The sequence below is a fragment of the Anabrus simplex genome, chromosome 5, assembly GCF_040414725.1.
Source record: "Anabrus simplex isolate iqAnaSimp1 chromosome 5, ASM4041472v1, whole genome shotgun sequence".
Classification (NCBI taxonomy): Eukaryota; Metazoa; Arthropoda; class Insecta; order Orthoptera; family Tettigoniidae; genus Anabrus; species Anabrus simplex.
The window spans coordinates 59902399-60473613 of NC_090269.1; the positions used below are offsets into that span (position 1 = coordinate 59902399).

At 41.5% G+C, this 571215-nt stretch overlaps 1 protein-coding gene across 1 annotated transcript; it reads right to left on the reverse strand.

Moving 5' to 3' along the window:
- Positions 1–106934: 106934 nt before the first annotated feature.
- LOC136874333 (CD166 antigen homolog) lies at positions 106935–472329 on the reverse strand. Its single transcript, XM_068227726.1, has 8 exons — positions 472120–472329; positions 302931–303356; positions 254811–255140; positions 222537–222659; positions 193744–193878; positions 178937–179227; positions 139513–139688; positions 106935–107504 (listed from the first exon to the last, which is right to left on the reverse strand). Exons 1-8 carry the CDS (start codon positions 472190–472192, stop codon positions 107274–107276), a joined length of 1785 nt encoding a protein of 594 aa, XP_068083827.1. The 5' UTR covers positions 472193–472329; the 3' UTR covers positions 106935–107273.
- Between the last annotated feature and the right edge of the window lie 98886 nt (positions 472330–571215).

Consider the following 571215-nt stretch of genomic DNA (forward strand, 5'->3'; position numbering starts at 1 on the left):
GCCTTTTGAAGGCTTGATATTGTGAGGTGGGAGCCAGCACTCCATGTATTAGGGGATTTCTGCCCTTGTGTAAAATTCTAATCTTTTTTAAAGTTGAGTTGAGAGCTCAGGAAATGTAAAGCAAGGAGCTGGAAGCCCTGATTACTAAACAGTCACTAAAGTTTGGGTTTTCTTGCTTTGTCTAAACTTTGTCATGTTACCTGATATATCATTGTTACCTCACCAAGTGAGAATTTTGTTAACTTTTTTTTAATATAACCTTCCATTTCAGTTTAAATTCTTTCTTGACATAGTAGTTAGACCCATTCACCCCGGCACCTTCTTTCACCTCTGCTGGTCCACGGGTATCCCCGTAATAATAATAATAATAATATAATAATAATAATAATAATAATAATAATAATAATCTTCATCTGCTTATTGTCTCGTCCACCGTATCTTCATAGTTGTTGGAAAATCCAGTGTAACCCCACTTAAAAAAATTCACCATTTAGTCAATAATGTTACCTTTAAAGGTACCGTACTATTTAAATACGTAGTTGCAGTAACTAAAATGCAAGGAAACTTGCGATAGGGACTAGAGATGACAATGTCGGGGGCATGATTAACGTAGTGACTTAGCTGCTGGCTTTCCACCAGAGTAGTGAGGTTTGAATCTAGGTCGATCATGGATTGGAATTTGCATGCGTGGCTCGATTGACCCTAGAAATATCTGGGATGAGCTGAAGAGAGCTTTTCCTTTATTGGAGGTGACGATATTGTCAACAACAAATTAGCAAGAGGATGTTACAAATTACTTTAAACTGTCACTATTTATGTCAAGAATTATTGTATCATATTTTAATAATAAATAATGTCATTTGCTTGAAGTCGTAGTAACTACTTTACGGTTTTCAGAGATCCCTAGGTGCCGAAATTTAATCCCGTAAAAGTTCTTTACGTTAGCCTCTTGGTATAGTGGTTAGCGTGATTAGCTGCCACCCCTGGAGGCCCGGGTTCGATTCCCGGCTCTGCCACGAAATTTGAAAAGTGTTACGAGGGCTGGAACGGAGTCCACTCAGCCTCTGGAGGTCAACTGTGTTCTAAGGGGAAGGAGATTTCAGGCTAAGAGCTCTATTCAGGATCAGAATTCAGGACAGGTGTCTGTGCAAAATCGGTACAAGTCACTCCAGGTAGAACAACAGAGGGAAGATGAGGGACAGGGAACTGTTGCTGAGATGTGTGGAAGTAGGAGGAAGGGAAAAGGTAGGAAAGGAAAATGTAGAGTAGATTATAGGAAAGGAAGGAGAAAAGGGAGGAGGAAGTAGCTTCTGCAGTTATCAGGAAAGATAGGGCTGACCAGGAGGGGAGGGGATCAAATGAGGTGGGTAGGGTTGAGGCTCTGGTCATGGGAGATTCCATCGTTAGACACGTGGGGAAAGTGTGTGGAGGAAAGGGTACCAGGGTAGAGTGTTATCCAGGAATTAGGTTGAGGCAGATGTTGAGGAAAGTAGAAGAGAAAGAGGAGGGGAAGGAGAAGGTGGCAGTGTTTCACGTTGGTACCAACAACGTAAGACAAGCTGATATAAGTACCAACATAGTTGGAGATGTGTGGGATCTGGTAAATGCAGCACGGGTGAAGTTTACGAAAGCGGAGATTGTTATTAGTGGAATATTGTGTAGAAGGGATACTGACTGGAGGGTGATTGGGGATTTAAATGAGACTAGGGAGTGGGTATGTGGGAAACTGGGAGTGAAATTTCTAGATCCAAATAGGTGGGTAGGAGATAGGGATCTGCGATCACATGGCCTTCATTTAAACCGCAGTGGTACGTATAAGTTAGGAAATTTGTTTGGAAGGGTAATAGGGAGGTACATTCAGGGAAACGGGATGGCCTAGGGAGCGGTGATAAGGGAACAGGGAACTGGAAATCAAGTAGGGATGACATAAAATTGTTAGAGTTGAACTGTAGAAGTATTGTAAGGAAAGGAATAGAATTAAGTAATTTAATAGAGATATATTCACCAGATATTGTAATAGGAGTTGAATCATGGCTGAGAAATGATATAATGGATGCAGAAATTTTCTCACGGCACTGGAGTGTGTATCGTAGAGATAGGATAGGAAGGGTGGGAGGCGGAGTGTTCTGGTGAAAGAAGAATTTGTAAGCTACGAAAAAGTTAAAGATGAGACACATGAAATTCTAGGTGTAAGGCTCATTTCTAAAGATAATAGGCAACTTGATATATTTGGAGTGTACAGATCAGGAAAGGGTAGCACTGACGCGGATTCGGAATAATTTGATAGGATAGTCAACTATGTGGGAAACGACATGGAAAGAAATGTGATTGTAGCGGGAGATCTGAATTTGCCAGATGTCAATTGGGAACGAAATGCGAACGACAGGAAGCATGACCAACAAATAGCAAATAAGTTAATATGGGAAGGACAGCTGATTCAGAAAGTGATGGAACCAACCAGAGGGAAAAATATCCTGGATGTCGTGCTGATAAAACCAGATGAGCTCTATAGGGAAACTGAAGTAATAGATGGTATTAGTGATCATGAAGCTGTTTTTGTCGTAGTTCAAAATAAATGTGATAGAAAGGAAGGTCTTAAAAGTAGGACTGTTAGGCAGTACCATATGGCCGATAAAGCAGGCATGAGGCAGTTTCTAAAAAGTAACTATGATCGGTGGAAAACGGCAAATATAAATGTGAACAGACTCTGGGATGGGTTTAAAGAAATTGTTGAGGAATGCGAAAACAGGTTTGTACCATTAAGGGTGGTAAGGAATCGTAAAGACCCACCTTATTATAATAGAGAAATAAAGAGACTAAGAAGGAGGTGCAGACTGGAAAGAAATAGAGTTAGAAATGGCTGTGGAAGTAAGGAGAAATTGAAGGAACTTACTAGAAAATTGAATCTAGCAAAGAAGTCAGCTAAGGATAATATGATGGCAAGCATAATTGGCAGTGATACGAATTTTAGTGAAAAATGGAAGGGTATGTATAGGTATTTTAAGGCAGAAACAGGTTCCAAGAAGGACAATCCAGGAATAATAATGAACAAGGGGAGTGTGTATGTGAGGATCTTCAAAAGGCAGAAGTATTCAGTCAGCAGTATGTAAAGATTGTTGGTTACAAGGATAATGTCGAGATAGAGGAGGAGACTAAGGCCAAAGAAGTAATAAAATTTACATATGATAACAATGACATTTAAAATAAGATACAAAAGTTAAAAACTAGAAAAGCGACTGGAATTGATCAGATTTCTGGGGATATACTAAAGACAATGGGTTGGGATATAGTACCATATCTGAAGTACTTATTTGATTATTGTTTGGTCGGAGGAGCTATACCAGATGAATGGAGAGTTGCTATAGTTGCCCCTGTGTATAAAGGAAAGGGTGATAGACATAAAGCTGAAAATTACAGGCCAGTAAGTTTGACATGCATTGTATGTAAGCTTTGGGACGGCATTCTTTCTGATTATATTAGACATGTTTGTGAAATTAATAACTGGTTCGATAGAAGGCAATTCGGTTTTAGGAAAGGTTATTCCACTGAAGCTCAACTTGTAGGATTCCAGCAAGATATAGCAGATATCTTGGATTCTGGAGGTCAAATGGACTGTATCGCGATTGACCTGTCTAAAGCATTTGATAGGGTGGATCATGGGAGACTACTGGCAAAAATGAGTGCAATTGGACTAGACAAAAGAGTGACTGAATGGGTTGCTATATTTCTAGAAAATAGATCTCAGAGAATTAGAGCAGGTGAAGCTTTATCTGACCCTGTAATAATTAAGAGGGGAATTCCTCAAGGCAGTATTATCGGACCTTTATGTTTTCTTATATATAAATGATATGAGTAAAGGAGTGGAATCGGAGGTAAGACTTTTTGCGGATGATGTTATTCTCTATAGAGTGATAAATAAGTTACAAGATTGTGAGCAACTGCAACGTGACCTCGAAAATGTTGTGAGATGGACAGCAGGCAATGGTATGTTGATAAACGGGGTTAAAAGTCAGGTTGTGAGTTTTACAAGTAGGAAAAGTCCTCTCAGTTTTAATTACTGCGTTGATGGGGTGAACGTTCCTTTTGGGGATCATTGTAAGTATCTAGGTGTTAATATAAGGAAAGATCTTCATTGGGGTAATCACATAAATGGGATTGTAAATAAAGGGTACAGATCTCTGCACATGGTTATGAGGGTGTTTAGGGGTTGTAGTAAGGATGTAAAGGAGAGGGCATATAAGTCCCTGGTAAGACCCCAACTAGAGTATGGTTCGAGTGTATGGGACCCTCACCAGGATTACCTGATTCAAGAACTGGAAAAAATCCAAAGAAAAGCAGCTCAATTTGTTCTGGGCGATTTCCGACAAAAGAGTAGCGTTACAAAAATGTTGCAATGTTTGGGTTGGGAAGAATTGAGAGAAAGAAGAAGAGCTGCTCGACTAAGTAGTATGTTCCGGGCTGTCAGCGGAGAGATGGCGTGGAATGACATTAGTAGACGAATAAGTTTGAATGGCATTTATAAAAGTAGGAAAGATCACAATATGAAGATAAAGTTGGAATTCAAGAGGACAAACTGGGGCAAATATTCATTTATAGGAAGGGGAGTTAGGGATTGGAATAACTTACCAAGAGAGATGTTCAATAAATTTCCAATTTCTTTGAAATCATTTAGGAAAAGGCTAGGAAAACAACAAATAGGGAATCTGCCACCTAGGCGACTGCCCTAAATGCAGATCAGTAATTGATTGATTGATTGATTGATTGATTGATTGATTGATTGATTGATTGATTGATTGATTGATTGATTGATTGATTGATTGATTGATTGATTGATTGATTGATTGATTGATTGATTGATTGATTGATTGATTGATTGATTGATTGATTGATTGATTGATTGATTGATTGATTGATTGATTGATTGATTGATTGATTGATTGATTGATTGATTGATTGATTGATTGATTGATTGATTGATTGATTGAACTAACCACAGTGCTATGACAGGTAGAGTGGACACCCGTAACTCCGGCCACCCTTGCCTCTTCAAAATTGGTATTTGGTATTTTGATGATGATGATGATGATAATTATGGTCATTGTTCTTAAAGGGCCTAACAGCTAGGCCATCGGCCCCTAATGGTACGAGGGGAGACGAAATGACACAATAATTAAAACTTCAAAGTAAATCCACTGACTAGAATCTAAAGCGAGCGATGATGAAAAAGTGACCAAGAATCCAAAACAGTCAGTGGATCCAATTCACAATTTCTTATTTTCAGTGATGATGCTTGTTCTCCAAAGGGGTCTAAGAACCAGGTTACTGGCCCCTCATAATAGTAATCACTGGCAAAACAGAACCATGGTGTTCCTCCTACAGTGATACTAACCACAGGTAATATAGGCCCATGGTATGTACACACAACAGCACCACTCACAGGTGACACAAACCCATGGTGTTTCGTACAGAATGGTACTAGTCACAATCAACGCAGACCCATGGCGTTCCTCACATTGTGGAACTAATCACAGGCAACTTATAGCCATGATGTTGCGCACATAGTGGTACTTATCATAGGCAATGTGGACCCACTGTGTATGACGCATTATGGTACCACCCACAGACAACACAAACACATGGTGTTGCTCACATAGTGGTACTACTCTCAGGCAACACAGACACATAGTTTTGCCTCACATAGTGGTACTATTCACTGCACCCGAGAAATCCGTCGTGTTTCTCACATAGTGGTACTAATCACAAGCAAGGTAGACCCATGGTGTTTCTCATCAGGTGATCCTACTCATAGGTAACTCAGACCCATTCTGAACACAGTGAAACCGACCGGTGGAATGTACACGGTGACACTTATCATAAGCAACGCCTATACCCGTTGTATTCCTCACAAAATAACGTAGATCCATGGTTTTGCTCGCAAGGTTGTACTAGTCACAAGTAACGTCGACCACGTAATGGTAGTTAATCACACATAGTCTCATTGTTCTAATGGCATCAAGAAACAGGAACCCGCCTCTTTTAGTCGCCTGTTAAGACAGGTTGCTAAGTGACTAACACTTTCATTAATATTCTCATACATGATCTTCAATCTTAGTAATGTTATTGCATGCAGACATGTTTGATTACTACCTGTCAAGCCAGAGAGTATACACTTCCTCTGATCACGGAAGAATACTATTCCCTGATAGATACTCTTCGATTCTCTAATCTTTTCCAGGTTTCAAGTATGTTCGACAGATGGCAGAGCCTTCCTAATAACTTACATGCTGCTAGGAGAAAAAGTCTACGTACAAACAGACCCCATCATGACATACGCCTTAGACATTACCTGGGAACACCTACCGAAGGACAACCTAGCTGCACTGGAAAGAGTGAAGGCCATGCATCTTAAAAATGTTCTCTGCCTGGCAAAAAACGTTCCTTCGAAACTAACCTATGAGCTCAAAGGACAACCGTTCTATATAGAAACACTGCAATAGATAATACCATTGCCTTTTACAAGGCAAGACCAAGCTTTACATCAAGAACATCAGGGTCAAAAACTGCGAACTGTGGCGTACCACAAAGCGCTTCTAATTAAATGTTCATAAAACCATTGAAAAGTGCAAGCAAAACAATTATTAATACGACAGACATATCAAGACGAGTTATCTGACCTGTTTATAACGAATGCTGCCGAGCAGTACGGGTTCCCTAGTAAATGATTTAGAAATTTAAAGAATGGGCTAAGCTTTAATTATTTACAATTATTACATTTTCAAATGATGATTTAAAATTACTAGGGAAAAGTAATGGTTAGGTTCATCTGAGTGTGCCTTTCAACTAGTATATTGATTGAATGAACAAAGGGAGCTGATCCAAGCTCATTTTCATTGTGAAGAAGAGCACACATCGAACTACGCTTGGTCGCATCAATAACAAGTCTCCAGTGAGAGGTGAGAGTGTGTTGTTTACAGGTATACTATAGTTAATGTTTATATTGAAACTGTGTGTTCGGCAGACTGTAAAGCTTTTAAGCTATATTTAACTGAGTCCACGCTGGAAAGTATGTCTTCTTTCGTAACAACAACAACAACAACAACAAAATGTTCCAACATCTGCCGGCCATCTAGGTGGGCAATATGCTATTGGTACACCACGACCCCTAATGGGCTTCAAGCACTTTACCACAAGTTTATACGGATAATAATTTCATATTTTCAACGTGCAAATGATCTTCCACCACAAAACACGTTATTGCGAAAAATGCGTCATTATCGGCATTTTAGTCCATTTTACAGTAGTTCTTTCGCAAAGAACAACATATTTCCGATTGATTTATACAAACGTTGCTTTCATAGGTAATTCATGAAACAATCTTCTGCAACCGTAACCCTAGCATTAGGATTTACCTGTATCGACTTCTCAGAAGAAAACAAGTAATCTAACGAGAAACTGAGACAGAATATTTGTCATTTCTTAGTTGGGGAAATAACTAAATTCCTTGAGTCTGTAATGGTATTTTCTTAGAAATGCCGTGTCTTACCCAGACTATACTATATGCTCTTATTCAATCGTCTTTGCAACCAAATCACTTTGTACCAAATAATAAAGCCCTTCTTGTAAATAAGATGAGCTTCTCGCTGCTATTTACCGTACATGTCTCGATTTTAATACAAATTACTGGTTTGTGAGATCAGTGCATTGTTCTCATATCTTCTCTGCGAGTATACATCTCAATACTCCTTTCTACGTTTAATTTAGACTCCTTGACGAGGGGTACACGGAAAGGAAATATGTTAACCCTGTCCTGGAAAAATTATTTAAGAAAATACTTTTTGGGAACTAAACATGTTCTTGTAGTAATGGAATGTCAAGGAATGAGAGGCTATTTAAAAAAATGTCAAACACTGGAACTGTGAAAAAGAAGTGAGAAATATATATCCCAATGGCTGTCAGTATGCCTAAGTGACACAAATGTGGGAACTATACTTCCCAATAACCAAACGCTATCACACACAAATCAGGACATAGAATGTGAATATGTGCATTAATCTTATCCCACACAGAAGTATAAATAATTTACACTGAATACAGCTGTAACCATCATTTCAGGTAGAATGAGGGGTTTACAAAGTGAAAAAGCCAAACGAATAATACATCAACAATTATCTATTGGAAAGGTAATCTGAACACATTTATTTGTCATGAAACAAGCTTTTAATACATTACATTTTACTTTCCATGGAATTTCTGGAACTCAGTAACATAAATAAAATAAAATAAAATAACAAAAGAATTCTGGAGATTAATAATCATAAATCCTATTTATTTACCCATGCTGAGACAAAAAATATGCTCAGTCTATGTCTGAAGCAGTACATAATAATTTATAATAACGTTAATAGCTTATAATTACTAAGATCCATCTTTCTGGTGAAGAAAATCACTTCACTTCCCAAATATGCACGCTCCTGGCACACTACACACATTCAAACAAACACATCCACCAACCTAGAAACTGCAAATATACAAGAGCAGAATTTTCTCTAGGTTTTCTGATGTCCACACCAGATAGCAGCACAAATCAAATGTGGGAATCAGGTTATCCACTGGCCAGGAAAGGATTAAGACGCGTCCATTGTTTAGATAGAACGCGTACATCGCGGAGAGTATTTAACTTACGATTATATTTAATGTCTCAATTGACAGATTTATGATAGCCGTTTTTAATACAAACATTCGAAGAAATGAAAAGTAATTTGATTTTCCCACAAATATCTCTTTAATTTGAATGTTGTGGCCAGCAACTCTCCCAGCACATTGAGCAACTCATTTATTGATCTCAACTTTTACTCGTAATATCACTCCCGAATTCTTAAATCGTTTCTCTTATTTCTCATATCGCAGGCCCATGCTACACGGAGTCATTACCACATTCCAAGTGTACCACATTCTACTTAATAAAGTGTTTTATCCAAAATGAGGCAAAACCCTCAAATCACTGCGGCTGTTACAATAGTGACAGCTTCCCACCATTTTTTATTTAAACTTAACAATGGTTTACGTCAGGCTTTGACATTTCAGGTAGCCATTGACAACCAAAATTTTGAAGCAGGTGAAAGTTTTAAAATGTATGGAATATTGGCTCTTTGCTTTAAGTTCTTATTTTTTCTTGAATTTGTTCTACGCAGCACCGATCCAGGCAGGTCTTATGGAGACGATGGGTCTACGTGCCAGGTCAATTCGCCCAACAACGCGGCAACGACTATTCGCCATGCTCCAGCGAGAATAGGAACATATTCCACCTTTAATATATCAGAAAATAGAGTAAAACCTTCCGCGCAAAGATTAAACGCTGTGATAATATTAATACTAGTCATATATGAGCTGGCGACTTCGGAACGAACAGGAAGCGATATCCGAAGGCTCTGGGCTACATAGTGTACATGTCCCGGTCTAGAAGACCATGATGAATCGTTACGCTGAGCACGATTCACCTCGTAATCTTCAGACCTACGGATTGAGCAGGAGTCGGTTAGTAGGCTAAGGCCCATTATGGCTTAAGTGCCATTTTCCCTCCGTAGAAGAAACTAGAATAAGAAGAGAAATTGTATTTCACAACAATTATATTTGTGGGGAATAAAGTTAGTATTTAGAGAGGCAAGAATCACCTGACTTGAAATTTCATGCCCAGGGTTATGGTAAATATGACCATAGCAGAACGCGCGTATGTGCTATACGGCACTCGATAACACTGTCCACGTGTCGCTTTAGACCAATAATAATAATAATAATAATAATAATAATAATAATAATAATAATAATAATAATAATAATAATAATAATAATTGTACCAGAGGTACACCTTCTCCGTGCATTTCAACAGAGTGCCTTTTAGAAGGCCATCTGTGATGTAAACACTGAACTGTGTATTGCAAGAAGTTTTGAAATTTAATCTTCAGATGTCCCCACTGTCAACTTATATGCCCCCTCTGGTGAGAGGACGGACAATTAATTTTCAAAGGAATTCTATATTTTCTAAGTTGGTTAAACTGAAGTGTTTGTAGATTGTTTTATGGTGCGCTGAGATTACTAGCTCTTCTATCTCTTCCTTCCTTCTTAAATTATTAGCCCATCATAAATGTTGGTACTTATTTTGGTAACCAATCAAAATTAAGGGTGTGTACAGGTGTGTACAGGCCATCGGCGTGGGGAGTTCTGGAACTTTCCCCTCCGCTATAAAAGTGCGGAGCTTATGGGCGATGTTGTCTTCTCCATGCTTACGTTATGGAGGCAGGGAAAACTCTTGCCCGCCGTTGGAAGGCCCACCAGCTCAAGGTAATGGCAGATATCTTTTAAATATGTGATAGTTTTAGTAAGCTAACTTGAGGGGAAGGTTTCAAAATTCACTCTAAAAGTACATTTCTAAAGTTTATCATCACTGTATAAATGTAATTTCCAGGCAAGTCTACGGACTCTATTCAAGTCCCTGCTGGGAAAGATGTAATTTAGGGAATAAAGAGTGTTCACCCTCTTAATTCCCATTCAACTTGGTACTGGGATGACTATGATTTCCTAAAACTATAAATTTTAACCCTATTTTGGGAACTTAATATTTGTCACCACCTAGTCCCCTCTGTAGTATAGGCTTAGCCTCTGTGACTTCGGACCAAAAGCCCAGATAGGCTGTAAGTGTTTCAAAGTGTATTTCAAAAGGAGTGCAAGTGTTTCGTCTCCTAGCATTTTGTTTATGGCCGAATAGGCACTTATTCCCTCTGTTTAATTTCTACTTACTCGTGGTCTATTGTGGATCAGACTGTCGAGCATAAAAACAGTGAACTCTGTTTTCTAGGTTTATCTAGTCTTAGTATAAGAAAATTGTGAATTGGAGAGGCTGGAATGTTGTAAATTTTGGAGTTCAGTCTTCTAGAGTGGAAATTGAGTGGAGGAAAGGTGCTCCATGAAAACAGTTTAACATTGAGCTACAAGCTCAGTTTGTAACTAAGTTTTGACGGTGAATAAATGTTGCGATCAGAGCTGACGAGCTCACCATTTGTCTATTCAACTGTTATTTGTTGTTGTTCATCAAATTTTAAAGTCAGAAAAAAGTAAAGAAATAAATTTTCAAATTTTAGTGTTTTAAATTATGCTCTCATTTTTCTCTGTCCACCAGTTCAAGCCCGCACCTTCTTGCACCTCTGAAACCTATGATATTTCCGTAATAATAATAATAATAATAATAATAATAATAATAATAATAATAATAATAATTGTTACCGTGTTTTGGTGGTAGTTATGCATGAAAGAAGGTGCTGGGTGGTGAAGGGGTCTCAAGCTACTAAAGTGAAATTAATTTTAAAATTTAACAAGGTTATATTTTCTTTTCAAAATTAGGTAACAACAAATAGAACAGGTACTTAGTAGCCGAAACACGATTGACAATTACATTTACATAGGTACCCCATTTGGGGCTTCAAAAGGTCAGAAACATAATTCTTGAGCCATGAGCCCAACCTTACAATGAACACCATACAACAAAGGGGCCGAAAACCCCCAAACATACCAGAAACACCGGCTTCCAATTACATCCAAAAACCTCCTTGAGGCAGAAACACAATTTTCAAAAAGGGCAATTTCCCCTTAAAATACAAGCCTATCATAGGCCACTCCGAACTCCACCTTTAAGCCGTCCTCAAAGGACATATACACAGGAGCAAAATACCCAATCTACTGAGGTCTGTTAAATGACAAGAAAGTTAATATATGACCTCTAAAATCACAATTTGAGAGGAGGCGAACTTGCACTCCTAATACACTTTGTCTTTAAGACCTATTTTGGCTCTAAGGCCACTGATGCAAGGGCTAATCCCATACTACAGAGGTGACTTAAGAAACTACTAACTTACATTACTGAAGAATAGGTTGCGAAAAATAAGTTCACCTCAAACAATGTGAGTGGGAGCTCGAGAGGGTTAACACTCTCTATCCCAGTATGTCGCTTTACAAGAGAATAGAAGAAAAGAGAAGTTACATTTTAGGAAAAGGTTACATAGGGGAACGCTTAGAACCTGCCCCGAAAGTTAAACTGCTGAGCTGGCAAAGAAAAAATTTATTAATCGGCCATTACCTTATTGTTGACCGCTGCCGAGGAAAGAGGCGCTTCCCGCCTTCCGCTATGTACTTAATACACTGAAAGATGGAACAGAAGTGGCTCGGAGACCCTAAAATCAGCAGTTTAAATACTCTCGCAGAAAGTTCTAGGCGTTAGGGGAAAGAAAACACCCTCCCACAAAGATTTTATTGGGTAGGACCCCGCAACAGATTCAAGTTGGGGAAAGATACACCAGATTGGTCAGAAATTAATTGAAAAAATTCGTGATTGGATACATTCAAAACAAGGGGAAGAAAGGGGTAAATATTGCCAACTTAAACAATGACAGAAAGAAATTTAACAAAGAACAAACTCCTGAAATTAAATTTTCTCCAACAAAATAGTTCTTTGACTCCGCACTAGGGTGCACTATTGTTGATCTTCAGTAGTGTCCTCTAGAAGAGAAAGTTCACACTTCTTAATACAAGCAAGACAAAAGTACGTCGAAAATGACACAGTTCACAAACTCAAAATTTTCCAGGTAGTGACATCTTCTGAGAAATTTGGAAATTAAGACCGTAGATAAAGTTCAGACTTCCTCCAGAAGAGGAGTTTCAACTGGCGCAACTTTTAAATAAACGGTGTGGAGGTGCACCGCCCGGTACAATAATAATAATAATAATAATAATAATAATAATAATAATAATAATAATAATAATAATGTTTATGATTGTTTGACCGTTTCACATTATAAAATGTAAGGTTAATAGACACCCTGCTGTGCGAGAATATGTGAAATGTGTCGAGTGTCACGAAAGGGCTGGTTCAACTGACAATAAAGCTAGACAGATTGCAGAGATGCGATTAGCTTTTATGAGACAATTTTAATAAAATAAATGTAATAATATTTATTGCTTATGTTCAAGCTACAACTAAGATCATCACAGTGGTGCGCAATGACAGCAGTTGATTGGTCGTCACTGCCTTCCCGATAACATGAGCCATTTCATCATCACAATCCGTTCTCACATCAACAAGATTAATTCTAGCTCAATTACTCTATTCGTAATGGACTCTGCTCGTTCCAAATATCGTGCATAGAAAACAAGTGAGATCATTAGCGGGGACAACAGTGATTGTGTACCGTCTCTTGTTAAATACGAGTTTGTTAGAACGATCCCGAGTGTGTTGTGTTATCTGGGGGGACTCAATTAAAATGTGCTTTCTGTTGGGATTTTGTCATGTAAATTGATCTAATATCAATCGGTCGCAAATTGCTTCATCGCATTGGGGGAGAGGAATAAAAACAAAGAAGGTATGGAGCTAAATAACACCGGCTCCAAATGGAATGTCTGATTTCCACAACCCTCATTTTCATTAGTTATATCGAAATTGGATAAGTATAATAATAAAGACAACGTTTTGTTCAAAGTTACTTGATCTACTATTGGTCTGAAAAGGGATGATGATGATGACGATGTTCGCTGTTTAAATGGGCCTAACAGATAGGTTATCAGCCCCTAATGGTATGGTAAGGTAAGGTAAGTGTTATACTCCCCGAAGGCAGGTCCTAACCTCCGCAGAGGTGTTCCTGAGCCGGAGTTTACGTTCGGTAGGGTGGCCAGTTCCTTTCCGCTCCTCCTTTCACTTACCCCCCCCCCCCAACAGCGCGTGGCAACCCATCCAACTCCTGACCACGCCCAATGTTGCTTAACTTCGGAGATCTCACGGGATCCGGTGTTTCAACACGGCTATGGCCGTTGCTAATGGTATGAGGTGAAATGAAATTAAACGATAATTAAAACTTCAGAATATATCCAGTGACTAGAATCTAAAACGAAAGATTAGGAAAAATGACAGTGAATCGAAAACAATCAGTGTATCCAATTCACAATGCCTTATTTTCTGAGATGATTTTTATTGTCCAAAGGGATACAAAATTCAGATCACCGGCCCCTCATAATCACGTCGCCTGTGATTATTGGTGTTCCTCGCATAGTGGTGCTTATCACCAGCAAAACAGAACCATGGTGTTCCTCCTATAGTGGTACTAATAATAGGTAACGTAGATTCATGATGTTACTCCCATGGTGGTACTAATCACATGTAAAGTAGACCCATGGTATATCACACACAATGGCACTATTTACAGGTAACACAGGCCCATGGTGTTCCTCATATAACGACACTTTTCACAAGCAACGCAGACTCATGGTGTTCATCACAGAGTGGTACAAATCACTGGCAACGCTCAAACCCCTGGTGTTCGTCACATGGTGGTTCTAATCACAGCAACGTTGAACCATGGCGTTCTTCGTATAGTGCTACCATAACGCAGACCCATTCTGAACGGAGTGGAACAAATACATCCGATCACAGCGCTCGGCACCTTCCCGCGCTAGACACTAGTCTGTGCAGCGGGGCGCCCGCTTGCCCGCCTCGGTGGGATGCCCATGATGGTACTAATCACAGGCAACGCCCAGACCCGTGGTGTTTCTCACATAATGATACTGTTCCTACGTAACGCAGATCCATGGAGTCCTCACATTGTGGTACTAATCGCAAATAACGTAGACCCGTGGTATTCCTCATGTAATGGTACTAATCACAAGTAGTCTCGTGGTTCTAAATCCATCATCCCCTGGTCGCCCCTTTTAGTCGCCTCTTATAACAAGCAGAGGATGCCGTGGGTGTATTCTTCATATGTGCATCTCCCACCCACAAGGGGTAGTCAAAAAATATCCTGAAATGCCAAGTGAAATAAGGTTCTTTACGATGGGGAGGTATATTTTATATTTGTCAAAACCTGAATTTCTCACCTACGGTTTTAATTATAGAAAATACTTTCTTCTTAAATCTGGTGAAAAATGTTTATCTCCGCTATTTGGTTGTAAATGTCCATCTATGCCACTTGCTACATCCCTCTCTGACCGGGCGAGTTGGCCGTGCGTTTAGGGGCGCGCAGCTGTGAACTTGCATCCGGGAGATCGTGGGTTCGAGCCGCACTGTCCGCAGCCCTGAAGATGGTTTTATGTGATTTCCCATTTTCACACCAGGCAAATGCTGGGGCTGTACGTTAATTAAGGCCACGGCCGCTTCCTTCCCACTCCTGGGCATTTCCTATCCCATCGTCGCCATAAAACCCAACTGTGTCGGTGCGACGTAAAACAAATTGTAAAAAAAAGTTATTGTCTATTTTTCATAACTTCCATTTTTTTACACAGCATTTCCATAATAATTCGATTGCTATTGAATATACCAGAAATAAAACCAGGTGGAGAGGGACAGAGCAGTTTGAAGGGTTTGAAAGCGTAAATCAGTTCAAGTATTTGGGAGGAATAGTCATAGAAGACAATGTAGTACCAGCAGAGAATAAGGCAAGAATAGCGGCAGGCAACAAATACTATCATAGTTTCCATAACTTGTTGTGATCGTCAAACATCTCGAAGCAGCTGAAGTTGACAGTGTATAGAACGATTATAAAACCTGCAGTTATGTATGGATCAGAAACATGGACAATTACACAGCATCGGATGCATCGGAACGAAAAGTGTTGAGGAAGATAATATGGTGCAGTATACAAGAAAGGTGGCTGGATAATTAGGACCAACAAAGAGCTGTATGAACTCTATAAGAATCCGTCAATAACTGCAGATATAAAGATTAGAAGATTACGGTGGTTGGGACATGTGCAGCGAATTGAGGAACAGCGAGTGCCAAGGACGGTGTTAGTCACCAAGCCTGAGGGAAGCCGCTCAGTGGGACGACCAAGATTACGATGGCTGGGTTATGTAGAGGCGGACTTGAGAAGACTAGGAATATGGAACTGGAGAAGGCTGGCGGCTTCGAGAGACGACTGAAGCAGACAAGTAATCGACAAGGCCCAGGTCCTTCAAGGACTGTAGCGCCGGATAAGTAAAGTAAAGTATTGAATGTACAGTACTTGCAGATAATTTTTCGGGGCAATGTATTTTATTTATATGAAAAGCATGCTTTAGGCTGCTTTCCTTGACACAAACATTTTTCGAGGTGTAGGGATCATCTTCCTTGTGTGGGTGCAGCAGGAGGGAAGACTGACAGTAAAAGTTGTTGACCTAAGCTACAGGAACACACTGCAGATGGTTTTGTTTTGCTGTCTTTGTTGGTCTGCCCATAAACTCAGTTTTAATTAATTGCAATTTTTACTGTTTATCTTGCATCGCATCAACACAGAATGTTCTTATAGCAACGATGGGACAGGAAAGGGCTAGCAGTGGAAAGGAAGCTGCCCTGGCCTTAATTGAGGTACAGCCTCAGCATTTACCTGGTTTGAAAATGGGAAACCACGGAAAACCATCTTCAAGGCTGATGACAGTGGGGTTCGAGCCCACTATCTCCCGAATGCAAGCTCACAGTTGCGCGACCCTAACTGCACGGCCACTTACTCGGTCAGTTTTAATTAAATGATGTCTCGTTCGGTTACCGAAAATCATGTCTAGTAAGACAGAGCAGCGTGTGTATTTGAAATTCCTTACGAAATTAAAAAGAATGCCCACAGAGAGCTTGAACTTACTGAAAGGAGTGTAAGGAGATTCTCCAATGTTACGCACACGAATTTTGGGGTGACACAAAAGGTTTTGTGACAGTCGGAAAGAGGTGCGAGTCTGAGCATCTGGGTCATCCAGTCACATCAAAAACTGGTGAACACTCAGAAAATTAGTGAAAGTTTGCGTGCAGCTCAACGACTGACTATTAGGATGTTAACAGATATGGAAAATATTCATTAAGAGACTAAGAGGAATTTTGCATATCAGAGCAAGAGAAAAGTGTGTTCGAAGCTGGTCTTCCTGTGAAGATATGCTTGGTTGATAAACGAATTCCATTCCTTGAACATCCCCCATACTCACCAGATCTGCCATCTCGAGTTTTCTTTTCCCCAAAGTGAACTGAAGGGAACTTATTTTCAGTTTGCGGAAAAGTTAAAAGAAAAAAACGACGAAGTGCATTTCTCTGTTGCCTGTAACCTACAAGATTTTTCGACAGCCCTGCTAACTAATCGCCGAACAGCTGGACTCCCAACTAGGTGAATACCAGGCTGGTTTCCGCGTCAGTAGGTCCTGCACAGAGCAGATACAAATCCTCAAGACCATCCTCACATATAGGAGCTGAGTGGGACATCCCTAGGTAGTCAATATGGTGGATTTCTAAAAGGCATACGACTCAATAGACAGTGGGAAGTAGGTCTAGATGAGAAAACCACCAGACTGGTACAAGCTACCTTGACGAATACCAACCCCAAAGTCAAGTTCAAAGGTGAGCGCTCTCAGAGATTTCCCATCCAGACAGGATCAGACAGGAAGACGGCCTCTCTTGCATACTCCTCAACTGTGTACTAGAGAAGATCATCAGGGAATGGACTGCCACATTGTCATCAGAAGCAGGACCAATAATAATAATCGTATGGCCTCAGCTACCGTGTGCAGACAATTCGATTTGACGCCATCTGGCTGTCTGCTCGTCAATTTCGACGTTCCGCTTTATTCTAGGCCTAGTAGATTGCAGACCGAGTAAACCGGAACTCCCTTGGACGTCTGCTGCTGAGATTTAATGAATTTTGTCGGGTAAACACGAAATGTATCACCAGATATCTTTTACATGCCGACATCGTACGACATGGAGTGCCGAATGGACTTTTTCCGCCCTTCAAAAATCCGACTACCTCTGCCGGGTTTGAACCCGCTATCTTGGGATTCGAAAGCCGACACTCTAACACTGATCCACACAGGCAGCGGCAAGCAGGACTGAAGTTTGGGTACAAGAAAGACAACCTCAGTGTACCCTGTCTTGATTTAGCTGATGATCTCACTGTACTGGCCAACAACGTGAAGGAGGCTGCTCACCAACTACAGATCCTCTACAGCAGTGGTTCCCAACCTTTACCAGCTGACGCCTCCCTTTTCAGATACGGGTGGTCATCGCGCCCCCCTACCCCGTCGCTTCCATAACCTCTCCGATAAACTGACGTGGAGGATATGGATCTAACCTAAAGACACTACATTATGAATTATTACATTATTCAATTATTTATGAAAAATAACATGAAGTCCGCGCTTTATGTCTATGACGTACTAACTTCATTTTAGCACAATACAAAGAACACACTTTTACAATAAATCCTTAAATTAGTCAACACATGTCAGTGAGAGGGTTGACACTGTTTTCTCTTGGTAGGATTCGGTATGTTTGGTTTGATATTTGACAGAGCACAGCGGAGATCACTTGCAACATCAAGCCGACAGCGCTGCTTTGTTTTTATGACACTCAGCTTTGAAAATCCTAACTCGCATAAATATGTCGTTGAAAATGGGCCAATGACACGCAATGCTACTTTGGCTATTTCAGGATACACTGCAAGACAGTTTACCCAAAAGTTGCCCAATTCTAATATTTTGTAATCATCTTTTAGCTTTGAATCACACTTCTAATCTATGGTTTCTTCTTGAAGTTGTGCTGGCAGTGCTTCAATGTCAATGGCAAACGGATTTCTTGTTAACATCCAATACCATTCATTTGACGATATATCAGAAAGTAGAAAATGAATTCCTGGGCCAGGGAATCCAAGTGTGACTGAATTTTCACCTTAAGTTTATTACGATCACGTTCATTTTCCGGCAAAATTTCATTAAGGTGGTGAAAGGATGAGAAGTTGTTCAACTGAAGCCGGAATTTCCATAAGTGTATCTTTTCCAGGAAAGCTCTGATGGCATCATAAGCAAGCAAAATATTGGAGTTTTTGTCTTGGAGCTTGAAGTTCAAACTGTTCAAAGCTTCAAAAAATCGCAAAGATATGCCAACGAGACGATAAAATTCGCATCAATAAACACTTCATACAGATCGTTCATACCTTCACCAAGAATAAATAATTCAACTTCAGACTTTAATTCAAACACTGAGAGAACATGTGTTCCCTTTTGATAGACAGCGAACATCTGTGGGGAAAGGGAGAGTTTTGTGATCGGCTTGAAGGTCAACACAAAGGGCTTCAAACAATCTTGTCTGCAAAGAACTTGTCTTCACAGAGTTCACAATCCTTATAGCGACTTTTAGAGTGTTATTAAAATCTAGGGGCAAGGTTTTGGCCGCCAAAGCCTGCCTGTGAATTATACAATGGGTTCCCATGATGTTTGGAATTTTTATCTTTGGCCAATTTGAGAAACCCAGAAAGTGACCCAATCATAGCATCCATTACATTTTCCCAGGAAAGTCCATGTTCTTGGAAAAAACTACCGATGGCAGAAAACACATCACAAGCTTTCGAAGTTGTTTTCAAACATTGGGAGAATAGCATTTCTTCTCTTAAAATTCCACTGTCGACAAATCGACAATATACAATCAGTTGACAACAATGGGCCACATCGGTTGTTTCATCACACTGAATTGAAAACACTGGAGATGCTTTCACCTTCTCCAAAATTTTCATGTTAATGTCTTCTGACAGTTCTTGGAGTCTGTACTTCACTGTGGTATCAGAAAGAGAAATTTCAGACAATTTCCGCCGACTCCCTTCACCCAAAACTATATTTACTGTTAATAACATACATGGCTTTATTAACGTTTCCCCAATTGTGTGTGCTTTTTTGTCTTTGGCAATCAGAAGAGCTAGTTCATGTGATGCTTCGGCTGCTTTCTCATTTTCTTGGTTAAAAGTAGCCGATGAATCTAATTTCATACGTTTTAGTGAGTTGAGTTTAGTTGCGAAAAATTCTGTGGGTTTGTCTCTTAAGCCTGAATGATTCGTGTTTAAATGTCTCTCCGAACGCATAGGCCCCAATCGCATCGTTACTCAGAATACAGTGGCAGATTACGCATTGAGGTTGTTGTACTCCGTTCCGTTCAATGACTGTGAAGCCATATTTAATGTAGTCAACATTGTGCAGTCTCTTCCTGGACATCGTTATCAATTTTTTAAAGTCACAATATTAAATAACACAATTCACACAGTCGCACTGTTACAGCGAACCATACACAACACTCACAATAAACAACTTGACAGACACGTCCACTGCGAAAGTATACGAGGCACAGAATTAGCAGTCGAAGGGCCTGGCCACTGATGGTCTATCGGCGATGTTGTCATGGCCATTACTGCGCCATCTCTGATAGGACAGTTGTGCTATGTAGCTCCCGCCAATTTGACTGCAAGGGAAGAATAAGAATGTGTAGGGGTGGGAACAGAGCATTCAAGGACGAGCTACCCACAGAACGAGTCTATATGCCGCAGAGTGAGAGGGAAGGAGGAACTTCCACTTCATATGTTGCTTCTGAAACTGCGATATTCTTTGTTCTTCTGAGTTAATGTCAACTCCTGACTGCAGTAACTTATTGCCAGTTAAGATCTTTGGTGAGAAAATGTCACTGTTTCATTAATTGCTGTGGTTAAACATTAATTAGTTGTAGCCCAAAACACCAGTAAGCCTACACAGGATTTCAACCTAGCCTTGAAAGCCTAACATGTTGTATTAAGTAAATGTATTATAATTTAGCCTACTATTATTGCCTTATCTCCTGTTGTTCTCGCTACTAGTTCAATTTGATATAATACCGACACTTATACGAGTACCTTCTTCATGTAATATATTTTATGAGAAAAACCTTGTACAGTATGTAACAATAATACTGGAAAATGAAAGCAACTACTACATCGTTGATGAGTTGAAACTTGTCGCATATGGTCATAGTTTACTTTCACGCAAGTAGGTCCACAAAGTATGCAATTAAACGTGCGTTGAGTGGTCTTGTTCCCGCACCTGCTCTCATGCTTCATTTTGCTCCTCATAACACAGCAAATTCCTTATTTCACATCCAAACTCGCGGCTCCGCAGAGGTTTGTGCCGACAGTTGGCAACTACCAGTGCTTTTGAACGACTGACTTGGCGCTACAATCACTTGTAGAGATTCAACAAATGTTTATTACATAAAATTGTAATATTGGAGTTAAAAAATTAATTCGGAAATCACTTCACGCCCCCCTGATAAAGCCCCACGCCCCCATAGGGGGGCGCGCCCCCCAGGTTGGGAATCCCTGCTCTACAGTATTGCAGCAAAAAGCGGTTTGAGGGTCAACCTGTAAAAGACTGTGTTTATCACTAATATAAGTTAAAGTAAGCTCCTTCTACAACCCCACTAGGGAACAACATCATAAGTACAGTTAGTGTAGTCAAGTACTTAAAAGAATGGATCCCAGCAAGCGTAGACGAAATTTCAGCAATAGACACCAGTTCCACCAAATTAGAGAGGGCCTATCATTTCTGTAAAAGCATCTACACCTCCAAGTACCTCTCCAAGAACGTAAAGCTGAAGCACTACAACTCAGTAGTAAGGCTCTGTGTACTCTACACCTCTGAGTGCCTCTTGACGAATCGAAAGGGCCCACTCAGGAAACTGCAATTTAAAGATAGGAAGATCTTGAGGAGGATACTAGGGCCGATAAGAGAGGTGGATGGCACCTACAGGATCAGGTACAACAACGAGCACTACGAACATCAGGAATACATAGTCACATGTATGAGGAGAAGGGGACTGACCTTCTACGGGCACACGACCCGCCCGAAACCCTGCACCTCACCAACAGAATCCTCAGTGACACGTAGGGGAAATGCCTCCAAGATCAAGTGGATCACCTCAGTAAAATCAGCCCTAGAGGAACTATAGATCCCATTAGAGATCACAGAGGACCGATCTCACCATCGATAGGCCATCCTACAGGGAGTCATCCCACTGTACCTCACAAGCAGAAGGAGAGCAGGGACCAAACGACCTAAGTGGACGGATGGAAGGAAGCAGGCTCACAGCCTGAAAATAAAAGCGTACTGAGCCAAGATAACACAGAAGACCATAGCTAAAAGTTAAGAGGAGGCCCGTGGTCCCTAGTAGGCCAAGGCGAATCGGAAAAACAATTACCGGTATAATAGGCAAACCACTAAATGCTCATTAAGAAACCCTAACGTAGTTATAAAAGAACAAAGTATGACAAATATTAATAATAATAATAATAATAATAATAATAATAATAATAATAATAATAATAATAATAATAATTGTACCGGGAGGTACACCTCTACGCCGCACATTTAAATCTTGCGCCAATTAGAACTCCTCTACAGGAGAAACACTGAACTTGGAACTAGACCTGCTTAAACTTTTACTCAGAAGATATCACTACCTTCATTTTGTGATTGTGAAGTTTCCAGGACTGTGTGAATTTCAACTTGTTTTGTTTTCCATGGATCAAGAAGTGTATACATTCTCTCATAGATGTTACTGCTAAAAACTATCATCATGCACCCTGGTGCGAAGTGACGGAACTATTTTTGAAGAAATTTTGTACTCATAAGTTTTTCTTTACTAAATTTCGTTCATTCATTTGTGGGTTGGCAATGTTTATCTTTCCTTTCCGCGTGTTTTGAATCCAGCCAATCGCTAATTTATGTTATTAATTTCCGATCAATCTTGGATTTCTTCTTTGACTTGGAGTGTAAATTTTGTATGGTCCAATAAAATTGAGAGGGTGTGGCTTGATTATTCATGAAAGGTCTCGAACCTTCCCCGAAGGTTTATAAACTGCAGATTTTCACGTCTCTTGGCCATTTGATCGTCATCTAACTTAGTGTGTGTGTCAAGCAGGAGGCGGGAGGTGCCTCTTTCTTCAGGCAGCAGGTTTCAGCAAGGTAATGGCCAATTAACATTTTTATTTCCTTGCTAGCTTCGCAGTTTAACCTGAGGGAAAGGTCCGAAAACTTCACTATGTAACTAGCTTCTCTAAAATGTAAGTTCTGCCGGCTAATGTAAATTTTCATCAACCTTTAAATGTAAATCGGGGATAGAGAGTGATTTACCCTCTCGATCTCCCCTTCATATTGGTTTGAGGTGACTACGTTTTGTAACTGGTTTTCTTCCTTTCCGTAATGTCTTAAAATTATTCTTATACGAGTCACCTCCATAGGTTGGGAATAACCCCTGTGTCATCGGCCTAGTTCTAGGAGTGCAAGTACTCGCCCCCATTCTATTTGGTGTTTCGGGCCATTTACTTAACCATTATTCGTGTTCCATGAAGGCCCAGTAGGTTGGGTACAAGTTACCCATGTTTCATTTTTGTAATTATGCCTTGATGGCAAGTAATTGCCTTGAATAAGCTTGAAAAACTGAGAGCGTGTCAGCTCTTTTCAAGTGTTGTTAAAGTGCCTCTGGGAGGCTGGATGTTAAAAATTGGGAGCAAGTGCTCCATGTATTGAGGGGTGTTCTGCCCTTGCATAAAACGGTGATCCTTGTAATTTTGAGCGTATAGCTCGGGAATTGTAAAGTGAGGGCGTGAAGCCCAAGGTCTGGTTATACCACCAATCTTGTCTTTACTAGACTTGTTTATTGCTACTTGTACCTGTTACATTGTTATTTGTTGATTTTGAAATTCTAAAAAAGAAAATATAAACTTGTTAAAGTTTTAAATTAACTTTGATTTGGTAGTTAGACCCATTCACCCCGGCACCTTCTTTCACCTCTGCTGGTCCACCAACCCCGGTAACAATAACAATAATAATAATAATAATAATAATAATAATAATAATAATAATAATAATAATAATAATAATAATAACAATAATAGTAATAATAGCAACAACAATGGAATGCTAAGGGAACACAAAAGGTAAAGCACCTGTACGGGAAGAGCAGCATGTACATTGACCTGACCGGGGGGGGGGGGGCAGGTGTTGAGCGTGACATAATGAAGTGATAGCGGACTGACAGACGTTTAGATTCGAGCCAACGAAAGAATAACGGTTTTTCGAACGCCTCGCATTCTAAGCTTGTTGATGATGATGCTTGTTTAAATGGGCCTAACATCGAAGGTCATCGGCCCGTGCATTGTAAGGTGGAACGGTGACAAAGCAGGGCTTTATTGACATAAGTTCAAAATTTCAAATTCATAGATTTTTGGGCAGGAATGACCATAAATATTTCCAAAACACTGAATGTGACTTGTTTAATAATGTGTGCTTTTACGGCTATGTTATAGTGTAATATTTATAAGTTTCGCAGACTGGAAAGCTTTTAAGTTTATATTTAAACTGAGTCGACCCCGAAAAGTAAGGCTTCCTTCTTAAAAATTAATCTCATTACGTGCACTCTGCTGTCGAGTGGACACAACTCTGACACGATTTGAAAGGAAGAATATGATGTGTAGGGCTGTAGTTTGCTGCTGTCTATATTATAACGTAGACTTGCGTTCCTTGACAACAGGTGCATGGAAAGAAAAATGTTAAGGCGCTTTTAGTGTTTGAGTAGAACATGTATATCGCTGGGAATATTTAACTTACCATTTTGTTTAATGTCTCAATTGGCAGATAAAAGAGGGTGCTACTTTAAGTATTTATGAAGTATGATCAGAGATGATATGTATTGCACGACAGAAATTAAGAAAAGAAGTGCCATAGCAAAAGAAGGCTTTAAGAAAAAATCAAAATTATTTTGTGGACCACTAAACAAAGATTTGAGTAAAAGACTTGCTAAGTGTTATATTTGGAGCATAGCGCTGTATGGCTCAGAGACCTGGACATTGAGAAAGGAAGATGAGAGAAGATAGGAGGCACTAGAGACGTGGGTATTGAGGAGAATAGAACGAGTGAAATGGGAAGATCGGGTAAGGAATGAGGAGGTATTACGAAGAGTTAGAGAAGAACGAAGTATATTGCAAATCATCAGGAGGAGGATAATGAACTGGGTCGGACATTGTTTGAGGAGGGACTGTTTACTGAAAGAAGGAATAGAAGGAATGGTGAAAGGCAAACGAGGAAGAGGAAGGAAAAAATATCAAATGTTGGACAATATCCAAGGAAATAAATATACGGACATGAAAAACTTGGCGCAGGACAGTCAACAGTGGAAGAGCTTCATCCCATGACAAGACCTGCCATAAGGCAGAATACCTGGATGATGATGATGACCCGTTGTAAGAAAAAAAACTGAATTTTAAATGTAGTTTCCATGAAATAGTGCTTCAAAGTAAGGCAAAATTTGTGCTAAATGTGTGACACCAAACGCATACTCTGTTATAAGATGGCGCTGTATTGACTCGCACGCTCAGTTGGAGGTTAGCTGTCGTTGTGAATACATCGTGGTCAGCTGTATAGAATAACAAATTTAATATTTCTAATACGGAAGTCTAAGAAACCCTTGCAGCCGTTACAGTAGTAACATCCTATCACCAGTACCTTTTGAGAACTATACGAACCAAATTTTCTACTTCAATGCCGATCAGCGCCCAAAGTACGTTTGTTTCCTAGTAACAACGATGTAAACCAGAGGACGTGCACCGTGCGGGTTTCGTTATCCGCAATAAATGAAAAAATCCCACGATGTACGATCTTCGAACTCTATGTGTTAAGTTGCGGGTTATTTTCTTTTACATTACTACCATTAATCCAGTATAAAATATCATGCTCCACTCATTTCACGATCATTTCATCAGAAATTGTTTGATGATGATGCTTGTTGTTTAAAGGGGCCTAATATCTAGGTCATCGGCCCCTAATTGTACGAAATGTTATGGCAATTTAAACAACCATAATCCTCCACTGATCAGATTCGAATACGTGAGAATGAAGAATGAATGGATGGATATGAAGTTAAAACCATCAGTGGATCCGACCAGCAATGCCCTACATTCCCAGAAACTAGCGATAAACAATAGTATTACTGACCAAGTAACTGCTTCTAAATCACAATACTGAATCGATGATGCTTGTAATCGAAACGGGTCCAAACTCCAGGTCATCGGCCCCTCGTAATGGGACGTGTCGCTATGAAAATAGAAACCATGCTATTTGTCACGTTGCGGTGCTAATCAAAAGTAGAGTAGACAGGCGGTATTCCACACATTATGGTACTATTCACAGGTAATGAAATTCGCACATGTAACACAGACCTATGGTATTTTGCACACTGCGGCGCTATTTACAGGCAACGCAAACCTATGGCGTTCCTCACATAAGTGGACTAACCAAAGAGACCCGCACTATCCCGTGCTATTCCTCACATAGTGAGTACTAATCATAGGCAAGGCAGAATCATGGTGTCGCTCATCCCATGGTGTTGCTCATATAGGGGTACGAATCACAGGTACTGTAAAATGCATCCTGAGCCACACACTATCGCCACTAATCACAAACCTATATTGTACCTAACATAGTAGTACTACGCGCAAGTAAAAGCGACCCATGGTGTTCCCCGCGTGGTGGTACTAATCACAAGTAGTTTCCTGGTCCTAATAAAATCATCCCTAGGTCGCCCCTTTTAGTCGCCTCTTACCACGGGCAGGGGATACCGTAGGTGTATTCTTCGTCTGCGTCTCCCACTCACAGGGTTCAGAAACTGTTTGTGCTACGATTAATAAATACATATTTCTGGTTTTCCCATTGCTGATAAGCTCGTTCTGGTTACTGTCCCTAGTACCATTAGTGAAATATCTAAAAATTACTTGAACATGGCCCTATTTCAAATGATAATTAAACATTGACATACTTAAAAATATAAAATTGAGATATAAGCATTCACAGTGCCGGCGCAGACGTAAGTGCCAGTCAATGAGAAAAGTAATCAAGTGAAGATCTATGCAACCCCGGTGAAACTAATGGTGCTTTCGGTATTAATCACTAGCTAGCTTCAGGTTGTTCCAGTCACTTAGTTTAGATTGCCCTGGAGGTCATTTAGAGCGTGAAGATAGTTGTAGGTAGGTTCTGAAGATGGCAGGTAAGTAGGCAAGAAATGAGATATTTTAATAATTAGAGGCTGTTTGTCTCAAGGTGAAGTACTTCAAAGTCTAACCTCAATCAGTGGGCCCTTATGACAAGGTATTAGTCACATAACGTCAAGTATTGTGGAGATAATATTGCTAGATTTCATTGAATCAGACTTTACCGAATCGATTAATATTGCTCGTTCTCACTAACATCGATTTTAAGCGATAGTTCCCATAATGCTATTTGTGTTGTTCGAATTCCCTGTGCCCATGCAAGTGTCCATGTGCCTGTGCTATTTTAAATAAATTGTAAACCCTGTAAATCTTCGTTCCTTGTGGTTCATTATTAGAAATATAACTTCGCCAATCCTCTTGAAGTCTTGTATTTTATGTCTGAGTACACCTCAGGAGATGAATGGTTCTATTAAATTATTTCCTGTCTCAGTGCGTTTAAATCTATCATTTTTATCTTCTTGTGGTACTTGGATACTGGTGTGATAACCCATATGTTGCGTATGCTGTGCTCTGCTGTCTTACTTTTGAAGGGATCTATTATTTCTCATAATAAGTTCAGCTTTGTGTTAATGTGTCAATCATTCCTTTCAAGATAAAGGTACTTGGTGGCGAGAGGTTACGCTCACAGTAATTTAGTATGCCATACGAAGTAGGGGTATCGGATCAGTATTTACAACATAGTAAGTACTTGAAAATAAACATATATAAATTACAGTATAATAATTATATTTGGAATAGAAATAGTATAACTGCGTTATAATCTTGCTGCAGCATAACCGGATGTCCATCACTACGGGGGAAGTTACTTCTCTTCGCTACCTGTTTCTAATAATCACCGCCGTCTCGATCCTCCTATACTGACTGCTCTATGCGATGTTTTTTGCGACTACGCCGCGGCAAATTTTCTCCGCTAGATGGCAGACAAAAACGCACAATGTTCTTAACTAACTGATATAATGACAGTCTACAGAACCGGATGCAATACAGTCATACGTTCACAAAAGCTCGTAAATTGCATCAGTAATAGGGTGAAGGCTTGGAGTGATATACCGGACGGCTAACTTTTTGTGTTCTTCCCAACGCAATATCAATTAATAGAGGTCTTACAAACTTCAATAAGATAATTTCACTAACAGTTTGTTGATGTTCTTTGACGCCACACTTTAAGATAGCACATTCTGAAAGGGAAGAAGTAGCAAGTCCTCGTATTACACTCGTAAGTTTGGAGGACTTCCGACTGTAGGACACAGCAGCTTCAACAAATTCCTGCAGGTGCTTAATTAGAGCAACAAAACAAGGTTTTGGGTATCGAAGTCCTCCTCTGTCCTGATGCATAATCAGTTCCATTAGTGGTGTCGAAGCTCTGGGCAATGAGATGTTACTGACGCAAATGTCACACTCCATCCTCTCTTCAACAACACGAACCAAGTACCCGCAAACTAGAGCTTGAGAAACTGTTTCTAGATTGATTGGAACATTATCGTTTGGATATCTGAGGTTGTCCAAAAGAATCAAGACGTGATCTGGGAGAATAATTTCGTCACTTTCCCTCCCAGTGTAGTAGATATTCACACTTTCAGTTGGTAAGATTTCACTGCAAAATTAATGAACGTCACTTACATTGGCAACTTTGCAATGAAGCATGAGTCCAGACTTCGCAATACGTTTGATAGCACATGCTGCTGTTCTTGCATCAGTTATGTCATTGATTCCTCCCCCCCCCCCCCATTCTTACACAGCTGAAAAGAGCTTCGACGGGATCTCCAGAAAGTCTTCTCGTGAGGACGTAGAAAAAAAAAAACATTCTGAAGAAGGTGAACTGTACAGTCAACAGTAGAGATAAGGGTTATTCTGCCCGAAGGCAGGTCCGAACCTCCGCAGAGGTGTTCCTGAGCCAGAGTTTACGTGCGGTAGGGTGGCCAGTTCCTTTCCGCTCCTCCATTCCCTTACCCCCACCAACAGCGCGTGGCAACCCATCCAACTCCTGACCACGCCCGATGTTGCTTAACTTCGGAGATCTCACGGGATCCGGTGTTTCAACACAGCTACGGCCGTTTCAACAGTAGAGGTTACAGTAAAAAGGAGTGCTTCAGCTGTCTCCTTAGTAAATCCTTTCATCTTAGCCGGTTTCGATTTAGTCTGAAGGGTTTTGATGTAATTAACGAAATCTTGCTGTAACCACGCTAGCCATTCATCGGCTGCAGAATAAAACTTCATACAATCTGGATTGTTTTGCCTCAAGCCTTGGGTCCTGTCACTTACGTCATGTAAAGTGAAGAATTTATACATGATCTTCATGAAATTAATAGTTGGACCCGCTTTCGAAAAGTTGACATTTGTAACGATACCGGTTTGGTTATTCTTCATGAATTCAATTGTGGCCGTCACGGCAGGAGAAAGAACTTTCATGGCGCATAAAACATTCATTTTCTCGAATGTGCTTGGTTCGATGTGTGTCCTTGTTAAGTAGCGCACAGGCTTCACTGTCAAGTTTCTTTGCATCTTATATAATTCCTTCAGATACACCGCTGAGATTATTCCATCTCCGTCAGTCATCTCTCTATCTAAAAACTTCGACCTGATATTCTTAATCAAATGACAATAATCAAAACTCAGAAAAAGTTGACGTTCGTTATCAAAAGGATGTGGCACGCTACTTTTCCAAAATGTCTAAACATGGAGAGGTTTGTATTGTGATTGTCCGTCACAATTCTAATCACAAGGAATCCACTATCTTCTACGGCTTTAATCACATTCTTAAATAAAGTATACAGTTCGGACCCTTGTAAATTTCTCACCATAAAGTAGGCAGCGGGGATTGTAAACGTTTTGAGAGACCGTTCACGACAAAACAGAGTAACTTATTGGCTAATGTGGGACATTTACCTATGCACTGATCATATATCCCCTCTCCATTCACCCCTCCATAGAAGTTATCACTAGTTCTAGTCTTTCTCTAAGAGCCATTTCATCAGCTACAATAGAGACGAGCTTCTCCATTGGTTGTAGGTTTTCAGCTTCGGTTCTAAGCCTAGTCTTTATTAAAGGAGGTATTCCGACATCGCATTCCACGTTTCCTATGTACCTATCTAACGTGCTGCGCGAAATGGCTGACAATTTTTAAAGCCTTGGATGCTCGTATCCTTTAGGAGACACTGATCTCCATGCCACGCAATACCGAATACTCAGCTCCGACCATTCTGGTTTACTCTTACCAAAATTATTTATCTGATCAATCAAATAAACGGCCTTTTGATTTTTTCATTAGCGGATTTTTTAATGGCAGCGATTTTGTCAAGTTCAGGATTTTCATTTAGTCTCTCGTGCAAAAAGTTTTCAGTTCATTTCTCATTTTTGCCATCTTCCTTTGAAGTCTAAATATTTGACATCGAAGCTTATTCATTGGTCCGCTACGGTTAGTTGAACTGCTTTCATTGAGGATATCCACTTGAATTCCAATTTCACTTTGATTTCGAAATTCATCGACTTGACCCTGATAGCACTGATTAGCCGCCTGGTGTTCATCAATACTGCCACCTGGGGAAAGAAGTAGAAGGCTTAATTGTATTTTTTATTTGATTCAAAGTAAGAGACACACATGACTATTTGAAGCTATTTCTAAAACTGTATAATGCGAAAAACGCTTACGAATGTCATCATCATGGACAATTGCATCGTTGCTTGTTGCACAGGTTGTACGTTCTTTACGAGGCTTCACCTGCTGGGGCTGTAGATAACTCGGATATTGAGGGTAAATACTTGGTACGGCGCCTGGCTTTGAAATCTTCAATTTTTCATTTTCCTTATAGTCCGTGTTACGAAAATTAAGGCTGCACACACGAGAGTAATCGGAGGGCAACCACCTACTTCCCTCCTTGGGACCTTGCCTATATATAGCAGACAACCACTTTTCTCTTAGTTCCTTTCCAGACGGTATTTCGTGGAATCTTATCTCTTTTGGCTGCGAACCACCTTGCCGAGATTTGCAAAAATGGCACGCAACAATTGACCATTTCTGAAAATATCCTTCAGCATAACACGATTAATTAATAAAGGCTCTGTTCTGCATAAACATGTGGGTTAACTTGCACAAACGGAAGAGAACAAGTACTTTTAAGACATAGCACGATTGATTAATTTCACAGTCCTACACAACGTTATCACATGCAAAAACAGAAGACAACAGGTATGTTTACTATTTGTACTAAATAGCTCAGCTTTTCACACACAAGCATCATAAACACAATGCAGCACTTGCATTTACCGCGGAGAGATTGTGCGTCTACTGCTACACTCTTACGGCGACTTGGAAAACTATTGGTAGTTGCACCTTCCTGTGTTAAACTGGTGGCATAGAGCAGACAGTATAAGAGGATCGAGACGGCGGTGCTAATAATAGTAGGTATTGTGGCTCTATCTCTAATTGCGGACTGAAACTTCAAGGACCATCTGACTTTGCACCGAAATTTATTATTATTTTCATCTCTATCTTATTCTGTCCTCTTTGGTCTATGCTCTATAGTTGCCAGCTCTTTTAAAATAGTTGGTACTGGCCGGATAATGAAATAGCTTATGAACGGACACTAATATAAACCACTGTTAACTTTCGTTCGCAATTTAAATTACGTTAACTTTCAACTATTCACCTTCGTATGATATTTCTCTCTTCCACGTGTACATTTACTCTCAAGGAATAAAACACGTTAATATGCAAAACTGCGCCCTCTTCTCATATGTGACTCACTACTCCGCACTGAATTGTTGGTAACCCTTGTAGGTTATCCTACTTTCCCTATAAGGGAGCCTTATGCTCCAATTCTTCAACACTGTAAATGATTTCATGAAGCAGCTGCAAAATGTGAAGTAATATATATATATCATTTCTGCTGTTAAACGAGTTTCTTCAGTTCCTTTTATCTCTAGAGAGTATGGCATAGCCGTATATCTTATCCGTATCACATCCCCAGCACACGCAATCTCCACATCACTTTACTGCAGCGCCTCAAGTTTCCAGATAAAACTGAGATGGGCTCCATGAAGTGAAGTCTGAGTAAATATGCGATAAAATGGAGAAGATAGGGGAAGAGGTAGCAGAGGAGATGAGAAAATAACCTCTTCTTCTCCCTTCTTTCGCTGTATGGAAACAGAATCTGATTAGCAACAGAGTCTGCAAATGTTCTATAAAGGGGAAGGATCTAAAGGCACTGCACATTCCTTCCTCCAATACTGACGTAAGGTTTGATCCACGCAAAGTTTTTTTAAAATATCGAGTCAAATCTAAATCCGTGAATACTCACTGAAGACAAATACATTGATAGATATTTAACTTATTGTATAAGAAGCTGACCTTTAGCACTGATCGCGCATTAGAATATAATAATAATAATAATAATAATAATAATAATAATAATAATAATAATAATAATAATAATTGATTGACAAATAAGGATAATAGATTATGAAACTTCCCTTAAGAACTCAACATTTTTAGACAAAGTACACTATTGGGAAGCTACATCAGAGCAACCACAACAAAAACAGTTCAGAACAAAGTGTTCGGAAGAACGCAAAAAGAAAGCCCTCTCGGAAAGAATGAAAACCCGTTTGCACAACAAGCAGAACCCACGGAAGAAGTCATTGAGTTATTTGCCTAACGTCTTCCAAAATTGGAAGAATTGGACAATAATATTAATAAAAATAATAATAACAATAATAATAATAATATTCGTTCTATATCCCACAGCTACATTTTCTGCTTTCGGAGATTGGTAGATTTACCTACACGACGTCTGCGCATTTTTCTGGTTGTTTCCCTTTAACATAGTTGCTTTTTGTATTGCATTTTTGCCGATGGTTTTGCACTAGATAGGTTTTCGGTAACGATAAGATTAGGACGAGCTAGGACTGGAAAGGAAATGACCGTGGCCTTCGTTAAGGTGCAGACCAAACGTTTGCGAAGTGTAAGAATGAGAAACCACGGAAAATATTATATTCAGGACTGCCGATGATGAGGTTTTGAATCCACTATCTCCTGAATGCAGGTTCTCAGTTATGTGACCCGAAACGCGCGAGCCAACACGCTCGGTAGTTACGAGTTTCTCCTGTCGTCTTTTCTTCTTCTTCTTCTTCTTCCACACCTTATCTCTGTTAAATGGGGTCTGTTTTGTTTGTTTTTTTTTCTGAGCCGGACTGAGTGGCTCAGACAGTTAAGGCCTTCTGACCCCAACTTGGCAGGTTCGATCCTGGCTCAGTCCGGTGGTATTTGAAGGTGCTCAAATACGACAGCCTCGTGTCGGTAGATTAACTGGCACGTAAAAGAACTCCTGCGGGACTAAATTTCGACACCTCGGCGTCTCCGAAAACCGTAAAGGAGTAGCAGTAGTATTATGTGTTGTTTTTTTTCTGCTCCCACCCCTCCATTACTATCTTGAACCTTAGCAGAATTCCTGCTCTCCATGATATATTTTTGGTCGTCACGGCGCTAGTTCACCCATTAAAGTGTATTATTTGACAATGTTCATATTTCCTATTTACAGGTTTTTCACAAGGCAATGCTGCCGTTTCAACAACAATTGAATAAGCTTTGTCTAATATAATATTTATAATTTGCAATAATATTTATAGTTATATTCCTGAGAAAAGAATAAATTTTGTATTTAAAACCAAAATCAACAACAACAACAACAACAAGACCTTTAAGGTCGTCCTCTCAACTCTGTGAGCAACATACTCCTCTGCTGTTCGTTTAATATCACCAAACCACGTGGGTCGGAATTTTATAGTCTTCAGTCAGTCGAAATACGAAATGTGACATTTATAACACGAATAATACTTGTAAAAGAACACATTAATAACAGAATGGCACGTTCTCTTCTACAAGAACATCTTCAGATCCTATTAAACCGGTTTTTTAAAACTTTTTTTTTACGTCGCACCGATACAGATAGGTCTTACGATGGGATAGGAAAAGCCTAGGAGTGGGAAGGAATCGGCCATGGCCTTAATTGATGATGATGATGATGATGATGATGATGATGATGATGATGCTTGTTGTTTAAAGGGACCCAACATCGAAGGTGCTCAAATACGACAGCCTCGTGTCGGTAGATTAACTGGCACGTTAAGGTTTGCCTTGTCTGAAAATGGGAAACCACGGAAAACCACCTTCAAGGTTGCCGACAGTGGGATTCGAACCCACTATATCCCGGATGCAAGCTCACAGCTGCGCGCCCCTAACCGCACGGCCAACTCACCCGGTAAACCGCTTTTAAACATGCGTATATAGCCTATGTACGATTTTGTTTTCGATACTTTCTTAACAACCAAAAGAAAAAGTGTTACTATCAAAGATTGGCGAATACCTTAATTTCGGATTTCGTCCTGCCTGGTTACTCCAGGAACCCATCGCAGCGTCCACGTTATTTTCAACAACATTGAGCTTCAGTGAGCAATACTCAGAACCATACAGCATGGCTAGAGAAACCACGTATTATATATTTTGCTTTTACGTGGAATAGCTCCATTTTTATCACCGAGAACCCCCCATTGCTACCCGTTATTGTGCCCTTCCGTTATTTATCCTCAGTTGTCGAAGTGTAAAACAAAACACAAAGCTGGTATTATATTTCTCAGTAGCTTTTCTTTGCTAGTGATTTAACGTCGCTGGTGTGAAAATGGGAAACCACGGAAAAGTATCTTCAGAGCTGCCAACGGTGAGATTGAAATCCATAATCTCCGGAATGCAAACTCACAGCTATATAACTGTAACCACGTGGCCAACTCGCTCGGTTGGTAGTTTTACACAGCCATACCTTACAAAAAGGAATATTTTCGAAACACACTTATATTAGAAAAAAATTCATGTTTTATAATGTACAAGGAACTGAATATAAGTTACAAACACTTTTTAATTTAACTCGCCAATTTAACTAAAATCTATAAAAGTTCCAAAATCTGCTTCATTCCAGAAGGTGCAGCATCCAGCTTTTCCTCTTCGTACTCCTGTCACAAGTCCGCCTCTGTGGTGTAGTGGTTAGCGTGATTAGCTGCCACCCCCGGAGGTCCGGATTCGATTCCCGGCTCTGCCACGAAATTTGAAAAGTGGTACGAGGGCTGGAACGGGGTCCACTCAGCCTCGGGAGGTCAACTGAGTAGAGGTGGGTTCGATTCCCACCTCAGCCATCCTAGAAGTGGTTTTCCGTGGTTTCCCACTTCACCTCCAGGCGAATGCCGGGATGGTACCTAACTTAAGGCCACGGCCGCTTCCTTCCCTCATCCTTGCCTATCCCTTCCAATCTTCCCATCCCCCTACAAGGCCCCTGTTCACCATAGCAGATGAGGCCGCCTGGGCGAGGTACTGGTCATACTCCCCAGTTGTATCCCCCGACCAAGAGTCTGAAGCTCCAGGACACTGCCCTTGAGGTGGTAGAGGTGGGATCCCTCGCTGAGTCCGAGGGAAAAGCCGAACCTGGAGGGTAAACAGATGATGATGATGATGATGATGATGATGATGACTCCTGTCACAATCTGCACTCCAGTGACCATTACCTAGCCATAAACTTACATACTGTTCAGACTTAAAACTGTTGTATTGGAGGTCTTATCACCTTCAAGAAAAGCGCACTGTTTGCCAGCTGATTTCTTGCAGATGTCCGAATAATATTGTCGATAGATGCAGAGTGGGTCTAGGCCCATAAGTGGCCACGGCTGGTCCATGGTCCAACAGCTCTCCACTCTGACCGACCAACCGAGCAGAAGAGGGGTAGCCACGGCTCTACCGTGGCTCTACGCCTCTGCATTCGGGAGACGAGACAGGGCTGAACCTCACGGCTGGCCCCAACCGTAGGCTGTCCTGAGAATGGTTTTCCGTGGTTTTTCTTCTCCTGCACTAAGGCGAATGCCGAGACTTTTCTTATTATAGACCACGGCCGCCAATCCCTTCACCTTATCCGAGCATCTCCTTCACCGTAACATATCTCCCGGCCTGAGAGACGGCGTCACCGTCTAAGAGGCCCGCCTCCCCCTTCAAGGGAGAAATGGAAATATTTTCGTAGTAGTAGTAGTAGTAGTAGTAGTAGTATAATATCCATTTCACTAACTGCTCTTTAACATTCTAGAGTGGATATGAGCATGTGCCTAGCATTTTTTAGAAACTGTTATCGGTTATAATAATTATGTAATATCGGTGCCGATCACAACGAACTTAGTGGCTGTATTATAGTCACTAATTACCACCGAATGTGTTGCATACCGGCACATACCGGATCAATTCGAACACCATTTATCCTATTCAAGTCATTTCTTACCAATATCTCTGTTGTCTTGAATTACTGATCCAGGATCCTGGAAGGTATATGTTGTTGTCACCTCTTCATTACTGATTTATAGACCTGTATAACTCTGTTCACTCAGTGTGTTCGTAAGCTTCGTGGCGTGCAGTCGCTTGTGTGTTCGCTCTGTGTGACTCACGCTCACTTCGAGTACGGCAGTACGGACTTAATGATTGTATGTACATTTATTCGCGTCTTTCAGTAACTACGTCCCCCTAGTGTGTAGCCTAATGACATACCTCGCAATTGAATTAGCAGTTATTTCTATGGAAGGGTACCTATATCGGGAGGGCGGTCTTCCCCCCATATCACCGTCATACCGAACAGTACACAGCAGGTGTCTCATAGCGTCGGGAGTGCTCTGTCGGTGCTAAATTCACCACCTTCCTACGACTATAACATGGAGGCGAGTTTTCCACCTGTTGTGCCGGTAAACAAGGAGCTTAGAAGAACCTTCAGGTAACATCGATAAGAAACAAGCAGTTACACCAGAGAATGCTACAGGTATTGTTTCAAAACATACGTACTCTCCCAGTGATTCATTGTCTAGCTCAGCTTCTAGTCAAAGCGATAGTGTTTCTGACTTGAATGCGGTACCAGCTGTGCTTCCTCCTGAAGATAGCGGAACACCGCCTCGACTCAGTGCATAATGATTATAACAAAGCTAACCAGTTTCACATTGTTTCTTCATGGCTTTATTTCATCTATGTGGAAAAGAAAGAATGAAACGTAGGTAAACTACATCCGATGGCGTTTGGTAAAATGATTTATCGGGAGTGTCCATCTCAACATCGAAATATCAAGGATATTTCTTCCGTCGGGAAAATCGTCTTAGAATTTCATTCAGTACAAGCAGCAAACTGGTTCGCTAGTTCTACATTATTTTCCTCACATCAATTAGAAGGTTACATTCCTCCTCACGTAATCAGTCAACAGGGCGTCATTCGAGATATGCATATAGAAATAGAGGAAGGCGAACTATTACAAGTGCTAGATTCTTCTATTAAAATCAGACGAGTCCGTCGTATGTATAGGCGCCCACTTAAGAACAATGTTTCAATTACTGCTCCAATACGGACCTGTGTGGTGGTTACCTTTGGCTCTCAGACTCTTCCAAATAGTGTGTCAATATACGGGGCACGTTGTGAGGTTTCTCCCTATGTGGCACCAGTGCGTATTTGCTACCACTGCTTGCGCTTCGGACACATTAGTAAACACTATCGCTCTCAGGGTATATGAAATAACTGTGATGCGTCACACGCTCCAAACCCCTGCTAACTACCTCAGCCTCAGTGCCTACATTGTCAAGGTCAAGGTCCTCAGTAAAGAGTGTCCCGAATATAACAAACGATTGTAGATAACAAGTTTTCGGCCAAATATAACATACCATTCAAGGAAGCTAAGGAAACTGTCATGAAAAATTCGTATGCTGAAGTGGTTCAGCCATTACCTCCCACACATGAGCAATTTTTTGCTCCCTTACCAGGGCAACAGAATCACAAAAATTACCGTTTTACAACGACGGAGACCCCCTCCGGAGTTACCCAGAACATCTATCCCCCACCCACAGGTATTTTATCATCCCCATGAAGTCATTGGGGACCAGTGGGTCCAACCCCTTATCCTAATCAGCAGCACTTAATCGCACCCCGTAGTGCAAGTCCCTTGCCTGGCAGCTCTTCTCAACCACCACTTACCTAATCATAATCACTTATTAGCATCCTTAACCTAGTTACTCATCTTCTACACGGTATTCTTCTATCAAATCGTGGTATCCCTTCGGCATCAGAACTTCGCGAGATAACACAAAAAATTCATGGAAGCTTTTAAATTAAAAATATTGCAGTGGAATAGAAAATCAGCGCTAGCTCATAAACATAGTCTTCAAAAAGAATTACATGATCGGCACATCAACTTGGCAGCATTATCTGAGACTTGGTTTTGCGCTGGTAAACCAGTTCTGTTTCCTGGATATCGTGTCCTACGTTCAGACTGGTGATGGATATGGATGCAGTGGTCTGTTAATAGGCAACAATATTCGTCACAGTGCAATATCCCTTACTTTTCTCGGAGCCCTTTAATTCCAAGTGGTAGCGTCTTGTATCTACCTCTCCACGGTAGCATTTTCATTAACATCTATATACTGCCCATCACGTATTGTAATTCAACCAGGAGAATGGGGCAGTTTATTTAACCAACTGGAACCTTCATTCATTATATGTGGTGACCTTAACGCCCATAGTATATCTTGGGAATGTGCTTTCATGGACCGTGCTGGAAAAGCCCTGCAAGATATGATGGATGACTACCACCTGGTCATACTCAACGACGGTAGTCCTACCATTATATCTCGGCCTGGACATCGACCTTCGGCAGTATATATAACTATTTGTTCTCCAGCAATTACTGCCAACCACATCCGGGAAGCACGGCGATACTCCCCGGGATTTGATCATCTTCCTATCGAAATTTACAAAATAGCTACGTCTTACCTACAACCTTCTACCCCAGCAAAATTGGAACACCCAACGAGCAAATTGGATTGCCTTCAGCGGAATAATAGACTCCGAACTTCGTACTGGAAATCTCCCTACCGACCCACTTAAAAATACAACTGCAATACACATCATAAATGCAAACGGTTCGGTTAGTATCCCAGTGAAACAGTCTTCCTGTTTTCCGAAACATACGCCTACGCCGTGGTGGGACACAGAATGCTTTCGAATGTTTGCAAGAAGAAAACTTGCTTTTATGCAAAATCGACGCCTTTCTTCCTGGGAAAATTATTCTAATTATCAACATATCAACGCACAGGTCAAACGATTCTTACAAACAAGAAAAGCGCTCCAGTTGGCGAAGATACTGTGAAGAAATTAGCAGAGAAACTCCACTTACTACAATCTGGAATAAAGTAAGGACCTTACAAGGGGAAGGGAGTAGCTCTCCACGTTCTTCATTTCCGTCCGGTTGCGTCGAGGCTTTTCATACTCACATTGCACCACCAGCTGTGCCGCAATTGCCCGGTTGGCAACTTTCACCCAGCTGGAATCGCAATCATTTTCTATTACGGTCATTACTTACACGGAACCCCAACTGGCGTTAAACCATAACAACACTGCCCCTGGTAAGGACTACATCCAATACTCGAGGTTATCCCATCTTCCTCGCTCAGCGCATGTTCTATTACTGGACATTTTTAATATGCGGACACGGGAATAATTACCTTTGGACTGGATTACTCAAATTGTCATCTCCATTCTGAAGCCTGGAAAGGAACCTAGCGACCCTCCTTATAGAGTAATAATTGCTCTTTTCTCGTGTGTGGTGAAGACTGTGGGAAGGATATTGAAAACACGATTCGAGTGGTGGTTAGAATACCAGTAATTGCTTCCTCAGTCGCAGTATGGATTCCGCCTTGGGAGAGGAACATTGGACCATCTCAGAGAACATTCTTTAGCGACTAATGGATACCTTACAGTTCTCTCACTGGATATCTTATGATAATGTCAGTATACCAGTTCTCTTGAGTAAGCTCCACACATTCCATATCCCTCTAGCTTTTATATATTATCTTCAGACATTGTTACATGAACGATATATCTACGTACGAAATGGACATGGTCGTTTACATGGCCCTTGTCGCGTGGGTAAGGGTCTCCCACAGGGCGCTATATTAAGCCCGCTTTTGAATACACTTTATACTGCTGATCTTGACCATCTGTTTAGCCCCTCGATTCACATTTTACAATAACCGGACGATGTGTGTATTTACACTACGTCCTCTAGCTTCGAGATTGCATTTCTTTCGTTTATTTTACGTGGCTTACTATCTGGCAAAATGGTTGCATAATAATGGACTTAAATTTTCTCCATCGAGATCTACTTTGGTGACTTTTACCCGGAACAGGGTTATGCCTCGTCTTGGTGATATCCATTTAGGACCATTCACATTTACAGTGAAAACATCATTACGCCTATTAAGATATGCACATTCATAGTCGGCTAACTTGGAGTTGCCATATTCCTCATATTCTTCCAAAAATTGAACAAGCGATTAATATTCTCCGCATTGTGACACGAACCTGGTGGGAAGCTGATCCTGTTAACTTCTGATTCTGTATCGTTCCATGATACGCTCCATGATCGATTCTGTGAGATTTTGTATGGGAATGCTCCTGCACACGTCACAAATAAACTCGACACCATACAATTTCGGGCAATCTGCAACTGTTGGGGTGCTATGCGATCGACACCAACAAACTCTCCTAATAGAACCTGGATAATTATATTTGCAAATGCGTCGAGAAATGATAGGCAAAAAATTTATGTTACAATATTCTGTTATCTCACAGCATCCCATTCTTATTGCACTTCAACGATTGACCGTTATCCAGGAGAGACATGGACAACACTCGCTATACAAGGCACAGCTTCCGTTATGCTGCTACAACGAAATTAAAACGATTTTCTTACTAACCCTCAAAACAAGAAACATGCCCGGATTTTAAGCCAGCTTTAAGCGTTCTTCACATCGACTACCTATAATACTATCTACCTAGATATCCCGCCACAGAAGCTCATACACAGAACTACATTCGGCTCTGATTCACTCCATGTGGCCCAATAGTACTTATATCTTCATGGATGGTTCCGAATTCGATGACTCGGTGGGATATACACTGACTGACAGAGCAAATGCAACACCAAGGAGGAGTGGTTCGAAAGGGATGAAAGTTGGGGAAAAAACAGAGACGGCACGGACGAATAATTGATGTTTATTTCAAACCGATATGCAGGTTACACAATGCGCACGGCATCGACTCAGTAGGATGTAGGACCACCGCGAGCGGCGATGCACGCAGAAACACGTCGAGGTACAGAGTCAATAAGAGTGCGGATGGTGTCCTGAGGGATGGTTCTCCATTCTCTGTCAACCATTTGCCACAGTTGGTCGTCCGTACGAGGCTGGGGCAGAGTTTGCAAACGGCGTCCAATGAGATCCCACACGTGTTCGATTGGTGAGAGATCCGGAGAGTACGCTGGCCACGGAAGCATCTGTACACCTCGTAGAGCCTGTTGGGAGATGCGAGCAGTGTGTGGGCGGGCATTATCCTGCTGAAACAGAGCATTGGGCAGCCCCTGAAGGTACGGGAGTGCCACCGGCCGCAACACATGCTGCACGTAGCGGTGGGCATTTAACGTGCCTTGAATACGCACTAGAGGTGACGTGGAATCATACGCAATAGCGCCCCAAACCATGATGCCGCGTTGTCTAGCGGTAGGGCGCTCCACAGTTACGGCCGGATTTGACCTTTCTCCACGCCGACGCCACACGCGTCTGCGGTGACTATCACTGACAGAACAGAAGCGTGACTCATCGGAGAACACGACGTTCCGCCATTCCCTCATCCAAGTCGCTCTAGCCCGGCACCATACCAGGCGTGCACGTCTATGCTGTGGAGTCAATGGTAGTCTTCTGAGCGGACGCCGGGAGTGCAGGCCTCCTTCAACCAATCGACGGGAAATTGTTCTGGTCGATATTGGAACAGCCAGGGTGTCTTGCACATGCTGAAGAATGGCGGTTGACGTGGCGTGCGCGGCTGCCACCGCTTGGCGGCGGATGCGCCGATCTTCGCTTGCTGACGTCACTCGGGCTGCGCCTGGACCCCTCGCACGTGCCACATGTCCCTGCGCCAAACATCTTCGCCACAGGCGCTGCACCGTGGACACATCCCTATGGGTATCGGCTGCGATTTGACGAAGCGACCAACCTGCCCTTCTCAGCCCGATCACCATACCCCTCGTAAAGTCGTCTGTCTGCTGGAAATGCCTCCGTTGACGGCGGCCTGGCATTCTTAGCTATACACGTGTCCTGTGGTACACGACAACACGTTCTACAATGACTGTCGGCTGAGAAATCACGGTACGAAGTGGGCCATTCGCCAACGCCGTGTCCCATTTATCGTTCGCTACGTGCGCAGCACAGCGGCGCATTTCACATCATGAGCATACCTCAGTGACGTCAGTCTACCCTGCAATTGGCATAAAGTTCGGACCACTCCTTCTTGGTGTTGCATTTGCTCTGTTAGTCAGTGTACATATCACCGCCAAGAAACGGGAGAATGTGGTATCCTCAAACTACCTCCCGAAACCTCTAACTATGCAGCGGAAATTTTAGCTATATGTGCTGCACTTCGTTTTGTAAAAACAAGCGATTCGATTCCGCTCTCATCTTTCCGGACTCTCAAAGTGTTATGAAGAATTTACAAAACCTTCAGTGGAATCTCCAAACGCATGGTTACTTGTACGACATCACGGAACGTGCTTTTCACATCTACCCTTCAGGTTGCTCCATAGCATTTCTTAGGGTCAAAGGACATAGTGAAATATCCAGCTCCATGGCTAAATGGTTAGTGTGCTGGCCTTTGGTCACAGGGGTCCCGGGATTGATTCCCGACAGGGTCGGAAATTTTAACCATAATTGGTTTATTTCGCTGGCACTTCGTATGTTTGTATGTGTGCTGTGAGTGTTCATTGTACATGGAGGATGACCAAATGTTACAACAAAGGTCAATTAAATAAACTATAAAAATAAACTCTTTCTACTCATGGAGAAATTGGAGGGTAGACACTCGATTTTATTTCAACTTTAAGCCCATTTTTCTCCACCATGTTGTGATCTAGAAATAATTTCAGTGATTCATTTAAAAAGTACTTTTCTCTCAAAATGAAATACACTGCAAATTGCATCCTAAAAAATACCATCATGGAATGGAAATCGAGAATGACTGGAAATGAGACTCAGAATGGGGTAAAGATAGCTTGGGGGAGGAATATCCTCATATGGACACTCTAGACTTCGCAGATGACGTCGTTCTGATAACAGATAACTCTCACACAGCCAAGAAGCAAGTGGAAGAAATACAAAATATTGTAGCCAAAACAGGATTAAGAATTTCCTTTGAAATACAGCATACAAAGACTCAGACAAAGCAGATGACAATGACAGAAATTGTAACTCACGTTGGGGACATCCATCCGTTCATAAATACCTGCGAGAAATTCTCACAGCCGATGGAAATGGAAAGGAGGCATTAAAAGAGAGATGAGGAGAATGGAGATGGTTTTCAAACGTTGCCATGACACCTAGAAGTCCAAGTCCATCTGCATTCAAACCAAATTAATACATTACTGCGCAGTGATCAGAGCAAAGGACCTTTATGGAGCAAAATCACTGACGGATTGCAGACTCATACCTTGGGGAAAAAAACGATTCTTCGAAAAATGTGGGTCCAATGAAGTCGCAAAATGACCAACACATCATCTGGTCGAGATCGAACCAGAAACTTTATAAAGTCTGTGGAAAAAATTACGACGACAATGAGGAAAATTAGACTGACATTTAATGGACATGTGGAAAGGATGAATCAAGAGAAATTGGCCAACACAATACTCCTCCTACAAGAAAAGTGGATAACGCAACCTGGGTGGCTAATACAGGTGCACAATGCCCTAGCAGAAGTGGATGTCAAAGAGGAAAAGATACAGGACAGAACAGCATGTAGGAAAAAGCTTGCGGGAGTGAGGAATGCGCCCGAGAATCCACTGGCCAAGCCACGGAACATGTCGGCGGGAGAGCAAGAAGGGAGAAGCTAAAAACTGGATCTTTGGCGAGAGCGCAAAGAGAAGGTCACTAATCTGCGTGACAGAAGGGCGGGTAGATAGCCGTATCGATGAATGAAGCACACTGTTTTATCCAAATACAGGTGTTGGTGAAATAACGAATGCCCCAGCCAAGCAAGAAGACCTCTTCGTGCAACTCAGCAAGAATTTACTTGCGGAGAGGTCACTCCATTTGGCTGCTAACAATACCATACCTAGCCCACTCATCCTAGTGCAGATTGTGACCATTATTGCTTGACTTAAGTCTTGTATTTTGTGAGATACATCATCTCCCTTTGGTACAGTGCCCGTCTCTGGATCTCAAGAATGCGCCTTCAAACCCGGCGGATGTGGTCGGATCTTTTGAAGGCCGCCTAAGTTCCATTCGACGAAATTAATTCAATCTCTGGCATAAATTTCAAGTAGAGTAAAGGAAGAACATCGAAATTGACGCTCAGGAAGTCTAGATGGCGTCACTTCCACATGGCTGCACACGGTTTTTGAGGCCACGTGATTATTATTAATTCATCTATCCATCCATTCTTTCTTTCTTTCACGTCATTTCGACCAACTAAGAACCACGTCATTTCAAATTTCTCATTCCCCGGGCTTTAACATTTCTCCAGTACTCCCACATTCGTTGCGGTGTTGTTCCTTTCTTTCTTCAGTCCACACTTTCGCTGTTTTCAGCTTCGGCTTTTTTCGGAAACTCTTGTGGTTTTGACGTTTCTTATTAAGTGGGTTGCGCTCCAGGATATCACGTGTAATGCCCACCATTTGTTGATCTTTCTCTACCTCACTGAACCCGGCCCCTTTTAACTTCTTAGCTTGGAAGTAGGAAAAGATTCACTTAGTTGACCTTGCAGTGCACATTCTTGTCACATGACCATAGAAAGCAAACATTTTTCTTCCACATCGTATCGGTTATCTTTTCTACGTGGAAATAGAGCTCGTGGTTGTACGTCTTCTAATTTCATCTTCGTCTTTTATGAGGCCTAAGATTTTCCTCAAAAGATTTCCTTGGCATTAAGTTTCTCAATAAGGCCAATAAGGCACTCCGCTACATAGAGAGCCTCCGGACGAATGACTGTGTGGTAGTGTCTGAACTTGCCGGTCAAGGCTATTGATATTCTGTTGTGTACACACTTGGTTAGATGATATGCCATTTCCACTTCATTGTTGCGTAGCATGAAGGCTTCTTTCTCAGACATGTTGGGTTCTATCCACCCTCCTAGATATTTAAACTTTCCTACCCGCTTGATTTTTCTCTCTTCTGCATTTATTATTATTATTATTATTATTATTATTATTATTATTATTATTATTATTATTATTATTATTATTATTATTATTATTATTATTGAAAATGAAAACCTACAACCTGTTTTCCAGTCATTGACCGGGTCAAGGATTTAATGAATGAATTATATATAGGCTATTAGTCATTTATTAATGACTGATAGATGCGATGGAATGATAATGGAGAGTGTTGCTGGAATGAAAGATGAGAGAGAAAACCGGAGTACCCGGAGAAAAACCTGTCCCGCCTCCGCTTTGTCCAGCACAAATCTCACATGGAGTGGCCGGGATTTGAACCACGGTATCCAGCGGTGAGAGGCCGACGCGCTGCCGTCTGAGCCGCGGAGGCTCTATTATTATTATTATTATTATTATTATTATTATTATTATTATTATTATTATTATTATTATTATTATTATTATTATTATTATCTCTAATTAAACTTTTTTTCATACATTTTCTGCAATGTTAAACTTGAATCAAGTTTAATTTTTAATCTCTTCCATCTGGCCCTTCAAATTCTTGTTATATTTTTCATCTAAATGAGAATTTTAAGGGATGACTTATTGATGTTAACTGTGGAAGAATATACACTGGGGGTGGCTAGCTGACCATATATCTCTCTTTCGCTAGTGGAATACTGTAACATACGTTGTATATTATTAGTAGTAGCAGTAATAATAATATAATTATATTAATGTAATGCAGAGCCATTACATCATATTAACAAGCCCTATTTTAATCCCTCTCTTTCCATAAATTTGCTAATATCCACTGCTCAACCAGGATATCGAGCAAGCTGTTTGAATGTTCTGTTTCCAGAGCTACCAACAGTCCGTTCGATCCCACAATCTACAAGCGACACATCAACACACAAGCATTGAAAAGCAATTTGAATTAAAAAGAACTTTGTTTAGGTTAATGGTTATTGCGCACCTATTTTATAACAAAGGGCTTTTATGAAAATCCATTCTGTAAATTTACCTGGATGAGAATAGGTGCACTCTCAATTAAAAACAATGTATATAATATTAATGTCTGTGGAAAGATCAAAGTATCATTTATATTTCACATAATTCTCTTTAAAAGTGTTCACCGATTCGTTTTATTGGATTATGCGAACACTGGTGTGATTATTTGTAATTTATTTTTAATAATAATAATAATAATCTTATTTCTTTCACGTCCCACTAAGGAGTTTAACGGTTTTTTGAGACACCGACTTACCATAATTTTGTCCCACATGAGTTATTTAACGTGCAGGTAAGTCTACTTAAACAAGGCTGATGTATTTAGGCGCCTTCAAATACCACTTAGCCGGCATCGAACCTGCCAATTTGAGATCAGGAAGCCATCGTTCTACCACCAGAGCTTCCGTTTATATGTGTAATTTTTATCCTATAACCATTGGACACTCTGGTGGTGTCCAGTCTGAATTAGCAGGACCTACCAAGAACTGGCCAACTATCCACCTGACGAGTGTTCAGTAATTTGTGCTTTAATACATAAAAGCCGAATTTCCAGGAGAACCGTTAGAATTACAAATAAAATATCTCTCTCCTCTTCTATGGAATTATAGGTACACGTGATAGGTTTTATTTGATGATAGGGCTGACGTCTATAGCGGAAGTCCACCAAATACCAGTCGCTTCAGCTAAGAAAGGAATTATTGAAAATTAGGACAGGTTTTTATTTGAGCTGAATATCTGAGATCTATCCATACCAAATCTCAGCTCAATTAGTCCAGCAGTTTAGGCGTGATGGTGTGAAAAATGAAGAGACCCCCATCTCATTTTAAACTATTACGTGATATTTAATAATTTTGCAAATATTAGGTCAATATCTTGAAGTAAAGCAGATTGTTTGCGGCGTTTAGATATAAACTTCATATTATCAGACAAAAACTGAGTCTCAGCATTGTCTCCCTCTACTTCTCCTGCCTTCCAAGGCCCAGGCCACTATTTTCCATTATTATTATTATTATTATTATTATTATTAACAATCGAATTTATTCGCAACTTAACCTTCACTTTCTCATTTCAAGTACTGGCACCCCCCTAATAGAAATGACAGGTTGTATGTTTCTTCCCGTATTCTTACATTTGCTTTACTGTTTTATTAAGCATTACTTTTTTTTTACTACAGTGCTTTCTTCCTACTTTTTAATATTTGGCGCTGGTATATAGTAGAACCCATAACAATTCTACCCCCTAATATACCAAAAAATACACACTGTTTTAATTATTTTATTTTTGCTTCAGTTATGCAAGTTTGGATTGCGGCAATAAATTGATGTGTATATTCGGAAATTCAGAAATATCTGTAAAACCGTCCTGTGGCAAAACAAAGACAAAAGTGTTAGTGAAAAACAAATTAGCATCTAAAAGTATATGTGTGTTTGTTAATATCCTGAAATCCCTTAAACGTATCCAGTGGACTGATGTTAGGAACAGGTGTTCGCTCGAACTCTCGAAATTAGAGTTTCAGTTTGTAATAAATTTCAGCATGCCCGGCTAAGAGTTTTTTAACCTACTAAAAATAACCGTAGATAGCTAGATAAAGTTAAATCAGCTTCATAATACCAAAGGGTTATGAAAAAGTAGGATTTAAGACATGGATGTGTGTGAGTTTCGACCGAAAATGTCATTTACCTCGTAATACAAATTATGAAGGCATGAGTTGTTTAAAAATACGTCAATAATACGTATTATTTTTAAAGTGGTAACCCTATCTCCTACTATTCTCGTCATTTCCATGTCTATTACTTGTAACTTATGAAGTTAATGCTATGAAGGCAATAGGCAACATATTGGTAGTACGTAGTCTGCCGAGAGAGCATGGTGAAACTGCTTACATTTCACTGCCTCCCAGTAAACCGATGTAAAGATAGTTTAGTCCAAAAATCTGGCAGACGCTTGTTTGTAATAGCAAAATTGGGTAAATAGGGAAATTAATGTTACCAAGCACATTTAAAATAACCTTGATTTAAAGCGTCTTTAGCGCTCTTGAGTTGCCCTGTTAGAAACCCAATCAGTCAGGAAAGACCATTTACTAAGGAAAATTGTTGATATTAATAAACCTCTACACAAGTCGACATACCTTCAGTACTGCAGACAAACCACAGGTTATCAATATGTCAGCTATCGCCTTCATATCAATAAAATTACCTCGCTGGTATGTTCGCGTAACCTTGGTATCCGGTCTAGGAGTAATCTATTATGCGTGGCTCAGACGCTTGAGGCGCTGGCCTTCTGACCCCAACTTGGCAGGTTCAACCTGGCTCAGTCCGGTGGTATTTGAAGGTGCTCAAATACGTCAGCCTCGTGTCGGTAGATTTACTGGCACGTAAAATATATCCTGAGGGACAAAATTCCGGCACCTCGGCGTCTTCGAAAACCGTCAAAATAGTTAGTGGGATGTAAAACCAGTAACATTATTTTTTTGCTAGTTGCTTTACTTCGCACCGACAGAGATAGGTCTTATGGCGACGATGGGACAGGAAAGGCCTAGGAATGGGAAGGAAGCGGCCGTACCCTTAATTAAGGTATAGCCCCAGCATTTGCCTGGTGTGAAAATGGGAAACCACGGAAAACCATCTTCAGGGCTGCTGACAGTGGAGTTTAAACCCACTATCTCCTGAATCCAAGCTGACAGCTACGAGACCTAAAGCCTGCAGCCACTCGCTCGGTATCATGCACATGATATTTGGGTATTCGCTTCAAAGGCATGGTCATTCAGTGAAAATGTAATCCCTTATATTTCGTCAAACATTAATTTCAGTCTTCAAGGTAAGATCCGAAGAATCTCATTCACGCCGACAGGGAATCAGTCGCGAAGTCAGCCCAACTAGGCCAATTCACATGACAATGAGTGTCAAGGAAGTATTATTTTATACGCACGGAAATGAATTTCAAGAAAAATACCTGTGAAATGATACGCCATTGCCCTTTGTGAACCTTTCTATGTAGCGAAAAGCTGCACAGGAGACTAACATTTTCCTTCAGAGACGTATATACTTCAATTTATCGGGAAGCTCCAGTAGCGACAGTGCCAAACAATCCAGCTTTTGCCAAACAGTGCGCTCACTCAACTTCGTATGCGACTGCAGCGCCAATGCTACCTCTAGTGCATTTACTAACTCTATGCAGATTACGAGGTGACGTGTGGTTGGCACGATGAATCCATTCCGCTGTTATTCTTGACTTCATAGACCGGAGTTGCTCCGTCAGATAGCTCGTCAATTGCAATCCCGTAGGCTTAATGGACCTCCAACCGCTCTCAGATCCAAGAAAAATCCTTGGCCTGGCCAGGAATCGAATCAGAGACCTCCCTCTCCACGAGGTCGGCATTTTTATATGCAGGGTGGAACAATAAGGTGCGTCCAAAGTATGAGGACAACTTCCCCACACGCATAAGAAGACGTGGGTCCAGAAACACCTTATTTCTATGTTAGAACTCATTTTCCACAATTCTACATAGTACTTTAAACAATGGAAAGGCACAGGAATAGAACGTACCAGATTACCACATGAAACTCTTTCTTAAATGAAACGTGCAAAATGCATTTATCAATCCGCCATCGCATTGAATCCCGGAAGCGCCGATGTATGCCTGGAGTTTTGCACATGAATACATCAATGCTAACGGAGGATATTTTGAACATTTTATCTAAGAAATGTTTCATGTGGTAAGCTGGTACATTCTGTTCCTGTGTGTTACTCGTGATTAACGTACACTCAACTCTCGATTTACCGTAATCGGATCAACCGCGTTGCCGCTTAACCGCGATATTAAAAACACTAAAAATTCACGTGTGTTCGGAGTTACAGTAATACAGGTATTTCTAAAGACGATGAAACCGATATCGTTATTACAGTGACTGAAGCCGTGAATTATCCCATGTGAAGAGGGATTTGACGAAGACAATATTCGTCAGTGGTTCGATTGTGACCAGAACGACCAAGGCTACGAAGAGCTGACAGACGGAAAGATTGTTGACAAAGTAAAGGGCTGGGAGGGAGCTCGAAGTGAAAGTGATGAGGAGGCGGAAACTACTGCTCGCACCGCACAAGCACAACAAACAGTTACGCATGGGGCTGCCTTGGCAAATGTCGAGTCATTGCTGAGTACATCGAGGATCAGGATGATGCTCTCATCACCGAAAACCTTGTTTTGAGAAACTTGAGAACCAAAATAAATAAGCATTGTTTCTTGGCACAAAAGCAGAAAACCATGACTAATTATTTTCAGAAACAGTAGTCTGAATACATTTCTGCGCCTTATTAGTTTCAACGAAAAATGTCGTTTACTTTTCCACAGTATTAATTTTGCTAAGTGCTACTTTTACTGCAACGTATTTGCTTAGTTAATAATAAAATACAGAAGTATCATTTAAAATGATTTTAACTGTACTTTCAGCACGCCTGTTCTATTTTTAAATTTTTGCGGGTTAACCGCGATTTTACTTATCCGGGAAGCCTTAACCCTAAATGATCCCGGTTAATCGAGATTTGAGTGCACTATGTAGAGTTGTAGAAAATGAAACCTAACATGGAAGCAAAGCTTCTGCGTATCCATGTCCATACAACATATTTTTTTCTTCTACGTGTGAGCAATGTGTCCTGAAATTTGTTACACCCTGTATAGAGAAGATTAATGAATATTAATACGCAGTCCGGAAATGGAAATATTACGTAAGACAATTACTTCTTAATTTATTTTCTTGCTGGAGGCACTAAGAGACTTCTTTTTTACTAAAAAGGATACCTTACCAACGCGTCCCCATCGATATCATACATTTACATATGCATGCAGGTCATAGTGAGAACTCTCACCGTCTCTAATTGCAAGGTGCAACTGCCGCCCCATTACGAGGAAATGGAACTTTGATAATTCGCAAGTGCTTCACAAGGCCAGCATGCGACACATTACCAGAACGAACGCGCGCGCACAACGAGCAAGCTCTATACTTCAGAAGCTTCTGATCAACGAATCAAATCTTACCTCTGTAGTGTTTTTTGTTAGTTGTTTGTTGCTCGTTCATAAAGTAATTCGTAGTCACAACAGAACTCTTAGAACGATTGCCAGCGGCTATGGCCGCTCCGACGCCTGTATCAGCCTTGGTACATTCATCAACGTTGGTTACGGCAGGGGTTTATTTGTTGATTCGATTTAATAGAGCATTTGTGGATACTTGATTGTCTAAGTTTTTATTGCTTATAGCTGGACTTACTATATTTATGGCGGGCTTAGGGGCTAATTTTGAATTTTATTTAAAGAAGATTATTGCTTTATCAACTTTAAGACAGTTAGGTTTAATGATAAGAATTTTAGCTATAGGGTTCCCTAAATTAGCATTTTTTCATCTATTAACGCATGCATTATTTAAGGCTCTTTTATTTATATGTGCTGGTTCATTAATTCATAATATGAAGGATTCTCAAGATATTCGGTTTATAGGAAATATTTGTAGTCAAATACCACTGACGGCTGTTTGCTTTAATATTTCTAATCTTGCGCTTTGTGGTAAACGGCACAGAATAAATATTTCGGCGAAAGGTAGCGAGTTCTTTGGTCAGAATTCTGTATTTAAACATCAAACGGCTCTACAGGATGTGTCCGTGATGATATTACAAACATTCAGGAATGATGGAGGATGGCAAATAAAGCAATTTGAGATAAGGAACCGGACTGCGGAAACGATCGGCTGTGAAGTGTAATGCCACTTACAAAACTTGGATGCTGCCGTGCTTCTTACCACATACACACCAGATATCAAATGATATCATAGTTACCAATTTAGCCATCGTAAGTTATGCAGCAGGACGTTTACTATAAATCAACGTAAATTACCGCCTCCTAGAGCAAATAGTTCCCGAGAATCTTGTCTTAACTCTGGAGAAATGTCTTGTGCAGTATCTTTTTCTTTTAATTCACAAACTGAAAAATTGGTAAATACAAAATCAATGAAAAGTGCATAAAGTTAAAGAGGAAGCTCCAAATAATAGTTTTCCTTAAAGGACAAAAGTATACATTTTTACCATTACCACTTTTCACACTCCCATTAAGTGTATTTCAAAAGATACCTAATTGTTTTAAAAGTACCTAATCATTTCGAAATATTCCAGGTGCATTTCGCAATACCTCCCTTGCTACCAAATGGCGATCTTTTAACTGACTAATTTTTAAGTCTGATGCTGTAATATTCGCTCAGATACGAGGGGCATGGTTCATAAATATCTGTTCAATCACCTGCTCAATGTCTCTTTCAGAATATACTGTTGCATGTAACACTAAAGCAGTGCGCTTTCTTACATGAAGTGCAATGACGTCGGCTCTTCTATTAGACCTCCTCCTAAAATGTGGAACTACAGTAGAAGAGAATACTTGCGCACACAAACACACACACGGAGGGAGAGAAAGAGAGAGAGATCAAGCACTTACCGTATATCCCTTTTCCTTGAAAAGTTAGCAGTATATACCAGATACTTTAGCAAAAGATCGTTCTCCTCTTCCTTCCTTCCTTCCTTCCTTCCTTCCTTCCTTCCTTCCTTCCTTCCTTCTTTATTTCCCTTTTAATTTACTTTAAGTTGTATTTTATAACACTCCATTGAAATTATGATAACTATATCAAACCATTATTGATAAACTGTCATGCCAATGAATCGTAGTAATAACGTAATTATCGGACATGCATAGGAAATCAAATGCAGATGACAACGTTATTAATTCGTGGAACTGAATACATGTCACTAATTATATTTATGCACACAACTGACATGAAATTTGATCAGACGTTAAAATCAAATATAATAATCATTTTTGTATTATAATCATCACCATCATCATCCATGGTGAATCAGTCTCCAGGCTGGTTTTGAAGAAGTATGTGTTAAGGCAGGGCTAATAATGTTCATATTTCTCTATTCTGGCATCTTCTAAATATGAAGTCTTTCGGAGACTTTCCTCTTTTTTCTGTACGCGCAAATGTTTCCCACCGAACCGGTACTGCTCGTGTAGCTGTTAATCTTCCGACCATGAAATAGAGAACTCGAACCTCATCTTCCAAAGAAGATGAATTTCCAAGGTTTTCCATTTTCTCACTGGATTTGTACCTTAATTAAAGGCCTTGCCGGTGCCTTCCTTCTCCAAGTCCTTCCTTATGCCAGCATTACCGAAAATCTGTCTGTGTTAGTACAACGTCAAATAAATCATATTTGTATATAAATGGGTAAAATTATTTTGGACGACCACTCAGTAAGTTATTGTTTTGGAAGGATGCTGTCTTTCAAAATGATACAGGCTAATTTCGTGCACTATTATAACCTGTACCGGAATATTTCAAAATTGAGACCTCCCAATCAATTAGCATAATATTTCTCCACCATTTTATTATATTAAAAGATTTTGTCGTTCTTAAATCCTCAACCACAGGTAAGTATAACCTTTAGTGGCTTCAAAAAAGTGTCGACAGACGGATTTTAAGCCACCATCACTCCAGTGCAAACTAACAGCTACGTAGCCAAAACCGTATACCCACCCCACTTACAATCAGTACAAGGACAAAAAAGTAACGAGGAAAATGTTGCAATAAACCTGGAACTGAGCACTCCAAACATTACTAATGAAGTGGAACGAGGAATACAGCACAAAAGATCCGAAATATCCTTCATGATTAATGCTAATTTTCTTTCTTTCTTTCTTTCTTTCTTTCTTTCTTTCTTTCTTTCTTTTCTTTCTTTCTTATTCCGTTCATCCTCGAGGGTTGGTTTTTCACTCGGACTCAGCGAGGGATCCCACCTCTGCCGCCTCAAAGGCAATGTTCTGGAGTGTGAAACTTAGGGCCGGGGGATTAAAATGGAAAGGAGGACCAGTAACTCGCCCAAGTGGCCTCACCTGCTATGCTGAACAGGGGCCTTGTGGGGGCGTAGGAAGATCGGAAGGGATAGACAAGGAAGAGGGAAGGATGTGGCCATGGCCTTGAGTTAGGTACCATCCCGGTATTTGCCTGGAATAGAAGTAGGAAACCACGGAAAATCACTTGGAGGATGGCTGAGGTGGGAATCGAAAAACCCTCTACTCAGTTGACCTCCTGAGGCTGAGTGGACCCCGTTCCAGCCCCCGTACCACATTTCAACTTTCGTGGCAGAGTCGGGAATCGAGCCCGGGCCTCCTGTGGTGGCAGCTGATCACACTAAACAGCACACCACAGAGACGGGCATTAATGCTAATCAATGATTATAATAGCTAAACAGCTCGAAAATGATCCTATATCAGCCAGACGAAGATACGAAAACCCCTTGCCAATGAAAACATAAAAACGACAGCTATGAATACTGGCAAAACAAAGTCATCTCCGTACAGGCCATGAAGGCCCGTGGAGGGGTGGAAGGTAAAGGCTTCCTCTATCCGTAACCTCGGCACTTGGTGGGATAGAGTGGTTAGTTTTACGCCCGGCCACCTTTGCTCCCAGGAATGAACCTGGTACTTATTTTTGGTGTAGGATGAGTGAACCTCGGGGCCATGGTTACTTCTGAAGGTATAAATCTCGTTTCTTAAATTTTCGACTTCCTGGCAGGGAATCGAACCCCTGTCCTTCCTCGTGAAACGAGCATGCCTACACCATCTCGGCTATGAATACTGCAGGAAAGTCATATTTACCTATGAAAGTAAATGCAAACTTATCAAATCGATGGTTGAGCCATAGAGTGGCGGACTATGCATGCCAATGTCGTCATGGTAATGAACTGGCTGGCGATGGTCGTGGTGGTTGTGATTTTTATAAGCTGAATACCTGCGTGGTCATTAGCCTCCACTGAACACGAAGAAGTAAAAAATGCTTATCGAAATGAGCAGAGAAGTGTGAAGGATCGCTCACTCGAAGAATGAGGGTAAACGGGATCATAAACGAGCGGGTAGAAGTCTAAGCCTTGAATGGTTTAATATGTGAAGGCCCACAATGTCCTGAGTCCCTTAAAACTAAACTCTGATTAACTATTTTTCTTAGTTGAGGTGTGCTCTGTCTCTTCTGATGTCAATCATCTCAGCTAGGTGGCGTTACCGCCGCCATTATTCAAAATGTAACCCGTCAACGAGGGCTAGGTTACAATAGATTTTGGAATTCAATCAATTGCAACATAGCCCACAATAATACAATGTAACTATAGCCAAGCCCAGTACATTTTAGAACCACTGTATTATATTACCGATTCAGTCACACAGACCCATGCTGTAACCATTTAATTCTCACCTATTATCGTCGCAAAGGGGCTGCCTGGCCGAGGCGGTAAAGGCGTGCTTGGTTCGCCCGGAAGGACGTGGGTTCGAATCCCCGTCAGGAAGTCGTAAAATTTAAGAAACGAGATGTCCATTTCCGGAGGTGCACATTGCCCTGAGGCTCACTCAGCCTACACCAAAAATGAGTACCAGGTTAATTCCTGGGAGCAAAGGCGGCCGGGCGCAGAGCTAACCACTCTACCCCATCAAGTGCCGAGGTTACGGAGAGTGGAAGCCTTTACCTTCGACCCCTCCAAGGGCCTTCATGGCCTGTACGGAGATGACTTTGCTTTGCTTATCGTTAATTGTATATTGTATATTCGTTCTTCGTGACAGGATAATAACCCCACAATTAGATCAGTAACCAGGCGTAGAAGCCATTACTTCCTTCTGTTCCAATTATTCCTCATTATATGGATTTTAAATACTAGCCTGGTAGAGTAATTATTCTGTAACTACCCTGCGCTCTAGATAAACCTTTCAAACTTCATGAAATCTGTCAAGTATATTTTCACATTCTGATAACTAGTGTCCGGAACTCCTTGGCTGAACGGTCAGCGTTGAGGCCTTCAGTGCAGATGGTCCCGGGTTCGAATCCCGGCTGTGTCGGGGATTTTAATCATGTCTGATTAATTCTTCTGGCTCGGAGACTGGGTGTATGTGTTTGTCCCAACACTTTACTATTCATATTCATACAACATACTACACAACCAACCACCACAGAAACACGCAATAGTTATTACATCCCTCTACATAGGGTTGGCGTCAGAAAGAGCATCTAGCCGTAAAACTGGGCCAAATCCACACTTGCGGCGCAGAAGATAACTTTTTTTTGCAATTGGCTTTACGTCGCACCGACACAGCTAGGTCTTATGGCGACGATGGGATAGGAAAGGCCTAAGAGTGGGAAGGAAGCAACCATGGCCTTAATTTATATACAGCCCCAGCATTTGCCTGGTGTGAAAGTGGGAAAACACGGAAAACCATCTTCAGGGCTGCCGACAGTGGGGCTCGAACCCACTATCTCCCAGATACAAGCTCAGAGCTGCGCGCCTCTAACCGCACGACCAACTCGCCCGGTAAGATAACTAGTGTACGGAAGTTTATGTCTTAGAGGAGTACAAAATGTGCAAGCAAATATGCCCAAAAATCTAGCTAAATACGACCTAAAATTATACAACATGACCTAAAAATTATAAAACACTAGTAAGTAAGCCTGTCTTCAACAGTAGAAATTACTAACTATAAAGCAATTGGAAATTCCCCATGGACTATTAATGTATCTTAATGAATAAAAGTTACACTTTCCAGGTTTTATGTCGCATTTGAATGGAATCAAAACGGGTATTGTAGTATTTCGTTACAAACCATGTTGAATGTAGTTGTAGCTTGGAGTTGTACTTTGACGTCTATAGATCTGGGTACTCTTGAGAAAGCTACATACAACTGTCCAAAATACTGGAGTGGGGAGATATACCCCAACTTTTTTGCTAGGGGCTTTACGTCGCACCGACACAGATAGGTCTTATGGCGACGATGGGATAGGAAAGGCCTAGGAGTTGGAAGGAAGCGGCCGTGGCCTTAATTAAGGTACAGCCCCAGCATTTGCCTGGTGTGAAAATGGGGAAACCACGGAAAACCATTTTCAGGGCTGCCGATAGTGGGATTCGAACCTACTATCTCCCGGATGCAAGCTCACAGCCGCGCGCCTCTACATACCCCAACTTTAACGTTTATACTAGTGTCTTACCCATTGTGACAGAGAAGGCTGAATTTAGAGGAAATAGGCTCCACTTAAGAACGAATGGTACAGTCGCTCGCATAAGTATTCGTCCATTTGTCCTTTTCATATATTGAACACCAAAAATGCATTACAAGGCTTCGGGTACGTTCAGAAACAAATACGCAGTGAATATGGAATATATACGTAGAATAATACCGGCAGAATATACCTCTTGCACGTCAATACTCTTTAATAACAGATAATGAGTGTGTTTGGGTTAGGAAATGGTAACGTAAAAGTATTCGTCCACCTTGTGCACTGGCTTGTACAACGAACCCAGCATTAAGGAAGTGAGACACATCACCAAACTCAGTCCACCAGTGACACGGACAGTGTCGGTGAGTCAACATCTAGTGCATGCCTTGCGTATAATGGGTAAGATAAGGGAACGAACTGTTGTTGAACGCCAACGAATTATCCAACTCCACCAACTTGGTAATTCGCAACGAGTAATTGCTGAGAAAACCGGAATACCGCAAACTACAGTCGCAGGTATCATTCAGCGATATAAGACCAGTGCAACTGTACTCAACAGAGGAAGAACTGGGCGGCCAAGGAAGCTGACAGCACGCGAAGAGCGAAGCATTATATGCACCGTCCAGAAAAATCCCCATGTGTCTGGACCTATGCTTCGACCAGAAGTACAAACCTCTACCGGGAAAAATATCAGTACCAACACCGTAGGACGTGTGTTACACAAAGCTGGTTTGCAGGGGCGTACAGGTCAGAAGAAGCCATGGATAAGTGAGGTGAACCGTAAGAAGAGGCTGGCGTTTGCCAAACAGTACGTTATGAAACCACCAGCATTTTGGAAGCGCGCGTTGTTTACGGACGAGAGCTAATTCTGTTTATTTACTTGCTCTGGAAAGTGACGTGTATGGAGAAAGAAGAACGCCGAGGTCCAAAGTCAAAATCTGCAACCAACCGTAAAATATGGAGAAGGTTCCATAATGGTATGGGGGTGTATGTCGGCGGCTGGGGTAGGCAACTGCCATATAATACCTGAACGGATGGATAAGATGGTGTATTTGAATATATTAAAGCAACACTTAACACACAGCGTAGCAAAATTAGGTCTTGGTAGTGGGTACTTCTTCCAGCAAGATAATGACCCTAAGCACACTGCTCGGGTTGTTAGGGAATGGTTACTCTACAATACACCTCATGTGCTGCAGACACCACCCCAGTCCCCAGGCTTAAACCCCATAGAGCATTTATGGGCGGAATTAAAGTGTAAACTGAGCAAGCAAGGTATTCCCAATAAAGAAGCTCTGAAGCAATACTTCATGGAAGAATGGCACAAAATAAGCCCTCGTACATATCATGAAGATCCTTGAAGGAGTGCAATATTTCCACTACTCCTAATTTCCACACTAAGTGCAATAGAGTGCTTGGCCCTATATCCGACGGATATTTTCCGCCCAGGATGTCTGGTACTCATTTTTGGTGAAGGCTTAGTGAACCTGGCCCATGTTCTTCTCCAGAAATAAGTGAATTACTTTTACTTGTATACTCGCATGCTTTTCTTGACACCAACTTTGTATAACTCAAGACAGTAACAAACTTTCTTGATATCATTCATGTTTTCGGTGATGATCTTGGATCTGATCAAATAGAAATCAGAAGCCCCAAATTACTTGCAACTGTAAAAAGTTGTGTGGTTTCATGATGTATCGATGATCATGATGATGCTTGTTTAAAGAGGCCTAACATCTAGGTCACCGGCCCCTAATGGTACGAAATGTAATGACAATTTTAAAGTCCAAAATTCATCCACTGACCAGAATTCAAAACGTGATGTTGAAGAATGAACTGATGAATATGAATTAAAAATAATCGGCGGATCCAACTCATAATACTGAAAGTTAAAAATAATTCCAAACTCAATCCACTGACTAGAATTCAAAAAGACGACGATAAACAATATTATTATGCACTTGAAACAATCAGCGGATCCGAGCCCATGATGGTACTTATCGCTAGTAAAGTAGAACCATGATATTTCTCATGTTCTGGTACTACTCACAAGTAATGTACGTCTCAGAGGTAACGCAGACCTATGGTGTTTCTCACATAATGGCGCCACTCATAAGCAACGCAAAGCCATGGTGTTCCTCATATAGTGGTACTAATCAGAGGCAACGCCCAGACCCGTGGTGTTCTGCATATAGTGGTACTAATCGCAGGCAACGCCCAGACCCGTAGTGTTCTGCATATAGTGGTACTAATCGCAGGCAACGCCCAAGCCCGTGGTGTTCTGCATATAGTGGTACTAATCGCAGGCAACGCCCAGACCCGTGGTGTTCTGCATATAGTGGTACTAATCGCAGGCAACGCCCAGACCCGTGGTGTTCTGCATATAGTGGTACTAATCACAGGCAACGCAGACCCACGGTGTCGCTCATATAGTGGTACTAATCACAGGCAACGCCCAGACCCGTGGTGTTCTGCATATAGTGGTACTAATCGCAGGCAACGCCCAGACCCGTAGTGTTCTGCATATAGTGGTACTAATCGCAGGCAACGCCCAGACCCGTGGTGTTCTGCATATAGTGGTACTAATCGCAGGCAACGCCCAGACCCGTAGTGTTCTGCATATAGTGGTACTAATCGCAGGCAACGCCCAAGCCCGTGGTGTTCTGCATATAGTGGTACTAATCGCAGGCAACGCCCAGACCCGTGGTGTTCTGCATATAGTGGTACTAATCGCAGGCAACGCCCAGACCCGTGGTGTTCTGCATATAGTGGTACTAATCGCAGGCAACGCCCAGGCCCGTGGTGTTCTGCATATAGTGGTACTAATCGCAGGTACTGTAAACCCACAGTGAATCACTCTCCGCTGCTACTAATCATAAACCTATTGTGTACCTAACATAGTGGTACTACTCGCAAATAAAAGTGACCCATGGTGTTCCCCGCGTGATGGTACTGATCACAAGTAGTTTCATGGTTCTAATATAATCATCTCTTGCTCGCCCCTTTTAGTCGCAGTGAATACCGTGGGTGTATTCCTCGTCTGCGTCCCCCACCCACAGGGAGTCCAGGCTGAATAATCATCATCATCATCATCATCAACATCATCATCATGATGAGACATAAGACCTAAAACAAATTTGCCTCTCGGATTGCTATATTTACACCATACCCACACTTAGTTACTCTCATGGTACTCAGCAGTTGCAAGTATAGGAAAATAAGACCTGCAAACGTGATTTTTTCCGTACAATATGGATCGCTATTATTGTGCCTTGTTTTATCTACAGAACGAGTTAACCTAGACTAGTGCCAAATTTTATCAACATTCTCGTCTAAATTGTATGAAACAAACTGCAGCTAATAGTTTTCAACTCTAAAGATTCTCTTGGAATGTGAAACCTTATCTGAGCATGGAAGTGCCGGGCTGAGTGGCTCAGACGGTTGAGGCGCTGGCCTTCTGACCCCAACTTGGCAGGTTCGATCCCGGCTCAGTCCTGTGGTATTTGAATGTGCTCAAATACGTCAGCCTCGTGTCCGTAGATTTACTGACACATAAAAGAACTCTTAAGGGACGAAATTCCAGCACTTCGGCGTCTCCGAAAACCATCAAAAGTATTTAGTGGGACTTGAAACACAGTAACAATAAAATTGAACATGGAAGCGTCCGGATCCATGACTAAATGGTTAGCATGCTGGCCTTTGGTCACAGGGGTCCCGGGTTCGATTCCCGGCAGGGTCGGGAATTTTAAGCATCATGGGTTAATTTCGCTCGCAGAAGGGCTGGGTGTATGTGTCGTCTTCATCATCATTTCATCCGCATCACGACGCGCAGGTCGCCTACGGCCGTCATATCAAAAGACCTGCACCTGACGAGCCGAACATATCCTCGACACTCCCGGCACTAAAAGCCATACACCATTTCATTTTTGAACATGGAAGCAACCGATAATTTACCATTCAAGCAACTACGGATCATACTGCCGGTAGTGCTACCTTGGAGTGCTAGAACGGAAATAGTCCTAACTTTATACATGGAGTGTAAGTTACACGTTACTTTACCGGCCCTTAGTGGGGTGGCCCTTGCCATCTGCGTCCATCGAATGGACTTGACTAAGTTTTACGGGCAGATACATTTCCTGATATCAACCCTATCTGGAGAAATACTTTCTCCTATTAGCTTTTTGTTGTTTTGTTGGGATTTTTTTAGTTGTTTCTTTTTTGTGTTCAGTGGCAGCGTATAAATGAAGATGAGTGTGGTAAGTGAACACAAACACACAGTCCCCAAACCAGAGTAATTAATTAATTAAGCGTGGCTGAAATTCCCGGCGAACGTTAAATGGGAATCGAAACCAAAATCCTCTGAAGCGAAGGTTGCTACGCTGTCATTCACTTAAGTCGGATCACGCAGGTTGATCATTATGTTTGTCCGGCTCCATGGCTGAATGATTAGCGTGCTGGCCTTTGGCCCCAGGAGTCCCGGGTTCGATTCTCGGCAGGGTCTCGAAATTTAACCATAATTGGTTAATTGCACTGGCACGCAGGATAGGTGTATGTGTCGTCTGCATCATCATTTCATCCTCATCACGATGTACAGGTCACCTACGGGGGTCAAATCAAAACACCTGTATCTGACGATCCTAACTGGTCCTCGGACACTTCGGGCACTAAAAGCCATAGGATATTTCATTTAATATCATTATGTTTATAAACGTATAGGGTGTCAAATATTTTTCTCACCATAATACGGGTTAAAACGTATAGGTTTTGCAGGACGAATCTCATTTTGAAGATATAGAGAAGTTTGTTTGTGCCAGAAAGAAACCACTGTTGTAAACAGGCCGATAAAATATTCACTGAACTTCGCTTCACTGGCCGTAAGTGACTGATACCTTTTACCCATTAAACTTTATTCCCAGAAGAAGAGAAGAAGATGGAACGTTTTAACTAAATTGGCCACGCTTACCCTAGTTTCAGCAGATTTCACTTTTCTTTCAATGTTAAAAGAACGTGAATATAAAGAAGTAAACAATGTATTCAAATGGTAAGAGATCTGTTTTCGAGAGGCCATAGTCTCGAAAATCGGTTTGTGTCATACTTCACATTGAATGTATTTATTCATTTATTTATTTATTTATTTATTTATTTATTTATTCATTTATTTATTCATTTATTTATTTATTTATTTATTTATTTATTTATTTATTTATTTATTCGCGTCAGTAACATTATACTTTAAAATATTACAATAAATAAAAGAAATCATACATATTTACAACAATACGTCGGCCCAAAATTTGGAGACGTTTATACTGTTGGTGACGGGCTGAATGGCTCAGACGGTTGAGGCACTGGTCTTCTGAGCCCAACTTGGCAGGTTCGTTCCTGACTCAGTCCCGTGGTATTTGAAGATGCCCAAATACGTCAGCCTCGTGTCGGTAGATTTACTGGTAGGTTTACTGGCACGTCTCCGAAAACCGTAAAAGTACTTAGCGGGACGTAAAGCCAATAGCATTATTACCATACTGTTGGTACTGTCTAGTGCCAGATCAAGGGACGAGGGAAATAAGGAGCAGCTCATCAGGTTCAGTGTCACACCACAGTCACACGAGTAGTGTCCTCTCAATAATTCCACCGGGGACACGCAAAGTGTCTCCCTGAATATTGTTTAGAAGTGCGCTTTCGGGCGTCAACTGGGCAACTGTTATAACTCCGGCTAATCTTTCCACTCAAGTAGCACTACACTACATCAACTTAACATTGAATTTTGTGATAAAATTAGATAAGAATTTAAGAAAATACTAAAACATGTCAGTCTACATCTACTGTACCATTATATTGAGCGGTGAAAATGGATATTTAACGCAGTGATAATTTTGCAGTAGGGCGCCGCTTGTGAGGGCGTGATGCTATACAGAGCGCGGGAGTCGAGAAGGTGATTTCCCGAGGCAAGGCGTGGTCAGGTGTGACGAAGAATGAATAGGTGAGGAAGAGAGAAAGAGAGATGGGATGTTGTCTGGGGGAGAGACCTGCCATCTTAACAGAGATTTTTAGCGGGAGCAGACAGGCCCACCACATTACGGAAATTGAGCCGTAATTCCCGTAATTGAAGGTTTTTCAAGAAAATAAAAAGGTGGAAATGGTTACTAGAATTTTACGAAGCTGTAGATACCTCTAGGTTTATTAACATATGATTAGATCAATAAATATGTTCCAAGCAGAACCACCGTGGGAAGCTCTGTAGTGGCCACATTCCAGACTCAAGTTGTTTCTCGGGACTTCCCCTGGCGTCCTTTGGGGTGCTGCCCCATATAAAAGCTAAGTGATATGGGGGGAGATCATCCAGTTGACTATCATAGTGCTGCCGGCACGCGTCGCACGTCTGCTTAGATTGCGCCAGAAATCCTTTGTTCAGAACAAAGACAGTGTGTAATTATTACAGTGCGATAACTTTGATCCAGTGGATAAGAGACTTACGGAGTTACAGGTGGTGGATTTGTAAGTGGCGCGATGTTCAGATACCTATCAATAAGATCGCGTGTGCTTAATGGTATCAGTAACAATAGAAAGCCGTACTTGTAGACTCGGATAAATAACGGTAGGGGCGAAGCTCCCGAGGTGCCGAGGAAGTGTGGACAATAGGCTAAGGAGGTCTATATTTATCCTCTGATAGACTGTTGAATCCAAGTTAAGCGGGCATAAAAACACAATAACCGAGTGGATAGTTTATAGAGCAGGAAATAGTTTATGGCACAGTGCACAAGCTAGCGAGTATGCAGTTATACGAGAGTGGAGGACGAGGAGTGTGTATTGCAAAGTGTTAGCGATATGTGCTAGCTCAACCTAAATAAATGTCCAGAATGAGGCGTTGTGTTTAAAGTGAATATTTCATTGTAGTAAGAAGTCGAGATATAGCCGAGGGGAGTGAGGTGCAAGGACTTCAGAACGTGGCTTCGAAGACGCTACCTTGAACGAGGCATCCCTCAAGAAGAAGGCGGCACCATGAACCAGCGGGGCTGGAAGACTGGACTCCAAGAATCGAACCTGGCTGAGACATCTATCATGATGGGCTAAATCATGCTAGCCTACCCGGAGGGAGAGACGAGGAGATTAATTAAGATAAGTGGACCAATGAATTATTAGACATATGGTAGAGTTAAGGTATCACGCAGAGATAGTAGAATTAAACGTGTAAATATTCATATAGGATTTGATGGTGGCCCATCAGGCTGCATATTAAGAGTGTTTGATATATCTAAGGGTAAGAGTAGTTAGATTTGTTTCTTGTATCTTTATGTAAAGCGGACAATGAGGTAATATTTGTTATCGAGGCAAGAGGTAGTGTGCCTAGTGATACATATTTGTTTGAGTACGATAGACCGGATATTTTCCTTTGGGTCGGTCGCGAAATGCATTTTACTTGTAGGATTAGGCACTATGTGTAATTCCCATTATATTCCAGGGGAAGGGCAGATATACCTGCGTAATGTAAGGTATGCAGGCTGATGGTATTTATTTAGTTAAGGGGCTCTATTTACGTGCCTTAGACGGGCGTAAACTATAGCAGAGGCGCAGGTTTTAACGCTATTCGACTCTGTGCTACTCTGCCAAACGTTGGGTTTGAACCTCTGACTCCCAAGGTTACTGTTGTCGCGCCGCATATTGGCGGTGATGGTTTGATATGATTGAATAGTAGAACACTTTATGTGATTCAACTGCGACCCGAGTGGGTGGTTAATTGAAGTCAGGAGCGTGATGTGAGATGTGTTTTTCCTCACTTATTTTATGCCATTTGCTGCTATGTGTAGAAGCTTGAAAGTCCCTTTGTGAAAGAATGTAGGGTAAGACGTCTAGCGGTGGTTTGTTTACAAGTGTTTTTTTGTTGATGTGGGAGGGGGCTCCAGACCCGACTGCAGGTCAATGTTCGCCTGCTCCGTATTGGGGTGAGCTCGGCCATTTTTAAATTGCTCTGGAGGTTGGTCATTCTCTTTTGGCAGGGAGTCTTTTGCAAAACTGTGCGTCATTTATTTTTATCCATTTTACCTCGTATTCCTTTCTTGTTTGATTCGCGTTCTTAGGGTTGTGTATTCTAATAATGTGATCTTGGCACTATGCTACTGGTATGATTGCAAGTTTCACAAGTTTCTGCCTGGGTTCACGTCCGTGTAAATATGTAATTGAGGGCGCTAGAGTAGGTTATCTTAGTTTATTTTTATTTACCTATTGTGCTGCTAATTTTTGTGGATATAAATATACCGGTATGGGAGGAAACTTTCATAATAGCGATAATCTCTGCAGGTATCCTTAATTCTACCATTATATCATTTTATGTCGCAGACATAGGGATGCAGTTTCCATGTGGGAGAACACATCCGGTTTTTTTTTTCTTGGTTCACAGATCGACAAATCTCAACATAACGTCATCATCCAGATTGTATTTGCTTTGTTGTCTTTTTAAGTTGTAGATGTGAGCCTTCGGCGCACGTATTTTGGCACTACAGGTGCAATCCTTGTAATTAACTTGTGTTGTGAATACAAACTTATGCTCAAAATTCTGATCACAGCGAAAGTGTTCCTCATTTCGTAGTTTAATGTAGTATTGAGTTCCCCATGATCCTCTCGTCATAAGAACCCAAATTATCGACCATTTCTGCCGACTGCAGCTGAGCTGGTGTCCGTATCCAAGAACAGAAGAGCAGGTAGGTATCATCCTGCAGTATTAATGTGCCCTGTAGGGTATATAATAATGTCGCCCGTACTTAGGGGCCAGTCTTGAGGATTATAGGGTATACTACATGTCTCCTGAGAATCTCGTGTCATATGGGTGAATTTTGAAGAGATTTTGGATATCTAGTTCACCAAATCTTGTATTGATGTAGCCTCTCTGCTTCCTATTGGAAGGACTTAGGTTGAAATCACGACTCTTGAAAGTGCTGAAATGTGTTTCAATTAGCCTCGCGCTTGGTCAACTGGGGAAATGTCAGGTACAAGGAAAGGCAAATAATGAGGCTGAGGAAATCGCCACACTGATCATGTGGCACTTCGACACCAACAGACCATATGAGTGGACAGTGGTTGTCTAAGATGACTCAAGATTTCAAACGGACCATGCCAGCCTAAAGTTTAGTTACGACATCAGATTTACAATTATTTAATTAATTATAATTAATAAAATTCTATGAATACCGTGAACATTGTTACATGGACACAAAACCAATATTATCTGTATATTAAAACAGTTTACTAACAGCTTTGGCAAATCCGTCAGTCCGTCCGTTCTACGGGACCCATTTGCTTCATTACCACCCGGTGAATCATGAGACATTGATAGGTCTCTAAATTCAGTCAACTTTGACAAATCATAAAATCAAATCATTAAATGATCACTCCAATAACTGCAGGCGAAGGCTTACCCTAACCCGCAGTACATTATGTATTTAGCAGGTTCCTAAGCGACTAACACTTTCCTTAATATTCTGATATAAGATTTTCATCCTTGGTAATGTCATTGCATGCAGACATGTTTGATTACTACCTGTCAAGCCAGAGAGTATACACTTCCTCTGATCACGGAGGAATACTATTCCCTGTTAGACACTCTTTGCTTCTCTAACCTTTCCCAGCTTACAAATACGTTCAACAGATGGCTGAGCATTCCTAATAAGTTACATGCTGCTAAAAGAAAAAAGTCTACGTACAAACAGACCCCATCATGAAATACGCCTTACCCCATTACCTGGGAACACCTATCGAACGATAACCTAGCTACACTAGAAAGAGTGAAGACCATGTATCTTAAAAATGTTCTCTGCTGGCAAAAAGCGCTCCCTCGAGACTAACCTACGAGCTCACAAGACAGTCGTTCTATATAGAAGAACTGTTTTTAAAAATACCATTGCTTTTTACGACACAATACCAAGCTTTACATCAAGAACTGCAGGATAAAATAAGCGAATGTATGGATAGATTTTTACCAAATGGACGTCAGAATGGGTGAATTCAGACTACCAACTGTGGCATACCATAACGCACTTCTTATTAAGTGTTCATAAAATCACTAAAAAGAGCACGAAAATAATATGACTACGACAGGCATATCAAAACGATTTATCTAACATATTTATAACGGATGTTGAGGAGCAGTACGGGTCCTCCAGCTGTTATTATTATTATTATTATTATTATTATTATTATTATTATTATTATTGTACCAGGAGTACGCCTTCCCCGGCTACTTAAACTGCGCGCCTTCTTTATGGCCTTTTATGCCAGTGAACACGAACTTTTAAAAACCTTCAAAAAATTTCTTCTTCAACTGTTAGATGGCTCTGACATCTATTTCCTAAGAACATCTAATGGCTAAACACAAACTAAATGCTGAATATATTTTTGTGTTTGTAGTTGGTAAACCTTTTTAGTGATAATTGCTTGTATGTACCAAAGTTGTGAACACTTCACCTCGTTCCTTCTCTTATGTAATCTGCCTATTACATGCCTGTAACTATGTTCTCTAGCCAATCAAACCCCGGGGGTGTGTACGCAAATTTATCCTATCAGCGATTTGTATTTTAATTTAGTCTGGAAATTTACCCAACGGAGCTAATTAAGGTCAGCACTTAAGGGCCATCTTGTCTCATTTCTCCGGATATTGAGAGTGCCTCTCGACGGAGGGCAGGAACCCGGATTGAAGAAGATGCAGTGCTATAAGGTAATGGCAGAATTTACCTAAACATGTGATTATGCCTGCCGGTAGTTCGAGAGGAACGTTTCAGCACTTTTCTTAACATCTAACATGTAATATTTTCTTTTGGGCTGAAATGTAGGACCTTCTGCGCAGTCTTCAGACTCTGTTTATATTCCGTACTAGGAAAATATTTAATGTAAGGGAGCACGAGTGATGACCCTCGCATCTCTCCTCTTCAACTTTTGAGCTGGGTGACTAAAGTTTTCAAGCTCTAAATTTCGGAAATCTTGTCTCGATTTTCTAATTACCCCCCTTTAGTCACCTTTTTTAGTATAGGCTTAGCCTCTGCATCATAAGGCCTTAATCCCACGTAGGTTCTTGTCTCTTCCAGAATGTTCGCTAAGGAGTGCTGGTGTTTCGCCTTCTTGCCTTTTGTTAATGGCCTTTTGTGTGTATCCTTTTCTTTTTACTCTTAAGGCCTTGTAGCATGGGAAATTATGCCCCTGTATATTCTTTATGTTCCTTCGGGTGATCTTGTCTATGTTTTGTTTCCCTTAAGGAACAGTACTTAAAATTGTTTGTGTAACTTCGTAATAGATACGCCCACCACGTGGCAATCGGTGTATGAACAATATGAAGTAGTTTTCACCCTAGGGGTTACGGAGTGTAAAGGAGATTGTTCAGTGCAACTGATTGCTTGACTGATGCTAGCTTCTAATGTATGCTGGAGCTGAGATTTTTATAATATTGTACCTGATCGGAGCAACTACGCTCTTTCATAATAATGCATCTGTTGGGAGCATGTATATAAGTTAACGACTGGGAATTTCTACCAATTTATTTTGTACCGGATTTAGGACTTCTAAATCCAATGCATTGTCGGAGCTGACGAACTCGTTAATATTTCAACTGTTCCTTGATATATCATTGTATTACTCCTTTCGAATTTTAAGAAAGGAAAGAAATAAAATGTCAAAATTTTGTTAAAGTGAATGTTTGCTATGAGTGATTCCCGGTCCAGCCATTCAATCCAGGTGCTTCCTATTCTTTGTGAACCACGGAATCGCGGTATCAATTATTATTATTATTATTATTATTATTATTATTATTATTATTATTATTATTATCAATATTATTATCATCCATGGTGAATATCTTAACTAAGAACATGACCGTCTGAAAAATTTAAAATTAATTCGAACAAAGAAGTAAACCATTATGAATGTACGGCTCCGTGGCTTAATGGTCAGCGTAGTGACTTACGATTCAAAGGGCCCCAGTTTCGATTCCCATTCGAGCCGGAGTATTTAACCGTATCTGATTAATTCCTTTATCTCGGAGATAGGGTGTTGGTGTTCGTCTTAATAAACGTCTTCATTTTCATATAACACATCACACAACAAGCCACCATAGAAACATGCAATAGACTAGTGAATCGATCCCGTGACGAAAGGCACCTGACCGTAAAACTGCGCTTAACCCAAATATAGTGGTTAAGTTGTGTAATAGATAAAAAGGCTAGGAAGAAATGGATCAACCATTACCCATATCTGAACTTCAGGAAAACTTCTTCGAAACATAGCACAATGAAAGCTTCATGCGCATTGTAAAGACTCAGAAGTAACAGACAATATTTATAACTTTAGTACCAGTATATTTTAAAGTATTCTAATACTGATTTAAATAAACGTTAATAGAATGTAACAAACTTCACTTTCATCTTGTGGTTTTTCGTCGCACCAGGTTCCTACCGAACACAGGGATTACGTCTTTCTTCCCAATTCTAGACACAGGTACAAATGCACACACCACACACATGTTATCTAACGAGAAATACTTGCATTACATTGTTAGCCCATGTTTATTCAACTCCTAACATGCGTCAACTACACATCTTTTTCACATGATTAGGAGGGAATATCCTTACACCTCTCTCTCTCCGTCCACGGTTGGTTTTTCCCTCGGACTCAGTGAGGGATCCCATCTCGACCGCCTCAAGGGCAGTGTCCTAGAGCATGAGATATTGGGTCGGGAAATACAACGGGGAAGGAGGGCCAGTACCTCGCCCAGGCAGCCTCACCTCCTATTTTGAACAGGGGCCTTGTGGGGGGATAGGAATATCGGAAGGGATAGACAAGGAAGAGGGAAGGAAGCCTCCGTGGCCTTAAGTTAGGTACCATCGCGACATTTGTCTGGAGGAGAAGTGGGAAACCACGGAAAACCACTTCGAGGATGGCTGAGATGAGAATCGAACCCCCGTCTACTCAATCCACTTCTAGAGGTTGAGCGAACCCCGTTCCAGCCCACGCACCACTTTTCATATTTCGTGGCAGAGCCAAGAATCGAACGTGGGTCTCCGGGAGTGGCAGCTAATCTCACTAAACACTACACCACAGAGATGGACAATTCTTACACCTACGATATTGAAAACGAGAAACGAGGGACTCACGCTAGGTATTTTACATGTATTTCCATTTTTTGACAGTGATTAGAAGAGGAAATTATTACACCTACTACAGTGAAAAAGAGAGAAATGGATTAATGTAGGGTATTTCATAATATTTGAATGTTTTTCACAGTGATTAGGAGACAAACTTCTTACAAGAAACAATGGGTTTATGCTGGGTATTTAACATTCTTTCAATAACGTGCTGACATCAGAGTTCCTGAATTTCGCCCTAAAATAAGTGTCTTACCGGTGGTAATTGCTGTTTCAAGAGAAAGTACAACTGAGCAACCACTAACAGAGAAGAGAAATGAAAATTGAATAGGTCCGATCCTTCGAACTATGAAGGTATCAGACAAAGAAAGGTTCACGATGGGCGTGAAAACTAAGTCCTGCAAACCTAATACTGCTGGGGTAGGAGGAGAATCAGAGTTGACCAAGCGACGTCAGACAAGAAAGCGAATAGACAGGCACATGTAAGTGAAAACAATGGCAGATTATGCTAGGGTCCGCGTGAGTCTCGAAGCAGGCTCCCAAGTTACCAGTCTCCACAACCCTCTTACATTCGCTTCTCAAAACAGGCAGGCGAAGCTATAACATAGATGCACCCGCCCCCCCGCCCAAAGAGGGGGAAATATTTTATATTCAAGCACAATTATATTCCAAATGACTATGCCAACATTCGATCCAACAACTCTTGAGCATACAGAATTATTCAATTAGCAGCCTTGTACGGCAGACCCTCCGATGAGGGTGGGCGGCATCTGCCGTGTGTAGGTAACTGCGTGTTATTGTGATGGAGGATAGTGTTATGTGTGGTGTGTGAGTTGCAGGAATGTTGGGGACAGCACAAACACCCAGCCACCGAGCCAATGGAATTAACCAATGAAGGTTAAAATCCCCGACCCCGCCGGGAATCGAACCCAGGACCCTCTGAATCTAAGGTCAGTATGCTGACCATTCAGCCAACGAGTCGGACACAGAATTAATAGTAATATTATTTGCTTAACTTTCTGTCAATTGATATTTAGGGAGTCGGAAAATTGTCCCGAGGGAGGAAGTAAACGACACCGTGATGCTGCATTTAAACAGCCTCAAATGCCACCAACCACAATTGGAATCGAACCCGCTATGTTGGCAACTGTAGGACAACGACGAATCTACTGCTCTTTTGAGATCAGTTTGAGCGTAGGATGCGAGCACTTACAACGCGGACGTTTGGAGCATTAATCACCGGCTCGCTTTGTATTATGAGTGACACGTAAACAGCCTGTTTACACCAAGCTGATGCTCCACACTAACAGCGACACTGTCACGTTTATCTTTCACCATTATCGAATACTTACACTGGTTCCTCGTACAGCTACAAGAACGTCGTCTTGCATTTCACTCATGTTAACAAGGCCTCCTCGTTTTGGTTCACAAATACAACGCAAAACCCGTACAATTCGATTCACAGGAGTACCTTTGACTGTATGCATGTAACACAGAGGATATCATGTGTGGGGGGCCTAAAGGTAGGTCGATCACACATCAAATATATTCACCACGTGATTACCTGTGTAACAATATTGTAACCGGCCCCTGTTCAGCATAGCAAGTGAGGCCACCTGGGTGAGGTACTGGTCCAGCTCTCCAGTTGTATCCCCCGACCCAAAGTGATTCAATCCAGGACACAGTCCTTGAGGTGGAAGAGGTCGGACCCCTCATTGAGTCCAAGGGAAAACGGATTGAATAATAATAATAATAATAATAATAATAATAATAATAATAATAATAATAATAATAAATGTGGTTTTGCAACACCCTTTTTAACAACAATCGGTTTGGATCCATCCCATGGAGCAAAAATGTTTTGTTCTAGCATAGGTACATGAACGTGCTAGTAAACCATTTATAATGGATCACGCACTGAAGAATTTTACACTTTATTCGTAAAATAGGAAGAGAGGTGTTGACATAAGCTAGAAATATATTAATTGGACCTTGAACCTGCAGGGAAGTCTGCCCGCACGGGCTTCGAATTGCACGGTAATCCTAAATTAGCTAACTGAAGTTATCATCACCCCGCGGTGTAGGGGTAGCGTGCCTGCCTCTTACACGGAGGCCTCGGGTTTGATTCCCGGCCAGGTCAGGGATTTTTACCTGGGCCTGAGGACTGGTTCGAGGTCCACTCAGCCTACGTGATTAGAATTGAGGAGCTATCTAACGGTGAGATAGTGGCCCCGGTCTAGAAAGCCAAGAATAACGGCCGAGAGGAATGGTCGTGCTGACCACACGACACCTGGTTATCTGCAGGCCTTCGGGCTGAGCAGCGGTCGCTTGGTAGGCTAAGGCCCTTCAAGGTCTGTAGTGCCATGGGATTTGGTTTGGTTTGGTTTGGAAGTTATCATGAACTATTTTTTAAAGTAACGTCCGAAACGTTTGATGTTTGTCAAACCTCGCATTATATCAAAGTTTTGAACCACACTTTACTTGCGCCATGTCATGTATTTGTGCATTCAGTTCCATGACAGTGTATGGACTATTCGTTCTTTTCATGAGAGAAATGTGACCTCAATCACTATCTACTGTAGATGCGTTGCAAAACTATCTCATGTCAGCTGGAAGAAGATACGGGAGAAAATTATATGTTCCAACTGGATATAGGTAGGTAAGGGTTATTCTGCCCGAAAGCAGGTCCGAACCTCCGCAGAGGTGTTCCTGAGCCGGAGTTTACGTGCGGTAGGGTGGCCAGTTCCTTTCCGCTCCTCCATTTCCTTAGCACCCACCAACAGCGCGTGGCAACCCATCCAACTCCTGACCACGCCCAATGTTGCTTAACTTCGGAGATCTCACGGGATCCGGTGTTTCAACACGGCTACGGCCGTATAACACCCCCATATTACCACGACGCGGTCACCGAGTTATACTTATCCCGCATCGCTCCTGTGTGGATTGGACAGAGTGGGAAGAAAGCTTAGCCATTACGATCTCCTGATCTAATGTCAATGGAATTTTCTCCGTGGGGTTACTTTAAATACAAAATTTACACCCCTCACTCCCTGCAACTCTCCATAAGCTTCGTCAACAGATCAACGATGTGCTGACAGAGTAGACGCGGACATGCTCGCGCGTATCTGGGATGACATTTTGTGATAAATTTAAATCACATTAGACAATGTAGAACTTTTTAAAACAGATTTTAAGGTTTAGTCAACTTGTGCTTTAGGAATAAATTATGTGAGTTATTTCCCATTATTATATTGTTTAACATGAAAGCTCCTGCTTACATCACCATACGCTACGAAGAGCGATTTGAAGCCTGTAATCTGTCACTCAACGGAACCTAACTATTTGAGACAAGTGGCGAAAATTTATACAGAAACACACATGCCTGATCAAAGAGCTTAACTCTCTATACCTCGTTACCCTCGACTTATCAAGTGTAATCAGATCAATGATTTCGACAATTGACCATAGCTCGAATCACACAACATAAGAAATCATCACCAAGTGAGGTGCATAACAGACTGCTCATCATGTATCACAAACATTATACAGTAGTAAGCAGTAAATTAAAAAACTCTTGGCGAAGCAATACAATCAATGTGTATAAGGGTTCGTTAAAGAAACGGGCGGTTGCCAGAACGAGGTCTAGAAATTTTTAACAGATTGGACCAATTTTACCATCTTCTAAAATTGAAGTTATATGCGCAAATCATGAATTTGCTCATTTCTTACGAATGATCATATTTTCGAGCAGTGGGCAAGAAAATGGTATGTTAGCCATATGTATGACGTCAAACATCATACGGTTAACATATTTATCGGCACACTTTATCTGGATTCATTTACACCCTAGTGCTGAATCGGTCGACCTCGGCAATCTTCGAGATTAGTACTGGCAACCTTTCAAACACAAACTATGAATCGCTTAAGCATCGTTGTGCGACATCTGGAGTACACTTTAAGTACTAGTACTTTTGTTGTTAACACAGCAAAGCCAAACTATAGAATTCATCCTAGGAACAAGATTCACATCGAGAAATGTTATATAATGTGTATGTGACACAGTTGTTGGTTTAAGATAATAACCGTTTAGAAACTACATATCGATCGATCATATTCTCGATTCAATTCAGATTTCATTTTCATTCAGTTGGCAGCACTACCGGAACCGGGACAGCTCCCTCCTTACTCCTCAACCCGAACACAAATACATCCAGATAAAGTGTGCAGATAATACCTATTTGAAAAAAAAGGCAGCCATAATTTTCTATGACATCACATACAAATAGCAAAATGTCAAAATAAATAAGGAATATAAAACCGGGTAAAGCGTTTTAAAGCAATTAAATATCACATAATATAATCCTCTAAAATAAAATCGTGATGCCAGAAAGTCGTACAGAAACACTGATAAGTTTACATATTTTCAGAACAGGCCAATTTTTAATACTTGAACACTTGAAACATTACTCAATTTTCGTACGTAGCTAGCTGGAGGCTTTTATGTCGCACCGACGCAGATAGGTCTTATGGCGACGATGGGATAGGAAAAGCCTAGGAATTGGAAGGAAGCGGCCGTGGCCTTAATTAAGGTACAACCCCAGCATTTGCCTGGTGTGAAGATGGGAAACCATCTTCAGGGCTTCCGACAGTGGGATTCGAACCCACTATCTCCCGGGTGCAAGCTCACAGCCGCGAGCCTCCTAACCGCACGGCCAACTCGCCCGGTTTCGTACGTAGCAGTCAGAGAAGTCTCGAGATTAATATATAACTTTTAAAACATTCGGTAAAAAATAAATAAATTGTAATACAATACTCACAATTGCAATGGACGTTTGAATACTTGTATATTTCTTGTTGCCAGTATCTAGTATTCGGGAGATAGTCGGTTCGAACCCCACTGTCGGCTTTCCTGTCCCATCGTCGTCTAGCTGTATCGGTGCGACGTAAAGCAGCTTGTAAAATGTATTTGTTGTTTAAAATATAACTGGAATAATCACATTGAGTATAATGATTCGGCCAACTCTACAATGCATATATTACCTAAATAAATTAAGATCGTTAAGTATGGAATTTCCTAAAACAAAATTACTAATTCTGCTCAGAATTTCATTAATATAGTGCCCAAGCGAAAAGACTTGTTGTTTGGAATATAGTACGTAAAAAGCTATAGCTTCAATTAGTGAACAATATACGGAGTACGGAGTTTAAGCGTGAATTATGGTTTTCTTTTGTAAACTCTTTATGATTGCGTACAGTACGTGTGCACATGAAATATATACTGTTACCAGGAGTTATGGTTTTAAGTGAAAATACAACAAGATACTCATAGCACAAAGAGATATTCCCCTTCCAATAGTGAAGGTACATGAGAAAGAGAGAAAGGGCTATAAAGGCGTTAACATGAATTACTCGGTATGTCTCACAATCCGAACACCTACGGGGTCGAAGATCAAGTGTTGACTAAGGGATTTTGAACAGGAACACACTGACACAAGCAAACGCTAGGCATAGCTAAGGTTCACAAGGTCACCATTCCACACCACCCAGATGAGAGCCAATAGTTCTAACGAGGAAACGAATACTGTAAACACAACCCATGTAGATGTGTTTTTACTTGTCATTTCCTACAATGGTGATCGTAAACTTCAATCAGAAGCGCTTGTCATATCACTTAAGAAATTATTAGTAAATTTAAGTAAGGAAACGCCGATGTGGTACTAAACTAAAAAAAATTAGGTTATCATTAAATACCTTTTATTTTGTTACTAACAACTTCTTCTTCTTAATCTGGTTACCCTCCAGGGTTGGTTTTTCCCTCGGACTAAGCGAGGGATCCCACCTCTACCGCCTCAAGGGCAGTGTCCTGGAGCTTCAGACTTTGGGTCGGGGGATACAACTGGGGAGAATGACCAGTACCTCGCCCAGGCGGCCTCACCTGCTATGCTGAACAGGGGCCTTGTATAGGGATGGGGAAATTGGATGGGACAGGCAAGGAAGAGGGAAGGAAGCGGCCGTGGCCTTAAGTGAGGTACCATCCCGGCATTTGGCTGGAGGAGAAGTGGGAAACCACGGAAAACCACTTCCAGGATGGCTGAGGTGGGAATCGAACCCACCTCTACTCAGTTGACCTCCCGAGGCTGAGTGGACCCCGTTCCAGCCCTCGTACCACTTTTCAAATTTCGTGGCAGAGCCGGGAATCGAACCCGGACCTCCGGGGGTGGCAGCTAATCACGCTAACCACTACACCACAGAGGCGACGTTACTAACAACTACAAGTTTTTAGTCTCATTATATCACTTTTTGATTCGAATGTTTAGAGGAATTGTAACATAGAGATAACCACCTTCCTAACGTCAAAGTTATCTCCTACTTGCGGTTAGATACGTCTAGTTAAAATGGGAAGAAATATCTTAACACAAAATTAGAAATACTTTAATAATAATTTACTCACTGTTTGAGTAATATGAAGGTCCATTCCTTTGTTCTTTATCTTAGTCAGGAAGAATCTATTTTTGTATTAGTTTTATTCTAAATTACTCAAGTAGTGTAGAATTTCTATTCTCCCCCACCACGCTAGTATTACAAATTTCATTATAGTGAAGTCTATTAACAATACTTACGGTATATACACTGGATCGGATCTACACTATTGTCCCGTCGCACATTCAATCTTCAGGTTCACTACAGTACTTGATGCCCGGTACATTCTACGCACCCGAAAACTAGTACTACACACACGTACATTATAACTTAAGAACACAAGGACACTCACTCGATCCGATACTTCGCGGAGAACTGGGCAGGATCGTAAACTTTCAAGTTAACGCGGAAGTCTTTGGCAGAACAGAGCCTTGGCTGCTTGAAACGTAATGGCTGTGGCAGAAAGCTTGTTTATGCTGCACTTCCAGAAACCTCCTGTAGGTCTCCGGTTAGAGCTATAAGCGGGAGTTTTAAGAGTAGAACTGTAACACAATAGGACAGTGATCCGATGATCTTCAAAAGAATGCGATTGTTCCTCTTCCCAAGAAATATTACGCAACATTTCACATGCTTGAAAAATTTTATTGAAAATAATCAAAAGGATAATGGAAAAAATTAATTTCTGAAAATATTTAGACTTATTTTTACTCTGGTAGAGACAAAAGATTTGCGTTGGTTAGCAGAAAGTGTAATAATAATAATAATAATAATAATAATAATAATAATAATAATAATAATAATAATAATAATAATAATAATAATATATTATTATATATAGTAGTGCAGAGTTTCTATTCTCCCCACCGCAATAATATTACAAATTTCATTTTAAGTGAAGTCTATTAACAATACTCACGGGGCCGATGACCTTCGAGGTTAGGCCCCTTAAAACTACAAGCATGATCACCATCATCAACAATACTCACGTATATACACTGGATCGGATCTACACTACTGTTTTGTCACACATTCAATCTTTGTAATATATTATTATTATTATTATTATTATTATTATTATTATTATTATTATTATTATTATTATTATTATTATTATTTCCTTCTTTCTTTCTTCGTTATGCCCATTCATAGAGCGCGTTTGAACTTGTTAGTTGGTTTGATGGTTTGTGCCTTCTTATCCTCCCAAATCTCTTCATGAATGCACTGTGTTGCATCTTGCGTTCTGTCGACCACTTCCTACCAGTTGTCTTTTTTGGTTTCTCCCCAAATTTATGATTGGCTACTTTTATTCTAAAAGCTCCACGATTTTCCATTGATGTCGTCTGTGATATTTATTTCTTGGAGGTCCGCCTTAGTTTCTTCTAGCCATTTTATTTTGATCTTCTTTGAGTTGATTACTTTGAATAATCTTTTAGTTAGTCTGTCGCTGTTCATTCTGTAGATATGGCCATAGAAATTAAGGCGCCTTTTCCGTACGGCATCAGTAAACCTGTCGGTGAAGGAGTAGAGGTCCGCTGTTCTCCTCTTAATCCACATTCCATTTTCTCTCGTAGGACCATATATTATTATTATTATTATTATTATTATTATTATTATTATTATTATTATTATTATTGTATGTCACTAATTGCCAAAGACATCTCTGATGCATAGAAATAGATTGCAATAGTGGAAGAGCGAGTAGCAAAAATAAGACTTAAAATCTCATATGAAGAATCTAAATGTATGCCAAATATCAAAAGTGCTCCACTTGAACTTACCATTGATATGAATAAAGTTTCATGAGTAAATGAATTTAAGTACTCAGGTCAATGGATCACTGAAAATGACTATGCAAATAAATCAGTGACTTCAATAATTCAGAAAATGGAAATAGCTTTTCAACACACAAAGAATGTTTATAATAAAAAATGCTTGTCTTGGAACAGTAAAAATTCGTCATTTCTTAACAGTGATCAAACTTGAAAATCTTCGTGCTTCAGAAACGCTTAATTTACATCATAAAAGGTAAACGAAAAATATTAGAGATTAAAGAAAGGAATATATTTTAAAATATCTAATCTTCTTTTTTTTCAGACTGCTTTACGTCGCACCGACACAGATAGGTCTTATGGCGACGATGGGGCAGGAAATGGCTAGGAGTGGGAAGGACGCGGTCGCGGCCTTAATTAATATACAGCTCCAGCATTTGCCTGGTGTGAAAATGGGAAACCACGGAAAAACATATTTACGGCTGCCGACAGTGGGGTTCGAACCCACTATCTCCCGGACACAAGCACACAGCTGTTCGCTCCTAACCGCACGGCCAACTCGCCCGGTCAGATAGGCCTTACGGCGACGGGCCAAGGACAGGGATCGGGAAGGAATCGACCGTGGCCTTACTAAAGGTACAATACAGCCCCACTATCTCCCGAATACGGGATACTTGCCGCACTTACGCCACAGCAGTTATAGAGCTCGGTATCTAAACCTACTCATAGAATGAGACTGCGACGAATTCCATTTACTGTATAAGCCATTTGGAAAGTTTTTATTTGTTGTTTTTTTATTTTTATTTATTATTATTTGCTTTACGTCGCTCCGACATAGATAGGTCTTGTGGCGACGATGAGGCAGAAAGGGGCTAAGAGTGGGAAGGAAGCGGCCGTGGCCTTAATTAAGGTACAGCCTGGTGTGAAAATGGCAAACCACGGTAAACCATCTTCAGGGCTGCCGACAGTGGGGTTCGAACCCACGATCTCCCGAATACTGGATACTGGCCGCACTTAAACGACTGCGGCTATCGAGTTCGGTCATTTGGAAAGAATGAATAACAAGAGACCGGTACTTATTAAATACACAAAATTTTACAAATCAAACGTATGGTATAAGCAAGTAGGGAAAGACCTCATTGAATTAGGATCACCATATCTGCAGGATAGAAATGTAATCAGGAAAATTGTCCACACAAGGGCATTGGAGAAATACGAGAAGAAACCAAGACGACATACTTGGTCGAAGGAATAAAAATTACAAAATCGATTAAAATGAAATCTGTAGTGTAGTGGTTAGCGTGATTAACTGCCACCCCTGGAGGCCCGGGTTCGATTCCCGGCTCTGTCACGAAATTTGAAAAGTGGTACGAGGGCTGGAACGGGATACACTCTGCCTCGGGAGGTCAAATGAGTAAATAGGGGTTCGATTCCCACCTCAGCCAACCTGGAAGTGGTTTTCCGTGGTTTATCACTTCCCCTCCAGGAAAATGCCGAGATGGTATCTAACTTAAGACCACGGCCGCTTCCTTCCCTCTTCCTTGTATATCCCTTCCAATCCTCCCCTCCCCCCGCAAGGCCCCTGTTCAGTATAGCATATGAGGCCGCCTGGGCGAGGTAATGGGCCAAGTCCCCAGTTGTATCTCCCGATTCAAAGTCTCGCGCTCCACGACGCTGTCCTTGAGGCAGCAGAGGTAGGATCCCTCGCTGAGTCCGAGGGTAAAACCGACCCTAGAGGGTAAACAGATTAAGAAAGAAAGAAAGAAAGAAAGAAAAAATAAAGAAAGAAGATGAAAATGAAGAACTACTGTGCAAGGAGAGAAGCTTAACAAATGTTGATTGCGTATGGCTTAAGTGATCCATTCGCACATAATAATAATAATAATAATAATAATAATAATAATAATAATAATAATAATAATAATAATACACCTCTACGCCGCACGTTTAAATCTTGCGACAATTGGAACTCCTCTACTGGAGAAACACTGAACTTAAACTGGACCTACTTAAACCTTTCCTCTGAAGATGTCTCTGTGTGAATTTTGACTTGTATTTGATAAATATTTATCAAGAAGTTTGGACATTCTCTCAAAGATGTCACTGCCGAAAAACTATGACCATGCACCCTGGTGCGAAGTGCAGGAACTTTATTTGAAGAAATTTTGTATTCATAAGTTTGTTCTTTACTAAATTTCGTTCATTCATTTGGGGGTTGGCAATATTTATCTTTTTTCCGCCAGTTTCGAATTTAGCCAATCCACAATTTCTGTAATTAATTTTCAGCCAATCACCGGCTTCTTCTTCGATTTGGTGTGTATCTGTAAGGGTTATACATAATTTCCATTTATTTTGGAAAGACCTCCTGTATTTACAGGCTGCCGCTAAGAACAAGGTAAAACATATCAATTTTATGTACATATGTATTAATAAAAGAACATTCAAAATTAGCTGTAGAGGTGGTGCCTTATGATTTTGATGGAGGCTCGGAGGACGAGGGTCGCGATTTCCGGGATGAGCTTCATTGGGAGTTGGAAGCGCTTCCATGTGGCGACGAAGTGACGAGGTATGGTACCGCGTGCTCCGACCATTATCCCTATTATTTCAATTTCCTGAAGGTGGTATTTGGATTTGTAGTAAGGGATAGTTGGTTTGTATTTGTTAATCTTTTCTAGATTAACCTCTTCTGGCTGACCGCTATGGTGCTCGAACCTGACCGTCGGATCTAATATGAATCCTTGAGAGCTGTTTTCTTTAAAGGCTATGATGTCAATTCTTTGCGAACTACCATTTACGGCCAGTCCGTGTACCTCCTCATGTACACTGAATCCCTTCTTTCTCAGTTCTGCGGCAATGAAGGATCTGATCTGGTGGTGCCGCGTATTTCTAAGGAGCTCCCCGCGTGTGCAGAATCCCAGGACATGACCAAGAGTTTCTTTCTCTCCGTGGCAATGCCGACAGAGGTTGTTGTCCAGGGATCTGCCTGGCACCGAGCGCACCGCAGAAACATTAGCAGTCATCTTTATAGCCTCTCTCCACTCATTACAAGACAGTCCGGTATGATCTCGCACCCAAGAGTTTGCTGGTGTATACTCTTTGTAAAGTTGTACTCCGAGTCCCTTTTGCGGTAGTGAACACCAGGAGGTGAATTCACGTTCTCGTAGCTCTTGACGGATCTTCTTAGTATCGTACAGGCCGTTCTTGGCGGTTATTTTCTGGGTATCAGCGTTTGTTAGTTTTAGGCGTTCTATACATTCCCGACTCTCCGCGTGACAATCCCTCGAAGCGATAACAAGTGGATGTTTAGTCTTCAGCAAGATATTACAGGCATTAATGCATTGTAGGTAAACTTCCCACGAGGTTTTAAACAGAGCGAGTCCTTTGTATTTCTTTCCGGTGTACATCATGCCATCTGCGGTATCCGTCGACAACTGCAATATCTCCTTTGTTGCACTTTTAATCACTTTATCGCTATCGGATAAAAATTTCTGTGCAATTTTCTTGAAACTGCATGTCAGGAAAGGGTATATCAGGGTGGGACAGATTGAGGAATTTAGTACTATGAGCTTTTGGTCTTCCTTAAGCAATGGCGACGATGTTAGAAGTTGGAGCTTATTGTGAAGGTCTTTCATTACAGCAGTCTCGTCGAACACTAGAGTATCCCTGAAGGTAGTTCCAAGGTAACGAATTTGTTCGCCGTCTCCGATTAAGTCAATGCTACAGTCTTCTTCCACGGATAGCGACCCTTGCTTCAACTCACCCCGGATTACACATATCCCTGTACACTTCTGTGGATTGATATCAAGACCAATTTCTTCAACCTCCTGCGGACTAGTCGAGTAAGATGTAAGGCGGCTTCTTTGTTCTTCCCGATGATGACGGTGTCATCGGCAAAGCCCATTACGGTTATGGATGGTAGTTCGGGTGACAGAGATGCCCTGTAATGCCGCGAGAGACTATCTTCGCTTAGCTCGTCTAAGATATGATCTACGGCTAAGTTATAGAGGGCTGGTGATAATGGAGATCCCTGCATCACACCTCTCTTTATCGGGATAGGTTTTGTTCTACCCTTCTGCGTTTCGATTTGAGTGACGTTCCCGTTCTGAAGGTTGAAAATTATGTCTCTGAGTTTTGAAGGTATTCTTGGCCACTTACTCTACGTCTAACTAAGTGTGAGGTTGTGAAGCAGGAGGCGGGTGGCGCATCAGGCAGCAGGTCCTCAGCTAGGTAATGGCCATGTAACATCTTATTTCTCGCTAGCTCAGCAGTTTAACCCGCGGAAAAGGTCCGAAACTTTATGTAACCTATCTTTCTAAACATGTAATTTTCTGCCGGCTTATGTAAAAACTTAATTAAATCTGTAACAGTAATTCGGGGATAGAGAGTGATTTACCCTCTCAAGCTCCCCTTCATTTTGGTTTGAGGTGACTACGTTTTGGTGACTGATTTTCTTCTCTTCCTTAATGTCTTAAATAACTCGTATACGAGTCACCTCCATAGTTTGGGAATAGCCCCTGTTTCATTGGCCTTGTGCCTTTTAGGTTTTAAGAAGCTACATAGAGGAGTGCAAGTATCCGCCTCCTTCCTTTTGTTTGGACCATTTATTTAACGGTTATTTCTTTTACTCGAAGGCCCCGTAGGTTGGGTACGAGATACCCCAGTTTCTATTTGTAAGCTAGGCCATGGAAGGCCAGAAAGTATAAGACATTTTTGGTGTTGCCTTGAATAGGCGTGGAAAACTGAGAGCGTGTCAGCTCTTTTCATGTATTGTAAAAGTGCCTCAGAGAGGCTTGATATTCTAATTGTGAGTAAGTGCTCCATGTATTAGGGGTTTTCTGCCCTTTTGAACAAATTGTTGCTTGGTTAAAGTTGAACTAGGAGCTCAGAATTGTAAAATTAGGGCTTGCTACTCCAAGAATGTTTAACGGTTGAAATCTTGGATCCTTATAAGTCTTGGTTCTAAATTGCTATACCGTTGTTATTGTTGTTAAAGTTTTGTTATTCCTGTTTGTTAAAACTTAGAAAATATAACCTTGTTAAAGTTTTATATTAACTTTGATTTGGTAGTTGGACCCATTCACCCCGGCACCTTCTTTCACCTCTGCTGTTCCACAAACCATGGTAACAATAATAATAATGATAATGGTTTTACGTCCCATTAACTACTTTTACTTTTCGAAGACGCCGAGGTACCAAAAGCTTGTCCAGCTGGAGTTCTTTAATTTACTAGTGTATCTATCACCACGAGGTCGACGTATTGAGCTCTAAAGGATGGTGTTCATTTGCTTCCCGATCATCTTTATCAACTTAATTAAGAATGATTCGAAAAATGGCTTCAGAGTACAAGTTAAAAAGTAATAGAGAAAAGGGCACATTCTTGTCTCATATCTTCCTGAATCATAATCTTTTCAGTAAAGAAAACTCCAATTTTGACGTGAGATTCTTGATGATGTTCCCATCTTTACTCAAGTTTTCAAGTTTTCATTCCGTCCATAAAGGGACGGTAACGCCGTCTCAAAGGCCAGGGCGATTTAAATGGAAGTCATTATTATTAATATATATATCAGTTTATTTGTTCTGGACCAAGGGCTTTGCCTGATTGTACTTGCCTTAATGCTTTCTGCAGCTCATCCTTGAGAATCTCTGGGCCGTAACGATTCGACTTTGTCATCCTCGGGTTCTGGTCAATCATCTCTGAAAAGATTTGTGATGTACTTCTTCCTGGTCGAAGTACATTTCTATATCCAGACCCTTCTAGTAAATTCAGAAGAACATTGTAGCCTGCTTTGGCATTCTGGCTTATTGACACGGCCGAGGGAGAGATAGCGATTACATTTTAAGTCACCTCATGCTCCCTTGTCTCATTCAATCCTCAGTACCGCTATTTCCAGTCCGTCATTCTCTTTCGAACAGATCAATTCAGTTTGTATTTACGAGTGCTGTACATGTTAACCATTGTGCAGTGAAGTTCAAAGAATGATCAGTTATATTCATACATGCATAGCATCTTGTTTTAAGTGCCACGTTAATATTAATATGACAACGCGGACGTGGGATGAATCCGTAGACTTGATATACTGTTGTATTTTAGCATTTCAATTGATTTTGATACTGTATAAAGGGTAAACTCTAGCGACATTGTTACTAATTTAGGTTGATCTCTATTTAAGTGAATTAAATCAGTTGTGTGGGGGTAGGGGATGTTACATAATGCATGTTTCCAAAAGAGTGTTACCTATTGCTTTAAACACCCTTAAAACGTGTGCTAGATTTCTGTAGCACAGTCCTGAATGTGCGAGATGAGCACCTAACCACTTACACCATCCAGACAGATTAATAATTACACAGAGTACTATAGTCACTAAAAGAGAAAAGGTAATCGCGCTCCTTGAGTAGGTGCAGCTCTTTCTAGGTACACTTCTAATGTGGGTAAGCTACATGCATATTTTCAACCACATACTACAACTCTGTCAATAGTAACCTCTAACAGGACTGGAAAATGAACTCAGAACAGCAGCTATTAGCGCTAATGGTCACAACTACATGCATTAAATGCAACAGTAAAAGAAGAAATCTATTCACGAAAGACCTACAGTAAATCCGTGTACTAATCGCTGTACTGTGATGAATTATTACCGGTATTAAACAATGTTACTCCATTTCTTGGGCTGAAATGACAGGCATGACATAGAGAATACCAATTTAAGCCTCCCCATCAGTACGAACTCCAGACAGCTCAATAAATAGTATCTCATTATGATGTAATACAATCACATTAACACAAACCGGTTTTAAGGTGCACAAATACGAATAGAGAGATAAACAGCACTACCTGGAATATCCTGAGTTAGGACAGTTTAAGCCAGCCTGCTTGTGATGGGGTATTCATGTCTGTTAGTGACAACGTATTCATGGTGGGATTATTTTGTCACCTTGATGTGGTAAGATAGATGGCACCTACCCACATTACATCAATCTTGTACCCTTGAAATACCGCTCTCGTACTGCATATATTCCATAATGTGACTGGTTTGGCGACAGAATCATGTGACGACTTGATAAAACATAATTATTGAAGTTTTGTATAATAGTTTTAGTACTTCCTTGGATGCCGTACCCATTGCTGAGGGTTTATCATATAGCATCCTCATATCAGAAAAACGTTTACCTTATTTGAAGCGAAAAGTATTTAGAGGTATGATTTCTTCGTACGATAAATGCTACAAAAATATATTTAAGCGATTTTGATTTTTTTTTGATTTTTAATTAATTAACTTAAGAAAATAGTTATGTTATTTCTGCGAATTTGGGGGCGTGATAGCCGAGTCGCACTGTCAGTGATTTCTCACCGAGGCATCCGTACTTCGAATTCTGACGAATGCAAGTGTAATTTTTGAAAATAAGAGTCCTGTGGTTTGAATTTCAGGTAAAACTGTAAGTTCCATGGCTATGTTCACGGTATTTAAAGTTATGTAAACTAATTAACTTCATTCCTTTTATTTCTGCGTATTTCAGCTAAGGCGTCGATTTTAGGTCAATTTACTCTTCAGATAACCTAGAAATTCAAGCAAAATAGAAGATAACGAGCTTAGAATTTTGATCCAAAATTATGTATTTTAAGGAGAAAAGAAGAAAAAACTGGAATTTCTCAATTCTATACATATCCCTGTTAGGTTTATGACATTACCACATAGGGAGAAAGAGGTAGGGACGAGTTCCTTCCAAATAATCTGGCACAAGTATTATTCACTCTGTACTTCTTATCCACTTGTAACACATTCTTGAAAATCTCTAATGACGTCTATCACCGTATGTATTCCTGTCTTTTGGAATGATTCTATTGACCTGAACTTTGCAAATACTGTACTAAAATCCTTTCGACTGTCTATCCGTTGGTGTGAGGGATATTTTGCAATGTATAATTCTATTTTATTTATAAATTATTTTATATAATAATCACAGTGATGACTATAAAAAGGGAATAATGAATTATGAAACCTGTACGATTAACAGCAGAGATAGTAGCAGACTTCCAGCTGCTAAAATGGAGTTCCTGAGATCAATGCTACAAAAAAGAAAAATATAAAGATCCGGAATGAAGAGATCTGTCATAATACACAACTAAAGCAGTCACTCTGTGGTGTAGTGGTCAGTGTGATTAGCTGCCACCCCCGGATGCCCGGGTTCGATTCCCGGCTCTGCCACGAAATTTGAAAAGTGGTAGGAGGACTAGAACGGGGTCCACAGACTCGGGAGGTAAACTGAGTAGAGGTGGGTTCGATTCCCACCTCAGCCATCCTAGAAGTGGTTTTCCGTGGTTTCCCACTTCTCCTCCAGGCAAATTCCAGGATGGTGCCTAACATAAGGCCACGGCCGCTTCCTTCCCTCTTCCTTGCCTATCCGTTACAATCTTCCCATCCCCCTGCAAGACCACTGTTCAACATAGCAGGTGAGGCCGCCTGGGCGAGGTACTGGTCATCCTACCCGGTTGTATCCCCCGACCCAGAGTCGAGGGAAAAACCGACCCTGGAGGGTAAGCAGATTAAGAAAGAAAGAAAGAAAAGCAGTCACTAAGCGAAAATGTAAGAACATCAAGATTCAAATGGTATGGCCATATAAAAAGGATGGAGCAAATGAGAACAGCAAGAAAATGGCTAGAAAGGAACCAGAAGGCAAAAAATCTAGATAACTGTGGATCAGTTAAGAAAAACAGGACCTAGAAGGAAGAGGAGTGGAATGGCACTAAGGTGAAAAGGAAGAAATGTATCTGAATAGACAAAGATGGAGAGTGCTCTTGTACCGCACCAGGGCGACTGGAGACGGTTCAAGGATGATGATTGTAGCTTTGCCTAGTTGTTCTTGTCACAGTAATCAACATTTTATGAATATTTTAATAGAACTCTAGTACATTGGTCATCATTAGTAATTTCACTACTTCTTCCTGAATTAAACTAAATAAAATAATTATAATAATCTGAAATTTCCGTAATTGGGCGCCAGAGTTCATCAAAACGGAGCTCTCGAATTGTCTCTTCTCTACCAAGGCGTGTATATGAATCTGTGTACCGGTACATCCACCGTGAGTCTTATCTATCTCTCTGAAAACGATTAAATGGGTGGGACCTGCATCAAGGTTATCTAATTATCTGACATGGAACAAACTGGCTCTATTCTAAATGTATCTAATCTACTGAGATCCGCTTCATCTAACTATTGTAACAAGCATATGAATAACTCTTCAAAATAAAATAAAGTGAGATGCTGGGACGATTTTTCGTAACACTTTTGAATGAAAACAAAAATCTGAAGATGAAATAAATTCATGGGAAATCAGGCCCTACGATCTACTACGATTTGTTGTAATCCTGTAAGCAACGACGAACCATAATTCCGGAAACACACTTCAACACTTTGTGTAAATTGCACAGTTTTCACGGATTGTTCCACCGACAGATGGTATCCTGGATTTGATCATCTTTGTTGTACTTTACTTTTTTTTGACACTCACTGATTTTAACATAAGTATAACCACGCTATTCACTTTTCAAAAGAAACCTTCTGCACATAAAATAATTTTCTACTGTGTGAATGTTCATTATGTGTGGGAGAACGCATGAAAGTTGATGTGATGCCGAGTGAGTGAGACTGTATGTGAATATGAATGAACCAGCTCAGCTGAAGTATCCAAGATCCATCCACGCCTTGACTATTGCAGTTCACCTACACATACCAACTATCAGCCAATAAACAGTAGTCAGTATAGACTGGACCTTAGATAGCTCATGAACAGTGTTCGCTAACAAGAACAGACGATTCACTGACTGATATTCGATTAATGACATAGGGCCACTTTTTTTTCTTCTTTCAGGGGCAGGGGCTGGAAGTCGCACTCCCCACGTGGCGATCAACACAAGCTACATCGCCTCCTACGTGCTGTTAATTCTAAGTAGAAAACAGACAGCAGGGAGAATTGAGAAATGGTGAGTATCGGTCTGTCCCCCATGCTCAACATGTTACCAGGCAGATGTGATGGCGGGATAAGATAGTTGTGTAATCAGGTAGCAAGGGCCAGGACAAACCAGATAGGATGAAATAGAACGTTGCATACATGTAAAACCTGGCTGACTGTAATTAGCGCTTACAAGGACGTGCGCTGTAAGAATCCAGATAAGATTTGTGAGAAGTAGGCCTATGTATCATGCAAAAGTCATGTTAATTTTCCTGCAACGTTTGTTTGTTAGGGGAAGCAGCCTTCTTGGCACTGTGGGATTCCGTGCGCGGGTTCAGTGGCGTCCGGACCGTGGGGCTACAGTATAAATCGCACGGTCCAGCCAGCAGTGCTCCCTGGTGACAAGCCTCCGTATTCGAAGAAGGGAATTCTACTAGCCAAGCCTACAAGAATACAGGGGCTTTCTTCTTCTTCTTCCCTAGGGTATCCCGGCATTGCGGTGGTGTACACTCATGTCACTGTAATTCTAGAATATGGAAACATACATGCAAAAGCAGTGGTTACCTAACTACAGTACATTTTGCAGAGTGCGGCCTTTGCGTTCCGCTCTCATGTTGCAGTGAAAATCCCATATTTCCGGAGGAGTGATACAAAACACAGTAGGGAGTATATTTTATAAACAGATGTGTCAATCAGAAGAGATTTTCGTCGGCTTCTTGGAGTGCAGTCTGCGATCACTTGTACGGGAGTCAAAATGGGTGGACTCAGGATATATTTTTCATAATTTGAAAGTACTGTAACAGAACTGAAAGTAACGAGAATTATTTACTTTATTCATTTATTTATTTATGCATTTATTTAGTTTCCACAAACTGTAGATACAATTCAGGGATGGTGAATGGAAAAAGGGCATAACCCCACATGCATGAATGTTCCTCCATCCCCACTTAAAAATTGCAATATTAAAAATTTACAGTTATAGGCTACAGAATGTGTTTCCATACAGTTACCGCACTTACATAGACGTATTATTTATATAATATACACAAGAGCTGTTCAATATTCAAGCAAGTCTACTCTCATAAACACACACACACACACTTGATTCCCCACATATACTTCAGCTGAGCTGGCTCATTCATTCCCACATACACATCAACTTTCATCCGTCCTCCCACACATACTGAATATTCACACAGTAGAAAATTATTTTATGTACAGAAGGTTTCTTTTGAAAAGTGAATAGCGTGGTTATACTTATTATGTTAAGCACGGAAGGTTTCGTTAGAGATAAGTTCATTTTACCCCTTCAAAATTTGTTTCAGTAGGTAGTTCTTTTGTCTGTGGTGAGAGTTCATTCCATAACCGAACAGAACGAATAAACAAGCCACTTTGCAAGCGGAGGGAAAGGGGACACGCCTTGACCTCTTTGAGCGGAAATGTTGGGGCATAGATGGAAACAATAGCAGGAGGGTAGTAGGAATGGGGGAGATACAGGCTATATTAGGAATGAACTCGATGGATGAATCTGTATGTGTAAGACGGTTTTGGAAGTAGGGTCGTGTGATGTGAACAGAGGAGGAAAGGTTGTCTGGGAGAATACCTTTTATGTTGTTGTTGTTGTTGGCCTTACGTCGCACCGACACAGATATGTCTTATGGCCACTGTGGAGGGTAAGAGAAGCAGAGGTAGACCAAGGTAAATTACGGTTTTATAGTGTGGATGGTAAGTGGATAGCACCTTGAGACCCATCCCACGGCGAAACAGTTCTGGAAGCATGGCATTTCTTAATGTCTACAGTACGTTCGCTGAGCAGAAGTCATTCACTTCAAATAAGTAAGGCCCAATAAAGCAAAAACTGACTTCATCACACAACAAACTTACACGTGAACTGTGAAGGAAAAGCATATGGGAACAGCCAGTGATTCCAGTTAGGCTAGCTACGAAGCTTAAATTGAGTCTTACTTACCTTCTCAATGTTTGGTGGGGTTCCTGGCAGGAAGAGGTAGACCCACCAAGTGACCCCTACTCAGCCCGAAGGCCTGCAGATTACGAGGAGACACGGGGTCAGCTCGACGAATCCTCTTTCCATTATTCTTGGTTTTCGAGACCAGGGCTTCCATCTCACAGTCAGACACCTCCAGGTAAAACTACCTGACCTGGCCGTAGAATCAAACCGGGGACCTCCGGGTAGCAGGCAGGCACGCTACCCCCACACCATGGGACTGGCTAAGGTACGTGTACCTTGCTCCTCGAAATAACGCAGCATTCTTTAAGAAGCCTTCAACTCTTCAATGTGCGTCATATATCCGTTGCCTCTCGGCCTTTGATTCCTCTTTATTGTTCCCTTCCGTCTCTCTCAGCACTGCAACTAATACACTGTCGCTTGCTAATTCACCATTTTCATCCCCTCTTTCATAAAGTTTATACGACATACATCTCCCTGGTGCGGCCGTGTTACTCTGTGGTCTTCCTGGCACACGACAATAACTGAAAATGTGAGAAAACTAGGTGTTCAGCACCGGACAGAGTGTATAATAAACAAACGCATCCCTTTAAACTCAGCCAGGTTATTGCCACCGGCTAACTCCTTGTGTAAACAAACGAATGTAGCATTCCTTAGGAAACACCTGACATATTACACACATCTCACTCCTTTCCACCGTCTGCAGCTTAATTGCTGCTCTGTTAAGAGAGGTCAAGGAGTTACACTTGTCCCTCCCTCGCCAGAACAACCTCATATTTGAGTGGTTTTTTTACTTACGCAGTGCACAGCTATGGAAATTTCTACCACCTGAAAACTACACTGCTGTTTGTAGAAAGTGAAACACCAAGACTGAGAGCTGTGATCACAATGCAATTTATTCCACATATTAGGGACATGACAAGACACAAATGATTACAATTACAGAACTGTACATGTACGGTGACCGTGGAAGTTTAGTACGGCGTAGCGCCACAACGCGCTGCAATCAGAGCCACTAGACATCGTGGCATGCAATCAAAGAGCACCTGAATATGGTGTTGGGGAATACCCTGCCACGCGGTTTATAGGCGAGTCCATAAATCATCAACAGTGGCTGCAGGAGCACCTGAACGAACAAGGAACCGACCGACCATATCCCAGACATGTTCAATGGGTGACATATCGGCTGAACGGGCAGGCCAGGGAAGCAGCGGTATCCGTTGTTCTTCGAAGAAGGCTTGCACATTCATCGCCACATGCGGCCGGGCATTATCCTGCTGTAATATGGCGTCTGGAACGGCCTGCAGGAGGGGCAATGCCTCGGGCTGTCAAACCTCCCTGATGTAGCGGTAGCTTTTCAGATTTCCCTCAAGAGGTAGGAGGCGAGATCGCATGTTATAGGCAATTGCGCCCCAAAACATCACACTTGGCGTTTGTCCGCTGTGCCGCTCAACAATACAGTCTGCCCGATGGCGTTCACCACGGCGGCGTCGAACGCGTATGCGGCCATCACTGTGGGACAAATTGAAGCGGGACTCGTCCGATAACACTACATTTTGTTACTCAGCACGCCAGTGTCGCTGTTCACGTGCCCATTGCAGTCTATGGCGTTGGTCGTTGCTGGTCAATGGAAGCCGGCGCAATGGCATGCGTGCCACCAGTCCGGCCCCCAGAAGACGGCATCAAACCGTCGATGCAGACATGCCCACACCCGTTGCAGTGCTTCAACATCGAGCCAACACCGTGGACAAAGCTGTTCTGTCCGTTACGGCCAAGCGGACAAGATGGCGGTCACCTCGCGCTGTGGTCACATTGTGTCGTCCAGATCCCTGCCGGCGCTGTGTAAAGCTCTCTTCTCTCCACGGGTTCCAAATACGCCTCACCGTTGGAGCAGCGTACCCTGTACGAGCCGCAATATCACGGAACGACAGACCCATCTTCCGGAGCCCTATCATTCTGCCCCGTTCGAACGCACTCACATGCTGATATTCCCTTCTGTGATGTCGGCGAGACATAGTGGCACTTATGTACACGTTTCCACTTCGTATGACGGCTCCGCACTCACTGAGCGTTGCGTAACACTGCCCTGACCGGTCACACACAGAAGGGCACTGCTGGGTCTACGTGCACGCCATCTCTCTGCAATTTTAAACACTTATTATGGTTCCACTGTTCTACACGTCCTCTGATTTTGGCGTGTTTCAGACAGTTTCTTCTGAGTGTTTCACTTTCTACAAACAGCAGTGTACTTTCTCTTCCTCACTTCCTCCGCAGTCCAGCTCCATGGCTAAATGGTTAGCGTGCTGGCCTTTGGTCACAGGGGTACCGTGTTCGATTCCCGGCAGGGTCGGGGATTTTATCCATTATTGGTTAATTTCCCTGACACGGGGGCTGGGTGTACGTGTCGTCTTCATCATCATTTCGTCCTCATCACGACGCGTAGGTCGCCTACGGGAGTCAAATCAAAAACCTGCATCTGGCGAGACGAACTTGTCCTCGCACACTCCCGGCACTAAAAATCATACGCCACTTCATTATTTCCTCCGCACAGTAAAGAAAACAAATGTACACGTAAAGCGAAATCCATGTGTGATGTAGATAACTTGTGTAATTGTAATTCAATAATGATGTGTGCAAGTGCAGTTGAATGTGGGCGAATGCACTGTGGGAGAGTTTTGAACAAATTTTGAGTTCGGTAGAGTGCGTATACAGGGGTATGAGTGAGGGTACGAATGGCTGGATCTTGTTGTTAGTAGAGCATAAATCAAGGTAAATTTTATACTAAAATGGCGGTGTTTTTATGCATCTGTAAATATGTTTTTGTTGACAATTTTCTTTAAGTCGTACCGACACATACAGGTCTTACGGCGACGATGTAAATACAGGGTCTTTATTTATGCTTGGCAGGGACTTTCTCGCTCGACGTTGGCCGCCAGTGACGGTTCAGTTGCCGGCTACCGCGCGTGCGTATGTACGGCAGAATACGGTGCTCAAAATTATAATCATGCATTTTACTCACCGTGTTATCATGCATTTAGTAATATATTCAAGTATGCTCCAAAAATTTACTGCCCCTCGTCATACCGCTCGACCAGTGTAAGTATAGAAATAAAACAATAAGACTAATCACATTTTAACTGCTATTGAAAGAAAAGAGGCTTGTGCAAATGTCGAGTTTTACGGAATATCGAGTTACCGAGATTCTAGTTTCCAGGACTCTACAGTATATGAAAGATGTTTTTTAAAATAATTTTTTGAGGATGCGGGGGTTATATGGAATTGAAACATGAACAGTAACTAGCACTGAAATAAAAGAATAGGAAGTTTTAAAATGTGGTATTATAGAAGAATGCTGAAGGTCAGATGTGTAGACTAAATCACAAATAAAAAATACGGAACGAATTTGGTGTTAGGAGAACAATTTGGCGAAATTCGACCAGAAGTAAAGAGAGAGAGAGAGAGAGAGAGAGAGTGATACACATTTTGAGACACCCCAATACTTGTTCAGTTCGTTTTGGAGGGCAGACTAGGGCAGGCCATTCCCATTCATCGTCTGGGGTCTAGGGGGCCTTGACGCCGGCTCGTGCCGTATGAGGGCTGACACCTCGCCCAGCAACCCCCCCCCCTCCCACCACTACCACCACCACCATTCTCTGTCGTTGAGGCTGTGGTGATTTAAGAACGCACGCGCTGGGTTGCTGACCTTCCCTTTCGAGCTGACGTTACGAACCATTTGAGTAATTTAAATATTTATTTGTTTTTTTTTTTCTTAATCTGCTTACTCTCCAGGGTTGGTTTTTCCCTCGGACTCGGCGAGGGATCCCACCTCTACCACCTCAAGGGCAGTATCCTGGGGCGTCAGACATTGGTCAGGGGATAAAACAGAGGAGGAGGACCAGTACCCTCGCCCAGGCGGCCTCACCTGCTATGCTGAACAGAGGCCTTGGTGGGGGATGGGAATATTGGAAGGGATAGACAAGGAAGAGGGAAGGAGGCTGCCGTGGCCTTAAGTTAGGTACCATCCCGGCATTTGCCTGGAGGAGAAGTGGGAAACCACGGAAAACCACTTCGAGGATGGATGAGGAGGTAATCGAACCTCCCTCTACTCAGTTGACCTCACGAGGCTGAGTGGATCCCGCTCCAGCCCTCGTACCGCTTTTCAAATTTCGTGGCAGAGCCGGGAATAGAAACCGGGCCTCCGGGGGTGGAAGCTAATGACACTAACCACTACACCACAGAGGCGGACTAAATATTTCTTTACAAAGTAAAAACGTGTTAATGGGTGTTTTGTAGGACAAAATTGGTGCTATTAAGAACGAACGTTCATTGTTCGAAAAAAGTTACAGAAAGGTTTTGAATAATTGTGATCTTTAAAACCATGTGACTTGTTATTGTTATTGTGAATCCCTTAAACAATTCGACAATGGTCTAAAAACATCTAATAAATTAAATAGTTTTATGACGCCCTTTTCTATAAAATTTGAACAGGTTGCAATCAAATTTCAAAATAATTGATGAGGCTTCAATTAAACACAATTTTTGGTGATTTTTAGAGGCGGCCTCTTTGCATTTTATGGGAACTTGTGTTAGCATGACAACTAGTTGGTTCCACATTCTGGGAACACATGTTCTCAATCATGAACCTGGATAAGAGTAAAACTGGGTCGCGTTCGTCCGAAAGTGCGTTGTAAGCAGGATTTCGCATCAATTCTGATCAAACAATGTTCCTGGACGTAACTAAGTTCCTAAAATGAAAGGAATGGCAGGAGTCGCCCTAAATGCAGAAAGGACAGTTTTATGCTGTTGTATTGTTTTAAGTTCTTTGGCAATTTTTGAATTATTTATCGGATAAATCAAGATAACTATTATTCTAAGTGTGCAGTGTTTGGAGCGTAAATATGTCAATTTAAAATTATCTGTACATCTATAAATTTTCAGTATACTTTATGTAAACATACATGTAGGGTTGGAGGTATGTGTATGTTTGGCTTGGGCTTTGCCCTTTCTCCAGATTGTAATGTACAATTTAAGGTAAATAAACTATAATAAAAATTATATGTATCATAAAATGTGCCGTTCGTACACCTCACTCCACTGTGTAAGCCTTCCCACTCCCTCACTCCCTCACTCCCTCGCCTTCAGGGCTTGCTCTCAGCCCTGACAGCCAGAGGCTGGCCATTTGGAATGGTCTAGCTTAAAGGAAAGCATGATAGGGGAGGCCAAGCCATGCGTACACCAAACAGATTAGCGTACATGCAAGATGGACTCAAGGCCGTACCCAGGATTTACTTTCGGAGGGGGTTAGGATTTGAGGGAGGTGGGCCCCAAAACTAAATTATATTAACAAACATCTTTTTTACTTTCAAATACATTTTACAGAAAGGTGGTCAGAACACGCTTCACTACGTGCGTGCAGTGCGAGACAAAGATGTCTGTCATTTGTTTTAAAGAGGGCGTAACATTCACTGTAAATATTAAAAATGTTTAGAGGTTTGATTCATATTTTTTATCTTCTAGTGGCTCGATTACATGAAAATATTTATATACGTTTATTGAAATTGATTTTTATGGTATAAAATGTAAGAACATAAAAATAAACAATCCATATATCACACCAAAATTAACATTTCCATTTGTGTTTGCAATAAATTTGGTAACTATATTCATAGAGAAACATTTAAAGACGGTACAGATTTCATAGGTTAAATGCAATTGATTATTTTTCAAATGCTTGCTTGTATAATATTTCTAATTTATTGTACTTCAAAACCCGTATATGCTGTTTGATACAGTCAAGTTCAGTTTTATTTCGGATGGGGTTTGAACACTCCTCACCTTCCCCTGGATACGGCCTTGGGTGCAGTAGGTAAGTAAAAATGAAGAAGTTAGCACTGAATAGCATGGAGAGATGCAACAAACCAGTGCATCGCGTGATGAAGCCAAATAACAAAAATTTGATGTGCTTTTAAAATAAACTCGAACGTGGAGAGTATTTGTTAAACCTCACTGGACATTCGCCCCTGTCCTTTGGGGAAACTTCTCGCAGGTCTTTCACTGTAGGATAGCTTTGGCTGCAGAGTTGGTGGGTTTCGTTACTTACCTGCTTCGAATTATTGCTTTTTCCGGTTCTCACGCTGCTTGACAGGAATATTAACTGCTGTGTCTTTCAAGGTCAGTAGTGGACTATCCTGTTAGGATGTTAAGTGTATACAAATAAAAAGAGTTACCAAAATATTTGTGCTTTATTTTTCTTTTTTAAATTAGGCTCGACCTTATTTTTATAACATGACATATAGTTACATTTATTTTTTTAAATTACTTTTCATTAATATTCCAATTGATACCTCATTTAAAGTAACATATACAGGATGGCCGGAAACAACGTTAACCTGGTATATGGGTGTTAAAGGGTTGGTCATACTGATAAATATTTTGAAAAACTAATTCGTTTTCTCGTGCCGTTGTCTTTTTATCAGGTGCTGAACTTCGACAGTCAAGTCACTTCGCGTGCGAATTCAAATGGGCTTTAAGAGGCGGTGTTGCTAAATCTGAACGTGACTTAAGAATGACATGACCGGGCGATTTGGCCGTGCGGTTAGGGGCGCAAGGCTGTGAGCTTGCATCCGGGAGATAGTGGGTTCGAATCCTACTGTCGGCAGCCCTGAAGATGGTTTTCCGTGGTTTCTCATTTTCACACCAGGCAAATGCTGGGGCTGTACCTTAATTAAGGCCACGGCCGCTTTCTTCCAACTCCTAAGCCTTTCCTGCCCCATCGTCGCCATAAGACCTCTGTGTCCGTGCGACGTAAAGCCACTAGCAAAAAAAATAGAATGACTTGAGGGCACCAATCGAATAAAAAATTTCTCCCGGGGAGGGATTGAAACACGGCGCTCCGCTCTGACAAGATCGCGCCGTAGCAAGTGCGCTATGGCGACACCGGCCGAAACCCACGGTGTGTTTGTGTTTCATACTGATTTATCGGCATGGCTCTCAAGACGGTATTAAGTCGCATGCAGGTTTAGCAACACCGCCTCAAAAAGCTCCTTTGAATTCACCCGCAAATCTATCTGATTGGCTAACTTCAAAAGCTAATAAAAAACCCACAGCTCTCATCGTTCAGTCAAGCAACTTAATGTTCAAAACATTCTAGCGATATGAGCTACGAATTTCAGGTAAATAAAAGATAATAAAATATGAGAACATATTCTTTATTTATTCCTCAAATTTAAAATCCTTTTCTTATCCATTGTTATTCGATCAATTTAATTAGTAGTTTGCATTTTTCTACCACTACGAGCGCTAATGTGAGTCAATGCAGAGTTTCACTTAAATTCTTTTAACTACATTCGATGTGGACATTTCCAAAAATCAAAAAACGCCTGAGAGTATTGAACCAAGGACACGTTACAGAAAGAGCTGTGTAAATAAGTTAATTTTGCTAGGATTTGAATCGCCGGGCTGAGTGGCGCAGACGGTTGAGGCGCTGGCCCTCTGACCCCAACTTGGCAGGTTCGATCATGGCTCAGTACGGTGGTATTTGAAGGTGCTCAAATACGTCAGCCTCGTGTTGGTAGATTTACTGGCACGTAAAAGAACTCCTGCGGGATTAAATTTCGGCACCTCAGCGTCTCCGAAGACCGTAAAAGAAGTTTGTGGGACGTAAAGCAAATAACATTATTATTATTATTATTATTATTATTATTATTATTATTAGTAGTAGTAGTAGTAGTAGTAGTAGTAGTAGTAGTAGTAGTAGTATTCTAGGATTTGAATCAAAAAGAAAACCTGTAATGAAACAAGCGATTTTAGGCTGTTTTTCCGAAACTGCATTTAGACCACAAGTGATTTTCAAAATTTGATTCTTTCGTTTGATAGAGCTATCCAAGACTCATAAGTTGAAAGCTTTCCAGATCATTTAGCCCTTCAACTTTCGACAGAATTAAGGAAATTGCTGAATTTTACGTTTTTCCTAGTATGGGGACCCCTACTTTGTCTGCTGAAAAACGTTTTTAACATTAATAACAACGGCGCGAGACATTGAATTATTTTTCAAATTATTTATCAGTATGACATTTTTTTCGCTAGTGGTTTTACGTTGCACCGACACTGATAGGTCTTATGGAGACGATAGGATAGGAAAGGCCTAGGAGTAGGAGTTGGAAGGAAGTGGCCGTGGCTTTAATTAAGGTACAGCCCCATCATTTGCCTGATGTAAAAATAGGAAACCACGGAAACCAATCTTCAGGGCTGCCGACAGTGGAATTCGAACCCACTATCTCCCGGATGAAAGCTCACACCTGCGCGCTCCTAATCACTCGGTCAACTCGCCCGGTATGACAAGTTCTCTAACGCACATATACCCGATTCACGTTGTTTCTGACCATCCTGTTTACAGTAAAACCTGCTAAACCGAACCTCCTGTATACCACAACCCTGAAGAAAAGGGAAAAATAAACTTTGGAACGGAGGAATTTCCCACGTTATGTAATGCTTTAAAATGGAAAACTGCCTAATGCGGAATTCGAGTTGATACAATTTGCGGAAATAACCTGATGAAAACGGAAGGCAGAGTGTACTCGGACTTCTAGGAACCATTCATTCACCGTCAGTGACTGTCTTCAAGGACTGTGGAAGATTCCACAGTACTCTTGTGCTGCAGAAAATTATCAAATGTTCCTGACCCTACTGGGCTGTAAATAGGGTACCGTTAACCCTTTCATCCCATCTTTCAGTGAAGATTGTAGGGTAGATACGATTTATTCCTTGTTTGGTGCTGATACGCAATTACTGGAGTACGAATGAAATAAAACTATGAACCGTAGTGATTTCTTAGTTAATTTAGAATGTAATGTATTTTTTGTGATGCAGTAAAAGAGTCTTCTGGACATAAGACGCTTACGCTGTAGGAGAAAATTAAAATGAAAATTACTGACGAGCATGTAAAATGTTGTGGCTTCTAAGAATGTTATAAAATTAATGTAGAACATGAAGGAGTTCATCCAATGTTTCCTTGAGAGAAAGCCGCAAAAATACACTTTGTAACACATGTAGGACAGAGAAACCAGGAGAGATTGTAACCATATAAGTTGATTCAGAGAATAAAACTAGTATAATATTTTGTAAACCAGAAACCTCCTTTAACGAAAAATAAATACCTGAACGGTCACTTTCCAGTTTAGGAAAGGTTTACTGTATCAGTGCAGCAGCATATACCGACATTTATCCTGAGGTGCAACATTTCAGAACACCTCTATCGATGAGGTGAGAGTTCAGTAATGCCACCACTAGTTTAACACCGAGGTGGACACAATCAATACCTAAAAGAGCTTTCATACAGCATGGAAAGTCATGTTCTGATAGTTCTTATTACATACGAAACTGTAAAATCATCAGCCTGTATATACAAGTTTAACAGCCACGTAAACTCATCCGTTTTTGGTTCTCGGTGATTTTCATGAATATGTCTAACTCTTCTATTCGCCTGAATCAAACAAACTGATATACAATGAGTACTGAATTTTCACGACCGCATTGTAATAGAAGTCGACTTTCTACCTATTAAGTCGTCTTATATACATATAGTACGTGTTAGAGAGATGTTAAGTACAGAACAAAAATGTCCAAACGGACACCAGTGGGATCCGAACTCTCCCGATTTCACATCGGTTGCTCTACCATTGAGCTATGGCGGCCTAGGTCATATTTGTTCGTTGGAAAGAATCTAAGCTACAGGTCTGGCACTACTGTCATCACACTTTAAAGTTCGTACAAGTCGCCCGTTGTGGACCAAGTCAATGATATTGAACTTTCACGACCGCATTGTAATCGAAAATGACTTTTAACCTATTAGGTCCTAATTTCGGATCCCACTGGTGTTCGCTTGGCCATTTTTGTTCTGTACTTAATATGTCTTCAACACGTATTATACCGGTATGTACGTAACACGACCTTATAGGATGTAAGTCTATTTCGAAACTGATATGCCATTGAAAACTTCCCAGGTTTGATTTCAAGTTACGAACATTAGGATGAAGATCCTTGTTGTTTAAAGGGGTCATTGGCACCTTAGGATAGAGGAAGATCTGCACACTCCTCAAGCCTTGTAAGATATTCCTTCCATCTGACCGAAATGACTTAAAGTGAATAGACTACTATTTTCCTTTTAAAAATATAAATATTTTTCCAAACTTCATTCAGAATGTGGAATAAAGAAAATTATTACCCAAAACAATTTCCCAGAATTTTAACTTATTTCACATCTCTTGTTTAAGAAACTTTATATCATGAGTCAGTTATAAATCCGTGCTTGAAATCATAGATCTGATACATAATAATCACCATAAAACAAAATTATACTTGTAATTTAAAATTACGTCCGCCTCTGTGGTGTAGCGGTTAGCGTGATTAGCTGCCACCCCCGAAGGCCCGGGTTGGATTACCGGCTCTGCCACGAAATTTGAAAAGTGGTATGAGGGCTGGAACGGGGTCCACTCAACCTCGGGAGGTCAACTGAGTAGAGATGGGTTCGATTCCCACCTCAGCCATCCTGGAAGTGGTTTTCCGTGGTTTCCCACTTCTCCTCCAGGCGAATGCCGGGATGGTACCTAACATAAGGCCACGGCCGCTTCCTTCCCTCTTCCGTACCTATCCCTTCCAATCTTCCCCATCCCTCCACAAGGCCCCTGTTCAGCATAGCAGGGGAGGCCGCCTGGGTGAGGTACTGGTCATTCTCCCCTGTTGTATCTGTTGTATGTCCGGCGCTCCCTTCTCCCTCCGCCAGCCAGCTGCACGCGCGCCTGTGTATCATTCTGCTAGCTTCGACGCGCAGCCCTCAGTGCGCGTGCCTGACCATCGAGTGTACTATAAATAGGAGCTCCCGGCCTGCTCACTTGCCCACTTGCCCCGGTGTCCAGCTCCAGAATACACCTTACGTCGAGCACGGAGGCTACTCCTCTTGAAAATGTGCTTCGACCAGGTGGACTGAATTTCTGGCAGTACGAGGTTTCACCTCTGGTCACCGTTCCCTTACCTGTTTCCGCTGCCTATGTCCCGTAATTCTTTTACAAGCCATTTTCATTCCCTAACTTATTTAAGCTCCCTTAGTTTCGCTAGGTGGAATTTCTTCAATCAATTGAACTTGCTTTTTAGGAATTCAGGCACTTCAACAAACAAGGACTCTCATGAACATTTATATTAGTGTGCCAGATAGTTCTCGACTATCAACGTGTCAACTCACAAAGACTATCTTTTCAAGATAGAAGTGTATATAAAGACTGCAAACCTGTACATATTGTATAAAGACAGACTTTTCTCAAGATTCAATATTCCTTTTTGCTTCAAAATAAATTTCAGTTATTTGTGTAAATATCATAAAGTGAAGCAATAAAAGTTGTGTTTTGTAAACTTCAACCTTGGTTACAACACAACTCTATGGCGACGAGGTAAAACAGCGACACTACAATTCATCGGCCCCAGTCGCCAACTCTATAGCGACGAGGTAAAAAGCAACAAATTACCATTCTTCGACCCCAGTTGCCAACTCTATAGCGACGAGGTACACACGAAACCAACACTACAATTCAACGGGCCCAGTTGTCAACTCTACGGCGACGTGCTAAACCACAACGACACTCCAACCAGTTCTGACACACAGCTTACCTTACTCTTTCTTGCACGCATCTCACAATGGCTACTGCGGAACAACTCACTACGATCTTCCAAGCCTTACAGCAGCAACAACAACAATTTATGCAACAACAACAGGCAGCATTACTTCAGGCTATTCAAGCTATTTCTGTCTCTACACAGCCATCAGCTATTCCTCCGTTCTCTGCTTTTGACCCGGCTAAGGAAGAATGGTCAGTTTATTTAGCCCGCTTGCAACAGCATTTCATCTGCCATTCTGTCACAGATGATCAACGCCGCCGCGCACTATTTCTTAGTTCGGTTGGCAATGCTACGTGTGACTTACTACGTAAATTAAGTCCAGAAGAACACTTATCTGAGGTACCCTTCACGCAGCTCTTGGCCCGTCTCACGGAACACTATGCCAAAGCTCCTCACATAGTGGCTGCTCGCTATAAATTTTTTCAGAGCAGAAAGCAACCCCATCAGACACATACTGAATGGATAACTGAATTGCGTGGTCTAGCTAAACCCTGCCAGTTCATCTGCTCCAAGGACGGTTGTGGTTCATCCTACACTGATTCTCTCATTCGGGACATGATAATTTTACATACTCCTGAAGACAAAATACGTTTTGACGCTGTCAAGCAGAGTAACCCTTCTTTAGAAGACGTCCAGCGTATTGCTACAGTTTATGAGCTTACTACCAAGACTGCCGCAGCCATAGCTTCTCCACACGAAGTTGCACAAGTCTCGCCTCAGGCCCGCAAGTCCTCTGCTACAGTGAACCGTACGGATAAGGCGCTCTCCACCAAGCATTCTCGCCAGGTTCCCTCTCGTAATGCTACACGGAAGCCCAATTCTAAAAGCACCTCGAAGCTCCTGCCTTCCTGCCGAGGTTGTTTCAAGCATCATGAACGTCGTGACTGTCGTTTTTTTAAAGCTACTTGTGAACGATGTAATAAACTTGGACACATTCAGACTGTCTGTCAAAGTTCGCTCCGCCCTGCTAAGACTAATGCAGCGCGCCGGAAACATATACAGCCCCGCCAAGACATGGAAGTTGATCAGATCAATCTTATTCTTCCCACAAAGGATTCTCACAAAATCATCATTCCTCTCTCATTCTCTGATCGATCTGTCGATTTTCAATTAGACACTGGATCACCTGTCTCTATTATTAACCTGACTACCTACCACGACTTAGGTTCACCTTCATGCTCTCCAGCTGACATCCAGCTCGTGACATTTAACAAGAAGAAAATTGACATCAAAGGTCAAATTAAGCTTCAGGCTAGTTATAAAGGAATTCAGAAGGCCATTCCTCTTCTCGTAGTTAACAACTACACTGCATCAAACATTATGGGCATGGATCTATTCAACTTATTTGGTTTCCAGATACATGACAACATTAACGTCGTATCTACATTGCATCCTACTTCTGACGTTACCGCTCTCCTAGCGCAGTTTCCTGAAGTCTTCGACTCTCAACTCGGAACAGCAAAAGACTATACAGCTCACATACAGCTGAAATCCGGAGCTAAGCCTCGCTTCCTCAAAGCACGGCCAGTACCCCTAGCACTTCAAGACCAGGTCACGAAAGAATTAGAAAGATGGATACAAACTGGAATTGTAGTACCCGTTACTTCTAGTCAATGGGCTACTCCACTCGTGGTAATCAAGAAACCTGATGGTAATGTTCGACTTTGTGGCGATTTTCGATCTACAGTCAACGCACAACTTGAAACCGATATCTTTCCTATTCCACGTCCAGAAGACTTATTCCGTCGTCTCTCTGGTGGACAATTCTTCTCTCGAGTTGATCTTAAAGAAGCATATCTCCAGCTACTTTTAGACGAAGAATCTAAGAAATTTCTCACACTAAACACTCCTCTCGGACTGCTCCAGCTCCAGCGGCTCCCATTCGGTGTTTCATCCTCAGCGGCTATTTTTCAGCGCTATTTGGCTCAACTCACCGCCTCAATTCCCGGTTGTGCTAACTACCTGGATGATATTATTGTTACTGGAAAAGATCATCAGGAACATCTAACCAATCTCCGCCTTCTTCTCCAGAAATTGAAAGACAATGGCCTACGAGCGAATCTCGCTAAATGTACCTTCTTTCAGCCTCAAGTTCACTACCTCGGACATATACTTGATAAGAATGGAATTCGTCCTAGTATGCAGAATGTCTCCGCGATAGTAAACATGCCAGCACCTCAGAACCTCAAGCAGCTTCAGTCCTTCATAGGCAAAGCGAACTATTATAATAAGTTCATTCCACGCTTCGCTACAGTGGCAGCTCCATTAAACGCTCTACGTAAAAAAGGTGTTAAGTTTCAGTGGACTCCGCAATGCCAACAGGCATGGAAAACAATCAACAACGCTTTAATTCAAGCTATACAACTCACTCATTTTCAGCCCGACAAGATCATCACGCTAGCTACTGACGCTTCAGACTACGGTGTCGGTGCAGTTCTCTCCCAGAAGGATCGTCATGGACAAGAACGCCCCATCGCCTTCGCTTCGAAAACACTAAATGACCATCAACGTCGATACTCACAGATAGAGAAAGAAGCTTTAGCCATCATCTTTGGTATCCGCCGTTTCAATGAATATCTTTATGGCAACCATTTCCTGATCATTACCGATCATAAGCCTCTCGTACACTTATTCCATCCTGGTAATAAGATCCCAGAGAAGTCCCTCAGAAAGCTTCAAAGATGGTCCATGTTCCTTTCTGATTATTCCTATCAGATTGTCTATCGAGCCACATCCCAGCATTGTAATGCTGATGCCCTCTCCCGCTTACCCGTTGGTCCTGATACTGCCTTCGATTCTCAAGAATCTGAATGTCTTCAGTTGGACATAGAACTTGAAGATACTGTATCCAGTTTTCCTATTGATGCTACCTGCATAGCTAAAGCTACGGATAAGGACAGTACACTTGCTACTGTACGTACTTACATCCGCAACGGTTGGCCTCTTCAGAGCACACTTCCTGCCCACATGGCACCTTATCATCGTATGCAGCATCGTCTCACGACTCGTGCCGGAGTTGTACTACTAGAAGCAGGCACCATCTTCCGAGTGGTTATCCCACTTAGCCTACAGAAACAAGTTCTCGAGTTATTACACCAAAGCCATTGGGGTATCTCCAGAACAAAGCAACTCGCCCGTCAACACTGCTACTGGCCCGGTATTGATACCGCCATCGAAAAGCTAATACGTCATTGTGAGCAATGTCAAACGAATCAGAACGCCCCGTCTTCTGATCTTGCTTCATGGCCTCCTGCTACTACTCCATGGGAACGAGTTCACATCGATTTCGCAGGTCCTTTCCTCAATTCCATGTGGTTAATAGTCATCGATTCACTGTCAAACTTTCCATATGTCGTGGATATGCATTCGACTACTACAACCGAAGCTACCATTCGTGCTCTCCAGAAAATCTTTACTACAGAAGGTTTACCACAAGTACTCATTTCGGACAACGGACCTCAATTTACAGCTACTGCTTTTCAGAACTTTTGTACACATAATGGCATTCGTCATATCCTAGCACCACCTTTTCACCCTCAATCTAATGGTGAAGCTGAACGCTTCGTACAAACATTTAAACGAAGTATGAAGAAAGCTGTCTCTTCAGGCTTAACTAAAGACCAAGCCTTGCTCCAACTCTTAAACAACTACAGAACTCTACCCGGCGCTGATAATGTCACTCCTGCACAGAAGCTCCATGGACGACCTCACAGAACTTTACTTTCTCTGTTACAGCCTCTTCCGGCCCAGCATAAGACCTCCCCAACGAAGTTCTCCCTCAACGACAAGGTCTACACAAGGACATTCAAATCCAACCCACTCTGGATACCTGGTGTCATCTGCAGATCTTTGGGTCATCGTCTCTACGAGATACAGACTACGGAGAAACGTATCTGCCGCCATCAAGATCAGATACGTCTGCGCTACCGCCCCTGTCCAGCTATTGATGCTATTGCTAAACCTGATAAATCTATTGCTGAACGAGCCTTAGATCATTTAATAACAATGGGTTCCTTTCAGGACGAGACAGCGCCACTCCGCCCAGTTCCAGCTCCGGACAATACAACAGAGATATCAGCAGCTCCGCCCCAGCATCGCAGTCGCCGCCAGCGCCGCCGCCGTTTCACGCCGTACCGGCGCATTTAGGAGGGGAGGGTGTTGTATGTCCGGCGCTCCCTTCTCCCTCCGCCAGCCAGCTGCACGCGCGCCTGTGTATCATTCTGCTAGCTTCGACGCGCAGCCCTCAGTGCGCGTGCCTGACCATCGAGTGTACTATAAATAGGAGCTCCCGGCCTGCTCACTTGCCCACTTGCCCCGGTGTCCAGCTCCAGAATACACCTTACGTCGAGCACGGAGGCTACTCCTCTTGAAAATGTGCTTCGACCAGGTGGACTGAATTTCTGGCAGTACGAGGTTTCACCTCTGGTCACCGTTCCCTTACCTGTTTCCGCTGCCTATGTCCCGTAATTCTTTTACAAGCCATTTTCATTCCCTAACTTATTTAAGCTCCCTTAGTTTCGCTAGGTGGAATTTCTTCAATCAATTGAACTTGCTTTTTAGGAATTCAGGCACTTCAACAAACAAGGACTCTCATGAACATTTATATTAGTGTGCCAGATAGTTCTCGACTATCAACGTGTCAACTCACAAAGACTATCTTTTCAAGATAGAAGTGTATATAAAGACTGCAAACCTGTACATATTGTATAAAGACAGACTTTTCTCAAGATTCAATATTCCTTTTTGCTTCAAAATAAATTTCAGTTATTTGTGTAAATATCATAAAGTGAAGCAATAAAAGTTGTGTTTTGTAAACTTCAACCTTGGTTACAACAGTATCCCCGACCAAGAGTCTGAAGCTCCTGGACACTGCCCTTGAGGCGGTAGAGGTGGGATCTCTCGCTGTGTCCGAGGGAAAAGCCGACCCTGGAGGGTAAACAGATGATGATGATGATTTAAAATTACTCTGATTAATAAAATATTAAAGAAAATAATTTATATCCCCATCCCCAAGGTTTTGATCACAAAGAAGCTGTTTTAAAAAACGGCCATAGTTATTAATGGAGGAAAGGGAATCGAATCAACTTTTAGCACAAACCGTATCACTGCTGCAATGTTCTATAGGTCACATTAAACATTCCTTTCTTCCTCCTTAAGTCAACATGAACAAATTTATCTTCCTACGAAGCAAAGAAACTGAACGTTGCGGCTATGTATAAGATGGCGATTGGTGTCAAGTGCTGCCCTCTAGCTGTTACTGAGAAGCCGCTCGCTGTAGTAACGTTAATCATTACACTTCCTTCTGCTAGTCCTTTAGGAGACCTCACCAGGAACACGTATTCTCCAGCATCCGTGGGACGAACTGCTCGAACAGTCAGAGCTGCCTGGTGACAGTGAGGGGAACTTCCAGCCTAGAATTTGACAAGATTATATTACTTATTATCAGGGCCAAGATTTTAATGTCCTAAACATGCTAACAGAATTTATATAAAATGAGGGCAAAAATCGAGTAAAATGATCCGAAAACTTTTGAAAATGACATAAATTTTAAGTGAAATTTTACAGTCAGTTTACTAATCAAGTTGGTATAGCCTATACAGTAAATTCTTGATCATGACTAGAGCCCGGATTTTTATGCATTAATAGGTTAGAATGCAAACTTACTGAAGCGAGTAGCAAGTATAGTCTACCTTCACAACAATTATGCTATGGGGTTTGGATAAACTTGAGGGGTACGGCCCATCAGAACCCCTATAATTTATATTACTCTTGCCGCATTACGGAAGAGCGGGTGGCCGACACTTCCTACTAATCAAATTAGTTTGCAATCTAACCTGTTGTCCGACTCGTTGGCTGAACGGTCAGCGTACTGGCCTTCGGTTCAGAGGGTCCCGGGTTCGATTCCCGGCCGGGTCGGGGATTTTAACCTTAATTGGTTAATTCCAATGGCACGGGGGCTGGGTATATGTGCTGTCTTCATCATCATTTCATCCTCATCACGACGCGCAGGTCACCTACGGGTGTCGAATAGAAAGACCTGCACCTGGCGAGCCGAACTTGTCTTCGGACACTCCCGGCACTAAAAGCCATACGCCATTTCATTTCATCTAATCTGTTACTGCATAAAAATTCGGGCTTTAATCATGACGAATATAATACCAAGTATGAGGACTCAGCCATTATAGTATGGTAGTTTGCGGTTCCGCCACTGCAAGCACTGCAAGCGATTATATAAAACACGTGGTCCAGTCCAGTAGTTCCGGCAAGCCGGGTATAGAAAAGTGCAGGAGACGTTACTGTGCGAGATATTTCAGTGAATAAGTTGAATTTTCTTTGCTTTCCGTTCGTAAACTCAGTTCATTGTGTGTTGTGTACTTCAAGCATGCATCATATGCGGCCTGATTAATTTAATAGTTCAGCATGCCGTACTGTTTTGTGCCTGGCTGTAAGTCAGGCTATGGTAGAGAAGTTACTTACTATAAAAAAAAGGAAAAACACAATCTCTAGGGCACATTATGAGAGGCGAGAAGTACCAGCTATTACAACTCATCATTCAAGGTAAAATACAGGGGAAAAGGTCTGTTGGCAGGAGGAGGAATTCATGGCTGAAGGACATCCGAAAATGGCACAACTGCACTTCAGAAGATGCTTTCCATGCTGCAACATCACGTCCGGAGCTGGCTATGTGGACCGCTAACCTCCGCTAGGAGAAGGCGCCTCAAGAATAAGAAGAAGAGAAGGTGATATGCGAATTTTTCACCACCGAAGGATAGAAATCAATTTGAAAATAGGACAGGCCTATTCCTCGGAAGTATACTGAGTTAACGCGTAATAGCAGAATTTGTCATGTTCATTCCTCTGATGATTTGATAGTAAAGTCAGATAATTTCATTAAGAATGGCGAAAAAGTGGATATCTCTCGTGTGAGATAGAAATTACGTCCAGGAGCAGTGCCTCATATTTCCCTAATTTCCCTAAATACCTTTCAAGCGAGATTAAGTCCCATGGAACTCAAAACGGGTAAAGGAACCTAGACACCATCAGGAAGAGGAGAAAGAAGATTGAAGACGAGAGTGCAGCAGCGAATGGGGAATAAATAGGTCAGTCTAATATTGATCAAAATTCGGGTCATTCTAATGTACTTCCTGATGCAGAAAGACAATATTATCGCTCAAAAGGTGCCTAAAAATGCTAATCGAAATTTAATTCAAGCTAGATCCAGTGTCAACTTAGCAAAATAGAGAATTAATTTGCTGTAGAAGTAGGTTAGAAATACAGAAACATTTAATTATAAAGGTAACAAACACCTTAACAAGAAGGAAAAGACGATAATCGACACCATGCTTAAGAAATGCCAGGTGAAATCTTCTAATGGTATGAGGTACATCAATGAATTCATTTTAGAGATTTTATTGTTGACAATAATACCACCCAAAGGATTTCATAGAAAAATTACAGTTGATCCTTCAGGAGCTGGCTGTTGTCTACAAAATGTTATGGATATAATCACCAGACTTGTTTAAGATTATCTGGAGTGCCTATCTTCTTTCAGAATGAAGTAAATCCGGCGATATTTTCAATCTCGAACATCCGCCAAATCTTCATGCAAGCTTCCGAAAGTCCAGTAACCGACAAATTGAGTTGGTGGTGGGTTTCTGTTTTAATACGCTGGGAGTTATGCGCTATTTATCTGTATATGTATACTCCAGCAACCTGTGCTTTCCGCAACATGTAATGAAGGCTGTAACTCTTTAATTCCTGTAGGATTTTTTTCCATTGTACCCTGCCGTGGTACTTTAATTGTAACCACTCACTGTTTTTTAAAAGATAGTATGTATACTTATCAGTTACGGAGTAATACATTTCCTCTGGCATCATTCCTAAGATCAGCTGATCGGTACTGTGGTGCTTGCCCAGTCTAATGCTACCTAGCGGGGCGCGCTTGAACTTGAGGAGTCCTCACACTTGTTCTTATATTCGTCATGTCTCGATTATCCAGGCTAATCACTCGACAAATTCGAACGGATAACTGAAAACGAGGATAAGACTATTTTATGCATTTTAATGCACAACGAAACTTTTAATAATATAGAACATACAATACTGTTTGGAAATGCAATAATGTCAAATATTTAACATATTCAATAACCACGTTTGTCTATAAAGCAGGCTAATATAAAATTACTTACGTGTAGTGTTGGTAAAACACTTGAGGTAAAAAATTATACAAAACATCAGTTTTTGTCGTTTGGTGAAAATTAATCAGTAATATTCTTTTGCTTTCAAGATTCATTTAACTTCTTTGGTACACAAGATCGAATGTTCCAAAGTGCAACAACATATAATAAAAATCTCCTTGTTCAGCGTAATATAAGACAGTTTCAACACTTTCCAAGTACTGATGCATGTCGCACCGTGCAACAATTCCATAATCATTCACTAATTTCTTTACTGATTCTCCTTTCTCTAACATTTAAATTAATTCAATCTTATGTTTTAAAGATAAAAGCACTTTCTTCCGCTTTGTAGCAATGAATGATATAACAAAACAACAAAATATAACTGCTACACAGGACATTGTTTAGTATTTAGTTCTCGAACAAAGCATGCCGCCAGCACGTTTGGAACCGAGAACAGGCTCAAATTTCAAGCACGTTTTCAGAATTCCGTGACAAAAATGAAGGGAAAAAATACAATAAACATTGGTGCGCCGATAATCCGCAAACCGGATAATCCGCAGCCGGATGAGCGGAAGTTTGCTCTATTTATAATATAGATATTATAATAAGCTTTTGGGCTTATGCCATGTCAAGAAGACAAAGTGAAATTCTTTACATTTCCCAGAGAACATTGCCCCGCGTCTTCAGAAGAAAATCTCGACTGTTCTCGAGGGAGACTCCTCCAATTGGAGGTGTGTCTGCTGGAAAGCGGATATTTCCAAGAAATAAGTAATGAACAAAGTTGTCTTAGTCCCCAGATTACCAAAGCGTTATGAAGTCTCTGTATTCATCCTCACTTAAAGTTAAGATATAATCTATTACCACACGCGTAAATGCTTCAAAATCCACAAACATGTAAGAAATTGACTCAAAAGTATAAAATATTCCAAAAAATTCATAAAAGGACCAAATAATAACAATTAAATTAAGAAAATGATCTAAAATGACAAAATAAAGACCTAATAAATTAGCATTTCTACAATGTGGGAATTATGATCAGGATTTCTGTACAAGTCATCAATGTCTGTCGTGAACCAATTAAAAGATGACATGTTATCAAAATCCCAGCCCTGCTTATTATCTGGGACAACGTTACAGTCAATCAATACTTACTGCATTAGAGTACTACATGGAAAAATGTTAATCAACGTATGACAGGTGTTGGGTGCAAAGAGTTAATAACATATACAGGGTGAAGCGAAATTAACGCACTCGGGCGTCGCAGCGCGACTCCTCACATGCCAGCAATAAAAAAATGTCTCTCACAAAAGTTCATCCTGCGAATATATCCGGCAATCTGGCAACACTGTAACCACATGTAGGGTAACTACGTCTGTCAGCATATAGTAGCCGTGCTGTACAGTTGGTGCAGTGGATAGAGTTATCGGTTAGCATGCAGGAGCTCGAGGGTTCGATCCTGGGTTGAGGCGCACTTTCTTTATTTGCTAATTTCCATCGGAAACTACATACTGTAATATAGTACGACAACGCTTCTTAGGTCACATGTATCCTACATTTACAAAATATAGTAAAGCTGAACACATTGTAACGCATCTAGTAGATGAAGAGGTGCGAACAAATTCACGGCCACGACGTGGAAAGGGCGTCTTTCAAAGCTGACCAATGAAAACGAATGTTCGTCCATTTCTAGGATCGTAGTATGTAAGTGCAAATGGTTTCTAGAGGACCCGCTGCATCGCTGTTGACGATTAAGATGCCAGATACCATACCACCTGGACTACATTTATGAAATAAAAAACATACGCCTCAAACAAGGATCGAACCCCTCGACCTCCTGCATGCTAACCCAGAACTCTATCCACTGCACCAACTGTGCAGCACGACTGTTGCGTGCTGACAGAGGTAGATACCTTACATGTGGTTACAGTGTTGCCAGATTGGCACTCTTCAACGTCCTTTTTCTCCCGGATATGCTCGCAGGACGAACTTTTGTGAGAAACATTTTTTTATTGCTGGCATCTGAGGAGTCGCGCTGCGACGCCCGAGTGTGCGAATTTCGCTTCACCCTGTATAACGACTAAGGCGCGGATTTGTAGGCAAATTAATTAACAAAATATTCGTTTCACACTTCCCGAAGCAGAATATGTGAATTTCGTTCTACCTTAAAATACCTAAATGAGGGGTTGACACCTAAAATAACCTAAATATCTGTTTTGCCTTCTTCAAATGAACAATGCTATTTTCCCACTGAAACTTGTCGCAAAATTATTTCCATCACTCCTATAAGCAGTAGGACGGAGATAGTTCAGGTTACTACCATTAAAAGGAGCACATCCCATGCCTCCCACGCACATGAGACATCTGGATACACCTTGATGCAGCGGATACAAGGTCAGACGCGTTGGCTTCCAATCGTCCACAGAGAATACTGCTAACACAATGAGCAGTGAATGGTTGCTACAATACTTCATTAACTTTAATTTTGTACATAGAAACAATGCTCACATCCCACTTATTAAAAAATGGATTGCTACAGATTGAAACTTTATTACGGATGATCGTCTTCTGTCAGGTATTCTGCAAGCAAGTACGTTTCGCGTAACTAACATAGAAGGTACACTGTAATACTCTAGCACGCTTACTTTAGTATACATAAGACTTATATTTTCTTCAGGTTAAATGTGAACAGATATTCCACCTTGAGCAGCATAAATCTGCCGCTCTGGACATTGCTGGTGTAGCTAGGGGAAATTCGTCCAACAGCAACAGTAAGCAAACGCTTATTTGTTCCACAAATGACAATCCTGAAGGTTTCTTTAACTTACGCATTCTTCAAGCGGTAATTGTTATTATACGAGTTACTACACAAGGTCGCGGGACGATTCGGATTCCACGTTGAAATATGCTCCGGCTGCTGTAAAAATACAGTCAGCAGTCGTTAACTCACAACGGTGAGATATTATTCCACTGGGGTTCAGTTAGCCAACTTCTCCACGGGATCATGCGAGAGATAACAATGCCAATAAAAATAAGAATAAGAATAGGGTATGTCCTTGTAGTAGATGGCCTATAGGCGTCCTTCATATATATGTATAAGGATGGACCCCTACCTAAGATGATTTATAATGTTGAAGACATCAGAAAAACCCAGCCCCTGACCCAGTTGAATTAACAAATTAAGGTTAAAACCTCAGACCCATCCGGGAATCGAATCCGCGATCCCTTGGACCAAAGGCCAGCATTCTGACTATTTAGCCATGGAGTTGGGCGCCAAACGTAGTAATATCGTTGAGCACATGAAAAAGCTTAGACACCAGGATTCGAACCTCAACTCACAGTGTTTGACATTATCCATCCGCAGTAAAATTTGAACTATTATTCCATCGGTCAGCCCGTCGATAAATCGTCGTACTTCTACTAAAATACAGCAGTCGTCTTTAACTGGCGATTGCCTTCAATTATAGGAATTAAAGACAAAGCCATATATGTTACGCTTAATGTACCAAGGAAGTAAAATATTTTGTATATTAAACCATAAAAAATTAAGGGAAAGTAGGTAATAACAAAAAAATGTAAAAGCGTCTTCTATAAATGCTTACCTTCTTATCTAGCCATTAATGGACCAAATACTATCGTATGTACTTATAGAGAAATGAAACAAAATAAGGGAACTGCGATAACTGTTCCGCATTAATAATGTTCATCATCATCATCTGTTTACCCTCCAGGTTCGGCTTTTCCCTCGGACTCAGCGAGGGATCCCACATCTACCGCCTCAAGGGCAGTGTCTTGGAGCTTCAGACTCTTGGTCGGGGATACAACTGGGGAGAATGAACAGTACCTCGCCCAGGCGGCCTCACCTGCTATGCTGAACAGGGGCCTTGTGGAGGGATGGGAAGATTGGAAGGGATAGACAAGGAAGAGGGAAGGAAGCGACCGTGGCCTTAAGTTAGGTACCATCCCGGCATTCGCCTGGAGGAGAAGTGGGAAACCACGGAAAACCACTTCCAGGATGGCTGAGGTGGGAATCGAACCCACCTCTACTCAGTTGACCTCCCGAGGCTGAGTGGACCCTGTTCCAGCCCCCGTACCACTTTTCAAATTTCGTGGCAGAGCCGGGAATCGAACCCGGACCTCCGGGGGTGGCAGCTAATCACATTAACCACTACACCACAGAGGCGGACATTAATAATGTTCTTTCATTCAAAAAAGATGCCTTTGCTGGCGAGATGTACTGTTTGCAGTGAACTATGTCTTCTGGTATGACCTGTCACAGTCTCATCCTTGGCTTTGACAATATGATAGTGACTAAGGTATGAGTGATGCTAGTAATACCATTCCTTATGCAGCCAGTCCCTGTTATGAATGGTATGAAAATATCACTCATAGGGTCGGCTGGTGCGTGCATTTTAGCGGGCTTGGCAGACTGGTAAGTGAGCAACATCTGGCCCAGTGAGGAAAGCAACGGGAAACTACCTCACTCCTCAGTTCCCTAGTACGCCTCTTCAGTGATGCCTAGGCCGTCTATGACAGCTGTTGGCATAGCTGTGGATAATCAAACCAGCCTTCGGTCTGAATACCCAACATACATTCCAAAAAGGGATTGTGCTTACAAGCTGTTCTAGTTAGCGATAAATAAAGGGTAGCGAGCACTCGGTGGATTCGAACCAATTTAATTTATACCCTGTCGCTCAAGTATGAAGCTACTACAACCCACTGTTGGAACATTGATACATTGATACAATGATACAATACATCAGCGCATCCGTAGTTCAATGCGATGCCGGGTTGATGTATGTATCAATGCTAACGGAGGACATTCTGAACATTTCATGTACAGTAAGAAACAGTTTCATGTGGTGTGCTGGTAGCCTACTATCTGTTCCTACGTGTTTCCCTATGATTAATGTCCTACGTAGAAGCCAAGAATAACGGCCGAGAGGATTCGTCATGCTGTCCCCGCATCACCTCATAATCTAAAGGCCTTCGGGCTAAGCGGCGGTCGCTTGGTACGCCACGGTCCTTCGGGGCTGTTGTGCCATGGATTTGGTTTAGTGTGTTTAGATAGCTCTAAAAGATGGACGACGGGACGTGTTGGCCGCGTGATTAAGGGGGCGCAGCTGTGAGCTTGCATCCAGGAGATAGTGGGCTCGAACCCCACTGTTGGCAGCCCTGAAGATGGTTTTTCGTAGGTTCCCATTTACACACCACACAAATGCTGGGGTTAAACCTTAATTAAAGGCACGGCCGCTTCCTTCCGATCCCAGGGCTTTCCTATTCCATCGTTACCATAAGACCTGTCTGAGTCGGTTCGACGTAAAGCAAATTGTAAAAAATAAAAATAAAAAAGATGTACGTGAGATATTACACAGCGATAGTCACCCAAACTTAGAACGTACGACACTTTTTTTTTTTTTTTTTTTGCTACTTGCTTTACGTCGCACCGACACAGATAGGTCTTATGGCGACGATGGGACAGGAAGGGGTTAGGAGTGGGAAGGAAGCGGCCGTGGCCTTAATTAAGGTACAGCCCCAGCATTTGCCTGGTGTGGAAATGGGAAACCACGGAAAACCATTTTCAGGGCTGCCGATAGTAGGATTCGAACCTACCATCTCCCGAATACTGGATACTGGCCGCACTTAAGCGACTGCAGCTATCGAGCTCGGTACGTACGACACTAATGCAATATTTTACTGCGCTATCGATCAAATGTTGATGGGCAGTAACTTTGGTGCCAATATTACTCGTACATAAATATATCACGAGATGGAACCAATGAATGATGAATGCAATCGTTGTCTACCAGACCATTCTAAAGCACAGGTCGTTAATTTGCTACTTCTCGGAGTCGTGTATAAATAATAAATGAGCCCTCTGTTGTCAAGACTAATTTCCTCTACAACAGAAGCAAGATATTGCTTTGTTTGTTTCTAAGAAATCGAACACAAGGTCGAGGATACGATCGTATAATTTTAGAATAATAAGCCATACTCATATATGGAAGGAATAGTATTCAAATTCTGAAGGAACTTTGAATATTACGAGGGCGAATCAAAAAGTAACATACACTTCAAAGTAATGGCCACTTATGAAACCACTTACACATAGGAAACAAGCCTATGACAACATTACAATATAAGTTCACGTTTCCACATAGTCCCTAAAGACTATAAACATTTCTCGGAACGGTCAAACAACTTTTCGATTCCGTATGCGAACAAATCACCTCCAGCGCTATGAAACCACCTGGGAACAGCTACTTTCACCTCCTTATCGTTTAGGAATCCTCGTCCACCGAGATCCTTTTCCAGCTTACCGAACACATGATAATCGCATGGTGCTAAGTCTGGTCTGTATGGAGGATGTTGCAATACCTCCCATTTGAGTCGCTGCAGCAGTTCGGACGTTTTGCGGGCCGTGTGAGGTGTTGCGTTATCGTGCAACAAAATCACACCGGCGCTCAATTTTTCCCACCGCTTTTATTTAGTTGCCTTACGCAACCGGTTCAACGTTTGACAGTACGAAGCCGAGTTGATTGTCGTGCCTTTCGGCATAAATTCCATGTGCACCACACCATCCATGTCAAAGAACACTGACGCCATTACCCTTCCTGCTGAAGGGTGGACCTTGGCCTTCGTTTATGGTGGTGATGTAGTGTGCACCCATTCCATCGATGTTCTCGTCGTTCGATATTCGTCCGTGAGATCCGTGCGTCCGGCGTCAAATTGCTTACACCTCTTTCCAATACCTGAGAGAGAAATTGCACGCCCATCATATACAGGAGTGATTTTACGATGAATGTCCGTGGAACTGATCCGTTTAGCACATAGAAATCTGACCGTTACACGCACCCCCAATTTGGAGTGGACATCCAGTTGACGCCCCATAGAGCCTAGCCCCTTCTGCTCGCACAACACGACGGGATACCATACCAACATTCCTATCGGACGTGTCAACAGTTCCTGTAGCTTGCTCCGCGTTGGCCACGGTCACGGCGCACAGCGTGCTCTCACGGCGAGCTAGTGAACTTACTCGTATATGTTCTATGAACATCCAAACAAACGGTGCATGACCACGTTCGGTACACTAGCAATCAGAACATAACAACAAGTAAAAACGAAAATGAAATGGCGTATGGCTTTTAGTGCCGTGAGTGTCCGAGGACAAGTTCGGCTCACCAGATGCAGGTCTTTCGGTTTGACTCCCGTAGGCGACCTGCGCATCGTGATGAGGATGAAGATGATGATGAAGACGACACATACACCCAGCCCCCGAGCCAGCGGAATTAACCAATTCTAGTTAAAATTCCCAACCTGCCGGGAATCGAACCGAGGACTACTGTGACAAAAGACCAGCATGCTAGCCATTTAGCCATAGAGTCGGACATAACAACAAGTAATGCACCGATGAGACATTCTATTATGACAACCCCGGACCAGGAATATTTAGCGCGCCTAGAAAGTAACACCTGACATGCTGGTAGCATGGTATGTATATTGCAAGCATTCAGGCTTGCTGTTAGTAGTCTCCAGCGTCAGAATGGTAAAAGCTGCCGGTGTCTTGGCGTTTGGTAGAGGACATATTGTGATGGCACGGCGGCTTCGCACCAGCATCTCTGAAATGGCGTGGCTTAAAAGTTGCTCTCGACCGCCGCATGAGCGCGTGCTCATGTTACCGTTTATGGTTTGATACTACCGCAGGACACCTGCGCGGAGACATCTAAGTAGTTTGTTGACCAGGTCACGGAAAAATGCGATCCTATATGCAAAATGTCCAAAATGTAATTTTTCAAAAAATGCCAGCAAAATATGCAAGAACCTATTTGTATTCATTGTCGTTCACACAAGCAAGCAATTCAAACTGAAGAGTCCCAAGGACGCATGCCCTCATGCTTGGCCCGCAGTGTTGTATCTCTAACATCTATGAAATCAATCAATCAATCATCTGCACTTTATCCCTTATCAGATTCTACTTACTTAAAGTACTATCTTTTTAATTTCTGCAATAATACTTGAATTTAATTTTATTGAAATATTACATATTACACGTGTGAATGTTTCTTTATATGTTGTATTGCGAACAATTTACTACGTATTTACGTTTTTTGCATAACTTTAAATACGTAAACCTTCCGTAATTTATTTATTTTCTGATATGTTACACATCCAGATGTGATATGTCTTTAACTTGTTGTTAATTCCTCGCGGACAGTGAATATAATTTGTCTCGTAATCCATGTCACCATGGCATTTGATCTACATGTTGACATCAGTGCCATCTGGCGAGTCTGATGTAATCGCGGGAATCAGGGAAGGGAATGCCAGTGACTCATTCCATGTGCTTGGTGATTCTACAGTCAACCTGGAGACCGCAGATGGATACATGTTGTCCTTTGTTTCGGTTCTCTCGATGACGACAGAATGGTGCCACTTTTGTATGTATCCAAAGCTGTGTGTCGACAGCGGCTCATTGCCAGAGGCCAGTGGAGGCTGTCACACATTGTTGGGAGCGACCGCGAAGTCATAGTTCAAGAAATTGCGAACAGGTACAATTGTGATGACCAGGCTAATGTTTCCCGATACTCGGTTCGTCGATCGAGTAGTTCTGCACATGGGACTACGGACTCACTCCAATCCACCGGGATAACAGTCTGGTGGAAGAGGTATAATGATCTAGGCCAGAACTGATAACGCTGGGCATTTTGTCCCGCAGGCACATGCATTCTGTAAGCGGCCAGGCAGACAATTAACGTATGCTATTCGGTTCGTCACCCGCCGTGAAGGTTTGCGAAGTTCTCCCAGTTACACCATCAGAGCGGTGATACCCGAGTTTGAAACGGAGACAGAAAATAATGAAAGAAAGACAGGAATCCACGTCATTTTCAATTTACGTTGCAAGAAATAAGTTATTCATGTTCATTACACTTCATGTATTTTGACCGGATACAATAAAGAGTTCGGCCAACAACCTCAAGTACTTTTGTATTGTACGTGATGAATTACAATTTTTAATATTATACTAGCAAATGTACCCGTGCTTCGCTGCGGTATTCTACATTGTATTCGAATATCGAAGTAAATACTGTAGATGCAGTAAATAAGATTGTTTTAAAATTGCATGTCTCTTAGCGTTATCCGAGAAAAAGCATGGGGAGGTTCCCATACGTTGTCTCCAATGTAAAGTGTTTGTTACGTATTTGTGATGGTAATGGCAGGCTCACTTGCCTACTGCCATTCACAATCGAGTTAGGAAGTTTTCATTATAATTGCAGGCCCCATTGCCTACTGCGCGGTCACAATCCATTTGAGGAGTTTTCGTTACAATGGCAGCCCCACTTTCCTAGTTTTAGACAGATAACAATTGAGGAGTTTCTATTATAATGGCAGGCAACTACCCTACTATCAGTCGACATTGAGTTGTGCAGTTATCATTATAATGTCAGACCACTTTTCTTACTGCCAGCCAGCTCACTGCCAGTCACACCAAGTTGCTGAGTTTCCATCAAAATAGCAAGCCACTATGCCTAATGCCAGTCACATTTTAGATGTGGAAATTGGTTTATAATGGGGGACCTCCGGCCTACAGCCAAACACAATCGGGTAGGGGGTTTTTAAACAAAACTGCATGCTCCCTTGCCTTCTGCAAGTCAAATCGAGAAGTGAACTAATCATTACAATGGTAGGCCTTCTTTACTAATGCCAGTTACACAGGAGTTGGAGAAGGACCCCATTCCTACTGCCAGTCAAAGTCGGTGTGAGGAGTGCTGATTACAATAGCAGACCCACCCTTTCTCGGTTGCTACAAATCGACATCAGTGAATATATACAGATCGACATACGAAAGTATATGCGTGTTTACAATATTGCAGAACTTCATTTACAGATTAACTGCTGCTAAACGTACGTCATATGGACAAAGGATTGTACCATAAGACGCCGGATTTAGTGGCTGATATGGCTGGTCCTATGATATTTCATCTATTCTTAGGTCAGATTGAGTTATTAAATAGAAACGTTGAACAGGGTAAAGTTTTTGTAAGATTATCTCACATTGCATTACTTTTCGGATAATTATGTGACAGCTACATACATAGCATTTGGCTCACATATGGCTGCTGGCTGGGCCAATTTTCGTGAAGAGTTTGATGATTCTATGTTTCCTATAAGTAATTGAAAGTATGAATTATGCATGTGAAAAGTCCAAATTTGCTTAACATCGATTAATAGAGAAAAATCAAGCGTAAAAGTGATACTGATACGACAAAATGTCATAAGACCAAATTGAACGGAGATTGTGCAATCCGTTATGTGATAGGACTTCCAGAAGGTCTGCACCATCATCAAAATTGCCTCCATATTTCGATATTATTCGGGGATAAAAAGTGAAAAATTTAAAGATCTTGGAAGTTTTCCGTCCGTTACAGGCTAAAACGTATAATTTTGTCAAATTTCATTTATTTTTTTTCGTCTGGCAGATTATGCCGCAATCTGGATTTTGGTCGAGGAAGGTAAAAATTAGGACTTTGAGGAAACTAAACCAAAAAATGTGCAGATGGTCATTATTACCCCTTCAACGGGTAGCTGAGCGAAAATTTCGCCAAAATAGTCAATGTAGAGGCATACAGTCGTCACGATTTTATTTATATAGATAGATAAGGAACCTGATCCACGTACAACACCTTTTGGGCTATGTCCGCTAGACTTAACTTACAAAACTGAGAATTTATGATATCTCCCTTATTAATCCTCCTGACGAAAAAATGCACATGAAAAAAGTCTTAGAGATGGAATTCCATCACGTTTGGTCGATTTTCAGTCATTTTGGTCTTGTACTGTATATATTGTGGAAGAGTAAAATCACCATTTCGGTTCCCTATAAACCACCAGTCCAGTCCGGGAACATGAAATGTTATTGACTTTTAAAACCTACCTTTGGACAGGTGGATGCTAAATATAAATTTTGGTTAGAATATCTTCGGTAGTTTTAAAGTTGTAAGAAATACGCTTTACACGCACTCGCTCTTGAGTTAAGTCCGATGGGACTTGTACTGAAAAACGGTCCGTTAATGATATCTCCCTTATTAATCCTCGTATCGAAATGATGTTAATGAGAAAAAAAGGTTTAGAAATTAATTTCCATTAAGGCAGGTAGATTTCCATTAAGTTTGGTTGCGTATATTTTGTGGGAGTGAAAATCACGGTTTCGGTTTCGTATAAACCCCACTCAGTTCAGGGATTTAGAAACAATATTTGCCCTAAAACCTACCCAAGGGCAGGTGGATTCTAAATATGAAGTTTGGTGGAAATATATCCAGCAGATTCTAGCACTTGCGTACATACGGAGCAATTAAGGAAGAAAATAATACAGTTAAGAAAGTTGAAATTAATAGAAAATGGATTATAACTGAGGACAGCTGGATAACGACAAATATGTAAATGCCAAGTGAATGTATTGGAAAATCAAATGCCTGGTTATAGGAAAACCAGAACGGTTTTCCTCCATTTTCTCTTATACTATTGATTTTCTGTAAACCCCGTGGACCGTATGTGAAACGTCTCTTCATTACAAACAACTTTCGGTATGTTCATAATTTACCTTACTCTTCACATGACGGAGAAATTTACTATTTTCTGCCGATACCATGCTCTGCATTGAGTGATCGACAGACCGACAACGAACCTACAGGTTTCCATGGCAACGTCTCTTGACTGCTTGCCAGCAGGGAAGTAACGTATTGCCATTTTCCTCATCATGCTTTTAAATTCGTGGTTGTTCCTTGGGTAGAAGGCAAGAGAGGCGTCAATCGGCCTATCTGCGGGATATTTGCGGAACATCGTTGGAGGTTATAACCGCCCTCGAATAGATGAAGTAATAACACCATTAGTCATCTTCTTATCTGTTTACCTATGAATCACTGCGCCTAAATTTCTCCCCTGTTACCGCTTTATTATATCCATAACTCACACCAGCATGATTTATTGAGGAGCATTTGATTTTCCAATACATTCATTTGGCATTTACATATTTGTCGTTATCCGGCTGTCCTCAGTTATAATCCATTTCTATTAATTTCAACTTTCTTAACCGTATTTTCTTCCTTAATTACTCCGTATGTACGCGAGTGCTAGGATCTACTGGATATACCTCCACAAAACTTCATATATATTGAACCCGACAGGGGCATGATCCAAGGACCTTTGGTTGATATCGATCTTTGTAATTACGCACGCAATGCTATTAAGGGGAAAGAATGCTGAAAATGATTAATATTCATATCATTAATAGAGGTCATACAGAAACTAATTAATATTCATACCATTGAGATAGATAAATTGTGTATTTTAAAATTATTCTACGAGATTTCTTTGTCTGCGACTTATTGCGCAGTATTATCCTTTGTGTAGCGGGGGCCCCGCAGATGAAGCCAAGCCAACTTAGACCCGGAAGGGGTTATGAATGGGGATTCCCTGTGACATCACTCGAGAGAAGACATCCCTCCTCAAGACTCACAGAATGAGGGGAAACTAACTTTTTCGAAACGAAATATAGGAGCCATCTTGGAATCGGACTGGCCAACTTAATTACCTACGATATAGAAAATTAATAAAACTCGAATTAGGGGGTCGTCTCCCGATTTAAAAGGGATAAATGTCATTGGGACATTTATTTAGAGTGTTTAATGTCCTCTTCCGTGATAACTTTCAGAAGAAGAAAGAATACTGTGTGGTTTCTGCGTGGAAAAGTACTGGGCCATCTGTTTAGTCTCACGACACCTCCTCGAGATCGGGAGTTCACCACGCATGGTGGGGGAAGCAGAAGAGATTTTAATTAATTTAAAAAGATTCACCGAAGGATAATTGAGTGGTTATGTCTCAATCGCACCAACTAGATACTGGTCACCGATTACCCGCACTATAATACCTCGAGTACGCCGGGAATAGGCGCTACGCAAATTAGTGGAAGGGGTATCGCTCCCTAGTAAAAACTACTGCAGGAAGGGACAAGCGTCAGTCGGGGTTCGCGGCTTATCGACGGCGAAGCTATGCTCGGTTAAGCCCTCGTTAGGTCTTTGTTCAAGTGAAGTTAATTCCTATTTTAAGGGAAATAATACAATTTGCATAAACAGTGTATAGTTTTGATCTCTGTGACGCCAGTATTAACTTTTTGGAAAACCGTGACGTGAAAAGTCATATTATTATGATTACTATAATATAATAATTTTACGTAGTCGCATATGAGATCGTGACCGGACGTTCACATTGAACGCTGTTAACCGGAGTGTGAATTAAACAGTGACGTTGTGTCTGTACAGGATTAAGTGCTAGCGGCTCCACCAGCATCAAACAATGGCTCATCAACTTCAATATGGACTGGTAATGGAAGTAATCACCGTGGTGCCCATGGAGGAGGAGTAAGCTCAGGATGGACTTCCCGAGTTGACGAAGGCGTCATCATGTGATAGAGATGAGTACAAAGTTCTAATATCTGGCATGCATAGAAGGGATGGGAATATTTATTGTAAACTGACGCTATAAGAGATTAAAGATGTAGTCCTGTTGAAATAGAGCGCCGGAATGGGCGCGTAGTAATTAATTCTTAGCTTAGGAAACCGACTACAGGTCTGAGTAATCGAGTGTAAATAATTAAGGGAATATAATACTTTAGCATTGCATGGGATAGAGATTCATTCAATTATTTCTTTCTTGGGAGATTCTGTTTGTTTATTTGCGTCAGAAGACCAGTAATAATTAGTTTATGGGAGTGCAGTGAGAGTAGTTATTAGAGTATTCATTAATTGGATAAGTGTATGGTATGTAAAACGGTAAGTACTACTGTACGCAAGGCACGTCACTACGAGACTCAGCGGCCAAATTGACAACCTCAAAAATTCCACCCTTTGAAATACTTAGATAGGGAGTGATAAGATATAATTGATTACGTGATTAAATTTACCAGGAAATGAACCTAAAGCGTGTGTCAAACATCCATTCGCGTGGATATTAATTAATTAATGAATGTATTGCCGTGTGACGATAAAGTAGCCATGTGCCGACCATCGATTAATTAGCAGTCAGTAATCAGATGTTAATTGCTGCGCGAGTGCTTAAGTGTGTTGTAATTGCTGAATAGATTCCGCACGATGACCACGTATATGGAATGTAGCGGGTAAGCTATGTAGGACGGCAGGAATAATAATAATAATAATAATAATAATAATAATAATAATAATAATAATAATAATAATAATAATAACGATCGGGCAAAGATTACCATTATAATACGGGAGTCGCGATGTGAGATGATATGATATGATATGATACTGTTGGGTAAATGTGTTGAATTCATGGTGATTTGCGCGAGTCATTTTAAGACCGCAGTTATTGTAGATGTACTTCCGTGTGGAATGTTACTGTTTCCTTTTGAAAGGGAATGTTACGCCTGTATGTGGGTGGTGACCCTAGGGGGTGAACAGCCGTCCGGCCTTGGCACAGTTGTGTGCTTTTTTTGTTGTGGGGGCGTTCCGTAAGCCGAGGAAGGAGCGATGTTGCTGTTAAAGAGAAGTGGGCTTCTCTGAACGGCGAAATGATTTACCTAACACGGCAGAGCTGTGTAATAATTAGCAAACGACCCGGCCGATGATGGTAATGTTTGCCAATGAATCGTTGTTAATTGTGCGAGTATAATTAGATAGGGATTACAGAACCCTGCCTTCATCACAAGAGGTTGTCAGTTCGATGCTCAAAGTAGGCATTAGAGGCCTACAGTGTCAGAAGGAAGATCAAGTGCCTTTTACGTATTTTGCTTGCATATCATGTACCATGTATGTGTTTTTATGTCATGTGTGGTTGTACATAAGGTCAGTGGTGGTTCTGTCCATCAGCTTGACGATGTCTAGAATAGCGAGGGTCGGTTCGATCCCAGGTGTTGTATCATATGTGTGTATTTTCATTTTTTCGTCATTTCATTGGGAAATCTAGGTCTTTATTAGAAAAGGGATTGCTCAGACGTGTTGTCGGACGCATGTTAGTTTTATGTGTTAGCGATAATATAGCCTCAGTGTTATGATAAAATTACCATTCGCTATATGTCACGATACATCGCTTCGCGATCACGTACTCGTTTCTATCACGTATAACGGACAGATGTCCACAAAACAAACTACAACAATCATTTGTAAATTTTCATGTAATTCATTAGTGTTATTTAGTGCGTCATTTCCCATCATCATTAAAATTCAATAAACCGGATTTTGAGATAAATATTTTAATTCGAATGTGTTCTCATTTTAGTTATGTATGCCCCGCTTCTTCCCCCCCCCCCTTGTACGCCTTTAAGTTTACTTTAGTTCAGCGCCTATTTACTTCACACTTCTCGACCCGTGTGCGACCCTGTAGATTCCATGCCGGTGCCAATTAAGGAGGGGCGGGTGCAATATAATACACCTGTCCTTGGGTAGCTTTTAGGGCAAATATTGTTTCTAAATCCCTGATCTGAGTGGGGTTTATACGAAACCGAAACCGTGATTTTGCAATCCCACAAAATATACACAACCAAACTTAATGGAAATCTACCTGCCTTAATGGAAATTAATTTCTAAACCTTTTTTTCTCATTAACATTTCGATACGAGGATTAATAAGGGAGATATCATTAACGGACCGTTTTTCAGTGCAAGTCCCATCGGACTTAACTCAAGAGCGAGTGCGTGTAAAGCGTATTTCTTACAACTTTAAAACTACCGAAGATATTCTAACCAAATTTTATATTTAGCATCCACCTGTCCAAAGGTAGGTTTTAAAAGTCAATAACATTTCATGTTCCCGGACTGGACTGGTGGTTTATAGGGAACCGAAATGGTGATTTTACTCTTCCACAATATATACAGTACAAGACCAAAATGACTGAAAATCGACCAAACGTGATGGAATTCCATCTCTAAGACTTTTTTTCATGTGCATTTTTTCGTCAGGAGGATTAATAAGGGAGATATCATAAATTCTCAGTTTTGTAAGTTAAGTCTAGCGGACATAGCCCAAAAGGTGTTGTACGTGGATCAGATTTCTTATCTATCTATATAAATAAAGTCGTAACGACTGAGTGCCTCTACATTGACTATTTTGGCGAACTTTTCGCACAGCTACCCGTTGAAGGGGTAATAATGACCATCTACATATATTTTTTCGGTTTAGTTTCCTGAAAGTCCTAATTTTTACCCTCCTCGCCCAAAATCCAGATTGCGGCATAATCTGCCAGACGAAAAAGAAAATTGAAATTTGACAAAATTATACGTTTTAGCCTGTAACGGACACAAAGCTTGCAAGATATTTAAATTTTTCACTTTTTATCCCCGAAGAATATCAAAATATGGAGGCAATTTTAATGATGGTGCAGACCTTCGGGAAATCTTCTTACATAACGGATTGCACAATCTCCGTTCAATTTGGAATGATCTACAACCTTGATCTTATGATTTTTTGTCGTATTTCTATCCCTTTTACGTTTGATTTTTCTCTATTAATCGATGTTAAGTAAGTTTGGAATTTTCACTTGCATAATTCATACTTTCAATTACTTATAGGAAAAATAGAATCATCAAACTTCACGAAAATTGCCCCCCCCCCCCACTAGCCATATGTGAGCCAAATGCCATGTATGTAGCTGTTACATAATTATCCGAAAAATAACGCAATGTGAGACAATCTTACAAAACCTTTAGCCTGTTCAACGTTTCTAACTCAATCTGCCCCAAGAATAGATGAGATATCATAGGACCAGCCATTTCAGCCACTAAATCCGGCGTCTTATGGTACAATCCTTTGTCCAGCAGTTACTCTGTAAATAAAGGTCCGCAATATCGTAACACGCATATACTTTCGTATGTCGATCTATATATATTCACTGATGTCGATTTGTAGCGATCGAGAAAGTGTGTATCTGCAATTGTAATCAGTAATCCCCATACCGACTTTGACTGGCAATAGGAATGGGGTCCTTCTCCAACTCCTGTGTAACTGACAGTAAGGAAGGCCTACCATTGTAATGAATAGTTCACTTCTCGATTTGACTTGCAGAAGGCAAGGGAGCATGCAGTTTTGTTTAAAACTCCCCTACCCGATTGGGTTTTGCAATAGGCAAGGGTTTCCGCAACTATAAACGAATATCCTCATCTAAAATGTGACTGGTATTAGGCATAGTGGCCTGCTAGTTTGATGGAAGCTCACCAACTTGGTGTGACTAGCAGTAAGCTAGCTGGCAGTAGGTAAATGAGCCTGATATTAAAATGATAACTGCCCAAATCAATTTCGACTGATTGTAGGGTAGTTGCCTGCCATTATAATATAAACTCCTCAACTGTTATCTGTCTGGAAGTAGGAAAGGGAGGATGCCATTGTAACGAAAACTCCCCAAATCGATTGTGACCGCGCAGTAGGCAATGGAGCCTGTAATTATAATGTAAACTTCCCAACTCGATTGTGAACGCAGTAGGCAAGTGAGCTTGCCGTTACATCACAAATTCGTAACAAACACTTTACATTGGAAACAGCGTATGGGGACCTCCCCATGCTTTTTATCGGATAACGCTAAGAGACATGCAATTTGAAAACAATCTTTCTGTATTTACTGCATGTACAGTATTTACTTCGATATTCGAATACAATGTAGAATAAAGTAGAGAAGCACGGGTACATTTTCTAGTAAGAAAATAAAACATCTATTTATATCGAGCGTAGTATAAATCAATCCGAAATATGCGATTATAGAAGTGTTTCTTATACTGTACCCGAATCAACATATCAATGAGTAATGCAGGGGAGCTTCATAGTCACAATCGAACGACACTTTCATTTTCCTGCCAAGTGTGTTCGCTCTCTCGCTTCAGTGTGACGTATGCTTGCTACGTAAGCTGCCCGCATATACGTCACGCCAGCCCGGCCTCAACGGGCGCCCAGCTGAGCACCTCAGATCTAGGTGATGATTTCATCGGACACACTGGGCTCATTATTCCGGTACACAAATCCCTGACAGCAATCTGGTATCGGGACGTTAATGGGAACCAACTCGTCTCCATGACAACGGTGTTTCCTGACGGTGACGGCCATTTCCAACAGGAAAATGCGCCATGCCGCACTGCCATGATTGTGAAAGACTCGTTCGAGAACATGACAATGAATCTGCTTTAATACCGTGGCACTCAAATAGCCCCTCTATGATCGCTGTTGAACATTCGTGGTTCGATTTGATCAAGTGGGCTCATGATACATCACTGCCACCCAGGAGTGTACGGTAACTCGAGGACCTGCTGTTGCACTTGTGGTGCAAGATACCTCACGATGCCTTCCGCCACCTCATTGAATCGATACCTCTCCGAGTGGCCGCGGTTCCGCGGGCGAAACGTGGTTCATATTAGGTTCGCATTAACGATAATCGAGAATTACCACCACAAAATATCAACTGCTTAACAAGATTCTAACCCGAAAATTTCAGGTAGGAGGTCAGCACCATTTCTACTATTCCTCTCAACCGAATCTTAACAAAAATGTAGTGACCTAGAAGTTTATCTTTATACTATTATTATTATTATTATTATTATTATTATTATTATTATTATTATTATTATTATTACCGTTTTGATGCAGTTTTATAATTAGTTTTTCAAACAATATTTCATTAGTATTTGGAGTTAATGTGTCTATTATTTATTGCTTTAATATTACCTATCAGAAACGATTTATTTTTATTCTGGTTGTAATAACAGGCTAATAATAGGATTTACGTCCCATTAACTGATTTTTGATGTTTTTACGGAGATTCCAAGGTGCCGGTGTTTAGGCCCACAAGAGTTCCTTTACGTGCTTTTACGTGCCATTAAATCTACCGACATGAGCACCTTCAAATACCACCGGACTTAGCCAGGATCGAACCTGCCAAGTTGTGGTCAGAACGCCAGCGCCTCAACCGTCTGAGCCACTCAATCCGGCTATTTTAGTTCTTAAGTGGGGAATCAGGATACACAATAGACAAACTTTTTGTGTTTTATAACGTATGAGTAATAGAGGAGGATAAAACAGTTTGCTTCCGTTACTCCAATAATGTATAGGCTGCTCCATTTCCATTATCAAATCATAGGGCTTTTCAAGGAAACTGAGAAATGAAATAGAATAAGTTAAGCTTCTTTCAGCCATAAGACAAGCGTCACAGTAATGTATACTTCCTGTTCCATCCCATTATAAATGCTTCGCTTTAAGAACTCAAGTCGAAAGCTGTCAGCTGATTTTGTAACGGAAGATTCTCTTTGAGTCTGTAATAATTAAACCGGATTGTTGAATGAATTATGCAGGGGACGTGACTCAGAAGAACGGACACCTTGCGTCGATACACGAGGGGTGAGTCAAAAAGATATTGCGCAATAGGAGTACAGGATTGAGTAAGTTCTTCAGTATCTGTTCAGGACACCTAAATAACTATCAATGAGTACTACTGAATGACACCAAATGTTATGGACCATTTTGCTGAATCTGCAGTGATTGGAAAGCATCTGTTTCTATTTTACGACTAGTGAGGAGCCTGACGGAAATATACTAAACAGAAAACCAATTACAATTATTTGAAGTTACACAAAAGGAAAGCTATCTTCGTTATGGGTAATGAAGTATATTAGAAAAAAAAACAGAAACAAAGTACTCGCAACCTGTGGTAGAATACATGAATGGTATACCCCGCCTATCGTAAAGGGCGACTTGAAGGTGTGGGTTGGCGACCACATTTCCCCTAGCTGAGTCTACCATTGCTCCCACTTATTAGTGCCAGGATCACCACTTTCATCTTTCCTATCTCACCTCCCTTGACCAATTCTTGTTCGCTTCCTACCCTGCCAGTATTGTTTTCTTCTTTACTACCAGGAGCAATGAGGCATAGGATTTGGATATCCAAATAGCCAAACAAAATTATCAATCAACTCTTAAAATGTTTCTAGGATTCTAGGGTACTACAGTTTGCATTTAAAGACAGATATACTTAGACTTAACCTCTTATGGAATATTTGCTGACAATATCACTGAAATGAATGCTATAGTAACATATGAAATGACAGAAAGTTTATGTCCGCACGGAGATACTTCCTCAATAAGACACACATCGTATGAAATCCATTCGCTTATTTACTAACAATTGGCTGATTACTCGGAATTGTTAGTCTGCTTACGTTATTGCATGCATGATTAAACAAGAAAAGGTCATCACATAAAGTATCCGCGAAAATTTGAGTGATACTTCGTTTTACGGGGGTGAGGGGTAAGGAGGGAGCTACAACGGTTCAAGTAATACTGCCAACTGAATGGAAATGAAATCTGAACTGAATCGATACTATGACCGACCGATATGAATTACCACCACTCACATTCAATCTTTACCTATATTTTGACTTTCCTGTGTAAATAAGAAAAGTATTTAGTGTTGCTGTTATACCTCAAGATGTCTCACGGTGATGCATAATAGACTCATATTTTATGTTTCAGAGGTTGCCAATCCAAATCTCGAAGATAACCGAGGACTACCGATTCAGAACTAAGGAGCCGAAGTATCACTAAAAGTTTCGCGGATTGTAAACTAAATACATAATGGTAAAATTCTTGAAACTCTGTACCTTCCACTTTTTAAATTCAACACAGAACTATTCAAGACAGTCCGCTGAGTTTGAGAAGAAATACTTCCTTCCAGCAGAACCAGCAACTAAATTTAACTGCCTACTGTATCTCTACCCTTTAAATCTCCAGAAGATATTTCTTACATACGCATTCCCTTTACGAGAAATGTTTCCATCCCAGGAGATAGTGGGCTCGAACCACACTGCCGGCAACCCTGAAGAGAGTTTCCTGTGGTTTCCCATTTTCACACCAGTCAAATGCTGGGGCTGTACCTTAATTAAGGCAACGGCCGCTTCCTTCCCACTCCTAGGCCTTTCCTATCCCATCGTCGCCATAAGACCTATCCGTGTGGGTGCCACGTAAAAAAGGTGTAAAAATGAAAACATTTACAAAATTATTATGGGTTAATCGTTAGCACATATGAAAGTTATTCTTCCCTTTCTTCTTTTCCCACAGCCTGGTGGGGCTTAGGGTACGATCGCTGTCGCACGTGTGGATTAGGTCCGATTTTACGGTCGAATTCCCTTCCTGACTCCGGGGGGATGTATTCACTATTGCGTATTTCTCTGATGTCCTGTATTGTAATAATATGAAGAGGAGTGCGTCGGAATGAACAAAAATTTACAGTCCTCGATCCAGAGGTATTGATCACACGCGATCAAAATCCTCGAACCGTCAGGGACTTGAACCGAGGACACTCTGAGCCGAAGGTCTCAATGCTGACCTTTTAGACAAGAAGCGGACGCTTACGTAACTTAATCCGCTTGCATGAAATAATATAAAATAATTGTTACGATACTCTACTTGTGAAGGTTTTGAATTAAATTCCCGACAAAACACTACATTCACAAATTCTTATTTTCTATTTTTAATCCGCTTACCGTTCAGGGTTCGTTTTCCCCGGTCTTTGCGGGGATTCCACCTCTATTGCCTCAATGGCAGTGTCCTGGAGCGTGAAACTTTGGGTTGTGGGATACAACTGGAGAGGAGGAACAGTGGCCTTGTGGGTATATAAGAAGATTGAAAGGAGTAGAACAGACAGGAAAGAGGGAAGGAAGCGGCCGTGGCCTTAAGTTAGGTACCATTTGCATGGAGAAGAAGTGGGAAACCAAGTAAATCCACTTTGAGGATGGTTGAGGTAGGAATCGAACGCCCCTCTACTCAGTTGACCTCCCGAGGCCGAGTAGACCCCGTTCCAGCCCTCGTACCACTTTTCAGAGCCGGGAATCTCACCCGTGCCTTCGGGGGTGGCAGGTAATCATACTTACCACTACATTCACATTTATTAGTAGAATACTTGATTGCCTGTGCTGAAAACATATGTATCTAGGCGTAGCGTACCTGCCTTTCGTCTGGAGGCTCCAGTTTCGATTCCCGCTTCATTCAAGGATTTTAATAATGACCTAAGGGTTACAACAGGGTTCACTCAGCATCATAGGAACAACTGAGTGGTTGATGTGGGAGGCAACGAACACGGTCATAAAAGTAAAGCAGTGTGGATGTAGGTGTCACCATGCTGACCACGCAACATTTTCTAATATCTGCAGGCTACGTGGCAGGGCAACGTTTGTTCTGGTAGGGCTGTTACTATATACGCTACAGGGATATCACCAACTCAGCCGTGGTTAGAATTTCTGGCAAAGTATGTGCGACTCTTTCAATGAATAGTCATATCATTCTAATTAGGATTCCACGTAAAAGAGAAGGCCCCACGGATATCATGACAATGTCATAAATCAACTAAGGCTTCAAGCTTGATCGGTTAAAATGATTCCTTCGTTATGTACAGAATGTTACTACGTTATCGCTCGATTCGTGAATTGTAAATGAATGACCAGGAAGTTCTTAAATAGTTACACAGAGATACTATCCCAAAGGAAATAAGGTCCTTCCGGTAATTATGTTGATGGATTGGAAGAGTTATCGGGGCATAAACTAATTAAACATTATATTGAAACTATGTTTTGTGACGAAGTTTTCGATATTTGAGTTGGCATACCTTTTATGTACCACTCACTTCATTGACGTTCACTGTGCAAAAACACGGTGTGTTCAGAAGATAACGTACAGGTAACTACCGCTTCGTATTAGAGTGCGGTGGATGCATTTACGTCAATGATAGAAAGCAGTTTAGTGAAATGTTGGTACTACAAAATGACCATATCGCTATGGATCTATATTTCCATTGACAATAATAATAATAATAATAATAATAATAATAATAATAATAATAATAATAATAATAATAATAATAATAATAAAATTAATAATAGTTTTATGTCCCACCAACTACATTTTTATGGTTTTCGGAGAGGAGATGTGCCGGAATTTTCCTCCGCAAGAGTTCTTTTATGTGCCAATAAATCTACCGACACGAGGCTGACGTACCGTATTTGATTTCAAATACCACTGAACTGAGCCAGGATCGAACCTGCCAATTCAGGTTCAGAAGGACAGCGCTCTATCACCTGAGCTACTCAGACAGATTATGATAATAATAATAATAATAATAGTAATAATAATAATAATAATAATAATAATAATAATAATAATAATAATAATAATAATAAAAGAGAACGGGCTAGAGAAAGTTGCTGTAGCCGATCGTATCTCAAAAATGGAGAGAGTTTACAGCCTAACTAAAAACATCTACAAGAGGAAACGCATCTCATGGAATGCCAAAAAAAGGCATTGCAACACTGTATTAAAAACAGAATGCCTCTCGATGACAAGTTGGAGAAGCTGGAGATCCTAGAAGGAAGAATACTACAGAAAATCTTGGGCCCAATCCAGACTGAAACCGTCTGTAAACTTTGGAACAACAATGAAGTCTACAAAAATTTGTAGAAAGTTTCAGAAACCATGAAAAAGAGGAGGTTATCATTTCTCGGACATTTGTACAGAATGGACAAGACCAGACTAACCAAAAAGTTATTCTACTACCTGTCAAACAAGGAGACAACGGCGGCCGGGATTGAGAAAGTTCGAAAAGACCTGGAGAAGTCCAAGATCCAGAAAATTCAGATGCTAGACAGGAAAACACTTCGGACAATGTTTCAAAATTTGCAAGGGTTTCAACTCGAAATAAATGTAAAGACGGGAAGAGTCTGGACGGATGAACGGAATAAACAGCATAGCGCCCATATGAAAGAGTAAATTATAGCGCGATCCTAACTGGTCAATTCGCAAATATATAATAATAATAATAATAATAATAATAATAATAATAATAATAATAATAATAATAATAATTGTACCAGAATGCCTTCCCTGACAAGTTAAACTGCAATATGTCTTGTCTATAGAACTGAAGACTAGACGTAGAGTTAATGATAATAGACTCGGGCCTACTTTAACTTTTCTAAACCGTGTACCCAGTAAAGGGTTAAGTAAAGCATCTACCTGATACACAGCCGAATGCCATTTCACGTAACAATACTCTTACCATAACTTAGGAATGTGCAGACTATCACAATGTATTACAGTCAATAGTAGGTTCGTGGACTGGCGCCTACAGTTTAGACAACACGGCGAACATTCACGTACTGTCAATAACATCTTGAACTGGCGCTTGCAGTGTATGTAACACAGTATACACTAATGTACGTACCACAGTCAATATGTTTGTGGACTGGCGCTAACAGCTCAAAGATCACAAAGTCGTTTGACCTACATTTTTGCGTCTTATTCACGTCGTGATGATCCGGGTGATTTCGACTTGATCATCTCTAACGCTTCGCAAGCAGATTTGCCTAAATTTTTATAGAACTTGAAATTTGCCCGATGTTCTCAAGTTCCATCGCTGACATTCAACTACCGTTCACAACAGGGACCGTAGTTCTGCTTATACTGTATGCACGCAACTCCTTCTTGCTGGGTCTACCGAAGAACAGTCATGACAACATCCTGTGATGCAATCTCTCTGCTATAGTGCACCACAGTGATACTAGACGGCCAGTCCACGATCTTAAGGACTACACTACGTATAACATTCACCTTCACTATGTTGGGGAACAAATGAGTACGTGATGTAACACGAAAAAAGTAACTGGAAACTACGCCATTCTTTATTTCGAAACACGCCCCGCTAACGATGCTTCCTATAACAACTAATGGTTGGACATCCAACTGGCCTTGAGACTAAAGACTCATCAAACACGCAGTCAAATTAAACCACGGTATGATCAAGTATCACGGAATAATTCCCAGTAAATTTTGTTCCTGAAGTTGAATACCTGCGTTAACTTTTTATACAATAACACTCTATGGTACAGAAACGCTTACGTATTTGGTAAAAATTAATATTATGTTATTGGGAGCTGTTTTTATGGTTTTCACCGTAATCTGAATCAATGCATTTTTTGTTTATGAGACATGGGATAATGAGTAATTTTACCAGAGAGCATTTAGGTTTTTTTTCACCCGGAATGTGCACACTGGTAAATATATTTACCATTGCGCTCGTGATAAATTTCCACAGTGTGTAACACGAGTGAAATTCATGTGGCGCCCTGGTAAACAAATGCAGACCTACCACTTTCGGAAGTGCATCAACTCAAGACGGCGTGAAGAGCGATTTTCTAAACAATGATTTACATATTTTTACCAACGAGCATTACTACACTAGGAAGCATGCAGTTCAGGTCACTTAGGGTACCCTATTACCTTCTGAACATTTTTACCCAATACCCCAAGTGATAAGTATATTTACGAACAACCTCTAAAGGGTATTCAGTATATTTACTATGGATGTACGGGGGGTATGCAATATGCATGTATGTATTGCACCCATTGAATTAAGCCTAAAGGGTGCAGTATATATGTATGTATGTATGTATGTATGTATGTATGTATGTATGTATGTATGCATGCATGTATGTATGTATGTAATGTTCAGAACTTCTTCCTGAATGTGCAAGACTAAATGGATAAGGTATCGGAGGTCTGGTCTTCTGACCAGCAGGTGGTGGATTTGATCCCAGCTGAATCCGGTGGTATTTCAAATGTCCAAATACGCCATCTTCGTGTCGGTAAGTTTACGGGCACTTCAAAAGAACACCTGCGGGACAAAATTTTCGGAACCTAGACATTTTTATATCCCTAAAAGCAGTCAGCTTAACGTATAAATATTTCGTGAATAAGTGTATGTCTGTTTCTACGTCAACCAGGTGTTTAAGGAACGTAAAATACTATTAATTCAAATCAGAGTATTTCGTCCAATTTCTTCACCCATTGAGATGGAAATTGCCTTACCTTGAGTCAGAGACAGCCAATTAACTTGAAATTCAAGGAAATTAGCGACTAATTGTATATTTAATAATTTATTATACTTCATTCATAAATGTTTCGATCGATCCGTTCGCAGTTTCCCTGCCAAGAGATTCTCAAAAGTTTGTAATTAATAGCAACACGAGACGGGAGAACATCGACCTCTTGGTGGCGCCACGCGATATTGGTATCCTCGTTGAGTTATTGGGAGCTCTAATTTGCATTTGGATTCATTTGGGAAGTAAAGAAACTTCCAGCGGAAGATGCAAATTAAGTGGCCGACTTTAATAGAGTGAAGGGATCGTACGTAATAGCGCGCCTTGAATTCTAATATGGAAGCAGTCTGTGAAGCCTCCCAGTGCGGCTGGCTGCAGCACCTCCAGGCGTTCTCGTGCGTTTAACCAGAACCGCTATAAAGCTCAATGTTGTGTTTTTTATTACGTATTTGAGGATTGCTGACAACAATGTAACTCTTATTATTGTACAATTCGAATCGCTCTGTCTGTTAAATAGTCAAGGCAAACTTAACTTTGAAGGCGTCACAATGTAAAAAGGGTAAGGGTGTACTCTGCCCAAAGGCAGGTCCGAACCTCCGCAGAGGTATGCCTGAGCCGGAGTTTACCTACGGTACGGTGGCCAGTTCCTTTCCGCTCCTCCATTCCCTTACCCGCCAGCAACAGCGCGTTGCAATCCATCCAAATCTTTATCACGCCCAATGTTGCTTAACTTCGGATATCTGACGGGATCCGGTGTTTCAACACGGCTACGGCCGTTGGCACAAAGTAAAAGGAAAGTGTTTAATATTCTAGAAAATTCACACATATAATTGCGATTAGAACATTGGGAAACAGACGTCAGTATCGCGAAGGATTTGTGTGTGCATCACACTGAATGATTTCTACAATTTAGAAGGTCAGAGAGAAAATCCAGTCTCTTTTCGAAGAAAATTATTTAAAAGTCAAGCATGCCACAATATCTGAGTACAAAGATATTGAAGAAAAAGATGGTTTAAGCAGAAAATAACAAATAATGTGCTGATCAATGGACCTATTCTTCAACTGAAACCCAACGAAAATCTTCGCACTCCCACTCCACAAATACTGTTAAATAAATACAGTTCTTTTTTAGTTAGCCTAAAACTCACAGATATGACATTTTTAGCAACAAAACAAAACGAAACAGAACAGTTTGTGAGACTATCGGTTATAAGGACCGTTGATTGACGGTACCTTCGGTGTGGTTTTAATCGATTTCGACTGTATTAGTGTACGCATGAGTACATACTAAGGTATGCACCAAGTCGATTGCGACTCTTCATGACCTCACAGACCAGAGTCCGCCATTTCCTTCTTCCTGCACTATTTCCAGAGGAATTCCTAGATTGAGATCAATGAGTTCCTTGATGCCATCAGTACATCTCATCTGTTATCGCCTCTTCTTCATTTACTATCAGTCTTCCCGGGATTAAGGTGTTTGCCAGTGAATCATGTCTTCACATAATATGATCCAAGTAATCCATCTTCTGCTTCAGTATTTGTTCTCCCAACGAGCAGCCTGGGTTGATTTTGTATGGTCCCATTCGATCGCTTTTCAGTCCACGGAGTGTTTCTCCAACGCCATACTTCGAATGCATCTATTCTTTGACACCCAGCCTTTCTTAATGTTCAGGTCTCACTTCCGTAACATAGCTACTGGGAAAACCATCACCTTTACTAAATACTTAAAGTTATGTCTCTACTCTTGAAAAACTGACTAGATTGGCCAATGCCTTCCTCCCAAGGAGCAAGTGTCCTTTAATTTAATGGCTGCAATCACCGTGAGCAGTGTTCTTCGAGCCTAAGTAGATGAAACTAGGAACTATCCTCATTGTTTCTTCCTCTATTTTGAAGGTCATTCCAAAGAAAGAATCGGAGGATATAACAAGAAAACAGCTAAAAGGATCGCAATGCAATTGCTTGCGGAAGAAGCTGAGGTCCCTATAAGAGCGCTGAGTTCTTGAACTCGCCGCTAGAGGGACATGGGTGCACACCACGCGACGACAGAGAGCACACGCAACCCTTAATCGTCCACTGCACCCATTCGTGCTAACAACAGTGAAATGGAGGCTTTAAAAGTAAAGGGGTGTAGAGCGTTTCATGACAGCATAAGGAGTGGGGGAACTAAAATTCGTCAAAGTGTACGGAGAACACTGCATGTACGTTACAAGTTTCAAGGCATGGCACAAGCAATTCAGGCAAGGTCGGATGTCGTTGGCCAATGATGTGCGGTCTGGAATACCAGACCGCATTACCGATGCCATTGTTCAGCAGGCGGATGCCCTCATTATGCAAAACCGGCGAGTTACGGTAGCAGCCTTTGCCGCAGAGGTGGGAGTAAGCGTCGGAGTGTTCACGCCAGATTGAAATTTCGCTAAATGTGCGCCCAACGGGTGTCTCACACTATTCAAGTAGCACAGGAAGCATGTCGAATGGACTTCTCTCTTAAATATCTGCTGCGCTATGTCATAGAATGGGATGAGTTCCTGTCACGAGTGGTCGCTGGAGAAGAGATATGGTGTCATCACTTCGAACCCGAGTCCAAACGACGAAGTCTCCAGTGGAAGCATACAGGGTTGCCGCGACCTAAAAATCCAAAGGCGAGCTAAGAAGGCTCTGAGAGGCAAGCGATTTACTTCGGACGACGACGTAGATCAGTAGGCTTGGAACTGTTTCACAACGTAGCCCCAGGAATTTTTCGAGACGGCCAGTCACCACCTTGTGTCGCAGTGAGACTAGTGCCTCAACAGTGCTGGGGCCTCCGGCTCGTTTCTTTTTGAATGAGCTTTATACATGCCAGCGTGATTAATCCACTCGGTCTTTATTCTTGGCTTTCTACACTGGGGCCGCTATCTCTCCATCAGATAGCTCCTCAATTGTTCTCCCGTATGCTGAGTATACCTCGACCCAACCTTAATATCAGGTGAAAATCTCCGACCTGGCTGGAAATCGAGGCTGGATCCGCCGGGTAAGAGGTAGCTTACTGCCCGTAAACTGCGGGGCTGGCCTCAATACGAAACTTTTTACAAGTTTTTTACGTCGCACCGACGAAATGGAAATGGAAAACCACGGAAAACCAACTTAAGGGCTACCGATAGTGGAGTTCGAACCCACTATATTCCGAGTACTGGATATTGGCCGCACTTAAGCCACTGCAGCAATCAAGCTCGGTCAATACGGAACTGAATTAGAGATAACTAGCAAGTGGTGTGTAGCAACTCCACCCTCCGCTACCTTTCACCTTAATGACGGTAGGGATGAATTTGATTCGTGCATTTAACCTGTACTCACCGTGATATGATGGGCTATTAATGAGGACGTGGCGTCTCCTGGCCTCAGTAGTACATGTTCAGTGAGCCAGATGGCTCTGTCAACACCAGGATTGGCACAGAACTCAACTTTAAAAGTCAGGTCCTGACCGGCAATGGCAGTTAACGTCTTGTTGGACGGGTACACGGCTGGAGCACCTATAAACATAACATAATCTTGGTGAATCCTCACATTCAACATTGCTTTTCTAGAATTATGAGCAATAGTGATTGTTTAATGGAGTGATTCGCAGCATTTTCCGTAATCAAAATAGAATATTGTTGGGATATTCTTCTATTTTGAAACCACCGATTATGTTCATAATGTTATCATTAATTAAAGATGCACATACTCATGTTAATAATAATAATAATAACACGACAATAGCAAGCACAATTAATTCATTATCAGATAAATCCGTGAACTTACGGCTGTAATATGACTGATAACAACACAATATTCTATGTCCTCCAGAGATGTAGCCAAGGGGGTTACTGTGGGTTTAGACCCCACCCCTCATGAAAATTTTACAAAAGAAAATAAACAGAAACTAACAATAAACAAGTGGCAGGCGACTGAAAGTATTGGCTCTTTCGAATACTCACAGAGGCAAAATGGTTAAACCAACAGATCTCTTGAATCTATTTTCTAACAAACCTCGAAATTTGGATTTTACAGTAGATTGTCACCTGAACATACCATTCACCGTAAAGCTATTCACTTTGATCATATTGTTTCTGTTCTGTATTTTAATGTTAGATTTTGTAGTGTGTCGGTACTGATATCTGACTATTCATGTCTAAATGGTAAGCGTACTGACCTTTGGTCACAGGGGTCCCAGGTACGATTCCCGACAGGGTCGGGAATTTTAACCTTAATTGGTTAATTTCGCTGGCAGGGGGGCTAAGTGAATGTGTCGTCTCCATCATCATTTTCATCCGCATCACGACGTGCAGGTCACCTACGAGAGTCAAATCAAAAGACCTGCATCTGGCTAGCCGAACTTGTCCTCGGACACTCCCGGCACTAAAAACCATACGCAATTCATTTGTATCAGTGTTCTTATGATACTCGTGCATGCGCGCACCTCACAATCTTAAGTAACTTCATTATAGTTACGTGCCAGCCCCGTGATAACCCTTTTCGGTACTTCCAGGAAAGGGCAAGTGACTAAGACGTCCTTGGATCTCCCGGCCGGCATGTGGGGTGGGACCAGCCTCTCCATGTATTGTTCTCGTCGGCCGGCTTACCTGTGAGTTTCTTGGATATTCAGCTGGAATGTTCTGCTTCTAGCCACCTCGCTAAAATTCTGGTTCAAATCACCCGAGCTATGAAAAGGGAGGCTAGCCGCGGACAGACAGTCGCTGTTGGGCTCCGTTGTGGAGTCACGGTCAGTGTTGGGCTCCGTGATGGAGTCAGTGTAAGACTCAGTGTGGTGGGGTTCGGTGGCTGAGCTGAGGGCGACCAACGTGTTGGCTGTCGCTAGTGTTCCAACGAGGTCTGAACGAGGAGCTGTTGTTGTAGAGTCGAAGAGACCAGTGAGTGGATGGGTTGGAGAGGACGGAACGTAAGACTGCATTTTGGGTTTGCGTATTTCTGTGGACTGAGGCTCGCCGTGAGTCAGCGAGGGAAGCTGCTATCGTGAGTGTGAGGGTAAATGGACCTGTGATAATGTTCGCCGTTGTGAGTATCGTCCTGCTATTGAATACTGTTGAGCTGTTTTGCTGTTCACTGCATGCGACTTTGTGAATTACTGGACTATCTGTGGAGTCGAACCAACGAACAGTCATCGTGTGGCGTGTGGCCCGCAACCCTGTGTACAGATCCAGCTGTCTACACATGGCCACTGTATGAGTTGATTGGACTTGGGGAAGTGAAAGGAAGAATTAACCGACCACAGATATAGAAACGGGCTGGATTACCTGCTGTGCCGTAAGGAAGACGGACTTGTAAGCAGACAGTAATTAGTAAGTGTGGCCATTCATATCTAATTAGAATTTTGTGTCTGTGTGTGTGTGTGTGTGTGTGTGTGTGTGCGTGCATTTATTGGGTCATCCTGAAATAAATTACAGTAATGAATCATATGAAGTTTAATTCATAACATTATGTTCTATCATCATTTTGAAAGTGTAACACCCATCGGTCGATTCTGTCTATGCTACTGATGTCCTTTAAATCAACTTTTGCCAGATTTATGTGTAACTACACCACAATTGAGGAAGTGTTAATTATGTATGCTTCTTCGAAATAACTTCATAATCTTCTACCCTCATTATTGCTCTTAATGATATTGACTTCTCATTTTTACCTATACGATAAAATTTCTGAAAGGGTTTCTAAAGGATTTTCTTTTCTTTGGAACCATCTAGCCAGTCAGCCGAAAATCGGGAGCGATGAGCTGGAGCATTGCCTTTCTGTAGGTACAGGTCGCAGGCCTGCAGGGTGCTGGGAGTGAGACTATACAAGGATACATTTGATCCATGATCTTGAAGGGCAGAGGGAATTAAATGGCATGCAAGTTTATATATACATATGCACACACTGAAATGAATTCTCGGTAATAATAATAATAATAATAATAATAATAATAATAATAATAATATTAATAACTTAAACCTAGAATTGCAGTGAATTCTCACCCACCCTGTGCAATACAAGGTGCACCAGACTCTTCTCATTCGTCCTCTTCTTCTTCTTCTAAAATAATGTCCTGTGATGACATCCATTCTTTTCTTCTGTCAGATGTTCCCCTAACAACCATTCATCTGCATTATCTCTATATCATCTTATTTCTAGACATTCGCTTACTTTTAGTCTCTAGAGTACAGCTTTCAGTGATGTTCACAGGAAACTTTTATGGCTAGGCATGTGCCAAAAATCTATACTTATCTTGCTTGAACAATGGTTACGAGTTACGAAACTTCTTTGCTCGTTCCACTCGTTCAAAACTTTATGTTCTTGAGTTCCCATGTGGCTAGTTCTCAATAATCTTCTCTACGTGTACATTTCTAATACATCTAAATGTGTATGTCCTCATTTAGAAGAGTCCTACTTGCAGCAATAACCTCCAAACCAAAGTCTTAATAAAATGTTTAAATTAATCAGTTCATTATTTATTTATTTATTTATTTATTTATTTATTTATTTATTTATTTATTTATTTATTTATTTACAGTGGAAGGCAGCGAAAAGTTGCCTGACTATGCAGGGAGCGTCGGGGGAACCGATTTCCCACAACCCATTGCTAGACTCACTGGTAAGCGTGGGCAGGTATTCATTTGCATTACGGTAGACAGAAATTATTAGTTAAGAGTTAATAATTAGAAGTTGAAGACTAATCTGTATCTGACTTTCCATCAAAGCGGCTGTTGAAAAGTGTGTTCATCGGCGTAAAAAAATAGTCCGAAACACTTGTTGTATTTCTACGTCTGAAATTTCACGTATCAGTCATTGAATTTCATTCTCAGGGCTTCAAGAGTATGCAGATTGTTCTTGTATAATTTCCGCTTTAAAAAGATGATCACAAAAACAATTACAGATACTTATGCCCGTTGCTCACGGTCAAATTTTTGGTAAAATTATTTGACAAAAGATTTGACAAAAATTTCTTAACATCTCTCATCAAATATGTTGTGTTGTACACGGTAAAATATTGCTTCAAACTCATACCAGTGCCATCTGTTGGTCAAAACTCAGAATTAAATTTGTTTGGCCTGACCTCTGTGGGAATAGGTTCCAAGTACTGAAACTGATTGTTTTGCTCTTTGGCTGTCAGATGAGCATGTTCTACTCTCAGTGAATAAATCACAAATGCCATCAGTACATAGTATACAAATTGCAGCTTTAGTTGCAATAGCTACATGTGCAGTTATTAAAAGGAAAAACAGTAGGAAGAGGAGAGCTATAAGGTGGTGGAGCAGACCTTGGGTGGGATGATGGAAGGGGATTGTTATCTTTAGTCCAGAATGAATTGAGGTTAGAGGACATTGAATCATACAGGAATTTCTTAAGGGTGAGTGAAGGGAACTTCGAAAAATTGCTCCAGTTAGTTGGACCTAGAATAGCAAGAAAGAGACAAATATGAGTCAAGCTATGCTAGCTGCAATGAGACTACAAGTAACACTGCGATTTCTTGTCACTGGTGAATTATATACAAACCTCATGTATGCTACAAAAATACCTTTTGGTACCCTGGCTCGTATAATCCCTGAAACATGTAGGGAGATAGACAATGCATTAAGGAAAGACTATTTGTAAGTAGGACTGTATATTTATTAATAATGATATCACAACATAAGAGAATTATTTTATTTTATGACATATTTTACTCCACTTCTTCCAGTAGAGCCTCTGTAAGTAGGTTCTGTATTTTTTGTTTTGTTAAAATTGAAGGGTAATTATTTCTGTCAGTATGTTAATTATGACTTCCTTGATATATTTAGTCTGTATTGCAGCAGAATTTTCAATTTTCTTGTCTTTTATAGCAATAATTTTGGAGCCACGTGGTTCTTACTAATTCATTGATTTCTGTGGTTTTACTCACCAAAAACTGTATTTTTGCAAAATAAATTACAGTATTTCAATATGCAAACACTTCATAATAAGTCACAGAAATTTTAAGAACCTTGAATATTAAGTATTACAGTATGACAGTTGATGTTATTCACTTCCAGATGAGGTGTTCACATTATTTTCTCTTGATTGGCTGGTTATGTTGTTGTAATTCCACTTGTCAGTGGGAGGTACCATTACATCCCAAAATTTTGCTTCCTTGATGCGCAGGGCTTCTGGATACAGTTTCTGACTCGCGTGAGGAAACTTTGGAGTACTGTTCTTTTCCAAGGGAGGAAACTCTAGTAGAGAAAAACCTGATGCATTCATTGAACATTTAACAGTTCCACAAAATTCTTCACTATGAATAAACAACCGATATTTTGAAATGTAGAACTTCTCTTTACCTACACCAGTAACATTCTTCTTGAAGGATTCTTCAAAAGTACCTTTATAGTCTAGAAAGCTGTCTCTCTCAATTTGTTTGACAACAAATTTTGAGCTTGACCCTCTTATGAGGGTCACATAGTCATTAGGAACATACAGTCTTTCTTTCTTCCGTTTTTCTTTTTCTACTTTTCCGAAGCTTCGGCACCAGTGACGATGCACTGAACTAAAATCGATAGAAGAATCAGGAGGCTCCTGGAGCTGCCTTGTTCTTGCATTAAAATTATGATGAATGCTATCTCCATGTGGCTCCTTTTCCTTTGTATCGCCAATGAAATTCATTGGAGTTGCATGGTTCTTGCATAGAAATGTGCGCCTATTTGTTTACATTCGATATATGTGAAAATGTCCATTTTGACGAAAACTGGAGCTGCCTGGTTCTTGCGTCCAACCCTTCAATTTTCACTCTTTTGTTTTTTATTTGACGGAGTTCACAAGCAATGTAGTTTGCAAATGTTTCCTCTGAATCTACAGCTGAAGCTGACATGGATGCTAATACCTGACTAGCACTTGCCAGCACTTGGTCCTCAGGTGAAACCTTTTTTCTTTTTCTGATTGATGTACCTGAAAAGTGGAAAATCCCTCATATTTTAAAAGTATCAGTAATGAAACCACGCTTTCCTAAGAATGTTATTTTAAATTAAATGCAGTAACTCCATTTTACTGGATATATAATGTTTTGTACCTTCTTTTTGTGGAGGCTGGTTCATCACACTCTTTGTGCTAGAAGCAGGTGTGACTGTGTCAGACTCCTGAACTAGGTCTACCAGTACCCCGTCATCATCTAACGCTATATCATCCATCGTCATCATGGAGCTTCCTTCAAAATTCTGTAAGGAATTAATTTTCATTTCAGATTCCAGACACAAATGAAAAATGGTTAAATATTGCTCAAGAATTTGAAGAGAAGTGGAACTTCCCAAACTGCATAGGAGCAATTGATGGGAAACATATTCATTTTGCAGCTCCACAATCAAGTGGATCACACTATTATAATTACAAGGGCACAAAACGCATTATTTTACTAGCAGTGGTTGATGCAACCTATAAATTTATTTATGTGGATATTGGAACTAATGGTCGTGTAAGTGATGGGGGTGTGTTTCAGAAAAGTGATTTATCTTCAGCAATGCATGACAGAATGCTGATCATACCTCCTCCTCGTCAGCTGCCTGAATCTGACAAGGAGTTTCCCTTTGTTTTTGTGGCTGATGATGCTTTTCCACTGTCCATAAACATCATGAAACCCTTTCCCAACGGAGTATTGACAATGGAGCAAAAGAAATTTCCATTGCAGGTAGAGTCGGGTAATGTGTGTTGTAGAAAATGTCTTTGGTATTATGGTTAATGTATTTATAGTTCTCTTAAGGGACACTGGTACTGAGTTTTTCCCAATAAACGGTCAAAAATCGTAAATCTGTTTTTTTTTGCGGGAAAACATTATCTGAACCATTAGGAAGAAGGTACCAGAAATTTAACCTGATCCCCCCTCTCTTATAGGCTGGGCAGCCATTTTTAAAAAGCGGTGCGCCATGCTTCCAGCCTCATAAGCTGGTTCGGCACGCCCCCTCGACACTCCACAATGCATTACAAACTATTCTTCCTTTCAAAAGGTATTTTATGTTTGAATTATGACTTTAGTGAAGTTTGCGTTTTAAAAACCTAGCTTGTGCTGCCATCTCTGGTGTATTTTGTCAACTACATACGAGTCAAAACAATTTTTATAAAATAATTATAAAACTATTCTTATTTATTTGATGTTATATGCTGCTGAGTTTCACAATATTAGACATTGTATTTTAGTGTCCAAAGTAATCCCATAAACTATTACATTACGATAATCCTGCGTATTTATTAATTCCTTATGAGTTTGCAGTACCATGTGCTGCCTGTCTGAAGTTTGCTTGTGGATTTGTTTGCAAACAAAGTAGTGTTCAGCCGTACTAATTTCCATTTCTTGGTAAAACGAAAATGGATACATCAAGCTCACGATGGTATCCCTCTAAAGGAAGATCTAATAAAAGGAAAAAACAACTTGAGGCAGCTCGTGAATGCCTGAGTAAGAAAAGGGAGTTGAAAAATCAGGTAGGCCAAACTGTTGCACAGTCTACTACTGATTTAGAACCTAGTTGTAGCAATACTACTGTTGAACTATCTACCACTAATTTACAGCTTAGTGGTAATAATGTTGCTTTTCATAACAGATCTATTGAAAATCAATCAAATCAAACTAGATCTGAGCAGAAATTATCTGCAGTTTCACCTGTCCTGCTAGGTCAGAGTGATTCGAGCTACGTGTTAATACATAGTGGCACTCTTCAGGATTTATTGAAAAATTTGAAATGTCCTGAATGTGACCGTGCTAGTCTAAATGTTGTGGTAAAAGATCAGCTTGGTTTGGCAGACAAGCTGCATGTAATATGTAATGCATGCAAGCATTGTACCAACAAGGTGTATACCAGTCCTAGGGCCAAAGTACAGTGTAAATCTGAAAGACCTCCCTTTGATGTCAATAGAAAAAGTGTAGAGGCCTTTCTAAGTATGGGGCTAGGCCATAGATATATGGAAAGGTTCTGCATATGCATGGGTATGCACTGTATGAACTCCAAGATATTCACCAGCCACATGAATGGCCTAGCCACAGAGGTCAAGGATGCAAAAATGAAAATGCTTAGGCAGTCCAGAATGATTGTTTGCAAAGCACATGAGGATGTTGATTCTTCATTAGTGAATGCCAGTGTCATAGACATTGCTGTGTCTTATGATGGTACATGGCACAAGCAAGGCCATACATAATTGTATGGCATTGGCCTGGTAGCTGATATTTTAACAGGACTGACCATTGACTATGAGGTTTTGTCAAAATTTTGCCACTATTGTGTCACTATTGCTAATGAAATGGATCCTGATACACCAGAATTCATGGTGCTTTCAGGGTATCATAAAAAGAGTGGTGAATGCTGTAAAAATTATGATGGCTCCTCAGATTCAATGGAGGTCACTGCAGCTGATATAATGTGGAGATCTCTTCAGGAGTGCAAGATGAGATACACCCCTGTACTCTCTGATGGAGATGCTAGGACCCACCAGCACCTGAATGAAGTTTCCATGTATGGTAAAGGTGTGGAAATAGTAAAAGAGGAGTGTTAACCATGTGGCAAAGAATGACCACAGCAATTTTTAAACTAAAAAAGGACACTAAAGACCTAAAACTGGGTGGTCGTGGCCCTACTAAACTGAATTTAGAGAACATAAAGAAACTCACAAGTTACTATAGTCAGGTCATTCAGAATCATTTACCAGATGTACCTGCCATGAAAAATGTAATATATGCTACCCTGTACCATTACAGGTCTACAAATCACAAACCAGAACACAAAAAATGTCCCCAAGGAACAGATTCTTGGCGCTTCTGCAATAGAAGCATTGCCCGTGGCGAGACTCCACAGAGCCATACCAAGATGTCTGTTCAGTTGTCTGACAGCATGTTATTGAGAATTTTGCCTGTCTACCAGAGACTAGCAAGCAATGAATTGTTAGCTCGCTGTGTCAGGGGAGGAACACAAAATTCCAATGAGTGTGTGCATTCTCTCATTTAAAAAAATGTCCAAAAGATATTTTTATTTCTAAAAAAGGCTGGACTTGGGAGCATTTAGTGGAGCGTCTGAGTTCAATATGGCATGCTCTGCCACCCATAAACTGAAATGTGTGCTAAGAGGGGAAGAATATCCAACAGCTTCCTCTACAATTTGTCAGCGTCGTGATATTGCCAGAGTAAACGAAAGCAGGTCATTGGTTAAACGAAGGAAAGGGGTACCACGTGGCATAAAATCAAGGAAATTGCAACAGGAAGCTGCTAAGAAGAAACAGGAAGGGGAAACCTACAAATCAGGAGCATTCTGAACCTTCAGGTAGGCATTCACTGTACCATGTCAATATATAAAAATGAAGTTTTCTCAAAACTACATTTTTATATATTCAAAATGTACCACATGCATCATATTTTGTCTGAAATGGGTGAAATTTTCCATTTATGTTCAGAAATAGACAGTGAACAAAGTTACAGAGCAAAAATTCAGGTTTCTTTGTTCTGAGTAAAGAAAAATAAAAATTTGTAGGAAAAAAGCCATTAAATTTTAAAAAAAATTTATGTGTGATATTAAAATTTATTAAATTAAATCTTTGAAGTTACTTGAGATATCTTTCTGTAAAGTTCTCAAGCCTGTTTGGGGGTATGTAATATCAAAATACTAACTTTTTGTTATCAATGCTAATGCTTGTGCTTGTGGAAGATTTTGATTAATACATGATTAGCAAAAATAATGTAAGTAAAATGCATACATTTTGAGAATTAATTGAACAATTTCAATGAAATGTTGTATACATGTTAGTTTCTAAGGTTAAAGTCAGCTGTCAGAATTTCAGGAAGTTTGGTTCAGAAATATGGAAGTCTGAAAACTCAGTACCAATGTCCCTTAAATAAAATAAACCTGTCAGTGGACAAGGTTGGAGCTATTGTTCAAGTCACCTGTACTTTGCATAACTTCCTTCTGGAATAGACCAAAGCAGTTTACATGTGTCTGAACAGCACAGATCAGGAAAATATAAATGAAGGAAGGCTGCAGCATGGAAACTGGAGGAACAGTCAGTCAATGGAAGGAACTGAGGGGCGAAGTGGAAACACAGCAGCTCAAATACCTCTGAACATAACAAATAATTTTAAAGGTTATTTTAATGGAATGGGACAAGTGAAGTGGCAAGAACACTGGGTGAACAGCTACCGATTTTGAAGGCAGAACAAACACTTTTTTGATTTCACTATTTGCTGTCTTGTTTCATTTTTGTTAATTAGTCTGATAATATATATGTAAATATAATAAAGTATTACTTAACAATTTTAATAGATCTAAATGACATGCAGCTCAGTAATGCAGGTGTTTGAACTCAGTAACCAAATCATTCCTACAATTACATATGGCAATTGTTACTTCATCTCATTAGCACCACTAGCAAAAATAGAGACCAATATGATTAAGAAGCACCAACATTAAAATCCCCCTACCCTTCTTCTCACATGAAACTGTTACAAGTGTTGCCTGCACTAAAACGTCTAATGTTATTTTAATGAACAGCTTATACAATAGCAACCTTAGAACCAAGCATCAGTGATTTTGTTCTCTTAAATAAACAATATTTCAGAAAGGTTTCTTTATTTACTTACTTTTCTAACTTGCTTCTTAATTTATTCTGCTTCACTTTTATAGGATATTTATAATGATGATCATTAGAACGCAAGTTATTTCATAAAATGATTAATATACTTCTTATTCAGTGCACTTACCAAGACTGTAGACTCAGTGAATCCATCTTCACTGAGCTGTGACATGTCAAGGTTAGATTTGCTACTTCTTGGCACGATGTGGTCAGTAAGAAACAGCAGTCTGTCATACCACACAAATGATGGCCTATATACATCATCGGAGCTCATTCCACTCTTCAGTTTGTTAACTTTATTCCTGAAATCGTAATGTTAATCCATTAAAACACACACAGTAGGCCTATCTATAATAAATACTGCTGCTTAGAAAACATAGGCCTATATATGAATGGCTAGACCGAACTTGAGATAGAACATAGATTATTCAAATAATTTATCACAGGCCGAGTACTAACTATAATAACGGAACAATCGTCTCCCAGATCGTAAAATAATAATAAAGTGAAGGAATAATACTGCACTAACCTTTCGTTGTTGAATTGTGTTCGTAGGCCATTGACCTTGGACTTCACTTCTGAAGAATCCGTGTTTGGCCGGACTTCACACAGTGCCCGCGCAATTTTTGCACCGCATCTCTCCTAGCATTCCTGTTATACAGTGGAGACTTAACTGCATATAAACACGTATGTTTCATATACTCTTCAATTAAAATTTCGACTGCTTCTTTCGTCCAGCCTGACATGTTTGTTTACAACTTGAGCTTCACAGACCCGCTACCAGATCGCTACTTCATCTCATACACTGCTGTGATTGGCTGTTGTATCAAATAATTTAATGAAAATAGGACATGCTCTATTTGACCATGATTTGACAAAATACTTTATCAAATCAGGTGTTCCGTAAAATTTGACCGTCAGCAACAGTCACTCCTTATTGAACAACGAGTTGTTCAATAAATTTGGTGAAAAATTTGACCTTGAGCAACGGGCTTTATACTATATTTGTGAACGGTTCTGTCACACGAGTTCTTCCTTACGAGAAATGTCTCACTAGAAATATCCATTGACCAAAATATTCCTCACAATTCTGGTAGCTAACACAAATAACGTTCAACTAGTATACTGTAGGATTGCAACACTAATAACGTACTTTCAAGAATAACCCCACTCATAAACTAGACATTCGTTCCGTAGGCTTACCAGCTAACTATGCTCACTGCGCTGCCTGACCGCGCACTTTATCCCCACCACTCGGGGACAACGAATGATTTTGCCCAGTCCACCTACGCGGCAGTATCGGCGTAAGTGCCAGAAAAGTTTGTTGCCTCTTCCTATATTATATATTTTATATATGTATTTATAAGTGATAGAGGGGAATCGGGTAATATGGAATGGTCGTCCAATATGGAATACCACAATATCTTGCCTGTAAGGTATTCCTCTCAGGTGGAAACTCGTCGAATTACGGTAAATGTTCTCATGATGCTCTGTATTTAGTTTCGACATGCTCGTGAGTGAGGTTAGTGAGTGGAGTAAGAATATTTGTTTTTGATATTTGAAAAGCTTTTGCAGGTAATTCTTTTAAAGCTTTTATTAATTACCTAAACTGAGTTTAGTCCTGGGAAATCCAATCTTACATATTGTACAAGAGTTGCTTATATTGCTACACCAGTGTAACTTCCTTGTTGTGCAAAGTTTATGGCATGACGAATCCTTTAATTCAAACATGGTGTGTCGGGATATATGGAATACTGTTGTAGTTTCAAAGTAAAATGACGTTTAAAATTAATTAAATTGCATTAATCCTGGTATATTATAACATTTAACTACCTATAGATCTCAGTTTCTGCATCTGTGACATTTGTCACTAATGAACAAGTGACTGTAAAAAGAAAACTCTGAATAAGTGTATACAGATTATTATTTAAGTTAATTACCAATTTTATCCTTTCGATTTTTTAAAATTTCTGTACGTCCACCCGTAAGAAAGTTCCTTAAATATAACTGAAAGAATTTATTGAAGCTTTATTTTAATTTACATATTATTTACCCTACTATTCCATACTAGCCGACTATTCCGTATTACCCACCAAGTGCAAATTTTTAAAAGAAATAATTTTGACGTGAAGACATTAACAATTTACAATTTAAAAATATAGAGAATCTTGGCTAATTATTTGAATTTTCAAACCATATTTATTTATATTTCATAACTGATGTCGGTAGGAAGTTATACTGCCAAAAGTAAATGGTATTCCATATTATACGACTCTCCTCTATATATTTATAGAAAATGAGAGCATCTGTCCAGCATTCCGGATGACGACGGGGGTCCAGAAAAAACTTGCTCGATTACAAATGCATGTAAAAACCTAAAATAACACTCTCCGCTTATAATCGAATGACACAATATTTCAAAAATTGCCACGTAGACGGTAATGCAAAATACTCAGCGAATCTTTCAAAATATTATCAATGATGCCATTTATCGCATTTTCAGTAATGTCAAAGTCTTTGAATATGGCTACACGAACTTGAAAGCTGTTCCCCGAGATCCGAAGAACCTTACCACCCATGCCTTTGTGTTCAGATTCTCTCTCTCACTGAAGTGAAGTATGCATGGATGTTGAATAGCCGCCTTCTTCTCCTCGATAACACGAGCTCCTTGCTGGTTGTTCTGTTCCATTCGCATCGTGGGGTCTAAATTGTCCCAGTCTTTCTTTTGTGTTAGTAAAAATTGTATTTGCTCGACGGTTATTGCCGTCCTCTGAAACACAGTGCATCTCCTCGTAAACTTTTCAGTGCAGTTTTCATAGTGGTATAGCTATTGAAGAGCGTAGTCTATGATGGCGAGAGTTTCTCAACAATTCGTCTTTAGAACACTTCGCCAGCACATGAACCAACGTCTCCATTTCTTCACATCCTGGATATCTGCACAATATTGTGTGTTGGTTACTTGTTTTATAATGTTTCCAATTTCTGTACACCTACTGTCATCTGCGGTCCTATCGTCAAGATAAAAGTTCTTGCTAAAATATGTAATTTATTTTTAATTTTATTGTTAGAAACTGTATTCTGAATTGATTTGCTAACGGTCGTGAGTTTGGTCTCATTGTTTATATTTAGGCGGAATACTTTTAGAATCTATTCGAGAATGATTTGGACATATTTTGGTGTTTTTTTATTATTGGCTAATATTATGATGACATCTCATTAAATCGTGTAGAATGTAAAATCATTTTACTTGTCTTTACTTCTATTATTATTTATCTGAAGATTACTTTAACCATAATCAAATATACAGTCAGATATTAAAAATTTGAGGGCAGATATTTATCCCTAAACTTTCAGTAAAATATAAGGAAAAACCACGTATACTTGGCTGTGTTTAGAACACTTAGCAATGAATGAAGTGTGCCTGATGAGTATAACTTATTTGCACGAATTCTTGTATGAAGTTAGGTCACCTCTGATTTCATCTTTACATAACTTTGTCTTGCGGCAGTCAGCAAACATGGCCTGTGTTAACGAGGTTCCTCTAATCTAGAGTCGTCAACTTCTTTCCTCTATTTCATTTCTGCTGTATGAGCTGTTCTGGCTGAGGAGAAATGGACGAGCTATTTGAAATTCGCGTCGTGTGCAGCCAGTAATATTACAGAGGGTAGGCGTGGAAGATGAAAGGGGTGGGATACTAAACAGGGGTGGGAGATACAAGACAATACGTCGATTGGCCCTCAAGAGAGAGAAAGGTAAAACTAGGAAAAGTTCTCTGCATACCAAATATGGAAACTTCCTAGGTTATTACTATACCTCGGATTTGTAGGTGGTAATATTGTGGTTTACGTGGAATTTACCTTAATAAAAGGTTTAAAAGCCGAATCATTTGATTTTTAATTTTCCACCGAGCGAGTGGCTTCGTGGTTTGGGCTATGTAGCTGCCAGCTTGTATTTGGGAGACAGTGAGTTCGAACCCCACTGTCGGCAACCGTAAAGATGGTAAAGGTTAGAATCTAAAGTAATTTGGTTTGTAGGAAGTGTCATGCAACCCGTTGTACCATAATGTAGGAAGAGTAGCATAAATTAAAGGAGTTCTATATGCTGTACCCCTAATATCTATGCAAATCCCATAGCATAACCGCTGGATAGTGTAGGGTATACTTGTTACTGGCTTCAGTAAGTTTGCATTCTAACCTATCAGCACCTAATAATCCGGACTCTAGTTATTACATAAATTATGCAACCCATCTGACAAAACAGAGTTCATATTGCCTACGATATCTCACAAAAATCGAAGAGAAGCATGAGCATATTTTTACCTTGCCCCAGAAGTTTCCTTCGAAAACATGGAGCTACAGCATTGTTGGCATTCTATGTATTGTACTTTTGTAAACTAGGAAAAATGAGAGAAAATGTATTTGTACATCACCCATGCCTTAATGCATGGAAGGACTTGACTCAATGGATTGACGCCTAACGGTAAGCCTCCCTAAACGTCAGAGTATAGAAACATAAATTAATGGTTGAGAGAAAGGCAAAAAAAATTAAGAAGAGTAGTGGAGCACACGAGCCCTCCATCAACATACTTATTCTATTCATTTATAGAGGAGGGAATACACTTAATGAAAGAAAAGCAAGTGGAATACGGAATAACAGTTCGCATCTCCATTGTACCCCGTTTGCGATGATACTGCAATAGTAGTCGACTCGGAGAAGGAATTTAACAATTTGCTTTACGTCGCACCGACATTGACAGGTTTTATGGCGATGACGGGATAGGAAAGGACTATAAGTAGGAAGGAAGCGTCCGTATCCTTCATTAACGAATAGCCCCAGCATTTGACTGGTTTGAAAATGGGAAACCACGAAGCCATCTTTCCGGCTGCCGACAGTGGGGTTCGAACTCACTGTCTCCCAAATACAAGCTGGCAGCTACATGGCCCAAACCACGAAGCCACTCGCTCGGTGGAAAAGTAAAAATCGAATGATTCGGCTTTTAAACGTTGTATTAAGGTAAATTCCACGTAAAACCACAATATTATTTACTGTAAATTAAAAGAAAACATAAACAACCAAAAAGGCAGAGGGAAGGTTAAAATAAAAACTGGCTGTGGGAGTTTAGAGATGCTATTGGCTTTTTCATAACACTGACTCAGACGATGTTTTTCGTGGTTTCCCAGTTTACACCGAGCATCTTAAATGAAGGCCATGATAGCTTCCGGCAATGAGTTTCGAACCCACCATTTCCCGAATACAAGTACACAGCTACTTCATCCGAACTGAGGAGCCACATCACTTGATGAGTTGAGGGGGAGTAAGACAGTTTTGTTATCATGGTGGTATTAATGAGAATAAAATAGGTACCTTAGTGAAATCAAAAATAGCATACCAAAGGCCAAGCACAGTTTTGAAAATGAAAAAGTAACTTCTAAAAAACACATCACTAATGATACAAAAAGAAATTTCTGAAAAATCTTTCAAGTGGGTCATTTTAACATACCTGGACTTTGGGAAGGCGTAAAAAAAGCAAGAATCAGGCAGCAGAAATATGGTTGTGGAAAAGTCAAGACTACAGCCTTAGAAAATAAAACTAATAAGTATGTTCTGCAAAAATTAGGAACAAAGAGGGGACTGTTAATGGAAATAGGAAAGAGAAAGGCGGAGTTCTACTCAGGCACGACAACCTACTTCACAATATCCTTGAAGATATGTTCTTGGAGATGGAATCGGGAGGACGACAGAGGACATCTGCCTGCGAATCATGATCAGCGAAATGGATTGTGGTTCTCACGTATACGTGAAGAGTAATACCGAGAATAGAAAACTGTGGCTGCAGTGGCAAGAGAAATGATTACGAAGACTTAACTCACCTGCCTTGCCATACATGTCAACAACATTATTAATTAATTAATTTATTTATTTATTTATTTATTTATTAGATACAGCCTATGGAGGGCCATTTTACACTAATAATAATAATAATAATAATAATAATAATAATAATAATAATAATAATAAGTTTAAACACGTATAAAAGATAACAAAGGTATAAACAACAATATTAAGTAACAACAATAAATTAACAATTTTAACAGTAACAATGTAAACAATGACAATACAAGTTCTTCTTTTTTACGATTTGTTTTGCATCGAACCGACAAAAATAAATTTTATGGTACCTATGGGATAGGGAAAGACTAGGAGTGGGAAGTAAGCGACCGTTGCCTTAATTAAGGTACAACCCCATCATTTATCCGGTGTGAAAATGGAAAACCACAGGAAACCATATTCAGGTCTGCCAACCGTGGGGTTCGAACCCACTCTCTCCCGAATGCAGGCTGATATATACATGTCCTGAACCACGGTAAATACAATTCCTTACAGAACTTGTTGCGAAAATAAATTATTTATACAGTCTACTTTGGAACAAGCAATTAATATGGAGCTTCCTTACTCCTGAAATATTAGAAACTCCTTCATTTTGCAGTCGTTAATCATCAAATGCGGTCTCTAGAGACAGATCTGGCACATAATAGCATGATATGTTAAGATACTCGAGACCATATAGCGAGAAATTTTTATCAGTATGGTTCAAGGGAACCGGAGATGAAAATAGCGCTTGTAGTTCGAAGCCATGGAAAGTGTAATCTGGCTTAGAATATGAACAAGTGATTGTCCGAGTCTAGTTGAAGGCTTTTGGCAACTCCGTCAAACTAAAATCTGTGAAACTCCCCAAATGTGTCTGGAAAGGTCAGAAGGTATATGATGATCAGATACAGGTATTGCCTAGCCTCTCATGAGAATACATACTTGTCAACAGAGATTTCATTGGCAGATGATGGTCCTCTAAACTCGAAACTCAAGAAACCACAAATTTCTAAAAACGGCAATGTATTATGTGAGGTCACCACTTCAGGATTCCAGTATGTGCCGTTTGTCGGTAGAACTGGCGGCCTTTCTCACTTGCCTCCTCAGATGATTTCACCAAACGTCGGAGTGAAAATTGAAGACGCGATTATTATTATTATTATTATTATTATTATTATTATTATTATTATTATTATTATTATTATTATTTCCGACTCGTTGGCTGAACGGTCAGCAAACTGGCTTTCGATTCAGAGGGTCCTGGGTTCGATTCCCGGCCGGGTAGGGGATTTTAACCTTAATTGGTTAATTCCACTGGCACGGGGGCTGGGTGTATGTGTTGTCTTCATCATCATTTCATCCTCATCACGACGCGCAGGTCGCCTACGGGGGTCAGATGGAAAGACCTGCACCTGGCGAGCCAAACCCGTCATGGGACATCCCGGCACTAAAAGCCATACGACATTTCATTTTATTATTATTATTATTATTATTATTATTATTATTATTATTATTATTATTATTATTATTATTATTATTATTATTATTATTATTATTATTACAATGGAAATGAACATGCTGAGATAGCCCTTAGAAGTCACTCGGCTGGTCAGAATACAGAACGGGAAGGTCAGGGAATTTATGAGAAAGGCCTCAACTGCCGAAAAGTTGTTGGAAAGAAGATTCCAGTGGGTTGGGCACGTGAGGAGAGCATAATCTACTTATGTGACTAAAATATCGTTCAACGTTGAGGTAAATGTCAAAAAATACTAAAAGAAGGTCAAAACAAAGATGGATGGACACAACCAACACCGATATGAAATATACAAAGCTCAGGTCATCTGATGTTCACAACAGGAAAATGTGGAGACAGCATTCCCGAAGTGGGGAAAAATACCAGATTATTACCATCTTCATCATTATTATTATTATTATTATTATTATTATTATTATTATTATTATTATTATTATTATTATTATTATTATTGTCCTGTGAGGTGATTACGGTCGAAACCAGTACCAGTTTACTAAAAATATTTTGGCGTAGATTCACGTATTCACCGTATAAAATGAGAGAAATCTGTCCGGAACTGAGGAAAAATACATACATATACACTGACTGACAGAGTAAATGCAACACCAAGAAGGAGTGGTTCGAAAGGGATGAAAGTTGGGGAAAAAACAGAGACGGCACGGACGAATAATTGATGTTTATTTCAAACCGATATGCAGGTTACACAATGCGCACGGCATCGACTCAGTAGGATGTAGGACCACCGCGAGCGGCGATGCACGCAGAAACACGTCGAGGTACAGAGTCAATAAGAGTGCGGAAGGTGTCCTGAGGGATGGTTCTCCATTCTGTCAACCATTTGCCACAGTTGGTCGTCCGTACGAGGCTGGGGCAGAGTTTGCAAACGGCGTCCAATGAGATCCCACACGTGTTCGATTGGTGAGAGATCCGGAGAGTACGCTGGCCACGGAAGCATCTGTACACCTCGTAGAGCCTGTTGGGAGATGCGAGCAGTGTGTGGGCGGGCATTATCCTGCTGAAACAGAGCATTGGGCAGCCCCTGAAGGCACGGGAGTGCCACCGGCCGCAGCACATGCTGCACGTAGCGGTGGGCATTTAACGTGCCTTGAATACGCACTAGAGGTGACGTGGAATCATACGCAATAGCGCCCCAAACCATGATGCCGCGTTGTCTAGCGGTAGGGCGCTCCACAGTTACTGCCGGATTTGACCTTTCTCCACGCCGACGCCACACTCGTCTGCGGTGACTATCACTGACAGAACAGAAGCGTGACTCATCGGAGAACACGACGTTCCGCCATTCCCTCATCCAAGTCGCTCTAGCCCGGCACCATGCCAGGCGTGCACGTCTATGCTGTGGAGTCAATGGTAGTCTTCTGAGCGGACGCCGGGAGTGCAGGCCTCCTTCAACCAATCGACGGGAAATTGTTCTGGTCGATATTGGAACAGCCAGGGTGTCTTGCACATGCTGAAGAATGGCGGTTGACGTGGCGTGCGGGGCTGCCACCGCTTGGCGGCGGATGCGCCGATCCTCGCGTGCTGACGTCACTCGGGCTGCGCCTGGACCCCTCGCACGTGCCACATGTCCCTGCGCCAACCATCTTCGCCACAGGCGCTGCACCGTGGACACATCCCTATGGGTATCGGCTGCGATTTGACGAAGCGACCAACCTGCCCTTCTCAGCCCGATCACCATACCCCTCGTAAAGTCGTCTGTCTGCTGGAAATGCCTCCGTTGACGGCGGCCTGGCATTGTTAGCTATACACGTGTCCTGTGGCACACGACAACACGTTCTACAATGACTGTCGGCTGAGAAATCACGGTACGAAGTGGGCCATTCGCCAACGCCGTGTCCCATTTATCGTTCGCTACGTGCGCAGCACAGCGGCGCATTTCACATCATGAGCATACCTCAGTGACGTCAGTCTACCCTGCAATTGGCATAAAGTTCTGACCACTCCTTCTTGGTGTTGCATTTGCTCTGTCAGTCAGTGTATAATCCAAAGAATATTTGAGTTCGGAGCTTGTGCCATTTTTGTTTCAGAGAACTAGGGACTGGGGTTTGATCTATCGCTCATGGTGTTTGAGTAGGATCGGTTTGAGTATGGGCTAAGAGGGAAACTGGTCGATGAGTGCCCGCGCACTCACCGGAAGCTGAAAATTGTGTGCATTAAGGAAACACTTCAATGACTGCTCACGGTGAAGTCCAAACCCATAAATCTCCCAAGTGCAACAATTCTGGTCGCATAGTCACCACACTTAAATAATCGGAATTAAAGTCATTTCGGTAGTAGTGGCAGTAGTAGTAATAACCAAAATCAAATTTGGCTTCACGACCGGTATTTGCCGTTTATTCTTATCACATAAAAAGGGCTGAATAACAAATATAATATGAAGAAGTCCGTTTGTGCATTGTGGCAAAGAATTTTGCTGTGTTTTGAAGTGAGAATTCTTCCCAGTAACTCATTAAAGTCAAGTACGTAGGCGGGCGAGTGATGTCCGTGGGAGAGTCGCCAAGTGGTGCGATAAATAATTCCGAACTTCCCCTGCCCATCTCCATTGTCCTCACCTCACTCTCCCGGATGTAAAGAAAACACCGCGGTTGTTATTGTAATGTAATCAATAGTATCCCCTTCTCATGAACTGAGCTAGTAAGGTTGAGGCTTCGCAGAATTCACTTCACTGGATCACCATTTCAAATTTCTTTAGCCATCTCACATAACTGTATTTTACATGTTTCAACTATCTTGAATTTTGAGTCTGATTGTATCTTTTCATCAAAAGCCTCGAATGACCAGTAATCGACAGAAGAATTTTTCTTTACTGAAAGCCATATTTTGCGTACTCCTGCGAAGCTTTTAGATGTAATATTTCTAGTAACACAGCCTTTGATCGTTATTATGATTCCCCGTACGCCATACGTAATAGAACTGAATGAAACCACTGTGCTAGTTGCAGATAGAGGATTACGTAAGCGCTTGGTTGATTCATACAGGATTTTATACCGAACGTTAAAAAGATATCTAATGCATGTATGAACAGTAAAAATGAAAGACGAGAGTGGGGGCGGGGAGGGTTCTGTGAAAAATTAAAATGCTGGTGAAAGGTGACAATGTGAGAGGGTTGATCAGCAGCGAACCAGCGATTTGTTGAGGCTTGCGGCGAGGAAGCTGATTAAGAACAGGCCAGGTGCCCAGAAAGATTTGGAAGTGGAAACTACGGGAATCAACTACGGCCACTATGGCGAATTTCATTCAATATTGAGGGAGTCAGTCACGAATAAACGCAAACAGTTAAATAAATGCACCATACATACATTAATCTGATCCGATTTCACTCCTAAGGGAAAATACCCGTTACACGATACTACGGACAGGTTGCAATTGCATGAAAATTAAAATGAAAATATTGGTGTACCGGGAATTTGAAATAAATTAAAAGTAAAACCAAAAGGAACATGTTATGCTGACGTCAAAATTATCTTAGATCATATCTGGAATCCAATTGCGATGACTAACCTAATATCACCCACATCTGAAGAAATGCTATTGGGAAAGGATAAATGTGTTACTTACGCATTAAATATAATTTCATTGTCTTCACTAATCATCTTCTTCTCCCTCTTTTCCTACAGCTTTTTCCCACACCCGTGGGGTCGCGGGAGTGAACTGCGTCGCACATGTGGATTTGGTTCTGTTTTACGGCTGGATGCCCTTCCTGACGCCAACCCTATATGGATGGATGTAATCACTATTACATGTTTCTCTGGTGGTTGGTAGTGTGGTATGTTGTCTGTATATGAAGAGGAGAGTGTTGCGACGGACACAAACACCCAGTCCCCGAGCCAGAAGAATTAATCAGAAGCGACTAAAAACCCCGATCCGGCCGGGAATCGAACCCGGGAACCTCTGAACCGATGGCCAGTACGCTGACCATTCAGCCAACAAGTCTGACCATTGTCTTCTCTAATATTTGTGAGAAAACACCGAACAGGATATACAGTACAAAGTGTAACGCGACGAAATTAATAAACGTGGCTCTCAGGTGATTGCTGCCTAATAAAAATAACATATATACATACATTATCATTATAGACTGTTATGCCTTTCAGCGTTCAGTCTGCAAGCCTCTGAGAATTTACTAAACGTCGCCACCATCCTCGATTTACAACTAGTGTTGTGGCTTCATTTAGTTCTATACCTCTTATCTTTAAATCGTTAGAAACAGAGTCTAACCATCGTCGTCTTGGTCTACCTCTACTTCTCTTACCCTCCATAACAGAGTCCATTATTCTCCTCGGTAACCTATCCTCCTCCATTCGCCTCACATTACCCCACCACCGAAGCCGGTTTATGCGTACAGCTTCATCCATCGAGTTCATTCCTAAATTAGCCTTTATCTCCTCATTCCGAGTACCCTCCTGCCATTGTTCCCACCTGTATGTACCAACAATCATTCTTGCTACTTTCATGTCTGTTACTTCTAACTTATGAATAAGATATCCTGAGTCCACCCAGCTTTCGCTCCCGTAAAGCAAAGTTGGTCTGAAAACAGACCGATGTAAGGAGCTGACTTCCTTCTTACAGAATACTGCTGATCGCAACTGCGAGCTCACTGCATTAGCTTTACTACACCTTGATTCAATCTCGCTTACTATATCACCATCCTGGGAAAAAATACAACCTAAATACTTGAAATTATCGACCTGTTCTAGCTTTGTATCACCAATCTGACATTCAATTCTGTTGAATTTCTTACCTACTGACATCAATTTAGACTTCGAGAGGCTAATATTCATACCATACTCATTGCACCTATTTTCAAGTTCCAAGATATTAGACTGCAGGCTTTTGGCACAGTCTGCCATTAAGACCAAGTCGTCAGCATAGGCCAAACTGCTTACTACATTTCCACCTAACTGAATCCCTCCCTGCCATTTTATACCTTTCAGCATATGATCCATGTAAACTACAAACAGCAAAGGAGAGAGATTACAGCCTTGTCTAACTCCTGTAAGTACCCTGAAACAAGAACTCATTCTACCATCAATTCTCACTGAAGCCCAATTGTCAACATAAATGCCTTTGATTGACTTTAATAATCTACCTTTAATTCCATAGTCCCCCAGTATAGCGAACATCTTTTCCCTCGGTACCCTGTCATATGCTTTCTCTAGATCTACGAAACATAAACACAACTGCCTATTCCTCTCGTAGCATTTTTCAATTACCTGGCGCATACTGAAAATCTGATCCTGACAGCCTCTCTGTGGTCTGAAACCACACTGGTTTTCATCCAACTTCCTCTCAACGACTGATCGCACCCTCCCTTCCAAGATGCCAGTGAATACTTTGCCTGGTATACTAATCAATGAGATACCTCGATAGTTATTGCAATCCTTCCTGTTCCCTTGCTTATAGATAGGTGCAATTACTGCTTTTGTCCAATCTGAAGGTACATTATCAACACTCCACGCTAATTTTACTACTCTATGAAGCCATTTCATCCCTGCCTTCCCACTATACTTCACCATTTCATGTCTAATTTCATCTATTCCTGCTGCTTTATGACAATGGAGTTTATTTACTATCCTTTCCACTTCCTCAAGCATAATTTCACCAACTTCATTTTCCTCCTCCCCATGAGCTTGGCTGTTTGCAACACCACCACGACGATTTCCTTTTACATTGAAAAGATGTTCAAAATATTCCCTCCACCTCTCCAGTGATTCCCTGGGGTCTATTATGAGTTCACCTGAATTACTCAAAACACTGTTCATTTCCTTTTTCCCTCCCTTCCTAAGATTCTTTATTACTGTCCAGAAAGGTTTCCCTGCTTATTGACCTAGCCTTTCCAGGTTATTACCAAAATCTTCCCATGACTTCTTTTTGGATTCAACAACTATTTGTTTCGCTCTGTTTCTTTCATCTACGTACAAATCCCTGTCTGCCTCGGCCCTTGTTTGGAGCCATTTCTGATGAGCCTTCTTTTTACGTTTACAGGCTGCTCTCACTTCATCATTCCACCAAGATGTTCGTCTTTTCCTATCTTTACACACAGTTGTTCCTAGGCATTCCCTTGCTGTTTCTACTACAGCATCCCTGTATGCCACCCATTCACCTTCTATATCCTGAACCTGCTTACTGTCTACTGTTCGAAACTTCTCACTAATCATATCCATGTACTTCTGTCTAATTTCCTCGTCCTGGAGATTTTCTACCCTTATTCGTTTGCAGACAGATTTCACTTTCTCTACCCTAGGCCTAGAGATACTTAGTTCACTACAGATCAGATAGTGGTCTGTATCATCGAAAAATCCCCGAAAAACTCGTACATTCCTAAAAGATTTCCTGAATTCAAAGTCTGTTAACATATAGTCTATTATGGATCTGGTACCCCTAGCCTCCCATGTGTAGCGGTGAATAGCCTTATGCTTGAAGAATGTATTCGTAACAGCTAAACCCATACTAGCACAGAAGTCCAGCAAACGCTTCCCATTCCCATTAGCTTCATATCTTCCCCACATTTACCAATCACCCTTTCGTATCCTTCAGTTCTATTCCCAACTCTCGCATTGAAATCGCCCATTAGCGCTATTGTATCCTTGCTGTTGACCATGACCACGATGTCACTCAATGCTTCATAAAACTTGACAACTTCATCCTCATCTGCACCCTCACATGGTGAATACACAGACACAATTCTTGTCCTAATTCCTCCCACTGACAAATCTACCCACATCATTCGCTCATTTACGTGCCTAACCGAAACTATGTTGCGTGCAATGGTATTCCTGATAAAGAGCCCTACCCCAGAATCTGCCCTTCCTTTTCTAACACCCGTCAAATACACTTTATAATCTCCTATCTCTTCCTCCTTATCTCCCCTTACCCGAATATCACTTACTCCTAGCACATCCAGATGCATCCTCTTTGGTGACTCAGCCAGTTCTACCTTCTTTCTTCCATAAGCCCCATGAATATTGATAGCTCCCCATGGAATAAAAATAAATATGAAATAAATATGTGCGCCTCTGTGGTATAGTGGTTAGTGTGATTAGCTGCCACCCGCGGAGGACCGGGTTCGATTCCTGGCTCTGCCACGACATTTGAAAAGTGGTGTGAGGGATAGAACGGGGTCTCGATTCCCTATTCAGCCATCCTGTAAGTGGTTTTCCGTGGTTTCCCACTACTCCTCCAGACAAATGCCGGGATGGTACCTAACTTAATGCCACGGCCGCTTCATTCCCTCTTCCTTGTCTATCATTTCTAATCTTCCTATCATTCCGCAAGGCCCCTGTACAGTATAGCAGGTGAGGCCACCTGGGCGATGTACTGGTCATCCTCCCCAGTTGTATCCCCCGACCAGATGTCTCACGCTCCAGGACACTGCGCTTGAGGCGGTAGAGTTGGGATCCCTCGCTGAGTCCGAGGGAAAAACCAACCCTGGTGGGTAAGCAGATTAAGAAAGAGATCTTACTGAGATTACTAGGTTCAGACTATTCTTTGGTTAATTCTAGGGTCTCTAGGGTTTCTTTAGAGAATTTCTGCAGGTGAAAGTGTGTATGTTCACTGTAGAGGAGACACTTACTGTATCCTTCCCCTCAGTCCATCCCTTTTTTTTTTATAAATTCCCATCATCCACCTTATCAACCCTCATGTTTCTCTTCTATTTTCATTCACAATATTTGTGCTCATACCCTGACATATCCAACTGAATTCTGAGCGGTCGCCTGCCCTGCTCCTACATTCGGATACCAACCACTTTCTTTGAATATCCCTAAGTCGTATAATAATTAGTTTACTCGTCGATACTTCCATCCTCTCGAGGTACTTCTCCCAGTAAATTCCGAATTCTACAGAAAAAAATAGAATTGAATCTGCATTAAAATGTCGAAATATACTCGAATTAACAGAGATATCCAGACTATATATTGAATCAGGTATCCGTCTTTTAGGCTGAATGGTGAGAGTCGAAGCCTCCAGATTGGAAAGTTTCGGATTTGCTTCCTAGCCGGATCGGGGATGTTTACCGCGTCTGTTTAATTCCTCTGACTTGGGGACTGGGTGTTTGTGTTTGTCCTAACACGCTCTTCTTCACTAGATACAACACACCACACTACAAACCATTACAGAAAAATGCAATCTATATAAATAAAGTTGTAGGGGGTCCGCTGTCTGTAATTTCTTTTGTTTTGCCAATTTTTCAGATATTTATCCGTTTTAGGTTAACTCAAGACCGCATCGGTGGTTTTTACTTTTCGTGTATGTTTGTCTGTTTGTCTGTCTGTCTGTTCCACCATCACGTCGAAACCAAACTTCATATTTAGAGTATACTCATCCCGGGGAAGGTTTCGATATGCATATCATTTTAAAATCTTTGAAAAGACGGGGGTTATATAGGAAAACCACAACGGTTTTCCTCTATTTTCTCTTATACTATTGATTTTCTATAAACTCTGTGGACCGTATGTGAAAGGTCTCTTCATTATAAACAACTTTCGTTATGTTCATAATTTACCTTACTCTTCAAATGACGGAGAAATTTACTATTTTCTGTCGATACCATGCTCTGCATTGAGTGACCGACAGACCGACAACGAATATATGGGTCACCATGGCAACGTCTCTGACTGCTTGCCAGCAGGGACGCAGCCTATTGCCATTTTCCTCATCATTCCTTTAAATTCGTGGTTGTTCCTTGGGTAGAAAGCAAGAGAGTCGTCAATCGGCCATTCTGCGGGATATTGGCGGAATATCATTGGAGGTTATAACCGTCCTCGAATAGCTTAAGTAATAACAGAAATATTCATCTTCTTACCTGATTACCTAAGAATCCCTACGCCTAAATTTCGCTCCGATTACCGCTATGGATATATGGATATAACTCACACCGGCATAATTTATTGAGGAGCATTTGATTTTCCAATACATTCACTTGGTATTTACATATTTGTCGTCATCCGGATGTCCTCAGTTATAATCCATTTTCTATTAATTTCAACTTACTAAACTGTATTATTTTCTTCCTTAATTACCACGTATGTATGCGAGTGCTAATCCCGAATTCTGGACACTCTTTTCTTTGAGGAAATATTCTAAGCTATGCAAATATATAACTTTTGGCCCAGAAAAAATTACGAAATATGGATGCAATTTTAACGACGGTGCAGACCTTCGTTTCGGGGTAATTGGTGGCTAATCAGTAAGTCGTATTACAAGTCAGAAAGCAAATGGCGTTTCATTTTGGAGAGATCTACAACATTTGTCCTATGACTTTCGTCGTATTTCTATCCCTAATGCGTTAAATACAGCTGTATTTCTCGATTTCAAGTTGATTTTGTAATTTTACACTATATATTATCATTTAGTACACTTATAGGAAAAGTAGAATCATGACATTCGGCACGCACTTTGACATGACCATTGGCCATGTTATAGCCAAATTTTATGATTCTAGCTGTCACATGAGTATCAAAAATATAAAGTAGTATGTGAAAACTGTACAAAATTTCACCCCATTCAATGACTCTAACTCAATCTAACCCATAAATATAGCAGATACGAGAAAATGTCATAGGACCAACCATGTAGAGCACTGAAAGGGGCGTCTGATGGTCAAGTCCGTTTGTAGATACGTCGAACAGTTTCAAAGCAGTGACTATCGAAATAATGGTCTGCACTTCTAGAGTGTGTCTGTACATTGACAATTTTGGCGAAATTTTCGTTCAGTTATCCGTTTCAGGTGTAATAATGACCATCTGCATATATTCAGTTTTGGTGTCTGCCTGTTTCTTTGTTTGTCTGTGTGTCTATAACTTGGAAACTACTGGATATATTTCCACCAAACTTGATATTTAGAATCCACCTGTCCTTTGATAGGTTTTAGGGCAACTATTGTTTCTAAATCCCTGAACTGACTGGGGATTATACGAAACCGAAACCGTGATTTTGCATTCCCACAAAATATACACAACCAAACTTAATGTAAATTTACCTGTCTTAATGGAAATTAATTTATAAGCCTTTTTCCTCATGTGCATCATTTCAATACGAGGGAGATATCATTAACGGACCTTTTTCCGGTAAGAGTTGTGAGAAGGGGTGAAGAAAAGAAAATGTGCAAATGACCGAGATTTTGGGTGTTTGTATGCATGATCCAGCATAGGTGTCAACTAAACTTGGTACAATACTAAATTGATTTAATAAATTCACACTTTCTGTAAAAAATACTGCAGGGGCAAGACACACCTAGAAGCCCTAGGGAAGGGGGCGAAATATAATTATAACTAAAAACGACCGATATTAGTGTTGAATCCATAGTTTTCTGGACTACGGGATAGATTTCAGCCAAACTTGGTACATGTATGACTTACTATCATGAGACAAACTGCGAGAAGGTATGGTAGACCTGGCACGCTAGAGGTGGGGTGGGAAGGGCTGAGATGTAAAAATAATCGAAAATAGTGTGGAGTAGTGAGACGAATATTGATACTCCGGGCGTCGTTCTGTGTATGTTTCTTTCAGCATAGCCCTCATACAAAATTGGTACACATATGACTATCTGAAAAAATACTATTGGGTAAAACACCAGTGGCACTCCTCGTGGAGGTGGTGAAATATAATAATAAACGAAAATGACTGATATTAATGTTTACGCGTTCACTGAGTTGAACTGTGACACTCTGGATGGATAAGCCATACTTCACTGCAATTGATATGGAGGTTGAGAAGGGGTGAAAATGAATGTAAAAATAACCGTCAAAAATGTAAACATAATAGAAAATAACAGATATTAATGTTGAATTCATTGTTGTGACTCCCTGAATATCGTTTAAGTAGACGTTCAGCCTCCATTGAGACGGTGCAATGAAAGGGGTTTTGTAGTGTATAGTATAAAATGACCGAGATCATTAATGAATCCACTGCGTTTTGGGTCTCAAGGCTGTTTGGCGAGAGTCTCAATAACAGTTGAAATCGTGTAGATCATATCTATACCGTGACTGAAAATACATGAAGTTATCACTTATTATCTTTTTGAAAGGATCAAATACTTCCCAATCAATTCGAGCTTCCACAAGGATAAAATTTTACCCAAAAATGAAATCATTTAAAACTTGAAATCAAACACATCTAAATAACTGTAAAACTATATAATAGATGGTAAAAATCCATATCCCAGAAAGGAATTCTATAAAAATTCACTTTTACATAACTAACTGGTGATAATAATCTTAAAAGTAAACATCCTAAACCTACCGGGCTACGCCGGGTAGTCAGCTAGAATAGTATAGAGTTCAATTCGGAAAATATGTTTTTTCGAGAGGAGAGGTGAAAAGAAAAGATAGGATAAGGTAATAAAGGAGGAGGATTAGTAGATAAGAGAAGATTAAAAGAACTAAACGTTAAAAGAAAAGGGGAAAGAATAGGACAGGGAAATAATGGCGGGATAGTTTAGAGTGGGTTAGGAGGATGGATTATTGGAGGTAGGAAACGTGGGTAGGAACTGTGTAAGGCATGGGAAATTGAATTCGTGTTTAGAAATTTAGCATTTTTGAGAAGAAGGATTAGGGAGTCGAAAAGAATATTGGGTTTTTCAGATATGTCGTTTAAATTGAAATTGGGTTGAAGTATTGGTTAAGGTCAATAAAACGATTTTCAGTAGTATTTGGAAGGGGGCGTTTGTTAATGATTTTAAGTATTTTTTATGTCTTTTTCAATATTGGTGAAATTATGTTTGGAGTCTCGTATGTGTTGTCCTATAACAGAGAATCTGTTGTATTTAAAGGCGTTGATGTGTTCGGAGTATCTGATATTAAAGTTGCGTCCAGTTTGACTGATGTACGAGCAGCTGCAGTTGTTACATTTGAATCTGTATACTCCAGATTTAGACAAAGCACTAGGTTTATTTTGTGATTTAGAGTTGTGTAATATATCAAAAGGACCCCTAGTCGCCAACCCACGCTTCCAAGTTAAGAGCCCTGGGGCTTTCATGTTCTTGTATAAGCTTCACAGAAATTGTGAAAGTATGTGATGGAGAGTTAGAAAAGGTTAACTGTTATATTAATGTGAGATGCAGCTCGTGGGGGAAGATTTTATATAGCAATGTAAGGTAGTATTTAGAATTTATGGAACATGCATATGGACTCTCGGGTGGATGAAAGCCTCGATACGGCCTGTATATCACGAAGGAAGTTCTCTGGATAACTGGAAATGATATTACGGTTCAGTTTTTGGAAGCTTGACATGTCGGATTTGTTTCTAAGGAAACGTACAATCTCATTATTGTCACAAAAACGTATTAATATATGAGAAAGTGGCAGCTTCTCATACATGCGACACATAGTATTCACTGATCATTCAGCGTGGTGCACTATCTCAAGGACTGAGGTAGAAACATTACTACAGTATTTGATATCCTTAAAGGAATAAGTGTCCAGAACAGAATGCGAGGGCAGAAGTTTCACAGCCCAATTCAACAATCCTCCGGAAGGAAACAATATAATATACGAGAGAAACTGAGTTCTATTTTTACGACCTTATTCCTTAGTGTAATATACCTATACTTTTAAGTTCTGGTAGGAAATAATGGAATTGGGAGAAGCCTTCTTTCTTCACCATAATCGCAACACATTCGGTGCACAGTCAACAATAAGACACGACAGAAACATACTATTGTTGAACAGGTCGCTTACTGTGCAGTCCGCATTCAGTTCATATAAGAAGGATAAGAAAAGTTGTCGCTATTCCCCGTTCACCCAGCACGCGTCCGTAAGGATTCCGGGGGCGATCAAGCGTGCTGACTCTCTGGATGGTTGCCACGGGTGATGGCGGGGAGGGGCCATCACTACGGGGAAGCCTGCTGCGATCGCAGTTGGTACTACCCCACTGTACTTGTTAATATCGTCGGGGTGACAGTCGAACTCGACACGAGGTACTGCTCCTCAGAACAGGGGTTTTCTCTGTTTGGGGATTCAGTCCCGAGTGTCGGAAACGACTGAAACTTCGAAGATATTAACAAATACGTGGGATGAGGTGCGCGTCCGAAAGGATTCCGGGGGCGACAAAGCGCATCGACTTACTGGATGGTCGCCACGGGTGATGGCGGGGAGGAGCCATCACCTCTACGAAAGCTTCCTGCGTTAGGTCAAAGAGGCATGGTGGAGAACTCCTACCCACTATCTGAAAAGAAAGAAGAAACGTGCGGTGAAACGACAAAATGACGCATGCTCAGTTGATGTGAAGAGTTTCAATTGTAAAATGTTGGTATCAATGGATGGTAATAAAATCTATGTATGGATAATTTTGTATATCCCTATGATATTCGCTAAATAAAATTCATCATCACTGTTCTTAACTGCAGTTTTTTTTATATTCAATCAAATAAAGAAGGTTAAATGTATTTACACTGATGGGTTATAGAAAAGCTCACAACCATAGTGTTAACAGGAGATTTAACATAAGATAATACACACCTCCCATAATTTCGGAAATCATAGAGCCGGGAGATGGTATTGATTATTTTAATCTTAATTTTCGATACATACAGTTTACAAAAATGATTATAGTATAATTGAAAAACGTGCACTAAGAGCGCAAATAAAGAATAACCTGTCCGGAAATATAACGAATAAAAATTTAATACAAGTATTTGTGAGTAATTTAGAAGCTGAACAGAAAAAAGAATGGCCTGAAAAGTGTGTTAGAAATATTATTGTAAGAAATGGAACTTCTCGGACATGCTATCGAGGAAACATGGCACCCGCCCCAAAGAGGTCAGCACAGTAGTTATCCTCAGTCCCTCCATATGTCCGACTCCTGAAATGAATATTAATATTGACTCTCGAAAGAAAAACAAAAGACGCGCAGACTAATAGAACTATTACGATAAAATTATTATATGCTATATCTATAATCTACGTACCTAACTGCTCTACTCTTCAACGGAGTTATATTTTCTAGTATATACATATAAACGAATGTGTGTTTGTATGTCACAAATGGACTCAAAACCTACTAGACCGAAATGTCACAATATTTTCTTATTACTTTTGGGAGGGTCCGCCTCTGTGGTGTAGTGGTTAGCGTGATTAGCTGCCACCCCCGGAGGTCCGGGTTTGATTCCCGGCTCTGCCACGAAATTTGAAAAGTGGTACGAGGGCTGGAACGGGGTCCACTCAGCCTCGGGAGGTCAACTGAGTAGAGGTGGGTTCGATTCCCACCTCAGCCATCCTGGAAGTGGTTTTCCGTGGTTTCCCACTTCTCCTCCAGGCGAATGCCGGGATGGTACCTAACTTAAGGCCACGGCCGCTTCCTTCCCTCATCCTTGCCTATCCCTTCCAATCTTCCCATCCCTCCACAAGGCCCCTGTTCAGCATAGCAGGTGAGGCCGCCTGGGCGAGGTACTGGTCATACTCCCCAGTTGTATCCCCCGACCAAGAGTCTGAAGCTCCAGGACACTGCCCTTGAGGCGGTAGAGGTGGGATCCCTCGCTAAGTCCGAGGGAAAAACCGAACCTGGAGGGTAAACAGATGATGATGATGATGATGACTTTTGGGAGGATTTAGGAATTCATTTGAACGACCGAGGGGTAGTATTTTTGTAATGAGTTATTTTATGTAATTAATTGCAAACCCGCACCAAGATCGGCTCGACTTGATCGACATACTGTCGCTAGGCGACAGCAGTTTACGCTAAATGAAATGAAATTGTGTATGGCTTTTAGTGCCGGGAGTGTCCGAAGACATATTTGGCTCGCCAGGTGCAGGTCCTATGATTTGGCTCCCGTAGGCGACCTGCGCGTCGTGATGAGGATGCAATGATGACGACAACACATACACCCAGCTCCAGTGCCAGCGAAATTAACCAATGATGGTTAAAATTCCCGACCCTGCCGGGTAACGAACCCGGGACCCCTATGATCAAATGGCTAATCATTTAAGCCATGGAGCCGGACAGTTTACGCTATATCATGATAGTCCAGTGAGAAATGCTGTACATAGGAGGATGGGAACACGCCACCAAGCTTTATAAAGTACATTTTTTGCTAGGAGGATCATAACCGTGCCTGTTATTTGGAAATAGCAACCCAATATGCGGCGATGGAGACGTACTGTACTTTCATGTCACAAGACCAACTTTGATAGGTCTGCCCAGTTTGAAGAATATAGCTGCGTATTAGATGTGAAAAAGTTAGGGTAATTGTAGCCTATCTCAAAACTGAAGGTCATAGGTGTGAAAATTGGTACTTGAATCTCCGTTAAAAAACGAAAGATGTATTTTTTGTTTTAGGAAAATATTCTTTTTTTCGGAAGATCCACTTAAGGAATGGGGGATGGGTGTGAAGAAAATGAAGACTGGGTTGAATTATTTTTATGGGGAAACTTTTAAAACTGAAGTTACAGACATGGAAATATTTATTTGGAATTTCCTAAAAAAAATGTTTCATTTTTCGACTGGAGAGTGGGCTGTTTCTCACATGGACAGTTCCATGTCACAAGATCCAATGCCACACGCGGTTTTCAAAACGTTACTGGGGTAAATGAACCTCACTTTTCCGGTAAGATTTTGTGCCTTAAGAAGTTTCAGAAAATCTCTTTGTGCAGTAGCGAGGAACGATTACTTTTATCAAAGTACGAAATCCACGCGAGCAAAGCCGCGGGTAACAGCTAGTTGTGAATACATTTTTCTACTTAGGGCTTTAAGTCAGGAAAGGCATCCAACCGTAAAACTGGGCCAAGAAGTACGTGCAGACTCCAATAAAATGGGAAGAGAGTGGTGAAGAAGAATATATCTTGAATACGAATATACAGCGTCATTCAGCCGCCCTTTCCAATGTAGTTTTATGCAGCCTACAATATTCATTCCATCCTGACAACATCTGCCCTGCCGGTATGCTCAGACAACACAACCGGTTATCTTGGTATTTACCGCCTCACCATGATAGGACGCCGTAATGTTATACTCGGGTTAAACCCTGGAAGACATGCGTGTGCCTTCTAGATCATATGAACCTGACACGCCGGCGAAACACTAAATTGATATTCTGACCGTAGTAAACCTAATACTTGCTATAAGCTGCGCATTGTGCCGTACGGAGACGTAGTGTAGTTGGGTTGGTGAAGGCATGGTGGAGCGGGCTTGCATGTCAGGGGGAGGGGTTTCGAGTCTGGGGCGAAGATTACAAGTTTTTGAAATATGTGTTTAATACGTACCGCACGCCATGTAAGTTCAATACCCGCTTCAATGCAAGTTGTGTGTGGATGAATGTGTTTATGGCCCTAAGAACGGCCGATTAGTTAGCAGGCCGGACACATACAGACCGGAAGTAATGTGAACACAACTGCTCTGACAATGTTTTATCGCAGCAAATGCTCGATATGATGACCGTTTTGGTTTATGCACATTCGGGTCCGGTGCCCCATAGATCGTCTTGCGCGCTGAAGCATTCCAGGTGTTATTGCTCGGCAGGCGTCCGTGATGAGTTGCCGGAACTAGTCGGAGTATTCCGACACTTGAGTGTAAATGACGTTCTTCAAATGTCCCCACAAGAAGAAGTCTAAAGGTGTTAAATCCGGTGATCTGGCGGGCCAAGAAAAAGGACCTGCTTGTCCTATCAATTTCCCTGGCAGTTCCTCGTTCAAATGGTTACGAACGGGCAAAGTCGAATGTGGTGGAGCTCCATCCTGTTGCAATCACATCGTCAAACGATCGTGCAAGGGCACATCCTCCAGCAGCAGTGAGAGTTCCTGACGCAGAAAGTGCAGGTAGCGTGGGCTCGTCCAATGGCCCTCAAAGAAACAAGGTCCAATCAGGCGATCCCCCAAGATTCCACACCAAACATTCACTCCCCATCGTACTGTTGCCTGCCGCACCCAGTGCATGTTGTGGCGATTTTCGTTCACATTATTGTGGAAGCGTGATTCGAACGAGAACAAGATATGCGATACGAACGCTGCATCATTATCCAGCCTGCCTGACAGCCACCGAGAGAACTCCATTTGAGCTACGAAATTCCACCCATGGAGCTCTTGATGTAGCTCAACATGGTATGCGTGAAATTTATATTCATGAAGTTTTCACCAGACGGACGGCTGGCTGCTGTTCGCCTATCGTGCAGTCACCCTTTTACTGATGTGTGGATTATTACGAGCTGCCTCCAGAACAGCCTCTTCTGTTTCACCCCATGTAACGGGCCTATCGCGTCCTGGTCGGTGGTTGTAAATCACGCTTGTTGCCCTTAGGAGTCTTTCAACACGGTGGAATGTCGTAGCAGCCGGGTGTCGCCTGTCGGGATACCGTTCCTGGTAGAGACGTAGTGCCTCGCACGCGTTTTGTCTTGCGTCCCCATAAGTGAAGAGCATGTCAACGTATTCCTCTGTGGAAAACACGCCCTGACCAGTGGAGTATGGGCAGTGCACAAGATAAATAACAGCGTCATTCTACTGTTTGAATGTGGCAAACGTCGCCCTGTGTTTACATATTCAAATATCATACATATGCAGAAATATTTGAACGATGCACGATTCGAACCGCCACTGGCACATTCCGTCGATTCCTAGACGAATGCCTAACCACATCCGCTACGCTACACTGCTGGAAACACGCTGGTAGTACGACGAGAGCAGAGAACATACGCCATCCGGTTCGGTGTTTAAGACATTAATTACTGCACTGTTACCTGATTCCCCCCTTCGTTACACCCGGTCACGAGGCACGACATATTAACATAGTCACATGGCAAAAGGGCGTTGCTACATGATTTCAAGATGTCATGTTTTGCGAACGGATGACATAATATTTCGCTAGGGTTTAGAATCGTGTACAAAATATGCTCACTGAACATTAGTAGCATACAGTACGCCTGCAGGGGAATAGCACCCCTATAAACATCTGCACGTTAGTTGGGCTACAGCAGACGATACTGGAAGAGGCTACTGAATCACACTCTATATCTAGTTGACTTGAAGATCATATCACTTCACGTAAGTAGATATCATCCACTAATGCTATCAATTCAAACAATTCATTTATAAACTCGATCTGAATAATAACACGTGACAAGTCTTAATAGGAATCCATTTGTCTGGCGAGAGTGTGGGGTAGGTCCGCCTTTGTGGTGTAGTGGTCAGTGTGATTAGGTGCGACCCTTGGAGGCCCAGGTTCGATTTCCGGCTCTCAACCTGCCTTCCGCATTTCCTATCCCAGACATTCTTTTTTTTAAGAGTTGATTTATAATTCTGGCAATCGCAGTGATTAAGGCTCTTCGAAATCTATAAGTTCTGGATCGGGGTCCACTCAGCCTCGGGAGGTCAACTGAGTAGAGGTGAGTTTGATTCCCTCCTCAGTCATTCTGGAAGTGGTTTTCCGTGGTTTCCCACTTCTCCTCCAGGCAAATGCCGGGATGGTACCAAAATTAAGGCCACGGCCGCTTCCTTCCGTCTTCCTTGTCTATCCCTTCCAGTCTTCCCATCCCCCGCAAGGCCCCTGTTCAGCATAGCATGTGAAGCCGCCTAGCCGAGGTACTGGTCATCCTCCCCAGTTGTAACCCCCGACCCATAGTCTGAAACTCCAGGACACTGCCCATGAGGCGGTAAAGGTGGGATCCCTCGCTGAGTCCGAGAGATAAACCGACCCTGGAAGGTAAACAGATGAAGAAGAAGAGTGTGGTGTAGTGATGAACTCAAATGACATCTTAGTGAGATCGGTAATGGAATAACAGAAAATTGATTTAACTGGTAATGAAGAAAAATTATGTCAAGCTTATACACACAAAGTCATAAGTTATCTTCCAAAAGATTTATCAACCTGTTTTCCGCATTTCCTATCCCAGAACTTCTTTTTTTGAAAAGAGTTGATTTGTAATTCTGACAATCGCAGTGATTGAGGCTCTTCGAAATCTATAAGTTCTGGTGCGAGATGAACAAAATGTAAATAAAACTGCTTAGAAGAAATAGCAGCCTTCGTGGTATTATTGTATAACAACAGAACAAATTAGCGATTGACGTCCGATGATTTTTCAATACCATTTCGCGATTTTGAGTTTTTCATTGACCACCTTTTATGGACTGTATTTTGGCTGGACTTGACTGTGGACACATGCATTAACCCCTTCCGTCCTGATGTATTATATGGGAAATACTGGAATATTTCATTCTATCAAAGAAGTATGGTGCGCAATGTCCTGGTCCTGTGATATCACATTTTTTACAGGTTCCAGACCTTTACTGGCCTCTTTTTTAAATTGTCCCAATCGTGTAATGTCATATACAGTCGCTACCATACTAAAGGTTCGGAATTAAGAATATCAATAAACGGTTAAATCTTTCCTTCTTTCTTTCTTTCTTTCTTTCTTTCTTTCTTTCTTTCTTTCTTTCCTAATCCGTCTACTCTCCAGTGTTGGTTTCTCCCTCGGACTCAGCTAGGGCAGTGTCTTGGAGCGTAAGACTATGGGTCGTGGAGATACAAATGGGCAGAAGGACCAGTGCCTCACCCAGGCGGCCTCACCTGCTATGTTGAGCAGGGCCTTATGGGGGATGGGAAGATTGGCAGGGATAGACAAGGAAATGGGAAAGAAGCAGTCGTGGCCTTAAGTTAGATACCATCCCGGCATTTGCCTGGAGGAGAAGTGGTAAACCACGGAAAACCACTTCGAGGATGGTTGAGATGGAAATGGAACCCCCTCTTCTCAGTTGACCTCCCGAGGCTGAGTGGTCTCCGCTCCAGCCCACGTACCTCTTTTCAAATCGGGATTCGAACCCGGGCCTCCGGGGATGGCAGATAATCATACTATCCACTACACCACAGGGGCAGGTAATGATTAAATCACGTGCTAAAAGAGATACATAACCTAAATAGACCTAAATTTACCTTTCATCGTCTGGAACTTCGGCCATTCCATCGCAACAATGTCTTGTTTCAAATAATTTTAGTATACACAAGGGATTTAAATGGACCAGAGTGTGAAAGAAACGTGAGAGGTAAATTACTGGATAAAGCATGAACCAAATATTATATTTTGAGAAATATATTTGTTAATAATTATTTCATTTCTTTTTCATTGAAAATCTTTTCAGGAAACAACAACAACAACAATATATAATAAACAACAGGAAATAATAGAAAAGCCTGGAAGCTGAGCTAATTTAAAGCCGGGAAGAATTACTCCCATTCTCAAATCAGACTTAAGAATCAAAACCAGACCGATAGGTCTTATAAATATGCAAACCTTTGGCATTAATAGATGAGGCACTTGCCTTTATAAATGAAGTTCCAAGCAGAGAAAATATAGAAACGTATTCTTTGTTCGGAAAGAAAGGAGCGGAAGCTTCTAGAATCAAGTTATCAAGAGGGGAATAAAACCCACAAACAGAGAACAGTTACAGAACAGTAGGACATCGAAACCTGAACAGCAATTTACAATTTACAGTGACCTAGTGGGGCTCGAATTCACATTAGATTAATGAATATATCTCAGAACCTCTCTAGTTGCATTTAGCAGAACACAACTTTCTGCACTTAAAAGCTTAAAGATCTTTTACACTCGCTACGCTTATTTCATAGAGAAGCCACACCAAATAATTGATCGAAAGATCCAGAACACAGGACCCGAAGCTCATACTACAGGGCCAAGGAACTTAAAACGAGAACAAAATAAAATAGAGGCTGAACCCATTCAAGCTCTCCTGTTACACGACATGTTATAAAACCTAATTGGGACTAAGACTTGTTACGTGGGGACTAAGATTGGAACGGTGTAACTCCGAAAACGAGGAAGAAAACCTTGCAATTACGAAGATAAGTCACCAGAAAACAAAGTGAACAAGGGAAACCAGGGTACACACTCGTGCGTCCTTACATTTTCATAGTCCCCGAGAGGGATTTTACACTAAATCCGTATACTGCCTAGAAAACCTACATTCTTAGTCGAAAGAAAATAAAAAACCTCCATTAAAATTTAAAGAAACGCAGATCGATCTAACAGTTACATGCTAAGGGGAACGCTGGAATCTTTCCTTTACCACACACAGATAAATTTCACATAGTTATCTAATAGTTCTGCTTCACCTTATGCTGTCATTTCTACACCGAAGCTAGCCCCATCCTCATCACCTGCGAATTCCACAGTATTGACAACTTAAAAGCAGCTGAAGAAGTTCAGGCAAGATTCAAGTTATCAAATCGCAAAACCTGAGGATTTTCCGACAAAGTTAATTGGAGTTCAGTCCACTAGGTGGCACTTAGAAGCAACGCTAGTGAGATCTTTTGAAGATACATAAATCTTAGTTGACATGGTAGAGTTCAAGTAGTGTTCGTTAGATTAGACTGCTGCCAGTTGATGAAGCGGGAGTTCGAACTCAGGGAGATGTTGTACTATTGTCACATAGTGTACTGGAACTATGTATTTTAATTTGAAATCAGAGTTACCGTGAGTAAATATTCCCAGGATTTATGTGAATTAAAATTAAGAACAATTCAGTAAACACGGCATGAATCCATTATCACCTTACTTAGCTTACATTTATAATTCAATTTAACAGTATTATAGCAAAGGTAATTTTGATCCAGTAGACCATTTCATTCAAATTTGAGATAAATGCCTCAGACTTCTTCTCAGGATTAAACAATTTATGTTGCAAAAAGTCAGCATTCATCAGAAATTTCCACTTAGCAAACAAAAAAAAAAAGGACCCTACATTAAATTTCAAGATCCTTCTCTAATTACACAGTTCCCCTTGCGGAGACTATCTCTGAACAAATATCTACACAATTAAAGATACATCCAGTACTCACCTGTTACTGAGAGGTCGACGTTGACCATAGATCTCCACTCCTCCAGTCTAGGAGATACCCTCCTGGTACAGCGGTAAGTACCGGCCTCCTGATAGAGCACCCGCTCCAGACTCAGCTCGGGTCCAACTCCCACAGGCTCCAAGGTACCTCCAGTACCCACTCTGCTCCAACAGGACACTCCCCCAGTGGCTGGACACTGGAGTTGGACAGCTCCTCCCAGCGCCACCTCTATTTGACGTCCAGTACTGCTCGCTTCTCCAGTGCCAGGGACCTTTGTTACCTCTTCTTCGTCTGTAACCATGAATAATAATAATTGTACCGGGCGGTACACCTCCACGCCGCTAATTCAAATATTGCGCCAGTCGAAACTCCTCTACATGAGAACGCCTGAACTTTAACAAACTGTACTAATTCAAAGGTTTCTTGGAAGATGTCACTACCGCAAATTTTGAAGTGTTCTGATCTGTGTCTACTTCGATTTGTGTTTGTTTCCTCCGGATCAAGAAATTTGGACATTCTCTAACAGATGTCTCTACCAAAACTAATATCGCACTCTGGTGTAAAGGAATGTACCTTCCTGAAGAAATTTTTATTCATAAGTTTTGTCTTAACTAAATTTTGTTCTGTCAGTTGTAGGTTGGTAATATAATCCTTTCTTTCCGCCTGTTTTGAATGTAGCCAATCAGGAATTTCTGTAATTAATTTTCCACCAATAAGGTCCTTCTTCTTCGTCTGGTGTATTAGTTTTTGCTGTTATCCAATACAAGTTTGTGGGCGGGTTGTAATCATTCATGAAACGTCTCGAATTTTCCACGAGGGTATATAAACTGCTGATTTTCTGGTCTCCTGGCCACTTCAGTAACATCTCTCCTAGTGTGATTATGTAGCAGGGGGCGGGAAGCGCCTCTTTCTTCGGGCAGCAGTTCATCCATAAGGTAATGGCCATTTAATAACTTCATTTCTCGCTAGCTCAGCAGTTTAACCCTCGGGGCAGGTTCAAAACTTTTCACATGTAACCTATCTTTAAAATGTACTAGACACTTGGTAAAACTTCGTCTCTTTAACTATAAATTGAGATAGAGAGTGCTAAACCCTCTCGAGCTCCCACTCCTATTGTTTTGAGGTGACTTTGTTTTCACAACCGTTTCTTCCTTTCTTAATGTAATTAAGTCTTATTATACAAGTCACCTCTTTAGTATGGGATTAGCCCTTGTGTATGCGGCCTAGTGCCAAGTAGGTTTTAAAAGTGTATTGGGAATGCAAGTTACGCCTCCAGTTAAGTTGGTATTTTGGGCCATGTAATTAACCTGCTTCTTTACTGAATAGGCCCAGTAGGTTGGGTATTTATTACCCCTGTTCTTGGTATGCCTTGAGGGCAGTTTGAAGTATAGTTTATTGTGGCCTTTGTTGGGCTTCAACCTTGAGAGCGGGTTTGCTCTTTCTTAAATTTGGTTTCTGTGTGCCTCGAGGAGGCTTAATATGGTAATCAGGAGCCAGTGCTCCTTGGCATGACTGGGGTTTTCTGCCCCTTTGTTTGAACTTGGTATATAGGTAAAGTTGGGCTTATAGCTCAAGGTTCGTGAGTGTCGGGCTCGAAGCGCAAATTTTGTAATGAACTAAAATTGTACTTTCTTAATTTGTTGATCTGCTACTTGGTACCTGTTATATTCTGTTATTTATTTATCTTGAAAAGAAAATATAACCTTTGTTAAAGTTTTAAATTAACTTTAATTTCGTAAGTTGAGACCTATTCCCGCCCGCACCTTCTTTCACCTCTGCTGTTCCACAGATACCTCGCAATAATAATAATAATAATAATAATAATAATAATAATAATAATAATATGAGTCCAGTTCCTTGTCTGAATGGTCAGTGTACTGACTTCGTAAGTAAGAAACTTCATATTTGATCCGTACTGACACAGTATTCAGAAGAACAATAGAGTAATTATCCACGTTTCAATACAAAATGAAATAGAATAACTAAAAATTCCACCATTTAAGATATATGGGACCGGTTTCGACCCTTATGTAGAGTCACCTGAGGGCAGTTATCAAACAGGTCGCTGACACAAGTGGCATGTAGGAGGACAACAAGCAGGTTTTCTTTGCTCTTCCACTTAAGAGTTATTGCTTACATTTTCTTTCATTTTGCAGTGTGCTTAGTAATCCGATCCTATTCGACACGGTCAGGAGGATACTTTTGGACCTATCTAACCCAACTGCATCACTTTTCATTTTAATCATAACCCCTAGATACATGTTACAGCCATATATCGGATATATTGTTTATAACCCAAAGCCCCAACAGTCATTTCATCAATATCAATTCAAGAAGGCAAATCACGGTGGAACTGAACACTGGATCCATATCAAGCTGGATATACTGTACATGCAGTGAATAAATGTGATAAGAAATTCATGTGGGACTTTCAAATAAGTTAACATAAATTTATTCTTCTTCTTCTACTTCTATTTCTTCTATACCTGTGGGTCGCGGGTGGGAACTGTGTAGCACATGTGGATTTGGCCCTGTTTTACGGCCGGATGCCCTTCCTGACGCCAACCTTATATGGAAAGACGTTATCACTATTGCATGTTCCTGTGGTGGTTGGCAGTGTAATGTGTTGTCCGAATATGAAGAGGAAAGTGATGGAATAAACACAAACACCCAGCCCTCGAACCAGAAGAATATTATTCAAACACGATTAAAATCCCCGACGCGGCTGGGAATCTACACAGGATCCTCGGAACTGAAGGCCTCAAAGCTGACCATTTAGCCAATGTGTCGGACTGAAATAAGTTAACATAAACTAAATTTGACGAAGCTTTTTTTTTTTTTTTTTTTTTTTTTTACAAGTTGCTTTACGTCACACCAACACAGACAGGTCTTATGGCGACGGTGGGACAGGAAAGGGGTAGGAGTGGGAAGTGAGTGACCGTGGCCTCAATGAAGGTACGGCCTCAGCATTTTTCTGGTGTGAAAATGGGAAACCATGTTCGGGGCTGCCGACAGTGGGGTTCGGACCCACTATTTCCCGAATACTGGATACTGACCGCACTCAAGAGACTGCAGCTATTGAGCTTGGTGACTAATTTAAAGTGTTTTAAGCTCTGTGTATGTAGTATTTTAACGTGTTTTATGTTTTTGGATGCGCTTTTTCTAGTTTTTAAATGTTTTGTGTACTTTTATTAACTTGCCAATTTTAAATTACATGGCTGAAGATGACCCTACACATGGGTCGAAACCGGCCCTATACATATGGAATTGTGTAATTTTTAGTTATTCCATTTAATTTTGTAAATGAAATGTGGACAGTTCCTCTCTTATTCTCCTGAGCGTACTGACTGTTAGTTCAGAGGGCCACGGGTTCGATTCCAAACTAGGCCGGGGATTCTTACTGCATATGGTTAATTCCTCTTGTTCGGGAACAGGGTGTTTACCTTCTTTTACTTACAACTTACTACACTACCAACCAGCACAGAAACTTACGTTACTAAATATTTCCTCACACATAGGGCTGGCGTTAGGAGGGATAAAACTGAGCCCAAATCGACACGGAGTGCCGATCCCACTAACTTGTAATAAAGGCCAGAAGAAGAATGTTCCTACAACTGCCGTCAAAAGAGATGTCGGAGTACTTATACTTCGTCCAAAAGGGGATTATTTAACCGTGAAAACGTATCAATTCATAGGAGCCTATATAATACATCACTCTTATAATTTATATGAAGATTCAATCTCACAACCTTGAACACAGCAGACGACTACCCAACCAACTGAGCTACGCAACCAGTATAAATACTGGCTCCTTAGCACAGTCATGGAACTAATCTATAAGGTCTTATTGTCTGTAGTGTGGTTGACGAAACGGCATCATCAGCCTCATTACCCCTCAAAAAATGAGAGCTTGCAGCCCCTTCAGGATATCAAGTTTCTCGGTAAACTGTGTTCCTGAGATTCAGCATAGCCTGTCTTTATACCAGACCGGCAATAGTGAATCCCGAAGAAATGGCAGATCTGCGAAATGATTCCGTCGCACATTCGTCGGGAAAACGATTTAATTCCAGGAAAGTCGTAAAAAGACATCATTTTGATGGTGATGGTGGTATAGGTAGGCATCATGTTCAATGCACGTACCAAGTTGTACATCATCTTTGGAGGTATTGTTACTGTCCAGAGGTACAGAAACGATATATTCCTAAAATATGCGTGACCTTTTAGAGGCGCAGTCCACCCGGACTTCAGTTTCATAAACGACAAAGCATGTGCGCATTGAGCCATCCTGGAGGATAAATTTCTGAAAGGTGAAGATATCCGCCGAATAGACTTCTCATGAAGCCTATAAAGCAGACCTGAGATACATTAGGGAGACGAATTGCAACCCACTTGCCTCCACCAAGATCAATTCCAAAGCTCCGAGCAGCTCTACGTGAGAAATGGAACCAGCTGCCCACCGACTTCTTGAACCACACCGCGGAGAGCATGTACCATTGTTACGAGGGTGTGTGGCCGTTGTGAGCTACCAAACCCCATCTTTTCTCTGTTGAGAATAGTTATTTTTGTACGTGTGGCTTTGAAATAAATAACTGTCAATTATTTCAATGTATTGGATACTGTAACGGTTCAAATCCCGTTACAAAGTGATATCTGTACTTTTATTATTATTATTATTTCATCTGTGTTATTATTATTATTATTATTATTATTATTATTATTATTATTATTATTATTATTATTATTATTATTATTATTATTATTATTATTATGTCAGTATTATTATTATTTTATCTTTGATATTATTACTATTATTGTAATTATCATTCTTATTCAATTCAATTCTGCAATGCTTGTCGCTTGCATGATTGTAGTTAAATGTATGCATATATACGTATGTGTAAATTAACATTAAAGACATGTACAGTGAGAATTGTTATATATCAGATGTTGGATGTGACATTGTTACATTGTGCAATACTGCTGGAGTAAATGCAGTCATTGCTACGTCATGGCTACGTCATCGTGCTCATTTAGCGAGGCGCTCACGGTCTTGGAGTTTCTTAGGGAGCCCCGGGGGATTTCACCATTACATGTAATATTTGTCGCGCGGTGGGAGTAGGTCATTGTTATTTCTGGAGACTACGTATGTGCGTCAACCAACGTCTATAAAAGCTGAATGCATCTTGTAGCGTGATTCATTATTCAATTGGAAGCAGAGGCCTAAGTCGGTCAGTCAACGACAGTCAACGAGTGTGAACGAGATGGAGAAGGCTCAGTGAACCATTAGTCTTTGGTCATTGAGAGAGTGAGGCCGAAGTTGGTCGGTCACTTAGTTGAAGATACGGACGGGAAGGCTTACAACGAAGTCATAGAAGGATAGACCTGCAATGAGGTCATACTGTGCAGACTTACCAATAAGTCATATAATATGGAGAAGAAGCAGTCACAAGGATGCATCACCAAGTTAGGCGTGACACATCCACAGTAAACACCAGATCTTAGGAATACGCCGTAATTACACTCATAGTGTTGAAGGTACAGTCAAGTGAAACAGTGAGGGATATATTTCGTATAAATTGTTAAATGTCCGGTCAAGAAGAATTCAAATTCATGCCTAGTTTCTTTCAGTTGCAATGTCATAATTTCATATTTTCATCTGTTTTAATCGCAGAAGTTCTCACTATTTTATATATTGTTTCAAGAATATATTTTGTTCTATCAAGTTAATTTAGCGTTTCATTTCTACAGTAAAATTACTTAACCTCAAATTTAATGGGGAAACCGAACGCCAATCTCCTTTTCTCAGAACTTATATGGTATGTTGTCAAAAGTAAGCTTATTACCCCACACCCTAGAGATAGTCACGATTCTCAATCTATTATTGCTGCACTGAGTGGTAGCTGGCGCCCTTCAAATAATGTATGTGTAAGTAAGCAAGTAAGTGTGAGTACAGGGTTCGACGATTGTGTACTTTATTTAATGAATATTAATTTTCATAATTTCCATTTTAAATGCAGATATTTCATATTTTTCAATTGAAATGCAAGTTTAATATGTTTGTAAATTCAGTAAAAGAGTAAGGAACATCTTACAATACCACATAACGTTTAAATTAGTGTAATTAGTATTTAGTGTGTGTGTTTCATGTAACTTTCCCTCTTATTCTCCCGCTTCTTCTTATTCCTCCTCCTCCTCATCCTGGCTTTTATTTCAATTTATAGATATCGGCTTTTGATATGGATCTGGCCCGTTTTTACGGCCAAATGTCCTTCAAGACGCCAACCATGTGCGGAGGGAGGCATTCCCTACAGTTTGTTTCTCTGATGGTTTGCAGTGTGTTGTGTTACAACATGTGTATGAACAGAGGTATATTAAGATAAACATCCGGTCTCCAAAGCAGAGGTATTGACCAAAAAGTGAAAGTCATCTCCTTACAGGGCCAGGAAGGCTCTACGAGGGGTGGAAGGCAAAGGCTTCCACTATTCATAACTTCGGCACTTGGAAGAGTGGAGTAGTCTCTACGCCCAGCCGCCTTTGCCTCCAAGAATTAACCTGGTACTCATTTTTTGGTGTAGGCTGAATGAACCTCAGGGCCATGTGCACCTTCGGAAGCGGAAATCCCGTTTTCTTAAATGCTTCCACTTCCTGAAAAAGAATTGAACCCACGACATTCCGGGTGAACCGAGCAAGCCGTCACCACCTCGGCCAGGCGGCCCCCAGTTGAAATACTCTATTCGGCTAGGAATCGAACTTGCGGCCCTCTGAACTGAAGTTTAGTTCACTGACCATTCAGCCAAGGATCCGAACGTAACATTGATACTTCTTTAATAAAATATTTTCGCATATCTTCTTTATGCGCTGGCTAGTACATACACCGTGTCGTCTGGCTGCCGTTAGAGGCAACTAAAAGAGGATCCCAGGGGCCTTGAACTTGGAAGTGTGGGCCTGTAGTTGAGTCTGGCATTGCTTCAATTTATGTAGGCTCTCACTTTCAATTTTCCCTATCTGACCTCTCTTGTTCAACTCTTGTTCTCTTCAAATCCCTACACTAGATTACTGGGGACTGGGGAGTCCTTCGTGGCCCTTTCCTTACATTTGCCGATACCTCCATTCTACGAGAGAATGGATCTCTTCCATTTTTCTCTGTGATTAGTGTTAAGAGATGATAGTTTCCCGGTTGTACTCCTAATGAAACACTCACCTCCACCTCTAATACTTAACTTTTTGTGGCCAGATTATTTGTCAGGATATCCAATGACGTCAGGACGGCCTGTTACTATGGCAGCGAGCTGACCTCTTAATAGTTAACACAGGTGATTGCATACGTCAGTAATTTAAACTGCAGTGCAATTAAGAACTGCTTTATGAATAAAGCAGCTTTCTCTTCCTCTCAGCTAGAGGAGGAAGAGGGATAAGCACTCTAGTTTGTTTGTACAGTGGTTTAGAAACTCACTCTTGTAGTTAGACGGGTTGTTGTGGTGTGAAACTGCCTTCAACACCATGTGACCGCAACAGTGTGTAGGGTTGGTATCGTATTATCGTTGTGTATATACTGTATATGCACATATGGAATATTCTCCTAAGATAATGTAACCACTTAGAATTTATTTATTTATTTATTTATTTATTTATTTATTTATTTATTTATTTATTTATTTATTTATTTATTTATTTATTTATTTATTTATTTATTTATTTATTTTATTAGAAGAATTATTCAAAGAGTCCTAGATCATGAACTGAAGTCTAAAATAAATCTGAACATAGTCAGTGCGGATTTTATATCAATTTTAGCAGGATGCCATATAAATTCTCGATTAATTTCTACCTGTCTAAAGAAAGATAAATCTACGAATAGGGATTGTATTGTGGTCTTTCTCTATATTTTTCATGCCTTTGATAACGTTGGTCACACACATATTGAAAGAAATGTCTCACTGCCCAAGGAGTTTAATCTAACTTTAAAAATCTGATTCTCTCCATCTGCTTAAAGGAAACAATGTACAGGTGGAAAATGACAATCTGCGTATCAGCAAAGTAGCAGTTCTACGTGGCATCCCCCAAGGAGGACCAATGTTACCTACGTTATTCAATCTGGTCATTAATTATGTTTAAGGTGAGAAATATCGCCATTTCCTGTGTGATGATGCTGGAACTGTCTACCTCATGAGATTTGCTGATGATCAAGCTATAGAGGTCCGCCTCTGTGATGTAGTGGTTAGCGTGATTAGCTGGCACCCCCGGAGGTCCGGGTTCGATTCCCGGCTCTGCCACGAAATTTGAAAAGTGGTACGAGGGCTGGAACGGGGTCCACTCAGCCTCGGGAGGTCAACTGAGTAGAGGTGGGTTCGATTCCCACCTCAGCCATCCTAGAAGTGGTTTTCCGTGGTTTCCCACTTCTCCTCCAGGTAAATGCCGGGATGTTACCTGACTTAAGGCCACGGCCGCTTCCTTCCCTCTTCCTTGTCTATCCCATCCCTCCACAAGGCCCCTGTTCAGCATAGCAGATGAGGCCGCCTGGGCGAGGTATTGGTCATTCTCCCCAGTTGTATCCCCAACCCAGAGTCTGAAGCTCCAGGACACTGACCTTGAGGTGGTAGAGGTGGGATCCCTCGCTGAGTCCGAGGGTAAAACCGATCCTGGAGTGTAAACAGATTACGAACGAACATGAGATGAAATGAAATGGCGTGTGTGGCTTTTAGTGCCGGGAAGTGTCCGATGACTTCGGCTCGCTAGTTGCAGGTCTTTTGATTTGACTCCCGTAGACGACACATACACCCAGCCCCCGTGCTAGGAGAATTAACCAATAATAGTTAAAATTCTCGATCTTGCTGGGAATCGAACCCAGGAGCATCGTGACCAAAGACCAGGACGTTAACTATTTAGCTATGGAGCCGGACAAAATCAGATCATCTGTTCGGATGTTGTTGCAACAAAAAATCTCTTGTCATAATGGCAAGCTGTCACAATCCAGTCTACACCTAGATTCAGGAGGCAGTATATTATAGATATCAGATAATGAAACTATAAAATATTTAAGCTGAAAATTTAGAGATGAACTTTTTGGAATGAGGATGTGTTTGTACATTTCTACCCAAATTTAGAGAAACTAACAAAATTATCACTTTTAAAGCCAAACCAAAAGCTCAGCATAACCAGTCAATATATTTTTCCGTCCCTCCTGTACCCTCCGCACACAGCACTACTAACACGGGTTCCACTTTATATCTTTGAGGATGTGGTTGTCATACTTTGACGAACTGTCAAAGAACGTGTTGGTATTCCGGACAGAGCTGCTAACAACATGTACGCTCTACGAAAAATAAACTGTACGTGGGAAATACCACTGCAGCTCATATCTGTCTCAAACAAAATGTGACGACCCTCGCTTTTTGGACGTTTTCAATTATGACCAAGAAGTTAACGAGTAAAGAATTAAGGCCATGGCCAATTCATTCTCACTCCTACCCATTTCCTATCCCACCGTCGCCATAAGACATTTCTGTGTCAGTGTGCCATAAAGCAAATTTAAAAAGCTTACAAAAAATAGTAGATAATTGCGTAAGCAAAAGACTGGTCGCTGTTGCCATAAAAAGGCATAGGGATATTGCATTTTAAAGAATTCGTGTTAACTAACAACTTTACATCGGATAATGAAAATGAAAAAATACAACCTGTTTTCCAGTCATTGACCGGGTCAGGGATGTAATGAATGAATCATATATAGGCTATTACTACGATGGGGTCACCACTCCCAAAGTGATTTATTAATGACTGATAGATGCTATGAAATGAGAATGGAGAGTGTTGCTGGAATGAAAGATGACAGGGAAAACCGGAGTACCCGGAGAAAAACCTGTCCCACCTCCGCTTTGTCCAGCACAAACCTCACATGGAGTGACCGGGATTTGAACCACGGTATCCAGCGGTGAGAGGCCGACGCGCTGCCGTCTGAGCCACGGAGACTCACATCAGATAATATCCACCTCAATTCATCAGAGTGGATAACCCTACTGAAACTGAACATCAGTCACTCAAACCTTCGAGGAGTTCCTGGCAATGATATTGGAATGAATGGAAATAAACTTCAAATAATGTGCTCGGGTCATGTCCATTCACGTCATTGCTTATGCGAAGATTGGAAAGGATATCCAAGGAAGAGGGAAGGAAGCTGCCGTGGCCTTAAGTTAGGTGCCAAACCGGCATTTGCCTGGAGGAGAAGTGGAAAACCTCGGAAAACCACTTCGAGATGGCTAAGGTGGGAATCGAATACCCTCTACTCATCTGACCTCCCGAGGCTGAGTGGACCCCGTTCCAGTCCTCGTACCACTTTCCAAATTTCGTGGCAGAGCCGGGAATCGAACCCGGACCTCCGGGGGTGGCAGCTAATCACGCTAACCACTACATCACAGAGGCGGACAAACATCGACTTACTTGGTTGGTTGGTTGGTTGGTTGGTTGGTTGGTTGGTTGGTTGGTTGGTTGGTTGGTTGGTTGGTTGGTTGGTTGGTTGGTTGGTTGGTTGGTTGGTTGGTTGGTTGGTTGGTTGGTTGGTTGGTTGGTTGGTTGGTTGGTTGGTTGGTTGGTTGGTTGGTTGGTTGGTTGGTTGGTTGGTTGGTTGGTTGGTTGGTTGGTTGGTTGGTTGGTTGGTTGGTTGGTTGGTTGGTTGGTTGGTTGGTTGGTTGGTTGGTTGGTTGGTTGGTTGGTTGGTTGGTTGGTTGGTTGGTTGGTTGGTTGGTTGGTTGGTTGGTTGGTTGGTTGGTTGGTTGGTTGGTTGGTTGGTTGGTTGGTTGGTTGGTTGGTTGGTTGGTTGGTTGGTTGGTTGGTTGGTTGGTTGGTTGGTTGGTTGGTTGGTTGGTTGGTTGGTTGGTTGGTTGGTTGGTTGGTTGGTTGGTTGGTTGGTTGGTTGGTTGGTTGGTTGGTTGGTTGGTTGGTTGGTTGGTTGGTTGGTTGGTTGGTTGGTTGGTTGGTTGGTTGGTTGGTTGGTTGGTTGGTTGGTTGGTTGGTTGGTTGGTTGGTTGGTTGGTTGGTTGGTTGGTTGGTTGGTTGGTTGGTTGGTTGGTTGGTTGGTTGGTTGGTTGGTTGGTTGGTTGGTTGGTTGGTTGGTTGGTTGGTTGGTTGGTTGGTTGGTTGGTTGGTTGGTTGGTTGGTTGGTTGGTTGGTTGGTTGGTTGGTTGGTTGGTTGGTTGGTTGGTTGGTTGGTTGGTTGGTTGGTTGGTTGGTTGGTTGGTTGGTTGGTTGGTTGGTTGGTTGGTTGGTTGGTTGGTTGGTTGGTTGGTTGGTTGGTTGGTTGGTTGGTTGGTTGGTTGGTTGGTTGGTTGGTTGGTTGGTTGGTTGGTTGGTTGGTTGGTTGGTTGGTTGGTTGGTTGGTTGGTTGGTTGGTTGGTTGGTTGGTTGGTTGGTTGGTTGGTTGGTTGGTTGGTTGGTTGGTTGGTTGGTTGGTTGGTTGGTTGGTTGGTTGGTTGGTTGGTTGGTTGGTTGGTTGGTTGGTTGGTTGGTTGGTTGGTTGGTTGGTTGGTTGGTTGGTTGGTTGGTTGGTTGGTTGGTTGGTTGGTTGGTTGGTTGGTTGGTTGGTTGGTTGGTTGGTTGGTTGGTTGGTTGGTTGGTTGGTTGGTTGGTTGGTTGGTTGGTTGGTTGGTTGGTTGGTTGGTTGGTTGGTTGGTTGGTTGGTTGGTTGGTTGGTTGGTTGGTTGGTTGGTTGGTTGGTTGGTTGGTTGGTTGGTTGGTTGGTTGGTTGGTTGGTTGGTTGGTTGGTTGGTTGGTTGGTTGGTTGGTTGGTTGGTTGGTTGGTTGGTTGGTTGGTTGGTTGGTTGGTTGGTTGGTTGGTTGGTTGGTTGGTTGGTTGGTTGGTTGGTTGGTTGGTTGGTTGGTTGGTTGGTTGGTTGGTTGGTTGGTTGGTTGGTTGGTTGGTTGGTTGGTTGGTTGGTTGGTTGGTTGGTTGGTTGGTTGGTTGGTTGGTTGGTTGGTTGGTTGGTTGGTTGGTTGGTTGGTTGGTTGGTTGGTTGGTTGGTTGGTTGGTTGGTTGGTTGGTTGGTTGGTTGGTTGGTTGGTTGGTTGGTTGGTTGGTTGGTTGGTTGGTTGGTTGGTTGGTTGGTTGGTTGGTTGGTTGGTTGGTTGGTTGGTTGGTTGGTTGGTTGGTTGGTTGGTTGGTTGGTTGGTTGGTTGGTTGGTTGGTTGGTTGGTTGGTTGGTTGGTTGGTTGGTTGGTTGGTTGGTTGGTTGGTTGGTTGGTTGGTTGGTTGGTTGGTTGGTTGGTTGGTTGGTTGGTTGGTTGGTTGGTTGGTTGGTTGGTTGGTTGGTTGGTTGGTTGGTTGGTTGGTTGGTTGGTTGGTTGGTTGGTTGGTTGGTTGGTTGGTTGGTTGGTTGGTTGGTTGGTTGGTTGGTTGGTTATCTGTCAAGCTTGTGGTGGAAGTTTAAGTGTCTCTGTCATTATCTGTAAACCAACGATCAATTCCTGGCTTCTCCAAAGATCTTAATCCTGGAATGAAGTCTAGAATGCGATTAGTTGGCCTCTTGCGTTCAATTAAGGGGCTGTTCTGATATTAGAAGAAGCGGACTTGTCAGGAAAGGCCAGAAATAGGGCTAACAAAGTAGATCTTAACTTCTAGTATGTGATAAATCAATATCAATAGGTGATCTGACTGGGAACCAATCGCCTTGGCAGGTTGGTGCACTTGATGGACTTCAGGTACGAGGGATTTTGCTTACTTGGTACACAAAACGTTCAACGCCGGCCCTTGCATGCTCTATTACGTGCTGAAATTTCGATATTTTTGTTCAAATATGCAAAACAGAGGTGAAGTAGGTTATGTGTATGAATACCAGGTGTGGAAGAAGTTAGGTGTCTTCCAAAACAAAATTAGTCTCGGACAAGGGCCTCTCCCTTCCAACAATATGAGGAAATTGAGCTCGGTGTTCACTGACTGAAAATTTTGAAACCATCATAAAGTTCTTTCATGAATGTAGATGATATCGGGTTTATAAGGCGACATGTCATGGAAGTAAGATATCTGACTGTTAACTGGGAGAAAGGGCCGAGAAATTCAATCTGAAAGTAAATGATAAGAAGATACAGTAGGCTACATGTCTGAGCAGAAGACAACTTCCTCTGTGAAAAAAAAAAAAAACTTGTATGTTTAAGTGACTGCTATGGTGATCACAGACACAGGTTCTCCAGCGTTACTTGATGGTAGAGGTGGTGGTGGTGGTTGTGTTGATTACTGTTAAGAGAAAGTACAATTGGGCAACCATCATTTATTAACTCTAACCAGAAAAGATCCGATCCTTCGTGGAATGCACATATCGGCAATAGAAAGACAAGGGCTGCAAAGAGCGTGACACTGGAAGACTCCCTAGGCCTCCCAAGTCTAACACACTCGAGGTTGGAAGAAAACATGAGTTGACAAACGGAGGCCGGATAGGGAAGGTGAAAGTGAGGAGCCTGATGCAAGTAACTGAAAGCATTGTCAGATACAGCTAGGGGAACTGTGGTCGCCAACTCAAGCTTCCAACTGAGAGACCGTGGCCCCCCCTTTCAGTCGCCTCTTACAGCAGACAGAAGAATCGCGTGAATGTGCTACACCGCCCCCACTCACACGGGAAGCCGAATCACAAGAATGTGATGTTTCATTTAAAATTTCTAAATGTACTTGGCCGTGATTCGAACCGCGACCGTCTTGGTGAGAAGCCAGTGGGAGCACCACTCTGAAGATATGAATTTCAGAGAGTTGTTAGCTCAAAATCCTAGAGGACATAATGAATGACAGCTGGAACTTAAAGCTACCTATAATTTAAAATGTAAACAAGGTCTATTACTCTCTGAGCACTCTATTAAGCTCCAAGTACTTAACAACGAAGATAAATAGTGCTGTCTCTAACACCATCATCAGGTCTGGTCTACTGAATTGCGCAGAGACACAAGTAAGGAAATCAATAGCATCAGGTATTTGAAAAGGAAGTACATCGAGAAGATGTCTGAGCCTTACATTTACCCGTTATTCCAGAGCTGTAAAAGAAAATCTTGCCAGCCAACCAACCCCAAACCCCATGGCACAACAGCCCTAAAGAACCATTGCCTACAATGCGACCGCTGCTCAGCGAAAAGGCCTGCAGATTATGAGGTGTCGTGTGTTTTGGAACGACGAATCCTCTCGGCCGTTATTCTTGGCTTTCTAGACCGGGGGCGCTATCTCACCGTCAGATAGCTCCTCAATTGTAATCATGTAGACTGACCTGGCCGGAAATCTAGCCTTGGGTATTAAATCCAATAGCACTTTGAATGGCTTGGCCATATGCCGAGAAATGAGCATCAGACACACTGTGGGTGTCAACCGGTGGGGCGATCCTGTCACCTGGGAGGTTCGTGTTCAAATGCCTCCTGCAGCAAAGGTTTTATTTCTTCCATTGATGCTCTGAAGCCGGTCGTGAGTCACGTGCAGTATTAGCTACACTGCTCGGAAAGCGCATTTGAGTTCGCCCGCGAAGCGATCTACTTGGCTGAATTCAACTGCTGATAAAATGACAAGGGCGCGAGATATCAAATCATTTATTTCAAATTACTTACAGTATGACCAACACTCTAACGCTAATTTGCACGGTTCACGTTATTTCTGACCACCTGTATAGTAAGTTACTTGCTCAGAGATAGGGAGCATTAAAGTAATACAGCAACAGGATTCGGATCCGTGTGGAATACCCTCGTCTACGATGCAGAGTAAGAGTATACTTCGCGTGGAATATTTTACTTATAAAGTGGTAGGAGTAATATGGAACACCAATATTGAGACAATGCTTGTTCTTTCTACTCACATCGCACGCTGAGGAAGTATCCGATGGAACTGAACTCCCTACTCGTGCACTTGTACCAGCCGCTGTGCTCTCTACTTATGGCGCTGAAGTTGAGGAAGCCGTCCACGGACTGCGTCACAGGCGGTGCACCATCATCTGTAAAGAACATAACTTTAATTGTAACAGTAGAGGTCATGATATCATTCAACACATTTTTTATAATAATTCCTTGCTTCCCCCCCCCCCCCCAGTTGCAACAAATGACCCTATTAGCCGCTTAGGCATCTTGGCGTACTCAAGTGTCACCAGAAATGGGTTTATTACCGATCTCATAATTACATCTGAAACTGGACGAAATAAACCAAAAGGAATAAATGTTGACAAGAAGAACATATTTGAGCCAGCAGTAGCACATTATCTAAAACATCTAAAAGTTATAGAAATTATAATAGAGTTTCGTGGAATAATTCATGAAAGTGAAAATCCACAACCTGTTTCCAGTCATTTGACCGGCTCAGGAATGGAATGAATGAAGCCCCAATGTAGCGCCGAGGATATGAATTGTGCCGGCTGCCGAAGCCTGTCGCACTCCTCTGAGACAATGATTAATGAATGACAGATGAAATTAAATGATATTGGAGTGTGTTGCTGGTATGAAAGATGTAAAACCGGAGTAGCTGGAGAAAAACCTGTCCCACCTCCGCTTTGTCCAGCTCAAATCTCACATCGAGTGACCAGGATTTGAACCACGGAACCCAGCGGTGGGAGGCCGACACGCTGCCGCCTGAGGCGCGGAGACTTGGTCTAATTCATAAATTCCTTTATTTATTTTTTTAGAAACGATTCGGATTATCTCATTCCTTAAAAGATAAAATTGCTAAAGTATTGCTGAACAAATCATACCAGGTATTACTCCATCACATACGGCACATATACTTTTGTTCGTAAGTATAACAATCCGGGTTCGATTCCCGGCTCTGCCACAAAGTTTGAAAAGTGGCACGAGGGCTGGAACGGGGTCCACTCAGCCTCGGGAGGTTAACTGAGTAGGGGTGAAGAGAGGGGCTCAATTTCCGCTTCGGCCATCCTCGAAGTGGTTTCCCACTTCTCCTCCAGGCAAATGCCCAGATGGTACCTAACTTAAAGCCACGGCCACCTCCTTCCCTCTCCCCTCCATTATTCCTATCCCCTACTAGGCCCCTGTTCAGCACAGCAGGTGAGGCTGCCTGGGTGAGGTACTGGTTCTCCTCGCCAGTTGTATCTCAACGATCTTCTCCAAGATCTTAACCCTGAAATGAAGTCTGCAATGGGAATACTTGGCTTCTTGAGTTCAATTAAAGGACTGTCTGATATTAGAAGAAGTGGACCTGTCAGGAAAGACCAGCAATAGGGCTCAGATTCCAGGACACTCCCCTCAGTCCGAGGCAAAAACCAACCCTGGAAGGTAAATGAATTAAGAAAGAAAGAAAGAAAGAAAGAAAGAAAGAAAGATTCGAGGGTGTCAAGTTGTAAACGATTTCGTATACAGGGTGTAACAATTACCTACGTCAATTACAGTACATTCCTCACACGTAGAAGAAGAAAATATATTATACAAAGTATGGTGTCGTATACCCACCAACAGGTAAAGCGCCGAGCGGTGAGTGGAATCACCTGATGGCTAACAACAGTACTAAAACGAAAGGGAATGAAAATGGTAATTTATTGGCGTTGGGCAAGTTGACTGTTAAATGTTGAAACTCATATGATTTCCTATATATTTGCTTATTTTAAACAAATGATTTACAAAGAATAAATACGTACAATTGAAGTCGGTCACTTAGTGTGACGTACTGGAACTAGCCCTCCTCAGAACGGCTACTCCAAATAAATGCAAGTGCACTCTAAAACATTAGAGTACGACTGAAATGCTAAAGCGATGTATAAACAGGGTATCCTGGAGTCTCACAGAGAATCAAAGTATGAATGATGAATACCAAGTGATAGAAACGCCCTCCAAACTTGATCTACAAAGAAATATTCTAAGTTGCGACACCTCTTCGGGAAAAGGTCACGATTCTCTGACGTGAGCGGTAGGCAAGTCTGCACAGGATGAAGACGAAAGCAATAAGACAAGCTCGGTACACTCTGAGGAACTTGGATTCGAATGAACGAGATTTCCAATTCTGGATTTGCACATAGCCCTGAGTTTCACTAAGCCTTCACGAAAAGTGAGTACCAGGATAATTCCTGGAGGCAGAGGCGACCAGGTGTTGAGCTAACCACTCTACCCCACCAGGTGCCGAGGCTACGGATAATGGAAGCCTTTACCTTCCACCCCTCCAAGGACCTTCATGGCCTGTACGGAGATGATTTTGTTTTACTTTAGATGAATTAAACGTTTGGAAAAGTTATATTTCTATCGATATTTTACTTTTACTGCATTCTCTGATTACTGTGATATCTAAAAACAGACCTCTAGATCCAGCAGACATTACACTTCCTTGTTTACCAACATCAAGGTATTACGCGTAGGGCACTTGGCAATATGAAAGTGAAAGAATTATGAACAATGTGAGTAACCCCGTTCTTCATGCAGGTAGTCCTTTTACCGCATTTACCGCGTCGGCTCGGCAATCCCTTTAATTCATCTAAATTCCCAATATTATTTACAAGATTACAATTAATCTGGAAGAGACATATTAAGTGGGAGAGGGCAGCTCCGTGTGAAGGTCACTCTGCTTGCCTGACACGAGGGCGAGAAGTTCGGACTGGTGCGCTCAGTGTGAAGAGATATTTGGTTTGCGGGTAAGTGGACTTGTTGTGAGGAGGAGTGTGAAAAGCTGTCCCGTATATGTTACCACAGTCTGGTCGTCACATTCTCTCTCTCTCTCTCTCTTCTCGGTCTTTTGTACGATTTGACTTTGAATATGTACAATTGGTTTAGATATAATCCACTGAAATATTTTGGCTTAGTTTCAATATTCAGAACACAAAAGATCTATGACTGATTTGTGGGACTAAAATATATTGTGAACTTGGCAATACTTAAAAGCTTTTCACACCCTTCCTCGGGGTCGATAAAGATCAAGAACTGACCAAAGGAGGTCATATAAGAAAAATGAAAGTGTGGAACCTGGCACAAGTAAGTGAAAGCAATGCTAGGCCTCAGCTAACGGCCCCGTGGACACCAACCCACTCTCCAAAGTTAAGAACCCCTGACGCCCCTTTTAGTCGCCGTTTACGACAGACAGGGAATACCGTGGATGTTACTACACCACCCTCACGCACATGGAGATCTCTTTGTTTTGTTTATAAATAAAGAATGCTTAGATAGTTTTCTTCATTGCAATTGCCATTGATATCACGAAGTAATTTTCCTTTAAAAATGTCATTAGGATAACTAAATCAAGTTAATACACATTTAGGCAATCTATTTATCATCACTGCAAGGCTAAATGGTTAGCGTACTGGTGTTTGGTCCAACGGGTCCGAGTTCGATTACCGATCGGGTCTGAGATTTTAATCTTCATTGATTAATTGCAATGGTTGGGGAACTGGGTGTGTGTCATCTTCATTATTAGAATTCGTCATAGGTTGTGCCCCATACTCACGCGCAGGGCGCCTATAAGGAGTCAACTCGAAAGACCTGTACCAGGCCTTTCTGGAGGGCACACGCCATTAATTAAACACTGCAGTGAAATACGAGAAGGCAGGGTCAGATAGAAAGACTACTATATTGTATGAAGATTATGCTCTAACCATAGGCCTGTCGAGACCGCTGGCCACGTTGGCAGTCGTGGCAAACCGCTTTGTTCGGAGATCGTTGTACTGTATTTACAGAGCTTTTCTTCAGTGTTTGCAGGAATTAATCTACATAGTCAATATTAAATAAAAATTATACAGTCAAGTACAAATTAAGCATTAGTGTCGATCGAGTATGATTCCCGATATTCAATGAAGATAGAAGAATCGTCATATGGTGCCCCAAGAAGTCTATCTGACCATAATAGTTAGCTCAGCTGCAGGATTTGCATTAAATTTGTGTTATTGAGCCGAGCCGGTAAATGATGGAGAGCAAATCAACTACTGTATCATGTGTCTACACTGCGTAAACGTAGATCCCAGGACATATTGGACATCATGATCACTGGGATGAAAACAGTATAAGTGTTAATAAGCTATCAGTGGTGAGAGTAGGTACCAGTGAAAATACCCAGCAACATCAGATAACTCCAGCACCAATTTGGGTATTTGTATAGCCTGTTGAGATGATGAAATAGCAGCCCACAGCAAGTCAGCTCGTTCCAAACCAACAGGTACGAAGAAGCTCTCAGCCTGAGTCATACGTCTGTAAGCCACACGATGAAGGTACGTTCATTGTGTATGCAGAATATGAACCAGATTTGGCAGGTGAGTTAACTGAACACATTGGCCGGCTACATCCTATGTCCATATGAAAGTGCATTAGAGCCTTAATACTACACATGCGAACTGAAACAATGAACATTACATCGATGGGACTTAATAGAGTGCAAAAAAACCTTCTTCCACAATCTGTGCGAACAGCGCAGTTAAAATTTCCCTCTCTCAGTCTCTACATACCAAGCAATTTAAATTGAAGACAGGTGTAATTCGTGCGGTAGAAATAACATTATTCAGAAATACAGTTAGATAACGAAGTATTAGAAGTACATCGCTTCCAAAGTAAAATCGTGCCAGACGGAAAACTGTACTAGTGCATCAACAACTGGTGCATGTTGTATCTTATTTTTAAATATTTTTTTAGAATTTGCTTTAAGTCGCACCGACACACATACGGCCTTGCGGTGACTATAGGATAGGATAGTGTAAAGAGCGCGAAGGAAGCGTCAGTGGCCTTAATGAAGGTACAGCACCTGTATTTGCTAGGTTAAAAAAGGGAAATTTCGGAAAACCATCTTCAGGGCTACCAACAGTGGGATTCGAACCCACTATCTCCCGAATGCAATCTCACTGTTACGTGCCCCAAACCAAGTGGCCACTCGCTCCATCGAGTTGTATTTGAATGGTGTGCCTTACTATCTTACGTATATACTTTAATACTAGATGAGGCGTAGAAAACTGATCATTTTTGGAAATGTTCCAGGCAAGACACATCGCGGTCGAGTTCCCACTCGATGCTCGAACATTATCAAGAGTATAACTAATTTGGACGTCTTTGGTGCAGCACGTCCTGCCGACGATCATAAGAGATGGAAAAAACTGACCAATAGCCTTCCTGGGGATCACAATACCTTCATTATTCGAAGTGTCGGACCTCTTCCATTTTCCCTCCGGTTAGTATTAATAGAGGATGGTTGCCTATTTGTACTTATTTTGAAACAATAATCACCACCAAGACCTCGAATGACATCACAAGGCCTTCCACAAGGTAGTCATTATTCGAGGGATGGTTTATTTTTGTTAACAAAGACCGAAGGAATTATTTAATGCGTGTTTTACTGGTCTTACTAATATAATTTCAGAATTTACATTTGGTGAAATTTATGATGGATCAAGTAATATTTTAGGGTAATGATTTTGATTTTCTTCGGGAGTTTGTAAAAAAATGTTTTCCACATGTAAGGTTTTATTTTTATAATTGTGATACACACTGGTATTTTTATTTTCCTCGCGTTCAGGTTTAATCGACTTACTAACGTTCCACTCCTGTGGGTCCTCGTGTTTCAAATGGGGTTAACGGGTACAGTATGTAGGTACGTATTTACGTATGTCTGTATGCTTGTTCGAGTATCACGTAAAGACAGCAGAACATACTTCTCTGAAACTCATCACATATTTTACAATTGGTGCAAGGCTAGCATTATCATAATAGAAGGAGGTTGAAAAGTTTTCTTGCTTATATTTTGAAAACGGTCAGCTTTGTTTAAAAATATTCCAAACAAAACTTAGCTTAAATTAAATTATGTACATTTTATGGTAGGACGACTATTTAGCAAACTCTGACTGACATAAATGATAATAACCAAGAAAATAATGGTCAACAAAGATTTTCGTTCTCAAAGGCAAATATCTGGACTAGTAGCAATTGTTTACGCTGAATTCAGAAATGTAGTCCTTATTTCACTATAACGTAAAGATCGGTAAATATTTTCTAAAATTCGGTATTAAATATTAGGTGCTTTTTGGATACGGACAGGTTCTTCAGTCTGTAAAAAGTTGTCACCCTCTCCAGTAAAACTCTAGTTTTACGCCATAAAGTTGTCAGCAGTGTATTATTTAATATTAACAGCTGAAAGCAACTACTTAACAACCTGGACTCAATGCTGTAATGTGAACTGTGTATTTCAGTTATTGTCGTTCAGTTGTGTACATAGTATACGTTACTGATTTCTACTCTATGGTGCACGTGAAATAAATCCATAAATGAACAGATAACCTATAAACATGTCACGTAAATGTAGAAAAGCTCGAGACAATTTTTGCTACATATTAGGCAAGTTCACTATCAAGTGTCTAAGAAGGTGCATTATCTCCCATATAAAAACAAGTTACTCCTTCGTATCACCTGTATTTTAGTTGCGGTGTTTGTGATCAAGTCAAGAAATGGGCATCTCATATTTACTATTTTTCATGTGCAAACAGGCTGCGTCAGTGGCTTACAGGTTCTCGATCATCTACGCCTTTGGCTGTACTAATGATTTGGAGGGAACAGCAGGATCATTTAAGTATCGTTGTTTGTGTCACCGAAATAGTAGGTTTCTCTACAAAGAGCAAGAAATCAACCATTTATCCCTATTTACCGTCCGTTGTCCAGCTTGTTGCACATGGTCCCAGTTTTCCCGCTCCCCCTGAATATGATGAACAAGAGAGAGGAGAAGATAATAATGATCTTAATCCCTGTAATGTCATTGAACCCCCTTTGATCTCACAAGAGGAGCTAAACGACCTGGTAATAATAATAATTTCGTGTGGCTATTTCTAGCCGAGTGCAGCCCTTGTAAGGCAGACCCTCCGATGAGGGTGGGCGGCATCTGCCATGTGTAGGTAACTGCGTGTTATTGTGGTGGAGGATAGTGTTATGTGTGGTGTGTGAGTTGCAGAGATGTTGGGGCAGCGCAAACACCCAGCCCCCGGGCCATTGGAATTAACCAATGAAGATTAAAATCACCGACCCGGCCGGAAATCGAACACGGGACCCTCTGAACCGAAGGCCAGTACGCTGACCATTCAGCCAACGAGTCGGACAACGACCTGGCTAGAAACCTTAATCTGTACAGAAGTCAAACTGAGTTTCTGGGATCACGATTACAGCAATGAAATATACTGGACAAGGAGACAAGGTATAGCATACTTCGACATCGTAAAGATATAGGTATGCATAAGGTACAGCCAAATGAAAACCGAACACCCGCTACAACGTGACTATGGAATGGTTTTATTCAAAACTAATTACCGAAAGCGCTGATAAATTTATCCCGCTGGGACACGAGACGATCAATTATTTTATAGAAAGAGGCAGGTTGCTGACGGATCCACAACCGTACTAACTCTTGCACTTCCTCATTCGAATGAAACGGACGTCCACAAACGGCTTTCTTCCTCCGTGATGCGTCACTATTCCCGAATAAGGCCATCAATCCGTCCTATCATATCAGGAGTAACTGCTCGATGGGCCTGTCCTGGGCGCGCAGCGTCTTGCAGTGATGTGCGCCCTTGTCGGAATCTCCTATGCCACTCGTGCACACACGTCATGGACGCCATTCACAGCAAACATGCAACGTAGTGATGGGACATTCAATTCATTTTACTGAATCGATTCATTTGATTCCGTTCACGTTACTGTATCGAAACACTGATCCGATTCACGGCACATTAGAGTCACCGCACCTACTGCATCTGTGTAATATTTACTGGTAAGACAGCAGCAACAGCGTTCAGTGCTCGCTGCGTCCATCTGGTCTTCATACTATGAACTCCTTTCTTAGAAAAAATGCTAGTCACTCTAATACATCGAAGGTTTCCGGCGACGCGGGATGGGAAATATCTGGGATTAGGAAGGTAGCAGTCATGGCCTTAATTAAGGCACAGTCCCAGCATTTCCTGGTATGAAAATGGGGAAACTACGGAAAACCACCTTAATGGCTGCTGACGATAGGATTCGAACCCACCATCTCCCGAATGCAAGCGCATAGCTACGCGATACTAACCGCACGTCCAACTCGCTCAGTCATTTTTGAAAATATGTATTTTTCTATCAGCATAGGATTTTTTAAATCGTCATATATTATATAGGCTACCCGAGATGTACAGTAGCCCACTGGTTTTCTGATTCAACATACTGTTGGTTAAGTTATTGCGTCACTCGGCTCACTTACTCTCCGCATATGATTCAAGTCTTGGGCAACGATGTGACATACGAACTGAGAGAATACTGAGCCGTTCTTCCCAATATGAAACAGGTACTTTTGAGTGATCATGAGCATAACTCATAGTCATAGGGCAGGCTAGAGTCGATTTTAATTAACTGTCAAATTTCAACTAAGTTATAATACTAAGATTCGTTAAACTAATAAATAGTATAACCTCATAGCCTATCTACTTACTAGCTAGTTTAGAATTATGTTTAGACTACCTTTTTAACACTGCATATAAATCCATCTATGATTTAAACCTCCCTGTAAGAAGAGGACAGTGAATGCATGTGGGTATTATTTTCAAATGAGCTGAGCTCGACAGTCCAATATAGCATACGATTCTTTCAGTGTACCATGGCTCGGTATGTATTGCTTCATAGGAAGTTCAGCTCCCAGCCAATGTTCAGTGTACCGATAATGAACCGTGTGTGTGTTGTGTCTCACTGATCCGTGACTGCGTACGATTCTTTCGGTGTGCCATGGCTCACTGTATGTCTCGCTGCAGCGGAAGCTCAGCTCTCCGCCAGTGTCCAGTGTGCCGATAAGGAACCGTGTGTATCTTGTGTCTCTCTGATCCGGGCTTGAGCACATTTCTTTCGGTGTGCCATGATTCACTGTCTCGCTACAGTGGAAGCTCGCCTCCCCACCAACGTCCAGTGTCCCACTAGTGAGCCGTGAGTGCGCCACTCAGCACTGTCCGCTGGGAGTAAGCTGAATCGTGTGCCGTGAGCTCGCCGTTCCTGTGAATCGATTCACTCGGACACTTGAATGAATCGATACACTCCTTCGAATCATGCATTCAGTAGTCAACACTAATGCAACGATGAGTTTTGCGAGCTCCAGCACCCTCAACCGCTAGAAAACGAACCACACTTCCCCGCTCTTCTTTGCGTGCCTCCGTTTCTACAGCTGGACAAACACACTAGACCAGTCTGCACACCAACAAAGACATTACCCAACAACTGCGAGCACCTGTGAATTGTCACTATGCAGTTCCCCTGCCACAGCGATGGCAGTATCGATACGTAACAACAGCGCTGAATGTGTATTATGGCGGGTGTTCGGTTTTCATTTGACTGTGCCTTATGTATTAGTATTTTAAACCAATGAATACTTCATATATTGCAATGATGTAGACGGTTTAATGCAATCCCTTGGAGTGATTTGTAACACGAATTAATGGCGACTCTTCTTAGGTACCCCCAAAGTAACTTTGAAATCCGTTTTACTAAACAATAGTTATGAACTCCCTTCTATTCCAATTGTCCATTCCATGCACTTGAAGGCTTACGAAAGAAATGAAATAGGACCAATTACAAGCATTTCATCTGGGAGATATGCGGACAGATATTAATGAATTTTATACTTTTGGCAATGCAGCTAGGTTATACGGAATACCTGTTGATTTTTGTGTGAATGGGACAGTAGATCTAGATATAAACATTATACTGTATGTGATTGGCCAGTAAGACAACTGAGCGCAAGCCACAAGAATGTGTTGCATAAAAATCATTTTGAATTTTGTAATATTTACTTTCCACCCTTGCACATCAGGCTAGGACTAATTAAAAACACAGTCGAGGGTATAGACAGGAATGGCAGATGTTTTCAGTACATAAAAGACCTTTTCTAGAAAGTTAATGAGGGGAAAATCAAAGAGGATGGATTTATTGGTCTTTGAGAGGGAAACGAAACACATGCCTGGACATGTTTTAAAGACGTCACAAAAACTATTTTAGGGAATAAGAAATTCAAAGTCTGCAGAGATTATTGGAATGAATGTTGATGTTGATGGCCTACCGTGAAAAGGAGTGTAACATATCGTTGAAGCTTCACGTTTTGCACTTCCAGTTGGACTTGTTTCCGGAATATCTAGAGGATTTCAGTGACGAACATGGACAGTGGTTCTAAAAGGACATATTGACAATGAATAATAATGTTGTTTTTTTACGTCCCACTTCTACCGTTTTCGGAGGCGCCAAAGTGCCAGAATTTCGTCCCGCAAGATTTGTTCTACGTGCCAGTAAATCTAGTGACACGAGGCTGATATATTTGAGCACCCTGGCTCAGAAAGCCAGCGCCTTGAGCCACTTTGACAACTGAAAAGCGTTACTAAGGAAGATGGAATCCATGATAGCAGATTTAATGTTGGTTAGCGCTGAGAGAAACACCAGCAACAACATACAAACGAAGAGAGCCAAAGTCTACGCAGTAAGGCAAATATACTGAAGTAAGTAAATTCATTTTTTCCGCGATTTACCGAATTCGTTTAGTAATGAAAATTTCTCAAGAACTATATATCATAGGAAAAACTGGTGGCATGTCTGCATTCAGCATTACATTTTCCGTTGGAATCACTTACTTTCATCCAGAAAACGAAAAAAGTTCAGAATTGTTGAGCTGTGAATAAAGAGTAATTAACAATATTAGTGTTGAATCCATACCTTCCGATGTCACTGAGATGAATTCTGACACTCCGGATGTCGTTTTAAGTTCTAATTCAGCCTCCATCGGCAACGAGGTCAAAATGATTGAAAAAAACTGACCGAAATTAGTGTTGAATGCACAGTTCTCGGGTTCGCTAGGCTGATCGGTGACAGACCCAGTGACAGCTGGAATCATGTACATCATATCTATCGTGCGACACGTAAATACAAACAATTATCACTTATTTGTAATATTTGTCTGAGTTGATCATCTACTTCCCAGACAACATGGGCAGCAACAAGGACAAAGTTCTACGCGAAACAAAATAATCTAAAATCTTAAATTAAACACACAACAAACATCTAAAAATACAACATGTTTCGTAAAGTTTAAATCAATGTCACTATAAATAAATCTTAAAAAATTCACCTGACACATAATTATCATGTAATAAAAATTCTTAAAAGTAAATATACAACAAAAGTACCCGGGCAATGCATGGAACGATTTCATATCAAGAAACGTTATATGACCTTCCTATAACGAATTCTGCAAAGTGGTACGGGCCCTCTAGTGCAGTAGTATTCAAACTTTTTGGTTGGGGTCCCCCCAAAAACCAAATTTTTACCCTCATACTCCCGAAGTGCGAGTATATTGCGATTATAAGAGAAATAACAAATATGCCAAATAACATTAACTCTAATCATCATCATCATCATCATCCGCAGCTTATACAGCTTGTTCAGGGTCCATGCACGCACCGAGGCATGAAAGAATTGTTGCCTGGAAATTAACGTGCCATGCCTTTTCTGACATCACGGGGAAAATCCCTCCCTAGCACCACCAGGAATCAAACCACGATCGCCGAGATGACAGGCAAGCAGCTAGGCTGCTACAGCAACCTGCTCTCCAGTAATAACAACTAGACGCCCCGTACTACTCCGCAGCATTCGTTATGACAGGCAAGCAGCTAGGCTGCTACACCAACCTGTTCTCCAGTAATAACAACTAGACGCCCCGTACTACTCCGCAGCATTCGTTATGACAGGCAAGCAGCTAAGCTGCTACAGCAACCTGTTCTCCAGTAATAACAACTAGACGCCCCGTACTACTCCGCAGCATTCGTTATGACAGGCAAGCAGCTAGGCTGCTACACCAACCTGCTCTCCAGTAACAACTAGACGCCCCGTACTACTCCGCAGCATTCGTTATGACAGGCAAGCAGCTAGGCTGCTACAGCAACCTGTTCTCCAGTAATAACAACTAGACGCCCCGTACTACTCCGCAGCATTCGTTATGACAGGCAAGCAGCTAGGCTGCTACACCAACCTGTTCTCCAGTAACAACTAGACGCCCCGTACTACTCCGCAGCATTCGTTATGACGGGCAAGCAGCTAGGCTGCTACACCAACCTGTTCTCCAGTAATAACAACTAGACGCCCCGTACTACTCCGCAGCATTCGTTATGACAGGCAAGCAGCTAGGCTGCTACACCAACCTGCTCTGCAGTAATAACAACTAGACGCCCCGTACTACTCCGCAGCATTCGTTATGACAGGCAAGCAGCTAGGCTGCTACACCAACCTGTTCTCCAGTAATAACAACTAGACGCCCCGTACTACTCCGCAGCATTCGTTATGACAGGCAAGCAGCTAGGCTGCTACACCAACCTGTTCTCCAGTAACAACTAGACGCCCCGTACTACTCCGCAGCATTCGTTATGACAGGCAAGCAGCTAGGCTGCTACACCAACCTGTTCTCCAGTAATAACAACTAGACGCCCCGTACTACTCCGCAGCATTCGTTATGACAGGCAAGCAGCTAAGCTGCTACAGCAACCTGTTCTCCAGTAATAACAACTAGACGCCCCGTACTACTCCGCAGCATTCGTTATGACAGGCAAGCAGCTAGGCTGCTACACCAACCTGTTCTCCAGTAATAACAACTAGACGCCCCGTACTACTCCGCAGCATTCGTTATGACAGGCAAGCAGCTAGGCTGCTACACCAACCTGTTCTCCAGTAATAACAACTAGACGCCCCGTACTACTCCGCAGCATTCGTTATGACAGGCAAGCAGCTAGGCTGCTACACCAACCTGTTCTCCAGTAATAACAACTAGACGCCCCGTACTACTCCGCAGCATTCGTTATGACAGGCAAGCAGCTAGGCTGCTACACCAACCTGCTCTGCAGTAATAACAACTAGACGCCCCGTACTACTCCGCAGCATTCGTTATAAATAGGTCAAATAACTCGTAGTCGTATTGTTTTGGCTGCCTTTTCAAGAGTTTAATGAACATTTAATAAGAAGCGCGTTATGGTATGCAGCAGTTTGCAGTCAGAATTCATCCATTCGGACGTCATCATGCCGTTTGTTTGGTAAAACCTATCTATATGTTCGCCTTTTTATCCTGCAATTCTTGATGTAAAGCTGGGTATTGTGTCGTAGAAGGAAATGTTTTGTTTTTGTTTTTTGTTTTTTGCTATTTGCTTTATGTCGCACCGACACAGATAGGTCTTATGGTGACGATGGGATAGGAAAGGCCTAGGAATGGGAAGGAAGCGGTCGTGGCCTTAATTAAGGTACAGCCCCAAAAATTTCCCTGGTGTGAAAATGGGAAACCACGGAAAACCATCTTAAGGGCTGCCGACAGTGGGGTTCGAACCCACCGTCTCCCAATTTTTAATCGCAGTTCTATGTAGAAAGGTTGTCTTGTGAGCTCGTAGGTAAATCTCGAAAGTGCGTGTTTTGCCAGGCAGAGAACATTTTTAAGACAAATTTTTAATACAGCTAGGTTATCCTTCTATAGGTGTTCCCAGATAATGTCTAAGGCGTATGTCATGATGGGATCTGTTTGTACGTAGACTTTTTCTCTTAGCAGCATGTAAGTTATTTAGAAGCTGGGAAAGGTTAGAGAATCAAGAAGTATGTAGTATTCTCCTATGATCAGAGGATGTGTATACTCTCTGGCTTGATAGGTACTAATCAAACATGGCTGCATGCAATGACATGGCATGAAAATCACATATATCAGAATATTAATGAAAGTGTTAGTCGCTTAGCAACCTGCTAAGTACAGAATGTATTGCGGGTTAGCCTAAGCCTTCGCTTACAATTATTGGAGTTATATAATCCGCATTAGAACGGGTCAAGGGAGGTGTGGTCACACCTTAAAGAAATGGAGTTTCCGTACATCTGCTGCCTATGACTGTGGAGTGGAGGACCAACACATTGTTCAAGAGTGCCCACTTCGTGCATTTGACGGTGGTCTGAAGACTCTGCACCAAGTGACACCATGTATTCTGGAATGGTTGACGAATTTGGATATTTCCACTTGACTATTTGTAAACTTGTGTGTACTTGTACAACCGTACGATATATACAGTATATGATGATTTGAATTCATGATTACTCAAAGTTGGCTGAACTTAGAAACCTCGTGTTTTACCGGCAGGTAATGAAGCAAATCGGTCCAGCAGAACGGACGGACAGATTTGCCAAAGCTGTTTTTAGTAAACTCTTCTTTTTTTCTTGCTATTGGCTTTACGTCGCACCGACACAGATATGTCTTACGGCGATGATGGGAGAGGAAAAGGCTAGGCCTGGGAAGGAACCGGCCGTAGCTTTAATTAAGGTACAGCCCCAGCATTTGCCTGGCGTGAAAATGGGAAACGACGGAAAACCAATTTCAGGGCTGCCGACAGTTCGAACACACTATCTCCCAAATAGTGGATACTGGCCGCACTTAAGCGACTGGAGCTATCGAGCTCGATGTAAACTCTTCTAATATATAGGTAATATATTGTATATCATAGTCGCCGGGCAAGGGAAACCTCAAATACAACATCTGTCCCCCCTATGCCTGCTCTATATAATAAAGAGTAATACTACCCCCGCCTCCAGTCATTCATACACTTCAACATATCCTCAATAATCCTTTTCTTCCCCATCTCCCTCTTCCTCCAATCCAAAGCAACCCTGTCCAATCTCCTTTAGGTGGCCCGCCCCACCCCTCAGGGCGGGGAATGAAAGCATCCGAGCGAGCGAGGGAAACCTCGCAACTAATTCGGAGTAAAGTTTACAGAAGCAGTCCAAAACTGAGCATTCAGCAATGGCCGGAGAACTTATCCTGGCTTTTTCGCTGCTTAATGATAGCCCAATTATTCGACAAATAGAGTCTTCTGTTCCCTTCTCAGGCAACGCGGCAAACCTTGACATGACATGGGGGTAGTTTTCTCGTGAGTGGAATATTAGTTACGAGGTTGTCGTTACCTAACAACACTATACAAGTATTATTAACGTGAAAATTATTATTATACTAAGTTATATACACTGCTACTGACAAGAATTTAAGTGAATGAGTGGATTTCGAAACAAACCTTTAAAAAGAGCAATGCATCATAAGCAAGTATTTTTACACACATACTCAGTGGGAGATACAACCTGATACATATTTTAGAGTGAATAGTTCGGAAAGGGAACTCTGTGTTGTGGTACACAAAAATGCTAAATTAAAAAAAAGATTTTATTGAAAATGATCAGGCTGAACTAATTTCTGTACTGCTCACTAAAGCAGTTAGAGGCTACGATACATTTGCGTGCCCCTTGAGACGACCCCGCTTACACCTACTGGTACTCATACCACACATTGATTACCAATGCTCTAGTACATTATTAAACTGTTCCAAATACTTCCTAAATTCCAAGAATCAGATATGAGGAACATACTATTTTCCTGTACACATAAAAGTTAATTTTCTGCGATATATTGCATTTCATTTGTCTTATTAGTTGGTTCCAACATTATCCTGCATTTTTAGTACTATTAATCTTACTTGTTCCCTGCAAACTAAGCTGTACTTCTTTTCCACAGCTGTGATACATATTTCATATTCTTTTCTTTCGTTTTCTTCACCTCTACAGTTCAGCTCTGTACGTTTTTTCTGTCCCTTTTACTTGCTTGTAGGAGCACTAATATATGCTTGTCATTTATCTTAAAAGTTGTAAGAACGATAAATGGCATCTGGAGTGAAGCCTTAGTTCCAGCTCCGCTCGTAGAGACGCCTACTAAGTTTATATTACATTTCTAAACATCAGTCTCTGCCTCCACATTTTTGTTTCCTGCAAAATCTGCAGACCAGCAAATTATAATCTGTATTTGTGTTTTTTTAATGTTAACCCTTAAATGCACAGCACTGCATATGTGCATAGGAAAATTTACATGTTTATTTTATCTGCTTTGCGATTGTACAGTAGAAGTCAGCATTTACTTCTGCCTTGCAGACAAACTCGTTAGGAGTCGCTAGTGTGTTAAAACAATTAACGATATCAGCTGGATTGAAGTCTAAACTATAAACAATTAAGGTAAAATAAAATAAAATAAAATAAAATAAAATAAAATAAAATAAAATAAAATAAAATAAAATAAAATATTGCCTACCTCATATAATTCATGAGCAAAGACATCCCTAAAATTGAAGTGTGGCAGTACCTACAGTCACCGTACAGCTTAACATAGCCTATACCGCCACATAAAATGTTCAAAATTCTTAACATAATAATAATGGACAATATGATCCACAAAAAACAACTGTTATTGAAAATCTTGTAAATAAAGGTTGCAAATATACACTTAAAACCAATTATGTATTATCAAATCAAATCAAATCAAAAAATCAAAACCTCTTTATTTGCAAATGAGGTGTCTACCTCGGTGGCAAATGATACACTAAAATAGCCTACATTATTGTCAAGCACTAAATTTTAAATTAACAAGAGAAGAAGAAAATTTTCCTACAATACAATATTATACAATTTACACTAACATATTTTTCTATTAAACACACAGCTCATCCTTAATAAATTTATATTGTTTGCAAAATTCTACTTATAATATCTCCTGTACTTACAGACATAGTCAACTCATATACTGTATGTGAAATAACTATATAACTGGTATAAGATTAAAATTTATATTGCATTTATTTACTTATTTATTGTCACCCATTTTTAACCTAAGTAGCATTAAGACCTGCTGCGTCTTAACCAGAGCCCCTTTTGCCACCAACTTTCAGAGTTCCTGAAGGGCCGTCACACCTACCGTAGCGGTCCCAGGGCCCTCGAAGTCCCCACTGTACTTCACCCCTACAGGCAGTCCCCTACTTTGGCTTTCCAAACTCCATAGACCAGGGGATGGAATTCATTTATTCACACACATTTCTTTTTATTTACAATAACCTGCACTGATCGAATGCCCTCTAACATTTCATTTATTTTCCCTGTTGCTACTTATTCTCTTCTTGAATATATGTACAGATTTTGGAAAAGGATAAAATACTACCCCTGGTAAACTGTTCCACTCCTTCACGCCCTTCCCAATGAATGAAAATTTACCCCCATCGGTTCTGCTAAAATCCCTTCTAATTTTTATACTTGTGGTCAGTCCTGCCGATATAATTACTTTCCAACTGAAGCCTCTCACGGATTTCTCCCCATGCTTCCTCCCCTCTATAGGCTCTATATAATCCTATAAGTCTAGTTTTCTCCCTTCTCCTACTTAAAGTTTCCCACCCAAGTTCCTCTAACATTTCTGATACACTACTTTTTCTCCTGAAGTCCCCTGTTACAAATCTTGCTGCTTTCCTCTGTACACCATCTATTCTTTTCTTGGCTATTCTTGGCGAGGATCCCAAACACTGTTTGCATATTCCAATAATGAACGAACCATATCAAAGTAACTTTTCTCTTTTAATTCTTTGTTACATCCTTTAAGTAGCCTCATTATGTCATGTAACGATCTGGATGCTTTCCCAACAATGTCATCAACATGACCCTTCCAGTGCAAATTACTTTCAAATCTCACACCTAAGTATTTGCACTTGCCATCTTTTGGGATAACTACCTCATCCAAAGTATATTCAAATTCAGTTTTAAAACTCCTGTTTGTAAATGTTGTAACGGTTGATTTGCCTCCATTAACCTTCATTTTATTTTCTTCAACCCATTGTTGGATACGGGAATAGTAAACAGGAAAATCAAATAAATAATGTAAATGTATCATGTACAATATCTAAATAAAACTGAAATTGTAAATAACACAAACTATCTACTCTGAAAAAAATACAGTATAAAAGGAAAAACGAACAAAAACGATTAACCAATAAGCCAAACGCCTCCCATCTTCCTATTTCCACGCATCCATTACCCACCTCCTAAATCTCTCACTTCAGCTTTAACCTGCCTGAATCTCTTGGCCAGAGAGAAGGCGTTCCCCTCTAGGTGACCCGCCTCCCCCTTCAGGGGAGGAATGAAAACATACTAAAATAAAAAATAACATTTTGGGTCGCGGTTGCGGAGTGGATATCGACCCACAAGTGGCCACGGCTGGTCCGTGGTCCAACAGCTCCGCACTTACACCGGCCAAGCGAGTATTCGGGAAACGGAGAGGGGCTGCTCTCCACCGTCGGCTGCCCTAAGAATGGTTTACCTTTGTTTTCCATTCTCCTGCACTAAGGCGAATGCTGGGACAGTTTTTAGTATAGGCCACGGCCGTCAACCCTCTCACATTCTCTGCACGTTTCCTTCTCCGATTCAAATCTCCCGGCGTGAGAGACAGCGTCACCGTCTAGGAGGCCAGCCTCCCCCCTTCAGGGCAGGAATGATAACACTGAGTAGTAGTAGTAGTAGTAGTAGTAGTAGTGACATTTTGACTAATCCAAATAAAAAGCTAAAATACTTATTTTTACAAATATGTTTTAAATATCTTTTTGGTAATAACGTATTACTTTTGGAATGAAAAACCATCATATTTTTAAGAAGTAATAAATTGCCCTTTTAAGGGTTAATATTAATATTCCTGGTCTGGTTTGAGCTCTACATTTTGCTTTGTTGGTGTTGTATTGATTCTGGCCATCTTATGACAATGTAAAATAACGAACGCACAGCAATCATTTCGGTTTCTTTACTGCTTCCTTTCTTGCTTTCCAATAGTTCTTAATAATTTCACTGTGTTTTCTCCCTCCTCTCTTCTGTCTAGATGCTATTCCGTTCCTTGTTTTCTTTCTCCTGGAAACCCTTGAAATGTTGTATCTATCTCCTAAAAGTTGTTCTCTCCTCTGTTATATCTTCTGTTACTCCCATCTCTACCACATCTCTCTTTATATTTTTCACCCACTGATTGCCCCAATCTTATTCTTGTAAAATTCTTCTTCTTCTTCTTCTTCTTTTTCTTCTTCATCTTCTTCTTCTTCTTCTTCTTCTACGTAATCTGTTTATCCTCCAGGGTCGGTTTTCCCTCGGACTCAGCGTGGGATCCCACCTCTACCGTCTCAAGGGCAGTGTCCTGGAGCATGAGACTTTGCATCAGGGGGATATAACTGGGGAGGAAGTCCAGTAATTCGCCCAGGCGGTCTCACCTACTATGCTGAAGAGAGCCCTTGTGGAGAAATTGAAAAATTGACGGGGACAGGCAAGGAAGAAGGAAGGAACAGGCCACCGTGGCCTTAAGTTAGGTATCATCCTGGCATTTGCCTGGAGGAGAAGTGGGAAACCACGGAAAACACTTCGAGGATGAATGAGATGGGAATCGAACCCACCTCTACTCAGTTGACCTCTCGAGGCTGAGTGGACCCCGTTTCAGCACTCGTACCACTTTTCAAATTTCATGGCAGTGCCGGGAGTGGCAGATAATCATGCTACACCTAATTAAAATTTGGTTTGTGAGCCTGGCATTATCCATCCTCATTACATGACCAAAGAACCCAGCGGTGAGAGGCCGGCGCGCTGCCGCCTGAGCCATGGAGGTTCTAAAATTTATATCAATATAAAGTCTACATTTCTGAATTAAGTGACGTGTTTTTAATAGCTTCTGAGAGAGATTTCTACTAACAATAATTTGCCGGGCTGAATGACTCAGCCGGTCGAATGCTGGCCTTCTAAGCCCATCTTGGTGGGTTCGATTTCAGCTCAGTCAGGTGGTATTTGAATGTTGTCAAATACGCCAACCTCGTACGGTAGATTTACCAACATGAGAAAGAACTTCTTCAGGACAAAATGCCGACGCCTCAGCGTCTCCGAAAACCATACATGTAGTTAGATAATAATAATAATAATAATAATAATAATAATAATAATAATAATAATAATAATAATAATTGTGCCGGTAATTTAGCCTCCACGGCTGGTTAAAATCGCTGTGAAATGTACAGCGCTGTATTTTATCCAGAAAGGACATAAATATTTTATATTGAAATGATTTATGACTTTGCACGTCCCCACATACCTTCCTGTCTCACCCTGGTCACATAATGCTTCAATTATCCGAAGCTCTATTACTCTGCAGGTAACTGCTCAGACTCCACCCGCTGTAACAGATGTGGTGGCACTCACCACCACGGGACGAGCCGAAGTGCGCCAATTGCCTAGGCAATCATGCCGCTTCGTTTCCTCGCTACCTTTATCTTAAACAGAAAATTAAGAGGCACTATAGACAACAGCGCCACCTCACCCACACAAAAACATATCCCCCGTCCTCCTACACCTCAACGTTCCACTCCTCATGAACCCAGCATCCCCAATAACTCCCCCACAAAACCAAAGTGTAGATCCCAACAACTTACTCCTGCTCTTACTAAACCTCCTCACAACCCAGAATTGGCCAGCCCCAGTCCCACCCACCATAAACTAATACAAGTCCATAACCAGTCTCCCTCCCCCCTCCCTACTGCCAAGTAGCCTTCTAATATCCCAACTTCCGATCAACATCTAAGCAACATCGGAACAAATGCGCTGTTGTTATAGACAGTTAAGCAACATCGGGCGTGCTCGCTCACTGGATGGGTGACCTAACGTCCGTACTTTTGCTTCGCTCTCACAACGCCTCTATTAGATGCTGAACTAGCACTTACAGCGCACATGCGCCCGGTCATATTCTTTTTTTTTTTTTTTTTTAGCTAGGCGCTTTACGTCGCACCGACACAGATAGGTCTTATGGCGACGATGGGATAGGAAAGGACAAGGAGTTGGAAGGAAGCGGCCGTGGCCTTAATTAAGGTACAGCCCCAGCATTCGCCTGGTGTGAAAATGAGAAACCACGGAAAACCATTTTCAGGGCTGCCGATAGTGGGATTCGAAACCTACTATCTCCAGGATGCAAGCTCACAGCCGCGCGCCTCTACGCGCACGGCCAACTCGCCCGGTAATGGGTCATATTCTGACCTATGAATGATTAAGATTTACATCGTATCTCAATCCACTAACGTACTACATAAATGGGATCAGCTAACGACAGGTCACCCTTACAGCTCGATGCAACGAATATGGGGACTGCATGGCAGCCCAGTATCTATCTAACATGGATCATTGAGGAGTGGTGTTGATGGGAGCTCTCCCCTCCCGGAGAGGTATGGCAGGGGCTTGCGGATGAATGGAACACTGCAGCAGATAATAAGGTAGAGTAGAAAACTTTTAATTTGTTTACATCTGTGTTGGGAAGTTTCCTAGGAATTCCGCTAGAATGTAACATCAATGTTTGCATCCTAATAGTTAAATTTTGGAGGCAGGAGCCTCGCTCATACTATAACTTTAATGGAACCTTCTCTTATCGAATGTAATGTACGAATTCTGTCCTAATAGGCTGTTGTGAAATACGAGAAAGATCGAGGGAAGTACACTCGTTAACCCCTTGACATTTTAATTAGGTGACTAGTTTTTCTCCAACTTCAAAAATTTATTGTTCTCTCTCTTTGGTATTTAACTTCCTTTTGGTATTTAACTTCCTAACTTAGTCATCCGGTTGAATGGAGTGCCCTCCGCATGATAGGGCCTCCTACCCCCTTTATATTTTGCTCTAGACTTAGCTTAATATTGTTTTTCTCCTTATATTTCTGGTCACGTTAATATGGGTCTTCTGCTGTTGATCCTTGTTTTAATGTTTCCTAACTAACGAGTGTACTCTACTTTTAAGCAATGGTGTATTACGCTCGGTTGTAAACGGACCTGCTGGGTCTAACAGTATTAAGGGTGAAGTTACGGCCGGTTGAAAGGCCACTAGGAGCTACGGCTCCATCTTTTATTGTTTCCCCTATACCGGCCAGCCTAATGGTATCCAGTTATGTCTACGACTTAAACATTGTTGTTAGTAAATCAAGTGATTGTAATTGCCTAGGGCTTCATCCGAAGGTGTTGGTTACCCGTGGCCGGGTACACGTTTGTTACTTGCCCTACCCGTGTTCGATTCCTGGCCGCGTCATGGGTTTTTAATTGTACATAATTAATATCCCTGGCCTGGGGACTGGGTGTTTGTGTCGTCCTCAATGTTCCTTTCCTCACATTCAACACTCTACACTTCCGCAACTTCCAAATACACGCAGGTTCACAACATATGGTACAAAGTAGGGGCAAAAGATCTTCTTAGGTCGACGCCCCGAATAAATAGCATTTTTAAATAAAAAATAAATTATTGTGGATGGATTTAATCTGTAATTCTGCCATGTCCATTCCATTTATTGTGTATTGTTAACTGAGCTGAGGGTTTACCTCTTGTATCTTATTTGTAATTAACTTGTTAATTACCAAGTGATGAAAAGGAAAATATAACAGTTTTCCAAGTTTTATCCCGCTGATTTGAACTTAAGGTAGTTGCTTGTTTTCCCATTCAACCCTAGCGCTTCCTATTCCTCTGTGAGCCATGGAAACATGGCAATAATAATAATAATAATAATAATAATAATAATAATAATAATAATAATAATAATAATAATAATACCTTAACATTTCTCAATAATTAAGACGTTCGAAACAGCCAGTATGTGTTCTCTATCTATGTAGAGTCCGTGTTCACTGAGGAGTGAGTGTACTTAAAGGCAGGCAGGTGAGGATAATTGCGCTATTTATTCTAGACTGCTTGTTAAGTCTCACACCGAGAAGATTAGTCCAGCGAATAGTCGCTATCTCCTCCCGTTCACCGGAATTGACTCATGCAATATACAGGCAGAGCGTTGGGAAAGCGGGGTTGTAGAGGGATACCAGCGTATGTTTTTACTGACAATAGAAGGCATCGTGCTCTAGCAAGCGTTACTTCCGCTATCACATGCAGCAGGTAGCAAGCTTGCATGAAAGTACTTTTAACTAGGGAATATATTTTCGCAGCACGAATGCCAAGCAGAGCTGCAGCGGATGAAGAATTCGGTCTCAGCTCACGTCTATGGACGACATTCAATAAAAGGAAACGGCCGTTAGTTTTCTCCGAAAAAAAAAAGAACGTTGCCCATAACTAATCTGAGTTCCAGAAAACACTGATATATCTACTTTTCCTTCAACAAAGTTATAAAACACCTACATTTAAATATCTCGAGTAGTGTTAGATTATTGAGTTTTGTGCTCAAAATTTTATCAACAGAAAATACAGAAAGTTACAAATAAGAAGAGGAGGTTAACATGCACGATAATCTGCGTTAGTTAAATTCCGCATGCATGAATTTTTTAGGTAGCGTGATGAATATCATTCTCTCAGTTCATTGATATAAAACGCGCTATACAGAGTGTATAAGAACTATACCCTGATAAAAAATCTTGTTATCGTGTTATGTTTAGAACAATGGTGTAATCGGATTGGTGGAGAATATTTTCCTTTCCAAGTAAATGAGGTTACTCTGTAAGTTTTGCGATTCAAATAGACGAACTCGCCGTACTTGTTATCCCAGAGCACAAGCTGCTGCAGTGTGTCAGGGAGGAGAAGGGGAGGGAGGGGAAGTGGGGTGTATGATGGAGACAGAGATAATGCTCCGCGCGTATGCACAAGTTTGCTCGTTCGACTCGTATAGGATTGTCCTTGTGTGTTACATGTAATATCTACAGTTCGTTTATTAAACAACAGTAACTGGACACACAGTACAAGAACACTGTAACTAAGATACACTTGTCAGTCAAGGATTTCAAGAATGCGTTTCTGCTCCGTCTGTTGGTCGCAGTAACCTTCTTCTGATTCTTCTTTTCTTCATGGAGGCCTTTAAATATTATTTCCTAATTAGCGTCGACCTCCAAGATCATTTGCTACTACGTTTTTCCTTCATTCGCACCTACATATACCTGCTCCCTTCACAAAGCTGCAGGTTGTTCTTATTGGATCTTCTTGGATTTTTTCTCTCTCTTCACCTGATAGTCCTTGAGTGGAAAGTCTGATTCTACCCAGAGCCTCACATTTGAAAAGTATGTATTCAGCTGATTCCTCTGCTTCATTGCACTTCCTGCATATATTGTCTCTTATTACTCCAATTCTTTTCTTGCTAGTGGCTTTACATCGCACCCACACAGATAGGTCTTATGGCGACGGTAGGATAGGAAAGGCCTAGTAGTAGGAAGGAAGCGGCCGTGGCCTTAATTTACTCCAATTCTATGTAGGTGTTTTTTCAGATAGCAGTGTCCTGTCAACAGTCCTACTACCCATCTTATATTTTCTCTGGTGAGTTTCAACAGTTTTTTAGTATGCTTATCGTTTGGTCCTTTTCTTAGTTCCCTTGTAAGCCGCATCCTGGAGTATTTTTCCAGTTCTCCATTTGTTTCCTTCGTACCCATTTTCCTATGTAGTGTCGGGCTTGTCCATAGGAAATCCCGCATACAGATTATGGGCCTAAAAATATGTTTCTGCCCCTTTCCTGGCCAGTTTATCCGCCTTTTCACTTCCTTCTATACCTGCATGTCCTGGTACCCATATTATTTTGACAATGTTGTACTTTGAGGGCTTCAGCAGAAGTGAGTGGCAATACCAGACAATTCTGGATATTATGCGGACTGCTTCTAGTGCCTTAATGGCCGCTTGGCTCTCCGTAAAAAATGTCATTTTCATTTATTCCTATAGATCATTTTCAGATTTTCTTCAAGACATGTTGTGATAGTTATCACTTCAGCTTGAAAGAGTGTAGTGTGTTTGCCCAGGCTCATCTGGATTGATCTCTCAAGTCTTCTCCCGTTGATCCCTCCTTCTGTGTTATCCACAGTCTTTGAAGCACACTATATCTTCTTTTTCAGTATTCCATCTGTTGATATCCCAGTCGTCTTTTTCTATTATCTGGGTCTAAAACGGTTTTTCAAAGTTGTGCTTTGGTATCATATGAACAGAAGGCATGTGTAGAACTTACTCTGTCATTACTCTGTTAATTTTACAATGTCCTAGATTGGGTCTTTGTGCATTCCAGCACTCTGATTGTGCCAATCTATATGAACACATTGTAGCCTGTCCTTTTATGAAATGGTATAGTGATGGGAGGTCTAGTAAAGTATTGAAGGCGTAGATCTCATAGCCCCAGTTATGCCATTCTCTGTAGACAATCCAACCTACTGCTGACCTTTCCTCGACTTACTTTCTGCAACCAGATGATTGCAGCATAGACCATCAACGGTCTAATGATCGTTGTGTATATTCACATTACCATTGATGTTCTTAGGCCCAGTCGCAGTAACCTTAATCTAGACCAGGGCCTCTCAAACGCCCAAAATCTCACGCGTGCAAATCGAAGCGCAAGAGCTCCGTGCACTGTGCATCGCTTCCGCTCGGCACGGCTCGTACCAACGCTTCGTCTCTGGACTACTCGGCTAAGCTCGGCTCAACTCGCCTCAACTCGGCTCGGATTTGGAGCGCTACGGAGCAAGTAATGAAGAGGGAGACAGGGGGAGCCAGCGAGGCAGGCGTGGAGAAAGAGGGAGACAGCGCTATTGCTGCAAATCGAGGAGTGGGTGTCTGCACTCTGGTCAACCAAGCGAAGTCGTCTTTTGCATCGTGCACAGTGCATGCACCAGCCGCATGTACTCTGAGAGGCCCTGCTCTAGACGTTCAATATGCCCCACTCCTACTTCAATGCACAGTTCAGAACGATGTAGTAGTGAACCTTTGGACTCTGTTTAGGATGTGTGGTGTGTTGCGAACGACCTGAAAAGCTGTCTGTATTCTTGGTGCAAGTTCATCTTCTCTTTCTGCGGGATTCGCATAGTAGAAAATTTGTGCAAACAAACTGTACACTGTCTATTGTGGCTGGGAAGCGACTATGCGAAACGAACGAGAAACTTGTGCATTCACAATTTGAATCGTGCGCCCGGAAGTAACAAATCAACATCATTCTCACAAAAATAATACTGCTCTCCGCCACATCAAATTGCACCGTCGTTCATAACATAACACGAAGAGCATCCCTAATTTTTGGTCGGCATAGTTATGATACACTCTGTATAGCAACATCTAGCACATTCTTTAAATTTGTGAAAATTTGTCGAAAATTTTAAGGCCCCGTATTATGCATAACTATGTCAGTGGTATAAATGAACTTAACCATTTTGGGTTTCTGTTAAGATCCATATTGACTACTAATGATTTAACAACCTGTGAGAAAATCGGTCTAATAAGGATCCACTTATCAATACAAAGTGATTTACATAATTAGTATGTGGTGATTACTAATTTAATTAATTTCATCCTACATGTTTCTAAAAAAATTATAATTTCTCCTCCTCAGCGATAATAGTAAAAATCAGTCGAAATCTCCAAGGAGATGCTAAAATTACAATGCATGAGACCTCACTGCAAAATATCCAAACTGAAAAATATACATTAAAATCTAAATCAATTGTGTTTCATGTCACTGTCTGAAACCTACAGTACCGTAATGTCGCTCAGTGCCCATAGCGGCTAATTGCATTTACGCAATACAGCCTAGCTTTACCGCAAAACTTCCTACTTCCATTACCGATAAATTGCACATATTATCTTTACTGCAAAATGTTTGAAATCACTACCGCAAATATAAACTGTACAATTGGCAGCGCAGCACGCTGCGAAAATTGCTGTCCCAAACTCATGCCAACGTGAAACTAATAACAACCGGGCGAGTTGGCCGTGCGGTTAGAGTCGCGCAGCTGTGAGCTTGCATATGGGAGATAATGGGTTCGAATCCCATTGTCAGCAGCCCTGAAGATGGTTTTCCGTGGTTTCCCATTTTCACACCAGGCAAATTCTGGAGCTGTACCTTAATTAAGGTCATGGGCGCTTCCTTCCCATCGTCGGCATAAGACCTATCTGTGTCGGTGCGGCGTAAAACAAATAGCATAAAAAGTAATAACAATTGTCAGTTAACATTTGTTAAGTAAACTTTAACACAGAGTTGCTGAAACCGGGCGTTAGACTTGAGAAGGAATGTGGCACTGTACTGCCCGTTGAAGCAATAATCACCACCACAAGTTTCATACGCCTTCACGAGTGTGAGCAATTGCAAAACAGGAGTCACTTAAATAATTTGGAAATGCAACACAAGCTCCAGCAGTAAAATAAATCATTCTGACATCAGAATCATGAATAACCCTTATGACGGACAGTAACGTGTTAATCTGTAAAAGATGGAAATGATGTACAGAGAAGCGCTGTGAAGTGTTCTATGTTTTGCGAAAGATATCAAGCGCATTTTGGTCATGATCTGCTGATATAGAATTCGATGATCAACTTGTATGGGCACTTCTGTCTGCTACAGAAAATTACATCAAGTATTTGAACAGAGGAGACTAAACCTAGAGTATGGGAACTTCTCTGTGTCATTAATAAACCGTGATTTCTCATGTTCCTATAGTTACCAACATCCACACACTTATTAGACCTCGCTCCATTCGAGTTCCTTTCCTTTGATCTACGGAGAATTGTTCGAATGGAAAATCATTGATTCCGAAAAATCAGAAGACTAAAGGATTTTTTCCTTCGCCTCCAAACCAGCCTCATTCAGTGTTAAAATTACCGCAGATATTTTTTGCTTTTGACAGTACAACACGAAACAGCTCAATAGTGGAGCAGTTGAACAAACTTCTCAGATTAACAATCAATGAGTTTCCTTGTCTTTTTTGCCTTGTATCTTCCCTTAAATGACCAGCCGCTGTAGATGATATTTCTTTGCTCGCCTCACATGACAAAGGTACTGAAGTTTCCTGGTTGTGATAGCATTTTATATTTCCTTTCTGTTTCCAATTCGCCTTATTATACCTCATCATTTGTGACCCTATCTGTCCATCTCAAACGCAAGATCCTTCTGTATGTCCACTTCCTTTTCCTTTAGGGTCCAGCTCTCAACTCCATAGAACAAGATAGAGAAGATGTAACATCCGGTAAGTCTGATTTTCAGATATAAACTAAGTTCTCTCCTGCAGAATATTCTCCTCATCTTATTATATGAATTTTTTTACTTGGACAATCCTGGACTTCATTTCCTCCATAGTCATTGTTGCAGTTGACAGTTGTCCCTAAGCACTTGTTCTTCTTCACACGCTGTATTGTCTCTGCATTGATCATCAAGATCTCTTCATAGTGCATTCGGGATACCACCACAAAACTTGTCTTTCTCACTCCAAGTGTTAAAGCTCCATTGCTTACTTGCCTCCACAACTCGGTCGGTCGCTGTAAATCTTTTAGACCTCCTGGATACAGCAATGTGCAATCTGAAAATCATACTTTGCTGATTTTTCCAATAACTTTGATTCCTGCTGTTTCTCTTGCTTCTTGGTGTATTGTAATTCAATCTATTCTAGCACTATTTGTTTTCTGACTAATTTTTAATCTTTTTAACAACTAAGCAGACAATCCATTATTATATTACCTCATCTCGAAATTATAAGGCATTTGTCTTTCAAGTCCATTTCGTGTGGAAGTTCATTGGTAATGTAATTAGTCATCGCTAATCATGAAGTGTGTAAAAGGCAAGTCAAGACAAGGAGGCTTGGAATTTTAATATACAACACTCGGTCATGATTAATTAATTTGCTTTAAAGCTTAGGGTGAAACTAGTGAAAATGCCACTCCACTTTCATAATCCCTCAACCCTAACCACAGAATAGGACAGCTTCAGCAACAACGCTATTCAGACGGTCAAACTAGAATCAGCTTGGCAATCTTTTAATTTTACACGATGTTCCATACTGATAATTATTCTGTATGTTGATATTTTATATTACTTTTAATAAATGCTAAAAAAAACTGCCTTACCTTTCACCCAGACAGGATTGGACGGAGGATTGGAGTCCACGTCACACTTAAGGGAGACCGGAATGCCCTCTACCAGCGGGAAACCGAAACCAGGCTCCCTGGTAATAACAAACGATGGTGTATCTGTAAGAAAGAAAATAGGATTATAGATAAAACTTAATTTTCCATCCTTTCTTATATTTCGGGAATGTAAATAATCTAGTCCCTTTAGATTAGTGAATCTTACAGTCTGGAGCGACACAATAACTCATTATAACTTTAATGTAATTGCATTGGGTAACCGCAGACGACACAAAGAAGAGACCTTCGGTCCCAAAATGGCCGCTGCCGCAAAGAATTCTGGGAGCGTGACCAGACCTGTGTATTATCGGCACCAACGAGCTAGAATAACATAGAGAGGCGGAAGCGCTGCCTGGGTGAAGCTAATAGAACGAAAGTCCGCCATGTTTCCTGTTGTCACACAAGCAAGGGGGCATGGCCTTTAAATGACGAAAAGTGTAGAAAATACGCATTTTAGAATCACTGGGGGAGAATTAAAGACCGTTGCCGATAGCTTGAAGCATTAAAGCGAATACCGCCACTTCATCATATTGCGGCACGAGGCCAACATCACGATCAGTTGATTGTAGGGTAGTTCGAAATCATCGCACAGTGACATACGAATAGGCCTCGAAATCGGAACAAGAGCGTTATCCTGCTTGGCTGTTGTGGTTAAGCGTAAATTAGAATAAAAACGATGGACATAAATATTTATGACAGGAAGCCTTAAAATCATAGGGACCTACAATAGGTTACAACCTCATTCTGTTCATATTTTTTTAAATTATTGCATCCTCATGAGTACTGTGTTCCTTTCTTAATCTGTTTACCCTCCCGGGTTGGTTTTTCCCACGGACTCAGCGACGGATCCCACCTCTACCACCTCAAGGACAGTGTTCTGGAGCGTGAGACATTGGGTCGGGGGATACAACTGTGAGGAAGGGCTGCACCTGCTATGCTGAACAGGGGCTTTGTGGGGGGAGAAGGAAGCGGCCGTGGCCTTAAGTTAGGTACCATCCCGGCATTTGCCTAGATGAGAAGTGGGAAACCGCGGAAAATCACTTCGAGGATGGCTGAGATGGGAGTCGAACCCACTTCTACTCAGTTGACCTCCCCAGGCTGATAGAATCCCGTTCCAGCCCTCGTGCCCCTTTTCAAATTTCGTGGCGGAGCCGGGAATCGAACCCGGGCTTCCAGGGGTGGCAGCTGCTCACACTAACCAGTACACCACAGAGGTGGCCCACGAATACTTTACCACAATAATCGTTTAGTGTAAATATTTATTATAATATAGGGGGGTATCATGTTTCTCCCATTACCATATCATACTGGGATTACTAGCTGAAAGGTAAGCTTGAAAGTTGTCCGTTATGAAGTGTGGCATAGTTTTAAAAACCAAGGCAACAGACATCTACAATAAAGGCTGTATACATTTCAAAAATAGCAGTAAAATACTGTATTTACCATACTTAGTGTACGTTTGAACGAAAGAAGTGTTTTTTTGTGGTTACGTTTTCTTGGTGGTGGGCGCTCCATTTCCTTTATTTGTAAATGTGAATGAAAATTAAATAGGGCTGGAAATGTACAGAGCATAAGCAACTGAATTGAGTGGGATACCATTTATCTCTTTTCGCCCTCACAACGCATTGTTCCCTTAATTCCTTGTTCTTTAAACGAAATCTGAAACAAAATTCGACAAATAATTACCGTGGCTATCCGTACTTTCGCTAAGTAAACAATGAAATGGATTTAATTACAAAACAGAAATTACAAAAAGGAATCTCGGCTATAATTCAGTAATACTTACTTAAAGTACGATATATCCTTTGTTTTATTACTCCGATTAGAACAACATACGCTGAGCTTACGGCTGGCATTCTTGAAAGTGAGAATCTATGTTTTCACTTCTTAAAAGGGAATTAAATTGGCATGCACGATCTCCGTGTCACCTCAACATATGCGCTCGCGCCAATTCGCTTCGTTTTGACAACCGTTAACATGGCTGCCCCTTATCAACTTGCTTCAAGCAGGGAGCGCTGATGACAGGCCTACAGCCCCTCTATGTTACTCTAGCTCGTTGATCGGCACACTTTTTATCGAGAGATATGTGTACGGGGATAAGGAGTAAGGAGGGAGCTCTCCCGGTTCCGTTAGTTCTGCCAACTGAATGGAAATGAAATCTGAATTGAATCGATAATATGATCGATCGATATGAATTTTCTAAACATTTATTATCTTAACCCGGCAACTGTGTCACACACACATTATATAATATTATATAACATTTCTTGATGCGAATCTTGTTCCTAGCATGAATTCTATGGTATGGTTTTGCTGTGTAAACAACAACAGTACTAGTACGTAAAGTGTACGCCAGATGCCGCACAGCGATGCATAAGTTATTCATAGTTTGTGTTTCAAAGGTTGCCAGTACGAATCTCGAAGATTGCCGAGGTCGACCGATTCAGCACTAGGGTGTAAATCTATCCAGAAAAAGTGTGCCGATAATAAATAGACCTCGACCACGGCCGACTTGATGCATCGCTCTATCTAGCTGGAACACAGCGATGGATCCAGTCGGCCGTGCCTCGACACTACACATCGACAACAGCGCCATCTGACCACTCCCATATCCTATTTGAGCATCCCGATCTCCTGCGAGTGTCTGGACTACGTCGTCACTACTTTGTTTACAGCCCTCGTAAAACAGTTCCAGAAATATTGTACTTTGGTGTCAAAGAGCAGTAACAGCTGTGAAGGAGAAGGATTGCCATGGCCAAAAACATCATCGCTGAAATATCTCATATAATATTAATGAGTTCCTGGTGGTTTCGTATTTAGAGTCCAAGTATTGAAGAAGTAGGTAAGGGTTATTCTGCCCGAAGGCAGGTCCGAACCTCCGCAGAGGTGTTCCTGAGCCGGAGTTTACGTGCGGTAGGGTGGCCAGTTCCTTTCCACTCCTCCATTCCCTTACCCCCCACCAACAGCGCGTGGCAACCCATCCAACTCCTGACCACGCCCAATGTTGTTTAACTTCGGAGATCTCACGGGATCCGGTGTTTCAACACGGCTACGGCCGTTAGCTATTGAAGAAGTAATTGTATATAATTTTCTTTTCCGCGCCCTACCGGTTGCATGCAATAACACTCGAATATTCTTCTTCTTCTACTTCTTCTTCTTCCATTTTTCCCAAACTAGTGGGGTCGCACATGTGGTTTTACGGCTGGATGCCCTTCCTGACAACAAACCTATGTGGCGGGATGTGCTCACTATTGCGTATTTCTGTGATGGTGCGTAGTATGGTGTGGTGTGTAGTGTGAATATGAAGATAAATGTGTTTGGACAAACACAAACACCCAGTCCGCGAATCTTAGGAATTTACCATATGCAGTTAAAATATCCGGCCCGACCCGGAATCGAGCCTGGGGCCGTCTACACCATTCAATCGACCATTCAGCCAGCGAGCCGGGCGCAGCTGTGAGCTTGCATCCGGGATATAATGGGTTCGAACCCCACTGTTGGCGGCCCTGAAGATGGATTTCTCTCGTTTCCCATTCTCACATCAGGCAAATGCTGGAGCTGTACCTTAATTAAGGCCACGGCCGCTTCCTACCCACTCCTAGCCCTATCCTATCTTATCGTCGTCATAAGACCTATCTGTGTCGGTGCGACGTATAGCAACTTGTAAAAAAAAAATTTGGGGGTTTATTTTACAGAACTTCCTGGTTGTAACGACCTCAATTTAAGTATAGCAAATGTATAAAATATAATACAAATATAATGAACCGATACCATTATCTCAGTGGTAGGACCGCGGGATTGTAATCCAGGCTCAGGAGACGTCGTTGGCTTTAATGCCACCGTCAGCCGTTCTTGAAATAGTTTTCCATTTCATCTCTAGGCAAAGGCCGAAACGGCACCTTATTTAAAGACTATGCCCACTCCCTTCCGAAATTCCTAATCAAAATCCTATTCCATAAATAAGATGAAACAAGAGTCAAAGCATACATGAAAGATATCTAGGCATGTTAGCCGGGAAACCGAGAGATTAAGATAACGAGGCCTTTCCCCCGCTGGGAAATTACTGTGAGTGGGCACAAGTGACCGCAAATACCCGGCAACCGACAATTCAACATCCGCGTATGGCAGATACTTCAGCACCTTGGAAGTAACTTGGAGAACCAATGAGTTCATCATGTTAGAAATATAGTGTAATCATATTAACAGTGTATTTATCTTAACAACAACAAAAAATATTTTTCACGAACAGGAACACTATGTAATTGTACAGTCGCTTTCAGAACACACATTTTGTTCGGTTCAAAATTAAAGTGATGAACAAGTGCGTAGCCACGGTTACACAGATACGCCGAAATACTGATTATGATTGTTGTTTAAAGAAGCCTAACCTCTATGTCGTCGGCCTTGTACCGAACTACTATGTACACGATAATAGTAAAAAAAAAATGGAAATGGTGAGAACGGGCAGAAAAAAATGGGTAATTAGAACAAATACAATACAAATTTTTGTGAATCTTACTAACTAGGGAGAAGGGAGCCAAAAGACTGTGAATGGGGTGATACGCAAGACCTATCTATAGTCGCGGCCACCTAATTAGGCGGGTCAAGAAATTCCGCTGTTACCAAGGTTATGTGGCAATTGGCGAAGAAATCCAATTGAACACATCATTTCAGAGCGGGAGGTAGTATGTTCTCTCTGAAACTCCTGATGTTAACTCCTACAATGTTGCAAAACAAAATATATTACACCGAGCGAGTTGGCCGTGCAGTTAGGGGCGCGCAGCTGTGAGCCTGCATCCGGGAGATAGTGGGTTCGAATGCCACTGTCAGCAGCCCTGAAGATGGTTTTCCGTGGTTTCCCATTTTCACATCAGGCAAATGCTGGGACTGTAACTTAATTAAGGCCACGGCCGCTTCCTTCCCATTCCCAGGCCTTTCCTATCTCCTCGTCGCCATAAGACCTATTTGTGTCGGTGCGACGTAAAACAAATAGCAAAAAACAAATATATACTACAAGCTTCAGGAAAACTGCTGATTTAAACGGTATAATTATTTTCGGTCCGCCTGTGTGCTATAGTGTTTAGCGTGATTAGACGCCACCCCTGGAGGCCCGAGTTCGATTCCCGGGTCTGCCACGAAATTTCGCAAGTGGTGCGAGGGCTGGAACGGAGTTCACTAAGCCTCAGGAGGTCAACTGAGTAAGGGTGGGTTCCATTCCCACCTCAGCCATCCTGGAAGTAGTTTTCCGTGGTTTCGCACTTCTCCTCCAGGCAAATGCCGGGATGATCCCTAAATAAGGCCACGGCCTCTTCCTTCCCTCTTCCTTGTCCCTTCTAATCTTCCCATCCCCCCACAAGGCCCCTGTTCAGCATAGCAGGAGATACCGCCTGGGCGAGGTACTGGTCCTCCTCCACAGTTTAATCCCTGAACCAAAGTCTGAAGCTCCAGGACACTGCCCCTGAGCCGGTAGAGGTGGGATCCTTCGCTGAGTCCGAGGGAAAATCCAACCCTGGAAGGTAAACAGATTAAGAAAGAAGAAGAAAGAAAGAAAATTATTTTTAACATAAACCAATTAAAACAACTATTAAAAATAAAAACCTAAAGAAAGTACAATTAAATCCGTAAAATGATGTATTGAAATTTTCAGTAAGCGACTACGTTTTTTCTTCTTCAGCCAATAAAATGTTGTAGGGACTGGCTGGTCGAGGCGGTAAAGGCGTGATCGGTTCGCCCGGAAGGACGTGGGTTCGATTCTCCGTCAGGAAGTCGTAACATTTAAGAAGCGAGATATCCACTTCCGAAGATGCACATGGTCCTGAGGTTCAATCAGCCTACACCAAAAATGAGTACCAGGTAAATTCGTTGGGGCGTAGAGCTAACCACTCTACCCCATTAAGTACCGAGGTTACGGTTCATGGGCTGTACGGAGATGACTTTGCATTAATAAAATAGTGTCTGCGTGAGATATGTAGAAAATCGTCCAAATGAAATTATTTATCTGAAACATGTTTCCATGGGTCTCTTAGATTTCCTGAAAAATGGCTCGGAAAGTGGTTAAATAAATGTTAGCTGAGGTCGTTCAGGTCGCGAGCGCCACCGCAGGACACGGTAAGTACTTCCGGATTACGCATTAATCTGTATCAGTTTTATTAAAATATTTGTATTTGTTTATGGTTTACAATATCACTTTAAATACTTGTATACTATATATCGGACTGCATATATAGACAAGAGAACTGCACAAGAATCTCGTTTATCCGGATAAAGTGGGACCGGAACTGATCCGGATTATCGAAAATCCGGATGATCCGGAAAAAGTAAAAGACAAATACAGTACATGTAATATAACCTATTAACAAAAGTTGTACAGTAATTTATTTTAAATTGTACAATAAAATATAAGAATATTCTTACATTAACGACTCCGTTTTATTCAATAAAATAATGTGTGAATTATTGTTATTTTTTTCTGTTTTACATTTGTATAGAGTTTGCACGCAGCACGATCACGAAGACGTTTTACTAACATCAGTTCTGCCGGTGTGGTTTCAGTCTGGGATTCTAAATAGGCCATCAGTTTGTCCAGCTGCATTGTTGCATCTCCATGAGTCGTTGTTTCTTCTGATGGAGCGCCTTTTTCATTTTCGAATTCACCATCAATCTCGTCATTACCTGCCGAAGAACAAGAGACAGTAAGTAATTTATTATTCTGTTATTATGCCGTAGCCTGAATCACAGTAATTTTTCAACCAGTCATTTACGTCGTTCACATCTACGTCCGGGCATCCGGCAATGCGTGCAAATGTGTCAAGGATCTCAGAAGTGTCCATGGTTTCCCATTCTCAATTCCAGGCGAATGCCGGGCCGGTACCTTTGACAGACCGCGGCCGACGTACTTCCAATTCCTGTCCTTAACTATCCTTGGCGGAAAAGATATTCAAGAAGGATCGACCCCGTAAAAGAAATACTTTTAAAAATAAAATAAACTTTTATTATTTTCGATCCGGATAAACCGGAGATGGGGATGAATGAGGGCCGGATAAACGGGGTTCTTGTGTACTTTAAAGAATACATGGACCTGGAGCGGACCGGCTTTGACTAGACAGCACCGCACGATCAGCGTTGCCAATCCTTGCTCAGAAGTAAGCGACTCTCGACCATCTGGCGCTTCGCCGTTGCCATATCTGACAACAACGCAGTTTTCCATCATCCGCCTACTTCAGTGATATTCTACTAAGAACATTTGCTATTATAATTATTTTAAAGCTACACACACATATGGCACTTTATAATCTGCGTATTCGGAAAACCAGAAAACGTTCCCAGATTTGAGGGCCGGATTAAAGATACAGTATCTGAAGGTTTTATAAACAGTTATTCTCAAGAAAGTGGTCCAATGCAGAAATACATGACCTTCGTTATTATTACGGGTTAGATCTGAAGTAACTTAATTTACCAGATGTAAAGCTGCAGGTGCACGATCTAGGAGCGCACCCTTTTAACACTCTACCCTTCATATCCTTCGCGACGCTTCCCTTGCTTTTGCTGGCTGAGTGGCTCACATGGTTGAGGAGCTGGCTTTCCGAGCCAATGTTGACAGGTTCGATCCTGGCTCAGTCCGTTGGCATTTGGAGGTCCTGAGATACGTCAGGCTCGTGTCGGTAGATTTACTGGCACGTAAAAGAACTACTACGGGCCAAAATTCCGGCACCTCGGCGTCTTCGAAAGCCGTTACAGTAGTTACTATTATTATTATTATTATTATTATTATTATTATTATTATTATTATTATTATTATTATTATTATTATTATTATTATTCGTTCTGCTTCGTTTCGGCCGGGGTGGACCTTGCTGTTTCAACCGTTGTATCCTTGAGATTTAATTCTTTCCCATTATTCACGCACTCGATTTCTGTGAGCTTCCTTTCTTTCATCAGTCCTCTTCTTGCCTGTTTTCAACTTGGGATTTTCTTGGAATCGCTGTTATGCTCGAACTTCCTTCTGAAGAGGAACACGTTCCGTGATGTCTTCATGTGTGATCCTTATTTCTTGAAGGTTTTTTCAACTCTGGTGAAGCAGGGTCCCTTGATTTTCTTGTCTTCTCTACGAGCTCTACGTGTTATTATTATTATTATTATTATTATTATTATTATTGTTGTTGTTATCATTAATACAGTAGTTGAACTTGAATGTTACGTAATTAATCAATTTCCTCTTGTTTTTTCCTGTTGTCTTCCTAAAATCTCTTCATTCTTTGACTGTGTTCTTGTTTCTCTTGTTCAGTCCACACTTTCCCTGTTTCTGTACTCTCGTTTACTTCAAATTTCGCATTCATAATTATATTTCTGAATATTTTTCTTTCATTTATTATTGCCTTGTCGATACCTGCTTATTGTAGATCTTCTATTTCTTTCAGCCAATTGTTTTTCTTTATTGAGCTATCAGATACATCAAAAATCCCCTTTGTGAGTTTGCTGCGGTCCATTCTGTGTAGGTGCCCATAGAACATTAGTAGGCGTTTTCTGATCATGCGTGTGAGCCTGTCTCTGGTTTCTTCATGCATATACCATCACTAAGTATTGCTCCGAAAACCTTTCTGAGGATTTTACGTTCTATTTTTTGATACCTGATTTTCCAATTGTGATTGTTTTTGAAGCGTAAAGGGCTTCTGGTAGTACAACTGTATTGTAGTGCCTGAGTTTGGCCTGTCTTGATATATTTCTTTTATTGTAGTGTGTCAATGTGAGTTTGTACGCTTTCTGAAGTTTGCCTGTTCTGTCTGTGTTGGATGCCTTATTTGATCCTCCTATTTGTATATATTCCCCTAGATACTTGAATTTTTCTACTCTTGTGATGTTTCCATATTTTATGTACATGGCTTGTGTATTGTTATATTTTCTTTCCATACATTGTGTTTTCTCATATGATATCTGATCTGTAGATCATTTTAGAAATTTCATGTAAGTATTCCCGTTCTTCTTGTGCTTCTTGTCTATTGTTACTAAGTATTGCCAGGTTATCTGCAAATTCCAAACATTTTATGATTGTTCTGTTTGCACATGTTCTTCCTAACTGAATTCCTTTTATTTTTCTCCCATTGTTTGATCATTTTTTCCAAGACCAAGTTGAATAAAAGCGGTGAGAGTCCATCTCCTTGTCTGACCCCTGTATTATTATTATTATTATTATTATTATTATTATTATTTTCGTTTCAGCCATCTATGGGCTGTGATTACGCGACTTCTATTGCTTTCTCAAGTTCTTTCTCCTTCCTCTTTCGCCAGTATTCCTTCATCCGTTGGCTTGCTCGTGCTCGTTCTTCTGCCGAGAATACTCTATTCTTCCTCGTTTTCTCATCAGCTAGGTCCTTCACATCCGCAACTCTCTGTCTGAAGATTTTTCTCTTTGTTATATCTTCTGCCTTGATCCTACATTTTTCTAAATCTCGGTGGACTTCTTTTACCCATGGGACTTGTGTCTTCCTGCTCTCCTCGAAGGCGAGGATCCTGTTGGCAAGTTTCTCTGATCCCATCCTTTTAAAAGGTCCGTAGAACGTCAATCTCCTCTTTTTCATTGTGGTGGTGATGTTTTCAAATAGTTGGTATAGTTCTTGATTTGGTCTCATGAGAAACGTAAACTTGTCTGATGATTTTCTGGGTCCAAGAATCTTTCTGAGGAATCTCCTTTCTTTCTTTTCCAAATCTGAAAGTCCCCTCGTGGCTATTATCTCAGCTGCGTATAAAGATTCAGATTTGACTATCGTGCTGTAGTGCTTGAATTTGGCCTGGTAGGAGAGTGACTTAGATTTGTAGGTGTTCTGACATAATCTAAATGCAGTTTCCATCTTTCTTGCACGATTATTATTATTATTATTATTATTATTATTATTATTATTATTATTATTTTCCGACTCGTCGGTTGAACGGTCAGCGTACTGGCCTTTGGAACAGGGGTTCCCGGGTTCGATTCCTGGCCGGGTCGGGGATTTTAATCTTAATTGGTTTATTCCAATGGCACGGGGCTGGATGTAGGCTATGTGCTGTCTTCATCATCATTTCATCCTCATCACGACGCGCAGGTCGCCTACGGGTGTCAAATAGAAAGACCTGCACCTGGCGAGCCAACCCTCCCTGGGATATCCCGGCACTAAAAGCCATACATTTCATTTTCATTATTATTATTATTATTATTATTATTATTATTATTATTATTATTATCCTTTTTCGAATTGAGCCTCTATGGACTGCGTGTTAACAATCAATCTAATTTTCACTGTCCGTGGCTTGTTCGTCTGCCGGCTTTGACATCCTGCCAGTGTCTCTTGCGCCGCTTGATCAGCGCTTTCTTCCACTCCTTTGGTAACAGACCTCTCCATCTTATGGGTTCTGTCTCCACCACAAAACCCTGATAGCTTTTCACCATCCTTCTGAAACAAACCTTGTCATTGATTTTATTCTCCGTAATGCCTACATCTCTCAGATCTTTCTCACACTTCGAACCATCTCAAGCCTTTGGTTTTAGAAACTTCCAAATTTTCTTTGTGAGCCGGTCATTATTCTTATGGACGATGTGCCCATAAAAAGCAATCTTCGCTTTGTAATTTTTGTTACCATTTCTATCTTGCTGTATACGGTCGAAACTGCCGATCAATTCATCTATTGCCCAAGACCTTCCGTAGTAGCCTGTGTTCTCTTTTAAGTAGTTGATGGACTTGCTATTATTATGATTATTATTATTATTATATTATTATTATTATTATTATTATTATTTTGGGGACCCCTTCATTTTTCCTTCTCATTACTGTTAACAGAGGATGGCTGTCCAGTTGTTGTACTTCCTCATAAAACAATATTCGCCACCACCAACGCCATCTCAACCCACCCTTTCCTCGTGGGAAGCTAACGCCCTACCTGATAAACTATAACAGTCCACAGAAGATTAAATATTATGAAGTTAGTCAGAAAGTTATTATAACTTTTCGCCCGTTATCCGCAAGGAGATAATTATGTTCTGTCGAAAAGGTCAAGAATGAAGATGGAAGCGAAGAACTGAAGTAATTTTCGTGCTATTTCAGAGTAATTACATACCCTAGCACGTCAAGATCGCTATGACCTTCGTGACGGGCAGAGTTCGTCACGAGATGTATTACACCTACCCCTCTGCTTTAAACAGAGAAGTGAAACGTATGTTTACTTAAAATTTTAATCATAGAGCAAAGGGTTTAAGGTCAGGATAATAATCAACACATTAGTTCTACTGTCTACAGCTTATGTCACGAACTGAAAGATGACGTTCGTAACTGAATGTACCAGACCCGTACTGGTCGGTGGTGTTCATTTCATGTAGTCAACGCATTTACTTTATATGCTTAATTGTATAGCAATATATAAGCTAGCGAAATCTGTCGTGCACATCTGGGGTGATGAAATTTACGAAGGCAACGGAGTCCAGACACTCGTAGGAGGTCAAACATGAGTGGTGCTATTGTCCATGTGTAGTGTGCATTTGATGAGCATCCACTTAGGAGTTCTGTTGCTGTCTGGCGTTGAAATCAAGAGGTGGTGGTGGTGATTATTGCTTTAAGAGGAAGTACAACTAGGTGACCATCCTCCATATAACACTTAATCAGAGAGAAAAATGTATGGGATCCGACACTTCAGTAAATGAAAAGGAAAGACTCTCTAGGCCTCAAGTACTCTAATACCGCCAGGGTCGGAAAAGATCAAGAGTTGACTAAGGGAGGTCAGGTAGGATAGATGAAAATGAGGAGCCTGGCACAAGTAAGTGGAAGCAATGCTAGGACTCAGGTCAGGGACCCGTAGTCGCCCAGCCACGCTCCCAAGCCGAAAGCCCCTGGGACCCCTTTCAGTCGCCTATTACGACAGACAGGGGATACTGTGTGTGTTATTCTACCACCTCCACCCACAGGGGGATTGAAGTCAAGAGTGTAGATTTCACCGCTCTAAAACATGTTTTCAAACGATGGTCAGCGTTCGTGGATTAAAATACAGGTTACCCGTGGCAAAAATGCATCAGAATGTTATTGAGGATTACGTGAAGCCTGTGGTAAGAATTCACTACCAATCAATCACCACTGCTCCGCATTTAGGGCAGTCGCCCAGGTGGCAGATTGCCCATCTGCTGTTTTCCTAGCCTTTTCTTAAATGATTGCAAAGAAACTGGAAATTTATTGAACATCTCCCTAGGTAACCTCCGTGGCTCAGACGGCAGCGCGTCGGCCTCTCACCGCTGGATACCGTAGTTCAAATCCCGGTCACTCCATGTGAGATTTGTGCTGGACAAAGCGGAGGCGGGGCAGGTTTTTCTCCGGGTACTCCGGTTTTCCCTGTCACCTTTCATTCCAGCAACACTCTACATTATCATTTCATAGCATTTATCAATCATTACTAATCACCTTGGGAGTGGCGACCCCATTGTAATAACAGCCTATATCCAGTTCATTCATTACATCCCTGACCCGGTCAAAGACTGGAAATCAGGTTGTAGATTTTCATTTTCATCTCCCTAGGTAAGTTATTCCAATCACTATCCCCCCTTCCTAAAAACTAATATTTGCCCCAATTTGTCCTCTTGAATTCCATCTTTATCGTCATACTGTGATCTTTCCTACTTTTAAAGATACCACTCACACGTTTTCGTCTACTGATGTCAATCCACGCCATCTCTCCAATGACAGCTCGGAACATAGCACTTAGTTGAGCAGCTCGTCTTCTTTCACCCAAGTCTTCCCAGCCCAAACTTTCCAACATTTTTTAACGCTACTATTTTGTCGGAAATCCCCAACAACAAATCGATCTGCTTTTCATAGGGCAGTTGCACGATTGCCGAAGGTGTTTCGTGCGGGTTGGAATGAGACTACGTATTTGCACCATTCCTCAAGATCAGATTGACATCATGAGTGGTCTCGTTTCCGTAGGCCATCGATGGACTGTCCGGGAATTATCCGTAGATGCTGGTCTCGGTCATCAAACGGTGTAGCAGATACTGACGAGCTGTCTTAACATGAGGAAAATTGCGGCCCGTTGGGTTCCATATCAACGCACCGACGTAAAGAAATGGCACCGGTATGCACTGACTGGTCTCCACCTGGATAGATATCGCAACGAAGGAGGCGCATTTCTGCAGCGTATTGTCACCATTGACGAGGCATGGGCAGGAGACTACAGGAGCGACAATCGAAGTAATGGCGTCACATGCAAGTTCGCCACGTCCACAGAAATTTCGTCAGGAACGCAATCGGATGAAGCTTATGCTGATTGTGGTATACGACTACGAGGGTGTAATTGTCACGCGCGCTTTGCCTGAGGGTAAACCGTCATCAGTGACTAATATTGCCGATTTCTGGAGCGACATCAGCATCCGGCTATGCGGCGCAAACATCCACGTTTATGGCGAGACAATTACCCTATCTCGTTGCATGTCAACGCACGTTGTCATGTCGCAGACAATGTCACCTCGTATTGCAACGGCGGAATTGGGAGGTCTTGGAATATCCTCCATACTTGCCAGACATGAGTCTTTGTGACTTCGACCTGTTTCCAAAGTTGAAGGAACCCCTCCGAGGCCGCCCTTTTCCTGACTTTGCTGGTGTCTACGTTGATGGAATGTAATGCAATTAATTTTACTTGTTAGTTTATTAAATACTGCGTTCTATCAGTATTACAACTACTTTCTTTACAGCCTCGTATATGTGATTTTTGACGGAGAAAACGTATTGTCCACAAAAAAGATAACAAATATCTTCTCAATTTCCTAAAACGACAGAATATATCAGGTTTTGTTGATTCCACAAATCCGTCCCCAACTGATCCAGATCGGAAACGAGCTGAATGGGGGTGAGTCAAATTGCATCACCCAAACAGCTGCATTACATTCTTTATAAAAATTGAGGTTAAAGTAAATTATTCCACGTTATTCCTCGGCTGTTTGGATCCTCAACAGCTCTGCCATCAGCTGTCATAGATGGTTCAGAGAACTATGAAAATTAAAATGGTTAGGTCTCGCAATCCAAATACTGTCGGTAATGGAAGATTACAAGGGTTGACTAAGTGAGGTCCGATAGAAAGATTAAAGTGGAGAATTTGGTAGAAGTACGTGGAAGCATTGTCAGGCATGGATAGGGACACCGCGGCCTCAAGATTTTAGCCTAGAGTTACATCTTTTATTGGCCTCATACGACAGGTAGTAGGTACAGTAGACATATCCTACGTCCCAAACAAAGGACGTAACTTCTATTTGTTGCACAGGTACTCTTAGAAGGCAACAACAATTACAAACCTAAGTAACGAAAAACATTAAACCTAAGAAACTGCAGCAAAAAGAAAATTCACAAATTATAGCACAATTTAAAAGACAGTTGTACCTTTCTCTACACGTATTAATTTATCATCGAACCAGTTAGAGGCAGCAATTCACCGATCAAATATGACTGTGACAAAGAGCAATTCTTGCTCCAAGAAACGAAGCTATCAAAGAAATTAACAAGCAACATTTACTAGATTTTTATGGTGTTCTACAAATTGACACGTATATCAACACGACATGACAGAACTTTTGAATAACTTTGAGTCAACTGGAGTACCCTCGAATATCTAGGGGCGGACGATTGTGGCACCGATTATCTTTCTCAGGAGTATGAATCCTCCTTGCCTCTGAAACGGAACACGATTCTCAAGAAACTGATGCCGAATATTATTGGAGTCACCATCAAGATTGGGCATGCCGCGGGCGAAGTAGTATTCATTCCACAGATTCAAATCATCCCTTCGGATATACCGTTTCAATTTTGACTTATGCAAGTCCCCGTTTGTCTCACTTTCGTCATGTGCATCATAAAGGGACAAGCACAACCGCTTAAGGGGGGGACGTTCATGAAATGGGCCTAAAATGTCAATTTTCAAATTATCTTTTATTTAATAGTATAACTAATTGACAATATGTTCCCAAAGTTTCAATGATGAAATTGCATCCGAACTGCCTGAAAGATAATAATTAAATGTGTGACGCGACCTTACTGCCAGGCCCACTTTTGAAGCATTACTTCAATACTAGCTCGGTGAAGAACGATTCCGTGGATTTCTTTCAAGCAAACTTGCACGGTATACATCTAGAAGGGGTTCCTGGACTCGATTCCGCGATGGGCAAAGGAATGTGGCCACATCTTATTAATTCCTCCGGCTCGGACACTGGGCGTTTGCGGTTATCTCAATACACATTTCTTCACACACACACATGAAACACAACACACTACCACTCGCCACATAGGGCTTGCGACAGGAAGGCCATCCGACTGTAAAACAGCACTATGTTCACGTGTGTGAGACAGTTCACACCCTCCACAATCATATCACAGTCCTCGTGTGGCTACCGTAGATGTTACAGTTTGTCGATACTTCATTGGTCAAATACATATTCAGTGTCAATGCTTCTTTGTACTGCACCATATAGGAACAATTGCTTACCTCCGATAATTACTCCACGAGACACTGATTTGTGTACATCATGAACACCGATCGATTTGAAAGGGATATCATTTCACACACGAGCCATAATGAATCTCTATTTTTACTAGCGTCCTAGTGAACGATTTGATTCATTCTGTTTTCATTTTCTCCGAAATTACCTGCAGGTGAATCATTGGACAATTACAGGTCTGCATGTTCAGTCACAGTCCGAATAATCTCTAGAATTGTCTGGTATTGCCATTCACTTCTCCTGAAGCTCTCAAAGTACAACAATGTCAAAATAATACAGGTACCAGGCCATGCAGGTATAGAAGGAAGTGAAAAGGCAGATAAACTGGCCAGAAAAAGGGCAGAAACGCATTTTGTAGGCCAAGAACCTGTATGCGGGATTTCGTATGGACAAGCCCGACACTACATAGGAAAATGGGAACAAAAGAAACAAATGGAAAACTGGAAAAATACTCCAGGATGCAGGCTTGCAAAGGAACTGATAAAAGGACCAAACAAGAAGCATACTAAAGAACTGTTGAAACTCAGTAGAGAAAATATAAGATGGGGATCAGGACTATTGACAGGACACTGCCATCAGAAGAAACACCTACACAGAATTGGAGACAATATATGTAGGAAATGCAACGAAGCAGAGGAATCAGCTGAACACATACTTTTCGAATGTGAGGCGCTGGGTAGAATCAGACTCTCCACTCTAGGACTACCAAGTGAAGATGGAGAGAAAACTCGAAGAAGACCCAATAAGAACAACCTGCAGCTTTGTGAAGGGAGCAGGTATATCTGGGTAGGAATGAAGGAAAAACATAGTAGCAAAAGATCTTAGAGGTCCACGCTAATTAGGAACTAATATTTATAGGCCACATTAAGAAAAGAAGAAGAAGTTCAGTCAACTTTGAGTAGGCCCTAATTCTAAATTACATCACTAAATGAGCTCTCGAATAATTGCAGGCGAAGGCGTACCTAACCCGCAATACCTTCTGTACTCAACGGGTTGCTAAGCGATTAACACTTCTGCGATCTTCATCCTTAGTAATGTGATTGCATGCAACCATGTTTGATTACTGCCTGTCAAGCCATAGAGTATACACTTCCTCTGATCATAGGATAATACTATTCTCTGCTAAATACTTTTGATTGTCAGACCTTCTCCAGCTTCTAAATATACTCAACAGATGGCAGAACGTTCCTAATAACTACAACCCAGATTTTTATGCAGTAACGGGTAATATTGCCAACTAATTTAGTTAGTAGGAAGTTTCAGCCACCCGCTCTTCCATCATGTAGCAAGAGTAACATAAATGTTAGGGGTCATGATAGGCCGTACCCCTAATGTTTATGCAAACCCCATACGTTAATCGTCGTGAGGGTAGACTATACTTGCTACTCGCTGCATTAAGTTTGCATTCTAACCCATTAATGCATAAAAATCCGGACTCCACTAATAACTTACATGCTGAGAGAAAATAGTCGACGTACGCACAGACGGGAATGTATGAAGACACCTAGCCTTCTGTATGACCATTATTAAATCACAGGGACAAACACTTGTAAAAGTGGGGGTCAACTTACCCGAACCAGTATTCAGTCACGGCCAATTGTACGTTGCACTATCTCGGGCAAGTTCTTTTGACATTTTTTTAAAGATCCAGATACGCCCGAATGGTCGAAGCACAGTGAATAATATTGCATGGATAGAAATGTTATAAACTACATTACGAATGAGTTATTTATTATGGACCGCAATTAAATGGTCATAAAACTATTGAAAAGGGCAAGCAAAACCATACGACCACGACAAGCGTATCAAGACGAGTTATCTGACCTATTTATAACGAATGCTGCGGAGCAACAGGGGCTTACTAGTTAATGTAAAAATAGAAAGAAACAAACATAGCAATAGAAAATTTCATACATTTTTATAGGAATGGTAACTTGAAATATGCAATGAATCGTTCAAAATACCCTTGAGGACAAACTTATACTTAAAGTATCATACTTCAACTTACATCCATCTCTGTTGAGATTAAGTGCGCAGAAGGCATTGTATCTTCTGATATAGGCTAGTATAAGTTTGCTACTTTGATTGATCTGTCTCAGTTTCATCCTTGACTTTCATAATATGAAAGTAACTGCAGCCTGTAGCCAGTAACTATGTGGTGCGTTAATGTTGCTTGTAAGGTCGATTTGTACATACAATTCAGTGGACTTGCCAGACTGGAACGTAACAGACCTCTTGGCTCAATGAGGAAAACTGCTGGAAATTACACCAATTCTCATTTCAGTATTACGTCTCCCCAGGGGTACCAAAGGTATCTGTGACAGCTGATGGTGGATCTGTTGAGGATCCAACCAGTCTTCGAACTGGGGACAAAAACATTTAACAAATGACGAATACCAGTGAGATTTACAACGAAATTAATCTCAAAGAGGAGTTTCTAAAGAGATCATATACAAAAGGACACGAAAGTAGTTCTTGAAAATTAAGAAAATGAACCCCCATCCACACGCATTGAACAATACACAGGGTGGTCGGAAACAATGTGAACAGATATATGAGCATTAGAGGATTGGTCAAACTTGAGAGCCGTGCCGATAAATCAGCAACAAACACAAACACACCGTGGGTTTCATCCAGTGTCACTGTAGCAAACTTGCTTGGCGGGATCCTGTCAGTTCGGAGGTCTGTATTCAAACCCCACCCCCGGAGAAGTTTTATTCTTCGACTGGTGTTCTCATGTCAGTCTTAAGCCACGCACAGAATTAGCAACACTGACTCACAAAGCTCTTTTGAATTCGCCCGCGAAGCGATCTGATTGGCTAACTTCAGCAGGTCATAAAATGACATCGGTGCTAGATATTGAATTTATTTCTTAAACATTATTTAACAGCAGGACCAACCCTCTAATTCTCGTATGCCCAGTTTACGATGTTTTTCGACCACCCCGTATATTCCGCAGCACAATATGAAAGAAATTGAATAGAAAATGTTATCCCACACGGCTGAAAGAATCCCGTTTGAACAGCTATTTTCATACTCTATGTTGAATTTAAAACTCAAAGAACATATACACCTAAATGTAAACATGATCATATCTCTAAATATGTTCGTATGTGTGTTTTATTTTGTGCGGTCGCTTTACCCTGGGACGTCTCTCCGCGACACGGGAAATAGAAATCTCTGTCTTGTACGCGTGAAGTTCTCTCTCTCTCTCTCTCTCTCTTTTACAGACACCACAAGCACATATGTTCTCGAGGAGGAAATGATTACTCTTTGTAGGACGACACACGAACAGTACTCTGGAGACTAAGACATTTTATTCTAGTACGTGACACTATAAATATAGTGTTTTTCCTTCAGTGTCATCTAATAAATCTTTATTCTCTAAGGTACTGTTCTCGCCTAAAGTAATCCACAAGCACATACACATATATACCGTTCAGTATATATACCTATCAGGCTAAAGTCAAGCATGTTCGCACTTCTCTTTCTAGCGCACATTTTACGCGAAGTTCAATTTCGTTACTTCATGTAAGCGGCTTCGGACATTGCAGTGAATATAGAGGATGTCAGATCTATGAGCTTCTGTGGTTGTTGTATTTGTACTGATACTCTTATTTCAACTTCAAGAATGTAATTCCCAAATATTCCATATCTTCCATTAACATGTGTATAGGCTGAAATAGGCTCAGTAGGGTAGCCAGGATCGGCCGATGAGGGGGGTTATAGTTACAAAATTATGATAGAACACAAGTGTGTGTGTGTAGTGTGCGCATGCATGGCTTGTCATTATAAGGGCACTGACAAGCAAATTACGTTGATATTTAGATTGAACTACACTACAAAATCTTACATTAAAATACAGAACACGAACAATACGATCAAGGTGAAAACATTTAAAGCGATGATATATTCAGTTCACAATCTAAAATACAACTTTTAACAATTTTCTCTGAATGTTTATTTTCAGTTTGTTTAATTTCCTTCTTTTTTTTTTTGTAAAATTTCCATGGGGGGTGTTCTAACCCCCGGTATCCTCCCAACATGCTTTTCTATTTATTAGGGCCGTCGACCTAAGAAGATCTTTTGCCCCTACTTTACACCATATGTTTTGAACCTGCGTGTATTTGGAAATGGTGGAAGTGTAAAGTGTTGACTGTAAGGAAAGGAACATTAAGAACGACACAAACACCCAGTCCCTAGGCCAGGGATATTAATCATTTACAATTAAAAACCCCTGACCCGGCCGGGAATCGAGCCCAGGACAGGGTGACAGACGCGTTGCCCCCTACACCGCAGGGCCGGACCCCCTCCCTCAACTAGCTACGCCCCTGTTTAGGGTATATACACTGGGGTGGTTTTTAAAACGACCCCATCTACATCTGATAGCAAATAGAAAGATGCATTTTTTAACATTTGCCCAATAATACGCAAGTTTCTCTTTGTTAGGCGCAGATTATTTCCTCAATTTTGCTCTTTGCTTGCTTGTTTGTTTTTCTTTGTTTTTTGTTTTGTTATTGTAAATTCGTTCAAGGTGCAGTAGGCCTACATAATACCACAGCGCGTGTTCTTAGTGAAAATTATTGGATTACGAAGTCCATCGTAGCCATGCAAAGAGAGCTCGGGTGAAAGGTTGGTGTTCGCGATCCTCCTAAGAGCGACACAGTACGGGTCTCTGACGAGTAAGTCTGACAAGCATCGTACATCTGATTTGGCAGACAATGTTTAGACTCGTTTACTTTCGTCTCCAAGGAAATCGTTCCTCGCGTTTTCCTCAAGAGGCAGGGATATTCCTATTGCATATCTCAAAAGAGCGAGCTAGGAAAAGAAACGGTCGCGCACAAGGTGACTGCCATTCATGAGTTTCAGGCGCCGGAAAAGTAAAAAACGAGTCTGTTTTGGATTTTACTTTACGGCTACCAGATATTCTGAACCTGACGTGAATCACAGATGAGGCCTGGATTCGTCTCATTGCTTGCGTGAATTCTCAAAATACTCTCATTCGGGTAACGTTGTACAGTATTCATGAAAGATCCACGCACCCAAAGGAGGTGTGTAGTCTCGGAAAATCGAATAGTAGTACACTACGAATACATACGGCTATTAGACCTACATATAAAAATGTCATTACCATCAGATAAGTAGGTTTCCATGTACCGGGTGGTTCACCAGCCCCTTATTTGTTCGGAGATAGGCAACCCAAATATCGCGTATAACCTAAAGATTCTTATAATGTAGATTATGAACACCAAATAACTTGAAATGGCTCTCCCCTACCTGTGTGTCATCACTGTAAATAGGTCCATGGACCTAGCAAAGAAAAAACTATTATGCGCATTTCCGCACCAAATACTAAGGGCCATTCTGCAAACATGCGATTTACTGCGCCTTCAAGTTATACAAATACCCGTAATACGATCGAATTAATAGATTATGCAACGTGCTCTGTATTGTAAAGAAGTTAAATGAACACCGTAAACCAACACTGAAGACTTTGACACAGATATTAACTTTCGAGGTGGAACGGCCGTACTTAACTACAAAACCTCTAGCAAGCACCGTGTATGTTGAATACGTGACTGAATCGGATAAGGGGTGGAGTACCGTGTGTGTGAGTATGGGCAGAGTAATGGTTTCAATCCAGCATCAGGCAATTTTTTGAACGACAGAGGTGCTTCACTTTGTTTTTGTTTTTTGTTTTTGCTAGTGGCTTTACGTCGCACCGACACAGATAGGTCTTATGGCGAAGATGGTATAGGAAAGGCCTAGACGTTGGAAGGAAGTGGCCGTGGCCTTAATTAAGGTGCATCCCCAGCATTCGGGTTGGCGACAGAAGGCTTCAAACCCACTATCTCGCGGATGCAAGGTCCTTTATTAAGGTACCATCCCGACATTTGCCTGATAGTGTAAACGGGAAACCGAAAACAAAAAATAACAACCGTGCGATTTGAATCCATCGCCTCTCGAGTCCAACGCACACAAATACTAATCCACACCTATCAGGTCACATCACAGCACTTACCCATTTCCTCACGATGTATTCCTATGAATAGTGCGTTGAATTGTTGCTAATTTATGGAGAAAGTACGGTAGTATATATGCAACATGTTCCGTAATGGTAAAAATTTTAATGAACACTGTAAAGCATTATTGAAGACGTAGACACGGATATTAACTTTCGATGTGGAACGGCCATACTTAAGTAGTAATCCTTTATCGAGCCTTCTGTGGGTTGACTTTGTGGCAGAGTCGGTTAAGGGCCGGTGACGCAGGGTATGTGATACCGGCAATGCAGTGGTTCCATTCCAACGTTATGCATGATTTTTTACCGTCAGATCTTTCCCCATTTTAACAAACACAGGATGTTTATACACACTTACTAAGTCGCATCACAGCACTCACGATGTATTCCAGTGACGAGTACGTTGATACGCTGCTCATTTATGCGGAAACAAGGCAGAACGCAGCCCACGAGAGCTTTCCTGATAGAAGACTACCGACTACCAAGACATTCCGAAAACTTGAACGAAGATTGCGGTCAACTAGGACACTTGGAAGGGTACCTTCCGTTAGAGATGCTCCTATAATGTTTGGTCCAAATGTTCTGGACGCTGTCCAGAATAACTCTCATACTGGTACACGGACACTCGCATAACAGACCAACATCAGCCCGTCATCAGTCATAAGTATACTGCATAACAATACATTTCACGCATACCATCTGCAGTTATACCAGCATCTCCACGGACGTGATTTCGACGATAGAGTAATATTTTGACAATGGGCATTATGCAGTGTGACCAATAATGCAACCTTTTTGTCAAGAGTCCTGTCTTCAGACGAATCACAATGTCACAACAATGGCGTCGTTGATTGGCATAATATGAACTACTGGAGCGCAGAGAATCCCCACTGGGTAAGTCAGGACCATTTCAAGTGCAGTGGGGAATAAATGTATGGTGCGGGATCTTGGGTGACTATCTCATCGCACCATATCTCTTCGACGAACACCTTACAGGAGCACGCTGACTTCATCCTCTTTAAAATGAACTCCCACAGTTGCTAGAGAACGTGTCACTTCGTGAGCGATTATGAATGTGGTTTCAACAGGACGGGCCCCACCTCACGAATCTAGTTGTCCGGAACCATCTTCATGCTTCATATCCTAACAAATGGATAGGAAGGGAAGGACCCGTTCACTGGCCCGGCAGATTACCCGATCTAACGCCACTTGACGTCTTCCTTTTGGGTCACTTAAAGTACAGGGTGGCGCACGAAATGTCATACATCGGAAATGTTTTATACAATTTGTTAACCGGGGCTCACAACCATGTCCTTTCGTGAACAGAAACCTTATTTCATGCGTGATCCGACAGGCAGCACCACATCTCGCGCATGCGTACCGGCTGCCAGTTATACAGCATGGCGGACAAAGGAAGATTGACGCGTGAACAGAAGGTGAAGATAGTGTTGTTTTATGCTGAAACAAGAGCGTAGCTTGGACCCAGGAAATGTTTAGTGTTCATTTCCGAACTCGGTGGGCTCCTTGCCGGCAGACGGTATACAGATTGGCCAAGCAATCTGAAACAGAAGGCAACATACTGGAGAGAAAATGCCCCCGCCTCAAGCCGGTCCGCTCACCGGAGAATGTTGCTGCTGTGAGAGCGGCTGTGACTCGGAGCCCTTCCAAATCCACCAGAACTGCATTGTTCAGCTGGGCATCTCTCGTCGGTCAATTCAGAGAATACTGCAGTCTGACCTTGACGTGTTTCCATACAAAATTACAAATGTTCTGGAATTCCTGAATGAACATTTCGGGCCCCGTGTGATGTCCCATCGATATCCCGAGCGTTTTCAGAGCGGCTCAATCTGGCCACCGCAAAGCCCCGATCTCAATCCCTGCGACTTCTTCCTGTGGGGGTTTTTAAGGAGACAATCTAGCGCCATAAACCAGAAAATGTACAGCAATTGCAAGAGGCCATTGTGACTTTCTTCCGAGGGTTGAGTGATGACTTGTGTCGTAGAGTGATCGCGAACATGCAGGTTCGTCTCGAAGCTGTTGTAACACCGAGAAGGTGGACATATTGAACATGTCCTGCACACGGACTAACCATGCATATGTCAGTGAATGTTGTAACGCCATTTTGTATTCAATATGTTGTATATTACATTTTCTATAAACAATTTCCAGTGTATGACATTTCGTGCGCCACCCTGTAGGTAGTGTATGCACAGGAGCCAGAAGATCCTGGTCACCTTCGGCAAGTGATCACCGAGCCACTCAATGACATGTTACAATGACATGACATGTTACAATGTGCAAGAATGTCTCAACAACATCATCTGAAATCTGCATAAACTAAGGTGGTCAACATTTCGAACACTTGTTACACTGAATATGTACGGTACCCACTTCCTACCTAAAGAGCATCATGTCGCAGTTCAACCTGGCTACGTAACATCGGATAAAACGGCCCTCTTCAGGACCAAATAAAAATTCACTCCTGGGAACAGAATGACATGCGGCCATGTTACAGTCACTGTAAGCGGCGTTAATGAGAAAAGGAAAGAAAAAATTATACCAGCCTATAAATCGAACCTACTACCTGACAGCTTGCCTGATACAAGAGCAGTCATGCGTGATTTAGCCACCTTAGCTACCGCGATCCGCGGTGCACAGCTAGCACGTTGTAGTCCTTACAGGCACTTCCTGTCGAAACGTAAGATAGTGTTATTCACAGCTGTGATCGTTTTACACATGTATTATAGTTTAAGTAATAGAAATAACACAGCCTCTAATGATTTCTACCATATTCGCGAGCATTATTTAAACGGTATAGTTGTACTAAGACCATAAAGAAGCAGGTACCAATGTTCTTCGGATGACTATGATATTCGCGTTAGTTGGGTTACATAACTCTGAAAAAGATATGGGGCAGATGAACCACCCGGTATATACGGTACTATTTTTAAGGGAACAGTTTCTAGAAGAGAAGCCATAAACATCTGTACCACGGTTACACCTTCCCCGGCTATTTAAACTGTGCGCCTTCTCCACTATGGCCACCTCTGACAGAGATTAATAACTCTTAAGACTTTGTAAAACTTGTTTCTCCGTTCGTTAGATGGCTCTGGCATTTATTTTCTAGCTATCTCTGGTGGGCTAAGTCCCAATAAATCTACTGAAAAACTTAATTTATTATAGTTGGTAAACTTTTGTCTGGTTATTGTTATTTGTATGTGCTGAAGTTGTCAACACTGCACTTGCTTCCTCCTCTAATGTAACCTGCCTATCACATACCGGTAATGAAGTTGTCTAACCAATCAGAAATAAAGTTATGTAATTGAAATTTAGCGTATCAGCGCCCTGTAACCTAATATAGTCTAGAACTTTCCCTAGGGATCTTCTTAAACCCAGCGCATTAGGGTCGTCTTGTTCGGTAATTGTGTGTGCGATTTTACCGAGGTTAGAGTGGGCAGGAGGTATGGGCCGGCCGGCTTGAAGAAGATCCAGAGCTGGCAGGTAATGGCATAATAAGCCTAAATATGTAATTGTACCGGCATGTGTTCCCAGGGGAAACTTTCAGCGATTTTCTTTATAATTAATATGTAAGCTTTCATTTTTCACTTAATGAAGGTCCTTCTGCAGACTTCGGACTCAATTTATATTTCCTACTGGGAAAATAATTCAATGCAAGGGAGCACGAGGGGTTACCGTCAGAACTCTCCCCTTCTCCTTTCGAGCTGGGTTACTAAAGTTTCTCAACCTCCAAATTTGGAAATTAGTCCCGGCCTTTAAATGTTTCCCCTTTCAGTCACCCTTTTTAGCATGGGATTAGCCTCTGTGTTATTAGATCTTAAGCCCACTTAGGTTCTTGTCGTCTCCAGAATATTATTTTACGGAGTGCTGGTGTTTTGCCTCATTGCCTTTTGTTAACAGCCTGCAAAGTAGGATGGGTAATATGCCCCAGTAAAAGCATTATGGCTTTGCGGGTAACCGTGTCTACACTTAGGTTCCTTGTGGAACAGTACTCCAAATGTTTGTGAAATTTTGTAAATGATAAGCCAACCATGGGGCAAATTGTTTATGAACACTATGAAATGGTGTCATCAAATTGATTACCAGTGTAACTGGAAAGGTAACAAGCGACATACCGCTTTAGTAAGGCTAGCTTCTATGTAATAGGAGCTCAGACTCTATAATGTCGTCCCTGTCAGGAGCAATTATGCTCTTCAATATGTAGGTTAATATCTGGGATTTTCTTTCCATTAAACTTGTACCTGATTAAAGACTTCTAAGTCCGCTGTATTGTTGGAGCTGACGAGATCTTTGTTATATGTTACTTTTCTCAAGTAATTTTTCAACTCGTATGTTTTTTCTGGTTCTTGTTAAATCATTACACTCCTTTATTTGGATTTTAAGAGAGGAGAGAAATAAACTCGAGTGCCCACAATAAAAAATCCGACAGTAGGTTCATTCTTCGTCTCGGATACAATTAGCACAGACCAGTGCAAGGACATTTCCTGCAATTTGTCGTGCAGCTAGACTACATTAAGGTAACCCAGAGTTATTTTCAGCGAGACTTGTCACACTGCAACTCTCTCGCTCTGATCAGCAGCTTCTTTGAGGACAAAGTAATTCCTAAAAATTTGTAGCTGTCAAGATCACTTCACACCAGGTTTTAACGTAGACTTACGTTCATCGAAAACGGGTACATGGAAAGAAAAATATTAAGACGCTTTCAGTGTTTGGGTAGAACGCGTATATCGTAGAGAGTATTTAACTTTCGATTATGTTTAATGTCTTATTTCACGGATAAAAATGGAGGTTACCTGTTGCAAAACAAAATTAAAGTTCGAAATGCAGTTTTAATGAAATAACGCTTCACGGTAATGCAAAATTTGTGCTAAATATGTGACGTCACACCCATACTCTGTTATAAGATGGCGCTGTTTCGCTCGCGCGCTCATTTGGATATTAGCTGTCGTTGTGAATACATCATGGTCAGTTGTATAGAGTAACAAATTTAATAATGGAAAATAAGGATTTTATTATGCCGAGAAACTATCCCACCACACTGGGCAATTCGTTTATTGAACTTAGGCCTACATTTACTCGTAATATTACTCCCGAAATTTTAAATTATTTCTCGTATCACAGACCCATAATACACCGAGCTTTTACCCTCATTCCAAGTGTACCACGTTCTACTGAATACAATGTATTATCCACATACTATTTGACTTTTATTTCTAACAAACAAGTCTACAAAACCCTGAAAACCCTGCGACCGTTACAGTAGTGACAGCCTACCGCCAATTTTTTCCTGTGCGGTTATCTCAAAGATAAAATATATCGAAATCGCCCACGAAAAATTGAAGATCTGGAGACCAACATTATGACTGAAATCAATGGAATAGACGAGGAAAGAAATGTTGCAGCGAACTGCCACCAGTATGGAGAAGATGGAGGTCATTTACAACATCTGCTGTGAATCTCACACATTTTTTTAATATTTGGAACGTAGTTGCGCACGCACACACACACACACATATATATACACTGACTGACAGAGCAAATGCAACACCAAGAAGGAGTGGTCAGAACTTTATGCCAATTGCAGGGTAGACTGACGTCACTGAGGTATGCTCACGATGTGAAATGCGCCGCTCTGCTGCGCACGTAGCGAACGATAAATGGGACACGGCGTTGGCGAATGGCCCACTTCGTACCGTGATTTCTCAGCCAACAGTCATTGTAGAACGTGTTGTCGTATGCCACAGGACACGTGTATAGCTAAGAATGCCAGGCCGCCATCAACGGAGGCATTTCCAGCAGACAGACGACTTTACGAGGGGTATGGTGATCGGGCTGAGAAGGGCAGGTTGGTCGCTTCGTCAAATCGCAGCCGATACCCATAGGGATGTGTCCACGGTGCAGGGCCTGTGGCAAAGATGGTTGGCGCATGGACATGTGGCACGTGCGAGGGGTCCAGGCACAGCCCGAGTGACGTCAACACGCGAGGATCGGCGCATCCGCCGCCAAGCGGTGGCAGCCCCGCACGCCACGTCAACCGCCATTCTTCAGCATGTGCAAGACACCCTGGCTGTTCCAATATCGACAAGAACAATTTCCCGTCGATTGGTTGAAGGAGGCCTGCACTCCCGGCGTCCGCTCAGAAGACTACCATTGACTCCACAGCATAGACGTGCACGCCTGGCATGGTGCCGGGCTAGAGCGACTTGGATGAGGGAATGGCGGAACGTCGTGTTCTCTGATGAGTCACGCTTCTGTTCTGTCAGTGATAGTCACCGCAGACGAGTGTGGCGTCGGCGTGGAGAAAGGTCAAATCCGGCAGTAACTGTGGAGCGCCTTACCGCTAGACAACGCGGCATCATGGTTTGGGGCGCTATTGCGTATGATTCCACGTCACCTCTAGTGCGTATTCAAGGCACGTTAAATGCCCACCGCTACGTGCAGCATGTGCTGCGGCCGGTGACACTCCCGTACCTTCAGGGGCTGCCCAATGCTCTGTTTCAGCAGGATAATGCCCGCCCACACACTGCTCGCATCTCCCAACAGGCTCTACGAGGTGTACAGATGCTTCCGTGGCCAGCGTACTCTCCGGATCTCTCACCAATCGAACACGTGTGGGATCTCATTGGACGCCGTTTGCAAACTCTGCCCCAGCCTCGTACGGACGACCAACTGTGGCAAATGGTTGACAGAGAATGGAGAACCATCCCTCAGGACACCATCCGCACTCTTATTGACTCTGTACCTCGACGTGTTTCTGCGTGCATCGCCGCTCGCGGTGGTCCTTCATCCTACTGAGTCGATGCCATGCGCATTGTGTAACCTGCATATCGGTTTGAAATAAACATCAATTATTCGTCCGTGCCGTCTCTGTTTTTTCCCCAACTTTCATCCCTTTCGAACCACTCCTTCTTGGTGTTGCATTTGCTCTGTCAGTCAGTGTATATATATATATATATATATTCGGAGAATGAACACTTCCCCAGTAAGGAAGTCGCCTATGAGGAAGAAGTATACTAAATACACTTATGACTATACAAGTGATTTCTCAGTATGGATAATGAACCTTTCAAGGATTTGAGGATCACATTTTTCGTCAACGACTCTGGTAGTTTGAATCCTGAGCGGAATTCTTTGAAGAACTTTGGAATTTTTCCCCTTGCGCCGATCATGAGGCCTATAATCTCGATGTTATCCAGTCCGTATTCAAGTCGGTAGAAGGGTATAGTTGGTTCGTAAATGTTTTTCTTTTCCTCGTGTACTTCATTGGGTTGGTTAGCGTGCGATTCAAACCGAATCGTATGATCAATAATATATCCACTGTTGTTATTTTTTATGGCTATCGTATCAATCCTACAGGTATTGCCGTTTTCCGACAATCCATGGACCTCATCGTGCAGTGTGTAATGACTGAACGATTGAGCTTCGTGCCGCATGGTGTCTAGTAAGTCGCAGGATTTCGCCGTAGGGACAGTATCCCAGGACATGAGAAAGGGTTTCTATCTTGTTGTGGCAATGCTGACAACGATTATTGTCCTCGGACCTACCTTGCACGGCTCGAACAGCTGCGCTGCTATCGGTCATCTTTAGGGCATCACGCCAGTCACTGCAAGACAGGCCATCATGGTGTGTTATCCAAATGTTCGCGACAGGTTTTCTTTAAATTAGATAACACCTTTTCCCTTTTGAGGAAGCTGACACCATTTCTGGAAATCCTCATCTCTCAGTAATTGTTTCATTTTCTTGGAGTCCAAAAGACAATTTTTGGAATTTAATAACATGACACGAAGGTGAAATGTGCATGTTTTGTAGGCATTCGTTACTATTCTAAGAGAGATGCCTACTTTCCCAAACGTAAAGGTTGTCATTTATTTACAGGGCAACAAGGGCGCTAATATGTTACTAGGCAGAAATGGGGGGTCGTTTGAAAACCATCCGATTTATATAAGTTAACCTGTATGTTGTGGCAGTGAAGGCGGAGCGTGTGGGGGTGTTGGCGGAAGGCTGCAATGCCATGAAAAGGCGGTAATATTAGCGCAGCGGCAATAACGTGGGTGGCGTCAACGGTGCGTAGAACGATAGCCCCAAAAATTGTTGCGGCTCGTGATAAGGAAACTGCTTAGGAGAAAAAGAAGTTGGTTAACAATAGAAAAGGCGCCCAGAATTATAGTTAAGTGTAAACTCCGAAGATCTTTCGCTGACCTATCCAAAGAGTGAAACCGTGAGAGCCGTCTTGAGTTAGTGCGAGACATTCGCGAGTCTGGAAGGGTCACTTGGAAGTGTATCAGCGAGTAGTGAGTCAGACGACTACACAGAGTTCAGTGTGGCGTGTTAGAGTTGTGAAATGAACTGCTCTGAGAACGACACTACGATGGAGAAGCCCTACTGGAGAGCAGGAGTTCGGTACGCTGGAGTGCTTTGTGTTCGATCAAATTCGTGAGTAAAGACTGCGTGAGGTGGAAAACTCGAAAGGATGTCCACTTGTATATAAGTGCAAATTGTCTACAGAAAACACGCGATCTATCGGAATAGTGAATTTAGTCCCCAAAGAGGACTTGTGATACTGTACGGTACCAGCGTGCACTATTGTCGATTTGATCTTAATTATCGAAAATGGCGCCATAAATATGGCAACATTGCACATCGAATGAAAGACAGATTTTTTAATAATCATTCAATACAGTTAGCGCGTCGGTGTTATGTGCCACGTGTATTCAATCGTGCTCTGTATTGGCGCGATCTGTGCATGTAGCTACAATGGCTGAACTTTGAAGTAAATAGCACTATTGACCGAACAAGAAAGTGTATACGAACCTCCCAAAGTGAGTTTGTCACAGAAATGTCAGAAATACCAATTAATAATACCAGTATAACCTCCCATTAGCTTGTTATGAGATATATTATGGTACCGTATGCCAATGCACGTCCTTTAGGGTAGCATTTTACGTTGGTCTGTTACTTCCTATTTTATATACTACTAAGTGGATTACTACAAAAGTTAGGCTTCATAAATGTAGGATTTCAACCTGTATAGATTTTTACTACGATATTAAGAGCCACGCTGTTTTCAGAAATTCAGGCATAGTAACTTGGTAATTAGCTTCCCTCTCCAACAATCTCACCTTAGAATAAGTAATATAGGTCTATACAGGATCTATCATATAAACTCAGACCGAACGCATGGAGTTTGTACTCTGCGCTACAGCAACTGCTTCAGCCGACCTTATGTCACACTCTGCTGCCCTGCTTTAAGCGTGTATACAAACTTATATGAAATCTTATCTTATAAAAGATACTGGATGTGTCGTTCTTCCTGTGTTATACAGGCATTCTACCTGGTAACGACATTCCGGCTGACGCGATTAAGTTCCCCCACTATAATGTTTCTGATTTCATTAGTAATGTTTTCTTCCAGTTCCTCTAATGTGTGAGGATTTGTTCGATACAGTTTTCGTTTCAGTTTACCCCACAAGTAAAAATCACACACTGAAATGAAATGGAGTATGGCTTTTAGCTTTGGGAGTGTCCAAGGACATGTTCTACTCGCCTAGTGCAGATCTTTTGATTTGACTCCCGCAGGCGACCTGCGCGTCGTAACGAGGATGAAATGATGGTGAAGACGACACATACACCCAGCCCCTGTGACAATGCAATTAACCAATGATGATTAAAATTATCGACCCTGCCGGGAATCGAACCCGAGACCCTTCCGACCAAAGGCCAGCACGCTAACTATCTAGCCATGGAGCCGGACATCACACACTGTTAGATCTGGAAAACGAGGCGGAAATATACCAGCACTGTCTGCAAACACCTCCGAGATTGTAAGAAGGGAATCTTCTGCTGTATGAGCAGGGTCTGAATCATGTTGAAACCACCCACGCGATTTTTTTCTTCCGTTAACTGATGGAAAAACGGCGCCAAAATGTCATCCTGGTACGTCTCTGCTTTTACTGTCGCCTCGAAAAAATAGGCCCAATTATTCGTCTTGCACTCAGCACACAAAACACCAATCTTCCTATCATAATGAGGGACTTCATAAACACCATTACCATTTTCTGCACACCAATAGTGAGAGTTATGACTGTTCACACGACCATTAAGATGAAACCAGAACTTTACATATGAAAACACGGTGTTGAAATGATAACTGTCTCACCGTGTTAACAGCTGAGATTCAGACTGGCGACTCATAACATTGAGTCACTGGATGCGGCTCTGCATTCTAATGAGGACTCTTCAGTGGAAAGACTGTCTTATAAGATGGTAGTTCTGTGCACTTACCAAAATAGTGTTCAGCCACGAACGTGATAAACAGTGCGTTATTCCCTTTGAAGAGGATTCCTTGCGAAGAAAAAGGCCTATAAAATTTCCTCGAATCCTCTCACCATGGATCCAGGATCCAGGAAATATCTGAATGCTTCTTTGACAAGGAGTAAAATACTATGAACGCAACAGTATGTCAGATATTGAAGTTGACTCCACAGAAAAGATGGTGTAATGTATAGAAACAATAATCCCCTTGTTTCTTTGTAACAGCAAAGAAAATCCAACTCAATTTTATAACCGGTTGTAAATAATAGCATAAGAATATACTTTCCTTATATTTTATGTGCCTATATTTTTGTAAATACTGTACTTTATCAGGTTATTCTTCGTACTTTAAGTAATTGCTACTTACACTGGACATCAAGAAGTAAGGTGGCGTTAAGTGGATCCGGTAGAGTAACATGATGAACAAGGCACGTGATGGTAGCATTATGATGCGCTCTGAGCACTCTGGTGATCCTGGCTTCACTCCGGACGAACTGGTGAGCTTCCTTGGTGCTAGTGGTGTTGAGCTGAGGGGCAGGATTACTAATGAGTAGTCGCCAGGCTAGTTTAGGAGGGGGATGTCCTCCCTCCGCTATACACCACACACTGAGAGCAGCTCCTTCAGTCACTGGCAGAAACACATTACCAGGATCTAGTCTTCTCCCGTCTACTTCAAAATAGGGAGCTTTAGGTGGTTCTGAAAAAAAGAAAATATAAATTCATAATCGGCAATAAATGTACCAGAACAACAATATCGTACATTATTACTGTGCAAAATGCTTGTATTAATCCGTAACAATCTGGGTATAGTGCGAAGCGTGGACCCTGAGGAAATGCGATGAGAGAAGAATAATTACAGCTGAAATTAAACGCGTGCGGTGAACAGCAGGTGTCACTAAGTGGTAACACAAAAGAAATATAGAAGTGCTGAATAATCTTAAAAGCAGACCTGTATTGGAATACATCTATGAATACCAGAGAAATTGGCTAGAACTCTTAAACAGGATGGACAGAAGCAGGATCCCCAAGGCAATCATAAACTACTGACCCGGTGGGAAGAGATCTCTGGGACGTCCCAGGAAGAGATGGCGTGAAAATGCAAATCTTTTGTATAAACCGTAACAGTTCTTCTATAGGACTAATACATGAAAGGAATAATAATAATAATAATAATAATAATAATAATAATAATAATAATAATAATAATAATAATAATAATAATAACAACTTCGATTTTTTCGGTGTGAAAATGGGAATCCACAAAAAACCATCTTCAGGGCTGCCGACATTGGGGCTCGAACCCACTATCTCCCGGATGTAAGCTCACAGCTACGCACTCCTAACCGCATGAGTAACTCGCCCGGTCGCATATTTGTGTCTGCTTAGGGCTATTATTAATGGGATAAAAGAAAACTATGAGTTTTATCAAAACTTGGATGATGGCGACTTAGTCATTGCCTCTAACTAGCCCGATGGGTGCTAATCAGATGGTGCCCACACTAACGCTGCTTAACTTCGAAGGGCTCACGAAATCCAGTATTTCATGATGGCTCATGTTCGTTATGATCCTCATGATCGTTCAAAGAATACTTCTGATGAAAGTAAGTTATAATGCACGTCAACCGACATACGCTTTTCTAAGAGCTGTTCATGTACGAACCAGCGAGATCCGACTTCTCTTTTCAAAATCCTACATGCACTGAACGAGATTCGAACCATGGACATCTTGGTGAAAAGCCGCCAATAATTTCACTCTGATGTCCCATTATGGTTTTATTTATTTATTTATTTATTTATTTATTTATTTATTTATTTATTTATTTATTTATTTATTTATTTATTTATTTATTTATTTATTTATTTATTTATTTATTTATTTCGACTTTCTCCAACTGAAGATTTCTCCTGAGGACAAAGTATACAAAAAGACAATATGAATAATAAAAATAATTGTGAATTGATTAGCACATTTGACGTATTTTACGTTGTTGCATTAAAAAGTTTGGGAAATACGGTTCCGCAGAATTTGGACGGACTATTTCAAGGCAGTCGCGACAATATCTTATTATTATTATTATTATTATTATTATTATTATTATTATTATTATTATTATTTATATGAACATTTAGTGCTCTAATAAGCCCAGAATTTGTTTGGTAAACTAAGACCTTACAAGTTATGAAATGTTTGTTACAAACTGTGCAAAGAGGGTATTAGATTGGGAGGCCCAATGAGTACACGCTATTCATGCATTTACGATCCTTCTTTCCTTTTTTTTAAACGATACCACTAGGTGTCAACACACTTCTTCATCCTTCAAATAACATTTCCTCCTAAGGAAAGGCAATCAGCATCATTTCCTCTGACATTTCAAACGTTGCTGTTTACAAGTCTGACAAATTGCAGCACTTGCTCAAAGGACCACGAACAATGCTTTGATCTCCAACATCCATTACTTACACAAAGTAGTCTTCGAAAGCATCTTTTGGAAGCAGGCGTCGCATTTATCACGTAAGTTGCTACAAGTTCCCCGTGTAACGATGCAGTCTTTGTCACTTAACTCAAAGCTCTAGAAGACGACCTGCTATATCAAAATTTCATAGTGATAAATGCATTACAATATATGGAAGAAGACCTGTTATATTAACACTTCATAAATGCATTATGATATATATTTTTTTACAGTTTGCTTTACGTTCAACGAACACAGATAGGTCTTAAGCCGATGATGGTATAGTATACACTATCCCTGCCTTTTGGGTCCTTCTTTCCTTTTAAACGATACCCTTATTCCACTAGGAAGGAGGTGACCTTAGCCTTAATTAAGGTATAGCCCCCAGCATTTACCTGGTGTGAAAATGGGAAACCACATAAAACCATTTTCAGGCTGCCGACACTGGGGCCCGAAACCCACTATCTCCCGAATGCAAGCTGACAGCTATGTGACCCAAACTGTGTAGCCACTTGCTCGGTACAATAAGATACCTAATACAAGTTTGTGCACTATTATCGACATTATTATTCTACTGAATGTCTTATCCGTTTTTGGTTATACGTCCCATAAACTACATTTACGGTTTTCGGAGAAGCCGAGATGCCAGGATTTTGTTTTCCAGTACCACCGGACTTTGCAGTGATCGAACTCGCTAACTTGAGCTCACAATCGTTCTATTATTATTATTATTATTATTATTATTATTATTATTATTATTATTATTATTATTATTATTATTATTCACTTTTGCCCATTCAACTTCGTGTTGAACTTGTCAATTAGATTGATGACTTGAGTTTTCACCTTCGTATCCTCCCAGAAGCTCTTCATGAATAATTATTATTTTATATTAGTTCTTTCATTATTACTCAGGATTTTCCCCGGTGTTCAGTTATACTGAGATGGATTACTATCCAAGCGTAGTGAAACGGTATTGACCCTCTGATGCTCTTCAGTCCTGGTTCTTTCAAATCCCTATTCAGAACTTTCCCCATTATGCTGCATATCTCTAAAACCACTCACTATCTTCTGCAGCTCAACATTTATATATTCTTCCTGAGATTTAGTGGGCGAAGTTCATCGTACAGATGGCAGGAAATTTTCCCTACCTTTCCACCACTATGGGAAAAACAACAGCAACTGCATCCTGACCCCAGAGCTCTCGTTTCATTTGCTGGAGGAAGGTACTTGTGAACCCTTTCCCTGATCTTCGTTTGGAAGTTCTCAAGAGCCGCGATTGTGATATCTAGCAGAGATGTGATTATTATTATTATTATTATTATTATTATTATTATTATTATTATTATTATACTTTTCTACTGGTTTAACGTCGTGCTAATACATCGAAGGTCTTCGGTGACGCAAGAATGGGAAAGGGCTAGGACTGGGAAGGAAATTAACGTGGCCTTAATTAATGCATAGCCCTCGCATTTGCCTAGTGCTAAAGTGCGAAACCATGGAACACCACCTTCAGCGCTGCTGACGATGGGATTTGAACACACCATCAGCCGAATGCGAACTCACAGCTGCGCGACCCTAGCCGTATGGCCAGCTCGCTCGGTATTATTATTATTATTATTATTATTATTATTATTATTATTATTATTATTATTATAAAGTACCATCAATATGTACAGCATGATTAATGATTGCCTCGTTAAAAGTTCATCAACAAAGAGACTGATAATGATTGTGGTGACTCTACGGATGATCCTAAGTGATCAACAAGATTTTTGGTGGCCGACGAAACGGGGGAGGGTGGGACCAATGAACAATATAATGTTCTAATATCGAACTATAATGAAGACCATTTCTTCTATATCTTTGAATATTTACTGCAGCATGTAGTGCATTAATTAAGTAGCAACATATATTGCAAGCAAATATACAGTATTTTTTTATACTTTACAACCGGACTAAGAAAATTCTGGTCTTTTAAATGATATAAGGAATATTTTGTTATCTATAAATAGCTGTTTAAACCCAGCATGAAAACTATTACAAAAATGTAAATCCTTATTTTCATTTTTCCTTGTTTAGTGATATTAATACAGGACAAAAATGTTAACGTTTGTTATTTGGCTGTAGGTAGGGTCCAGAAGGGATGGACTTTCTTCCAGCTGTGCCCTCCCCTAGCTCTAAGCAATAGGAAAAGAAAAATTGATTAATAAGTACTAATGAAATTACCCGTCCTTCGCACGGAGATTTTAAAAATAAATTCTTCGTTTTCCTTTTGTGTAGAGGAAGAAATGAAAAAAATCCTTGGTTCATAGGATGTCCTAAGAAATATCACGGAGGGAAGATAACTGGCGTTTCCCCTTATAGACGCCACATACAGTGAAATCGTCATCTCGTCAATAAATACACATTCCACCGGTAGCCTATATTTAAATAATTTAATGTTACAATCTTTGTGACATCAAACACAAGAATCCTTCCCCTTCATGCAATAGAGCAAAACAAAAAGCAGAGCTGCCAAATTCTCCATTTCAAAACATGGTCAGTCCATCACAAGGCTGAGAAATCCACGGCAGAAAATATGAACGCTAGCAATTGGCATAAAAAATGAACTGTCACAACAGCTGGCAACCTACCGCACCGAAACGTCGCCCATTTCCTTACCTCCCAGTAATTTTACCCCTTAAGTGCTGAAATTTTCAAAATGGTCCTTTAGTTGCTGCTTAAGACCGAATGTATTTTCTACGCCAAAATTCACTCCTAACGTTTGGCTGGTTCCTGAGTTATCGTGATATCTGAATGAGTGAATGGTATTCCGTATTTATTTATTTATTTATTTATTTATTTATTTATTTATTTATTTATTTATTTATTTATTTATTTATTTATTTATACCAAGTATACAAAATTCAGTACTCAAACTTATAGTGATAATACAGGGTGAGTCATACAAACCTTTACAACTTTAAAGAATTTTGAATCAATTATAACAAACTTGTGTAGTCTCCTGTGAATTACAGAGTAACTGTGGGAGACTTTTGAGAGCTATTGTTTCCGCATCTTGTTCTTCCAATCAATTCCTGCGCTGCATGCACTCTGTGTGCTCGTCATCCCAATTCTCCTTGCAGCTCTCTGACATATGTCATATGAGCAGCCCGTCTCCTGGGTTGGTAGGTGCAATGATTTCTTCGGTGAGTTCAGTAAATGTCCTCAAACGTCATCAACACAATCTTTTCTCATTCCTGGTTTGTGCTTTCCAGTTGTCTCCAGCTTTCTTACCAATGATAAAATTGTTGGCCTTTCGAAATTCTCCTATTGTTTCAATCAAGGTTTTTTGTCTTTCAATATGTTTTCATAATAAAACACGCTGCTGAAGAGAGTTCTGCATGTTCGTGTAATGGCTCCAAAAGCTATAGACAGACTGCGAACTAACAATAGCCAACAATAGTTATAATAGTCAACAATAATGTTAGGGGTATCAATATGGATTCTTCCTGAGCCACTGAGATCATTAAACTCAATTCCAAGTTTACACTAGCTTTGAGAGGGAAATTATAACTCATTAAAATTGTAAGGATTTGTACAGTACGTCCCACGTGGAATTGTCAAAAATTCACCCTGTAGAAAATATTGAAGCCAATGTGTTGTATTACACGTTTATAGGTCCGAAATTAATAATCGACAAACTTTCTGACGTGATAGAAAACGAAGCTAACCAACATCTGAAACGTCATGACCCGAATAGTTTACAATCTAAATAACAACTTCCCATTGCCTAACCAGGATAACGTCGTTGCGGGTCTTACAAGAGGCCGCACACATGAATTGTATTTCGAAAGCATTTCAATTAAATTTAAGTCTAATACCTTCAATCTTTATCATATCCAAAAACTACCCCAATTATGAGTTTCCGACTTACAATTATTTAGTACAACATATCTGTTTTGTTCGCATTTACAATCCCGAGAAATCTGACAACTGAATTTTGTTACAACCCCTATATAAGATGTCCTTAAAAACGGTTCCAGTATTTTCAGGGGAGGAAGCACGCAACAAACGAATGAGGAAAGATCCTATAAACATTGGTCGAAAAACCAATATCTTCGAAATTATGGCTCACTACCACTATTATTAATGATCACGATATTCCAATAATTTACGTAGTTCATATGCAAGAAAAGACGGAAATACGCTCCTACATACGTATGGGTCGTAAACGACTGTAAATGTGGTACATGAATGATGGATTACCGGCCCATTTTCGCGTAGAGTTAGGCAACACTTAACATGGATCTTCCATGAGCGATGGACTCGTCTGGGAGGACCTATACCTTAGCCTGCCTGTACGCCTATCTTACTCTTTTTGATATTGGGCTTTGAGGACATGTGAAGACCACGGTGTATGCGGTCCCCATAAATGATTTGGATACACCACGAGAACTCTTGTTCAATGCCTGTGATGCAATCCGCAACAGCCAGCGATGTTCCAATGAATGCGTGATTCCATGTGATGTAGGTTGAAAGGCTGCATTGCAATGGATACGATCACATCGAGCACATGTTGGGAAGAACAGATCAAAGACATGGTGATCACATGGTATCGGACTATAATTCCGAAGATATTGGGTTTGCGACCAATATTTACATGACCTCCTTTTCTTCGTTTATTGCGTCCTGTCTCCTCTTTAAATAATGCAACCTTTTTTTTTCAAGGATATCCTGTATAATTGGATACTCAACTGTAGAAAGGTGCAAAGTGCTAAATTTATGAACAGAAGTTATTACAAAGAAACTCTCTGTAGTGCAGTGTTTTAATTATTTTATTCCTCAATCGTTTCATATTTACAAAATGGGAGTTTCTTATCGTACATTATTGGAATTTCATTACAAAGTTGGAATATTTGGTGCTGAAGGAAATTCAAACTTAGACATTTTTGAAAGGTGCTAAGTCCCATCAAATTATTCTAGATGCTCTGTGTTCTCAGACACTCCCCACAGATCTGCATATAATATTCTTTTTCATTGCTTTCCAGGTAATAGAATCCTTCTTTTTTCATCTGTAATTGAGTTCAATGTGAAAATAGATTCAAAGATAGCAGATTGAATGTTTCTTGCATATTTTCCTTTTCTGAAGACCCTTTATATTTCGGTGTAACACTTTTTTACTGTTACACTTTTTACATCTGACGAATCGTATGTGATGCTGACAGCTTTTGAAATGTTCAGATTTTTTGGTACAGATTATCTCGCCTGGCACAGCTTGAATGTTAAAAGAAATCAACTGTTCATTGAAATTACTTGGAAATCTTTAACAACCTTTGCATTCTCGACCATTTTGCATAGTCACTGGTTACAAATGCCTTCGTCACTGACTTCTTTCTCTCTATTAAGGCCATCTTAGAGTCTCAGGAAATATTTTAACCACTGATCTCTATACATGGATCGCTGATGGCAGGTCTCCGCTGCAGGAGAAAGTACGCCAAGTTGAGCGCGCGGTTCGCCATGTTGGCGTACCCAACCTAGAGCTCTCCTTATGGGGAAGCAATGATAATATACTCAATTTTAAGTCGCAATTAATGGCGCATTGGAATAATTAAAAATATAGAGACATGTTCACTCAAAGCATAAGTACAATGGGATCACTGACACGTCATTCCGAGCTCAGTAAATCTCCGGGATAGCAATAAACATGAGTGTATAGTAACGGCCGACAAATATTAACTTAGGTGCTGAATACATGCAGTTAGCGATCGGTAACACAATACGAGTGAAAATCAGTTTCTGGAAACATTGCGGTAAATTGTATACGTGTATGCCACGAAATTATGCATTCTTAAAATGATGTACCTATAAACGTAGCTCACTATACAGGCCTAGATTCGACATCGTAATCGGTGCTTGATAATGAATTTATGTTTCCTGTTTCCATGAAATAACGCGCAGTTTATCAAATTAAAATATCATTGAAGCAAATGTACACATTTATAAAACCAGCAAATATTCAAAACTTGTCAATATATCACATTACCTGCAGCTTAATTTACTATTACAGACCTCTTTAATTAAATTCAGCTAGCAAAGCGATATTGATAGTCATCATCATAAATATGTAACACCAGTTAAGAGTCCCAAATACCACGAATAGTATAATGGGATAGCCCCAAACACCCACCACACTTTCCCTTCTCCCACCACTCCAGTGTCTGAAACCCATAATTATTACTGATGTAAATAAGGTCTAGAATTCCTCCAGACTTAATTTTCTAAGATTGTTATAAGGTCACGTCAATTATTTCATCGAAACCGTCAGTTTAATTATGAGAAATAAAAAAATATAAGTAAATCTTTACTTGCAGTTAATGTTCAGTAAAATTGAAAACAGTTGGCTGTACATCACTTCTAAGGTGTACAATTTGTCCATTTCTATCAAAACAGTCTTCCTCTAAGTGATCCGAGCAGAGAACAGCTGTTTTAGAAGGCTCCCAATTCTCCCACCTGATACTCCTAATCGATGATCTTAGATGTTCAGGTCTCGAGAAAGGAAACCTATAAAAATTAATTGCCGTTTTGCTCCCAGAATATGCGAAATAAGATACAATAAACCTAAAACTCAAAACACTACCTTAGGAAGATTCTTATGTACAGTATAAAACTCCCCGATGAAATGATTTCTCCTTCTCCTGATCGGTTCTGTTTGTACATCCATAAGCTGAGCACTGCGGTATGTTAATACCCCGTAGAATGTTTCTTCATTCATATTTCAGATAAACACATACATATTTAAATTGAATCTTGTAATTCACAAGCATACTACAAGGCAGGAGGAGCCTCCGTAGCTCAGACGGCAGCGCGTCGGCCTCTCACCACTGGATACCGTGGTTCAAATCCCGGTCACTCCATGTTAGATTTGTGCTGGACAAAGCGGAGGCGGGACAGGTTTTTCTCCGGGTACTCCGGTTTTCCCTGTCATCTTTCATTCCAGCAACACTCTCCATTTTTCATTTCATAGCATTTATCATTCATTAATAAAAAATCACTTTGGGAGTGGCGACCCCATCGTACTAACAGCCTATATCTGCTTCATTCATCCCATTCCTGACCCGGTCAATGACTGGAAGACAGGTTGTAGGTTTTCATTTTCACTACAAGGCAACGAACCTAAATTCGTAAAATACACTACTATTTACTTTGCAATAACACAGCACAGAACACTCGTGGAACTACAATCAAGAGGCCTGGCGTCACTGAACTAAGCATAAACAAAGCAAGCGCGCTCCTCGTGGTCTACTGCACCGTGCGCTCGCTGCCATCTTACTACGCCAGTCATCTTCTATTCGGCTTACTGCTACCCAAGCTACCAGCCATCCAGGTATAGAGATCAGTGATTTAAACACATGCCTTATAATTTGAAGAGCAATTACTTACGAAATAGGACAGAATAAATGTCTATGCATAACCTCATCACTCCAGGAAAGAGAAAGAAAAACAATTGAATGCCACATCGCACCATCGTTAATAAATCATCAGGCAACTTGGCACTATTGCCATCTAACGGCGGGATTCATAACCGCTTGGAATTCTCAGCGGACACAGCTTTTTTATATGTAATCCTCCTCGTTATCCTGCACCTCTCAAACAACTTATGACATTTTTCATGAATTTGGCACTTTGCACCTTTCTACAGTTCAGTACCCAATTTTTAGACGTCGGATTTTTAGACAGAATTATGTTAAAATGCAAACTAATTTGGTTATTAGGAAGTATCGCCTAACCCGTTCTTCCGTTATGTGGCAAGAGTAACATAAATTCTAGGGGTTGTAATAGTCCGTACCCCCGATGTTTATGCAAGTATCATAACATAACCGTTGTGAAGATTAGACTATACTTGTTACGCGCTTCGGTAAGTTCGCATTCTAATCTATTACTACCTAAAAGTACGGGATCTAATAATTATAAACTGGTTAAGATTAAGGAGGAGAAATTGGAGGAAGAAATTTAATTTAGCCTTTCAACATCAGATAGTCAGACTCGTTGGCTAAATGGGCAGCGTACTGACCTTCGGTTTAGAGGGTCCTGGGTTGGATTCCCGGCCGCGTCGAGGATTTTAACCTTCATTGGTTAATTCCAATAGCTCGGGGATTGGGTGTTTTTGTTGTCCCCTACATTCCTGCAACTCACACACCACACATAACACTATCCTCCTCCACAATAATACGCAGTTACCTACACATGGAAGATACCGCCCATCCTCATCGGAGTTGAGCTGCATGCACAATTTTATCCATAGACTAGCCCTTTTACCAATCTGAAATTTTTGGCAGTACCGGCAATCAAACCCGGGCCCCTGAGGATGGTAAATAATAGCGCTAACCGTTATGTTACCGAGGTGGACAACATGAAAAACTGACATGAAAGTGCTTCACCCACAAAGATGGCAGCTCACCTTAGATAACGTGAAGAAATTAAACCAGACATGGTCTTCTAATGGTTGCTTGTGCTGCTCCCTGAACAAGCACGCTACCGTGTCATCAATAAAATTTAGATTATATTAAGTTAGCAGTAATAATAAATGTTAGACGTGGTGTGCGATAACCAAAACAAAAATTCATCAATCATTCCTTCCCTCACGCTCTGCCCTCATCCCGTCAGTGGTTAGCGAGGTACGGCCAGCCATGCATCCCCTTCGGGCGCGTGCTTATTCCCAGGAAGCTCCTCGCCCATAACTTGAGTCCGGATTGTTAGTTGCTGATAGGTTAGAATGCAAACTTCCTTAAGCCAGTAACAAGTATACCCTACACTATACAACGGTTATGCTATGAGATTTGCATAGATATAAGCGTACAGCCTATAGAACTCCTTGAATATATGCTACTCTTCCTACGTTATGGTACAACGGGTTGCATGACACTTCCTACAAACCAAATTACTTTGCATTCTAACCTATTACCACCTAAAATCCGAGGTACACTCATAACAATACAATTTTATCACAGTTAAGAATAAAATGACTTGAAAACTACATACATTCTTATACAAATTTGCAGTGTGCTACTGTCACAAATGTTCTGGAATGTAACACTTGGAGAAAATCATTACAGAACTCTCTTCATTCCGGTAAAATTACTTCGCCAATCCCTGGGATGAAGTGGTTAGCTCTATGCCAAGCTGCCTTTATCCCATGGAATTAATTTGCTCATTTTTTGAGTGGGCTGGGTGAACCTCAGGGACATAGGCCTCCCCAGAAGTTCAAATGTCGTTTCTATTTACTTCGACTTCTTGACGAGGAATTGAACCCACGGTATCCCGGGAGAACCGAGCACGCCTTTACCACCTCGACTAGCCTTCTCGTTCAGCACCCTATGATATAATCATTGGTGTAGGTCTACAATGGGTAGCTTAGTTACTAAGGGACCCTCCGAGCTCGAGGATATCTAAGATATCTTCGTCAATAGTTCAGCTTCTTGTCTGAATGGTCACCGCAGTGGACTTCGATTCAGAGGACCCAGGGTTCTATTCCCAGCCGGGCTGGTTAATTTTCTGGCTCGGAGGCTGAGTGTTCATGTTCGTCTTAATACATGTATACACACATATATTAACATACGAAATATCACACCACTACAGAAACACACAATATTAAATGCATCCCTCCAAAGAGTGAATCCGTGGATCAGGTGGCAGCGCGCTGGCCTCTCATCCCTGAGTTCCGTGGTTCGAATCCCGGTCACTCCATGTGAGATTTGTGCTGGACAAAGCGGAGGCGGAACAAGTTGTTCTACGAGTACTCCGGTTTTACCTGTCATATTTCATTCCAGCAACACTCTCCAATATCATTTTATTTCATCCGTCAGTCATTAATCATTTCCCCAGAGAAGTGCGACAGTCTTCGGCAGCCGGCACAGTTCCTATCCTAGTCGCTAGATGGGGGCTCCATCCATTCCATTCCTGACTCTGCTGAAACTGGAAACTGGCTACTGGATCGTTGAAGTCAGGAATGGCACCCAGCCATAAACCTCGGCTCAATCTACATGTATACCGAACCCAAGTAATCTGGAAAAGGTCAGGAAGAAAAGTAACAAAAATAACAAGAGTGTGTTAAGAAATGCCTCTCTAACGCAAAGTTTCGGTATTCCAGTGTTTCTTAAGATTAATAGTATCTAATTTGACGATAAGTATATGTTGTTAAAAGATACACTGTAGTTGAAATAACGCAGTTTTCGTCTGTCTAATCTCTCTCCCAATTACGAGATGCTAGATTATGTGGAGGAATGTATTCATTGGTGTGTATTTTGTGGTGTTCGATAGTGTCATGTGCTGTATGACAGTGAAGATATATATTAACACGAACACAACACTCACCCCATCCCCACCACTGAACCTGTGGAATTAATCAGTCGTGTCCAAGATCGACGACCCGATCGCGAATCGAACCCGGGGCGCTCTGAATGAATCGAAATCCACTAAGTTGGCAATTCAACCAAGGAAATGGACAACGGCGCTGCTGCTCCCACGCGGTCACCCTTCCAAGTACTGACAAGGCACAATGCTCCTTAACTGGAGTGGTCGGACGAAAACTAGTGTATTCAATATGGTATGGCTGTTAGCAGTATAAAATATGTATGTAACATATCCTCATAATAAGAACATAAAGGGCCGATGACCACTAAGTTTGGTCCCTTGCTTAAAGCACCAGTTTACCTCAACAAGAACTCAAGGAAATTATTCTTCACGAAATCTCATCTGTCAACTTACGGCCTCAAGTTTACCTCACACTTTTGAATATAATACTAGAATATAGGACTAAAACTATTGACACACTACTAAGTCAAGCTGTTTCAGTGAATCCATGCAAGATATATGCCAATAAATCTTTTAATCTAACAATCAGACAATCCAAGCATTATAGATGGTTCATTGATCATAATCCATGAGGAACTGTTTTCTACACAAATTGGTCAATAAAATGGTCTTCTAACTATTTACACTTTATAACAATACTCTAGAATAAAATCAGCTGGCAATGTATTCTTGTAATGATCTCTCATAACAGAATGTTTAAAAGGTTTTATATATCTCTTCAAGGACGGTTGTATATCTTTAACAGCAATTAATATATAATTAAAAAGGAAATTTTATCTGAAACTTGGTGCTACAATTAATTTTATGCATAGTTACAAATATTTGACAACGCTAGGAGATGTACATGTACAAGACTGTGCATAGAACATTTTATATCTTTTCTATAACCTTATAAGGAGGTATTTAGTCTTTGTTTTTCAACCATCCAAATGTTTTATGATATACGGTAACACAATTGTAAATAACAAACTTATTTTAGAAGGTTCTGTGATTGTGCATACATATGTTACAAATATTCTAGTGTAACTAGTAAAATGCCTTGTAACAACCTCCTAGGCTGATGATGGCAAATAAAATCGCCGAAACCAGTACCAAAAATGACAACAAAATGTGACGTTTTAATAATTTCACATTTTTTTATAGTATTGAACAGGTGGAAAACCCTGACTTTATCTTTGACTGCATTAAAGTGGTTTTAAAAATGATCACGGACTCCCATTGCATCTGAGGTAGCTTTTCCTTCTGTAAAATTGAACTTTATTGTTAAATTCTACTATCTGAAATGGTTGTTGAAATTGCAATACAGTAACTCCGTAGTACCGACGAGACTTAACTTCTTCGCGCAATAAATATTCTAATAAGTTTGAATACTCTACATTTGACTCACTTCTTAACTTCATGCAGCAAGAAACTTCTCCGATCTCTCTTAATGTTCTGCCTCCTCACACCTTCTATCAGACTGTCCGTTTCAAGCCAAAAGTTCTCCGTAGAATCCTGTTCGATTCTGTTCCGCTAGCTGTGAGTTGTCCAGTGGAAATTTCGGCTGTTCGATTCGATTCCTGTAGGAAGGAGCGAGCGTGAACGTTGGCTACCCCTGTGACGTTTACACGCCTAGCAAGAGTTGTCCATGTAGACTCAGACATTTTCCTCTACGATGTCTCGTGGACTGGGTTAAGGAGATTGTCTGACCCCAGCCTCTCAGCCTAGAGAAAGAGCAGCTCGAGGTCATCGAAGAGCTGTATAATAAGGAGGAAGTTCGCACCATGTTCCAAGGAACAAGGGAACTCAAGAATGGGTTCGAACCCAGAACATCATACTGCTAGGACAAGAAGGTACTTTAGGTTGGAGAGGAGGAGAAGATCATTTCACGATGGGCGGAGCACTTCAAAGAGCTCCAGAACACTGAGGAGGCAGAAGCAAGAGTGCCTGATCAGGCGACAATTGGCCATCCACCTACTGACAACGAGCATGAGCCAGTCCTCGAAATGACGAGGAATGAGGTGAAGAAGGTGATCGACCTCATGTGCAATAGCAGAGCAGAAGAGAAGAGCTAGCAGACAGCGTGCGATCCCTGATCCGATCTGTATGGCAGAGCGAGGAGGTGCCAAGCCGCTGGAGCTCGGCCTTCATCTGTCCCATCTACAAGAAAGGTGACAAGACAGCATGCAGCAACTACCGCGGAATCTTACTACTTCTGTGTCCTACGAGATCTTTCCGAAGGGGCTGGCTAGGAGACTCTAGCCCTTTGCAGGGAGGTAGCTGGGAGACTCTCAGCGTGGGTTCCGACGCAATAGAACAACAATAGACCAGGTACTAACCCTGTGATTCATCCTTGAAAAGTGTTATGAACACAACGTCAACATTCACCATCTCTACGCTGACTACAAGGAGGCCCTTCATCAGCTCTAAGTGACTGCAAGGAGGCTTACACAGTGTGGACAAGTCAAGATAGCAGCAGGTGTTGGAAGAGATACAGGTGCGGACGAAGATCACAACCCTGTCCTGATGACTGTGAGGAGTACCAGAGTCAAAGAGAAGATCCAGGGACAGCTCTCCAGGGAGTTCTAAGTGCAGAGAGGGTTGACGCCAGGTGACGTGTTGTCATGTAATACGAAGGTTGGAACTTAAATAGTGGCAACACTGCTGTGTGGAGGCGCTATGCAACGGAATCTAGTATTGTCGCTGATAGCACACCTTACCTCAGAGCAAGTGGACTCTTCCTTCCCACATCACCTGCGTGCGCACAAGCGAGAGAAACAGTCACGTATGAGCTAGCGGTCTATCGTAACGTTGTCACTATATTTTCCAAACAGGACAAACGGAGTTGGATCAAGATTGAATTTGCCAGAGGTCGTACAGCACGACAGTGTCATCAAGGTCTTCAAGAGGCTTGCGGGGAATCTGCATTACCTTACAGAACAGTGGCACGTTGGGTAAAAGCCTTCAACGATGGTCGGCAAACCGTGGCGGACATTCATCGGGCAGGTCGTCCTACGAGTGAAGAAGTACACGCTCTTGCCGCGTTACTGGACAGTGATCGAAACCAGACGACTCGTGAGCTCGCATTCGCTTCAGAACTGTTGCTGAGTTTCGACAGGCAGTAAACCGCTCCATTCGCACCATCAACAGAACAGGCTCTTCTAAAGGTATACTACGACTTCCACATCGCTGGCAACGGGTTATACACAACGCTGGTAAGTTCATTGAAGGACAGTAAAGGTTGCTAACATGTAATTCTTTTGTATCTGTTGTAAATAAATAGTTGCCACTATTTAAGTTGCAACCTTCGTATATACTTTGTTAGGCTAGATTATCTTATGGAACGGAATGTCCATTTTATAACTGTCAGCAGATGAGGGAAGGAAAGGTTTATCCTTCCCCGCCTGTTGAATATTCGTGCGTAATGAGCACATTAGATAGCGAGTTCACCGAGCTCGATAACTGCAGTCGGTTAAGTGCGGCCAGTATCCCGCATTCGGGAGACAGTGGGTTCGAACCCCACTGTCGGCAGCCCTGAGGATGATATTCCGTGGTTTCCCATTTTCACACAGGGCAAATTAATTAAGGCCACGGCTGCTACCTCCCCACACCTAGTCCTTTCCTGTCCCATCGTCGCTATAAAACTTATCTGCGTTGATGCCACGTAAAGCAAATTGTAAACAAAACAAACAAAAACGTGAAGTAGAAGAAGAGAGAAGGGAGTCATGAAAAGAGACAAGAATGAAGACTTCTTTGATCTCGGATGTCCTAACATCACTGAGCCGGAAAAAATCTACAATGTCAATCTATGTAAATAAAATCGTAACAACCATGTGTCTGTACATCGACTACTTTGGCGAAATTTTCATTAAGTTATCCGTTTCAGGTGTAATAATGACCATCTGCATATTTTTTAGCTTTGGAGTCTTTTTGTTTGTTTGTTTGTCTGTTTGTCTGACTTCTTATAACGTGAGAAGTACTGGATCTATTTCTACCAAATTTCATATTTAGAATCCACCTGTTCTTGGGTAGGTTTCAGGGTCAATACTGTTTCGGTATCCCCGAACTGACTGGGGTTTATACGAAACCGAAACCTTGAATTTGCACTTCCACAAAATATACACAACCAAACTTAATGAAAATCTACCTGCCTTAATGGAAATCAATTTCTAAAACATTTTTCTCGTATGCATCATTTCGATACGAGGATTAATAAGATGGATATCATTAATGGACCGTTTTCCACTCTAAGTTCGATCGGTCTTGGCCTAAAAGCGGCTGCATGTAAAGCATAATTATTTCTTATAACTGCAAAACTACCGGAAATATTTTAACCAATCTTCATATTTACCATCACCCTGTCCAAAGGTAGCTTTTAAGGTCCATAGTATTTTAAGTACCCGGAGTGGACTGATGGTTTATAGGAAACCGGAACAGTGATTTTACTCTCCCACAAAATATACCAGACCAACCTGGATGGAAATCAATCAACCTTGATAGAAATCAACCTCTAAAACCTTTTCCTCATGTGCACTTTAACGATAAGATGATTAAGAAGGGAGATATATTATTATCATTAACGGACGGTTTTACAGGCGAAATCCAGAGAACATAGCCCAAATGTGTTGCAAATGGAGCAGATTCCCTTTCTATATAAATAAAATCGTAAAGACCGTGTGTCTTTACATTGACTATTTTGGCGAAATTTTTATTCAGTTATCCGTTTCAGGTGTAGGCCTAATAATGACCATCTGCATATTTTGTTAGCTTTGCGGTCCACTGTTTGTCTGTTTGCCTGTTTGTCTGAGATTTTATAACTTGAAAACTACCGGATATATTTCTACCAAACGTCACATTTAGATCCACCTGTCCTTGGGTAGGTTTTAGGACCAATATTATTTCTAAATCCCTGAACTGATGGAGGTTTATACGAAACCGGAATCTTGATTTTGCACTCCCACAAAATATACACAGCCGTACTTAATGAAAATCTACCTGCCTTAATGGAAATCATAAACAAAATTCTCATGTGCATCATTTTGATACGAGGATTAATAAAGGAGATACCATTAATGATTTAGTTTAACTTCGAGCATTTTCAAGCTTCTTTATCGATTTGTCTGTTTGTTGAGTTGTTATAACTGGGAAACTACTCTACATATTTCTACCAAACTTTATATATGTTCTTGGGTAGGTATTAGGGTAAATATTATTTCTAAATCCAGGATTGCTTTGGGGGTTTATGGGAAGTCGAAACAGTGTTTTTACCCTCCCACAAAATTTGCATAATCATCCATAATGGAAAACTAGCAGTCCTAATGGAAATAGATGTCTTAAAATTTCTTCTCGTGCGCTCCTTTTCGATAGGAGAATAACAAGTGAGTTATCATTAATGGACTGTTTTACAGGCTGTCATCTAATTTCAAGTTGGATTAAATGGTTTAATTAAAGAGCCATTTTGCTCTTTTCGATAGAACAGATAATAAGGGAGGTTATCGTCAACGGTTGGTTTCATGAGTCTTCAGGCACAGTGTCACTCACGGTTTTAGATGAACAACAAAAAATGTGTGTTAAAAAAATTAATTCCATCCCCTGGTCCATGGAGTTTGGACAGCCAAAGTAGGGGACTGCCTGTAGGAGTGAAGTACAGTGGGGACTTCGAGGGCCCTGAGACCGCTACGGTAGCTGTGAAGGCCCTTCAGGAACTCTGAAAAGTGGTGGCAAAAGGGGGCTCTGGTTAAGACGCAGCAGGTCGTTATGCTACTTAGGTTCCAAAATGGAAAAAAAAAAAAGTAAATAAATGCAATGTAAACTTTAATCTTATACCAGTTGCATAGTATTATTTGAAGTAATTCCACATACTGTATATGAGTTGACTATGTTTGTAAGTATAGGAGATGATATAAGTAGAATTTTGTAAACAATATAAATTTATTAAGGAAGATCTGTTTGTTTAATAGAAAAAATTGTTAGCATAAATTGTATATTATTCTATTCTAGAAAAACAAAAATTCTTCTCTTGTTAATTTAAAATTTAGTGCTTGACAATAATGTATTTTAGTGTACCATTTGCCACCAATGTAGACACCTCATTTGCAAATAAAGAGAGATATGACATGACATGACATGACATGACATGATATGATATGATTTGTAACCGAGAAATAGGGAGACTCACGCATAACTTCGGACCAGAAACTGCATCGTTCAATAAACTCTGTGATCTGCCCCATTCTTGTCTCCACTTTGTTCAGCTTTATCGTACTTCACCTTACTGCCATGTGCTTTCGTAGAAGAATATCAGTTTAACATGCCGTATTAAACGTATGAATACAGGCATGTAAATTCGCATAAATTCATGAAGGAATCGTGAAATCGATTACCAATTCCCGTGCGAAGAACGGGTACATATGCTAATCAACAATAACACACCTTGACTGTTTTGGGGCAGTAGTGTGCTCTGTCACTTCCGTTACCACTTGAATTGTTTCATAAAGAAAGGGCTTCAGTCCATTTCAGCTAACTGTTGGGAAAACAAGAAAAGTTATCTGGACATTTTACTATTACAACAGAAATGTAAGAATTGTTACTATCAATTAGAGAATGCATAATAAGATTCCCCTGAACATATTTCATGAATTTATCGTAGTAGTTAAATTATAGAGATTTTTTCAATCTTGTGGACTGATGACCTTTCCTTATAAAAGAGTTTTACAACTGAGTACAATTATCTTCTTCTTCTTCTTAATCTGTTTACCCTCCAGGGTCGGTTTTTCCCTCGGACTCAGTGAGGGATCCCACCTCTACCACCTCAAGGGCAGTATCCTAGAGCTTCAGACTCTGGGTCGGGGGATACAATTGGGTAGGATGACCAGTACCTCGCCCAGGTGACCTCACCTGTTATGCTGAACAGGCTTCTTGCAGGGGGATGGGAAGATTGGAAGGGATAGACAAGGACGAGAGAAGCGGACCATCCCGGCATTTGCCTGGAGGAGAAGTGGGAAACCACGGAAAACCACTTCCAGGATGGGTGAGGTGTGAATGGAACCCACCTCTACTCAGTTGACCTCCCGAGGCTGAGTGGACCCCGTTCCAGCCCTCGTACTACTTTTCAAATTTCGTGGCAGAGTCGGGAGTCGAACCCGAGCCTCCGGGGGTGGCAGCTAATCACACTAACCACTACACCACAGAGGCGGACAGTAGCATTATCTGACCACTCAAAGTTTCCATACAGCCTTTTTTGTTCACAGAAAAATGTTAGAATATTATAATATAACAAAGTTCTTAGCCTGAGGATGAAGAACAGTTACTGAAATGAGACGAAATCTTCGCTGTCCTCCTCTAATAATCATCTTCATTGTCATCTCCTCCTCTCGCAGTAGGCCAAGAAGTGAGCTTCGTGAAGTACTCCTGATACTCATCAGGTATACTGTATACTCGACCAGTTTCTTCAGATCATCAATTTTCCTCTTCTTAATAGGTAACTTTCCTGATGGGTGCACAGACTTTATTGGCAAAGTCTGAAAGTGTTTGTGCTCAAGCCCTCAATGAATGATAAAACATATGGTTTTATAGGTTCTGTATAACGAAAAATAATAAAATACTCAGTAAACAATAATGATGCAGTTACACAGTCAAACGGGTACAATGTATAAAAACAAGAGAGTAGCGCGCTGTTTAAACAACAAACATGTAGTGTTTCTATGGGTATTCCATACAAGTTCCTTTACAAAACGCTAACTTTCCATCACACATATCACAGTGAAGTAGAGGCTGGACTGATCTGCTTTCTTTATAAAACGATGCTATGACCATTCAAGATTCAATGTTAACTCAATTTCGAAAATAATGTGACATGCTCTTTCTTCAGTAACCAATTCACTTATCTTAACTATGGCGTTATTACTACAATTATATTAAAACTAACCCGTAAACAGCGAGTAAAATGTATTTTTATAAAATGCACTGCCGGTCAAAGAAAAGCGTTGACATTTGGATGTTTTCAAGTATTATAAATTTTATGAACCCAGTGCAATAAATCTTCTTATTCCATCGCTTTTCCTCCACCCTGATAGGGTCACATGCCGCACGAGTGGTATTGGTTCTGTTTTACGGCCGAATGCCATTCCTGACTCTAACCCAATGTTGAAGGATGTATTCAGTCACGGCCAACTTGATGCCTCACTCTAGCTGCGAGGGATCCAGCTGGCCGTGATTCAGTATTGCTTGTTTTTGTGGTGGTTGATAGCGCAGTGTGTTATGTTTATACGAAGAGGTATCTATAGGCTCAGTCGAAGGAGTTAACCAGGAGTGGTTAAAATGCCCAACCTAAGCGGGAATTGAAACCGGGACCCTGTGAACCGAAGGTAACAATACAGAGCATTTCAGCCAACGAGCAGGACATATCTTCTTTTTATATTCGTTATGCCCAACTAAGGAGCACTTTTGAACTTATTAGCACTTTTTTCTTCTTCTCTTCCCAATATCTCTTCATCCTCTCGCTGTGTTCTTTTTTACGTTGTTTAGCCCATCCTGTATTTAGTCTTTACAGGCTTTACAGAAAATTAGTGTTGATGAATTAAGGTTCTGAATTTTATTCTATCTTGAACGCATCTTCATTAATGAGAATTTCATTTACGTCTTCAGTGATTTCTTTTAGCCAATTACTGTGTCTTTAAACTTAGCCTTATCAATAAAAAATGTTCTATTAACTTATTAACTTGTTATCTGTTTAAGTGACCATAAAATTGTAATCGCCGTTTCCTGATGTTATCTGTGATTTTTTTCTGTAACTCGATAGATTTCAAGTGATATCCTATTCATCCAAATTCCATTTTCGCATTTTGATCTTAAAATTTGTCTGAGGATTTTCCTTTCTTGTTTTTTGATCATCTTTATCCGATATTTGGCACCAGTTATAATAGTTTCAGGTGTATAAAGTGCTTCTGTTTTAATTACTGTGTTATAATGTCGTAATTTTTGCTTTTTTGATATAGTTCTTTTATTGTACCTGCTCCAAGTAATTTTTTATGTATGAGGTTTCGCAGTTTTTGCTTTGTTAGCTTGCTGATTTAACCCTACTGGTTCAATAATTTCACCTAATTACTTAAATTTGTCTACTTCAGCGATATTTCCATATTTGTTGATTAACGATTGGCTGTTGAAATATGATCTATTCCCGTCCGTATATCTTGTCTTTTCATTCGAAATTTGGAGTTGCTGTTATTTCATGGAGTTTTTCTACAGATTGGATTGTTTCCTGTCTGTTGTTAGACAGGATAGCAATGTCATCAGCAAATGCTTGGCAATTAAGATTAATTTTGTTTTGGAAACATCTACCAATATTTATACCTTTATTTTCCTTTTACCACATCCTACTCACTTTTTTCAGGACTAAGTTAAAAAATAAGGTAGATAAAAAATTAAATCGTAATGAACGTATTTGTAAAATACATTTCAGACTCCTAAATTTTTTCTAAGTGTTTCTTTTTTCTTCTGGCAGTGTATATTATATTCTCTTTCACTAATCTTCGTTCAAGAATTTCCCGTCCTTCTGAGTCACCCCATATACTTCGAAGTGAGTGTGACAAACTTAGGTGGACGTTCAATGTCACCGTGGTCTTGTATCGATCCCCACAACTTTGGCTTAATTGGACGTGAGGTGAGTTTACACAGAAGGCTATGAGGTCGATACATTTTCTGAACTTCGTATATGCAGTTTACGGGATAAAGCGTTCCACCTCCAATGTTGTGTCTTGTGTAGTCAGTACATTGAATAAATGTCATCTTCGGGCATATAAATAACTTAATCTATCCCTTAAAACAACAATTACCATCACAATCACTTCCATATTTTACGAGCATATTTCAGTTAAAATTGCTCTGTATTCTATTACTTTAATAAATGACTCTGTAGGTTTTTATCCCTCAAAACTGAAAACAGGTTGAAACTTCTATGTATGTTAATCAGTGTATATGATATTCTTAAAAAACAGAGCATTGTTTCATATGAGAACAAACGCAAATACACAAGAACGTTTATGCTAAACACAAAATGAAAATTATCTACTGGGGATTTAATAATAATAATAATAATAATAATAATAATAATAATAATAATAATAATAATAATAACAGAGCAAGAGCCGTGGAAAAGTGTGGCAACCCAACTGATGAGCCCACTGCCACAATGGGGCGAAACGCTGATAATCCCACGATTGGAAAGGCCTAAAAAGCTTGAATAGACGATGGCTGTATATAAAATATTGGCAATATTTAATTAACTAACACGTAAAATTGTATTGTTTAAGGAATGTGTGAATTTTTATACGAACGTGCTTTATTTTCAATGCTAATATAATAGTAATTGGACCGCTCAATCTACTGCATGTGATGGTGTAAAATTTTGAAATTCTTAAGGTACGTGAGAATTTATATATGATGTTGTTGTAATGTTAAGCTGGTAGTAAGCTCAATCTATAATAATGTGCCTCAGTGGCTCAGACGGTTAAGGCGCTGGCCTTCTGACCCCAACTTGGCAGGTTCGATCCTGGCTCAGTACGGTGGTATTTGAAGGTGCTCAAATACGTCAGCCTCGTGTCGGTAGATTTACTGGCACCTAAAACAACTCCTGCGGGACTAAATTCTGGCACCTCGGCGTCTCCGAAAACCGTAAAAGAGTAGTTAGTGGGACGTAAAACAAATAACATTATTTTAATTATTACTATAATATTGTAAGCCGTAATATTAAGCTCTGGAAAAACTGAAGTTGTGTGTGAAATTGTATACGATGATCAGTGTTGCCAACCCATAAATCTTTTCTCCGCTAAATTTTAGTTGAAAATCCGCCAAATTCCACTAAATTTCGAACTGAAGAAGAATAGCACATACCAGCTCTTTCAATAAAAGAGATTAACTCAACACTCACCAGTTTCAGAACAGGTCATCATCTTCTCCTCCCCACACTATATGCTCTGAAGCATATGTGCTGGGTTGAGGTCCTGTGGTTTCATAAGAAGCCACATGGAACTATTCTTTTTCACAGCAGCAAAGCACATACGGAAATTTTCAGACCTATTTCGAAACTTCATTACCGCTTTCATTGTTTTTAATAAGTACAGAAAGAAATAATGTCAAACAATGTCGCATTCATATCGCACAGCTAATAGATGCAACGTCCTTGTTTGGGACCTTTGGGAAGCTCAACCAACCAGTACATTAAAGTTTAATTATGTAACCACTCTTTACGAAATAGCCTCCGTGGCTCAGACGGCAGCGCGTCGGCATCTCACCGCTGGATACCGTGGTTCAAATCCCGGTGACTCCATGTGAGATTTGTGCTGGACAAAGCGGAGGCGGGACAGGTTTTTCTCCGGGTACTCCGGTTTTCCCTGTCATCTTTCATTCCAGCAACACTCTCCATTATCATTTCATAGCATTTATCACTCATTAATATAAATCACTTTGGGAGTGGCGACCCCATTGTAATAACAGCCTATATGTTTCATTCATTACATCCCTGATCCGGTCAAAGACTGGAAAACAGGTTGTAAGTTTTCATTTTCATTTTCTTTACGAAATATCTGACTCATTTTTAACATTTTTCTTTCGACAGACTGACGTACCAAAATTAACCTAATCTCAAAAGAATTACGATATCAAACACGACACCACCCAGCTTCATCAAGAATACAGTACCGATTGCAACAAATTCTGAGGCTATGGGCCAGAGCTGATCTAGGATCGAGTGTTAGTACGGAGCGTAAGTTCAATACAACGGGATTAAGTAGACTATTATACCGTAGTAAGTACTGTATTATTTTTTCTCCTGGTGATGAAATATGATATTTTTACCGTTGAAAATCGTTATAAAGAAGTTTGAAAATCCGTTAAAAAAATCCGCTGTCCATTAAGTGTAAAATTTATCCGCTGTTCCATTTTAAAATCCACCAAATTTAGTGAAAAATCCGCTGAGTTGGCAACACTGACGATGATGCTGGATTTAGAATGCTAAACTAGTGGTACTTTTATCATTTTCTTTCCATGAAATTGCCTGTTGTATTCTTGTTGTTGTTGTTGTTGTTATCATCAATGTTGTCGTTGTTGTTGTTGTTGTTGTTGTTATCATCATCAATGTTGTTGTTGTTGTTGTTGTTGTTGTTTTATTGTTGTTGGGTAATCATGTTTTTAACTTTACTTTATTATCACTTGTAATGTTAAGCCAGTAGTAAGTTCAATCCATAGTATTGTAAGCCATAGTGTGTAGCTCTAGAAAAAAAATATGTGTGAATTTTTATATGATGATGTTGGATTTATAAGCCGGCCCCTTTGTGTAGGGGTAGCATGCCTGTCTCTTACCTGGAGGCCCCGGGTTCGATTCCCGGCCAGGTCAGGGATTTTTACCTGGACCTGAGGGCTGGTTCGAGGTCAACTCAGCCTACGTGATTAGAACTGAAGAGCTATCTGACTGTGAGATAGCGGCCCCGGTCTAGAAAGCCAAGAATAACGGCCGAGAGGATTCGTCGTGCTGACCACACGACACCTAGTAATCTGCAGGCCTTTGGGCTGAGCAGCGGTCGCTTGGTAGGCCAAGGCCCTTCAAGGGCTGTAGTGCCATGGGGTTTGGTTTGGTTTTTTTCTGGATTTATAATGCTAAACTAGTAGTATTTCTTGTAATATTTTCTTTATATAGAATTGCTTGATGTATTCTTGTTGTTGTTGTTGTTGTTGTTGTTGTTGTTGTTGTTGTTGTTGTTGTTGTTGTTGTTGTTGTTGTTGTTGTTGATGTTGTTGTTGTTGTTGTTGTTGTTGTTGTTGTTGTTGTGTAATTATGTTTTAACTTTATTATCACACTACCCTACGTGATCATTGCCACGGGGATATTTCCCAAATGCGATGGATTTGTTGATAATAATAGTATAGCCAAAACCTTAAGTTATAACATTCCTTCACTGTAGTCACCCGCAAAGTCTATTGCCTTTTATCAAATGTCGGAAAGCCATTCGGAACCGGTGGCAAGGCGTTCTCTGTTGATGACAGCGACGAAGCGCCCTACTGCGCGGAGTACAGATGCCACATCAGGAAATCGGAACCTTGGAGGGGGTTCCTTCAACTTCGGAAACAGGTCGAAGACACAAGGACTCATGTCTGGTGAGTACGGAGGATGTTTCGAGACCTCCCAATGGCATCCTTGCAATCAGAGTTTCACATTGTTTGCGTTTTCATGCAACACGATAGGGCGATCATCTCGCAATAAACGTGGATCCCAGCCAGTACATATCCGAGCCATTTCTGTACGTCGGTGCGCTGATGTGGAACCCAACGGGACGCACTTTTCCTCATGTTAAGACATTTCGTAAGTGTGTGCCTCACCGATTGATGAGTGAGACCAACCTCTACGGATAATTCCCGGGCAGTCCATCGATGTTCTACGGAAACGAGACCACTCATGATGTCAATCTGATCTTGAGGAATGGACAGCCGACGTGTGCTGTGCAAATCCGCAGTCTCATGCCCACCAGCAAGAAACACCTCGAGACCCATCGTACAACCCTCCTATACGGTAATGCATTCTCGCCACTGGCTTCACATAATGCTCGATAATATTCTGATATATTTTTTCCACGGGCAGCCTAACGCTGATCACCTTTCGAAAACATGCTTTTGAGTGGTGAAATCGAGACTCTTCATGTGAACGCCACACAGCAACAACACTCCCAACTGGATGCCCGTCAAATGCACACTACACGTCTACAACAGCGCCACCTGACCGCTTCCATATCCTATTTGCGCGTGCCCGATCTTCTGCGAGTGTCTGGACTACGTTGTCACTACTTTATTTACAGCTCTCGTATTTAACATTTGCAATCGACGAATTTAAATTACAGTTTCCTTCTAGGAACTTAGTTTTCGATATGGAAAAAATACTTCTTTCGCAAAACGTCACGACGTATGGAAAAGAAAGGGGATAAAAAGGTACAAAATATTGAATGTTCATGATCAAAATTCATAACGGGATCGTCTCGAACTTACGACAGCCGAGAGTCATGAGGTACGTTCCGCACTACTGCAGTGCCAGCTGAGTAGCGGAAGATGATTTGGAACTCATGGTATTGAAGATGTATCAAGATGATTAGAATTAACAAATAGAAAGGCAACCAAAATATTTCAAGTCCAGATAGAAAATTACTTTATATAGACAATTCCTATCATGCAATACGTAGCCCTATTCTACGTCAAAAGTTGCAGTTGTCACTCCGATGCTTGCCCGTTGTAATATTTTCCCCGAATTTTTCAAATATTATTCCAAGTGAAAGCTGGCACAATATCTTAAACCTCAGCGCTCCGATCCTAAGACTATACCAAAAATTCTATACGGAATACTAATAAATTAAGTTATTTGTTCAATGTCCGTTTTGACTTATCCATCGTGAGAGATATCCGGATATCAGAATTCTGTCCCGCAGAAGATTTTCAGTGTGGTGGAAGCCAACGATAGGATGTTCTAGTATTTTCGCACTCGAATGCTACCGCGACTGAAACCATAAAAGGTTGATTCACACATCTCCGGGACGCGACGGCGCTTTCCGTGACGTGACGGAATCTTCCGTGAAAATAAAATATCGTCGCCATGTAAACGAAGGGATGAGTTCCTATACTTTCGTTGACGTCTTTCGCCGTGACCTTCAGTGCTTCTCCGTGATCCGTGCCGGTAATATGTATTCGCTGGCCAACGATATTTTCTTGTTTTCACGGACGTGATTTCTCCCTTCCCGCCTTCCTGCTTCTCTGCTTCCTTCGAGTACTGAGGTTAACTGTGTACGTTTGAACTGTTCTTTACCTCGCAAAATGAAGGACGAACTGCTGATTGAATTAGTGATGATGATGATGATGATGATGATGACGATTGTTTAAAGAGGAAGGCACACGCTTTTCTATATAATTTAGCTGATTCGAAATATATGGATGGTGGTTTGAAGAAACGTGTATGGGACGAAATTGGCGAGAAAATGGAAGCTGAAGGTAGTTAACTAACATTTTTTGCTTTTAAGATTAAGGAAATCAGTCTGTCTGTACATAGGCACCGACTTTGGCGCGACAAGGCACTTTCTGCCCCCAACCTACAAAGTCAGGGGTATTAAAATTAATCAATGATTTCATTCATTTAATTTTTCAAGTAATTATTATTTAATTTTCCAAGTAATTAAACGCAAATATAGTGTATCCGTGAAATTTTACTTCGCCGTTCTTCAAGCACTTATATAGAGCAGAAAACTCTCCTTCCTAACCCTTGCGTTTCCATATAGGATGAACCCACTGTTTCTTCCTCTCTTTCTCCTCCTCATCCAAAATTATAGCTATCATTAACAGTTAATCATCACTAAAAAAACGCATCATCTAACACTTGATTGCCGACTTATAACTGCGCGGAACTGAAGTGTGAGAACAGACGTGAAATGTTCATGTCGGAAAGGACGGATACGGACACGGAGAGCGCCGTCACGTCCCGGAGATGTGTGAATCGACCTTTATAATCGAGAGACTACAGGGCAAACGACTAACCGACAGCATCACGGGCGTCAAACACTACTGAAGAAACTACAGCAATACAGGTTGTCACTGACACTCTAGTCATAGGCTATATGTAAAATATTAATAATAATATCGGTCTGAGTGGCTCAGACGGATGAGGCGCTGGCCTTCTGACCCCAACTCGGCAGTTTTTATCCTGTCTCACTCCGATGGTATTTGAAGGTGCTCAAATACGGCTGCCTCGTGTCGGCAGATTTACTGGCACGAAAAAAACTCCTGCGGGACTAAATTCCGGCAAAACCGTAAAAGTAGTTATTGGGATGTAAAGCCAATAACGTTATTAACATTAATAACATTAATAATATCAATAACAATAATAATAAGACCAATACCCTAATTTAACGAACTTCGAAAAGACCTCAGAAACACAAACAGAAGTTCAACAGACATTCTAGAAAGAGACATCCTTAGACACGAAGTAAGCAATATTGGAAAGCTACATCAGAGCAACCACAACAAAAACAGTACAGACCAAAGTTGTCGGAAGAATGTAAACACGCGTTCGCGGAAAAAATTAAAGCCTATTGGAAGAACAAGAAGAACCCATTAAGTTTTTTGCTTAACGCCTTCCAGTATTAGGAGAATTCGCTGCTATTACTACTATAAATAATAAATCGACAGCCTGTTCCCAGTCATTCGACCAGGTCAGGAATGGAATGAATGAAGATCCATCTAGCGGCGAGGATAGTAACTGTGCCGGTTGCCGAAGCCTGTCGTACTCCTCTAGGGTAATGATTAGTGACTGACAGACGAAATTATATTGGAGAGAGTGTTGCTGGAATGATAGATGGCAGAGAAAACCGGAGTACCCGGAGAAAATCCTCTCCCACCTCCGCATAGTCCAGCACAAATCTCGCATTGAGTGACCAGGATTTGAACCACGGAACCAAACTGTGAGACGCTGGCGCGCTACCGCTTGAACCACGGAGACTCTTCTGCAGACTCAGATGATAATAATAACATTAATAATAATAATAATAATAATAATAATAATAATAATAATAATAATAATAATAATAATAATAATAATAATAATAATAATAATTGTACCGCGAGGGTACACCCGTCCCGTTCATTTAAATACAGTGCCATGCGAAATGACATCTTACACTTAAAACTTGAAACAACTAGAGCAAGAAGTTCGGACTTTGGTGAACAGATGTCGCTACTAAAGTGATAAAGTAATTTTGTCTTCCTGTGTTGATTGTCTTTTGTTTTTTGGTATGTTAATGTTGTCAACAGTTCGACCTCCTGCCGCCAACATCAGAAGTGGCCAATGGAAAAATTCCTGTATTTAATGTTCAACCGATCAACCTTTTCTTCTACATATTTAATTATCCAATACAATTGGGGAGGGGGGTGTGGGGCGTTAGTCCCAGTCTCTCTCGAACCTTCCTCTCGGGTATAAAAGCTTGCAATAATTCGAGCTACCTTGTCTTCTTGATCGTCCAGTGTACACAGTGTGTGCTAATAGTGGAGGCGGGGGCGTTTCACCCTTCATCGAGCAGTCCAGCGCAGTAAGGTAATGGCAGCCAGGTACTAACTAGGTGATAGCCTCTGAAAGCTAACCCGGGGGGAAGGTTTCCTGTCTTTAAGAATGTAACTTTAATTTCCAATCTTCAATAATGTAAACTTCTTCTTCAAATGTAAATCTCAAGCTAGCCTAAAAACTTAGCCGAAATTCGGGAATAGAGAGTGCGACACCCTCTCGACTTCCCTATCAACTTGTATTTGAGGTAACTATGTTTTTGTTTCATATCTGAAGCCTTGTAACTTAAATGTTCTCCATCTAGTCACCTCATTAGAATAGGATTAGCCTCTGTAACTTCGGCTCAGAAGCCCAAATAGGGTTTCAATCTTGTGTGCAAATCTCAAGGAGATCAAAATATCTGCCTCCGCGTCATTTTGATTTTTTGGCCAGTAATTTTAACCTGTGTTTTTTTTTCTTCCCACCAAGGCCAGGAAGAATGAGTATTCGATACTCCTGTAAAACCTAGTTATTTCTGCTAAGTAGTTAAACAGTTGAGTGTTGAAGACAGTGAAATCTGCCTGAACTATTAAATGTAGGTTGTGCCTCGAGAGGCAAAGATGCTCGGATTGTAATGGTATTAGATTCGGAGCTCAGTCTCCTAGACAATCCATAGAGCATAGATGCTCTTCCTATTTTTTCAGATATACTCTGTAAATGAAATGGGGAGGTCTGTCTCCTTAACATTTGGGTGTATGGAGCAACTGTGATCAAACAGCACTTCTAAAATTCGAGCTTCAAGCTCAAATGATTACTTGTCCGATTTGGTTGATTTTCTGACAACTCCTATTTTGTATTTAAACTAGTGTTCCTGAAATCTTGTTCCGTCGCTGAGCGACTTGTTAATTTTTTTCAGTTAACAGAAAAGAGGAGAAAAGAAAATATAACTTTCATTTTAAAGCTTTTAATTAATATTTTGATTGTAGTAGATAGATCCATTCATGCCCGCACGTTCTTTCACCTGTCCACGACAAAACACCGTAATAATAATAATAATAATAATAATAATAATAATAATAATAATAATTGTTCCGGGGTATTTGTGGATCGCAGAGGTGAAAGAAGGTGCCGGGGTGAATGGGTCTAACTACGATGACAAAATTCATTAAAACTTAAACTGAAGGTTATATTTTCAAAATTCAAAATTATCAATTTGCAAGTACAAGTAGCCAACATTAAATAAGTCTCTGAACGACAAAATTGGTGGTGGGCTTCAAGCCCTCACTTTACTCTTCCTGAGCTCCCGGCTCAGATTTACAACAAAGCACAATTTTACAAGGGCAGAAATCCCCTAATATATGGAGCACTTGCTCCGTAATTTACAATATCAAGCCTCCCAGAGGCACTTTTACAACACTTGAAAAAGAGCTAACATGCTCTCAGTTTTCCAAGCATACTCAGGGCAACATAGCATGAAAATCTAATAATCACTGGCCTCACAAGGCACTACTTACAAATAGAAATCTAATTACACAGAGGTATCTAGTACCCAATCTACAAGGCCTTAGTGAAAAAGAACAGGTTAAATAAACGGCCCGAGTACAATTTGAATGGAGTCGAAGACTGAGCTCCACAAATTTGAAAACCTATAAGGCGCTTGGCCGACGAAACAGGGGCTATTCCCAAACTATTGAGGTTGCTCGCATGGAAATAACATTAATACATTGCAGAAACAAAAGCGTTGCACCTCAAACCAAGATGAAGGGGAGCTCGAGAGGGTACATCACTCTCTATCCCCGATTTACACTTGAAGATTTAATGGAAGTTATTACATTAGCCGGCAGAAAGTTACATTTTTAGAAAAGAAAGTTACTTAATGGATGATTCGGACCTTTCCCTCGGGTTAAACTGCGAAGCTAGCAAGAAAGAAAGAAAGGTGTTATATGGCCATTACCTTGTAGAAGTTCTAGCAGCTGACGAAGAGGACTCCCGCCTTCTGTTTGACACACACACTCAGTGAGATGACGATCAATTGGCCAAGAGACGTAAAAATCCGCGGTATATAAACCATCGGGGAAAGTTCGAGACCATTCAAGATTAAACTAGCCACACCCTCTCATGTTTATTGGGTACTTTCAAAGTTACACCCAAAATCGAAGAAGAAAGCTGTGATTGGTAGAAAATTAATTACAGAAATTAGGGATTGGCTGGATTCAAAACTGGTGGAAGGAAAAGATAAATATTGCCAACCCAAAAATAAATGAACATCAATTAGAAAAAAAATATGAATACCAAACTTCTTTAAATCAAAAGTTCTCACACTTCGCACCAGGGTGCATGAGCATAGTTTTTAGTAGTGACATCTATGGAAGAATGTCCAAACTTCTTGATGAATGACAAACAAAACAAGTAGAAATACAGTCAGTTCAGGAAACTTCACAATAACAAAATTGGGGCCGATGACCTAGATGTTAAGCCCCTTTAAAGAACAAGCATCATCATCATCATCATCATCATCATCATCAATAACAAAATTACATCATATTTTAGTGGTGACATCTTCCAAGTAAATTTATAAGTTGGCCTAGTTTAAATTTCACTTTTTCACCAGTAGAGGAGTTCTTTTAGACGCTAGATTTAAATGCGCGGCGTTGGGGTGTACCTCCCGGTACAATAATAATTTGCCGGGCTGAGTGGCTCAGACGGTTGAGGCGCTGGCCTTCTGACGCCAACTTGGCAAGTTCGATCCTGGCTCAGTCCGGTGGTATTTGAAGGTGCTCAAATAGCCTCGTGTCGGTAGATTTACTGGCACGTAAAAGAACTTCTGCGGGACTAAATTTCGGCACTTCGGAGTCTCCGAAAACCGTAAGAGTAGTTAGTGGGACGTAAAGCAAATAACATTAATAATAATAATAATAATAATAATAATAATAATAATAATAATAATAGTAATAATTCAGTGTGGCTATAGCCGGCATGGTGCAGCCCTTAATGGGATATATTCTTCTTCTTCTTAATCTGTTTATTTTCCAGGGACGATTTTTTGCTCGGACTCAGCGAGGGATTCTACCTCTACCGCCTCAAGGGCAATGTCCTGGAGCTTCAGACGCTGGGCCGGGGGATACAACTGGGGAGAATGACCAGTACCTCACCCAGGTGGGCTCACATGCTATGCTGAACAGGGGTGTTGTGGAGGGATGGGAAGACTGAAAGGGACAGGCAAGGAAGAGGGAAGGAAGCGGCCGTGGCCTTAAGTTAGATACCATCCCGGCATTTGCCTGGAGAAGTGAGAAACCACGGAAAACCACTTCCAGGATGGCTGAGGTGGGAATCGAACCCACCTCTACTCAGTTGACCTACCGAGGCTGAGTGGACCCCGTTCCAGCCCTCGTAGCACTTTTCAAATTTCGTGGCAGAGCCGGGAATCGAATCCGGGCCTCTGGGGGTGGCGGCTAATCACGCTAACCGCTACACCACAGAAGCGGTTAGGATATATTCATGTTTTCAAATCCTGTTTCAAAATTCGTTCCCCTCCAACCCAGATGTATAACGTTTCCAATGTGCAATCTGTCCGACTCGTTGGTTGAATTGTCAGCGTACTGACCTTCGGTTCAGAGGGTCCCAGGTTCGATTCCCGGCTGAGTCGGCGATTTTAACCTTCATTGGTTAATTCTAATGGCCCGGGGGCTGGGTGTTTGTGCAGTCCCCAACATCCCTACAACTCACACACCACACACAACACTATCCTCCACCACAATAACACGCAGTTAACTACACATGGCAGATGCTGCCCACCCGCATCGGAGGGTCTGCCTTACAAGGGCTCCACTCGGCTAGAAACAGCCACACGAAATTACATATAATGTGCCATCTACCATTTAGGACGGTATTACGTATGGAGGCCTAGGGAGACTTTAATGTTCATGCCCTTCGCGGCCCTTGTCTTCCTTTGGCAGATACCTTCATTTTTCTAAGTGTCGGACCCCTTCCATTTTTTTTCTCTGATTAGTGTTATATAGAGGATGGTTGCCTAGTTGTACTTCCTCTTAAAAGAATAATCACCACCACCACCACCTCCCGGCACTAAAAACCATACGCCATTTCATTTTTCATTTTTCCGACAAAAAAGTAGTGTTATGAAAATGTTTGAAACTTTGGGCTGAGAAGATTTGAAAGTAATGAGACGAGCTGATTGACTAACCTGGATATTCCGATCTGTCACTTCTTTACTCATATCAATGATATGTGTAAAGAAGTGGAATCATAGATAAGGCTGTTTGCAGATTATGTTATTTTGTACAGAGTAATAAATAAGTTACAAGGTTGTGAGCAGCAGCAGGGTGACCTCGATAGTGTTGTGAGATGGACGGTGGACAATGGTATGATGATAAACGGGGTTAAAAGTCAGGTTGTGAGTTCCACAAATAAGAAAAGACCTCTCAGTTTTAATTACTGTGTTGATGGGGTGAAAGTTCCTTTTAGGGATCATTGTAAGTACCTAGGTGTTAATATAAGAAATGACCTTCATTGGGGTAATCGTATAAATATGTTTGTCAATAAACGGTACAGATCTCTGCACAGGGTGTTTAGGGGTTGTAGTAAGGATGTAAAGGAGAGGGCATATAAGTCTCTGGTAAGACCCCAACTAGAGTATGGTTCCAGTGTATGGGACCCTCACCAGGATTACTTGATTCAAGAACTGGAAAAATCCAAAGAAAAGCAGCTCGATTTGTTCTGGGTGATTTCCGACAAAAGAGTAGCGTTACAAAAATGTTGCAATGTTTGGGCTGGGAAGAACTGAGAGAAAGAAGACAAAGTGGTATGTTCCGAGCTGTCAGCGGAGAGATGGCGTGGAATGACATTAGTAGATGAATAAGTTTGAGTGGCGTCTTTAAAGGTAGGAAAGATCACAATATGAAGATAAAGTTGGAATTCAAGAGGACAAATTGGGGTAAATATTCGTTTATAGGAAGGGGAGTTAGAGACCGGAATAACTTACCAAGGAAGATGTTCAAAAATTTCCAATTTCTTTGAAATCATTTAAGAAAAGGCTAGGAAAACAACAGACAGGGAATCTGTCACCTGGGCGACTGCCCTAAATGCAGATCAGTAGTGATTGATTGATTGATTGATTGATTGATTGATTGATTGATTGATTGATTGATTGATTGATTGATTGATTGATTGATTGATTGATTGATTGATTGATTGATTGATTGATTGATTGATTGATTGATTGATTGATTGATTGATTGATTGATTGATTGATTGATTGATCTACGGAGACTGGATACGAAATTCAATTTGAGCAACAACGCCGTCCATTTCTCATTAAATACGAGCCAGCATTATTGGTGCCAAAAGGCTCATGGAGGAGCTGAAGGTAACGGCTTCCGTTTTCCGTAATCCCGCACCGAAGTGAGATAGAGTGGTTAGCTGTATGCCCGGCCGCCGTTGCCCGCAGGAATGATATTTGGCTTTGGTGCAGGGTGAGTGAATCATAAGGCCATGTGCCTCTCTAAAAATGGAATCGTTTCGACTTCCTAACGGAGAATCGAATCTTTATACCTCCGCGTAAACCGAGCACGCCTTTACCTTCTCAGCTAGGCAACTCTTCCCAAATATGAACTACAGCAAATTAGAAATACAGGTGCGTTATCTTTCTTTTTTTCTTTTTTTCATAGAAGTAGACACATTTAAAAGAATGGCATATTAAACTCTACGAGAAAGATTGCACGTGGTTAAAACCTTCCTGCAGTCCTCATGTAGAATGATTCGGGAAATGGCATCATTGGTTAATTCGGATGTGTCCCACCTCATTCCACACCAGTGACAGTTGTGCCACGCTGCAGAACAACATGGTAATTGCATGTCACGATGAGTGTGCGGCAATGCTCGTGACATTTGTTCATGTTGTTCTCTTCTCATTACGTATCATCCATATTTGCATTTCAGATTTCTGTACTTCTATCATGCCCTATAGCCCTGCAGAGTCACATATCCCTCTCCAGCCCTTCAGTGAAAGCAAATCTCATTTACTAAGCTGTTTCCATTGACATTTAAATAACGTAATGAAGGCTATGTCCGCCTCTGTGGTGTAGTGGTTAGCGTGATTAGCTGCCACCCCCGGAGGTCCGGGTTCGATTCCCGGCTCTGCCACGAAATTTGAAAAGTGGTACGAGGGCTGGAACGGGGTCCACTCAGCCTCGGGAGGTCAACTGAGTAGAGGTGGGTTCGATTCCCACCTCAGCCATCCTGGAAGTGGTTTTCCGTGGTTTCCCACTTCTCCTCCAGGCGAATGCCGGGATGGTACCTAACTTAAGGCCACGGCCGCTTCCTTCCCTCCTCCTTGCCTATCCCTTCCAATCTTCCCATCCCTCCACAAGGCCCCTGTTCAGCATAGCAGGTGAGGCCGCCTGGGCGAGGTACTGGTCATTCTCCCCAGTTGTATCCCCGACCAAGAGTCTGAAGCTCCAGGACACTGCCCTTGAGGCGGTAGAGGTGGGATCCCTCGCTGTGTCCGAGGGAAAAGCCGACCCTGGAGGGTAAACAGATGATGATGATGATGATGATGAATGAAGGCTATTAGGGAAGTTAAGTAAATGCACTACGTACTCTTATATCGATAATAATTTGACTCAGTGGGAGTGTGGATTGGTGGTGATTATTGTACAATGACGTAACGTTAGGGTCTGCAAGGCCTCCAGTTCAGGTGGGTTCGGGCCCGTAGACTTCCCCAGAAAAAGGAAATAAACAACTTGACACGAATGCCAATCTGCACGGGAAATGTAATATCGTGATGTGTTTGTCGAATGGGTGCGTATATAGAGTAATGTGTTGCATCTCTCTGCAAATTATTGTTATTATGGTGATTCTGAAAGCTTTCTCTCGTAACACGTGCGACACGCTCTGTCGCAAATATGTGCGCCAACTTATTAAAGAAACAGTGAAAATTAATATAAAATTTTACTCCTAATTATTCCTGCTTCTGTTTCTTGCGCAAAATGACCCTTTCTGAAAATGAAATGAGCTCAGCATCGAATACGTCATCCATGAATATAATTGGAATCGTCAATGCCTTTGCATCCCATGGTTCAGTTTCCTTAGAATCAAAAGTGAGTGAAGTTTTTAAAATTTAAAGACAAAAGGTAGTAACGTTCGCCTCTGTGGTGTAGTGATTAGTGTGATTAGTTGCCACCCCAGAAAACCCGTGTTCGATTCCCGGCTCTGCCACAAAAGTTGAAAAGTGGTCCGATGACAGGAACGGAATTCACTCAGCCTCGGGAAGTCAACTGAGTAGTGGAAGTTCTATTTCCAACTCAGCCATCTTCGAAGTGGATTTCCGTGGTTTCCCACTTCTCCTCCAGGCAAATGCCGAGATGATACCTAACTTAAAGCCACGGTCGGTTTTTCCCTCTTCCTTGTCTATCCCTTACGATGTTTCCATACCCCATTCAGCATAGCAGGTGAGGCCACCTGGGTGAGGTACTGGTCTTCTTTCCCGTTATACCCCCCGATCCAAAGTCTCACGCTCCAGGACACTGCCTTTGAGGCGGTAGAGGTGAGATCCCTCCCTTAGTCCGCTGAAAAAATCAACCCTGGAGGGTAAACGGATTAAGAAAGAAAGAAAGATAGTAATATTTACTTACTTTGTGTCTCAATATTTCACTTTAAAGTCCTGTTCCATGTCTAAATGGCTATTAAGCTGACCTTTGCTCACAGGGGTCCCGGATTCGATTCCCGGCAGGTCGTGAATTTTAACCATAATTGGTTAATTTCGCTGGTACCGGGGCTGGGTCTATGTGTCGTCTTCATCATCATTATATCGTCATCACGACGCGCAGGTCGCCTACGGGTGTCAAATCAAAAGTCGAACTTGTCCTCGGGCACTCCCGCCACTAAAAGCCATACGCCATTTCACTTAATTTCACTTTAAAAATAAATCTATTGATAAATTAATTAGGCGATTAAGCTTGACACAGAAAACAGAATGCTTACGAACCATGCATCCTATTTTTAAGTGAATATTGCAACATTAGACTTGAACATTGTCAGTTAGAAGATTGATATTTGGTAGGAGGAGAGGTACTACAAAATACACCCGGAACATTATGCAAGGGTTAGGTATCCCTAGAAATACACTCTATAATATCACAATAGGCATTACCAAACACTCGTTAAGTATTCTTCGGACCGAGCTCGATAGCTGCAGTCGCTTAAGTGCGGCCAGTATACAGCATTCATGAGATAGTAGGTTCTAACCCCACTGACGGCAGCCCTGAAAATGGTTTTCCGTGGTTTCCCATTTTCACACCAGGCAAATGCTGGGGCTGTACCTTAATTAATTAACGCCACGGCCGCTTCCTTCCCACTCCTAGCCCTTTCCTGTCCCATCGTCACCATAAGACCTATCTGTGTCGGTGCGACGTACAACAACTAGCAAAAAAGAAAAGTATTTTTCGGCAATAAATGTGTTGCATTTTCCTTCCGCAAAGTATCAGTCCAAGTCGCGTTTTGTTTGTGCATACGAATTTTTTTCGGGATTCTTGTGGTCACACATAGTACGTGTGCTGATGTTCTTATGGAAATATAAACATAAATTTGTATGAGTTATTTATTTCTTTGAGTGGGAGGCCGATTTTGTCTCCTGGAGGCGAACCCGTATAATATTCGTTACGCCCCTGAACAGGAAGGACGACTGTTAACACTAATCAGAGGAGCTAAACAGAAGGAGTCCGACACTTCGAACAGACAAAGACAAGGACCACGAAGGCGGGAAAATGAAAAACTCCCTAGGCATCGGGAACCTAATACCGTCCGGGTCGGAAAAGAACAAGAGTTAAACAAGGCAGGTCACATAGAATAGGTGAAGGTAAGAAGCCAGGCACGAGTATGTAAGTGGAAGCAATACCAGACTCAGCTAGGGGAACCGTGGTCGCCAATCCCCACTTCAACACTAAGTGTCCCTGGTTAGCTTTTAGTCACCTCTTCCGACAGGCAGGCAATACCGTGGATGTCATTCTACCACCCCCAACCACAGGGGGATGACTGACTGAGAACGCTTCATAGTGGTCGAAAACCACGTGAATCTGGCATATGAGCGTTAGAGGAGTGGTCACACTTAGGCCCATACATAATTTGAAAAAATATTTCGATATCTCCCACCGTTGTCAATCAATCAATACTGATCTGCATTTAGGGCAGTCACCCAGGTGGCAGATTCCCTATCTATTGTTTTCCTAGCCTTTTCTTAAATGATTTCAAAGAATATTGAATTTTCACGACCGCATTGTAATCGAAACTGACTTTCAACCTATTAGGTCGTGTTACGTACATTTACTACGTGTTGAAGAGATGTTAGGTACAGAAGAAAATTGGCCAGCCGGACACCAGTGGATCCGAACCCACAACCTCCCGATTTCACGTCAGTTGCTCTACCAATTGAGCTATGGTGGCCTAGGCCATCTTTGTTCTGTTGGAAAGGATCTAAGCTACAGGTCCGGTATTACTGCTATCACACTGTAGAGTGCGCTTAAGTAGCCTGTTGAGGGCCAAGTCAATGAATATTGAATTTTTACGACCGCATTGTAATCGAAGCGACTTTCAACATATTAGGTCATGTTACGTACATTCAGTGCGTGTTGAAGAGATGTTAGGTACAGAACAAAAATGGCCAGCCGGACACCAGTGGGATCCGAACGCACTGTCGGCAGCCTTGAAGATGGTTTTCCGTGGTTTCTCGTTTTCACACCAGGCAAATGCTGGAATTGTACCTTAATAAGGCCACGGCCACTTCCTTCCCACTCCTAGCCCTTTCCTATCCCATCGTCGCCATAAGACTAATCCGCTTCGGTGCTACGCAAAGCAATTTGCAAAAATGAAAAAGATATTTAAAAGAAGTATTATCAAATACACTTATCTATAGCATCAATGGAATTTCTTTGCTTTTCTTCTTTTTTTATCGGTACTGTATTAACTGAAACCCGGTCTCCTGAATATCTTACTTTTGTTTAAAACGTTCATTTGAATAAAAGAACGGCTTCTCAAGAAGCAACTTGCAAGCTCATAAATTTCGGAGAAATTCTTCTTCAGGATACCCGTAAGGTTCGTGATGATGTTAGAACCCTCTTTCAGTTCTTTCCCATGGCAAAACTTGAACTCTTTTTCCATCTGCACTACCGTGGTGTACCATCTCTCTGTATGCTGGATCAAACTGTCTCTAGACGTCTTCGAAATCTAATTTCCACCCCATGTAGGTTGACCTGTTTTCTCTCCATAATGCTTTATATTTCGAAGTTTTTCTTCTTTACCCTAAAAGCTATATATCCAGTGAAGTCTTCAAGTAGCTCATCACGAACCTTGGTTTCGCAACTGTCCTCAAGCTCTTCCACTAGCTCTTCAAGGACATTAACGAACTCTTGCTCATCCTCCGGTAAAGAATAGGATGTTTTGGGCTCAACGCTGCCCTTAGACTGGTACACGATATCCGAGTTTTGATACACTTCATCAATAGTATATAACACATTTGGACGTAATGTATCATAATCTTCCGGAGAACAGTTGGAATTTCTTATCGCCTCGGAAACATTAAGGCTGAGAAGCAATGATTTCACCCTTTGCGTCACAGCTGTCGGAAGAGGATGGTAATAACATCTTCCCAACCCTGAAAGCTGAGAAAGATAGCTTTCAATAATGTTTTGATTACTTCTTACTGCCACCATTTATTTCGATCTGTGGCTTTAGGGAATACATGAAAGTGTATGTTTCGTTCCTTCGCGTCCCTGCTATGATTTGTGCAGCCTGCAATGGCACAACAAACCATACTGAAAAGTGTACACTATTACTACATTTTACGTTTAATCACATAAAATAAACACGCACGGTTTCTTATACACGACCCTCGTGTATTATTAGCTCCTAGCTTCTGCGTGCGCAGCGATTCATATTCGAACTATCTCATTCAGGGTAGCTTCAACGCGAGGGTCCTGCGTGACGTCACACCTCTGCTTTGCTACTGCGCATCACTCCCGTGATCCCTACCTTGTGCTCTACGTACCTTGGCTGTAGAGCAGCACTGATGACACCTCACGACGAAGGTCTGTCTAGACCTTGCTCACGACACATTAGCATGTTTCGTACCGATCGAGTTGGCCATGCAGTTAGGGGCGCGCAGCTGTGGGCTTGCAATCGGGAGATAGTGGGTTCGAACTCCACTGTCGGCAGCCCTGAAGATGGTTTTACATGGTTTCCCCATTTTAACACCAGGCAAATCCTGGGGCTGTGTCTTAATTAAAGCCACGGCTGCTTCCTCCTCACTCATATCCCTTCTCCGCCGTAAGCCCTATCCCTGCCGGTGACTGTATCGGCTAGATCGAGATGACTATAATATGCCCTATTTAAGGGGCGGCTGGAAACTATTTCCTTTGATTTGAGAAGCTTCGTGTAATTAACAATACTCGTAGTAATGCTTCGTTTCGGCTTAGGAAGTGGGCCATAACGGTCTACAACAAATAGTTCCCCGGGTTTTGAAGAAAGTTAAAGTTGACAGCAAAGGAATCGGACAAAGGGCAAAAGTAATCTACGAGGGCTGTAAATAAAGTATTGGCAATATTGAGAGAACGCAATAATTAATTTACTAAAAAATACAATTGCAATATATTCGTTCAATGTACTCACCCGCAAAGTCTATTACCTTTCGCCAAATGTGTAGAAGCCGTGGGCGACCACTAGCAAGGCATTCTCTGTTGACAACAGCGACCGAGTGCACTACTACGCTGAGTACAGTTGTCACGTCAGGATATCGGCGGCCTCGGAGGGGTTCTTTCAACTTCGAAAACAGGTCGAAGCCACAAGTACTCATGTCTGGTGAGTAAAATGCCACCGTTGCAATAAGACCTTGACACTGTTTGCGACATGACAACATGCGTTGTCATGCAGCGCGATGGGGCTGAGAATTCGCTTCAGAAATCGGCAATAACATTTACTGTTGACGGTTTTTACCTCAGGCACAGCATGCGTAAGAATAACACGCTCGTAGTCGTATGCCACAATCAGAAAAATCTTCACTCGACTGGATTCCTGTCGAAATTTATGTGGACGTGGCGAACTTGGGTGAAGCCATTCATTCGTTTGACGCTTTAATTCTGACCCATAGACTCGTGTCTACGTCTCATCAATGGGGGCAACACGCTACAGAAATGCGTCTCCTTCATTGCAGTATCTGTCCAGGTGGCTACCAGCCAGTGCATACCGGTGCCATTTCTGTACGTCGGTGAGTTGATGTGGAGCCCAACGGAACAGTTTCCTCGTATTAAGACATTTCGTTAATATATGCCACACCGTCTGGTGACTGAGATTAACCTCTATAGATAATTTCCGGGCACTCCATCATGGTCTACGAAAACGAGGCCCCTCACGATATCAATCTGATCTTGAGGAATGGTCGGCCGACGTGTGCGGTGCAATTTCGCATTCTCATTCCGACACGCACGAAACGCCTTGACCCATCGTACAACCGTCCTCTACGGTTATGCATTCTCACCACATGCTTCACGTAATGCTCGATAACATTCTGATGCATTTTTGCCACGGGGTACCTTGATTCAAATCAACGAACGCTGATCACCTTTTGAAAACCTGCTTTGGTGAGGTAAAATAGACCTTATTCATTTCAACACCGCACAGCAACAACACTCCCAACTGGATGCCCGTCAATTGCACATTACATATTGGCAACAGCGCCACCTGACCGCTCCCATATCCTATTTCCGCATGCACGATCTCCTGAGAGTCTGTGGACTACGTTGCCACTACTTCATTTACAGCCCTCGTACATCCAGATCGTAAAACAAGCAAGAGTATTACCTATTGGTGAACCCGACGTTATATGGAGAAAAGATGGTGAACAACGAAAGCATGCCCGAAGACCGACCAGAAGCAAATAAGGTTAGCTTAAAAATTTCACATTTCTGGACAGAGAAACTTGAAATTTGGTTTTCTCAAGTGGAGGCGAAATTTAGTATTTGTAAAATTAAGACATAAGGAACAGATTTAACCATTTAGTGTCTCAACTGGACAGAAAATATATGGAATAGTAATAGAGGCAGAGATATAAACAGATACTCGATGCCTAAGGAACGCCTATAAAATATATGGAATATTTATAAGGGCAGCGATGTGCATAGATACTTGTTGCCTAAGGAACGTCTATTAAATATATTTAAGGATAGTGAGGATAAAAGTATTAAGATATTTTTTATTATGGACACGCCAGTTTAGGCGTTAATTACAAATGAACCGACAGGGCTCTTTCAAAACGAGGTATACCAATATTTTCCTCGTTTAATTCTGCATTAGAGCGTATAAGATAATTGTTCTTGAAGTACATTAATTATTAATTTTTATTTGTGGTTGTAATAAATTATGTCTGGGTTTGGGGGTTCTTCTCTAGGAACCGCTCACTTAAAAATATATGCATGGAAAACTGCTTGTTTGATGGCAATGAAACTTGTATATGTTATAGCAACATGTATTCGTGGTGTAATACTCGTGGTACAATTTTTTTCAACCACCCCAAAGAGAGTTATCATTTTTTTAAAGTAACTTCTTCTCAGGCCAGGACAAACGTACAACAGGAAATTTGCTCGTGGTTATCAGATAAAACCACTGTAACCGTACTGTGTGATACTGAATTTATGAATAGTAATATTGATGGGAAATTGTGTGTGCGATGGACCGTGGAATTGAGTTTGGAGACCAGAAGCCTAGTCAATTGTCAACTGTTCATGTTACGATGAACGACATAATAGCTATACTTTCACGGCCAGAGGAACAAATATCTTGATATCTATAAGACATCAAGATAGATCTCAACATAGGGGTGTGCATCGCCGTCGTAGCAATAGCACTATTAAATCCTGGAAGAGTTATTCGCAGACGTAAATATTGCTACTACCACTTTCGATTTGGACATCGCTGTAAGTCAGGTAATGTACTTCTCCATGTAGTTGGTCAGGTCATGGAAACTGAAAACCACAGTTGAATTTGCGGCAAATTCGGCCACCCAAGTCAATTCTCGCAAAACTCTCCTATTTGTCACGGAAAAAATCTGGATTGAAATTTTTGTTGAGAGTGGAGCTCATGTCTCATCGGTCCCAGCTAGACCGAAGGCTAAAATTGATTTATTTTTTAAATTATATGCTGCCAACGGGACAGAAATTCCTATATTCGGAATTGAATTACGTATCATTGATTTAGGACTTCGAGCTTATGTCCAGTGGCTATTCATTGTTGCAAAGGTCAATAAGGCAATATTGGGAGCTGACTTTCTGAATAAATTCCAGTTATTAGTGGATGTTCGCAATAAGAGATTGATAGATGGTGTAACCAAGCTCTGCAGTAAGGATGAAGTTATGCCAATCTCAGAAGAAAATTTTATCATTTGTATCAGTTAAAACGTTCAATTTTCAGATTGTTGCAGTATCCAGATATAGCTATGCCGAATTTGATTCCTGGGAAAATTAAACATGATATCAAACACCACATTACCAATGAAGGCCCACCACCCGTGTTTTCTAGGGCTAGACAACTAGACCCAAAACGTATGGAAGTGGCAAAACAAGAATTCAAATTCATGATGGACAATGGAATTATTAGGCCATCCAAATCCTCGTGGGCTAGTCCTCTTCAAATAGTCCCCCAAAAAAGATGGCACAATACGCCCACGTGGTGACTATAGGCGATTAAATGAAATAAAAGTTTCGGACTGTTATCCTCTTCCCAGCATAGAAAGCATCCAGGCAAGAAAATATTTTCCAAAATTAATCACTTCAGGGCATTTTTTCAGATACGTATAGTTGAAGAAGATAAGCCTAAGACTCGTATCACCATACCGTTTGGACTGTATGAATTTAACGTTATGAGTTTTGGCCTTCGAAACGCACCTTCAACATTTCAGCGATTTATAAATGAAGTTCTGTATGGACTTGATTTTGTATTTCCATACCTGGATGATATTTTAATAGTATCAGCCAGTATAAAAGATCATGTCACACCTAAAACCAGTCCTGAAATGACTATCTAGGTATGGGCTTCGTATCATTATTATTATTATTATTATTATTATTATTATTATTATTATTTTGAAATCTGCTTTACGTCACACGACACAGATAGGTCATATGGCGACGATGGGATAGGGAAAGGCTAGTAGGAGTGAAAAGGAATCGACCCTGGTCTTCATTAAGGTACAGGCCCGGCATTTCTCTAGCGTGAAAATGGGGAAACCACGGGAAACCATCTTCAGGGCCGCCGACAGTGGGATTCGAACCCACTATCTCCCGAATGCAAGCTGATAGCTACGTGACCCAAACCACACACTCAATATTTCAAAGTCAGTATTTGGAGTAGAGGAAAATTAGGCTTTTTCGGAAATTGGACAACACTGGAGGGCACTCGTCCCCTATCTCAGAACGTGCAAGCAATTTTAAATTACAGGTTACCTGATAAAATCTATGAGCTCCTACATTCCTTGGTGTAGTCAACTACTACCGACGTTACCTGAAAAACCCTGCACAAACACAAGCCGTCCTGCTCGAGTAGGTACATTAAGGGAGCAAAAAAGTAGGACAACAGACATATTCAGTGGACTCATGTAGCAAATAAAATGTTTGAAAAATGTAAATAAGATATCGTAAATGCAGAATTATTAGTTTTCCTTAACCCTAACCCGCCTATAGCACTGTTCGCCGATGCATCAGATTCTGCTATCGTTCTGTACTCCAGCGATTGGAAAACGGAAGTTGGAGACTGATTTCATTCTTCTTACAGAAGCTGTCGGTTAGAGAAGGTTTATAGTACCTACGACCGAGAAGTGTTGGAAATTTACGTTTCTGTAAAGACATTCGAATATCTACTGGAGGGTAGAATCATGTTATCTTCACTGTCCACAAGCCGCTAACATTTGCTTCAAGGAAAGCAACGAAAAGGCATCTCCTCGGTAGATGAGACAGCTACAGTACATATAACAATTTTCAACTCATATTCGTCAAGTCAGTGGGCCAGAAAACATTGTTGCCGACGCATAATCTAGAGTTGATGAAGTATCAATAACGGACTGTGATCAAACAGCTAAGGGCCAGGTCTAAGGTGAAGAATTACAGCAACTTCGAAATAACAACAACTCCTTACATTTTAAGCAATATCATCTTCCATCAGGAGAAAAGCTTTGGTGTGATAATTCCACTGCAATCATCAGACGTAACATTCTCAAGGCTTTTCGTCGCCAAATATTTATGCATTTACATGGCTTCACCCATCCTGGTCTAAAGACTACAGTGAAGATGCTAACTAGTGATGCACGACAATGGACTAGATCCTGTGTCAGCTGTCAGAAAACCACTCCATACTAAATCGCAACTCGAAGAATATGAAGGGCCTGATGACCGTTTCTGTGTTGTACACGTTTACCTCATTGAACCTCTGCCGTCCTCCAATGGCATGACCTATTGTTTAACCTGAATTGACCGCTTCACATCCTGGATGTAAGTTATACCTCTGGAAGATATTACGGCTGAAAAGTGTCAAAAGCCTTCTACCATCACTAGATTGCAAGATTCGGCGACCCATTACGTGCAATCACTGATCAAGGAGCACAGTTCAGATCACAATTGCTTAAAAATTTAGCTACAATTTGTTTGATGAAAATTCAGCATACTACGCCCTATCATCCCCAGTGAAATGGTAAAGTTGAGAGACTGCAGAGGAGCCTGAAGTCAGCTATCAAGGCACATGATATTACTAAATGGACAGAAATACTACCTACTGTCTTAGTGGGATCGTGGACTGAGCTTCGAAAAATTTCAAGCCACTCAATTGCACAGATAGTATATGGGAAAACTATTAAAGTTCAAGGTGAATTTTCCGAGGAACCAACAGCAAATATTGATCCTGATAAATTTGCATCTACCCTACAAGATAAAATTCTAAAACTAAAACCCATTACACAAATATACCACCAAGATCAGTGTTTGTTCCAAAAGACCTCCAAACCTGTTTCCATTTATTTGTGAGACATACAGGGTCAGAAAAACCTTGGAACCCATTTATGAAGGCCCTTTCCCTGTTATAACAGGGCATGAGAAATACAGTACGTCACCATCAAGATCAAGGGGAAACTTGCTAATCTATGAGTGGACAGACTAAAACAAGCCTATCTATTGCAGGAAGGACATGGTTCCTCTGACAGGAATCCTACACATTTTGCAAAGGACAATCAACCTCAACAAACAGCCACCATAGAACACCAGGGTATCAAGGTCAGTCGGAGAAAATAAAATTTCCTGCTCGCTTCTTACAGCAAGTTGTTCCATGTTAAGAATTAGTGACCAGTACCATCAAGGATATTTTTAAAATGTAATAAAAAATATCTGACATGATTTCATTCTTAACTGTTGTGTTATTTGTGTTTTTGTGTGTTTATGTTCAGAGACTGTCCTCACCATCATAAACTAAAATTTGTTCGTAACTCGGTTACTGGTGAGGGAGTAGTGTAAAGGTCACGGAGTCTAAAACTATTGATTTTATTTACTATTTAAAGTTTTCAGTTTTATGAAGTTGGTAATATATACATGGAATAGCAACGAGTGTTGTTTATAGCGAATTAACAATAAGTGTCAATGTAAACATATAAAATGTATTCAATGGTTTAAAATACGCGTGTATCATATCGTCACTCCTATGCCAATGAACGCGAATGTGACAATGCTCTTCCTATCCATTATTTCCCTTGAGACTGTTCACGCCTCCAGTCACATATTGATATACAGTCCATCACAACAATTTTCGTTGCGTTCATTTTCCTATGCGCTTGTGTAAAGAAAAATGAATTTTAAATACATCATACTCTAGGAGCGGGTAAATATGTGATGCAAACATACATTCCTGCAGTACGGTACACTAGGATTCATTTTCCTTTACATACTAGCATAGGAAAATGAACTCAACGAATTTTGTTCTGGTGCTTATCAATATTTGGCCGGGAACCGTGACCAGTATTAAGGGAAATAATGAATGGTAAGAGCATTGTCACATTCGCGGTTTTGGCATAGGAGGGACGATATGTCAAATTACATCCAGACTGTAAAACAACCAAGAGTATTACACATGCATAAAAATAGAGGTATGTGTTTCAACAGCTTCAGTTATCCAAAGACTGCTCCCAGTCTTCATGTATTACATTCACAAGTACAACTCTTAACATACACTTAGCACACATCAATCAATCAGCTGATGAGCTCGGCGCGCTTTTTACAGTACGGCCTATACCTTACGAAGGCAGTGTTACTAGTAATTAAAAATACCGCGGCGCATCGGCCTGCAGCTATCCAGATGGCGTACAGATCCTAGAGTCCTACGTGGACAGTGTATGACGTCCTCAGTTGTGTTGCTTTGCTTTCTTGACCAAATTCGCTACTTCTCCTCGGTTGGTCTCCTTAGACTGAGTGAACACCGTTCCAGCCCTCAGTTCAGAATTAAAATCAACATCCCCAGATTCACTGGAATTGAACCTGGGATAGGATACACGCCCTACAATAGGGAGCAGATCTTACTCGTTATGCTAAAATATATATTTACAACTCACCTGTGACTATGAGGTTAATGCCAGGTGTTGATATGGTACGTCCTGTCTCAGGATCACGTTCTTCGCATAGCCACAAGCCACCATCTTCCAGTCTCACATTAGCGATTCGCAGTTGCCCATTCAAAGGGTCATGCGAGTAGCGGTGCGCCAGCGCACGCGCTGTTGTCACATCTACGATCAGATGATCCCTGTGTCGCCATGTTGGAGTATGTTTTGGTTTGGAGTCTTTATACAGGTCGCACTGCAGATGTGCTTCCTGGTGGAGACGCACGATCATATCTATTGGAGGGAGAACTGTCGGCATGGTGGAGAAGGTTGTCATCTCTTCAGCTGTAGTAGTGGGAGTACCATTAAAGTCACCTCGGGTAGACATACTCCCATGTTGACGGTGACGGAATGAATGGGATTTGAGACTGTTGCTGGAACCTGAAACATATTAAGAGACACATTCTCTCTAAAAGAAGTTCAGGAGTGTTTCACTTTATAAGAACAGAATAAATTCATTTCAATTTTACTAATTACAGTATATCCCAGTGGCGCCGACTTTGGCAGAGCAAGGCCTTTTCTGCCCCCATTCCAAAGTGATCTTAGGGGAGCAAAGTGCCATTTTGCTCCCCCAAATCTTATTTCTTAATTTTTTTAAATGTCAAGAAATGATATTAGAAATCGGGCATTCCTTCCGAAAACTTTTATTTATTTATTTTTATTTTTTTATTTTTTGCTATTTGCTTTACGTCGCACCGACACAGATAGGTCTTATGGCGACGATGGGACAGGGAAGGGCTAGGAGTGGGAAGGAAGCGGCCGTGGCCTTAATTAAGGTACAGCCCCAGCATTTGCCTGGTGTGAAAATGGGAAACCACGGAAAACCATCTTCAGGGCTGCCGACAGTGGGGTTCGAACCTACTATCTCCCAAATACTAGATACTGGCCGCACTTAAGCGACTGCAGCTATCGAGCTCGGTCCTTCCGACAACTACATTTCCCAATTTACAATGTGGTACATTTGCTGGTAGAGCTTTTCACATTTCGTATCAAGAAATGCATAATATACAGTAATACGGCATTTATTAAGAAAATGCATTTATGAAGCAACTTCTAATTTATTTACTTGTGATTATTGTGATAGACGGCTGAAAGCAACGGGAAACTACAGCAGTAACTAACTACCGAGTACATGCAGCTCTCTCTGTATGAATGATGTTCTGATGTACGTGGAAATGAAAAGGTTAGCACAGGATAGGGTGGCATGGAGATCTGCATCAAACTAGTGTATGGACTGATGACTCAAACAACAACATTGTTGATAGCTTCGTACATAACACATCCCATCAAAATATTTGCTGTATTTGTGTATCGAGTTCTATTTTTTCTGATTACTTTTGAATATTATTGAAAACTCCGTACCCAAGACTCGTTCAAAAATGTATTTGAGAAACAAGTTTTATTATTGTTCTATTTTTCTGTTTGTTTATAAATATTTTTATTATATAGGAATGCCTGCATTAATAGCTGTTCCTCATTTCACATGCCCACCCTCACCCAATAATTACCCGAAATCCTGGATGTCCTTTATCATGTGAACCAGCATGGTATCAAACTGTACGCACTGTAGGCAGGATGCATTTAGATTAATATTCTCCTATATGTATGGAGTGTCCCAAAATGTACTTCACAATTTCAACCCTTTAAATAACTCGACTTTGAATTAAGATAGAAAAAAATCTTATTTTCATGAATCACCAACTCAGAACGTTTTGTTCAGTCCGCGTTTTGTTCAGATATTAAATATTGCATGTTGCTAAACCTGTACGTGCTTTAAGTGCAGGCTCCATAGCTAAATGGTTAACGTGCTGACCTTTGCTCACAGGGGACCCGGGTTCGATTCCCGGCAGGGTCGGGAATTTTAACCATCATTGGTTAAGTTCGCTGGCACAGGGGCTTTGTCGTTTGTAGTTTTCATCATCATTTCATCCTCACCGGGCGAGTTGGCCGAGCAGTTAGGGGCGCGCGGCTATGAGCTTGCATCCGGAAGATAGTGGGTTCGAACCCTACTCTCGGCAACCCTGAAGACGGTTTTCCGTGGATTCCCATTTTCACACCAGGCAAATAGGGGTCATCCTCATCACGACACGCAGGTCGCCTACGGACATTCCCGGTACTAAAATCCATACGCCATTTCATTACGTGCTTTAAGGCCGGCATGACAGCACAAGCCGAAGAATGAAACTTCGACAGAGGAGGGGTTTGAACACAAACCTTCAAGCTGACAGACTCGAGCCACAGCAAGCACGCTACGGTGACACTGGCGGAAAACAACGGTGTGTTTTGTTTGATGCTCATTTCTCGGCATGGCGTTCAAGCCGGTCCTAAGTCTCGTGAAGATTTAGCAACACTGCCGCGCAAAGCCCATTTGAATTTGCTCGCGAAGCGATCGGATTGGGTGACTTGACAATGGTGCGAGATATCGAATTATTACTTTAAAATTATATATCAGTATGACCAGTCCTCTAATGCTCATATAGCCAGTTCACGTTCATCCCAACCACCCTGTATATTCTAGGACAAGCATGTATTCTATCCTTCAATGGCTAAATAGTTCAATAGTTAAATTACTGCTTGTTTTGTTCTATCTAATTATCTTCTGCCACATATTTTTTAGAATTTTAGATTTTTGCTGTTCTTTCTTGTGTAAAATCCACTCTTTATTTCATCATTTTAAAATTTAAGACATGCTTGCAAAAACGGTCTAACCCTCAAAGTTAAAAAAAGTAACTTAGCTGCTACTATCTTGAGAGCAACATGAATAATAACTATTCCCACATGCGCTAATATAAGCAGGGATCATTTATATGAAATACAGTGGGTGTAAATTTTAGTGTTTAACCTGAGTGTCTTTGTCAGAACGCAAAAATAGGCCAACCCCTTGTTGTTTGAGTCATCAGTCAATAGACTGATTTAATACAGCTTCCATGCCACCCTATCCTGTGCTAACCTTTTCATTTCTACGTAACTATTGCATCCTACATCTGCTCTAATCTGCTTGTCATATTCATACCTTGGTCTATCCCTACCGTTCTCGATAGAGCAGAAATTAAATAAGAGTACGAAACATTGCAGGGTAAGCATCAACATTGTGGTGTAGTGTGGTGGTGAACTGATGATTGAAACAATGCATTTGCCGAGAGCGGCTAATATTATGAACATTACATACGAATTTTAATGCAATTTATCATTTAAAAATTCATTCCTGAGAGTACTATCTCTTTGATGAGATGTGAATAATATTCACTAATATTCACGTCACCTACTATAGAATGTTCATTGCATGTAGTTCCAGCCAAAGTCATGGATATTTCAGATTTATTAGATGGCATACCCCCTGTGTATCATGCATACTACAGAAATCTTTCTTCAAAAGCATGTAGACCCGTGCGAGAAACAGAAGATCCTTTTTGATATTCCTGATTAAGATTAGGTCATGGTACAGGATTAAGTACCTGCATGCCAACCTGATTATTGCATTTGTTGATAAAGTGTGCCTTATTTGTTTGTAAAAACACTTTCCTTGTGTATATTACATAATGTATTGTCAGAATTATGTGTATTTCCTTTCCATTTATCACAAATTCAGGTAGGTATGTTATAAAACTAACACATGTACATTGAGTATACAACTTCCCTTAAGTTCATTGAGCTACTGCATCGCTAGTCTGAAATAAAACAATTTAAAATTGTTATAAAAAAGATTCTCCTGAATGTACTGTATAGCCTACTTTGATTTGATGTGCAACACATGAGGTAAAATTACTGCAGTATATATTTGTTTTGGTTCCATTTTCATAACTTAAATTTTCTCCTTTAAAACAAAATGAGGGTTGGACTATTTTTCGGAGCATGTCTTCAATTGCATATTCTTTATATCTTTCTATTTTTGCTTTATATTCATTACCCAAATATTTAACTCTAGGTGAGTCAGTCCGCCTGTATGCTCTCAATTGAAAGCCTCTCCCATTAATTGTCCACAAAATGAACAACGATTTCCGCCATGATTTCGTCTCTGAATCTTATTCTCAGTGCTTTTTTGGTGGCGAAAAAACAAAAAATGAATTTGAAATATACCTATCACTTTTTCTATGAAGTGTTGGCTTATGCCTTAAAATCAAGCTTGTTTGTCCGCTTTTGTTACATTTCTACAGATATAATGTATCCGAGCACATGACTGAAGTTTCTGTAAATTGTCGTTCTAAAGTAATTGAGGGTTGGCTTCCTGACACGTGTGTAATTTGTATTTAAATTTAACTGCTTTCCATGCATTTAAATAATTTGAAAAGCATATAAACTTAATTTGTGCTGCCAAGGCAAGCAATCTCATAGTTATTTAGTAGGAGCAAAGGGATGCACGCGGTTCACAAGTTAAAGAATTGAAATTAATACAAATAACTAATTACTAACCAGTGAGCAATAAATGAAAGCAAGACAGTTTTCTGAAGTAACTCCTGAACCTGTGAATGTGAAAAAACATCGCAAGTACCGATAGATTTAGTGAAGTTGAAGAGGGAAACGATTCTGACCATGATGGGCCCGATTATTGGACAATTACTTAAGAGGGAAACGAGTCGCTTTGTACGAAAAATAAAATGCTAGGTTGTAAGATGTGCCAAGAGTTTACAAGTTTAGGGCCAGATAAACAGATGGAAGTAATAAAATCGGTACATCTGGAGATATGAACAGAGTGTGAGATTTAGTTTATTAAGAAGTTCCCGCGAGTACCGCCACTTTCATTCTTACAAAAAAAAGCACTGCTTATTCTTATATATCAAATACCCATTAACCACCACACCTTACTTTTTACTTCTCTATTCGTAAGCCTTTTTTAACATAGGTCTACAGATTTTGGATTTCACAGAATTCTAATAATTGATTCTACATTCTCCATGAGCATCTGCTTCTCAATATCTTTCACTCTTTTAGTTATGTTCTTACTCATCTTCTTGTCTTCATTCTTGAGGTCGGGCGTTACAGAGTGGGCTTCGGCTGGTCCGACGGCTCTGCACTTGGGAGACGGAGAGGGGCTGGTCCCCACCATCGGCTGTCCTGAGAATGGTTTTCCGTGGTTTTCCATTCTCCTGCACTAAGGCGAATGCCGGGACAGTTCCTGCTACAGGCCACAGCCGCCAACCCTCTTAACTTGTTCGCACATCTTCTTCTCCGATACAAATCTCCTGGCCTGAGAGACAGCGTCACCGTCTAAGAGGCCCGCCTCCCCCTTCAGGGGAGGAATGAAAATATTTTAGTAGTAGTGTAGTTCATTTTTCACATCTTTATCCCAACATCTCCCATTACTATTCTGTATGGCATCATTTTTACTTTGCTTAGCCAGACTTCACCATTTGAATGTTTCATCTGATGCTGGTGAGCTAAATTTAATATTTCCCTTCTTAACCTTCATTTTATTACCATTCTAGCTATATTTGTTTGTACACTTACATCTTCACCGTCATTCTAACTCCATCATTAGCAGTACATTCTGGAAGATCCATTATCATCTTACAGAACTCATATTCTATTACATCTAGTTCTTTACTGCTTTCTTCAGTGCCCCAGACTTCAACACACATAGTACTCTGGATTTTACAAGCGGATGTAGAATATTTTTATGCAGCGTATATTCAGTATTCGTCATCTTTATCCCTCAACATTTCGTGCTAGATAGAAATGCCAGCCCTTTCATTTTTGTTCTTCTAATTTATTCACTCCATTTACCGTGAGATACTAACAACAACGGTACTGGTTTTAGGTCCCTCTAACTACTTTTTCACTTTTCGTTGACGCCGAGGTGCCAGAATTTAGTCCAGCGAGAATTCTTTTACGTGCCAGTAAATCTACCGACACGAGGGTGACGTATTTGAGCACCTTCAAATACTACCGGACTGAGCCAGGATCAAACCTGCCAAGTTGGGGGTCAAAGGCCAGCGCCTCAATCGTCTGAGCCACTCAGTCCGGCCCATTAGATACAAGTATAATTCCTAAATATTCTATTTTATTGACTACTTCTTACTCTACACCAACTAAAAAACTTCTTTCTTTTCTTTAATTTATTTCCCTTTTAACATTGTTTTCGTTTTACTGGTGTTCAATTTTAAACCCCATTTTCTGCAATATTCAGCAATTCTTTTATGCGGTGTTACATACAATCTGATGTTAGAGAGCTGAAGGATATTTGTGAAAACAAGACCAGAAATTTGTTTAATGTTAATACATGGGCTTATCATATTCTCCTTCCCTTCATATGAAAAATATCGTTAATATGTATAATGAACAATTCTGGTAATATATTCCACCCCTGATTCAATTTCCCTTGCGGTTAATTTTCCTTTACTTTAATCGTGTATTTATCCTCTCAGTACACTTCTGTGTCATTAACCATTTTATTTTATTCCAGCCAAATTCGCAGCGACTACACGTCTGCTGACAGAATCAAGGGTTTTCTGTGTATCTGTAGCTGTAACATATAATTTACTACCTTTTCTCTTTAAGTGAAAATGAAAATCTGCCACCTGTTTTCCAGTCTTTGACCGGGTCAGGGATGTAATGAATGAATCATATATAGGCTATTAGTACGATGGGGTCGCCACTCCCAAAGTGTTTTAGTAATGACTGATAGATGCTATGAAATGAGAATGGAGAGTGTTGCTGGAATGAAAGATGACAGGGAAAACCGGAGTACCCGGAGAAAAACCTCTCCCGCCTCCGCCATGTCCAGCACAAATCTCACATGGAGTGACCGGGATTTGAACCACGGTATCCAGCAGTGAGAGGCCGACGCGCTGCCGTCTGAGCCACGGAGGCTACTTTCTCTTTAAGTATTTATCCATTATTACATTAATTAGAAATATATTTTCTTAAGTGCCCATCCTTTCCCCGAAACCAGACTGATACACAAGAGTATAGAGCACTCTTCGACACATTTTATGAATCCTTTTGCTAATATCCCAGTATAAACCTAAGTGTATCCAACAGAGTAATGATACTATAACCATTATTGGATCTTTCTGCTTCCTTTTGTAAATGGGACATTTTCCTATCATCAAAAATGTTATTAAATATGTTTAGTTATTATTCCAAGCATATGATTATTGTTGTAGCCTAACTCTTTCGAAAATTCGTAATTCCTCTAATTGCATCTAATTTCCCCTCCCCTTTCTCTCTTCATTACCTCTAATAGTTCATCCGTAGTTATCGGATCGTCTTAATACGGGCACAGAAAAACTGCGCGTACGATGGCAGGTTTTCGGTGACGCTGGGATGGCCATGATAAGACACAGACCCAGCACCGCGTAAAACCAAATTTGGATCTAACGGCGGTGGAGTTGGAATCCACCCTCTCCCGAATGCAAACTCCTAGCTGTATGATTCGCGCTGTGTGTTTAACTCGTTTGGTTTAGGCGAGTCAGTTATGACGTATCGCTCGGAAGCGTTCATTTTATTTTAATAATTATACAGGTTATGTTGACATATACACAAGATATCAATCTATAAATGTATTAGAGTGAGTGATATATTGCGCTGACCACACTACTCCTGTCACGATCAAGTCGACATGGCTGAAACATTTGTGTAACAAATAAAATAATACAGCATGAATTTATGAAACCCTGTTTCAACTGTACATCAAAAATAAGCTTTTATCTCAATGTTTATCTTGCTTTTCATCGCAATATATGTTGTAATTTGTGTCGTTATAAAGTATTCTTTTCGATGGTATAACAAATCAAGCACTCTATCAGTAAAAATAAAATGTTGTCATTTGGATTGTCCGATACAGATGCAAAATTATACATGGATATGGAATTAGTTTTCGAATACCTTCTATATACTGTCCCTACAACCATTTGAAGATATTTTCCTTGTGTTTTTCTGTCTCCCCCCCCCCTTTTACCTGTTTGAACACGTTTCATGTTTAATGATGCAGGAGCACCAGGAATTCCAAAGCCCTACCCTACAGAACAGACAGCTCGACGCCGAGAGAGACAAGATAAATCGATTCTCTTTTATCTGTTAGCCATCTGTCAACCCCTCTCACAGATAATCTTTCAAAGGGTTGCACGTTTCATTTCAAATGCAGTAAAACTCAGACAATACAGACCTGCTTGTTGCACTACCACATGTGATATCAGCTGTGTCCACTTTTGATGTTACCTATCTATCTGTACATTCAATTGAAAATAAGGCTGATCGTTATGTGCCAAGTGTAATGGATCCAGAGTTTTGATATTTTGGCTGGTTGTAAGGGTCTTTAAAATATGAATGCAAGTTAGTATGAAAAATCCTCATTTTTAACAAATTTGTTTGAAATGTTTACGGTGTACACAGGGCTACCAAACGAATGAATTCTTGTATTTAAACTTCCTTTTATTCTGTTGACAAATTTGTTAAATTTCAAAAACTGAAAAATATATGAAAATTATAATTGTCACAACTTCAATTAGAAAACTGAAAAATCCTGAAAATGCTTTCATTAATTTGTTTTGTACTATCTGGTGCAGAGATAAGTCCGTTTTTTCCACGATTTATATTTACGTATAAACATTAATTTAAATATATACATAAGAAAATAAGGGAGATGATGTATTGAAAAAGCATCTTTATCTATCGATCTTTAGCACTTTCCCCGCACGTCAGTGTACTGTGCTTATCCTCTTACGCCTATGCACTTACATCAAAAGGCCACAGCCGCTTCCTCCCCACTCCTAACCCTTTTCTGTCCCATCGTCGCCATAAGACCTATCTGTGCCGGTGCGACGTAAAGCAACTAGCAAAAAATGAGAAATACGGATTTTATGTTTATGAACGAAGAAGCTGAGTAACTGTGAAGTATTTTGTGTCACGCACCTGGGCATACTATCAGAATATTTGCTGCAATGATTAAGGAACAACCGGGAAGAGCATCACAATATGTGATAACTAGCAGAAGATGCCCAGACCAGCTGACAAACTGTTGTTCACACAAGAAAGCTATAAATTAGGTTGATGGACTTGTCGATGGTTACCGTAGCTTTCTCTCAGCCCATAGCCGAATAACAAGCAGTCTTGAATGAAATATTTTGGTCGTTAAACAATGTACAGTTGTAATTTACGAAGTTGATCACATAGTAAAGTAATTAAATCTTTTATATGTATGTTAATGAGCTTCCGTGGCTCAGATGACAATGTACCGGCCTCTCACCACTGGATTCCGCGGTTCAAATCCCGGTCACTCCATGTGAGATTTATGATGGACAAAATCGATGTGGGACGGACTTTTCTCCCGGTACTCCGGTTTTCCCTGTCATCATTCATTCCAGCAACAGTCTCTAATATCATTTCATTTCATCTGTCAGTCATTAATCATTGCCCCAAAGAAGTGCGACAGGCTTCGGTAGCCGACACAATTCCTATCCTAGCCACTAGATGGTGGTTCCATTCATTCTATTCCTTAACCAGTCGAATGACTGGAAACAGGCTGTGCAATTTCTTTTTCACTTCATATGTATGCAAATAAATTCAGTTCTTATTTCAATGCTGGAAACTATGGTCCGTAAATTATGGAACTGTCTTCAGGGTATTAAATGTATGGACATCTTTATTTTTTATAATTGTGAAGAATGAATGATACCATGATGGCAGCACACGGAACTCATGATGATACAAGAACGGACACAAATACCGTTCGCTGATGAATTTGTGATTTGAGGAATGTGTAAGAGTCCAAGAACAGTTCAATGCAATAAATGAGAAGTGAAAAGAATAGCGAATAAGAATCAATGTGCAGAAAAGCAAGACGAATGTGATGGCAGGAGGAAGGATGAGCAATAGATATTGAAGAGTTGTGGAGCTTATCAGGTCTATCGTGCAGTGTGAGAGTAGTGATTACCATGCCACTGACAAAAAATATAGTTGAGCTTACACCGCGGTAAGATTCAATTTCATCCTGCAAGCAATCTTTTGCGCAAGTAGTGGTGGCAATGTGAGGGGAGGGAGGGCAGTTGCTGCCCCCCCCCCCCCGCCCACTTTGTGCAGAAAACATTACATTTTTATTACATTCCTCCCGAAACTAGGAATTATAGCAATTATTTAAAAAACAGCAATTTGTGCAAGCCCTGTTGCCTTATCAGCTGATAATTCGTTCCTTTATTTTCTTTAATTATTAACAAGCCCTAAGGGCTGCCTGGCCGAGGCGGTAAAGGCGTGCTCGGTTCGCCCGGAAGGACGTGGGTTCGAGTCCCCGTCAGGATGTCGTACAACTTAAGAAACGAGATTGTCCAGTTCCGGAGGTGCATATGGCCCTGAGGTTCACTCAGCCTACACCAAAAATGAGTACCAGGTTAATTTCTGGGGGCAAAGGCGGCCGGGCGTAGAGCTAACCACTCCACCCCATCACGTGCCGAGGTTAACAATGGTGGAAGCCTTTACCTTTCACTCCTCCAAGGGCCTTCATGGCCTGTACGGAGGTGACTTAGCTTTGATTAACAAACCCTGGTACGTTTTCTATCCTGTAAATATTTTTACCACCACCACCACTTCTAATTCCCAATCGTCACTACTATGCGCAAGAGCGTGGAACAGAAATATATTGGACTTATCACTAATCAGTATACCAAATGAGTACCTATGTTTAATTCTCAGCCGGGCTGAGTGGCTCACACGGTTGAAGCGCTGGCCTTCTGACCCCAACTTGGCAGGTTCGATCCTGGCTCAGTCCGGTGGTACTTGAAGGTGCTCAAATACGTCAGCCTCGTGTCGGTAGATTTACTGGCACGTAAAAGAACTCCTGCGGGACTAAATTCCGGCCCCTCGGCGTCTCCGAAGACCGAAAAAGTAGTTAGTGGGACGTAAAACAAATAGCATTATTATTATTATTTAATTCTCAGAAAAGAGAAGAAATTACTCATTGGACTATGCCCTATACAGAACTCAGATATTTAGACTACACGTTTTGAACATGGATTCAGAACATTGTTTGCATTCTTTCTTAGCATTGAAGAGAAGTTTCCTTTCTGCGAGAAGTCGTGTTTAGAGACCATGTTTCATCTTACTTGACGGTTATGATAGCTCACGAAATTATTACCAGGACAACTTATCAGAAGAGAAGACATCAATTCCGTCATCTGTATCTTATCTGAACATATAAATGGAGTCGCATTACAAGCAGTTGATATTTAGTTAGATTTATTAAGAACGCTTTCGGACGTTTGCCAAAATTTCTATCAAGTCCAAACAAAGGAACGTGCGGACAGAACGCGAGGTACTGCTGTAAACGAGTGTGTATTGTGCCTAGCAGAACTGTGCTCGCTTGCTTAATTGATCAAACAATTAAGGAGCATCCAATTTACCTATTTTCTTTCAGTGTAACTGTCTTGGACTTTCATTTCCCTGGATACTATTTCCAGTTTGTCTGCGAATTAAGGAATGATTTTCAGATCTATGATTTCGTAACCTATTTTTTTAATGCCATACTACTACAAAAATAGGTGGAAGCTGTGTTGGGAGGATATGGGGAAAAGAAGAAGAGTAAATAAAATTCCTCCACATAGCGTTGGCGTCAGGAAGGTCATCCGACCGTGAAACAAGGCCATATCCATATGTGCCACAGGGGTCTGAGAACCAGCAGAGCCAGGGATCAGAATGGGTATAATAATTGTTTAATCTATACAAATAAATAAAATTGAAGTGTCTGTAATGTCAAAATAACAGCATCTTACTAAGTGCATATGAAAGTATATACGGTACTTATAACTAAAAACTATTTTTTACCATTTTTGTCTGTCTGTCTGTCTGTCTGTCTGTCTGTCTGTCTGTCTGTCTGTCTGTCTGTCTGTCTGTCTGTCTGTCTGTCTGTCTGTCTGTCTGTTCCGGCTAATCTCCGAAACGGTTGGACCGATTTTGACGGGACTTTCACTGGCATATAGCTGATGGCGTAAGGAGTAAGGCTACTTTTAAATTTTCTGTCTCTCTCCATCTGTACGTTTGTTCCGGATAATTTCCTAAACGGTTGGACCGATCTTGATAGGACTTTCACTGGCAGATAGCGGATGGTATAAGGAGTAATTTAGGCTACTTTTAAATTTTCAAAACAGTTTTAGGGGGGCGACGGAGGGAGATATAAAAATAATAGGAGAAATATCGAATTTGTCGTACAGTAAGTCTCTTGACGCAAAGAACAAAACTCGGCAAGCCCTACGGGCCCGAAAACCATGTTTTAAGGCCCTAAAACCAACCATTATTGAGATATTGGCACCACACTACCCCTGCTCTAGGAATCTGATAAACAAACGACCAGCCGTAACCATGACAAGGTCAGCTCAAGGACTCTACAGCAGCGAGATTTGCCACCGAAAATTGGTACACATATGAATTAATATCTGGAAAAATTATACTGTGTGGATAATACACTCACAGCACCCCTATGGGCGGGAATGGTAAGCGTGTAAAGTATAACAATTATCTGCAGTATATAAAAATGTATGTATGTATGTACGTAAATGACACATCTCCTCCTAAACCACTGGAGCAATTTCAACCGAACTTGGTACACTTATTACTTACTATCTGGAGACGAGCACTGTGGGGGTAAGCCACCCCTAGCACCCGTATGTGTAGGGGGTCAGGAGACGAGGTGTAAAAATAATCGAAAATAGTGTCGAATCCATCGTTTTCGCGGTCGCTCTGATGAATAGTGACACTCCGAATTATTTTAAACTCCAAGTTAGGATGTAGAGTGAGATGGGTGAGATATAAGTATAATCGAAAATAGTGTCGAATCCATAGTTTTTGGAGTCACTGAGATTAATAGCGACACTCTGGAATTTTTTTAGTCCAAGTTCAGTCCCCTTTGGCATGGGGGGTGAGGAAGGGTAAAAAAATTACTAATATGACCGAGATATTTCTTTTTTTGCTATTTGCTTTGCGTCGCACCGACACAGATAGGTCTTGTGGCGACGGTGTGATAGGAAAGGCCTAGGAGTGGGAAGGAAGCAGCCGTGGCCTTCATTGAGGTACAACCCCAGAATTTGCCTGGTGTGAAAATGGGAAACCACGATGACCGAGATTATGTATGTATGTATGTTCCAGCAAAGCTGTCAACTAAATATGGTACAAATATTACTAGCGTGAAATATAAATATAACTAATGCGTTAACCTATAGTTTTCATGGGCTTGAAAATTTCCTAAAAATCCTCACTTTTACCCCCCTCCCCCCCAATCATTATGGCGGGACACATTGCCAGACGAGCTAGAAAATTGAAATTCTGAAAATTTATAGCTGTATAGCCTGTAACCGACGGGAAAATTCCAAGATGTTCAAATGTTTAACATTTTACCCTGGAAAGTACGGAAATATCGAGGAAATTTTGATGACGGTGCGGACCTTCGTTTCGAGGTAATTGGTGGCTATAGAGTAAGTCGTATCACAAAGCGAATAACACAGTTGTGCCTAACATGAAGAGATCTACAACTTTGGTCCTATGATATTATCCCTTATACGTTACATGGAGCTTCGTTTCTCGATTGTAGGTAAATGTTGCACTTTAAACACGTACATTTTATAGTTTGACATACACAAATGAAAGATATAATAATCAAATTTGGCACACGTATTGGGATAACCAGTGGCCATTTGCAAGCCAAATCTTATGATTCCAGCTATTACATAAGTACCTGAAAAATAAAGCACTGTGTGAAAATTCTATCCCAAATGTCACCCTATTCAAATTTTTTCTAACTCAATCCAACACATACATGCAGGGGATACGAAAAAATGTCATAGGACTAACCATGTAGATCGCTAAACGAGGCGTCTTATGACGTAATCGGTTTTGTCGATATGACGTACTGCTGATAAGAGGTACATGACAAAAACGCTTCTCGGCCTCTTGGCTAAGCTCAAATTATAGACTCACTGGAAGAGATCATGTGTAATGGAGCTCCGCGATCTTAACATATTTTCTCGTGTTCTGTGTAGTGTTAGTGTGTAACAGGGAGTATTTGTGCATTTATTTGGTGTGGTGGTTGTGTGAACGTGTTATCTTAAGTCTACAGCTTATTTTAATTGATTTGAGGGTATATTTTGCTTTAATTTTATTGCCCTAAGTGCCTCAATATGAGATTTTTTTACAATTGCTCTAGGGATAACTTACTAATGGCCGGTTTCTGAAATGACAGTTATCTGTAGATGGGTAGTTACCAGTGACTTAACATGGTGATATGTTTTAAATGAGTTTCCGAAACAACAGTTATCGGCTTCTTCACAGTTACCTGCGCAACGACTGGTAAATGCAGCTAGTGCTGTAGTTACCTCTATGTTAGAGCTGATTCCAACAAATACCGCTTTGAGGCGCCACTCCATACCGTTTCGTATAAGGTCTTATATTAGTTTCGTAAACATTAGAAAGTGATAATGAAGTGGTTATAATATATTTACAGTCATTCATTGTAGTTTTAACGTGCTTGGGTGTGCTGGACTCGACAATATTTTGGTTAGTACGTTTACTTCCATGTTATCACTGGCTTTAGTCACTGATTACACTTGTATGGTGTCATCTGTCCCAGCTGTTTAGAGGTTACAATCTCCTTGGAGCATGACGCCTCTACTGTAGATATATCTTCCAATACGGGAAATGAATCGTCAAATAAAATAGAACTCGAGTCGAACGGATTTTCATCAGGCTTTAATTGATCTTTCAGTGCAGCTATAATGTTAAGATCTCTTTCGTCATGCTTTGAATTATGAGTCCCACCAACAGTTACCGTAGTGAACACAATCTGAAATTATGGAGGATTTACCATTAATATTTACATTTGTACCAAATAATAAATATCTTAGGTACCGGTATGCATTTAATATTAACCTGCTGAATAATAAATATCTATTTTTCATTGCTTTTTTAATGCTATTATATCCTTTAACCGGTGACGTGAGGTCTCATAGAGTCCTAATAAACATAAAACATCTGGACTTCTTTAATCAAAAGTCTTGCGGGGAGATGTAGTGTGTCATCTTCTTATCTGTTTCAACACACTTCACACCCTGAGACAGGGCTAGCTCGCTACGTTCGATTGAAGTTCTCAAGTGGACTTCACGTCAGCAGTTACGAGAGTATTTTTGTCAATGCATGTTGCGTGGTCAGTGTAAAAAAAAAAGGGCACCATTTTCAGCGAGAACAGATGGATTTCGCACCATCAGTGCAGAACTTCAGTGCCGGAATGATAGGTTCCAAACTGTGCGGCACGTTTTCATTTATGTAATTATTTTCGTTTACGCTTGTTCTGTTCTGGATCAATGAAAAGTGATCTGATTGACGACAACGTTCAAGGTGAAATTTAAGACGATGTCTGCATACTGTCAATAAGAAAGAAGAGGAAGTAATATATACCTAATTTTTGCATCATTAGATCGTACGTATTTTCATATTATGAGAGAGTATTACATGCTAAATCAGACTGATTGACATGATGTGTATATATTTGCCAACCATTTTGCATTGTAGAAAACTTCTGCTACTAAAAGTAACTAGATATTACCAAAATAACCCTAAAAACATTTGCGTAGAGACATCTATCGGAGGACGAGAGGTACTAAACATGACGATAACTGTACTGTTTATTACCAGGGCTTATAAATCTGGATTTAACTTTCAGGAAACTCATTAAAGTTAACAGCACAGTTAAAGTTACAAGCGCTTTTAGGTTACTCACAGGTAACTGTGGTGTACCAGAAACCGGCCATAAGAGTATATTTTTGTCCAGCCCCGCGGTGTAGGGGGCAACGCAATCGCCTGTCACCCGACGGCCCCGAGTTTGATTCCCTGCAGAGTCAGGGGTTTTTAATTGTAAATGATTAATATACCTGGCCTGGGTACTGGGTGTTTGTATCGTCCTTAACGTTCCTTTCCTCACATTCAACACCCTACACTTCCGCAATTACACTTACACGCAGGTTCCTATCATATGGTGAAAGTAGTGGCAAAAATCTACGGAGGTCGACGCCACGAACAAATATCATATATTTTTTTAAAGAAAAGCATATTTTGGTTGCTCACCTTGCCCTAACAACCACCCACTCCGTAAATTTTCTTGTACTCCACAGATACTACTAACTAGATACATAACTCCACTCTTCCATTAAGGCGTTTCTAAACCAACAGAATTTGGCCTACTGCTAGGAGCCATCTTGGTGGTCTACGAAAGTATAATAATGAACTAAAGATGCAGTGTCCAGTACTGCGCGTTCCCCTTCGCCATATCGAAAGGCACCTACCACCGCTTCCCCCTCCAACGACTTAATATCACAAAGGCTGGCTTTCGAGTGGGCTCAGTACGCACGAGCGGGCTATTGCGGATGCTTGAGTATCAACGCGCGCCGTGTTTGTGTTCGTACGTATTGAGTAGCTAAGTTATTAGTCATGCCTAAAAGAAAATCAAATCTCTCTAAAAACACGAGAAAGGCCTAAAGTCAAAGGTTGAAAAGTGAAAATGAGTCTCAACAGTATAGAGAATGTCGTCTTACAAATTGTCGATTGAGGCAACCCATGTCTAGGTCGGATGAAAGCACTTCTGAGAGAAAAGAATGATTACAGTTAGATACAACCCGTCATTCATTGTTAAGGAGTCAAGAATCTCAAAGTCTACAGAACAGCATATAGAAAACGATCATATTCGACACGCTGTCTCGCGAAGCCTAGAATCAGACGGTTCTAGAGAGCAGCGATTAGAATATGGCCGTATTCAACACTATGTGTTGCGAAATCTAAAATCGGACGATTCTAGAGAGCAGTGATTAGAAAATGACAGTATTCGACACGCTGTCTCGCGAAATCTAGAATCGGACGATTCTAGAGAGCAGCGATTAGAAAATGACCGTATTCGACACTCTGTGTTTCGATCTCTAGAATCGGACGAAACTATACAGCAGCGATTGGAAAGTGATCGTCGTCACCACCAAAATCAACGTGAATTTGAAAGTCAAAACCAGCATGACATCCGTGTTACTGAACAATGTGATCGATATCATAAGTCACTAGGACAGAGAATCGAGCGCTTAGCAAGCTCCATAAAAGTGTGAGTACCATTCGTCAGTCAGAACCAAATTTTGATCGAGAAAGGCGTCTAGTTACTGCCAGACAAACGACAAGTGCTATGTGGAATATGAAAGTGAAGAGAACCGGCGACAACGACTGAATAATGACCAAATAAGAAGAACTACTAGACGTAATATTGCATGGCAAGAAAGTCCGACTCGTTGGCTGAATGGTCAGCGTACTGGCCTTCGGTTCAGAGGGTCCCGGGTTCGATTCCCGGCCGGGTCGGGGATTTTAACCTTAATTGGTTAATTCTAGTGGCCAGGGGGCTGGGTGTTTGTGCTGTCCCCAAGTGCGCTTGGACTCTATTTAGCAGCCACCTCATCCACTTAAGTCTTGGTTATGTGGCAAATATGATCAATCTCTTCATTTCATGAATAATGTTAGACGTGATAATTCGCTTTTTAAATGACTTCCTTCGGGGCAAAAGAAGGGAGGGATAAAATCATCAAAGGAAAAGACGTATTAATCCATTTCTTTTCTTCAAAAGTTTATATTTCGTTATCTGAAGTGGGACAAGTGCTGAGACTGTAACTTATTCAACTATTCTTCTCACGATATAGTTAATCGTATTCAATTACGTTAAAAAAGTGAAATAATTGTTCACTGTGGCAGCAGATGCTTTTTCACATCGCGCCAGGGGGCTCCCAACTTAGATAGCGCCTCAATTGTAATGTTAATTACTAAAATTATGATTCCATTTATTCAATAATAATAATAATAATAATAATAATAATAATAATAACTTTTATGACGATACGAAGCTGCTACGAGTAATAATAATAATGTTATTTGTTTTACGCCCCACCAACTACTCTTTTATGGTTTTCGGAGACGCCGAGGTGCCGGAATTTAGTCCCGCAGGAGTTCTTTTACGTGCCAGTAAATCTACCGACACGAGGCTGACGTATTTGAGCACCTTCAAATACCACCGGACTGAGCCAGGATCGAACCTGCCAAGTTGGGGTCAGAAGGCCAGTGCCTTAACCGTCTGAGCCACTCAGCCCGGCGCTGCTACGAGTAGTAGTCCGGGTGTCTCCCCTTGAAAGGAGTTGAACACCTAAGGTTTGATGTAGATGAGAGTTAACTCTCCCTTTCAAATGTGTCTCAATGACCGCCTCCTTAAAAAAGATACACATGTAGATGTACTTTTCCGTCCAGAACATAAGAGATTGTATGCTGACTGTTCAAATCTTTTCTGTTCATTAGAAAATGCATTTACGTATATTTCAAATTTATGAACAAGGTAAGTTAACAACAGACAATGTATGTTCAAAACACAACATTTATAGGTTGTATGTTTTCAAAGAATTGTCAGGCATGCAGCCATCTTGCACACAATGCATTTCCGGTCCTACTCTCCTCCCTCCACCCACACAGCTGAGACAGGATTGAACCTGCACTGTTTTGCGACGGGAAGGCCAGCGCCGTCCAAACCATTCAGCGTAACAAGGTATGGTAGTTAGTAGTATACAGTTTCTAATTAATAGATTGTGTATGCTAGAAAAGCCTTCCAATTCTCTCCGCAGTGAGGGACATATGACGTTGATAATGGTTATTTGTACATCGGATGGGGACGTAAAGTATTGTGCAGACCTCTAGATGCTAATCGACAGGACAAGGGTTTCTTTACACTCTCCCTTCTTACTATTATGTATAACATGACATTCATTTTATCTTATTATCTTCCCTGATAAGATTGACGTCATGAAGGGCATCCGATGGTATACAATTTCTAATACTATATTATATGTGCCAAAAAAAAGCCTTGAATAAATTCCAATCCTATATATAACATGTCACTCATTTCAACTTATTTTCTTCCCTGATAAAATTGACGTCAGGAAGATCATCCGGTGGCATACAATTTCTAATTACTAGATTGTGTATGCCAAAAAAAGCCTTGAATAAACTCCAATCCTCTCCAGTCTGGGCATATAACACTGCCCATAGCTATTTTGTCCGTAGGATGGAGACGTAAAGCCTTGAACAGACCTCTTTCCTTTTTTTTTCTTTTTTTTTTCCTACGGGCTTTACGACGCACCGACACAGATAGGTTTGGCGACGATGGGATAGTAAAGACCTAGGAGTTGGAAGGAAGCGGCCGTGGCAGTCCCAGCATTTGCCAGGTGTGAAAATGGGAAAACCATCTTCAGGGCTGCCGACAGTGGGATTCGAACACACGATCTCCCGGAAACAAGCTCACAGCCGCGTGCCTCTTCGCGCACGGCCAACTCGCCCGGTAAGAGCAGACCCCTCACAGTAACTGAGCCAGATGAAAAGGAGGGAATGGCATCTGACCGTAAAACTAGGACACATGAGATTAGGTCCCGAAAATGGCGTCTTTGAGGGGAAGAGCATCTAGCCGTAAAACTAGGCCCTGTGAGGATATACCCCTCCAAAATGGCGTCTGTAAAGGGGAAGAACAACTACCCGTAAGACTAGGCTAGATGAGGAGGAGGGAAGTGCATCTAAGTGTAAAACTTGCCATGTAAGTTTTGGCCCCTCAAAAATGGCGCCTGTGAGGAGAGAAGGGCATCTGACCGTACAGTAAAACTGGGCCCCAACATGGTGACTGTAAGGTTTGGCCCCTCCAAAAATGCCACGTATGAGGGGGAAGGGAATATGTCCGTAAAACTGGGCCCTGTAAGTTTAGGCGCCTCCAAAATAGCATATGTGAGGAGGGAAGGGCATCTGACCGTAAAACTGGACCCTAGATGGCGACTGTGAGCTTAGGCTTGCTCTCGTACGCAAAATCCGCGAACCACCATATCCCTACTCAACTAGGGGTCAATGACTTCGGGTCAGAACCCCCTACCCCTACTACTAGGGGTCAATGACCTCGTGGAAAAATGCTGACGTAGCAGCCATTGTTTTAGAACATGCATTGCACCACTACTAATATTCTTCCGTGATCAGAGGATATGTGTACACTCTGGCTTGACAGGTAGTATTCAAACGTGGCTGCATGCAATGAGATTATTAACGATGAAAATCACATATATGAGAATGTTAATGAAAGTGTTAGAATGTATTGCCGGTTAGGGTAAGCCTTCGCCTGCAATTATTGTAGTGACCATTTAGTGATTTGATTTTATGAGTACTCAAATTTGGCTAAACTTAGAGACCTACCAATGTCTCATGATTCACCGGCAGGTAATTTCGGAGAGAATAAATCGAAAAAGAAGCAAATCGATTCAATAGAACGGACGGACGGATTTGCCAAAGCTGTTTTACTAAACTATTTTTATATATAGGAGATTAAATTTTTGAAGGAGATTAGGAATACCACTGTGGGCAATTACCTGATTAATCTATATTAACAAAGAGCTGTGATATGTGATATCAAAAACCACGGGGTAGTGGAACAGAGTTTGGTTGGAAACGACTGTACAAAGGTAGGAAGTTCAGAAACGGAGGAACAAAGTTCATTAGCTGCTACGGAACTAGTGCTGTACACGAGACCGATACATGGGAAAGTTTAAGTCTACACAGAGATGGATAGCGTGGAGCAGGAGAGCGGCGACAATATCCAGTCTCTGACGATACAGTAATAGGAAATTAAGAAAGAGATTGTAAAAACCTCAAAAAAGTTATTTTTTTATTTATTTTCAGTCTTCAAATATTTGAATTCTTTTCTGAAGAAAAGTTACATTTAAGCCAATAAAATTAGATCTAAACATAACTCTGCACGTTGACAGATCTACCTTGTTTTAAAGTAAGTTTCCTCTTATAAAATCAGGTGGTATAATACGTGTAATTTTTCTTTGTAATGGAGTTTTTCTCACTATCTGACAACAGATGGCAATGCTGCTAAGCGATATTCACTTTTCGTCTTTCTACTCTTCTTTGAAACCAGCTTTGCTTGCGAAGTGGTGTTGTTTTATGGATGGCGATGATGTTTGCTGTTTAAAGGGGACAAACAGCTAGGTCATTGGGCCCTAATGGTACGACGTGCAACGAAATTAAACTATAATTAAGACTTCAAAATACATCTATTGACTAGATTCTAAACAGAATGATGATCAAAGTGACCGTGAATCCAAAACTATCAGTGGATCCAGTTCACAATGCCTTAATTTTCGAGATAATGCTTGTTGTCCAAAGGGGTCCAAAATGTAGGTCACCGGCCCTTATAATGGTACTAATCACTGGAAAAGCAGAACCATGGTGTTCCTCCTATAGTAGTACTGATCACAGGTAACTTAAGCTCATGGTGTTCCTCACATGGTGGTACTAATCACAGGTAATATAGACCCATAGTAAGTCACATATAAAGGTACTATCACAGGTAACACAGATCCATGGAGTTCCTCACATAGTGGTACTAACCACAAGCAACGCAGATCCATGGTGTTCCTCACATAGTGGTATTAATCACGGGCGCCGGATAGAGCCGTGGTGTTCCTCACATAGTGGTACTAATCACGGGCGCCGGATAGAGCCGTGGTTTTCCTCACATAGTGGTACTAATCACGGGCGCCGGACAGAGCCGTGGTGTTCCTCACATAGTGGTACTAATCACGGGCGCCGGATAGAGCCGTGGTTTTCCTCACATAGTGGTACTAATCACGGGCGCCGGATAGAGCCGTGGTTTTCCTCACATAGTGGTATTAATCACAGGCTCCGTATACTCATGGTGTTCCTCTCATAACGGTACTACTCACAGGAAACGCAGACTCATGGTGTTCTTTACATAGTGGTACTAATCACAGGCAACGCACAATCCCGTGGTGTTCCTCACATTACCACTATAAGTTGGTTAAGTAAACTCGTGTCCTCATCACGAGGTGATGCAGCCCTTTTCAGGCACCATTTCAACCACATACCAGCCCTCCTGCCATTTCTAGCAGTACCGGGATCGAATCCGGGCCCCCGAGGAAGGCAGCTAACAACACTAACCGTTACGCTACGGAGGCGGACACTTTAAATTGGTGAAATCAAAGATGTGTCAGGCGTCATCATATTTTCATAAAATACCGTCCTATTTTGGTTTATTTTCATTTTGTAATTCTTGAATTATTTCTGTCTCTTATGAAATGTGCCGTCAATACAACTCACTTCCCCTGCTACCCGTGCCTCCTGTATTCTCTCTCTCCCTCGCCTTTGGGGCTCGCTTTCAGCCATTCTTCACCGAGAGCAAAGTAACACTCAGGGACAATGTGTTACAGAACTGCGTAATTAATGGGTGAACTCTCTGAAATCCTAGGATCAAATAGTGAAACAATAGCAAATTAACAGTTATTCAATATTACGACACAAAATATAGTGTGAAGAAAGCACACACATATTACTAACACATGCCGACGCAAAGTGACTTTCAACAACAGCATTCGGACTAATTGATCTCTAACAGAAAATCGACGGTAATTGAAAGGGCTGCATAACAAATGCGTAAAAATGTAAGAGAAATCCCACAAAAATTGATTTTCATTACCGCAAAAGATTTCTACCTCCAAGCACAGTCGGGGATGCGTTTGGAGAGTTGCTTCGTATTGATCCCATTCCCAATCACTTTTTTTTCTAGACTGTATATTTGAAAACTATGTAAGTGAAGATGCTAAATTTTCCCCTACTTTATGGGCCAGTATACCAACAGATGAAATCAGAACTACAAATGGTGCGGAGTAGTTTCATCGACATTTAAAACAACAGTTTTACAAACCCCCTCCTTCTATCCACGAATTTACGGAAGCTTTAAAGCAATTGCGTAGTGAAACTTATCTGTGCTTTAACACAGTGCATTATAAAAGAAAAATAAATAGACTTGACAGTGAAAATCATCGTGTCGCTACTGAATAGTGCAACAAATATCAACGTGATGAATTACCGTAACTGACGTACGTAAAAAGAATTCCACATCGGTTCCAGCCTATCCCACTCTCGGTGCAAGCAGTGTGCTGCGCTACCAGTTTTAAAGGTAAGCTGCTGCACACTGTACATTTATGGTAGTGATTTCTAATATTTTGCGGTGAAGATATGTGCAATTTTGCTGTAATGAAAATGGGAAGTTTTGCGGTAAAGCTAGGCTTACTGTACGTTATTTCACTTGAATAGTATCCGATCATGTTTTTCTGCCGCTTTAACTGATATCCTGGTTAATTCAGTGTTATTGGTTTATATCTTAAGTACTTTTCTGATTTTCAGAGAAGTATTTGTCATGCAGGAGTTCATTAACGAGCCAGTTTTTCTTCTAACACGAGGTTGGCCCATTTCAGCACTTTCAGATACCGCTGGATTGAGTCCGGAGCGAACACATTAACTAGGCAGCACTTTACCATCAGAGCCACTCAGCCCTGCTACTTATCAATAGCGAGCACAGTGAATAAGAGAGCTGTCTACAGAACAGCGAGTTTTCTACATCAGAATTGGTACAAACATGACTAAGATTACACTAATTTTGCATTACACTGCATGACAAAAAAAAGTTAAGCACCTAAAAGGAGTGGTCGAAAGTGAATGAAAATACATATGCTGAAAGATCATGTGCCTTTACTGAACTGATTACAATATGGGATGGAAGAGTCAAGGCCGTTGGCAGTTACAGGTGGAATGTTGGAGCCAAATCAGTAGGATGTCGCTCCCCCACCCCCACCCCACCCCCCATCTCCCGGCTGCAATGCATGCCTTTATGCGTCAGGCAAGTTCGTCCACAGTTGTTGCAGCTGTCCTTCCAGATCCCGCATGCTGGTACTGCGACGGAGTCCCCTTCCAATGTCATCCCATGCGTGTTCAATGATGGAGAGATCCGAGGATCTTGCTGGCCACGGGAGGACTTCAACATGCTCTGGGCAATCCATAGACACACGTGCTGTGTGCGGACGTGAATTATCTAGTTTGAACACTGTTCCAGGGTGCTGTGTCGTCAAAGTCTGCCGAAGCACTATTAGAGGTGACCTGAACGTATATCGTATGGCTCCCCACACCATGATGGCAGCGATTACGCCTGTGTGTCTTTCTAAAATATGAACAGGATCTGCTCTCTATCTTCGACGCCGCCAAACCCGCACACGATGGCCATCGGACATTGTGGAGAAGCGGGACTCATCACTGAACATGATGCGACGCCGGTCGTCCTCTGTCCATGCGTCCCGGGCAAGGCACCACTCCAAACGGAGGCGTTGGTATTCTGGTGTCAATGGTAACCGACGCATGAGGCGGTACGACCTCAATCCGGCCGATGCGAGCCATCGAGATACTGCGCGGGAACGCACAGGATTTTGTAGAGTCTCCAGTATATGTTCCCGTATGGCGGGTGCCGAAGTTATGGGATCCCGCAATTTTTGGCGGACCATACGATGGTCCTCCCTCGCGGTGGTGTTTCTTGGTCAACCCGAACCTGCACGACGTGATTGGGTGCCCCGTGTACTCATTGAGTCCAACATCGGGCCACTGTGACATCTGAATGGCCCACATGCCTGGCAATTACACGATACGACCAACTAGCTTCATGAACTCCCAGAATGTGGCCTCTGTCAAATGCTGTCAGTTGGTGGACAGGCTGTCTAACGCGTCTGCGAAGCATTGCGGGTGCTTCGTACTGTACGTTGTCCTCTCTACACGTCTTGCTTAACTGTCTGAACAGCAGTTGACTGGTAACAGCTTATCAACAACAGGAAGGTGCCATCACGAATGCTCTCTTGTGGGCGTTCTACACAGTACAGGTCCTTGTATATCTAATCATTTACTCATACATCAATGGTATGCATACCGAAATGGGATAATATTGGACCACTCCTTCTGGGTTCTTAACTTTCTCCTTTTTTTGTCAGGCAGTGTATAGGCCTATTGGTTTTACGCCGTACGAAATGAGACAGATTTTAAGGAGACGATGGGATGGGGCACGGCTACGGGGTATTATTCCAGCATTAGGGTGGTATGAAAATGGCAAACCACGGAAAAGTGTATTTAGGCCTGCGGATAGTGTTCAAGCCCACCATCTCCCGAAAGCATGCTCATAGGTACGTGAACCTAACGGTGTAGCCAACTCCCTCCGTTGCAGAAATTTGATTAACTTATTCATGCAAAGTTGTAGTTTTGTTTGTTGTTCATTTTTACACTACCTCCATCTCGTTAGGGCATTCAGTGTTTAAAAAACTAGTTGAACAGATTAGGTCGGTAGTTCTACTTCCCCTTGGCTTGTTTAAAGGGGCCTAACATTGCTTTCCCTTTAAGACAGCCATAACTTTGTTAGGGAAATTTCATCGCAATGCATTGTGCAGGCATCTAAACACACGAGAATCGTCCACACAACTATAGCATACTTAGAAAAAAAAAGCAAGCAAACAAAGTATGCTAAAAATTGATATTCAGATCATTTTACGCTTCTTTTTACTCCCCGGTGTAACTGAATTCGATTCTGAAATGCATACAGGTTTTTGTGAGGGGTATAAAACAAGACATGGATGATGCGATACAAAATCATTATGCAAAACTTATGAACTGACAAAGCAACATTCAGTAAGAGTGAGCGGCAGTGACTTAACGTTAGAGCCTGTAAGACCTGCAATGCCGGCGAGTCCGGACTTTAAGGGGCCCCTGGACTCCCCAGAAAGACGAAATAAGTGAATAAATAACTTTACCCGAATACCACTCTGCGCTATAAAGGTGACAGTAATGTGTTTGTCGAATGGGCCAAAAGCTTTTGTTCTTACAACTGCGTACGTGGAGTAATTGACGGATGGTTGCATCTGTCTGCAAATTATCGTTATTGTGGTGATTCTGAGAGCTGTATCATGAAACACGAGAGGCACCCTCTCTCACAAATAGCTGCGCCAATATATTATAGAAACGGTGAAAACTGGTACAAAAATACCAAATTTAAAACCTAGTTATTCCTGTTGCTGTTTCTTGCGCAAAAACAATCCTTTATGAAACTGAAACTTATAAAGAACTACAAACGAAATGTTATGACCCGAGATAGATTGTGAGAGATTGAAATCTTCAATGCTTTTGCATCCCAGAAAGTACGCTGCATGGTTCAGTTTCCTTACAATCAAATGCGAGTAAAGTTTTAAAACTGTAAAGACAAAAGATAGAAACATTTATTTACCGTGTATTTCAACCCCTACAAATTATTTCACTTTAAACATAAAATCTATTAGTAATTTGTAATTTTATAGTGAGTCTCTTGAATATAGTGCATTAAATTACCTGCTGCAGTTAAATTTGTATGTGTTATTGATAGGTTTTATACAATTTCTTTGAGGGGCCTAATTTTGTTTCCTGCACGGGGGGGGGGTCCGTATTATAACCGCTCAATGGCATGTGAATAAGCTGCTGAGCCATTGAAGGTTATGCTAAAGAGAAGATCAACCGGATTTATTCGGAAAATACGTCCAGCAGCCGCAGATCAAGTTGTGATACGTCCAATTGCGTCAAATAGCCGGAATAACTCGCTCATTCAAATAAGAAATTGGATAGGCATAAAAATGAGAACGGATATTCATAGGCTCAGAACCCCGTGGTCACCAGATGCTTACAGTCGTGAGATGTTATTTAATATATGAACTGAGGCTAGCAAGTAAAGTTTACATTTTAAACGGTATGAAAAAGCAAGTCTACCATAGTATGATATTCAGGTCCAGTAATAACGCGGCGGAGGCCATGACTTGACATTATATGTTAAATCAAGACCGACTACAATATATCAGACCGCAATATCAAAACCAAGATGGTGGACATCGTGGGCGCAGTAGCTGCCGTCTGATGAAGGTTAGGGTAGCACGCAATAACTTCATTTCGACGATAAACCAACTCAGGATTTTCGAAGATGTCGGAATTTAGTGCCGCAGGAGTTGTTTTACCTGCCAGTAAATTTACTGACACGAGGCTGACGTATTTGAGCACCTTCAAATACTACAGGACTGAGCCGGGATCAAACCCGCCAACTTAGGGTCAGAAGGCCAGAGCTTCAACCGTCTGAGCCACTCAGCCCGGCGTGACATTAAATTACTTGTGTTGATACCACTGAAAGAGCTACACAATATCTGGTTCAATCCGCCAGAAATTACGAAAAGATCACGTACATATTTTGCAAACGGTGGTAATTTAACATGATAAATGTAACATCATAGGGAAAATCACTGCTACACCTATGAAAACGCTTCGCGAACAACTACTCATCATATGTAATCAACTAGAATCACACATATTCTGCAAGGCTAGATGGACAGCCCCACAGCAAAAGAGAACAACAAGCTGATTATTTCGAAATTTCACTTAGTCAAATAACGTTTTCTCTTAAGTTACACTTTGCTGGATAGATGGAAATACATTATAAAACTTTTAAAATGATATTTATAACATAATTTTGAATGTTAAAAATAAGTTAATGTGCGAAATTCCTCAATTTATTCACTCTCATAAGAACTACATGAAACATAACGTGTTGCCTTAGTTTCGAAGTGGTGGACAATTTCTAATGTTCAGCACTCGATGGAAATGAAGTACACCCGCAATGATTATGCCAGCCCAATGAACAGACCCGGTGATGTTTAGCCTTCCTTACTGGAAACTCTTAAATCATATGTTTACATATGATATAGTAGCACTTCCAACCATGATGGAAAACTTTGCAATGAAGTGTTCAGACACTAAAGATATAATAGGATTTTCCCCATTTAAGAACATGAGTAAAACAACTCTATTGACTCTAAACAATGATGTCTTTAACATACATGGACGAGCTTCAATTTGGTGTAGACTGCTTGATAACAGATATCCATAGCATGAATCGGAAGGTATTGGTACAATAAAACCCCTGAGTTACAAACGAAGCTAATCCCTGCAAGTCCCCCCTATGGGTGGGGGTGGTAGAATAACACCCACGGTGTCCCCTGCCTGTCGTAAGAGGCGACTAAAAGGGGTCCCAGGGGCTCTGAACTTTGGAGCGTGGGTTAGCGACCACGGGGGCCTCAGCTAAGTCCTGGCATTGCTTCCACTTACTTGTGCCAGGCTCCTCACTTTCATCTATCCTATCCGACCTCCCTTGGTCAACACTTGTTCTTTTCAGACCCCGACGATATTACGTATGGAGGCCTAGGGAGTCTTTCATTTTCATGCCCTTCGTGGCCCTTGTCTTCCTTCAGCCGATACCTTCATTTTTCGAAGTGTCGGACGCCTTCCATTCTTTCTCTCTGATTAATGTTGTATAGAGGATGGTTGCCTAGTTGTACTTCCTCTTAAAACAATAATCACCACCACAATCATCCCTGCAAGTCACTATTTCTTCTGTGTAACAGTGTACAGATTGCTCCATCTGTCACACTATAAGTTTTGTTATTCACCAAGATCTAGCCAAATGTTCCCGCAGGAAAGCACAGATTCTTTCAAAATACAATTGCATCAAAATCACACGACACTTTGAAGCGCATAGACACTGAAGGAACATCACCATATCAATTATCGTCTATCAAAATTAATGTTTTCGAGGAATACGAATAGGTCCACCATTTAGAATTTTAAAAAAAGTAGTCTTCCCTAATCTCAGACTTACTCTCAGATAATAATTATAATTTCGTGTGGCTATTTCTAGCCGAGTGCAGCCCTTGTAAGGCAGACCCTCCGATGAGGGTGGGCGGCATCTGCCGTGTGTAGGTAACTGCGTGTTATTGTGGTGGAGGATAGTGTTATGTGTGGTGTGTGAGTTGCAGGGATGTTGGGGGCAGCACAAACACCTAGTCCCCGGGCCATTGGAATTAACCAATGTAGGTTAAAATCCCCGACCCGGCCGGGAATCGAACCCGGGACCCTCTGAACCGAAGGCCAGTACGCTGACTATTCAGCCAACGAGTCGGACTACTCTCAGATGACATATGCACACTACTGTTTTGTAGAAATATTCACGATGTATGTTCCTAATTCACTTCTCCCTTAATTTAAATCCGGTTCTCAACACGATCAAAACAAAACATATTCTCACATGACTGCATATAATTACAGATCCTAGTGACCACTGACCCATATAAATACACTCACACACTTATATTCTACATAGAAACTAATACTTATCGTCAACTTACATGAAATTACTCCGACTGAATGAGAAAACAAAAACGAATAGGCTCACCATTATCGGTTGAAAAGAGATCTTCCCTAACCACAAATTTTGGTTACACACATAGCCTACGATAGTTTGGTATTTGATTTCCAAATTTTCCCGGTGAATATTCCTTATCCATTTCTCCTGTAGAGATTTATCTTCAGGGAATTTAAAAGCTTCAGCAACGGTATAAGTAGATCTACAACCACGAACGCAGCAGGAACGACCCATTTTTGTTATGTTACAGCACGGCAATCATAAACATTATTATACATTAAAAATACCATCATATAAACTTCTAACAAAACACCATACTAATAAACCGTTATAGATTACTATTTTACCAAACATATACTTTATACTTCAATAACTCGATCAATATAACACTCTTTAGCAGAATGTAAACACAGATATGAACCAACCACATGTCTCAAACGCTCGCCCACGAAGTCGCCATTTTCCTCCCAATCGATAGTAACATTAAGGTCTGATATATTGTAGTCGGTCTTGGTTAAATGATCAAGAAGGTGCTGAAGAAAAAAATCGATTGCATACGTCATGAAGACAAACAAATGGTGAAGTGTTCCTTTGTGCATCTGTCTAATCAGAAGAGATGATGTTATCTCGGAATTCATTTCCTCAAATGTCAAAAACATATGGAAGAGAAGTTCCAAGTAACGAACTTAGCCTAAGATATGAAACGCGAACCAATATTATTAATGTAACAATTTTAAAATTAACTTTTTTTTATGAACAATTGTATTGTAATGAGGAAAAGTCAGACTGAAGGTTGATCTAATAGCGATATACGCGTCTTGAGTAAGAGTATTTGGAGCAATAGAATTCAAAGGAAATATTGAAAGACGTATTAAGGAGATAACTGTATTGTATTTAATAACGATCCCGTACTTGTTGTCAAATAAGGCGAGTTCTCTGGAATAATAGTGGGAAATTATATAACGCCTATATCACTATACTAGTTCTATTTTATAAGTTTCAGGTCCTTGGACTCATAATATATGAAGACTATTCCTGTGATGTGATGATGAAAGTTAATATGTGGGCTTAAAGGATTTAGCGTCCTAATGGGCCAGGGAGATGATGCTAAGATGAATGCCAAACTATGACCGATGGAACGGAGGATTGAGAGCAGTATTACGTGATGTTAATTGATAAGTACCCAAGATTTCATCTTCTTTACTCTATCTTGTAGATGAATAGTGGTAGTGTAGATTTGATTGTATTTTCATGATGAAGTGATATTGAAACAGCTTGAGTGACCTAAAGCGATCGTCACAAGTACCCAGTTATACTCGTGGTTACGGTTAAGTCTGATGTGAAGGTAGTGAGATCATTTGTCCTATGCGAGATTTGGCTCGTAGAATGCGTATTTTATCATGAATTACTCGGAATTTCCTTATGTTTACACCGAATGAAAGGAAGCGTTGTCTTCATAATTTGAACCATACGAGCACTGCATGAATATTTTGTAAGGTGATGTGATTTAATGTATATTTGTAAAAGGTCTTCTTGTGTGATAATATCATGTGCGTACATTGTACAGTTGCATTTATCACGTAATATTGGTGCCGTGATAACTGTGATATGTTTGTAATGATGGTAAGGTTCTTCGGACAGATGCTTGTGAATTTCTTGGGGTAAGTAATTGTGAATAAGTGTTGTGCGCTTGAATTATGGTGAATAATATGAGGATAGGGTCGTCGGTGAAATAATGTTGTCATAGTAAAATGGTTCGTTGAGAATAGGTATTATGAAGCGTAATGAGTAAGTTTAGAGATTTTCAATGAACTTAGGATTGAGAAGTGAATTTAAGCGCTCATCATACAAGCTAAGAATCCGAGATTGGCAAGCAGCAAGGTTGTTATTAATTTCGTTGTGTAACATGTCGGAAGGTTATGAGTTCTGATTAGCATACGATCATCGAGACACTATTTTGCGGCATGACATGGTATGGATATCGAATATTTTGAACAAATGAATAGTGACAAGAGGTCTTCGATATAAAATAAACATAATATGAATGTAGTAGGATGTCATATTACTCAAATTATTATCACCTGGTGTAATGTAGGTTATGTTCTTTGTGTAGTTGTTCGTAGTATGAATATTTGTAGATAGCAGACCTTCACAACTCTTTCAGGAGGACAGTTCCGGCGAAACCAGATGCCGTTAATCATTGTTAGATCTTATAGAGTATGTAGTATCAGCTAGATATTGCGCATTATTTTAGGTGGCGAACGTGAGTTCCTGGCGCATGCTGTTTTATTTCAATTGAACCATTGCTGAATCCAAGTATCATATATTTTAAATACTGGATGATCGCACATTTAAGGATGGTCATGCTGATGACAGATCACTATCAGAAAACTCAAGTTGGTTAGCACTTTGGCAATTTATGAGAAGAACGATAGAATGATAGGGCGTTGAAAGTGTTGTAAACAAGGTTGGGTTTACAAAAACACAACTTCTTTATTTGCTTCACATGTAAAATTACAATATTTACGCTAACAAAACTGAAAGTTATCTCGAAGCAAATGAACTATGAATTTGGAGAAAGAGTCTGTCTTTTGTACACTATATACACGTTGGAGTATTCACATTCACTACTATCTCGGAAAGATAGTCCTTGTGACATGAAAAGTTCTAGATAGTCGAAAACTATCAGAAGCACTGACGTAAATATCTCAGAGAATCCTTCCTTGTTGAAGTGTCTGAGTTCATTAACGTAAGTTCAATGACTGAAGAGTTTCTACTTAGCGAAACTAAGTTGATAATGGGAGCTTGCATTAGCTAGGGAATGATAGTGGCATATAATGGTAAGACTGGACATGCACAGTGGAACAAGCAAGAGGAGCGGTGACCCGAGGTGAGACCTCTTACTGCCAGAAATTCAGTCCACCTGGCCGAAGCACATTTTTAAGAGGAGTAGCCTCCGTGCTCGACGTAGGGTGTATTCTGGAGCTGGACACCGGAGTCAGTGGGCCTGGACAGGCTAGGAGCTCCTTTTTATAGCACACACAACGTTCCAGGCACGCGCACTGAGGGCTGCGCGTCGAGGCTCGAAGAATAACACACTGGCACGCGTGTAGCTGGCTGGCGGATCGAGAAGGGCGCGACGGACATACAACAGAAAGATGAAATCTTGGATAAATGAACGATAGAAACGAGTGAGACATTTTTTCTCTTCATTTTATTATTTTATAACGGGCGGACAATTAATAATAATGAATTATTTTTTTCTGAGTGAGGATAAGCCTTCAGCAAGTTCCATATTTGTTTTCATCAAGGTAGAATTTTTAATTTTAATTGAGATCTTAATGATGGTGAATTATATAAATATCAGCCAACAAATATTTTAATTTAATTTATCTGATTATTAACCAATCATTCTATGATGTAAATATTATTGTATTAGATTAATTATCATGATTTTATTAAACTGACAAGATCCTTCCAAGAAACTAACATTTGATATCTTCTTATTCAAATGAGATATATTTTAGTCTTTGATAATCTGATGAACAATTATTTATTACGATAATAATGATCTTGCGTTAAATGCCAGTAGAACTGCATAGGTACCCATCGAATGTCCATGCCCTGAGTGGAGACTTATGCATCACCGTTGACTCCGGCCGAGGTTTAATTTCAACATCTACGAACCCTCAATATCCCGGGCAATGGACGGTTAAAGGTTCTTATTCGTTTCACCTTTGGTGAGCAGGTACAACTATGTCTGCTGGGATTCTGAGATGTCATCACATTTGATCGAGGACAAAATATTCTGTATTATGACCAAAGATCAGTGATCACAGTTGAGAACAGCGCCTCCGGCAGTGTGCTAGCGGTACAAGTGTGCATGCAGAGCATGTAAAGAATGGGAAAATCATTTTTGATAACAAATTCACTCAGACATTAAATAAATTGAATGAATTGTTTACTGGATAAGTTAAGATCTGTGCAAAAAATTAAACATTGTTGTAACCAAGGTTGAGATTTACAAAACACAACTTTATTATTCGCTTCAAATGCAAAATACACTATTTACACAAATAAAAATGAAATTTAACTTGAAGCAAATGAATTAGGAATCTTGAGAAAGAGTCTATCTTTTGTACACTATATACAAGTTTACAGTATTTACATCCACTTCTATCTCGAAAAGATAGTCCTTGATATGAAAAGTCGATAGTCGAAAACTATCAGAAGTACTGACATAAATGCTTTGGAAAGTCCTTCCTTGTTGAGTTCATAAAAGCAAGTTCAATGTTGGAAGAATTCTTACTTGGCGAAACCAAGGGAGCTTGCATTAATTAGGGAAATATAACGGTATGTAATGGTATGACTGGATATGGGCAGCGGAAGAGGAGCGGTGACCAGAGGTGAGACCTCGTACTGCCAGAAATTCAGTCCACCTGGCCGAAGCACATTTTCAAGAGGAGTAGCCTCCGTGCTCGACGTAGGGTGTATTCTGGAGCTGGACACCGGGGCAAGTGGGCATCTGGACAGGCTGGGAGTTCCTCTTTATAGTACACACACGACTGTTCAGGCACGCGCACTGAGGGCTGCGCGTCGAGGCTAGAAGAATGACACTTGGCGCGCGTGTAGCTGGCTGGCGGAGCGAGAAGGGAGCGCCGGACATACAACAAACATGTCTATAAGGTTTTTGTTAATTATCTAGGTAAATGGTTTGATTTTAGTGAATCTAATTTTTTGTTAATTATCTAGGTAAATGGTTTGATTTTAGTGAATCTAATTTTTTTGTGTTGATGTATTGTGTAACTCTAGAAAACTCACCTCAGATCAGCAAGTTTATTAAAGTTAGTGGAGACACTAGATTTAGAGGTATGATGACAGGAATTTAGAAGTTGATGAAATAGTATTTTTTTTTCTGGGGAGGATGGTGCTAGTAAAATAATGCCGGAGACATGGGTGTATATTATAGGTTAAATTGGCCAAAAAATGAAGAAACATTTTATGGTACTTAATTTTGTGTTAATTATATTTCTATCGAATGCATCACCAACAGTGTGTAAATGCAATGCCTTGTCTATGCAGCCATTCTTTCCTGTCCTCAGCTTCTCGTTTCATTTCATAATAAGAACCATAATGGAGACTGTGCCAAGTCTTGAAGGAACTGTTTCCTCTGTAATCCTTGACCTTTCTTCCCCGTGATTTTCCCTTCCAGCAGATTGATAAGAAAGGTATTGTGTCGCAAGATGCGGCCAGTGAATTTAGCTCTTTTTCTTTGTATCGTTAATATCAGTTCGCCCTTCCCTTGAATCACTTGCAGAACGCTTTTGTTTGTTCTCTTTTCAATCCATTTAATCCTTAGCATTCGTCTCCTGACCCACATCTCGAACGCTTTCAGTCATTTCCAGTCCTGATCTCTGATTATCCAAGATTCACAGCCATACTATAATACATTCCATACAAAAGAAATCACAAATTTCTTCCTAATTCCAAAATCTAAATTTTCCCTTATTAAAAGATTTATCTTATTACTAAACGCCTGTTTGGCAAGTGCTATTCGCCTTTTGACCTCTTTGCTGCACCTGTTGTCATTGATTATCAGGCTTCCTAGATAAGGGAAACTGGTGACTTGTTCCACTATCTTGTCAGTAAGCTTAATGCTGGTGTGAATTCGTTCAGGATGTTTACTCACAACTAATATCTTAGTCTTGATATTAATTTTTAAGCGTGAATCTGACAAGGCTGATGACAGTACATTCTTCATCTTAGACAATTCTTTCTCATAGTCTGCTACAATTGCTATGTAATCTGCATATCGCATGGATTGGATATGGTGCCCATTTACGTTTACTCCTTTGGTACTTGCCTTAAATTTATTTATGGCTTCTTCAATGAATACATTAAAAAGGTATGGTGAGAGTGCACAGCCCGCCTCTGTGGTGTAGAGGTTAGCGAGATTAGATGCCACCCCCGGAGGCTCGAGTTCGATTCCCGGCTCTGCCACAAAAATTTCAAAAGTGGTACGAGGGCTGGAACAGGGTCCACTCAGCCTCGGAAGGTCAACAAAGTAGAGATAGGTTCGATTCTCACCTCAGCCATCCTGGAAGTGGTTTTCCGTGGTTTCCCACTTCTCCACCAGGCAAATTCCGGGATCGTACCTAACTTAAGGCCACGGCCGCTTCCTTCCCCCTTCTTTGTCTATCCCTTCCAATCTTCCCATCCCCCCACAAGGCCCACTCATCCTACGTGATTAGAATTTAGGAGCTATCTGACGGTAAGATAGAGACCCCGGTCTAGAACACAAAGAAAAACGGCCGAGAGAGTTCCTTGCGCTGACCACACGACACCTCGTAATCCGCAGGCCTTCGGACTGAGCAGCGGTCGCTTGGTAGGCCAAGGCCCTTCAAGGACTGTAGTGCCATGGGGTTTGGTTTGGTTTGGTTACTTCCTCCCATATCTATCATCGTGGTTAGTCCTTCCGAAAGTCGCAATATCAGCCTCCTGTCTTTCGAGTCCAAACTTGTAGCTTTAAGAATTTTAAACAGTTTATCCCAACTCACGTTATCGATAGCCTCTTCAATATCTAAAAACGCTAGATAAGTGTTCCTATTCATCTCCAAACTCCTTCCTAATATTTTTCGGAGAGCTAAGATGGATTCTCTTGTTCCCATCCCTGTCCTAAGACCGAACTGGTCCTAATCAATTTGTCAATTTAATTTGTTATTTATTCTGTTTTTTTTATATTATAAATAGTAGTGATCCGTGATCGGAACGTTCTACACTACTTCTCTTTTTGGCTTTTGACTCTTCTGGAATTTCACCTTCATCATAGCAACTGCATATCATGGCAAATATAAGTTCTTTCAGTTTCTCTCTCATATTCTTTAGCACTTCTCCATGTACGTTATCTGGACCGGTAACTTTATTTTCATGTAACCGCTGAAGTGCTGATTCAAACTCCTTCCTGGTTATTGTAGGACCTTTATCATCTTCATCTAGGTCTACTTCATGTTCTGACTCAATATACCTTAGATCATTCAGCACATTTCCTCCGTCATATAGTTGTTCAAGGTATTCCTTCCACCGTGCACTAATGTCATCATTATCTATTAATATTTTCCCATTTTTATCTCTTACTACGGAACTTTTCGCTTTAGGTATCGAATGCACTTACTGATAGAAAATGGCAATAAAACACAGAGATGACGGAAACAGATACAACCTGTGACAATAAAGTTCGGTGAGTAGTCCTTTACTATAAACATAGATGAACAATGCACAACAGTGACCTTACTGTCCTTCGAAATAGTCCCCTCCCATAACTATGCACTGCTGAGATCGGCGATACATGTCCTGGCAACTTTGCAAGAAGGCTTTCTTTGGAATGGTGTTCAAAAGCCTCCTCACGTTTCGTTGGATGTCAGGAATATCGTCAAATATCTTTCCTTTCAAAGCGAGTTTGATGCGTGACTGATCGGCTCTGACCTTTTTCCGATGAGGGGATCCCGGAGAACGCCATTCCATGCTTCGCCGTTTCGTTTCAGGGTCGTACCTGAGACACCAAGTTTCATCCTCAGTGACGGTAAAGTTCAAGAAATTTGATGTCGCATCCGCCGTTTCCACATAATCCTGTGAAGCCTCTAAAGGTGCCTGCTTCTGGTCGTCAGCCAAGTGATGTGGCACAAGACGAGAATACGTTCTCCTCTTCCCTAACTTCTGGGTTCACGGATTCACGGTTAATCTGCAGTTCATCCACTATCATGCGCACAGTTAATCGCCGATCGTTCGTGATTAATGTCCTCACCTTCTCAATGTTTTCGTCACTGACGGCGGTCGCCGGTCTTCCGCTACGGGGTTTGTTAGAAACACTTTTCCGGCCTCCTCGAAAACGGGCGAACCACTCGTACACACACTTCAAGGACAGTGCTTGATCTTCATAAACACGTACCATCATCGCATGCGTTTCTTTCGGTGTCTTGCCAAGCTTAAAACAAAGCTGTACATTGATCTTTTGGTCGTTCATGTTCCTGTTCGCAGTTCAGAACCAACGCACTAAACACGCACTGTGTCAAACAAGTCTTAGACGGCACACATACGATGCTCAACGTAACAACGTTGGGAGCAGGTGGCCAAAACCTGCTGCTACGCAGGTGCAGCGTTGTGTGTCGCCAGTGTTGCCGGATCGACCGTTCTAACTTCATTCACCGAAAGCTTTTGTCACAGGTTGTATAATAAAAAGTATTATCTGTTTGTATACCTAACTATGATGAGAATTATAACGAATTTTACAAGAAAGTTTTGTTGAACAAGAAATTGTTAAAAATTTCAACTTCAAATGACAAGCAGTTGTGGAATATATATTTCAGTCTAAAGACTAACGCATTATTAGTTCTTAATAATTTAAGAAATATTTCACGGTGGTATATTATTAGCGGTATTTACTATCAAACCAGCCTTCGGCCTGTATAACTTACTCAACATACATACATACATACATACATACATACATACATACATACATACATACATACATACATACACCATTTATTAGTTATCTAACTGTAGCATCCAGCATTGCTCGGATAGTTTTTTAATGTTTCCTTTAAGATTTGTATTACCTGTTATGTGTGAAGTGAATTTTTACAGAATTCCTTATTGAGTTTTTGGTTGACATTTTACGATCTCTTATGTAGTTTTACAGTTATTTAAATGTGTTTGATTTCAAATTTCAGATTACTTAATTTTCGAATAAAACTCTGTCCTTGTGGAAGTTCGAATTGACGGAGAAGTATTTCACCATTTCAAAAAAAATAATAATAAGTGCTAACTACTATATATGTATTTACCCGTCGCGCTATAGATACGATGTACATGATTCCAACTGTCATTGAGACTATCACCGACCAGCTTGCGAACTCAATAACAGTGGATTCAACATTAATCTCGGTAATTTTAGACTATTTACTTGTAACCTCATCTCAGCCTCCCGTCCCAATGGAAGCTGAATGTGGACTTAAACGGTATCCAGAGCGTCACAATTCATCTCAACGCCACATACCGGTAAACAATGGATTCGACATTAATATCGGTAATTACCCTTTATTTGTGCATCCAATCCCCACCCATTCCCCATCCTTAGCAAGAGCTGGGATGTTTCATATCCATGGTAGTTTATTTTTCCAGATGGCAAATCATATGTGTACCAAGATTCGTTGTAACATACCCCCCATACATCCATGATCTCGGTTATTTTTACATTCATTTTCACCCTTTCTCAACCTCCATTTTGACTGCGGCTGAAGTATGACTTAACCGGCATCCAGAGAGTCACAGTTCAACTCAGCGACCTCGTAAATCAGGACCTCTCAAACGCCCAAAATCGCACGCGTGCAAACTGAGGCGCAGAGCTCCTGTGCACAGTGCATCGGTCCCACTCGGCTAGGCTCGAACCAGCGCGTCGTCTCGGGGCGGCTCGGTTAAGCTCGGCTCAACTCGGCTCGGATTTGGAGCGCGACGGAGCAAGTGAGGAAGAGGGAGACAGGCGGAGCGAGCGAGACAGACGTGGGGAAAGAGAGAGACAACACTATTGCTCCAAATCGAGGAGTGGGCGTCTGCACTCTGGTCAACCAAGCGAAGTCGTCTTTTGCACAGTGCAACGCGCAATGCACTGGTGCATGCACCCTGAGAGGCCCTGTCGTAAAGAGCGGATTCGACAATAATATCGGTCGTTTTTAATTATATTTATATGTTACCCCCTCCTCTAGGGGTTCTAGGGGTGTCTTGCTCTCACAGTATTTTTTTTACGGATTGTTAGTCAATTTTAGTTGACAGCTATGCTGGAACATACGCTACACACATATCCATAATCTCAGTCACTTTTGTCATGTTATCTTCTTCACCCATTCTCACCCACCCCCCTGCCGATTGGGGCTCAACTTCGAATTAAACGACATCCAGAGTGTCACTATTCATCTAAGCGACCCCGAAAACTATGGATTCGACACTATTTTCGATTATTTTTAACCTCGCCACCCTCACCCCCACTCCTAAGTGTTCTAGGGGTGTCTTTACCGCCCCGCGATTTGTTTCCTGATAGTAAGTAATAAGTGTACCAAGTTCGGTTGAAATCACCCCAGTAGTTCCGAGAACTATGGATTCGACAATGATATCGGTCGTTTTTAGTTATATTTATATTTCACCCCCTCCCCTGGGGATTCTAGGAAGTCTCTCCCCCATAGTATATTTTCCAGATAGTAAGTAATACTTGTATCAATTTTGGTTGATAGCTATGCTGGTACATACACACCTATGTCCATTATCTCGGTCATTTTGAACATTTTCTTAAACCTTTCTCACCCCCCCCCCCACCGAGCTCGATAGCTGCAGTCGCTTAAGTGCGGCCAGTATCCAGCATTCGGGAGATAGTAGGTTCGAACCCCACTGTCGGCAGCCCTGAAAATGGTTTCCGTGGTTTCCCATTTTCACACCAGGCAAATTCTGGGGCTGTACCTTAATTAAGGCCACGGCCATGCTCTTTAGATGCTCTATGTACCACAAGTGCAACAAGAATTCAGATTACTTAAATTACTTACCTGAGAACACGTATTTGCAGCTATTTAATTAGGGAATGATTGTGTTTTTTTTACTGTTAGTTTATTCAGAGAAATATGAATTATTAAAGGAATCGACTACTTCATATCATTGAAAAATTAAATGGCGTATGGCTTTTAGTGCCGGGAGTGTCCGAGGACAAGTTCGGCTCGCCAGATGCAGGTCTTTTGATTTGCCTCCCGTAGGTGACCTGCGCGTCATGATGAGGATGAAATGATGATGAAGACGACACGTACACCCAGCCCCCGTGTCAGCGAAATTAACCAATTAAGGCTTAAATTCCAGACCCCTCAGGGAATCGAACCCGGGACTTCTGTGACCAAAGGCCAGCACGCTAACCATTTAGCCATGGAGCCGGACATGATTAGCTGTTTATTAAAGACGCAAATTACTACTTAAAATAACATATGCAACGTACATAAAAATAATTTCCGTCCTGAAGTTGTAAAAAATAAAATCTAACACATGTATTATATCTAGTAATATTTACGTACAAAGCAAAGTTCCTGGACACAATGGCATTTTCAAAAACAAGAAGTACTCATGATACAAATACTAACGCGTACAACAGGAGTAAGTTTCCCGCTCCACTTTAAAATAACACCAACGTCATTAGTCGCGCGATGAGAGAAACTCTCACGCAGTGCGCACGGTCATATAGGAACCTTTGTTCTGACTAGGGTAGGGGGTGCTTACCCTTCAAATGTGAATCGCTCTACTCACAACAGTTATAAACTCAGCTAGAAGAGGGAACAGTAACCTACCTTTCATCACTGTGAAGTAATATCACAATAAAAAATCATGTGAGAGAAAATCTCATATAGCGACCACTCGCGGGTTAAAAATCATTATTTTAAGTAATGTTTGGTCATGTACAGCCGCTCAAACAAAAACCCCACAGTTCTAGACCTTCAGACAAGCAACTCAATGTTGAAAACATCCTAGAGATATGAGCTACGAATTTTAGGCAAATAAAATACAATAAAGTATGAAAATATATTCTTTATTTATACCTGAAAATTACAATCGTGTTCTTTGTCATCGTTATCCGGTCGATTAGATTAGTAGCTTTCCTTTTTTACCACTACGAGCACTAATGTGAGTCAATGCATTGTTTCACTTAGGCACCACTACGAGCTCTAATGCGAGTCAATGCATTGTTTCACTTAGGCACCACTACGAGCGCTAATGCGAGTCAATGCATTGTTTCACTTAGGCACCACTACGAGCGTTAATGCGAGTCAATGCAAAGTTTCAATTAAGCCTTTATAACTACATTTTTCAAAAAATCAACGAATGCCGGAGGGTATTGAACCAAGGAACAAATTATAGAAATAATTATGTAAATAAGTTAATTTGAATGGTTCATGGTGTGGGTAACTGTAGTCATGTCCTAGTACACGAACCATGGCCAACGGCTGAGTGGCCTAGCCAGTGGTCCTGAGAGTCTGGATACCAGTTGCTATGGAATGGGAGTGGGCATCTCAGACATATTCTGAGTCCTGGCCCTCCCTGTGCTCAGGCGGCTAGGGCTATACAATCAATCGGTGGTTCATAACCCGTTAGACGAGAGATCCTCACTTGGACTATGTGTAAGTAGGGTAGCATGCTTCTTCATGAATTTACCGAGCTCAGAATATTTTAAGAAAGCCTCCGACCTATGGGAGTAATGGAGTCCCACTCCCATCTGGCAGGCGAGGGACTCCTTGGAAATAACTTGGCGAACAAAATGGAATTCGATGGGGAGCTATCAATATTAATGGGGCTTATGGAAGAAAGAAAGTAGAACTGGTTGAGTCAGCAAAGAGGATGCATTTGGATGTGCTAGGAGTAAGTGATATTCGGGTAAGGGAAGATAACGAGGAAGAGATAGGAGATTATAAAGTGTACTTGACGGGTGTAAGAAAGGGAAGGACAGAATCTGGGGCAGGGCTCTTTATCAGGAATACCATTGCACGCAACATAGTTTCTGTTAGGCACGTAAGTGAGAGAATGATGTGGGTAGATTTGTCAGTTGGAGGAATTAGGATGAGAATTGTCTCTGTGCATTCACCATGTGAGGGTGCAGATTAGGATGAAGTTGACAAGTTTTAGGAAGCATTGAGTGACATCGTGGTCAGAGTCAACAACAAGTATATGATAGTGCTAATGGGCGATTTCAATGCGACAGTTGGAAATAGAACTGAATGATACGAAAAGGTGATTGGTAAATGTGGGGAAGATATGGAAGCTAATGCGAATGGGAAGCGTTTGCTAGACTTCTGTGCTAGTATGGGTTTATCAGTTACGAATACATTCTTCAAGCATAAGGCTATTAACCGCTACACGTGGGAGGCTAGGGGTACCACATCCATAATAGACTATATCTTAACGGACTTCGAATTCAGTAAATCTGTTAGGAATGTACAAGTTTTCCGGGGATTTTTCGGTGATACAGACCACTATCTGATCTGTAGTGAACTAAGTATCTCTAGGCCTAGGATAGAGAAAGTGAAATCTGTCTGCAAACGACTAAGGGTAGAAAATCCCCAGGACGAGGAAATTAGACAGAAGTACATGGATATGTTTAGTGAGAAGTTGCGAACAGTAGACAGTAAGCAGATTCAGGATATAGAAAGAGAATGGGTGGCATACAGGGATGCTGTATTAGAAACAGCAAGGGAATGCCTAGGAACAAGTGTGTGTAAAGATGGGAAAGGCGAACATCTTGGTGGAATGATGAAGTGAGAGCAGCTTGTAAACGTAAAAACAAGGCTTATCAGAAGTGGCTCCAAACAAGGGCCGAGGCAGACAGGGATTTGTACGTAGATGAAAGAAACAGATTGAGACAAATAGTTGTTGAATCCGAAAAGAAGGCGTGGGAATATTTTCGTAAGAACCTGGAAAGGCTAGGTCAAGCAGCAGGAAAACCTTTCTGGACAGTAATAAAGAATCTTAGCAAGGGAGGGAAAAAGGAAACGAACAGTGTTTTGAGTAATTCAGGTGAACTCATGATAGATTCGAGGGAATCACTGGAGAGGTGGAGGGAATATTTTGAACATACGAGGTATTCTCAACATAAAAGGAAATTTTCCTGGTGGTGTTGCGAACAGCCAAGATCATAGGGAGGAGGAAAATGATGTAGGGTAAATTACGCTTGAAGAAGTGGAAAGGATGGTAAATAAACTCCATTGTCATAAAGCAGCAGGAATAGATTAAATTAGACCTGAAATGGTGAAGTATAGTGAGAAGGCAGGGATGAAATGGCTTCATAGAGTAATAATATTAGCATGGATTGTTGGTAAGGTACCTTCAGATTGGACAAAAAGCAGAAATTGCACATATCTATAAGCAAGGGAACAGGAAGTATTGCAACAACTATCGAGTTATCTCACTGATTAGTATACCAGGCAAAGTATTCACTGGCATCTTGGAAGGGAGGATGCGATCAGTCGTTGAGAGGAAGTTGGATGAAAACCAGTGAGGTTTCAGACCACAGAGAGGCTGTCAGGATCAGATTTTCAGTATGCGCCAGGTAGTTGAAAAGTACTACGAGAAGAATAGGCAGTTGTGTTTATGTTTCGTAGATCTAGAGAAAGCATATGACAGGATACCGAGAGAAAAGATGTTCACCATACTGGGGGACTATAGAATTAAAGGTCGATTATTAAAATCAATCAAAAGCATGTATGTTGACAATTGGGATTCAGTGAGAATTGATGGTAGAATGAGTTCTTTGATTCAGGGTACTTAGAGGGGTTAGACAAGGCTGTAATCTTTCACCTTTGCTGTTCGTAGTTTACATGGATCATCTGCTGAAAGGTATAAAATGGTAGGGAGGTATTCAGATAGGTGGAAATGTAGTAAGCAGTCTGGCCTATGCTGACGACTTGATCTTAATGGCAGATTGTGACAAAAGCGGAAATGTAGTAAGCAGTCTGGCCTATGCTGACGACTTGATCTTAATGGCAGATTGTACCAAAAGCCTGCAGTCTTATATCTTGGACCTTGAAAATAGGTGCAATGAGTATGGTATGAAAATTCGCTTTTCGAAGACTAAATTGATGTCAGTAGGTAAGAAATTTAACAGAATTGAATCCCAGATTGGTGATACAAAGCTAAAACAGGTAGATAATTTCAAGTATTTAGGTTGTGTGTTCTCCCAGGATAGTAATATAGTAAGTGAGATTGAATCAAGGTGTATTAAAGCTAATGCAGTGAGCTCGCAGTTGCGATCAACAGTATTCCGTAAGAAGGAAGTCATCTCCCGGACGTAACTATCTTTACATCGGTCTGTTTTCAGACCAACTTTGCTTTACGGGAGCGAAAGCTGGGTGGACTCAGGGTATCTTACTCACAATTTAGAAGTAACAGACATGAAAGTAGCGAGAATGTTTGCTGGTACAAACAGGTGGGAACAGTGGCAGGAGGGTAGTCAGAATGAGGAGATAAAGGCTAATTTAGGAATGAACTCGATGGATGAAGCTAAACCGGCTTCGGTAGTGGGGTCATGTGAGGCGAATGGAGGAGGATAGGTTTCTTAGAAGAATAATGAACTATGTTATGGAAGGTAAGGGAAGTAGAGGGAGACCAAGGCGACGATGGTTAGACTCAGTTTCTAACGATTTAACGATAAGAGGTATAGAACCAAATGAGGCCACAGCAGTAGTTGCATATAGAGGATTGTGGCGACGTATAGTAAATTTACAGAGGCTTGCAGACTGAACGCTGAAAGGCATGACGATCTATAATGATTATGTATGTATGTAAGTTATTTTGGCTAGGATTTGAATCAAAAGAAAACGATACAAGAAACAAGCGATTTTAGGCTGATTTTCCAGAACTGCATTAAGGTCCGAAGTGATTTTCGAAATTTAATTTTTTTAAGTTTGATAGAGCTATTCAAACTCACAATTTGAAATCATTCCGAGACCTTTAGCCCTGAGTTTTTATTTCAATAATAATAAGAATGACGCTTAGTATTTTATAAGTTCCTCTCACGTTCTCTAGTGTCAGAAATATTTGAAGTTATAGATATAATGTTTGTTGCAGGTATCCGCAGGGTTTTTATCTACATGAAAGATGAATTGGGGAAGGTAGTAAGTCATAAAAAAATGAATATTACAGGAGAAGAAAAAATAGTCTTGCCAGCATTGTGAAGCAGATGATATTGAACAAATATCATGTAAAATCAAGGAGTTATCCGTTTATCAGTTAAACACACCATGTTATGCTAATTATGTTTCAGGCACAAATTATGCAATAAATCACATTGTGAAAGATCAGTCTAACCAGTTTTTCAGTTGACACGTATGATTCAAGCATATGGTAAAACACATATTTTTCATCCAGGAAATCCAGCATGGCCAATAAATCCTTTTATTTCGGTTCATTGATGGTTGGTTGTAAAGACTGTATGTTGTTGTTCGCGTGATAGGGCTGCCCTCATTTGAGGATATTGTGCTCCTTCCATAGTTCTAACTCTCTGATAGGTGGAAGTTAAGATCTGGAAATCCTTATCTCACTCACAATGCTAATATTTTTTTTTTTTTGCTAGGGGCTTTACGTCGCACCGACACAGATAGGTCTTATGGCGACGATGGGAGAGGAAAGGCTTAGGAGTTGGAAGGAAGCGGCCGTGGCCTTAATTAAGGTACAGCCCCAGCATTTGCCTGGTGTGAAAATGGGAAACCACGGAAAACCATTTTCAGGGCTGCCGATAGTGGGATTCGAACCTACTATCTCCCGGATGCAAGCTCACAGCCGCGCGCCTCTACGCGCACGGCCAACTCGCCCGGTAACGCTAATCTTAAGGTGTTGAGTATATATTTTGCTTTCCGTGGCGAAGTCACAAAAATCCACAGGCATCATCATGATTACATGAAATGGTTGAAAATGTTTAGCCTCTCTCATCATTTCCGCAACTTCTTCTGGGATCATTGTTGGACACACGTAATACCAATTTATATGTACAATAAAAACTGTATGAAAGTCATGTCAAGATGCTGGCAATAACGACTTACCAATTTGAATAGAATAGGTTTCAGAGGCATTCTGGCAACTTAAATATACACTGACTGACAGAGCAAATGCAACGCCAAGAAGGAGTGGTCAGAACTTTATGCCAATTGCAGGGCAGACTGACGTCACTGAGGTATGCTCATGATGAGAAATGCGCCGCTGTGCTGCGCACGTAGCGAACGATAAATGGGACACGGCATTGGCGAATGGCCCACTTCGTACCGTGATTTCTCAGCCGACAGTCATTGTAGAACGTGTTGTCGTGTGCCACAGGACACGTGAATAGCTAAGAATGCCAGGCCGACGTCAACGGAGGCATTTCCAGCAGACAGACGACTTTACGAGGGGTATGGTGATCGGGCTGAGAAGGGCAGGTTGGTCGTTTCGTCAAATCGCAGCCGATACCCATAGGGATGTGTCCACGGTGCAGCGCCTGTGGCGAAGATGGTTGGCGCAGGGACATGTGGCACGTGCGAGGGGTCCAGGCGTAGCCCGAGTGACGTCAGCACGCGAGGATCGGCGCATCCGCCGCCAAGCGGTGGCAGCCCCGCACGCCACGTCAACCGCCATTCTTCAGCATGTGCAAGACACCCTGGCTGTTCCAATATCGACCAGAACAATTTCCCGTCGATTGGTTGAAGGAGGCCTGGACTCCCGGCGCCCGCTCAGAAGACTACCATTGACTCCACAGCATAGACGTGCACGCCTGGCATGGTGCCGGGCTAGAGCGACTTGGATGAGGGAATGGCGGAACGTCGTGTTCTCCGATGAGTCACGCTTCTGTTCTGTCAGTGATAGTCACCGCAGACGAGTGTGGCGTCGGCGTGGAGAAAGGTCAAATCCGGCAGTAACTGTGGAGCGCCCTACCGCTAGACAACGCGGCATCATGGTTTGGGGCGCTATTGCGTATGATTCCACGTCACCTCCTTTTTTTTTTTTTTTTTATATAGTTGCTTTACGTCGCACCGACACAGATAGGTCTTATGGCGACGATGGGGCAGGAAAGGGCTAGGGATGCGAAGGAAGCGGCCGTGGCCTTAATTAAGGTACAGCCCCAGCATTTGCCTGGTGTGAAAATGGAAAACCACGGAAAACCATTTTCAGGGCTGCCGACAGTGGGGTTCGAACCTACTATCTCCCGAATACTGGATACTGGCCGCACTTAAGCGACTGCAGCTATCGAGCTCGGTAAACACGTCACCTCTAGTGCGTATTCAAGGCACGTTAAATGCCCACCGCTACGTGCAGCATGTGCTGCGGCCGGTGGCACTCCCGTACCTTCAGGGGCTGCCCAATGCTCTGTTTCAGCAGGATAATGCCCGCCCACACACTGCTCGCATCTCCCAACAGGCTCTACGAGGTGTACAGATGCTTCCGTGGCCAGCGTACTCTCCGGATCTCTCACCAATCGAACACGTGTGGGATCTCATTGGACGCCGTTTGCAAACTCTGCCCCAGCCTCGTACGGACGACCAACTGTGGCAAATGGTTGACAGAGAATGGAGAACCACCCCTCAGGACACCATCCGCACTCTTATTGACTTTGTACCTCAACGTGTTTCTGCGTGCATCGCCGCTCGCGGTGGTCCTACATCCTACTGAGTCGATGCCGTGCGCATTGTGTAACCTGCATATCGGTTTGAAATAAACATCAATTATTCGTCCGTGCCGTCTCTGTTTTTTCCCCAACTTTCATCCCTTTCGAACCACTCCTTCTTGGTGTTGCATTTGCTCTGTCAGTCAGTGTAACTATGATTAACTATAACAGCTACAAACAACGTTTGCACGCAGTTGACTGTCAACAAATGGCAAAGGTTAGCTATACCTTATTCCACCAGAGCCAAGAGCTGACTTACTACCTTCTCCATGCCAAATCTCGTGGCCTTAACACAGGTTCCATCTTGCGTCAATCGCAGAAACAAATCTATTTTAATTAATTAAACAGCTTCCCGCATGAGGAGGCTGCCACAAGGACGAAGTAGGTCGACTACACAGTATTTTGTCTTCTAAGTTGTTGGTGAGTTTTCTGGTGTGCCAGAGGGAAGTAATAACCACAAGGCTGAGGAATAAATTTGGAATGCGGCATTATGTATGGTTCTTCAAATGGTATATAGATTATTGCGGAGTATGGTTATTGAACCTCGTATTGCGGCGACAGCGATGTCGTGAAGTCATGTTTGGTGGAGACCGTGAGAATCCCAATGCTGTTTAAGAAATTTATGGATTGTGCCTCGAGCTCCGATCATGAGTCCATGGACGGAGATGTTGTCAAGGTGATATTTGTCTTTCTAGTAGTTTACGGTTGGCTGGGAAATCGACTTCTTCTCGGCGTCCACCTCTTCGGCCTGGCCAATGTGCAACTCGATGCGTATTGTGGGATCTAGGATTAGACCTTGGTTGCTAGCTCGTTGAAAGGCTATCATGTCAATACGCCTGTTACCCCCATCGGTAGCTAGGCCAGAAACCTCTTCGTGCACCATGAAACTGTGATCTCTCAGCGAGTTCGTGACCATGTGTCGGATTGAATGATGGCGGGAATTTCTCAATACCTCCCCGTGAGGACAGGCACCCAAGGCATGGGCAAGAGTTTCGTGCTCCCTGTGGCATCGCCGACAGAAGGTGTTGTTCTGGTATCTTCCCGGCACGGAGCGAACGGTGCACACATTCGCTGTCATCTTGATGGCCTCTCTCCAATCCGCACAGGATAATCCTCGGTGATCTCTTGTCCATTTGTTCCCTAGCGTGTATTCCTGGAAGAGCCCAACGCACTTGCCTTTTTGCGGTAACCTCGCCCATGACTGAACTTCTCTGTCTCGTAGTATCTGTCGGAACTTACTTACATTGGGAAGATGGCTGCTTTTGGACATAACTTTCTATGCCTAGAACTCGCAATCAAATATACGTTCTTGCTCCAAGTTGCATTAATGTAACCGTTATTTGCAAGCATTCATTTATTACAGAGAGCCTACGTGGCTTACACGGCAGCGCGTCGGCCTCCCGCCGCTGGATACCGTGGTTCAAATCCCGGTCACTCCATGTAAGATTTGTGCTGGACAAATCGGAGGCGGGACAGGTTTTTCTCCGGGTACTCCGGTTTTCCCTGTCATCTTTCATTCCAGCAACACTCTCCATTCTCATTTCATAGCATATATCACTCATTAATAAATCACTTTGAGAGTGGCGACCCCATCGTACTAATAGCCTATATCTGCTTCATTCATTACATCCCTGACCCGGTCATTGACTGGACAACAGATTGTAGGTTTTCATTTTCAATTTATTGCAGATGTCAATATGCTGCAGTTTGGCTTCCTAAGTGGCGCGAAACAAACCGAGAGCTTTATTCTTCCTTTCGGTGTTCATCATGTGATCCGGAACGTCTGCTGGTAGTTGTAATATTTCTTTAATTCCACTCTTTCATATTTTATCCGCATCCATCACAAAAGTTTAAGGGACATTGTTTAGGGGAGTAACTTAGAGTGTGTAAATAAGAGTAGGTGATATTGAACTATTTAAAATTGAATTTTTCTTGTCGGATTGCAGCAATGGTGAGCTAACAAGCGTGTCAATCTTGTTTCGCGTCTTGTCAAGTACGGCTTTTGGATCCAGTTTAAGGAGTAGCGAATCGCACTTCCGTCGCACTGTGATTTAACCTCATAGTCCTCATTTATGGTGATATTCTCCTCTGTCAGCTGACCTTCTTTTGATAGAAAGACAAGCTGATTTTGAAGCGCTGATATCCAGGCCAAGTTCCTTAAACCTTTCTATGTTTCTATCTTTCTATCTTTCGGCGGCAGTTTCGGTATTTTTTCTCAAATATTACCGAAATGCATTATAGTGAGGTTAGGTTGCTCGTTTGCAATCTGTAACCATAATTCCCTGCTGAAGAATCTTCAGACTCACTACCTTTTCCATGTCATTGGCATGCGCGATTATTACTTTCTAAATGAAAAATCTAAATTTCGATTCTTTTTTACTTACTACCTTTCCCGTGTCAACGCCTCAATTATATTTTAGGGTAATGGTTATAGAGCAGAACCTAGGTAAGGAAATGTATTGCTTTTGGCATTTTCACTATCCAACGTAACATTGGATGTTCTTATCTGCAAAGGGATACTGAAATCCCATGGCATATATACGGTATTCATTTGGCTTAAGCGAAGGCCATTTTGCTGAACGGCATACTTCCCAGATTTTCTTGGGTTTCTTCAACAGTTTCTGCTGTTTACACAATGCCATTTTCAGAAAACATATTCCAAGGCGCTGGCTTTTGAATGTGCGTTGTCAAGTACCGTAGTTAATGTCTATGTTCAATAACAGAAGACTCAACGTTGAACTTCGATGGAAACCCACTTTCACACTGAACATTTGTGATATACCTACTGGGATTCTTACACGCGTGCAGCTATCGGTATGGAGCCCGGCGTAGAAAATATCTAAAATATTTTCAAGATAACCAACAAGGCTGAAAACAAATTCCTCAACCTGCAATTCGAAGAGGTCTCAGTGAGTGTGTATTAGAGGGTTCTTTTTTAAGAATGTTGTCTTAGATTAGAAGCACTAAGGAATAATTTAGGTTTTACAGAGCCTCGTGAAAATGAAAACCTACAACCTGTTTTCCAGTCATTGACCGGGTCAGAGATGGAATGAATGAAGCAGATATAGGCTATTAGTACGATGGGGTCGCCACTCCCAAAGTGATTTATTAATGAGTGATAGATGCTATGAAATGAGAATGGAGAGTGTTGCTGGAATGAAAGATGACAGGGAAAATCGGAGTACCCGCAGAAAAACCTGTCCCGCCTCCGCTTTGTCCAGCACAAATTACACATGGAGTGACCGGGATTTGAACCACGGTATCCAGTGGTGAGAGGCCGACGCACTGCCGTCTGAGCCACGGAGGCTCACTTACAGAGCCTCACGTTCAGTATAATATAATGTGTTCTGATACATCGCAGACAAGACCTATAATCTTCTCCACATTATATGTTCACACTTTTCACGCGATGACGAAGCTTCAGTGAGGTTACTAGTGATGGAACCACACAGAGGAGTGTGAACACAGAAATGCGATCAATACTGAGGACGGAATTTGGAGCTTTAGTCCTCCAAGAGTGCTTCACATTCTCTGTTAACACACAAATTACACCCAGTAACTGCCTGTGGAACAAGGTTCGTAGATCTTCACTCTTGGATCGTGCAGGGTATAAACATGATCTCATTTACATTCAATAAAGAATTAAGCCTTCTGCGAAGTTCCTCTTGTCACCGTTTGGCAAATGAATCACGTACAATGGACTGCACTCTAATAAGTGACTCTGAGAGCACGACTACGTAGAGAGTTCGAATTTCTTACGAAGAAGCGTAAACTACTTTCATTCTGAGCAGGGTAGTTTGGTAAGATTTTTAAATTATTTCTAAGGTCACTTAGGGAAGCTACCGAATTTTTTTACCATGATGATAACATCTCCCAGACATAAGATTCTTATTTTTTAATAACTCTCTAGCTGGAACAGAGACAAAGGAAGACATATTTGAGATAAGTTCCAGATTTCAAGTTCCTAAGCCAATCTAAGTGGCTCAGGCGGTTGAGGCGCTGGCCTTCTGCTCCAACCTGGCAGTTTCGATCCTGGCTCAGTCCGGTGGTATTTTAAGGTGCTCAAATACGTCAGCCTCGTGTTGGTAGATTTACTGGCACGTAAAAGAACCCCTGCTGGACTAAATTCCGGCACCTAGGCGTCTCCAAAAGCTGTCAAAGTAGTTAAATGGATATAAAGCCAATACTATTATTATTATTATTAATATTACCAATTTCATAAGTATTTAAACAGAAATAAACATATTTACTTCTAAATACAGGTAAGCCCCGTTATACGCGGATTCGTTATCCGCGATTTCGCATATACGCGATTTTGGTTTTAAGTCTAATGCTGCCATCTGTTAACATTACGGGGAAGCTGTAATGCCTTAAGGTGGGTACAGACATGCGTGCCGAACTCTGTTACGTACACTATGTCACGCGTCAAAGTTAAACGGGGCAAGCGCATCTCTACGCGCATCTTCTGTCGTATTTATCGAGACGTGAATCGTCAGTTCCGATCAGTAGGGCTTTCAGGTCGTTGTGCACTGTGCCGGGCCATCGCTGTCTTGGTCGTCCCTTGGGCCTCTTTCCAGCGACTTCCAATCATTGTCTTCTGCGCGCAACACATGCCCAAACCAGCGCAGACGGTTTTCCTGCATTTTCTTCTGGATCTTTTCAATCTGCTTGTCATATCCGTACCTTGGTCTACTCGTACCGTTCTTACCGCCTACTTCTACTTCTTCTTCTTCTTTATCTGTTTACCCTCCAGCGTCGGCTTTTCCCTCGGACTCAGCAAGGGATCCAACCTCTACCGCCTCAAGGGCAGTGTCCTGGAGCTTCAGACTCTGGGTCGTCGGATGAAACTGGGGAGGATGTCCAGTACATCGCCTAGGTGGCCTCACCTGCTATGCTGAACAGGGCCCGTGCGCGGGGATGGGAAGTTTGGAAGGGATAGTCAAGGAAGAGGGAAGGAAGCGGCCGTGGTCTTGAGTTAGGTACCATCTCGGCATTTGCCTGGAGGAGAAGTGCGAAACCATGGAAAACCACTTCCAGGATAGCTGAGGTGGGAATTGAACCCACTTCTACTCAGTTGACCTCCCGAGGCTGAGTGGACCCCGTTCAAGCCCTTGCACCACTTTTCAAATTTCGTGGCAGAGCCGGGAATCGAACCCGGGCCTCCGGAGGTGGCAGCTAATCACACTAACCACTAGGCCACAGAGGCGGACTACTGCCTACACTTCCTTCAAAAACCAACTGCACAAGTCCTGGGTGTCATGTATCCTATCATTCTATGTCTTCTTCTGTCCGGCTCGATGGCTAAATGGTTAGCGTGCTGGCCTTTGGTCACAAGGGTCCCGGGTTTGATTCCCGGCAGCGTCAGGAATTTTTAACCATCATTGGTTAATTTCGCTGGCACGGGGGCTGGGTGTATGTGTCGTCTTCATCATCTTTTTATCCTCATCACGACGTGCAGGTCGCCTACGGGAGTCAAATCCAAAGACCTGCACCTGGCGAGCCGAACATATCCTCGGACACCCCCGGCAGTAAAAGGCATACGCCGTTTCATTTCATTTCTTCCTCTGGTCAAATTTAGCCAAATTGATCTCCTCTCACCAATTTGATTCAATATATATTCATTCGTGATTCGATCTATCCATCTCACCTTCAGCATTCTTCTGTATAGTAATAGCACATACCACTTCCACACGATGCCACGCTCCAGACGAAAGTCTTCAAAAACATCTTTCGAATTCCTATAACAATGTTCGATGTGTGCAAATTTCTTTTCTTAAGAAAGACCTTCCTTGCTTGTGCTACTCTGCATTCTGTATGTCCTTACTTTTACCATCGTTAGTTATTTTACTATCCCAGTAGCAATATTCATCTTCTTCCTTCAAGACTTCAGATATTCTTCTTCCTCTTCTTAATCTGGTTACCCTCCAGGGTTGGCTTTTCCCTCGGACTCAGCGAGGGATCCCACCTCTACCGCCTCAAGGGCAGTGTCCTGGAGCTTCAGACTCTGGGTCTGGGCATACAACTGGGGAGGATGACCAGTACCTCGCCCAGGCGCCTCACCTGCTATGCTGAACAGGGGCCTTGCGGAGGGATGGGAAGATTGGAAGAGATAGACAAGGAAGAGGGAAGGAAGCGGCCGTGGCCTTAAGTTAGGTACCATCCCGGCATTTGCCTGGAGGTGAAGTGGGAAACCACGGAAAACCACTTCCAAGATGGCTGAGATGGGAATCGAACCCACCTCTACTCAGTTGACCTCCCAAGGCTGAGTGGACGCCGTTCCAGCCCTCGTACCACTTTTCAAATTTCGTGGCAGAGCCGGGAATCGAACCCGGACCTCAGAGGGTGACAGCTAATCACACTACCCACTACACCACGGAGGCGGACACTTCAGATATTACACACACAAAAAAGGCGTTAACTTTAATCATATTATACAGAGGATGCTAATGAACATTGCTAGCGTACTTGAGTTAGGGAAGTAACTGCGTTAGCTGTGTGTTATGGGCTACATTGCTGTAATCTTCCATTTGAATCCCATCATTGTCAGCCCAGAGGATGGTTTTCGTGGTTTCCAATTTTTATACGGAGCAAATGCTTCGGCTGTACCTTAATTACGGCTACGTCTGTTTCTTTCTCAGTCCTAGTAATGTCCTATTCCAGTCCTCGTCGAAAATATGTATTTGTGTAAGTTACTTTACGTCGCACCGACACATATAGGTCTTATGGTGACGATGGGGTAGGAAAGGACTACGAATGGGAATGAAGCAACCGTGGCCTTAATTAAGATGCAACTCCAGCATTTTCCTGGTGTGAAAATGGGAAACCACGAAAAAAACATCTTCAGAACTGCCGTTAGTAGGGTTCGAACCCACTATGACACGAATGTAAGCTCACACCTGCGCGCTCCTAACCGCACGGCCAACTTGCCCAGTGAAAATATTTATGACTTAGCGCTATGTTAAACCACCAGAAAAAAAATAAAGGAGGTGTGATGGCCAAAAGACATCGCTTCTGGCTCCACACCGAGGTGATCGAGGTTCGAATTCCACGCAATTCATGCGGCATTTTTGAAATGGAAAGTCACATTCCTGTTGCATGGATTCCACCTAAAACTGGAAGTACTGAGTGAGTTGGGAGCACAGTGGGAGTCGCAGAGTTTGAGCTAGCGTTCGGGAGATGATGGGTTCGAATCACACTGTCTTCACCCCTGAAGATGGTTTTCCGTGGTTTCTCATTTTCATACAAGGAAACTGCAGGGACTGCACCTTGCGTCGCCGAAAACCTTCGATGTATTAGTGCGATGTTACACCACTAGCAAAAGAAACTGAAAGTTCCGAGGCTATGATCATGATATCAACAGTCACACAAAACTTCGAAGATGTGTTCTTGTTTTTGTAGTTAGTAAAATGTTAAGTGTCTTGTCGACAAATCAAGTTACTACGTTACATAAGAAGTTAAATTGGCATACGACGAGCTGGTCGACTAGGTGGTATGTTCCGAGCTGTCACTGAAGAGATGACGTGGAATGATATTAGCAGACGAATAAGTTTGAGTGGTGTCTTTAAAAGTAGGAAATATCACAATATGAAGATAAAGTTGGAATTCAAGAGGACAAATTGGGGCAAATATTCGTTTATAGGAAGGGGAGTTAGGGATTGGAATAACTAACCAAGGGCGATGTTGAATAAATTTCCGATTTCTTTGAAATATTCAAGAAAAGGCTAGGAAAACAGCAGATAGGGAATCTGCCACCTGAGCGACTACCCTAAATGCAGATCAGGATTGATTGATTGATTGATTGATTGATTGATTGATTGATTGATTGATTGATTGATTGATTGATTGATTGATTGATTGATTGATTGATTGATTGATTGATTGATTGATTGATTGATTGATTGATTGATTGATTGATTATCTCTTTGTACTTTTATAAAAGGGGCTTCCTAGTCAAGATGATAAGGATGTAGTTCGATTACCTGTCATGAGGTCTAATAATTTAGAAACAAGAAATTCTTATCTAGAGCGGGCTTATTGGCCTGAACTTAATAAAAATGTTATTGATTTTACGTGTCAGTAACTACTTTTACGGTTTTCTGAGACGCCGTGGTGCCGGAATTTTGTTTCGGAGGAGTTCTTTTACGTGCCAGTAAATCTACCGACACAAGGCTGACATATCTGAGCACCTTCAAATACCACCGGACTGAGCCAGGATTGAATTTGTCAAGTTGGGGTCAGAAGGCCACCGCCTCAACCGTCTGAGCTACTTAGCCCAGTGGCCTGAAGTTTACTCAGTTTATAACAAAAATGAGTACCTGGTTAATTGCTGGAAGCAAAGGAAACCAGGAATAAAGATAATCACCATATCCCACTAAGCGCCGAGGTTACGAATAGTAGAAACCTTTCCAAAGGTCTTCACCGCCTACATGGAGATGGTTTTGGCTTTGTTATTTGTGATATTCCGCCTCTGTAGTGTAGTGGTTAGTGTTATTAACTGCCACCCCGGAAGGCCGTGGTTCAATTCCCGGACCTGCTACGAAAATTGAAACCGGACGAGTTGGCCGTGCGGTTAGGGGCGCGCAGCTGTGAGCTCGAATCCGGGAGATAGCAGGTTCGAATCCCACTGTCGGCAGTCCTGAAGATGGTTTTCTGTGGTTTCGCATTTTCACGCCAGGCAAATGCTGGGACGGTGCCTTAATTAAGGCCACGGCCCCTTCCTTCCCATTCCTATCCTTTCCTGTCCCATCGTCGCCGTAAGAGCTATTTGTGTCGGTGCGACGTAAAGCAAATAGCGAATTCGAAAACGAAATTCGAAAAGTGGTACGATGACTAGACCAGGGTCCGCTTAACCTCGGGAGGTCAAGTGTGTAGGAGGTTCGATTCCCACCTCAGCCATCCTCGAAGTGGTTTTCCGTGGTTTCCTACTTCTTCTCCAGGAAAATCCCGGGATGGTACCTAACTTAATGCCACTGCTGCTTTTCCTTGCCTATCTCTTCCAATCTTTCCCCTTTCCCACAAGGTCCCTGTTCAGCATAGCAGGTGAGGTAGCCTGGACGAGGTACTGGTCCTTCTCCCCAGTTTTCATCCTCCGACCAAATGGTTCACGTTCAAGGACACTGCTATTGAGGTGGTAGAGGTAGGATCCCTCGCCGAGTCTGGGAGGAAAATCAACCCTGGAGAGTAAACGGATTAAATAATAATAATAATAATAATAATAATAATAATAATAATAATAATAATTGTTCCGGGGTTATCTGTGGAACGCAGAGGTGAAAGAAGGTGCCGGGGTGAGTGGGTCTAACTACAAGGTCAAAGTTAATTTTAAAAAATTAACAAAGGTTATATTTTCAGAAGAAACAACAAAATTACAACGTTTTACTGAGTGAAATAACAATTTGGAAACAAGATTTAGAAGGATCCAAGATTTCCGAATTTCAACACTCTTGGGCTACAAACCCCTAGTTTTACAATTTTGAGCTCCTAGCTCGACATTACAACACACTAGTTTGTTCAAAGGGCAGAAATCCCCTAAAACATAAAGCACTTGCTCCTAATTACAATATCGAGTTTTCCAGAGGCACTTTTACAACACTAGAAAAGAGCTGACCCGCTCTCAGTTTTTCAAGCTTATTCAATGCAATATCAGAACCTTACAATTACTTGCCATCAAGGCATAACTTACAGAAATGAAACAGGGGTATCCTGTACCCAACCTACTGGGTCTTAGCAGAAAAAGAACAGGTTAAGTAAATGGCCCGAAACACCAAATTAATGGAGGCGTGTACTTGCACTCCTAGATATGCATACTAAAACCTAAAAGGCACTAGGCTGATGAAACAGGGGCTATTCCCAACTATGGAGGTGACTCGTATCAGAATAATTTAAGACATTACGGAAAGGAAGAAAACCAGTTACAAAACGTAGTCACCTCAAATCAATATGAAGGGGAGCTCGAGAGGGTAAATCACTCTCTATCCCCGAGTTACAATTGCAGATTTTAGGAAATTTTCACATTAGCCGTCAGAAATTTACATTTTAGAGAAGTAGGTTACATATTAAAGTTTCGGACCTATCCCTCGGGTTAAACTGCGGAGCGAACAAGAAATAAAGATGTTAAACGGCCATTACCTTGCTGAAGGACTGCTGCCTGAAGAAAGAGGCACCTCCCGCCTCCTGCTTCACATACACACACTTAGTTAGATGTTGATCAAGTGGCCAAGAGCCGTGGAAATCCGCAGTTTATAAACCCTCGGGGAAAGTTCGAGACCTTTCATGAATAATCAAGCCAAACCCTCTTACTTTTATTGGCTAGCGCAATGTTACACACCAAATCGAAGAAGCCTGTGATAGACCGAAAATTAATTACAGAAATTAGGGATTGGCTGAATTCAAAACTGGCGGAAAGAAAAGATCAATATTGCCAACCCAAAAATGAATGAACATAATTTAGTAAAGAACAAACTTATGAACACAAAATTTCTTCAAATAAAGTTCCTTCACTTTGCACCAGGGTGGCATGATCATAGTTTTTGTAGTGACATCTGTTGCAGAAAGCCCAAACTTCCTGATAAATGGTAAACAAAACACTTAGAATTGCATACAGTACTGGAAACTTCACAATCCCAAAATTAGGGTGGTGACATCTTCTGAGTAAGAGTTTAAGTAGGTCTAGTTTCAATTTCAGTGCTTCTCCTATAGAGGAGGTTTTATTGGCGCAAGATTTAAATGTGCGGCGTAGAGGTCTACAGTACCTCCCGGTACAATAATAATAGAAGTAGTAGTAATAATAATAATAATAATAACAATAATAATGATAAAATAATAGAAGTAATAATAATAATATTTGTGAAATTCTCCTTGTTTTCGGAGACGTCTGAAGTATGCTGTTTTCTGATACTAAAATATCGCTAATTGGTGTTTACAGTACTGACTAGTGACTGTTGTCCTGCTGTGTCCCGTAATTATTGCCAATTTCGATGAGTTTTCATGCACTCCGTCAAAGACGATTGAATTCATGTTAGCTTAAAACATTCGTCGACGAGCCCTCTGTAGTCCCAATAATCAATTACCACCCAGGAATAGAACAGAGTACGTAGTCATTTGTACTATTGCACTAACCCATAAGCTTGCCAGTGAATGGTTATGGTAAAAACGGCAAGAAATACTATTGTTTGCCTGTAAACTCCAGAAGTACGGTTTCATACATGATTGGCCTAGCAATGAAATTCTGTTGTGCCTTTATCCAGCTGCCGTCAACCGCAAGAAAATCAAATTTCCCCACTGTAGGATGGGCGCCTATGACCCAGTTTATGCTGCAGCTTTCCTGGTGGTCATTGGATGGAACAATTCAATACAGCAGCTCATCCTTGAACCATTAGAGGCTAACATGTGAGTCCTTATGTAATCAGTAGACATTGGAATTTAGGCCAAAAAAAACTATTTTGTTCCTGAAGACAGAACTTCAAATTAAGTTGTATTTGCACGTTTCATGTATTTATGATATTAGTTGGCGTTAGAACTTGTATTTCATCATCATCATCATCATCATCTGTTTACCCTCCAGGTTCGGTTTTTCCCTCGGACTGAGCGAGGGATCCCACCTCTACCGCCTCAAGGGCAGTGTCCTGGATACAACTGGGGAGTATGACCAGTACCTCGCCGAGGCGGCCTCACCTACTATGCTGAACAGGGGCCTTGTGGGGGGATGGGAAGATTAGAAGGTACAAGGAAGAGGGAAGGAAGAGGCCGTGGCCTTAAGATAGGTACCATCCCGGCATTCGCCTGGAGGAGAAGTGGGAAACCACGGAAAACCACTTCCAGGATGGCTGAGGTGGGAATCGAACCCACCTCTACTCAGTTGACCTCCCGAGGCTGAGTGGACTACGTTCCAGCCCTCATACCACTTTTCAAATTTCGTGGCAGAGCCGGGAATGGAACCCGGGCCTCCGAGGGTGGCAGCTAATCACATTAACCACTACACCACATAGGCGGACAGAACTTGTATTTGCGGTTCATTATCTTGAACAGTATATTCTTGATATACTTTTCAAACAAAACCTTCAAAGCGGAAGTCCTCAAAAACATTCCGCAATAAATACGCCCGTATTATGAATGTCATGAGATGGCAGTGTCCATTGCCTGCTGGAAACAAAATTCCTCGTTTCATTCTCTGAGAACATTTCAGTTCTCCTTTTCTTCAGCGTGCCGAAAGAATCAGTTTTCAAGTCGTCTTTAATTAACCCTAGAAGTGGCAATGTTAAATCTTGTGGTGGCAGCCATATTTGGCAGCTTTCACTTGTCTCATAAAAATACAAATTATCCACATGGTATGAAATAAATCTACGAAGTTTTGTATATCGACGGAAAGCTAATACACTAGGGATTGTTGTGTTCACACGAAATTGCATACATTATGTCCGACTCGTTGGCTGAACGGTCAGCGTACTGGCCTTCGGTTCAGAGGGTCCCGGGTTCGATTCCCGGCTGGGTCGGGATTTTTAACCTTAATTGGTTAATTCCAATGGCACGGGGGCTGGGTGTATGTGTTGTCTTCATCATCATTTCATCCTGCACCTGGCGAGCCGAACCCGTCCTGGGATATCCCGGCACTAAAAGCCATACGACATTACATTACATTGTATACATTATTTTACTAGAAAATGTACAGTCTGTTCAAAAAGTGTAATTCCTAAATTCAAAATAGGTAATAATAATAATAATAATAATAATAATAATAATAATAATAATAATAATACCGGAGTTCTCCGTCCAGTTAAACTGCGCGCCTTCTATAAGGCTATCTATGTAATTTTGCAATATACTTAGGGTGGCAACTGTTAGATGTCTCCAGTATCGGCCTAAGTGCCCCCTCTGATGGATTATTGGCAATTAATTCTTAAGGGAAAGTTGATTTTCATTGTTATCTAACCTTAATTTTTGAAGATTGTTTATTCTTGTGTCAAGGTTGTTAACACTTCTGTCCCCTCCAACTCCTGTATCTGGCAACCAATCAAAACTTTTGGGAATATTTTCTCTAACCAATTTAAATTGGGGGTGTGTACAGGCATCCAGCCTATCTGTAAAGAGTTCTAGGAACTTCTTCTCGAAATGCTATAAAACCTGGACACTTTAGGGCTGTGTAGTGACCTTCATCGCTCCAGTTAACTGTGTGCGGCGTGTACCAAGGAGGCAGGGGCCACAGGTCGGCGGTCGGTAAGCCCAGTAACTAAAGGTTTCTTTCTTAATATTTTCTTAATATATGATAACTCCGGCAGATTGCTTGAGTGGAAGGTTTCAAACTTATTTTATTTGTATAAAGTTCTAATTTCATTGTGTAAATGTAGATCTTCAGCAAATCTGAGGACCATATCCAAATCCTTGCTGGGAAACGTATAATGTAAGGGAACAAAGAGTGATTTCCCTCTGTTGATTCCCATTCACCTTGGTATGGGGTGACTAAAGTTTCTAATCATCTAAAATTCTTAACACTCTCTTGGAATTTAATATTTTCATTAGTCACCCCGGCGTAGAATAAGCTTAGTCTCTGTGTCATAGGGCCATAAACCCCCTTACGGTTTTATAAACTGGGTGAGTTGGCCGTGCGGTAAGGGGCGAGCGGCTGTGAATTTGCATCCGGGAGATAGTGGATTCGAATCCTACTGTCGGCAACCCTGAAGATGGTTTTCCGTGGTTTCCCATTTTCACACCAGGCAAATGCTGGGGCTGTACCTTAATTAAGGGCACGGCCGCTTCCTTCCAACTCCTAGGCCTTTCCTATCCCATCGTCGCTATAAGACCTATCTGTGTCGGTGCGACGTAAAGCCAGCAGCAAAGAAGGGTTTTAGAAACCTAGAAGGAGTTCAAGTGTATCGCCTCTTACCCTTTTGTTCATTGCCAATCATGTTCAACCTTTTCCTTTTTACATTAAGGCCATTTAGTATGGACACTTAGTGCCCCTGTTTATGTTCCTGTAAAACAAAGTTAAAATCTGTTGAGAAGAAGATAAGCACAAAGCAGGGCTAAGTGACTGTAAATGACCTATTTTGAAGATTGTCAAGTATATCCTTGTGCGTCGTAAGAAACGTATGCCTCTGAGAGGCTGAAATACATTAACTTTTGGAGTTCAAACTCCTAGGCTATGTTAACTAGTGGAGCAAACATGCTCGTATAAGCTAGTGTACCTGTTCAGAGCTATAATTCTCTTTCCCTGTATGTTATCGTGCTGATAATTCTCTCAAGTTCTGCACCTGAATTTTGGACTTGGAGCTGACGAGTTCATTACATGGTTACTGCTTATTCATATCTTCTATTTATCAAATTTTAATGTCAAACAAAGGAAGGAAAAACTAAAATGTCAAAATTTAGTGCTTTAACTCATTCTCTGGTCATTTCCTTGTCCGCCCATTCATTCCGGTACCTTCTTACACCTCTGTAAGCCACGGAATTTCCGGAACAATAATAAAAAAAGTTATGATTATGTGTACACAAAAGTAAACATGTCACAAAGAAACTGAGATATACGGATTGTCAACAATATACCTGTAATGCCCCATCAACAGTTTCATCACTCTGAGAGGTATATTTCCGAGAATATTATGAAAAATCTATTGGCATTGCTTACTCTGGAGGTATGACTTCAAATCACGTTATTACGATAGATTGCTGTATGGCAGGCTCGTTATCACTTTCACTTTCCGATATTTGATACGAAGAAACAGCTGGTACACATTCTGAATCCGGTTCGAAATCTGTTGGTTCATTCTCAATATCCTCAAAGTCAGATTCGTCACTTCCATCTTCCATACTTCATCAATAATTTTCCGTTATGAAGAAGCCATATTTAGACACACTCTGTACTAAAAATGTATGTAATAAATCAAATAACAGTATATATACAGAAGTAAGAAGCCTCCGTGGCTCAGACGGCAGCGCGTCGGCCTCTCACCGCTGGATACCGTGGTTCAAATCCCGGTCACTCCATGTGAGATTTGTGCTGGACAAAGCGGACGTGGGACAGGTTTTTCTCCAAGTACCTCGGTTTTCCCTGTCATCTTTCATTCCAGCAACACTCTTCATTCTCATTTCATAGCATCTATCAGTCATTAATAAATCACTTTGGGAGTGGCGACCCCATCGTTCTACTAGGCTATATATGTTGCAATTCATTACATCCCTGACCCGGTCAATGGCTGGTTTTCATTTTCATACAGAAGTAAAAAACCCACATCGAACGGAAAACTTTGAAATAAAATGAAATAGAATAGCAAAGCAGAACCCGTGAAGGTTTGTTTACAAACACTACAGCAATGACGCTCAAACAGATGGTCTGCAGACTGCACTCATTTATTTCCGTAAAATTGTGTTCTATGAGATTGTATCTATGAGTGAAACAACTCGCGGCTGCTGTGAACATCGAGAACGACAAAAAGTAGACTGTCATGACACCTTCAGCAGGAAAGGTAAAGGCAACAGTGTTCTTTGACATGGAGGGTATGGTGCACGTGGAATTTATGCCTAAAGGCACGACAGACAACTCGGCCTCGTATTGTCAAACGTTGAACCGGTTGTGTAAGGCAATTAAAGAAAAGCGGCGTAGGAAATGGGTAGCCGGTGTAATTTTGTTGCGCGATAAAACAACACCTCACACGGCCCGTCAAACGGCCGAACTGCTGCACCGATTGAATTGGGAGGTATGGCAACATCCTCCATACAGTGCAGACTAAGAGGTATGCTATTATCATGTGTTCGGTAAGCTGAAAAGGATGTCGGTTGACGACGATTCCGGTAAAAGCAGCTGTCTCCAGGTGGTTACATAGCGTTGGAGGTGATTGCTACGCATCTGAAATCGAAAAGTTGTTTGACCGTTTGAGAAATGTTCACAATCTCTTGGGGAAAAGTGAACTTGCATTGTATGTTGTCAGAGCCGTGTTGCCTGTGTCGGTGGTTTCATAAATGGCCATAACTTGGAAGTGTAAATTACTTTTTGAATCGCCCACGGACATCAGGTACCTATTGGTACTCAAGGGGTTCTTCGGCGATACTATAATCCGCTAAACTTCATCAAGGTATCAGTGTAGCTAACATGCATAATATGAAGTCTGTGGTGAATACAAACCGGGACATATTGTCCTGATGATGGATGCTGTCCATCTGCAAGCATTGCCTGTCTAGTTTATTGCAATTTGCCTTACGTTGCACCGACACAGTGGGAAACCACGGAAAAACCATATTCAGGGCTGCCGACAGTGGTATTCGAACCCACTATCTCCCGAATGCAAGCTCAAAGCTGTGCGTCCCTAACCGCATGGCCAACTCGCTCGGCCAGATGCCTGCATGAAAGGTAGGCGACGTAGGGATTCCTGGAGGTATCCTCCCTTTCATGGTTGGTTGGTTGGTTGGTTGGTTGGTTGGTTGGTTGGTTGGTTGGTTGGTTGGTTGGTTGGTTGGTTGGTTGGTTGGTTGGTTGGTTGGTTGGTTGGTTGGTTGGTTGGTTGGTTGGTTGGTTGGTTGGTTGGTTGGTTGGTTGGTTGGTTGGTTGGTTGGTTGGTTGGTTGGTTGGTTGGTTGGTTGGTTGGTTGGTTGGTTGGTTGGTTGGTTGGTTGGTTGGTTGGTTGGTTGGTTGGTTGGTTGGTTGGTTGGTTGGTTGGTTGGTTGGTTGGTTGGTTGGTTGGTTGGTTGGTTGGTTGGTTGGTTGGTTGGTTGGTTGGTTGGTTGGTTGGTTGGTTGGTTGGTTGGTTGGTTGGTTGGTTGGTTGGTTGGTTGGTTGGTTGGTTGGTTGGTTGGTTGGTTGGTTGGTTGGTTGGTTGGTTGGTTGGTTGGTTGGTTGGTTGGTTGGTTGGTTGGTTGGTTGGTTGGTTGGTTGGTTGGTTGGTTGGTTGGTTGGTTGGTTGGTTGGTTGGTTGGTTGGTTGGTTGGTTGGTTGGTTGGTTGGTTGGTTGGTTGGTTGGTTGGTTGGTTGGTTGGTTGGTTGGTTGGTTGGTTGGTTGGTTGGTTGGTTGGTTGGTTGGTTGGTTGGTTGGTTGGTTGGTTGGTTGGTTGGTTGGTTGGTTGGTTGGTTGGTTGGTTGGTTGGTTGGTTGGTTGGTTGGTTGGTTGGTTGGTTGGTTGGTTGGTTGGTTGGTTGGTTGGTTGGTTGGTTGGTTGGTTGGTTGGTTGGTTGGTTGGTTGGTTGGTTGGTTGGTTGGTTGGTTGGTTGGTTGGTTGGTTGGTTGGTTGGTTGGTTGGTTGGTTGGTTGGTTGGTTGGTTGGTTGGTTGGTTGGTTGGTTGGTTGGTTGGTTGGTTGGTTGGTTGGTTGGTTGGTTGGTTGGTTGGTTGGTTGGTTGGTTGGTTGGTTGGTTGGTTGGTTGGTTGGTTGGTTGGTTGGTTGGTTGGTTGGTTGGTTGGTTGGTTGGTTGGTTGGTTGGTTGGTTGGTTGGTTGGTTGGTTGGTTGGTTGGTTTGGATTTTTTCAACCTTGCGTATCATTAACTTACCACGTCGGGTCGGCGATTTTCTTGGCACTCCAATCGATCTCCGTAAGAACTACGGATGATACACTGACTGACAGAGCAAATGCAACAACAAGAAGGAGTGGTTCGAAAGGGATGAAAGTTGGGGAAAAAACACAGACGGCACGGACGAATAATTGATGTTTATTTCAAACCGATATGCAGGTTACACAATGCGCACGGCATCGACTCAGTAGGATGTAGGACCACCGCGAGCGGCGATGCACGCAGAAACACGTCGAGGTACAGAGTCAATAAGAGTGCGGATGGTGTCCTGAGGGATGGTTCTCCACTCTCTGTCAACCATTTGCCACAGTTGGTCGTCCGTACGAGGCTGGGGCAGAGTTTGCAAACGGCGTCCAATGAGATCCCACACGTGTTCGATTGGTGAGAGATCCGGAGAGTACGCTGGCCACGGAAGCATCTGTACACCTCGTACAGCCTGTTGGGAGATGCGAGCAATGTGTGGGCGGGCATTATCCTGCTGAAACAGAGCATTGGGCAGCCCCTGAAGGTACGGGAGTGCTACCGGCCGCAGCACATGCTGCACGTAGCGGTGGGCATTTAACGTGCCTTGAATACGCACTAGAGGTGACGTGGAATCATACGCAATAGCGCCCCAAACCATGATACCGCGTTGTCTAGCGGTAGGGCGCTCCACAGTTACTGCCGGATTTGACCTTTCTCCACGCCGACGCCACACTCGTCTGCGGTGACTATCACTGACAGAAAAGAAGCGTGACTCATCGGAGAACACGACGTTCCGCCATTCCCTCATCCAAGTCGCTCTAGCCCGGCACCATGCCAGGCGTGCACGTCTATGCTGTGGAGTCAATGGTAGTCTTCTGAGCGGACGCCGGGAGTGCACGCCTCCTTCAACCAATCGACGGGAAATTGTTCTGGTCGATATTGGAACAGCCAGGGTGTCTTGCACATGCTGAAGAATGGCGGTTGACGTGGCGTGCGGGGCTGCCACCGCTTGGCGGCGGATGCGCCGATCCTCGCGTGCTGACGTCACTCGGGCTGCGCCTGGACCCCTCGCACGTGCCACATGTCCCTGCGCCAACCATCTTCGCCACAGGCGCTGCACCGTGGACACATCCCTATGGGTATCGGCTGCGATTTGACGAAGCGACCAACCTGCCTTTCTCAGCCCGATCACCATACCCCTCGTAAAGTCGTCTGTCTGCTGGAAATGCCTCCGTTGACGGCGGCCTGGCATTCTTAGCTATACACGTGTCCTGTGGCACACGACAACACGTTCTACAATGACTGTCGGCTGAGAAATCACGGTACGAAGTAGGCCATTCGCCAACGCCGTGTCCATTTATCGTTCGCTACGTGCGCAGCACAGCGGCGCATTTCACATCATGAGCATACCTCAGTGACGTCAGTCTACCCTGCAATTGGCATAAAGTTCTGACCACTCCTTCTTGGTGTTGCATTTGCTCTGTCAGTCAGTGTATGAAGTCTGTGGTGAATACAAACCGGGACATATTGTCCTGGTGATGGATGCTGTCCATCTGCAAGCATTGCCTGTCTAGTTTATTGCAATTTGCCTTACGTTGCACCGACACAGTGGAAAACCACGGAAAAACCATATTCAGGGCTGCCGACAGTGGTATTCGAACCCACTATCTCCCGAATGCAAGCTCAAAGCTGTGCGTCCCTAACCGCATGGCCAACTCGCTCGGTCAGATGCCTGCATGAAAGGTAGGCGACGTAGGGATTCCTGGAGGTATCCTCCCTTTCATGGTTGGTTGGTTGGTTGGTTGGTTGGTTGGTTGGTTGGTTGGTTGGTTGGTTGGTTGGTTGGTTGGTTGGTTGGTTGGTTGGTTGGTTGGTTGGTTGGTTGGTTGGTTGGTTGGTTGGTTGGTTGGTTGGTTGGTTGGTTGGTTGGTTGGTTTGGATTTTTTCAACCTTGCGTATCATTAACTTACCACGTCGGGTCGGCGATTTTCTTGGCACTCCAATCGATCTCCGTAAGAACTACGGATGATGCTTTCTCTGGAGATCTCTTCCAGATGTTTTTCTTTGAAGAATATTTCTCCAAAAGCTCCTGTTGTGTTTAACGGGCCACAAAATAGCGTTCACGGTTGTCACCCCTCTGGTGTTCGCCAGCTGCGTTCTTTATACAGGCCCGCAGAAGATTCCCGTAGTTCCACTTCCAGATCATTCTGAGCTTCTTCTCCATTGTTAATCAGTTTTCAAAGAGCATCCTTGTCACGGACCTCAACAGTTCGCTGAGAGTATTCTTTTGCTCCCTGCAACACACACACACACACACACATACTGTTGCCGCACATTCAGCCTTCACTGTCACAATATTACACGGCCTTGCGAAATTTTCCTATGGAATTTTCTGAGGGATAAATCCTTTATACTTAGTCGCGTTAGCTCTAAGCTTGCATTCGGGATATGGCGGGCTCGGAACCTAGAGTCAGCAGCACCAAGAATTGTTTTACGTAGTTTTCCATTTCCACACCAGGCAATTGCTGAACTTGTACCTTAATTAAGGCCAGAGCTGCTCTTTCCCTAGCCCATGTTCTTTCCTGACCCATCATCACCAAAATTCCTATTTAACTTAATGTGACGTGAAGCCAATAGTAGCAACGGGTTCAGTCGCCTCTTTCGACGCACAGAGATTACCTTATATGTATTCCATTCCCCACTCACAAGGGTAGAGAAAGAGAAGGAAAGAAAAATGAGTACACATGCAAGTGAGAGTGAGATGACATATCAAACCATGCGGATGTACCTCTAGAGAGCCGAGCCGAGCAGCTAAATAAAATTCATGAAATGAGATAACTTTGAAGTGAATGTGACTTTATATTTACTTCAGAGGGCATCTCGTGTCCTCCTGTTATACATCTCCCTTTATCCCCTGCGTTCTAACGACAGTGCCTGACACCTCTCTTGAATTTCGAGGAAATTAATCTCGTCTATTTTATATATTACTCACAATAAACCTCTCTTCAGCTTATCGCAGTCATTTCTGAGGTCGTTGGAGCCACCTAGGCTCATTTTGGTTTTGGCCGGGGGTTTAAGACCGGATGCCCTTCCTGGTGTCACGTGATTCTTGAGATGAAAATCTCGACCCAGAATTGACCGGAATTCGAACCTTACCCTTCCGGGTGGGAAGCCAGCAGCTAAGCCACTGAGCTCATCACGCCGACCCCCATTACTCACAATACTAAATCATAAAAAAGTTCTACTTGCCCATATTTTACCACCAGTCAATTGCTGTGCCTGTACCTTAATTAAGGTCACAGCTGCTCTCTCCCTAGCCCCATTTTCTTTCCTGACTCATCATCGCCAAAATAATATCTCACTTAATGTTATACATTGCATCTGGGAGATAGTGGGTTCGAACCCCACAGTCGGCAGCCTGACGATGGTTTTCTGCGGTTTCCTATTTTCACACCAGGAAAATGCTGGGGCTGTACCTTAATTAAGGCTACGGTCGCTTCCTTCCCACTGCTAGCTTTTTCCTGTCCCATCATCGCCATAAAACCTATCTGTGTCGGTGCGACGAAATGCTAATTGTAAAGAAAACGTGTTATACTGGTGCTGTATGAACTGATGACCTAGGTCTAAATTTTTTTGCTATTGGCTTTACGTCGCACCGACACAGATAGGTCTTATGGCGACGATGGGATAGGAAAGGCCTAGGAGTTGGAAGGAAGCGGCCGTGGCTTTAGTTAAGGTACAGCCCAGCATTTCCTGGTGTGAAAATGGGAAACCACGGAAAACCATCTTCAGGGCTGCCGACAGTGGAGGTCTATATTAATAAGAAGCCTATTTACTGGCATTTGGGAAACAGGGAACGAATCCGCTACTGTCAAGCAGCAAGAGAGGTCTATTATTCCAGTCACTCATTACTACGAGACTTTCTCATCATATAGTGACCGTATAGGGAAATCTTAACTACTGACAACTATTTTCAACGTCCGCAGCACATCATCACTGTGTGTGGCCTCCAGAGAGACCTGGTGCAGGTCTGTCGAGTTGACACCGTGCAGACGACCTGCACGTCTAGGACTGGAATGGCAAACCTTTCCCGACTAGCATGTCAGTTAAGGTCTTAGTTTTTTTTGCTAGTTGCTTTACGCCGCACCGACACAGATAGGTCTTATCGCGACGATGGTACAGGAAAGGCCTAGGAATGGAAAGGAAGAAGCCGTGACCTTAATTAACGTAAAGCCCCAGCATTTGCCTGGTGTGAAAATGGGAAACCATGGAAAACCACTTTCAGGGCTGCCGATAGTGGGGTTCGAACCCAGTATATCCCGGGTGCGAGCTCACAGCTAAGGTCTTAGTTATTTCCTATTACTGTCTAGTGTTCCACCAGTTATTTTCCTTTAAAATCGTCATGAAACCCCTTCATTTGACTTCGTTTAGGTATTAGATTGCATTACACATAAACCCATTCAACTAAATGCTTCCGGGTTTTATTTTGCAAACATCACTAAAAATTATATATTTTTTAAACAGGTAAAATTTAGGAACGAGATATGTTTTTGCTTTAACCTAATAAAATTTGTAAAAAAATATGGCCCTAAAATAATTGTGTTATACTTGCTTATTAAGGCGTAATGTTGAAATATGCTATGTTGCAAGATTTTCGACCTATTTTTCCTTTCTTTCTTTCTTTCTTTCTTTCTTTCTTTCTTTATGCGTTCACCCTCCATGGTTGGTTTTTCGTTGGAACTCAGCAAGCGATCCCACCTCTACCGCCTCAAGGGCATTCTCCTGGAGCGTGAGATTTCGGGTTGAGGGATACAACTGGCGAGGAAGACCAGTACCTCGCCCAGGCGGCCTCACCTGCTGTGCTGAACAGGGGCCTTGTTGGGACGGGGGGATTGAAAGATTAGAAGGGATACACAAGGAAGGAGGAAGGAAGTGGCCATGGCCTTAAGTTAGGTACCATCCCGGTATTTGTCTGGAGAAGTGGGAAACCACGGAAAACCACTTCGAGGATGGCTGAGGTGGGAATCAAACTCTCCTGTATTGAGTTAACCTCCCGAGGCTGAGTTGATCCTGTTCCAGCCCTCGTGCCACTTTTCAAATCTCGTGACAGAGCACGGACTCGAACCCGGGCCTCTTGGAGTGGCAGCTAATCACACTAACCACTACACCACAGAGGCGGGCTCGACCTATTTATTACATGTTGAAAACATTAAAATATGTGGTATGGTGTCTGAGGTGCAACAGAAGTCGAGCTCGCGTGTCACCTAGTGGCACGCGTGTCATAGGTTCATCATTCCTGTCCTAGGATGACTTCTAATGATGAAGACGTCATAAACACCCAGCCCTGGAACCAGAAGAATTGACCATTAAATGTTAAAATTCGCAACCCTGCCGGGAATCGAACTCGGAACCCATTGAACCAAAACGACCCCTCTAAAACCCTAGTCCTTTTGAGTTCTAAAAAATATTTAGCAGCTTAGTTTCTTCGTACTTTCATCTTGAAATTGAACGCAGTTTCCCCGTGATGTTGTTAAGCACAGCCGTTCGATTTGGAAACTTTTTTTTTGCTAGTTGCTTTACGTCGCACCGACACAGATAGGTCTTATGGTGACGATGGGATAGGAAAGGCCTAGGAGTGGGAATGAAGCGGCCGTGGCCTTAATTAAGGTACAGGCCCAGTATTTGCCTGGTGTGAAAATGGGAAACCACGGAAAACCATCTTCAGGGCACCGACAGTGGGGTTCGAACCCACTATCTCCCGAATGCAAGCTCACAGCTGCACGCTCCTCGCCGCACAGCCAACTCGCCTAGTGATATGGAAACTTTGTTGTCTTAAGAGCAATACTCTTTTCTTAACATGGAATAACAATAGTCGCAGAGAAAGGAGAAGAGGATACCGAGAAAACACACTACAATATCCTAGTGACAGAGAAATACAAGGTAATTCCAATACTTAGGTTAGCCCCGCAATGACGATATTACACCATTACTCGCTTATATCTGACAACACCTATCTTCTGTACATAAATAACAATAAAACAGGAAGTCAAGACCTAACAGTTGCATAATTTTACATTGGGATACAAATATCGTCCTCAACCAGGAGGGGAATTTCAAATATAGCCTTTTCCAAGTTACCTTTCAAAGATACCCTACCTTCTTACCCTGAACAGTCATGGTGCAATCCCATAGACACACGTCGAAGTCACCAGTGCAGTCGTGCATGCTGAGTCACTCGCGGAGGTAATAATCAAAGTGGCGGTAGGCTGTCACTGTAGTAACGACCGCAGGGTTTTGAGGGTTTCGAAGACTTAAATAAAAGGCAAATATTATGTGGATAATTCTTTTCTAAAAAGTCGCACTTGATGTAGATGCACCTTCATTTATTTTAGCCGGGCTGAGTAGCTCAGACGGTTGAGGCGCTGGCCTTCTGATCCCAGCTTGGCTGGTTCGATCCTGGCTCAGTCCGGTGATATTTAAAAGTGCTCAAATACGGTAGCCTTGTGTCGCTAGATTTACAGGCACTCAAAAGAACTCCCGCGGGACTACATTCCGGCACCTCGGCGTCTCCGAAAACCTTACTAGTAGTTAGTGGGACGTAAAGAAAATAACAATATTATTATTCATTTACCTCAAAGTACATACTTAATGTAAATCGTTTTCGCTGTTTCAATTTCACATACTACGTACGCTCTTTTCTTTTCACATACTTTATTCCTTCACCATTCACTCTTCTAGTTTCAGCTCTTTTTTTTTTTGCACGATTTTGTCGAATTCTAATCAAATCTTTCTTTTCCATTATTCAATCTGTTAGTCTATACAACTGACCACGATGTATTCCCACCGACAGGTAACCTCCAACTGAGCACGCGAGTCAACACAGCGCCATCTTATAACAGAGTATGGGTGTGACGTCACGTATTTAGCACAAATTTTGCCTTACTTGGAAGCGCTATTTCATTAAAACTACGTTTCAGAATATTGGTTTTTTTTTTAAACATAACATAAGACATAAGCATCCACGCGTACCAACCACCGTTTATTTTACGTGGGCCCTCCCCATCACATTCCCACAGGCTTCAGGAGTACCTCTGGCTCAACCTCAAAGTATACTTGCGCCCTGCAATACGTACCCATGGCCAGTAGGCAGTAATGTTCGGTCTTTGAATAATAAAGCTTAGCGTGAAATCGTGAAAAATCGTATATATACCCCGTTATGGCAATCCACATCACATACGTATGTTAAGCTATTAGCCCCAGTTAAGAATTGCTGGTAAATCTAAATAGTTCCGAAAGCTTAGGCTACACGGCACGCAAAAGAGTATGAAGCGTTGCCTAACTTCAGGGGAAGTCATATCGCTTGTCACAATTTGTATTATTGTTATTGCTGTTGTTCGCCTCTGTGGTGTAGTGGTTAGTGTGATTAGCTAGCACTCCCAGAGCTCCAGGTTCGATTCCCGGCTCTGCCACGAAATTTGAAAAGTGATACCAGGACTGGGACGGGGTCAACTCAGCTTCGTAAGGTCAACTGAGTAAAGGAGAGTTCGATTCCCACCTCAGCCATCCTCGAAATGGTTTTCCGTTGTTTCTCACTTCTCCTCCAGGCAAATGCCTGGATGGTTCCTAACTTCAGGCCATGGCCGCTTCCTTCCCCCTTCTTTGCCTATCACGTCCAAACTTCCCATCCTCCACAAGGCCCTGTTCAGCATAACAGGTGAGGCCACCTGGCCCAGTTACTGGTCCTCCTCCCCAGTTGTATCACTACCAAATGTCTCACGCTCCAGGACACTTCTCTTGAGGTGGTAGAAGCGGGACCCCTCGCTGAGCTCGAAGGAAAAACCAACCCTGGTGCGTAAACGGATTAAGAAAGAAGGAAAGAAAGAAGTTGTTATTATTGTATTAGTATTAGTATTAGTATTTACCTGATATTAGCGTGTTTTTAGAATCGTATAGAACACGTGGCAGTGATAGGCGTAGTAGGATTTAAAATCAACCTGAACGCTTCTAGCGAATGTGAGGTCGATAGTGGTATTCTTCAGAGTAGTGTATTCTTTCAAATTACTGAACATGGCCAACTAAAATGTCTTACGTAGAAACTCTTACTAGGATTAATTATATATGCATTGGTAAACAGTAACTGGTGAACTAGTAAACAAGCTCTGTTTAGATAGAGGCCCCTTATAGTGGTTTTTTTTTTTTGCTAGTTGCTTTACGTCGTACCGACACAGATAGGTCTTATGGCGACGATGGGACAGGAAAGGGCTAGGAGTGGGAAGGAAGCGGCCGTGGCCTTAATTAAGGTACAGCCCCAGCATTTGCCTGGTGTGAAAATGGGAAACCACGGAAAACCATTTTCAGGGCTGCCGACAGTGGGGTTCGAACCTACTATCTCCCGAATACTGGATACTGACCGCACTTAAGCGACTGCAGCTATCGAGCTCGGTGCTTATAGTTTCATACCTGTCAGAGACATGTATAATATGCATGTAACGTCTAGGCTTTCACTATCTCATCTGGGGGATCACAGAGTGGTCTCTTCAAATCACTTAAAAACCACAGACGATCGCCAACTCCACACGCACACAAACAAACTCGTTTCCGTAGAAGAATGTCTGGACGTATTGTGAAGCTGACACCTAATGCGTTTCGAAACTTGGATCTCGTCGTATACCGACTTTTGACACTTCAGTATCCCCCCCAATACGCCGTACTCGAAACACCGTCAGCGTTACAGGTGGCGCCATCATCGACGTCAACTTTCATCGCTCGCACAATTGTGACAGGCGCCGACTCGGCTGTCGTTCTGAGTTATTATCACTCCCGAAATTTACCGAATCGTTCCGTGGATGATATTCTGAGTTCCTTAGATTTAGAACACGATGGGCTTTTATTCTCTAACCACTTTCTGTTGGCATTCACTTTCTTATTTTGGAGACTTATTTTCCTGAAATGCAAAGATTTTTCAATAATTCACAACTTAAAATCTCTCAATTTTTCTTCTTTCTTAATCCGCTTGCCCACTAGGGTTGGTTTCTCCCTCGGATTCAGCGAGGGATCTCACATCTACCGCCTCAAGAGCAGTGTCCTGGAGCATGGGATTTTGGGTCGGCGGGATACAACTGACTAGGAGAACCAGGTGGCCTCACCTGCCATGCTGAACATGAGCCTTGTGGGGGGATGGGAATATCAGAAAGGATAGACATGGAAGGGGGAAAAAACCACCGTGCTCTTAAGTTAGGTACCATCCCAACATTTGCGTGGAGGAGAAGTGGGGAAACCACTGAAAACGACTTTGAGGATGGCTAAGATGATAACAAACCCCCCTCTACTCAGTTGACTTCCCGATGCTGAGTGCACTCCGTTCCAGGCCTCGTACCACTTATCAAATTTTGTGGCAGAGCCGGGAATCGAACCCGGGCCTCCGGGGGTGGCAGTTAATCACGCTAACCACTGCACTATATAGGCGGTATCTCTCAATTTTTAGCTTCAGAAATTCAGGTTTTTTTCGTTATAAGAGTCTACACGCTTGAAATGAATCTATTCAGGTACTCCTTGTACGATTTCACTTTGAACTCCACTAATTTTACACTGGCGGCGACAAGTGATTATATGCCCATATTTGAAGACCATCTTATTTTGTGTGATGACGTCATCAATTCCAATATGGCCGTTTATGTCGCTCTTTAAACATCTTTCTTTCGAGTGGCATCATATGACCCGTTGGGATATCTCTGATACTTACTGAGTTATAAAGCAATGTTTGATATGCATAATTTCGTTACATCGCCACCAGACCTAAATGCCCCCATCCGTACCGACTTCTAGGAAGTTGCACGTTAAACTACAGTAAGTAAAAATATGTACCTTTTTGAAACTGTACTATTATATTCACGACGTCTATTACACCACTAACCGAACTCGACAGCTGCTGTCGCGTAAGTGCGGCCAGTATCCAGTATTTGGGAGATAGTAGGTTCGAACCCCACTGTCGGCAGCCCTGAAAATGGTTTTCTGCGGTTTCCCATTTTCACACCAGGCGAATGCTGGGGCTGTACCTTAATTAAGGCCACGGCCGCTTCCTTCCCACTCCTAGCCCTTTCCTGTCCTATCTGTGTGTCGGTGCGACGTAAAGCAACTAGCAAAAAAAAAAGTTACACCACTAAAGTCTAAAAGTGTCTCTTTCTTTTATACGGATCTCCATTAAAACCAACTGGTCACCGTCTTTTATAATATCTATACTTTGTTTTATTTCTACGACACTATATAACCCTTCTCCGGTTAATATTAGTGGAGCTCTAAGAAGAAAATTTTCCACATAGAAAAGGCGCCAACAACTTGTTAATTACTTCCTTCGAAGGCTCCGCTATTCCTCGAGTAATGAGCTTTAATAAACACAAGACGTAATTAGCTCCCGTTGAGCACGAAGAGGTTATATATTGTCTGAACTTTACTGCCAACACTAGCATCAGTGGAAGGATTAAAACACATTTCCTGAAATTTATTTCGCTAACAGAAATGTTCTTTATTGTTTCACTAAATGTGGTTCAATTGAAAGGATCTCCTAATGAAATGTGTATTGAGATAACTGTGTTTTTTTCTGTGGATAGTGTAGACACTTCTACAGTAATTGTGATCACAGTTTACTTTGTTTACTAAAAATAAAATCCACCAACAGTCATCGGAATTGGAACCGCAGTCGTTCAAGGAGAATGTCGGGAGCTAAGCCACCGAACAACCACTCCCCATAATGGACCTTTTAATGCATCCTCAAGTTATGTGGATTAGTCGGCAAAAGTTTTCTGACAAATTCCATGCTCATTAAATACAGGAGATTGTTGACTATAATATCGCAAGGTGAACAACAACAACGTAAATGATTATTGAATTAAATTAAATTAAACCGAGTGAGTTGGCTTTGCTGTTAGGGGCGTGCAGCTACGAGCTTGCATTCGGGAGATAGTGGGTCCGAACCCCCACTGTCGGCAGCCCTGAAGATGGTTTTCCATAGTTTCCTTTTCTCACACCAAGCCATGGCCGCTTCCATTCCACCCCTAGTCTTTTTCTATTTCATCGTAACCATAAGACCTCTCTGGGATGTAAAACAGATTGTACAAAATAGGAATAAGAGTAAACTCATGTTCTGCTACTTCGAGGTGATGGAGCTCCTATCAGGCACACTTCCAATACAGGTGAACTGCACGTATCATTATTGAGCTTAATAAGATTATCCGTTCATCTGTCAAAGATACTGTATGATTGGATTATCTCATGATTGTCCTAATGTAAGGCCTTTTGCTCCTCGTAATCTTCAAGGACTAGGCAAAATGAAAGCTGAATAAGTGGGTTGTATCCGGAATTTCAACATCTATCAACTTTGCTTCGTACAAATGATGAACATATTTAGAGACATAGAAGCTGAAAAAACAAGATGCACTTCAACAACTAGATTTCCCCTTCAGTGAAGAAAACCTTTCAAAACTGGCCAATGTTTAAGGAATGAACTTCGTCAAAGATCTCTTGAGAGCTGGTGTTATGTTCCCCATCGAGGTAAAGGAGTAGAAACATACAAAGACGATCCCAAGGCTACTTCATAGACCAGTGACAGTAGAGGAATTTCGACTTCCGAATGGACTAACGCAATTAAGATGTCCTGCAATACGTCAGCAGTAAGAGCAGTCCCGGTCATCAAATACCATCCAATGTCGCTATCCAGATGGTGAAGTAGCGGGGATTCTCCAGCATGTTCTGGATCACTGTCCAAAAGGAGAGTTACAAAGAAATAACCGATATCCCACGGTACGTTCACCCAGCGCGACTGCTTTTGCTTCTCCCAACGTGAAGTGTACGAAGAAGTCCAATGTGTCGCGGAAGATGGTTAAAATAAGCGTGCGGATATTGTTGCCATCAGCTGCAAGGGTACGAAATGTCTTATTTTAAATCCCACAGTACTCTTTCAGAAAAACACATAGCAGGCATCACTGGTGGACGAGAAGAACAAAACAACTTACTGTCCATGTGTTCCATACTTAAGTGAGAGCTACAATACAATTGTATGTACATGGAGAGTGGAGGGTCTTCTCTTTGGAGAAAGAGAAATCATCTTCAATGGCACAAGTTCCTTCCTCAAGAAGGTAGAATTAACACTCATTGATCTACAGCATCTACCCCTTACGTTTCTGAAGGATTCCTTATCCATTTAATCCACACATTTGTATTTTGGTTAGTTATCTTTCAGTTTTTAATTTTATTTTCCACAGTTCATAATGTTGCTTTTAATGTTTTAGAAATCAGGTTAGGTGCCTTATCACTGTTTAATAACTTTTATTTTCTTGATGGAAGGAAGTACTTGTTTTGCCTTCTGGACCCATGATGGCATCCGTAAGTGCTGTCGGACGTATATATTTGAGTAACCTTCTTCTACCGCTTTTCCCACACCTTGTCAGGTCGGGTCGCGGGTGTGAACTGTGTCGCACATGTGAATTTGGCCTTGTTTTTTGGCCGTATACCCTTTCTGACGCCAGCCCTATGTGGAGGGATTTGAGTAATATATATACTTATGAAAGTACACATAATACTGGTTCTGAGATTAACATTTCCATGCATGTTCCTCATACTAAATAAATAAATAAATAAATAAATAAATAAATAAATAAATAAATTGTGTGTTCGTTAGTCCCGTTTCCTGACGTGGGGTCGGGGATGAAAAAAAATAAAAATGAAAATCCGCAGCCTTTTTCCAGTCATTCGACCGGGTCGGGAATGGAATGAATGAAACCCCATCAAGCGACGAGGATAGGAATTGTGCCGGCTGCCGAAGCCTGTCGCACTCCTCTGGGTTGAGGATGACGAGATGAAATTATACCGCCGGTTGATGCGCTGATGTATCCCTGAGACGGCCGCTTGATGCGCTGATGTATGCCTGAGATGGCCGTTGATGCGCTGATGTATCCCTGAGACGGCCGGTTGATGCACTGATGTATGCCTGAGATGCCCGGTTGATGTGCTGATGTATCCCTGGGACGGTCCTTTGATGCGCTAATGTATCCCTGAGACGGTCCGTTGATGCGCTAATGTATCCCTGAGACGGTCCGTTGATGCGCTGATGTATCCCTGAGACGGCCCGTTGATGCATGTATCAATGCAAACGAAGTGCATTTTAAACATTTCATGTGAGGAAAAGTTCCATGTGGTACGCTGTTACGTTCTGTTCCTGTGTGTTTCCCGTGATTAATATACTGCACTGTGTAGAGTTGTAGAAAATAAGTTATAGCCTGTAAACAAAGCATTTTCAGACGCATGTCCATATAACACATTTTCTTCATCTACATGTGAGGAACGTGTCCTGAAAGTGTGGTCGTAGGTTGTCATCCTAGGCATTCATTTGCTGGTGAGTAAACGATTGTCTACAACGAAAACGTTTTAATTCCTTCCCTGAAGGGGGAGGTGGGCCTCTTAGACGGAACGCTATCTCTCAGGCCAGAGGTTTGCTACGGTGAAGGAGATGCACGGAGAAGGTGAGGGGTTTGGCAGCCGTAGCCTATATTTGGAACTGTCTCAGCATTCGCCTTAGTGCAGGAGAATGGAAAACCACGGAAAACCATTCTCAGGACAGACGACGGTTGGGCCAGCCGTGAGGTTCAGCCCTGTCCCGTCTCCGAAATGCAGAGGAGTGGAACCACGGTAGAGCCGTGGCCACCCCTCTTCTGCTCGGTTGGCCGGTCGGTGTGCAGAGTTGTTTCCCGAGTGCACTAATTATTCAGATTATGGACTCTTGGATGGTTGAAGAAACCAATTATAGAACCGTAATTTTTCCTACATATCCCCTTACATAGATGAATCTAGTGAGTTGCTTCTTTTGCGAAAAATTCTACTACCTGATAAATATCTATAAAACAAAATGAAAAATTCAGCCTGTTTCCAGTCATTCGACCCGGTCAGCAATGGAATGAATGAAGCCCGCATCTAGCAGCGAGGATGGAAATTGTGCCGCCTGCCGAAGCCTGTCACATTCCTCTGGAGCAATGATTAATGACTGAGAGATTAAATGAAATTATATTGGTGTGTGTTGCTGGAATGAAAAATGACAGCGAGAATTGGAGTACCCAGAGGAAAACCTGTTCCGCCTCTGTTTTGTCCAACACAAATCTCACATGGAGTGACGGGTATTTGAACCACGGAACCCAGCGGTGAGAGGCTGGCCCGCTACCGCCTCAGCCTGAGCCACGGAGTACTCCCATTTGATAATGAGCACAGTAAATTTACTTATGAAGTCTATTTTGAGGTCACCCTGCATTTAAGGCAACATAATTCTAGCCGGGTTGAGTGGCTCAGACGGTTGAGGCGCTGGCCTTCTGACCCCAACTTGGCAGGTTCGATCCTGGCTCAGTCCGGTGATATTTGAAGGTGCTCAAATATGTCAGCCTCGTGTCGGTAGATTTACTGGCACGTAAAAAGAACTCCTGCGGGACAAAATTCCGGCACCTCGGCGTCTCCGAAAACCGTAAAAGTAGTTAGTGGGACGTTAAGCAAGTAGCATTATTATTAACATAATTTTAGGACCCAGTGTTCCCGCACTCTTGCTGCTACACAAGCATCATGTAACCCTTCACTACATGTACTATCTACAGATACTCCGATCACCCGAAGTATCAGTCCTATACTATCGACAGACCGTACGCTGCGCATACCAATTCCCGCCTAAAACCTGAAACATATACGCCTATAAAGCATTTCAAAGGTTTAGCCTATTCTATTTCCATAAAACATCATCCGAAGAAATATATAGCTATACCATAAATTGTGGGCCAACGGCCGTAGCCGTGTTGAAACACCGGATCCCGTGAGATCTCCGAAATTAAGCAACATTGGGCGTGGTGAAGATTTGGATGAGTTGCCACGCGCTGTTGGAGGGGGGAAGGGTTAAGGGAATGGAGGAGCGAAAAGGAACTGGCCACCCTACCGTACGTAAACTCCGGCTCAGGCACACCTCTGCGGAGTTTCGGACCTGCCTTCGGGCAGAATACACCCTTACCTTATAAAATGTGGCATCCAGTGACGCAAAAATGTCACATTGCCTAACACTTTGGAAGTGCAAACACAAAATTTGCGTCTATTCGAATTCAGCTCAATTATACTGAAATTCTTGTAGAACGAAATCACTTGGTGTCAAAGGCATCGTAAGACCTTTTTATACATTCTGGTGCCTGTCGTCTTGGTATCGTGTAATCATCGTCGCTAATATCGCTAACTAGAACAGCTAGTAAATATTCGAAGGGTGTACGTGTCTCGAAACAAATTACATCCATCAGCTTGCTCTATTAGTGAGAATGTTCCAGTGGATATTGTCTGATTGTGGTAGGCCTAACTGTAATTATGTGCGACAATGACAGGAAAATTTGCCTTTCAGGAGGAAGTAAGGAGAAGCATTAAGTCGTAAGTATGGGAATAATTTCTCATTTCAGTGCCAATAGGCGTGTCTCTCGTGCATGATTTATCGACGTCCTCTGATATATTTCTTAACATATAAACTGAGCGGCCGCTTGTACGAAAAAATCAGTGACTCGTCCTGGCCTATTTACTCTTTTACACTTTAATACACATTTGTTCACCGCATGCTTTTCAAATAAACTTTGATACTTCTGTTGGGAATACCATCCGGGTCTTTAATTGAACAGTCAGCGTACTGGCCCTCGGTTCAGAGGGCCCTGGCTTCGATTCCCAACCGGGCCGAAGATATTAACTTCGCATGGTCAATTCCTCCACCTCGGTGACTGGGTCTTCATATATACACAAGACACCACACTGCTATCCAACACAGCAGCTCGTATTAGGGAATACAGCCCTCCACATAAGGTTGCTGTCAGGAAGGGTATTCAGCTAGTGGACTGTGCATTTCGATCGAAAATTCCACACCCTCAGCTTCGCAACAGGTGAGCTGTTTTCTTTCCATCGCAGATATACCTACACGTGAAAGAACTCCTGCAGGACAAACTTCCGGCACCTCAAAGTCTGCGGAAACCGTAAACGTAGTTGGTGGAACGTGTAAGGTCTCCTCCGGCTCAGCCAAGTGCAGAAATTCGTCGTGGCATCGATTCCACAAGTGGAAGAAACGTCTGCAGAAAGATTCTGTTCCATGCCGTTTGGATAGTTACCCACAGCTTCCTGCCAATTGCAGGCGCAGAGTCTTGGGTGTGAATGGACTTCAACACCACGTGCCATAAATATTCGATAGGGTTCATATCAGGCGAACGAGGTGGCTGAATTAATCGCAACTCGCCAGAACGCTCCTCGAAACAATTCTAAATAACTTCGACCCGATGGCACGATGCATTATCCTAGTGGATTGTTTTTGGGGGTACGTGAAGTCCATGAAGGGCTTCAAGTTGTCACCAAGCAGTTCAATCTAGCAGTCACTGGTCAACGACCTGTACAGGTGGATTAGCAGATCCAGCCCATGTCACGTGAACACATCCCACAGGATTATGGAGCTACCACCAGGCTGTATGGTGTCTCGTTGACAACTGGGCTCCATGGCTTAATGGGGCCTGCACCATGTATGAGGCCTACCATCAGCTCGAAATAACGGGAATAGCGACTCATCGGACCAAACTAAAAAGTTGCCAGTCTTCCAGCGTCAAATTAGCAACGTTATGCGCCCAGATGAGGCTCTGTGTTCGGTGTCGTAATGCTAACATCCTAAAGATGTTTATGAGGATAAATCAAGTAGCCTATTGAATGTGAAAGTGGCTGATGTGAACAGGTTAGAGAGAAGAGGCTTCATATGGTGGATGTTAGGAATATATATGAATAGGGACTGGACTTAAATGATAATACGGTTTGTATGTTATGTGGTGATAAAAGAGAGGATTTTCATTTACTGACAGCGTACAATGAAATGTATGAAGAGAGACGTATATTTATGTCAGAGAAGCAGTTGGAAGTGATATCGCAACTGTGCAGTGAAGAAAAAAATGTTTGTTTTTTTTGCTATTTCGCTTTATGTCGCACCGACACTGATATGTCTTATGGTGACGATGGCATAGGAAAGGCCTAGGAATGGGAAGGAAGCGGCCGTGGCCGTAATTAAGGTACAGCCCCAGCATTTGCCTGGTGTGAAAATGGGAAACCATGGAAAACCATCTTCAAGGCTGCCGACAGTGGGATTCGAACCCACTATCTCTCGGATGCAAACTCGCAACTGCGTGCTCCTAACCGCACGGCCAACTCGCCCGGCAAAATAAATGTTAAAGTGGTTAGTGAAAGAATGGAAGTGTGCTGGTACTCTATGTAAGTTTTTTGGTAGAATTAGGAATCGAGTCCGCCTCTGTGGTGTAGTGGTTAGTGTGATTAGCTGCCACCCCCGGAGGCCCGGGTTCGATTCCCGGCTCTGCCACGAAACTTGAAAAGTGGTACGAGGGCTGGAACGGGGTCCACTCAGCCTCGGGAGTTCAAATGAGTAGAGGTGGGTTCGATTCCCACCTCAGCCATCATGGAAGTGGTTTTCCGTGGTTTCCCACTTCTCCTCCCGGCAAACGCCGGGATGGTACCTAACATAAGGCCACGGCCGCTTCCTTCGCTCTTCCTTGTCTATCTCTTCCAATCTTCTCATCCCCCCCCCCAACGCCCCTGTTCAGCATAGCAGGTGAGGCCGCCTGGGAGAGGTACTGGTCATCCTCTCCAGTTGTATTCCAGACCCAGAGTCTGAAGCTCCAGGACACTGTTTTTGAGGCAGAAGAAGTGTGATCCCTCGCTGAGTCCGAGGGAAAAACCGACCCTGGAGGTTAAACAGAAGAAGAAGAAGAAGAAGAAGAATTAGAAATCGATGTACAGCTGCAACAAAAGCAAAAAACTCAGACATGTAAAGTGAATAGAGATCAAGAACTAGGCAGTGTGCGATTCTGATATGTAAGCAAGACATTTATGATGGTATGATATGAGAACTAGACACTCAACTCTGTGTGTATTTCCCCCACAATTCGCTAATCGTGGGAGGGGAAGGAGATGGGTGTCAGCGCACGTGTTCCTGAGGTAAGGGGACTTGACTTACTCGTAAGATTAATGTGCTAGGTCGGGAGTGATGAGACAGGTGGCCCCGCTGGTGGATATCTGCGGTGGGCATCCGTGGAGAGAGGTAAGGAGGATTGCTCTGGCTATAGTGTGTCCGTGGTTAGGGCAGTTATATTGGGTGAAACACATGCGGCCACACGCTCAATAAGAAGCATTTTAGATGTAGCTAACCTTCTATTTGTATTTTGTTCTATTGTTATTTTTTATTTTTATTTTCTCCGAATAGATCCATTAGGTATTCTACTGTGCAGATCAGGAGAAAATAAAGGTTATTCATTCATTGAAATATATTCATTCGTAACGTTAACAAGGGCACTGTCGTAGATCTTCTGCTCCCATGTCCCACTGGCGCTAAAGAACACTACACTGGGCCACTGGATATGGGTCTGATACACCCTACATTGATTGATGTGATTCGAGCCAGTGTGGCTAGTCCATTATCATGGACAATTCTAGCCAGAGCTGTGAATAGCGATCATTAAGCATCCGTGAGCCTCCGTGGCTCAGGCGGCAGCGCGCCGGCCTCTCACAGCTGGGTTCCGTGGTTCAAATCCCGGTCACTCCATGTGAGATTTGTGCTGGACAAAGCGGAGGCGGGGCAGGTTTTTCTCTGGGTACTCCGGTTTTCCCCGTCATATTTAATTCCAGAAACACTCTCCAATATCATTTCATTTCATCTGTCATTCAGTAATCATTGCCCCTGAGGAGTGCGACAGGCTTCGGCAGCAGGCACAATTCCTATCCTCGCCGCTAGATGGGGGCTTCGTTCATTCCATTCCTGACCAGGTTTAGTGACTGGAAACAGGCTGTGGATTTTCATTCAAGTATCCGTGGTCAGCCACTCCGCTGTTCAATTTAGGTATGAGGTATTCCAGATACACACGAGACACTGTCGATCGGGGAATGTTAAATGTCCGCAACAACTTCGACAATGGAATGTTACATTCATCTGGTCCCCACTATCATGCCTCGTTCGAAAGAAGATAATTCACGTCTCCTTGTCACGGCCAGCACAGACGGTGTTCATACACTCTCTAGAAGTCAGATCACACCTGATACAGATCTGAGCACTTCCAAAACATCACTGTACGGTGCCGCCACGGTGTATTACCTGTAAATACTGCTATCACACGACTTTTGGCATGTCAGTATGGGGACAGATCTTAATTACGGTAATCATGTACTGAGCCCTAAATAAGGGTTACACACCTCTTCATATGGTTATGAGGTATTTAGAGGATGTAATAAGGACGTAAAGGAGGCGACACAAATCTCAGTGTTAAGACCACACCTAATGAATGGTTCCAGTGTTCCAGGATTATTTGATTCGAGAACTGGAAAAAAATCAGAAGGAAGGCAGTGCGGTTTATTGTGTGTAATTTGCGATAAAACGGTACTGTTGCGAAAATGTTGCAAACTTTGGGCTGGAATGACTTGGAAGTAAGGAGACGAATAGGTCGACTAACCGGGATGTTGATAACAACGTTTACCTAGCACTTGCCCAAGTTTTACATATGACTGATCTAAAGATCTGAACGAATCATTTATGGCAGAAGGTCATTTTGCGTGTGCTGCGAACTGAATAAAATTAGTAGTATTTCTTTCGTTTTGATAATTTCATTTGTTGCATGTTTTTGATGTAGTATTTTTTATATATGGTATATAGCCTACTTTACGTATTTACACATGATGATTTGCTGGCTGCATGGCTACTTGCCGAATGCCAAATAATTTCTTTTTTTTTTTTCTTAAAGCGGGATGTTCCAAGCTGCCAGTGAAGAGATGGCGTGGGAGGACATTAGTAGACGAATAAGCTTGAACGAAGATTTCAAAAGTAGAAAACTTCATAACATAAAGATAAAGATGGAAATCAAGACAAATTAGAGCAAATATTCGTTTATACGAAGAGGAATTGGGATTGGAATAACTAACCAAGGGGGATGTTCGATAGACATCCAACGTCTTTAAAATCATTTAAGAAAATACTAGATAAAACATTCATAGGAAATCTGCCACATGAGCGACAGCCTTAAATGAAGACCAGTGGAAGATGATGATGATGATGATGATGATGATGATGAAGGGCTGAGTCGTGTGGCTCAGATAGAAGAACACTAGATTTCTAAACCCAAGTTAAAACGTTATATCCAGGCTCAGTCCAGTGATATCGGAAGGTGCTCAAATGCATCATCCACGTGTCGATGGAGATACCGTCACATAGAAGTGCACTTTGCTCCCTCCTAAAAGCAGTAAAAATAATTAACGGGACGTAAAACCAATAACATTACTATTATTGTCATGAATATGAGAGGAGAATCAGAGGATGGTTGTTCAGTTGTACTTCCTCTTAAAAACAAAAGTCACCATGAATGGCCTATGAGAGTTAAGATTTGCAGACCTAGACTTTGTAATATCACCCAACTTTCTAAACGACGTCCAAATACTCCTTCAAAGACTTCAATGCTAATTATACGTGCGTGTTGATAGATTTTTGGGCTCTCTGATTTCCTCTAACAAGTTCATTATATTCATCTTTATTACAGAGTTAATAAAAGCACCTCTTGGCATTTTAAAGACGAAGAGACAGTAAAAATAATACCCGAAAGAACTGAAAATATTAATCGTTGTCATCTTAAATGATCCTGCACTTCCTGCCTCGCACTTTACTTGCCACCCACCGGGTATTTATAAATAGCGTTAAGAAACACCGCAAACCGCGTGTTAGAATTTACGAACATACAATCTCCTTCTCAAGGCGGTGAGTATTCCGTGCCGAAGAGATCATCACTGTTGACAAACATGTGACAAGTCACTTAAGGGTGAAGAAGTAAAAGAGGGTTCTTAAAATACCGTACTGAGCACAAAAGGCGTCTGTTATTTAATGTCCTCATACAGGAACGAAGGGAGCTCTTTAAATAGCGCTTTGACACCGTTCTGACTTCAGAAGAAATGACAAGTGGAAGCACTAGACAAGATAACGCCGTGTGAAATGACTCAAACTACTAGAAAACTTGACATCTGTGCTCGGTACCAGAACATTTATTGAAAGTGTCTATGAACACAGCACGAGGGCACTATACGAAACAGCATCTGATACTGTATTGCACGAAATCCATACACATATGTATTTATTTATTTATTTATTTATTTATTTATTTATTTATTTATTTATTTATTTATTTATTTATTTATTTATATGCCGACCCCGCGGTGTAGGCGTAACGTGCCTGCCTCTCAGCCGGAGACCCCGGATTCGATTCTCGGCCAGGTCGGGTATTTTTAACTTAATCGAGGGCTGGTTCGAGGTCCACTCGGCCTACGTGATTACAATTGAGGAGTTATCTGACGGTGAGATGGCGGTCCCGGTCTAGAAATCCAAAAATAACGGCCGAGAGGATTCGTCGTGGTGACCACACGACACCCCAACTTTGCAGACCCTCGTGCTGTGCAGCGGTCGCTTTGTAGGCCAAGGCCCTACGGGGCTGCTGCGCCATGGAGTTTGGTTTGGTTTATTTATTTTATCCGATTCCTTGCTTGGAAGTTTTGTGTTGACAACTTCGGCTCATAGCGTTCCAGATTCGATTTCCGACCGGGTCGAAGATTTTAATCGTGACTAGTTAATTCCTCTGACTCAGGGACTGGATGTTTTTGTTTGTACCAACACTCTCCTCTTCATACACACACAGCGTGTCACACTACTAACCACCACAGAAACATGTCATAGTGAATATATCCCTCCATACTGGATTGACGTCAGGAAGGGTATCCGTCCGTAAAACAGGGTCAATTTCATATTGACACAGTTTGTACCTCACCAGGATGTGAAAAAGCGGAAAACGAAGATTTATTTATTTATTTATTTATTTATTTATTTATTTATTTATTTATTTATTTATTTATTTATTTATTTATTTATTTATTTATTCATCTCCTTTATGTAGCGCGAATCCCGCTAGGGTTGCCGTCCTTCCTCCATGCCGCATGTGGCAAACGAGAGCGCGATCGCTGTCGCATCGTTCCTGTACGCCCGCAGAAATCCCTACTTCGATGAATGGATAACGAAATTGAAGAAACAGGCCGTGTAAACACCCCATAACAGTAAATGTTGAAAATGCTGTCCCTCAGTCTGCAGGCGAGTGTTGTATCGTGTGATGACATTCCGGTTCAATCTCTGCAAATTCATCCTAATGAAGTCTTCAAGATTTCGTGTCGAGTTGCATTTAAAAATCTGTACAAAATGAAAATACACCGTTTAACACTTAATTCAGAAGCCATAAAACACGTTAAACCGATCAATTACTGCTGTATAAGAAGCAATCACTTCGTACGCTGTACGGAAGCTTATCGCAGAATAGCTGAGACCATGGCATCACTGAGCGAGCTACGTGGGTCAAGTAGCTCGCCCAAAATATAGCACAAGAATAACAGGCAACTGGACTGAGGCTCGCACTGCATCAAAAGAATCCTTTTTCGAATACGCTTGTCTGGTTTTGAGAGCTTTCTCTATGCCTCCCCATCATTGTCAACCAATTCGACACTTCCGCCAGCCTTGCCCGTCCCCCACTAGAGTGCTGAAAAATGGACCATAATATAAATGGTGTAAATTCGAACGGTCAAGGAGCGACCAGCAACGTCGCAGATCCGGCCATATATTCGACCTTCCAGTGGTTACCCCTGATGTCTTGCGAACTGCGCAGGATATCAGCAAGCGCACGTACATTTCTCCCTTATAAAACTGAGTGACACTAGGAGGGAATTCACGTTTTGACTTTCAAGTAGGTTATTTATATATTATACGGAACGAGTACTATAAAATACACTGTCATATTTTGTTATATTTCACACCTCATCTTCAAAAATTAGCTCTAACCGACGCGAACATTATTTTGCCGGTCAAGTAAGTAGCCTTCATGACACAAACGTTGGCCATCACACAGCTTTCCCTAGTGGTCGGCGATTTCAGGTCTCTCAACCGGCTTGTGCAGGTCTCTATTCTCCACCGCTGGCGCAGCCTGCTCCCTCCGAGTCTAGGCTAGTAAAAATCAGCAGTTCGTTGAGCGTTGTGGTTATCGGCCTCTGAATGAACGTTGAGTTCATATTCATCATGCATGAAAACGAAGAGCCCATATCAAGGCTTAAGTACTCTGTAAAGGAAAAGCTCTCTTCGATGGCAAATCCATTTGTATTAAATATAGCTGCAGGGCGCTGTGCTACTGTATTTGTCGACACGAAGATTTCCTGGCAAACTATGAGCCAGTGTGGTTAGTCTCTACGATGACAATGAATCACAGAAGTTAAATGTTTGCTGATTATTAAATTAAAAAGTACCAAATTTTAGCACTATCCGGAAGAATATCGAGAAAGGACATCAACATGGAATTTAAATTATAGGACAAAATAATATATTAAATAATGTCACGTCTAGCGTGTGTTGACAGACCATCTATCAAGACAAATGAAGGACATGATGGTCGAAAGGCTGAAGACGATCCAAAAAAAAAAAAAAAATGGGAGTACCGAATCTACGAGACACTGCACGAGGCAGTGATAGAAGCTGTTTCAATAGTACACAGTAGAAGGCGGTGGAGATTTCTTGTACTCTCAACACCGCAAGTTACAAGAATACCATATAAATTAGTAGTAGTTCTTCTTTTTGCAAGCTGCTTACGTCGCACCGACACAGATAGGTCTTATGGCGACGATGGGATAGGAAAGGGCTAGACGTGGGAAGGAAGCGTCCGTGGCATTAATTAAGGTACAGCCCCAGCATTTTCTTCATGTGAAAATGGAAAACCATCTTCAGGGCTGCCGACAGTGGGGTTCGAACCCACTATCTTCCGAATACAGAATACTGGCCGCACTTAAGCGATTGCAGCTATCGATCTCGGTATTAGTAGTAGTAGTAGTAGTAGTAGTAGTAGTAGTAGTAGTAGTAGTAGTATAAAGTACCAGACCTGCGGGTCTGTACTAGTATCTCATCTATTATCAAGGAACTGGTAATTCAGAAGCTAGTGCGAAACTATGGAGATGGGCATACCGGTATTAATATTATTGTATTATTGTATACTTTACATTATTATTCAGCAAGAAACATGTCCAACTTTGGTACAAAAACTCTGTATAATATTTTGCTATGGGCTTTACGTCGCACCGACACAGATAGGTCTTATGGGAACGATGGGATAGGAAAGGCCTAGGAGTTGGAAGGAAGCGGCCGTGGCCTTAATTAAGGTACAGCCCCAGCATTCGCCTGGTGTGAAAATGGGGAAACCACGGAAAACCATTTTCAGGGCTGCCGATAGTGGGATTCGAACCCTGTATAATATTCATCATTTAAATTCGTGCACTCGTCCCGAGGTGGTGCAGTTCTTTTCAAGCACATACTCAATGGCAGTGAGCTGCATACACCTTTTAACTACAAACCGTACCAGCCCCCATCCCAATATTAAATTTCTATCAGTTCCAAGAATTGAACCCAGGCCTCCGAAGATGGCAACTAATAGCGCTAACCATAACACTATGGAGGTGGACATATTAATATTTTTGTATATATCAGCAATAAGTTAATGGAATCAGTTTAATTAAATGATCCACCTAAGTCTAGTTACTTCGAAAACGTCAATTACAAATCTAAAACATATTTCGTGGATATATAGTATGTAGTTTAATAATAGCAAAACGCTCGCAGGACACTGCCAACAGCAGTCGCACCCGACTGCCAAAAAATCTCCCCATTGCCGTCAGCAACGCATCGTCACCTACAACGTATAATTCAATCAGCTAGACATTTAATACAAGAACACACTCTGCGTCCTGAGTGGATGTGGACGAGAAGTTAACGAACCACATTTGAACTATTGTTGTGAATTCGCTCCTTCTTAGCTCATACCTCGGTCTTCTGACACTTTATTTCATGTTCAAATACTGGTTAATACTCGTACTGTGAAATTTGTGTTGGACAAGGCAAAGGTAGGATACAAGTTTCTTCGGTACCCCGTGTTACTCGATAATTATTTTCAGGGGCTCAATTGCCACCAGGACTTCCTCGCCCGTCACTCTATTCATTAACCGAAATCTTCAATTGGACTGAGAAGCTACCCTGTCTAGAGTTCTGAAGTATTTATCCTGAACCTCTTCCTTCTGAATTACTTCGGGTTATACCAACCTCTACCGAGCTCGATAGCTGCAGTCACTTAAGTGCGGCCAGTATCCAGTATTCGGGAGATAGTAGGTTCGAACCTCACTGTCGGCAGCCCTGAAAATGGTTTTCCGTGGTTTCCCATTTTCACTCCAGGCAAATGCTGGGGCTGTACGTTAATTAAGGCCACGGCCGCTTCCTTCCCACTCCTAGCCCATTCCTGTCCCATCGTCGCCGTAAGACCTATCTGTGTCGGTGCGACGTAAAACAACTAGCAAAAGAAAAAATACCAACCTCTGACATACTTCCCAATCAAGACTGAAATTTAGTACATCACTACAGACGTCATAATTATCACACATCCCCTACACTCACCTGTTCATGATTATTATTATTATTAGTATTAAAATATTGTGGGGTGGAGGAAGACTTAAATTAGAAAGTAGGAGTGGCACGTCACCTGTTTAATGCCATCAAACAGAATGTTTTTGACAAAAAGGAAATCTCAAATATCCAACAATACCGACACTAGCCTTAAGTCTGTGAGTCCATACACTGAGGACAAAAAGTGATGATGATGATGATGATGATGATGATGATGATGATGATGATGATGATGCTTGTTGGTTAAAGGGGCCGAACATAGCAGGTCATCGGCCCGAGGAAAAAAGTAAAATACAGGCGACGAAAATGCGATATTTCATAAAAACAAAGGATAAGACCTGGAGAAACAGGGTCAGAAACACATCCATTCCGGAAACTCTAATGCCTGTTGCTCACGGTAAAATTTTCTGTCAAATGTATTGTACAATAATTTAATTTTATAAAATTTATGTTGCTCACGGTCAAATTCAAGTTTTATAAAACCATTGATAAAATTTTTCATAAAATAGGACATGTTCTATTCCGTAAAATTAATTTTACGAAAGAAACCAATCAGTGAAGCTGACATCACGATGATGCTGGCGCTACGCCGTGAGAAGATTGTGAAGCTCGATCGTAAACAAACAAAATGGCAGGATCCGGGTGGACTAAGAAAGCTGTTAGTGTTTCACCGGATGAATACCAGAAATATCCTTGTTTGTACGAAGTTAAAACGCCACTTTACCACAACAGAAATGCAAGAAGAGAGGCAGAAAAAACAATCGCCTAATTCCTATATGAATGCTGGTCTTCTAACCTCAACTAATTTTCGACCAAGGACAGCAATCCTCTACCTTCTTCTCTTCTTTTGATTCAATCCCGAGTCCAGCATTTCCTGGCATTTCTTTTCTTCCTTTTTACCACTGTAGGCCTACAACATATTATTGCAGGTAAAGCAGAAAGTTTTGCTTTGTTTGTTGGAGCCATACTCTCATTACACACACACACTGTAAGTTGAACAGCTGATTCTTGGTTTGAAAGTTTATCGATAGATGGCAACACATACACATCTCAGTTTAGAAGTAAGTTCATAGATAGCCATCCTGATGCTTCCACCGCTTCCACGGATTTTATAAAATAATTTTACCGTGATCAACACAACTTGCTTTCTCCAAATTTTTATAAAATTAATTGTACAACAAATTTTACGAAACATTTTACCGTGGGCAACTTTTTAAGTGTGTGATGTTACTACTAGTACACAACACCAGTTGGGATGGTTTTGTCACGCCCAGCGTGCGTCGATAGACCATCTATCAAGGCAAATGAAGGACATGATGGTAGAAAGGCAGAAGACAACCAAAAAAAGAAACGGGAGTACGGAACCTATGAGATACTGCAGGAAACAGTGATAGAAGCTGTTTCAACAGTACCCAATAGAAAGCGATGGAGATTTCTCTTAGCCTCGGCACCGCAAGTTACAAGAAGACCGTAAATTAGTAGTAGTAGTAGTAGTAGTATAAAGTGCGAGACCTGCGGGACGTGTTTAGCTCAGTATCTCATCCATTATCAAGGAAATGGGAATTTAGAAGCTTGTGCGAGACGTTCTCAATGAGAGGATCTTACGTTATTTTAGCCACGTAGCAAGAAGAAATAACATAGAACTCTTGATGACAGATACAAATTAAATAGTGACACAGAGGCCGAATTCCTGGACGCTGTTCAACAGCGATTCGCCGCAAAACTGGGAACGGTTTTCAAACTGCAGTCCAGGTAGCAAATGATCGCAAGAACTGATGAAGGGCTTTGTTGGATTTCCTTTTAGCTGCTGTACGTTGCACCGACAAGAATAGGTCTTATGGCGACGAAGGGACAGCGCTGGGAGTGGAAAGGTAGCGCCCGTAGCCCCAACATTTGCCAGGTGTGAAAATGAGAAACCACAAAAAAAATATTCAGGGCTGCCGACAGTAGGGTTCGAACCCACCACCTCCAGAATACTGGGCACACTTAAGTGACTGCAGCTACCGAGCTCGGTGAAGGATTGTATCGCAGCCAGTCAGCTCACCTCTGAAAAGGGGTGCAGAATGAAGAGGAGGATAAAAGTCTGTAGTTTTCAGTCCGAATTTACGTTAAATATAGTGGGCAGTCCCTTTCCTTTTGATCATCTGACACAGCACAAATCTGGCTTTAAATTCCACAAGCGATATCGAAACTTGTAAGATACCAACAAAGCCGGTAAATGACTCCGTAGTCTGTAATGTGGGAGGTGGAAGTAAGTACATGTCTCATTCTACACGAAGTGGCAGTGTGCCCGTGCTGACCACCATTCAGCCTAAAGCTAAACTCTCTATTTATACCCACCTCCCACAAGCTGTAGAGTCGTCTAAATGTGTTACTCGGTCAAAACAGTCGACCACCTAAGTGGTGTTTAACAGTGTTGTTGTTTCTTGAGCTAATTTACAAGCGGAAACCACAGCTATCGTTCAAAATATCGAAGGTTTATCTACGTCAACATATCTGAGGTTCTGCGCCATTGGCTCTTCTTCCTTCTTCTTCTTCTTCTTCTTCTGCTTTACCTGTTTACTATCCAGGGTTGGCTTTTCTCTCGGACTCAGCGAGGGATCCCACCTCAAGCGCCACAAGGGCAGTGTCCTGGAGCTTCAGACTCTGGGTCAGGGGATACAACTGAGGAGGATTACCAGTACCTCGCCCAGGCGGCCTCACCTGCTATGCTGAACAGAGGGCCTTGTGGGGGGATGGGAAGATTGGAAGGGACAGACAAGGAAGAGGCAAGGAAGCAGCCGTGGCCTTAAGTTAGGTACCATCCCGGCATTTGCCTGGAGGAGAAGTGGGAAACCACGGAAAACCACTTCCAGGATGGCTGAAGTGGGAATCGAACGCACCTCTACTCAGTTGACCTTCTTAGGCTGAGTGGACCCCGTTCCAGCCCTAGCACCACTTTTCAAATTTCATGGCAGAGCCGGGAATCGAACCCGGGCCTCTGGGGTGGCACCTAATTACACTACAGAGGTGGCTCTTATTTAACGAAAAAATACTTTTAAATTTACTAACATGTATATTGCACCCATAATCGAATGAGCCTGATGGAAATGTTAGTTTAATTATTGAAATTCGCATATGTGAACACTGCAAAGGCAGGGAAAAGCTAGCAGTCTCACAAATACCACCCAAGAGCCGTGTTGGCTGGAAGTACATCCGTCAAATATGCTTTAAGTCACGAACAAGAAATAGCTAACTAAAAGCCTCCGTCTAATAAAGTTTTATTGCGCCGAAGTATGCAGACCTTGTATCTGGTTTCTCACGGGAAATCGGCAATATGGAATGTGCCCATCCCTAGTGTGCGACAAAGGAAAAGGAAATACCTGTCACCCCTCGGCAGAAGGTGGTTCAACCCAAGCTACAAGGAGCGGCAAAATTTCAGCCAATCACAATTTACGAAATTTAAGTGTCATGTCCTAGCGGGAATCTGTATCCAGTTTTCCGTGATCTAGTGCCGAAAGTAATAGTGGAATACAGTGTCCTGACTTGCAAATAATATTTAACGAATATTTCACGCAAACACGTTGTTAATTATTTATCAAAACATAAGTTTTCAACATTGTTTGGAAGAGTGGTTGCGCCCAGAGAGCGGAGTGTCATGGCGGCAAGGCGCCATGTTCCCAGTGTAAATAGGCCCTATGACGCTTTTCAATTTAAAAATTAAGCTGCGATCATTTCTGATAACGCAATGCAACTATTTTACAGTTGGGCAGTTATCAACTTAATTGAACTTAGTGTAATCAAGTCTAGGACATCCATATTATGAAATCATTTAATTAATTAATTATTTAATGTTACGCAAGTCCAGTTATTTGAGATACGATTTAAATGCATCTCAGGTGCCTTATTTAAATGCTGGATGTTAATGGACCTGTAGTCTGTTGTGGTTGTATCTCGTATATAAGAGATACCAGTTCAATGGTAATGAGTATTATTATTAAAATTTATCGACCTTCAGTCGAATTCATTTAGGCAGATGTTTTAATATTTTGCTGAGGAGATTTTGTATTGTAATATTTTCAAGTAACCTTATTGATTTAACTTCATTTTATTCTACACATTTTTCCGACTTTGTTCAATAAACTATTTTATTATTCAAATTTAATTCAGTCTCTGGGTACCGTCATTTTGGTAGTTTAGTGACCCCTCGTCTTTCACTTTCTCATCCCCGATCGTGTGTGGCCTATCAACCCCGAGGAAAGCTGAAGGACGTAACCATCCCTGAGAAGATAAGAGTCTACATGAGCGGTAGGTATTATGTAAATGTCATTTGTTTACAGGAGCAGCCGGTGCATCAATCGAGAAAGAAGACTACCGCATCGTTGGCCTTGAAAAGGGCACAATATAATAATAATAATAATAATAATAATAATAATAATAATAATAATAATAATAATAATAATTGAGTAATGATGGTGTTGACAAAGGGGTCAGGGTAGGTCACTAAGTTGTAAGAGCAAGAATTAACAACTGATTGCTTAGCCTTCGCGGACGAGCTGACGATTTTTTCTGATTCACTTGAGGCAGCCAAACACCATATAAACTCATTTCAGATGCAAGCGGCTAAAGGCACGCCTCCAGATTTCATTTGACTAAAATATATTTCATAACAAACATCAAGACAGCTCCCAGAAATCTACAGGTCAATCAGGGCAAAATAAAACGGGCAGAGAAATCAAAATACCTAAGCGGGTGGATAGAACATAATATTTCTAAGAAAGGGGCATTCATATCAAGAATGAACAAGATGGAAATGGCCTACCACATCACCAGAGATACCTCTAACAAACAGTCAATATCTTTCGAGCCCAAGCTTAGGCATCTGTACAGTAATTCGACCTGAAACTCTACTGTATATGCAGCAGAATGTCTCTCAATAAATAATAAAGGTCTGGCAGAACAACTAGAAGCCAAGGAAAGGTAGATTTTAAGCAAACTTTTGGGGCCGGTAAAGGGAAATGGATAATATAGGAGAAACCACAATCATGAACTCTGCCTGCATATGGAGAAAATAAGCGACACTATTAGGAGAAGAAGGATTTCTTTCTATGGTCACTTAACACGAATGAGACCACAATGATTGTCCACTTGAATCTTTGCCTACTTTCCGAATAAGAAAGGAGGTCTGGCTCCCCGAGGTGGAAAAGGATTTACGGAAATTGGGAATATTACATGATGACATCTTGTAACGTAAAAAAACAGATGAGATGTAAGGCTTTTCAGGCGTTTGCTCTATTAACCAGCGTTTCCTCTTAGATCTGACACTAGACTCATCAGAGTGGGGTGTGTCAGACCCTGCCCACTGACGCTGGGGTGTATGCAGGTGAACTTATCCGAAGCCCAATATAAGTGGCACAGTCTGATAACTGCATACGGGAGATGAAACTCCTCAATGGAAATTATTGCCCGCCTAGCAATTTTTTTCTGTTTTTTGACAAGCTCTATTGGTGGAAAAAATATCCAATTCCCTTCTTGGGAACTTAGAATTTCCATTCGGAATTGCTAGGCGGGCAATAATTCCATTGTGGAGTTTCATCTCCTGTATGCAGTTATAAGACTGTGCCACTTATATTGGGCTTCTGATAAGTTCACCTGCATACACCCCAGCGTCAGTGGGTAGGGTCTGACACATCCCACTCTGATGAGTCTAGTGTCAGACCTAAGACGAAACGCTGGTTAAGAGAGCAAACGCCTGAAAAGCCTTACATCTGATCTGTTTTTTGACATGCTCTATTGGTGGAAAAAATATGCAATTCCCTTCTTGGGAACTTATAATTTCCATTCGGAATTGCTAGGCGGGCAATAATTCCATTGTGGAGTTTCATCTCGAGTATGCAGTTATCAGACTGTGCCACTTATATTGGGCTTCTGATAAGTTCACCTGCATACACCCCAGCGTCAGTGGGTAGGGTCTGACACATCCCACTCTGATGAGTCTAGTGTCAGACCTAAGACGAAACGCTGGTTAATAGAGCAAACGCCTGAAAAGGCTTACATCTGATCTGTTTTTTGACATGCTCTATTGGTGGAAAAATATGTAATTCCCTTCTTGGGAACTTAAAATTTCCATCTTGTAACGTGACCTTTTAAAGAAGGAACTTGAAGGTCTACACAGATTTGGAAAAAAAAGAAACCTAAAATGAAGACAGGCAAGACGTTGACCGAAGAACGGAAGGAAGCTCACCGAAGAAGGATGAGGGAGTACTCTGGTGTTGAAGCTCAAGACAGAAAACGGTTGAAATAACTTGGTCCATAGCTGGCCGAAAAGAAAGTAGTAGAGGAAGAAGAATTGGCCTATTTGTAACAACGCAAACGCTGCATTTTCTTCTAAATACCCGTGTGTTTCAATCACATTTGTCATCTAATATATCTTCATAATAAAAATACACTGCTGAAGAGAGTACTGCATGTTCGTGAGTTATACGAGGGATGTAAATAAAGTAGTTACAACGAAGTCCAGACACTCGCAGGAGATCGGGCATGCGCAAATAGGATATGGAAGCGGTCATGTGGCGCTGTTACCGATATGTAGTGTGCATCTGACGGACATCCAGCTGGGTGGGTTGTTGCTGTGTGGAGTTGAAGTAAAGAGTATCGATTTCATAGCTCTAAAGCACGTTTTCAAAAGGTGATCAGCGTTCGTGGATTAAAATTAAGGTTGCCCGTGGCAAAAATGCATCAGAATTTTCTCGGAGATTACGTGAAGCGTGCGGCGAGATTGCACTAGCATATAGGAGGTTTGCAGGATGGGTGAAGGAGTTCCGTGCTGGTCGGAATGAGACTGAGGATTTGCACCGCAATTTGCACCATTCCTCAAGATCAGATTGACATCATGGGTGATCTCGTTTCCGTAGACCATCGATGGACTGTCCGAGAATTATCCGTAGAGTCTTCAGAAGGTGTGACACATCGACGGTGCGCGAGCAAAACCTCGTATCCCACAATGCTCTTCTTATCCATCATTTTCCTTAAGTATGGCCACGCCTTCCACCACACATTGACATGCAGTCCACCAGAAAAACAGTCGTTGCGTTAATTTTCCTATGCAAATAAATAAAGGAAAATGAACCTTATTGCAACGTACTATAGGAATGTATAAGCTCCCCGGACAAAAAATCAGTCACTCCTGGAGAAATCAGTACAAGCGTCATTTAATATCGTGTAACTCCAACTCTGGACTTGATAACCGCCTGGCTTCAGTTAGGAAGTGAGTCCAAAAGATTTTGCAGGTACGTCGCATCCTAATTAAGCCACTCGCTGAGGATTTGATTGCGCAATTCCGTAAAATTACGGGGATGCTGAAGTCGGCGTTTTACCCACTGTTCCAACATGTGCGAAAGATTTTCAATGGGGTTCAAGACAGGTGATTTTGCAGGCCAATCGAGATTTAGTAGGGCGGGGAGTATTCATAAAACCAGTCAGTTACATATGCGTCCAGCCCGATGAACTTTGCTGCTGTCATCTTGAAACTTCGGGGTATCAATAGGATATTCATCATGCAGATGTTGACTGAAAAGCAACACCTGACCATCCATAATGCTTAAATAAACATGCTGTTTCATGTTAGGGGTCATCTCAGTGAGTGGGCACAATCCAAAATACGAAAAACACTCCCAAAACATCAAGGACTCACTTCCGGTTTGAACCTGATCTTGCACACACCCAGGGTGAAATGTTTCATTTGGCCTTCAGTGCACTCGACGAAGTACGTCATTGGAATACAGTCAAGAACGTGATTCGTCAGACTACATTACATTCAGCCAGTCACCTACTCTCCACGTTCGAAGATTTTGAAGACACGCAGCTTTTTTTGCTAGTTTTACGTCGCACCGACACAGATAGGTCTTACGGCGACGATGGGACAGGAAAGGGCTAGGAGTGGGAAGGAAGCGGTCGTGGCCTTAATTAAGGTACAGCCCCAGCATTTGCCTGGTGTGAAAATGGGAAACCACGGAAAACCATTTTCAGGGCAGCCGACAGTGGGGTTCGAACCTACTATCTCCCGAATAACACGCAGCTTTATGTGCATGTATGAGCAATGGCCTCTTGCGAGGTAACGGACTTCAAATGTTCATTGCATGCAGTTTCCATCGCAATATCCTCTCACTGACTGCTTGGGATGGATCTTCATTTACTGACTGCATCAATTCCCGTCGGGTTTGGAAGCGATTTTGATTCACAAGCGGTGAAACGCGTCTCCAGCCCCTCTCATTCAGGATCTTTTCCCAACCACAATTCTGACGTCATGTCTCGTGGCACGTGTAGTACACCACTGCTTGTTGACACATTGAACAGTCCGCTGCGAAACACCGTATGGCCAAACACGATAGCCCCTTTTTGCCACTTCGTCATATCCTTACATCTACCCTTGTTGACGTACTACACTGTCCGCTGGAAACATCAATGTCTCACTGATCGCTACTGCCTTGTGCTCACGTAGAGGCAGTGCGCATGCGCTTGAGCACGGGACTGGTTCGCTGCGCCACCAGCACAGACTTAACCATCTATCTGTGCGTGCGCACTAGGGTTCATTATCCTTTGTACAATAGCACAGGAAAGTGAACACAACGAACATTGTTCTGATGGTCTGTATATCCATATGTGGCTGAGAGGAGTGACCAGTATTAAGGAGGATAATAGATTGGAAGAGCATCGTGGGATACGAGGTATTCCATGCGCACCTTCGACATACAGACGAATTGCCTTAACATGAGGAAAATTGCGTCCAGTTGGGCTCCACATCAACTCGCCGATGCATAGAAATGGCACCGGTATGCACTGACTGGCAACCACCTGGTCAGACAACGCAACGAAGGAGATGCATTTCCGGATCGTATTGTTGCCATTGATGGGACGTGGGCACGAGCCTACGAGCCTGAATTAAAGCGTCATCCAGGTTCGCCAAGTCCATAAAAATTTCGACAAGAATCCATTCGGTGAAGCTTATACTGATTGTGGCATACTACTACGAGTGTGTTATTCTTACGCCTGTTGTGCCCGAGTGACAAACCGTCAACAGTGACTACTATTGCTAATTTTTGGAGCGATATCTGCGTCCGGCAATGCGGCGCAAGCGTGCGCGTTTATTGCGAAGGGATCGCTCTATAGTTTTGCATGAAAACGCACGTTGCCGTGTCCCAAACAATGTCAAGCTCTTATTGCAACGGTGGTATTGCGAGGTCTCGAAGCACCCACCAGACATGAGTCCTTGTGACTTTGACCTGTTTCCTAAGTTAAAGAATCCCTCCGACGCCGCCGATTTTCTGACGAGACATCTGTACTCCGCGCAGTAGGGCGCTCCGTCCCGGCCATCAACACAGAACGCCTTGCCAACGGTCTCCAACGGTTTCTTGATATTTGGCAAAAGGTAATAAGGTAAAGGAATGTAATTCAGGTGTACTTGTTAGTTCATAAACGTTTCGTTCTATCAGTACTGCCACCACTTTATTTACAGCCCTCGTAACTGCAGAAACAAGAGACAGCGAACTAATGAATAATTTACAACAGCCATTGTACCGGGCGGTACACCCCTACGCCGCAGTTTTAAATCTTGCGCCAATAAATCCTCCTCTACAGGAGAAACTCTGAACCTTAAAAACTGGATCAACTCATAAGTTTCTCAGAAGATGTCACTACCGAAAATTTTGTGATTATGAAGCTGTCAATACTGTGTGGATTTCAACTTGTTTCGTTTTCCATTGATCAAGAAGTGTGGACATTCTCTTATAGATGTCTCTACTAAAAAACTATGATCATGCACCCTGGTGCGAAGTGAAGGAACTCTCTTGAAGAAATTTTGTATTCATAAGTTTTCTCTTGGATACAGTACTTTTGCATCCATCTCTTGGCACAGGCCAGAGTAAAGTGTAGCTTCCACCGAAGTCCCAGTCAACATCCATGGCTGTGACAATATGGGAGTTGCTGGGGTATGGGCAGTGCTGAGTAAAGACATTCAGAGCATGACTAGTGCATCTGAATGTTATGAAAGGTGCTGCTCATAGGGTCAGTCGTGCTGCAATAGTACTTTCTGACCCAGTGAGGAAAACAATGGCAAACTACCTCACTCCTCATATTGCCTAGTACGCCTCATTTTGGTGCTGCCATTGGTTTTTGGGGTTTCGTTATAACCGCATAACCTTTGGTGGTGCCATTTGAGGATCCAACCAGCCTCTGGGCTGATGACCTAACAGACAGACAGAAGTTTTCTCTTTACTAAATTTCGTTCATTCATTTGTGGGTTGGCAATATTAATCTTTTCTTTCCGCCAGTTTTGAATTGAGCCAATCCAGAATTTCTGTAATTAATTTTTGACCAATCGTGTCTTTCTTCTTCGCTTTTGATGTATAACTTTTAGCTAGCCAATAAAAGACTGTGGGTGTGGCTGTTTTATTCATGAAAGGTCTCGAATTTTCCTCGAGGGTATAAAAACTGCTGATTTTCTTGTCTCTCGGCCACATCATCTACATCTAAGTTAGTGTATGAACGTATAGCGGGAGGCGGGAAGCGCCTCTTTCTTCAAGCAGCGGATCTTCAGTAAGGTAGTGGCCGCTTAACATCTTTATTTCTTGCTAGCTCAGCAGTTTAACCCGCGGGGAAGGTCCGAAACCTTTACCATGTAACCTATCTCTTAAACATGTAGAATTCTGTAAAAACTTTATATATCTTTAACTGTAAATCGGGGATAGAGAGTGCTTTACCCTCTCGAGCTCCCCTTCATTTTGGATTTGAGGTGACTACGTTTTCGTAACCGTTTTTCTACTCTTCCTTAATGTGTTAAATTTATTCTGTATACGAGTCACATAGCTTTGGAATAGCCCCTGTTTGCATTGGCCTAGTGCCTTCTAGGTTTTAAAATGTGGGTTTAGGAGTACAAGTTCACGCCTCCATTCATTTTGCATTTTGGGCCATTAACTTAACCCGTTATTTTCCTACTAAGTTCCAGTAGGTTGGGTACAAGATACCCCTGTTTCTTTGTAAGTGTGCATTGAGGGCAGTTAATGGTAAAGTTTGTTGTGGCCTTTGATAGGCTCAGGAAATTGAGAGCGGGTCAGCTCTTTTTTATGTTGCAAAAGTGTCTCTAGGAGGCCTGATATGGTTTTTGGAGCAAAGGCTCCTTGAATGAAGGGGTTTTCTGCCCTTTGGACAAGAATGTACCTTGGCAAAGTTGAGCTGAGAGCTCAGAAATTGTAAAAAATTAGGGCTTGAGGCTCAGATTGTTAAATTGTCTCTAAATCTTGGCTTTCCTGATCTTTTACCTGATTTGACTTGTTATTTGTTAAAGTTTGAAATTTTATGTGAAAATTGTTAAGTTTTGCTATTTTCGAAAATATAACCTTTAATACAATTTTAATTCGTATCTCGGCCTTGTAGTTAGACCCATTCCAGCCCGCACCTTCTTTCACCTCTGCATTCCACGGGTACCCGCGTAACAGCCATAACACCCAACAGTGAATGGTAGGGGTACTATTGTAGATGTTTGCAGAACCACCGAGTTCATTAACCTCAATTTCAAGTGTACATCAGTTTTCAGAGGGAAATTATAACTAATTAAATTTGTAAGGGTTTATGTGGATCATCCTACATAATTTAGAAAATGACTTTTTTCTTTACAACTTATTTTACGTTGCACTGACATATGTACTAATATTTTGAAATATGATGTGTGTATGACGTATGTATATAAAATTGTTCTATTGCTTCAGAAGCACACTTAAGTGAAGAAAACCTACAACCTGATTTCCAGTCAGTGACCGGATCAGGGATGAAATGAATGAAGTCCCCATATTGCGGCGAGGATGGGAATTGTGCCGGCTGCCGAAGCCTGTCGCACTCTTCTGGGGCAATGATTAATGACTAACAGATGAAATTAAATGATAGTGGAGAGTGTTGCTGGAATGAGAGATGACAGGGATAACCGGAATACTCGGAGAAAATCCTGTCCCGTCTCCACTTTGTCCAGCATAAATCTCACATAGAGTGACCGGGATTTGAACAACGAAACCCAGCGCTGAGAGGCCGATGAGCTGCCGCCTGAGCCACGGAGGCTCTCAGAAGCACACTTAAGTATACTTATTAAATCCTTACCGTAGTCCTATGAACTTATAGACAACAATGAAGTGTAAAGCAATATAATGAGAATTATACTAACAGATAAATTCATAAAACATATTCCGTACACATAACAATTATTTACCTCAACGTTATTGCTAGCATTTCCACAGTTTGAACAGAATTCCTCAATTTGGAATGTCTCCTTTGAATGCTATATTTCAGTATTGCAAGCATTTTTTCAAATTACGAAACTTACATTCTAAAATAATTTTAAAAAAGTTAAGCCATAATTCCGCAAATCTTCAAAAAATGTATAAAAATCTCCAAAAGCTTCTCTCATTGACGAAATTTTAATACAGTACTAACATTAAAAATCTGTACCAAAAACAAATTCACCTTTGTTACATAACGTACACAGCGAAACTTTAGCAGTCATAAACAAGGTTAAAAACGCACTTCTTTTATCTCAAAGTCCTTGCAAATGAGCTGACAAGCTGCCGCTCAGTATTTAAGCACGCCGATAGGGTGGCGAGCAGTAAGTATTTCGATCCACCGCAATCCACCCAGTGTGTAACCGGCCCTGCCGAAGCCTACTTTCCATTCGCCGACCAGGTACAGTACACAAGCTCCACCATTATAGGAATCACGGTTGTAAAAGCAGTACGATGCTACGTATACGGACCGAGCGTAACAACAAATTTTCGACCTCAGCGCCCCTACCGGAAGAGAAAATTATTCACCGGTAGGAAAAACACCAGAATAACATATCAGATGACGTTGTTTAATAATTGAAATGAGTTGTGTATACGTATAATTTGAATTAATCAGCTATGTCGTATGCTATTATTTATGTGGGTTTTCAGAAAATGATGTGGAGTCCTCAGTATTTTAGTATTTCTACTTTGAGAAAAGAAAGAGAACTTAATGATAGCCATCACATGTATACCAGGTGGAAGAAAAACTTTCAAAATAAGTATTTGGTTTATGTTTGAGAGAGACAAATATTAGTCAAGCCCCATATAATATTAACATCAAGGTAAAAATTAATAATTTTCTTAATTTAGAGATTTTTCATATTTTATAAATTTGTAATAGTGTTAGTTTTATCATTATCTTTATGAAACATGTAATCTTAATGTTCACTTTAACTTTTCCTTTTCGATAGCTGCCTTATTTATTTATTTATTTATTTATTTATTTATTTATTTATTTATTTATTTATTTATTTATTTATTTATTTATTTACAAACAGTTTGGGGAGATGAGATTCAAGAACAGAATTAATGTTTTATTGCATTTCACTTTGTCTCCCTTTCCTCCACTTGTACGTTCCGTTAGTTTCCTCTGTGTTTCGTCCTCATTAGATCTTCCTGGTAACATTATGCAAAGTACTCGTAGGTTTATATCCAGGGCTATCAGAGTTTCTGGTAAGTGTTCCATCAATGTGCAGATTATGGAATTACTGGCAGGAACCCACGGTTTTCCATCAAGTGTTGAACGTTTTAAAGATGTTACCCATGCTTCCTTTCTAATCTTATGGGCAGCTGAGGCCGGAAAATTTGAAGTAAAAGCAAAAAAAAAAAAAAATCGTTCCTGGTGGGCTGTTTTCGTAGGTGTAACTTCCCCGAACAGTTCAAGTGACATTTACTGCGTTTACTGCTACTATGAGTTTTGTTCATGCTTAGAGGATATGCTGAAAAAAAAACTAATCAAAACGAAGGCTATTTCAGTAAGCAATGTGAACAGTCAAAGACACACAGTTAGGAAAACAAAGAAACACTATTTACTTACTCGATGGTGAGAGATACTCCTACCACTCCTACCAGTTCAGATTAAGCCACCAGATGGCAGCACTCGCTATTCGCACGGTCCATATTGGCATGCAGGGTATCAGACTGTAGGCATTGTAGTAAATTGTATCACAATATCCCTATGGACATCGTAAGAATGGACAAGAGATCGGTTCATATTCCATATATAACAAACACCAAAGGATGGAATGACAATTAACTATAAGCAATTTAACTAGCAACGATATCTATGAGGTGAAAAATGAGTCGTGGACGGGAATGGAACTCACGATGTTTGAATCTGTCTATGTCTACCTATGCTCCAGCCGTCTACTCCACCTAGCACAGGCACAAAGCGATCTACTGTGCATCATACTACTGAAGGACGGATAATCCTAATTGCAAGCACATACAGTATGTATTTCTTAATTTACCGGATTAACAACTTCTAAGGTGAACTAGAATTCCTTGCATTCCATAGGGCAGAATAATCGAGTAACGTCAACGATACAGCCAAATGGTTTTCAGGAGCGTGTGAATCCCGCATACGCAGATGTGCCTACGAACAACTTGCAATACCACGCGGTTATACTTTATTTAAGCGACTGTACAATCTGAAAGTTGATTTTCTTTCCTCTAATTTCTGATTTGAAGTAAAAGCAAATCAAGCAAATAACCGTGTACATTGTGAGTATATTGTGATTATAACCACGGGACCTCTAGTTTTACGTGGAATTTTTATGGTGAGGATAGGATAGGAAAGGGCAAGAAGGGGGAAGAAAGCAGCCGTGGCCCTAATTAAGGCACAGTCCCAGCATTTCCATTGTGTGAAAATGGGAAACCACGGAAAACCATCTTCAGGGTTGCGGACAGTGGGTTTCGAACCCACTGTCTACGGAAATGCAAGCTTTCAGCTGCTCGCCTCTAATCGTACTGCCAACTCTCTCGGTCTAAAGGGACGTGACTTTGCATTTCAAAACTGTCAGAAACATTCGCCGAGATTCGAACCGCGGCCACTTTGACAAGAATCCTTTCGGTTATCAAGATCCTGTTACTGGTTGGCTTCGGTGACGTACTTGACTTCGAAATAACAGTAGTATCGGTCCAGCTCAGAGATTATTTATTTTAAAGCCTATCTTAACTAGCCCAAATGTATCCTCCTTTCTTTGATTCAGTCATTCTGTTCAAATGTAATAGTCGTAGTAACAGTTAGAATATACCTTAGCTAGGCTCGTGTGTCTGTGAGTGTGTGTGTAGAGGGAGGGAGAGTGGCGAGACATCGAGACTACAATAAGAGGACTTAAAAGTAATTGTGGACTCTAATGACACTGCCCATCACCGGCTCAGAGTTAAGTGGAGTGGTATCCTGCCTCATTCATTCCATCCACAAAGGATACAACAAGAGGAACACTCACTGTATTTAATTAGATAATAGAGTCTTCTCCTTCATGAATGACTACATTTTCAGTATCATTTCAGCTGAGAAGTATACGAACAATTCCTCATCTAACTTAGTGCTGGAAATAAGCTAGTAATATACCAACAATCCTGTAACATTCTGCAATCTCGACAGAAATCACACCTTTCACCTTTCTTTCATCATTGAAAGAACACTCGAAGAACTAAATTGACTATTCTTATTTTCCTATCGCTTTTTCCCCACACCTGTGGGGTCGCGGGTGCGAACTACGTCGCACATGTGGATTTGGCTCTGTTTTACGTCCGAATGCCCTTCCTGATGCCAACCTTATATAGAGGGATGTAATCACTATTGCGTGTTTCTGTGATGGTTGGTAGTGTGGTATGTTTCCTGAATGTGATGAGGCGAGTGTTGGGACGGACACATACACCCAGTCAAAGCCAGAAAAATTAATCAGAAACTATTAAAATCGCCGACCCGGCCGGGAATCGAACCCGAGACCCTCTGTACGCTGACCATTCAGCCAACGAGTCCGACGAAGAATTAAGTTAACTATGTAGAGTAGAATATCTCTAGCCAGATTAAAAATGATCACGGACTATGCATACACTTCCATAATGAAATTGAACTAAAATTAACAGTGTAACAAACTCACATGCACGTCTATGGCTGAGTAGTCAGCGTCCTTGGCCTTCGGTAATCGACGCCCCAGTTTAATTCCCGAACAATTCAGAGGATGTTTATCTTAAAATGTTAATTGTCGTAGCTCGATGACCACAATATCCCTTGAAGTCATACATCACGTTGCCTACATGATATACAAGGCCTGGAAATGCTGACCAGATGATGGGGTCGTGGAGAGTTTCAAAATACGCCGCTAGATGTTATCTTTATGGGCTGACCTACACAATGCTCTTAAATGGAAAAAAACACAATCTGTTGATATTCACCTGATAAACTCATCAAAATGCTATAAGGAAGAGGAAAATTTACAAAAAATGAATCTCTTTGAATCATATAATACATATTCACGACCTGTCAGTCTATAATATTTTGAATAATCGTTTTTATTTTCAAGATGTTTCAGTCTTTCCACTAGTGTGGCCAAGGTTAATGTATTTCTGTGTGGAAGCTTTAAGCAACCCATTGATCTAGTTAAACTGTAACCATTAGATGCTTTTCTATGCCACAAAACAGCCATTTTCTACGTAGTCTCACCAAATTTAATGTTGTTCTTTCCGTACGGGTCTAGCTGCTCTACAAGACGTTGTTAATTTAAATCACCATTACTGGCAATTTTCTTTCTTCTGTATTTTGTTGTTTTCGCCTACTTCTCAGATTTTAATTCTATCAATTAACTTCCTCAACAAGATCGATTTCCTTCTGTTTCTATTGTATTTAGCTCTTCGGGATGCTTTTGGAGTTCGGGTGGTTACTTGAATGGCTACTTTCATCACAGGACGTTGAGGACTTTCTCTGTTGGTGAAGCAGTCATTGACTGAATTTTTTCTGGTTTAGATGTACCTAATCGTGGGTAGGATTACTTCTGCGTTTGGCATATATTTGTTTATGAGCAGCGTAACCACTAAATATGGATGGTATGTTATCTATCTTTGTGTTATCTTTGTTAGAATAGCACTAAAATTACATTCAAGAAAATGCTTACTATACACTTTCGACCGTCTTGTTGGTATCCACAAAATACCTAGTTTTTTGCCTTACCTCGAAGCGGCAATTTTGGATCAGTAAGAAAGAGATGGAACATCATATTTTCTTCGTTTTTTGCACTGTTTGAAGTACATCTTGGAACAAAGTATGCACGATTTTTGACACTTCACTCACATTCGGATTGTGCACGAAATGTGCATTACACGAGTTGGCCTTACAAGAATTATCACAGTATTGACAGTAACACGACACTATTCGTCGCTGCCATAAAAATTTTACCGTAGTTTTATTGTTTTGGTTCAGAATTAGACGAAGAAACAACCTGTAAATTATTAACACTTGTATTCTGTATCCTTGATGGAGTAAGACGGGTCTCCTAAAAGGTTACACAACTTTTTCAGGCCACGAGATTTAAAGCCGTGATTTGAGGTGCGGAAAAGGTGAGGGGTTGTCGCCCGTAGCCTATAAAAGGGTATGTCCCGGCATTTGCCTTAATGCAAGAGAATTGTAAACCCCGGAAAACCATTCTCAAGACAGACGACGTTTGAAACCAGACCCTCCGCCTCCCGAAAGCAGAGCTGCAAGGCTAGTAAAACTAGCCACTGTTGAGACGAAGGCCATTCTGCTCAGTGAATATAATTATATGAATAAACTACAAAATAAGAAAGCGGATCGAAACTAACTTATAGACAGAATAAGATGAAAAAATATTAAAGTTGTATCTTTTTATTTAATTCCAATATACGCACCTGTGCCAATGCTCTCCTTGGTGCAATATAGATAAATTACGATGGCGGCTATACTCACAATGTAATTACAAAATAAAATACAGTAAATATATATGATGTAACATGATGTAATAGGTAAGATGGGACGAAGTTTCCTAAACATAATTGCCATACTACTTTAAGTATTTAGTTACATTACTCTTGAAAATAGACAAAGTTGGTCATTTTTTTATATTTTTGGAACGAGTTATACATAGTTATAGAAAAATGCCAAAGAGAATTTTGACCATAACTAGTAGAATGAATCTGACTGTAGTGAATATCACAATTAATTCTTGTTTCATAGTTATGAATCAGTGAAATGGTAATTATTGATGTGTTTAAGCGAACTAATTTGTTTTGATCATAATAATAGAAGCCTTTATGCGGAGGTTTGGAAGCGATAATTTATAACAATGTTTATACAAATCTTTAGTTGCTGTCAGAATGGGCAGTTTGAAAATTATTTTTAGTGCTCTCTTCCTAAATTTCTAAATAATTATTTATTATAGCATGCCCAGACATGTATCATATAAGAGATGTGGCTTTCAATAAGAGCATAGTAAATGCCCCTCAACAAACCACGAGAGAATTTATATCTCAATCTACTCAGGATACCAATCACATGGATAATTTTATTACAAATAGTCTCCACCTGATTACTCCACGACTGATTTTCATCTATAATCAGTCCTAAGAATTTAGTACTCTGCACTCTCATTACTCTATGATTGAAGAAAAGCAGATTTTATCCAAATTTAATGCATATAAAGGTTTGTGAAAAATTATGTTGTTTGGTTTTGTTAGATTTATAGTCAGTCGGTTGGAATTAAGCCATGTTTCAAGTAATAGGATATCCTGTTGCATATTTTGTTCAAGTTCATGACTGCTAGAGCCTGCATAAAAAATATTAGTGTCATCAGCAAAAATGGATAGTCATCCATTTAACTTAAGGTGACCAATATCATTAATGAAGGTAAGAAACAATGAAGGCCCCAGTACAGAACTCTGAGGCACACCAGTTGAGATCACCTTTACCTTACTCTGATTAATTGTTACAGGTAGATCGGGTCAACATGTCCAGACTGAGGTGGTTTGGGCATGTAATGAGAATGGAGCCAACAAGGGCAGCATATGTTAACTTGGGGAGACATGTGACAGCAAAGCAGATAGTGGGAAGAGCAAGAACCCATTGGATGAACATCGTAAAGATGGACATTGCAGATCGGGGAAGGATTCTGGAGGACGTCATTATTTTACAAACTGCTCCCTATTAGAGAGGTAATCAGCAAACCAATCCAATACAATACCTCTAATGCCTGCTACTTCTCATTTACATAATAGAATTTTATGACCAACTGTGTCAAAAGCCTTTTAAAGATCTATAAATAAACCAGCTGCTAAAATACCTCAGTCTAAAGCTTGTTGTAGTTTAATAATAATATCCTCAATAGCATTACATGTACTCGAGTGAGGTAGGAAACCATATACAAATTGATAACAATATTTATTATTTAACAAAAACCTAATAATCTTTTAAGGAAAAACGATAACAGAATGCGTCTATAAGTGTTACATAATTCGTAGAGCTGTAGCACGCTAAAAGATACCATGAAAACCATTAATAAACCAAAATCATATCACACATGCAGCGCGAATCTTGTACGAAGTTACGGCTCTAATGCTCCGACAACAGCCCATTACCCTGACATCTGCCGGTGAGACTACAAACCTCAAGTGTCCCGCTATTCTCGCGAAAAATCGCCCGTTCTTCCAGGTCTTGTATATTACGTAGGCAACGATCACACATAACACTATCCCCCACCATAATAACACGCAGTTTTCCATACACTGCAGACGCCACCCACCCTCATCCAAGAACCTGCCTCAGTGACGGATGGCTCATTAAGTCGTGGGCTCACGTGCACTCCCAAGAAACATTAATGTTTTAATTTTTACTTCTCAATACATTCCACACAGAGCAAAGGTTTTAAGCTCGTAAGGAAGGTGATTAGTACTTCTAAACTGCGAAATCTGGCTTCAGAACACAGAGTAAAGTCGTATATATCAACCCTCGGCCACAACCACAGTATGACCCTAGGGCATATGTTTAAAGTGCATTGACACCCTGTAGGTGAGGGACGCGGACGAAGAATACACCCACGGTATCCCCTGCCTGTTTTAAGAGGCGACTAAAAGGGGCGACCAAGGGATGATGAAATTAGAACCATGAGACTACTTGTGATTAGTACCATTACGTCAATGCGTCAACATTACTTGCAACTAGTACCACCTTGTGAGGAAATCCATGGGTCTATGTTATATAAGAGCAGGAACACTACGGATCTGGGCGTTGCTTGTGATAACTGGCATCGTGTGTATTCCACCGGTAGGATCCACTGTGTTCACTATGGGTCTGCATTACCTACAAGTAGTACCACTTATGAGAAACACCATGGGTCTACGTTGCCTGTGATTGGTACCACCATGTGAGAAATACCACAGGTTTGGCTGTCGCCCATGATTAGTACCACTATGTGAGGAAAATCACGAATCTGCGTTGCCTGAGAGTAGTACCATTATGTGAGGAACACCGTGGGTTTGTGTTGCCTGTCGGTAATGCAACAATGTGTGATAGACCGAGGGTCTACATTGCCTATGAATAGTACCACTATGGGAACAACACCATGATCATACGTAGCATGTGATTAGTTCCACTATGTGAGGAACACCATGGGTCTGCATTGCTTGTGAGTGGTACCCGTATGTGCGAAACACCATGGGTTTGTGGACATGATATTGTATAGGCTTTTGGGCTTGTGCCGTGTCAAGAAAATAAGGTTAAATTCTTAACGTTTCGCAGAAAACTGTGCTCTGCGTCCTCAGAAGAATTCTCGACTGTCCACGAGAAAGGCTTCTTAAAGTTTCTGTAATAAAAAAAATAAATAAAAAAAGCTACACATTGACTTGTATTGCTACTGTTGGAAATATTACTATGCCCATACCAGCGACTATGTACTATGGAAAGCTAAAGGCGTTTCTCTCCATTAAATAAAATTAAGATATTCCTGAGAATCATCACAAATGTTATTATAATATTTATAGATCCACCTGCTCAATACAATACAATTCAATCCACTATTTCATGTGGTTAAAATTTATACATAATACATAAAAGTCGTAGGTACATGTTTCATCCTTTTTTACGGGCATCATCAGCCTATATCAATCTTAAAAATTAATAGATACAGGATCTTTCTAATCTTAAAAACTATAGAGTAAAATGTTGGACAATGATCTCATAAAATGTTAAACTATAACATCTAAAATATGGATATTGCACAGAAAGTATGTTAAAAATACTGTGAACGTGGTTAATCTTGAATATTTCAGCGTTTAAAATCAAAATGGATCCTCTTCTTTCCTGAGAATACCAGTGACAACTGAGTGGTAAAAATATGCTGGCTATGATCGAAAGATCAGCTAACTTATAGTTAAAGAAAGAAGGGTGGATGACACATCGTATTAATGATAAGGTAAGTCTAGAGTAGGCGTGTTTTGACATATTGTCTTGCGCTGCCCTTCTAAGTCCAACTTGACAGGTTCGATCCTGGCTCAGTCCTGTGTTTTTTAAGATGCTCAAATACACCAGTCTCGTGTCGGTATATTTACTGGCACGTTAAAGAACTCATGTGGAACAAAATTCCGTCACCTCTGCGTCTCCGAAAACAGTAAAAGTAGTTAGTCGGACATAAAATCAATATAGCGATAAGTACCAGCATGCGAGAAACACCATGAGTCTACGTTACCTGTGATTAATACCACTAGGCCTATAGGAGGAACATCGTGGTTCTGCTTTACCAGTGATAACAATTATGCACTGTGTCATTTGATCTGGGCTAGAACAAATGTTTTACCTAACCTACGATTGAATGAGTTTTACAGGTTATAATTCCGTGTACATCGTGTGTCAGTGCCCGAGCATAACTTATTTACAGGGGCTATCATTTAAGTTAAACCTTCCTGGCAGTCTCTAAACTGCAACAAAATCAGTGCAGTGAAGAAGAATAAGACCAGTACAGTTTGTGAAAACGTCTATAAAAGATCTCCCTCATAAAGGTACCATTTTAAAGAACATCCAGCTTCCAATAAATGGGTCAGCCACCACGGAGAATTATTACACAGCGAATGGAGTGACAGCCTCAAGATGACGGGGAATGTAGCAGCAGTCCGTGCTGTGCCCGATAGGTCCTTGGACAGTAACCGCTGTAGGTCTCAACGAGACTGAAACACACACGTCCTTGTTTCCTGCCAGCACGGCGAAACTCTGTGCATCGCTAGGCATCGTCAAATAAGAACCAGGCCCTCAGAAAAGCCGGATTCACCGTCCATGAAGGGATCCATGGTTTGACAGAGAATGGAAGCACCCTTAACAGCCTACAAAGACAACAATATAACATATAATCGATCCAACCGTCCGCTTCGAATCCTCCGCAAGTCAACCTGGCGATGTTGATCGTGAGAAGAAGAGAATACGCGAGACCACAATTCCACTGTACAAGGAAGCATACAGCCTAAAAATGATCGAAGTCAAAGGCTTCTTAATCGGGAGTATGTGCATGATACCTCGAAAATTCGTTCGAGTTCTGCAAGACAATCCACATGCCAAAATCTTTGTTACTGACATTGCAATTTCTACCTTGAACTGGTCAATATTTTAAGAAACCATCTTTTCTTTAAAATTCAGTAGATTTTATTTGTTTTTCTACTGCACAATATTAGATGTTATTCATTATGCTTTGTCTTTTAGGCAACCTCTAAATTGAGCAAGTGTTACTATGTAATAAATATCTTCAATTACCACGCTGTTTAGCGTGTAGACCACGTTGGGTGGAATTTTAATTCGTTTTTTCTGTGACCACCAAAATCGTCGTTCGAAGGAACAGTAGCCAGGAAAACCTCAAGATAACTTTGCAGCCTACATAGCCTGCTAAGACTATTTGAGCCTTCTGAGGAGATATGGATAACGTCTTCATCCCACGCTGAGGACGAATGAAACGGAGAATAAAGATGAGTACTGAAAATTAATTATCCTTTCCTTTCTTTGTAAAACATATCTTGTTTTAATTAGTACTCATTCTCTCTGTTCTTTTTTTGTTTTTTTGTTTTTGTTTTTTTTGCTAGGTTGCTTTACGTCGCACCAACACAGATAGGTCTTGTGGCGACGATGGGACAGGTAAAGCCTAGGAATGGGAAGGAAGCGGCCGTGGCCTTAATTAAAGTACAGCCCCAGCATTTGCCTGGTGTGAAAATGGTAAACCACGGAAAACCATCTTCAGGGCTGCCGACAATGGGGTTCGAACACAATATCTCCCGATTGCTGGATACTGGCTGCAGTTAAGCGACTGCACTCTTTCTTTTTATAACAGGTGTAGATTGTCGGGTTGAGTGGCTCAGACGGTTGAGGCGCTGCCTTCTGACTCCAGCTTGGCTCAGTCCAGTGGTATTTCCTCTTCTTCTTCTTCTTCGTTTTGCCTCATGACTGAGGCGTCGTGACTATCATAATATTCAGCCCTCTAGCCGATGAACCATACTCCGCCATTCTTCCCTATCTAAAGCTTTCAATGTGGTTACTCTGAGAGAACACTGTAGGGGGCCGTTCACCATGTCAATCCATCGCGTTGGTATTCGTCCTCGTTGTCTGGTTCCCTGGACTTTGCCCTCAACAATCAGCTTTTGTAGACTACCATCTTGGCGCATTATATGTCCAAAGTAGCGTACAATCCGTTGAGAGACCTTACACGATAGACGAACTTTTATCTGAAGTTGGTTCAGGATTGATGTGTTCGTGCGATGAGCTGTCCAAGGAATCCTTAACATTTTCCTCCAGCACCACATTTCAAAGCTTTCTATCCGTTCACGATCACCAGTGGTATTTACTGGTGCTTAAATACGTCAGCCTCGTGTTGGTAGATTTACTGGCACGTGAAATAACTCCTGCGGGACAAAATTCCGTAAAGGTCTCTATTTACCCCAGCCAGTTTTCAGCCAAGGCCAGTTAAATGTTGCAATGTCAAGACAGCGATATTTTAAAGTTGCAGTAGTGCCAAAAGGTAATTGTACAAGGAATGCACCCAGCAAGTAGCTGGATGGTTTGGGTCACGTAGCTATCACCTTGCATTCTGAAGATAGTGGGTTCGAACCCCACTGTCAGCAGCCCTAAAGATGTTTTATCACAGTTTCCCATTTTTACACCGGAAAAATGCTGTGGCTGTACCTTAATTAAGCCCACAGTCACTTCTTTCCAAAATTTAGTCATTTCCTATCCCATTGTCGCCACCGTAAGACCTTCCTGTGTCCGTGCGACGTATAGAAAATTGTAAAAAAAAAAAAAAAAAAGTACAAGGAATGTCGTATATAAGGGAATCCTTCAATAAATATTTTCCCCATTGACAGTCATATCTTCACGGATTTCAGCTAGTTAGTATTATTATTATTATTATTATTATTATTATTATTATTATTTTACAGCGTTACGTTCAACTGTGGAGCGCGATAGAACGTATTTAGCTGATGTTATTTTTTTTCTTCTCCCAAAATCTCTTCATCTGGGCACTGAACATTTTCCTCCGTTCTTTAGTCCATGATTTATTGGTCCTGGTATTCGTTTTCTCAGCAAAATTATGGTTATTGACTGCTTTTCTGAACTGGAGTCGATCTTGAATAATTTCCTGTGGGATACCAGTTTGCCGGCTCCGCGGTGTAGGGGTAGCATGCCTGACGCTTACCCGGAGGCCCCAGGTTCGATTCCCGGCCACGTCAGGGATTTTAACTTGCATCTGAGGGCTGGTTCGAGGTCCACTCAGCCTACGTGATTACAATTGAGGAGCTATCTGACGGTGAGATGGCGACCCCGGTCTAGAAAGCCAAGAATAACGGCCAAGAGGATCCGTCGTGCTGACCACACGACACCTCGTAATCTGCAGGCCTTCGGGCTGAGCAGCGGTCGCTTGGTAGGCCACTGTCCTTCGGGGCTGTTGCGCCATGGGGTTTGGTTTGGTTTTGAGATGCCAGTTTCCTGAAGGTCTTTTTCTGTTTCACTAAGCCAGTTGTTCTTGACTTTCACTGAGAGAGGAAGGTTGAGAATCCTCTTAGTGAGCCTGTCATCGTTCATTCTGAGAATGTGGCCATAGGACTTTATTCGCCTTTTCCTGATGGTGTCGGTGATCTTTTCAGAATGCTGATAAACACTTCCGTTTCATCTAGATTCCCTCTGATTAGACAGGACTAAAGAATTTCCTCAATATTTTCCTCTCTTGTTTCTCTATGTTTTTAATGACTGATCTGTCTCTAATGATCAAGGTTTCCGAGGCGTATAGTGCTTCAAGTTTGATAACTGAGTTGTAATATCTTAATTTTGCGTTCCTGGATATTGATGTTTTGTTATATCTGTTCCAGATGTGTCTATATGCCTTCTGTAATTTTGAGATCCTCTCCTTATTTGCTTTACGATTCAAGCCTGATGACTGAATTACTTCTCCTAAGTACCTGAACTTATTCACTTGATTCATTTTGCCGAATTTACTCTTTAGAGGTTTCCCATCTAGATAAGGAGTGGATCCTTCCATGTACTGAGTTTTATTATTATTATTATTATTATTTCTTTCTATCTTTCTTAATCTGTTTATCTTCCAGGGTTGATTTTTCCCTCGGACTCAGCGAGGGATCCCACCTCTACCGCCTTAAGGGCAGTGTCCTGGAGCGTCATACTTTGGGTCGGGGGATACAACTGGGAAGGAGGACCAGTATCTCGCCCAGGCGGCTTCACCTGCATGAACAGGGGCCTTCTGGGGGGGTTGTGAATATTATAAAGGATAGACAATGAAGAGGGAAGGAAGTGGCCGTGGCCGTGGCCTTAAGTTAGATACCATCCCGGCCTTTGCCTGGAGAAGTGGGAAACCACGGAAAACCACTTCGAGGACGGCTGAGGTGGGAATCGAATCTACCTCTACTCAGCTGACCTCCCGAGGCTGAGTGGATAACGTTCCAGCCCTCCTACCACTTTTCATATTTCGAGGCAAACCGGGAATCGAACCCGGGCCTCCGGGATTGCAGCTAATCACGCTAACTACTACACCACAGAGGTGGACATCATTAGTAGTAGTAGTAGTAGTAGTAGTGATCAATTGAGTAAACAACTACTTTTTAATTTTACGAGCCAAATGCAACACGAGCTGCGTGATTAAATACTTGTCCTTGTGGATTCAAATGATAAGTCGCTCAAGCAAAGAATGAGCGCCTGATATTATATGTTCCTCATTAAATATATAATCACACTTAATTTTAATTATTATCAAAATATAATTCACCTCCCATTCAGATGCAAACCCTGTGGATACGCAAAACAAATATATCTATAGGCTCTGCTGTTTCTGAGAACAGTGTAGCTGCGAGGAAAATACACAATACCATGCGCACATTCCATTTTTGAGCAACTGTACTATCAGGAGTAGTGGAAAGATCTCAGCTTTTTTGGATATCTGTACATTTTATCACTAGATTCACTATGTACATTTTAATAGTTGTTGTAAATAGCAAACTAACGGTGGTCCATCCCGATAATGCAGGGGGCTTTGTTGGCTGTTGCGTATCAAGGCCTCGTGTAACATCTGTCAGTGATTCTCACGCTTCAATTGTTTATTATGATTATAGATAGGCAGTGTTTTAATGAACACTTCTCGCATGCCAGGTATGCAGAATACATAACAATACAGAACTGCGGGTGTATGTAAATACTGGCATACATAGCAACTATTATACTGTTGCCTTCTTATTTATTTATTTATTTATTTATTTATTTATTTATTTATTTATTTATTTATTTATTTATTTATTTATTTATTTATTTATTTACTAGTAAATTTACCCGTGCTTCGCTACAGTATTCTACCTTGTATTCGGTGTTCTCGTAAGATACTGCACCCGCAGTGAGTAAGATTATATTGAATTTCATGTCTCTTAGCGCTATCCGAGAAACAAAACGGAGAGGATCCTATACGTTGCTTCCGATGTAAGGTGCACTTTCGGAAAATTTAGATGATAGTGACAGTCCGCATTTCCTACTGCCATTCACACTCGAGTTCGGGAGGCTCACTTGTCAACTGCCATTGCAATAGAGATGGATAGTTTTAATAATAATGACAGGCCCCCTCTCCTAATACCAGTCAAAATCGAGTTGGAGAGGTTTGATTATAATCGAGAAATGCTGCGCTATTTAAAAGTATAAAGAATCGAGATACGACAGTAAGTCATAGGGCCAAAGTTGAAGATCTCTCCAAATTGAGCAGCGATTGTGTCATCTGCTTTGTGAAATGACTTAATGTTTAGAAAGCAAATACCACGAAACGAAGATCTGCACCGTCATTAAAATTGCCTCCATATTTCGATAGAGCGATGAAAGCGACACTCTTCACTTCAACTCCTCCCAGTAACAACACAAGATTGGATGCCCATCAAATGCACACTACACATCAACAAAAGCGTCAACTGATGAGCGCTCCCATATCCCATTTTCGCGCATGCGCGATATTCTGCGAGTGTCTAGACTACATTGCTACTATTTTACTTACAGCCCTCGTATATTCATATAATAATAATTTCCTTCCAATATGAAAACCTACGAAAATGTTTCGGGTTCCTTCAAGATGTTTAAATAGTTTTTGACAGCACCCTTAAAACCTTTGACAGAATTTTGAATTTTAATCTACATTATATTCTAAATCTTGGGCCGCATTAACTATTTAGCGCCTCGAACATAAGAAAATAAGAAATGATCATAATGGAAACAAATACGTAATAAAAGCCGGCGAGTTTGCAGTTTTACATGGTTCTTAATATTATGATTATAAATCACGGGACCAATAATTTTATACCTTATATGCTCATGATTTCGAAAGAAGGTGGAATCGAGGCTCCCCGCTTGGCAATCCTAAAATGATCTTCCATCATTTCCCATTTTTAGACCGTGTATCTTAATTAAGGCCACTGTCACTACTTTCCCAGTACGGGTCCTCCACTTTCCCAACATCGACGAAAACTGCAGTTGTTAGTGGCGTTAAACACGTAGCAAAAATTATCTCGCATGCACTGCATTCGTGGTCACTTTAGTAAGAAGTCAACACACCAGGAATAAACTGTTCCTCCCTAGAAACAAGAAATAACACAGGGCGTCGCAAGGGAGGACAAGCAGGGAGATGCTACGGGTTTCGACCTATTATGTTATGAGAGGGGCGACGTTTTGAAAATATGTTTAGGGATTAAGTGTATCTTTGCGTTCTCTCTCTCTCTCTCTCTCTCTCTCTCTCTCTCTCTCTCTCTCTCTCTCTCTCTTTCTCTTTCTCTTTCTCTCTCTCACTCTCTTCCCTCCTCTTCAAGGTCAAGTTTTCGGTACTGTTAACAGAAGTGGGTAACTGTTGCCATTTATGCTGAACCGGGGACAAGCTTAATTACTGTCATTTTATTTTGTAACACCACAATGTGTGTCCTGTTGCTAGGTAAATAGTACATTCATTACAATCCACACTGATTACTTTTTTACTGTCAATCAATCAATCAATCAATCAATCAATCAATACTGATCTGCATTTAGGGCAGTCGCCCAGGTGGCAGATTCCCTATCTGTTGCTTTCCTAGCCTTTTCCTAAATGATTTCAAAGAAATTGGAAATTTATTGAACGTCTCCCTTGGTAAGTTATTCCAATCCCTAACTCCCCTTCCTATAAATGAATATTTGCCCCAGTTTGTCCTCTTGAAATCCAACTTTATATTCATATTGTGATCTTTCCTACTTTTATAAACGCCATTCAAACTTATTCGTCTACTAATGTCATTCCACGCCATCTCTCCGCTGACAGCTCGGAACATACCACTTAGTCGAGCAGCTCTTCTTCTTTCTCTCAATTCTTCCCAACCCAAACATTGCAACGGTTTTGTAAACGCTATTCTTTTGTCGGAAATCACCCGGAATAAATCGAGCTGCTTTTCTTTGGATTTTTTCCAGTTATTGAATCAGGTAATCCTGGTGAGGGTCCCATACACTGGAACCATACTCTAGTTGGGGTCTTACCAGAGACTTATATGCCCTCACCTTTACATCCTTACTACAACCCCTAAACACCCTCATAATCATGTGCAGAGATCTGTACCCTTTATTTACAATCCCATTTATGTGATTACCCCAATGAAGATCTTTCCTTATATTAACACCTAGATACTTACAATGATCCCCAAAAGGAACTTTCACCCTATCAACGCAGTAATTAAAACTGAGAGGACTTATCCTATTTGTGAAACTCACAACCTTACTTTTAACCCCGTTCATCATCATACCATTGCCTGCTGTCCATCTCACAACATTTTCGAAGTCATGCTGCAGTTGCTCACAATCTTGTAACTTATTTATCACTCTATAGAGAATAACATCATCCGCAAAAAGCCTTACCACCGATTCCACTCCTTTACTCATACCATTTACATATATAAGAAAACATAAAGGTCCGATAATACTGCCTTGAGGAATTCCCCTCTTAATTATTACAGGGTCAGATAAAGCTTCACCTACCCTAATTCTCTGAGATCTATTTTCTAGAAATATAGCAACCCATTCAGTCACTCTTTTGTCTAGTCCAATTGCACTCATTTTTGCCAGTAGTGTCCCATGATCCACCCTATCAAATGCTTTAGACAGGTCAATCGCGATACAGTCCATTTGACCTCCAGAATCCAAGATATCTGCTATATCTTGCTGGAATCCTACAAGTTGAGCTGCAGTGGAATAACCTTTCCTAAAACCGAATTGCCTTCTATCGAACCAGTTATTAATTTCGCAAACATGTCTAATATAATCAGAAAGAATGGCTTCCCGAAGCTTACATACAATGCATGTCAAACTTATTGGCCTGTAATTTTCAGCTTTATGTCTATCACCCTTTCCTTTATACACAGGGGCTACTAGAGCAACTCTCCATTCATCTGGTATAGCTCCTCCGACCAAACAATAATCAAATAAGTACTTCAGATATGGTACTATATACCAACCCATTGTCTTTAGTATATCCCCAGAAATCTGATCAATTCCAGCCGCTTTTCTAGTTTTCAACTTTTGTATCTTACTGTAAATGTCATTGTTATCATGTGTAAATGTTATTACTTCTTTGGCCTTAGTCTCCTCCTCTATCTCGACATCATCCTTGTAACCAACAATTTTGACATACTGCTGACTGAATACTTCTGCCTTTTGAAGATCCTCACATACACACTCCCCTTGTTCATTAATTATTCCTGGAATGTCCTTCTTGGAACCTGTTTCTGCCTTAAAATACCTATACATACCCTTCCATTTTTCACTAAAATTCGTATGACTGACAATTATGCTTGCCATCATGTTATCCTTAGCTGGCTTCTTTGCTAGATTCAATTTTCTAGTAAGTTCCTTCAATTTCTCCTTACTTCCACAGCCATTTCTAACTCTATTTCTTTCCAGTCTGCACCTCCTTCTTAGTCTCTTTATTTCTCTATTATAATAAGGTGGGTCTTTACCATTCCTTACCACCCTTAATGGTACAAACCTGTTTTCGCATTCCTCAACTAATTCTTTAAACCCATCCAGAGTCTGTTTACATTTTTATTTACCGTTTTCCACCGATCATAATTACTTTTTAGAAACTGCGTCATGCCTGCTTTATCAGCCATATGGTACTGCCTAACAGTCCTACTTTTAAGACCTTCCTTTCTATCACATTTATTTTTAACTACCACAAAAACAGCTTCATGATCACTAGTACAATCTATTACTTCAGTTTCCCTATAGAGCTCATCTGGTTTTATCAGCACCACATCCAGGATATTTTTCCCTCTGGTTGGTTCCATCACTTTCTGAATCAGCTGTCCTTCCCATATTAACTTATTTGCCATTTGTTGGTCATGCTTCCTGTCGTTCGCATTTCCTTCCCAATTGACATCTGGAAAATTCAGATCTCCCGCTACAATCACATTTCTTTCCATGTCGTTTCCCACATAGCTGACTATCCTATCAAATAATTCCAAATCCGCGTCAGTGCTACCCTTTCCCGATCTGTACACTCCAAATATATCAAGTTGCCTATTATCTTTAGAAATGAGCCTTACACCTAGAATTTCATGTGTCTCATCTTTAACTTTTTCGTAGCTTACAAATTCTTCTTTCACCAGAATGAACACTCCCCCTCCCACCCTTCCTATTACACCCTTCCGGGCCTCGAATGGATGACCCACGCATAAGAATGCCTCCACGTAACGGGGTAAACACCTACGGATGAGATTGGATTGAAGAGCGGGTCGAATTGCTTCACGAGCTTCGAACCGCTTCCCTTTCTACTTTCTGTGCTTGCCCGGCAGCATGAGCACTTGGGGAATGGTACGTTCGAAGAAAAACAAAAAAAAAAAAACAAATACTTAAGATGGAGCCTTATGTCTATAATATGAAAGTAGGATCTCTGGGTTCAAATGCCTAGTGCAGGGATGGCGAACCTTTTCCAACTAGTGTGCCATTTTAAGTCTGGTTTATTATTCTCACCTGTTGACTGTGCCACTTGTTTTCCATTAAGGGATGTCTACAACCTACAATCCAACCCCCCCCCCCTCTGACTTCGTTTCCAAATTCCCGATAATGTTTCATAATACGTTATTTATTTATTTATTTATTTATTTATTTATTTATTATACATCTTGTAAATACATTTGATTGCATGGCTGTACCTCAATTATGGACACAACGGTTTCCTTCCCACTCGTAAGCCTACCCCATCGTCGCCACAAGTCCTATCTGTGTCGGTGCGACGTAAAACAAATTGTAAAAAAACTATTAGATATAAAAATCAAAAGTACTAATATTCAGAATGGACTTCAATTCCTCCATTAGCTTCATTATCTTCCCATGTTGCTAGTTTGTACGCTAAACAATTAAACTAATTTCTCCCTCATCACATTTCCATAAGGAAATCTTAAAAAAAAAAAAAACAGCTATCCTTGTTTGTAAGGTCCCATTCATGCTTTCATCAAAACATACTGCATACATGTGGGATTTATCCAAATTAGCTTTCAACTGCTCTCTTCTTCACTCATTTTTATTATTCTATCCTTGACAGCAGTTCAGTTGGCTAGCATTCCTTTAATTCTGTTAATTATTAGTTGTTTGTTAGGGAAGTTTTCAAATAACGTGTCGGACGTCAATAAGAAACTTTCTTTCAACAACTCACCGTCATGCATGCTGTACTATGCAGCCTCACTGATATCATACACAAGAACGAGTTTGTTTTGTGTAATGTTCGATATTTTGTGAAACGAACTCTCTTCTTTCTTCATTTCAAATGGAACAAATATCTGAATGACCAATCTTGAAATTGCGCTTTACATTAAATGTGGGGGATAGAATTGTTTCCGAACACAGGCAACACATCTTTTTATCAGTCAGAATTCCCTTGGCCAGAGTTCTTGAAAAATACGGTCATCGCCACATTTGTTAAGTTTCTGTTCTTTTCGGCACCGAAAATATGTTTGCGATACCCGTATACAAAACCACCAGAAAACGACACTATCTCACTTGACTTTCGGAGCTATCAATGTAGCAGTGTTGCCATATTGCACGTCCGAATGGAACTAGTATTTAGATTTTCGATATTTATTTCTTACACGTGAAACACTATAAGATATGTATTGTCTGTTGTACAAGACGTATATATAAAATATTATTATGTTCATGTGGTGTGCCACCGAATTCGTGTTCGCGTGTCACCTAGTGACACGCGTGGCATAGGTTCGCCATCCCTGGCCTAGTGGATACTGCTTAGCACTGCTACAAATGACAAGAATCATAAAATAGGGGTTACGAATACGAATTTATTCAAATATGACATATTAAAGAAGTTGACACAGCTCTATACAATGAACTCTCCACATATGGGAGGAAAATAAAATAATGATCACTTTAACATATGAATCGCCCATGGGCGTCGTCTGCATAACGGTATGATTGAGGTTTTGCGATTTTCTATCGTTCATCTTTCCTCATTAGTTCAGACCGTTCATGGAATTTTTATATTATTCTGTCGATCACACCGTGAGATGATCTGATGTCCCTATTCACAAATTACTCCCTGTTCTTAGCACGAACATAACCGGGGCCTACGCTACATAATTATCATATTAAAGAAACATTTGCATGATACACAAACAAACACACATACCATTTAGCTAAACCCCGGACTCCTCATCTATCACCAAGACCACGCAACGTGCACATAGGTTCTGTTTGAACTCAAAAATATATGCACATAATTACGAAACATACACAGATATATGGATATATACACTTCATGCATAAAGGAGAGCCATTCCTAGAAAGAAACAGCATGGTTATCACTGTCTCCGGCCCAAGGCGCAAGCCTGGGGCAGCTCGCTCAAGGGCGCCATCATAATCCAGAGTCGAACTGGCCGACTCCCGATCGAGAGGTACTGTGGGTTTCTGTAAATCCCTAGAATAGCTATAGTCTCATATCACCGGATATCTGGGGGAGATCCCTACTCATTTATTAAATACCTTTTAAAATCACCGTGATATTATCATTATACAAGTATTCTTAGCTAAGCCTTTTAAACCAAACAGAAGAGCACGGGTAGACCCAGAGCCCCAAGTCTTAATACAATGGTACAGCGGGATCCTTCTGTCAGGAAGGCGAGAGCCAGACATTCACAAAAAAAAAAAAGGAAGGCCGGCCATTCACTTCGCACGACCATTTCTCATTCATTGGCCACGCCAGATTCCTCTCTCCCTCACACGTCCACCCTTCTCATCTCGGGGACATATATCCATGCCCGCTTCATTTGTTTATTCATATTATCGTGGAATTCCCATGAAATACTCTTTTATTCTCTCCCTTCTCATTATTACCGCTGAACGCCGACTATGGGCACGATCACTTCTAACTCATCTCATCGTAAATTACTCGGGCATTCGGCCCTCTCACTACGTCTCATATCGCGTATCTTCTTCCCTTGGGCATAGGGCTCTCATGGCTCCCCAGTCCACCTTTCCATACTCCTCGCTCCTACCACAGGAAATATACCTATATTTAAATCTTCTGACCAAAGATTAGGGACTCCTGCCTCTGGGTCACACCCCGGCTATAGATTAAAAAAAACACTCCAAACCGTTCTGGCCAATTAATCAAAAATCACGGGAGACTTGCACATGGTCCCTCACACCTACCTAAATAACACAACATATACCTCTCCCGGTAGGGATTTCTTCTTTCTTGCTGTACATGCACTGATTATATGTGTAAGCTAGGCATGTATTGTCTGACTGACCCATGAGTTTCCCCGGCATATACGACAGCCACGTGGGACAGTAACTACCAACATTTTGACATGGTTTTCCCTGCTCGCCAGCATTATTGTTCCAGCCACCCCTAAGGGAAACTCAAATATTCTCCTAACCTTGTTCCCATATTTGCTAGGACATTCTACATATTACTAAAAATATAACCCTCACGATAAGCTAATCATTAAGAAAAAAATGAGTCGTCCGGGAATTTAGCTCCCTTGAATTTACTTCAACTATATAAAGATCAATAAAATTTCCATATAGGACATGCATTTTCTTACAACATTTTGATATTTACAAAGAAAGCTAATCCTATCCCCCGGTTACGTTATCATGCTTAGAAATTAGATTTGGACATCACTCATCTGTTTGGTAGCCGTTGTTTCTCCTTCCACGGGAGACCCATGATGGAGTTTTAGTGCTGCATGACCACACGGTTGGTGGCGGGCGTGCAGTCCTTCATCCCTGGTCCATATAAGTCCGACATCCTGGGAAACTCGTTCACAGCTGAAATCTTACAGTAATCCAAAATGGGTAACACTTTACACTCGTCACACGGCCTCTATTTCCAGAGTTTACACCACGAATAAGACGGTCTTTCAAATCACGGCGGGCGCGTTCACAGCAGGAATCGGGTGGCTCACGAGACTCGAGCACCCTGATTCAGAGTAACACTTTGGGTGATACCAAATTATGAATTTCACTGACTCATTAAAGCCAGCACTGTCTCAGCCGTATTCTGCTACTCGTTTGTAAAGTATGCTCGCGGGTTAACTAGTTTGACACGCAGCACAGAGACAATTCACCTAGGCTCGTTTGGCCTCCCGTTACACTTCACAAAGGCTTTGTACTACACAGCGGCGATGGACACAATAACTCTTAGTAAGCGGTCAATGGGTTCGGACCGTAGAACTGGAGCACCGCGGGACACAGTGTCCTTCTCAACGACCCGCAAAGAAACAACTGTCTTCTGCGATGGCCAGCCCGGCCTATATCATTTTGCCCGCCGGAAGCCTGGGGGCGTAAACGTTCACGGTTCATTAAGGACAAGAGCTCCTTTCATACCAAGAATTGAAGACATTTAAATAGTGCATCTTGTGGCCCTCTATCTGCTCTTTCATTTGAGCAAGGCGTGCTGGACCTACGATCGGCAGTTTTTATGTAATTTGCTTCCCGCCTTTGATTAATTCATAGCGTCCCTTGGGGGGTGGAGTCATCTTTTGAGCGCGACTCTTAGCTTGGGTGACGCTGTTGTATTCACATGTGTTAGCGATATGTTACATCTGGACAGCTGGTGACCTCATTTCTTCCCCTGAATAAATTATTACATATTTTTAGTCTGGGAACCGCAGAAAATTCCGCTCTATTCAATGGTGTGTCTCACATAATTTTCCTATGTCTGGATCAAAATATCATCCCATTTTTACGCGCCAAAATCCAACGTTGGCACCCGAGACACGTGCATAAAAAACCGGAAGTTCCTTATGTTAGTTTGGAACCCTGGGAAGCTAAGCCACACCTCGGGGCGTATCTGACTACTCCAGCATCGCGTCCTCTTCTAGCTCTCTCTGCAAGTTGAGAGGGTATTTCCGCGGGGGCTTGGCTCTTGCTCTGTCTCCCCTTTGTTTTTCAGGCGCTCTTTCGCGGGTTCCATTGTGGCCGGACGCCGCTCGATCCCCATCGCCCATACTGCTACCAATGACGCGACCTTTAGGAGTAATTTTAATGTAGAAAGGCACCTATAATTCCAATGAGCTGTACAGGACACTGTACGGTTTCACTATCCTATCTCTACGATACACACTCCAGTGCCGTGAGAAAATTTCTGCATCCATTATATCATTTCTCAGCCATGATTCAACTCCTATTACAATATCTGGTAAATATATATCTATTAAATTACTGTACTATCAGATCACCCTAGACAATGACGCTGTCTTTTACTTTCTGAAATGGCTATAATTTTAAAAGTTTTCTCTTTTCATCTGACCATTTAGGGAGGGACATTTCCTCTGTTGATCCGTGTCTGCTAGGAAACTAAAGATCATTAATAATAATTTATGAAAGTACCAATTAAAATAACGATTTATTAGGATGATAAACGTGACGGCGTATTTACGAAAACTGAACTTACGGAAACAAAAGAAAAATTTAATGAAATAAAATTTAATTTAATAAACTGTTACGCGGAGACTTGCTGCAATTTATGCCATTAGCTCACCATTTGTAGATTCTGGTATCTGGACACTTTCGATGTAGCAGCTGTTGTTTCCTGGTCCTCTCGTACTGCTTTTGACACCTCTCGTAGTAAGTACCAGTCCTATTGCCGATTCATGCATTACCCACTAATTGGACATCGACTTTCTTGGCCGTAACACTTCCTATAATACTCATTACATAATGTGATAATGAGCCCTAATTTCAATTTCAAAACCACTTTCGTTTGCGTACATGGAGAGAACACACTTGTATTCTTCCGTATCACAGAAATATTGCATAACTAAAGATATAACAAAAATAACTACTGTTCGAGACATGTCAAAACCGGTCTCTCGTTAACTTTAACTCTCCTCATTGTGATAGCCAGTTCTAAATGAGATCTACTCAAATGTGAAGAGAACTTGTAAACTAAACGCAGAACATATTCTTGTTATCTGCCCTGTCTTTTCTCGTATAATAAGAACGACGAGAAAGACCTTCTGTCATCATGACCAACAGACGCTAAGACCTTCCGTAGTTGAGACGTTAAGACCATCAGACGCTAAAACCTTCAGACGATAAGACCCTCTTGAGCTCTTGCCGTTGAAGTATATAGACTCTAAAATCTCCCTCCATTTCCCATATCACATGGCCCAGTAAGATCTGATGTTCTATCCCTTCTTCTTTCCATCGCTGTATCTCAATAATCTCGTTTCGTAACGATCATTCACATAGGTTGAAAGTTCGTGGGCTTCATGAGCTTCAGGTAACAATCTTCGAAAAGTGGGAGTTGACAAATTCTAACTGCCTCTGCCGAATATGCTGGGGACTATGTAAATCTGCAACCTCTATGGCGTCCTTTTCGTAGTAAAGTTCTAAAATCAGCATGGCGTGTCCGTTCGACTGACCACGGGCTACTAGAAATTACTGTAAGCTATTAATACGGGTGATGTTGTAATATCTTAATCAAGACTTAAGTTGTTCAAATTTCGTTATTGCCGTGATGCAAACAAATGACATGATAATGTGAATTAGATGGCTAAAAACCCTAAATATACGCATAATAATCTTAAATGACCTACCACAAATGAAATATGGACATCTTATAAATTAATTGTAGAGTTTGATAATTTTACATACATCCTGTGATGTTCGAAACATCACAATTATAACCGGTAGGTTCGTTATCGGTCACTCAATGCAGAGCATGAAATACGCAGAAAAAGTCATTTTCTTCGTCATTTGAAGATTAAGCGAAATTATGTACATAACAAGTTGTTTAAAATGAAGAGGAATTTCACATACGGTTTTCGGATTTTACAGAAAATAAAAAGTATTAGAGAAAATTGAATAAACTGTTCTGGCTTTCGTAAAAAACAGCCTATTCAGTGATTTTTAAATTATTTGCATATCTGAACCTGCTTCTAGATGAGTATACGCTAAATATGAAGTTTGGTCAAGATCTACCCAGCCGTTTCGACGTGATGTGAAACAGCCGGACAGACGGACAGACACGAAAGTTAAAAACCAATGATACGATCTTGAGTTGACCTGAAAAATTGACAAAATAAACGAAATTACAGACAGCGGAACCCCTACAACTATACTTATGGCATATAGATTAATACCAACAAACATAGTTACTGGAAACCACTTAAACAGAATTTTAAATGCCCGTTTATTGCCATTACAGGTAATATATCTGCTGATGACAGTGAACCGACTGATGTTGAGGAGAGTGATTCCGCAATAAAGCAGCAAAGGAGAGGAAAGCTAAGGGTGTGTATACTTTAAAAACTGAAATCCATTAATCGTCAGCGAAAATGTATTGAACCAATGTGACGTCGGTTAACATATAGGGCTTACTAGCGTAGACACTTTTCATCTTACTAATTAAAATGTGTTACATTTTACATCTTCCTGATGTAACTGGTGAGTGTTGCCTCAGGTTAAATGTATATTCAACAATTATTTTAATAGTTTCGTTCCCTTTTTCGTTTTACTTTTAATTTAGTTATAAATAATGTAATTATTACTTATGTTGAAACTATACATAACATGTTAAAGATATTACAACTTTTAACATTCATGTATTATTATTATTATTATTATTATTATTATTATTATTATTATTATTATTATTATTATTATTGTACCGGGCGGTACACCCCTACGTCGCACCTTTAAATCTTGCGCCAATAAATCCTCCTCTACAGGAGAAACTCTGAACTTAAAACTGGACCTACTAAAACCTTTCCTCTGAAGATGTCACTGTGTGAATTTCGACGTGTTTTTTTGTTTACTATTTATCAAGAAGTTTGGACATTCTCTCATAGATGTCTCTGCAAAAAACTATGATCATGCACCCTGGTGCGAAGTGAAAGAATTTATTTGAAGAAATTTTGTATTCGCAAGTTTGTTCTTTACTAAATTTAGTGCATTCATTTTTGGGTTGGCAATATTTATCCTGTCTTTCCGCCTGTTTTCATTTTAACCAATCAAGAATTTCTGTAATTAATTTTCTACCAATCACAGGTTTCTTCTTCGATTTTGGTGTGTAACTCTAAGCGACCCAATAAAATTAAGTGGGTGTGGCTGTTTTATTCATGAAAGGTCTCGAACTTTCTCAGAGGGTATAAAAACTGCTGATTTTCACGTCTCCTGGTCACTTCATCAACATCTAACCTTAAGTGCGGCCAGTATCCAGTATTCGGGAGATAGTAGGTTCGAACCCCACTGTCGGCAGCCCTGAAAATGGTTTTCCGTGGTTTCCCATTTTCACACCAGGCAAATGCTGGGGCTGTACCTTAATTAAGGCCACGGCCGCTTCCTTCCCACTCCCAGCCCTTCACTGTCCCATCGTCGCCATAAGACCCATCTGTGTCAGCGCGACGTAAAGCAACTAGCAAAAAAAAAAAAAAAAAAAAAAAAAAAAAACATCTAACCTAGTGTATGGACGTATAGCAGAAGGCGGGAAGCGCCTCTTTCATCAGGCAGCAGCTCTTCAGTAAGGTAATGGCCGTTTAACATCCTTATTACCTTGCTAGCTCAGCAGTTTAACCCGCGGGAAAGGTCCGAAACTTTTACCATGTAACCTACTTTTCTGTAATGTAATTTTTGCCGGCTTATGTAAATATCTTTAACTATAAATCGGGGATAGAGAGTGCCTTACCCTCTCGAGCTCCCTTTCATTTTGATTTGAGGTGACTACGTTTTGGTAACTGATTTTCTTCTCTTCCTTAATGTTTAAATTTCTTCCTTATACGGGTCACCTCCATAGTTTGGGAATAGCCCCTGTTTCATCGGCCTAGTGCCTTTTAGGTTTTAAGAAGTTTCACGTAGGAGTGCAAGTACACGCCTCCATTCAACTTGGTGTTGCGGGCCAATTAAATAACCTGATATTTTCTGCTATGGCCCAGTAGGTTGGGTACGAGATACCCCTGTTTCATTTGTTGTAAGTTGTGCCTCGATGGTAATTGATTGTAAAGTCTGACATTCCCTTAAATAGGCTTGAAAAACTGAGAGCGCGTCTGCTCTTTTCTGGTGTTGTAAGAAGTCCTCTGGGAGGCTTGAGGTTAAAAGTTGGGAGCAAGTGCTCCATGTGGTAGGGGTTTTCTGCCCCTTTGAACAAATTGTGCTTTTGTAAAACTAGGGGCGTGTAGCCCGAGAGAGTTAAAGTTCTGGAATCTTGGATCTTTCTAGTCTTGTTTACAAATTGTTATTCCCAAAGTAAATGTTGTTAAGATTTTGTCGTTGATTGATTGTTAAAGTTCAAAAATATAACCTTTATTTGAAATTTTAAAATTAACTTTGATTCTGTAGTTAGACCCATTCATCCCGGCACCTTCTTTCACCTCTGCTAATCCACCAAACCACGGTAACAATTATTATTATTATTATTATTATTATTATTATTATTATTATTATTATTATTATTATTATTATTATTATTATTATTATTATTATTATTATTATTATTATTATTATTATTATTATTATTTTCTTCAAATTATCTCAGTTATTTTTGGGGTCACTGGAATCATCCAGGTTCATTTTAACTTTAATACTGTTATTAGTTTTATATCCCATTAACTACATTTTTATGGATTACGGAGACGCCGAGGTGACGGAATTTTTTCCCCCAGGAGTTCTTTCACATGCTAGTGAATCTACTTACACGAGGCTGACGCATTTGAGCACCTTCAAATACACCGGATTGAGCCAGGATCGAACCTGGCGAGTTATCTTGCCCGGCTATTTTCGGTTTTTTTTCGCTACGTCGCACCGACACAAATAGGTATTGTGGCGAAGATGAGATAGGAAAGGCCCAGGAGTGGGGAGGAAGCGCCCGTGGCCTTAATTGAGGTACAGCTCCAGCCAGAATTTGCCTGGTGTAATTTTCGTTTTCACCGGCAGTTTAATACTGGGTACTTTCCCTTACACCATGCGATTTTTGAGATAAAATCTCAATCCAGGATCGACCGGGATTCGAACCACACCCTTCCGGGTGGAAATTCAGCAGCTAGTTCACTGAACTAATCACATCCCCCATTTTAAATTCGTAATTCAGCAATATTTAATTTAAAATATACCATAGTGAAATGAAATGATATGTCGTATGGCTTTTAGTGCCGGGATATCCCAGGACGGGTTCGGCTCGCCAGGTGCAGGTCTTTCTATTTGACACGCGTAGGCGATCTGCGCGTCGTAATGAGGATGAAATGATGATGAAGACAACACATACAGCCAGCCCCCGTGCCATTGGAATTAACCAATTAAGGGAATTAACCAATTAAGGTTAAAATCCCCGACCCAGCCGGGAATCGAACCCGGGACCCTCTGAACTGAAGGCCAGTACGATGACCGTTCAGCCAACGAGTCGGACTATACCATAGTTTGGTATACGTATTCATACATACATATTGTATTTAATCGTAAAGAACTTGCTTTAAGACAGCTGCTAATCTGGTTAGATGTAAGAAATGGCCTACTGCTCCTAATCTTACTAGGAAGAATAAAATAAATAAATAAATAAATAAATAAATAAATAAATAAATAAATAAATAAATAAATATATAAATAAATTTTCATATTCTGAGTTTTGGACAAGATACTGAGTAATGTCTAGAATTAACAACTACTACAAAAAATGCGAGTTCTCGGGCTGACAAAAATATATTTAATAAAAAATGCATAAGAAATTATAATAAGGACTAGAGTGGTCTCTTATCCCATGTTTGTTCGAAAAAGGCAGAGAGAAACTGCGGAGCTACAGTTACATTCGGAGAGGTCCAGAATGTATCTACAGAGAATTTCGAGCTCAAGTTGCATTTATTTTGACTGTTTTGCGAATAACTACAAAAAAGAATTTAAAAATTATTATGGAAGTCCATAGATATAAAGCAAATCAAACACATGCAGTAGGTATTCATCCGTTGCTGTCCGCTGAGTGGCGCAAACGGTTGAGGCGCTGGCCTTCTGACCCCAGATTGGCAGATTCGATCCTGGCTCAGTCCCGTAGTATTTGAAAGTGCTCAAATACGGTGTCGGCAGATTTACTGGCACGTTAATGAACTCCTGCGGGACAAACTTCCGGCACCTCGGCGTCTCCAAAAACCGTAAAAGTAGTTACTGGAACGTAAAACCAGTAACATTATTATTATTATTATTATTATTATTATTATTATTATTACAGTCCCGTCTAGCTGCTACCAAACAAAATAAAGCTAATCTACTCTGCTTGAGCCATAACCTGTAGTCACCGGAGGACAGATAATTAATTTTCCTTGTCTCCTGTGGAAGGAATGCCTTGCGCTGACACTCCACACGGAAGTAATGAAGCTTCTGTGTAATTTTCGTCCTACTTGGTAGTACCTTAATTAACCACAAGCTCCTTTCTTCTATTGTGTTGTGTTCAACCGAGGACGCCGTTCATTTTTATTCTCTCTAGTTTATCCCTTTGTTTTCCAAGTAAAATCCCGTTCTAATTTTTGTAAACGACATATTCTATAATAAACTCCTCTTCTTTAAATGGAGAATCTTGCTGTCTTTTGCCACACAGGACATGCCAATTGGATATTAACGGCGGCGCATTGCATCATATTGGCCGCGTATCATTTGTATACTGCACACTATAATAACATATACAGTATAAAACATTGAATCTTACCTTTCTTCCCATTCAGTTATAGGCAACTAGAGTTTTGAACCTGTGGTACTGTATGCTATACATGTCACTATTGATTGTAATTTATGTTTGTTTTCTTTAGGTCCTGTGCCGGCCCCGTGGTATAGGGGTAGCGTGACTGCTTCTTACCTGGAGGCCCCAGGTTCGATTTCCGGCCATGTCAGGGATTTTTACCTGTATCTGAGGGCTGGTTCGAGGTCCACTCAGCCTACACGATTAGAATTGAGGAGCTATCTGACGGTGAGATAGCGACCCCGGTCTAGAAGGCCATGAATAACGGCCGAGAGGAATCATCGTGCTGACCACATGACACCTCGTAATCTGCAGGGCTTCGGGCTGAGCAGCAGTCGCTTGGTAGTCCAAGGCCCTTCAAGGTCTGTAGTGTCATGGGGTTAGTTTTTCTAGTTTATTGTGTAGGTCCTGCGGTGATACAAAAATTAGAAATCATAGAAATTGACTATGAAAAATTACTGATATAGAAAGAAAGGGAATAGATGTTTTTGAAATGTGATGTAGCAGAAGGACGTTAAAGGTGAGATGGGTAGACCGTATCAAGAATGAATGGATACTGAATACAATTGATGTGAGATAAAAGTTCTGGGAATAAGAAGAAGAACAAGAAGAAGAAGAAAAATAAATAGATTTACATGACATATCTTGAATCACTCGGGAGCCTCCGTGACTCAGCCGGCAGCGCGCTGGTCTCTCACCGCTGGCTTCCGTGGTTCAAGACCCGGTCACTCCATAAGAAATTTGTGCTGGACAAAGCTGAGGTGAGACAGGTTTTTCTCCGGGTACTCCGGTTTTCTCTGCCATCTTTCATTCCAGCAACACTCTCCAATATCATTTCATTTCATCTGTCAGTCACTATCATTTACATTTCTGATTTGGTCGAGTGACTAGGAACAAGCTGTGGATTTTCATTTTTCATCTTGAGTCACTCAGAACCTGTTTGTCACTCAGAACCTGTTTATTTGGTTTTGTAAAGAAGAAAAAGAGGTAAGCATTGTAACGGGAGGCCAAACAATGAATGTGGCAGATTTTAATATATGAAGAGATTAGCACAGGGTAGGACGACATATAGCTCAGCAGCAAACAATTATGTGGACAGCTAACCCAAACAAAAACGATAACACCAACAACAATCCAGTAAAATTGTTATCATTCATATTTTATTAGTAGGCCTACTATAGATATACACCCCCAGATTACTGGGAATCAGGAAAGGCCTATTCATTCATCGCGAGCCGCCTGGTATAACATGCTGAATCTTACCCTTCTTCCCATGAAATTACAGGCAACAAGAGTTTTGTACCTGTGATACTATTGATTGCAATATTTTTGAATTGTTTAGATCCTGTAGTGAAACAAAAATTAGAAACCATGGAAATTAAATATGAAAAATTACTGATATGGAAAGAAAGGGAATAGATGTCTTTGAAATGTGATGTAATAGAAGGGCGTTAAAGATGAGATGAATAGATCGTATCAAGAATGTATGGATACTGAATACGAAAGCTATAAAACTGGACTCAATCCCCATGAGATGCCGAACCCAAATATTTGGAAGAAGGCCAGGAAGAAGAAATTTCCACCGCTAAAGTACTGGCGATAGAGCGTTCAGTCGTCTCTGCTACTTACCTGGAGCCCCCGGGTTAGATTGCCGGCCATGTCAGGGATTTTTACCTTATCTGAGGGCTGTTCGAGGTCCACTCAGCCTACGTGATTAGAATTGAGGAGCTATCTGACGGTGAGATAGCGACCCCGGTCTAGAAGGCCATGAATAACGGCCGAGAGGAATCATCATGCTGACCACATGACACCTCGTAATCTGCAGGGCTTCGGGCTAAGCAGCAGTCGCTTGGTAGTCCAAGGCCCTTCAAGGGCTGTAGTGTCATGAACTAATAATGAACTAATAATCTTCATAATCCTATGTTTACAGCTAGGGATATGCTGTATTAGGCTTATGAAATTATCGTTAAATACTCAGTATAAATACGAGCTCTTAGGTTAGCTAGAACAAGACTATGTGTTAAGCAATTTGTAACCCAAAATTCAGTCTTATAACCTTGTGGATTTTAATCGACCAATGTGTTAACTTGTTCACGACAGCAATTACCACTGGTGGAACTTACAGCCCTTACTGAGAGGCCACATTGTACGGCAGGTGGTACACACTTTTATAGTGATTCATATCTGTCATTCTTCTCAGCACATGGGTTCGGAACACTTGAACGGAAACAGCTCCATACGGAGCAACCTTAATAATCACAGATCGAGTTCTGACACTTGTCCGGCCGGGCTGAGTGGCTCAGACGGTTGTGGCACTGGCCTTCTGACCCCAACTTGGCATTTGAAGGTGCTCAAATACGTCAGCCTCGTGTCGGTAGATTTACTGGCACGTAAAATAACTCCTGCGGGACTAAATTCCGGCACCTCGGCGCCTCCGAAAACTTTAAAAAGTAGTTAGTGTGACGTAAAGCAAATAACATTATTATTATTATTATTATTATTATTATTATTATTATTATTATTATTATTATTATTATTATTATTGACACTTGTCCGGAATAACATGAGGCATTGTAAATACCAGATACTTGTACGCTCTGTTTAAAGGAGAGGAGCCGTAAATACGGCCGTAATGCAACCAGAATACTTCTCACTCTTTCAAGTAGTACGGAATGTTTTCTTCTAAATACAATTCGCAGAAAGTCAGCCAGTCAAGTGGTACGAAATGTCCGAGATTCTGGCAATCAATTAGCAGATAACGTGACAGTTTCTACTAACAGCGAGGTCAAGAGAAGTGGTATGACGCTGAATAAAATGAAGGAATTGAATCCACCCATCCTTTCACACTGTGTCATAAAATGCAGTTTAATTACAAAGACACTGTATCGAATACTGTGTTGCTCCGGTCGAACAGATTTTGGTGTTAATTAGTGTTCATGAATTAATAGACCTAGTGGGAGGACAAGATTGGTTTGATGCCAAACACGTAAATATCCTCTAATCAGCAATTACATGATGAGGCCAAACCAAGCTCATCCAGAATTAATTGCGTGGCCTTCATAATAGTAAAGGGAGATAGAGGCTCATGGTCAGTGCACAATAAAGCAATAGCATGAATTGTGGTAAAGGGATCGAAGGATGAAGTGTATTAACTCTGAGCGGACTGATAGTACGTGTGAATAAAGGAGGAAAAAAGAACTACGGATTAACACTAGGATCTAAAAAATAGGAAGAGGAAGACAAACCTGCTTGTCTAGCAGTACGCTGATGGATGATGTACAGGAATCATCCCTTAAGTCATGCCAATGAAGCTACAGCAATGGAAATCCATCATGTATGTTGGAAGGCCACTAGGATGTGCTTCTCAACGCTACCACGATATTAGGTACAGTAGCGAACGACAGGGGTTAATCGAAATTTACGCAAATAGAAATTATGTATGAAATGAACTCAAAACTACATTACAAGCTGGTTTGGGCCCGTCTCTGTGGTGTAGTGGTTATTGTGATTAGCTGCCACCCCCCCCTCCGGAGGCCCGGGGTCGATTCCCGGCTCTGCCACGAAATTTGAAAAGTGGTTACGAGGGCTGGAACGGGGTCCACTCAGCCTCGGGAGATCAAATGAGTAGAGGTGGGTTCGATTCCCACCTCAGCCATCCTGGACGTGGTTTTCCGTGGTTTCCCACTTCTCCTCCAGGCAAATGCCGGGATGGTACCTAACTTAAGGCCACGCCCACTTCCTTCCCTCTTCCTTGTTTATCCCTTCCAGTCTTCCCATCCCCCCGCAAGGCCCCTGTTCAGAATGGCAGGTGAGGCTGCCTGGGCGAGTTACTGGTCATCCTCCCCAGTTGTATCCCCGACCCAGAGTCGGAAGCTCCAGGACACTGGCCTTGAGGCGATAGAGGTGGGATCCCTCGCTGAGTACGAGGGAAAAACCGACCCTGGAGGGTAAACAGATAAAGAAGAAGAAGCAGGTTTGGTTCATTGCAATAATTCAGTAAATAAGTACATTCGTGTCTTCAACCTGAGATGGTGCAGCTTTTCAGGCACACCCCTGGTAGAGGTAAGTTGCATGTACCATTTCAGCCACATACCAGCACTTCCGCCATTCTTAAAGTTCTGGCAGTACCGGGAATCGTACCCGATCACCCGAGGATGGAAGCTAATAACACTAAACGTTAAGCTACGGAGGCAGACATTAATTCGGTTTATCATGTCGTTTACTTCGTGATCAAATTACTCCAGATGAATACAATATATCTCGTATCGAATCCACTCCGCACCACCGTTAGCTTATGTGGCATCCACCTTTCACAAATCTTGCACTTATAAAAAATCAATCAATCAATCACTGAAAATTCGGACCATTGACCACACAAATTACCTATATGCGGTATAATTCTTGCACAGTTCAACTCCTGTCTTCCATTAAGAACTGTTCAAAAACGCTCACCGACACCTTATGATACTGACGTGCATTTCTGTTCAGCTTTACTTACATCCATCTTGGAACACAGCCGGTAGAAATCTTGCTTCGACTATGGTTCCTGCAAACATTCCTACCACCAAGAACAATCAATCATCAATGATCTACATTTAGGGCTTTCGCACAGGTGGCAGATTCCCTATCAGTTGTTTATCTGACTTTTTCTTAAACGCTTTCATAGAAATTTATTGCACACTTCGCTTGATAAATTATACCTATCCCTTATTCCTCGCCCTATAAATGAATATTTTCCCCAGCTCGCCCTCTTGAATTCCAACTTTATACTATGATGTTCCCAACTTTCAAAAGCTCCGCTTAAGCCTATTCGTCTACTAATGTAATTCGACATCATCTCTCCACTGACAGCTCCAAACATATCACTTAGCATCTCGTCTCCTTACTCCCAAGTCTTCCCAGCCCAAAGTTTGCAAAATTTTTCGTAATACTACCCTTTTGTCGGATATCACCTAGAAAAATCATGCTGCTGTTCTTTGAATCTTTTCAAGTTCTCGTATTTAGTACTCCTGGTGTGGGTCGCATATACTGAAACCATACTCTAATAGGTATGATAGTAAACGGGACAAAAAGTCAGGTTGTAAGTTTCGCCAAGAGCATTCAACATCTCAGCTGAACTTCTTGATTTTCGATGTTCTTGATGTAGGACAGACCATAATGGGGGAATATTCTCCTAAACAGGAGAGGTACTAAAAAAAAAAAAAAAGCTTGCCAGATCGTTCAGTCTACTGCAGTTAACATAACGTACGGTCTTAGGAGTCTCATAGGGGGAAGCCACAGCTTTAGGGTTACCATTCTCGTTCAAACTACGTCAAATATAAATAGAGCCTGTCCGACAGTTGGCCCTTATTTAACCATGAAACGACCATTTAACTTTAACATCCTGTATATCTGTTGGCAATCTGTGCATGACACTCTGGCCTAAACACCGAACTAATAGTCCAACTAGTTGGCTGAATGGTCAGCGTACTGGCCTTCGGTTCAGAAGGTCCCAGGTTCGATTCCCGGCCGGGGTCGGGGATTTTAACCTTCATTGGTTAATTCTAATGGCCCGGGGGCTGGGTGTTTGTGCTGTCCCCAACATCCCTGCAACTCACACACCACACATAACACTATCCTCCACCACAATAACACGCAGTTACCTACACATGGCAGATGCCGTCCACCTGCATCGGAGGGTCTGCCTTACAAGGGCTGCACTCGGCTAGTAATAGCCACACGAAATTATTATACCGAACTAATGCGTCCGTGCTGGAAGAACTAGGCATCCACCCCAGGCTTCTCGGGCGGATCAGATAGGCTTACCTACGGAACTTCGGACACATCGCCATAAGAACAGGTACCCTGGAGAAGCTTATGGCGGACAGAAGGATTAATGGCAAGAGGCCGCGATGAAGATATCCAATCAGGTGTGTGGACCACCTGCAAACTCGGGTGGGAAAAACTTTCCACGAGGTAACCCTTACAGCGACAGACCGCGAAACAGCGAGAAATAAATCAGGACCATAAATGTTACTTTATTTATTTATTTATTTATTTATTTATTTATTTATTTATTTATTTATTTATTTATTTATTTATTTATTTATCATAAGTCTGCACGGAGTTTTATTTATTTATTTATTTATTTATTTATTTATTTATTTATTTATTTATTTATTTATTTATTTATTTATTCATCATAAGTCTGTACAGAGTTTTCCTCCACATTCAACAGACATTATGCGTGAAATGAATAAATGAACGGCTAAATGAAAGAATGAAATGTATTCAAGCATGCATGATTGAATAAAAATTTCTCCCCCAGTCACGAATAACCACTAACTAGGGAGAGAGCATTTCTAATTGACTGAGTCGATAAATGAATGCGTGAATGAATTTATGAACGAATGCATGAATGGATGGAGTTGTCCTATAAGTACAAAACCCCAGCAATTACGGAATTCTGAATGAATGGACAGAAGTCATGCATGTTTGCAAAGCAAAGGAAACTCCTTACTCCCAGTCATGGATAACCAGTAACTGAGGAACATCGGCAGCTGAGGAAGAAACTTTCCATCTATTGGACCTGACTCATTACAGGACAGTCAATACATGAACGCCTCCATGCCCTGTCAAGGGTAGAGGATTGGGGAGGAGGAGGATTTCTAGCACCACTAGTTCAGTGGTCAGCATCCCTGATTTTCACGCGAGCGTCTTGGATTATCCCTCAGTTATCCAATTCATATTTCTCGATGATGATGCTTGTTGTTTTAAGGGGCCTAACATCGAAGGTCATCGGCCCCTAATGGTACGAAATGAAAGAACAAAAATTGCAAAGGCATCCACTGACCAAAATAAAAATAAAATATGGCAGGAAGAATGAATGGATGGACAGGAACTCAACAAAACACAAAACAAACAAACAAAAACCAGTGGATCGGACTCAATACAGATCGAAAATAACATTATTACCGACCAAGGAACCACTTATAAAGCACAATGATGCTTGGTGTCTAAAGGGGGGTGCAAAATCCACGTCTAAGGCCCCACAGAATGGTACATGTCGCGAGTAAAATAGAATCATGGTATGTGTCATGTTGAGGTATTAATCAGAAGTAGCGAAGACTCACGGTGTTCCATAAAATATGGTACTACTCACAAGTATTGCAATACGTACAAGTAACGCAGACCTATGGTGTGTCTCACACAATGGCCCAACTCAGAGTCAACGCAAACCGAGAAGGTTCCCCACCTAGGTGTACTAAACATGGGCGCCGGTATTCCCGTGGTGTTCCTCACATAGTGGGTACTAATCACAGGCAACGCAGACCCACAGCGCTGCTCATATAGTGGTACAACTCACAGGCTACGCCCAGACCCGCGGTGTTGCACACATGGGTACGACGCACGAGTACTGGAATCCACCAGGCCAGGCTTTTACTGCTACTAATCACAAACCTATTTCGTACCGTATTTAGTGGTACTACTCGCAAGTACAGGCAACCTATGGTGTTCCCCGCGTGATGGTACGATTCAAAATTAGTTTCATGGTTCTAATTCAGTCAGCCCTTGGTCGCCCCTTTTAGTCGCCTCTTACGACAGGCAGGGGATATCGCGGGTGTATTCTACATGTGCGTCCCCCACCCGCAGGGGGTAGTGTGTTTGGTCCGCGAGAGGTATTTTATTTCCCTCAAGTCCGCCGGCAAGCCGGTTAGGACCCCCCTATCCGCCACCTGGGACGCGCCACGTGGGAGTATCACCTCTCCCCCTGCTACGCCTGCGTAGCAGGTTCGTGGAATTCATATTTCGAGCATATACGTATCCAGGACCGGTCTGACATATCTCTATATACCTTTGAATACTATGAACAACTGAAATATTAAAACGGATCCAAAACTAAACTAACCGACCAAGTGGCTGCGTGGTGTGAGTCATTCGGGAGATAGCGGGTTCGAATCCCACTCTCAGCAGCTCTGAAGATGGTTTCCTGTAGTTTCCGATCTTCACACCAGGCAAATGCTGGGGCCATACCTTAATTAAGGCCATGATCGCTCCTTTCCCACTCCTTGCCCTTTCCTACCCTATCGTCGTCATAAGACCTATTTGTGTCGGTACGACGTAAAGAAAATTGTAAAAAATAATTTAAAAACTATACTCTCCGAGCCATTTATTGAAGTAATACACACATAAACAAGAATCATCATATAAACTTTTAATATTTAGTCAACGGACGAGATAATTTATTTTAAATCTCCTCATAATATAGGCTTAAATTTAAGTAATGCGAAAATAATATTGGAGACGATTTGTTATTATTTATTCGGATAAAAAGAGTAAGTTACACAACACGGCATACCAACATGAAAATACAATTAAAAAGAGTAAAAAATCAACAAATACAAGTAATGTCTTGACCATATGGCATTGCTGTAATCAAAGGATATGACTCAAAGTTGAATATTTCTTTCAACAAACTCACTTCACATTCGTAATCACTAATGCTTATAGCTCGTCACTGCATCTTCGAACCATCTCCCTAATTACACTTTCGAAATTTTCATCTGCCGCGTTCACTTTATGGGAGCTTCCAAGTGCGCAGCCATAACGTAAGGCTCCTTTCACACTACTCGGTTTCTACCGTACGGCTCTTTGCCGTGGAGGTGATACCCACTTCCGATCTGACAGAGCGTGCCAAAACTATAAAATGTTGCAAATCACGTGATGTGGCAGCTATTATAACTATAAACTGATGTCCTTCAACAATGTGAGCACCAGTAGTAGATTAAAGAACACGGCGATTTCTTCCCGTCGCTATAAAGGGAGAAAAACAATCATTGTTACCATCCCGTCCGATCTCGCAGACCGATCCTGGGTACTTGCGGGTTATAAGCGCATTGTGTTGTTTTAGTCATCAGTCCATAGACTGGTTTGATGCAGCTCTCCATGCCACCCTATCCTGTACTAACCTTTTCATTTCTACGTAACTGCTGCATCCTACATCTGTTCTAATCTGCTAGTCATATTCATACATTGATCTACCCCTACCGTTCTTACCGCCTACACTTCCATGAAAAGCCAGCTGCGCAAGTCCTGGGTGTCTTAAGATGTGTCCTATCATTCAATCCCTTCTTCTCGTCAAATTTAGCCAAATCGATCTCTCACACCGATTCGATTTAGTAGGCCTATATTTTCATTGATTCGATCTATCCATCTCACCTTCAACATTCTTCTGTAACACCACATTTCCAAAGCTTCAATTCTCTTTCTTTCTGAGCTGCTTATCGTCCATGTTCACTTCCATACAATGCCACGCCCCAGACGAAAGTCTTCAAAAACGTCTTTCTAATTCCTATATTAATGTTCGAAGGGAGCAAATTTCTTGTCTTAAGAAAGGCTTTCTTTGCTTGTGCTAGTCTGCCTTTTATGTCCTCCTTACTTCTGCCATCGTCAGTTGTTAGTGTGATTAGTGGGTTTGAACCCCATTGTCGGCAGCCTCGAAGATGGTTTTCCGTGGTTTCCCACTTTCACACCAGGCAAATGCTGGGGCTGTACCTTAATTAAGGCCACGGCCGCTTCCTTTCCACTCCTAGCCCTTTCCAGTTCCATCGTCACCATAAGACTTATCTGTGTCGGTGCGACGTCAAGCAACTTGTTTTTAAAAAAGAAAGCAACGGAACATTCACTCCTCATGTCCCTAGTGCGTTTCTTTTTGTAACTTAGGCGGTCTATAACAACCATTGATAGATCTATTGACGATCAAATTAGCCTTCTGGCTGAGTAAGAAACACACATAATATAGAAGCAAATACTCCCCAATCCACAATGAAAAACAAGTAGGTAAACTTAACTAAAGTGGCGACGTCCTAAGAGGATTTTATGCTGCGATGCCGGCGACGTATCCTTAAAAGTCAACATGAATGATTTTGAAATGTGACGGCAGTAGTACTACACGATAAAACTTTTTTTGGAAAAATAAACTCTCTGTCTGGTTGAGAAGGAATAGTTCTCCCTTTATCTCATTCTTCCTCTACGATTGTAATGTTATTCGACTCTGCAGCTTAAATCTAAGGGAAAGGAAGAAAGAAACACATCGCAAACTTACTTTCAAAGTAGAAGAAGAAAGTAAGGTAATATAAAGGAAACCCTCCTTCTTGAGAAAAACTTTTATATGTTTTCTGAGTCTGTCAAAGTGATAAGATAATGTTGCTCTTTGACTTTTAAAACAGGTTATTTCTACAAACTTAATACACACAATGGAGCATGATGATGTGAGTTATATTTCAAAGTTTAAAAGTATAGGGGATTGGCACTTTATTAGGGACACAAAGACTTTGTCTGTTAGGTTATCAGCCCATAGGCTGGTTGGATCCTCAAATAACACTACCAAAGTTTACGTGGTTATAGTGAAATCGCAAAAACCTGTGGTGGTACCGAAATGAGGCACACTGGGCAAAAATGAAGAGTGAGGTAGCTGGTTGCCGGATATTTGCGGTCACGGAGATAAACTTGTGCTCACTCACAGAAATGCCCCAGCAGTCACAGGAGATTTGCGGTCACTGCAGATGGGGATGGGCCTCATTAGATTAATTTTGGCATATCCCCGCTAACCTGCATGAGCTCCTGCTCGCTTGTTCTAGATTAATATTCTGGATAAAGTGTGATGGGAATCAGCATTTTAAGACTTATAACCTACTGCCGACTATATTGTTATATGTACTCGAGTTTGGAGGTTGTTCATTAAGTAAACAGGCCTACAGAAAATCCAATGACGTCATCATATTCCTCGCTTCATTTAATTTTCATTTTACGTTAGGTTTTTAATTTGGAATTATATTAATATTTTTTATCACAGATGGAACGCAAAAAGTACCTGTTTCTAAATGAGTTTCACCAACGCAATAATTTTAAGACATTGTTACCCAAAACCCGTCATCTGACCTAATCCAACTTTCAACACAATATACATTGGGGTGCTTTATACTTCGTTTATAAATTGCAGAATTGTATGTTTCCAAAAACAGCACATGACTTCTCCTTCAGACACACCCGGGTGACGATTCCATGTTTACTTTCCCCATACTTTCTGTACATATAACCATTGTAATGTGCACAATGATGGCTGAAGGTATCAGTCTCTAAATGATGCCAGCGAGAGAAAAACGTTGTTTTCGAAGCGAGCGAGCAGGAGCCCAGGCAGGTTAGCAGGGATACCCTGAGATTAAAATAATGAGGCCCACCCCTTCCTGCGTTGACCGCAAATCTGCTGGGACTGGTGGGGAATTTCTATGAGTAGCCACAAGCATATCTCAGTGGCCGAAAGTGCCCGTGATTTTGTGGTGACTGCAATTGTACGTGACCGCAAATATCCGGACACCAGGTAGTTTACCATTGCTTTCCTTACTGGGCCAGAAATTGATACTGTAGGACGACTGACAGCTATGAGTAACGCCCTTTATAACACTCAGATGCGCTAGTAGTGCTCTGAATCTCATCACACAGCACCACCCCTAGCCCAGCAGCTTCCATATTGTCACAGCTATGGATGAGAGGTGGTGGTGGTGATTATTGTTTTAAAACGAAGTACAACTAGGCAACCATCCTCTATTAACGCTTATCAGGGTAAAAGTTTGGAATGGGTAAGACACTTCGAAAACGAAGATATCGGCCAAAAATAAAAGATAAGGGCCACGAAAGGCGTGAAAATGAAAGACTCCCTAGGCCTCGGAACCTAATAGCGTCGGGGTCGGAAAAGAACGAGAGTTTTCTAAGGAAGGTCGGATAGGATGGATGAATGTGAGAAGCCTGGCATAAGTAAATGGAAGCAATGCCAGGACTCAACTAAAGGGCCCCGTGGTCGCTAATCTACGCTCCCAAGTTGAGAGCCCCTGGGACCCCTTTTAGTCGCCTCTTATGACAGGCAGAGGCTACAGTGGGTGTTATTCTACCGCCCCCATCCGAAGGGGGATATGGATGAGAGTGGGACTTCGGTGAAAGCTACACTTTGCTCCGCCCTGTGCCAAGAGACGGGTGCTGCAGCAAACAAGAAATGACAACAGGCGGTTTCTTAATACGTTTACCCTCCAGGGTTGGTATGTCCAGCGGACTCAGCGAGGGATTGCATCTCTACCGCCTCAAGGGCAGTGTACTGGAGCTTGAGACTTTGAGTTGGGGGATACAAATGGGCAGGAGGACCAGTACCTCGTCCAGGTGGCCAGACCTGCTATGCTGAACAGGAGCCTTGTGGGAGATGGGAAGATTGGAAGGGATCGATAAGAAAGAGGAAAGGAAGTGGCCGTGGCCTTAAGTTAGGCACCATCCCGGCATTCGCCTGGAAGAGAAGTGGGGAAACCACGGAAAACCACTTCGAAGATGGCTGAGGTGGGAATCGAACCCCTACCTACTCAGTTGACCTCCCGAGACTAAGTGGACCCCGTTCCAGCCCTCGTACAACTTTTCAAATATCGTGGCCGAGCCGGGAACCGAACCTGAGATTCCGGGGGTGGCAACTAATAACACCATAGAGGTGGCAATGTTCTTACTACGAGTTTAAATTATAACATTCACTTCAAATTGCTCTGAACGCTATTTATCACTTTCCTAACATAATATAAGGATTACCCAAATGAAACAGACTTCAATCAATCAATCAATCAATCAATCAATCAATCAATACTGATCTGCACTTAGGGCAGTCGCCCAGGTGGCAGATTCCCTATCTGTTGCTTTCCTAGCCTTTTCCTAAATGATTTCAAAGAAATTGGAAATTTATTGAACATCTCCCTTGGTAAGTTATTCCAATCCCTAACTCCCCTTCCTATAAATGAATATTTGCCCCAGTTTGTCCTCTTGAATTCCAACTTTATCTTCATATTGTGATCTTTCCTACTTTCATAAACGCCATTCAAACGTATTCGTCTACTAATGTCACTCCACGCCATCTCTCCGCTGACAGCTCGGAACATACCACTTAGTCGAGCAGCTCTTCTTTCTCTCAATTCTTCGCAACCCAAACATCACAACATTTTTGTAACGCTACTCTTTTGTCGGAAATCACCCAGAACAAATTGAGCTGCTTTTCTTTGGATTTTTTCCAGTTCTTGAATCAGGTAATCCTGGTGAGGGTCCCATACACTGGAACCATACTCTAGTTGGGGTCCTACCAGAGACTTATATGCACTCTCCTTTACATCCTTACTACAACCCCTAAACACCCTCATAACCATGTGCAGAGATCTGTACCCTTTATTTACAATCCCATTTATGTGATTACCCCAATGAAGATCTTTCCTTATATTAACACCTAGATACTTACAATGATCCCCAAAAGGAACTTTCACCCCATCAATGCAGTAATTAAAACTGAGAGGACTTTTCCTATTTGTGAAACTCACAACCTGACTTTTAACCCCGTTTATCAACATACCATTGCCTGCTGTCCATCTCACAACATTTTCGAGGTCACGTTGCAGTTGCTCACAATCTTGTAACTTATTTATCACTCTATAGAGAATAACATCATCCGCAAAAAGCCTTACCTCCGATTCCACTCCTTTACTCATATCATTTATATATATAAGAAAACATAAAGGTCCGATAATACTGCCTTGAGGAATTCCCCAAATAATCATTACAGGGTCAGATAAAGCTTCACCTACTCTAATTCTCTGAGATCTATTTCCTAGAAATATAGCAACCCATTCAGTCACTCTTTTGTCTAGTCCAACTGCACTCATTTTTGCTAGTAGTCTCCCATGATCCACCCTATCAAATGCTTTAGACAGGTCAATCGCGATACAGTCCATTAGCCCTCCAGAATCCAAGATATCTGCTATATCTTGCTGGAATCCTACAAGTTGAGCTTCAGTGGAATAACCTTTCCTAAAACCGAATTGCCTTCTATCGAACCAGTTATTAATTTCACAAACATGTCTAATATAATCAGAAAGAATGCCTTCCTAAAGCTTACATACAATGCATGTCAAACTTACAGGCCTGTAATTTTCAGCTTTATGTCTATCACCCTTTCCTTTATACACAGGGGCTACTATAGCAACTCTCCATTCATCTGGTATAGCTCCTCCGACCAAACAATAATCAAATAAGTACTTCAGATATGGTACGATATCCCAACCCATTGTCTTTAGTATATCCCCAGAAATCTGATCCATTCCAGCCGCTTTTCTAGTTTTCAACTTTTGTATCTTATTGTAAATGTCATTGTTATCATACGTAAATTTTATTACTTCTTTGGCCTTAGTCTCCTCCTCTATCTCGACATCATCCTTGTAACCAACAATTTTTACATACTGCTGACTGAATACTTCTGCCTTTTGAAGATCTTCACATACACACTCGCCTTGTTCATTAATTATTCCTGGAATGTCCTTCTTGGAACCTGTTTCTGCCTTAAAATACCTATACATACCCTTCCATTTTTCACTAAAATTTGTATGACTGCCAATTATGCTTGCCATCATGTTATCCTTAGCTGCCTTTTTTGCTAGATTACATTTTCTAGTAAGTTCCTTCAATTTCTCCTTACTTCCACAGCTATTTCTAACTCTATTTCTTTCCTGTCTGCACCTCCTTCTTAGTCTCTTTATTTCTCTATTATAATAAGGTGGGTCTTTACCATTCCTTACCACCCTTAAAGGTACAAACCTGTTTTCGCATTCCTCAACAATTTCGTTAAACCCATCCCAGAGTCTGTTTACATTTTTATTTACCGTTTTCCACCGATCATAGTTACGTTTTAGAAACTGCCTCATGCCTGCTTTATCAGCCATATGGTACTGCCTAACAGTCCTACTTTTAAGACCTTCCTTTCTATCACATTTACTTTGAACTACGACAAAAACAGTTTCATGATCACTAATACCATCTATTACTTCAGTTTCCCTATAGAGCTCATCTGGTTTTATCAGCACGACATCCAGGATATTTTCCCTCTGGTTGGTTCCATCACTTTCTGAATCAGCTGTCCTTCCCATATTAACTTATTTGCCATTTGTTGGTCATACTTCCTGTCGTTCGCATTTCCTTCCCAATTTACATCTGGCAAATTCAGATCTCCCGCTACAATCACATTTCTTTCCATGTCGTTTCCCACATAGCTGACTATCCTATCAAATAATTCCAAATCCGCGTCAGTGCTACCCTTTCCCGATGTGTACACTCCAAATATATCAAGTTGCCTATTATCTTTAGAAATGAGCCTTACACCTAGAATTTCATGTATCTCATCTTTAACTTTTTCGTAGCTTACAAATTCTTCTTTCACCAGAATGAACACTCCCCCTCCCACCATTCCTATCCTATCTCTACTATACACACTCCGGAGCCTTGAGAAAATTTCTGCATCCATTATATCATTTCTCAGCCATGATTCAACTCCTATTACAATATCTGGTAAATATATATCTATTAAATTACTTAATTCTATTCCTTTCTTTACAATACTTCTACAGTTCAACACTAACAATTTTATGCCATCCCTACTTGATTTCCAGTTCCCTGTTCCCTTTTCACCGCTCCCTAGGCCATCCCGTTTCCCTGAATGTACCTCCCTATTACCCTTCCAAACAAATTTCCTAACTTATACGTACCACTGCGGTTTAAATGAAGGCCATCCGAGCGCAGATCCCTATCTCCTACCCACCCATTAGGATCTAGAAATTTCACTCCCAGTTTCCCACTTACCCACTCCATAGTCTCATTTAAATCCCCAATCACCCTCCAATCAGTATCCCTCCTACACAGTATTCCACTAATAACAATCTCCGCTTTCTTAAACTTCACCCGTGCTGCATTTACCAGATCCCACACATCTCCAACTATGTTGGTACTTATATCAGTTCGCCTTACGTTGTTGGTACCAACGTGAAACACTACCACCTTCTCCTTCCCCTCTTCCCTCTCTTCTACTTTCCTCAACATCTGCCTCAATCTAATTCCTGGATAACATTCTACCCTGGTTCCCTTTCCTCCACACACTTTCCCCACGTGTCTAACGATGGAATCCCCCATGACCAGAGCCTCAACCCTACCCACCTCATTTGATCCCCTCCGCTCCTGGTCAGCCCTATCTTTCCTGATAGCTGCTACTTCCTCCTCCCTTTTCTCCTTCCCATGACCTTGTTCCACCTGTCTTTTCCTATCCTCTACTCTACATTTCCCTTTCCTACCTTTTCCCTTCCTCCTATTTCCACACATCTCAACAACAGTTCCCTGTCCCTTATCTTCCCTCTGTTGTTCTACCTGGAGTGACTCGTACCGATTTCGCACAGACACCTGTCCTGAATTCTGAACCTGAATAGAGCCCTTAGCCTGCAATCTCCTTCCCCTTAGAACATTAGACCACCTGTCTTCTACAACTCCTCCCTTTCCTTCCCCTCCCTCTTGTACGCCTACTGTAACCTGTACATTGTTTAAGGGAGTTCTATCTTCCTTCCTGTCTTCTATGAGAATCCTAATTATCTCCCTCAAACTTTCCAACTCCTCCCTCATACCCCTCAATGCCTCGCCACACCCCTCGCGCTCCTTAGCCATTCTTTACGGAAAGAAATGAAATTAAAAATAAAATAACTTATTTGCAAAAAATAAATGAACGGAGGGATATATTATCTGGGATAGTACACAACAATAAGGTAATTAATATACGACTACAGTACAATACTACTTAGTCGTGCTCTATTTTTTTTATCCTACAATCCCTAACAGGATAAAAAACTGCTGTTAATTACTGAATATCGAAAGTAATACACAAGAACTACACAATTCCAAACTGCAATTAAGCCTATCCTAATTACAACAACAGTTATTTTAGTAAGAGTTTCTACGGATACCTCTACTACACCAGTACTACACAAATATTTTACAATACCTAATAAAATAAGCACATTAAATTCTAATAGGATATTACTCGTATACTACTGTACAGTACACTACAGTAATTTTAAACTACATTCAGACGTATCCTAATTACGATACCGGTACCGTACCGCATGTCACTAGTAAGCTCAACAGAAATGAAATTTGCAAGAACTACTGTACTCAAAGATTACCAACGAAGCTAAATGCTTAGACAAATTATTATTAGTATTACGGTCTAATAGATACACACGAAAGATAACACACGAATATAGCAGGCAAGCTACGGCATTATCTAAATGTACCGTACTGTATCTATACTACAATGTATCTACACTACACTACACTGCGTTCGGTTAAATGCTTAAGTATCGAAAGGATTGCCGTACACGAAGAAAAACACGAATATAACCGGCAAGATACTATCTAATATATTATACCTTATCTTCACTACAATTCTACTAAAATGTGGTTATGTGATTATTAGAGCTGGTGGATTACTATTATTTTCCCTACTCCACGGGACGGAGAATAAAAGTGCCCTTAATTAGGCCTACTGAAAAATACGAGGTTGTCTACAATAATTTCTCAAATATTTCTATCAAAACTACTACTACTACTACTAGTCCTCCAGGGACTTGAACTGCAATTACTGGGATATATGAACTTTATTATTATTAGCTAACCGCTCATAAATACTGAAAGATCGAGGGAGCGAAACATAAATTACGGATATTTTAACTACCTACTCAGAAGTACAAATGAATGGAATACAAGGTCAGCTGATGTTTATTTATATTTACTTGACTACACTACACCTTTAAGTACGAGCGTCGTTATTCAAAGAAAGAGAACGTCGTGCATGCGCCGGTATATGGCTACGTATGTCAGGAAGAAATTTGCTATCGTCGATAAGTGTTAGCGTGCTGTTTCTACAGACGGAAGCGAAGTGACTAGGTACAGTTTTGCCATGAATTCGTTCAGAATTGCCCAGTGCTGGTTATTTAGTTTATGGTGGCAGATGATGTTTAGTAGAGCCGATATTTACCGTAGTATGAAGGATGTGTATGGGAATGAGTGTGTCTATCACGCTGTACAGTGTTTAGATGCTATTGGGAATTTTATCATCGACGAGCAAGAATGTGCCAGAACGAGGTAAAGCACAGTGGGCTCCCTGGTAAGGAAATTAAAAATTAAGGTTGAGGAAGGTCCTTTTGGAATGTCTTACATGTATCTCGACCATGGCCGTCCATCAGCGGCTGCTAGGTAGCATCGCACCATTGACCACCAGCCATAATATAAGCGGGAGTACCCCAAGGCAGTTCTCCTTCACCGGTTCTATACAGTGTCAGCAATATGCTGATGATGTTGCGCTGTACGCTATGGCTGGAAAACAGCTGAGCTTTACTCCATGGCTAAATGGTTAGCGTGCTGGCCTTTGGCCACTCGGGTCCCGGGTTCGATTCCCGGCAGGGTCGGGAATTTTAACCATAATTGGTTAATTTCGCTGGCACGGGGACTGGGTGTATGTGTCATCTTCATCTTCATGTCATCCTCATCACGACGGGCTTCAAATCGAAAGACCTGCATCTGGCGAGCCGAACTTGTCCTCGAACACTCCCGGCACTAAAAGCCATACGCCATTTCATTTTCACCTGAGCTTTAAATATTTATCTGAATATTCAAAGCTCTTTTTGAACTGGTGCAACGTTAGGCGTATGAAGGTTAACGCGACTAATACGGTTGCCATGATATTCACTAGAAGAAGAGTGGACGTCCCACCCCTGGCCTTAGATGATACCCCACTACCATGGCAATCCAGAACTAAGTATCTGGGTATGACCTTTGACAGGAAGTTGCTGTGGAGTGATCACATTGCACAGGCTATCGCCAGAGCGAAAGTTCGTATGTGCGCTCTGTATCCTCCACTGAGAGACAGGCATTTGCCTGTTCGACTCGAAAAAAGGTTATACTTTGCCTGCATTTGTCCTGTCCTGATGTACGACTGCGTAGCCTGGGATATATCCCTAAAACCTATGTGACAGCGCTACAAGAGGTTCAGAACAGGGTCATATCCACAATGACAAACTCCCCACGATTCACGAATTAACGAAATTTACTACAAACTTCCCTGTACATACCGACGACACGCCGCTACATTATTAAGATAGCTCTCGATGTGCTAAATCGTATCCCTGGCGGTCCTCATGATTGCGGCATTACATTAATTAGGAGAATTTTTCAAATTTAAAAATTGCCCGCCACGTGAACAACCCGAAGACCGTGGCTTTTATATAACAGATAAACTGGTGTTAAAGTAGCAGATCCGTAGGAGAGATAAAAAAACAGCCATGAGACGTAGCCTACACATTACTTATTATCATCGCGTAACACATTTTATATCACTGAAATGAAATGGCGTATGGCTTATAGTGCCGGGAGTGTCAAAGAACATGTTCGGCTCGCCAGGTGCAGGTCTTTTGATTTGCCTCCCGTAGGCGACCTGCGCATCGGTGATGAGGATGAAATGATGATGAAGACGACACATACACCCAGCCCCCGTGCCAGCGAAATTAACCAATCATGGTTAAAATGCCCGACCCTGCCGGGAATCGAACCCGGGACCCCTGTGACCAAAGGCCAGCACGCTAACCATTTAGCCATAGAGCCAGACTTTATATCGCTAATATCAGCCAACTCCCGGCCATAAGACACAGCCTCCACGTTTGCTAGGTAACATCGCGTTACACATTTTATACCGCTAATATCTAATTCTCTCCATGGGAACTTAGAATTTCCATTCGGAATTGCTTGGCGGGCATTAATTCCATTGTGGAGTTTTATCTCCCGTATGCAGTTATCAGACTGTGCCTCTTAAATAGGCTTCTGATAAGTTCACCTGCACACACACACACACACACACACACTACGAAAGGGGCTTCTGTGACACATCCTCTTCGTATCTCCACGCTCTTTTTTCGGCTGGGTGGCGCTTTTCTCTGCTGCAGCTCAGTCGGCCCAAGATTAATCAAACGGGCAGACGCCTAGTTGACTGTCGCCTATCCCTCACCATGTACACCTGTCTCATCAAAGGCGTGGACACCTCCTTCACGGACTGGTTCATTTGTAATGAAGTTGATGGACACGGCCACTCGATCTGGGAAGTTGCACGGCTACAGGACAGATCTTCTGGACAGCTTTCGCCCGACGTCCTCGCCTTCTTCCGGGAACAGGCCCAAGTGGAGAACTTCATCACCGCTGGCGCCATCATCTCCGGTCGCCGGCACGAGGTGGTTCCGACTCCTGAGTATATCATCCGTGACCTGCGCTCCATTATGGACCCCCCTCTCACTGTTCAACCACGTTCCTCTCGCCCGACGACATCCCCACCACCCCCAACCTCCATTACGTTTACCAGCACCACTCCCAACTTCACCTCTTCTGCCTCCACTCCTTTAACTACTTCGCCCGTCCTTACCACGATCTCCTATCATGTCTACTTCACCTATCTCCCTACCTGTCTCTCTCCCGAGTCCAGTGCTACCCCCTGTCACCGTTTCGGCTGCCACCTCTGCGGCTCCGCATGCTCGCCAAGGATCCACACCCGACGCAGCAACGCTACCTCTCCCACCGTCTCTGAGCTGCGTCATCCGTGGCATCGACCCGGTCATCCCAGAACAGGATATCCAGACAGAACTTCAACTGGCTGGTGTTCAGGCCCGTCGAGCGTTCCGGATCTTCAACGATCAAGGTCCAACGTTCATGGTCCGTCTTCAGCTCTCGTCTACCGCCGCAGTTGACCAACTGATCTCCACTGGCGTCCGTCTCCGCGGAAGAACTTATCGAGTAGAACCTTCCCACTCCCCACCCCGCCCTGTCCGTTCTTCTTCTCCACGCCCTTCTTCTCGCCCATCACCAGTCCCGCCGCCCACTCCACCGCCACCACTCCTTAACGTCACCGCTCCACCACCCATTCATTTTCTACCGCCCCTCCCGATCTTGGACCTTCTACGTTTACTCGCTACTTCCGTCACCAACATGACCACAACCCTGTACTACCTTCTATCACAACACTACCCTCCTCCTTCCACCAACTTCCTATCACACCCGCTCATTACTCCAGCTCAATATCTGTAACCCTATGCCATACGTTATTCAACCGACTTTTCTTCCATCTTCTTTATATTCATGTATATTCATCATTTTGTCATCCTATTCTGTACATATCTGTCTAACTGTGTATCCTAATTCGTTATCCTCCTGCTTTTTCCTTACGTATGTCTATACATGCCACTAAACATTCGATTTTCTCTTACATATGTTTATTGTACACGGCCTAAGAGCTACTTTGTATAGCTGATGGCCCGCCTACCCATAGGGTAGGAATGAAATAACCTTGTAGAAAAAAAAAAGTTCACCTGCATACACTCCAGCGTCAGTGGGTAGGGTCTGATACATCCCACTCTGAAGAGTCTAGTGTCAGACCTAAGATGAAACGCTGGTTAATAAAGCAAACGCCTGAAAAGCCATATATCTAATTTTTGATCTGATTTTTTTATAAGACACAGCCTGCGCGCTTGATAGGTAACATCGCGTCACACATCTTGTAACGCTAATATCAGATGACGACTAGCCATAAGACACTTTTATGTGAAAAGAACAATAAAGGAATGCTGGTTTGCAATCACTGGTGACTCCGAGGCGCCGTTAAAGAATCGTTCCGCCACCAACCACGGGCGTTGTTCGATCGGGGTATGCGTCATAGAGTTGAACTCTGTGACATTGCTTGAACCAAGAAGACGAATATAATATGTTATCACTCAGACGTATCTCGTTACTTCCTGTATGCTCACGTACGGTATTCCAAACAATAAACTATTACAGAAAACAACAAAAGTTTGTTTCATTTGGGCAACCCTTATAAAATGTCTTTCCTGGCGAGACTTGTGTTTACAGTGAGCTATATTTTCTGGTATTGGACACGACAAATTTGTTACCGTACTTCAATTGATCTGTCTGTCTCAGTCTTACCCTTAGCTTTGACAACGGTCCTACAAATATATAGTACAAAAACCGAATTTTCTTTTAACATGCCATTCTTTTTAATTATAATTACTTTTTTTCTATTTGCTTTACGTCGCAGCGACACAGATATGTCTTATGGCGACGATGGGATGGGGAAAGCCTAGGAATGGGAAGGAAGCGGCCGTGGCCTTAATTAAGGTACAGCCCCAGCATTTGCCTGGTGCGAAAATGGGAAACCGCGAGAAACCATCCTCAGGGCTGCCGACAGTGGAGTTCAAACCCACTATTTCCCGATTATTGGATACTGGCCGCACTTAAGCGACTGCAGCTATCGAGCTCAGTACCATTATAATTACTAAGCCTCTCCTTGCATTAGATTTTCGTCTGGTTTTCCCGTGGGCCTTTTGGAACAGGAAACGAGAACATTTCCTCTCAAGCTGCACGCCGAAGGTTCTAGTACTCCATTATGAGGATATAAAAAAGAGACTAGCCGCGAATACGCAGTTCAGTAGTTGGACTGAGATGGCAGTAGTGCTAGCTGCCGTCAGTATTCCACCGGAGTCAGAGTATTGTCGTGTATTAAACGGAGTACTGTCTGTGTACTGCCTTGGAGTACTGTATGTGTACCAACGTGAAGTGAGTGACTGTAACTGGACGGCAGTAGTGCGTCAGTCAGAGTACTGTCATGTACTACATTGGAGTACTGTGTGTACACTACCGTGGTCTGTAGACCGATTTGGAGTCTGTGAGGGGAAGAGTTGGTGTGAGTAGAATGGTGCAGTTACGTTTCTGTGAAGAACACTTATAATGCTGGTTAGCACAGTTGAGCTGTTGCTGTTCAGTTGTTACTGTTAAGTAGTTTAATGTATGCAGCGTCCACGTGAATTGTCTTTGTTGACTGTGTGAGGGTTGAACTTCTTCTGGAGTTGAGCGAAGGAAGAGCCGCTCTGTGTTCGTATCTGCCTGCATGCAGTGGTGTGCGGGGTGACGACTGGACTTGCGAGACGAACTGAAAGTAAGATGAGTTGTCAATCAGGATTACCACCTTCCAGGTAATACCGGTGAACCGTACTATCCGCGGTACTGTGAGGGCAGGTACTTTGTAAACAGACAGCAATTAGTGGGGTGTAGTCATTCATAAGTGAGTATAATTGTCTCTGTGTGTGTAATAACTGGGCCATCCTAAGTTAAAACAGTTAAATTAAAAATTAAAGTTAAAGTTAAATCGCTAAAACAGACACTGTTTTATTCGTAACAGTATTACAAAGGACCATAGCACGGTATTATAAGTTTGATGCTGATTCTTTCGTACAAGAGTCTGCTCAAGTTTTGTATCAGAAAGTTTACGTTATGTACTCCTGAATATTTTTATAAGAAGTGAGCCTGTATAGTTCGACGTGTTAGAATACATAGCTCAGCTCTCTGGAACTAGGGACGCGTAATTCCGAACTTCGCTTTCGGCCGTCTTTACACAGCATTTCACCTTCCACTGGAGGTGAATATTAAGACAGAATATTTCTGAAAGCCTACAGTCCGTGTACGTCGTGCGGAAGCTTATCGAAGGCTAGCTGAGACCATTACATAACTGGGTGAGCTATATAGTGCAGGTCAGGCAGCTATTGCATCAGACATGACAGAGGGAATTAATCGACTGAGGCTCGTAACGTGGAAGAATGGTCCTCCATTTCGTCCAAGATAGGTCGCACTGAAATCCAACAACATAAAAGATGTCCTTATTTCATTTAACCAAGGTGTCATTATACATAAAAACCATAAGGAGACTGTTCAGGAGATGTTTAGATCCGAGCTCAACATTATCATGTGCGTTGAGAAATACAGTACTCCCTAATAAGAATATAGTGACCACGGTGTATCATAAGGGTAGTTATATTGTGAGGCCACTTTATAAAGCAAGACAAGGACAGACATAAGGACACGAAACGAAAAATTGTGATTATCATCGTTCCACCTGCAAAGACAGCTATGTGAAATAGTTTGGCTTAGAACTTTGATCGGTAAGGTTCTGTCGTCTAATGGTGGTGGTGGTGATGATTATTGTTTTAAGAGGAAGTACAACGAGGCAACCGTCCTCTATATAACGCTAATCAGAGGGAAAAATGGAAGGGGTCCGACACTTCGAAAAATGAAGATATCGGCCAAAGGAAGACAAGGCCACGAAGGGCGTGAAAATGAAAGACTCCCTAGCCCTCGCAAACCTAATAGTGTCGAGGTCGGAGAAGAACAAGAGTTGACCAAGGGAGGTCGGATAGGACAGATGAAGGTGAGGAGCCTGGCACAAGTAAGTGGAAGCAATGCCAGACTCAGCTGAGGGCCCCGTGATTGCCAACCCACGCTCCAAAGTTCAGAGCCCCTGAGGCCCCTTTTAGTCGCCTCTTACGACAGGCAGGGGATACCGTGGGTCTTATTCTACCGCCCCCACCCACAGGGGGTTCTGTCGTCTAAGGTTCTATATTATACGAATAGTCACGTAGTTATATAATTCTCGTTCTTAGTGATATGTGCTACGAGTCAATACTTCTCCGATATCATCATCACATAATAGTTTTCACAAGCTAAATGACCAGGCTTCGGATAATTATATATCTTGCATATTTGGAGTAGGAGTGGAATCAGAGGTAATGTTTTTTGCAAATGATGTTTTTCTGTATAGAGTAATAAATAAATTACAATATTGTGAGCAACTGCTAAATGACCTCGATAATGTTATGAGATGGACATTATGCAATGATATGATGATAAATGGGGTTAAAAGTCAGGTTGTGATTTTCACAAATAGGAAAATTCCTCTCAGTTTTAATTACTGCGTTGATGGGGATCATTTTAAGTACCTAGGTGTTAATATGAGGAAAGATCTGCATTGGGGTTATCACATATACACTGACTGACAGAGCAAATGCAACACCAAGAAGGAGTGGTCAGAACTTTATGCCAATTGCAGGGTAGACTGACGTCACTGAGGTATGCTCATGATGTGAAATGCGCCGCTGTGCTGCGCACGTAGCGAACGATAAATGGGACACGGCGTTGACGAATGGCCCACTTCGTACCGTGATTTCTCAGCCGACAGTCATTGTAGAACGTGTTGTCGTGTGCCACAAGACACGTGTATAGCTAAGAATGCCAGGCCGCCGTCAACGGAGGCATTTCCAGCAGACAGACGACTTTACGAGGGGTATGGTGATCGGGCTGAGAAGGGCAGGTTGGTCGCTTCGTCAAATCGCAGCCGATACCCATAGGGATGTGTCCACGGTGCAGCACCTGTGGCGAAGATGGTTGGCGCAGGGACATGTGGCACGTGCGAGGGGTCCAGGCGCAGCCCGAGTGACGTCAGCACGCGAGGATCGGCGCATCCGCCGCCAAGCGGTGGCAGCCCCGCACGCCACGTCAACCGCCATTCTTCAGCATGTGCAAGACACCCTGGCTGTTCCAATATCGACCAGAACAATTTCCCGTCGATTGGTTGAAGGAGACCTGCACTCCCGGCGTCCGCTCAGAAGACTACCATTGACTCCACAGCATAGACGTGCACGCCTGGCATGGTGCCGGGCTAGAGCGACTTGGATGAGGGAATGGCGGAACGTCGTGTTCTCCGATGAGTCACGCTTCTGTTCTGTCAGTGATAGTCACCGCAGACGAGTGTGGCGTCGGCGTGGAGAAAGGTCAAATCCGGCAGTAACTGTGGAGCGCCCTACCGCTAGACAACGCGGCATCATCGTTTGGGGCGCTATTGCGTATGATTCCACGTCACCTCTAGTGCGTATTCAAGGCACGTTAAATGCTCACCGCTACGTGCAGCATGTGCTGCGGCCGGTGGCACTCCCGTACCTTCTGGGGCTGCCCAATGCTCTGTTTCAACAGGATAATGCCCGCCCACACACTGCTCGCATCTACCAACAGGCTGTACGAGGTGTACAGATGCTTCCGTGGCCAGCGTACTCTCCGGATCTCTCACCAATCGAACACGTGTGGGATCTCATTGGACGCCGTTTGCAAACTCTGTCCCAGCCTCGTACGGACGACCAACTGTGGCAAATGGTTGACAGAGAATGGAGAACCATCCCTCAGGACACCATCCGCACTCTTATTGACTCTGTACCTCGACGTGTTTCTGCGTGCATCGCCGCTCGCGGTAGTCCTACATCCTACTGAGTCGATGCCGTGCGCATTGTGTAACCTGCATATCGGTTTGAAATAAACATCAATTATTCGTCCGTGCCGTCTCTGTTTTTTCCCCAACTTTCATCCCTTTCGAACCACTCCTTCTTGGTGTTGCATTTGCTCTGTCAGTCAGTGTATATTAATGTAAATAAAGGGTACAGATTTCTGTACATGGTTATGAGGGTATTCAGGGGTTGTAGTAAGGATGTAAAGGAGAGGTCATATAAGTCTCTGGTAAGACCCCAAGTAGAGTATGGTTCCAGTGTACGGGACCCTCACCAGGATTACTTGATTCAAGAACTGGAAAGAATCCTAAGAAAAGCAGCTCAATTTGTTCTGGTTGATTTCCGACAAAAGAGTACCGTTACAAAAATGTTGCAAAACTTGGGCTGGGAAGAACTGGGAGAAAGAAGACGAGCTGCACGACTAAGTGGTATGTTCCCAGCTGTCAGCGAAGAAATGGCGTGGATTGACATTAGTAGACGAATAAGGTTGAGTGACGTCTTTAAAAGTAGGAAAAATCACAATATGAAGTTGGAATTCAAGAGGACGAACTGGGGCAAATATTCATTTATAGAAAGGGGAGTTAGGGATTGGAATAACTTACAAAGGGAGATGTTCAATAAATTTCCAATCTCATTGAAATCATTTAAAGAAAGGCTAGGAAAACAACAGATAGGGAGTCTGCCACCTGGGCGACTGCCCTAAATGCAGACCAGTATTGATTGATTGATTGATTGATTGATTGATTGATTGATTGATTGATTGATTGATTGATTGATTGATTGATTGATTGATTGATTGATTGATTGATTGATTGATTGATTGATTGAATCTTAATGGTGCATATATTGTGTTTCTCTCCCTTTAGAGCAGGGGTTTCCAATTTGTAAGGGCTCGAGGGTCATTTTGGAAACCTTAGTCATGTTCGCGGGCCGCACTTGAATAGGCCAATTTTCGTAAAATTCTGCAAATAGTACACAAGCACCATTACGAAATAATATGCATAGTTCAATTGAAATAAGGATTTGATAATTTTAATTGCTTAAAACATTATTTTAAAATTGCATAAAAGAGTGAAATTTGGAGCCGGGCTGAGTGGCTGAGACGGTTGAGGTGCTGGACTTCTGACCCCAGCTTCGCAGGTTCGATCCTGGCTCAGTCCGGTGGTACTTAAAGATGCTCAAGTACGTCAGCCTCGTGTCGGCAGATTTATTGGCACGTAAAAGAACTCCTGCGGGACAAACTTTCGACACCTCGGCGTCTCCGAAAACCATAAAAAGTAGTCACTGGGACGCAAAAATAACAATATTACTTTAAATTTGGATTTTAAATGTTTTAAAATCAAAAATAATCTGTTGAGAACAAGTGAATACTTGAAAAGAGGAACTGGTATTAAAGAATAATTAGTTTTGAATGGGGTCTATAAGGTGTATAAAAATTAATACGTTTTTGAACGAGCTATTAAATATTTTTGTGACTTTTCTTCACATTATTTCTTACAGTGCTTTTGCGGGCCGCAAAATTGTCTTCGCGGACCGCCTTTTGGAAACCCCTGCTTTAGAGCATATTTGAAAAGCCTTGAGTGTAGACATCAGCTTCTACAAGACAATATTGCAAAATCGGAATGTATTTGAATATTGGAAACCTGTGTATCACTCATGCCATGTCCAATCAATCAATCAATACTGATCTGCATTTAGGGCAGTCGCCCAGGTGGCAGATTCCCTATCTGTTGCTTTCCTAGCCTATTCTTAAATGATTGCAAAGAAATTGGAAATATATTGAACATCTCCCTTGGTAAGTTATTCTAATCCCTAACTCCCCTTCCTATAAACGAATATTTGCCCCAATTTGTCCTCTTGAATTCCAACTTTATCTTCATATTTTGATCTTTCCTACTTTTAAAGACACCATCCAAACTTATTCGTCTACTGATGTCCTCCCACGCCATCTCTCCACTGACAGCTCGGAACATACCACTTAGTCGAGCAGCTCGTCTCCTTTCTCCCAAGTCTTCCCAGCCCAAACTTTGCAACATTTTTGTAACACTTTTTGTCGGAAATCGCCCAGAACAAATCGAGCTGCTTTTCTTTGGATTGTTTCCAGTTCCTGAATCAAGTAATCCTGGTGAGGGTCCCATACACTGGAACCTTACTCTAGTTGGGGTTTCACCAGAGACAAATATGCTCTCTCCTTTACATCCTTACTACAACCCCTAAATACTCTCATAACCATGTGCAGAGATCTGTACCCTTTATTTACAATCGTATTTATGTGATTACCCCATTGAAGATCTTTCCTTATATTAATACCTAGGTATTTACAATTATCCCCAAAGGGAACTTTCACCCCATCAACGCAGTAATTAAAACTGAGAGAAATTTTCCTATTTGTGAAACTCACAACCTGACTTTTATCCCCGTTTATCATCATGCCATTGCCTACTGTCCATCTCACAACATTATCGAGGTCATTTTGCAGTTGCTCACAATCTTGTAACTTATTTATTACTCTGTACAGAATAACATCATCTGCAAAAAGCCTTATCTCTGATTCCACTTCTTTACACATATCATTGATATATATAAAACATAAAGGTCCAATAATACTGCCTTGAGGAATTCCCCTCTTATTTTTTACAGGGTCAGATAAAGCTTCACCTACTCTAATTCTCTGAATTCTATTTTCTAGAAACAGAGCCACCCATTCAGTCACTCTTTTGTCACGTCCAATTGCACTCATTTTTGCCACTAGTCTCCCATGATCTACCCTATCAAATGCCTTAGATAAGTCAATCGCAATACAGTCCAATTGACCTCCTGAATCCAGGATATCTGCTATATCTTGCTGGAATCCTACAAGTTGGACTTCAGTGGAATAACCTTTCCTAAACCCAAACTGCCTTCTATCGAACCAATTATTAATTTTGCAAACATGTCTTATATAATCAGAAATAATGCTTTCCCAAAGCTTACATACAATGCATGTCAAACTGACTGGCCTGTAATTTTCAACTTTATGTCTATCACCCTTTCCTTTATATACGGGGGCTACTATAGCAACTCTCCATTCATTTGATAAAGTTCCTTAATGCAAACAATAATCAAACAAGTACTTCAGATATGATACTATATCCCAACCCATTGTCCTTAGTATATCCCCCGAAACCTTATCAATTCCAGCTGCTTTTCGAGTTTTCCCCTTTGCCATGTTTATCTTTTGTAGTTCGGACTATTTTGTTATGAGAATGTAAGGCGTCAAATTTTCTGTCTTATGCCATCCTAACCACCTGTGTATGTCTTTTAGTTTCGGAGTTATTAATGGCAAATCAAATCGCATACCTCAAAATCGTCACTTTCTTTAAAATCTCGCCACCCCCGACAAATGTCACGTGTCTCACATGTCCCACATTTCCAATTAATCGGTACATCAACCATTCAGATCGGAGTAATAAGCCCCAAAGTGAGCATATGATCTGTTAAACTAAGGTTTGAATGTATGTAACATGATTTTATACACGTCACGTTATAAGGACTGCATCCATCAAGCTAGCGCAACAGGCGGATGGAAAGTAATAGGCTCTACGATTCTTGAAATAATTCAAAAGAAAGAAGAGATATTATGAGCACAGATACACAAAATAGAAATGTAAAACCATCAGCTTGAATAGTACAGTACTGAGATTCAATAAATAACAGCAAAAGTGTAATAAAAGTTTTAGAACGTTGCACTAACAGCAGATCATGTCTCCTTCCACGTGTTTCATGCATTCTCCTGCATATTGAATGTAACTGATGTACGGACGAATAAGAGCGAAGTAAGCAAACTACAAAGTTACCTTCATAGTGAATATAGACCTGTACAAGGAGATTAATAGCATACAATTATCTTAAAGCTAACCTTTCTTTCAAATTACTTTCTGGTATTTAATAATAAAGCTGACTTTGAATTTTTAAAAATACAATATATCACCATGAAATTATCAACCAAGGTGATATTTAAATTATATTTCTACTTCTTCATATCTATCGACATAATACACCACACCCCATCAGGCTCATCTATTAGAATGGCATTTATTTGAAAAGATTACGGTACTGATAGAGGTTAAATATTCATAGAGGGAAATGTATTTTATTTATCTATTTATTTATTTATTTATTTATTTATTTATTTATTTATTTATTTATTTATTTATTTATTTATTTATTTATTTATTCTGATAAGATTATGGCCAGATTTTTTTTTTTGCTAGTGGCGTTACGTCGCACCGACACAGATAGGTCTTATGGCGACGATGGGATAGGAAAGGCCTAGGAGTTGGAATGAAGCACCCGTGGCCTTAATTAAAGTACAGCCCCAGCATTTGCCTGGTGTGAAAATGGGAAACCACGGAAAACCATCTTAAGGGCTGCCGACAGTGGGATTCGAACCCACTATCTCCCGGATGCAAGCTCACAGCTGCGCGGCTCTAACCGCACGGCCAACTCGCCCGGTAATCAGATAATTTTCTCTTACATGTAACCAAATTAATGTGTCTACATCTTAAAATGGCAAACGCTATAACGCAAATATTCCTAATAATAAAAATAATAATGGCGTGTGGCCTCCGGAGAGGCCTGGTGCAGATCTTTTCATTTGATGCCGTAGGCGACCTGCGCGTCATGATGAGGATGAAATGATGATGGAGACAGCACATACACTCAGTTCCCGTGCTAGGGGGAATTGACCAATTATAGTTAAAATTCCCGACCCTGCCGGGAATCGAGCCCGGGACCCCTGTGACCAAAGGCCAGCACGCTAACCATTTAGCTATGGAGCCAACATTCCTAATTAAGTGTGTAATAACTTAGATGCAGAAAAGAAACAAAGTCATGTCCGTACAGACCATGAAGGCCCTTGGAGGGGTAGAAGGTAAAGGCTTCCACTATCCGTAACCTCAGTACTTGGTGGGATAGAGTGGTAAGCTTTACGCCCAACCTCTTTTGCCCCCAAGAATTAACCTGGTACTCAATTTTTATGTAGCATTAGTGAACCTCAAGGCCATGTGCACCTCCGGAAGTGGAAATCTCGTTTCTTAAATTTTTCGACTTTCTGACCGGGAATCGAAACTGCGTCCCTCCGGGTGAACCAAGCACGCCTTTACCGCCTCGGCCAGGCAGCCCCTAATAACTGAGATGGCAGAAACATATAAACTCGAATTACCTCGGGAGCTAAATTTTATTTCCAGTTATCGAAATTTCAAGATATAGAGAATGCCGTTTTCGGGCATGTATAGTACATCTCTCTCTATCTATCTTCTATCTTAATCTGTTTACCCTCCAGGGTTGGCTTTTCCCTCGGACTCGGCGAGGGATCCCACCTCTACCGCCTCAAGGGCAGTGTCCTGGAGTTTCAGACTTTGGGTCGGGGATACAACTGGGGAGAATGACCAGTACCTCGCCCAGGCGGCCTCACCTGCTATGCTGAACAGGGGCCTTGTGGAGGGATGGGAAGATTGGAAGGGATAGACAAGGAAGAGGGAAGGAAGCGGTCGTGGCCTTAAGTGAGGTACCATCCCGGCATTTGCCTGGAGGAGAAGTGGGAAACCACGGAAAACCACTTCCAGGATGGGAATCGAACCCACCTCTACTCAGTTGACCTCCCGAGGCTGAGTGGACCCCGTTCCAGCCCTCGTACCACTTTTCAAATTTCGTGGCAGAGCCGGGAATCGAACCCGGACCTCCGGGGGTGGCAGCTAATCACGCTAACCACTACACCACAGAGGCGGACATGTATAGTACATATTAAATAATATGTATCTGCGGGCTTATACTAAACACATTATTTTTAACAGTATTTAAAAATATACAAACAAACTCTATTTTACGGCATCACTTTAATTAGAACGCTTATTAGAGAAACCTCTTAAAAGACATACAGTAGTGAAACAAGAAACATACCTCGGCTAACACCTTTGAAAAAAAATCCGTTAGTCTCTTCTGTTTGTTACTGTTAACCTTTCCTCCCTTCACGTAGAAACTTCTCGTCAATACCACGCAGCCGAGATTCGTAAATGGAGCTTGTCATCCGCGACTTCAGGGGTTGCTTTCGTAGGTGACCGGTAATTAATTCACACTCGAGAAACAGCGAAGCTTCGCCGATTTTCCGATCATTAGAAGTTTTAGTTTTTCGGTTTCCCTCATATTAACTCCGAGCATCACAGCAAACTTTTCCTTACTTGTTAACTGTTCCTCACAAACCATAACGGCCATATTGCACAGATAATGCTGTGGCTTGGTTCTACAAGGGCCAATGTCATTTTTTATCGAAATTGAGATACTAACAGACACAAACGCGTTTTATCCCGGCTCGCAACATGTTAAAAGGGCCAATGTCTCTGTTAAGTAGTAAACGAACAGTTAACCGTTTAATTAAATAAGCCCTTGCCAATAATGTTAGATTACCAATAAAGATTAGAGACCTGGCAATTTTTAAAGAATACGATAGAAAAAATTAGCGTAAAATAAGGCGACTTCCACAAAGAAAGTATATAGTTATTTAAAGTTAGTTGTTGAAAAAAAAAATTGGAAAATTATAAGCAAAACTTCAAATGCTTATAGCTCAAAAACAGGTTTTTTTTTTGTTTTTTTTTTGTTTTTTTTTTTGTTTTTTTTTACATTGGCCCTTTTAGAACCAAGCCACAGAATATTGCACAAAATTCAAGTTACAGACTACTTTTTGCTGCAAGGGAGGAAATGTTCGCTTCGAGAAATCGAGAAATTCGTGTAACAGAATTTCAAGTCATAGAGAAATAAATACACGTGAAGAATAGGATAAACGGCTGGGAAATTTAAGTTACTTCGAGATATTGAAAATTCGACTAATGGAGGTTCGAGATATCGAGATTCGACTGTAATTACAATTTGAAAGTATTTCTATAAGAATGGGGGGTCTTCAGCAAGGCGAGTCAAACCCCCCCTCAGCCTACGCCATTGCCTCACACTGTGCTCACTGCAACTGAACTCTTGGCCATTATAGATCATGAAGGATCTTGGGTCTACCGATTCGACTTCTGCCAGATGGTCTGCAGATATTCGAGTACATGTAGTCACCTTGTCAACTTTCTCAGCAATATTCTTGACCATGTTCCCTACAACTATTCAGTGGACCTCACAAGACTCAGTGAACGTCGTTCCAAACCTCAAACCAAGATTAAAATCCCCAGACGAGCCTGGAATTGAAGCCAGCTTCCCAGGTACGAGGCGGTGATGCTACACGTAATTAAGTCCACGGTAGCTTCCTATCCCTTCGTCGCCATAAGACCTGTGTGGGTCGGTGCAACGTGAAACGAATAGATAGTGAGAGGAAACTAGACTTAAAGGTGGAAATGCAGGCAAAGATAACCAATGATAACGTTGCATGTATTTGTATTTCGGAAGAACACCTATCCAATAATTTTTCAAGAGTACTCTTCGTTCGTCTCCCGAGCGAGACACGTAGCAAGCCATCATTCTAGAACGTTTTGTCTGATACGTCAAGCCCCCAGCAATTTACCTGGAAACTTTCCTTCATCACTGTCTCATTACCTTTCTGTTTGCAAAGCTTATTAATGAGTCGGTACAACATTATATTAAACAACTCTCATTTGTTTATCCAAGTCCATTTCTATGTGAAACATTCTTCCGGTTCTAGCTCAGGGTAATACTGTTTGATACAGTTGTAGTCTCCTGTCTTTAACAGATGGGGTTACCATACGTCTGCATTTATGCGGACATGTCCGTATTTACGGCGTTTATTGTAGGTCTTATGGCGACGATGGGATAGGAAAGGCCTAGGAATGGGAAGGAAGCGGCCGTGGCCTTAATTAAGCAAGCTCACAGCAGCGCGACCCTAACCGCACGGCCAACTCGCTCGATGATGTTATTATTATTATTATTATTATTATTATTATTATTATTATTATTATTATTATTATTATTATTATTATTGAAAAATCCACAGCCTGTTTCCAGTCATATGACCGGGTCAGGAATGGAATGAATGAAGCCCCCATCTAGCGGCGAAGACAGGAATTGTGTCAAAGCCTGTCGCACTCCTCTGGGACAATGATTAGCGACTGTCAGATGAAATGAAATGATATTGATGAGTGTTGCTGGGATTAAAGATGACAGAGAATGGAGTATCTGGAGAAAAACCTGTCCCGCCTCCGCTTTGTCCACCACAAATCTCACTTGGACTGACCGGGATTTGAACCACTGAATCCAGCGGTGAGAGATCGGCGTACTGCCATCTGAGCCAAGGAAGCTGCTATTATTATTATTATTATTATTATTATTATTATTATTATTATTATTATTTCCAAAATAAAGTACTTTGAACATTGCACTTTGTAACTTACCTTATTAACTTTTTAATTTATTCTTCCAATGTGGCTGCATTTCTTTCACTAGACTTCCATCTTGGAAGACGCAACCTTTGTCAGTACTTGAAGAAATACTCTTTGGCATTCAATTTTTCATCGATCTGTTCTCGATCGGCATTACGCTAGTCGTGGAAACAGTTGGTAAGAGGGAATAAATTTAAAATTTTATGCTCGCACCCACAGTATTTGAAATCAGGATGACAACAGAAAGCTAACTGCACCTGACACGTTTTATAATTTGAAATGAACATGTTACGAGAGTTAAGACAAATACTCCCGGACTCTTCAAATAGCTATGTAGAGACCCCACTGCTCATCCTTAAAATTCATTACCCCCTTCAGCTTCCAATAAGTGCTGGATAATACTTTTCTTTTTCTGTCCCCCTGTGGGTGGGGGCGGTAAAATAGCACCCACAGTATCCGCTGCCTGTCGTAAGAGGCGACTAAAAGGGACCCCAAGGACTCTCAACTTGGGAGCGTGGGTTGGCAACCACGGGGCCCTTAGCTGAGTCCTGTCATTGCTTCCACTTACTTGTGCAAAGCTCCTCACTTTCATCTATCCTATCTGACCTCTCTTGGTCAACGCTTGTTCTTTTCCGACCCCGACGGTATTAGGTTTCCGAGGCCCAGGAAGTCTTTCATTTTCACACCCTTCGTGGCCCTTGTCTTTCTTTCGCCAATACCTTCACTTTTCAAAGTGTCGGAGCCCTTCCTTCGCCTTGAAACAATAATCACCGCCACCTTCTTTTCCTGTTTGTTTTACGTCGCACAAACAGACAGGTCTTATGGCGACGATGGGATACGAAAGAGCTAAAAGTGGTAAGGAAGAGCGACCGAGAATTACTTAATTAAGGTACAACCTGGTGTAAAATAGTGAAACCACAGAAATCTTCAGGACTGCTAATAGACATCTCCAGTATGCGAGTTCCTAACTACGTGACTCAAACCGCGTGGACAACTTGCTCGGTGATTACTTTTCTCAGAGAACGTCAGGATTCACAGGCGAATAAACACGACAGACAAATAGGTCATCAGACAAAAGGCATTAAGTACAAGTAGCTGATTACTACAATAGCCAAGGCCCTAAACTGGAATAACTGAAATTATAATAATTGTATCTTGTTTATCTGTCTTGTAATTTTGGCGTGAAAATATAGTTTTGTAACATGCCACTAATCTGCTGACAAGGACTTCTCGTACTTCTACACCCTGAAATGCCAACCGATTTCTCCGGAATTTGATTCTAAAGCCTTGAACGCACAACGTGGGCGCCTAATCAAAGTTCACCGAGCTCGATAGCTGCAGTCGCTTAAATGCGGCCAGTATCCAGTATTCGGGAGATAGTGGGTTCGAATCCCACTGTCGGCAGCCCTGAAGATGGTTTTCCGTGGTTTCCCATTTTCACATCAGGCTTTAAGGCCACGGTCGCTTCCTTCCCACTCCTAGCCCTTTCTTGCCCCATCGTCGCCGTAAGACCTATATGTGTCGGTGTGACGTAAACCAAATTGTTAAAAATCAAAGTTCGTTACCCTGACGGTCCGATAACAGAAATTAAGAGAAGTTTATAAAAATTATAAACAGGAAATTGAATGTAATTAACAGACATTTACGCTTCAAACCTCAGATATTTGCATACCCTACTGAGATAGTACACACGTCTAGCACACATAGAAATTGAATGTCAATCTACTGTCATTGGCTAACAGTCATAATATAAATTGATAAAGAGAAGCACAAATACGCAGAAATAACGTCAAATGCCACTTACCTGTTGAACTGAGTAGAATCAGTAGGAACAGCTGTGGTGGTAGGTATATCCATGGCCAAGATCTTGGTCTCATGACGTCATATTCCGAATGGGCCGCACAATGCTGTAGTTGATCGCCTTTAATTCACTTCTTTACATCAATAGCTCGACACTTGCGTTCAATAACAGCACAACTAATGCAGTTCTAGCTTAACGGATAACACACGAGTATGTACACATTCGCATGAGCATTCTGTGATTTTTTGTTTTACCAGTATTTGCACCCACCTTAAGCAGACATCTCTGAACAACCACTATGCAAAAGTATCGAACAATTTCCACGAAAATGCGTTCAGCAAAATTGTTATTATTGCTTTAGGAAAAAAATGAACGATCGAAGCTGTTAACTGTTTAGGAGATGATTGAGTTTCCTCAGAACTAGAAGAAATAAAGCCACATCCAACACAATTTCCAACTACTTTCCCTTAAGTTCAACCACTCATAGACAGAATACATCTTAATGTTGCCCTAAAATTCATACTTCGGCTTCGAAACACATTCAAAAATGACCCATTCAACATTAATAATATAAAATTTTAATCATTTATCGCGTTAACACACAATAAATATTTTGCCCTTCATTTTGGTAGAAATGTTGCCTTGTGCTCTCTCAAACCGAAAGTTATGCTTTAAAACATACTAGAACTGTTATAACACCATCAAAGACCGAAAGTATAGTACAGAATGCTATAGGACAGTGTGATTCAGTAATGTTTATGAAAACGACACGACAGAACACTGCCAATATGTCACTGTAAAGTTGAAGAAGTACAAAGTGGTAAATCACGTTTCACTCTCACCAAGTGACAATCATTTTCATGCCAGATAAAATTCACTGGTAATCCAATATTTTGTCTTCAATTTCTAGATTATAACAAACATTGACGATTCGAAAGATATTTGAAATATTCCAGATCACACATGGAAATGAAACAGACACAGCGGAGATAGAAAGTCATAGAGAGGATCAAAGCGCAGTGGGAAATAATAAGGTAGGTAGTAACCAAGTTTCTACAAGAGCATGATGTTTTAGCAAGACACTGGGGAGTATTGTGTTTGGTCATAAATCATTCCCCGTGACGAATATGTGCCAGCCATATCTGCAGTCGGAAAATATTTATTTCTGTTAAGTTCCAAAACATGAATCATACTGTTTAGTTGCTTTCCTGAACCATACACTATCTGTTTCAATTTCTATAGCCCTCCTTCTTGGTAATTTATAAATATACGTAAAAACTGGGAGTTTTTAAGATATGTCTATAAGCAATGTTCGGTTCAGCCTTTATAAGTGGTACTCTTAAAACCTACAAAGGTTAAATATATAAAAGCTTTTTCACCTAAGGTACTCAAAATGCAGATGTACTAAGTCTTTGAGCGACTCGTTTCTCCATTCATCTACTACATCTGGAAATGTTTTCAAATCAGCCACGATCTCCCGCGGTTTCAGGCGCACCACGAACCATAATGGGGGACGCGTGCCTTTGTCGAAGATCGAATGTTCAATGCAACGAACCTCGCCAGCGACTGAATACGTTCCGTCTAGCCATCTAGTGCCGAGCTTACCCCTCTCTTCGCGAACAATTGCGCATGCGTCTGCGGAATCTCTTTCCAACTTGACGCTTCTGTCATCTGGTAGGAGCATTAGAAAACACGAAACGCCACAGATTATCCAAACTTGTCCATTCTTCCTTTTCGTCGTTCATTAATTATTACTGTCTCTTCAGCAAAGAGTGCTCTTTTTGTGATAAAAAGTCGTCTCAACGCGCTCGGCTGATTCTATAAAGGCAGGCATTAAGAATATTGTCTCTCGAAAATTAAAATTTCACGCACTTACAAACACTACAGAACCGAGCTCGATAGTTGCAGTCGCTTAAGTGCGACCAGTATCCAGTATTCGGAAGATAGTGGGTTCGAGTTTCACCGTCGGCAGCCCTGAAGATGGTTTTCCGTGGTTTCCCATTTTCACACCAGACAAAAATTAAGGCTACCACCGCTTTTTCCCCACTCCTAGTACTTTCCTATTCCATCGTCGCCATAAGGCCTGTGTCGGTGCGACGTAAAGCAACTTGTAAAAAAAGTCACTATGGCATTAACCAATAGAACTGACTTCAAGCCCCACCACCACCACCACCACCACAAACACACACACGCATTCCCTTCCTGCTGGAAACTCTTACGATGACACTGAAATGATCAAACGTTTTTGTCTCTTTTGCAGGGAATATGGCTTCAAGGCTATTAATTTTATAAAACGGCCCTTGATCGGTGAAGTCAGCATTCAGAAGGAATAATCTGCTCGACAGAGCGGGTTGGCCGTGCAGTTCGGAGCGCGCAGCTGTGAGCTTGAATTCGGGAGATAGTGGGTTCGAACCCCTCTGTCGGCAGCCCTGAAGATGGTTTTCCGTGGTTTCTCATTTTCACACCAGGCATGCTCCTTAATTAAGGCCATGGCCGCTACCTTCCCACTCCTAGCACTTTCTAATCCCATCGTCGCCATAAGACCTATCTTTGTCGGCGAGACGTAAAGCAAATTGTAATAAATAAATAAATAAATAAATAAATAAATAAATAAATAAATAAATAAATAAATAAATAAATAAATAAATAAATAAATAAATAAAAATCTGCTCGTATTTATCCCTAAATATAGGCGTGGCCAGACGTTCTACCGTGGCCGATTTGATAGGTTGCTCTTCCGTAACCTAAGAGGCGTCTAAGAGGGGCTCCGAGGGCTCTTAACTTAAGAACTTGAGTTGGCGACAACGGGGTCCTTAGTTGAGTCCTGGCATTGCTCCAACTTACTTGAGCCAGGCTCCTCACTTTAGTTGGGGGCTCTGTGTGTGTGTGTGTGTGTGTGTGTGTGTGTGTGTGTGTCGTCTTCAGCATTAGAATTCATCGTAAGTAGGGCGCAAGTCGCTTATACGATGTCAACTCGGAAGACCTGCACCTATTCGACCTCGCTTGGTCAACTCTTGTTCTTTTCCGATCCCGACCGTATTAGAGCATTCGAGGCCTAGGGAGACTTTCAATTTCACGCCCTTCGTGGCCCTTTCCTTTCTTCGGCCGGTTGTCCGGCTCCAAGGCTAATTGGTTAGCATGCTGACCTTTGGTCACAAGGGTCCCGGGTTCGATTCCAGGCAGGCTCAGGAATTTTAACCATCATTGGTTAATTTCGCTGGCACGGAGGCAGGGTGTATGTGTCGTCTTCGTCATCATTTCATCCTCATCGCGACGCGCAGGTCGTCTACGGAATTCAAATCGAAAGACTTGCACCTGGCGAGCCGAACATGTCCTCGGACACTCTCGGCACTAAAAGCCATGCGCCATTTCATTTTCCTTGGTCAGTAACTTCATTTTTCGAAGTACCGGACCTATTCCGTTTTTGCCCTCTGCTTAGTGTTAATAGAGGATGGTTGCCGAATTGTACTTATTCTTAAAACAATAATGAGCACCACTCTTCTGTAACCCACGCAACAAAGTGAAAGGTGGGAGAAGAAGATAGCTTGTAAATATGGCTGCTTTTAAATTAATATAAGACCAAATGTTCAAAGAATTTTCGGGTCAAAACAGTCGAAACAAAAAATTAGTAAAATCACAATACAGGACAATTTTTTTTTTTTATTCAGTATCTGTCCTGCTCCTGGGTGGTGGTGGTGGCAGTGATGGTGATTTATTATTATTTTAAAAGGAAGTACAAGTGAGCAACCATCCTCTCACACCAATTAGAGGTGAAAAGGAAGACGTCTGATTTTTCCAAAAATGAAGGTACCGGCAAGAGAAATGGAAGGGCGACGAGGGGCATGAAAATGAAAGACTACCTAAGCCTCGCAAACCTAACACCTTCGGGCTCGGAAAAGAACAAGAGTTAACCAAGAGAGGTCAAACAGAAAAGATGAAAGCGAGGAGATTGCCTCAAGTAAGTGGAAAAAATGCCAGACTCGGCTATGGGAACCCTGGTCGCCAATCCCACTCCCAAGTTGAGAACCCTCTTATTCACCTCTTATGACAGGTATGGGATACCGTGGATGTATTCTACTGGCCTCCACCCGCAGCGGAATCCGGCTCCTTGATTGAATGGTCAGCATATTGACCTTCGGTTCAGAAGGCCACGGGTTTGATTCCCGGCCGACCCATTTATTTTAACACAACACTCCATCCCAACCCACCACCCTGGAGCAACAGCCCCAAAGAACTTTGGCCTATCAAGCGACCGCTGCTAAACCCGAAGGCCTGGAGATTACGAGGTGTCGTGTGGTCAGCACGACGAATCCTCACGGCCGTTATTCTTGGTTCCCTAGATCGGGGCCGCCATCTCACCGTCAGATAGCTAGCTCCTCAACTGCCATCACGTACGCTGCGTGAACCTCGAACCACCCCTTAGATCCAGGTAAAAATCCCCGATCTGGCCGGGAATCGAACCCGGGGCCTCCGAGCAGGCACGCTACCCCTATACCGCGGGGCCGGCATGTATTTTAACCGCGTTTGGTTGATTCCTCCAGCTCGGGGGCTCGGTATTCGTGTTTGTCTTAATACTCATTTACATACAAAACACAGTGAAAGCATCCCTCCACATAGGATTGGCGTCAACAAAGGCATTCGAAAATAAAACTGAACTTAATCCACGTAATTGCCAACCCTGAGTAGTTGGGAAAGTGCCAGACATAAGATCTATTTATTAATCTATATTTACCCACGTTTTGTATTACATGATTCTAAATACAAGTAAAACGTGTTTGATAGTGATTGCTGAAGGACAGTTATTTATTATTAATTTCTTATTTAGAGAAATATTGCGAACAGACGTAAAAAAAAAGTCCTTGTAATTTCAGTTAATAAACATATATGTTTCTACACAAGTTATCCCATCTCCATCTCTCTTTCCACGGTAATATGTAGATTATCTGTTATTTAGACTCACGCCTGATTATTTGAGGGGGGATAAATTATGCAATAAAGGTTTATTATCAAAGTTTACTCGTAATCCCATTTCATCCCATCTATTTAAATGTGAAGGAACTTCCTGTTCATTTACTTTTTTAATTTTACATACAATGTGAAATGAATGTAAGAACTTTCCTTGCAAGATTACGGTGTTCTCTTTATGCTTTACTGATGTCTTTGCGTGCAGTGTACTGATCACTGATCAGTGATAAGAACGTCAACAGTGGCCGTTTGCCGTCACTGCCATGCTTGATCAACCATCTCATTGTGGCCAGCCTCCTTGCAATGACGGGCTTAAAGTGGGGGACTGCAAGCTGCGAGAGGCAGTTATGTTGATTATAGGGGGGGAGGGGTAGTCCCCCATCACCATTTTGTGGAGAATAAAGTAAATTTTAACTTCATTTTGGTCACCTAAAACTAGGAATTATAAAAAATAATGTGCAGTATACGAAACCCGTTGTTTTATCACTAAATTCTTTTCTTCAGGGTGCGACATCAAAAATGAAAACGGTGGGGCGGGGGAAGCATCATAAGGCTTCACTACTAGTGATTATTTCAGGCAGTGCCCGATGGGGGAGGGGGGATTTGATTCCCTGCAAGTAAATTACCCCCTCTCCCAGGAGAATGTACATTTGAAATATTTTTTGCCGGCCCGGTGGTGAAGAGGTAGCATGCCTGCCTCTTACACGGAGGCCCCGGGTTCGATTCCCGGCTAGGACAGGGATTTTTATCTGGACCTGAGGGCTGGTTCGAGGTCCACTCAGCCCACGTGATTAGAGTTGAGGAGCTATCTGACGGTGAGATAGCGGCCCCGGTCTAGAAAGCCAAGAATAACGGCCGAGAGGATTCGTCATGCTGACCACACGACACCTCGTAATCTGCAGGCCTTCAGCCTGAGCAGCGGTCGCTTGGTAGGCCAAGACTCTTCAAGGGCTGTAGTGCCATGGGATTTGGTTTGTTGGTTTTGGAAATATTTTTACTTGAATTCTGTCGTTATAACAAGAATGATAATTATTGGAAAGTTTTTCCTTGTCAGCAATTACATTTTTTCCGTTAGTCCTTACACAGTTCAATAAAAATACTAGTAACAAGTAGGCACTTCGAACTAGGTGCAATTTCACTGAATACCTACGCGTATTCGATGGAAAAAGTCATGCGAATTTCAGAAGTCTCTCTTTCTCTCCCCTTGAGCACGACTGGTGGCAGACATTACGAGTTGCAATGTTGAGCAATAATTTATCTGTAACAAATACTGGATCGTTGCACACATTGTGACCATGGAATCCTATAGCGAGAAAGGGAGTAGAACTGTGAACAAAATTTAAATTAATAAACTAAATACAAGACACAATTTATAAACACAGAGTGTACTAAATATTGTATAATCCCTCATTTTTGTCCTATAATTGTACCCCATCCCCAACGTACGAAATATGTCCCCAGAAGATTTTTTTCCGAAAGTAATCCTGCTAACTACCAGTGCACTAATTTGGAAAATCATAAGTGAAAAATAAAAAAGTTAATGAATGAAGCGCGAAACTGACGCTGAGGAAATAAAATGTGCCAACTGGTGAGGCCTATTGCACTCCTCTGGACAATGATTAATGGATGAAAAATGAAGAGATTGTGGAAAGTGTTGCAGGGATGAGAGATGACAGGCGAAACCTGAATAAAGTTGTTCCAGCTCCGCTTTGTCCAGCACTAATCTCGCATGGAGTGATCAGTGTTTAAACCACCGGAGCAATGGTGGAAGGCCGACGTTCTGTAGAAGTTCCTTACTCCTTTAGTAGCTTTACAAACATACTAATCTGAATTAATTGAAAATTATGAAAATTAATATTCATTAAATAAAATACACAATCGTCGGACCTTGTACTCATACTTAGTTCTTACCTGCTTACTTACACATACGTTATTTGAAGGGCACCAGCTACAACTCAGTGCAGCAATAAAAGAACGAGATTCTTGAGTATCTCTAGGGTGTGGGGTAATAAGCTTACTTGTGACAACATACCATACAACTTCTGGGAAAAGGAGATTGGCGTTCGGTTTCCCCATTAAATTTGAGGTTAAGATATTTTACTCTAAAAATAAAGCGATAAATTCATTTGATAGAACAAAATATATTCTTTAAATTGTATAGAAAATTAGTAATCTCGCTGCGATAAAACAGATGAGAATATAAAATTATGACATTGCAACTGAAAGAAACTAGGCATGAGTTTGAATTCTTGACAGGACATTTAAACAATTATACATGAAATTTATCCCTCACTGGTTCACTTGACTGTACCTTCAACACTTTGAGTGTAATTACGACGTATTCCTTTGAATTGGTATTTGCTGTAGATGTATCAAGCCTAATTTGGTGATGTATCCTTTTTGTTTCACTGACGACTAAGTTTCCATGTGATGACTTCTTGGAAAGACTATCCTTCTATGACTTCGTGGTAAGCCTTCCCGTCCGTATCTTCAACTAAGTGACCGACCAACTGTGGCCTCACTCTCTCAATGACCAATGACTAATGACACACTGAGTCCTCTCCTTCCCGTAGACTCCCGTTGATTTAATGACCGACTGAGGCCTCTCCATCTCGTTCACTCTGCGACAAACTGTGGCCTCTGCTTCCAATTGAATAATGACTGACGCTACAATATGCAGCCACCTTTTATAGACATTGGTTGACACACCTACGCAATCTCCAGAAATAATTATGATCTACTCCCACCTCGCGACAAATGTTTCACACTATGGCGAAATCGCCCGCGGCACCCAGTAGGTAACTCCAAGAACGTGAGCTCACCGCTAAATACGCATGATGACGTAGCGATGACTTGGCAGTAACGCCAGCAGTATTGCACAATGTAACAATGTCATATCAACATCTGATATCACTAGCCAACATGATTTTGCGGTAAAATAGAAAATGTGTAATTCTTATGGAAACCGCTGCCCCGATTCCGAAAATAATGCTATTTTTTCGTATCACGCCTAGTTTTGACGCAATTCGGTATTTCAGTATCTGCATGAATTCGTAAGATGTAATGTTGACAGATGTTCTGGGGCAACTTTTTTTAGAATACAACTATGTGATTTGATTTGTTATTGTTTGCATTTTGTTATAAATTTATTGCTGTCTAAATTTTCATTTTGTAGTTGGGGGATTCCTGGTAAATTCATAACAAACTCCCCCAGATACGCAATAGACCGCGAGGTATGTAGGATGATCTAGTAAGGGACTTAGAGCTACCCAAAGAAAAAAGTGAATTACTTGATTCAAGATTGCGCGAAAAGAATATGTCGGCACACGGTGTTACATTTTCCTGGTACCGACATCGTGACAAAGAATTCCGAAAGTATTATACTCAAGAAGATGAACTTGTACTTTGTACGGATATTTCAAATCATCTACGTCAATTGGGAGAGAAAGAGTATGATCCTAGTAACTGGCGTTTGTTTTTACTCTTCCAAAAGAAGTTTAAAGGCTGTTTTGCTTCATAATACAAATGTTATGGCATTCATACCACTTGCACACTCCACAAAAATGTCTGAAACATACGGGACCTTAAAGTAGGTGCTTGAAAACATTAAATATCACGAGCATGGGTGGCTAATTTGCGGTGATTTGAAGGTGATTGGATTGTTGCTGGGACAACAAAAAGGCTACACAAAATTTCCCTGTTTACTATGCGAATGGAATAGCAGGGCACGGGATGAACATTGGGATGCAGTGAATTGGCCAGAAAGGAAACAACTACAACCAGGATCCAAAAATGTCTTGAATGTAAGTCTTACTGGCCGTGAAAAAATTCTACTTCCACCCTTGCAAATCAAATTAGGATTGATGAAACAGTATGTCAAGGCATTAGATAAAAGTAGCCTATGCTTCGAATATTTATCCACTAAATTTTCCTCATTATCAGATGCAAAAATCAAAAAAGACGTATTTGATGGACCACAGATTCGTAAACTGATGAAGGATAACAATTTCACCGACACGATGACCAAAATTGAGAAGGAAGCATGGAACGCATTCAAAGATGTAGTGACTAAATTCCTTGGCAACATTAAGGAACCTCAATACAAAGAAATTGTAAGGAAAATGTTGGTAACGTTCAAGGAACTCGGTTGTAATATGAGTTTTAAGCTTCATTTCTTAGCTTCGCATCTGGAATATTTCCCTCCAAATATAGAGCTGTCAGTGAAGAACAAGGTGAAAGGTTTCACCAGGATCTCAAAGATGCAGAACGACGCTATCAGGGACGCTGGGATGTGAATATGATGACCGATTACTGTTGGTCGATTGCACGGGACGACCCTTCTAGAGATCATTTAAGAACTTCAAAAACCGGGAAATTCCTCGGAAAGCTGAAAAAGTCGGAGGTGTGAATCTAACCTGCACATAATGTAAGTAACAAAACTATGTATTTTAACCATGTAATTTTTATTCAAGGTACGGTTATATTAATTTTAAAGCAACTGTACAGCCGAAACTAAATAGGCGCTTTATGCTTCAGTTTCATGAATTTCATTTTACATTAAAAATATAATACAAACCATATACTTGCTTACAAAGCAGCATTTATGTGTATTTAATGCATTAAAAATATGATTACGTTTTGCAAGCTGAAATTTACATTAATATACCAAATTTAATCAATACTAAGTATCAACAATTTTACGTAATAAAAATAACACTTTGTAAAATTGCCTCTAAACCAGACGTGATACGCCAAAACTAATTTTTTTCTCGAATTCTGCGTTAATAAATTCATTAAAACCACCTATTTTCGTTTTTACCGCACAAAAAAGGTTTCTTTTGCAGGCTAGTGTATACAGCAACTCTTACTGTACATGTTTTTAGTGTTAATCTACACACACGTATATATGCATACATTTAACTACAATCACGCAAGCGATAAGCATTGCAGAATTGAATTGAATAATGATTACAATACAATAATAGTAATCTCACAGATAAAATAATAATAGTACGGACATAATATTAATAATATCAAAGATATAATAATAATCATAATAATAATAATAATAATAATAATAATAATAATAATAATTGTACCGGGCGGTACACCTCCACGCCGCTAATTTAAAATGTGCGCCAGTTGAAACTCCTCTGCTGGAGGAAGTCTGAACTTTATCTACGGTATTAATTTTCTACTTTCTCAGAAGATGTCACTACCTGGAAATTTTGGAGTTTTTGAACTGTGTCATTTTCGACGTATTTTTGTTTTGCTTGTAGTAAGAAGTGTGAACTTTCTCTTCTAGAGGACACTACTGAAGATCAACAATAGTGCACCCTAGTGCGGAGTGAAAGAACTGTTTTCTTGCAGAAAATTTAATTTCAAAAGTTTGTTCTTTGCTAAATTTCTTTCAGTCATTGTTTAAGTTGGCAATATTAACCCTTTCTTTCCCCTTGTTTTGAATTTAGCCAATCCCGAATTTCTTAAATTAATTTTCCACCAATAATGTGTTTCTTCTTCATCTTGTGTAGGGGTTTTCGTTATCCACCAATAAAAAGATTGTGGGCGGGTGTTTTCCTTCCTGAAACGCCTCGAACTTTCCGCGAGAGTATATAAATTGCTGATTTGAGGGTCTCTGCGCCACTTCTGTTCCATCTTTCAGTGTGTAAAGTACATAGCAGGGGGCGGGAAGCGCCTCTTTCTTCGGCAGCGGTCAACAACAAGGTAATGGCCGATTAATAACTTCTTTCTTTGCTAGCTCAGCAGTTTAACTCTCGGGGCGGGTCCGAAGTTTTTCCATAATGTAACCTTCCTTAAAATGTATCTATTCTATCTTTAAACTGCATATCGGGATAGAGAGTGCTTAACCCTCTCGAGCTCCCAATCATATTGTTTTGAGGTGAACTTATTTGTCTCAACCTATTCTTCGTTAACGTAAAGCAAATTGTTCTTTTCTAAAGTCACCTCTGTAGTATGGGATTAGCCCTTGCATTAGTGGCCTAGAGCCAGATTAGGTTTTAAAAACAAATGCATTAGGAGTGCAGATCGCCTCCTCTCTAATTGTTATTTTAGAGGTCATGTAATTAACCTTCTTCTCATTTAATAGACCTCAGTAGGTTGGGTATTTTACCCCTGTGTATATGTCCTTGGAGGACAGCTTGAAGGTGGAATTAGGTGTGGCCTTTGACAGGCCTGAATTTTGAGAGCAAGTTGCTCTTTTCCCGAAAATTTTGTTTTCTGCGTGCCTCTAGGAGGCCTTACTGTGTATTTTGGAGCAAGTGCTCCTAGGCATGAATGGGGTTTTCTGCCCCTCTGTTGAAACTTGTGTTTGGGGTAAAACTGGGCTAATTGCTCAATAAGTGTGAGGCTGGGGCTCGAAGCCCAAATCCTGTAAATATTGTAATTGTATTTTTATTGCCTTGCTACTCTGTACCTGCCATGATTGTTATTTCTTTATTTGGAAAAGAAAATATAACCTTGTTAATTTTACATGCACTATAATTTCGTAGCTTGAGACCCGTTCACACCCGCACCTTCTTCCACGCATAACTACCACAAAAACACGGTAACAAGTGGTAGCAGAGCGTGGTTGAATGGGTCTCAATTTAGCCCCTTTTGACGGCTAAACATTGCTTTGATTCATACTCTAACAATTTTGTCAGTTGCTGGAATTTTCTGATTTTTTTAAAAAATTGTTCTGTCATCATGCCCGGCCCTCGCGATGTTCTCCATCTTAACTATTTGCGCAAGGAGGAGTTGATCTATGAGTTAACTATCAGAAATGTGCAATCTCGAGGCACGGTTGCGATAGACACCAACAAGCTTAGAGAGTCCCTTGATTTGCCCATTTCCATCCCCAATTTGGGAGAGAAAGAAATTGACGACTCTCTTTCCACGATCACCGAGAATACTACTGGGCTAGCATCGGTAGTTAGTTTTTTTGACGAAAATGATCCTTCTCCTAATCAAATTAAGCGTGTGCAAGCCAGGCTATATCATTTTTCAAATCGAGTTAACGATCTGTTGTCTCTGAAGTTGAATGACGTTCAGAGGAAGGAAGCTAGTACGTTGCTTGAAAATATTTCTGAATTATCTAGCAAGGTCACTCAATTGTTAACTGGGGAAGTTCCTCCCAAAATTGATCAACCCACCACGATGAATGTAGGTAGCGAGGAAGAGCCTCCTAAGGGAGAAGCCAATAGGATAACCGTTGCCGCTCAAACTATCTCTGCCCCATTGGACAACGAGTCTGAACGCCGTGCATCGTTGAATAATATACGTTCTGAATTAACTTCCTTGCCATTGAAACCTTTACCTACTATGTCACCCGGGTTTAGCAGCTTGCCTCATCCATTGGCAATGTTGCTCAGAGGTATCTCTAAGTTTTCCGTTAATACCACCAGTGACGTAATTTCATTTTTAAGATTTTTAGTTGAATTTCAGGATCATGCTCTTGGGTTTTCTCTTTCTCCATTTCAAATTTTGCAAATTATCTATCCCTATGCAATAGGTATTCTCTCAGACAAAATATTTAGAGCCATTGCCGAGCAATCATCGATTGAAGACTTCCACGCCCACATGCTAGCTAACTTCATCCCGGCCAGGGCAAGGTCCTCCCTTATTCACAAGTACTATTATCGGGTACAGCGCTTGGGTGAAAACTTGGCAGATTTCATGCAAGATATTAAGTTCTATACTAGGGTGTTTGCTCTTCACTTCCCTGAGGATCAGATTGTACAAGCTATTGTGGAAGGAATTTCACCATCCTATAGGTCATATTTGTGTTTCGCGGCGTGCCCGCAAACCTTCTCTGAACTTGAAGCATTGGCCGTCTCAGCGGAAGGAGTTAGATACGCCGACTCCTTGCGTGTCGCGAAAGAACCCCCTCCCTCTTTTAGTAATCTTCGGCCTCCACCTCGCCGACCAGTCACACCCCGTAAATGTTATGCTTGCGGGTCGCCCGACCATCTGCGCAATAAGTGTCCACTGATCAAGCCGAGTGGGACAAGGAATGGGGCCGGTTCATCACAAGGCTGTTTTAAATGTGGGGCTTTCTCACATATCGCCAAAAATTGCCCAAATTCAAATAGCACCCCCTCCTGCTCAACTTCTGGTGCAAACTCCACCAATGCCAATAATAAAAAATGACTAGTGGCTTCGGCTGAGTCGACTAATCCCTCTTCCCGAGGCTCAGCCCCTGGTAAACAGGTCGAAAATTCAGGGAATGTTCTATCTTCAAATTCATCTTTCGAATGCCCCAAAGAATGTCTTAGGATTGCGGCGGATCCCCCCGCACCTGTTCCTTTTCTTAAGATTGAGTTAAATAACGAGCCTATAACAGCTCTATTAGATTCAGGCAGTGTTTGTTCAATTATTTCGGACCAATGGTATTCAAAATTGAAATCTGTTTGTAAACTACCTGACTATGTCTCATCTCCTGTTCAATATGTTTCGGCTAATTCATCTCCATTGGAAATCCTAGGTTCTGTAAATGTCAAAATTCGTATTTTTAAATTTACATGGAAAATCAAATTGTTTGTGGCTAAGCACTTGTCTTGCCCCATTATATTGGGAGCTGACTTCATTTCTTACACTGGTCTTGTGCTCGATCTCCAGAGTAGGTCGTGCACATTCAAATTTGCGTCCAATTGTAAAATTCCCTTGTTAAAGTGTAATTCTGTATCATATTCATCTATTTCGCCTACCCAAGATGAGATGTTGTTAGACCTTAGACATCTACCTGAGGAGCAGGCTGATAGTATTCGTAAATTATGTCAGTCATTTCCAGAGGTGTTCTCGGATACTCTTGGTGTTACTGACCTTATTGAATACAAATTTGAGGTCACGGATTCGATTCCTGTCCGTTTTCCACCATATAGGCTATCTCCACCTAAAATGAAGGCATTGAAAGAAATCATCGATCAAATGTTGAAGGATGGTATTATTAGGCCCTCTAAGTCGGCGTATTCTTCGCCTATTTTTCTAGTCCCGAAACCCCAAGGAGGCTTCAGGCCTGTCATTGATTATAGGGCTCTCAATCCGAAGGTGGTGTTGCAATCCGTGCCCCTTCCTGACCTTCATTCTTGTTTTTCATGGTTTCGTAAGGCCAAGTTCTTTACTATCTTGGACTTGAATCAGGCCTATAATCAAATTCCCCTTGCCGAAGAGTCTAAACATCTTACAGCGTTTGCCACGGACTGGAACTTATACGAATACAACCGTGTGCCTTTCGGGCTCCCCACGGGAGCAGCTGTACTCACTAGGCTGCTAGATAGGGTCTTCTCCGACATCAAATTTGAGTACTTGTATCACTACTTGGATGATGTCGTCGTATTTTCGGAGACCTTTGAAGAACATCTAGATCATCTGCGAGAAGTTCTCAGTCGCCTTCGTAAGGCTGGGTTAACTGTCAAGTTGTCCAAGGTGGCCTTTGCTAAGCCCTCTATGTCATTCCTAGGGCATATTGTGTCACCTGATGGTGTTGCCGTCGATCATTCCAGAACACAGGCCATCCGTGATTTTAAACCTCCCAAGGACGTTAAAGGTATCGCCAGGTTCATTGGTATGGTCAATTTCTTCAGGAAGTTTATTCCCAACTTCGCTAATAGAGCGGCGCCCTTAAACCTTCTTCGTAGGAAAGGCATCAAATTTTAGTGGGGACCTTCTCAACAAGCCGCTTTTGAAGATCTTAAATTAGCTCTCTGTAATGCCCCTGTACTTGCTATGCCTGATTTCTCGAAGAAATTCATCGTCCAAACCGACGCGTCGTCGTCAGCAGTAGCTACAGTCCTTCTTCAAGAGACTGAACTAGGGAGGCGACCCATCGCCTATGCATCTAGGACTCTATCGGCTCAAGAAGCCAAGTATTCTATCTATGAGCTCGAAGGGTTGGCAGTCTTATTTGCCTTAGAGAAGTTCCGTCTCTATCTGGAACATGTCAAATTCGACCTGGAGACAGATAATCAAGCTTTAAGCTGGGTCTTAGGTAGGCCGCGTCGTACTGGTCGTATAGCCCGTTGGGCCATCCGTATTTCTGCCTTCCAATTCGATGTCCGGCATATCAGAGGTACCGAAAATGTTGTTGCTGATGGACTCAGCCGTATGTTTTCCAACGACGTTGAGAACCATGAACCGGTCGATAGTTCATCTCCTCCCGAGTCCATGCTATCTGATGTTAATGCCATCTTAACAGATGCTCCCATGCTCTTTAGGGATATCGAGAAATACCAACGTGAAGATCCGACGCTGGCTCCGATAATGGAAACCCTTTCTTCTGGGGAACATGTTGTCCCTTATGTTCTGAGGAATGGTGTTTTATGTTGCCCATCGAGGCATGATAAGATGATGAAAGTTGTCGTTCCAGCTGTTCTTGTACCTATGATCTTCAAGTATTATCATGAGACCCCATTAGGAGGGCATCTTGGTATCTTTAAAACTCGTGAAAAGATTCGTGAAAGGTTCATCTGGAAGGGTATGGACGGTGAAATCCGTGAACTAGTAAAAGCTTGTAAATCTTGTTTGCTCAGTAAACCAACCATGTCCACCAAGGTAGGCCTTCTGTCTTCGCATCAAGCGTCGCGCCCCATGGAACGCCTGTATATTGATTATGTAGGACCCTTCCCCCAGTCAAAGGGAAATTCCAACAATTTCATATTTGTATGCGTAGATGGTTTCACAAGATTTTCCTGGTTATTTCCGACTAAGCTGGCTACCGCTCAGTCCACCATTACTTGCTTAAATTCTATTTTTGCCTCTTTTGGTCCGTGCCAATATATTGTGTCTGATAATGCTAAGGCGTTCACATCAAATCTTTTTCGTAAATTCTGTTTTGACTTGTCCATCTCTCATGTAACTACTTCTACTTATTACCCTCAACCATCTCTGGCTGAACGGGTTAACCGTAATCTCAGGTCCGCGGTTATTGCCTATCATCATGAAGATAATTCCAGGTGGGACACGTCCCTGCATTGGTTAGCTTTTGCTTTGAATTCGGCGGTTCATGAATCACATAAATTTACTCCAGCCTCTTTGATGTTCAAGTTTGTTCCCAACACGCCGCTCTCTAACCTCTGGTCCCTGAGTGACATTCTACCTGAGACAATAGATCCGGACAACATTAAAGATCTTTGGAAGAAGGCTAAAGCCAATCTTACAGTGTCTCATGAAAAGGTTAGGGAAAGGTATAATCGTGGACGGAGACCCACCCCTTTGAAGGTAGGTGACCAAGTAATGGTCAAGAATTTTGTTCCCGCGGGCAAGCTTGCCCCCAGATTCCATGGGCCGTGTGTCATTCTCGATTTCCTTACGCCGGTTACGTTGTTATTAAGCAATCCAGCCACCGAGAGGATATTTAGGGTTCACTTGTCGCAGGTGAAACCTGTATAATTTCTGTGCTAACTTGCCTCATATTATCTTGAAAGGAATATGAAGGGTTTTTTTTTTTTTTTTTTTGAGTTTTACTTTTAAGGCTTTCTGCCCCTTCTATAGTATTTTATTTTATATGTAAGCATTTTTGTGAAACCTGCCCCGAACCGTTAAACTGCCATCCTGTCCTTGCCACGGCCATTACCACGCTCCCGTCTCCTGCTCCACTCTACACAGTGGCTTAATTAATGCCATGGATATCTGCACGCCGCTGGCCCCTCAACCTCTCCACAAGCCTGTGCCCTCAAAAAAGATGATGGTCCAACAAATTCTGCCGCCTAGTTTTAATGTTTCAGTGCCCCCGCAGCCGCGCGGCGCCGTGCCGCGTCTGGGATAGAGGAAGGGCCCCCTCGACCCCAGCGAGGACGACATGTGCACGGCGAGCCGGAGCTCTCCTCCCGGCCAAGGCTGATGTGCGGCGCACGACCTACTACTTGCCCGCAGCCTGTATATGTTCACCGCGGGCGCGGCGTGCTTCAACACCACTGCTCCCCTCATAGTGCGGGCGAGCGGTATCTCAGGGTACTTGTGGGGTCCGAGCGGCCGCCTTTGGACGCAAGCCGCAACGGCCGGTCTGGCCATCCAACTTAATCAACATCAACTACACGGACAGTTACTATCAGCAATTACTATACCTGAGAATTCAACAACAATGTCTGGTGGACATAGAAAATTTTTCCTCAACCTTAAAACTAAAGTTTTCCTTCTGAATTCAACTTCTACAAACATAAAGACTTTACTTCGCCAGTCACAACAAAAATTTTGAAACTGAATCAAACCATTAAGAAAATCCTATAAATACTTCTGCAATTAATCTCCATATCAACATCAAAACTTAGACCTTGTTTCCAAACAAATTGCATGTGTCACCCCTGGAGGAACTTTTGGGGGGGGAAGGTCTGTACCGGGCGGTACACCTCCACGCCGCTAATTTAAAATGTGCGCCAGTTGAAACTCCTCTGCTGGAGGAAGTCTGAACTTTATCTACGGTATTCATTTTCTACTTTCTCAGAAGATGTCACTACCTGGAAATTTTGGAGTTTTTGAACTGTGTCATTTTCGACGTATTTTTGTTTTGCTTGTAGTAAGAAGTGTGAACTTTCTCTTCTAGAGGACACTACTGAAGATCAACAATAGTGCACCCTAGTGCGGAGTGAAAGAACTGTTTTTTTGCAGAAAATTTAATTTCAAAAGTTTGTTCTTTGCTAAATTTCTTTCAGTCATTGTTTAAGTTGGCAATATTAACCCTTTCTTTCCCCTTGTTTTGAATTTAGCCAATCCCGAATTTCTTAAATTAATTTTCCACCAATAATGTGTTTCTTCTTCATCTTGTGTAGGGGTTTTCGTTATCCACCAATAAAAAGATTGTGGGTGGGTGTTTTCCTTCCTGAAACGCCTCGAACTTTCCGCGAGAGTATATAAATTGCTGATTTGAGGGTCTCTGCGCCACTTCTGTTCCATCTTTCAGTGTGTAAAGTACATAGCAGGGGGCGGGAAGCGCCTCTTTCTTCGGCAGCAGTCAACAACAAGGTAATGGCCGATTAATAACTTCTTTCTTTGCTAGCTCAGCAGTTTAACTCTCGGGGCGGGTCCGAAGTTTTTCCATAATGTAACCTTCCTTAAAATGTATCTATTCTATCTTTAAACTGCATATCGGGATAGAGAGTGCTTAACCCTCTCGAGCTCCCAATCATATTGTTTTGAGGTGAACTTATTTGTCTCAACCTATTCTTCGTTAACGTAAAGCAAATTGTTCTTTTCTAAAGTCACCTCTGTAGTATGGGATTAGCCCTTGCATTAGTGGCCTAGAGCCAGATTAGGTTTTAAAAACAAATGCATTAGGAGTGCAGATCGCCTCCTCTCTAATTGTTATTTTAGAGGTCATGTAATTAACCTTCTTCTCATTTAATAGACCTCAGTAGGTTGGGTATTTTACCCCTGTGTATATGTCCTTGGAGGACAGCTTGAAGGTGGAATTAGGTGTGGCCTTTGACAGGCCTGAATTTTGAGAGCAAGTTGCTCTTTTCCCGAAAATTTTGTTTTCTGCGTGCCTCTAGGAGGCCTTACTGTGTATTTTGGAGCAAGTGCTCCTAGGCATGAATGGGGTTTTCTGCCCCTCTGTTGAAACTTGTGTTTGGGGTAAAACTGGGCTAATTGCTCAAGAAGTGTGAGGCTGGGGCTCGAAGCCCAAATCCTGTAAATATTGTAATTGTATTTTTATTGCCTTGCTACTCTGTACCTGCCATGATTGTTATTTCTTTATTTGGAAAAGAAAATATAACCTTGTTAATTTTACATGCACTATAATTTCGTAGCTTGAGACCCGTTCACACCCGCACCTTCTTTCACGCATAACTACCACAAAAACACGGTAACAATAATAATAATAATAATAATAATAATAATAATAATAATATAGATATCACCTTGTAACGGTATTTGAACCATTGCCGTTCTACCAACTGCTTCACGGAGGTATCTTGAAAAATCTTAAGTAATTTAAAAGTTTTAAAATGAAAATGCTGATCCATTTTAAAGAAAGTAGATTATTACAGGATAAAAAAGATAATAAAACGAAACTTACCTCAAAGAAAAATTCTGAGGTTGTATTTCTCCTCGCTGCTGTTCTTCAATGAGTAGCGGTGATGTGCCAAGTGATGGCCAGAGGTGACCCATTTATCAGCGACGGTAACTGCATCCCACAATCTCAAAGGGGGTCCATTGAGTTTAATAGTCATCAGAAAATGGGAAGTGTTTACCAACAAGCGATTTCTTTCGGTTATTTTGATGCTTCGAGCAACGATGAAACCTCGTTCACAAGCGGCGGTTGACATAGACACGTAACGAATTTTTCGTATTAATCTTTTCAAAGGAACCAAATCATTCAGTGTTTTAGAGCCTATTTTATACTCCCTCCATTGCGCTGCCACAGTATCACCATCCAAACCAAACACCTCAGTTGCTTTATATACATCAGAATTGCCATACAAACTCATATCACTACCTGTTTCTTTTTCAAAGACTGTAAAGCACTTTAGTGCTTCATTTGAGGGAAATCTTTCTGCTTCATCTACTAAACCCTGAATTATTTGTCTTCTTACTCTGTCAAACTCTCTCTTTTCATCCTCCTCAGAATCGCACTTGCAATACGTTAAATACTTTTCCTTAGAAAGATTCAAATAAACATCGTCTTTCACGCGCATTTCTTGAAGGGTCTGCATTGTAGAATTAAGCTTGTTTTCGATTTCACCATAAGTAACCGATTCCTTTTGCACTGGTGTACTTAGAAGGGACAGTACACACGATACATCTAACAGAAAACCCAACAATAGATTTTTTTTTTCTGCGTCAACTTTCTGTACAGCCCTGCAAATTGACAACGATATTTACTCAACACTTCATGGTTGTCATATTCACGTACTAGGTACAATATAATACAAGTGAAGTCTTTGAAAACTGCCAATAAACAGTCCTTCTCACTTGAAATCCACCGAACTAAGAGTTTTTTAACTTTCAAGAACCCTGAAACACCTGTAACGGCCGGAATATGTCTCAGTTCAACAGCTGCAGAAGGTCTACTGAAAAGTTTGTGAAGTTCGTTTAGTACGCATTCAAAATTATGAACAGCATTCACAACACTAAAAACTTGTTCTGAAACAAGGTCCATTCTATGAACCAGGAGCACTCTTTGCACACGCTCCTAGAACCAGTTTCTTACACATTTCATCCTGTTGCACACAATGGGAATGAACTGCGCTATTTTCTTGTTCATAAACGGCGTCCAGATTCTTCCTTTTATTTTTCCTCATTAAACCGTCTTTTGTCTAAGGTAAATAATTAGATGGAGTTCCTGCCATTTTACACACGTGTTGCGAATGTTTGACATACACACTACACATCATTACTCGACAGTCTTTCTTATTGGTAGTAAACAGCAACCAGGCTCGATTTTTCTGCCAAGACGTTGAAAACTTCTCGGTTACCACCAGCATTGATGATCCTGAATCTTCATTGCATCGTTCGACATTGTGCTCGCTGTATAAAGGACATTCCGCCACCTTATGTAACGCTTCATCACATTTAGGTTTTTTATTGGACTTTTCCTGAACATCTTCATATGTCACTGACTGAACTTGCGTCGTGACTAGTAATGACTGTATATTATCATTACTAGTTTTAAAGAAGTTAGTAGTTAAACTATTCATTCTTTTTACCGCGCGTTTCATTTCTAGATTCTCGACCTCCACTGTTCGTTACCATGTACAAGCTTGCAGATTGCAGACTGGTGCCAGTGGCAGGTTTGGCAGCGGTAACGTCAGACAAGTTCATCTAAAATTCACATGGGAGGGCTGTTCTACGGAGTAAGAGAGAAGTCGATGCAGCGAAGGAGAAAGAAAGAAAATCGGCTGAGAGGTTTATAAGAGACTGTCCCTTTCCCAAGAAAGGCCAGGCGAGGCGCGGTTTGTCTTGATTTATTGCCTTATTAGTGGAACATTCCTCTACCAGGGCTAAATACTGACTGAACAAATTTTTCAATTTGTACACTCCTTAAGTGAATATTATCCTATTGGTTACCCATCGGGAACACACCCTCTCCAAGAAGTACAGGAGTAGTGTAAGCTCGAGCTAATTACTTTTGCCCGGGTTTCAGATGGTCCTGCCACATTGAAACAGGAACAATAGGCTGCAGGTGTGGTGTTTCCACCGCTACGTTGCTTTATTGCTCAAGGTCTGGCAGTCATTCTATTATTTCTATATTATGTGTATTATTGTATGTTTTTATAAAAATATGTAGAGCAAGAATATTCATTTCAGTAGTGTATATGTGTTATACATTTTCCCCATTATTTGATAATGAAAATTCCACCCCCACCCCCCGGGCAATTTTAGGGGGGTGAACCTCTGAGATAAAATTGTCGGTGGAGGGAAAACCCCCATCTACCCCGCTATTTCGCACCCTGCTTTTCTTCAAATATTAAAAAAATACTTAGCGGAAATAAGCACAAAATGGCAATCGCGACGCAGTTAACCGATTCGTACAGCGCCACAGTAAGTAGTAGAGACTCGCACAGCAGCGTGTAGAAACGCGATTAGTATCTGATGGCAAAAAACCTTAGTTGCGCACTAAATGAGATTTGTTTGTGGACAAGTCCATGTGCAAAGAGGATTAGGATAGAGATGAAACTCAATAAACCGGGCGAATTGACCGGCGGTTAGGGGCGCGCAGCTGTGAGCTTGCATTCGAGAGATAGTGGGTTCAAACCCCACTGTCGTCAGCCCTGAAGGTGGCTTTCCGTGGTTTCCCATTTTCACACCTTAATTAAGTCCACGACAGCTTCTTTCCTATTCCTAGGCCTTCCCTATCCCATTGTCGCCTTAATACCTATCTGCGTCGGTGCGACGTAAAACAAATAATAATTATAATAATAAACTTCAGTGCCAAGCCAGATGTCCCTTGTAGTTTTAGTCCGCAATTCGAGATAGCGCAACAATACCTTACTATTATTATCAACATATAGCACAGTGAAGAGACTTCTGGCGTAGTTACGCACATCCGGTTGTGCCCACCACAGTAATTCCCTCCCCCTCACATCCCATCCCCGCCCTCTATCCCCCGTCTTATCCCCACCCATCTCACTGCCTATGACAATAACAATGCATTCCTACTATTTCCATTCCCCATACATTATGATATTAACAAATATATTTTATATTCAAGTACTTACGATGTTGTAAATAATTATATGATACTCCTAGTTCTTATGGAATACTATATTATGAGAGCATAACCTAACAACACAAAGTAGCTTTACCTTGAAATGAATGATTGCCACACTAACACAAACCTGATATTATGATTTTTTATTTTTTACCGTTTTATTTACGTCGCACCGGCACAGATAAGTTGTATGGCGACGATGGGAGAGGAAGGGACTAGAAACGGGGAAAGAAGCGGCCGTGACCTTAGTTAGTCTGGTGTGAAACTGATATTATAACAAACAAAAAATCCCTTCAAAAGCAAGACAGCAGAGCACAGCATACGCAAGATATGGGTTATCGCATCAGCATCCAAGCACCACATGAAAATAACAATAACAGAATTAAATGATGATGATGATGGTGGTGGTGATGCTTGTTGTATAAAGGGGCCTAGCATCTAAGGCCATCGACCCCAATATAATTAAATGCACAGAGACAGGAAATACATAGAAAAACATGAATAGAACCATTCGGCCTCTAGCCCCTGAAGTGTGCTCAAACAGGAAATACAGGATTTCGAGAGGACTGGCGAATATATATTTCTAATAAACAAGCACGAAAACAAATATTTAGGGCATTTACAAATCCAAATAGCACAGGCATATGAGCACATGGAATTCAAACATCACAAATAGCATCACGAAAACTATCGCCTAAAATCGAGATGAGTGAGATCAGACAAAATTAATCTATTGGGTAAAGTCGGATCAAATACAATAGAAATACATAGAGTGGGACGACTTGTGCTAGTTGATATTACACCCTTCTTGGGCTTGACTAGGAGACCCAAGTATAATAATGCGTCAGCGTAACCTGACGCAAAACCAGCAATGAGACTATATCGAAAAGCGGCCCGAATCGCCCACACGGCCTCGAACCGCCCTCCTCCTACTTCACTGAGAGCCTCGGCATACTCGAGCACTTGGGAGGTGGGGGAGTGACGTTCGAAAACAGAGGTAAATAAGAAAAATACTTACGATGGAGTTTTATCTAATATGAAAACAGGATTCGTTTGTGGTTCAACTATTTACTGGATACTGCTTAGCACTGCCAGAAACGACAAGAATCATGTAATGGGGTCACGAATATCAATTTATTCCTGAATTGTGGCACAAAGAGAAAAATCACTATCAAAATAAAAACTCCACACACGGAAGAAAGGAAAAATCAGTACGCAAGTTACATTGACTCGCCTGAAGGGCGTTCAATGATCTCACTCAGCACACTCTTCATTTGGCAATGGAGTATAACCGAAGTCGTGCAATTAAACATCATCTATATTTCTGTCGTTTCTTTCGGTCGATCACTATAATATATATTGAGAAGGTATCCCCTACATAATACACTCTATTATTAGCACGTAATTTACCGGTCCATACGCTACATAGTCAACATATGAGAAAAATATTTACATTAAAGAAACACACAACAATGAGAAAAACTCCCCGGACTCCCCGTAAAACCCTGACACCAAGACAAACAACAATGAACATCGGTTCTGTTTGAACTCAAAGAAATGAAACAATACACTGAACAAAATCAGATGTACACTTTATGTACAAATGGAGCCATTCCTTTAAGAAAAACATGGATATCACTTTCTTCTACCCCCGGCGACAGCTTGATGCAAGCTTGCGCATGCCGACTCACCCTGGTCGTCATACGGGTTCGAACCGGGTTCCTTCTGACTGAGAGATACACATCTGAAAATCCCTAGCTATCCGCTCCCTTGTACACCTGTACGTGGGGGGAGGGAATTTATATATATTAATTACCATCTAAATTATCATTCAACACACAAGTGATCTTAAACCGAACTATTAAAAGAAAACACAGTGAGAAATCCAAGGGTCCATAGCTTTTAACTTCTATACACAGCAAGTCTGCGCGAAGGGGACCGGAATAAAAAATGCTCCTTTGTCAGGCCAGGAGAATGGTCACTCGTCACCCACTTCATTCACGGGCCAGGACGGACCGTAACCTTCTAATTACAGCCGCTATTCCCCTTCCTAGCATACACCTATTATCACCCCAATTCATTTATTTATTCCATTTATTTTATGTCACCGCAGAGTTCCCAAGAAATACTATTAATTTACTCTATATTCTCTCATTCTTCACGTCGATTATCTTGGGGCATGTCCGGCTCCATGGCTAAATGGTTAGCGTGCTGGTCTTTGGTCACAGGGGTCCCATATTCAATTCCCAGCAGGGTCGGGAATTTTCACCATAATTGGTTAATTTCGCTGGCACGGGGGCTGGGTATATTTGTCGACTTCATCATTATTTTCTCATCATCACGACACGCAGGTCGCCTACGGGCGTAAATTCAAAAGACCTGCACCTGCTTGTCCTCGGACACTCTCGGCACTAAAAGCCATACGCCATTTCATTTCATCTTGGGGCATTATAACATTCGAATTCATTTCATATCTCATCGTAGACTATTGTGTTCGTTCGGTCTTCTCATTACTTCTCGTATCACGTATCCTATGTTCTTGGGCCAAGGGCTATCATTATTCTTTCTCAACCCTTCATAATTCTCTTCGCTCACCGTAAATTTTGACCACTCTCTCAAGCACCCGGTACCACAGCACTTCACACTGGTTTCGTACAAAAATGAGCACTCCAGACAGATTCCAGTAAAAACCAAAAATTCAAGGGAAATGTACATATTGTCCCTAACATTATCTACATAAATAACAACATTTTGTATCTATCTTAGTAAGAAATATTCTCTTTTGATGTTCTTGCCTTAATATCAATCTCCACGTCAGCTAGGCATGCATTGTCCAAATAAATCGTGAGCCCCCGGCTATTTCTTTATGACAACTATATTGAACATTAATAGCAACTTCTTGGACCATATAACCCTACTACTGCTTCCAACCCGTTTAGGGGAACTCAAAATGCTATTCTACCCTTGTTACCCATACTCGCTAGCATATTACTAATTACTAACAACAAAACTACTCCTCACGAAAGACTTATCAGAAAGAAAAATGTGGTTCGTCCGGAAATTTTAGCTCTCCTAATTTTACGTTAACATGACAAAAGGGAAGTAAAATTTTATATTAGGACATTCATTATTTAGAGCATTTATGTATTAAATAAAGGAACATCCTTTATTATGTCACCCCAGTTATACTTTATCGTGCTAAGAAATAAAATGGCATCAACTCATCCGTTTGGTGGTCGTTTTCCCTTCCACGGGAAACCCATTGTGAAGTTCTACTCATCCATCCTCTCGTCGCTGTAGACGAGAGTATCAGCCTTCGAATATGGTCCGCGACAGTCCATCATCCTGATCGGCTCGTTCAACTGCTACAAATATTGAAGTATTCCAGATGGTATCAACTCCAGCACTCGTCACACGTTCCCTTAGTTTACGACACATACCCGGAATTTACATAGGAGTTTCCCTTATGGAAGCAGGTCATTCTAGTGACACAGTGAGTAGGGTGACTCAAAGATTTGAGGAACCCTTACTCCGAATATCGGATTGTCCCTGTCGATGCTATTCTACCGCCGAAATTTACTGCTCCGAATTGGATACCACTAATTGACTGATAGCGTGTACTAGTTTATGCCGTCATTGTTCTTAGCCAACTCCCGGTACTCATTTATACAAAATAATTGTAGCGACCTACTTCATTTATGCCCAGCACCGAGACACTTGCCTAGGCTCAGCTAGCTATTGTTCAAGTTCCTAACACACAGTTCACAAAATTCACTCCCGGGTTAAAAAGTTTACGATCGCGACGGGCATAATAACTTCGTCTTTTGTAAGTGGTGAAGAGGCTCTGCTCAGTGTCAACTCGCTAGTCCTTGAGGTGGGAGACTCTTTCACGATGAATTAAGGAAATCGGCTCCGTTAATAACTGGAATTCAAGGCATTTAAAGGGTGCGTTTCGTCGACCTCGAATCCCTCTTTCACTCGAGCCAAGTGCGATCATAATTCGATCGGTGGTTTTTAAGTAATCAAATTCCCGCCTTTAATTAGAACAGTAGCGTCCCTTCGTGTGAGAGGTTAACTTTTGGTGCAATTCTCGGCTTGAGGGACGCGGTATATCCGCAATACATTACAGCTGGACATCTGGTGACCTCAGTTCACCCCGTGAATAAAGTATTCCATATGTTCAGTCGGGGATACACCAAAAATTCAGCTGTAATCATTGATGTACCCTGCATATTTTCCTATGCCCGCATCAGATTATCACACCATTTTTCGCGCCAAAATTCGACGTTGACACGCGTGAAGCATGCAGGAAAAGCAGGAAGTTTCTTTTGTTAATGTGGAGCCCTCTACAGTACCCGTGATTAGTACTAGTCTATTATATGCGGAAAACCACGGGTCTGGGCGTTGCCTGTGATTAGTACCACTATATGAGTGACACCGCGGGTCTGCGTTGCCTGTGATTAGTACCCACAATGTGAGAAACGCCACGAGTCTGGGCGTTGCCTGTGATTAGTACCACTATATGAGCGACACCGTTGGTCTGCGTTGCCTGTGATTAGAACCCACTATGTGAGGAACACCACGGGATAGTACAGATCCCTGTGATTAGTACACCATGGGTTTGCGTTGCCTATGAGTGGTGCCGTAATATGAGAAACACCATAGGTCTGCGTTACCTCTGCGTATTACATTACCAGTGAGTAGTACCACAATGTGTGGAACACCGTAAGTCTACGTTACTCATGATTAGTACCGCTACATGAGAAACACCTTGGAATTATTTTCCAATTTTCAATATTGTGAGCTGGATCCGCTGATTATGTTAAATTCATATTCATCCATTCATTCTTCATCATCACGTTTTGAATGCTGGTCAGTGGTTGAGTTTTGGACTTTTAAATTGTCATTACATTTCGGACCATTAGGGGCCGATGATCTAGCTGATAGGCCCCTTTAAACAACAAACATCATCATCAACATGAGTGAAAGGATATGTGCTGTGTTTGGCTGCAATAATTATGAAGTGCGGAAGGATTCGCATCATTTCTTCCGTTTCTCTCGTGACAAGGAAATGTAAGTAAATAATGTGTTTACATCCTATATTATTCCAGTGACAAGGAGATTTTTTATAGTACTTCCTAAACGTCCGACCTGCACGACCCATATTTTAACTGGCTTAAAATATAATCTTATTTTATTGTATAGTGCAGCAGCTACCTTCAATACCAATGTGCTGTTATAGGTGTGATCTGTGGGTTTTGAAATGTCAGAGAAGTGATTTAGATAAAGTGTACAAGAAAGAATGGGAGTTACACTTGAGTAATTATTATAAGATCTGTTCAGATCATTTCCAAGCCAGCGACCTTAGAAATCCCCGACTATACAGCCAAGTGTATGTTATATTTTTACTCTATTTGTACGTAAACATTCGCCAAAACATAACTATCGACAACATTTTTATGCTTTTCTTTCTTTATCCCTCTTCTTAGATTAAAGCCGGGATCTGTACCAACACAGAATCTCCCAAAAAATAAGACATCAAATGCTACCGCCCCTTCCAAAAGGGGTAGTCCTTCCAAGAAGAAAAAAGACAGGAATGTGCCGGTCTGTTTATTGAAAAGTATCTTAATGTTGTGTTTACATATACCGGGTGGTCCACCAGCCCCTTTACTACAAGTCTGAAAGACATCTTTCCCTCTCCCTAAACCGGGGTAATATAACGGGAGTGTGTTTACGGCCTATAAGACAGCAGGAATCGTGAGCGCCACTATTAATTCATTATGGGTCCCTCGAATGAGCCCGTAAAACGAGTACAGATACACAGAAGACGTACTTTAAAACAGGAGGTGGACGCACAGACCGGGAGCACGGTACTGTATAGACTGGGAAGTGGGGGCCGTAGGTCAAGTTTCGCAGTAGCTCACATGGTAAGCGGGCGGAGATATATGTGATTGTGGACAGTGCTCGAGGTAGGAGGTTCGAATCTCACATAAGAATTATTTTAACAGCCAGTTGACTGGGATGTTCTAAGGTTGCATACTTGATTCCAAGGACTGATTTGTTTATTTGACCCTGTAAAAGACCGTATGTGTCGTATGAATTCTGACCACGAACAGCCCCATATCATAACGTGCTTCTTATTAAATGAACATAAAACCACTGAAAAGGATAGGCAAAACAATATGATTACAACAGACATATCAAGGTCAGTTATGTGACCTATTTTTAAAGAATCCTGCGGAGCGGCACGGGTCTTCTACTGTTGGGAGATCAGAAGAATGCTCATGCCCGGTGAGACACGGGGCGAAGGGGTTTTCACCATCAGAGCCAGTGACACAATGGTTACCATAGCAACTGTGCTACTATCTAGGCGACTTTATATTATCTTCTACTGGCAGCTCGCCGCTCTTGTCAGTTGTAATCCAGCAAACTGCAAAGTGAGTTAAGGTTTTCGTATAGCAGATAAGAGCCGATCTGTCTGGAAAGAACAGGAAGTTCGTGCTTACAGGCCACATTCCTCATTCTTGCATTCTTCTCATCTCTACACAGTACCTAGTATACTAATTTAGTTTTTATTCTAATCTGTCCTTCAGCCGTAGAGTGTTGTAGAGAATCCTATTTCTTGACTTATGCGAGAGGAAACGAGATTCATAGCGGAAAATCTAAACAGTATACGTAGTGACACCGAAGTGAGGAATATCTCTCCCTAACACAGAAGAGAAGATTTCTCTCGGACATCGTAAGTGTTTAAATAAGACGCCTCTTGTACTAACCACTCGGGGAGTGCGAGCGACAAAAAACTGCAGCGGAGGAGAGAATAAACCCACTGTCCAAACGACACACACTGCGTCAGAGACTAGCAAACTTTTATTAAGAATTCAATGATCGCTGTGCCATAATGTGGGGAGCCACGATTGTATAGAACTCGTCTAGGTAACAGCTTTCCTCAGTGGCGTAACTAACTAAAATAGTACAAGGGCAATCCGTGATTTGGCACCCTCTCCAGACATAAGGATGTAGCTTAAAAATTAAATCTAGAATTGGTGAAAGGAATGTAAACAATGTGTAGTATTAAATACACTTAAAATCTTATTTAAAAACGCAAATTATTAAATTTCAAACTTTACAGCACAAGTGAATTAATTACAAATGCCTTTGACAACCCCCGATAATGTTAATAACAAATATACTTGAGAGAGAAAAAGAGGAAGGAGGAATAAACAAGACTTTGTAATTTGGTTGTTAGTTATTGTTAAGAAGTTTTGGTTGATATGGTAAATGCGATGAACATTAAACATAGTGGAAGTGAGCAACAACATAGTATGTGTCGTGACAGAATAATAGAATTAAGATTTATTTAATTAGTTTTGTTTTATGGGTGATTATGTTGATTATGTTGATTTTATACTTTGACTGTAAGTACAGTACATGAAATATCTACTTCGATTTTAATTAAAATAAAATTGAAGGAAACGAAATTATATTAATAGTTTTCTTGCTTTTACTGTATTTATATGATTGTGAACTCATAAACTCACGTTTCACTAAACAGTAGGCTATCAACACATCTCCAAGCGCCTTTGCATAACCATGTAACAGAGAAGTCTGCTTTTGTCTTATTCTTTTCAGAGATGTGCCTTTAGAATGCCTGCATTGAATGTGATACCATTAAAATGAAACAAAATTTGTATAAACGAAATGAAACTAAATCCTGCAAAAATTCTTACCATGTATTTATTTATTTATTAATTTATTTATTTATTTATTTATTTATTTATTTATTCATTTATTTATTTATTTATTTATTTATTTATTTATTTATTTATTTATTTATTTATTTATTTATTTATTTATTTATTTATTTATTTATTTATTTATTTATTTATTTATTTATTTATTTATTTATTTATTTATTTATTTATTTATTTATTTATTTATTTATTTATTTATTTATTTCAGCCAGCCAAATTATGCCCTCCACCCTAGCTAGGTCACTGGTTTTCCACCACAATTAAGTAATTCACTCCTGATTCAGCAAGGCGTGGTAATGTCAATTCTACGTATGAGTGCAGAAGACGCGTACATGATATGAGGGAAATTCTGGACTGCTAATTGTCTTTCACCTGCTGACCACTACTAGTACAAAGGTTTTTATTCCGTTCCTGAAGGGGATGGCGGGCCTTCTAGACGGTAAAGCTGTCTCTCAGGCTGAAGGGGATGTTCGGAGAAGGTAAGGGGGTTGGCGGCCTTGGTTTATGCTAGGAACTGTCCCGGCATTCGCCTTAGTGCAGGAGAATGGAAAACTAAGGAAAACCATTCTCAGGACAGCCGATGATGGGGATCATCCCGTCTCTGTCTCCCTAATACAGAGGTGTAGAGCCACGGTAGAGCCGTGACCACCCCTTCTCTGCATGGTTGGTCAGACCACGGACCAGCCGTGCCAACTTGTAGGCCAAAAACTACTCTGCACCCGCCGACCCCTGCTGACCACATAACGGATAGGATCGTGAAGGGTCTCAGTGCCAATTTCTTACATCGAATTCGTTAATTACTACGTCAACACTGCCCAAAGCCACTTCTACCTCAGCATCCTGCACAATCCTCCCGTCAAATGGGGTCGTCAATTGCCACACTGAATATTCGTCATATTGTGAGATAGTGTTCGTATCGCATGTAGGGTTTCCAAACATACGGCTTTTAGCCGGATAATCCGGCTTTGGCACGTCAAAACTGAGGCCTTTGTACACAAGCCGAACGGGTCTCGTCTTCCTTCTTTTTTTGTGATTGTACTGTAACTGTTTGAAATTTAATAACGTTGAACAAATTTTTCTAAATATACATTAGTATTAAAGAACAGATGACGTATGTTCGATCTGATTTCAGTAGCTGCTACTCAGTTACGAAAATTTAACAACGTTGCGTCTCATACTTTCCAAAATGGAATCTCTGTGGATGGAGGTTAGAAATAGAGTGAAGGCTGAACTTCGAATTTGTACAAATTAGGAACATCGCATTGATGATGGTGGTGGTAGTGGTGAATCTCAAACGTGTATATGCGCTACAATGTATAACAAGAGAAGCCTGGTGAATAAACCTACGTACAATTTGACGCCTTATAGGCAATCTGCGACTCTGTGAGGATTGCGTCCTGCGTAAGATGAATTCTAATGCTAAAGACGGCATAAATACCCAAATCACGGGACTTCTTGGACCGAAATCCAGAATTTTGACCATTTAGCCATGAAGCAGGATTATATTAAGTTCTTAGGCTCCAACAGATTAATGGAAAGGGGGAAGGGAAGAAGTAGAGCTGCAGCATGCAGGTAAGTCAGTTTAGATTATTTTTTAAACTTTGTTTGAAATAATATAACACAGTAACTACCATTAACCTTGAAGTATCGGCAACCGAGAAGAATAGGTTATATGGAAAAAAGTACCCACCTTTTTGCTTTTACACATCCGGATTCGGAAGGAAGCGGTCGTGGCCTTACTTGAGGAACAGGACCAACATTTGTCTGGTGTGAAAATGATAAACCATGGAAAACCAGGGCTGCCAAGAGTGGGGTTCGATCCCACTATCTCCCGAATGCAAACTAATAGCTAAGTGACCCAAACGGCACAGCCACTTTTTCGGTTATGTTATTTCTATATACACTGACTGACAGAGCAAATGCAACACCAAGAAGGAGTGGTCAGAACTTTATGCCAATTGCAGGGTAGACTGACGTCACTGAGGTATGCTCATGATGTGAAATGCGCCGCTGTGCTGCGCACGTAGCGAACGATAAATGGGACACGGCGTTGGCGAATGGCCCACTTCGTACCGTGATTCCTCAGCCGACAGTCATTGTAGAACGTGTTGTCGTGTGCCACAGGACACGTGTATAGCTAAGAATGCCAGGCCGCCGTCAACGGAGGCATTTTCAGCAGACAGACGACTTTACGAAGTGTATGGTGATCGGGCTGAGAAGGGCGGGTTGGTCGCTTCGTCAAATCGCAGCCGATACCCATAGGGATGTGTCCACGGTGTAGCGCCTGTGGCGAAGATGGTTGGCGCAGGGACATGTGGCACGTGCGAGGGGTCCAGGCGCAGCCCGAGTGACGTCAGCACGCGAGGATCGGCGCATCCGCCGCCAAGCGGTGGCAGCCCCGCACGCCACGTCAACCGCCATTCTTCAGCATGTGCAAGACACCCTGGCTATTCCAATATCGACCAGAACAATTTCCCGTCGATTGGTTGAAGGAGGCCTGCACTCCCGGCGTCCGCTCAGAAGACTACCATTGACTCCACAGCATAGACGTGCACACCTGGCATGGTGCCGGGCTAGAGCGACTTGGATGAGGGAATGGCGGAACGTCGTGTTCTCCGATGAGTCACGCTTCTGTTCTGTCAGTGATAGTCACCGCAGACGAGTGTGGCGTCGGCGTGGAGAAAGGTCAAATCCGGCAGTAACTGTGGAGCGCCCTACCGCTAGACAACGCGGCATCATGGTTTGGGGCGCTATTGCGTATGATTCCACGTCACCTCTAGTGCGTATTCAAGGCACGTTAAATGCTCACCGCTACGTGCAGCATGTGCTGCGGCCGGTGGCACTCCCGTACCTTCAGGGGTTGCCCAATGCTCTGTTTCAGCAGGATAATGCCCGCCCACACACTGCTCGCATCTCCCAACAGGCTCTACGAGGTGTACAGATGCTTCCGTGGCCAGCGTACTCTCCGAATCTCTCACCAATCGAACACGTGTGGGATCTCATTGGACGCCGTTTGCAAACTCTGGCCCAGCCTCGTACGGACGACCAACTGTGGCAAATGGTTGACAGAGAATGGAGAACCATCCCTCAGGACACCATCCGCACTCTTATTGACTCTGTACCTCGACGTGTTTCTGCGTGCATCGCCGCTCGCGGTGGTCCTACATCCTACTGAGTCGATGCCGTGCGCATTGTGTAACCTGCATATCGGTTTGAAATAAACATCAATTATTCGTCCGTGCCGTCTCTGTTTTTTCCCCAACTTTCATCCCTTTCGAACCACTCCTTCTTGGTGTTGCATTTGCTCTGTCAGTTAGTGTACACGACTCAGTCTTTGCTGAGCTGAGCTAGTGAGCAGACGTGCGTGGTAACGGTGCGGAATTGCAGGAAAAGCCGTATGGGCGTAACAGTGCAGCAGTATAGGAGTGTGATGGGGCGATGGCACAACCGGGTCAAGTGGATCAAGACGGAGTGTAAATTAGGATTTAATAAAGAAATAGGACTGACAGAATTGTTGATGGCGGCAGTTATAGTGGCTACTCTATTAGTCATCGGAGGCGTCGAGATGAACCCAGGCCCATTGACATGGGAGGACATGGAGAAAATCAAGGAAGTTGTCCGCGATGCTTCCCAGGCTGACCAGACCAAAGAAATGCTCGAAGCTCAGTTCCAACAAATCAACGATATGAAGGACAGCATAACCAAAGATCTAACAGAAATAAAGGTGAAGATAAGAGAAGACAAGGAAGAAAGAGCTATAATAACTCAGAGGATACAGGCGCTAGAAGAACAAGTACAGGTACTTCAATGGCGAGATAGCAGAAGAACGGAGGAGGAGAAGAGAAGAAATATTATTATTTACGGACTGAATGAAACGGAAGGAAAATCTGAGATGGAATTGATGAGCTCAGTCTTTAAGCTAATGAGAGAGAAATTAGGCATTGATTGTACCGAAAGGGAGATAGATGACGTGTAAAGGATGGGAAAGAATAGGGGAAGAAGACCTGTTAGAATTTTGTTTCTTTATTAATGGCAAGCCGAATTTTGAACAGTGCGAGGAGCTTGAAGGGCAGCAGAATTTGGATAAAAAGGGATATGGACAGAAAAAGCCTCCAAGAGCAAAGAGTTCTACAATTCCATTTACGACAAGCAAAAAATCGAATCTACGGGCTTTTATAAGAGGAAACCGCTTGCATGTGATGGGAGATACCTGGGCGAGAACGTGGACGGTCAGTGATCTGGGTGATATGTTTAAGGAACGAAGTAAGCAGTTTGGGTCATCAGCGGAAGTGCATGGTGAAGGAGTGATGACACAAGGGATTCCAGAGTATACGTGCGGTGCTGGTGTTGATAACCCTGGACAGGTGATTCAACAGTCTACGTCAGATCTTCCAGCGGAGTTAAATAACAGGGGGAGGAACGACGAGGCGAGCCGGATGTCAACAGCAGCGCCGCTTGGAGGAGCTGAGGATACTTCCAGGCGTAGGTCATTGAGTCTAAAAGACATTTTTCAGAAGAAGGGGATGGGTTCAGGTAGTAGATTAAAAATCACAGAAGAACTATCTGAGAAGGACGTTATTTGCTCTCCGGAGGGGAGTATAATGAAGTGGAAAGATCTAGAATGACTAGAAGTAAGTTAGGGATTTTAGAACATAGAAGTAAAAAATAACTAGAGTTAAAGGTATCATGTGTTAACATTGAAGGAGTATGGAGCAAAATAGGTAACGAAGATTTTAAAGAGTTACAGGAAGAAATGGACATCCTTGGGCTTGTAGAAACTTGGGCTGATTACAAGAAAGACTTAAAGATAGAAGGGTGTATCGTATGGAGTCAATGTGGATCAAGGAGATCCAATAGGGGAAGGATATCGGGCGGAATTTCAGTGGTTATCAAAAATAACTTAAAAGATAGAATACAGCGCTTAGAATCTGAATTTAAGGAATTAATCTGGATAAGAATATTAGATAGGGTCAATTGGAGGAATGAAATAGGTATAGCTTTTATATGTAATCCACCTTTGAGCTCCCCATTTGCGCAGAATGATTTTTTTGAGAATTTAGCGACAGAAATTAGACGAATGAGAAGTACGTATGATAAGGCAAGTATTATTATTATGGGCGATCTTAACGCGAGGATAGGGGACAAGAAACCAGTTTACAGTCAACTTCAGGACGGGGTATTAGTAGTTAATAGAAATAGACAGGATAAAGAATGTAACAGAAATGGAGAAAAACTACTAGAATTATGCGCGGTAGAGGATCTTTATATATTGAATGGGTGGTGTGGTTTGGAGATGAGAGTGGAAAACTAACCTATACAGTAGAAAATGGGGGCAGTAAAATTGACCTAGTTGTATGCTGTAGGGATAGTTTGCAAATTATCAAAGATTAAGGATTGTGCAGAGGCAAATCACATGCCAGTATCTATAAAATTAATGATTCAATATATAAGAGCGCAAGAGATCGTTTACGATAGCGTACAGGAGAGGAAAATACCTAGGTATCGTTGGAGAGAAGAATTAGGAAATGAATTCAGAGAGTACTTCAATGGAGAAAATGTTGAGATTTGGAAAATAGGTATTGTAAAATTGATAGAAGAGAATAGAGTGGAGGAAGCCCTAACCAGGATAGAAAATTTAATAGGAATGGCAGGAAAAGGTATGAGGCAAAATCTAAGTAAAACGCAGATAAAAGGTGGATGGTATAATACAGCATGCGTAAAGAAAAAGTCACTAGTTATGAAGGCACTTAGGATGGTGGTCAGGTAGCTAGAAACGAATTTTGTAAAAAAGAAAAAGGAAAGAATACAGAGAATTGATAAGAAAGACGAAGTCGGAATGGCAACAAAAGATGGCTGCAGACATATATAAAAAGTGCAAGGACAATGATAGTAGGAAAGTATGGGATAAAATTAATCAAATAACCAAGAAGAAGTCGGGTTCTGGGGGGACCAATATAAGTCATAGTGCATGGGTCCAGTATATCGAGAAATTATTGAATAAAGAAGACGAATGGAGAGCTCAGCATGAGGGGATTACTGTTTCGGGGGGTTTGAGTGTCACTCTGCCTGAATTAGATGAGGCTATTTCGACTCATGAAATAAGGAACCTGTTACAACGATCCAGAAAGGGAAAATCAGGAGCTATTACGGGTATCACATATGAATTTTGGAAAGAGGTGGGAGAACGAAACGGCATGTTGGAAATTTTGACAAAGATATTCAATAAAATCTTCGAGAAAGGGATATTTCCAAAAGCTTGGAAAGAGGGGATAGTATGCCCTATATACAAAAATAAAGGGGATAGATTAAATCCAGGAAACTATAGGGGAATTACCTTATTAGATACATTGGGGAAAGTATACATTGGTATACTAGCAAATAGACTAAGGAACTGGGCAGAGAGACATTCAATCCTGTCGAAATTTCAAAGTGGTTTCAGAAAAGGGAGAACAACGCCAGATAATGTTTTTATTGTGAAAACTCTTATTGACAAATATGTAAAGAAAAAAGTGGAAAGTTCTATATTACATCAATAGATTTAGAAAAAGCATTTGATACTGTGAACAGGGGGGCAGTCGTTACTAGATTGAGACAAGTAGGAGTGTCATGTAAAATGATAAGGGCTATAGAAAATATATATGCTGAAGTAAAGTATACTGTGAGAGTCAAAGAAGGAGTAGTAGTAGGAGAGATTATCTCTAAAATGGGTTTGAAACAGGGGTGGAAATTGTCACCGATTTTATTTCTATTGTTCATTAATGATATACTAGAATTTGAAGTTGAGGAAAGATTAGCACCGCCATGTTTAGAAAATCAGGATATTCCTGGTCTTGTCTTTGCTGACGACATACTGCTGTTCACACTAACGCCAGTTGCAATGCAAAAAAGTATTGATGGTATCGAGAAGTACTGTAAAGAATGGAATATGAAAATTAACGCACAGAAAACTAGAGTAATGGTGTGCAAAAACGGGAACAAATTAGCAAAAAAGGAAAAATGGTATCTTGAAGGAGTAAATCTGGAAGTAGTTAACAAGTTAGAATATTGAGGAATTACCATACCAAAAAATGGAAATTGGTCTGAACACGCCAAGAGGGCAAAACTGATTGGTGCAGCAGCCCTAGCTAGTATAAGAATATTAGATAACAGGATGCCTAATATTGATTTTAGGGTACAAAGAAATGCATTCAGTGCTGTGATTAAATCCAAAGTGCTATACGGTTCAGAAGTATGGGGCACAGAAAAGGAAATAGTAATGCTCGATTCAGTCACTAGTAGATTTATTAAAATAATTACAGGCTGACCAATATGTACAGCGAATAGTGGAGCACGATTAATGTGTACAGACATTAATATAAAAGTGGATATAATTAAGAGACTAATAAAATATTGGTTTAGGTTAAAAAGGGGAGGAGGGGGAGAAATTCTAGATATAGCTTACCGACACCAAATTAAGTATCAGGATGGGTACTAGGCCGGCAACTTAAAGAAAATACTAGAAGGAATTGGGATGGGGAACTATTGGGACAACGATTTAGAAGAAAGAAAAGTCTGTGGGAGAGTGGCACAGAAGGTAGCAGATATAGAAATACAAAGGCTATGAGCTGAGGGTAATAATAGGAGAACTCTGGAGGAATTCATGAATATATACCCAGGTATGAAAATAATACATGATAAATTAACCAAAAGAGAATACAGGGGAATGATATGGTGGTTGATGGGAGTTTATAAAAATAAGGCATTTACAGAAGTTGCAAATACATGTTTATTGTGTGAAAAGGAGGTAGGAAATGCACATTTCTTGAAACAGTGTGAAAGTACAAGAGCATTACGGGTTAAATACTTGGAAGCGGAAGAGATAAATAAAATAGAAAGAGAATCTGAGTACTATACTCTTGTTAAATTAATAACCAGGGAATGGAGAAGGCCAGGGAAACTATCAAAATTATTGACAATTGTAAAAAGCTTGTGGGAGAAAAAAATGAAAGTGGTGAATAAGGGAAGAGGCACATGCTGCTGAAAAAAAATGAAGCAATGAAATCAGCACGAGAACACATGGTTAAAAGGATATTATGGGACACTTAAACTACACATACAGGAATGCATGCTAGTATTTCAAAATGAACCGAGTCCCGGCTCTCCTACCTCGGACGACCGAAGTTGGAAGAGGGAGACTCCAAATCGATCAGTTACCCGTACACTGAATAAGAAGTTTAAAATTGATTATAGTCGGTAGAAGAAAACATACGGAAAGTATTTATCTCTGAAGTATCATCTCTGTATGGGATAATAATAACGAAGATTTGTAACCATGTATGTACATAAAACAACTTTGATTCACAGATATGGAACATTATAGAGTTCAACTCACTAATAAGTAAGGGCGAAAATAATTATAAGTTTCGTATTATGTTTCGTTTTCTATATTTGTTCAATTTTGTTCCTTTGTTCCTTAGGTATTGTATATTTCTAATTAGTAGATTCAGTTCATTGATATTGTAAACCGTACTGTATTCCTTCTAATGAGGTTGTTTGTTGTTTGTCTGCCTGTTTTATTTTACTTTGGTTTTGTTAGTTAGTTTGTTTTGGCTCCTGGCGTACAGTAGAGTTGGAAGAGGGGGAGATAGGCCTGACCTATCTCAAGCTAAAGTGTTGATTCGGTACGTCTGCACGTGTAGAGTAGAGTAAGGTAGTGAATAGTGTTAGGTTAGAGGAAGTAAGTTGTCACTGAGACAGTGAAAGATGAGCCGAGTTATGGATTCCGTCTCGGCAGTGGAATACAGGCGTGACAGCCTACATGTAGAGCTAGGCAATCCGCACACATGTGAGCTGTTACAGGAAGGAATGGTGAGGAAATAACATTGACAGCTTAAGGGGTCTATGAGGTATCGGTTTCCGAGACTCATGAGACATGTCTGGTCGTGGCATCCCAGGGAAGGGTGGTAGGAGTTCCTCACCAGGGGTGATGTCGCGGCCAGACAGATTTAGGATAGAGTTAGTATATATTTAATGTAGTAAAGTAGTTAGTTTAGTTCTAAGTAGAGGTGGTGTGTTGCATGTGGAGGTGGCGATCCGCCCATGTGCAAGATGCTACATAGTAGATTTAGAGGTAGTTAAGTAGTAAGTAGTTAGTGCTTAGCTATAAATAGTCTGTAAGTGAATTGCATATTGGAACATTGTAACTTGGCGAAAGCCTGTTATGTTCAGTTCAATAAATACAAATACATACATATATACACGACTTAAAATGAAGTAACATCACCATGAATATGACTGCAAAGCTGAGATTGAGCATGAGGGACGGGGTTAAATGGAGGTGTGACAGAGACATTTTCCACTTCCTTTTTGCTCATATTTGGAGAGAAATCGGTCGAGCATGCGACCAATACGAGCTGCAATACATTGCTGAATCCTTCGCAGCATGAAGTCAATAAGGATCTGGATCCCTTCTGCACAATTGCGGCCAATAGATACTAAACAACGAAGGTCTGTGTTGTGGTGCCGGTATTCGAATCCCGCGCGCAGCCTTCTCGCTCTCCACCCCCAACTGTTCGCTGCCCCCTCCCCCTCACCCAACAATTTCCACCGTCGCCCCCGGCTAGCCCCTCCTCCTATTCCAGCCCCGCAATCCGTTTGTCCACCCCCTCCCCAAGCAAGTTTCTTCCTCCCACCCCTCCAGGTACTAGACCTACTTCGCCTTCTCGCCACCTCCCTCTCTAATATCACAGCTACCCTTCATTTCCTTACATTGTAACACCATCCTAGAGCTCTCTTCTAACCTACACACCTCGCACACATCACCTCTTTAATCCTGTCTCCGCAGCCCAGAGGTCCAATCCGTTTTATCAACATCTCTCCCTGGCAATCACTCAGCACAGAAGGAACAAATAGACAAGCAGCAACACAAATATTATACCACCAAAACCACAATATTGTAAGTCAAGAAATTATGTAAAAACCTATTGTACAAATTGAAAATTCAATAAAGAAATTAGCCAAGAGGTCGAAACCCCCTCCCAGCTCCTTCACCGAATCAAACCTCCATCTCCCCTCTCCCAAATCCAGCAAACCACCAAACCTACCGAATCTCCTGGCCAGAGAGAAGGCGTCACCTTATAGTTGTCCCGCCCCTGGGGGGGGCAATGAAAACCTTTCCTAGGTCCTAGAGCTGCTCTGTCCAACGCGGCGCCCGAGGTGCCCTTTTATGGCACCCTTCGCAATTAATTTCCAAATTAAATTTTACTTAATATTTGAAAACAATACTTTTGCATTTCAATCAATATTCTTACTTTTCTCTTAAAAATACCGTCCTCAAAGTCAGGAAATTTGTTATATCCGTACCTCCAAATACACAAAGAGCTTTGAGTAAGCCATAAATGTGATCTAGGCCTAACTGACTCGTGTCCGCAATTAGTGAAGAGATAGAAGAAAGGTTCAGAAAGAGAGCTATTCGACATGTAAGTACGAGGTAGTTGCGACAAAGGGAAATCCTCCACAAACCTCTCACTGTGGTGGACTGGCGTCAGGTATAAGGCCCTCTCTACTCACGGAGCCAAATATAGCCGCATGTTTATTCTGCCAAACAGAACCGCTTCCTTATGATTCACTTGATTGCAATGCTATGAACTACCTACCATGACAGAGTTTCACCAGGACGACAATGGGACACCCAATTTGCCCACAAAGTAACTTTAATCCCAACAAAGCTGTGCCGTAAACAATGAACAAACGGTTTATGAAAGTCTTGCAATTGGAATGTTCCCAGTTCCTAGCTTTCAGGCAAACATTCAGTATTACTTGTGAGCTTATGCAGGGCTTATGGAATACGTTTTGAGTGCCTTGTGTTGTGATAAGTTGTACATTCAACATGTTTCGTGTGCTTTTTTCATTACTATTTAAACTTTAAATTATTCAGTTTAAAATCAGTTATATTTCATTAAACATAACTCTTCTTAGCATGGCTAAAAGGCAAAGAAATTCTAACTTTAACAGTGAATGGGAGGACCAGTATTTCTTTATTGAAAACAAAGGAAAGTCTGTGTGTTTATTGTGTAATGCTGGCGTGTCTGTTCCTAAAAGAAGTAATGTACAGTGACATTTTTTGACTAATCACAAAAAAATTGACAGTGAATTTCCTGTTAATTCTGAACTAAGAAAACACAAAGTGAAAGACCTAAAATCTAAATTAGCATTGCAACAATGTGCGTTTAAGAAGCCAGTTCAGCAAACGCGTAACGTGACAATAGCTTCTTACAAAGTTTGTTACGTTCTAGCTAAAAGGAAAAAGCTTTCAGTGTTGGGGAAGTAGTGAAAGAAGCTATGCTGAATGCTGCCGAATCTCTGTTCGAATCTCACAAAGATAAATCTGAACTGATATCTTCAATCAAAGGACTTCAGTTGTTTCACCAAACTATTGCTAGGCGGGTTGACCAGATTTCTAATAATATGGAATCTCAATTACATCAGGATTTGAAATCGTGTGAACATTTTCACCCCAGTTTGATGAAAGTGCTAATATGTATGACACTGCTGAGTTGTGTGTATATGCTAGAATGGTTTTTAATGATTTTACAGTAAAGGAAGAATTTGTAAAGCTATTGCCACTTATTGGACGTACTAGGGGAGAAGACATATTTAATGCTTTCGTTAAATTCACCAAAGAGAGTAACTTACCACTGTCGAAGATTGTCGCTGTAACAACAGATGGGGCACCGTCTATGACTGGTAGAAATAATGGATTTCTTTCTCTTTGCGCTAAGGATGAATCATTTCCAAAACTGCTTTCTTATTATTGTATTATTCACCAAGAAGCTTTATGCGCAAAGGTTTTAAAGTTCGATCATGTCATGAAAATTGTAACTCATGTCGTGAATTATATAAGATCGTCATCTACTCGTCATCGATTGTTCAGAAATATTTTAAGTATGTCAAATTCGGAGTATGGTCACATCATCCTTCATGCAGACGTAAGGTGGCTTAGTAGGGGAAAACACTCGAACGGTTTTGCTGCCTGTTGGATGAGATACGAGACTTTACGAAATCATCTCCTGGGAAATATTATCACGAACTTGATGATATATCTTGGCTAATCGAATTAGCATTCTTGGCAGACATCCCCCCAAAATTAAATGAGTTAAATCTCGAATTGCAAGGAAAAGATCATAATATTTCAGGTATGATAAGTATTGTCAATGCATTTGAAAAGAAACTTAAGGTATGGATTGTCCATTTAAATAGAAATTCCCTTTCACATTTTCCATATTTGAAATCTATGGCAGATACAGTAAATGGCATCAAGCGTGATTTTTATCACTTGTTAAACATCTTGAAACTCTTGGGTCCGAATTTGGTTGCAGATTTAGCCAGTTTTCAATGCTTGAACCAGTGATCATGTTTGTCAATAATCCCTTCGCTTCTATTGACGTTTGTGAGCTTGGAGGGAGGGTGTGTGAAATACTCGAAAATTATAAACCTGAAGAATTAGAAATGGAAATTTTAAGCCTTCAGTCAGACCTTTCTTTGAAATCCTCCTACGCAACATGTGACAATTTCTGGACTCTGGTGGACGGTAAAAAATATCTCATTGCCCGCAGTGTTGCTCCGAAGATGCAATCTTGTTTTGGTTCAACCTATATTTATTTTGTGAAGTCGCGTTTTCGACTATGAACATAATACAAAACAAATACCGATCCTGCCTGACAGACTCACACCTGGATGACGCGTTAAGAGCAGCCTGTTCCAGTTACACACCAGACTTTCCTCAACTTGCAGCGACCATGCGGTTCCAGATTTCACATTAATTATGTGAGTAAATATATTTTCATATAATTTTTAATTCTAGATTTATTATTATTATTATTATTATTATTATTATTATTATTATTATTATTATTATTATTATTATTATTATTATATAGTCGTTCTATTACCGATAACAGTAGTCGAATTAGTGGAATCGTACCTGGACCTGGCGCCCGCATACCCTTAGTTATCATGTGAATGTGCTTGCGTAGAAACGAACGTTGGACAGCCCTGTCCTAGAGAATGCATTCAGTCGCCCAACGGCTAGCTACACCCTACCTCAGAAGCGCTGAGGATACTTTGTATAAGCTGAACAAGTGGACTGAAGCTAGCTCGTGAGGTTCCTATCTCTGGACTCGCTAACATCTCTCCAAACTTTACATTCTCAAATCTTCAGCTCTTGAATGAGTACTTCGACTTTGCAAGTCAGTTGCTATGCAACATTTCTCCCTCAGTGAGTCTTCGTGTAGTTTGTGTACTGGCAACGTATAAATATTGTATATATCTCAAGTGTTAGAGTAATATGTTTGTGTAACAAAACCGTCTCTGCAAATAACCTTACTCCTTGTGGGTGGGGTTAACTTCCAATAAGTAACCAGGGGAACCTGACCCCTACAGAGCGCGTCCCCAGTTGGCGGATAGGGGGCCCCTACAGTATATAGGGCTGGTTGAAATAACCAATACAACCCGCGGAACAATAGGTAGCCCAATTCCTGGGGGTTTTAAAATACTGGGACACCCTCTCTCCAGGGGTCATAAATATGGAGGGCCCTTGCCCTGGGTTAAGGGTGAAGACCTCAACGGAATCTACGGCGGAGAAGATGGACTTCGGTACGGTGGAGATGGCGGAAGAGGCAACCCATCCTTCTGGGGTGTACAGATGGAACCTACTCCCTTGTAGAACGAGGAAGGCATCCTCAAAGGCTAAGGGAGAAAACCCTGAAAGAAAATCCTCTTATGCGTTAGGCCTAGCAAGTCAGCAGGAGAGTATTGAGTACAGTCGCTTTCAATAAGAAAAAGAGCCTCGGAAAGAAGATTATAGACCGGACTGACACGTCCTCTCAGACAATTGTAAAGTATGATGACCGTAAGGCTGATGATATACAATGTTCTGAAAGAAAACCCCAAATAAAAAAGAGACCCAAATACCGAATTGGAACTATGAACATTCTGACATTAACTGGAAAGGTAGAAGAAGTCCTAGACATGATGTATAGAAGAAAAATATCAATATTGGGATTAAGTGAGACCAAATGGAAAGGGATTGGAAGTAAGACACTTCGTGGAGGATATAAATTATACTGGAGTGGACAGGAGAAGGTAGCGAAAAATGGTGTTGGATTCTTAATTAACGAAGGGACTGATGCTACAGCTGAAGTTATCTTCAAGAGTGATAGAATCATTAAAATGTTCATGAAACTGGAGAAAACAAAGTACACCGTCATACAAGTGTATGCCCCACAGACAGGCTGCAGTGAGGAAGACAAAGAGAAATTTTGGCAAGACCTGGAAGATACAGTTAATGAGGAAAATGTTATTATTATTGGAGATCTAAATGCCCAAGTTGGGGTAGACAGACTTGGGTACGTAAACATCATTGGTCCACATGGATTTGGACAAAGAAACCCAGAAGGAGAACAGCTATTAGATTTGTGCAGAAGAAATGATCTTATAATCAAAAATACATTCTTCAAAAAAAGAGACAGTCACATAATAACAAGGTACAGTTGGGATGGTTAGTATGGAACATTGATTGACTACGTAATCACGAATAAAGATGGTGGCAGGTACATCACAGATGTAGAGGTCATCCCTAGTGAAAGCATGGACAGTGAGCACAGATTGTTGGTAGTAGACTTCAAACATAAGACTAATGAAACACAGAAAATTATTACGAAAAAACCAAGGGTTAAAACTTGGAAGTTGCAAGAAGTCCAAATAAAGGAAGAATACAAACTAAGGATTCAACAGAGTTTGCTGAAGGGTGAAGTAACCAGCGTTAATGAAGAGTGGAAGGCCTTCAAAGATACCTTTGTGGGAGAAGCCAAAAACCTATGTGGAGTTACAAGTTCTATCAAAAGAAAAAACGAGACACCATGGTGGAATGATAGAGTGAAAACAGCGGTGAAAGAAAGAAACCAAATAAAGAAGGCACTGGACAAGGAAAAACAAAAACAAGGACAATAACAAAATGAACAAGAAATACAAAGACTTTAAGGAGTATACAGGAACAAGAAACTTGCTGTAAAGAACATTGTAAGGGAAGACAAAGAGAAGAAATGGAATGAGTTTGCAGACAAACTGGAAGAGGACAGTAGAGGAAATATGAAATTGCTATACAGAGTAGTGAAAAACAAGCGAAGGGATCAAGAGACCATAAAAAGCAATAGAACGTCATGATGGAACTCTGGCACAAGAAGAGGGAGAAATTAAACAAGAACTCAGGATCTATTTTGAAAAGCTGCTGAATGGAGAAAACATAACAACGGATAAAGGAGAGCCAAGTCGAGGAACCACAACTGAACCACCAATTACATGGCTTAAGGTTGAAAATGCGCTCAAGAGCATGAAGAAAGGAAAGGCAGTGGGCATAGATGAACTAAGTGCAGATATGCTGAAAACAGCGGGAGTTCCAGGAATCCAATGGCTCTACAGACTGCTCAACAAGATATGGGAGGAAAATACTATTTCAGAGGACTGGAAGATGGGCATCATTGTACCTCTGTTCAAGAAAGGAAGCCGACGAAAATGTACTAATTACCGTGGTATCATACTACTGTCTCATGTCCTGAAAATATTGGGAAAAATAATAGAGACCAGAATCAGAGATATTGTTGAACCAATTTAGGAAGCTAATGGAAAAATACTGGGAGAAGAACAAGCCCTTATTCCTAATATTTTTGGACTTTGAGAAAGCATACGACAGTGTACCAAGGGAAAGAATTTAGCAATGCATGAAAGAACTTCAAGTGCAAGACAGCCTCATAGACAAAGTGAAAATGTTGTATAATGGGAACAGAAGCTGTATTCAAGTAGGATATGGTTTGTCGGACTGGTTTGAAACAAAGAGAGGAGTGCAGCAGGGCAGCTCATCGTCACCACTTCTATTTATTGTTGTAATGGATGTAGTAATGAAATCCATTAAAAGGAAAGAACATGGAGATGTCAAAACCTTCACATTTGCAGATGTTGCTATCTGGAGTGACTCAAAAGAGGAATTGGGAGAGAGAATGCAAAGCTGGAATGAGGAGTTTAAGAAATATGGTTTAAACATCAACAAGACCAAGACGGTGGTGATGAAATTGTATGGGGAAGTAACAGAACCAATAGTCATGTTAAATGAAGCCCAACTGGACAGCGTTCCAGTTTTCAAATACAGTACTTGGGTAGCGTTATATCAAATGACAACCTAGCAAAACATGAGGTGAACAATCGAATCAATAAGGCAACACAATTTTACCACCAGGTAAGACACCTGCTGTGGGATGAGCAAATACCCATGAAAACAAAAATGACATTGTACAAGTCCTATTATACACCAATTCTTACATACAGTCTCGAAACCACAACACTGACCAATAGAGATAATTTCAAACTTCAGGCAGCTGAAATGAAATTCCTTCGCACTATGATCCAGAAAACCAGGAAAGACAAGGTTAGGAATGAGAAAATTAGAGAGGAAGTAGGAAAAGATGATTCTCTCCTCAATAAGATTCAGATATAAAGACTGAAGTGGTTTGGTCACATGAAGAGGATGCCAGTAAACAGAGCTGCAAGGAAGGAATTTGACAGAAAAGTAGAAGGAAGACGACCCGTGGGAAGGCCACGAAGGAAATGGATAGATTTAGTTAAGAACGATGTACTGCTGAGAGGTCATGATTGGGACAAGTTGATGAAGGAAGAATGGTACAAGGACAGGATGAGATGGAGGAGGCTAATATACCACACCCGGGAAACTGGATATGGTTTATGATGATGATGATGATGATGATGATGATGATGATGAACAAAACCGTCCGTTCTATGAAAAGACTTTTCCTTCAGTAGAAGCTGGACTTTGAGTTTTATGAGCAAGTGCCACATATTTCGCAATACTGTATCCTTGCAATTCTCCTTTAATCAAATTTTGTTTCGTGTGTGTGAAATAACTCTCTTAATACACAACAGTTTCTTGCTCCGCGGTTCGTTGTGGGTGGAGGAGAGTCTCTTATTCTTCTACCCATGATGTCTCATCTAGGCTCAGGTCCGAGGACCTGGCGGACTTAATATTGTGATATCGTGGAGCGGTTCATTGGATGTACCTTCAGTGTGAGCGCGGGCATTGCTTTCTATCAAACCAGTTGATAATTTTGTAAATGCGCCTAATATACCAGATCTTACTTGCAACAAATACCAAGCTGCTGACCTGTAATTACCCGCGTTATATTTATCACCCTTTCCGTTGTACAATGGGTGATATAGTAACTCTCCATTCATCTGGTATAGCTACTTCATGCAAACAGTAATGAAATAAATATTTTAGATACGTCACTACGTGGATTGATTGATTGATTGATTGATTGATTGATTGATTGATTGATTGATTGATTGATTGATTGATTGATTGATTGATTGATTGATTGATTGATTGATTGATTGATTGATTGATTGATTGATTGATTGATTGATTGATTGATTGATTGATTGATTGATTGATTGATTGATTGATTGATTGATTGATTGATTGATTGATTGATTGATTGATTGATTGATTGATTGATTGATTGATTGATTGATTGATTGATTGATTGATTGATTGATTGATTGATTGATTGATTGATTGATTGATTGATTGATTGATTGATTTCACTATTCAGTCGGATATTTTATAAACTCAGAGGTTTAGGTACGGTTTACCTCGGCACCGATACTCATTCGATATTTACTCCCTCGCGTGCTACTACTTGCCACACAAAATAGTTGACTTCATATGCACGGGAGAGGAAGAGCGGAGTTCAGAAAAGGCTAGTTGCTTTAGGTCGCACCGACACAGATAGGTCTTATGGCAACGATGGGATAGGAAAGGCCTAGGAGTTGGAAGGAAGCGGCCGTGGCCTTAATTATGGTACAGCCCCAGCATTTGTCTGGTATGAAAATGGGAAACCCCGGAAAACCATCTTCAGGGCTTTCGACAGTGGGATTCGAACCTACTATCTCCCGGATGCAAGCTCACAGCCGCGTGCCCCTGACCGCACGGCCAACATTCAGAAAAGGAAGCAAGAATTCCTCACAAGTAGTTTTTTCTTTTCTCACTAGTCCTTAATATTGACTGTAAACGCCATAGCCATAGTCATAGCTGGCTGAATACAAATGATTAAATAAATAAATAAATAAATAAATAAATAAATAAATAAATTGCTTTTAGCATTCATACGAATATGAGTGTTAAAGCCGAAGCCAGCGACAGACGGTTAACGAGTTGGCACAACCAACGACAGATTATACGAGGGTTGTAAATAAATTAGTGGTAATGCAGTCCAGACACTCGAAGGAAATCTGGCATTTGCAAATAGTTATGCGAGCGGTCAGGTGGTGCTGTTGTCGATGTGTTGTGAGGATCTTCAATAGGCAGAAGTATTCAGTCAGCAGTATGTAAAGATCGTTGGTTACAAGGAAAATGTCGAGATAGAGGAAGAGACTAAGGCCAATGAAGTTTTAAAATTTACATATGATAACAATGACATTTACAATAAAGGCAGGTACAGACATGCGCGCCTAACTCCGTAACGTAACCACGTCGCGCGCCAAGGTTAAACGAGGCAATGTTACGCACCGCGGTTGCGAGGTAAACTTTTCTACCCCGCGCCGCAGGTCGTAACGCGTAACCTACCAGCGTTCCGCCAGTTGAGACAGTGCAGCTTTGAAAGATGGATTTAGCTGCAGCAGCCTATATTTATTTGCATTATGCAACTAAACGGAAACATAGGCGATGTTGGCAAACTCGGCTATATTCATGTAGAACTACACATGGTGGTTCAAATTTGCTGGCTGACATGAAGTTTCAGACAGTTAGTGGGCATTATAAACATTTTACTTGCTAAACCTGACCAAGGCGTCGTTTCCGTTTCCAACGCTTTGTGTTGATTTTTGTTTTCGAGTTCCGCGCAAGGGTATTATTGCTTAGGCAATCAAGTCGGAGGTTTAAATGTTTCAATATGGGTAGGTTTTTTTTACAGATAGGTCTTATGGCGACGATGGTAGAGGAAAAGCCTAGGAGTGGGAAGGAAGCGGCCGTGGCCTTAATTAAGGTACAGCCCCAGCATTTGTCTGGTGTGAAAATGGGAAACCACAGAAAACTATCTTCAGGGCTGCCGAGAGTGGGGTTCGAACTCACTATCTTCCGGATGCAAGCTCACAGCTGCACGCCCTTACCGCACGGCTAACTCGCTCGGTAATATGGGTAGTGAAAGCATAGTAAAACAATTATTAAACACGTTTTTCATCAAGTGAAAATAAACAAGTGATTGACTGTAGCCGACCCTGCTCAGCGATTTTCAGGCCTGACGACGGTTTTCTGTACTTTAGTTTTACAATATTATATTATTACAGTATATAAACCAACGGCCGTAGCCGTGTTGAAACACCGAATTCCGTAAGATCTCAGAAGTTAAGCAACATTGGGCGTGGTCAGGAGGTGGATGGGTCGCCACGCGCTGTTGGTGGGGGGTAAGGGAATGGAGGAGCGGAAAGGAACTGGCCACCCTACCGCACGTAAACTCCGGCTCAGGAACACCTCTGCGGAGGTTCGGACCTGCCTTCGGGCAGAATAACCCTTACCTACAGTATATAAGATTTTAGAACGGTGAAGTGACTGAACTGACCGAAATACACATTTCGTCTTTGAAAGAAAGTCGTAATTCTCTGCAGACTTTTCTTTTTCTTTTCCTCTCCATGCCTTTCTATTACATTCAGGAATGTGCAAACTTATATGTAATTCATAAATTTAATCTATAACAACGCCTGAACTTCTGGGGCAGGAAATACCACTGTCTTATGCGTGTTGTACACCATTACATTTTCCTGTCAGTTCAACATTTCACAAGAAATTTGTCCAATCTTGTCAAAGACTGTTCAACATTGCTGAAGGTTTGATAAGATTTGAATTGATTTGGCAAGGTTTGATAGCATTTCGTCTTAACATAAAGGAAAGGCAAACAGCTGTTGTAGTTGTTGGACTAGCAGCGGGGTACAGTCTTAAAACGAAGAGAAACGCGCAATAAATCACAATTTACATGGGCAAAATATTAAGGTAGTTATCTTCAACATAATTTTTGCAATGTATTTACTGCCATAACATCATTTGTAGAGGTTAAGTTATATTCATAGCTATACTCGCATTAATTGAATAAAAATGACAGCAATGAAACGGAAATACGTATCTTATTACATGAAAACATATTAGAAATACAATAATAATAATAATAATAATAATAATAATAATAATAATAATAATAATAATAATAATAATAATAATAATACATGTCTTTCCTTCTTTCTTAATCCGCTTACCCTCCAGAGTTGGCTTTTCCCTCAGACTCAGCGAGAGATCCCACCTCATCAATTTGATAGGGCCTAAAGTTGCTAAGAAGGATACCACATTCAGAGAGGCTATCTCGGTGCAAAAGAGACTGGCAGTGACAGTACGATTTCTAGCAACCGGTGATTCAAACACTAGTCTGCAGTATCTTTTCAAAATATCCAAACAGTCGATTAGTGTTATCGTACCGGAATGTGTCAAGCTCTGATTGAAGCACTAAACGAAAATATAAACGTAAGTAAGGAATTTATTGCTGGGATATTCTATGTTTCATACATCAAACATTATATATTTTAATTGCTTATTCAACACAGAAACACTACTTTGTAAGTCTAATCAAGTCCTGAAAATCCATATATCCACATCGTGGGAATTGCTTACTGTATTTCACTCAGTGGACAGACTGGAGTTGGAGTGAGGAGAATTGGGTGTAGTAGTAGTATTCGGCGAGGATAAGGAAGCTGAAGGAGTGGGTGTTGAAACGGTGTAACCTTGAAAATGTGATGGGTTCGGCAGCTGATGAGCATTATGTTGTGCAGCATGATGGGGATATTGGGAATATGTAGAGTGAACCGGAGAATGGAGTGGATGGGGAAAGTGGTCATTCCTTAAAATGTTGTTGAAATGCCTGGGATGGCCAGTTAACCACAACATTTCCTTAGCTCTGTATATTTCAATAAAATGCAGTGTGTTTTGCTCGGTCCACAACATTTTTACTGATCAAGCAGACAGAGGCGAATGTGTGTTACGCGCCGAGGTCCTGTGTACGTCCAAGCTTGCTGTAACTTCCGCGCGCGCAGCTCTTTGATGTGACGCGGGAAAACCGACAAGCAGTGGAACGCAGCGAACCTCGTTCCGTATCGTTCATGTTGCGGGCTAAGGTTGCGCGACGAGGTTACGCAGTACCGTCCAGACAGGAGCGCGACGCGGTTACGTTACGATGTTCTGTTACAAGTCTGGACGCGCCTTTTAAGATACAAAAGTTGAAAACTAGAAAAGCGGCTGGAATTGATCAGATTTCTGGGGATATACTAAAGACAATGGGTAGGGATATAGTACCATATCTGAGGTACTTATTTTATTATTGTTTGGTCGGAGGAGCTATACCAAATGAATGGAGAGTTGCTATTGTAGCCACTGTGTATAAAGGAAAGGGTGATAGACATAAAGCTGAAAATTACAGGCCAGTAAGTTTGACATGCATTGTATGTAAGCTTTGGGAAGGCATTCTTTCTGATTATATTAGACATGTTTGTGAAATTAATAACTGGTTCGATAGAAGGCAGTTCGGTTTTAGGAAAGGTTATTCCACTGAAGCTCAATTTGTAGGATTCCAGCAAGATATAACAGATATCTTGGATTCTGGAGGTAAATGGACTGTATTGCGATTGACCTGTCTAAAGCATTTGATAGGGTGGATCATGGGAGACTACTGGCAAAAATGAGTGCAATTGGACTAGACAAAAGAGTGACTGAATGGGTTGCTATATTTCTAGAAAATAGATCTCAGAGAATTAGAGTAGGTGAAGCTTTATCTGACCCTATAATAATTAAGAGGGGAGTTCCTTAAGGCAATATTATCGGACCTTTATGTTTTCTTATATATATAAATGATATGAGTGACGGAGTGGAATCGAAGATAAGGCTTTTTGCGGATGATGTTATTCTGTATAGAGTAATAAATAATTTACAAGATTGTGAGCAACTGCAACGTGACCTCGATTACGTTGTGAGATGGACAGCAGGCAATTGTATGTTGATAAACGGGGTTAAAAGTCAGGTTGTGAGTTTCACAAGTAGAAAAAGTCCTCTCAGTTTTAGTTACTGCGTTGATGGGGTGAAAGTTCCTGTTGGGGATCATTGTAAGTATCTAGGTGTTAATATAAGGAAAGTCCTTCATTGGGGTAATCACATAAATGGGATTGTAAATAAAGGGTACAGATCTTTGCACATGGTTATGAGGGTGTTTAGGGGTTGTAGTAAGGATGTAAAGGAGAGGGCATATAAGTCTCTGGTAAGACCCCAACTAGAGTATGGTTCCAGTGTATTGGACCCTCACCAGGATTACCTGATTCAAGAATTGGAAAAAATCCAAAGAAAAGCAGCTCGATTTGTTCTGGGTGATTTCCGACAAAAGAGTAGCGTTACAAAAATGTTGCAAAGTTTGGGTTGGGAAGGATTGAGAGAAAGAAGAAGAGCTGCTCGACTAAGTGGTATGTTCCGAGCTGTCAGCGTAGAGATGGCGTGGAATGACATTAGTAGACGAATAAGTATGAGTGGCGTTTATAAAAGTAGGAAAGATCACAATATGAAGATAAAGTTGGAATTCAAGAGGACAAACTGGGGCAAATATTCATTTATAGGAAGGGGAGTTAGGGATTGGAATAACTTACCAAGGGAGACGTTTAATAAATTTCCTATTTCTTTGAAATCATTTAGGAAAAGGCTAGGAAAACAACAGATAGGGAATCTGCCACCTGGGCGACTGCCCTAAATGCAGATCAGTATTGATTGATTGATTGATTGATTGATTGATTGATTGATCGATCGATTGATTGATTGATTGATTGATTGATTGATTGATTGATTGATTGATTGATTGATTGATTGATTGATTGATTGATTGATTGATTGATTGATTGATTGATTGATTGATTGATTGATTGATTGATTGATTGATTGATTGATTGATTGATTGATTGATTGATTGATTGATTGATTGATTGATTGATTGATTGATTGATTGATTGATTGATTGATTGATTGATTGTGTGCATTTGACGGCCATCCAGTTGGGAGTGTTGTTGGTGTGTGGCGTTGGAGTGAACAGTGACGATTTCACCGCTCTAAAGCATGTTTTCAAAAGGTGATCAGCATTTGTGGATTAAAATCGAGATTGCCCGTGGCAAAAATGCATCAGAATGTTATCGAGGATGACGTGAAACCTGTGGTGAAAATACAGGACGGTTGCACGATGGGCCAATGTGTTTCGTGCGGGTCGGAATAAGACTGCGGATTTGCACTGCACAAGTCAGTCGTCCATTCCCCAAGATCAGATTGGCATCTTGTGTGGTCTCAGTCATCAAACGGCGTGACTCATGCTGACGAAATGTCTGAACATCAGAAAAATTGCGTCCCTATGTGATCCACATCAACTCACAGACGTACAGAAATGGTACCGGTATGCACTGGCCGGCATCCACCTGGGCAGATACCGCAACGAAGATGACGCATTACTGCAGCGTAATGTCGCCATAGATGAGACGTGGGCACAAGCCTACGAGCCTGAATTAAAGCGTAAATCGAATGAATGGTGTCATTCAGGTTCACCACGTCCACAGAAATTTCGCTGGAACCCAGTCGGGTGAATCTTATGCCGATTGCGGCATACGACTACGAGGGTGTTATTCTTACACCTGAGGGGCAAACCGTCAGCAGTGACTACTATTGCCGATTTCTGGAGCGACATCTGCGTCCGTCTATTCGCGCAAACGCCCACGTTTATTACGAGACGATCGTGTTGCATGTCTACGCACATTGTCATGTCGCAAACAATGTAAAGAACTTATTGCAACGGTAGCACTGGGAGGTCTTGGAAACACTCTTCGAACTCACCAGACATGAGTCCTTGTGACTTCGACCTGTTTCCGAAATTGAAGGAACCCTTCCGAGGCTGCCGATTTCCGGGCGTGGCACCTGTACTCCGCGCAGTACGGCGGAGTCATCAACAGAGAACGCCTTGCCAACGGTCCCCAGCGCCTTACCGACATTTGGCAAAAGGTAATACGCTTTGCGGGTGACTACATTGAAGGAATGTAATAACTTGTTAGTTCATTAAATATCGGATTCTATCAGTATTGCAACTACTTTATTTACAGCCCTTGTAAGTACCAGTATAGTTCTTGGGAGCAAAGGTAGCCAGACCACTGATCTCTATACATGGATCGCTGATGGCAGGTCTCCGCTGCAGGAGAAAGTACGCCAAGTTGAGCGCGCGGTTCGCCATGTTGGCGTACCCAACCTAGAGCTCTCCTTATGGGGAAGCAATGATAATATAGTCAATTTTAAGTCGCAATTAATGGCGCATTGGAATAATTAAAAATATAGAGACATGTTCACTCAAAGCATAAGGACATTGGGATCACTGACACGTCATTCCGAGGTCACTAAATCTCCGGGATAGCAATAAACATGAGTGTATAATAACGGCCGACAAATATTAACTTAGGTGCTGAATACATGCAATTAGCGATCGGTAACACAATACAAGTGAAAACCAGTTTCTGGAAACATTGCTGTAAATTGTATACATGTATGCCATGAAATTATGCATTCTTAAAATGATGTACCTATAAACGTAGCTCACTATACAGGCCTAGATTCGACATTCGTAATCGGTGCTTGATAATGAATTTCCGTTTCCTGTTTCCATGAAATAACGCGCATATTATCAAATTAAAATATCATTGAAGCAAATGTACACATTTATAAAACCAGCAAATATTCAAAACTTGTCAATATATCACATTACCTGCAGCTTAATTTACTATTACAGACCTCTTTAATTAAATTCAGCTAGCAAAGCTATATTGATAGTCATCATCAGATATATGTAACACCAGTTAAGAGTCCCAAATACCACGAATTGTATAATGGGATAGCCCCAAACACCCACCACACTTTCCCTTCTCCCACCCATAATTATTACTGATGTAAATAAGGTCTAGAATTCCCCCAGACTTCATTTTCTAAGATTGTTATAAGGTCACGTCAATTATTTCATCGAAACCGTCAGTTTAATTACGAGAAATAAAAAAAATATATAAGTAAATTTTTACTTGCAGTTAATGTTCAGTAAAATTGAGAACAGTTGGCTGTACATCACTTCTAAGGTGTACAGTTTGTCCATTTCTATCAAAACAGTCTTCCTCTAAGTGATCCGAGCAGAGAACAGCTGTTTTAGAAGCCTCCCAATTCTCCCGCCTGATACTCCTAATTGATGATCTTAGATGTTCGGGTCTCGAGAAAGGAAACCTACAAAAATTAATTGCCATCTTGCTCCCGGAATATGCGAAATAAGATACAATAAACCTAAAACTCAAAACACTACCCTAGGAAGATTTTTATGTACAGTATAAAACTCCCCGATGAAATGATTTCTCCTTCTACTGATCGGTTCTGTTTGTACATCCATAAGCTGAACACTGCGGTATGTTAATACCCCGTAGAATGTTTCTTCATTCATATTTCAGATAAACACATCATCATCATCTGTCGGCTTTTTCCCTCGGGCACAGCGAGGGATCCCACCTCTACCACCTCAAGGGCAATGTCCTGGAGCTTCAGACTCTTGATCGGGGATACAACTGGGGAGAATGACCAGTACCTCGCCCAGGCGGCCTCACCTGTTATGCTGAACAGGGGCCTTGTGAAGGGATGGGAAGATTGGAAGGGATAGGCAAGGAAGAGGGAAGGAAGCGGTCGTGGCCTTATGTTAGGTACCAACCCGGCATTCGCCTGGAGGAGAAGTGGGAAACCACGGAAAACCACGTCCAGGATGGCTGAGGTGGGAATCGAACCCACCTCTACTCAGTTGACTTCCCGAGGCTGAGTGGACCCCGTTCCAGCCCTCATACCACTTTTGAAATTTCGTGGCAGAGCCGGGAATCGAACCCGGGCCTCCGGGGGTGGCAGCTAATCACGCTAACCACTACACCACAGAGGCGGACTCAGATAAACACATACATATTTAAATTGAATCTTGTAATCCACAAGTATACTACAAGGCAACGTACCTAAATTCGTAAAATACACTACTATTTACTTTGCAATAACAAAGCACAGAACACTCATGGAACTACAATCAAGAGGCCTGGCGTCACTGAACTAAGCATAAACAAAGCAAGCGCGCTCCTCGTGGTCTACTGCACCGTGCGCTCACTGCCATCTTACTGCGCCAGTCATCTTCTATTCGGCTTACTGCTACCCAAGCTACCAGCCATCCAGGTATAGAGATCAGTGAGCCAGACACAGTGTAAAGCATTTTATTCCCCTTCGTATCGAGTTACGAGACGTGCAAGGCTTCATTTTTCCTTCGTCTAGGGGGCTTAATGACCTTTAGGGAAATTACTTTGCAGTTTACATGATTGTAAATTCGATGCTACGGCAAAATATTATACCAGAGGCCGGCAACCTACATGCTTCAGTGATCTACTGAGACCGGACGAGCTGGCCGTGCGGTTAGGGCCAGCAGCTGTGAGCCTGCTTCTGGGAAATAGTGAGTTCGAACCCTACTGTCGGCAGCCCTGAAGATGTTTCTTCACTTCCTATTTTCACATCAGGCAAATGCTGGGGCTGTACATTAATTAAGGACATGGATGATTCCTTCCCACTCCTAGGCCCTTCTTATCCCATCGTCGCCATAAGACCTATCTGTGTCGGTGAGACGTAAAGCAAGTTTTAAAAAATCTACTGAGAAGTTCTCGCATTTAAAAATGATCTATCCTTTAAACAATTGCATTTATAACTTATTTTTCGAAGTCGATTAATGTAACAGTAAAAAAAACTCTAGGCAATGAAAATAAGATATACATGATGAACAAAAAATGCCGCACTTGGAGGTCGGCATGCGATTCCTCATCCCATTGCAAGACAAAAGTTTCTATGGCCAAATCGGATCTGGTGCTGTTGGAAAACAAGTCGTAAACGAGAATCTGGCAACACTGTCACATCCTGCAGTGCATCGGAATATAATAGGGAAACGTGCATCATCCCGCTCTACCGTACCCGCCGTCGCAGCTCACTGAGTAGACTGCTGGGTTATCAAACCCACATGCATTATGGAGCTACGGCTCGAATATACGTCAGGTTGTTTTCTTTTGTGTGTGTGACGTCAGGTCCTTAGCTCCCGTCATGTAACTGCGTTTGTAAACATGACATCCTGTTGTCACATGACAATAGTCGAACACATGACAGTGTAATCCATTCAACTGAATGCATGAGTCGACTAACCACGCAGTGCACAACCATAACTGGTCCTGTCAAGTGCATGTAGGACGGCTTCCTGGTGGAGTACACAAACGGTGAATACGTCGATATTCTTTTAGTGTTGGGTGCATTCGATAACCAAGCTTCTGCTGCTGCTCGAGAGTATGCAGCACGGTACCCTCAAAGGCTCCATCCCGATAAGAATGTTTTTCGTCGCCTTGAGCAACGCCTGCGGAAAACCCGTAATCTTCGTCCACAAGTAGTGGACAGAGGTCGTCCAAGGACTAGACGTACTCCACAATCAGAGGACGACATTCTTGACACCGTTCACCAATCACCTCGGCGAAGTACCTGTGATATTGCAAGGCAGTTCCAGGTATCTCAAACACTGGTTGTTGACGTGTTGCGCGACGAAAAACTGCATCCATAGCATTACACGTTTAACTCAACACCAGCGGCCAGAAAACCGCATTCAACGAGTGCAGATCTGTGAATGGCTTTTGCAACAAGTTGAAGATAACGAACATTTTATAAAGAATGTAATATGGAGTGACGAATGTAGTTTCACTCGGGAAGGTATTTTCAACCATCACAACAGCCATTATTGGTCTGACCACAACCCACATGTCACCCGTGAACATGGCTTTCAGGCACGCTTTGGCATAAACCCGTGGTCTGGAATCGTGGGAGGAGTGATTTTAGGCTCTTACCTATTGCCGGACAAGTTGAATGCGCCCCGCTATCGTACGTTTCTGAACAATACTTTGCCTGACGCTTTAGAAAACGTTCCACTTGGTGTTCGGCGACAGCTATGGTTTCAGCATGATGGTGCACCGCCACACTTTGGAATGACTGCGTAACTGGTTAAATGAAGCGTTTCCAGGGAAATGGGTTGGTCATGTAGGTCCAATGTTCTGGCCTCAACGTTTCCCGGACCTTAGCCCACTAGATTTTTATTTGTGCGGACACTTAAAGGAACGTGGAACGTGTTTATAGTACTCCACCCATGGATGTACAAGACCTAATAGCTCGCGTGCATGCTGCATCGCCAATGGCGGATTCAGGTGTATTGGGTAGGGTCCGGCAAAGTATGCTCCAGCGAGTGGCGAAGTGTTTGCAAATGCAAGGTGGTCGCTTTGAACATCTGCTGTGAAGTGAACGTTGCTCGTAAGTGTACGTACCGCCTCTGTGAAGATAAGACTGGACGTCACACGTACACTATGGAATTACTGTGCCTAGCTTAATGGGCAATCCAGTGTTGCCTACTCCACTCTACCTGCGTCCAAGTAGGAGTACGGATAAATCCCGGTAGCATCTCAGCGAATAAATTTATTTCGTCATTACCATACTCATTTATCGTATGTTCCGAGAAAGATTACAGGCAAGTCCTCTAAGTATCGCTCACTAAACGGATTCTGCCGGTGAACGTCTCCATTCGACATTCAATGTGAATAAACATTACTATAAGTGACTATATTTCCTTATCGCTACATACCTTATACTATTTTCAAAAATAATAATTCAAACTTATCATTATACTGAATAAAATGAAAATAAATTGTAATACGGCGAGAAAAGAACAAGATGCTTCACATAGAATCGATCATATTTACATTTTGTCTGACAATGACATAACTGAAATGGGGTCTCTTCTTGTATGCTAACACATTCATTAATTACCGAACTTAGCTTTCTTGAATTAATTAACTTCATCTCGTGTCATTCAAAATTATAATTCAACTCCTCTGTCAAGAAATGTAAGTCTAATGATGTGAACAACATGCCTACTGAAATTATAATGCTCACAAATTGATTAATTTTCACATAAATTCATTCATAACTGATATTCCTGTTGTCCCTATACAAGGTCTTCATCTTTATTATTTATTATTGTGGGGAAAATTTTCATACTGGGTCTCCTATGACATATTCTTACTTGTGAAAGCCGAGATATTCGATAAGTTCCTTAATATGGCTAAGGATTGTTGCCATACCATCAAAAATGTTGTTGAAAATGAAACATATATTTATTTCTTCTATATTAACTCATTCGCAATACTAGAAATCATAAACAAGCTAAATATACCTTTCATTATTCATCCATTAATATAGTATACGTAAGGATGTGCCAAATATTCATATATGATTCTACCATCAGTCATAGTTTAACCTTACTTCATACACCGCTGTGCCATCAATTCGAATCAGCTCTATATATTAATCTACTGTTTGCTTGGAAATGAATGATCCTAAATACGACGATAATTCTTGACATAAATCCCTACATCTTCACCATTAAGCATATGGGAGCTAACAACTACCTCATATTTTGTCACAATGTGTCACAAATTGACATTGGATTAGCTGGTCTCTTGCTAATACATTCTTCTTAACATGACCTAACCCTATAATAACCATTCCAATGCGATCCTCTATCAACATGTATCATACTACTTCACAACATCTTCTTGCATATAACCTCTCGAAAAGATAAACATTAAATCTCAACATCTCTATTAACACATCATTCAAATCCATCTCTTCTTAATCATGATTCTTCTCATATAACATCTCATTATTCTTCCTTATAATAACACATTTGTTACGATACTACTTTCTCTCGACGATATTACTTCTGCAATATTCTTATAATCCAAGTAGGATCCATCGCTTCCTCTATTTTCGGTAGGTACGGTCATTTTTGTCAATCCGATTTCCTCCTAAAGCTCATCCATATTTTACGCATATTTTATAATAAAAGACATGCATTCTTCATAACGTCTCCAGGTTCATAACTGAATAGCGTTTCCGTGTAGATTGGTATGTTAAATCCTGTTAAATCGATATAGCCTACACTCATTACGGACGAACATAACCATGTCACTTCACATTTCAGTATACATGTTACTTAAAACAATTAATATTCGCGGTTATAATACCAATACCTGCCACTAACGGTTAGAATTTGGCACATAGGATTCATCTAAGCTAAATATTTCACCGAAATAAATTATTTCTACGAAATGTCATAAATAACTTTACACAGGAAACTTATCTTATATCTCGTCTCTCCTCTGGGGACTGATGCCTTCTGCTCGGACGTTATGCGTGCTCCATGCGGCTGATTTTCACCACTCCGGACGTCATCTCTAGCCCCAATGCATGCTGCTGCTCAGCCTCGTTATAATCTGCTCCCTCAGCTTAGGCGAATCTCATGATGTCACAGTCGCTCATGAAAGTAGAAATTAACATTATATTGGCTATATACATAATTGAAATATTCATTTTAGTCTCAAAGTGGAACTGCGTCTCTATTATTATGCACATGTAGTTTCTTATTAATAAATATACTTTTTTCTTCAGGCTAATTACGGATTCCAATTGTTACTTTGATTATTCTTCAGTGTACTAGATTGCCTGTAGCACGGAATTTTGCCTTCTCGTCTCTTCTTTCAGCAGTTCCAATATCACCTTTCGTTAATATTTTAAATTTAAAGATGTCCGGTCCTTTTCGTATCTTGACTGCTGTTCTGCTATTATTTTAATTACTTTAATCTTCTTATTTAGATTATTATTTTGTTCCAGACCGACGACAGATTCCTTCTTCTTGCTTCTGCGATGACTTATCCAGTACGATCTTTTTACTTCAAGTAAAGAATGAACTAGTTTCAATTATTTTTTAAAACAATATATGTTCCACCTTAAAGTTTCTTTGCATGGCCTTTATAATTCTGCGCCTTCTAGACTTAGATTGATATGAGTTTCGGTGACAATTTTTATGTATTTGTACTGCCTGAAGTTGCAGCGCGCCATTTTGTCTGCCCCTTTTCCTTTCGTATAAGCGCCTCGAATGTAACGTAATGGTACACAACCTACTGTACTGTATTGTGTTTCATTGTACCGCATTGGATAGAGACGATGTTACTGTATCCACTATGTTCTACGTATTGGCTTTATTTGTGCCATGGACGAAACAAAGTGGTCGTTTACGTCTGTAAGAAGTTCATGGTTCAATGTTTAAATAAAGGTAACTTTAACGGTAAGACAGAACATAGTGTATCGCATAGTGGAGGTGTACATTGGATACAATTTTATACATTAACTGAAAAATAATTGGCGCGAATGGGACCCGAACATAGGCACTTCCCTAATGAGACAGCTCCGGCAGAGCCCCGAGTTCATGCACCTGCACTCCGTTACAGCGTTGCCAGAGCCTCGTTCCTTAACTCGCATTTCTATTTTAAACCTATTGGTGGGACTAGGTTTTGCGAGATAAACTTTTGTCGCGAATTTCGACGAGGAACCGCATGCCGGTATATAATGTGTGTGTGGATGGTTGGGTGTGGAAGTATTTACGTTCAATGTGTAATGCATATTTTACTGTTTTATCGAATTGTGTCACTGATTCAGACTGAATATACACAAGCAACAGTATCACGCATCGTAGTGGTTACCCAAAGTGCAGTGTCAAAAACGTGAAAAAGGTACCGTGAGACTAACGATGTGACTGACAGATTGAGAGAAGGTCGACCGAGGGTATAAATCCACATCAAGATTTGTGCATCTGTGTAGCAGTGCAGAGGAGGCCAACTTCGACTGCTCAACAATATTACGAGATGACTTTTGAGGGCAACCGGGTTCCGAGAAACTACACAAACTGTGCGCATCGGCTGCATAGTGCCCTATTAAGGCCATTTCGATGTATTAGACGTGGCCTAGTAGACAATCGTCATCGTGTTAAGAGGAGAAGGTGGGCCATCAAACATCTTAATTGATAGAAGGCAGTTCGGGTTTAGGAAACGTTATTCCAGTGAAGTTCAACTTGTAGGATTCCAGCAAGATATAGCAAATATTTTAGATTCAGGAGGTCAAATGGGCTGTATCACTATTGTCCAATCCAAGGCTTTTGATAGGGTATATCATGGGAGATTACGGACAAACATGAGGTCAATTGGATTAAACAGAAGTGGTTGAAGGGGTGGCTACATTTATAGAAAATATAACTCAGACAATTAGAGTAGGTGAAGCGTTATCTAATCCTGTAATGATTAAGAGGATGGATCTTTAATATGACAGAGAGAATGTTACCACCCACGTAAACCGCCACACTGGAAGACCATAGGTGCTTAAAGTATAGACATCACGTCGCCTCCGCAGAACGAGACTGGGCGCTCGACGGGCAACTGTGAGTCAGATCACCACCCAGGTGAACGTTGGGAGTCAGGAACCCATTCCTACCAGGACTGTAAGGAGGCAACTGCACCGCATAGGCTTCACTGGCTTTTGAACATCTCGTGTCCCTTCGCTGACACCTTGACACAGAGCTAAATGACTTGCATGGACCCACGAACATCGGCAATGGACCATGGAACAGTGGTGGCGTGTGGTATGGTCGGAGAATCCCGGTTCCAGTTGCATCTAGCTGATGGGCGCGTGAGAGTATGTCGTATGCCCCATGAAGCTATGGATCCTGCGTATCAGCAAGCTTGTGTGCAGGCGGGAGATGGCTCAGTTCTGATTAGGGTGGCGTTCACATGGTCGCAATTAGGCCCCATTGTCAGGCTGCAGGGAGCGCTGTCAGATGCACGTTATTTGGACATTCTTTCAGACCGTCTGCATCCCTTTCTAGCCCTAGAGTACCGTGATGGAGACGCCATGTTTCAACAGGACAATGCGTCATGGCACCGCTTTGTGGTGGTGCGCAGGTGGTTGGAGGAGCACTCCAGTGAAGTTACGACCATGGATTGGCCCTCCAGATCGCCAGATTTTAATCCAATCGAGCATTTACGGGATGCTGTCGATACCGGTGCATGCCCCACGAACACCGCATCAACTACATAAGACCAACTGCGGGTAGCAGTGCAAGAGGCGTGTGTCCAGATCACTCCAGAACTATTGCAACACCTTGTAGAGTCGATGTATCGCCGTATTGCTGCAGTTTTGGGGCTCTCGGAGGAGCAACTCGTTATTAACATCACATGCAGTGTCTTCGCACGACTTTTGGCCACTCAGTGTATACATAAATAATATGAGTAAAGATCGGGAATCACAGATAACAATATTTGTGGATGATGTTATAATGTATAAAGTAGTAAATGAATTTCAGGATTACCGGGCGAGTTGGCCATGCGGTTAGGGGCGCGCGGCTGTGAGCTTGCATCCGGGAGATCGCGGGTTCGAATCCCACTGTCGGCATCCCTGAAGATGGTTTCCCGTGGTTTCCCATTTTCATACCAGGCAAATGCTAGGGCTGTACCTTAATTAAGGCTACGGCCGCTTCCTTCGAATTCTTAGCCCTTTCCTATCCCATCGTCGCCGTAAGACCTATCTGTGTCGGTGCAACTTAAATCAAAAAAGCAAAAAAAACAATTTCATCATTGTGCGCGACTGCAGGGGTACTTAAACAATGTAGTGAGATTGACATCAGACAACAGCATGAATGTAAATGGGATGAAAAGTCAAGTTGTAAGTTTCACCAAGAGGAAAAGTCCTCTCTCTTTCAATTATTGTGTTGATGGGGTGAGAGTACCTCTTGGGGAACAATGTAAGTACCGAGGAGTTAAAATAAGGAATGATCTTCATTGAGGTAAACATATTAACGAGGTAGTTAAGAAAGATTACAGATCTCTTCACATGGTTATGAGAGGTTTTAGGGGTTGTAGTAAGGATGTAAAGGAGGAGGCGTATAAGTCTCTGGTAAGACCGCAGTTAGAGTATGGCTCCAGTGTACGGGACCTTAATCAGGAATACTTGATACGATAACTGGAAAAAAATCATCAAAGGAAAGCAGCACGATTTTATTTTGTGTGATTTTCGACGAAGGAGTAGTGTTAATAAATTTTGCGAACTTTTGGCTGAGAAGACTTGGGAGTAAGGAGACGAGATGCTCGACTATGTGGTATGTATAGAGCTGCCAGTGGTGAGTTGGCATGGAAGAATAAGTTTGAGTGGAGCTTTTAAAAGTATAACAGATCAAAATATGGAGATAAAACTGGAATTCAAAAGGACAGATTGGGGGAAATATTCGTTTATAGGACGAGGAGTAAGAGATTGGAATACATTTTCAAGGGATATATACGATAAATGTCCTTGTTCGTTGACAATATTTAAGAAAAAGCTAGGTAAACAATATTATAAATGTATGTATGAGGTAAACAATTTATAGGGAATCTGCCACCTGGGCGACAGGCCTAAACGCCGATCATTGATTGATTGATTGATTGATTGATTGATTGATTGATTGATTGATTGATTGATTGATTGATTGATTGATTGATTGATTGACCCTCCCTGGCCTCAGTGGATGCCCTTATGCGGTTCGGAATGGTGTTAAACAGCCTTTGGATCCTCTCATGAGGCTAGTTCGTCCACATTTGTTGCAGCTGTCCCTCCGGGATCCCGCAGTTTGGTATTGGAACGGAGTCCCCTTGCAATGTCATCCCACACGTGTTCACTGACGGAGGGGCTCGGGGATCTTGCTGGCCACAGGAGGACCTCAACATGCTCTAGGCAGTCCATAGACACGTGTGCTGTGTGTGGATGTCCATTATCTTGTTGGAACACTGTCCCAGTAGGACGTGCGGACGCAGAATATCTGTGACGTATCGCTATGCCATCAAAGTCTGTCGAAGCACTATTAGAGGTGACCTGATCGCATTTCCTATGGTTACCCACACCATGATACAAGGGATTACGCCTGTGTGTTTTTGCACAATAGGGGCAGGATCTGCCTTCTGCCATCGACGCCACCAAACCCGCACACGATGGTCATCGGATGTTATGGAGAAGTGGGACTCATCACTGAACATGATGCGACGGCAGTGGTCCTCTATCCATGCCTCCCGAGCAAGGCACCACTCCAAACGCAGGCGTTGGTGTTCTGGTGTCAATGGCAACCGACGCATGGGGCGGTAGGACCCCAAACCAGCGGATGCGAGTCGTCGAGACACTGCGCGGGAACTCACAGGATGTTGTAGAGTCTCCAGTACCTGTTCACGTATGGTGGGTGCCGAAGTTAAGGGATCCCGCAATGCTTTGCGCACCATACGACGGCCCTCAGTCGGGGTGGTGTTTCTTCGTCAACCCGAACCTGCGCGACGTGACTGGATGCTCTCATGTACCTATTGAATCCAACATCGGGCCACTGTGACATCTGAATGACCGACATGCCTGACAATTGCACGATACGGCCAACCAGCCTCATGCAGTCCCACAGTGCGGCCTCTGCCAAATGCTCTCAATTGTGGATAGGCTGTCTAGCGCGTCTGTTAGGCATCGCAGGTGCTTCGTACTGTACGTTGTCCTCTCTACAGGTCTTGCTTCACTGTCTGGCTCACAGCAGTTGACTGGTAACAACTTATCGACAACAGGGCGGTGCCATCACGAATCCACTCTGGTGGGCTTTCTACACATTACAGATCCTTGTACATGGAATGATTTACTCATACATGAATGGTATGCATTTATACCGAAATGCAATTATATTGGACTACTCCTTCTGGGAGCTTAACTTTTTTTGTCAGGCAGTGTATATGACCGTCGTATACCTCTGGTACCAATTAGAGAAACGTCAAGTGCCATCGGTATAACGATGAAATTCCTTCACAATTTGTGCAGACCTTTAGAGATAAATATGGTCCTGGATTCATTTTCGTCGACAGCAATGCTCACCCTCAACAAGGTGCATCAGTGAGGAACTTCATGATAGACATGGGTAATAACCATATGTGTTTGGCTAGCTAATTCAACGGATATGCATTAAACATGCATGAGACGGGTTGAAAACGGCTGTTTATGATCGTCTACAACCTACACAAACACTCCCAGACAGTGGCAGCGATTAGGAGAGCCAACGATTAACTGTAGAGAGACAATTCAGTAAAAACTTCTCCAGTGTATTTTCGTGTATAATATTATAACATTCCTGGATATTGGTATCGGCAAATTACTTGTACCATAGGCCTATTTATTGGGTTTGTTCTAGCTTGACAATCTGATGACCTAGTGATTGTGGTACGAGGTAAGGTGATGAGTGTTATTAAATACTTTAATATGATAATACCGGACAGCTTGCGGTTTTCAGCGAAAAAATCGATAGTGCTACTACCTACATGGCTTGGTGTGACCAACTCTTCAATAACATATTGCCATCTATACGATTCTTGGCGCACTGGCGTGTTGTTTATAATGTATCAGTGTTTGTCACTAAATAAACTTACATTACAGTTATATTCCAAGAAGGGATAGACAAGCAAGAGGGAAGGAAGCGGCCGTGGCCTTAAGTTAGGTACCATCCCGGCATTTTCCTGGAGGAGAAGTGGAAAACCACCTCTGCTCAGTTGATCTCCCGAGGCTGAGTGGACCCCGTTCCAGCCCTCGTACAACTTTTCAAATTTCGTGGCAGAGCCGGGAATTGAACCCGGGCCTCCGGGGTGGCAGCTAATCGTACTAACCACTACACCACAGAGGAGGACAAGATTTAGGAACTACGTGTTGTTGTTGGTTGTTTTGTACTCGTACCTCGTACCTGTGACTGGCGGAGGGTCCAGCACGGTGACCACGATTTATTGAATTTAATGCTTCGTCATGACCACGAAAAACTAGTTCTTTCTTACTTAAATAGAGCACTGCATCAATTACCAACTGAAGGAAAAGCCTATTTAAATGTACATTTTCACTGAACTGTACAATTACAATATACAGTCTGGCATTTTCCTTCAGGACATCAGAGATTGTATTTTGGTTTGTTTCCAATGTCTTGAAATCTAGCTGCCGCATTTTATGTTCTGCAGAGTCTGAGTGCTTATGTAAAGAACGTGTTATGTTAAAAAGGGCTGTTTATTGATGAAAGGTAAGCAGGCCCAACAAAACAACTTCTGTAGAGCTGGAGAGGAGCACGACCATGGACATTCCTTAAACCACGATCGTTTGAAACTAAGATTGTAAGATTTACCGGAATGTTTCATTTCTTTTGTAGCACAAATTTGCAGTGATTCAGGGCGATCAAAACGTAGAACTTCATTCTGATCTTCGTTTCTCCAACGTGAAAATGGTGTTTATAATAACATGCACACTATGTCATAAATAGGATACATATTTAAATAAAACAGCACAACACTACGAATGAACCACGATGCGTGAGTACTCGTACTTCACACAGGATGACGCAGGGAAGACGAAACATTCCGCTCTTCCGACAACTTCACCAGCACATTCCGCTGTGTGGAAAGTACGCGGGTGACGTCACGGTTGTCATGGCAACCGCCAAGACCAAGCGCTAGGAGGGAGCACTTGGGAGGTAGAGGCAGCTGCGGAATCTCTAGTCTTCACTCAGGCTCACGCGCCGTACTGTGGCCGACAGCCGGCGCTTTCGTGAGTTTCCCTGGTTCTCATCAGGTGATGAGGTGCTCCAAACGCCATACAATAAAACATTTTCTTTCCGTAAAACCAACAAATTCCATAAGAAAAATAAATTTAAGTAATTCATTATGGTAAAAATAAGTGGTGAAGTGGCACTTCACCTACCTCACCTGAAAAGCCGCCCCTGTTATAAGCCTGGGCAAAACACTACAGTCTTTCAAGCTGAAGTGATAGCTATCACAACATGTCTCGAAGAAAATCTGAAAATGAACTAAAGGAGTAACAATATTTTCATTTTTACGGACAGCCAAGCAGCCATTAAGGCACTAGAAACAGTCCGGATTGTCGTATATACAAACAAGTTTTCTAAACAAGTTTTCTTTATTGCACTTCACTTCGTACCAAGAGAAACACATAGTGATGTCAAAGAAGATACAAAGAATTCACACAGAGGGAAAATAAAGGCATCATTAATCCTCCACATCCTCCCGCCCTGGTCGATATCCAATGGTACGACCAGCTGTACCGATCGGGTGATCTCCGTTCCATCGCTGAATCGGAGGACGAGAGTCCTCGCCTTCCCGTCACGGCCAGCTCTCACTCCAGTGATGCGAGCTCGTTGCCATATGTGACGTGGACGCAGATTGTCTTGAACCAGGACGACATCCCCCTTCTGGCACTTCGTCAATCTTCTGTCTGGTTGCCGCACCTCGTGGAAACTTCCTCCACCTCTTCCAGAAGTCGTCTTGCATCATTGCCCTTAGTCTTGCTTCTTTTCTGAGATCTGTGTAGACGCTACGTTCTGGACCGTTGGGTAATGTTGTTAATAGTCCCCATTTATGAAGTGGTTTCGTGTCAGTACGTTGGGACCATCTCATGTAATTGGTCTGTTGTTGATGGCGGCTTCTATTTCTGCCAGTATTGTTCTCAGAGTTTCCTCGTCCACTTGAGACGTGCCCAACACTTTTCTCAAGCATCGTTTTGTTGTGCCAACCATTAGTTCCCACCAGCCTCCCCACCAAGCCTCCCGTGGAACAATAAACTTCCAGGATACACGGTTGTGGGCGAAATGCTGGCTCGTACGTGGGTCCGTGAAGATCCAAGAAAGTTCCGCCAGTTCTCTGCTCGCCGCTTGAAAGGTCTTCGCATTGTACGAATAGATGGTGTGAGATAATCCGTGTCTGCTGGAGAAGCGTCTGAACGACATGATGAATTTTTCAGTACTCATATCCGATGTTAATTCCAGCTGCAAAGCCCTTGTAGTGGCGCAAGTGAACAGTAAGATATACGATTTCTGTAACATTCTCCCCACCCTGACATACAGTGGACCGGCGAAGTCCACTCCCGTGACCGTGAAAGGTTTAGTGGCTTTTATGCGATCCACACGTAGGGGCGCTTCTATTTCGTCTCCTCGGTGGTTCTTGGCGATTTTGCAAGGGAAGCAAGCGTGAATGGATTTCTTAATGGACTAGCGTGCCTTTAAGATCCAGTACTGCGAGCGTAGTTCGCACAGCACAATTCTTACTCCCAGATGCTGTAGATGAATATGCGTCTGCTTGATCAACAGTTTTGTGAATTGATGGGATCCGTCGAGGAGGAGTGGATGCTTCTCTTGAGATGTCGGATCTGCATGATCCAGGCGTCCCCCCAATCTGATGAGATCTCCCTCCAGGAAGGGATTGTAGCGTGCAATTTTGGACATAGATGGGAGATTCCTTTTATCTCGTAGACATACGTGTTCTGCACCAAAGCTTCCCAGTTGTACAATGTAAATCCAACGCAGTTTCGCAGTCTCCAGCTCCGTGGCAGTTAATTCACCATCGTGTTTTTCCGTGCTTCGAAAATTCTTCATAAACCGTAGAATCCAACCCATGACCCGAATCATCTTCCCATAAGAGCTGAATCGACTGGCATCTATGGGACTTTCCCATGTGCTAACTGTTAATACTTGGCCGTTCTTACGTGCCTCTGGGAGTGGGGTAGTGTTAGACACCAAGTGTTGAGGCCAGGAGTTGGGGGCGTTGGCAAGCCATCGTGATCCGTGCCACCATCGTGAGCTCTGCAACTCTTTCGCTAACATCCCCTTTGATAGTACATCTGCTGGATTGTCTTCACCTGGACAATGTCGCCATTGTGCAGGATTGGAGCTCTGCTGGATGTCCGTGATACGATTGGAGACGAATGGTTTCCATCTAATTGGATTGTTGTGAATCCAGCCTAGTGTCACCATAGAATCACTCCATAGTGTTGCCCGCGTGGTATAATATCCTGTAGACTGACAGAAATACTTGAGAAGTCTCATACCCACTAGAGCTGAAAGGAGTTCAAGTCTTGGGAGGGTCACTCGCTTGATAGGTGACAGTCTGTTCTTGCTACAAACCAAGTATACCGAGACTGTATTACTCTCCACTACTCTGAGATAAAGTACGGCACCGTAAGCCCTCTCCAAAGCGTCACAGAATACATGCACTTGATAGTTCTCTGGCATTGTAGAAGATCCTATGCATCGAGGGATTTGAATGGCTGTCAAGTGAATGAGGCTGGAAATCCAGATTTGCCACCTTCTTGCTAGGTCTGTGAGTAGGAGATCGTTCCATGCTATCCCTCTACATCAAGTATCCTAGAACAGGATTTTTCCTGTAATCGATATTGGCCACAGGAAACCAAGTGAATCATAAAATCTTGCTGTAGCTTGTAGTACCTGTCTCTTTGTTGCCGGCTCGTCTGGTAGCGTTCCAATGATGTCTTTAGGGTCGAAAAGAAGACAGTCCGTGTGCGTGTTCCAGTTAACACCCAAAGCTCGTGTCTCCCTCTCCTCCTCGCGCCCTTCGGCATTCCATATATCCTTTAACTGTACTGAATTGGTCGCCCACTTTGACATCGGCATTTGTATCTCTCGGAGAAGCCCTGTTATCTCGTAGTACATAGCAATGATTTCATTTACGTCTTCTATACTGGCTTTGAAATCATCCACGAAGGTCCCTTGGTCTAGCAGTTTCGTAGCCAAGGGATGCTTGTCACAAAATCTGGAAGCCAATTCACGTAATGTAGCTGATAAAAGAAATGGGCTGCATGTAAGTCTAAACGGCAATCGGGCGAATCTGTATACTGCAGTGTTGTCAGTTGCCTTCCAATCTCCGTTTCCCCTCTCTCCAATCCAAACCATAGAAATCTCGTTAAGTCTCTGTCATTTTTATCCAGACACAACTGCAGAAAGGCTTGGATTCCATCCCCAATTAAAGCTAGTCGGTAGAGTCGGAAGCAGATTAGTGTTGCCAGAATTTCTGGTGGGAGATTAGGCCCTGCCTCCAGGGCATCATTGAGTGATAGGGAACACTTTTCGTGAGATGAAGCATCAAAAACTATTCTCCACTTCGTCGTGCCGTCTCTTTGCTTCTTTGTACCATGGTGAGGCAAATAGAAGGTGTCGGTAACCGATTCAGCCTCGGGGGCCATCTCTACATGCCCCTTCGCAAAGTAGTCGGACATTAAAGCGTGCTATACCTCGCGGAACTGTTTGTTTCCATTTTGTTCTTCAGGGAATCAAAACGTCTCTCAGCTTTTTTGCGATTCAGGTGCAGTATTACTTCTTCCTTCCTTGTTAGGGAGACAACCCTCCTCCCGTCTTCCATTTTGAATGACTCATGAAAGCCTTCCAAGATTGCAGACTCTCTCGCAGTGAGTGCTCGTTGCTGATCTCCCTTTATCCCTAGTGTCTCTAGATCGCAAAACGTGCGTAGATTGTCCTCGGAAGATAGTAATTGATACTGACGTGGTTTACGGATACGTGATTCACTGTAGTGCCAGACACATTCCCACTAAGAATCCAACCAAACCTAGGGGGAAGAAGTACCATGGATCTCGAGATGCGTATTAGCTGTTCGTCCTTCATCACCTGCCAGTACTGGTCTCCTCCTATCAGGAACTCAATCATCAGATTGTCTGCATTATCTTGAGGATCTGCTAGTTGCAATTTGTGAAGGCGTGATAGACTCTGGATGCCACGTGGGACGGTTAGGTGTGGTGAGTACGTGTTCCTGCTCTCGAATGCCGAGATTCGCTCGGAATGTTTCGTCCACATTCCACTTATGCTGAAGTTGGCCAATCTGCGAGACACCAATGTACTTAATGATGCTTCAAATGCTGTGACTGACAGATCTCTCCTGTCAATAACTTTCAGCTTCAAATAATCTACCAGTTCCGAGCTGATGAAACTTGACTAACTTCCGGCGTCCAGAATGCAACGTGTTCTTTTCCGAAGACCGGTTGGTCCGATTACCCAAATTCGAGTTGTTTGGAGGTATGTCAAGTTCGGCACGCTAACATCTATTTTTCCTACAGTTACTCCCACTTGTCCTTCACAGATGGAGATGTGATGTGGTCCCTTTCATTTAGTGCAGGATACTTTGTTCTTCTTGCTGCAGTTTCTCAAGGTGTGACTTCTGTTTAGGCATAAAAAGCATCGTTGAGTGGACTTCAGCTTGTCTGGGCGTTGCTTGACATTTGTCATCTTGGTACAATTTTGAGCCCAATGGTCTTTCCCTTCGCAAAAAACGCAAAGGTGACGTCTTCGCCCGTCCTAGTAGTGACTTGCAAGGCAGCAGCAGTTGGGTAATATGAGTTTGAGATGGCGTTATCTCCTTTGATTTTCTGCAGCGTCATTGCGCCTTCCACTTCTTCATTGAGGAATTCCATAAGCCTTGTTATGTGCGCTTCGGAAATCTTCTCTCTCTTCGCGTAGATGACCCACCTTCTACAGATACCATCCGGAAATGAACGTAACAGTTTAGGGGCTAGCATTCTCCCGTGGTGGTCAACGTTTTCCCCTAATGCCCTTAAAGCCTGAATACGTCTATTACATTCTATATATGTACGATTGAGGGTGTCTGGCGTAGCATCGCGAACTGGTCTCATGGTCTCCAGGTAATCCAGATGCGCCTGGATGATGCGGTTCCTATCGCCATATCGTCCAATAAGAATCCTCTTTATTTCCTCGTATGCGTCTGCAGTCACCGCTATACCCTCGAGTAGCTCCTTAGGTTCTCCCTCCAGGTATCCACGAAGGAAGACGTGTTTGTCGATAGTGTTGATGGTCGGGTTGTTGTCTACCGCTGACTGGAAGTGTTCCCAAAACCGGGACCATTTTTCTACATCTCCTGCGAATGGTTCTAGTTTGATAGTGGGTAATTTTACGGAGTGCGTGATGGATAAGTGTGATGGCTCTGGTACTGCGGATAAAGGTCTGGAAGGGTCAAGATTCATGTTTCCGAACGACTCAGATAATTTGTCACGAATGACGCGTGTCGAATTAAATATCACGCGCTTCGCAACCTCGATGTATTTCTTACACTCTATGACGTCTGCGTCATATTCGGCGTCTGATAGTTCGTGAATGCCATTATCGAGGGAAATGAGTTGATCTAAAGTCTCTTGCAATCTCGTCCGGTTATATTCGTGATCTATTTCTGCATCTGACGCTGCCTTTGTAATGCCATTACTGAATTTGATTATGTTTGCTCGCACTGTCTTTCGTTTTCTCTTCATCAACATTAACGCCTTATCTCCGTTCTCGTCAGCCATACTCGTGAAATATTACCTTAAACAGACTGCAAAGGAAGTCCTTGTTGGTTATGTTGCTATAAGCATCCGATAGATAGCAGCACTAGTCACATATACGTTCTTAGATTTCTTTAGCACTCATTGCATCTAAGAAAACAAGACGGCTGCCCTTTCCCTTCAAAATTACTGGCCACTCTCTCGCAAATAAAGAAATCTAGCATTTAGTTATACAACCTCAAATTAACCCTTACCTGGCAAACGTTTAATGAATAACTCCCGTATAATATCTCAAAGTAATTCAAATAGGTAATTTGGATACTTATCAGCGTTCTCGATATCTCGTGGCGGAGTACCATGCGATCGTGATGTGAAGCTCGTTTAATAAAAAATGTTGAGAGTTTCGTTCACTTTATTCGCCAGTTCTGAAGTCAACTAGTGAAAGTATTCAGACTTGTCGTCTCGTATTCGTATATCTTCGTAATTCATTCCGTATTTCCCTTAGATCTTCCCGGGTTTCGGCACCAAATTATGTCGTACCGGTATATATAAACAAGTTTTCTTTATTGCACTTCACTTCGTACCAAGAGAAAAACATAGTGATGTCGAAGAGATACAAAGAATTCACACACAGAGAAAATAAAGGCATCATTAATCCTTCACACCGGATAATATCCAGAATTGTCTGGTGTTGCCATTCACTTGCTTCTGAAGCTCTCAAAGTACAACATTGTCAAAATAATATGGGTACCAGGGCATGCAGGTATAGAAGGAAATGAAAAGGTAGATAAACTGGCCAGAAAGGGGAAGAAACACATTTTGTAGGCCCAGAACCTGTATGCAGGATTTCCTATGGACAAGCCCGACACTAAATAGGAAAATGGGTACAAAAGAAACAAATAGAGAACTGGAAAAATACTCCCCGATGCAGGCTTGCAAAGGAACTGATAAAAGGACTACACAAGAAGCATACTAAAGAACTGTTGAAACTCAGCAGAGAAAATATAAGATGGGTAGTTGGACTGGTGACAGGACACTGCCATCTGAAAAAATACCAACACAGAATTGGAGTAATAAGAGACAATATAAGTAGAAAATGTAATGAAGCAGAAGAATCATCTGAACACATACTTTTGGAATATGAGGCGCTGGGTAGAATCAGACTCTCCATTCTAGGACTACCAGGTGAAGAGAGAAAAAATCCAATAAGACCCAATAAGAACAACCTGCAGCTTTGTGAAGGGAGCAGGTATGTCTAGGTGGGAATAAAGAAAAAACATGGTAGCAAAAGATCTTAGAGGTCGACGCTAATTAGGAATTAATATTTAGAGGCCCCATGAAGAAAAGAAGAAGAGAAGCTTGACAAACTCCACCTGAATCAGTGTATAGCTGATTGTTGGACACATTCTAACCTCCTTATTTCTTAGAGCTTGATGTAAGTTCAGTGTTCGTAGCAGTTACATTTTGTTCTCAGAAATTCAAATTAGTGTTTATAGTTATATCATTAATACCAGTGATCATGGACTTCTAATCTAGATATACTAATGGAAATACAGTACATTCATGAAAGATGTTAGGGTAGAGTAGTATAAGTAGGAACTCACTAGCTTCTTCATCAGGTGACTTTGCTGCATTGTAGTTGCTTTCACTTAAAATCAGACATATTTTTCAATCATTCAACAGAAATAAAAATTGTTGTTTATTAATATCCATAAAAAAGGTGATTTCATATTTTTAGGGAATACTTTTTAGAAGAAATAACTTCATGCTAAAACTAAAAATTCTTACAGGTGCTGATTTGATATTTGCCACAAATTGGAAGAGAAATCAAGATTACCATGGTGCTATGAAATCTCAGATGTGCGTGGAGACACAATTAATCGTAAGGTTAAGAAATATAGGATCCTGTGTTATTGTGATGGATAATGCATTAATGCAGCATATCACTGTAAGCTTGGGGAGCATCAACCAACAACGAAATGAAGGAAGGAACAATGAGTGGTAATTATACTAGATTGTATAGTTTCTTCTACCTACTCAATAACATTTAATGATGTTACAGAATTTAATTTTATTTTTTCCTTTAATTTACAGTAATGGTTGAGGCAGAACGGGGTGTCTTCACCATAAAATGCAACAAAAGATGAGCTTCAGAGGTTGTGTCATATGAATTGAAGTCACTTAAAGAGGTACAGTAGCATCTAAACATAAGTTTAGGTATGTTGTTTACTTTCATGTAAGCATAAGAACATTCCTCTGTTTTTAAACCGGTATATTGTTGATGTGATTCTACGCAATGAAGGCCATACTGACTGACAGGGTGCGAAATCAGAAAAAAAGTGGTGGGGGGAGGAGGATCATAGGACTTAACTACTAGTGTTTACTTCAAGCTATCCGACCGGGGATGGAGTATATACACTGACTGACAGAGCAAATGCAACACCAAGGAGGAGTGGTTCGAAAGGGATGAAAGTTGGGGAAAAAACAGAGTCGGCACGGAAGAATAATTGATGTTTATTTCAAACCGATATGCAGGTTACACAATGCGCACGGCATCGACTCAGTAGGATGTAGGACCACCGCGAGCGGCGATGCACACAGAAACACGTCGAGGTACAGAGTCAATAAGAGTGCGGATGGTGTCCTGAGGGATGGTTCTCCATTCTCTGTCAACCATTTGCCACAGTTGGTCGTCCGTACGAGGCTGGGGCAGAGTTTGCAAATGGCGTCCAATGAGATCCCACACGTGTTCGATTGGTGAGAGATCCGGAGAGTACGCTGGCCACGGAAGCATCTGTACACCTCGTAGAGCCTGTTGGGAGATGCGAGCAGTGTGTGGGCGGGCATTATCCTGCTGAAACAGAGCATTGGGCAGCCCCTGAAGGTACGGGAGTGCCACCGGCCGCAGCACATGCTGCACGTAGCGGTGGGCATTTAACGTGCCTTGAATACGCACTAGAGGTGACGTGGAATCATACGCAATAGCGCCCCAAACCATGATGCCGCGTTGTCTAGCTGTAGGGCGCTCCACAGTTACTGCCGGATTTGACCTTTCTCCACGCCGACGCCACACTCGTCTGCGGTGACTATCACTGACAGAACAGAAGCGTGACTCATCGGAGAACACGACGTTCCGCCATTCCCTCATCCAAGTCGCTCTAGCCCGGCACCATGCCAGGTGTGCACGTCTATGCTGTGGAGTCAATGGTAGTCTTCTGAGCGGACGCCGGGAGTGCAGGCCTCCTTCAACCAATCGACGGGAAATTGTTCTGGTCGATATTGGAACAGCCAGGGTGTCTTGCACATGCTGAAGAATGGCGGTTGACGTGGCGTGCGGGGCTGCCACTGACGTCACTCGGGCTACGCCTGGACCCCTCGCACGTGCCACATGTCCCTGCGCCAACCATCTTCGCCACAGGCGCTGCACCGTGGACACATCCCTATGGGTATCGGCTGCGATTTGACGAAGCGACCAACCTGCCCTTCTCAGCCCGATCACCATACCCCTCGTAAAGTCGTCTGTCTGCTGGAAATGCCTCCGTTGACGGCGGCCTGGCATTCTTAGCTATACAAGTGTCCTGTGGCACACGACAACACGTTCTACAATGACTTTCGGCTGAGAAATCACGGTACGAAGTGGGCCATTCGCCAACGCCGTGTCCATTTATCGTTCGCTACGTGCGCAGCACAGCGGCGCATTTCACATCATGAGCATACCTCAGTGACGTCAGTCTACCCTGCAATTGGCATAAAGTTGTGACCATTCCTTCTTGGTGTTGCATTTGCTCTGTCAGTCAGTGTAATTCCCTTGTAAGATAATTAACCCTTCCCCCTCAAAAATGTAAATTTAAAATGCTTTTGTTTGAATTCCGCTGTTATAACAAGAATGATGTTCAATGGAAAATTATTCCCAAGATTCAGATGGAATTGCCATAGTGAAACATGAAAAATAGGCTGCATGTGCGGAGTTGCCACCACTACGTTGTTTTATTGCTCCTATTATTTCTATATTATGTGTATTTTTGTTCATATTGTTATGAAGATATGCACAGTAAAAACATTGATTTCAGTAATATATGTGTTACATGTCCCTCATTTTATTATGAAAGATTCCCCCTGGGCAATTTTAGTGGGGGGGAACCTTTGAGATAAAATCATCGGTGGGGGAAAACCCTCCCTTCCCCACCGCGATTTCGCACCCTGTACTGACATACGACTTTCTCCATATAACCCATTTTAAAATGTTGTCGATTTAGTATGGTCTGTAGCGAAGGATTATTATAACAAAACAGTGGCTTCTATTCCTGGCCATGGATTGGACCGAGCTAAAACTGTGTAGAAAGAATCTCTTGAACGTGTAGGCCAAGTGGAAATGTTATTTACTATATATAGTCAATTGGAGTTTATCATATACGTGTCAGGTTTTGATACTTAAATACACTGATCAGCTAAAGCATTATGCTCACCAAACTAATAACTTGTATGTCCACCTTTGGCACTGATAACAGCGGCGACGCGTCTTGGCATGGAAGCAATGAGGCCTTGGTAAGTCGCTGGAGGGATTTGGCACCACATCTGCACACACAAGTCACCTAATTCCCGAAAAATTTCGGGGATTGTGGCGATGAGCTCTGACGCCACGTTCAATCACATCCCAGATGTGTTCGATCGGGTTACGTTCTGGTGAGGTGGAGGGCCAGCACATCAATTGCAACTAGCCACTGTATTCCTCGAACCACTCCATCACATTCCTGGCCTTGTGACATGGCACATGATATTGTTGGAAGTGCCACTCCATTGGGGAACACGATCGCCATGAAGGGGTGTAGGTGGTCTGCAACCAGTGTACGATACTTCTCTGCTGTCATGGTGCCTTGCACGAGCACAACTGGACCCACAGATGCCCACGTGAAAGTTCCCCAGAGCATAATTGAGCTTTCGCCAGCTTGTCTCCGTTCCACAGTACATGTGTCAAGGGGCAGTTCCCCTGGAAGACGACGAATTCGCACATTCCCATCGGCATGATGAAGAAGATATCGGGATTCGTCAGACCATGCAACGCTCTGCCACTGTGCCAACGTCCAGTGACGATAGCCACGTGCCCATTTGAGTCGTAGCTGCCGATGTCATAGTGTTAACATTGGCACATGCATGGGTCGTCGGCTGCGGAGGTTCATCCTTAGGAGTGTTCGGTGCACTGTATGTTCAAACACACTTGTACTCTGCCCAGCATTAAAGTCTGATGTTAGCTCCACCACAGTTCACCGCCTGTCCTGTCTTACCTGTCTGCCCAGACTACGACGTCTGACATCTGTAATGATGGGTGGCCAACCAACCCCTCGAAGTTTGAACGTGGTTTCACCTTGGTTTCGCCACTTGTTGAAGATTTGAACACCCGACAAGTCGTGCAGTTTCCGAAGTGCTTGTGCCGAGCCTCCGGGCCATCAAAATGTGCCCTCGGCCAAACTCAGATAGATCGCGCGCCTTCTCCATTGTACACCGCACAGCACACTCACTGATACTACATGCACCGTGCGTGTGTCTGAATAGCAGTCACTCCTCATTAGGTGACGCAGCTATCGCCTGGACTGGTTTATATCGATAGTAGATAGGTGATCATTATATTCTGGCTGATCAGTGTATATCCTGCAGGTGACGGCAGAGACATGGAGAAATGAGGTGAAACGTGCCGAGGAGAAGATTGTTGAGTTCTATAATAATGAGGTGGGAGATGTTTCTGAAGTGGAAGAACTAGTCTTCATCATGGAAGCACTGAATCGGAGGAGGAAGAAGAAGAAGAAAAGAAGAAGCTGAGGAGTTAGCTGTACCACTGTAAGGGCCATTCCATGAAATTAAATAGCATAAAACAGTTATGTTAGCTGAATACTATTGAACTGAATGTTGTAGTGCTGCTATCTGTCGTATCACAACGAAAGTAACACAAAAGGAAAGCGAGTTAAAAAACATAAACCGATGGATATATTCCGTTTCAAAAAATACATTGCTATGTTTTAGAGCGTGGATATCTTAACTTCTGATGCAAAATATTGTAAATGATAAATATATTCGGTTTTGAAAGAAAAGCATGTTTTCTCAATTAATACTAACATTCGATCAAAGAATATTTTACAATCAAATGCAGGTGAGGGAGATGTTAAGAAATCAACGGTATCTTTTATTTATGTACGTAGGTCGAGTCATAAGTCATGGCAAATATTTTTTTCTCGCGAACAGGAGACAACACGGAAAATCTAAGATTTGTATGTATTTGGAAACGTACGGTATGTACTTGCGTATAATGCCACTAGATGGTGTATGTAAACAACAGTGTGGATATGATTGAAAATAAAGAATTGGGAGAAGATAGACGAGCTGCTCGACGAAGTGGTATGTTCCGAGCTGTCAGTGGAGAGATGGCGTGGGAGGACATCAGTAGACGATTAGTATGAGTGGTGTCTTTATAAGTAGGAAAGGTCACAATATGATAAAGTTGGAATTCAAGAGGATAAGTTGGGGCAAATATTCGTGTATGGGAAGGGTAGTTAGGGATATGAATAACTTGCCAAGGGAGATGTTCAATAAACATCCAATTTCTTTGCAATCATTTAAGAAAAGGCTAGGAAAACAACATATAGAGAATCCGCCACCTGGGCGACTGTCCTAAATACAGATCAGTAATGATTGATTGATTGATTGATTGATTGATTGATTGATTGATTGATTGATTGATTGATTGATTGATTGATTGATTGATTGATTGATTGATTGATTGATTGATTGATTGATTGATTGATTCCAGCAAGATATAGCAAATATTTCGGATTTTGGAGGTCAAATGGACTGTATCGCGATTGACCTGTCTAAAGCGTTTGATAGGGTAGATCATGGGAAACTACTGGCAAAAATGAGTGCAATTGGACTAGACAAAAGAGTTGTTTCTTTTGCTAGTTGGTTTACGTCGCACCGACACAGATAGGTCTTATGGCGACGATGGGACAGGAAAGGGCTAGGAGTTGGAAGGAAGCGGCCGTGGCCTTAATTAAGGTACAACCCCAGCATTTTCCTGGTGTGAAAATGGGAAACCACGGAAAACCCTCTTCAGGGCTGCCGACAGTGGGGTTCGAACCTACTATCTCCCGAATACTGGATACTGGCCGCACTTAAGCGACTGCAGCTATCGAGGTCGGTAGACAAAAGAGTGACTGAATTGGTTGCTACATTTCTAGAAAATAGATCTCAGAGAATTAGAGTAGGCGAAGCTTTATCTGACCCTGTAATAATTAAGAGGGAAATTCCTCAAGGCAGTATTATTGGACATTTATGTTTTCTTATATATATAAATGATTTTAGTAAAGGAGTGGAATCAGAGGTTAGGCTTTTTGCGGATGATGTTATTCTCTATATAGTAATAAATAAGTTACAAGATTGTGAACAACTGCGAAATGAGCTGGATAATGTTGTGAGATGGACAGTAGGTAATGGTATGATGATAAACTGCGTCAAAAGGCAGGTTGTGACTTTCACAAATAGGAACAGTCCTCTCAGTTTTAATTACTGGGTTGATGGGGTGAAAGTTGCTTTTGGGGATCATTGTAAGTATCTAGGTGTTAATATAAGGAAAGATCTTCATTGGGGTAATCACATAAATGGGATTGTAAATAAAGGATACAGATCTCTGCACAGTTATGAGGGTGTTTAGGGTTTGTAGCAAGGATGTAAAGGAGAAGGCTTATAAGTCTATGGTAAGACCCCAACTAAAGTATGGTTCCAGTGTATGGGACCCTCACCAGGATTACTTGATTCAAGAACTGGAAAAATCCAAAGAAAAGCAGCTCGATTTGTTCTGGGTGATTTCCGACAAAAGAGTAGCGTTACAAAAATGTTGCAAAGTTTGGGCTGGGAAGAACTTCGTGAAAGGAGACGAGCTGCTCCACTGAGTGGTATGTTCCGAGCTGCCAGCGGAGAAATGGTGTGGAATGACATTAGTAGATGAATAAGTTTGAGTGGCGTCTTTAAAAGTAGGAAAGATCACAATATGAAGATAAAGTTGGAATACAAGAGGACAAATTGGGGCAAATATTCATTTATAGGGAGGGGAGTTAGGGATTGGAATAACTTACCAAGAGAGATGTTCAATAAATTTCCAATGTCATGAAATCATTTAAGAAAAGGCTAGGAAAACAACAGATAGGGAATCTGCCACCTGGGCGACTGCCCTAAATGCATATCAGTATGGATTGATTGATTGATTGATTGATTGATTGATTGATTGATTGATTGATTGATTGATTGATTGATTGATTGATTGATTGATTGATTGATTGATTGATTGATTGATTGATTGAACAAAAAGGCCCATAGATTTTCATGAACTGCCCCAAAGTTGGGCGACTAAAATATGACAAAACGTGGTGTTTGAAATTGGGCGTCGAAACATGTAACATAATGCACCATATATTACTCATACGTCGGCATTCTAGCAAACCTATCATCAAGACAATAAATATGTACATCTTAGTATTATCGAATATGAATTATTACTATAACAGGATGTCATCAGTCAGCTTTAATTACACAGGTAGGGTTGGCATTTAACCCTTTAAATACCGTATCACAGCTTATCTCCGGTAAAACACAAGATTCATATCTCATAAGGGCAGGTTCTCACGACAGACATCACCACTAAATATTAAAATAATATCTGAGGATGACAAGCGCCTCGTACAATGGTACAGATTTAACCAAAATGAAGGGATTGGAAAGGATTCTTTATCTAAGAATGATAAAATTAAATACGGGATGGCTGGTTTATTTATATATTTTTTCACTGCTTTGGAGCCGCAACGTTACATTGTTGAGAAGGGGGTTGGCTATAATGGCGGCGTTAATCTTTAACAATGGAATACTTTAAATATGATAACAACATGACCGTGATATACAAAAAATGAATTTACAACATTATCCTAACGTTAGTCCAGTTGAAAGTTTAAATAAATCTTCACATTATTAAATTGATGGATACGGCAATCTTAAATTGAATATTTAAAATCTTATACGAAAGAATTGAAATACCATCAAAAATCGTGGCGTAAATGTTTATAAATATACGATTTGAAACATAATATAAGAGTTGTATGATTTATATGATTGAGTGAGTTATTATGCTTTCGCCCACGGTTCCAAAGAAAAATCCTCACGTCAGATAGAACTCGCATTCAGGTTGCTCAATTAAAATAAAGATAAATTGCCACTACATTAATGATAGCAACATACAGACATTCGTTAAAATATGAAAGATATTTTTCCCTTATATCAAATCACACAATTCAATGAAATGTGGATCTCGTGAAATTGAAAGGATTCATTTTGAAGGTGTTATATCCCAGTAGAATGCGCGCATGTCGACCACAGCATTTATATAGAAACTGTGTTATTCTTTGTAGAGGTTGCTAGTTTATGTCAGTGTATCACGAGACACTTTTCAGTACAGTGTTTGTGTAAGCAAGGTGTTCATGTATAATTATAAATGTCATTCGTGTATGGTCATAACAACTGGCGACGAGGATGGGATTCCAAATATGACTCTCATTTTCTTCAGGAAGAAGATATTACTCAAACATTCGGTGTTAGCCAAATAATAGACATTTTTCAATATCACGAATATCCACATGCGAAGAAATTTTATGCTACAGTTCTTATAGAAGGAATACCCCAGAGATATGAAGTAGATTCTGGAGCCGGTTTTACCTTGCTATCACGTTCTAGTTTCAAAGTGCTTGACTTACGTGTACAACTCCAGAAAGCAGATGTTGCATTTCGTTCTTATACTAAGAATGTGTTTTTACCTAATGGCAAGGTCAATGTTACTGTTTTTTATCAGAATAGAACTTCATCTGAAGAGTTATATGTAGTACCGGACGACTTCGAACCGCTTCTGGGGCGTGTCTGGATCCGTCACCTTGGTATTAATCTTCAAGAAATTAACCGTGAAGCGGAATCAAATACTAGTCATATCGATATACAGACAGTCGGTAGTATTACTGAGATAATCAAGAGATTTCCAGATATTTTCGAAGAAAAGATAGGGTGTGTGCCAAATTTGAAAGTGTCTCTTCAGCTCCGAAAGGATGCCAAGCCAGCCTTTCATAAAGAACATGATGTTCCATATGACTTACGGGAGAAAGTAGAAAAAGAATTAGACGATTTAGAAGCAGATGGGATAATCTAAAAAATCAATTACAGTGATTGGGGTTCGCCACTAGTAGTGATTCCAAAGTCCGATGGAGGAGTTCGACTTTGCGTTGATTACGAGACAGGCGTCAATGACAAATTAGTAGCAGCAAACTACCCAATTCGGAAAGTGGATGACATCCTAAATAGCTTGAAGAACTCGAGGTACTTTTGCCGCCTGGACATATATAAAGTATTTCTTCATCTCCAGGTTGATGATGAGAGCAGCAAGATCCAAACCATATCAACACATCGAGGTACATATCGCATGTATCGTCTTTCCTTTGGTATAAAAAGAGCTCCATTCGAATTTAATAGAATCATAGATCAAGTTTTATCTGGACTATCAAAAACTCATTCATATTTTGATGACATTATTATTCATGGTTTTACAAAAACAGAATGTCAACAAAACCTATTTGCCTGCCTTCAAAGGCTCAAAGAATTCGACTTACATCTAAATCAAAGAAGTGTGCTTTCTTTGAAACCAACATCGAATATCTGGGCCATGTTATTGAATATAATAAAATCATGAAGTCACCAGCCAAGGTTAAAGCAATACTTGAAATGCCTCGTCCGGTCAATACAGATGAAGTTCGAAGATTTCTTGGAATGATAACATATTATTCAAGATTCATTCCAAATACTTCAACTATGACCTACCCCTTGAGGCAGCTCCTCCGCAAGAATAAGAAGTTTCATTGGACTAGTTCTTGTGAATCAGCATTTGCCAGACTAAAGGACGAGATCGCAAGTGATCGAGTGCTGATACCTTATAATGCAGATCTACCACTGGTTCTAGCTTGTGACGCCAGTCCAACAGGTATTGCTGGAGTCCTGTCACACATTGTTGATGATGTTGAAAAGCCTATCGCATTTGCTTCAAGGTCCTTGTCTTCAGCTGAACGTAACTACAGCCAGCTGGATCGTGAGGTTCTAGCAATTATGTTCGCTGTCAACTATTTTTATATGTATCTATTTGGACGCAAGTTTAAGTTGATAACAGACAATAGCCCACTTACCAGAATCTTCCATCAGAATTCAAGATTACCAGCTATGACTTCTGCTAGATTATTGAGATATGCTTCATTTCTTTCGCGATTTGACTATGAAGTTGTATATAAAAAAGGTTCAGAACATACCAACTTTGACTGCTTGTCAAGAGCAGCGATCATTCAATCACACATTTCAAAGGATATAGTGTTCAATGCGAAGTTCATAAACTCTGTTATTCAACCATCGCTGAAATAGCAACCACGGAATTAAATCCTGACAGTATTCGAATTTCAACAGAAAACGATGAATTGTTATCAAAAATCAAAGCAGAGCTCATGTCATCTGAATCCGTAGACGATGAATTCACGCTAGATGATGGAATCTTATTCAAGGGTCAAAGAGTCGTCATTTCGTCAAAACTCCAGCCATTAGTCCTGAAGGGATTACATAGCACACACATACTGTACCAGTAAAGCCTAGGTCCTGGTCCATAGTTATCAAAAGAAATGTTGTTCCAGCATATAAGATCCGTCCGACGTACGAACATCTAAGTAAAAGAATGTTCCAGTATGTACCAGACTCCACGAGTGCGCTAGGCGGAGTCAAGTGACGTCACCTGTCGTTCAAAGCTCACCTCCCCTAGAGATATTTCTCGAAAATATCTTTCTTTTCGCAAGTTTTCAACGCCTGTACCAATTTTAATGGAATAAACGCTAAATTGTAGAGGGCGTCATGAAAATTAACCTCCATAAATTCCAAATTAATCCATCCCATGGTTGCTGAGTTACAATGTTTTAAAATCTAACAGAAATTACGCACTCACGGTCACATGGCCGAGAGGAACTACCCCTCCCAGCGCCAGCTATATATGCCACTGGGTCAAGGCTAACAGGTAGTTGTGTGTTGAGTGGAGTTCAGTTCATTGCAAGCAGTCCAGTCTAGCAGTGCAGTATGTGTATGAGTAAGAGAGAGGGGAGACTGGCCCTCACATAGTATGTTCGTGCAGTCTCGAAGACAGTACTTTTCGTCGTGTTTCGCGGAGACGAAATTACAGGCTAGTAAATCGCCATCGTACTTGAAAAAAAAAGACGTCGCACCGTAAGTAGTCTATTGTGCCGCGACTACGATATAACTTACAGACATTTCGAAGTATAACACGTACGAAATCAGTGAAGTTCGAAGTTATATATTGGACATTCACAAATTAGAACATGACGTGTGGACTTAATTAATTGCACACAATATTAAATTACCAACAGAAACTGTCGTGTACAGTAACTTTAACTACTCTGGAACTTATTTTCTAACATAGCACATCCTTGGACTATGTATTTTTATTTATGTGCCATATTAGGACATGACGTGTTACAGTGATAAACTTAGTGAAAGTTAAGAACTTTTTCTAAAATAAGATAGTTCTCTCAACATTAGAGAATTAGTGTTATCTGTCAGGATAACGATTCAAAGACTGTGGCTAGAGACGGTAATGAGAAAAATTACGTGTTTGCACTGTGTTGGACGTTCTCAGTGACAGTTTAAAATAGTGTTTTTTTGCAACAAGGACTGTGATCACTCATTGGACGTCCTAAAATTAACAGAGTATCTGTAAATACTACTTGCATGTTCCGTGTGTTAAGATCATTTCCACGAGCAGCAGAAATCTTCAGAAAATTCTACAAGATCCAACTACCTTCAACATCATTTCATCTATGACGTCAACGTGGTTTCTTCGTGGAACTTCAAGTTCGAGTCATCATCCGCACCCGCGGAATGTTCCAGATTCTCATCAGTATTCGTAAGCCAAGTTTTTTAATAAGTGAGTAGTCACAAACTGACTTTCTTTTTTTCTTTCTTACCAATCGTGAACAGTGGTTTACCCAGTGCTGCGTGTGACGATGCTTCGTAGTTTTCCACCATTACTCAAAATTCATCTTTTAATGATAAATCTACTTTCAAAATATATTTCACATAAGAAAGACTCTAGTAGTTTCAAGTGTTCTATGTTTCAAGGCTCACAAACTGAGACACTCTCAACAGAAATTCAAATTCTTATTTTCAATTATAAGTGTGTTCATGTCATGTCATAATACTTAGAAAGACTTTAGGTGAAAAACTGACACTTTATGTTTTCGCAAAAGACTATTGGATATGTGAGATTTATTTGTTTTCACAAATTGCATTCAAGAAGATTTACGTTAACCCTTTTGATTTCAACAAATTATTTGCATTCTATATCGACATTGCAGGGTGGTGAATTGATTAACATTATTAATAAATTGTTTTAAAAAAGGGGTATAACCATCTATTATTCGCCCTGCGAGTCTATCCTGCTCTGTACCGGCTCCAAAAATCAACTTCCACTACCTGAGATCCTTCTCATGCCTTACGCCCCGAACTTTTACTGGTACAATACGGATTACAAAAAATGAAACAATTAGCAAGGCGTTAGTGCTACTGGAAGAATATTGATAAGGATATTGAGAAAATGGTAAAATCTTGTCAGGCCTGCGCTGACATTCGATCCTCTCCAGCGAAAGCACCGATTCACCATTGGGACGTCCCTACAGACAACTGGAGTCGCGTTCACATGGATTATGCAGGTCCATTTCAAGGTTTCTACTTCCTTCTAATTGTTGATGCAAAACCCAGGTGGGCAGAAATCAAAGTAATTCGAGAAGCTCCGACATCTGTGAAGACAATTGAGCTATTAAGAGAAATATTTTCATTTCATGGATTCCCAATAGCGATAGTCTCTGATAACGCTACAATATTTGTAAGTGACCTGTTCAAATCGTTCTGTAGGGAACATGGTAGATTCCAAAAATTCACAGCTCCTGGATATCCCGCAACTAATGGAATGGCTGAACGAAACATCCAGACGCTAAAACGTCGACTAAAAGCCATGTCGAATGAGCCCTTGTCTATATCCAGAAAAGTGCAAGAGATCCTTCTGAAATATCGTGCCACCCCGCTAGAGTATGGAAAATCACTAGCTGAACTGTACCTGAACAGACCATTACGGATCAAACTAGACGTTATTCGCCCAATCAAACAGGAAGGAAATCAAGAGGAGACTCATGGACATCGCAATATATGCGTGGGAGACAGAGTCCAAGTGAAATTCTATGAAGGGAATAAAATGTCATGGAAGTATGGAGTAGTCATGGGAATGTTCAGTCATTTACATTACCAGATTCAGCTAGACGATGGTTATAGCCTCAAATGACATATTGACCAAATACTTAGAACGGATAGAAAGCGGAAGAAACTAAGCTGCAAATTATTTTTATGAACTAAAGGGGACGGGGTTTACAGGGGTTACTTCGGTTTGTACAGAATCAGATGTAAACTACGGCACATGAAAGCCTCAGCATTGAAGTGCAAGGTAAATTGGGGGAGAAAGTAGAAAAATAATCTTTCTAATGGGCTCGATGGGTGAGGGATGCATTCGATTACATTTAATAAATTTCCCACAGGCAGGGCGGGGTACTACTGTACAAAAGTGTCGCTCACGAAAACAATAGTAAAAATTAAATGCAGTCGTAAAGGAGGTGGTAAAATGAAAATGCCCTTAAGAAAGAACAGCTAAATAATAAAACCAAGCAGAAATAAAACACTCGCCAAATTTTTAATCAGAACAAGTTGGTTATGCCATGACGTATCTCTGCACACCACAACACCAAAGTCAGCAGTAACAACTTCTGTACAATACGAAAATAATAGAACACACACAAATACCACGGAATATACAACCAAATCTCACTTAACACAAGACAACTACTCACTGATTTAAAGCCTTAAAACACACAACCAAAAAATAAATACTGTAGATGACTTCAATACAGAAGTGAGCTGCCTGAGGTTCACAGAGTGAGGGACTACACGATTCTTGTACAAGAGCAACACAGGAGGAAAATCAAGGAAGACAACGAAGCGATGGCTGTTTCTGCCATTGTGCTTCCTCCCTACGAATATATTTATGAAGAAGAAAATGTTATATATTTATTTTAGTAACTGACGGGTAAAAATGCCTCATCTTTTCTTTTACCTATCTTTCATAATACAAAATACGGTAATATATCCCTTAATCACGAGAAATTATGGGTGTCTCAGAGGCGGTGTGTTCACTCCTTGTAGGTCCGTAAGAGTAATACTGTTTCCTTAACGTGGAATGAGCTATAGCAATAAAGAACAATCTGCCGCAAAACCCTGCATACTGAACCCTTTTGGTCCATATTGAGGGATACCTACCTTTCTTACCTATCAGCAAAGTTCATGAGATCTGTCTCTTGGGTCGTATCGGGTTCTTCGTCACTTGCTGAGGTAAGGTAGGGTTCAGTAATTCTAATCTATCTACTAAATGAAAGGTCTGTTTAAAAGATTCGTATTTATTCATGAAATTCTAAAGCATTCTGATTTGTCAACGGTATCATTGAAATTAATCGTGTCCACTGGACATCACAATCATGTTTATTACATAGAAGGTCAGAACACTGGTGTGAGCCTTTGACGTGTCTGCCTGATAGGCATTCTTACTAGAAACCATTGCCTCATTTTTTATTAAAGAAAGGAAAGTCTGGAAATCCTTAAATTCGGCTTCCATGTGAGACTACATGTACCATCATAGTGATTCGTTATGGTCCAGCCCTCGTAACACGAACTCTGGACTCTGGGTATAATTAAGGCAGTCCAATCGGTGTGTGCCACACAGTGGTTATACGACATGGACCCTTAATTGAATCGATGTGACCTGCGTCTATGTCATGGACCGACATCTAAACTTCTAAGTTACTTTAAAGTCATTGTGGATGATGACCGCAAGGAAAATGACGCTACAGTGGCATATGGCCCTAATCTAAGTCACTGAGGTTGATGACCCCCTGACCATCCAAGTTTCTAGGCTGAAGGCTAAACACAATTAAGTTACATCGGTTGATGACCAAAGTTTCCACTTTACTATCCCCAGCACATTCACTGCTCAATCAAAGTTAAATAATACAACAATAGCAATGCTCACAATACTTTGTGGCAGTAAAATCCATTACCTTCGGATATGTCCCTTTAATCGTTACGTTAACATTTACACATTCCCCAGAAAACAAACTAAGATTTCCAGAACGCATCTCCAAGTTATTCGCTTGATTTAAAGTTATTTCAAAATGCGGTTTCACTGAATTTAATAATTAAATAAATTTAAATGATTTAATGAAATCTTAAAGGTCAACAAATTCTATCTCCGCGGACTCTGGTTTTTTCACAAATTCCTACGCAATTGTGATGTAAAAATTTTTATCCTGTGATGTTTATCTGTTGATTCCTATGCCTGGAAAGAACTATTACATCATTCACGTCCAGTTTATGTCCTGTTTCATGACCTCACACTTTAAATCTAATCTAACCCTAGCCATTATTAACACTTGGATAACCCTAATAATCTACGTACAAACCAAAAACAACTCTCCATATAATTACGATGTCATATCTCGTCATAACATTTTATAAAGTTTGCGCACCCTCACAGACAAATAATCATCACGACCATCGCTCTATATTTTGGACAACCCTGAATTTGGCTAATCTTGTTCACTGTACTCTAAGTCCGTGGTATCAAATGCACATTACGTCCCCAATTAAACAAATTTTACAGTATCTAAGAATACTCAGGTTATTACCGGATGAAAATTTCAACTAAATCGAACATTTAACGTTCTCCCCGGCCGAGAAATACAATCTCAATTCCACGCGTGTCCCGTTATATCCGCTGTGTTCCCCTATCAGCTGACGGCTTCTCGCCCAAGCCTGCTTGTCAGTGATACGATACATCTGTTTCGTTCTACCTGACTGGCTTCTCAAAATGCTCCCTTTTAAACTCCGCCGACATAATTAAACAAATACGATATTCTAACCAACAAAATGCACATAGATTATACTTCAAAATGCCCACAATAATTATACACGTCGCAAATTAATACCAGCGCGGATTCCTTGTATATTGCTTTCCATTCCCAACATTATAAAATCTTCCGCGGGCTTCCACAAGTCCCGGCTTCATTGACAGGCCTCTAACCTGATTCATAAATCTCATCTCGACTCACACGACAAAACTAACCTCTGTTTCCCAACTCATGACTATCACTGACAAAAGAACTGGAATAAAATCCTTACTAGAATCCACGACGTCTAATACGCACAGTGCTTTAATAATGAATAACTTCGCATAAAATGATATCGTATTTTAATAATTGGATTTTCACGAAACGACTGAAAATTCTACTAGATCTTTCTTATTGTCAGTCAGACACAGTTTAAAATGGGCCTAGAAAAACATTTCACTCCATGACCAAATTCATCACACTATACTCTCACCCAACAGCGCGCTTACACTCGACTGAAAATGGGTAACTATGGATTTCTTACATTATTTACGTCAACATTTCAGACAGAAAAATTTTACGTCGAATGAATATCTTAATTTGACATCACAAAATATAGGCAATAAACATACGGAAATGGCGATCTACATTGGACGTGATATCACCTCGTAACCCTATTTAATAGCTTTTTACAACATCATACGGCACTCGCAAGACTTCAAAAATTTATCCAAGTGGAAAATAAAACAAATGACACTTTCTTAGTCGTATTCTAACATTTACAAAAACCACATAGGGGTGACCAGCTGCGTCGTATATACCCCATTCAAATACACATATTTAGAGATCATGAAACAAGATATAATAGGTAGTAAGGTGGTAAGTCACATACCTTATGTTACACCATCGGTCATCATTGGGCTCACCAGCGACCCTGGCATTTTTATTTAGCCATTTTTACATTTCTGGCTTTACAGATCATTATATTTCTTCAGGTTTCCTGGAAATAAAGCATAAAAAAGAAAATGCCCTTCACATGTTTTTGTTGAGCGCACACGATGGACTGTAATTACTTCCGCACACGAATTACTTTATTTATCACATAAGAATTTATTCAGTACTTTGACCGTCCTACCTGGTACAATTATTTCCACTCAAGAAAACTATCTCCATATGGAGTCAAGACCCCAGCCACATCGGCCGATATATGTTGGTTGAACTTAGTCTACTTTTGTTGTTTGATTTTACAGAGCAGCTCAACCCTCTGTCGTCAGCTTCGTAACACAAAATGCAGGAGGTTTCGTCATGGCGTCAATTCTTATTTATAGCAGTTACCCCCTCTCTCCGGGCATCTCTCTTTGCCGCCAAGAAAATTTCTATAACTTTTCTGACTTAACTAAACTGTAATTACAAGAGTTTTGAAGGTGACTACATACTCGCTACATTTCTGGCGGTAGTGTTCATGGACACTTAAAATTTATACATGTTCAATTTGTGGGATAAATGACCTCATTTGATAGGCACTATATTTTCGACTTGGCTTGGGCACGCCATATACACGCGCTTTGAAATAGTTCACAAAAATGACTTAAGATTCTTCCGCCGTTGACACGTGCGACTGACGTCACGTATCCCAGAGCGTGGGACCGAAGGTAATCACCCACTCGCCACGTGTCAATTCCATGCTATCAAGAATCGAACTTCTTATTAAATTGACAATTTAATACATGGTATTCTTAGGGCACAAAGGTCATGGGTTCAATACAAAACTCATAGAAGAGAAAGGGACGAAAAAGCTAATACAATATACGAAGGCTTCTATCACATGCCGGCCATGAGCACAGATAAATGGAGGGCCCCTAACTTCCCACTGCGACACGTATATACACTGACTGACAGAGCAAATGCAACACCAAGGAGGAGTGGTTCGAAAGGGATGAAAGTTGGGGAAAAAACAGAGTCGGCACGGAAGAATAATTGATGTTTATTTCAAACCGATATGCAGGTTACACAATGCGCACGGCATCGACTCAGTAGGATGTAGGACCACCGCGAGCGGCGATGCACGCAGAAACACGTCGAGGTACAGAGTCAATAAGAGTGCGGATGGTGTCCTGAGGGATGGTTCTCCATTCTCTGTCAACCATTTGCCACAGTTGGTCGTCCGTACGAGGCTGGGGCAGAGTTTGCAAACGGCGTCCAATGAGATCCCACACGTGTTCGATTGGTGAGAGATCCGGAGAGTACGCTGGCCACGGAAGCATCTGTACACCTCGTAGAGCCTGTTGGGAGATGCGAGCAGTGTGTGGGCGGGCATTATCCTGCTGAAACACAGCATTGGGCAGCCCCTGAAGGTACGGGAGTGCCACCAGCGCAGCACATGCTGCACGTAGCGGTGGGCATTTAACGTGCCTTGAATACGCACTAGAGGTGACGTGGAATCATACGCAATAGCGCCCCAAACCATGATGCCGCGTTGTCTAGCGGTAGGGCGCTCCACAGTTACTGCCGGATTTGACCTTTCTCCACGCCGACGCCACACTCGTCTGCGGTGACTATCACTGACAGAACAGAAGCGTGACTCATAGGAGAACACGACGTTTCGCCATTCCCTCATCCAAGTCGCTCTAGCCCGGCACTGCCAGGCGTGCACGTCTATGCTGTGGAGTCAATGGTAGTCTTCTGAGCGGACGCCGGGAGTGCAGGCCTCCTTCAACCAATCGACGGGAAATTGTTCTGGTCGACATTGGAACAGCCAGGGTGTCTTGCACATGCTGAAGAATGGCGGTTGACGTGGCGTGCGGGGCTGCCACCGCTTGGCGGCGGATGCGCCGATCCTCGCGTACTGACGTCACTCGGGCTGCGCCTGGACCCCTCGCACGTGCCACATGTCCCTGCGCCAACCATCTTCGCCACAGGCGCTGCACCGTGGACACATCCCTATGTGTATCGGCTGCGATTTGACGAAGCGACCAACCTGCCCTTCTCAGCCCGATCACCATACCCCTCGTAAAGTCGTCTGTCTGCTGGAAATGCCTCCGTTGACGGTGGCCTGGCATTCTTAGCTATACACGTGTCCTGTGGCACACGACAACACGTTCTACAATGACTGTCGGCTGAGAAATCACGGTACGAAGTGGGCCATTCGCCAACGCCGTGTCCCATTTATCGTTCGCTACGTGCGCAGCACAGCGGCGCATTTCACATCATGAGCATACCTCAGTGACGTCAGTCTACCCTGCAATTGGCATAAAGTTCTGACCACTCCTTCTTGGTGTTGCATTTGCTCTGTCAGTCAGTGTATGAGAATAGCAGTGCATGGATTTCATTTCAGAATCTGCATCCAACGAGGATTTCACAAGGCGTCTCAATGTTCCTGCACTCTATGTGGACAACGCTGTGAACAGTATCATCTACTTGTATTTTATTCCATGCAACTGATCATACAGTGATATGGGACACGTCAATAATCATATTTACAGCAACGAAGGATAAAACAGTAATATACATGCCACATGAAATAGAGAGAAATATACAATGTGGTAAAGAGGCACGGATTTAAAAATAAGGTGATACATAATTTAATTTCCAAGAGCTAAGTATTCTTCAATAGCATGGTTAGAAACAAATTTGAATAATTCTTAAATTTTGAACATGGTTTTCTATGTTTAACGTAGTCTGGCAATTTATTAAATAAATGTACTCCTGCATAACTCAAACTTAATTAATATAGCTTAGTTTTGTGTGGTTCTATGTGCAGACTGTGTCTATTTCTAGTACCGGCATTATACTTATTTACATCGGAGTTTATGCTGAAACTGTTTACATTCTCCTTCATATATACAATGTATGGAAGATACAAAGGCTATGCAATGGTAAAATAAAATAAAGTTTGAAGTATTTCTTGCAACTTGTCCTCCTGCCAACGCCGGCCATTCCTCTAATTATTTTTTTTGTAACTTAAAGATGACTTCTCTATATCGCGAATTCCTCAGTAAATGATTTCATAGGTTAGTAAGAGATGGACATATGCAAAATACATTATTCGGCAAGCCTCTAAATTAAAACTATTTTTCAAGGATATTATCATGAAATAAATTATACTAAACTTTTTCCCCATAAACTCCGTAGGTTTTTGCCACGTTAAGATCCATCCATCCACAAGTCAAGAAATGTTGTTGATGATGAGTACTCAACTATGGTCTCTCTAAATGATATTGGACTAATTTCCATATTTAGATTAATCTTATGGTGAAATCTAATCACAGAAGTTTTCTGTGTATTAAAATTAATTTATTATCTTCAAGCCAGCTCAGGATATTAATATATTGCCTGGCTTTAATTCTAACCCTTCAGAACTTTCAACAGCTACAAAACAGTAACATCATCTGCAAACAAAGTTACTTGCACTCCTTGAATATCATCGACCATTTGGACGATATCATTAATAAATACTAAAAATAATAATGGTCCTAAAACTGCCCCCTGTGGAACACCACGATCTATGTTTCTGGCACAGGAATACACTTTCTTAATTACATTTTTGTTCAAATCAGTACCGGTATATGATATTTCAACAATCTGTCTTCTATCCCCTAAAAATTATTTGAACCAGTCATAGGCCATTCCCTGCACTCCATACATGTATAACTTTTCTAAAAGCAAGCTGTGGTCATTTATATCAAAAGCTTTTGTTAGGTCTAAGAAAATACTTAAACATGCACCCTTCCCATCTAGTGTGTCATATATCCGTTCAATAAAGTTCACGAATGCTGTGGTAGTTGATCTATTCTTATGAAAGCCATTTTGGCAACCAGCTAATACATTATGTTTCTCTAAGAATGATAACAGTCTATCCAGTATTTTGGAGAATTCAGAGGGGAGGCAGACAGGCCTATAGTTACCAGCATCTTCTTCACTACACTTTTTATGTATCGGAACAACTTTGGTTACTTTGAATTTGTTTGGAAATTTACCAGTGGTTAGTGAGAAATTGATCAAATAACACAGAGGCTTGATTATGTATTGGTAACAGCATTTAATAAGGTAGTTTGAATAACAATGTAAACCAGAAGACTTCCTTTTACCCATCTGTTTTATTATCCTCTCTATATCTTGCTCACTCACAGGAGTAAGAAACATGGATGATACATTCCTGTGAACTGTATTCAAGTTGGTTCTTGTCATTGATGTTTGAAAATTTTCTGTTAACCTCAAAACTGCTTCTAGAAAATAGTTACTTAAGATTTCTGCAACTTCTTCTGGATCACTGACTTCTTTCCCTGCATTTGTAAGAGTAATATCATTTTTAATGGAACTAAAGCACATTTCTGCCTTTTTATAATGTTCTCATACATTTAGACCTCTTTTTAGAATTTTTTAGTTCATTCTCATCATGCAATATTTTGACAGACTTCAAAACCTCTCAATATATGTTCTTATATTTCTTAAAATAATCCTTCAATTCAGATGAGGTGTTACTCCCTTTCACACATTTGCTTAAAAACCTATACTGTCTACTTGAATTTCTAATTCCTGTTGTAATCCACCCATTCCTATAATTCTTTACAATTACCATTTTGACTGGTATTGCCACCTGATAATAATAGTTGAACAAACGCAAAAACTCACTAAAGGCCTCATTAGTTCAGTTATTTCTATATACACTCTCCCAAGTTTCCTTGGCCAATAACTGGTTTAAATATGCAATATTTTTCTTGTTACACATTATGGTTTCCATGTAAATTATATTGTTATTTTTCCTATTATGCTAAAATTTAGATGCACAATTTGAGCAAAATTATTACTATTGCTACCTTTTACCTTTAAAAATCCTGCTCTAGTAATACTGGTCGTTTCCTTGTCCTACTTGACGTTCTTATTTCTGGTTGTTTAGCTTGCCCTCCTTCAGTTCGTCCTGATGGTGCTCCAACATCCAACTTCTCCAGTAACAACTCTCCTCGTTCATCCAAGTGACTGCTACTGACGAGCTCAATGGTTTCCTCATGAGTTTTCCCTGAGTACTCGGTGCTTTCTGTTATTGCTGTCTCTGATGATTGTGGTAGAATCACATTAATCTCTTTCAGCTGATTTTTTCTCCTGGGCATCCTTCTTTAGTGGTAGCACTCACCTCAACTCTTCTTACTTTCATTACCTGCAAATGTTATGCAACTTCCTCATGACGAGCTCAATGGTTTCCTCACGAGTTTTTCCCGAGTACTCGGTGCTTTTTTGGTATTGCTGTCTCTGCTGATTGTGGTAGAATCACATTAATCCCTTTCAGCTGATTTTTTTCTCCTGGGCTACCTTCTTTAGAGGTAGCACTCACCTCAACTACTTCCTCAATTCTTCTTACTTTCATTACCTGCAAATGTTCTGCAACTTCCTCATCTTTTAAAGTTAAAAACTTCATGATTGTTCCGTATTGAATAGAGAAATAAGAAGATGTACAATATTATAGGGAAGGATCCATCTTTCAATACTCCGTAGTAAGTTAAACTAAAAAGTAGTTACAACCTGTTTATTGGGACCGGTTTCAACACATTTCAAGTGTCATCATCAGCCAATTAGCGAAGATCTTAAAACAACTAATACATTGAACACAGGCAAAAGTTAACATATATGATACCATGTTAATTTTTTGCCTGTGTTCAATGTATTAGTTGTTTTAAGATCTTCGCTAATTGGCTGATGATGACACTTGAAATGTGTTGAAACCGGTCCCAATAAACAGGTTGTAACTACTTTTTAGTTCAACTTACTACGGAGTATTGAAAGGTGGATCCTTCCCTATAATATTGTACATCTTCTTATTCCTCATCTTTATCGAACAGCAATGGTATGGCATTATTCATGATAGTTGTTCCTGGGGTCTGTTGTATTTTTTTCCTTATCATTTTCATAGCTGCTTTTTCCCTGTTCTGCTAAAGGCCGGTCTCCACTGATTAACATTTAACAACAACATGTTAAATGTTAAAAGTGTTAAATGTAAACTGGTGACACTATCAACATGTTAAATGTTGAATACTGTTTCATTTAACATTGTGTCCACACTTAATAAACATGTTAAACTTGACTTTCTTTGTTTATATATAGACAGTTCATAATATCAATTTGTGGTAATACACTTAGGTGGTGTCTAGTATTTTCAAACAAGGACAATGAACTCAGATGAAGAGGATTTGGCCTTTGTTATTGCCACTGTTGCTTCTTGTTATGATTTAGAAATGCTGTTTTATTCGACACAGTTCCTCCCCTCATCCTGCTCATTGCTTCAAAAGCAAACCACTTTGAAGTATAAACTTCGTCCGTTCCCGCCCCCGACTTCCGACTTTTCTGATTTTTTGCAATACTCGACTGTACTGGGAGCGGAGGGACGCTAGGTTTTTTCCGATGCACTCGCGGGAACAATTATAGGTAATTTAGAGTTCTTGAAAACTATAGGCTCTCTTCGCTTTATCTCTGTATTCCTTTGATGAAATACCCACAAACAAGGCCTTTCTATTATATCATTAAGTCCAAAGTAATCTTGCTCCACTCCATTTCTGATTAGAAATTTGAATATAGTGCAGAGAGAACGGCACACGTGCGCGTACCGCTACCGGTACTGTATTTGTAGCTTATAACAAAGAGAATGAGTATTGCAGAGTGATGTAACTATAATCCTACTTCACGAGAAGCACGTCGTTTGGCTATCTGTTGACATGGAAACAGGAAGGAAGTTGCCGAAGCTGTGCCAGCATCTCACGAACAACAAATTGACATGTTTTCCACTTGGAGCGGAAAACACGCCGACATGTTAAAAGTGTTAATCTCAACATTCTGAGTTAACATGCAAAGTCAATTGGAAGACACAATCACAATATACAAGTCAATTGTAACATGTTAAATTTAACATGTTGGTGTTAAATGTTAATCAGTGGAGACCGGCCTTAAGATGCATGCCGTGATTTGTGAAATATCCTCGATCCATATTGCTCATATCAATTATTTCTGTATTTTGAAAGCATCTGATAATCTTCTGTAGCCGCCTGTTTGTATCATCAACTAACTTATTTACACAAGACCTTTCAGTTAAATCATGTCGATGTGGAATATTGCATAATATTACATTGGTGGTCTTTAATTTACAAAGTGCATTCTTCACCCCAGAAATCACATTTGATGCTTCATTTCTAGCTATATCATTTGTCCCTGCCATAATAATCACGTAGTCATTCTCATTAAGTGTTCCCATCTCTTCCATATCTGACTTAAGAACCTCTTTGAACAGTGCACCTGACTTGACAAAACCTGCAACTTCAGTACCCGGTAGCATATCACCAAGTTCGACAGCAATACTCCGAGCATGGCTATCCCCGTACACAACTACTTTACATTCTTTCCTCCTCAAACCCAGTGCAGGCTTCATTGTAATGGCTGGAACGTTATTAATCTTTACACATTCTTTTTCACTACAGGTAATTGATTCAAGGACCTGGAACTTATTACACCCCGATCACGATTAGTTTTAGGCCTACTGTTGCAAGTCCTCGTAATTACTTCCGACCATGTCTCAGTTTGCACTTCAGTCACACCATTTAAACTAAGTCTATTACGTTTAATATTTTCAATGTCTTCCCTTAACATTCGAATAATTTCATCCTTTGAGGCCAGTTTGGATAATAAATTAACAAGAGTCAGCACACTTTCCCGCTTCCGCATGCACGATGCATGCGCCACATACTAATACACACACTTCGCTAATTATTTTCCCTTTGGCCTACGTCCTGATTCCACTGGTATTTGACGCCTTTTTCTTCCCGTCATTAAATTCTGTGCACTCACCTACTTTCCATTAAACTATTACATCTCTGAAAATTC

Coding starts and splice junctions, on each gene's coding strand:
- LOC136874333 (XM_068227726.1), bottom strand. CDS start 472,192: ATGAGACCAAGATCTTGGCCATGGATATACCTACCACCACAGCTGTTC. Junction 222,660..254,810: donor CTTACTTCTTGATGTCCAGT/GTAAGTAGCAAT, acceptor TCTTTCTTACAG/ATACACCATCGTTTGTTATT. Junction 193,879..222,536: donor CAATCCTGTCTGGGTGAAAG/GTAAGGCAGTTT, acceptor TGTTCTTTACAG/ATGATGGTGCACCGCCTGTG.